The sequence below is a fragment of the Aspergillus luchuensis genome, chromosome 2 (genome assembly GCF_016861625.1).
Source record: "Aspergillus luchuensis IFO 4308 DNA, chromosome 2, nearly complete sequence".
Taxonomy (NCBI): domain Eukaryota; kingdom Fungi; phylum Ascomycota; class Eurotiomycetes; order Eurotiales; family Aspergillaceae; genus Aspergillus; species Aspergillus luchuensis.
The window spans coordinates 3,593,753-4,132,552 of NC_054850.1; the positions used below are offsets into that span (position 1 = coordinate 3,593,753).

Sequence of the window (538,800 nt, forward strand, 5' to 3'; positions counted from 1 at the left end):
AAGAAAGAGGCAAGATAATTACTACTACCACTTAGGTATACTGTAGGTTGTTAATTGGAGACTCGTGTGAGAACTTGCGACCGGGAGATTTGTAATTAACCCCCTCACAGCTTGCTTGCAATTTAATCCCCAACACCATACATACTACTAATTGGCAGTAAGCAATGAATGTTTGCGTATACACCTTCGAATTGCAGGCCGAGTTCTTCCTCTACCCACAGCCATATACAGTAGCTACTGCTCACTACTAAGCTAACATTTGATTGCCTCTTAATGCGGTTGGTCATTTAAAGTAGACGCCTCATAACCTTAGTGGCTAATCCACACCCTGCGCACTGGGACACTTGGTAGGTCCCGGTACCATGTTTCCATCCCATAGTTTCGCCTGTCGACTTGCCATATTGCGTAAAAGTCCAATTTGTGTCTCAAGTCTGAAGAATTGGGGAGGCGAAAGTGGGAAGCTTGGCCTGGCGCTGTCACCCAGACTTACCCCGATTGAGACGACACGGACTACTATTGAATCCCCCAACCGCGATGAATCCACTCTAAATCACTGCTAGTGCTAGTAGTTCAAGGGGGGCGCGCGCGCGGATGGGTGAAAGGTGTGGCCCAACTTTGTTTCTTTTGCGGTTCCTCCATTCGAATCGATCCACGGGCCAGAACTTTGAGCGTTTTGGAGATTTTCGAACCTTTTTGAGGATTTTCAAGAAAAGGCTCCTCTTGTCGCCCGCATGGCCAGCCTCGTGCCAAAAAACCGTGTGGGTTCTCCGACCCACGTTCCCGTCGCCGCTTTTTCATTCTCCTTCTTCTTTTCCTTTTTCACTTTCTCTTTTTGGTTTCTTTTCGGCCAGCCGCCCCTCCCTATTGGGGCATTTTAGCAATGGGGACCTGTTCTTGCACCTGCTCAATCCGGTATGACGAGAGCATGGGTGTTGGTCTTGTAGCCAATGGGAATTGGTCCCTTTTTTTCTCCCACTACTCCATCCATTGAGCTCATTCGAGAATTCCAGTCCCTTAGTAATGATTTTCTCCAGTTACAAATGTCACCAAGAGTTGTGCACCACGCGACAGCCCCCTTCCCCTAGTAGAGCCATTGTGTCTCCAGTCCCCCATTCAGCTCAAGTCCCAGGGATCCGACCTAAACCGGTTCGCGCAGCCATCTCCGATGGTCGGCATGCACGACGAGTGACTCAATCTTGGCCCGATGCATGTGGTCATCCACCAGCATCAATCTAGTAAATTTCCCCTGTCGCTCAGTCCTGCAACCCTCGCCTATTAGGCTGTTATCGTCGAATCGAAGTGTTCCACCCTGTCTCCTGGAGGGGACCAGGAAGAAACTTTAAGTTAAGCTAAGCCCGAGAGGTGATGAGCTGTACCTATCATATTGATCCTTGGTGGTCCTCATCAGCTTCTCTCCCGGGCTTCAGTGGCCACACTCACAGACCATCGCCCTGGGGGCAAGGACTGTGGACAGCAATGAAAGAGGAAAAAACGCCCCAGCCGAACGGTTGCAGAAAGTGGGCGTCCGTCAGTCGGAGTCATGGCCATCGCGGCCGCCACCTCCCCGGCATCCACCTTGACGTCGTTACTATAGACTGTGCGGCTTGGAGACGGGCGTAGGAGTAAGTAGTATTTTGGTAAACATTTTGTATATGGTGTTGGAAGTCTAAGATGAGCCTCTTGAAAGGAACGGCCTGGGTGGTTGGATTAAGCGTGATTGTCGGTAGTGCTTTTCCTGACCAATTGCTATTCTTGGGGGTTTTTTTTCTTTTCTTTTATTATCTTTACCGTCGTAGTAGTAGTGCGTGTATGTTCAGCCGCTCATGGCCCCAACCAACAACAACAACAAAGCAAAGAGTTGGGGGTTACCAGCTTGAATCATAGTATCTCGAGCCTCTCCGTCTCCTAGGATAAACTCAAATCATCTCTTCTCAGCTGCTCTCGCATCCACCAAGTCCTTTCTCCTCTAGTGCATCTCCGTACCAATGATGGGTACTCGGCTGAGTGTTGTCAACTGGAGAGAGTGTGCCCCATCCTGCTGCTCCTGCTAGATGGAGGTGGATGTTGCGTGTGATGTGTTCTATCCTCCTCCTTTTTCCGACCTATAGCGGATTTCAAGATTCTTGAGCTGTGCCGCTAGCGTAGGGCGCGGCCTACCCAGTTCCCGCGCTCTGACGTCGGTGAGAGACGGTTCCTTCCCTCTCACACCCACCCACCCACTTCCATCCCTAATAGTGTCAAGTCAGGTCACATCTTTCAGCAGGAGAAAAAAAAAGGACGATGGGGGGCAAGCTAAGACCAAAGCATGGACTCTCTTGCCCCGTTTCTCGTCTTGCTGGATTGGCTTTAATCCCAGAGAAGCAAAAGCAGAGCAGACGACAACTGGGGGACCCAGAAGTAGGAAGCCATGGGAATGGATGGAAATTGGTTTCCAGTACCATGTCACTAGCCCAGCCAGAACCGAGGAAGGTGCGGGTCAGCCCATACAATCCCGGTAACGTGGTCGCGATCTGAATCGGAGATGGTTCCAATTAATTTATCTCTACTATCTACAGTAGTGTTAGTGTGTAGTGTGCGCTTCCTGGAGGGAAGATAGTACAAGAGTAAGTTAATCACAAGTCTAGTGGATGAGGAAATATCCGGTGTAGCGACCTCTAATGTATATTTTTATGTTTTGGGAGGTCACGTTTGGAAAATTACCATGACAGGGTCTCGTAGCATTTTGCGACCGCAAGAGATTGATTGATTCATCATCATCATCATATCACCATCACCATCATTAGCTTGGCTATTTTATTTACGGAAACAAATCATAAACCAGGTTGGCGTGACCCTGAATTGACTGGTCATTTTGGCACCGCGGGTTAGAGATGAGTTTAGTGGTTTTCTAATTCAGTATTGGAATGCCCGCGATGGATGGAAGTGCTCTCTTCCGCATCGTCAGGCGGGGGCGTGTTGGATATTACTTGTTACCAACAAGAGGAGAGGGGAAGAAAGATCCCTCATGCAAGCACGGGTGCTTGTCTACTACTTTACCTCGATAATAGTGTACTTGTCCCTCGGAATCAATTCTCGCACACCCTCGGGCTACGAGAAGGAGGATTGTGGTCGACTCCGCACCAAGAGAGGCAAATACCTCATGACGGCAGACTCCGACCCCCATATTAATTAACACGCGAGAGCTCCAACTCTGCAGACCACGCAAATTGCAAATGAAGTTCCGGTCCAGCGCGTTGCAATAAAAAAGCCATTTCGTCATCCTGCATGACCCTCTGCCCTTTTCCGCAGCAACCCTTCCCCGATATCATCACCTACAGCATCATGGCTGAAATTGTGCAGCAAATGTTGATGATTAGTCCGATCTAATTTGCTCTACTTGCATGAGAGTGCGGGTTGAGCTTGCTAGTTATGTAGTAAGTATATGTACTGTAGATATCTGACCACCCAAAAAGTATGTGACGACAGTCGCCCTATAGTCCGAACCAACCTTTCATCCCGGTCTATACTAGTCAATCGGCTAAAGAACCATGAACTGGTCGGACAAGGTTGCAATACGAGTTGACCTTTCATGCCACGAAAATAATACCAAAGAGAATCAAACTTTCATTGTTAGATCTCTGATGGATGGATTTTCCCTGTAACGCACGGTGCACCCCATCGCATGATACATTTGGGCCTTGCGCCGAAATGCTGCACCGCCGACCATGCATGCACACAACGAACCCGAACAATACCTTCGACAGGAAGAATATTCGATGGAAACTCCGCGCAGAGGCATGGGAGTAGTGCTCCATAGTGTGCAGCTGCAAAAGGGTACTTACTTCCTGTGTGTACCAAGAATCTCCCAGCATTCAGCATGAGCCGCCCCGTTGCGTTGCTATACCGCCTCAACCAGGATCCCTCCTGCTTAGCGGTATTACGGGGATTCCTAGGCCCTGCAGCCAGCCCGCGCGCCCTATGGCCCTCCGGCTACGGCGTTCCCAGTCGGCCAAGTCATCAACTCTACCAACTTAACTCCTAACCACATTTTTACTAGACTCAGATGAATTATTCACCAATCATCGTGCTTGGAGTCTCTGGACTTGGGTCTTGGCTGCTTTCTTGCGCAACATGTCTTCTGCATTATGGCGTCGCAAGACTGCCGCCATTGGCTGCCGACTGTGATATAGAAATCTTAAAAAGGGGGGTGGATGAAATTCGACGTAAAACCAACATTTTTTATTTTCTCCTTTGACAGAATGAGTTCGAGGCAGCCGTTTGGCTATTACCCCCCTCCATGTGCCGTCTGCTGTTCTTCCTTCTCGCCTCTCTTCGGCAGAGCAGTTCAGTTCTGGTGGTGTACCTGTGGTAACATTACCGGTATCGCAGTTGAATGCGCATTTGGATTACCACATCAGCGTACTAACCAGGTACCTGCTAAAAGGCCTGCCAGATCCAAAAAGGCAAAAGAAAAGGAAAAGGGACAGCCAGTCAATCATGGCTAGCAGGTGGGGTATTTGGCCCACTCCATTCCTGGGAGCTTTTTTATCTCTAGTCGTCCAGTGACTTACCACCCCCACGGAACGGGTATACCCTTTGACGTATCTTTGTGATCTGCCGCCACTTCCCCGCTACCTTGAAACACCCTCAAGGGCTCAAGGCGAACCTTGGTCGCTGCATCTAAGCTTAACTCTTGGCGTTGCCTACCCTCCTTGCCTACCCTCCTGCAATCTTTCCCGTTTCCCTATTTTCTTTTTTTTTTCCCTTTTCTTTCCCATTATTTTCATTTCCCATCGATCCACACCATCTTCGTGTCTACCCTCCTCCTCCCACGCCTTTCTCTTTTGGTCACTGGTCACTCCCCTCCCGACACGCTACTTTGTATAGACACGGCACAAACTACACCATTCTCTCTTCCTCTCCCCCCCGCCCCCCTTTACACTCACAATCCCTTTTGGGCGTAGCCTACTTTCCTCACCCAGGTTCAACCTACTTGCCTTCCTCTGGAAGCTTGCGAGCCCACCGTACTCCGTAACCTCTTCCACATCCACGCCGCCCCCCTATGGATATGATGAATTCCCGCACGCCAAAACTGCCACAAATGGAGAGTGCACGGAACGAAACGTAGAGTCAAATAAAATAGAAAAGAAAATTATGGAGTAGGTTCTCCATATTCCACAGTGGCTAACCATGAAGGATAAGAGTACAGTAGAGAAGAGAAAAAAAAATAGGACCTGTGCCTGACTGAAGTTGTCGTACTCCATACGCCATTCCATGTTTCCCTATTGCTTGTATTTTGCCTTTTCTTCTTTTGCGCAAAAATCCACACTTTGTTCACCCCCATTCATTCCGCGCGCACTATCTCTCTCTTCCCCTTCCCCTACGTACTTGCGTTCTCTCTACTAACTACGGAGTACTATCTATCTTCTCTCCTTTTCGCTTTTGCCCTTTTGGTCTTTTGACTTTGGGCTCAACGCTCGTTTCTTTTTTGTGGCCGTCCCGTGTCCGCCCTCCTAGTAGTTTAGTTAGTTAGTAGTAATTAGATATTTGTTGCTGCTTGGATAGAAAAACTACTTACTACTTAACATAACATAATACTTTATTATTACAAAATACATAGTCATTTGCCGTCTGCACCAGCAAAGTAAAAAGCAGTAGTAGTAATAGTAGTAGTCCTTGTGTCCCTCGTAATTATTATACATACATACATACATACATACATACATACATGCCTACTTTGCCTGCCTGCCTGCTTGCCTGCTTGCCTCAGCTCAACTCAACAGCGGAGTTTCAGGTGTCCCCTTTTCCGCACACCCTGCGCGTTTTAACCTTTTTTTCATTTTATTTTCTTACAATTACTTAAAATGCTGTAGTATGAAATTTATTAACAATTTTTCGAATTAAATCAAAACATAAGTAAGCAAGCAAGTAAGTAAGTAGTGTCCGATTGCTAGCTAGTTAGTCTAGTTTCTTGTCTCACAGTTGAATCTGAAGATGACGCAAGATTTTGTATCGCCCAGTCCGATTGTTATTTCATCTATCTAAACTAGATAGATACCCTATGCATTTCGTTTCCCTTAGATTATGGTGATCATATTAGGAAAGTGAACACAAAAATAGAAAAGAAGCAAATGGGGAGGAGGGGAGGGGGGGCGCTATGGGGAGGGACCTAGAAATTCATTTTCTGGAAAATGAAATGGGGCTATGGGGGTGTGGGAGTTGAGAGAATGAGGAAAAAGAAATAAATAAAATAACATGAAAAATAAAAATAAAAAAAATTGGGAGAAAATAAAATGGAAAATGAATAGGGGAAGGGAAGGGAAAATAGGTGAGAGAGAGGGAAAAGCCAAAAAAGAAAAATGCAGGAAAGGGAAAAGGAAAAAGGAAAAAAAAAAAAAAGGGCAATGCTCAATTCAGAAAAAGACCCCCCCCTCTTCCTCTCTCACACTCTCACACTCTTTCTGCTCTCCCCTCTCTCTGCTGTGCTCTCTCTCCCAGAAAAGAAAGGTATTAAAATAAATAAATTATAATTATAATAGTAATAAAAAATAATAAAATTAAAAAGAAATAAAAAATCGATCTAAACCAGGGAAAGTAGAAGACCCATCCAAAACCTTGAGAGTCACCCGAGGAACTGGTTCCCATTTGGAGATTTCCACTGCCACTAAGCAATTCCTCTCGTTTTTTTAACACTGGCGCCGTTTCGAAGCCTAAGCGGCCCAAAGTAACGATCTGCAACCGTCCCCGACGGGACGTCGTCAGTGGCACTAGGCCATCACCAACACGGCAACGCCAGGGCTTCCCTTCGTCCCTGCGGTCCATCCTCATGCTGAGATCCTGTATTTGTTCATAAGCTTCGCCGATCCCCTTCGGGGCCCTTCCCCAGACTGTCTTGTCTTTCCTTCTTCCTGTCTGTCGGGTTCTCACTTTCAAAGGGATTTCAGAATTGTTTTTCTACCTCGAGCTGACCTGGCTCTCTTCTACTCTTTCTCCTCTCTCTCATACTTATTTCCTGGTCTACTACCCTCAGGGAAAACTACTTTTACTTTGCGCCTCTCCCATCATCCTCGAAGCTTGTCCTACACTTGCATTCTCTATACATTTTGCGCGGATCAATTCATCCTCTCCTCCCACTTTCTCCTTGTTGATCATCCTCGCGATCTATTTTCTCTCCCACCCCCTTCCATTCTTCTGCTCCTCCCCACCTTCTACCATTCCAGTTTCACCCGCGCAATCCCCTTCTTGTGTCGTCAACCTTTTCGCGGGGAAATCCTGTGTTTTGGTTCCTGCATTTTCCCAGGGATATCTTGCGCCGTGAATCTCGTGCCCCCCAACGTCTTGTCTCACTTTTTTTTTCTTCTCTAAATTCAAATCCACGCGATAAACCAACTATCCTCCATGACGATGGTCATTGAGAACCAGAACCGCCAATACGGCGGGATGGGCTTCGATAACGTGTATCAACACAACATGCACCACAGCGCTCCGCAGTTCACCGACCCATGGACCGCTCAAACTTCGTCCCATTCCACTCCTCCGGTCTACGCGACTTCCATGGGACCCAGCCAGATTGGCCTCAGCCATGTTAAGCAGGAGGAAGTGAGCCGCCCACCGATGTCTATGCCATACTCGAGTATTCCCGTTTCCGCTCCCTCGATGGTCGCCGGGAGCAACTACCCTACTGCTACTGCTTCGAGTTACCCCGGACCGGAGATGATGGGTTTGTCGCACGACATGCCGCGCACTTCTTTCGATCAAGCCCCGGCCTACACTACCGCCTCGCCCATGACCAGCTTCGCACCCGCGAGCTACGCCCCGCTCAGCTACGCTCCGTCTATGCACCAACACCAGGACCGTCGGATATCTCATGCGTAAGTTTTACTCTTCATCTGGAGCTTCCAGCGGTGTGGAAATATGCTTACATTCCATTTTCATATTGATTAGTGATGCTCGCGTCGGTCAATCGCAACCCCCTTCCGCTCCAACATTCGGAGACGCTCTTGATGCCAGCCGTGGAATGGTCGCGCTCAGCCAGGATATGACACCCCGCAATATCTACGGCCCTCGCAGCTCGCGAGGCTCGGGTGACTCTTACGGTTTCCCCTCGACACACTCTTCGGGATCGTCGATCTCTTCCGGCGGAAACTACCCCTACTATTCCGCCTCTGTCGCATCCGTGGAGTCCTCTGTGACTGATTACAGCTCTACTACTTCGGAATCTTACGAGAATGGCCATCTGTCGCGGACGCTGCCTCGCCCGTCAACCCTGTTGACGGGAAGTGCGCCTCCGGGACCCCAGTCGATGATGAGCCAATTCAGCTCCAAGATGCCGTCCAACACCCAGAAGAAGCACAAGTGCAAGGTGTGCGACAAGCGGTTTACCCGCCCATCGTCTCTTCAGACTCATATGTACAGTCACACTGGTGAAAAACGTAAGTTCCAGAACGAGCCTTTTACTATTGGTCTGTGGTACTGATATTCGGGAATCTAGCATTCGCATGTGACGTGGAAGGCTGTGGCCGTCATTTCTCCGTCGTCTCCAATCTGCGGCGGCACAAGAAGGTCCACAAGGGAGAAAAGGAAGGTGCTTCGGGCGAAGACGAAGAGTAAATCAAGTCACTCTTCCTCCCAGTCTCGAACGCCTCCCCCTTAACGCCACCTTAACGGGGCGGAGGAACAGCGGACTACGATCCTGAGACGCATCGCAACACATTGTGCGACGTCTCACTCCTGAATCGGGTTCCGTATTCTTGTACAACAGCTTCGATTCCTCTTCTACTTTTCTTCTCTTTCCGTCTCGGCCAGTGTGGCAGAGAAACGATACCCCATTTCTTTTGTTTCCTTTGTTTTTCTCAGATTCCCCTGGACAGGCAAGACACGGTACAACGGCTCGGAGGGTTGCTAGTGATGTCTTTATTACCCAAGTTATGACCATAGAGGTACCGGTTGTTTTGCTGGTTGGTGATTTGTTTTTTTCCCTTTTTCTTTGGTTTTGATTACCCATTTCCTTCTTATCTCTCGCTAGACTAGGGAGTTGGTCCGATGTTGTTTGATTTCCTTTTCTGTTCGGCATGGCTTTTTCTGCTCAGATACCAGCTGGGGTTTGGTTCTTGATGATTCACTTCTTTTCCTGCGTTTCCGTGATATGATTGCAAATCGGAATATATTCGCAGCAGGCCCTTTACCTTCTCATGTCTTTTTTTTTCTCTACGATCTAGAATATTTCTCTTCTTCCCCCCCCAATTTTTTCTTATGTTTGTTTCCATTCGGTTACTTTACCTTTTCCTTGCTGTGCCGCAGAGTCTCGCGCGATGATTTGTTATCGGGAATTAGCATGGGCTGTTGATCTGAGTTGGGTTTGTTTTTCTGCTGGGATAAATTGCTATAAGGAGGCGCACTCGCCAACGCGAGTGCAGGGCTGATACCCGTTGCAATTGGGCGGAGCATGGGCTGGGAAATGCAGGCTGCTTTGTTTGCCACGGTTTAAACTTGTTTGGAGCATACTAGACACCCATGGTGTCACCACGGTCGCTACTATATACCTTATTGTCTAATCAAAGATGCTTGAAATACACCCCCGGGGTTCCTTGTAGACTGACTGACGCTATCCTTATCTCTGTACTTTTCTTCGAACCAGTCTTGCCATGCTCAGTGAACAGTGACAGTGACCCCTGGTCCGCACGCGCCCCCGTTTGACCTGTACAGCCTTCACTGGGGATGGATCCATCTACTTTTGCTCAAGAAGTATGAATCCAACTCCGTGCAGCAGGGTAAGTAAGCTAAGACCCTTGCTTGCCTGCTTGTGCTTGCAGCCATCGGCGTACCTTCTTCACTGGGAGCTGAGCATGCTGGGTTGGAAACTCAAGCATCTGTGCCCTGGGGGGGCCAAAGCAAGGGTCACCCCCCGACTTTCTCCGCATTGTCCGAGTGTCTGTCAATGTTCGGGAATCCCGAATGGACAAACATCAATGTCTGTTGTCTCTATGTTTATAATGTCTTCATCTTTGTTCGATAAGGTGTGGTTTCTCAAGACTTGTGTGCTATTAATGTGTCTATTATTCCAGATGTGCGCGAAGACTGACTCCGAAGCAGCGGGGTTTGTTTTGAGGTGATGTGGATTGTCATTAGACCAATGAGTTTGTGACGGAGGTTGGGCTAGCAGCCCTGTATATATATATCTATATCTATATATATAGGGCTGCTATATATGGGGAAGTGGCGGGGTTCACGGCGGAATCGTTAATGGTGTCGGTAGTAGTGTAACAGGTTGTGGGCTTGCAGCGCCGGGCGCGTTCTTGGGAAGAGGTTATTTCTTTCAAAGATGATTGCGAGACATGCTCATAGCCTGCAGGAGCTGCTGTTTATTCTATTTTATGTTTATCCCGAACCGGTCTTGCATATTGAAAAGGCTTCAATGTCGGGGCCATCTCCCTCCCATGTGGTCATCCATCCGCAAAGACAACTAACCCATCCGCAAGAAAAACACAACAGAAGCACCAAGAACTTGCGGTATACAGCAACACGACTCACGGCAACTAGCATGTTGAATCTTCTACGCGAAGCGATAGTAATTTCACATCGCACCAATGGCTATGGAGGACATCGTGTGTCCTAACCTGCGCATGACATTGTGTATGCAGGTTGTCCCACAACCATCTCCAATATATGTCGAGTAATAATAGCAGGCGCTAACTCGGCTACTCTACCGCAGGTGTACCTAAATCAAGAGATTTCTGGTTCGGAAATGTTCTCAACGGCCGATGCATGGCCACGAGGGCAACGGCGCTTATATCAAACCTTGTTGGTTTTATGCGCGTCTCACACCCACTGCCGTCCGCGAATGCCTGTCAGACAGATTCCAAGGTAGATTACACAGGCGTGTGGATATATCGGCAAGGCTGCTTTTGGGTGTAGCGCCTGTGCTGCCTATAGGGTATAACTTGTTGGCCTGGGGGGTCCATGCTATGCCCGACTGACTGCCTTGGTTGAATGTTGGAGAATTGTTGCCTGTGTATTGTCTTGCCTAGATGATATCGGGCATACTGAGTTATTCTTTCTGTTGCTTTGAAGGAAGGCTTCTTTCTCGTTCACTTCAGTTCTCACCGGTTATACTCGTGTGGAGGCAGTGTATCTGGCTATCCAACATATCAATGCTTGTGTGTATCAACTGGACTGTTTTGATGCAGCATGGCTGAGAGGGAATCCTGAGGGATGTCAAGGCAGACTGGTTATATTTCTTTTGAGAATTGGAACTGAGTGAATAGGTGGTGATTCAGTGAGCAGCAGTATCTGCAATAACTGAGTGGATCATTCTCCTACTACTTATATCTGTCGATGCTTCCTTCCATCAGAACAACTTTCTCCTCACCACCAACCCACTTTATATTCTGCTTCAGTTGAGCACAGAAACTATAACCCAAAGCCGCTGGCAAGCTACCCATCTCTCATCCAAGAAACAAGCATCTACATCATGATGTTTCTCAACTACCTCCTCGTCTTTCTCCTCCCCCTCCTCGTCACCGCAATCCCACACTCAACCCCCAATGATTCCAATAACACCGACACCGACATTGAGACCAACACCAACGCTAACGACATCCTAACCACCACCTCCATCTTCAGCTCCACCATCTCCAACCTGAAGAATCTCCACCTCACTTCATGCTCGCTCAACACTACCACTCTCAACATGAACCACAACCTCACATCCCTCCCCACCCCAGCAAGCAACCTCACCCTCCAGCACGTCGCCCTCGGCCGAGGAATCCAAAACTACACGTGCCCTTCACCTCAAAATTCCACCAGCAAGCCCACCTCCGTTGGCGCCTTGGCCACCCTCTTCGATGTCTCCTGCATCGCCTCGGCCGATGAGGAGCTTCTGCACTATCTTCCAGCCCTCGTGCAAGGCATTCCCCTCGAGACGCTGGACTTTCTTGCCACGATGATCAGCCTGGCTGGAACGGGAGCGGGCATTCTCGGTGAACATTACTTTTCTGGGTCTGGACAGCCGTCCTTTGATCTCAGGTTCAGTGGGGACGACGATTGGGCTACCATGAAGAAGGTTGCTAGTGCTAATGCTCCCAAGAGTGTGGATGTGCCGTGGCTCAAGTTAGATGGGATTGATGGGGTGGGAATCAAGGTATGCATTGCATCTGTATTTGTGCTTGTGTGTCCCCTAAGTTACATGGTACTAACTATGGTGTGTAGGAAGTTTATCGTGTTTATACGGCTGGCGGTGTTAGTCCGGCTACGTGCGCGGGACACGAGGGTGAGTTTGAGGTGGAGTATGCGGCGGAGTATTGGTTCTATGGATGATGATGATACTTCTTCTGAGTGGAATGATGCTGGGTTGTTGAAGCTGTGTCCTTGTGCTTCGATGGGACAGAGGATATGCAGTTATTATCTGGTGCATATGGTACTTTGCGATGGTCTTTATTTGCCTAGCTTATTGAGCAACCTAAATTCATGATTATCCTGCTCACCGACGCAGAAGCAATCCAAACTCATTATTGTAGGAGAAATAAACAAAGGGAAGAAAGATACATTGAAACTTCCCGTCTCCTAACAGAACCATAAATCACTCCCCATCTCAACAAAGCTATCCAAACGTAACATCTATACCCCCACACCCTATACTCAACAGATCCTATAACCCACCCCCAACTAAAGCGCTTAAACCCAGCCACGTCCGGATCCCTCCGCCACCGAAAGGCTATCCAAGCACCACGTCAACACAAAGTCTATACTATGCTTTGCTTCAGCTGGCAGCTGCGCCCAATCATTCCACATAAATATTAAACACATCATATAAACTTATTAGTAACTTCTCAGCCACAATAACTATGACCGATAAACCCCCGCCACCACTCGAACAAATAACTAACAACTAACGGGCAATTAAGCGGGATCTATCATCTAACTATTCCATCTTTCATTCTTTCTTTCTTTCAGCTGTCATCCATCCACCATGACAAACTTTTAAATTAGAAGTAAGTACACATGCATAATTAGTATTCCCTAAAAAGTCTCCTTTCAAAACTGGGTAAATCCCATATTTTCATCTCACCGTAATAGCTGAATAAAGTATACACATTTACATCGAAACTAAAATAGAATCAACAAGCGATTATGTCATACCCATACATCACGTGACCACAATGTCTCTTCCCCCAAAACCGGTAAGCTCCGGCAGTAAGGCTCACTCACTCACAGGCCAGACAAGCCAGAGCTGAGAAGGAAGGACAAGAACTGGGAAGCCTGGAACACCCGCGTTTTCCCCCCAAAAACGCGTAGCTCCATTGAAAGCAACCACCACCACCAGCAGTTCCGGACGGACCTCCATCCATCCCATCCACACCCATCTCTCTCCCCTCTCTTTCTTTCATCTTTTCTCTTTCAGTACAACAACAATCATCATTCACGGGTTTCTCCTTCCGTCAATCCTATTAAATTGAATTTCTTGTTTGAATTGCGCATGGTGGTTGTGAGAGTGTAATCGTCTCATTCGCTTCCTTCTCTTTGATCTATTTCAATCTTCAATCCCCTTCCTCCCTCCCATCTCAGTTCATCCATCTGTCGCAACTTGCTTGCTTGCTTACATACCATAACTTACCAATAACGCTCGTCTACTACGATACACACTTTACCTACCTACCTACCTACCTACCTCACATCGCATATCGCAATCCATATTCAAAATGGCAACCGACTACAGCAAAAAGACCAACGCCGAATTAATCGAGATCCTCAAGTCGCGCAATCTCCCCCACACGGGTAAGAAAGCTGAGATGGTCGCTCGGCTCCAGGAGAACGATAATAGCGCTGCTGACAAGTCGGAGGAGAAGCCTGCCGCCGCCGCTGCTGCTACGAAGGGTGACAACAACACCGATGATGTGATTGACTGGGAAGACGATGAGGTCCCTGCTGGTGAGGCGGCTGCTAAGGCGTCGACTGCGACCGGCGCTGCGACGATCGCGGCCGGTGGACAAGGCGAGGTAGAGAACCCCGTCAAGGTGCCGAATCAGAAGTTGGATGAGGAGGCGGATCCCGCGACGGCGAAGGATTTGAAGGTCGAACAACCTGGTGATGTTGCGCAGCAGCAGGAGGAGAAGAAGGAAGAGGAGGGTGCTGGTGCTGGTGCTACGGAGAAGGAGGCGGCGGAGGAGAAGAAGCCGGCAGTTACTTACTCCGCTGGGTTGCCTATTACGGAGATGGAGGAGGAACTGAAGAAGAGGAAGGCTCGCGCGGAGAAGTTCGGCGTTACGGAGGAGTCCAAGGCTGCGATTGAGGCGGCGGAGAAGCAGCTGGAACGGGCGAAGCGGTTCGGTACTGCGGCTCCGGCTCCTGGGGAAGTCGGCGTGAAGAAGCTGGATGAGGCGTTGCCGGAGAAGGAGGAGAAGTCGCGCAAGAGAGGTCGCGGTGATGAGCAGAGCGGCGGCGGTGGTGGTCGCGGTGGAAAGAAGAGGGATCTCGGAGGGAGGAACAGGTTCCGCGGCAGAGGAGGACACGGTGGGAACCGTAACCAGGGTCAAGGTCGCCCTCAGAAGCAACAGAATGGCGGTGGTGCTACTGCTGCTGCTGGGGCCAAGACCAACTGGAGTCAAAAGGACGTCGCGGCCCTGGAAGCTCGGAAGAAGAGGTTCGGAGCTGCTGCGTAGACCCAGAGGAGGGTCGCAATGTGATATTCCGGTTCATATTCTGCTATCTCTTCTTTTTTCTTTCTTTCTTTACAGGTTACTGGCGTTTTAGGGGAAATTCAAGCTTTGGTCTGAAAATATGCTGTTGTGTACATGTTGCGAACTGGAGTCGCGGTTGACGGTGTGAGGGATATTGTGATGACTTGGCCTGGGTGCCACTAAGAAGTGCCGGACCTGGTCCATCGGGTCGGCCATTGTGTAACTGGCAAATATGATTCGGTTATTGGATCTGACGGTGTGACAAGAAGTCAAAGCCATTAAGGAGATCCCGGTAGGCATTGTTGGATATTGCCCGGAGATTTCCCCTGGATGTGGTCAAAGATCCGTGCAGGGTGACATGCATCCATCCAATCGCCATTGTGTTGCTTTCTTTTTCTCACCCTTCTTCAGTCATTGTTTTCCCCATCAAACAACATTCACCACTGACGAAGGAACGAGGCGAATAATATAAAAAGAGGCTGGTGTACAGCATATAAGCTATCGAATCCCAAGTAAATAGTCAAGCTGCAAGCCTAATTCTGTAGTGGAACTCGTAGCATTCACACGTTCAGCTGAAAATCCCTGGCGCATGAGCATGATGGCGCCCCAGTTCCTGCAGCGCCAACCGACCGACCGACTGACCGTGGCTTCTTTCCTGGCTGGCCTTGGGATCGGATCGGATCTGCAGAACTTAGTCTATCATCACGCACCTTCCTTCTGTTTTCGCCCCGAGTCGCATGTTTTATCCGTCCTAGACAGACGCGTAAACCACCAACTGTGAACAGATTCTAGATGCTCCGTGATTGGTATATGTCACATCGCTTAGGGGAGACGAGAGAGGGGGTTAAATTCAGATATAGTAAGTAGGCCAGAAGTCAGTTAACCGCCGTCCCACTGAATCACATTCACAAAAAGGCAGCAGGGGCGGGGGGGCCTTTGCTTCACTCTGTCGGGCAAAAGCCCTTTGTAGTTGGTTCAGTGCGCCCGTGGTGCTAATTGCTGAGCCAGGCTCCGTTCACCTTGGATCCGTCAATCAGGCGTGATTGTCGCCCCGTGTTGAATGTCTAGCGGCGGATCAAGACCCACGGCTCAGCGACTCCGCATTTCCCTCGGATCGGGGAGAGGCAATGAGGCACTTTTCTTAGTTGATTTTGAAAGGATTGCAGATAGGCAATTAGGGACCGACTGTGGTTTGCTAAGACGGCGGGGATCCACCGGGTTTAGTCCTCGGTCTCAGCTGCTGTGTGCGGCCTGTAGCTTCGGGGCTGTCACTGGCTGTGTGAAAGGTACGCGAAGGAACAAAGTATATCATGTCTGGCCGTTGTGAGAGTGGATCGAGGCAAATGTCCATTTCGTTCTGTGTGATGGGGGCAATAAACGATGTGACTGGATGGGGGGAAGTTGAATGGATCGGGGCGAACCTTCCGGTGTACCAGGGTTGAGTGTGGTGTAGTACCTTGTCGCTCACTCAGTGCACACGGGGCAGAGAAAGTGTGAAATAGTTGCTCTCTAGAGATAACAAAGTAGACATTGTAGTGTAGTTGATTTCTCCAGGAACTTCGAAATCTCATTGTGGGAGAAAGAGAATGAAGGGCCTGCCTGCATGCGTGGTGTTGCTATAATTAAAATCGAGATGGCTAAACTCGGCCTCTCCGAATAGTCAGTGACCATCAGTGACGGTCAGTGACCACCACCTGACCGGCTTGGGTCGCCGCCGTGAAAATCTCCGGTCAGCATCAAATCAGCGCCCATCTTCTCCAAAAAAAAACACACAGACCACTTCGAGCTTGAAGCTCGCTTTTTAGTCCTTACAAAGCACTAGTTGACTGCGGCAATCCTGACTGACAATTGACAGAAGACTTACAGTGACCACCAGCATGCTTGGCTGATGCCTGCATCTGCCATTCGCGCGTTGGCCCACGGTAAATGGCCGGTTCAGCGCACGACGGTCTTCCCGCTATCTCACGCCACTCAACTCCATCTCGACCTGTCAAGCGATGCCGTTGAACAATCCCCAACCCTGGAAGACCATGGTACTTACCAGTTAGAATAGCCGTAACAACCAGGAGTGGGCCGCGGGCATGGGTTCCTTCCACTGACCACTGGCCTTGCCTCTGCTGTCATTACGGCTTGTCCCCAGTCTGGTCGAGTTTGACGGCTTTCGAGAGATTATTCGCCAGCCTGCTCGTGACTTCGGCTGATTTAGATAGACTCCAGGCTTTGGAGACCGTCGATAACAGAGGACGGGATCACAGGAGATAATTCACCAGATCAAGAAGGGAAAGCAGAGAATAGGAGAAGTGCCTGCACCAATTACCATCCCGGTCACATCACTGCTCGAATCCCGACCCAGCGTCGATCGCACAAATCGCGCCAGGATTATCTGTGATGGTTGACGCTCTCTAGACGGATCGTTTACCTACGAATCGGGCTACTGGTTCCCCCACTACGCTCGATGTCGCCAAACGGGGTTCGAGGGTAGTCCTGGCTTGTCCAGGGTTTCGCAGATGGTCCAGATCTATTCCTGGTACGGGACTAATTAAGACTTCCAGCTCCCAGTTCGCATGCCCTTCTCTTTCTCTCCCTCTTCTTCTCTTCTATTCATCTCTATCGTTCTTTTCGTTGTTTTTTCCTGTGTAGCTGGTCTTGGTTGTTCTATTCTACGCCATTTAATGTGGCTTCTGCATAGTCTACCTTTTTTAATAGACCGACGCTCTCTGACGTGGTCGTGCAGACGGAGCTCGACCTTTTTTTTATTTTTTCTCCTGCATTTAGCCACTCTGAACGTCTCCATACTGTGGCGCAGCGCCTGCACGGTGTACTTGTCGGTCCTTTGTATACTTTTTAAATCTTCTGCTTTCCATAGTTGCAGTCTCGTATCTTCTTGTCGGTCTTGGTTACTATTCTTCTATGACACCTGCCACCCGCTAAATACGACCGCTTATTTCCCCAACGCTCCATCAAACCGTGGCCCTATTCTGAATAGCTTTCTTCTGCCCCGCCTCTACATACCCCGCTGCGCGGTTACTTTCTAGGTTTTATAATTGACCGGCACCTGTCACTGTCGCAACTCGCACAATTCCCTGACATGTTATGAAGGGTAAGTCATCCCCCAGCTGCTGGCATTGGTTCAAGGAAAGCTCACAAGCCTTATCGCTGGTAGCGTTCTCGTCGGCTATAAATATCACCAGACGGAATGATTTCCTGTCTACCTCGTCCTACTCCTATCGTTAGATCGTTGGTCTTCGGACTACAACTGGAGGCTGGATTCAGGTCACACCATGTCGTCGTACAAGTCTGACGGCGGTCGAATACCCCGACTGAAGAATGTCGCCAGCCAGTCCCGGAGCGTATCGTCGCCCGCGATGGCCTCAGCTCGGCATCACGACGCCCCTGCCCAGCTATTGCCCAGGCCGCAGATACCAAGACCAACGCTTGCCTCGACTAGGGCCATCCGAGCGTCATCGGTGTCCAGCGCTGAGGAATCTCGTCGCAGTGTCGCACGATCAGACCCTTCGACGATCCCGGCCGGTCAGCATGCTCGTCCATCGATACCTCCGCGAACAGCCACGCATCCATTGCCGCCGACACCCTTGCATCCAATGCCGGATGGAGGCGTTCGCCAACCCTTCCACATGGCTGCCGGACCCCTGAATGACCTTGACACCGACAAGAGGTCCCCTGCTCCCGGTCGACCGCGCAATGTCTTGCGGAGGAAGGCGCCGACAATCGGTCAACATACCGCGCAGAATAGACCAAGTTTGGAGAGACTACGACCTGAGAAGCTGAATGTAATTATACCAGATATCCCTACCATTGGGCCCACTCCGAGCGCCTCCTTACGACCCTCTACGAACCGTTCAATTTTAGCGTCACCAATGGCTTCGGAGGATAATCTTTCGACCATCGTACCGGAAGCTCACGTCCAAGCCGGTCCGAAGGAACTTGCAAGCCTCAGGACCACTATCAACACACAAAATTTACCACCCCCAACTCCGATAATCCCGTCTGCCACTAGTCCTTCCACAAGGTATTCAGAATCTCCAGGAGTGTGGAGTAGGACTTCGACACCAACTACCTTATCCTCATATTCACCGGGAATCGTTCACTCCGCGAAGGGTTCTCGCCTAAGGCAACCTAGTCCATCCCAAAGTCGACTTCCGGTGTTCTCCCAAGAGACACAACAGACGAGCTTTGCGAGTGACCGAGGGCAGCCGGGTGCAACACAGTCACCCTTGTTGGGCCAAAGCACCAGAGCAAAGGCATCTGTTACTGAGGCTGAGACGAAACAGTCTTCGGCACAGACCGGCACAACGAACACTACCAGCACATCTTACAGCCACCTTCCCCGTAAGACATCCACAAGCAGCACTCGACGACTCTCGACCAAAGTGAGACCAAACGCTGAGGCTGAACAAAAGGTAGAGGAGAAAAGGGTATCGCGGGTCATGTCTCACGCAGATAAAGTACGAGCAAATTCGTTTGAGAAGCCTCTCCAGATACCCAAAAGGCCGACCAGGGATGGTACTCACCAGTTAATACTGGAACCGTCACCTGTAGTGCAGAGCAATATATCGCCCAAAACGGTGACGGGCCACAAACGTCGAGACTCAACTGAAAGGTCTCCCATTCTAGAGAGACGTCCAGGGTTGAATAGGTCTGCAGCCACCTCAATCGACTCACTGCACGCGAGGGCACCCTCCCAGACCCGTGTACCGGCATCTCCGGAGCTATCGCGAAAGTCGCCTCGCCAACCAGCTAAGGAAGAAAAGCTACAGCATGATTCCGGGGCCCCAGGAAAGTCACGAGGACTTGGCCTCTTCACGAAGAGGTCCAAACCTGACTTGGATGCACGAGGTGAAGGTCGTTCAGCTCGCAAGGGTCCAAGTGCTGGGACCGGACATGAAGGCTACGGCCGATATGCCCAGCGTGGCCGCCGATCAAGCGTAAGCAGCAGCACTAGCCGAGCAAGATCAACAAGCACGACCAGAAGCGGCCCTAAATCGGTTGCCAGTAGCAAGGGTAGCACTAGAAGCCGGCCGGAGCTAGACCTTGACGACTTTCTACTCGATCGCCTCGAGCCAGTGATTATTAGAGGTGGGAATCTAGATGGGATTGCTTCCCAGAGGAGGCCAAGCGAGCAAAGCACAAGTGGTTTCAGTACAGCATCTACCTCAAACTTGACGCAGCCGTCTATAATTTCCGAGTCTCCCGGTTGCTCTACAGAGACACTGGCTAGTTCTCGAGCATCTGCAGACTCAGTGGAGCCGACAACTAAGGGCATGAAGCACCAGATCTCATTTGAACAGCAAAGGGTGGCTTATTCTCGCCCGGAGACAGGCCTCAAGGTCACAAAAGCGCCTGCAGCTTCTTCAATCCAGGACTTACATCAATCGAACCTTGAAGTTCGTCCTATGCGGCCCAGAGTACCAGTAGAGACGCAAAGTCCACAAAAACAGACAAAGCGAGGCCTGGGCTTGAAGTGGAATTTCTTCCAGAGAAAACAAGAACCCGAAAAGCCAGAAGGAAAGATTAAGTCCCGTACTGCACCTCATCTTCATGCGACTGTGGCTCCAGCGCCTGTGCACCGACCTATTGCACACTACGCTCTAATTGACATGGACTCCGATCCCTTGGAGGAAATCGTACACAACGTCGAGAACTCACCACCCACTGAGGATGACGAACTCAGCTCCCCAGTGGAAGTACCGGCTGCTTTGAACATCAAGAAAACGCCGGAATCCATTCTCCTACCATCACCACCAAAATTACACGATGCTATATTTCGAGATCAGCCTCAGTCACCGAAAGTGTATTTCAACAAGAGCCTGGTACCACAGAGCCCGGAGGTAAAGCCAGAAGGAGAGCGTCAAAGTCGCCTGACGTCCGTTGGGCGCATCCCGCGTGTAGTCTCAAGGCGCGAGAGGCCGCACAAGCCGGCTGTGCAGTCCTTCTCAAGGCCATTCAGTGTGGCTCAATCACCGCCGTCCTTGACAGCCCCGGTTGTTGAGACCTCGGGTGGTATCTCGTTTTCACCCATCTTCACACAGAGCCCTTTTTATCCTACACTTCCCGGCAAATCCGACTACAGGTTTGATCTCACTAATCCTTTCAAGGATCCCTTGAAAGGTAGTGTCCTAGACTTCATTGCCGGGCCCTATTCCAAGGAAGAGTTCATGCGATTTTCCCCCAGAAAGGATTCCGTTCTGTCTAGTTCTAGTGGCTCTGACAGTCTCGCTGCTGTAACGGCCGTTATGCCAGGTCCTGACTCTGAGTTGACTGAGGATGAAATATGGGGTGAATATGATGACTTAATCGACCACGTTCTTTCTCCGCAAACGGCAAGCACGCTCTTCGAATCTGAATCCGAGATAGATCACAAGCTTGAGCTAGCGACAATGGCGAGCAAAACTCTTCAGGCAGAGATAAACGGGGGACCAGGATTGTCCGCACCATCTGAGAAACCTGCAGTCGAGCTTACTGCCTCATCACCTAGATCTAGCACTGGCTCTGTCAGGCTTCGAAGGTCTAGAATCATTGCAGAGCTACACTCGTCTTTGGTCCCATCATCTCAGCCTTCGTACAGTGAAATCATTGCTAGTTACTGTGACGATCGAAGCGAGAGTAGCATAGTGGAGAAGGAGGTAGAGGACAAGCTATTGACACCAAATCAAATAGTCGAGCAACAGTCAGGCTTGCTAAGTTCGCCAGCCCTAGCTACATCACCGAGCTTCGAGATCTGTCGACAGCGCAACACCGTTCTCTTCGATATCGCAGAACGCGATCGTGAAGGGCCCACTGCTCATACCAACATCCGATCTGGATCTCTGATGACAAGCCGATGGCTCTCCTTTGGGCGAGTCCTCTTTAGTCCAGCACACAACCATGCCAAAGGGTCTGACCAAGAACGTATCCTGGTGGTCGATGGACTGGGAAACGATGATTGGTCATTCTACTGTGCTTTGACATATCCAAACGCGGAGGTGTACAGTCTTACTGACGGGCCAAAACCAATTGCATCCAAGCACCCACAAGCATGGCAGCCTCCATCAAACCACCACACCATTCAACACACGAGTCTCGATGATCAGCTGCCTTTCCCAAGGGGCTTCTTCGCGGTGGCTGTTTTACGATTCCCAGCTGCCTGTTCCGAAAAGGCGCAGGATAATATCATCTCTGAATGCAAGCGCGTCCTTCGCGCAGGTGGTTATTTGGAAATGAGTATCCTCGACCTGGACATGGTGAACATGGGAATCCGCACGCGAAAAGCCGTAAGGACCCTGAAGGAACGGACGTACATATCCGACGCAAATATTAGCCTCAAACCTGCAAGCGACAGCATTCAACGGCTGTTAGGGCGTCATAAATTTGACAACCTCCGACGATGTATGGTACGGATCCCTGTTGCTGGAATGATCGTCCGATCATCAGCGTCCTCCACCTCCACCTCATCATCAAATCCATCCACCATACTTGCAACAACCTCCCCAAATACCACCGTATCCCCCCTTACAGGCCTGTCAACAGCGGCCAAAGCGAAAGCAAGGGCGCATGGAAAGTCCTCCTCCAACGACACGGACCTATCCCTAGGCGATCTCCTCTCGGACCCTTCCCCCTCGCCTTCTAACGACGAATCCATTCGGAAGATCGTTGCTAAAGTCGGTCGATGGTGGTACACCAGATGCTATGAAATTCCTGTGCTCCCCAACGGCGACGTTGCCCTTAGCATCTGGTCTGACAGGAAGATCCTCCGCGAATGCCAACAGCGCGGCACTGGTTTCCGGCTGTGGATCGCATATGCACAGAAACCGAGTGAAAAGCGACGAACGGCAAGTGTGTAGCAGTACCGCTCATGACTTATTATTCTTTGTGACGACCGATATGATATGACTTTATGATAATGCTGTCGCTATTGTTGCACAACCGACCAACCAACCAACCTATGTAATGATGTCTGTCACTCTTGCAATACGGGAGTCAAAGGGTCCAGGAAAGACAAAAACAGATTGCTTGATTGATTATGAAACATGATACCTTGTGCATGTACTGCTTTCTCTTTATTTTTGTTGTGCTGTTTTTGGATCATCTTTCAGTCTTAAAGCTGGACTTGGGGCGGCTGTCTGAACATTACATTTTTATTTATATCTACTAAGTTCAATCTGGCGTTGACTTCATCTTCTTTTTCACTTCGAATTTTCCGTCTGTACTTATTTATTTGCCCTCCATAAAGCAGGCTTAATGGGTAACGGTACTTTCTTCCCAGCTTTTTCTTTCAATTCAGTTCCATGTTTCAATGAAGTTCCAAATCTGACTACAACACTGACTATATTCGTGACACCTACATCATAAATACAACACCAACTGAATCAGTAAACGTAACATATCTACTATCTCTTTCCATTTTCTTGTTTCATGCTGTTGCCTATTTATTCCAGGCATCTGTATTACATGACAACACCCAACTTGGAACTTCCGTAAGATAGAACTAGTATAACTTATTCTGTAACAGGTAGAACATAGGTATGACCCATCCATACTCCTAGTAATCAAAGATACCATGCATGCATGCATCCATCCATCAATCAGGCAATGATATTTCCAATACCAGGTCAACTCTTATGAGCTACTAATAGCGGTACTTTTCTTCCTTGATCCTAGGATATGACTTTCGTCAAGACAGAATGATAGACTGAATCTGATAGTCAGTGCATAAGCCACCACCTAGCTACGCCCCTACCCCCCTACAGATATCACCATCGCAACGTCGTCCGCCCGCCCGACCGACCGACCGATCAATCAGTTTGCCGCTTGAAGTCAATATGAGATCAGTAGCGGTTGAATGGATCCGGATTATATCTCCTGGGTGTTTAATGTGTCTACATACTAATGTAGTAGTAGTAGTTGTTGTTGTTGTTGGTAGGTGTGAGGTGACATTGCCACTAGTGGCAGGCAGACTACATGCTACCTACATACAGACTGACGTACAGTAAGTAAGGGGGTATAGTTTGTTTGTGATATTATTCAGGTAGATATTGACTGGTTGTATATGTGGCGAGGGGGGGGAAGGGTGAGCGACCGATCGGATTGCTCTTGCATGATGATGATGATTTACAGAATAGAGAAAGAAGGAGAGAGAGAGAGAGAGAGAGAGAGAGAGTGGAGGAGGTGTTGTCTGTGGCGATGGCTATGCTAGGAGGGTAGAATGGGTAGCTACTATGTAAATAATGATAGAAGAGGTGGTGGTGGCTGATGGGAGCAAGCTCCCTAGTTAACTTTCTTGGACTACGTCGGGGTGCATTTTGTGGCTTTGAAGGACATTAGCTGGGCTATACTGTTGATGTGCTATTATGTCGAGCATGCATGAGTAAAATATTCGCTTTTTGGTTTTGCTTTTGTGGCTTTGGATGCATGTCGCGTACATTACCTTGCGTGTTGGCCATAGGAGTTGTGCAATCAGCCAAATGCTTCTACAGGCTTTCTTGACGATAGGTAAGGAGGGCATTCGACTTGCTTGGTGTAATGCTTGGTTCATGGCGTTTGTTGTATCAGGATTGTTGCTGGTTCGCTGGAACTTGTTGAAGACGGTGGTGTGTGCCATGGCTCGTGATCGGGGTGTGAGAGGGGGTAGGGAAAGTGGTGAGAACCTAACATGTGTGGCCGCATGGGGACTGGGACGGCCGCGGAGAAGGTTCGATACCGCGATGGTCGCACATGGTTATGAGTTGGCGGACCAGGGTTGTCCGGTCTGTGTGCTTTGTACCCCGCAATTTCCATCAAATGAAGCTGAATTCGCGGCAAGGGTTGAGCGACGTGCTGTAGGTAGACTCTGGTCATGGTGAAAGAGGAAATAAGTTGAACTTACCATAGTGAATTGGGGCCGTGTTGGGATCTAGAACCAAATGCTCCTGTTACCTCACCGGTAACATTGTTTTCATCGGTATACTAGTCCACCCTGGGCCCCCAAAACAGATACCCAATAGCACTGCCTCTGGAAGAGGGGAACGTCGTGGGCTGTTGTCCACTGAGGGGTTGCGCGCTCGGACAGTGCCTAGTCCGAGTCAATGGCATGTTTGACATCCCCGTCGCTTGCCCCCACTGGCCAGGGTAGTGTCTGTGCTCGACGGACCCCGGCCCAGTGGCATTACTACTCGGCTTGTGCGGCGGAGGACCTACACCCGGGCTAATGGGGCGCCCCCGAAATTGGCATCGGACCATCCGATATCACTCAATGAAGGTCAATCTGAAGAGCGGGGAGGGAGGTGACTCTTAGCTTAGGCCGGTCATGGGTATGGTTGTCATGTGTACACAAGAAAGATATTGGTAGGACGCAGTCGGGGCGATCGGAAACCGTCTGGTGGATCGTATGCTGTGCTATTACTCGCTCACGCTTGTGTAGAACGTTGCTAATGCGAGTGAGCTTGCCCTATGTGGCATCGACACCTAACATGACGGCCAGATTTCCAACGCAGGTATAGTTCTCCGACCGATCCGTGTTTGACAGCTTTCATGTGCGCCATATAGATGCTGAAATAATGGTACTCGGCCGTCTGTTCACATTGCTAAAGACTGTGTTTGATACCCCAACATGAACAGACAGCCGCGCGGGCCGATATGAATTGCGTCAACCTGTTGGATCTGTATGAGCCACGAGAGATGCCCGCTCAGAGAACCCCACAAGTCCCTTGAGCCAAGGGCCTAGGGGAGGTTAGAATCCACAGCAGAACTGCACCAACTCCTCTGCCGTACCCTGGCGATCAACAATCAGGTGGTCAGGAGATCATGGTGAAACGGAACGTGATCGCTCTCAGAGGCTATGCTATTGTCTTCTCAGGATCACGGCTACGGATGATGTTGCGACCATCGGGTATTGACAGGGTGACGCCCGTGCCAAGCATGTTATTGTGGACCGGAAATGTCAGTAGGTAGATTATAGTAAGATACCGATAAATCAATAGCCGCAGCGGCCTATCCATAGTATACAGGAGAGTTCCTGCATCGGGATGCACAGCATAGCCGTCATCATGCGAGTCCCAAGAAGGGTCGCGATGAATGATCGGTAGAGGAAGTATCGTACTGATCACAAGAGGCATCAACGAAGATACGCAGCAAGCACGCAAGCACTCAAGCAGGCTCGCGCGGCGATCGATTTCCCCGTGGGGTCTCCAGCTGAGGTTCTGCTGCACCAGCCATCGTAGGCGGCACAACTTCCCCACTGCTCTTGGGAGAGAGAGAGTGCGGAGTTGAGAAGCTTGCGACGCAGCCCATGGGTCGAGACCGCAGCGGTTATCGGACAGGAAGAAGCAACCCGTTTGCGTGCAGAGACTCCGCGGTGGGCCGGAGCGATAAGAGTCTCTGAGCTGGCCCACGAGCCAATCTGACATCCGTTATGTTGCACCCTGCCGCTAGCAGCGAGCTTCCCCGCCCGGCTTTCGCAGTAGATACGAGCAGAGAGTATGGTAAACTTCCCAGACCGCTTTTAGGTGATATGCACGGTCCAAATTCATACAAAGTTTAACGTCTCCGGAACGTGTATCTTTGTCAGAAGTAGCGAAAAGAGGAGATACCAAAGAAACAGAGGACCTCAAGCGCTGGGGCTTGAACTCGGGGGAGCGTGGGTTGTCGATCAAGGAGGACGGCTGTGCTAATCGGCGCCGATTACCCGCTCGGGCGCTCGACCGGCCGTTGTAGCGTCAGTCGTAGGCAGAAGCTAGTCGTCCGAGGGCAGCTAGTCATGTCAGTGCTCAAACTCAGCTAGTTTCAAGGGGCGTTGATGGCGTTATGTTGGAGATGAGGAGCACGCACGTCAATTGCCTCGAGAGGTTCTAGCTGATTTTGAATAAGAAAGAAAGGCATTGTTGTTGGCCTTTCCTCTGCAGGGTGATCTGACCAGCCGTAAAACCAGCATTTCCCCTTTGTTTGTCTAGCTTTTTTCCTCGATTGCGCGGTAGGCTGTATGGAAAAAGATAGACACTAGTATAAAATCCATTAAGAAGCAAACAAGTGTTAGTAGTGATAGGCTTTGATGGGCAGAGCTAAGATGGGGAGAGTTGAGGGAGAAGGAGGAACGCGAAAGGCTGAGACGACGGGGGGGGCGAGGAGCCACACTAGCGCGGTTCTGCAGCTGCACAAGAGATGCCGGCGCTCGTCGAATGAGAACAGCGCCATCCGGACCTCACGCGTTCGGAACGACATTACATGACTTTCATCGAACGAGGCCCGATCATCGCTCCCGTCTAGCCAAGATCGGTGGCTTCAAGATATCTTTCTTTCTATCACTGTCAACCCCACCACCACCACTACCCCAACCAATGTCCTCTCACTGACCGTCCAGATCCTGCCGATATGATTTCCATCATGGCACCCAGCATATGGACCACCAATTAATGACTATCCGCTGTGGCTTGCATGCCCGGTGGCAAATCAGACACGCAGCCAATCGATACCATCACAGGAATTGAGTTGAGAACTACTAAAGTCGGCCAGGGGGGGCCGTCCCTGCCGTGCGGTGAGTCGAGCCATGATAAGACCCAGATGGAAAGTGAGACAAGCGCTCGCTCGATGCTGGTCGTGCGAGCAGGGAGGAGGAGAAGGAGGAGCCCATAGGCCCGTGGCATCGAAGCGTCGCGGATTTCTACTAGATGAGACCTAGTAGTATCTAGACCAGAGGCTACCGCAGGCATAAGTCTCCGCGATGGGGGCGAGAACAGCAGCTTCAGAGCCAGTCATCGTCCGAATAGCCCTCTGTCAACGAATGCACCCTGAATTTAGCCACCGAATTATTCTCCCCCCTCGATGAAGAGATGAAAGGGGGGAGGGGGGGAGAGAAAGAGTGTCCAAGCATCGGACCGGGGTGGCTCTCTCCGACATAGGCCGTTACACAAGCGATGCAACACTCATCTGAAGATTCGATTAGAAACCGAAATTGCTCAATATCAAAGGGGGAGTGCATTATCAACTCCCGATGTCTATGCAAGCCCGTTGCACCAGGGCTGGGGATGATAAGGATACCTGCTGCTGTTTCTCCTCCCCTACATACAAACCCAAATCCATACAGAATTTTCCTAAGTCAGTTGAGAAATGGGTGGTGGATAATAATGTTAAGCGTCCATGCGCAGCGGCAGCCAAGAAATGCGACGTCGACCAGGTCACTAAAACTCCCGATGCTAGAAGCCAAGAGTTGCTGCGCACAGCCAACTTCCTTTCGAATTTTACTTCTTTGGAGAGGTCCATCAATTCCGTGTGCAGGATAGCGCGGACACTCGGTTGGCCAGATCAAGGCAGCGCTGCAGCATAAGTCTTTTAAATTCTCCCGTGGTCCGTGCAGACCTCCAGCATGACGACTGACCTGACAACACGATTCGATGGGAATGGGTAAGGAAGCGAAAAGGAAGGGGAGGGAGAGAAAAAAAGTATCAAGTGAGGTTCTCTCTCTCACACACTCTCACTCTCACTCAGGGAAAAGTATCTTTCTGATGTCATACTGGCAAGGTGCCTTGGAAATGGGTCGTTGGAGTAGCGCTAAGCGACCGAGCAGCTATCCATTCATATCCACTTCCCAACCCCGTCTCCGTATATTAGTATAGTCTAGTCTGGTACTAGTAGTAATCTGCCTCCGGTGTGGGTACCGCAAATACTAGCCGCTTCGGCCCTAGCCCCCGCGTCCCTCCAGAAAAGTAACAAAGACGGCGCCAATCTTCCATCAGCATATTATAAAAAATGACTTGTAGCAATTGTTAGCTTGGAAGTCGACCAATGTGGCTGGAAATTGGTCACTTTTCATCATATATCTGAGCATGGCAATGCAGACATCTTACAAATATGCATTTTTTGGGAGGACCCGCTCCGGTGAAAGGAAGAAGAAAAAAAAAAAGCAAAGAAACAGGAGACAGTCTAGAATGTCTAGTATGTCTAACCTCCAAAGTCTGAAAGGCGGAGAAGATGGTGATCGACCAACCCTCGTGCGAAGACCACAAGTGTGTCTCAAGAAAAGCAAGCAAAACATGGGATGTTGCAGGACAAGACAAGACAAGACAAGAGAGAAGAGATGTGAGTGTGTGTGTGTCTGAACGTGCGCGCACTGACAAAGCAAAGGGACAGGTCTGCATCCGCAACCCACCCTCTTCCCCCCTGGCGTTACGCTCTACTAATGTGCGTCCTATGTAGGTTGCGCATCAGTCAATAAGCCCGCTGGAATCTCAGGCGAGGTTATTATTATAATCGTACTAAATCAAACCCACTAGTCAACTAACGTAGGTTATAGGTTAATATATCCTCAGATTACTTTATGTCAGACATATTCAGTGGAGTTGGGTTGGTTTAGTAAATAGACCGACCGATCGCAACCACCCACAGATATGACTAACTGACAGAACTTGACTTCAGTACTAGCTGGATACTCACTAGCCTCCCCAACATTTCCGCCTCTAGACCGTCCAGGCCTCCTTAGTGAAAAACCACTTCCGGTCCCGTTGGTTGGGCGGTGGCAAATTTAGACTGGCGCTACGGAAGGGCCTGAAAGACTGGAAACATCCCGTAAGGTAGAAGAAATGGAGGGAAGAAAAAAAAAAACCAGAGAGATTGGATGAAGAAAAGAGGAAGAAGAGAGAGTGGGTGAGAGGGAGAAAGAAAGCTGGGGGTGGGGACCATGGTTGCCATACGTAAAACCGCACGGTCGGCCGTACCTAGACTCACTACTACTGACTAGTCGTCGACTTTTACTGCTGAACATGTTCGGTCGGGGACGGCTTCAGGACCAAACTTGGCTTATCGGTGAGATAACTACTTCCATGGAACAGATCAAGTCAACTAATCATCTCCTGATAAGAAAACAGATCCTCCGGAAAGGATCACCAGCGGCTACTTACGTAGTAGAGATGGGGTCTGTCTCAAGTTTTAAGATAGTATGAGGGAATGGCGGAGTGGAAAGGAAATAAAAAAGTCATGAAAAATAAAATTAAAATCAATGGTATCATAAAGGAGGTGATGGATTTGTATGGCGACATCAAGGGAAAAGACCAGAAGGATGCACGTATGCCTTGATCCTGGGCATTCCTAGTGAGCACGTACATCATACTAAAGTAGCACATACATCGTTACACACATACCGACAGAGACAAAGTGGACTGGAATACTCCGGACATGCAGCCTTGAAGATCACCTGGCCTCCACCTTGAGCCACATGTACTGTGGACTGATTAGGTGCTTTTCCATCATTCTATTCCATCTATAGCATGGGTCTGTGTCTTATCTATGTGGACACTATACAAAACAATCCATGGTTGTTCACCTGCGATGGTAGCATTCATTGATATTGATTGTCCTCTTTTTTTCTCTCCTCCATGAGGCCCAAGGAGAGAATATGATAGGAAGATAAGCAGCCAATGATGCCATCCGGGTCCAAGGTACCGGACGGACAAGAATGCGATCGGGGAGGCGAAAAAGCCGGGCAGGGTTTCAATTTTTCAACTCAGTCAATCAGACAACCACCACCCTCCATGATGGAACCAATTTACTACCAGATAGTTCGACATACGACACTTTCTACAGGCAGGACCGAGATATCGCTTTACCAAGGACCCACCGGGCCGGAACGCACTGACTGGCCGGCGAGGGATCGTCTCCAGTCCCAGACCGTTCGATCGCCTATTTTAAGTTGGTTAGTAGCGTCCCAGCACCCGTATTTACCGCTAATACCACCTCCGCCCGCCGCCATCATCATCCTCTCATTGCCCTCCGTCCTGTTCCGGGTACGGCGGCAACGCGGCAGGGAATCTTCTTCTTCTGCTTGTCTTTTTATTTTTGCTTTCCAACGGTCGTCATCACGAAACATTCCCCCCCTTTCCCATCCCTCCCTAACTGAACCATGAAAGACAAGAGAAATACAAGAGGGGGGTCAATCTCTGATAACAAAGTAAATAATTTAAAATACAGAATTAAATGAATAAATAGAGAAAAAGAAAGGAAATAAATGAAGGCGAACAGACCTCTTGCTCTTCACTAAACAGGTATTATTCATTTCACCTTCAGGGGAAAAGCAAGTAGAAAGTGACGGAGAGGGGAAATCCGAGCATGTTTCTTTGCCCCTCCCTGGCTGAAGGTTACCAACTTTACCAGGACGTACCGAATTTTCCTTGCCTTCGATCCCTCTTGACGTCCGAGCTCCCTTATCAATATCATTCCAGAGAGGTTCTTTTCCTTTGGGATTATTTTCATTTTTTCTTTTCCAACTTCCATGCTTATTTCTGTTTTGGATTTTTCTTTTTCTTCTTTTTTCCCTTTTTCAAATTAATTAATTTTTTTCTTTCTTTCTTTCCCCGTCAAGTGCGGCTTACCCTAATATTTTGCTCTCTTCTCCACTCCGTCACCTTCTCATATACTCCATTACCCATCCATCCATCGCCCATTTCTCTTTCGATTCACCACGAACTTCTTTGTATCTAATTCCTCTTCACTGTGCTGGAAACTACTCCCTGCTCGGCTGTTCGACACACTGCCCAGCTTCTTATTTGTCTTCTCTGTTCCTCCTATTCTTTTCTTTCATGTTTGTAGTTTTTTCCACGTTCAGTTCATACTAGATGTCGAGTCCGCAAGGTGAGTGTATTCGTCGAGTCGACCTCGTGCTTTTCTTTCGTGAATCCCTCTTATCGCATGGCTACTATTCTTCCCTCAACTGCCTCCAATGCAAATCACAGCGATGATTTGTGTGTTTGGGATCTTGATCGTTGCTCTCATCTGTGCCACTGCCCGGGATCTCTTGTCTCGTAACACCCTGTTGGCTGCATCCGCCCTCCGCCGCCGGCTTTGCCTCCAACGCTCCTTCTGATACCCTGGAACACCCTGACCCCCCAGTCACACCACTTTCCTCTTCTTCTTTTACCGACCGTCTGGCATGATTTGTAACATCGGCCCTCCATCTTCCCTTTTCTTGATATGATCGCCCATGTGGAGGCAATGCTGCTGCTGCTGCTCATCATCCTCGCCACTGTTTGATATCGCTTCCAGGCGCCGCCTCCACACTCTGGCTAACGTGGGGAAACTAGAATATATCAACAGACGCCGTTTCTCAGGACCAGAAGCCTTCTGTTCATAAAGACCTTTCCTGAAACGAGCTTCACCACCCTGTCGATCTTACTTTCCACCTCATTGCCCACTTGTGTGTCTGCTTACACAAGCACTCCCGGCCGGATGCCATACACTGCGCCGTTGAAGACGTCGCCTTCTGCGCAGCACATTGAACACTCTGAACTCACTCCACAATCCTGTCCTAGCTCTCCCACCGCTGTCGTCTCTCACCATCAACGCCAGCACCTGCCTCGCTCGTATTCTTCCACCTCATATGTGCGAAGGCACCGACGAAGCCCTTCAAGTAGCAAGGTCTTTGTCTTTCCAGAGCCCGAAGCTCATATCAAAGTGGATCATGTCAACGACCCTCATGCTAGTATTCGAACATCGCCGCCTCCCATAAGTGATGCTGTCATCCCTCCTGGGGCTCTGATCTCACCTCCTGAATCTGCCAACAATTCAAGTGATGAAGAGGTGTCATACCCATCCCAGGACGGGCTCCAGCTGAAGAAATTGGAGGCTGCTGTGAGGTCCATTGAGCAGAGACGAGTGTCCTCGCCGGAGAGACAGCTGTCGGAGGTGCAGTCCTCATCGAGCATGGCAGCCATTGCTGGTGGCCCTGTTCAACCTCCACGGCCGCCCCTCTCCAGAGAGGCCCGCAAGATATCCCACTCTCGATCGGTTACAGAAACCTCAATTGACCGTAGACAGGAGGAGGCTTTGACTAGCTCTCCGGAAGAAAGTGACAGAGATGACGAGCCCCCGGTCAGGCACCCTATGGTCCGCAAGAAGTCTGGGGAACTGGTGAGACCAGCTCTTCGCCCACCTTCGGCTCGGCGGCGCCCATCTAGCATGCCGGGGACTCCAACTTACGCAAAGGCGGTTCACTTCGACGCTCAGCTGGAACATATCCGTCATTTCCTGCAATTGGATAAGCCTCAAGCCGTAAGTGCAGACACATCGCCAGTGGAAGACTATGACGCAGCAGAGGAGTTTCCGTTCAAGAAGGGTCATCGGGACATGCCCGCTTTCGAATGGGAGCTTGGTCTGTCGAACTTTCCTAAAGACACCCCTTCTCGGGCCAAGCAACGCGTTCGACTGGAACGCTTGCACTTGTCTTCGGATAAAAATACCATGATCGGCGTCGTTGGGGTTGCCAACCTGGCTTTCCACAAGCACGTTGCTGCTCGGTTTACTCTCGATCATTGGAAGACTGTTTCTGAAGTCTCAGCCGAGTACAATGATGACCCCCGACGGAAGCCTACTCAGGATGGCTATGACAGGTTTGCTTTCAGCATCCGGCTGGATGACCAAGCAAATTTGGAGAGGAAAACCATGTTTGTGTGCATTCGCTACAATGTCGCTGGAGAGGAGTACTGGGACAACAACAACTCACAGAATTACCAAGTCAACTTTCGCAGAGTACAAAAAGAAATGCCCCAGGCCCGTGCTCCTCCCTCCGCACGTCCTCGTACGAATTTGCCTAGGAGCAGGAGCTTTGCTGGATCCAACAGTCGCCCTCACTCAATGCCGCCTTCATTTGATGCCTTGTCTGAGATGGACAAGTACATTTCGTTCGGCAACCCACCAACGAATGGCAAGAAGGAACATTTGGGTGATGACGATCCGCATGATGTTGAAATGGTGGCTCCGATACGTCGCGATAAGCAGAACCATCAGGTCTTTGGAAATCGTTACGATTTCGAAGCCTCCTTGTCGGCAGCCATGCGGACCAAACCTACTCATGATCGCACGACATTGACAGCTCGAGCAAAATCAAAATTCCCGTCGCATGGTAGTCACGGCCATTCGTCGGAACGGAAAGCAAGCCACAAGGAGGAGAACGCGCCTTTGCCTAGCAGAGGTAGCCAGCAACCAGGGCCCTCAGACCACCATAAACCCTCTACCATCGTTTCTGGCAAGCCGCATCGCGAGTCGTCGGTGTATAAAGAGTTGGTTGATAAATACTGCTTCTTCGGATCCGGATCGATGAATTACCCAAGTGGTGCAGTTGGTCCCGTCACGGGAAGTCCGGATTATGAAACCCGGACAGGGTCTAATAGCAGTTCCAGCTCGGTGTCTCCCTGCTCATCTCCTCCCATGGATGGGGTTTATGGTGGTGATTCTCGACACTCCCCTGCCGCTCCGTCGTCACCGAACCATATCGGATATCAATATCTTCAGCCTATGCAAAACAGTTTTATGAAGGATACGCAGACACCTGCTATCATCCAAGGATGAACGAAGATGCATAAGCGCTTTAGACCCCGCCGCCTACGAGATCACAACGCGAACGTCCTTTGCTTTCTACATGTCTCTGTGTCCCTCCGTCGATGGAAGACACGAAAATTTTTTTCTTTTCCCTCTTTCTCTTTTTACCCCAGTGGGGATAAGCTTTCTGAAGGCTATCAAGCATGACTTGAAACTCTTAAACGACAGTGCAGTTGTCAACCCGACCTGCTCACCTGGTGTCCATGAAGCCGCCTCGTTCCCATCTTCGACTCGACTTTTGTTGATGCGCCCGCCTAAGTATCTACGAGGATCCTTTGCGATGTATTATAAACCGCGGGATCTGACGTTATGCTGGGAGGTGCATTGTTTCCTACCTATACAACACAGGGGGGCTTTTTCCAATACATTGGGGCGCGGCTACGATTTTGCTACAGTAACGATTACGATTTGATGTCTTGTATCTTTCCTTTGCAGTTAATTTTGTCAGTTATTTGCCGGGGCTACCTTTACTGAGTGGATGGGATGCATGGTAGGTTCCTGCGCAGCATTTCCAGGGAAGCGAGGAGGCGAAGCAAGGAAAAGTGTTCGCATTGAAGTGGTCTAACGCATTTGCATCATTGTTTTTCATCTACTTCCGTCAATGATGAGCTTCTGTATGGTGTTCGGGGTATGAGTTATTCTGTTTTCTGTACCTTATGTTTTAATTCTTCTCTACGCTCATAATTTCTCCAAGTTTTGCTAAGGGTGGGTGGTGCATGGGTTCACATTTTTATCCGAATTGCTGTGCTCCAGGGAGGGTCCGTGAAGCGCATGTAGCTTGCTATCCAGATTATGCAATGGTACACAATACAACTGATTAGATTGCGAGAGATGCAAGTTTGCCACCGATGTAGAGAGTAGAATTGATGTATGTTGTACAGCGTATATGGTGAGGAAGTGACAACCGGCCGCCAAGTCTCACGTGACGGACCCGCCGCCTTACGGCCTGAGCCGCGCGGGCAGCAGCAGAAGTTGGTCCCCAGCGGGAACAGCGCCAACCCGCAACCCGCAAAATCACCACCTCGAAAGCGGTCGTTCATAACGCCCTTTTTCACCCTCGCGGCCCGCCAATCAGGCTTCTCCATTGCTTTTGACCCTTCCAGATCACCCTCTGGGGCTTAGTCATTCACTCCCAAGGGGCAAAGCAGCGAGATCACGCTCTCGCTTGCCGCCCGCACCGCGAAACCTATATAAACCGGTGGCTCCTCCTTCTCCGCCACCTTCTTTCGCTCTCTCTCGACTCTTTTCTTCCTCTCAGCGACCGGCCCGCAACGCGTCACGCCAAACCATCCACCACCCACCACCTTCCATCAATTTTCCATCTCATACTTCTTCCAATCAATTAATCTCATCTCAGCAATATGACTGGACGTAAGTATTTTATCTTCTTTTCTTGCTTCAGCTATTAGTTCCTCGTCGGTCCCTACTCTCGGGTTGGGATGGTGGTGATGATCTTGGATGATCTTGATGATGCACCCCTGGTAACACGTGACCGCGTACCTGTCACGCCCACGCGTCGTGTCCAAGATTTCATCTGATCTTCACTCCACCTCACATACCTAATTTCCTTAATCAAACAAAGCATCACTCAACATGTACTAACGCTCTCTCACAGGCGGAAAAGGAGGCAAGGGTCTCGGCAAGGGTGGCGCCAAGCGTCACCGTAAGATCTTGCGTGACAACATCCAGGGTATCACTAAGCCCGCTATCCGCCGTCTCGCTCGCCGTGGTGGTGTCAAGCGTATCTCCGCCATGATCTACGAAGAGACCCGTGGTGTCCTCAAGTCCTTCCTCGAGTCCGTCATCCGTGATGCCGTCACCTACACTGAGCACGCTAAGCGCAAGACCGTCACCTCCCTCGACGTTGTCTACGCCCTCAAGCGCCAGGGCCGCACCCTGTACGGTTTCGGTGGTTAAATTATCTTCAACCGACCGGAAGGGATTACTGCTCTGGTGTTTGTCGTCTCTCTGGTTCTGAACCTTCGACTGGATTGTGGACTAGACCGGCAGGATCCGCCGTACAATTCTGTTTCTGATTTCTGGGGGCTATTTCTTTTGACTCGTTACGGTATTGGGGTTTGGGATAACTGGGGTTCTTTTTACTACATTTGGAATGGATTATGTCCACGGGTTTGATACTCTTACAACTTGCTTATTTTCTTGTTAATGGGATCGGATGGATGGATTCGAAATCATTGTATCTAGACGGCCCTTCGAGGCTTGATGGACGAAATATCACGTGAATGATCGTTGATACTTATTTTTGCTGCTATTTGCTTTTCCAGCCGTAATATGTATATATAGCAGAGCCATCGTAACAGGAAAATCTTCCCCCTAGTCGAATTGTTCTGGAATCTGTAGGAAGAAAATCATTCCGATCACATGCACCCCCGCACAGGCCAGCTCCCACATGACGTAAGGCCCTAAAAGCATTCGGTAGCACAGTAAGAGAGAACTTACCTCGGTCGGCACAAGCAACCCATCACATCATATCATATATCACTGTACCTGCCTGCCTACTACCTACTAGTTAGTTATTTGGGTGATGTGCAAGACTGGGTGGTCTGATGCACACACGACATGCATCTTCTCACCAGCCATCCTGCGTTGATTGTCCTATCCGGTCAGCCACTTGACTAAATAACCGTCAATCTGCACATTCCTCGTAGATCATCTTCTCTCTCTCTCTCCCCCTCATTTCTCGTCTATCTTCTCTGAAACACAATCACTATCTACTTGGAGATTCCTTGGGGCCGAGTGGAATCAATATGTCGGAGTACAAGGTGGAGTATGATTCGGAGCTGGTAAGGTCATTGAATGATGTCATGAAAGATTCTTCTATTCTTCAGGGGGATGGACGGGATATGAAGAATGCTAACGAAAATATTGATATGAAAGGATTCCTTCCAGCTCTACCACCGCTACGAAGAACCCCAACCGAACCTCGACTGGAAGCGCGCCGCTCTCAGCGGGCCCGCACTTCCAGCGCTGGGCAATGCCGTCGCGGGAGCAGTCGGCTCCGCGCTCTCGAACGTCGCGACGTATCCGTTGAGTTTGATCGTTGCGCGATTGCAGACGCAGAAGGTGAGAAGGGGTACGGAGTCGGAGAAATCAGAGTTGGACGACGAATACACCAGCGTCCTCGATGCAGCACGCAAAATCTACGCCGAGGAAGGAATCGCCAGTTTCTACACGGGTCTAGCGCAGGATACGATAAAGTCCGTTGCGGATTCGTTTCTCTTCTTCCTTGCATACGAGTTCTTTCGTCAGCGGAGGATACGCGCTCGGTTTGGGAATACGCGCCGCAGCAAACATACTGTTTTACCGGTGCTGGATGAGTTAGCGGTGGGTGTTTTGGCGGGGGCGTTTGCCAAGCTGTTTACGACGCCGTTGGCGAATATTGTAGCGAGGAAGCAGACGGCTAAGGATGTTGGTGGTGGGAGTACGAGGGAGATTGCGGCGCGGATTAGGGCTGAGAAGGGGATACGGGGGTTCTGGTCGGGGTATTCGGCTTCGTTGATACTCACGCTGAATCCGTCGATTACGTTCTTTCTGAATGCTGTGTTGAAGTATGCGTTGTTGCCGAGGAGTCAGCGACAGAAGAGACCGTCTGCTGTGGCGACGTTCTTCTTGGCGGCCGTTAGCAAGTCGATTGCTTCGTCGGTGACTTATCCATTCTCGATGGCGAAGACGCGGGCGCAGGTTGCGGGGAGTCGAATTACGGTGGGAGCTGATGGGGAACAGAAGAAGGAGGATGAAGGGGTGTCGTTGATGCCGGCGATTGTTAGTAATGTGGCTGCAATTGCGCGCACTGAGGGTGTTGCTGCGCTTTACGCTGGACTACCTGGGGAGGTGCTCAAGGGGTTCTTTTCACATGGGTTTACGATGCTCGCGAAGGATGCGGTGTATTCGGCTATTGTGAAGAGTTATTATCTGCTGCTCATTGCGCTTCGGAGGTATCCCACCCCGGAGGAACTACTTCAAAGGGCTCGCGAACAGGCGGAGGAGTTTGCTGATGCTGCTCGTGAGGGTGCTCGTGATTTGGCCGAGAGGACACGGAGTGGCACGGAAGAAGCCCTGAGTCACCAGGCCGGGGGTGTGACGGTGGATATGACTTCCAGTGATTTGGCGGATTCAAACGAAACGGCGGAGATGGTGGGAGATTATGTCGAGGATGATGGTAGTGCGAAGAGTCTGTATCATTGGTTTTGGGAGAAGGAGGGATATGGCAAGGACTGAGTGAAGTAGCAGAGTAGTCGTGTATCTTGTTACATTATTTAGCGATAACTTACTTAGTGGTGTAGAATGTTTAACTAGTATGGGTAATGAGTGAACTTGGTTTCTTCAGTGGATCCGAGCCGCGATCGACCCGCGGGACGCCCGATCGATTGATTCGCTCTCCAACCACCGCCTGTTTACTCGCCCTGTCAATTACCTTTTACTCCTACTTACTCTTCTCTTCATCTCTTTCTCTTCCTTCCCTCCCTTTATGACATCCAACAAATCTATCCAACATCTCTTCTCCAACCAGCATACCCCATGTCGACCGACCCCCATCCCGGTCCCGGTCTAGGGGACCTGGAGAAAGAACTCACCTGCTCGGTAAGTAAATCCATCCATCATCCATCCAGAAAAGTAGTGTGGGGGAGGGAGAAGATGTGCGGAATGCGGTCTGCGACTCCCCCGCCCACGAAATATCTCACCGTCCCTTGCTTCGCCTTGATCGACTAGCGAAATAACTGGCCGGAAATTATTCCCAGTAGATGCTAGACAGACCAGAAGCAGCAAGACACATCCTCGGATTGTTTCTGTGCAGTTTATTAAAGTTCACCGGCTAACTCTCCCCCCTCCGACCCCAGATCTGCACGGATCTGCTCTACCAGCCTCTCACCCTCCTCGACTGCCTGCACACCTTCTGCGGCTCCTGTCTCAAAGAATGGTTCTCTGCACAAGCCTCCCGCGCCCGGTCGTCATCTTCCGTCCGCTTCACTTGTCCGTCCTGTCGCGCGGTGGTCCGTGAAACCCGCCCGAATGCTACCGTTACTACGTTACTGGATATGGTGCTGGCGGCGAGTCCCGACCGGGATAAGTCGGCGGAGGAGAAGGAGGAGATTGCGCAGAGATACAAACATGGTGATTCGGTGTTCCCTGTTTTGTCGTCGGCGGATCGGAGGAGTGATGTGTCGGATGAGGAGGATCGGAGGCTGTTGGAGGAGGTAAGGGAATTGAGTTTGCAGGAAAGTCGGGTTCGGTCGAGAAATGCTAGTGCTACTACTGGTCACCGGTCGAGGCCGTCGTCGCGGACTCGTCGCACGGAATCGAGTGCTGAGGTGGATGAGGCGCGACAACGACGACGTGAAGAGGAGCGTGCTGCGCGGCGACGGCAGGGGGAGACTGCTGCGGAGCGCAATAGACGCATAGAGCATCAGTCTAGTTTGCGGTCGTTGTTGAGTTTGTCGGATACGGAGACGATACAAGATCAGATTCTACGGCAGATTCTGGAGGAGGGGCTGTTGGATGATATCGACTTCGATAATCTGGGTCCGGCGCAGGAAGAGGAGCTTAGTGAGCGCATCGCTGATGCGTATCGTCGGAGGCATAGATTGCGCTCTCGCTCGCAGCAACGGTTGGAGGCGCGGGAGAGGAATCAGACGTCGTCACGGGCTCGGGCTCGCTCGCATTCTACGCAGAGACCACAGGAAAGTTCTACTACGCCAAACGAGACTAGCCGGAATCCTCCTGTGTCGAGACCGCATCTACTAGATCCGCTCGTGGCACGAAATGGGAACCCGGGTCATCAGAGGCGGTTGTCGGATCAGGGAAGCAGCCGTCGGCGAACGTCACCGGTGCCTGCGAATCCTGCTTCTTCGTCGGAGGTCACGCTGAGGCCTGCAGCGCGATCGTCTAGTGACGTGGTTACCGACCGTCCCCGGAATTCGCAGGCTGTCCGAGTCAGAACGGATTCGTCGCCGCGCTCTCGACGTGCCACGGCATCTGAGCAGAGCACACCGAATATCTGGGTGGAAGGAGCTAGAGAACGCGCCATCCGACGAGCTCCTGGTAGATTATCCATCGATTCACCACGGGTGGTTGCAGCTCCTGAGCAGAATACACACACCGGCTCCTGGCCAGCGAGTCCGGGGATGGTTGTGCCCGCGAGCAGTTCCTTGGTAGCAGAGGTGGGAGGGACAGGCAGATCAGAGGCGCGATCTCGACCATCTTCGTCTCGATCCAATGCGCCTCGCTCTGCGATCATGTTCAGCGAACCGTCTATTTCATGCGACCGATGTGGCAAGGAGAAGCTACAATATGATTTACACAAGAAATGTCCCAAATGCAATGGTGGCGAATACCACCTGTGCTTGAGATGCTATCGCACCGGCGAAGGGTGTCTCGAATGGGCAGGCTTCGCCAAATCCGCAGAAGCGGACTTTGAACGTATCATCGCTTCTTCAAGTGGCCATCCCTCGCCACTTCGCAGCAGCTCCCAGCAGCACATCCTACAGTCGTGCAAGTACCGTCGGGCACCAGACATAGCCTACCGACCCGACCGAGACGGACGAGTTATGACCACCGACGACCCAGCCCAAAGACTTACAACCGGCTTCTTCTGCGATAACTGCCAATCCCCAGCGAACGACTGTTACTGGAAGTGCGACCAATGCAACGAAGGCGACTGGGGCTTCTGCAACCGCTGCGTGAACCAAGGACGATGCTGCACCCATGCCCTCCTCCCCATCTGCCGCATACCACCCGACAGCAACTCAACTCCAACCGCAACCGCAACCGCAACTGACAACACGCCCTCCCCATCACTCGAAACCTACAAGATCCTCTCCATCGCAACAAATTGCGACATCTGCACGCACCCCATCCCCGACTCCACCCCGCGCTTCCACTGCCTCCAATGCAACAACGGCGACTACGACATCTGCACCAACTGCTACCTCCGTCTCGTGGCCATCGGCAAAATCCGTAAAGAGAACGGCCACAACGGCTGGCGCCGCTGCCTGAAAGGCCACCGCATGGCGGTGATCGGCTTCGAAGACCACGAAGAAGGCCAACGCCGCGTCATCCTCCGCGATCTCGTAGGCGGCCGTGCCCTCAACGACGACCACCTCATCCAGCCCTCCTCTCCAACCGCCTCTCCAATTACCACCAACTCCACTTCCAACTCCACCATCGCCTCCCCCGAAGTCGGCTCCGGCGACTGGAGCTGGAAAGAGGGCTCTGAGCGCCGCAAAAAGGCCTCTCGGATCAGACCTTGGACCATCGGTGATCGTGATCGTGATCGTGACCGCTCCTCAGAACCAAGCACACCCACCATCCCCACCTCTTCCCCATTCACTATATCCAGCCCAGCTATATCCTCACAAATCTCATCCCCCACCACCACTACCAACAATACGATGAACACGACCGGCACCCGCCGCTACCCACCCGACGGCGGCGTCGGCTTAGTCGTCCATGCCCTGTGGTCATGGTACCCCGAAGACGGAGTCAAAGACGAACTGATGTTCCCGCGCGGAGCGGAAATCACCGAAGCAGAGAATATCAATGATGATTGGTATTGGGGGTGTTATGCGGGATTGACGGGGTTGTTTCCGGGGGCGCATGTGTTTGTTGCGGGGGAGGTGGTTTGATTGATTGATGATTATGATTATGATGGTGGCAGTTCCGGTTTAGTTTATGCTGTTGATTGATTTTTGTCTTTTTTTTTTTTTTTTTTTTTTTTTTTTTTTTTTCCTTTTGCTGCGTGATTTGTTACGGTTTCACTGACTGATGATGATGATATGTTTTCATGACTTATGTTTTGTATGTAGTATATGTTGTTGTTGTTACCCTACTTATGATCAATGAATGAATGAATGAACGAATAGCTCAATGCTTGAGGTTTGTCTATGAGCTGGTAAATGTGCTTCTATGTATGCTCTGAGTAGATGCATTGGCTTGGACGTATGTATCTATCTGTTTTATCTGGGAGGTTTGTGTTTGGCATATTACTCATTTTCTTCCATCTTTCCTGTTTGAATTCTTGAATACAGATCTAATATGAGGATTGATGATAGGGTAGATTCACAGATTGGAAACAATCTTGATGGTCTCATTGATCGAAAGAACTAGCTAGATAGAATTAACCCGCGTTGATGATAATCATCGCAATTCAGTCAACTAAATAAAGGCAATGAAAAATAGCCATCCAGCCCAGTCTATCATCGCCCATAAGGATAATGCAGAAACAGACCCAGCCGCACCATACCATACCCTGCCCAGTCGTAAGTCATGGCTGTTTTCGTCGAGTAAACATTAAGAAAGCGATAGCACGTACGGCTACTGCAATAAAGCAACCATCAATCGCTGGTAATCACCGCTGGTCTCCCTCCTGACCCGCTCGATAAGGTCTTTCTGGAACCGATGGCGATATGCCCGTTTCACCTGGTCCAGATGCCCAGGTGCCCAGTGCAGGCGGACCACTCTTGTCACCAATTTCTCGTCCTTGGTTCCCATTCCCTTCATGCAGTCTTCGAGCTGCTCAGCGTCGTGCATGGCCGGATCCAATGCAGCCCCGAGCATATGCAGCAGTGCATCCTTCATGTGCCCGGAAAACTCTTTCTCGATGTGCTTGGTCAACTGAATGTTGTAACGGGTATAGAATGCATGATTGAGCGCACGGAGCTCGTTATCCGAGGCCCTGGCTATGATACCACATACTTCATCAACGTTGTTGACCATTCGCGCCGCCGTTGCTTGGTGAAGGGACTTGGCTTCGGCTTCGATGAGTTGCGGGTCTAATGGGGCTGATTCCTCGTGTCGAGTGGCGCGAAGTACCAGGGTAAACAAGTTCCGGGTCTTGAATGACAAGTCACCTTCGACGTCCTTTTCGAGAGCGCGGTGGTATGTCTGGTGATAAGCGGCCTTTATGGCGTTCATATCAGCATTAGACCGGGATAGAAGGATGTCGTTGAGAAGCCATTCCTTCGTCCCAATGCCTTCGACAGCTTCCCTGGCGCAGGCCACATCGTACTGCAACGGGCCATCAATGATAGCGAGGAGACCCCGACGAAAGTAGCCGCTTGTCTCGCCTTTGACATCCTTGTAGAGATCTCGACGGACGTGGTGTGTGTAGGTGGATCGTACGGCGGCCATTTGGAGAGGGTCTAGCTTGGCGAGGACCTGAATCAGAGTCTTCTCGTCTGTCCCGAAGCCTTTCATTGCGCGACGGAGCTGATCGGCTTGGGGTCGGAAGTCTCCGTTTGCTTGCTGACCTCGAACGTAGCCCAATGATGGCACGGACGCAAGCGGGGGATAAGATTGAGGGTGTGGCGGCAAGGGAGGTGCCACACCGAACGATCCATGAGGCATGCCTTGTGGAGGCCCATGAGGAGCGCCCTGTGGAGGAGGCAAGCCTTGCGAATATCCTTGGGGACCCCCGTGGTACATCTCTGGTCGACCTGGAGGAGCACCCTGTGGAGTATGAGGATATGGAGGCTGATTAGGATGTGGAGCGCCGTAGGGAGGGTAGCCAGGCTGGTTCGGATAAGGTGGAGAAGCCATGTGGTGCTGGTTCTGAGGAGGAAATGGTGATGGGTTCTGTTGTTGACCGTAGCCCTGCGGCGGGCCAGTGAATTGAGGATATGGAGGGCCTGTGATGAAGCGCTTGATCAGCATGATGCAGGAACGCGGGGACAATTGTGGGGCATCACATACGGCTTTGATGGGGATACATGATGGTATAGGAATAGAGGAGAATCTATCTGTTATTAAGAAGAAAGAGGAAGCTTCAGGGAGAGAAGAGGGCCAGGGTATTTATTCCGCGAACAGAGGCGGAGCGAAGTCATGATGAGCACCGCCTCTTTGGAAGATCCCCAGTTTGGGAAGGAACCGTGGGATCGGAAGAGTTTAGCAGGATCCACCAAGTCATCTCAAGCAGGCAGGGACTACCCTGGTTTGATATGGGCTACTCATACTGGACTGAGTGCTATGGTCGGGCAGGTGGCAGTAACATCGATTTACCTTGGTTGTGCTCGATTGGTCCAGTGGTTAAGGCTACAACCCACGGGATCCTCGGTTCGATCCCGCGATCGAGCAAAACCTTTTAATATGGCTGCCGTTTTGGTCCTTATACTTTTTCTCATTCTGCTTGACTGTCATTGAGAACAGGGTCATGATGATCGCAGTCAATTAGGCAACTGTCATAAGCATTCCCTCGGAGAAACTTGCTGTCATCTGCAGTTCCAATCAACCGGCGTTCGTCAAGTTTATGCTGGAAACACCACCAGTTCGGTGGCACCTGCCGTGGCGCAGCACAAGGCTGACGCATCTGCGCCATGACGCCGCACACAAACTCTGCTGAAGGCGCTCACCAGGCAAACCCTGTATTAGCGGGATTTGGTCATCGGTGTACATCCATATTGTAGAAGTTAACTTACTTAGGAAGTTTCGCGCGTCTTCGATGATGACATCAGCAGATCTATAATCACGTGAGGAACAACTCTATCTTATCATCACATGATCAGGGCGCATCAACGTTTATCGCGTCCTTGATGTCCTTGGTCATTTCTCGTCTCGCATCAACTCACAGATCCCCGTCGCAGACCCGTCGCTCATATCGCAATGGCTGAGACAGCAAACGAGACAGCCGCAGCTGCGGCTGCAGACCCTCAACCCCCGGTTGTCACTTTCAAAAAGCGTGGCGCAAAGGCCAGTCAGAACATCCGCAAAAGACCTGCACCGCCTCCCGTATCGCAAGACGACGATTCTTCCGACTTTTCCTCCTCTGAAGATGAATCGGGTCACAGGATAAAGCGCAGAAAGAACAAGGGTGCTGGGATAGTTTCTGCTTCATCCGCCACAACCAAGCCTGTCGATCGGGAACCTGCGACCACCGCCACCGGTGATGGCAAAGTCCAGCTCGCGGATACAAACGACGCCACAAAGCATGTCGACTGGTTCGACGAGGATTCTAAGGATGCGCGTTCGTCTAAAACTCAAGCTACTTCGAGTGAGCCGCAGATGCCGGATGGCACATATAAGGGACTGGCGAACCAGACATCATTCATCAAGAAGAATCCGAATGCGCCAAACAGATCATTTGGACCGATCAAGGCGGCGACGAATATCCGTACCATAACGGTGACAGATTATTCTCCAGATGTGTGCAAGGATTACAAGCAGACTGGATTCTGTGGTTTCGGTGATAATTGGTAAGTGTCTTCCTTTACCCTCGACAGACATATTTGCCACTGGATAGGGGGGTACCCTCCCTGTTTGAAACATACGCTAACCATTCTTGTATAGTAAATTCCTCCACGATCGAAGCGACTACAAACAAGGATGGGAACTTGATCGAGAGTGGGAGACCGTCACCAAGGGCAAACAATTGAAGGGAACCGTGGTCGCGAGTGCCGACCGGACAACGACGGAGAACAAGGACGATGATGAAGAGGCTATGCTGGAAGACATTCCATTTGCTTGTTTCATCTGCAAAGGACCATACAGGGAGCCTATTGTCACGAAATGTGGCCACTACTTCTGCGAGCAGTGTGCTTTGCAACGGTACAGGAAGGATCCAAGCTGTGCAGCCTGTGGATCCGCCACGAATGGATTATTCAGTACGGCTAAGAGATTGAAGAAGCTGCTAGAGAGGAAGAGGGAACTTGCGGCGAAGAGGAGACAGGAGGCTATTGAAGCCGGTGAAGAAGTGAGCGACGAGGAAGACGAAGAATAAGATGCATGTACATAGATATCAATTGTTCCGGATCTAAGGAATGTTAGCAGGACGCTCTGAGAGCTCCTTATCACTGACAGACGCCTTCTGCATATTATCGAATTAATTTTTTTGGAGACATTATGCTCGGCGTTAAGACTCGTTAGATTGTAGCTTAACACTCAGAGTTTAATGCACGGGTAGTCTTGGTAGACCCGTTCACAGGGGTTGCTCCTCCCCCTTAACCAGTACCGTAAACTCCTGCCAAACTTCACTAGAAAAATCCGACAAACACATTGCCTCGTGTTTGAGACGAAGCCAAACGGATAAAACTATACCCGGAAGCTTTCAAACTCCTGCTACTCGGTACCATTGATATGTTCAGCCCAGCAATGTGGCTATCTTTGTGGGTTGACACCTGCATGTATGGGGAACAGATAAGCAACACGTCAGCGAGCTGTCTCCCCAAACGATGATGTGGCTTAGCCTCTAGCATGTCTTCTCGAACAACAGTAGAATAAACTGATTATGTACATCAACCTTCCCAAGGCTGAGGCGATAGTGGGGGGGCCATACGTATGCTTTGATCCACTCCGAGGCGCTAATTGTGCCCTAAACGCTCTTATGGGGAACGTCGACTGAACCCGACGTGTGGCCACTTCTTGCTTCGGAAACCGGAATGATATCAGGCATGAGTAATTGAGAGTTAATCTCGGATAGGGTGGACTGAAAGATGTATTCTAAATCATGACCATTTGTCCAGTTTAGTGATCAACTTCATCCAGAGTCAAATGAGCAGGCCCTTCCACAGCGCGGCTTGTCAGGAACCAATGTACCAAAAATATGGAGACTACGAACCCTAAACTTGGTATTAGACGCCCCCCCTTCGTCTCAATAATATTCCCCAGTCTAACCCATGGATTCGACTTGTTTGACAGCCCCTGATAGGCAACATTGTTTACATTTCTCTCCCCCTAATAATTTGAATCATAGGGACACAATGACAAACGCGGAGGAGAACGGAAGAGTTGGTTGAACGTAGAACCGCCGTCTCATACCCATAGTAGTATTTAGTTAGCAACCCAGCCACATAAGAGCCCCATACACACTCAACGATATCATCCATGCTATGATTACCACGGAGAATTCACCGTCCCACATCTGCTTAAAGAAAGGCGTTGCCTACTGTGGCCCCTCTCTCTCCACTCCGCCGCCCAAGCCTCAAGCAACGTGGTTATTTAAGACCTTAACAACCTTCTTCATCCTGAGACAGCATTCACATCCATCCTCACAACCTGTTCACAATGGGACTTTTCTCACACCATCACCACCATAACCCCCCTCCTCCTCCCGGTCCTCAGGGCCCCCCTCCGGGCCCCGGGCCCTGGGACCGTCCTGGTGGCCCACCACCACCACCACCTGGCCCTCCCGGCCCTCCTCCCCATGATCCCAGAGACCCCTGGGCTCGTCCTCCTCCTCCCGGCCCTCCTGGCCCCCATGGTCCTCCTCCTGATCAAAGAGACCCCTGGGGTGGTCCCGGTGGTCCTCCCGGCCCTCCTCCTCCTCCGGGACCGAGAGATCCCTGGGACCGTCCTGGCGGCCCTCCTGGCCCCAGAGACCCTTGGGACCGCCCCGGTGGTCACCCAGGACCTCCTCCTCCGGGTCCTAGGGATCCCTGGGATCGCCCTGGTGGCCCTCATGGTGGCCCCCCTCCTCCTGGGCCCCCCGGGCCTTGGGACCGTCCTGGTCCTCCTGGTCCTCCTCCCCCTCCGGGACCTCCTGAGGTATGTTAGATATGGCACATGCCGATTTCTTTCTTGCTCTTATGCTAACGATGTGGGTAGTACCGCCGGTGGTAAACTATCATTTGTGTCGGTTTGTTAGGAAGTGGTAGCTTTTTAACTGTATATAGTATGTTGTGTTTTGGCTGAGAGCCGTATATGATTCCCAATTGTATTTGTTCTATATTCGTCGTTAGGGTGGTTCTTGTACAGATTATAAATCCAGTTAAGGCATCTTTAATATAGGTAGCACATACTACATGTAAACTCAAGAATATAGAAAGCAAGTCAAACACATTGGTAACATTGGTAATGATTTACTCCCACTCCCCATCCAACTCAATCTCCTCTCCCCTCTCCTGTATCTCCAACATCTCATCAATTGTCCAGTCCCGATACACATGACCACGGGGTATATTTGTATCCTGGAACGGTGTGCCCCGCTGCAAATGATCCAGTACCTTGTAGTAGTTCTCCTCGGCATATGTCTCCGGCTCATGACCCCAGATCCACTCCGCTGTTAGATACTGGAGCCCCTTTGGTGTGAAGTTGTCTTTCTTGGGTTTTTCGGAGTAGCTTTTGAGATTGATGAGGCCTAGCTTTTGGAGACAGGAGACTCGGATGAAGCTGGTGGATTAGATTAATTGTTAGTAAGAAGTGGTTCACTGAGTGGGGTAGCAATGGATATACCGTAGCCGATTATGAATCCTCAACGCCCACGGAACCTGCTCTGTTCCTCCTGCCATTCGTAAGCATGTAGCTAGCGAGACAGCATCTTCTATCCCCTGTGTTGCGCCGTTGCCTGACGCTGGGATGTAGGTGTGTGCGGCGTCCCCGATCTGTACGATACGGCCTGCTGGCGATACCCAGGTGGGTTGGGGATCTCTCCACATAACACGGAAGTGAAGAAGTCTGTCTTTGGGCGTGAGACGGATCAGCCTATCTGCTACTTCTGGCCAGTCTGGGATAGTTGAGGTTATTTTGAGGACGTCTTCGGGGTCGGATTGGTGGGACCAGGATTCGGTGGCGCTTTCGTAGTCCTAAAATTATTTGCGGTGTTAGATCTAAAGGGCAGAAATACTATATTGGTGTGTTGTTAGGGCAAAATGTCTGCTTAACTCACTTTGTGCGATAAAGTCCAGGACATAGTATCGGATGTCCTGATGACGAGGAAATGGTAGTGCTCGCTTTTTTACAATCAGTTTGAATTATTCATAACGGCGATGAATATCTTGTGGAGGCATAGTCATACCCAGCCCAGAATTCAATCGGTCCTTCTTTTTCACCTACGAGCGGAAATCGCTCTCGAACCATCGGATCATTCATGGCTATCTCGACCGGAAAGGCTGTCCGATAAAGAGCCTGTCCGGTTGGTCGTGCCCGAATCTCCTGCCCCAGTGTCACTTTGGTCGAATGACTTCTCAAACCATCGGCAGCAATGACGACGTCTGCTTCTAGCCGTTCGCTATTCGCCAGTATTATACCTGCACGCCCAGTATGACTTATCTCGAAATATTCCACCGCTCTGCAGCCATATTCGACGCTGATACCGATGGCGTAGAGCTGCCTGAGAAGCATGCCGTGAAGTTGGGGTCTCCAATGGCGGGTGATTTGCCCTGGTACCTTTTTGGAACCCTTGTCCTTCCTGTATTCAACATGATTCGGCTCTGTTACACGATGACCACTCAAAGTGTAGAAGGCAAGATGAGGTACGAATGCAATCTTTTCGTTCTCTTCGGCTAGTTTGGGCCAATGTTTGAATGCGCGTGTTGCACTGGGGCCGATTGTGAACGAGTCACCTGGTAGGTTTGTTAGCTGCGATGTGTTCATTTGTGTCGGTCAGTACGATGGCTGGCTTGCCTGTAGTGACTTCTTCGGGAGATCGTTCGACGATACGAACATCGTGTCCATTGCGCCAACATTCGAGAGCAGCCATTAGTCCTGCGACCCCGGCCCCGACTATCAGGACTGATATGCCGGTTTCTGGGTAGCGTTGGGTGCAGTCGTCTGTCACGGTCATTATGTTGTTGGAATGGAGTCTTCGAGAATGTTGAATATGTTCTTCTTGGTTAACGAAAAAGAAAAGGGCGTCCAATCTCCATTTATACCTTGAAATATTGCGGGCAAAGTTTATTGTATCTGGCATCTATACAATCGGTGCTAAAGAATGCCGACACGGACGCGGGATGCCGCTTATGCCGATCGGCACCACCACCATCTCACTCCCTGCACATCTCCAACTCACAACCATGCCTCCATTCTGTCCCGTTCCCGACCGACATGTCCACTCCTGACGCTCGACATCTTAAGGCCTGCAGACCCTGTTCCAAAGCCAAGGTCCGCTGCGACCCCGGTCCGACCGATGCTTGCCAAAGGTAGAGACGGACGAGGCCACCCGACCAAAGGATAAGCACTAACGACGGAGCCAGATGTCATCGTTTGGGGAAAGAGTGTACCAGGCAGGCTTCGAAGCCGCACACGGGAAAGCGGCATAATGTGTCGTATGTGTTTGCACGTGCGCTTGAAATAATACTAATGGCTACTGACTAGTCCGTACAGTAGTGACGTCGGTCGACTAGAGAAGAAGCTCGATAATGTGACTTCACTGCTCACAGCCTCGCAACGGTACATAGAAAGCATCGGTGGCAGCAATGCCAGTCCATTTTCTGCCACGGACCATTCTCTGGTCATTCCTCCTGTACTGGATGAGGATGTGGAAAAAATGCTTGCAGACTTCAATGAGCGTATCACAAAGTTCCTTCCGTTTGTGGTACGCTCGCCTCGTATAGGTCTGGACGACTTACGCACCATCAAGCCATTTCTAAACTTGGTTATTCCGGCGGTTGTTTGCCAAGATGGATCTGCACAGGTGGCTCATTCAATCAAAGCCAGAGATTACTGGATGGAGCATATGCTAGCTAACGGGGAGCATAGCTTGGATCTACTTCAAGGATTCCTTGCGTACCTTGGCTGGTGAGAGCACCTACATGCAGCGTCTGATATCCAACCCTCTCACACATTATCAGGACACAGACCATGGTGCCTGCGCCGCGTGCGACGATGATCAACAATTATCTCCATATTCTGGAGGCGCAGGTGATTAACCTCGACTTTCATCGGGAAAATAAGTTGTGTACTCCGGGCACGGTATTCTCCTACCTCCGGGTCTTTAAATATGATGAACGCATGCGCAATTCCCGCACCTTAGAGGAGCTGAGAGCTTACCTTGGATGCTACTACGTGGTCAATATGTGAGCCACAGCATCAATACAGCCTCATTCAACGCTAACAGTAATAGGTTATCACTATGCCTGGGAGAAAAGGAACCCATGGAATACACAACATACACAGACGACTGCTGCCGCAGAATCCAAGAAGCAGCTGAATGTGAAACCGACCAGTACCTCCTGCAGCTAGTTCGCATAGCCCACATGGGCGAGAAAATATATCGCGCCGTCCAGTACCACGAAAAGGACACCCCTACCGGCCTAGCACCCAAAGCCATGGCAATACGCTGGTTACAGAAGGAAATCCAGCAACTCAAAGATTCATATTCAGGCGAATTCACTCAATCTCGTACGTCCCCCAACTAACCTAACCCAACCCTCCCCGGACCTAACAAACACCACAGTAATCCTCAACATGCACTACCACACCCTTGAGATGCTCCTGTACCGCATAGCTCTAGAGCGCGACTTCGAAGACACAACCTTCAACAACTACCCTATCACCCAAATCGACATTCTCTGCGCTTGCCTCAACGCCGCACGATCCCTATTCGACGCCCTCCTCTCCATCCCACCCATCCTCTACCTCCAACTCCCATACACCTGCTGGACGCAAGTCGGCCACGGCCTCGCCATCCTGTCTCGACTACTCGTCCACAACGACCCCACAGGCTGCTGGGACCGAGAGTGGGCCCGGCAGACAATAAGCTTCGAAGACACAGTCGACACGTTCTCTCTGAAAGTCGACGAAATTGTTGCGCAGGCGACGGCTGAGAATCTCTATGTTCCGCCTATATTCACGCATATTAAAGCTAGGACGGTCATGTGGAAGGAGGCGCATCAGGCGCGCTGCGCTACTATGGATAAGTGGAGGTGGAATCAAGAGCAGGTCCAGATGGCGGCGTCGTCTACAAGTGGGCCTGGCGCTGTTGTGGATGGAGTGGTGCCTGATGTTAGTATGGAGGATTTGTTGGCTATGGGGCCGATTTGGAACTTGTTTAGTTTGTAGTTTGAGTAAATGGGTGTTCCCTTGTGTTGATGCCTATTACATTATCACTTGTTCTCTCTGTGTGAGTCATATGCGTGCTTGTGAGACTGCATAGGCTGGGCTATGTAACACGGTAAGTACCTATTCTAGCCCAGTTGGATGCTGTCATTCACTTGTAATGATCCAAGTGAGTCATAGATTAGATTAACTCGGCAGTTCACGTCGACGCGTCTCCGGCGCATACAGCTATTGGCTGGCCCCTCAAGAGTGGATTTTCGCGATTGTTTGACATCTCGGTCAACTCTGGGCTTTCATTGGTTATGGATGGTTGTGTGGTCTAGATTGCGCTGTTTATGCGTCACTGTTTGTGGGGTTACCAGGTCGTTGTGTCACCAAGATAAGATGGGATAAGAAGAGATCAGATCAGATATGGTACGGTTGATGTGATGATGTATGCAATGAACATTAATCAGGAGCTAATAAGGGTCAAACAATCATAACCAAAATATATAGTCAAAAATTATACCAGAAAACAAACAAGCGCTTATGCATCCCCGTTAGGTCATGTCACGCAAAGAACAGGGTATCATAATCCTCCACGCAGCCCCGAGAGTATGTTCTCACATGTAATGGGGCTGCCTCCGTGTGGACATATCGTCCGTTCGAACATTCTGTTCATCTAGTCACCTTCCAAGCTTGTGTCTGGGGGAGCTGTTGTCCCGCTGCCTCTTAATGACGGTGGAGGAGCCGGTAAACTCCTTCCATGCCTCCCACAGTATCCAACCGGGGACAACGACCCAAAGGCCGTTGAAGATAACAATATACAGCACGAAATACAGGAAGCTATCGGTAGCCAACGCTGTGTTGCCAGTCAACATCTCCGGCAGGAAGGTCATGAAGCCTCCGTAGATCTCGGCCGTTGCCAACACAATCATCATGAACCACATCTTTGCCTTGATCGCTTCTTTCTCCCTCGACTGCCGGCCAGCAGCCTGATAGACCCAATAGCTGATCAAGGAGGCGGTGATACCGCCGAAGATCACAGTGATCAGCTCAATCGAGATGATGGTAGGGTCGGCACCACCCCAGCGGTGGTCTGCTAGAGCATATTCATGCCACAGTTTGGCAGTCGGTGAGTTGGAGTATGTGGCGCCGTAGACGTGGTCTTTATCACCGAGGAAGACGGGGTCGCGGCTCTCGCTAGGGGAGATAGGGGCGTAGCTGAAGAAGCAATGGAAGAGGAAGAGACCTTCCATGCCGAAGTGGACGAGGGCATCGAAGAGGTGCCATCCGAACAGCCAGCGATCGCGTCGGGAGTGACTCGTGGCAGGGAGGAGATAGTTGGTGAGGAAGAAAGGAATGAGGAAGATGACGAGGAAGTAGAAGAGCGAGAAGACCATTTGAAAGTCGATGTTGAATGGCATGTTGGATGGTTCGGGAGGATTGGACCAGCCAATCTGACTTTCTAGTATTTTCTCGGTTGTCTTAGGAATGTCGGTTTGGTTACCGGCGAAGGATTTGATGAATTGAAAGGCGTTCTCAAATTGGAGGCTCGAAGCTGCCCAAAGGGGCTCGAGCGATGTTATAAATGCCATAGTGATCGACACTCGCTCACAGCGTGACCTGACAATGAGCAACAAAAGCAAAAGTAGTATATCAAAGACAGATGATGCTATTTATTGTTGACGGAGAAGCTATTTTTGAACCCCTGAAACGCGTGGATTTCCGTCATCGCCTGAGGCACCCTGAAACTATACCTATTTGGGTCGGCATGACCCACCGCTTTCTTTGTTGGGTTTGTTTGCTTTCTTTCAGCTTGACTCACACTTCTCCTTCTTGTTCATTCTTTCATTTGGCCTGGTCGTGTTCATCTTCATTGATGGTACTTGTCGAAATACCCTTTGCGGAGGGAGGGAAGTACAGTTCCGTAATTGGCAGATACGAGCGGCTGTTGTCTTGACTGGATCCAGACGATGAAAGGAAGGAACTATGCGCTAACGCCAGATAGACTCCGCACGCACCAGCGGTTGATGATCTCCCCATGGATATTGTTCCCTTCCTGATGGCATGGACAGTCCGTCACGGAGCCGATGCTCTCGGATCCGACAAGAAGGTTCATCAAGTTCATCTAGATATGAAGTTCAATGCTATACAGCCTTCCTGATTGCTCACAGCATCCCGCGATTATGACCCTATGCATGATCGTTCGATTTGACCAACTTGACCCCAGTGCAATGGTCCGGGGTATAGCGACTCCGCTCTTTGTTGCTCCTGGGGCAAACTGAAAGGAACCACGCCGTACGTTAGCCAACCAGCTGTCGCTGAAAACGAATCTAGAGCGTTGAATCGCCTCGGAGCTATCACTTCCTGACATTGTGATTCGCACTTGGCCCAAACTCTATTACCTCGTACCCTAGCTCTGCAATGACAATTCCTGCTGTCCTACTTCATGCTGCGCCTCGTAGTGATCTTGCCCGTCGGTTGCATTTCCGATGCTCTCTCTACACGAGAACACTATCGTGCCCTACCCAAGAACCGGGGGTTCTGTTGGTACACTAGAATTTCGCGCCATCCGCAGTATCGGAAAGAGTCACATGAAGCCCCCCATTTGCGCCATCCTTGCTTCAAAAAAATTTCGTCTCGTGGCTTTCACGCCTAGTTGTATGTTTATAAGATACGTATGCCGAGCTATCGATCTGAGACACTGGCTACGTGCTGCGCCCTTCGTCTCCACCAGCCTCTGGCTTTGACACCAGCGTTTTGCAGTTGCTGCCTACTCGTGAAACACTCGTCAACTGACATTTCCGGCAACTTCCTATTCCCTCTATTTGTATCATTGACACAGGTAATACATCATAGCTTACTTAATTGATGAAAAGAGAGATGGCTTCCATCTTCGAAGCGGCGGATATTCCGGAACTTACCAAACTGGCACGCGACCTATATCTTACATGCAATTCTATCTCCGGAGATGCCCCTGACGGCTTCAATCAGCTTGTGGCGAGCCTGGAATCCCTGCATAGCGTGTTTCAGACCCTGAAAGATGATGTCAGCTCCAGCAAGATCGAGCTTTCAGAGTCAGATGAGGAATGCAAGCATACCCTCCATCGGTGCCTAAACTCGTGCTCAGGGACCTTGCAGCAGCTGAAGGAGGTGGTCGACATGTACCGAAATCTAGGGTTTGAGAATGGGAGACAGCTATGGCAGTCCATAGATTGGATGACACAGCAAGCATTTATTGACGATCTTAAGTCTAAGATCGTGGCTCATACATGCCATTTGGGTGTATGTGTCGGCTCTCTCACCAAGTGAGCTTTCATAACTAGCCAAACTATTGACTCTATCTCACTATTTAGGCCTTCTATAGAAAGAAGTGAAAGTTCAGCGACGAAGGATTCGGCAAATAATATACCTCTCCCAACTCCGGCATCTTGGCAGGCACATGACGACGTCTCGCCGATTTCGATATCAGTATCTACGCCTCGCCAGCAGAATGTCTTCATCCTGGCGGAGCTAGAAGGGACACAACCAAGCAGGTCAAATCCCGCCGCTCCACAATCTGCATGTCCGCCAGAAGACCCCTCTCATGTCTCGGCTTCCTCCGAATCCGTTGTGTCGGGGCACTCAGACACGTCTAGTTTCACGGCTACTACGTACACCTCACCTACTAGTCCAGCTACTTCGACGTACAGCCCTTCGCAATCAGTTGTACCAGAGGTCTTCTCGACGGAGAAAGAAGTGGTTTGGTCTCGTGGACCAGGATCTGGATTCTCAGCTATCCAACATCAAGGGCGAATTCAACGGTCAACCTCAATAAAACCAGGCGAGTCAACGCCGTGGGGTAGCCCTGGCCATTCAGGAGCTGATGCGATACAAGAACTCCACCGACGGCAACTACGAGAGCAGCTGTTCCGGTCGCTGCGGTGTGAACCACGTGATAAGATGCATCAGCCTGATGCAGAACTTCTCGCAAGTTTTGATCATATAGCCCACAAGGAAGAGCGGGCCCAGCAACTCACTGCGAGATGCTGGCTGTTAGTTGCTGTGTGGTGGCTTCTGAAGGTATATATACATACGTATTCAGCCTTTCCCTCATGACAGCTGCTTATGTATGGTAAAGGCCAGGACAGCCCTTACGAATAGCGAGAGATCAACAATTTCAAGCACCAGAGGCAGCGTGAGCCCGTCTGCACTGTCATGTAACTCGAGTCACCAGGCATATGTGGACCTTCTGAAAGCGTCATATATCCTATATGACATAGTCTTGAATTGTGACAACCCACAGCTGCTTTTGGAGGATGAAATCAGAAAAATGATCTCGGATCTATCAGACGTAAGCCAACCAACAGCCATCTTACTTTGTTCAGGCTAAGCAAACAAAGAGTCTCAAAGAGGACTTTGGACAATTTAGCGCCGTGGATGTTCCTGATTACGCTGCGATCCATTCGCAAAACCTCGACTTCTGGGAACCTATACAGCCCGAAGAGATGATTGGGAAGGATGGCCAACCGGCTAAACCAGGAAACTTCTGCTATATTACAGTAGAACTGGAGGATGCTGGTAAAGAGGATGAGCAAGTTCTTTTCCGCACTTTCGTGAATGCAGGGATCGGGGCTAAGAAGCTCCGTATGCGATCCAGAGGCGCTCCGTACATGCTACTTTTGTCTACAAAGTATGGTGAAAGCGAGCCAAAAATTAGCCTCTGCAACCAATACGGAACATTTTGTCTACAGCGAGACTGTAAGTGTCTATACATATGGCTTGGATGGCTATACATGACAAGTCTAAATCTTCTACAGTGACACCAGGAGATCTAGCTCAGCTGATCCAGGTATCAAATGCATCACTCACCGATCTATCCGTGCCAAAGCCAACAGAACCTCTGACCCTGAAGTTTGACGCAATGACTTTGTCTATTTCATTCCAATACATGTCAGATATCATGCAAGTGATCAGCATGCCCAAAGCGTACTTCGATGCCGTCCAGATACGGGAGCCACTTGATTCCGACCAATTCACAGAAAAGGTTATTTTCAAAATTCCGGCCGAGTCAGTTGAGCAGTTGAGGATGCCTAGCATGGTGTCAACTAGTCCTCCCACAGTACACAGATCCTGCGAAGTGCGCATCTTGGAAAGGTCTTTTGGCGAGGCGTGGCGCTCTATCCGACGCATGGTCATCAGTTCTTCAATAGCTGATAAGCCAGGACAGGCTACCGAGCTTTTCATGCCTCTGAGCCATGTACAAGTCAGCCGTACGACGGCTTCTGGATTCATCTTGCTGAAATGGTCAGACACTGGTCAGGAGAGGTCCAGCAAAACAGACGGGAACTACCATCCACTTTTCACTTACGTCTATGACGGCAGCAATCCAAACATAGGCCTTGGTATCCAGTTTCGCTCACAGGAGGCTGCGGATAACCTGGAAAGGGCTGTTCTGGGTCTAAGCCAGAAGCCCGCCTTCACCTGGTCTCAGGCCAAAAGCTCAGGGCAGGTCTACGAAGTTGCTGACATTGCGCCCGATGAGAAACGTTATAAGGCGGTGATGATATGTCGCACTCGTGCGGAATGGAAGCAGTGCAGTCTACATTATCTCTTCAGGGATATGGACTACCTGTACGATCATTCTAGTCTTCGTGTGAGATTTCCCCGTGCATTATTCGCCACTTACATATCATCACATGTTGATCAGCTATATCGGGCTGATGGTCGAGTGTTTTTCTCTCACTGCGAAAAAGAGTTCAGGGATATGACAGTGGAGTTTCACGAAGAGCGCGTGCTGATGGCATTCATGTCCTCGCTTGCATCCACATACAAGCTGGTCTTCTCCAGGAGAGCCACATCCCTCACGACCAAGGAAAAGCTACTGGTCCTCGGTCCTAGAAAGTCGGTGAAAGGAGACTCACAAGTCCAGCTATGGCGCGATGGAAATACCATTCGTCTTGCTTCGCGTTGGAGCGACCGTATAACGGACAGGTGGCTCACGATGACCATACCACCATCTGAACCATCCAGAGCCGGAAATCTGGTCAGCTTCCCCCCAAGCAGCTATTCAAGGGGGATGGTCCTCAACATGACAAAGATAGCATCAGGGGCAGCCAAAAATCAGAATAGAGAGCATAAAACGGGGCCAATAACGATCACCTTTCCCCATCTAAAAGGTACGCCTTCCTTTGCTTAGACGGACGACGAGGCTGATGTGCTTCAGACCGAGAAGAATTCGTTGCTGTAATAACGAACAATCAATTGAAGTAGCCGGCAAAGCTTATAGTGTCAGGTTAAGGCTTTCAGTCTGTTACGATGTTTGCATGGAACCAGTATCCAAGACCAAGAGCAAAGCACAGGAAGATGTGCGGGCCATGTCCCCACCGTGAGAATGAGGAAACCATGGAACATGAAACCCAATTTGGAGGCAATATACCAGGCAGCCCAGACAATAAAAACAAACAGTATAGATTACGAGAAGACAAGGATTATCAAACTAGGATTATAGACTGTATTGTGAAAGATGCAAAAAGAGTAGTCACGCCCGGGATCGAACCGGGAACCTTCTCGGCGCGTCAGATTGATGTGAACGAGAAATCATAACCATTAGACCACGTGACTGGACAATGGGAAAGATGGCTGGATTTTGACTTACGGAGTAGACAGCTTCGCTCCCCATTTATCACGAAGGACTGTTTGAGAACTACATTAATATGTATATTCGTTGTAGCAGAGCAGTATCCAGAGCACTTGTTAGCCAGTCAAGATGTATAGACCAACCTATCACTTGACAACAAGCAAGAACCGGGGAGAGGAAAGGCAGGTCTGTGCTGCAATGCAACAACAACATGCAACATCTCTTCATCTTTGCCTCCAGACACTATGTGCTGATCGCTTCTCGTGCTGGAGAAAAAAAGGCAACAAAGCTATCAGCATTCGCAAGCTTGTGATAAGAGCAAAAGACTGCAGATCACCCGTCCGTGTTCGGTGAAGAGGAGACATCGTCAATTTAGTCAGTCACTTTCATTGTACTCTGTACCCCGCTTGATCATGCCGCTCATCTGGAGATCCCGCACGAACACCATAATCTACAGAGAGAACCTGCAGAATCCGCCCAACAGGTAGGTGTATATTTTTCCCGACAGAATCGGGGAGAATATTTAGGCATTTGATTTCAAAGCTAGTTTTACGATTATTGCTATTAGTAGCAATCCTCCCGCCGCGCAAGCCAGTCGCTGACTCTAATTCCATTTGTCATAGCTAACCTATTGCTCATCGTCCGTGACTCAATTCAAGGCGCGTCTATCCGGTTCTCTACTAGCGGATGACCAGTAAAGGGTGCCTCAAATCATGTATTCTTCAGCGCCCACCCCCAGATCGTCTCAGTCAGTTAAGTCGCCCGGGTGATCTCTCCCCAGTGTTCTTGTCCCCGACGCGTGCGCCTTGCACGTGCGAGCCTCATGACCCATGGGCATAGGCTGAGCTTCTTATAACGCGAGGCTTGTTACCAACTGCCTTGCCCCCGGGGCATTTTGTTGAGATGTGTCCTGTTTTACCTCACCATGATTAGTGCTTGCCCTGTTGGCAAGCCTTGGGATTCTTTTTGTCGAGGAGGAACTGACTAACTGACTGAGATATCTGGGTATTTCGTTGTTGCCTGGGCTGTTCGTGTTTTCTTTGCTTAGGTATCTATCTATCGATCTATCCATCCCATTGGTATTTATAGTCAGTTGGTCTTTGTCCGTTGCCGTCCTGTTCCTGACTGATTTGTCTATTTCATAGTTATTGCTGCTCTTACACTTTGTTGATATGCCACACTTGGTCCACCATCGACGACGCCACTCCTGGCCATATTGCGGCCCTGGGACACAGCTACGTGAACGACGAAATCTGCCGCTCGTCATCGCTGAGCAGCAACGTCAGTTCGAACAGCAGTTCTTGACCCCGGTGGGGTCTGAGGATTTGCTCGAGGATGATGCCGCATCGGCGGGTATTGTTCGTTCCAGGACTGCCCGGCCCCATCGACGTTGGTACGCTCCATGGGATACAACTTCGCCTAGCGCCTCTGGGCAAGTCACAGACCATCATGCTGGATCGGGATCGGGCTCCCTCCGGAAAATGATCCGTCCACCTCTGGATAAGGCCCGATCACTCTTTGTGCTGCCGACCACGACCACTACTGGGGAAAGTGTGCTGGTTTCATACTGGATGCCCCAGGGAGCTCCTATTTTGCCGCCTTCAGGTTCGATTGCTGAAAGAGGGAGAGTTGCTGATGTTAAAACCGGAGCTGGATACCTGTCAGTTGAGCGATACCATCGGCGATGCCATTCGGAGCAGCCTCGGTCGTGGAAAAGGCCCAGCGCCACGTTGTGGCCACTGGAAGAGGAGCAATAGCTGTATAAACTGTCTGTTATTGTGTGCTGTTTTATTGATTATATTTCAGTATTCGGTTTTGACAGGTTTGCACGCATTGCATCGCGAGGGTTGCTTTCCTGGCGTTGAGTGGGCATTTTGCATGCGATGAGCTTTGTTGATGGCGGCTGCTTGTTTATTTAATGTTATAGCAAGACCAGTAGGTCATACCGAGACTAGAAAATGAAGAAAAGGAAGGTCTTCGGAGCAAGACTCATAGCATGTTCGTTTCCCGTATTCCAGTAGGATTCATTTCCCAACTCCTTGTGCTCGGAAGCGCGTGCCGGCCAGCCTCTTGGCACGGGGCACGTGAAGGGCCGTGATGTCATTGGCGAGCTCAAGAGCCTCAAGTGGGTCACTGGCCGGCGTCCCAATTGGGAAGGCCGTGTGAGACTCAGCTGGCTGCCTCTGTCTTGTCTGTCGCTGTTGTGTTGGCTTCGCTTTCAACACCATCCGCAGCGCATCGCCTACCCTATAATTCCCTCACTCATTTCATCGAGGCATTTTTGTATATCCCGCACTGGGAGCGTGACAATCTGAGCAGGGATCGTGTTTCAGATAAGAGCCATTTTCACGCAGTTGCTATTAAAAGTAATCCGTGAGTGTGTTCTCTCCGGTTCATGGTAGCCTGGAGAGGGGAAGGAGAGGGAGAGACCAGGGTGGAGATCAGCACTAGCTGAGACTAACACTTGGGAAACCACTCCTGTGAGCCGTAAGCCCTATGTCCCGTCCCTAGTCCGAATTCGAACATCATTTCCTTTCCTGCTCGCTAAGTCCGAGCGATCATTCCTGTCTGCAAGGTGGGGGCTGAATTCTCACCCGTTCTGTTGCTTCGTGGGAAGAATTCTAGAAGTTGTCTGGAATGCCCTAGAGCTGACAGCTCACTCATATCCATACAAAAACAACGAGGACGAACATTCCAACTGCCTATCACTACAGGACACACAATCAATCTCCGACGGGCGCGCCCGAACAGCGGACAAAATCAAGGCAGCCTTGTGGACGCTGCTGCGGTGGATCTAGCGGTGAAAATGGAGCCCCCTGATGGGTCATTTCCCGGTGACAGGCACGATGATTGGCGGGCTCGTAAGGCATAGGGCAGACGCGTGGAGACGACTGGAGATCTTCACCGACTGGCTCATCATTCAGCTGCCGTCCGTGACTCAAGAAGGGGCCATTTGAGCCCTATCGATGGAGCCCGTCGGTGCTGGCATTCTTTCATTCGTCCGCTCGGGCTTCCCGGCAGGGGCCCCATGCCCCGGATAGGGCCAGTGCTGTTTTGATAGGCTGATGGGTGGGCTTCCAGACATGCTCGGAATGAGCACGGAAGGAGGGGACGATGGAACATAAATACGCTCATTTCCCCTGTTCTTTTTGGATGCAATATCCTCAGTTTACACGAGTTGATCCCACTTTTTTCTGATCCATCCCCCTTGGTATATCCTCAATCAAAGCAATGAACGACGACCACCAGACTTCCGCTCAACCAAACACACTCAAGCGGGCTCTTTCTCAATCCACTACTTCCTCCACATCATCAACCACCACCAACTCCCACGCTACGAAGGCTAGACATCACAAAGCAAGCCGTCTGTCCAGCGTGAAACAATTCCTCCGGTCGCGCTCCCACTCTCCAACCGCGGCTTCTATCCCTTCGAATCGCTCCTCTCCCTCATCTAGCTTCGACATTCCTCGAAGCATTCCTGCAAACTCTACCCCTCGTCGCTCTGCAAGCCCCGTCTCCACCATGTCTCCTAGCAGAGTCTCCACCGACGACAGCGCAACCAACAAGCGTGTACATTCCACACACATCCGCAGAAGCGGCCATGACTACCGTCGTTACAGCGGCACAGTGAACCACTACGGCCGTCACTCGAACGACTGGCTGTTTGGAGGCTTCAGTCTTCGGGATACCGTACGAGATGGAGTGGATCGTTTGAGACACCATCATGCCAAGGATTGAGCCTACGATGATTTGCACGCTTATATCTTGTGAATCTATTTTATTCCTGGGTATTTTTGCGGTTCTTCTATTCCGACAGATGATTTTCTCCGGTCGCATTAGTGGCCCTCCACCATCAGGCTTTCAGCGCTCCCGACATCGCTCCCCCGTTTATTTGAGGATCAACTGGGGCTATTCTGGCAACAGATTGCCAGCCAATTTCTTGAGAGTTTCAAGCATGAAAAGGGAATCCCTACGCGTCGAGTCAACAATACTCATGCGTCATGCTTGGGTGATTTCGCTTCGGCACAAAAGGCCGTTGCATCAATCCCGTCTTATCAGCACGAGAACGCCATGCGCGTCTGTTCTGTTCTGATCGATCCGGACCGGATCTACTTTATGACCTGTTACGAACATATACCCGCTATGCTATTTGTTTAATTCAATCATATCACTCCTTAGTGTTCATGCAATCTCACGGATTACGCTTCTAATACCTCAACTTTCGTAAAAAGCAGTAGTACCTCGTAATCATATCTTCAATGTATTAATCCAACAAGAATAGTTGGTTCAAGAGCCGTATCATTGACATTAAACAGACTGAATACTACAAATAATCTTTTTCTATGTACATCATCTCAGAATATATTTTCCCGCCACACTGGCCTTAATCACAGCAACAACTAATACTATATAGTACCATCATCACCACTCTTCCTCCTTCTAATCCAGACCGTGTCCTCACCCTCATCCCCATTCTTACTCCCCTCTCCCAACGTCCCCCCAGGGGCAACATCATACTTCGTCAACAACAGCCCCAAAAACAACTTAACCTGAAAAGCCGTAAACCATCGCCCCGGGCAAGCATTCCGTCCATAGCCAAAATGCAACGACGTCTCATTCACAGACACATAGTAGTACTTACCAGTACTAGTAGCAGACAACCCACCCTGACTCCTCAACCGATGAAACCTCAATCCATCAAACACCTCCGGGTTCTCAATATACTCCGGATCCCAGCCGACATGGAACGCCGGCGCCGCGATATGCTCACCTGCCTTGAGTTGCGTACCGTCTGGGAGAGTGAAAGGTTCCAGGACTTTGCGTTCGAAGGTGACTATCATTCATACCAACATTGTCAGATGGTAAACTCAGAAATGTAATATATTGGAAGCAATACTCACCCGCCCCCGGCGGCCTAACCCTCTGCGACTCCTTCACAAAGCTATCCATCATACTCAACGAGCTCAACGCCTGTTTACTTATCCCATCACCACCACCCACCACTCGCTCAAACTCCCCCCTCAGCAACGGCACCATCTCCTCCCCATGCTCCGCCAAATCCACCAGACACTGCGCCGCGGCCGCCGCATTCGCCAACACCGTCCCAATGGACATCATCGCCTGCACGTGGCTCTGGTAGGTTATTGTCCGCTCGTGCTCCTCGGAGTTATCCCATATCCAGCGAATCATGGTATTTCTGTCTGATTTCTCTGAGAGAATAGCTTCGTATTCTGGCGTAAGGAGGGTGGTGATTTCGCTCCGGATGGAGTCGAGTTCGCGGAGCGAGGGGATGAAGTGCTGTGCTAGGGAGCGGAGCACAGCTGGGTATTTCATCAGAGAGGAGATTGAGGACATCATTGTTAAGGGGTATTTGGTGTATAGGGTTAGCCAGGTGGGGGAGCGGCTGAGGGGGAGGCCGATGTTGATGCGGCCGGAGACGAGGGCGATGATGCGGAGGAGGGTGGGGAGGGGGGGTAGGGGGCGCCATTCTGAGGAGTTATTGTTTCGTTGTTAGGGTTGACTGTGAAGGGGGATTGGAGTAGTGGGTGGGTGGATGCTTACCGTGTGAGTTGCCCAGTTCTTGGTCCAATGCGTATTCCATTTCTTCGTACATTATTGGGAGGAGGTTGCCTGGGTAGGTAGAGGGAGGGTTAGGTTTTAGTTTTATGATGTTGCTGGTAGAGAGCATGGTGTTTACTTAGGTTATTATTTAGATTGATCTGAACGCTTTTGGCGAATGCGGCACATTCGAATGTCTTTGTGAAGCGGCTTTGCTGTTGCTGTAGAGGAGATATCTGTTAGTTGAAACTTGAATTGATCTTCGAAGACAAGAAGAGTAACATCATACATCATGTACCCCCGCTGTGAAACTTATTCGGTGGTCTGTTCGAAGCGATGGGAGCATGCTTATTGGCAAGATGCGGAGATGGTAGTCTTTTCTGGGGATTGTCCATGTTTGAGATGATAACTTCGCCTACACAGATATTGGAGATGATACTGATTAGATGGCTGTTCTAGATAGCAAGACTCTTAAGCTATCCATACTTTGTGATATCCAGCCCAAATTTCCTTCTTTTCATCTGGAGCTTTGCCCACGTTGTACTTCCCTGGACGTCTGAGAAAATGGTAGATGGCGAAAATAAGGAGTGTGAGGGGGATTATTGCTTGGTAGTCCATGACTTGAATCTGGTATGTGTGTATATCCTGATTTTGCTATTACTTTGAAAGGGGGCAGTCCAAGGACAAGCAGGGGATTACTTGACTAGTTCCTTTAGAAGCTCGCTCTTCAAGGTCATAGCATGTTGAGAAAGATGCATTCCCAAGACTTTCGATTTCAATTTCGTAATATAAAATTCATTAGTCAGGGTAGTTACACAGAGACATCATCTACCTAGACGGACTCCCGCATGATGTTATACAAAGTTTTCGAAGAATTGTAGATCGACAGTGTCCAAATGCAAGGTGTGAAGGAGACAGTGTTATCAGGAATTTTACTAGATTGTTACTGAGGATTAGAAGCTAAAATGATGATACAATCGAGAATATTCTCAAATTGAATTTTTTTTTGAACTACTGCATAATCTGCATCTAGTGGAAAGGGTTAAAGGACCTAGGATATGCACTGGTATTCATGCTGCCTAGATATTAGGGACGTGAACATTCCAGATTAAGACTTAGATAGAATTGGCATTGCATCAGACTGACTTGGCATATATACTCAAGGATCAATCCAATCGGAAACTGACACACCCATCTGCAGGTTTTCCGGTAGATAACCCCAACATATAAATGTGCCGAGGCCGACTTGAATCCCCCTTTACTGACTCAGACGCTTCCTGTGTTACACAGCACAATACTATGGGCAGTATCTCGACTAAAGAAGAAACCCCACGCCTGTTGTTCGCCTGAAGAAGTCATCATGCCCCCTCATGGCTGACCATTCACAGTCCGGCTATTATACTCTAGTCGATACACCCCCATCTGCTGGGACATTGGTGGGCTGATAGGGTTGGCCAGTGAGAATGGAGTTGGCAGCCTTTGCAAACTCGCGATAAGTATACTCTTGACAGTCATGGTCAAAAATCCAACTTGGATGCGGAGGAGTAACGCCACTTAGATCCTTCCGCAAATCTTTGCAGGTAGTCTTCATCATGGATTTCAAGATTAGTGGCGCCCCACGTTGGATCACAGATGCCCGTGCGTGTCTATAGAAAAGGTAAGCCATCACTGCAAGGGATGGATTTGTGGCTTTTGAGGGGCGATTGGCATACCTGATCGCCAGTCCGACAGACAGAGCCAAAGGAACATCTTGTTTTCCACTTAGCTCCAGTGCAATTGCCAAAACCGCGCCATCTTCAATTGCCTGACTGGCCCCTTGGCCACTAGATGGAAGAGCGGCATGGGAGGCATCGCCGATAACCATCATCCTTCGACGAGGAGACAGCCAAGTCTGCATTGGCTCCCTTGTCACCAACTTCTGATCGACATACCAACCTCCCTTCCCTTTCCGAATGAGTGGCTCCAACTGCGGGCGCACAGGCCAATCCTTGATGGTGTCAAGGACGTTCTCAACCACGTCTGTACTACCATCCCATCCCTCTTCCGCAGCGTACTCGTTCTAAGCGTGTTGAGTATAGATTCGTACCTAAATGGCATGGGATAAAAGAAATCACCTACCTCATGGGTACAGTACCAGAAAAGCTCCTTTCCCTTTCTCCCTCTCCACAGCGCGAAGTGAATATCGTCTGATACCCAGCCAACTGTCTGATCATATTTCTCAGCGTTATCAAGGGCCCATCGGGTTGCAGGATCAGCCGCTACCGCATCCGTATTCAAGCAGCCTCGGAATGCGGACCAGCCAGTCTCCCATGAAACAAGCTGTTCTCCAGTAATTTTCTCCCTGCCCTTACTGTGCACACCTTCTGCACAGAGGACACAGTCTGCTGCAAAGCGCTCCCCGCGGACCACAACACCTCCTTCGTCGTCCGTCTCCCAGTAGTCAGTCACAGGAGAGTTTAGACGGATGTCAATCCCAAGTTCGCGCGCATGCTCATACATGACCGTAACCAACGTGCCTCGATTGAGGGTATATCCGTCACCTCGGTTATACCCACGGAGCTCAAACTCACCCAAGTCATAGCCTGTATACTCGATGACCTTGATCTTCTCGATAAGGAACCGGAAAGGTAACATTCGCTCATGTACAGCCCCGTCACCCCATTTAGCAGTGACGCGTGAGCCGTTCGCCCCAATGGTGATGCCGTCACCCTCTGTTTCAAGATTGATGAGTTGCAGGCTTTAGCTAGTACTTGTATAGCTTCAGACTTACCAACCCCTTTCACTACCGGGGATCTTTCGAAAAGGGTAACCCTGTGGCCCTTTCGATAACACTCAATAGCCGCTGTTAAACCGGCCACACCGAGGCCAACAACAATAACATGAATTCCGGAGGAGTTAGGCGGTGCAGTCCCATCCGGGCCAACTCCAGGCGTGAAAGTCATGTTTTTGGACAGGTTTAAAGTAGGTTGAAAACTAGCCAGCAGTCGAAAGAAAAAACCGTCTCGATCGATTGTAGAAGACTCTGTCCTGGGGTAGAACAGTAGTGTGTGATGCTCTCCGTAATATATGTCATAATTCCACCACTAGTACCAGGGGAGGTCACGGTGTTTCGTTACGCCTATCCATATTTTCTTCGTGAGGAGGGCAATATAGCGGGATCCTAGAAGCCTACTGATAGCGTTGAGCCAATCAATAATTCCGATGATTCTATGTAGGATGCACGCACGCATTCGTATCTGCATTTGGCGAAGTATCCTGAGGATGTGTCTCATATTGATTCGGCTCCATCCATGAAAGGGATGGCCATAACAACATCGGAGACATGACCAGAATGCCCTAGCCAGGCCTATGTACCTTGTTGGCTTATCTGTGTCAGGTGAACAAGATATTACGTTGACTTGTCGGTGTGTCCATATAACAAAGTTTAAAGTCACCTAAGGTTGGAACTGCCTGCGAGATTTCTGGCAGTGGCTTCTTACTCATTCCTCAAGACCTGCTATATGCGGCTGTGTGGGTGCATTCGGGATTGATGTAGATCAATATGTTGTGACACCATGGACATCATTTTAGGCTTGTGCGTGACACACTCAGAGTAGCCCCAATCGTTCTTGAACAAATCATCACTTACCTTGACCTGCAGAAGATCTTCTGGCATTTGGTATTTTGCCAATGCATTCAAGAGTCATGATGCTTTGCAGAAGCAGGAAGTATAGTCTAGATGTTGATTCAAATAGCCTCTTTTGTAAGCATCGTGCAGCATTTAGAATTTTAGTCGCTATATAAATGGACCATGAGGGAAAAGAAAGAGCATTGGGAATTTTGAGTACTCGACATGATATCAGAGCGGGTTGCTTCGTATGTACCGTCAAAGTCCCAACATGACTGACAAGAACGACGAGACCGGATCACGTGGATCCCAGCATGACTCGTGCTTGCTACACAATCTTAGCACTAACTTGAAATCGACTGGAACAACGCTTTCCGTCTCTGAATACCAAGATTGCCAAAGAAACCAATCGCCATTCCAAGACTTGAAAATTGCCTGGTCTATTCTCCTTTCCAAGTATGTCAACACCTCTAGGGTACTATTCGGAGCCATCTCGGATAGCGGCACCTTGGAGGAATGGAGGGCATCGGTAAACGAAGAGGCGCATATTCCGCAGGCTATCTCCTTATATAAAGTACGTGATCGGGAAAATGGAGAGCTGTGCTCTGATTGTTGCTGCAACACGTTCCTCCTTGAGAATATTGGACTCAAGGCCATCGAAAGATTGGCTCAAGTAAAGGTTCGCACCGTGCAGCCGATGGTCTAGTGTGTATAGGCATTAACAACTGTGCCAGAAACATGTCGATCTTACTATCGGGATAGACTATTCGAAGTCCCGCTTCCGAATATGCATATACAGTCAAGAATCGTTTCTGGATCAAGATCACGCAGAACTGTTGAACTCAGCCTTGATTCACACGTTAAAAAGCCTGCAGTCTACACTTCATCTAAAGTCCATAGACCAGATCAGTGACTTGCAGCGACGCCAGCTCGATAGATGGAACAGAGCGGCGCCGACAGGACCACTGGGTGACACGATTCATAATTGTATTGAGCGACAGTGTCTCAGGCGGCCCGAAGCTGAAGCCGTTTGTGCCTGGGATGGGTCATTCTCCTACGGGGAATTGGATTTGTTATCGTCGGAGGTTCGTGATAACTTATATGCGAGAAATGTGCTGCCTGGAGTGATAATTCCATTACTTTTTGAGAAGTCAAAGTGGACAGTGGTGGCAATGCTGGGTGTGCTCAAAGCTGGAGCTGCTTTTGTCGCCATTGACCCATCATTTCCCCAAGCTCGGGTGCAAGCCATTTGTCATGATGTAAAGGCCCCGGTTATCCTGTGTTCCTCCAAGCAGGAATTCTCGATATCAAATCTGAACCATAAGACCATCACCGTTCCCGTCACTAGCCCCGGCATCCTTTCGACCCAAACCCAGGAGGAATATCCATCGGCATCTGACCCCAACCAGCCGGCGTACATTGCATACACCTCAGGTTCTACTGGGACCCCCAAGGGCATTATCATCAGCCATGGAAACTTCTGTACCAACATGGCTCTTAGCAGTCCCCTGCAGAAGCTGAGCGATTCCTCCCGTGTTTTACAATTCGCGTCATATGCATTCGATGTCAGCATCCATGAAACATTGACACCCCTAATGGTAGGGGGATCTGTGTGTATCCCTTCAGAATCTCAACGGGTGGATAACCTTCAGCAAGTGATTCTAGATCTTCGAGTGAACTGGATAGAGTTGGTGCCTTCTGTAGCACGACTCCTTGATTTCAGCGCTATACCTGAAGTTAAGACCCTCGTCGTCGGTGGGGAAACTATGCGTGCTTCGGATATTTCCCGATGGGCAGGTCAACTACACCTAACCCAGGCGTATGGCCCAGCAGAATGTACTGTAGTCTCCACAATTAAATCAGGGCTCAGCCAGGTTAGTGATCCTCGTAATATTGGGTACAGTGTTGCAGGATCAGCCTGGATAGTTGAGCCCGAAAACCATTCGAAGCTTGTACCCATTGGAGCAGTAGGAGAGCTCGTCATCGGTGGCCCGATAGTTGGTGGTGGATACTTGGACCAACCAGAGCAAACAGCACAAGCATTCATCTCCAGCGTTCCATGGTCAAAGAGGCCCGAAACCTACTATAAAACCGGCGACTTGGCGCGGCAGAACTCCGATGGCAGCATTGTTTACATGGGAAGAAAGGATACACAGGTCAAGATTCGAGGGCAACGAGTCGAGCTTGGGGAGATCGAACATCAAGTTCATGAGATATGGTCTGACATCACTCCAATTGCTGAGGTTGTCAGAATAGGGAACCGTGATCCAATTTTGGTACTGTTCGTTGGACCGATCGCCCCGGATTCGAACAAAGCATCGAATGATGAGGATCTACTCATGAAACCCGATACACAATTTTGGGAGAGGGCACAGATTATGCAGTCTGCCCTTCGTGAAGTACTTCCCAGGTATATGGTTCCAGATGTCTTCGTTCGAATCCAAAGGTTACCATTGATGCCCTCTGGGAAGGTCGATCGAAAGTTGCTGCGCAACACTATGTCCCGGTTATCTGACAAAGATCTACAGGAGCTGCGGAATATGACGCATCCCAGTGAACATCCTATCGAATCATCTGAGATTCTTCATGCCTATATCGCCCAAATGTTCTCAGATGTACTTGGACTACCTCGGGACCACATCGGAGTCAGCGCGAACTTCTTTCATCTTGGTGGGGATTCAGCTCTCGCCATTGCTTTGGTGAATGAAGCACGTCTTAGGCACAGTATCATCATCACCGTTGCCTCTATTTTTGAAAACCCCACCGTCGCCGCGTTAGCTCAAAGCATCAAGACAAGCCCGGTGGAGCCCGTATCCTGTCAGCAAATAATTCCATTCTCATTGATGGATGGCGAAGGGGAATATTTTCGCGGTCTTGCTGCAAGCAAATGTGGCGTCATTCCGGAAGACATTGAAGACATCTATCCTTGTACGCCCCTCCAGGAGCGTCTTATGGCCTGGACAGCAAGCAAGCCTGGAGCTTTTCGAGCGAATTTCGATCTCAGTCTTCCGTCAAGTATCGACTGGCGAAAGTTAAACAATGCGTTACGCACGGTCATTCGAGCTTATCCAATTTTGAGGACAAGAATAGTCCTTATTTCTGAATCTCTTCGACTCTCCCGCGGGCTTCAAGTTGTCGTCCGGGAAGACATAGCATGGAATGATGCGACGACAACCTGCCAAAATGAAGAAAATACCATGTTCCCAGGAACACCTCTCTTTTATTGTTATACTGTGCATGAGCCTGGTTCTAGACTGAAGCTGACTCTGCATCATGCGCTCTTTGATTTGTGGTCTTACAGTCATATCATAGATGCCGTGGAAACTGCATACAACGGGACGCAGATTGTGACGTCTCCATTTGTCCCTTTCATTAAACATCTTTTAGACTTGGATGATTTTGCCGCAAAATCATTTTGGACAGGTGAGTTCGACGATTTGGCAGCAGTTCCTTTTCCAGCCAAGGTGCCCCCGGGCCATATTCCCCGAAACGTCGCGAGGTGTGTCCATAGCTTTTGTCTTCGAAGGTGCAACGAAAATGAAATTACTCTGTCGACTGCATGTCGCCTTGCATGGGCCCTCGTAGTGGCCTGTCATACAGGATCATTGGATGTCGTGTATGGGGTGACCGTCACGGGCCGCAACAGCTCCGAGACTGCTAGCATTGTCGGGCCTACCATCACCACGTTCCCCCTTCGCGTCCTTCTACATAGCGACGAAAAGATATATAAAGCATTGAAGGATTTACAGAAGCATGCCTTAAGAATAATGCCTTACGAGCATTTTGGGGTTCATCGGATGCGACAACGCAGTTCTGAAGCCGTCAGTGCTAGCCAGTTCCAGAGCTTGCTTGTTGTCCAGCCAGCAAGGCCAACTTTGCCCAACGAACGTTCTCATAGCCTATTGAAACTGATGGAAGTAGACGCATTAGAACAACAGACTGATACTAACTTTGCGACCCAAGTTCTTACGATCATATGCGAATACGCAGAGGACACTATGAAACTGAGGGGCGTGTTTGATCCTGAAGTGATCCCTCCTGAAAAAGTTAAAGGATACCTGCATCAGATGGGCGACTTTTTGAACTTGATTCTTAGTTCGTCATCAGATACTGTGGGTGATTTACTGCGAAAGACCACCGAATACATCGGCCCTGATGTGAACGAAGAACGCCAGGTACTGAATGAAGTAGAACGAGCGGCTCAAACGCTTCTGGGAGAAGAAACCCCGCTAAAAACAGAATGGGTTATTCCCATCGATACGAATACACCGAAGCTAGTCTTGTTTGTCGGGTGTAATGACGGCTCGTGCGTTAACCATTCATGTGTCTTCAAGTTCCCGGACATTGATACTAGGGCCCGCTTGCATAAGGCTATGACACAGCTTCAGACTACTCTTTCAGATACAATGACGTCCATTATTTGCCTTCCAGTACCTGTGTCCCATGAGTCCGTTGGACTTCCCAGCAAAGCTGATTTGAAAAAAGAGGCATCGAAACTGCCGTTGAAAATTTTGCAATCATACATGTGTCCACAGGAAGCCCATGTTATCACGGCGAAGTCCACGACCGACATACAGTCAAGGTTACGCCGCATAATGGGTGTTATCTTGCATATTGACATAGATGACGTTGGTCTCCACGATAGCTTCTTCACCCTAGGCGGTGATTCAATTTTGGCAATGCAAGTCGTTGCGCAGTGCCGTGACGAGAATATATATATCACTGCTCACGATATTTTTGATGCCACGACGATACACCGTCTTGCCTTAAGAGCGTCTCCGTCGTCAGAAAACAATTCTGCAGCCATTAAGGATACATCGTTGCTTCCTGATAGATATCAGGACATTGCAGCATTTGAAGCCAATATGAAACAGTTGGATAAGCTACCGAGATCTGCCAAGGTAGAGGATGTGTACCCTTGCACTGATCCTCACATGGGACTGCTCCGGAAGATGAGCTCCTCATTTCATCTATCTTACACGATCTGGGAAGTTACTGCTAACGATGTATCGATTGACATTGAACGCTTGCTTCTCGCTTGGAATTCAGTTTCTAAGCGCCATGCTGCGCTGCGAACAATCTTGATGGAAGATTTTGGTTCAGAACACCATGTTGTGCTGGGGAATTGCCCCACAGAAGCTAAGGTTTTGCGGCAACTGAGTTCCAATGATCTCAGTACCGCTCTACGCGAATCACACCTAGACAATCAGCAGAGCCAAGTCACACCCTACAGGCTCACGATCTACCAGTCTGATGCCGATCAGGTTCTGTGCAGACTTGAAGGCAGCCACGCGTTTCTTGATGCAAGCTCGGTGCTGATCCTTCTCCGTGAGCTATCTATGGCATATCGTGGATTACCTTTTCCCGCCCCAGCACCGTCATACCACTCATGGGTGACATATCTGGATAATTGGAGAAGAAATAGTCAACATCTCGATTATTGGCGACAGAGGCTCAGCGGGATATCGCAATGCCTTTTCCCGACGAAATCCATAGATTGCCTTTGCCGAGATAACTGCACTACTTCTCGGCTCCAGTACGTAGTTAACACACTCGTTGACACCAATATTCTGCAACGCTTCTGCAGCAAGTACGAAGTGACGATAACAAACGTTCTCCAACTATCATGGGCACTGGTATTGCAAGAATACTGTCAATTGAGCGATGTCTGTTTTGGAACGACGATCTCTGGACGCGATGCACCGATTGATGGAGTTCAAGACATGGTCGGCTCGATCTTCAATGTTCTTCCATGTCGATTTCTTCTGGACGCAGAGTCCTCTTTCTTAGAGACACTAAAGTGGAGCCAGAAAAGCACTCTCGAGGACAGATCGCATCAATTTTGCTCACTTGTGGACCTTGAGGGTTTTTTGCTACCAGGAAACCAGGATCAGCCACTGTTCAATACATGTCTGTCAGTGGAGAGCGCACTGTCCAATGATACGGGAGGGCTTTCCTTTCGACCGATAGAGACGCATGAAGAGACACATGTATGTGCATGCCGCAACGAACCTTTAGCAGACGATGCTGACGTGGCTGTCTTAGAATGATATTCTTGTTGTTGTGACCGCCCAACCTGACAAGACTGAAGCTCAACTTATGTACTGGTCACATCTAATGAACGAAAAGCAAGCCCTGGAAGTAACTGAGGCGCTTCGGAAATGTTTAATGGGGATCTTGGAAAACCCTCATTTGAAGTTATCCAACCGTTCGACGCCGCGCAATACCATTCGCTCATCCAGTAGCTGAGCATAGTTATTCAGAAAAGGGCGAACTCTTCTACATAATTAAATTTCATTCTCCCACAAAAACTACGTTTGCGCAAGCCACCCTTCTATGTAGTAAGATAGAATACAATTCATTTCTAATCATTGGTAAACTACGCCTGTGGTACTGCTGATGGCAAGTATCACCCTCTCCAGGCAACCCGATTCCCAGATCGCCACCCCCTATCGCCAACATCGCCAACATCGCCATCCTCACCCCAATTGTACCACCACGAAGTATTAGAAGATCCCAATTAATTAACAGGCCAGCCAATTAATCCCACAGATACCCCCGCCACCATCTACCAAGCATTCCAAGCCAAGAATTTTCCAATCTTCCAACCGAAGCTGAATCGATATCCCAAACAACCAATAATCACTCCCTCGTCCCTGAGCCCTACGTAAGTGGGAGAATCCTTCAGCCAGACGATAATAGTATATTTTACTACAGTACTAACATAGTATTCGTATCTTAATATTACTCACGATCGATCACTGCAGCAGCAGCAGCAGCAAGCTCCAAGCTCCACAACATCCAAACACCGAAGATTCAAATCCCGATTTGATCATCAGGCACTTACTAACTTATGGATGGATCCAGTCAGTTGACTAAAAATCCTGCTTACTATACTAATAACACCCAAGCGAAGCATCATCATTTCCTCTATGGGAGTAGTAACCTTGAATTAGTTACATTAAGACCTTATTTGTTCTCCATCGGGCTAATTTCTTCCTTACCTCGGGGAGATTTCCTGCTGTGAGTGCGAGTGATTATTGCAGTATTGCAGTGTTGATGCCCAGTGAGGACCCGCTTTGATATAATATTAGGGTTGTAGTATAGGAGTTAGTTGAGGGTTTTATAGGGATCGGTGCTGGGATGGTGGTGGGATCGATGTTTTCTTTTTTTTCTTCGAATTTTTTTTTTTTCTATTTTCTTCTTTCTTTTACGAAGGAACTGGGAAAGCGTTTGTTAACTGATTGTGGATTTGAGTAATTGATGAAGGATTTGATTTGATTAACTCCTGGTATCTAACATAGGAATTGGTTGTTATTTGGATGGGGTGGTAGTGGTGTGAAGAAGATGATGGATGTGATGAGAGATGAAACAGGTTTCATGGCTTGTTCTGGGAAGTGTGCTATTGGTGGAACTGTTCTATCAATTTATAAGGGTCTTGATGCCTGATCGTCATAGAGGTTTATCCATGGTGGGTTCTGCGATTTGGCTATTTGTTGCAGGGATTTGGATCGGTGTCGCGTGGCCCACGATTGGCAGATGTGACGGTTTAGTGCCGGGATGGGAAAATCCAATTAAAGTTGCATTCGCTAAATCTGAGCTTGTGTATCACATACTAAGCGGTAAATAAGAAAAATAAAACTAGATCGTAAATCATGTGGTGGCCAACACACTGCACTTCGTGTTTGGCCCGCCTCGAACAAAGGAAATTCACATGAGTGAGCGAGAAAGCTGAGACACAGGCCGAAACTCCTGGCTGATCCTGACGCGATCTTCACAAACACCGAGTAAAACCGACAATTAATACAAGTAAAGGAGGGTACGAAATATGGCTGTGCTCCAAGGCTTCTATGCTGATTGCCATGTCGCAATGTCAGCCGCAGTGATGTCGATGTTTTCCGGGATTAGGGTCTGTAGCTTTGAGACCTGAGTGGGTGCTGGAAATGGGTTAGCTGTGAGATACTACAGTAACGATGGGACTTACTCGGACGTGGTGTAGCAGCGCCTGCCTGTACTTGAATAATACCCGATTCAACATATTCTTTCGTGGTGACGCCGTTGAAAGAGGCCGCTCCTAGCATAACCCGCATCCGATAGCGACCAGGCTGTGTGAATTTGAGAGGCCCAAATCGAGCGTATCCGCTGGTGCCGTTGCCATTGCGACTGCGCACGCTAGATGTAAGTACGCCTGTGAGTCCTGAAGCTGGAGCGGTGCCTGCTTCATTCCTCAGCGAGGCATGCGCAACCAATTGTTGCACTCCTCGTGGGTTACCCACAGGTCGGACCCCCACAATTACTGGTAGCGTCACTGGTACGCCAAGGGGAACTGTTGTAGGAGGCGCAACCTCAAAGTTCATGCCATATTCACGGCTGGAGCTTCCGCCATCGTTCCTTCCGTTTCCTTGAACCATGATGATTGTTGCGCGGGTGTGTATCGACTCAATGGCAATTTCAACGAGTAGTACTCAGCTAGGGCTCTGAGACTGATTTCCAGAGGTCAAGAAGAGATTGATCGCGAGGGAAGAAAGAGAAAGCGATGCGACAAGGGCCTATTGAAAGCAGAAAACCTGAGATTTCGAATTGAGGCTGTAGGCTTGAGCTTGTTGAGTGAGCGAAGACATCGAAGAAAGGCTTCTTCCAGGGCCTTCATATATGCGTCCTCTCGTATATGGTAGCAACGGATCGCTAGGGTGCGATATAGGAGTCTCGAATTGAACCAGGAAAGTACTCAAGACGGCAATGGTCTTTTGCCACCGCGAAGGAACTAAGATCAATAGATACTGGGGGTTCCAGTAACCGGGATCTGCACCAGAGGTCCCGTATGCCCCTAGGCTGCGGGATATTGAATGTTACCGGACGTTGGGTACTGCTAAACCTGCACGATCCTGCAACAGGGCGCTTGCATAGACGATATCCGCTTCAGACGATTTATTTGTCTGCGACTTGACGTTTTCTTTTTCCCCCCTTCCCCACTAGTACCCAGATCACCTACAGTTCGTGGTCTTTGGTACGCGTCAATTTGGGTCCCGTTAGCGCGGGTAGAAAGGAGAGAACCATGGACAGTCCCAGAGTTGAACTTTGGTCCCAAAGGTTGGAAAGCAGAGCGCACTGCGATGTCAAAGTGCGAATCCATGCCAGGGGATCTGATTCTGAAGCTTAACATCAGTCGACCCAGTTGGATCAACTAGTGACTATCGGATGTATGACGATCAAGAACTATGGTTCGTGGCAGGTTTGTTTTTCCATGTATTTCATTACTTTTTCTGGCTGATATTGTACTTCCATGGCTTGCTCCGCCCGCGAACCATTTCGCTCCATAGGACGACTGCATATGGTTTGGGGAGGCGGAAATGGTCCCGTGGAGAGAAAGCTAGAGCCTGGGTGAGGAAGGATCATTCCTCATTAGTCTCCTTGCATTGACCTCCCGGGGAAATTGCGAGATCGAGCTAGGGATCTAGAGATACGGGTGCTAGGATCCCTTCCCAGTTACCCAAGCGCCGGATACCAAGCCCGGAAACTCAAATCTGTTGCGCAAAATCCGAGCTTTGGAGACTCCTGCTTACTACCTGGACCGTGCCGGAACCACGTTTTCGACAGCTCCCGGACGGGTGCTCACTCGTGCAATACCTATCCATCCTGCTCCCATCTGTACTTTTGTCAGACCGTGACTTGGGAGACTGTCTCATATGGCGGATCTCCGGGACTTTCACAGCTATATTGGCCCTGGGAGTCTGAGGCGTCCCTGTCGCTCGTCTACCCGGTCCAGCGTCAGTACCCAGGTTCAGACCCAGGAGAGCGGATCCGTCTAACTAGGGTCTGGACTGGTCATGGAGTATCCACTAATTTGACATTCCAGACTCCAAAAGTCCGAGCAAGGTAAACAGAGATGATCCGACAAGGACGGGAACGGGACAAGGTCCTGTCGCACTGCAGAAAAGGAGGGGCGACTGGGCGTCAAGCCCCAGGGGCTACTTCGCCACACAACATACCCCTTTGGGTCTAGATCAACACACCAGCCACATACCCCTCCAGCCTCATTATGGCTGGTGTGTTCCCTGTGTAATCCCGAGATGCATGATAGGCTGTTCAGTAATAGAGGAGATAACCTTAGACTCCGTCCTAGTAAACTCTGTCTGAATGCTGTTGCCTTGCATGGATCTCTGATGGCACTCCTGACACCGGTCTGCTCGGCTAACAAATGACATTCTCCCCAAGATTTCCGTGAGATAGACCCGAATTATGCCGGGATGATACTGCAGATGTCTCTTGGTCCCACTGCCTCTGAGACCACACAGCATGTAGATCTTCTTTCTGTAGTTGGGGTTTCGGCCGGATGAACGGTGGGTCCACTGCATGATACCCAGTACAACGGTGTGCGTGCAAGATCTAGACCCTGAGGTCTTCACCATCAGGGCTCCATGTCTGAATAGTGACATGTAGTTTCTGCATTGCACCTATCGTGCTGATCCCTCGCACTTCGCGGAATTGGGGTTTGTCATGCAGTGAGATAAGTGTGCAGTATGCCATGTTTACGTTCCTGAAATCTAACCTTGAAAAGGCCGTGATCGATCAATAGACGGAGTTCCGGTCACACGCGAAGCCGTGACTCCCGCTGGTATTGAGATCATCGAATCTCATTTCATCATCGACCTGATCAAGATGGTGGTCATCGGGGATGATTGCTTTTTCAGACACCAATCGTTGAGTGTTTCTGCAATGCAATGCAAGATCGATCGGCGCTACTTCCTGCTGTAGGTTCCATGCCTCGGGATGCGTGGGATGAGACATGCTGCATGATGATTGGGCGACTGCGCTATGGTTCACTAGTAGCCACTTGTGGCTGACACGATGATCAACGGCCCATCTGTGGCGGTGTAGTGAAACCACGGCCTTCCTTACGTTGCGGCGGGTGTGGCTAGTGGTCATCCGGAACTGTCATAGTTCAGCAAATAGTCCCGAATTGTGGCGTCGGGCACAACTTGGAACATCCTGCAAAGGGAGCTCTTTCACCGCATTTACTGCAGGTGATGTGTTTGTTTCTGGTTCCGTAATCCGGATCGCATTTGCAAAGTGGTCCAGTTCCAGGATCACCCATGCTTGAAGCTGACTTGTCTTTCGTCAATGCTGAAAGACATCATTCATCACCACTCTACCCCCTAAATCCTTGTCTATTCCACTAGCGTCTACCGCTTACCCTTCGCCGTGGGGTGCCACACGGTACGTTCTCTGCTTACTGACATGACTCGAGTCCCTGGGATTCGCTCACCGTGTGACATCCATGATCAGTGAACTGCGAAGAGGCAAGTCATGGATGCAGCGAGGCATTACCAGTTTACCTGCCCCTTTTTTGCCTCTGTCCAAGGGAGACAACCTTGCTCATCTGTGAATATGCGATGCCAGTATGGTGTGATGCTGTCGTAAGAGTATATGTTCCAAATGCCGACGATATGATACGCACGGCTTAGCGAATCATGTTACTATTCCTTCGCTTTTCCTATCCGTCTAGACATCAGGAAAAAAATGGTGGGCCATCACCGTGCATGTAACCCTCCATGAACGTGGTATGCGGTCGATCAATCGTTTGGTAGATCTTAATTAATCTATACGAGGCTCAGGCTCCGCAACAAATCCCGCAACAATTAGGGCATAGGATGTCGGAATGGGGCAACTCAAGGTTATAAGTGTATGTGATTGCAGCAAGCTCATCAATCAGAGGTGGCAATCCCTGCGGTAGTATATCCATCCCGCCCCGGTTGGAGCTTGGTGCCGATTACAAAGAGATCAGTGGCTTTAGGAATGTAGTATCCCGGTAAGATAGTATCGGTGGACACACATCTTGGTCCTTATTCTTTATTTTCTTTTCTTTCTTTGCCATCCTTTTACCCTTGCTCAGGTTCAGCTTGGGACTACTTCGTTGAACAATCACACGGATGATGGCTGATGGTGTCACAGATATCGCGAGTTATATGTCCCATATGTATCAGATATCACATGTACCAGGAAAAATTATAGGGCAGGCGACGTTATCCGTTGCTACCGCCACATGAGGCATGTCCTGTGTATTCCTGTTTTGGACCGAAGAAGGGCTAGACGGCGATCCGAAGCGGCCAAAAGTACAGGGCTGGGATTCACAAGGACCCAATTGTGTCCGGAAGCCTTCCGGCAAGCCGGTCGAAGATGGCCTTAGCAGACGACCTAGTAATGATTCTAATCAGCCACTGAGCGCCATTGACCAAAAGAGGTACTGGATGTCAGCCCTAGATGTGCTAACCCCACAAGTAGCCGGGGGTATTTTTCGCCGCGGGCGTGTAGAAGTGTAGTAGCTATCCCGGTACTTGGTAACCGTGCCTTTGACCCAAAACCGGGGTTTAGGTATAGGCTATGGGTCGTGTAACCTAAAGACAAAACAAACTTCAGTAGAACTTCCCTGTTTTCGCCGAGCTTGTTAGCAGGCTAATGAATAAAGTAATATCTAGGGGGCAATGCAAAAAAGGGGGAAAGCCTTGTTGCGTTCAATTATTGAAGCAGCTGGGTGGTAGTCCCCTTAATGGATTGAAATACGGGCTGGAGTGCTCGGTTGTGCTGGCGATGTGAGGACCATCAGGGGATCTCGACCATTGCAGCTTTCATTTATTTTTCTTCACTAATGGATTGATCTAAACTGTGATGATCCTAGCATCAGACGATGCATTACTAGAAGAAAGAAAGGCATGAAAAAAAAAAACTATGAATACCTATAGCCACATGTGCCATTCAATTAAATTAAGTGTGAAATGAATTGGGGATCGATTCTCAGGCTCTGAGCCTTGGTGTTGAGGAGATTGAAGGGAAAAATGAGGCGAGAGAGTGAGGCGGGAAACCGACCATCTACGGTCACCTGATCTGAACATCCCTCATTCAGCAGGAGCAGAACAGAAACTCCAGAATAAAATTAAGGGAAGTAATCGAATGTGTCTGTGAGTGCTAGGTCCAAACAATAAGGAGACAAAGTCCTCAAAGCTATGGCGTGCCCACTATATCCAATTTCTCTGGCTCTGTAACCTTGGACAAGCCCGCAACATATCTTGTCTAGATTAACACCATGTGTCGATCATCAATGCAGTGCAAACACAGCTGAGCTGACACCTATTTTTAAACCCAGACCCTCTGAAAAAGAATGAAATTCTCGCGCGAACTATAGAAAAACCCGACAGCCTGGTTCCAGATATGAGACTATTACTTCTACGATGCCTCTGCCAAGAATAGTGAAGACGGCCACCAGGACAAGGCATATCATTGTCTTTGTGGTTTGGGCAATGTTAAGATGGCCCAGCCATAGTCTATGGTTTCCAGTCTCACTGACTGCATACTTGTGATATGCTATAGCCATCATTGTGAACATATGCGAGAAATATATCAAATCTCTGAGATAATCGCTGTGATTTGTAGCCTTGAGACAGACAGCGTTTTCTTAGCGCGATAAGCCAGATGAAAGACCTTACCTCCCAGGATCAGCCTTGCAACTTGATGTTTCTGGGGGAAGAAGGAGCTATTTTTTGGCATCCCTAGAATCATGTTACAACGCACCACTCCCTAGGAAGACCAGTGCACAAGTTCGAACCACCCAGACTGGTTTGATCAATGTAACATAGGATAACCCAAAAAGTATTTGTTTGAAACCCAGTGTCTCTGATCAGGTAAAGTACTGCCTATCAGCGGCTTTATTTGATTGTTGGAATACTATGGCGCGGGATGAGCTTTGTGGTAGAACATGCAGTATTCCGAAGGAAAAGCGAACAAAGTCTTGCTATATCTTTCGTTTTGTTCACATGGATATTTTCCTCGTGACAATCTACCTTAGATATGGAGCAGATTATGATACTGATTCTCAAAGCATGTTGTGCAATTCTATTGAAAGGAAGGTAAGGTTAAAAGCAAGGCGCGCAAACAGATCCGAGGCCGAGGGATGCAACAATTTTGCGTCAGTGCCCAGGGTTATGCAGCACCAGCCATACCTTCCCTTTTCTTGCGCCTCCCACAAACCGCAAGACCATTCTCCACTGAAGTGAGTGTGACTCCCAGTACATGACCTGGACGGCGCATATCTTATATTGTTACCAGGATGACTCTCCCTTGCTTGTTATTCAATGAGGCTTCAATCAGATGGCACCCGTCTTGATGCATCTATATCAATCCCAACCCTTCACTCGATCATCTGAAAACGCTCATGCATCTGCCATACAAGCCACAGAATACGTTGGACTCAAAGCTTTGCTTCAGCTTTTCGCAGGCACGGTGTTATTCTTTATTGTTTCGGTTTTCTTCTGGAAAATTGCGAAGTTCTGTCGGTTCATCACCCAGGGTAAAGTGCTCAAGCAAGGAAACAAAACTACTACACGCTATAGCAGGACTTGGTATGGCTGGGTCTCAGCAGAACGACATGAGAAGAACAAAGTGCTAGCACGGAGATGTCTGCAAAAGCTCCATGATTGCGCAGTCTGGAGATCACCGAGCGATGGCTATCGCTGGATTTGGTGGGATCCTGGACAGAAAATGCAAAATAGGTTTCGCGAAGAAAGGAGAAATCTGCGATGGCTACCGACCTGGTTTAAAAGCTATAGCTACGTTGCGGCTGATACTATATGGAACCCAGGGCCCCCTCCTCGCCACAGTAACACTACTACGTCGGATGTTTGCAGTGGATATGCTTCTCTCCGAGCTATGACCGGGGCGCTTTCGAGAAGTCACACACCTAGATCCATAACAAGTCGAACAATCTACTATGCGCTTGGAGGAAGCAATGTTACGAGCTCGTATAGCCAATTGTTCTTTCAGCGTGGCTATCAGCGAGCGTCAACGCGAGGAAAGGCAAGACAAAGTCGCCAGTATCGAAGCGAATGCACAAGAGAGTACAGGTATCAGCGAGAACATTTCAATTATGCAAGCAACATAGACATACTTCAACGCCAGTCGCGCCATACATCTTGCAGCACTCTGATGCGCTTAGGATTTGCAGGTCGTGGCACAGGAGATATACGCAGTCTTTCGCTTCCATGCCTCTTCAGCCAGAATTATGAGGGTTCGATCGCCTCCCATGCACCACACCGCGCCAAGGCGAGTTTTCCAGAAGGCAAAACGAAGACAATGAAAAGGCTCCGAGGTTTCCGTAAGCATCAAATCTGGTCTGCTCGGATGTCACTGCAACCGTCCAAATATACAGAGCTTCTAGGACCACCGGCCGGGACTCCGCGATTTGGGCTCTCTGTCACCAGTTCATCCGATCAGACACCTCTACTAATCCTGACCCAATCAAGGCGCAAAGAAGCTTTCTCAACAAATTCCAGCACACTGATTCCTAACAATTCTAGCAAGCATAATCATGTCAAAAATGTGGATGCAGCGGGGTGTGTTAATCATATTGCTGGTTTAGCTGTGCAATACTCTGCAGCCCCTGCAGGTGGTGGATCAAGCTTACCATGTCGTCTGGAGGCCCGCCATCGTACAGGATTAGGCTTGGAAGAAGAAAGGACGCGACAGGAGGAGCCACTGTGCATATATCGCTCTAGAACAAAGGTGTCCCGGGAGAGGGAGAGGCAGAAATTGACAGGACTTTTGGTAGGAAATGTCCCTATTAGCGAGCTGAGTAGTTGGGAGCTACAGTTCATAGATGGGCTGGACCGGAAACTGGAATGGCTCTACAACCAGCTCTGCCCAGGCCGGAGACCTTACCATTTCGCGCTGCTTGCGAACCACTGGCTCAATAAAGAAACCTGGTTGGTAATCGACCCACCTACGCGAATATCTATCGACGCTAGAAGGCGACTAGGAGATCCAAGATTCAACTTGCCATATCCAAAGCCTGACTGGAGCGCGAAACCAAAGTACCCAAGGGTGCCACGCAAAGCAGTTTACACTCCCAGACTAAATTCATGGAGGCTAGCTGTTAACAAACACCGAAAAGCGTCTGGACTACGTGACTTGGTCAAGACAATCAGATTCTACCCCGATTCGACGGATGATCCACCAGATGGGAAGGTTGACCCATCATGCTGGATGCTTCGCAGACCCCCGCAAGGACCGTTCATGTCAGCCCGACAAGGAAATGTGTATTATGAAGGAGGGGCAGGCTGGCAAGAGACATTCGATGATTGGCAAAAGGTCGGCCATGGTCATCTGATTCGGAAAGCCATCCATGAAGGCAGGGTCAACAGAACAAGAGCAAAAGAAATTGCAGGAGCAATCAGCCGGTATTTTCATATGGCAACAGCAAAAGGCTCTTGATCTGCAAACGACACATGTCTGGTCCGCTGACAGCACAGCGCGTTTTGGGCAGAAATTGTGTGGTTGCTCTGCAAACAGTTCGAATGTGTCTAGGGCGGTTATATATCTGTGTAAAAGGATGATGTACGGGACAGATAACACGATGCAGCCTCTTTATGGTCTATCTGTATTGTTATGCTGCCTTCAGGCGCTTCCATCGGTTCCCAACGACCGCCTATCCTTACGAATCTGAAAGATGCCATCAAATGCCAAGTCTCTGAAATCGAATTGAATCCTGTGCCTTAGGCCTGAATAAAGAACATGGTAAATAGCGAGGCGAACAATGCAGTCATGGTGTCATTCCCCAGTTGCCAAAAACTCCGGTAATCCTTTCTGTGCCTTCAACAACGCTTGTTGTAGAGCATCGTTGGCAGACACAGCGTGTGGTGTATAGTACAGTTGAATAATGCAGGTACAAATATGTAAAAGGCGATTGCCAGCTTCCCAACACACTCTGCGTGTATAAGCTGTTTAGAAACCCGGGGGGTTCACTCTCTGGCTGACACGGGTCCACTTCGGTAGCTCTGTAAGAGACATAGCATTAGCACACAAACTTCGGACGGTCTCCCCTTCGGTTGAGACTCTCAAATGGGGACGCGGCAGCCCATCGACGCAGAAAGGCCCAAGGTCATAACGTACTGTGAATGCCCTTGCGGTACTTCTTCTCCTTCTTGTCAAACAGCGTGTACTTGTCCTTGGGCAGCATCTCCTCCTCGCGAGGCATTTCCCTGTACCAGCGCTCGACGGCCTTGGTGGTGTATCCATTGCGCTCCAGCGCGGCGGAGACAGTGTCGACAACCCGGTCAACGCCACGGAGGCGCTTCCTCTGACGAGCCTTCTGGGGTTGGGAGAGGCGCCACGGAATCTTCCTATTCGATTGACGAGTGATATTAGCTTCACTGCGCATGATGATGACGACGGGGGAGTGGCTGTAGCAATGCGGGATGTCCGGGCGAGTGACAGGGGCAGCCAGATGAAATTGCGACCTACCAAAGAAGACCCGAGAAGAGCGGCGAAGAGGGCTTGAACATCATCTCTGCGATTGACACCGAATACAGCCACAGAAAGAGGGACGAAGGGAACGAAGGAGTGGGAGGCAAGCTATCAATCACAAGGAGCGGGAAGCCGAGTTGGCGGACGAAAATCCCGTCGAGGAGGTTTGGGGAGGTCCGTGCACGGCTAACCTCCGCGGGCCAACATTTGATTTCCTTCCCCGAATTTCTGCGAGGCCAATGAAGATGCCACCTGCTTTCACGCCGTCGATCCGGGGTTGTTCCCCCCTCCTTTTCTCCTCACTTTCTGCCTGCCGCTACGCTGCATTTATATTGCTTGCCCTTCTCCCTGCTACTGCTTGGATGGATCTCGGTTAGAGCGGGCTGAGTGAACAATGTCGCGCTCTACGGACTCTGGCGGCGCAACGGCCGATGCGCCCTCGCTTCCCTGGAGGGCATTGTCCTCCACCACCATCTTTGGGGTTGCAGCATTATGCCGCTCATTTCTGTACCTCTGCAGTCGGCCACAGGCGAATGGATTGGATCAATTTCTCGACCTCCTCGACTCGAGGAGTGATCCCTCGCAAAGAACGAGAGGCTTGCTCACCGGTATGCTGTCTAGTCTTTTCCCTCTTAAGATCACTGTACCTGAAAGAGTATATATCGGCTAATTGTTCTGGCTTATCAGTTTCGAACCATACCAGCGTGTACGTGCCTACATTGCGTCTCGAAAGCTGAGGCGACCCGTTCAACTCCGACGTCAGAGAACGCTGACCATGGCCGCTTTAACTGAGCAGGATGGATGATCCGATCATGTGGGGATTTCTACCGATGCGCTATAACTTCGGACTTGCGAATTGGAATAAGCGATGGGGGTTTGGAAGCCACGACATCTGTTATCAGACTAGGTATGGCCGTCCTCTTTGCCTGGTTCCAATTCGAAATGATTTGTTGCTGACTGACCGGACTGGTGTATAGGCCGTTAGCCCTTTTCTTCACAATGGGCCAAGTCCTGCCGACACATCGATCGGCCCATTCGCAATATGGCGGCCTCGCCCAGCCCGTCGTCACCCAGGCTATCCGACTCCTGTCGAAGGGGCCATTCCCCGCTGACCCTCATCTCGCTGTCCCCGAACGTCAATCGTGGAGTCTACAGAATGTATGCGTCGATCCGTTTTCCGATCTCCCCACAGCCTACACCACCGATGGGCATGACTCTCACCTATCGCCGTCCTCTTACGCCTGCAATTCGTATTCTTGGTTCCATATATTCCCAGAGGGAAAGATCCACCAAGCACCGAACAAGACTATGCGCTACTTCAAATGGGGTGTGGCACGACTGATCCTCGAGGCTAGCGAATGCCCGGATGTTGTGCCGATCTGGCTTGAGGGCTTCGATCAGGTCATGCACGAAAGCCGCGAATTCCCACGGTTTCTGCCTCGTGTCGGAAAGGAGGTCAGCGTTACGTTCGGACAGAAAGTGGATAGGGAGGCAGTTTTCGGGGAATACAGAAGACGTTGGCAGAAGATCAAGGCCAAGGCGGAACGCATAGCCCCCGAGACTCGCGATCTTCCCTTTGGAGTGCTAAACGACCAGCTCTTATATGACCCTGAAGCAGTTGAGCTGCGAAAGGAGGTCACTAAGCAGGTCCGGGATCTCGTCCTTGATGTCCGACGGACGAGAGGATTGTCAGACGAAGACCCGAAGGAAGGCCTAGTGGAGACATGGATACAAGAGGGCCCTAAGCGTGAGGGTAAGATGGACGATGATTCATGGGTCCGCGATATTTGACGATGTGCATTAACTGCGAAGCAAAAAACAACTGTACAATAGAACCTTGCATAGAAATAAAATATGGACACAAGCGACATCGCACGCTATCCCTTGTCTTCTCTACCGCAGCCTACCGACTGAAAGAAGACTCAGCCTGGCTTTACGGCAGGTTAGCATGAATTGACCAATGACTCATTCTCACTCATAGCAAGCTATCTAGTGAACTAACAAGCTAGTTGGTTAAATCGTGGCTCAGCCTTACTAAACCGAAGGGGGCGAAAACAGCTGCGGCGAACGATAAGATGGGGAGGAGCTCCGCCGATCGGCCTCATCCCACTTCTGCCACATTGAAACCTCCCCCTTGAGTCTACTACTCTTCCTCCCATCCCTATGCCCAAAAAGCACAAGAAGACCGCCTTTGCGAAACCAGCCAGCACTGCTCACCATACCCTCGCTTCCTCCGGCCCGCGACACGACCACCATGATCGTCTTCGTTCATCCCACGCTTCGTCCTCTTCCGCGGAGCAACCCTCCGTCAACGACCTGATTCACCACCTCCGCCGCACGCAGGTCTCCAATGGACCTGAAAGCCCCTTTAGATTTGTCGCGCCTCGATCTGTACATCCCTCTTTACGGAACCTTCTTGAGCTACCGGAAACACCGCCTCCCCGCCCCCGCCCGGGGGCGCGGCGTGTCGGGGTTGTTGGCTCGCTGCGCTTGCGACGGACTGCTGGACCACCACCACCAGAGAGCTGGCTCCTGGGCAGCCGAGATGATGCAGAGGAAGAAGATGTGGATATTGCAGCCGCGGAGAAAGAAAGGGTCATCTACCGGTTAGAGCGTCTACCAGGCACGACTTTCCCTCCCAAGGGTAGTCTTGTCGAAACGGTGCTCAGATCGATGGCCACATATTGGGAATGGCATGTCGAGTATGACGGACCGTTCCTGGGAGCTCTACCAAATCACCTCAAAGTGCGCCTCCTCAGCTACGTCGCTGTATATGCCAAGGATCGACCGCTGGGCGGGCTTATGCGCGGTCTGCGACCTCTATTCGAGAAAGCCCGCGCTACCGACGACCCCGAGATACATCAAGAAAGCGAGTCCGAAGTCACCCGTCTAGACCTAAGCAGCGCCATCGGTCGATGGCTAAGCTTGAAGCAGCTCTCCAGCGAGCTCCTCATCACCGAGAAGCCAAATACCGTGCAGCGCAAGCCCAAAGAATCCGTCCCCTCCTCCTGGGAAGAGGAATACGACGAAGTCGAAGAAGAGGGCAACACCATCACCCCAACAGCAAGCAATCCCACTATCCCCCACACACCATCCCCAACTCTCCGCTTCTCCAACCTCCGCTACCTCTCCCTCGCACACCCCAAACCCGGCACCGTCAACTGGAACTCCCTCATAAGCCTCCTCTCCCGCCTCTCAACCATCACCCACCTCTCCCTCGCCCACTGGCCCATACCCACCGTCACACCCAACGCGATCAACGCCCGAATCCGCCACCCCAACCACCGCTCCCTAACCTTCTCCTACGGCGGCACCGACACCTACTCCGCCAGCGAAAACAACTGGGCCGAAGCAGCAGGTCTCCTCCGGCGCCTGTCCCGTGTAACCTACTGCCTGAAATGGCTCGACCTCGAAGGCTGCGGCGACTGGATCCCAGCCCTAAAATGGCAAGACTGCGAATCAATTTCATCCGCGTACGCCTCCTCCGGTCCCGAATGGAACACCTCCTGGCGAGACATCGAATACATTCGTCTCGGACCAGGCTGGCTGCCCCATATCGATGACGCCGAACTCCTCCCCGAGAATAGCATCAGCCAGAGCGGCTCCTCTTCCTCGTCTTTGTCGTCGCCTACCCGCTCCCTGGCTTTTTCAGCGCATGCGCCACCGCCGCATCCCGCTCTTGCGAGCCGTGTAGGAGGTGGAGGTGGAGGAGATGCCGAGTCATCATCGTCGGATCTTCCCTGGGATGTGGAGGTCGAGCGGATCAAGTATCGGAGGGGTAAGGAGCTAGAGCGGTTCCGGGAGACGGTGCAGGCTGCGAAGGAGGTGCAGCAGTGGGTTTTGAGGTTGAGGAGAGAGGGGAAGGGCAAGTGGGTGCAGTTTTCTTTTGGGTTGGAGGGAATTGAGGAGGATGGGTTGAAGAAGTTGTTTGGGAAGGAGTGGATGGGGGTTTTGCCTTGATGGGGTGGTTTTGTTCATGAGGGTATGCATATATATATTGATAGTTGATTAGGAGGTGGTAGGTATGTGTGTGGGTTGCATAGTTAGGATATAGTACCTATAAGCTTAGTAGGTGATGTTAATACTGTGGGATGTAGATGTTAGGTCCTGGTATATAACCTACTGAAAGGGAATAAAGCTTATATCAGATGATGGAAAGAATCCAGCTTCGAAAGCGAAATACAAATGGCATATTCCACGATCTCACGATTTTACATGCAATTATTGGAATTGGAGTTCTATATGCACGCACTATCCCAAACCGAATATGATGAACTTTTTCCCATGGAACCAAGAACAATATGTACATAATCCCTCATTTCATCCCCCCACTGATCCCAGACACGTACAACGCCCTATTTCCGGCCCCTATTAAACGTCTTCAACGGATCAACCTTTCTAACACCCGAGGGCTTGCGGCCCTTGCCCTTGGCGCGGTTCTTATCTCTGGCCTTGCGGATGCGGTTGTCGCTGTTTTTCCGGAACCCAACGAAGCCGACATCCTCGCTGGAGATGCCCTTGCGACCCTTGGACGGCATCAGGTACTCGGGGATGTGTTTCAGGTGGGGTTGGATACGTGCGGAGCGCAACTCGCCGTCGTGACGGAGCTGGCGCAGCTCGTCGGGGTTGTCTTCGAAGTGGCGCTTGAGTTTCTCGCTCTTGACCAGCTCCTGACGGATCTCGCGAGCACGGGCTTCCTGAACGGCAAGGCGTGTGATGGCGCGAAGACCGTCGGTCATACGGTAGCGGAAGGCGTCGACTTGGCTCATCTCAAAGTGGTAGGGCTTGACTTCGTGGCCATGTTTGGATTGACGTTTGACGATCTTGGCCAGGACGGCTTCGTCGTGTTTGGCGGTGGGGAAGGAGGTGGGCTTGTGCTTTCCGTACTGGTCTGCTGGGACGACGAACGAGAGCGCCATGCCGGTCTTGCCGCCACGGCCGGTTCGTCCAATGCGGTGTGTGTAGGATTTGGCGGTTGTGGGGAGGTCGAAGTTCAAAACGCAGGCCACATTCTGGAAGTCGATACCACGAGAGATACCATAGTCCTTTTCTTTCGCGGTGAGCTTGCGACGCTTGTCCGGGCGATTCGACTTGCTCTTGTCCTCTTCGGCCTCTTCGTCGTCACTGGATCCCATGACACCAGCAGCTTCCTCCTCTTCATCAGCGTCGGCGTTCTTGGCCTTCTTCGACTTGGATCCTAAAACTTCCTGATCGTCTGCAGCGATAATGATGTCGTAAACACCCTTGTTGAATTCCTGGACGACGTGAATTCGAGAGTTCACTGGCAACTCGGAGTTGAGAACACAGCTCTTGACGCCGAACTGTTCCAGGAAAAGCTTAAGACGGTAGCAACGGTCGATGTCTCCGACAAATATGATGACCTTGCCCTTGATGAGCTGGAGCTTGAAGATCACGTATGTCAGGAGGAATTTCTCATCCTCTGCGCATCTGGTGGGCGAAGTAGTTAGTACAGTGCTTTAATCAATTGTCGTGTACAAAGTATGCTTACTTGACAACAAATTGGCTAACACCAGCGCCCTTCTCCTCCTTATCCTCCAACTTCAGCACAACAGGGCTGCGACAGAACAGTCCCTTCAGAGTATCCACTTCCGAGGTGAGCGTAGCACTCATGAGGAAGGTCTGTACGCCACGGGGAATCGCCTTGGAAAGCGCATTAATATCTTCGTCGTATCCGTACGAAAGGACCAAGTCGGCTTCGTCGATGACCAAGTGTGTGAGGTTATCCAGCGAAAGAGAGGAGTTTCCGAGGTTGGCAATCACACGAGCCGGGGTGGAGATGACGATATCAGGGTAATCGGAGAGCATAGTGCGCTGTACGGCCTCGGAGACCTTCTGAGTGAGGTTCACAGAGCGAACATCCTTTCCGCAGAAAGCAGCGAATGTGGTGACGACGTTTTGAACCTGTTCTGCAAGCTCTCGAGTGGGGACGAGGATGAGGCCAGTAGTGGCTTTCAATGATGGGTCGGCCTAGCAGCAGAATGCGATTAGCTTGCCTCTTGAATGTCTATTGATAATTTCCGGGGAGTACTGACAGCTTTCTTCTGGAGAATGGTCTGAAGGATAGGGAGGACATATGCGGCGGTCTTTCCGGAGCCGGTCTTTGCACGAGCTAGTATTGTTAGTATGCCTCAAATCCACCATAGACACCGGAATATACTCACCAAGAATATCTTTGCCTGCGAGCGCCAGTGGAATGGCCTTCGCCTGGACGAGCGTAGGCTTGGTGAACTTCTCTTTGATCAAGGCTTGGCGCAGTCGCGGATCCAGATTGAGGCTTTCAAAGTCGGCCTCGTTCGCATCGGGGGCCTCCTTGGTCTCCGCAACTTCAGGGGAGGGAACATCATTAGCATCCAACTTGCGCTTCATTGTGGCGATATAAATTCCCAAATTTCACTGCTAGTTTGAGGGAAGGGAGTCTGGGGAAGCTGGTGAACGACTGGAAAGTTTTCCTCATTCAAGCGGGCTGGAAAATCCGTCGGGCGGTGAGATTTTCCGAGGCTCTGATTTTGGATGAACTCCACTTGCGCTCCACCGATAAGCCTGTTGGCTGCTATCGCATCTCCATTCCCTCGTGCGAAGTACACTCCAGTATCTCTTGCCATTTAAGGGTCAGCAAACTGAGGTACCTTCTAGTTCTTAGCCATGTCGCTGCTCAGGTATTAGATAGCAGTCCATCAGGCTGACCCGTCGCTCTTTCCCTCTTCCTATGGCTTCGCTCCTTCTGCGAAATGTTCCTTAGGAGATATCCACGATGTCGCTGCTAGGGCTTCCCTGCAGCTCATCGACTAACCTAGCCTGCCACTCGCGCCAGATTCTATCAATTCTATATCACTTTTATTTCCAATATGCTCCCTAGGAATATCCATCCTACAGGCTTCCCCTCTGGAGATAAACCTGATGGTCCCAATAGTTTAGAACGCAATTTTCCCAGCCATCCACCTCCCTTTCCACTGAACACAACAATTGAATCCAAATTCAAAACTGCCTCGGGACCCCCTCCGAGTTTGGCAGAGGACACCTTGACAGGGAATGCCAATGACTGTTTACGGAAAGTGGACTCCAATTCAGGTTTCGTATCACACCGCAAGGAAGACGGGATAAAGCAAACTACAGCCAATGATGCAAAATACCTGTCTAGAAAACGTCATTGGGGACACCACATATCACCAGTTGGCGATATTGATATGGTGGAGGCTTATATAGCGCAGAAGGAATGCCATGAGCAGCAGAAGTTGATCGCTATAGACAGGCACAATGTGCACAAGTTGCGTGCCATGATGTGGGAGCAGAGAGAAGAGGAAACAGCTGTGAGGGATTCTATCAGAGCACATCTCAGTGCTATTACATGCTGCACTTGCCAATCTACTGCACAGCTCATTGAAAAGGATTACGCAGCACTCCGGTCGATCGCGCTCTATCATTTGGATTTGGAATACCAGCTTAGTCAGTCTGAGGATGAATTGGAGGAGCTTGAGCAGGAACTCGCTCGCTCAGCCGCCCGACTGAGCCGCCTGTTCCACCCGGTAGATAATAGAGGACTTCAAGGTGTTAGGACCGAACTCGGGGTTGCGCGTTCGAGTTCTGATCCTCGAGGCTTTGATACCCAATCGGTCCCGCTGACCACATCTGAGAGGAAGAACGATTCGCAGCAGCAGCAGCCCCATCTGTTCACATCGCAGGTGCAGGAATCCATATCTGGCGCAGAGAGAGTCCCAGTCTCTCAAACAAGCACGCGTCCAGTAAGTCCAAATGATAGGTTCCCGCAAGCTTGGGATCGGATAGAGGCACAGCCATGCTATGACATCGCCGACTTCGAGTCAGACCTTGATGAGTTAGCCCAAAGTGATCCAGGATTGGCAAGGGGCACAGCTCACTCCTTGGGCATTCGCAGTCGTTCTGCCGATGACATCCGTTCTGCAAATGACCAAGTCAAAGACCCGTTCAAGTTGACGATTCATGAAAGGTCCTCCCCGTATGATCGGAATGATTTCGATAGCACTGGGCCACCCTTTCAGCGGCGTAAGTTCATAGACAACTGGATCCTTCACCAGGTTCGCACCTCATCGCTGGAAAGTGCACGTCTGAGATCCCATCCCGTATGGGAAACTTTACGTACCCAGGGCTTGACCGATGAAGACATCAGTCAATTGGCTCTTGGAAGCTGGCACTCAAATGACGCAGGTGCGGTGGTGTCTAGTGGTTCGACAATCAAACCCTCTAAAAAGCCGGAACAAGCCAGCACTGTTATATGGCACGGGACCCGCAGGTCTTTTAACAATCGAAAGAGAACTAATTCCATAGCTTTTGGCACTCGGCCACCTCTCCGTCGCATGTCTCGCTATGATTCCGCCTGGCGGGGATTTAGCCCTGAAGATGAAGGCAGTCAGCCAGAAGACTTGGCTATGAAGAATGAGTAATTGGTATATTGCGATATCCGTTCGTTTAGATAGTGTAGCATAGCACAGAGATTGGTGGCTAGTCATGGCTTATCGTTAATGACAATATGCCAGCACTTGGATAGCTCTCAAAATGCATACTATTATCACATTCCGCTAGGCTAGAGGATAACAATTCCCTTAACAAGCACAAGTACATGGCACAACTTAACTTGATAGGACCAGAGAACTTGTGTAACATCACATAGTCAAGTTTACTGCAATCAACTATTATGATCAAAGATTCCATTCCATAGTATGATCATATAACGTTTCCATACCATATCCACCCATAAAGTAAAAACAACAACTTAAACAAGAATAACAAGCACAATTCATTATGTACATCCATTGCATATCATATCATATCATAGCATACCATATCCATATCCATAATAATTTCATATCAGATCATTTACTTTCCGAATAACCCAATGCATCCCTTCGGTCAAACAAGCAAGCAAGCAGTAATCAACCCAACTAATCAATCACTCTCACTCAAACTATCCCTTCTCCTCCCTCGTCCCCCCTCCCTTCTATACCCCTTACTCAACCCCGGGATCGGATGATGATAACTCCTAGTCCCCGTATCCTCCGTATCCACATTCGAATACTGATACTCAGACCTCGACGGCGCCGACGACGAGAAATCCAACGGTTCCGTGTAGTGGCCCCGCACTGACTGTCTCTCCCGCTTGCGGGGACTACTAGTCCGTGATCCGGACGACTCACTCGGCGGGGGATTCCTGCGTCGTTCACGCCGACGATTATGTCTCCTCGCTGAGGGTTCGCGGCTGTGACGGCGGTCGTGGTGGTCGTCGCGGGTCGGTGCCTGGCTAAGGGTGTCCTCGCTGCCGGGTACGAAGGAGAAGTCACGTCGTCTGCTCTGTTTCCGGGATGGCGCTTTAGCAGGAGCAGGAGCCGGATCATAAGCGTAATCGCGGACCTGACTTCCGCTGATTTCGCTCTGGTTGTAATGACTCGCTGGGTTGGAGAGGTCGTAGTCACTGCCGTAGTAGGTTCCCTCTCCTTCGCGATTAATGCCCCCGACCCGGGCAGCTTTTTCCTTTCTGTAGGCGGCAACGTCCTCGTCGACTTCGTTTTCCCAGTTCGCGGTCATTTCGTCGTCCTTGCGCCGACGACGGAATTTCTCGCGGAGCTTGCGGCGGCGTTTGCGTTCTTTCTCGGCGGAAGTGGCCCCCGTTACGCCGGTCTTTTCGGTCAGGTTGGTGGCGGTTTCGTCGGTGTAGGTGTAGCCGTCGTCGCTGTAGCCTTTGTGGTAGACGCTGCCGCCGCCGAGTTTGGTGCTTTTGGTGGCGTTGGATAAGGTGCGCCCGTCGGGACCTTTGCGGCGGAGAACGGTCGATTTGTACTCTTCCCAGTCGCCTTTGCGCCAGATGAATCCGCCATTCTTGGCCCAGAAGAAGAACCAGATTGCGGCGAGGACGAAGGCGGCGCCCAAGATGGCGAAGAGCGCCATTAGGCCTTTCATGTTGATGTGGCTTGGTTCGATGGTGCCGGAGCCTGGGGCCCAGGTTGTGCTGGAGCGGCCGAACAGGTGGGTGTGAGGGGCGGCATTTTGGTCGTGTTGCTCTGAGGAGGTGGTGATGGTGGTTTGGGTGCTGGCGGGGAGGAGAGTGGCAGAGGGGTGGATGGGAGGCATGGTTGTTGGAGGTTGTGAAGAGCCGTCAAGAGCTTGGAGCTCTAGACGGGACTCTGGATGGAGGTGATGGTGGTTAGTTTGGTTGTGGGATGGGATGGGGTGGGTATGGGGTGTGATTGGAATGTGGATGTGTACCTTTATCGAGGTTGTCAGTGTGAGATCGAGTTTATGGTTCTTATCTGGATTCCGATCGGTCGGGATACTATGTAGATGGTAGATGGTTGGAATGTGGATCGCACGATGTGGTGTATTGCTAGACAAACTGGTTAGTCTATGCAACGGGGATAATGACCAGCTCCGTCAGGGACGGAAAAGGGCAGAATTGAAGACACTCAGCGAGCAGAATGGACGAGCAGCCGCCGAAATTGAGGAGGTTGGAGTAAATGGCGAGGCTGGGGATGACGCCGGTTTGTTTGGGTGTCCGGCGTGGCCCCGGCAACTCGCTTACTCAGCAGCCCTATCTTATCAGGATCACCATCTGAAAGTATAACTCTACAGGTGGACAGTCCTTGAGCTTAGAGGGACCGGATCGACAGTGCGTACGAGTCCAATTACGATGTTTGCGGTTATTCCCGATGACAGTCTTAGGCTTCAGCCAATCTTCTTCACTGGAAGTTTACGGAGCTCAACAAGCAGGGGGCGGGAGGCAACAATGAATCCTGCGAGTTGACAGCGGGGGACCCTTGAGATTAGCCTGGAGTAAAGATAGTACAAACAGAGCCGGAACACTGGGATCGACGGGTGGTTGGCTGTGGATAACACTAACAACTCCAGGGAATGGAGTTAGTCTCATCCAGGAAATGAGTCACGAGTATTGGGCATCAACGTCCGGATGATGGAAATGAAAGACGGGAAGATTGAGGGATATACCGAGGTGACCATGGGCTGGGTCGACAGTGATAACCGGAGATGTTATGTCTTATTTGCATTTTAGGTACTCGGGAATGAGGATGAAAGTAATATTTACCCGATAGTTTGACATGAAGCGGTAGGTTTGAGTCCGTGGCTCATTAATTTGGGCCAATGGCAATGAATGTAATCCTGGTAAGCTAGAATGACGCAGAAACCACGTTTAGAGTTATGCCTCACTCAGCCTCAGCTGAGCAGGGATAGGGAGGTCGTCTGATTTCAAATTCCAGAAGTCGCCTTTATCATCCTTCTCAGTCCGATCGATGCCAACAGCATCCGTATAGATGCATACTAATTGCGCTGTGGATAGGCAACCCTCTCTTTGTAGCCAGACGTGTGAAAACACGACAGTGTTCTCTCAATATGACTCACGGGATCTTTGATTTCTAAACCCCTTGTCATGAGGTTAGTGTAATTTCAGTGCCCGAAGAAGCTTGTTGAGAAGCAGCAAGAACTAGGTTGAATGATCCATTGACCAACATTGCCACAGACATGGCATCCAACTCATCCGAGACCGGAAGACCTTGGAGGAGTGACAGGAATGATGGATTATCACAGGTTCGTTCATGCCTGTCATACGCAGTTAACTGTCAGGACTATAGCAAGCCGGAGCAGAGAACTGCGATGCAAATTGTTTGCTAGCGGGCAGTGTTGTCGGGAGCCCATTTTCTAGCGTGCTTCGACTCCATCTTCCATGCCGTTTGCTCACCGGAAACTCCACCAGGATGGAGGATCAAGATATCAGCCAGCTAGACGATGCCGGTAAGTGGGGTAGAAGAGCATTCTAGAGTAGATGACCACTTCTTTATGTCATGGGGAGTTCAATCTGCAGTAAGTTGGAGCAAAAGCTTTTCTATAGATTTTTGTTCCGCGCAGGACAGCTTAGAATAATCGCATTTGAATGGATATACCTGAGTGACACCGATCAAGTTTGCGTGAACCTGTTTTCCAATTTGACATCGCAAAATCTGGATGGTAAAACTTTTTTTTTACTTTTGCCCCTCCGGTTGAGAGATTTTCACCTGCAGCGGCGGACGGCAAGAAGCGCCGCAGTGGAGGCCGCAGTCGTTATTGGGCCGCAACGGGGTTCCTGCCAGCGTCCAGGACTTTTGGGCAGCCAACAAGACGGGATTGTCTCGGACAGAGCATGGATCCTATCTTATACGATTATTGCAGGCCCATGACGATGTTTCCGGCTCAGCGCTGATCACACGGAATGGGAAATGACAGATTTGGGTAATGGTTGAGAAAGCTCCCCATCCATCCTCACCATCACCGTCACCATCATCATACATCAACCTGCTAGTTCTTGTAAGTTGTAGTGGCAGTCAAGCCTGGTCCGTGGTTCGGTTCCGCTCAGACCCAGGGTTCCTCCGATGGAGCCCGGGTTTATTTGGTGGGGGAGCCTAGCGGTTTTTATTTCCACTTCCCCTGGCGTTATGGCCGATACGCAGTTTATGGCCAGTGCCTTTCTGGCATTTATGACGCACTAGTGGTTAGGTTGGGACTTGAGAGAGAATGAACGTTCGATGATATCCCGAGAGTAAGGTTCTGAAAGCCACCGTGAATAAGGCTTCGTGCTACACTGTATAGGATCCTGTTGGAAGGCGCGGATCGTTGTCCATCACGAGGCAGGATGTTTCCGGCCAGTTGCTAAGCAGTCCTGGTGCGACGCCGCCATGACAATGTTGACAGACTCACAACGGACGTTGCACCAAGCTGCCAGCTAATCTAGCTTCCTCGACTGGAAGAGAAAGACAATCTCTTTCGCACTATGCCTTGGTTCAATACTGTGTCACTGTGCCACTCTGTCATGGCTGAGTACCGACGGGGATACCTGGTACAATAAACCGCCATGCATACCCGCTTCTCATCTCTTCAGATACATTGCAAGCCTTACTATGCATGCACTTGGAGGCAGGGAGCGAAGCATGTGACGTATCTGATCGATTCGACATTTGAGGCTGGGGTTTTCGGGGTTGTCTTTCCTCATCTGACCAGGGACTTGGGACGCAACTGACGAACCGACTCGATAGTAACAAGCATTGCGCCGACGCTTTTGAAGGAGTCCGAATTTTAGTGCTAACAGGTTATCATATTGATAGCTTCGCAGGCAATATCCAGATGTTGGAATGTGATGGCGATCAGGATGATGGGAGGTAATGGATCCGGGGACTAAATGCCACGCGCTCGGAATAAAACGCTACAGTGTAGGTACCAGGGTTGAATACCCGTGGGAGTGGGAACGAAGTATACGCCGGACATCAATTCCTCGACATTTGGATAGATCAAATCATCTCTGTCATGGAGCGGTTGATTGACCGTGCTTATGGTGCTGATACGCCAATGGATGAAATTAATCCCGACCTTGCATCTGCAGGTGAGTTCCCTGTCGACAGGCCAAATATAAGATCCCGCTGAAGCAGACCCCAGCATGTGTGACGTATGTAAGGTTCGTGGGGTGGTAGCAACTGTGTGTTTACATCTCGAGTCATCCTCAATAATCAACCCGGGTGTTTCCTTGCTATACGACTTGCACTGGAGATAATCCGCCATGGTGCCTTCTATTCATTGTAGACGCGGGAGAGAGTCCTGACGGACGGTAACGAACGGTAATACCGGGTGAGTTAGCGGCAGATCAGGCATCGACCGGCAGCCAGTCAGGGTGGCATCCCCACCTCCTTGCGACTTCAACCGTTCCGACGCTTCTTTCTTCTCTTCTTTTTCAACCAGGAATGCCTCGGACAGAGATGAGACGCGATGCGATTGCTGACAGACCCGAAACGGGAAAATGAAGACTAGCAGGGATGTTTGGATATGGAAGAAAGGGAAAGCATGTCGAGTGTGCAGTTACGATGTCAATACTTGTATGGTCCGAAGCAATACTGGGAATCTTCCTTCTCGGTTGTCCTTGATGGACTCAAAGAAAGAAAACTTTGTACTTAGTAGTAGGTAGTAGAGTGTGGTTAGGAAGTATTTGCGTTGAGTCACAATGATAAGTTTGATTGGCGCGTGGTGGTATTTCATTCCATTCTTTTCTTACTTTTTTTTTTTTTTTTCAAGTTCAATGAATCCGATCTGGAACTCTGTATTTCCGCCTTGCATCCGTCCTCGGGTCTGATTCGATCCGGGGTCTGTTGGTTTTCCACACAGTCAAGTATTATGGATCCCTTTCAACTTTTTTTTTTTCTTTTCTTAATTTATCTTCCCAGTCTACGACGGAGTAGGGACACATCGTGAGATTCATTCCGATCCGGTCCAGGGATGATGGGATGAAAGCTGACCGACGACGATGACTGACTGACTGACTGACAGATTTACTCATTAAAAAGGCTATATCCATCCATCCAATCTACTACTTACTCTGTACTCTCTGTCGGGCATTCCTCTCCAATCCATCCCCACCATTATTACTCTTAGCACAAGTCAAAAAGCAGTCCGTTCATCTTTCCAACCCCACTTCTGTCTGGTCTCTTCTCTTTTCCCCTCCATCCACTCACTCGGTTATCCACTCTACTCTTTCCCATCTACATCCACTTTTTTTTTCTTTTCCCCTCCCCCTCTTCGTCAGGCCCCGACGGGACCACCAGAAACTCTACTACTGTTTGAAACCATACAACCAACCTTATCATTTTACCACTACCACTACCACCACCACCGCCACCACAACAAAATACCACTCAATTTACGATACAAAAAAAAAGGAGATAAATATAATCAAACCAGAAACTGAATAAAATTTCCCGCCAACCGTCTATTCGGTTACACGCTGCCCGACTGCATTGAGACTTGCAGCCCGTGGACATTTTCTGCCGGTCATCCTCCACTCACCGTCTGCCAGACTACAACTGCAGGCGCGCGCGCTCCTCCTTCTGTCTCGTTTCTTTCCCTTTCTTCTGCTTCGTTCCTCCGTTGGTTAACTTGGTTTGACCCACGCCTGCATCTTCCTTTCTCGCCGTCCACTCTTTCCGCCCGACTACATTCTACTAGTAGATACGGTCTCGTTTCCACCGCTGACCCTCCTCGCGCCAAACCAACCATAACCGACGCCTTCTCTTTTTCGCCCTTTCTTTTTTATTTTGTTTTTTCATTTTTCTTCGATGGAGCCTGTGCAGCCTGTGGACGACGACTATTTTCACCACGAATCCACTCTTCGTCGCTGACCCCCGATCTAGACACACACCGTCTCCTGACTATTTTCTGGCCCATCTGCTGCCGGTCTCGTTTGCTTTGTTGAGGCTACCGCAGAAGTGGGTTCCCCGACACTGGCACTGGGCTGAATGGGGAGAGGGTGAAGCAGTCCAGCACCACCACTGAATTATCACTGGACGAAAGTGAAAAAAATTAACAAAAAGAAAAAGACAAGAGGAAAGACTAGTAAAGAAAAGTCTGTCTTCGTTGAGTCATTCGCATGAGCAGCAGCTGGTGGCTGCTGTAGGCCACCCGGAGTCCTGAAAGCCTGTTGGATCACCACGTTTCACGTCATCCACACTGCACACTGTCGAGCCCTTTCCCAATCAATCCAACCTCTCCCCTCCCTCGCCTGTCTGTCTGTCTTGTCTGTGTCTCCCCTTTCCACTCAAACCCACACCCACAGTTTCCCCCCCTTCCCCTCTTAGGGTCGGGCCTTTCCTTGGCCGCTTTTCCAGAAGTCATGTCTGGAAAAGTCCCTCACGCCGCCTTCTGTGAGGAATATGATGAAGATGCCCATGTCATCCTTCCCGACACTCGTCAAGTCGCCAACCTCACTTCTAAGCGCTCCAAGCCTGTCTTGAGATCGCCTGCAGCCCCCCTGGTCGACGTTGCAAGTGACTCCGGCTATTCTAGTCGTACCGCCGCCACCGTCAACAGCACCCAATCTGGGCCGTCGGGCCGGAAGAGTCCTGTCCCTCTTAAATTAGACACCACCCTCGTCAAACGTGCTGACCTTGGCCGCGTTCGATCCAAAAGCAGCAGAGAACAATCCAAACCTCGGATCGTTCGTCCCCCTCGTGAGGACAAAATGCAGGTCGGCGCCTATCCCAACGGCGTGAGCCATGCTCCTGCCCACGCTCAGCGGTCTCCCTCCAGGCCCCGTCGCCGTGAGACTTCGCAGATGCGCCACTACCCCGGCACCTGCTGGGAGTGTGATCAGGGCTTGTACCATGCTTCGTCAACTCCAGTCGACAGCCGACCATCCATGGATTATCCTTACTACATGTCGCAGCCTCCCTCATCGGCTCACGACTATCCTCCTCCCCCGTCACCGCGCGGGGACCCCCGGTACGCTCCCAACCCGGTCCAGGACATTCATGTGTCCCGCTCCAGCCGCCCCTCCGCCCGTGGCGGGGGTCCCATCTACCATCCCAACAACCGACCGGTGAGCTTTCATGGCATGCTGCCTGGCATGGGACAGATGGTGTACCAACCCTCCAGCATGAGCCGCTACGAACATGGGCCCCCGCCGTCCTCGTCAGCGTACGCCTACAACCCCTCCTCGTATGCGCCGTCTCATTACTCGCAACAGTCGCCTTATTACAGCGGCATGTCCGACTACGGCGCCCCTTCCGAGCATCGGCAGGAGCGATCGGTTTCCAGCACACGGGATGGGCGGGGGCGGCGCCCGTCTGTATATGGTGCGCCTGTGGTTGATTACGACTCTGCCTCAGCTGCTTTCGATGACGACGAGCCCTTGGATGCTGCCCCTCCTGTGCCACCACCGCCGCCTCGGGAGCCTCGACCTCGCCTACCCTCTCATTCTTCTCATGATCGCGACGAGGACTACTATCGCCGGCCACCGCTTAAGCACAAGAACACCCCGCAAATCATCCAGAAACGCCCAGAGCCGCGTAAAGGAGTATCGGCACCCTCCGTTACGTCCGATCGGCATTCTGCTCGGTCCTTTGATATGGCTGATATGAAGGATGCTTTGCCTGACGGCTACGGCTACCGCCGCTCCTCCCGGGAGACGGTCGTGCCGGCACGAAGCCGCAGCTACCGGCGCCCTACAGCCTATCACGAATCCGCTAGACCCTCGCGGATTGCCGTGGAGAACTCTCGTCGCCGTCAGCCAACTATCTACGACTTTCCCGACGATGACGATGAAGACGAGGACGAGGACGAGGACGAGGATGACGAGATGGATGAGAAGCATCGCGAGGCGGAGGAGTACCAAGCTACCCGCACAGCGAAGCCACCAGTGCCTCCGGCGCCACCCGTGCCGTTGACGGCAGATGCTCTCTTCAAGGCCAAGTCCTCGCAGCGCGCCGAGAGCGACAGTGGCAGCCAGAAGAGTCGCAGCAGCCGTGGCAGCGATGCCCGCACGCAGAGCGGTAGTAACGCTGGGTCCAAGCCAGAAGAGGATAACAACATCGTCATGACGCTAAACGGGGTCACGATGAGTTTCCCTCAGGATGGTGGAAAGAAGATCAGTGTCCGGACAGGCGAAACTGGGGCGGTCGAGCTGAACATCGAAGGCAAGCAGCGACCGAAAAAGTATTTGACCAATGGATCGGAGTACACTGGCAGCGTGGCTCATAGTCGCAGGGAACTCGAAGATGCCCGACGAGTAAGGGAGATCGAAGAGTCCCGGCGGGTGAGGGAGATTGAAGATGCCCGGCGGGTGAGGGAAATTGAAGATGCCCGGCGGGTACGGAGTGATCGCAAGTCAGATCGTGCCAGTCGACGCTCTAGCCGATCGACCTACGGCGGTCGATACTAGTTGTGCTTGACGACCATGATGACCTGGGGATACCGCTCCCTACCTGTCATAGTATTTCTTCTGATCCACGTTTTGTCTCTTTCCACCTCACGCACTTCATCGGTTAGACTTTCGGAGCAAGGAGCACTGTTTGCTAAAAGTTCTTCTTCTGTCTTTTATTGGGCGATCATTATGCAGCGGACCTCTGAACCATCACAATACCAAATGGGCATCTGGTCCGTTCTGCCCGGGTTCTTGAAAAAGTTGGAAGGTTCGTTTTGGGAAAAAAGAGCTCTGCTTTGCCATGGGAGGCTATTTATTGCATTGGTATGGTTCACGACTTGGTTTTTGGTCTCGGGTGTTATAAAGAGGAGAGGCGGGTTTCACCGATCACGTCCATCATGGCGACATGATTGTATGATTCTGATGACCTGCATGACCTTTGTTTATGTCTGATGTTATGTCTTATGTTTGATGTCATGTTGATGCCCCATCATGTCCTGTGTCTGGTATTCATATTGCGATTTTGATGTCTGGGAGCGTTTGTATTATTCCTTTCGAATGGCCCACCTGTTCTTTCTGCCATGTGCTCGTCATGACATGAGCAATGGCAGAGGAAGAAGGTATACCCGGTTATGTGATTCGATGTATTTCCTTGTCCTGGTTCCCTTTATTTTACCCCAATTCCCCTTGAGTTACTTCTTTTCTCCCTTCGCGTAGTTGGGTGCCGTTACCCCCTTTCATCCACCTTGTACCTTGTGTTATCTTCATGGATACCTACCTCTGTTTGACCACCTTTGATGATTCCCCTTGCTGCTGATTTCCGTATTGTTCAACCATCCATCGGTGACGGAGCCATGGAATGAAATGTGTTCCTAGCGACGGTCTCCATACTACCTTGTTTTGTTTTTTCCATGTTTCCAGTTTCTAGCGATTGTTTCAATACCCTTGATGTTTTACCTTTACCCATCATCCAGCACCCCCTTAGCGAAAAATACAATGAAAACAAACATACCATCCTTATAATTAAGCAAATGTAGACCTCATCTTTTTCCATACATAGTATATAGAGTATATGTCTGACCGCCATCCACAGATCCTATCTCATTCTTAAGGATAACTCTTTGCCCTAACCCTTCCATTCAACTATCACCCTCACCCAGACACAATTGGATAAAATGTAGACAGACGCTAACCCCACTCTTCCAAATATCTTATCTTAATCTAATAATTATAATCTAGCAATTAATACAATACCCAATATCTCAGCCCCAACCCTTACACAGTAGTATCATATGATATGATAGATATCTCATCTAAGTCCTCCTCAGCACCAACGCAAAATACGCAAAAAGCCGATACACAGCAATAATGCCCACCAGAATGCCCACCCACTTCCCCGTCCTACCCGTAGCATACCCGTATTCCTGAAGTACGCCTATCCCCCGGATCTTGCACTCATTGGCCAAATCCGTTTGGTACATGCATTGGCAGGAGTCACCGCAGGAGTAGATTCTATGTTGAAATTCGTTCACCATCATGCCTTGGAAGACGTATGCCTGTTATTATTTCTATTGTTAGTATTGGGAGTGATTGGATGGAGGGAGGGGTATTTGGGGCAGTACCTGGTAATCGATGTAGTGGAAAACATATTTCCAGAACGGGTTGAGGATCTTGGGGGTGACGAGGAATCCGCCGACGCTCATCCAGAGGCCGTTGGCGAAGGCGACGAGGGCAAGGGAGATGACGAAGTTGGGGAAGATGGAGGTCATGAAGACGACGAGTGATTCGGCGGCGACGAGGTCCAGGAAGAGCCACATTACCCAGGTGAAGAAGGAGGTGGCGGTGGGGCTGAAGTTGGAGAGCCAGTAGGAGATGATGGAGAAGAGGAGGGAGATTAGGACTGTATTTGTCAGTGGGTGGAGTGGAATATCGGGTGGAAGAGGGGATGTACAGAGGAAGGGGAGGCCGATGATAAAGTTGGAGACGATGAAGGGGAGGGCGCCGTAGAGACCGTTGGCGCGTTCTTTGATGAAGGTCATGCGGTCCTCGATGAAGGCGGGGACGTAGGCTACGGCCATGAAGCTCATGAAGGCGGAGCCGAAGAACTGGTGATGGTTAGGATGTTAGCTGTGTTGTTTTAGTTTGGGGGGTTGGGAAGGGGGCTTACGATCGCGTTGATAAAAGGCTGGATGTAGCTCTGTTCTGTGTGTAGGCGCAGCCAGACGGTTCCCATCATGATCGCCAGCCCTAATGAACAAGTCAGTTTATCTCGTCTTGTTGGGAGATGGTCGATCTACGCACCCAGGTACATGACGATACGGATGCCGTATGCCACGACATCACGGTAACTCTTGATGAAGGAGCGGTGCAAGAGAGTAAGAGTGATGCTGAGAATGCCTGGGCGACTTAGCTCGTCCATGTCGAATTTCGCCGACTGCTTCTCGGATAAGACGGTCCGCTGCGAGACCTGCTCTGTTAGCGCTGCGGCGTTGGGGGACTCAGTCCAGCTTGCATGAATCCGCTGGACCTGATCCTTGGACATGGCGTGTGTGCTGCCTGCAAAGTCGGAGCTGACCAGATCGAGGATGAACTCGGCCGGGTTGGTGTTTGCTGGCAGCGAATAGCCAATACTGTCGAAATAGGTCGGCACTTCCTTGACAGGACCGAAGTAGCACGTCTTCCCGCTCGAGAGGAGGAGCAGCTTATCGAAAAGCTGGAATGTAGTTGTGGACGGCTGATGGATACTGGCGATAATGATGAGCTGCCAGACGTTAGTAATTGCAGGTCACTGAATCATAATAGACGTACGTTGTTAGCAACCGCCATCTCCTTAACGTAGGAGATGACCTCGAAACTGGCCGATGAGTCCAGTCCACTGGTCGGTTCATCCAAAAACAGAATCTTAGGGCACGTCATGAGTTGACTCGCCACGCTAACACGCCGTTTCTGACCACCACTGATTCCCTTGCGAATGGGCGTGCCAACCAAAGTGGATGCCTGGTTCTGAATTCCAAATGCCTGTAAAAGAGAGTGAATGCGCTCTTTCCGTTGAAGTTTCGTAACCGAGCTAATTCATCAGGATCCACGCCAATTAACGCACTCTAGGATAATACACACCTGGGCAACGAGAGATCTGCGGCAAACTTCAATGTCTCGCGCACCGTCAACGACCCGATCAGTGCATCCTCCTGCTCCACGTAAGAAGTGAGTCGACCAAATGTCGCATTATCGACCGTCTTGCCATCTATATAGCCATCTCCAGTAGTCTTTGCTCCCGATGATGCTGCGCGACGAGCCAAAACGTTGAGTAGAGTAGTCTTGCCGCATCCCGAGGGACCCATCAAAGCGACTAGTTCGCCTGTTTCATTGGTAGAGTTAATCGGGTGTTCATCCGGGATGGGTACATAGAGTTCCGGGAAGTAACCACCAACCTTGCTGGACTGACCCGCTGATCCCATCGATCAGGTTCCGGGGCTGTTTGGTATGGCGGTCCTTGACGGTGACGGTGAGATCGCGCCAGGAAAAGTTGTTGACGGTATTGTTTTTGAAGAAGCTGGTGGCTTCATTGCGCTCGAGGTCCGAGCCATCAAGCTTAGATGAGAGGACATCCATATTCTTTGGTCTGAAGGGAATGAATGAGGGCTATAGGATTGTAACCGGCGGTGGGGGGAACCTTGAAGTATGGGAAAGTCTCAAATAAGGAAAAGAATAGTAGAAGGCTTCACAATGTCACACTTCTAATCATGCCTCGCTATTCTGAGATAGTAGTCAGAGTAGCGTCAAGTAGTAGCGAATTGTAGAGCAGAATTAAAAAATCAGAAAAGATAAGAAAGAGGAGGGACAGGCGAAGTAAATAAACGACTCACAGACCACTGCAACCGAACCCCGGTCCGGTCACAAGGGGAGGAACAGCGAGACGCCGCTAGTCTCCAGCACATTGCAGCATCCATCATAGTGAGAAAGAACAGCAAATGCCATGTGGGAAGGCAAAGAGGGTGACATCTCCGAGCTTCTCGTGTTGCTTTTCGCTGCCACACTTTGGGACCCGAGATGAGAGGCTTTTTGGTTAAGGTCCCCGAAGCCCGCACAACAGGTCGCCACTTCTCCCCCTCCAAGCCCGAGGACGGCGTCTTCGCCCGAGTTCGCAACGATCATAAGCTGGCTGAGCCACGATGTGAGAAACCATCTCGATGAGTAAGTTAGATAGTTACTAGTCTAAGTTAAACCATTAGTTTGTTGTTGGGCGGGTGGATCGCCGTCGGGGCTCCACCCTGGAGAATGGAGAAAAAGAAGGGAAAGCTGAGAACGCCGTTCATCTGCTGAACCGAACGAACGCCTTGTGGGTGAGAAGGGGAAAAAAAGAAAAGAAAAATGACCCAAATAAGCAAGCATAGGGGAACTATTAGCGATGAACTGAGATGGAGGCAATCATGGAACGTGATTGGTGGCATTCTTCTCCAGACCCTGGACAGGATTTCTTATCAGCTCCTGCTATTAAGTGAACTACTAAGGTAACTACTAACTAGTCGCACTTACTTAGTCTGGCCAGCTGAACCATCCTCATCCTCATCCTCATCATCATCCATCAGGCTGAAAGATGCCCCCCTCCTCTTTTCCCTCCAATTGGATTATCTTTACTATCAGCAGTAACTACCACTAGTACATACTACTACGTACATGATAATACTACCGCTGTCAGCCCCGCCATGTCATCGGGGACCTACTGCCATATTTCCCCCACCTTCCCATGCCTGTGAGGAGAATATACTATTACTATTACTATTACCATTATCGCCCATTAATCATCTAATCGAGTACTTGGTAACCTCCCTCCCAGTAGTCCAATTAGATCCAATCTAAATCCATACATAACATCATAACAAACAATGTGATATGTCCCTCTCTGTACCTGGCTGGCATCACACACATCTTGGTGTAACGGTCGCTTGTCGATCCCCTACCCCCTCCGTCCTAGTCTAGCCTGCACAATGCAATTCATTCTCACTTCATCACCGCTCCTTGTTTCTTCCCCCATCACGCAGGTGTGGAGGCTTTGTTTTGACTTTTGAGTTTGGCGGCGGAAGATTAGTCTGCGATCGGAGGCGGAGGTGGCTTTTTATTGTAATCTGATTGTTGCCTATTGAACGGAATAAAAATGTGCATCCAGCGATAACAACGTACAGTTGTGCCAGATACGCGTCGGTAAAATAGTTTGTGCTACAGTGGGTATAAGACAAGGTGTGTGTGATCACAGCGAGCAGATCTGCTTGCGTGGCACCTCATGAGAACCACGCCTGGTCAGTCCAGATGGAAACATGCCCTGACTTGGAAAGGCGCTATACTGAATTTACGATGGATTGGATTTCTTTGTCTTCTAGATTCGCTTTCAGAGACTGCTTTTGATGATCGTGGTAGATTAGACTCGAGTCATCTATTCTTCCAATGATACTTTAAAAATTAAAAGCTAATACAAACACTTCCGGCATTCGGCCAGAGTCCAGAACGGAATAAAACTCTCTCGCAGCCTTACTACTAGTTAAGGCCCAACACCTCGACATAGCTATCAAGAGACCGCTTAGTCGCTGCAGGAAGCGCCCGAGGGGACGTTCTTGCACTTGCTGCTCTTCTTGCCGCCAGTCACATCAACACCGCTCCAGGTCCAGTTCGAGCAGCTGCCGGAACCGCACAGGATGTAGATGTCAGTACCAGAGCTCTTGACGCTGCCGGTGACCTTCTTGAAAGTGATGTCCTCAACCTTGACACCGTTGGTGGGCGTGCCGGTGGGGCTGCCGTTCTCGTAGTCCTGCTCAACGACGATACCGTACTTGCTGATGTCGGACAGGGTGATGTCCTCGAACTTGACGTTCTCGACAGTGCCGGTCTTGCCGTAGATGGTCTTGATACGGACACCGTTCTGGGAGTTGAGCACCTTGGAGTTGGAGATGGTCACGTCGTTGACGGTGTTGTCGCTGCGGCCACCGATGGAACCAATGGAGAGACCGTGGCCACCGTCACAGTAACCGTTGGTGAAAGTGATGTGCTGTGTTCTAGTTAGTCTCTGATGTTTTGCAGCTCCGGGACAGAGACGGCTTTTTTGGCAACAGCACATATACATACCTCACCCGAGTTGATGGCCAGGCAATCATCCTGGTTGTAGACGGTGGCACCGTCGATGGTGATGTAGGTACTCTGACCAATATCAAAGGCATCGGTGTTGTGGCCCTTGCTCGTACCGGCGGAGTTGTCGATGGTCACGTCGGTGATGGTCAGGTGGTCGGCCAGGATGCTGAAGCCCTGGACAGGGGTGTTGTAGATCTTCAGGCCGGTGATGCTGGACTCGTCGAGCTTGTGGGCCTGGAAGAACTTGGGCTTGGTCTTGCCACCGTTGCTACCCTTGCCGTCCCACCAGCGAGCACCGTCGCAGTTAATCTTGGCACCGGAGGCCTGCTTGACGGTGATGTCGGTACCGGACATGGAGATCAGGGGACCCTTCCATTCCTTGTAACCGAAGGTGGTTTCACCCTCGAAGATGACCTGTGAGGGGAGAGAATTAGTTGGTCCAAGAAGGGTTGAGAAGAGACTCAAGAGAGCGAGGGAAGACGTACGGTAGTACCCTTCTTGAGGCCAGTCAAGTCAAGAGTCTCACCGGCGGGGACCGCGATGTTGTCGAGGGTGATGGTGGAGCAAGAGGACTTGCCGGACTTGGCAGCAGAGGCGGAGGTGAAAGTGCAGGAGCGCTTCTCAAGAGGAGCGGCGGCGGCCAGCGCAGCGCCCATAGTGGCGGCCACGAAAGCGTTCTGGAGGAAATGCATAGTGAAAACGAAGGAATGGAACCTGGATCAACCGGGTACAATTAAGGAAGGACTAGAGAGAAGCTGGGAAAGGAAAGAGAAGAAAGAGAGACTGAGAGCGTGATGAGGAAAGAAAAGACCAGCCATGGAGAGGGATGCGAAGAGATCTATAAGTAGTTTTTTTCGCTCGACTTGTTGTGTCCTCCACTCATCCCCTTTTCTTGGATATAACGGCGAGACATCGGAAGTATGAGAATTGGTTCAGGACCCTGGAAGCCACATCGAACGATCGAAGGAACCCGCTGGAGACGGCGGTTTGAGGATGAAATGAAGTGGGCATCTAGACTTGCACGGAACAGGAAGGAAGACTAGCCAAGCTCGCTAAGCTCGAAGAAAGACAGGGTCCGATGGGTCCCAGAAAGGCAGTAGCGCCCAGTAGTTGGACCAGCGCGCCTTCCCCACTAGAAAACCATTAGGCATCCGGGTTTTTGCTGCTTTCGGCGCCATCCCGAGACACTCCTTTATTATACTTTCTATTGTTTTCTTATCGATCGCATTAACGATCACCTAAGGTAGGAATCCTCGGCAGTTGGATTCTTTGCCGACATTTTCTTTCTCTACTGATGAGAAAAAGAGAGCAATAAAGTTATACACACTTGACATAGTATGGTTCTCGGGAACACCCTCAGGATCGGCAGCATTGGCATCTCGCCGATCCCTAGCCCTACTGCCCTAAGAACTCTCGGCCTTCGCGGCAACCGAGGCGGATACATAAAATCTTTGACCAAGCCCACCGAAACATGAATGAACCCAACTCCGTAGTTCTCACCCTGAAACAAGCGGATCATGTTGCTAATCCATATCAACCAGGGGTTCGTTCGCTGACAGGTTCTGCACAGGATGCAAACGCCAAGCTTCCATATTATCCTCCTTCCACCACGCGCTAGGCAATTAATTTGGCACTGGATCCCCTCCAATATCAACCACTGGATTCGAGATTATTAAGTTCAGGCCATAATCACTGGTTTCTCGGATATTCCGGTGAATAATCTCGGAGATTTCCCCACAACAATAAATGAATATTCCCCTGGTACTAATGTAGTGCGTCTAAGATGCTTCAATTGAGGGCATCGGGATACAACCAGTGGAAACTCTCGCGATGACTATTGTTTGCCGTTACCCGACAACATATGACTACCACGTTTTTACCGGCATTGCCGGAGGAGCAACAATATGTCATTCGAGAGTTTGGGCCCACAGGTTTCCTCTAGTATCCAGACTGCTTTTCCAGAATTAGGAAGTCATCTTTCCTGAAGCTGTCATTTTCAGCCACCGACTAGTTAACTCTTGACAACAAGATGCTCTACATGGCTAGTGTATTTGACGGACTATGTCGGGGCTCAACAAACTTCAAAAGTGGACCTCGAGACGAGGGATGGAATGCAAGATAGCCGGTCTGCAACGGTCAATTCAATTTCCGGATAAACAGGGACCAAAAGGCAATTTCCTTCTAGCATTCTTAACTTGATTGCAGAGACCTTAACTGGCTAGTCTCTAAAGCCTTCCGCTTACAAATGCCAGCCACAATGGATCCCTTGTCGCACCATAAAATAACCGGTCAATCGTCCGTGCTTGATGGTTATGGCTTTACTATCACGCATCCCGTATACTATACGAATAGACTCGACTATGGCAAATGACAAAGCTGAGCCCGGGCAACCTCGTCATCTACAAAATAATCATGGATGTCAGATAACTTGCCCTTGGAACCACGCAAGGCTATTCACTGCTGCCGACTAAGCCTCTAAGAATATATGGGAATTCGACACTAAGAGTGCCGCCACGAAAGCTGTTGTACAGCAATCAAATCAGACCACTCTCCTTTGTGTATCTTCAATATATACTTCTGGGACCCCATTCCCCACTACCTGACACTAGGTCCCTGCCGGCCAAGTTAGTCCATTCCTTCACCTGGATAAATCAAGGTAATTTGCCCCTGAAGCACACCACTATATACCCGGGTATATATGGAAGCACGCTAGACGGTAGCTTACATAGAGTATTCAGAATATTTTCTCTCCAAAGGTATTAAGCGCTAGGAAGTGAAAAGCCTCTAAGGATATTTGAAGGTTCCGTTTACCCGAGAAGCCAACCAATAACCCTCAACACGAGTCAGACAGTGCCTGATAGTCATATATAAACGAATCAGGAACCTGGAAGACTACATGGGGCTATTTTTATTCGGAGCGGCTCGGTCTCCTGGTGGAGTAGGTATGCTGTCAATTCCTGTTCCGGACTGCGTGCTGGAACCTGTTCTTGAGTGGGAAAAACATGCGTATTCGTATTATCATAATTGAGTTATAGAAGGGCTAAGGGCGTTATCGTAATGAGATGAGCGATAGGTACCGTACAATAGCAATATTTCTATCTGGATATCCTACAGATTCACCGTTACCAGGAATGATAGATAAATCCTTATGTTAGGAGTCATGTCTCACCTACCTACTTAACTACTAACTACCCTAGCTATGCTCGCATAGGACAATAAGAGCTTAAATGCATGCATATACTACCAAGCACCTGTATATGAAATTACCAATCCAGTATATATGTCCACTCCTCCACTGAATCTCAGTAATCAGATTCATAATATTCCTCAAGAACATATACCCATCCGAAAAGTAGTGATGTCTTTTTCCTTAGTATCCGGATTGACCCTTCTTTTCTTCAGAGCGAAATGGCGACAGTGAAGCTAAAGTTCCGCTGTGCACTCAAATGTTGTTTTTCACTTAGTATGCTTAAGAGTAGAAAGTAAATTGGCTTCCGTAGCATCATACTTAACTTCCCATTGAAGACCTGTGCATACTAATGCCAGTCTTCCCACTTGTTACACGAGGTTTATTTTCCATTAGTATCATTGTAGGGAGTACTTGATAGTAGTACTTGATAGATATTTATCATCCATTTAGATATTATGTTCTAGTTACTTACAAGTGATTTTTGGTGTTTACTCTAGGCACTCTTACCTCAATCAACATATCACATACTATATATACAGCCCGCTATCATGCTCTCAAGTGACCCTTCAAACATGCCGTCGATGATGAATCAGAACTTCGAATCAAATAAACGCATGAGATAATAGTATTTAATTTCGTTAAAAGAAATACTCTACCATCCTAGATCCATCCGATCATATAACAAAAGTCTATACTCAGACTTATCCAAAGATCAGCCTCCCCCAATGCATACCAACCAAACACGTGTTCCACATTCAAGTCCTGAAAGAATAATTTCACACAGATAGTTAATTACTAACCAAAAACTCTACTGTAAAAAACCCAAAATAGACTTTTCGCAGGAATCCCGAAGATCTGGTTAGACTACGACCTGCAAAATGCAAAAAGCAAAGCCGATCACGGTGACTACTAGTCAAGTCCCCGAGGCCGAGAGTCCCCACTGCTGGTTGCGGTTGTTGTTTCCCGAGGACGGCGTCTACTTAACGAGTTACATACCCGCTCGGGTGGCTGCCTTGCGGGGATTATGGTTTTGAGTTTCGGTGATTACTCAGAGGGCTTCTAGATACTAGGACGCCGATGTGATCTGATATTCGGACGAGACTGTCGATCAAATCGGGGTTCATGGGGCGGAGTAACATTCCGGCTTAAAGATACTAATTTTCTTCCTAATGCTACGGTGTGATTGATAATGTTTTGAATGTGATGTGAACGCTGAAAAAGATGCTTGGTATTTGGTCACACTAAATGTATATCTTTTATGGTCGCTTCCATTACATACTAGTGACTCGTTAGTACTGTGTATGATAAAGCGTATATGAGGCTTAACGTACCGGTTGACAGGGCTGAGACCCAGGATGCGCATACCGTTGTGCAGCACCTGGCGGGCGGACTCGTACAGAGCCATACGGGCCTTCTTGAGCTCAGGCTCGCTACCAACAACCTTGAGCACATCGTAGCTGGAGCTGAGCACGTGAGTCATGCGGAACAGGTAGGTGAGGATGGTAGTGGGCTCCAGGGTGCGGTTCGTGTTGAGCAGCACATCGGGCCACTGGGCGAGGAGACGAGCAAGGTCGGTGGCGTGGGTCTCGGTAAGGAGGCTCAGGTTGGCCGTGTCGAGCTCGTCGACGTTCAGGCCGGACTTGCGCACAATGGAGCAGAGACGGGCGTGGGCGTATTGCAGGTAGGGACCAGTGTCACCCTCGAACGAGGTCATGGCATCCAGGTTGAAGTCGTATCCGTTGATACTGTGTGACCATTAGCATTTTGAGACTATCATGGGGAGAAGGAATATACGTACCGCTTTCCAGTCATGTCCTGAACCATGACGGAGGACATACCCAGGATGTCGGCAGTGCCCTCAGGGTCAGCGACCTGCTCGTACTTCTCGGTGTTCTTCTTCATGACTTCGTGCATCTTGTCACGGACATCCTGGAGGATGTCGTCCAAGAACTTGACGGTACCCTTACGGGTGCTCATACCGCGCACCATACCGAAGTTGATGTGCTGGCAGCGGTTGGCCAAATCCTTGTAGCCCATGAGTTCAGTGATCTTGAACAGCTGAGCCAAGTGGAGATCCTGCTGAGCGGCAACGACGTAGATCATCTTGTCGAACTTGTAGGCCTCCTCACGCTCGAGGATGGCTCCAATATCACGGGTCAGGTAGAGAGGAGTGCCGTCCTTGCGGACGATGATGGCCTTTCCAAGCTTCTTGGCGCCGTGCTTGGTGAAGTCGACGATAACAGCACCCTCGGACTTCTCGGACACGCCGGCCTTCTCCATGGTTTGGTAAGCGGCGGTCATGCTCTCCTGCTTGATCTGAGACTCTCCAGAGTAGACGTCAAAGTCAATGTTCAGACGAGCATAGGTCTGTCTGTACTTCTCGATACTGAGCTCACGGAACCGGCGCCAGAGAGCAAGGGCTTCCTGGTTACCATCCTCCATGCTCTTGAAGTAACGGCGGGCGTTCTCATCCTCACTGGCATCGACAAGCTTAGCAAGCTCCTTCTCCTGCTCAGCGGTGTCCTCACCCTTCTCCTTCTTGGCCTTGATCTGCTCCTTGAGCTCCTTGATGGGGCCCTCCTGCTCGGAGACGATGCCGTTGATCTTGACGTAGACGTTGAACAGGTGGTTGATAGGGTCCTTGGTCAGCTCCTCCTCGCTACCGAACATCTTGAAACCATTGGCAAGCAGACCGTACTGCTTACCCCAGTCACCAAGGTAGTTCATCTTGATGACGTCCCATCCCATGACCGTGTAAAGGTTGGCGAGGAAACCACCAATGATGGTACTGCGCAAGTGACCAGCGTGGAAGGGCTTAGCGATATTGGGAGACGAGAACTCGACGATGATGCGCTTGCGACCCTTGGAGGGGTCGGCGGGGTCGCGCAGACCAACGTTGCCATTGGTACCAAAGGCAGACTTCTCCTTCAAGATACGGCTAACGACGTTCTTGGTGAGGCGCTCCGGGCGGAAGAAGAACTGCATGTGAGGGCCGAAGGCAACGGGGGGAAGGATGAGGTCGGACTCGGGGAACTTCTCGACGAGTTCCTTGCACAGCTCCTGGGGGTTCTTCTTGATCTGAAGGGAGGGGACCTAGAGATAACATATCACGTTAGTTGGCGTCAAGTGGCCCAATGGAACTCATCCAATTGTGATTTTTATGGTCGCGTACCGGCAACACCAGGTCACCCTTGTCCAACGAGTTCGTCCATGCGATGCGGGAGAAAATCTTCTCCGCGTCCAAGCCGGTGATCTTGGCCAGCTCCTCGGCAATGTGCTCTCTGTAGACGTCGACGGGGTTCAGGGAGGGGAAGCAGTTGGGGAACTTGGAGGTCTCGGAGGTCGACTGAATCGAGAGTCCCTCAACGGAGACAGCGAGGTCGGAAGCGGACGTCATGGCGGCAGCTTTGTTCTTCAAAAGCGACGCAGAGGAAAAAGACGAGCGCCAGGGATTTAAAAGAGGCGAAGAAAAAGCACCGCGGGCGCAGGAACAGCGACTATTTTGTGTGTAGTATGAGCGGACAGACTGGAAAATGCCGCTGGAAAATCGGCGTGCCCCGCTTACCAGATGGCGACCCATAAATGGAGGGGAATTGAGAGCCTCGCTTTGGAGGGGGACTTTTTTCTTTGCTCTTTAGCCTCCATTCGGCAATCGCCCATACTGCCCGGGCGGTGAGTACTCCCTCATGACTCATCGAAGTTAGTCACGTGAGATATAGATCATCTGACTGCTGCTAACCCTGATCTCTCCCCTTCTCTCTCAAACCCTCATGTATGGTCATGTGAGCGGATATGAGACCACCCCCTTCTCTGACGTCACGGTTCTGTGCAGCGCCAGCAACGCAACCTCGTGTCCCAAACCTGGCCATTCTTCTCTTAATTCCATATTAAGCCTCCAAACAGCCATGTCCCATCATCAACGATCTATTTCGTTCTCTATCATCGATATCCTCCGCGGCCATGGGTAGTAGTCGTCGTCAAAAGGCCCTATCCAAGTCTATCCAACTCGCCCTATTCCGCGACCCAGCCACCTTTCGGAAGACCCTCATAGGGCGCATCCTAGCCTTCTTCAGCATCTTCTACATCAAGCTTTTCCGATATGGGAGCCATCTGTTTCGAAAGCTGCGCAGCGAGACATGGGAGATTGACGAGAACGAGTACAAGGCGAGCTTCCGAGATGAGAAGAAGACTGTTCCATTGAAGCCAATGGGCGATCTCGGAATGTCAGGATCGGTATGAACACAATCCGGAGATCATGGAAGTGCGGGTGTACTAATGGAATGCTTTGATAGACCTTCTTTCAGACCTCCAATGGCAAGTTTCTCGTCAAGAGCCTCCCCCGACACTTTGAACATTCCTTCTTCCGTGAGGATTTGCTCGAGCCATACTACGAATATATGAGTGCCCATCGCAATTCTTTATTGGTATGGATTACAGACTATGTATATGCACCATATCAGACGGTCGGGAGCCTGATAGGGTCCACGCCAGCCCATCACATCATCATGGATAATATTCTGTACGGGAAGACCGAGGACCCAAACGCCGATCAATGGGAGAAATACGATCTTAAGCCCATTGACTATTTCTATCCAGAGCGGGACTTGGTGCCCGAACCACTGGTCAGCGAAGACACATTGCGGAAGCTTGCTGATCAATTTGACGACAAGATCCGGCTGTCGCAAGAACAATACGAGTCCCTGAAGCAAGTCTTGAAAGCTGACACGGACTTTCTCCGCTCGTCCAATGCAGTTGATTACTCTCTTTTCCTCATACGGTTTCCGGCCTCCTCGCAGCCCGAGGTTGTTGGTAGGCATGCTCCGTGGCGCATCGGCGTAGAGTCTGCAGATGGCAAATGGAAGTATCGTGCCGTGTTGTTGGATTTCTTCTGGGCAAGACACAAATTGCACGCCCAGGCCATGACGGGGGTAATTCAGACATTCAATGTCATTGGTCGCCAGGGGCCAATGACAATTACGACGACGGCCGACGAATACCAACAGAAGTTTCTGGCTATGGTGGATTCGATGGTGGAAGTACAGCAGTCTTGATAGACGTAATCATACAATACCTAAAAAGATGTTGTTTGACGCACGCGCGCTCTGCAATTAATATCATGTATGTTGTATCCGAAATGGAAATTCTTGGTCTTCTCGCATTGACTCATGACACCGTTTATCAAGCACCCAGATGACCAACGGTCGGCCCGGAACGGGCTTTTCTATCGACAATCTATCAATTACCGGAATCTGTGAGGCAGAGACAATCTATGTTATCTGCCAATTCGCTCAAAGAAGTCATCTCTCCTTGCTGCCTTAGAAGCAGAAGATCTGGTCCTCAAGCTTGCTGACGGGACGAGCCTTGGTGTATCCGAGAGACTCGGTAGCCTTCTTCATGGCGCTGACCATGGGGGGAGGACCGCAGAGCAGGATCTTGATGTCACTAGCGGGGGCAGGAAGGCGCTCCTAAAGGGTTTAGTTAGTGGGCCGTGCTGGAAGACACTGACTGAAGATTCAACAAACCTTGATCATGTCAGGGGTGACGAAACCAACACCACCGGTCCAACCCTCAGGGGGGTTGTTGAGGACGTAGTAGATGCGGAAGCCGTCGTCCTCCTTGGCCAGCTGCTCGAGCTCTTCCTTCATGAGGATATCGTCGGGGTTCACGTTGGCGAAGATCAAGTCAACCTGGGTGGTGTCGTTTCCACCGTTACGGGGACGGTTGCGGATGATAGCCTTGATGATCTGGTACATGGGGGTGATACCAGTACCACCAGCGATCATACCAATGTGACGGCACATGTTGGGAGTGTACACCATGGCGCCCTTGGGGCCACGGACCTTCATGGTCTGACCAACCTCCAGGGTGGTCAAGTACTTGGAGATGTTACCCTGGGGGTAGGCCTTGACAAGGAGATCGAAGTAACCAGCCTCGTTGTCAGAAGAGATGGGGGTGTAGGAGCGGACGACCTCCTTACCGCCAATGGTGGCGGCAAGCGAGATGTGCTGACCGATGGGCAGACCCAGGATATCGGTAGGACGGGGCAAGGCGAAACGGTAGACAGTGACATTGTGGGAGATGTCGTTCTTCTCCTTCAGGGTGAAGTGCTGGAAATCACCGGGGTTGAGGACCTTTCTGGGCTCTAAAGAAATTGTTGGGACATGTCAGAAGACCGCAAGTAAAGTCATACGATCGGCGACTCCTGTACATACTGTTGCTGAAGACCTTCCAGCCGACCAGGACCGCGGCCAGAGCGACGGCAAAGGGGGTCAATTCCTGCTTGAAGAAGAAAGTTCCGGCGACAAAGAGGGCCGAGGGGATGAAGGCCCCGGTAATGTTGTCGGGGGAGAAAGCACTGTTTTGCGACAACTTTTGTTAGCCACCCGTCAATCGCGGAGCGAGTAGCACGCGCACATACCTCATGTTGGCAATTACTCCAGCAACCCCTAGGGAACTTGAAAAGGAATAGAAAACAGAAAAAGGAGCAAAGGGGAGGAATGAGGGGGGGAAGAGGGAAGAGGAGGAGGGAGAGGTAAGTAATGAGAGGGAGAGGATGTGAGGAGATGAGGAGAGAGTCGGGTTTTGTGACGGTAATTTTCGGTGTCGGTCACGGGAAGACAGTCCCGATCGGGCCACTGGATCGGCTTATCGATAAGTTTGTTGAGGCAAAATCAATTGATTATCGATGGAGATAATGATTAGAGTACAATAAAAGGAATATGAACTCCTGTCATGAATCGATTATAACCACGATTACCACAGAATAATCAACAAATATCATGGCAATATCAATCACATTTCCGACGTGCGGAGAAGTCTCATACAGTCAGCATGTGAACAAGCCAACTCATATAGTGCGCGGAATCAGTCCCGTTGAGGATTTGCTTTCCTGGGGTAACCATTCCCGTCTTTGTTCACAATTCCCTCGCTGTTCTTCTTTTTCCTATCTCGACAAATAATTCCGTCCTCCTTAGCTAGCTCAACTGATCCTTCAGTGGAGCCCATCGACTGTCCGCTAGTCTAGTCAATCCTTCTTCCACACAGTCTCATAGACACATCTAAACCGGCCGACAAAAAGCCATGGCTTCCGAGGAACCTCCGGCCTTCAACCTGACCGAGGTTGATCGTCAAGTTCTCGCGCAGACCGACGAGGAGTTTGTGCTTCATGACTGGGAGGATCTCAAGTCCATCATCGGTAGGTGTTTTCCACCATCCAGAATCTCCCTTGGGTGGTTATACATACAGTAGAGTGAGAGGCAAAGAGAGAGAGGAAGAGAGAACTACTTTACTCCTACTATCCTACCCCTCACATGCTCACCTTCCCTCCCCCGCGCCCTCCTACCATCCATCCATTCCTCGAATCCATCTCGATCATTCCATCCATCCATCAACCAATACCCAATGGTTCCGCATTCCAGTCCCTGACCCTAAACTCTCTCTCTCTCTCTCTCTCTCTCTCTCTCTCTTCCCCTTTACCCCGCAACCCAACCCAACCCTCCCTACCTACACCTACTCCTAACTAACCCGATCCCCCAACAGCACGCAACGATCTCGGCATCCTAAAACGGAAACCCTCCGATCTAACCCGCTACCTATCCTGGTCACATAAAACCAAGCAACAATACGGCTCTATCACAAACTACATCTGCCAGAAGCGTCTAGGCTGGACTGCTACTATCCCCTCTTCCCCATCTTCCTCATCCACTACCACCACCCCATCCACATCCACCCCAACTTCCTCCATCACCACAAGCACAGAAACCAGCACCACCACCAGCACCTTCCCCTACAAAAACCCCATCCCGTTCGCAGACCCATCCGATTACAAGATCCTGCGCAACGACTGGCCCTACGGTCTCGCGCCGGGGATCTCGCATATTGTAGTGTGGTTGCGGACCCCCGTGGCCGTTAAGGAAGAGAACGGGGACGTGACGGATGAGTCGCGGGCGTTGATCGAGGCGTTTGTGCAGAGGACGTTTGTGGATGCGGTGGTGAGGGATGAAGGGGTGAGTGAGGCGGAGGCGCGGGATCGGGTGCTGTGGTTTAAGAACTGGGCGGCGTTGCAGAGTGTCAGGAGTTTGGAACATGTTCATGTTTTGGTGAGGGATGTGTCGGAGAGGTTGTTGGTTGAGTGGACCGGGGAGGAGGGGGTTACGCGGTAATTCTTTTGCAGTTGATGTGAGGTTTTGATATACAGGATGGGGGTAGTTAAGACAGATAGATGAGTGGAGGAGCGAAGACATCATATACGACATATATCAAGACAGACGCAATTGGATAAAACGCCAATAGAACTTGGAAAGAAGAACATAAGATTGGGAATCTCGAATCAATCGAAAAAGAAATCGACCGGACCTGTAGCGTACATAACAGAGGCAGCAGTATAAACTAAGAAAGCCACACAAGTGTCACCATTCATCGTGCGCTTGTCTCAGACAACATCAGAAGGAAAACTAGATAAGAACAAATAAGAAGCCCATCAAATCATATACGCCTGCAACCCAACATCCCAGGTCATCATTAAAGCAGCAGCACATCAGTTGGAACTACCACGGCGCTATTTTCACGACTTCTGCTCCTCCACGAACTTCAAGGCTTCTTCTCTCGACACAACGTCAATCGTACTAGCCTTCTGCCGGAAGCTGACGCCGTAGCACTTCTCGGCCACGTGCAACATCTCGGGTCGGAAAGTGGTGCAGATGAATTGGCCGTTGGTCGAGTCGGAGATAGACTTGAGCATCTGGGCCACGGCAGTTCGGTACTGGGCATCGAGGTTGGCGTCAATCTCGTCGAACAGGTAGAAGGGGGCGGGATCGCAGGCTTGGATGGCGAAGACTAGGGCGAGGGCGCAAAGACCTAGCGATGGGTTAGTAGGGGGGATTATTCAATATAAGAACGGTCACTCACTCTTTTGTCCACCACTGAGCTGCTGGATACGCTGCTGTTCATCATGCTTGCTGTTGAAACTGACGCTGATGCCTACTCCAACGTAGTTCTCGACGCTCTCGCGAGCCTCCTCATCCTCGGAGTCGACTTCGTCGGGTTGCCGAAGGGCGCGGTCAGTCTTACGCTGGATGATCAGACGTCCACGGCCAGCGGGGACGAGCTTCTCGAAGACATTGGCAAACTCGCGGGAGACCTGCTTGAAGGTTCGTTCGATGGCCTCGTCCTTTCGCTGGTCGAGCACGTTGATGAGGTCGTCGATGGATTTCTCGGAAGCTTCGAGTTCTTCCCTTCGGCTTGTCAGCGCCTCTCGCTGCTTGGTGAAGTTGTTGTATTGCTCAAACGCCTTCTTGTTGACATGGGAGTACTTCTTGAGACTCTCGTTGACCTTGTGAAGCTTCTTGACCACGGCATTAGAATCGGTGTTCTTGTACTTGGTAAAAGCCTCGTCTGGAAGGACTCCCAGGTCACGGATATTGGAAGCGCACTCAGCGGCTTGCTTCGTCAAGGCAGCCTTCTTCTGCATGCTCTTCTCCATGCGCCGCTGGTGCTTCTCGATGGACTTGGCCAGTTCTTCCAGCTCTCGCCGTGTCTCCGCATTCCTCTGTTGCAGGTCGCCCACGCGAGCGTTGGCCTGATCGATGGACTCGTCAACCTGCTGGAGACGCTGTCCGAGTTTCTCCAGTGCCTTGTGAAGGCGCTTCATTTCGCGCTGTGTCTCCTTCAGGTTGCCTTGGCTGTCGTCGTCTGCCAAGTCCATGTCCTGGCCGACAAGCTGGTCAAGGCGCGGGTTCAGGTTCTCGCGCAATTCGACCTCGAGGATGGATTTTCTTCCCTCGAGCTCACTGCGCTGGCTGGAAAGCTCCTGGTACTGTCGCCGAAGATCTTGAGCTGTGTTGTTGAGCTCCTCTAAGCGCGCCTCTTCTTCATTGCTGAGCGCTTTCTGGAAAGGCGATGACAGTTCCGCCTCGAACGCGCCAACCTGGTCAGTCACCGCTGCCAGGTTGCCTTCGATGTTGCGAAGCGCCCGTCGCTTCGCATCAAGGTTGTCATTCTTCTTCTGCAGAAGGTCGCGCTTGGCCCGTAGCTCTTGCCGCATAGGTCCACTGCTGTTTTGCACCTGGTGTCTCTGTTGTTCCAGCTTCTGCAGCTCGCCGACCGATCTCGTGATGAGCTGGTCCAGCTGCTCGAGCTCCTTTCGAATCTCAGAACCACGGTTCTTCTTGGTCTCATACTCATCCCTCCACTTAGCGAGGTTCTTCACTGCATCAAGGCGGGACTGTCGTGAATCGTGGAAACCACCGGTAAGGGCACCTCTCTTATCCGAACGGTCTCCCTCAGGAGTGATTGCATTGACACCGTGACTGCGGGCATATTGAGAGGCGACTTGAAGGTTCGGACAGATGATGGTCTTTCCAAACACGTGAACAAATGCCTTCTCATATTTGGAGTCGTACTGAAGCTTCTCGATCATAGGAATCGTGTCACTTGCCCTGGGCATGTTGATGGGTCGAGATCGTAGTCTGTTCAGGGGCATGAAAGTAACTCTGCCAGCCTTCTCCTGCTGGAGGATCTCGAGCACCTTTGTGGCGGTTTCATCCGTGTCGACGACATAGTGGAACAGACTCTGGCCCGCTGTGACCTCGACAGAGGTCCGGTACCTATCACTAACTTCGAACAGCTCCGCTAGCGTGCCATACACTCCCTCGAGGTTGTACTGGCGCTTGATTCTCCGGACAGCAGCAATGCCACGGCTCGTATTGTGGTCCATCATCTGGGACAAATTGCGCTCGGCACGCTCCACTTCGTGGGAGGCATTCGACAAGATCGAATCCAGCTTAGCTTCTTCTCTCCACAATTCCCTAGCACATCGTCAGCTAATCACATTCATGGCATAGTAAACGGTTAGAGCATCACGGAATACATACTTTCTCTGATCCATCAGCCGGTCTCTCTCATCCTTCGCAGATTGCACTTGCTGCTCGACAGAATGGATTGTGTCGCCTCTGCCATCGATCTGCTTGCGCAAGCGCTCGCTCTCCGGTTCCAGCAGTGCTATGTCGTTTTCGAGTTCCTTGATATCCTCCTGTGTCTGTGCCAATACACCTTGGACAGAAGTGATAGAAGCGTAGTTATCCTTGATCGCTGCTTGCAGCCACTTGTCGCGCTCACTCTTGTTACGGAAGCGAGAGTTACGACCTTGCTTGGCATATAGTCGCTGACGGGCAGTCTCTGCCTCGGTAAGTTGCGTCTTGACAGTATCCTCCTGATCCTTGGCGGCGTTGAACTGGGGCATCAATTGCTGCAGCTCTTGCTCACGTTCCTGGATGGCACTCTGAACGGCCTTCAGGTCTTCGTCGCGACGTAGCTTCGAGGCTTGAGCGGCGACTTGATTGTCCGATTGTGATTTTGCCTGCAGTTCCACCTGTGCAAGGGCCTTGGAGGCCTCACGACGCTCATCCTCCAGCTGTGCCTTGTCCACCTTCAGGAACTCAATCTGCTGCTTGCATTCGGCAATCTCAGCATCGATCTGGGCCATTTCCTTCTCTCCTTGGATGAAGCGGTCACGGTTGAGATCGGTGTCCTCGACGCCGGTTTGACGCTGTTCTTCAAGGCTGTCCAAGAAACTGGAGATTTCTTGCTGTTCGCGAGAGTAGATTGTGTATTCCAAGCATCTGCGCTCCTTGTCCTTATCCTGGTAGTTTCGCAACTCGTCCTTTTCTTCTTCCAGCTCCGCAAGACGCTCGTTAATGAAGTCCAGTAACTCGTCGATCTTGGATCGCTTGTTGTTCGTTTCGTGCATAATCTTCAATGACTCCGCGCGGCGCGCTTCATATACCTGAGTTCCCGCGACTTCCTTCAAAAGGTTGAGACGTTCAGAGTCCTTCATGTTAGTCAGAGCCGTGACACGACCCTGAGGCACGATGTAGTAGGGGTTCGAACGGGAAAACCCGGCAGATTCGAGCAGGTTCATCACATCGGACTTCGTCGCATTCTTGCGGTCAAGCGTGTATTCATCCTTCTTCAGTCCGATGGTGCGGCGAAGGACCACTTCCGGTTTGCCAGTGGGAAACCGATCGTCAGAGTTGTCAAAGATGATTTCAACGTAAGCCGACATTACAGCGGACCCCGAACCTTCCTATCCTTTTGTAAGCCTCTCAGTATTGGTTCTTGCGACGGGATACGCACGTGAAGAAGGGCCTGGCGTTCCTCTCGGCCCAGGTGGGTGTAAGCATCGCTGAGGACGAAACGAATGGCCGCGAAGAAGTTACTCTTCCCGGAGCCATTGCGACCAACGATGACATTATGCTTCGGGGAGAATGGCTCGATGACCGTCTGGTCCTTGTAGCTGTAAGGCAATTGCAGTCAGCCGGAAGGCGCACCGAAGCATTATGGGTACACTCTTGCAACATACCTTTTAAAGCCTTGAATAATGATCTGTTTAACGTACATCTTGACGAAGCACGCGCGACACGAGGAATCGGGGCAATTACAACAACCCAGTCATCACGCGCCCGAGGCGAAAGATATCAGGAGCCTAGGCCCTGACTAGACGGAGCAGGGCGGCGAGGTAAATGGATGCGCACGGAGGTTGCTGGGGTCGATGCTTGACATGCGACGAAGCTGACTTTGGGGGAGAGCCACGCGTTATCGAGGCGATCAGCTCCGGATCTTTTGCACGCGTTTACTTCCATTTGGGAAGCCCGCGGGGTTCTGCCGGGCGGTGAGCCATCTGCCTGTCCCACACCCAAAAGGTACCCGTTTTTTTCAGATCAATTGCAAGACTTCGCTTCTACACACATTCGATTCTCACCCCTTTACATTCAGTCATGGCTGCTCCGAATGCTGACGCGCAAGCGTCTGGCTTGGCTGATGGCTTGAACCCGGCGCACACCTATATCCCCAACCAGGGATATGTCAACCCAGACGGCTCCCTCCCCGCTATGGCGGGGCAAGACTCTGCGGCGCAACAAAACGAAGACGAAGAGGATGACTACTACGATGATATCTTTGAGGAAGAGCTCGATGAAGAAGACTTCACCTCGTCGAACCCCGCCGATCTAACGAAATCCTACAATCGCCAGCGCAAAACGAACGAGCTCTCTGCGGACCCCAACACTCCCAAGTGGACCTTACCGAAGACGAACACCCAGAAACCGTCTGTCAACACTCGCGCCTCCGTGGACGATCAAGTGAAGTCATTGACGAAGCATGCCGGCAAGATCAAGTTGGACGATATGCAGTCAGGCATGGCGACCCGTGGTGATCGGGGTGGCGACAGGGCGGACCGCGCTACCTCCGAGCAGGTGCTGGATCCCCGCACACGTATGATCCTGCTACAGATGATCAACCGAGAGATTGTCTCCGAGATTCACGGATGTCTGTCGACCGGTAAAGAAGCCAACGTCTACTACTCCATCTCATACCCCGATAACGAGGAGACGCCCCTCCACCGCGCCATTAAGGTCTACAAGACGAGCATCCTGGTCTTCAAGGACAGAGACAAGTATGTCACTGGTGAATTCCGTTTCAGACAAGGATACAGCAAGAGCAACAACCGGGCAATGGTCAAGCTGTGGGCGGAGAAGGAAATGCGTAACCTGCGCCGTATCTACGCTGCCGGCATCCCCTGCCCCGAACCCATCCACCTGCGCCTCCACGTCCTGGTCATGGGCTTTGTCGGAAACTCCAAGGGTATTGCCGCTCCTAGACTCAAGGACGTTGAGTTCAACATCCCCGACCCCGATGCCAAGTGGCGCGAGATCTACATGGAGTTGCTCGGCTACATGCGCGTGATGTACCAGACCTGCCATCTGGTCCACGCCGATCTGAGCGAATACAACATGCTTTACCACAAGAACAAGCTCCACATTATCGATGTCAGTCAGAGTGTCGAACACGACCACCCCCGCAGTTTGGAGTTCCTGCGTATGGATATCAAGAACATCAGCGACTTCTTCCGTCGCAAGAACGTCGACGTCCTCACCGAACGGGCTGTCTTCGAATTCGTCATCTCCAGCGATGGCCCTACCACCGTCGCACCCGCAGAGCCAATGCTTGAAGCCATCGAGCACCTCTTCGCCACCCGCAATGACAACGCCGAAGGCGACACCGAAGTCGACGCCGCCGTCTTCCGTCAACAATACATCCCTCAAACCCTGGAACAGGTGTACGACTTTGAGCGTGACGCTGAGCAAGTCCGTGCCGGTAAGGGCGACGACCTCGTTTACCGGGATCTTCTCGCAGGCGAGAAGAAGAAGAAGGCAGAGGGCCATGATGAGGATGAAGAGGAAGAGGGCTCTGAAGCTGGCTCTGACGGTGGCGTATCTGTCGATGAGGGATCCGACTCGGAAGACGGAGAAAAAGATCCTTTCGCGAAGAAGGCGCCCCGCGGTAAGCGATTCGAAGATAAGGACGAGAAGCGCGACCACAAGCAAAAGGTCAAGGAGGAGAAGCGCGAGAAGCGCGCGAATAAGATGCCGAAGCATATGAAGAAACGTCTCGTTTCTTCGTCGTCGAGGAAGAAGAAATGAGTGATGAAGCTGATTTGGAACGCTATTTTTTCTTTCTGATATGCATGCTGGCATTTTTGGAGATAATTGGGCTACTATGGGAAAAACACAAAAGTCGATCTTATTTCTGTTTTCGTTTTGGAATGCACATGATCTCATGATGTTTTATGATCTTTCATTGGGTGGGTTTTGGTTCGTTGGATGCATATATATCTTCCAGTTTATACTATGAGCATATAGATCTGCATATGGGGGTGTAGGAAATGCAAAGCTGATACGTCGGATTTATTGCAGCACTGGTGTAGTCGCCTCATTCAGTACTTATCTGAATACAGTTGAGTAGTATGTTCCATCAAGGACTGGAGAGGTCTGCTACTAGTGCTACTTTAGTTAGTTTCACTCATTACCGTATGGGCCTTAGCAGTCACACTAAAGCCGCTAGCTTTCGTGGTGAGGGAGTATATAATGGGAATCGAATAGTGTGTAAAGTTAAAGTCGTTACTCACAATTGTACTTATTTGATCATCATTGGTTATTGACCATAGATATAAACGTGTAGTAGTAATCGGGTTGGGGGGGGGGCAATAATACTCACAATTGTGATGCTCATCATTGATAAAATATATATCACGGAACTTTGATGAAATAGGTCTTATAACAGCAAGGAGAAACACAATTTACTATAATGTTAACATATCTACAAGATTTTCTAGGAGGATTGATGGCCTATTTTTTTTTTTGAGTATATCTGAGCACGCTCTGAGCAGGAGACCGAATAGTTAACTATTCTGAATAAATAATCTTAATAAAGTATATCTTAACTAATAAATATAGATCTATTCATAAATATTTAATATCCAGAGAATATAATTAAATATAATTCAAGTACAGTAATAAGACTCGTAGTATTTTAAGTACAGATAAAGATCCCAGGGACATGCGTAGTAATTCTCCCAAATTTCGAGAAAAATACAAGGATTTTTGAGGTTCTTGTACAAGCACCGGATTCAAAGTATGAGTGTCTGATGAAGGATACAGATCCTTCAAAGTATTTCGAGCAGGTTGCATGAAAAGATCTGGGTACATTAGGACGGGAACGTTTGTATCTTTATTCTGCAGTATAACTTAATTGAGACTAGTTATTGTCAGCCAGGATCCTTCTGGATAGTAAGCATCGAGATTAAGTTTGGCCTTGCATGAGAGACCCCGCACGAGACACAACCTTTCTTTCTATCGCATATTTTCAGCTGCAAGAACGCAATACGGTTGATACGAGCAGATTATTGCTGAGCGTCCGAGAATGTGTCCTTTCCACATAGGTGGACTAGAAATTTGCCTGGATAGTCAATCTTATTTAACCGGAAGAGTAAGATTCAGGTACCAAGATGATGTTACCGAGGAATAAGAATTGCTTCTTCCTCAGGCTGCTTCACTGGACGAGGCTGGGAGTACGTAAGCTGGAGGGAAGTGAGGCGGAGTGATCAGGCAACACGAGTGTATCTACTCTTTACTCGCAATCTACCGTGACTTCAACCTTTCTACTGCTCCAGTACTGTTGGAGACAACTCGACCACGATGAGGTATACTACTACTCCAGCCTTATCTCTGTGATTGGCTGCTGAAGACTGACAAACAAAGCTTCGCAACTCCGTTAGACAAAGCAGAGATCCTCCTCGAAGCCGACGAGTTCGTGACTAAATACAATCTGCACGATTCCCGAGACTTGATCAGAAAGGGCGCTCTTTTATCCTACGATCCCCACGACTACGCTCGTGTCGATGGACTGACCGACGACGAGATAACCGCATTGCAAGATGACAAAGTGGAGTTGTCGTGGTCGAAGATTTCGTTGTTTTGCGCTCTGGCAGGTCTCCTCTAGTCAGTAATCTTATTTGCACGATCATCGAGGGGTCTTTTGACACTTTGGCTAACTTGGTAGTGTTGTTCTGATTGCCTCCCTCCCGCTGTATAAGTATTCTGCGTTCTGGCAACCTTCTTCCGCTCATTATCCTGGGTAAGGGCAGCTCAATCTCACTTACGTGTGCTTGCTAAAATCTGCTTAGCAGTGTCCTGTTAGTTGTAATCCAACTGCTCGAGCACCCGCTTGCTGCGCTTCTGAGTAACGGCGTGGGTCGACGTCAAGCGCTTCGTACCGCATCAAGTCTCGCCATAATGAGAGCATGCCTTGCTATCCTCCGGATCAGTAACCAATATTCGCGACGGCTAGAATTGACATTCCTCAATATCGACCGCTTATTTGTCGGAGTGGCATTAGCGACACTATCCTTTAACATGCCTCTACATCTCGCGGAATTTGCCCCGGCTTCGGTCCGGGGCCGCGCGATGCTATTGTGGCCTCTGTATGTCTTCAATTTCCATGTTAAAGCGCTGCCTGTTAACATCACCACATTCAAACAGGGTAGTAGGCCCCTTTGACCTCCTTATGAGGTCCCTTTTACTGCCAGTATTTATGCCAATCCCTCGAGATGTGACCCAGATCAATATCGTCATCATACCTATCGCCATATCATTCACCTCGTCATTACGGCATATGACCCTAGAATCTCCATACCAATGTATCGCACAGGGCCACATGGCATCATCCCTTCAGGCGCTGTACAAGGCTCGGCCCTCGAAGATCGTTGCCGCTCGTGACCTCTATCGCATTTACGCCACCAGCCCATTGGAGTCATCTCGTGCAAGTCAGTCTGCCAGGCGAGCCATCATCTACTCAGTCACAATAATGCTCGTAAGGATCCTGATGATCCCCTCTGAGCAGGTAACAGAACATTTATTAGGCAAGACAGACATTTATCAAGTCGTGGCTATGTTTTTCTCCACCGGCTTTGCTGTCGCTATAATTGCCAGTTTATTCCAGTTGATGGACTACAACCGATGGGGGCAGCGCCATTATTTGTTGAGCCGGATATTAATGTTGCAGGCATTCGTTCTGATAGTTCCACTGAATCTAAACCTTGACAGCATGCGATTCGTTCGTTTTTGCATGCAAATCTTGCTGTCAACCGGTCTATCCGCCGTGGCCACAGTGTATGCTGTCGAGATTCTTCCTTACCGTTGTCGGGGTATGGATTCCCAATTCAGATGCTGCAGCCTTTTAAAAGGATTTAATCCGGGCAACAAAAGTACTACACATCACTAACAGACAATGATCTACAACCAGACAAGGGATACGCAATCACAGTATCAGTTTACAATACTGTGCGCGTTCTCGTGCAGCTCATAGACTTGAAGCCGTATTACCCTTTCCACTACCCAGATGGCGGCCCAAGACCTTCGGACTTGATTACTGCATTTTGCCGAATAATGCACATGTGCGCCATTGCGGTAGCTACTGGGTTGACGCACTCCTTCATGCGGGAGACGGCAAAAATCCCACTTGAGGATATGGAGAAGCTATTCGAGGCGCGAGATCGAGATACCATATTGTATCAAATGACGATCGTCTGGCCATATTTGTTCAGAAGGTATGTTCTTTGGCAGAATGTGGCCCTTGAGCCGTTCGAGGAGTCGCAGTATGGTGCCGGTGCAATCGCTTTGACGTGATGAAGGGGATATATACCACAGAAATTTTTGAATCATCATGTCATCTGTATCCGACGAATGGTAGGGAGTCACGGGCTAAACGAGGATCTATATATTGTACATTGGCTTTTGAATAGATAGACGCATGTTTGAGAATTAGTTGGTGATGGGGTAGATCTTCATATCATATGCCAGTGTCCTTTATGCATATATATCACCGAACATCGAATTGCCTCACGTACCGCTGCTTATGGTACACATCGTCTCTATTCATACCTTCAGACAGCAAAATATAGTCTCTTTTCTACTCGAATGCAAGTATTGTGCTCGATTTCAGCCTTGAACAGATCATGCGTCCGAGCAAATGCTGAAAAATTTTATATGTGCAATTCCTCCAATTTAACCAGTACCTGTAGCGGTTAGTACATGGCCTTAATACGCAAGGGAAAAGAAAACATACATTCTCAATAAACCGGACACCTATGACAATATCATCATCGTCTTTGACATCGCGAAAGATATTATCGTCTACCCCGTCTAGACAGCATAGACACGCGAGAACAATATTCGTGTACTGATCCCCAACCATAGCAGGAAGTCGATCCTTGGCCATTGCGACGAGTTTTCGTTTCATAGCAAACCCTCCACGTCGAGCGTCCTTGTCTACGATTGCATCTTGAATGGCTAGCTCCGACCAAGGAGTTGTGGTTCCGATGCTGTCATTACGAACAAATGAATTCCATAGGGCCATCTCTAGAAGACAAACCCCCAGGCTGTAAATGTCATGTTGCATGGTGAATGCTTCTTCCGACCAGAGTCCCTGCCGCACGGGATGTCGGTAGAGGTTCCTTTCCCATTCCAGGTCACCGAGTTTATCGGTCTGGGCTTCTGCGCGTCGAACACGCTCGAAACCGACAAGGAAAGAAGGGCCGATGTCTTCGTTATCTTTGCGGAAAATCATTATGGTTTCCGGTCGGATGCCCTTGTGCACAAAGCCAGTGGTGTGCACGAACATGACTGATCGGGCAAGTTGTTTCGCAAGTTGAACGCGCTTGCTCAGAGAAATGCGTGGGTGTTCCGCAAGAAGACTGCGAAGGGTTCTCGGGGATTGCAGTTCGTGGGGAACCTCGAATATGAATTGATATTGGGTATCTTGGTCAGTCCGGATCTCGATCACACCGTCGCATTTCAAAAGGCTAAATGTTGAGGGGTCGACAAGGCAGAGAAGTCGCGCTAAGTCTCTAACATGGACTCGGCTTGTCAAAGCCGATTTGCGAGTGTAGCTCGTGCTATCGAGAAGGACCTCCCGTCTACTATTGACATATTGAGAAAGGTAGTTGCTGGTGCCCGAGATACGCTGTCCTGGTTCAAGGAGAGCTGGGTCTTTGAAGACTGGGCCGTTGGTTGGGGGTTTCGCCGACGAAATCTGCTGCACAGCTTTTCTAAATTCCAACAGCTTGGCTGCAGACGGGTCCTGGTTCTTCTTTGACTCTAATTGCTCGTCCACAAGCGGATTGACAATGAACGTGATAAGGTACCACGACGGATCGAACCGGCGCTGCCATTCCTCGAGATCGCTAACCACTTCCTCAAGATGTCGTTTCAGGTATACTGTCCAAGCCGCTTGAGGGAATTTCGAACTGGAAATTGAGCGTTTCTGAACAGCCTCTAAGCCCGCCACGGCGCCTGAGATCTTCATGTCCAGTCGCTGGAGAGCATCCCCATAGTGACTAGCCAGTGTATGGTCTAACGATCCAGCTCTCAATAAACGCCTCAATATGTCCAGCTGAACCTCCGTCTTCAGCCATACGCCTTCAATTACCAAAGCAATCTGAGCGAGGTCGTTTTTGAGGTTGCGTATTGCGCGACATAATTCAACGAGGCGCTTACCGTAACTATTCGAGACACATCATTAGTATATGCGCAGTAGATATCGGGGAAGGGGGTTTGTGTGTCACCCGAGACATATATCCAAGGTTCCAAAGATGGAGAGAGCGAGAGACACAGGATCCATGGGAGGCGATGGTGTTGCCAATCTTCGGTGGGGGTAACTAGGCGCTGTACAAGAACAAAACAGAAGAATCAGGTGACTGGCCACCTTCAGCCTCAGCCTTGCCTCGTTCAGCCTCGTTCATCCTCCACCTCCTCAGACCATGGATGAAATAGCAAAAAGCTTCAGACTAAATGTGACGGCCGTTTCTGAGAGCTGCAACAGAGAGATCCTGCAACATAGCTCCGATGACGCAGGGAAGGACAACGGGAGAACAGTGGTAATATGGAATAGAAAGGACGATCTGACTAAAGATGTATACCTTGAGAAGTCGCAGTCCGGTCAGTTGCGGGTGGTCAAGCAGGTCACCACAACCGACAAGAGCATCAATTATAGGTCGGAGATAGACCTCATGGGAAGAATTTCCCGAGCTACGGAGTATTTATTCTTTCTCGTTTTCTACGTCCTTTCAATAGCTGACACAAGTCTCATCAAGCAAGCCGCTTTTCGTCCAATTCATCGGGTGGTTCCCGTACAAGAACCATGTCTGTCTCGCGATGGAATATTGCCCCTACGGCGACCTCAAAAGTTACTACACACGTCCCATTCCCGAAGCTGAGGCTCGGAATATATGCACACAACTATTGGACGGCCTAGAGGTGCTGCACAGTCTCGGCATTGTGCATCGTGACATCAAACCAGAGGTGCGTCCACTATAGAAGACTTCTTAGAGTTCAAGTCGATAGTTTCATCTGACCCCATGGCAGAACGTGTTAGTCTTCCAGAAGACTCCCATGAAGGTCAAGATCACAGATTTTGGAGTGAGCAAGCGTGCACTAGAAGGGCAAACGGAGCACCGAACAGCTTGTGGAACGATGGGTTTTATGGCGCCTGAGGTCTTGCATCTCGTGGACGATACGAAAGAAGACTCGACGTTTACCAGCGCGGTCGACATCTGGTCACTTGGGTGCCTGCTCTACTACATTCTCACCAAGCAGACCCCGTTCAGCAAGTATGAGCTACTTCGCGACTATGCCAAGGGCCGCACAGCATTCCCTGACGGTCATCTGAAAGAATACCACGTCAGCCGTCAGGGGCGTAAGTTTATTGAGAGACTATTGGATCCGCTCCCTGAAGCTCGTCCATCAGCGTCAGCGGACTTGACAAGTTACTGGACTATCCCAGATACAGGCGAAGAGTCAATATACCCAGAGCCTCCTAGCCCAGGAGATGCCGATCCATCTGGCTTCTCCCGCGCCTTTGGCGACTCAACACAACCGCCAATCAATGATGCGCAATGGATTGGCTTTCCCGATGTTCCGTTTGAGCTGGGTCCATTATCAGACAATGATATGGTACTTCAACCCACTTCATGCCCCTCACGCAACAATCAACACCTGAGTAACCCATGTTTAGGACTACTTCTCCACAGAGCTCTGGAATTTCGTCAAATCAGCTCGAACCTTCGACCGAGCCAGTACAGTCAAGCTCCAGGCACTTCTGACAACTCATGCAAGCCCCAGCAGGCTACACAATGGCTACACGGCTTTGCACATCGCCTCAGAATCTGCCCCAGCGGAGTGGGTCAAACTACTTCTAGAATACGGCGCCGATGCCCATATCCGCACAGAACCCGGTCGTGAGACTTCCCTACACCTGTCGACCTCCAAAGGCGACCTGGAAGATTTCACAAAGAAGTCAGAGCTACTACTAGCCATCCGCGCTGTCCGGGAAGGCATCAACGCGCAAAATTCCAATGGTGACACAGTCCTGCATCTCGCAATTGCCCGTTTTGGGACCGTTTCTGCAATCCAGCCTTTACTCGACGCCGAGGCATCAACAAATATCAAGGGGCGACAGGGGCGCACGCCACTTCTGTACGCTCTTTACCTGGAGCAAGAGGCGGTAGCGACAGAATTGTTGGACAGAGATTCTGACCCTCACGCACTTGACAATGGGGGGTTTTCTGCTCTTCACTATGCCATTGCATCGAGGACCATCAGTATACAGTTTATCAAACGATTGCTTGACGCCGGTGTCGACGTGAATTGGAAGAACGAAGACGACCGTACGCCCTTATACCTGGCCGCCCAGAAAAGCAAACAGGAAGTCATGCGTCTACTCCTAGACCATGGCGCGATTCCCGAGCTTGGGAATCCACGACTCGATATCCGCGTGAACCAGGTTCAGTTTGCAACGAAGATTGGATTGAAATCTCTGTGGCCATTTTCGTGAGATTCAATATGTAGCGAAGCAGCATATCTTGGTTCATATAATCAGTTCAAACTGCTATTATAAGATACATCGAGTTAGCTCACAGCGCAGCGGATAGAACACCAGTCATACAACCTCTAGCATACCTGGAATTGGGAAAAAGGCAATTTACCGTGACTCTCTTGCTTAGAACAATTATTTAGGACCGATGTTGATATGGAGCGCGATTCATCGGCACTTTTGCATGGAGTCATAGATTACGTGTTCTGTAAGGTGCTGTTCATCGACGAATTTGGGTTGAAAGGAAGATAGATTGCCGTCGTATCGTTTATCTAGATAGAAGGACTGCCAGCATGGTTGTTCGGTAGTCCAAAATCTCTATGTTCTTATGGGGATGTTTAGAAGAGACCTTTGTATGCATTGTCCTCTATGCTTTAGGGGTGACTATAGAAAGGTCTTTGGGTGTCCCTCTTCCGCGAGATAGCAGCTCTGTCCCATGGAATAAAACATGAAATATGACCGAAAGATGAAGAAATCCGACAAAGCAGAGATGTTCACATCTTATGACACATTTAAATCTGCATCTGGACAAGAAAACGAAACAGCACTTTCTGTGAACATGGGCAGTCATATGGTTTTCAAGCACCACACTCTTCCATCGACATCTTCTTCCATATAGTTCATAGCTTTTGATAATCTCCTTCCTAATTATCGCATTAAAGGCGATTCCGTCGGCATATTTCACAGACTCTGATATGGCAATGTCGGCACTCAAGGATATATTTCAATGCTGTTGTCCGCAGATCTCGCATATAAAACCCTGTCTCCTTGAACCCTCAACACGGCGAAACCTTCCTGTATACTCGCACTCATGGCTCTCTCGCAGGTAAACTTGCATCTGCGCAACTAGTTACTGATACTCCTGGAATACTAATATTTCTTCAGCCTATCAGTCCACCACTTCCCGTACTCTTATGACTAGTCTATCTTCGGCCCACAGTTCACATCCGCATGTTTTCCAGCGTAAGCCATAAAGATAGCAGAACTCTGCTCGACATTTGTATCTGTGTTTCCAAAGATAGATAAATAGAAAGAGATAATAAAGGAGCAAGTATTTTTGTATATATAATATGGTAGCACCCAACATCCAGGTCTACTAGTATTGATTAACTGTACGAAGTTAATTTAATTCATGTTAAAGCAGTATAGTATTCTGTATTACTATTTCTGTATCTTCATACATATTTACAAGTGCTTAATCAGTAATAAGTGATAATAATCCAGCTTCCTGCAGTGTTTTAATCTCTGCTTTCTGATATATTTGAATAACTTCAATTTTGACTGAATTAAGCAAGGTTGAATGTCGCGTGTTGTGGAGGTTCGAAGCGGTGAGACCATGAGGGGTCCCGCACCGGCTTGTTGCCGCGCCGCTTCGTTGTCTGATTACATTAATATGAAATATTTACTAAGCAGAACCTAAGTAACTAGTTAGTTCTTTTCATTAAAACAGTGGTGTCCCGAAGAGGAAATCTATGGTTGTCCTAGAAATCAAGTATGTATAGGTACATATATATTTCTAAACAGTATATAATACTACTAATCACGACAAGACAGCGATCACATACAGTTGTCTAAACCTACCTATTACCATACTGCAACTGTACCGCAACGGGTGGGCAGGTGGGGGGTCACCATGTTGAGTTATCATCAAACGGCCACTGCAGATTACAAGTTGCTCAACAATATTTGAGTTCTTAAGTAGAATGCCCGTTCAGATCGCTGCTTATTTTCTATATATTGGAAGAAAGAGTAACTTGATTCAATGTAAGATCTATATGTTTGATCAGTTACATGATTGATTGGACGACCTATCAGAGCTCTCTTTGATCTTCATTCCAGTCCATTGCCAACTGCCAAATGGAATTACACGGTAGCACTTACGTCCTGAGCGAGTCATTATGATACGCTGGAGTATGTGTCAAACGTATAGTTATTCCACCTTACTGGCAAGAGGCATGGCCGGTATCGGATAGGACAAAGCCTGAATGTGTGTTCATCATCTAGGTCGTCTACTATGTTTCATAACTGCCAAGAAATAACCCTTTGACAATCCCAAGTGGCAATCATGGGATTGACGAGCTCCCTGAGATACCAAAAGACTACATGGCTTGTCTATTTCTCGCCTTGAGGCGATGAAGAGCCTCTTCAACCAGGGATTTGGGGAGATGCGGTATAACTTCTCCCTCCTCTGTGCTTTCAGAGGGCGCTGGTTGGGGCTCATTGGGTTCAGCAGCTGGCTGGTCTTGTGCATCCGGCTGTTCGGGAGAGACTCCCTTGAGGTTGCCCCCGGATATGCGTCGAAATTCTATTCGCATCGGCTCGCGGCCGATACCAGGCCAAATGTCGGATGGCAAATAGTCCCCTTGCTCAACTCGGAACGTTTCGCGAGCATTGACATCCTCTTCGTACAGCTGATCCAACTTGTGTTTCGTTTCTCGAAGCACCTTTTCCACACGCTGTCGTACGTGCCGTCGGCGTGCCACTTCCAGAATCAAGCCATCATAGGCTTCTAAAAACCCGTCGTAGAGGGTGTTGAGATCGGACAGGTCTGCTAGCCCACCATTGATACGATCGTGCTCTTCGCCCCATACGCGGGTAAAGCTGTGTGCCTGAGCGATATAACCCGGTAGACGCGCAGTTGCAAGAGACGACAGGTGTCGGAAGACGCCAGTAGTAGCATTGTAGATGGAGAGAAGAACATCACGTTGAGACAAGACGTTCTCGAGTATGGACTCCATGTCGCCAATACGATCTTGAATTTCCATGACCACGTCTTCGGCCTCTGCTGCATCCTTGATTAAGACATTCACCATCTCCTGGTAGTCAGACTCACTCAAAGGATCAAGTGGGGCGTTTAGATTGTCATGAATGCCTTGCTCGATATTCGGTACTCCACGGCCACTGACGGTGACGGCAGCGGGCATATCCCCGGTAATGGATCGCGCGGCAGCTCCACCACCTTCCGTGTGTTTTACAGCAGTTACACAAAGGTCGAAATGCTGAACTAAGGACTCTAGCAGATTGGCCATTTCCTGCGCATGCATCTCCAATGACTGTAACATGGGTGGCATTGATGACAACGACGGCAGGCTCGAATTAGACGCGGATGACGAAGATGAGGACGAGGAAGCTAACTTGGTAGCTTCTCGGTAATTACCAAGAGCTTGCTTGATGGACTGGAGTTCATCATCGAACGCGGAGTTGGAAGTATCCAGTTCCGCCTGCGCCTCATTGGTGCGATCAATTGAGCTCTTCAAAGCCGCACGAAGCTCCTCAACCCCACGTTCATCCACAAAGTCATGTAAGCTTCTGGGTTCTTCGCCGTCGGGACGAAATGAAGAGTGAACGATTGTATCCCGTAAGGAGTGAAGCGTCTTTCTCAATCGGGCATCAGCAGTATCCAGGCTTTTCAAGACACTAGCGAACTCCGACCGGCCCCGGAGGGAGACTTCTTCGACTTCAGAGCGGACACTGTATAAAAGCCGCAGTTGATTGTTAAGCCCGCGTCGGAGAAAGCCAGTCCGTGCGGAAATCACGACACTCTCTTCCAAAGCAGAGCGAGCGGAAGTTACAATTTCATTGGCACGCCACACGTGATTGATGGATGACAGGGACCGTTTTGCTGCCACCAGGTGGGAAATGAGAGAATCCAACTGAGGCAATGCGTTGCCCTGGTCTCCAGCTGGCGTATCGGGGCCAGACGCATCGCTGCCGGCCGATAATGACCCTGATGCTGACATTTTGGAAAAGGGGTCGGCGTAATTGACGCTGATTGGAAATTATAGCGAAAGGAGGAATGCTGGCGTGATAGCCTGACAGAATGGCTCAATAATGCCCGATAAAACAGCAGAGTGTAGTGGTTCAGGGCAGAGCCGTTCAACGGCCGGAAGGAGTAAGTTTCGGAGCAACGTTACAGTAGCTATGTCGTAAGAAGTCATAAATCTAGTGCACAATCACCTCATGGGGCTGTAACAATAATGGAATCAGAAAATTTTCGAGTCCTTGATTTCGTCAGTTCTCAGTTTCAAGTGCGATCGACGAGGCCCTGTTGGAAAAAGAAGGATCTGGCGGTGAGTTTGCAGATGACTGGTCAAGACCTAGTAAGGTAACACCTGTGTAAGTCTCCGTCGACCGTGCTTCCTGTCGTACCGCCTGCAGTAGCAAACAAGGAAGCCTGCAGAAGAAGCAGGATGGAAGGCAAGAGGGGGGTTATCGTGCCCAGGACTGGTCTCAGGAGCTGGTGGTTGATACCCAACGCTTCGTCAGTGAGAAGTGTGATATTGTACGAGCAATGGGAGTAACGCCAATCCAAAAAGTGGACGCTAGAATAGGACCCAAAAATACCTGAGCGGAGCAATTGCGCCTCGCAGCAGGGGTCAAAAAGACCAGAGGCCTGGAAATGCGGGTTTGGAGAGGGAGGTGACGATAGAGGACGGGATGGATGGAGTTCAGGCAGGCGACCTTAGCGTCTCGGAGGGCCCATAGGATTTCGGCTCGAGGACCAGCTCGACTGCAGCTCCCTCACTAGCAGACTAGCTAGTTAGCCGATCGTCTGGAGGATCTGAGTCAAAGTCGGGGATCCGCAATTGACCCCGGCGATGGCGACAGCGGCCAGATAGCAATAGTTTGGGGGGGATGATCGCTGGAGAGAAGCACCAGCAGCGGTACTGCTTACTGGTGCTTAGTGAAGGGCGAGAGAGATGTTGCGACGGGAGGCGGCGATGGCGCCATCGCTCGCACGTGATCGGACCCAATCGAGACTGGCAGCACGAGTCCATCATCGGCCTTTGCGTGATCACGTCTTTTTTCCTTCGTTATTCTTCTGGAATTCTTCTGTTCAGCATTTATATTTATACTCCTTCCCCAGGATTGTCTGGTCACTTTTCTTGAGATTGGCTGGTCCAGATCAAGCTCCTATCGTTCCTTGTCATCGGTCTATCTACCTACTCTGTACTAACAGCCTTTAATCGCCCTGCACCACTTGCGACCGTCTCCCGCCTCCCGTCCACCCTTCTCCGTCCTCCGCCCCGGTCATTGGCAACTTACTCGACTTTACTCAAACACCCCTCTCTCCTCAGGGTCCTCACCAGTCATCTATCTTATCACCACCTTCTTTCTCTTTATTTCTGCGCAAAACCCGTCGCAGAAATTACTAGTATATTTTGAAGCCATACAGCCTGGTGCTATCCACGACTGCGCTTCTAGCTCGCTGGTTACAGTAGCCGAGGCCACGCTAGCGGGCGAGTAGCGGCGCTGCGGTTCCAGTGGCACAACTTCGGACTGCCGTCGCGTGGGAGAATTTACCACAGTTCTTCAAATCAGCAAGATGGAAAGCACACGGTCTCAGGAGGAGAAAGCCATATCCTCGCCCCCGGCCTTCACGTCGATCTTCGGTGGTCACGCCGAGTCCGCGGAGGAGATCGATGCTGATGCCGACAATAGCCAGCTGAAGCCCCACAATCGCAACAACGTAACAGCAACTTCGGCCAAGCTCGTGGGCAAAAGTGTCGCCCCTTTCCTCGCAAAGCACGTCCCCGACCAATACGCCCCCCTGGGATCGCAAAACAGAGAACCTGCCGCCTTGAGCAGCGCAAACTCCCGCTATTGCTATCGACATCGCCCAGACCGTAAGTGTCGCCGGCAGGCCGACGAACCGACAATGGATAAATTGCAACGGGTATGTCCTCTACCATTCTCGTCCGAAGGACATCGCAAAAATTGTTTGCATTCATGATCATGGACTAACGGGGGCCTAGGAATTGGAGTCGCTCCCTCAGAGTGATCAGCAGGGCATTGCGCATGTCTGGTCGCTCTTCTCAGCCGCCCCAGCCAAGCACCGAAAACTCATACTCCAGGGAATCATGGCTCAATGCTGCTTCCCTCAACTCTCGTTCATTTCCACCACCGTCCGTGACCTCATCCGAATCGACTTCATTGCCGCTCTTCCTCCGGAGATCTCTTTCAAAATTCTGTGCTACCTGGACACCACTTCTCTTTGTAAAGCCGCACAGGTGTCGCGACGTTGGAGGGCGCTGGCCGACGACGATGTGGTCTGGCATCGCATGTGCGAGCAACATATTCATCGCAAGTGCAAGAAATGTGGCTGGGGACTTCCTCTTCTGGATCGGAAGAGGCTCCGTGAATCGAAGCGCGAGATTGAGCTTCGCGCCACGACCTGGGACGTCAACAGCCCGTCTCCGAAAGAGACTCCTGCGCTCCTTGAGGGCTCTTCGCCTGTCGCCGACAGCAGCGTTGGTACTAGTACAGGGAAACGAAAGCCTGAGCCAAACGAGGAAGAGACTGCTGTCGTCAAACGCCATTGCCAGTCGCTAGCGATGCGCCCAGAAGGAAGCGAAGATTATTTCAAAACCCGGTACAGACCTTGGAAGGAAGTCTACAAGGATCGTTTTAAGGTGGGCACGAATTGGAAGTACGGACGCTGTTCGATCAGGATCTTCAAGGGCCACACAAATGGCGTGATGTGCTTGCAATTCGAGGACAACATCCTGGCAACCGGATCTTACGATGCGACGATCAAGATCTGGGATACCGAAACGGGCCAGGAAATTCGCACGCTTCGGGGACACGAATCGGGTATTCGATGCCTGCAATTTGATGACACGAAGTTGATCAGCGGTAGTATGGATGGCAGCGTCAAAGTCTGGAACTGGCGCACTGGCGACTGCATTTCCACGTATACTGGTCATCGTGGCGGAGTAATCGGGCTGCACTTTGACGCTACTATCCTCGCATCCGCATCTGTTGATAAGACTGTGAAGATCTGGAATTTTGAGGACAAGTCAACTTGCCTCTTACGCGGACACACGGACTGGGTCAACGCGGTCCGGGTTGACACAGCCTCTCGCACGGTGTTCTCGGCGTCGGACGACTGCACGGTTCGGCTTTGGGATTTGGATACCAAGTCCTGCATCCGGACGTTCCATGGCCATGTGGGACAAGTTCAACAGGTGGTCCCTCTTCCCCGGGAATTTGAATTCGAAGAGCATGACGTGGAATGTGAGAACGACAACCTTAGCACTGTCTCTGGTGACACCGAGCCGGCATCTCTTCAGGCCACCCTTGGCCTCGAGTCCAATGCAGTTATCTCGCAGAATTCACCATTTGGTCCTTCTTTCGAGTCTGGTCGGACAGCACCGCCGCGCTACATTGTTACTAGCGCTTTGGACTCGACAATCCGTTTGTGGGAGACCAGCACCGGCCGGTGCCTGCGTACGTTCTTCGGCCATTTGGAGGGTGTCTGGGCTTTGGCAGCGGACACACTGCGTATTGTTTCTGGGGCTGAAGACCGGATGATCAAGATCTGGGATCCGCGAACCGGGAAGTGCGAGCGCACGTTCACCGGCCACTCTGGCCCTGTCACCTGCATTGGTCTTGGTGACAGTCGGTTTGCTACTGGAAGCGAGGATTGCGAAGTGCGCATGTACAGCTTCCAGAGCTGATCTGGGCTTTTTTTTCTATATTTTATGTTTTTCTGCTGGCCTTCGGCGCTGGCTTAACGTTCTTCTGACGATCAATACCCTTTAGTAGCGCAAATTTTTTGATTGGATGGGTTCGGCTGGCAGAGGGATGGTGCATTTTATTTAAGGATTTACCATGGGGTGTCGGGCGTTGTGACTTCATACTGTGTACTCTACCTACAGAAAGACTAATTTACGGCATCAGTCTACATTTTGCTTGTTCTTAGAAAGACCCTTTCGACTTTCATGCCGCATCGGCTCCCTATGCTATCGTGGTGAGGCAGCAGTTCCAGACGCCACTACGTAATCACAACATAGCATGTGAGATTGAAGAGGAAGCCAAGAAACAGCGTTGGAGCATATATGCCTTTCCATCTTTCATGTCAATATCAGTGAAGCATGCAGTCCCGAACATTCAACCTGCTTCATCATCATATAGGTTGCTACCATTCATCATAATCATCGTCATAACTTTCTGGCCTTGCAGTTCTATCAACCCCCTTCTTAAGTGAGAGTGGTGATGGAGACGGGGATCTGGAAAGTTGACGCTCGATCGCTCTGTTAGATATTACCATGGGTATCAGGTTCCTCGAAGACAGAGTGACAAGTCTAGACGGGTTCTCTTTGAACACCGGCAGCTCCTTCATTCTCCTGTTACTTTTCATCGGGTTTGTCAGCATTATCTTGAATATAGGAATCAGTGACCGGTCCTCGACTATGGATTGTAGCCATTCCATTACAGTGGCTAGTTCTGCAAAAGTCCTGTCTTTGTCGAACCAAGAAACGGAGTCGATGATGCAGTACACTCTCGTGTCGGCTGGGAATTGAGATACGAGCGAGTAAAGAGTGTCGCAGAGCGTGTTTAAGTCGTGCTGCTCGAGGTCTCTCAGGTAGTCTCGATTGTTGATGAACCCCAAGTTTAGAATGTTCATCTTGACTAGTTTCATCAAGAGCTGCATGGCAATAGAACAGACTAGACCGTTCGGCCCGTGCCAGGGATCTAGGGGAGCGGTGTGTAATCCACAGAAGAATTGGACAACCACCTCGTCAGGATGGACTTCCATCATGCTAGAGATCAAGGTGGCGCAAAAGACTGATATGGCGGACACCTTTGACAGGCCGGACGAGCTGATGTTCGCGTCGACGAGAATCAGGTCGGGGTGATGGCTGCTTACCCATCGGTGTAACCGTTCATGTCGCAGCAACGATTGGACTTGGCCTTGAGTGGCTGCATTGAACCTACTCTTGTGCACGAGGGCTCGTCTGAAGTCTTCGTTTGGGTGCTGGAACATGCGCTCTATATCGACTGGCTTATCTTCAGTAGAGCTGGGCTGGGCTAAAATCTCGCAGAAACGATCCAAGCTGACCACTGCGCCCCGTTTCCGGTTCTGATTGAGTCGTTCTTTCAGCATGGCAATCTCGGCATCTTTCTCTGAGAGATTTCATGTCAGCTAAACAAGTGGCTCGGGTGATTGTTTCATCCAGGCTCATATTCTTCACTTACTTTTACCCTCGAGAAGGAGTGTCATGAGTTGGTTTTTTAGACTACGTGAGCCGTCTTCCAGGGCGCTCTCTCGCTTGGCGATTTTGCTCTTCGCCTCAACTTGCCCGATGATGAGGTTGCATAACTCTTGGTGTCTTCTCTCATTATTCTCACTTTCTTTCTTCAGGGAGATTGTGTTTTCATCGATTCCTTTCTTTAGGCCCGTGGTTTCCATGGTCATGTGCTCCATGCCAGAGCTGATTTGAGACACCAAGCCATGCACCTCGCCCACCTCGCCACCCACACTCTCAAGCCTCGCACCACTCTTCTCAATATCTGACCTCAGGATCTCTGTGTTGTTCTTCGTGGAGCTCACGTCCCACTGAATCATAGTAGTCCTGATGTTGGTATCCTGAGACACCACTGCCGTGCTCTCGATGACCTGGTCTCGAGCCATGCCAACAGCACGCTCAAATTCCTTGGTTCGATCTGCCACATTTTGCAGAATTGTATCAGGATCGGGAGCAGGTGTCTTATGCTTGAACTTAGGAATGCATCTTCGCCCTTAATCATGATCAACAACTATTAGATTCCAGGGAATGATGTACGGTTGCTACTTACATGTGGATTTCTCCTGCGATAGACATCGAACATAGCCAAGTCTGCCAATGTCAAGATGTACCAAAGTGCCTGGAGGCTTTATACCATGGCGCTAACACGGTTCGATGATTACTACCTGAATTACACGCGAGTAAATCCCGAAAGGGGATTGTCACTCTATGTCTATCACATCGACTACAACGGGTCCTCATATGGACTGGTTCAACACCAGTTCAAAATCCCTGATTATGCTGGGGAGAGAGACATTACGACCCCGAAGTCTATCCGATGCGTTTCGCGAAGGGTTTTGAGGGTATGAAGAAGAGCCTTCAAGACCAGGGATCACAATTTCAAAATGTCGTGAGAGAGAGGCATCTCTACTACGACGGATGGACGCTCGTCCATGGACCAACCGCGAATCCTGACTCGGAACCTCAAATAGCCTCCGAGCACATCGATGGCGATGTGATAATTGACTTCCTCGAGGGATACAAGGCAGAGTCTTCTCTGAGTTCACCATCGTTTGGCGGTCTAACCGTATTTGATGACACTGACTGGTCGGTAGGAGATGATGATATATTTTAATCCAGTATTGGCTGAACAGTTCACGATCGAAACTTCTCGGGGAGATTGCGGAGATTACACAGCCAGGCGAATGGTTCGCCGAGTGGCTGAAGAAGCGCCTTCTAAAAGAGAACACATTTCTGAGGGCATGGGAAGCGGGAAGTATGCCACAGCTTGAGGGAGACGACCTCGCACTCCTTCCACGCCGCGTCGTCGCGTATGTGTTTCGGGAGCGCAAGTTCGTTATGCTCGATATTCGCGGCCTAAAGAAGAAGGATCCTGCACCTCAGAACGTCTTCAAAGATCTTAAGATCGACCCGGATCACAAGCGCATGGTCAGGTCACTGGTAGGAACGCATTTAGCGGAGCAAGAAATCCAGAAACAGCGGCTTAATTTCAGCTTGAATCAGGACCTGATTCGAGGAAAGGGTTCGGGGTTGGTCATTCTCCTACATGGCGTTCCTAGTGTGGGCAAAACAGCCACAGCTGAGGCTGTTGCTCAATCCAACAACAAGCCTCTCTTTGTCATCACATGCGGTGATCTTGGCTTTACCCCAAAAGAAGTCGACGCCTCTCTCAAGGAAAAATTTCGCCTGGCTCATCTTTGGGGATGTGTTCTGTTACTTGATGAGGCTGACGTCTTCTTATCTCGCCGAGAGGTGAGTGATTTGAAGCGGAATGCCCTCGTCTCGGGTAAGAATCCAGTTGCTTTCATCCTAACACCCTCCCAGAGCATGCTAAAATCTCTCCAGTATTTCTTCGAGTTCTTGAGTACTACAGTGGCATTCTCTTCCTCACCACTAATCGGATTGGGACGTTAGATGAGGCTTTCAAATCCCGCATCCACGTCAGCCTATACTACCCACCGCTAGACAAGGCTCAGACCCTGGCAATCTTCGAAGTCAACGTCCGAAAACTGAATGAAATCCAAGAGGCGAAGCAAAAGCTGCAAGATGATGGTCATTCCAGCACCTTCAGAGAACCGGCGCTGGCAATCGATGGTGAGTCCATCATGGACTATGCAAAATGGCACTACGACACCCATGAGCAGAACGAGAGATGGAATGGTAGGCAGATCCGAAACGCATTCCAGATAGCGTACTCTCTTGCACATTACGAAACGGGGAGAAACTCACAGGGCCAATGGGACGAGGATGCCGAACCGAATATCAAGAAGGCTAGCAACGGTCCCCGGGCAACACATACACTAAACTATCGGCACTTCGTCCTCGTCGCCAAGGCCATTGAAAAATTTGATGACTACCTCTACGATGCCATCGCCTGTACTGATATGGACCATGCTAGGGACAATGGCCTTCGAGCAGATGACCATGATCCCAACATGTACAACAGACCTGGACCGTCCTCAGCTGCCGAGAACTCGGCGTCCAATTTATGCCCCTGCGCCTCGTGCCTGACAGCAGGGATACGATCCGCCACGGCCCAGTCCACCTAGGCGTGGGTACAGCGGCCAAGGTCTGGCGCAGCGGCCTCGACACCCAGGTGCCCCACGACTAGATCATCAACCCCCAGAGGAGGATCCAGGTCTACAGCCAAAACAGCGACCAAGGAATCCAGCGATGCAGCAGAGGGTGAATGGCCGGCTTCCACCGCGGCCCCATTTGTCGCAGGTGAAATCCCGGTCTAGGCTGACGGGCATGCGACAATATGATGATGATTACTCGGGATGGAGCACACATGAGACCCATACTGCCGCTGCCCCAGATAATGACTATTTCTCGGACGATATGGACGACAGGTAGAATGAGTATGTTGATGGTCACGATGAAGATTATGATGATGATTATGAGGAGAGTTACTAGGCTTGTGGTGATCAGTTTCACTTGTCTTGTCTTGACGAAGCACATTTTACGTGAAGAGTGACCAGATGAGGAGCTTTCATAGACCATTACGAGATTTACGATGATCCAGAGTGTACTACACTACCTTCTAATAGAAACCTCGGCCGTTACTGAAGATGATATCTACAGAAACTCATAGGCTCTACATTGTAGGCTTATCTATAAATAGGCTCGCTTCTATCCAAGTCTTTATCAGATAACCTTATAGTACTATGCTGCAATCCATGGAACTTGTGTCGGATGATACCTCGCACCGGATGACTATGACTATGACAAGCCGCTACGGTTCAAGCTTCCAGGCTCGTCTTCAGAGCTCTCCATTCCATTTATTTCTTCGAGCTGGATCCTGCCCGCTCAGACAATGGTCCCCGGTTTCTTGGCAGTATTATATATAATGGCCTCGTCAATTCCCACTCATTCAGTCTGTCATTTCATTCAACCGAGCTACTATGCCCTAAATATGCTAGATTGGGATTCTTCTCATACTTCATAGCATACGCGTGGATCTACATGGGCTGTTCCTGTATCCTCCCACAATGTATACCAGTCACCGTGAAATCATGTATAGCGTCACCCAGCCGTGATTCCCCTCCAAAATCGCAAAAGACGTCAAAATCACGACTATCATGTCTCCAAATCTTCTATGCCTGTCAACTGAGTCACAATGAGCTATACAGAAAATTCTGTCGACTATAAAGCTTGTCCAGATTTCAGTGGGTTTGCTCCAAAACTTCTCCTTCGACAACCACCTCGTTTACTACTATTCCACACTCAACTCGACTATACTACAATAACTTTACCAACACATCCTTCATCATTGTTGATCGAACCTTAACCTCGACTTCTACTTTAACCTTTCAACCAACCAACTACTCAACCTTACATTTCTACTAATCATCCCCTATCTACCACCATGCCTTCCTTCTCATCTACCTTCTCCTCTATCTTCAAGTCCTCCAAGAAGAGGAATCCTACCAACAAGAACTCCTCCGATATTGTGGAGATGTCTTCTACACCTAAGTCTTCTACTAAGAAGATTACTACTACTGCAGCCAGTAATGGCAAGAATATCAACAACGTGAATAATAATACCAACAAGAGCGACAATAAGATCGCCAAAGACCGCTACAACAACATGGTCAACAAGAGTTTCGACAAGGCTATTAAGAGCCCTAACAACAACTATTACAATAATATTACCACCGCCACCACTACTATAAACGCTACCAACAACAGAAACAACATCAGCAACGACTACAATAAAACAGATAACAGCCTGGCCACCAACAATACCGAGCCAGTCGACCTCGGCATACCTCGCAGAGGCCAATACATCACCCGGGATGGCATCGACGTCGTGGCAGTCCTTGAGACTTGGTAAGTTCAGTTGACTCATCTTGTAAAACAGCTAGCTAATATGCAACAGGCATCAAATCTACACCGGATGGCAGATCGTCTCCGCTGAGCTAGAGAGAAAGGAGAAGATGCGCCAACGTCGCCGGTTATGTGAGTATATAAAATCTTATATAGTAGCAGCGTAGTAACCTAACTGCTGTGCAGAAACGGTCTACCCGACAACACAAACAGCAGTCAAGAGTTGATTAGTGCTTGGCGATGGATGGAACTAAATAGGGCTTTGGATGTATTGTCTTTTGTATGGGGATACTCTGTATCTAGTGTAGTAGGGATTCCTGTAGGTTTTCGTCCCCATGAGGGTTTTCCTACAGGCTTTTGTACCATACGCGAAGGCCAGATGGTATGTGGTATAAAAGATAGAATTATGGTCCTGAATTTGAAATATAAATGATTTACCGCCCGTATCTTTGGGTTTGACTTGTGTTCTTCTTTATCTACCAGTAGTTCGAGGATACCTTTGTACAATTTCGGTTGAGTTCGTAGTCCTCGATTGCAACTTCGTCATTTGAGTTGCTCAAAGTAATGATCGGTGGTCGTAGGTCCTGCGTAGAAAATTATCGTCGAGGATATGTATTTCAGCCTAGTATGTCTCTGTTAAAGTGCAATGAATATCGTAGCTTCTATATCCTCAATGTGAGATAACTCGGTTTTTCTAAGTGATGTCTTAAGCCCTACAGCTTTGCTATCAGACTTTTGCAGCTAACAGATCAATATGAAGGAGACAGAGTATCTCAGGGTTGTAATAAATTCAAACCATTATAATATCACCACCTATATCTTAGAAACCTAAAATAAGGCGCTTTTATGTTTATAGTGACAAATTTGCAGCACCAAAATGTCAAAGTCAGCTACATCACAATAGCGACACATCTGACTCACCAGGGACAGCATCACCCCGTCATGATATACTATGGCATCATCACAACGGGATCTCCTATTCCTCATCACGAAACTACATTCCTTTCCTTTCTTTTCCTTTCCTTTACCATCATACTCTCTACCCCATCAAACCCACTACTTTAACCGCATCAACCGCGAACACCTCTGACCCTCAATATACTAAACAACCACCTCAAACTCACCTTATACTCCCAACAAAATGAAGTACACAGACGGCCAAGTCACCCACTACTCGTCCCAAATCATCGATCTAGAAGCCAACAACCATAGCCCATACACGGAAAACATCCCCTTGTCAACATATACCACTGCACCGACTCAGCCTTGTGACACCCCCTGGCCGGGAAGTACACAGGGCCAGACAACGGCTCAGGAGCAAACAAACGCTTTGGAACAGAGACCTACCCAATCATTTGGTAAGAAGCCCTCTTGATCTTGAGTTATGTAAGAAAGATCACGCTAACAAGCATCTCAGGAGCCGCAGAATGCTGTTGGGACTGTGGCAAGCTCTTCATGTTCATCACCGGTTTTGCGTTTCTAGGCTTTGTGATTATTGGGTTTTTCTATTGGGGCTTGTAGTGAGTATATACTCATTTGGTGTGACTGACCTTTGAGGTAGAATTCGTTGCTGATGATGTGATAGTGTGCCTATCTCCGTTACGACGTAGCCAAGACGATGCTTAGGGGTGACTTTGTGGATGAATGATGATTGGGATGGAACAGACCGAGTGTTTGAGTCGCTTGAGGGGAGGTGGATGACTTGCTGATATGTGTTTGTGATGTTGTTGATTTAGCGAATTTGTCACTTTGGGTTAGTGTTGGATTTGAGTGATATGCTTTTGAGAGAGTCTTTGCTCTACGTTGGTCAGATGTTACTGTTATACTGGCTGTGAGATGTTAGGAGTGTCTGCGAGGGAGATGTGAGTCTGCTTGAATGATACCCAGGTTACTTGTCAACAACTTCTAAGTTGAATTTTGAGAAAGTATACTATTGAAGTATAATAACCAGTAACCAGCATATTCCTAACAGTAGGGTTCAATACAACCTCACTCCATAGTCACATCTCAGCACCCACTCCACAACCTATACCACCTACCACCAAGCCCGGTATCCTCACCTCACTCCCTCCCCAGCCTTACCACCATACCCTATACCCTTCCTCCCCTCCCACTTCCAACATCTACAGCCCACCACCACCACAAAACACAACACCACCAACAATGTCCCCCCAAACTCCGCCAACACCTCCAACCCTCCAACAGCTCCTCGCCCGCCTCGCCCTCGCAAAGCGCCTCTTCCTCAAACCAAAACCCAGACGGCGCCGCACACAGCAAACCACCACCACCAAAAAGAAGCCTACAACTACTCCTCCCGCACGCGAATACTCCCTCCGCAAACGCCCTCCCCCAGTCACCACCCCAACTACCATCCTCACCTCCTGGCGCGACGAAGACGACAGCACCGACGACGACGACTACGACCCGCGAATCGAGCGAGCATACTTGAAACGCAAAAAGCCAGTGAAGCGAGCAAAAACATCCCCATCATCGGAGAATGGGAACTTGAGCCTCATCGTGAAGATCAAGATCAACATGGAGAGTGAAGCCGGGAAGGCTTTTCTGGATACGTTGGGGATGTATCAGGATGATGATAACGACCCGCTAATCGCCGACGAGGGACCTAGGGTTATAGGAGACGGAGAAGTAGCTGGGGAAATGTCATTCTCATCATCAGCATGCAAGCCATGCATCGAGACAGGGAGGCCATGTTCCATAATAACCAGCACACCATCCCTGAATGGTCAAGGACCAGACACAGTGATATCAAAGTACCCATGCGAACAATGCATCCAGGATACTATTATCTGTGAACCCATACCTACTACACTCCCCAATACCTACTACACAACAACAACAACAACAACAACTCTTCCAGAAATCAATAACACCCCCATAATCCAAACCATCACAACAATAACCACCTCCCTCACCCACCCCATAACCCTAACCCCAACATCCCAAACCTGCTCCTTCTGCCCTTCCCTCCCCTACAGCCTCTTCGGCCAGTACCAGCCTCCACGAACAATCTCCGTCTTACCAATTCTGCCCCGGGGAAATAAAGCAGGAGATTACATGGAACTTCACCCCCAGTTATCTACTACTACTTCTATAACACGCATATGCGTAACCTGTGCATTGGAACGATTGCGGATAATGCTGTGCGGTACACACACCCACACATTATCAACATTATCACCATCTTCAGAATCTTCAACTACATCCAAATCAACATCTGAATCCAGCTCAGCACCAACGACCCACAAAATCCTCCCACTAAAAGGCTACGACCCCAATACATTCGACTTTCAGGCCGCGTATACAAACCTCGCTTCATCATCATCATCATCTCTATCTTCAGCAAGTTCACTACAAACTACCACTAACCCCTGGTGTTCTCTGTGTCCGCATCCTGCGTTTTATGGATGTGCGAGATTGCAGAGTAGGGATGTATATCTGGAGGAGATTACTGAGCCTCAGGCGATGGGTGTCGGGTGTGGGTTGTTGCTTTGTGAGCGGTGTGAGGTGTTGATGCGGATGTATAAGGGGAAGGTGGAGGAGGTGGTGAGGAGGAATGAGGAGGAATGAGGAGGATGCGGTGAAGAATTATAGTACTACTGGTGGGGGTGGGGGTGGTATTGGAGGGAGTAGAGCGGATGTGGGGTTTTTGTTAAAGGGGGAGTGGCTTTGGAGGGTGTTTATGGGGGAAGGGGATTGTCTTCAGCGATCTTTTGGTGGTTCTTAGGGGATAGACAGTATTAATGGATGCATCGATCAGTTGACATTTGAATTAACTGGATTAAGCCAATATCCGTAGATTAAAGAGTTTCAGTTCGCCACGCCTCGCTAATACATAGAAAATTCCAACGCCGTCAGCTGCAGATACAGTCTTCCTGCAGTCGTACCAATGAACCTCGAGAAATTGCACCGAGTCAAGACACCTGCATCGACTCCTGTCCCTCCAGCGGCTTCCGTCGGGGAATTTGCACCCCGTTTCGCAGCTGCTCCAATTTGATCACTCCCGGTCCTGTGCAGATCCGTCCGGTCTGCATCAGATTGCGCAGGCGTTTGCGCCGCGCCTCGCCACTGCGCTCCTCACCACGCCCGACCCCTTCATCTACCCACTCGACTCGCTGCACCTTGAAGCTCATGCCGTCATGCGAGCCCTCCCAGGCTCGCGACTTCAATCCGAACAACACGCTGGAGTCATATCGCTCCAGCCGGGGGAGAATCAGCAGCGTAATATGCAGATCCTTGTCGTTTGGTGGCACTGGCGGCACCCGGGGTCGCTCGCCATCTTCCGCGCCAACATCTTGCGCCGTTTTAGGTGCATGCTGATACGTGTCCCTGATTTCCAGGTCCAGTAGATCTACATCCACGTCCTCACCCCAAGCACCACGGATGAATCCAGAATGGATTGCAGCCGCAACAGGGTCCGAGTCGTCTGTATACACGCCCGTGCCCCAGAGGGCGCGACGCGCGCAGATCTCCTCGCGATGGCTGGTGTCGATGCGGAAACGCGGCACACGGATTGTAAACGTGCAGTTCTCCTTGCCTTCAAAGCGAGGCAACGGAAGCGGTGTAGTCGTGTAACCGAACTTGGCACTTTCCAAGGTTGCCTTCTCGGTGGGTGCGCCGATCCGGGGCGCATACAAGGTCGAGCCTAGGTGGTGTCGAGGCAGATGGGCGACGCTCGACAGGAGTGGTTCGATAGTCACCACCGTGCGGGGCTCGCGCATAGGTGTGACAGCCGTATTCCCGGCCGGTCGGGGAGCATGATGGTGGTGATGATGGTGATGGTGGTGGTGATGTCCAAGGGCCTGCGCTGCGGCGGATGCGCTGCCTTCCCCGGGCGTGGCCGTTCGATGGAAGAAGTTTACCGAAGACAAGGGACGGCTAGAGCCAAGAGCGGCGGCGGCAGCAGCGGCAGCTTCTTCTTCTGGCTTATGGCGATGATGATGATGGCTGTGCACATTAGCATGGGTACTACAAACCTGAAGAATAGTGAAAAACGTACTGATGATGGTGGTGATGGAGATGCCGGCTCCGTCGACCGCGGGCACCCAGGGCGGCCGCCTCGCTCTCGGCGCGACCATCCTCGTCGCGCGACTTTCTCGATCGCTTCCCATTCGCTGAGCTAGGCCGAGCAATCTTAGGATCGTCTGTCTCCCCATTGCTGGACCGACCAGCCGCACTGTCGCGTTTGAACGGGCTCGGGGCCATGGGAGTCGAAGGACCACTGCCACCAGTGGTAGCAGTGACCCCTCCCACACCACTTCCAATCCCGGAGAAAACTCGGCCAAGCTCATTCTTAATTCCGGCCTCGCCCGCGGGACCCAGGATCTGAGCCTGGGCACCCTGCACCGCCTGGGGCAGCGGCGATGCGCGCCCCCCTCGTTTCGCATCTAATCCAACCCCGAGAAGGTTGCGATGCGCCATGAGTTCATCACTCCCTTTGCGTCGCTGGTCATCCGACGACGCGGAGTGAACGGCCGAGGGTGGGCCAGCGGACGAGGTGGGCGGAAAGGCGCGAGTCTCGGTCTGTAGCTTGCTGAGGTACGGCTGTTCGTGTGACGGAGGAGGCGGCTGATTGGGAGGGGGATGGACGGAAAGCGAGGGCTGTCGCGACCCTCCCAGCTGAGAGCCCAAAGACTTGGTGTAGCTCTGAATAGCGCCAAAGCCAAAACCGGGGCCCGCCTCCGGGACGGAAAACCGTTTCGTCTCAGGCGACGGGGGCTGGGACCGGCCCAAGTCCCAGGCAGACGCGCCTTGTTGGCGATGCGCTGCAGCCTCCCGGTCCCCGTAAGGCGGCCCGTACCGTGATGGAGGGTGAGACGCGGCCTTGGGTTCAGCCTCGTGCGCCATCGCACGTTCCCGTTCGCGGTGGGCCTGTTCCTCCGCGTGTCGATCCGCATATAGGCCTCCGTACCGGTGATGCTGGGCCTCATGGCCCATATATGATGCTGCTCGCTGATGCGCACCGGCAAATGGACCCTCTCCGGGCCCGGCCACGGCGACAGGCCGTGACAGCGGACTATATCCAGTGGTGCGAGGCGGCGGTTCGAGGTGCTGCGGCTGGCTGTTGGGACGAGGGGCGGGTCCGCTGAAACTCAAGCGGCGTGGTTCGTTATACGGGGCTTCGGCGGACGATATCTGGGGCGAGGGATGGGTGGAGCTGGGCTTGTCGGGATATTGCGACGATGGCGGGCCGCGGGACAAGCCACCGAATTTGGCCTGTTCTGTCATGGGCTGGGGAACACCGCCGGAGCCGGATCGGTATTGACGTGACGGCTGGTTCTTCGCAAAGGTCTTTTCGGGGGTCTGGGAGCGTCGGAAACCTGGGTATTCGAGCGGAGACGGACGCGCTGGCGCGGTCGGCGGGGACATGGCACCGGGGGCCGACGGTGGGTGGGCGTTCCCATACGGGGCGGACGAGACTGGAAGACGCGAAAAGATGGACGAAGAGCCTACATCCCGGCCTGGTCGGTCAGCGTCCGAGCCTAGCATGGACGATATCGACATGCTGCTCCCTGGACGGTGATGAGCCGGGTTGCTGGGAGGCTCACGCGACAAGAAGGGAGTGGACAGGGACGGAGCATTTCCCGTTTGGCCTCTGGAGGGATAGTGTTGGGGTGGTGAGGGAGGAGGCATACGTCGCGTCCCTAATGGCGGCGCAGCGGACTGCTCTTGGACACCTATGATAAGAGAAAAGTCGGAGTTAGCCAATATGTCCGATCAGCATAAACAACAGATACACTGCAAGAGAGAACAAGTGTGGTTGCAACAAGCAAGATAGCAAGGACATCAGGGGATTATTGCGCGAGTCCTACGACCTGCGACTCACCAGGGAACGCGGGACTGCCACTGCTGCCCAAGGACCTCCGGCGACCCTGGTCATGCGACGGGGGAGGATTCATGTCGCATGCAAAGGGGGAGAAGGGAGCTATAAGGGAACGCGACAATCAGGAAGGGACAAATAAGAGGTGAACCGGGAGGATAGTAGAATTAGGAAAGGTAAGCAAGCGGCAGGGGGGGAAGAAAGGGCCCGAGGGGGCGAAAAGAGAGGGAAGGGAGATGGGAGTGAAGGAGGGAGGAAGATGACGATGGCAGCAGCTGATGGGCGGCGAAGGAAGAAAGAATGGCGCGCGACAAGCAAAGCGAGTTCCGAACTGGGGCAGAACCCGTGACTCTGGGCCTGGACGAGCTCATGTCCGACACTAGTCCCACTTGGGAAGCGATGCCCTGGCATCCCGGACTAGCCCGGATCGGGTATAGCGCTCCCGAGGCTTCCTGGGCTGGAAGTCGATCAGGCGCCACAGACGCGCCGACTGCACCGCCCCTGATTGGCTCGCACTGCCGGGCACAAAGTTTGGGTTCCTTGTCGGAATCTGGCAGTGACGCTGGGATTGTAGTACGGATAAACAAATGCTGCAGCCGCGCCACACTGCACCCTCGCAGATGGCTAGACTCCGATCGAAGGAGGTTTTTTCTTCTTCTTTGCATCCTCCCAGTTCGGACAGCTTCTTCTCCTTCTCGCATCTTACTTGCTTCTAGTCATGCCTCCCAGAGGTCCAGTCATCGCGACGCGATCATGGTCTGACACTCCCGCATACCGGTCTCGTAGTCACATCCCAACATGGATAGAAATCAAGAAAACAAAAGACCCAAAACAAAAAAGAAGAGAGTACCGCATAAAAGCAGAGGATTATTTGGGGGTTATCGGGCAATTTAATATAACTTGAAGCGATATCATATCCGAAGAAAATGCAAGTTGCCTACCTTCACGATATACCACCCGACGTTCGGGCTTGTTGATGTGACTGACCGGGTAATGAGGGTCTGGACGATGTTCAGGCTCTCGATTACCCCCGGGAAGACTCTGCTCCTTCAGCGAGACATGGCTCGCCGCTGATGTGTGATACCCATTGCTCTCTGTCCGATATGCCGCATAGGCGTTCTCATGGGCGTATGAGACGGGAGGCACGGAGGTAGGGACCGAGGAGGGCGGGTAACTGTAGGTTGGGTTGATACCGGATCGAGGCATCTCGGGCTCGCGGCGATGGAAATGGTCGTAAAACATGCGTGGTGAGGAAGGGTGTGATGGTGGTGGAGGCCCGTAGGCGCGAGCTGGCGGCGCGGGGGGCGCAGCACGAGGGTCGTGGGCGACGACGCCCAACATGGACGGGTGCGTATGGTATGGATGATGAGGATGGTGTTTCTGAAAATCCATCATCATCTTCAGGGGAGGGGTGGATTGGGACGAATGGGGATTGCTGGCAGCATGAAGGTTTTGATTGATTGACTGGGGGTGAAGGAAAGAATTGGGTTGGGGTTCGGGCGCGGATGGTTGTCAGTCAGTCAGTCAGTTAAGGTAAGGTCGCGAAATGGCGGTAAAAGTTGAGTTTAATCGACCCCGAACGGGAGGGTGGGGAAGGAAGAAGAAAAACAGAACACGGAGATCTTCAGTCGGATCTGGTAGCCGTTTCAATTCAACCGGTGATAAGGGGAGGGGAGGATATGGAGGGCAAGTGGAGGAAGGGGAGGGAGAGGAATGGATATGAGAAATGGAACTAGAAGCAGCTCCGAAAGCTCTGTGGATGAATGGAGGGAGGGAGGAGAGAAAGGATGGAAGCACGCAGCGAAAAGCAGGAGAAGGGGAGGGAGAGAAAGAGGAAAAGACGAGTGGAGAGAGAGGAAGAGAGAGCGAGAGAGCGAGGGAACGGGACAGGAAGAGAATTAGGGAAAAACGGTGAGCGACGGAGCCAGGGAAACGGCGCAAGAGTTCCCTGTGAGGACACATCGGAGGGCTTTCAGGCCAATCAAGCGCATGCAAAAGAGCTGCTAGTCGGATCGATTTCAATCAGACGAAGCAGAAAGCAGAAAAGGACGAGCTCTCAACTTGAGTGTGTCGGAGAGGCTGCAAATCCAAGTTGGCCCGATGGGGCCGTCGTGGGAAAGCGGGGAAACCTGTGTGGATCCCTCCTTACAATTAATTCCTTTTGGACTTCCAACATACTTCCCTATTTTTTTTTTTATTAGTGTTCGATACATCACGGTTACAACTCTGACTTGCTACTACTTACTAACGATGCCCAATCCTTCAACCTGGCCACTCTTCCAGCAACCCTCCCCCCTCCCTCTCCACCCGATCGCTGCCCGTTGGCATCCATGCCATGCAGCCCGGCGACGTGTCATGCGTCCTTCCAGTGGATAATCTACTAGGCGGGTGGGTAACAAAAAAACACTTACATTTAATTATTATTATTATTCTCCCCCCAGATGTGCAGATTCCTCACGGACATTCAAGTATGAAGGCGACCTCCAGCATAACACAGACAATTAGAAAACAATTTTGAGATAAGGGAAAAGGGGAACTAATTAAAAGTCTTACTATCCCTACAACAATGACTGGCTAGTGGTTTTCGTTCCCTCCGCCTCAACCCGGCTAGCGACACACAATATACCAAGTATAGTAGCACTATACTTGTACACCCGTGCAGCCCGAAAGGCATGCTGCTGCTGTTGCTGCGACCTGCAGGATGGATTGGCACCCTGAAAGTATCAAGCATGGAGTACAGGCGCAGCAAGCAGCAGCCATGACTAATGACAGCAAGAAATGCCTCTTTATTTTTCCCCACCCTGCAATGTCTGAACCTGCCGATCCTGACCGATGTGACCCTCCTTTCTTGTTCCTCAGTCAGCACTATCAAGTAACTTATCTAGTTATAATAGTTAAATTTTCTTTCGATCGGATCTTATGCACTGTTGTGGCATTTGGAGGGGTGTAGGTCGAGGAAAAGAGAAATGTAGTATTAATGAGAACAAAGGAGGTCGGGGGATTTCAACTCACCATACACTTGTAATAATTACAGAGTACTACTGGATGCTGAAGATAAGGAAATCTATATGCAGAATGGGTAGCATAGTATACCATAACTGCTACATACTAGTCCACACCCCTCGGACGTGTCAGCGTACATTCTTCGGTTTAATCAATCATCCAGTTAATCTTGGCTCTGGATGATTGCAATGCTTAAATACCTGCCAAGGCATATACGTACTATGAGATCGATGGCATCCCCACATTGCTGATGATTTAAAGTCAAGCTCCCCTTGCATACCCCTTCTTTCATTTCGTTCATGTGGTCGGTGTCATCGCCACTCCTGACCATACCATGTAACAGACTAGTTGAGCTAGCACACTCCTGGGTCTTGAGCATTTACTGACGGAACAAATGTAATGTGCAGTACTGGGTATCATTTGCATTAATTCAAAGCACTAATCATTATCATAGAATAGTTTCTGCCTCACGGGACACAACTACTTGCCCCATGTCCTGGGAGGATGCAGCGGGTGGCTGGCGGCCGGAACGGTCCCCCGCGACCCGATGCTGAAGAATCGCCGCCAGCCCCGGCTAGCACACCCTGTCCAGTCCACCTCGATGAGATCGGCCCCCTCCTTCACCAAGATACGCCAGATAATGCGGCGCATCCCTTCCGAGTGGCACGGTATGCCTTCGTACCGAGCCAGCAACCCCTTTTGATGCGCGGTTTGCACTTGACTCTGGATCCTTTCGATCTGCTGTCGAGAAAATCGCCCGCGATGAGGCGATCCAATGGTCTCGGCAAAGTTGATGGAGGCACTGTACATTTGAAGCGCCTTGGTCAGAGACGGATCTTCGTCGGAGCGGGGAAAGGTCCCTGGTAAGCTCTGCTCAGATATTTCCAGTTCGTCTTCCGTCGAGGTCTGGACAGCAGCAGACTCTTCGACTTCTGTTACGACCGATTCATCCAAGAAGATGCTCTTGCCAACGCTCTCATGGTCGATGGAAAGACCATCAAGGTCCACTTGCTCTCGACCTGTCAAAACAACAGTAATAGGCCCTGGGACAACCTGCGTCCCATTTCGGTGGGTAAGATACCCACGTTCGCTGAGAAGCACTAGTTCAGATAAGAGACGAGGCCACATGTTGTCTGCAGAGGACCGGATCTCCAAATACAATTTGAATTGTAGTGAATCCTGTCCAAACAATCCTGTCGCGACCATGGAATCATGGTCAGGCTGAGCCTCAGATAAGCTCATAGCATCAAAGTGGTCCAAAAGTGGCTCCAGATACACCTTGCGCAGCGTGGACTCGTTCCTGAGGCTCGACAATGAAGAGCCTACAAGAATGTCATCGTCCTGTAGCCAGATATCGGCCTTGACTCCAGTACAGCCCGCCGCAAGGGAGTACTGAATGGAATTTGCATGAGCTCGTGGGTTATAGGATATACAAGCAGCTGACTGGCCTTCAAACTCTGCGGGCCAATGAATAAATCCCGATTGTGCATTGTACTGCTCGTGTAGGAAAAGATAGGAGACGCCGTATGGCAAGAGCGAGAGAAATTGAATCGCCACTCTAGAAGTGAGTTAGTAAGCCCTAATCGCGTGCCTACCGACAGCTGGTAGAAGACGTACAAGAACATCAAGAACAAACAGATCAGAGTAAGCGCGCGATCACTCCATCTCTTGGTCACTGCGGCACAGCATTTTCGAAGTACCCAAAGTACACCGGGACAACATTCCGTAGGATGAGAGCGCAACGGATGGTCCTCTAGCAACACCCACGAATAGGCATCGTACTCATCAGCACCGAGCAGGGGCTGGGTGCTACTCGCATCGCGGACGTTGACGTGGGTTGTGGCGGCCATTTGGCGGTCCCAAGTCGCCCACCCGACCTGCTGCATCTAGAAGGGGGTGGTGGAAGGCGATCGACGGGTAGATACCAGAGAACCCCGGACGGGGAGGTCGATGCGGTGAGTGAGAAGCAGGAGGGACGAGGATGGTCGGATTTAAAAGGGGGCAAAGCGTGACACGAAGGCAGGCCCAGACAGCAAGAGATCCATGGTCCTGTGCGACGTTGGGAGGGCAGAGTTAAGTAACATGCCGACGAGCACACGAGATGGAGAAAGTGGATGGGGGATGGGGATGATGATGATGTATAGCTCCAGAGCACGCCATTGTCGGCGGCGATGGTTCGGATGTTAGGGAGAAGCACCTCATGGAGATCCCGTCTGCGGTGAAGGGTACATGTCGGTCATGCCCATCATCTTGACTTTCTGACTATTGCTCCGACTGCAGCTGATTTGCAACCTCACTGGCTGAAAAAACAGTCCTTGCATTCAATGCATTGATTGCTATTGTTTCCCACGCTTCTTCCAGGGGCATGCTCACATGTTTGTGGTTGAAGAAGAGTAGACATGGAAGGATAGAAAGCATCAAGTCTGGGCACCTCGCGGAGCCCCGTTCCGAATATTCGCACCTCTCGTCTTGCGTGAGTTTAATTCATAAGGCCCCATTTATCTTGCGACTAGTGGCACTCCTACGGTAGCACCAGCTCCAATGGGCGGACGGACCATCCAATCATGATGATCCTATCCCCTCTCCCTCATGACGATCATCATCACTTATTGGTGCATCGGTGTGATGCAATCGGATGACTTATTGGGTGCTGCATGCCAATCCCGGCAATTGCAGGCCGGCTTCACTTTGATCATTTGTATCTTCATCAACGCCCCTCTTTTATCGGATGCTTGCACTGTCAATGGAAACTTGATAACGAGACTAACAGCTGGTTCCTTGGCTGAAGCCGAACCCCGATCACGTCCAGCAGCACCGGAAGCGGGCCAGGCACAGTAATGGACATACTTTCCCATCAGATCATTAAACTAAAGCCGCCGTCGCGTGTTAGCGTCGGGTCAATCACCCAGCATTGTTCAAGGGCATGATGCCACTAGCTGCCAAAGAGAGGGAACGCGTCCCAGCTCCCGACCGTGAAAGGGTGTGTGCCACAACGGTCGGTCCGTTGCTAACAAGGATTGGATAGTGATCACTTAGGAAAATTCGGTCGCAAATGATAAGATGGTAAGTTGAAGAATAGTTTTCGCAGGGCCTCACTCCTCCGGTCAACGGAGATAAGAGAACAGTCGGCGATCGAAGTTCGATCAGCGTGTCTGGTGCAAACAAAATCCAACAATGGGTTGTTCATGTCTAGCCCAACAGAGCCGAGAGTTTGGATTATGAAGCGATCCTTGAACCAATAGTTTAAGGTGTTCTCTCGATACGGACAAACCGGCCCCAGTTATCCGACTTGGACGATCTGCCTTTTGAGCCAGACTTTGGAGGTCTAAGCTTAGCAAAAGTCTCGATCGCAGCACAACGACCCTCTCCTGGCTCGCGAATCTATGAAGCCGCAACCATCACAGGGACAACTTGATGACCGTAAAGCGCTTCACGGAGCGCCATCGAGGCTGGAAGAACGCAATCGGATGAGAAAAGATGGAAGGCATATTCTTCTTACCCCGTCAAACGTGTCGGGCTTCGGACTCAGATGATCACTCAGTTCCGGTTATGCGGCGATACGGCGTGCATCTATTGCCCCATTTGGTCCATCAAAGTCGCCATGCTGCCCGCTAGTAACAGATATAGTAGACAATAATGAGTTGGGACTTCTATCAGGGCAGTGGTCTCAAGTGTCACCCGATCTCACACAACTGATTAAGGCCATAGTACTTTTTTTACAATAAAACGGCAAGGATGCATACTGCGGTTTCCCCTGTGATAGAAAAAGATCAGCCGAGTCAGCTAACACCACTGGGCAGCTTATATTTTCTTAGTAGTCTCCCTGCAGTTATACACACAACTTAGCTTTGTATATGCTAGTGCGAGTAGCACTTTCGTGCGAAGATTTCATGCGGTCGGTTGGCAAGTATGTCAAGACCTTTTGAATCCGTGGATGTAGGAGAGTCTCCATCTAACGGCAACTCTAGATGAATCAGGACTCACATCACGAACCGCTCATTACTCGGGGCTAATTGACCGACAACATAGGCCCTTGAGCACAGTCTCATTTCTTCCACCATGACTCCATAGGCTTCATCGCGTATCGTTCTATAATCAGCGTAAGATTGCGGGGAGTCTCGTTCCCCAATTTTTTGGGCCTTGTCCTGCAGCATGTCTTTCTCCATAAGGACGTTTATGAAGCCGATGCTGCGGTTCAGATAATCTCTGCCCTGGAACTGTCCTGGTTCCAGGTTCTTCGTTGTAAGCATCAAGACATTTCGTATGTACCTAGTCCATGTCAACGAAGCGGCATGCCACCAGCCAGGCACTTCGCGAACTGCCGATCTAGGGCCCTATTCCCCTGCATGATAGGCGATGGAGCCCGTACTGCTGTGAGCCAGTCAATAACTGCGATTGCTTTTTCCAAGACACGGGATCGTTTAGAAGTGCGCTTGCTTTTTCACCGAAGACGTCAAATTTGACGAAATGCCCATCATCTTCTGCGAGCCTCCGATTACTTACTCCCTACCAGTTGAACACTGTGATTGGGGGAGCTTGACTGAGCGGCCCGATAGTACATCCTTTTCCCCAAACCTTAGAGCATTAAAGTATATTCTGCAACCAAGCTGACTCACTGAAGCAATTGTCAATAACATTGTCGGTCGGCGAGGAATGCAGGTTGACACGATACAATAACGAAGCCGGGGGGGGGTCAACTCGAGACTGACAGCTTCATGCCTTCAGGTGTCTTCTAAAGAGAAAAATAAGTGAAAATATGAAAAGGCCGTGGTTTGTCCCATTTGCAGCGTCATGTGAGCGTAGCAGACTTGCTTTTGCCATTGCTGCCCACTCCTACTCCTGCGGATTTCAGACGCTCCCTAAATTCTCGAACTAATCCCCTGCTGTCTTTGACTATTACGATGCAATGCCTTGCAGATTGAGTTCAAGCTTTTCGAAAAAAAGAAAACAGATGGGTATTGTCTTGGAACGACTCTGATGGGCCTGCAGGTCGGAACAGCAGCTAACGGGGCACAATTGGATTTTGCAAGCATCACGAGCATCGCTTGAAACTGTTGATTATCAGCCAGCCACGCTGTAATTTGCTGCATGCAGATTTCTAGAAGGACTGTTTTTTGTGACAGAGCTAGTGGATGCCCGGGGTCGCTTCGAGACCCGTGCCCCAGATGGTTCAGCCAGCTACAGTCTACGGCGACTTGAATTGCCTACATGAAAGTTTGCAACTAGCGATGACCAACTTTTTAACTTTCACATGAGCATATTGGCTTGCTAGTTAAGCTCAAAGGTATGCTTTCGCAGTGTGTGACCGATGTTGACCGAGTGCAGCCGGTCCTAAATATGCTTCGGAGAATTGTTCATATGGTGCGTTGGAGACCACTTTCGTTCCCATTCTTCGCCAGCATAGCTTGTGCACTACTGAAGCTTACTGTTGAGGGAGGTACGATAGGGTTCCACATACACTAGGTTCTCGGTCGGTGATTGGTACGCTCGTGGGCCACGGGTTGTATCGGTGGTCCGGGGGAACAACCCAACCCTAAGGGACTATCAACAAAGAAGGAATGAATATTCTTGAGCCTTTCAGTGTCGGCAGGATGCCATTGCGAAGCCGACGCGAAGCGTGGCTGTGGCGTCATGACAATACGGAAGTGGAGGAAGCCTGCGTCGGTTACTTGGTATCCCTGCATATCCCCCGACCCGGTATCAGCACATCATCATTTGCCCTGATAAAGGCCAGTCATTCGACGTCGTCCTGAGCGAGCAGCTACCGGTAACCTCAAACCTACATCCTGGCGAGTGGATCAAGCTCAATTTCCTCATCATATAACTCCGCTTCGTGATTCGCAGGCGCGTTCCGCGACTAGATCGCCTAGTCGATGTCAGTATCCAGTTTCCTGCAGATCCGATGCTTCCTTCGACCACTTCAACTGCGGGCCAACGTTACCTCTCTCCAAACCCCGTCCGGCTCTCCGACGGCCTCCTCTTAATTCCCTCTCAAATCAAGCGGAGACCTGCCTGAATAGGGAGAGTGTCTCAATGAGCCCACACGCAATTCCCTCGCTTCCGCATGAGATGGGTCCATTGTTGGCAATGCTGCCTAATGTGCAAAAGGGCCGTCCTTGCCTCGGGGGAACTACATAAATAGGGACCATGCATGCCCCAACGATGGATGAAGTTCTCAGAATCCTCCGCTCAAGTGAGTTCTTTTCTCACACCAGTTTCGAGAGAGAATTCTCAATATGCGGATTACATCGGCATTTGCTTCGTTGCTACTGGTCGGCACGGCCGCCAGTCTTCAGAATCCCCATCGTCGGGCTGTTCCGCCCCCTCTCACACATCGCAGCATAGCGTCTCGCGCCGTACCCGTTGAGCGCCGATCCAACGACTTTGAGTATTTGACAAACAAGACTGCAAGTGCGTCATACCGTCACTAACCGCATATCTCCGTCTTACTAATTTCAATTGCAGGATTCCTCGTCAATGGCACGAGCATCCCCGAAGTCGATTTCGACGTCGGCGAGTCCTACGCCGGTCTTCTCCCCAATACGCCGACTGGAAATTCCAGCCTGTTCTTCTGGTTTTTCCCCTCGCAGAACCCAGAGGCCAGCGATGAGGTTAGTGGTTGTTCAATCTCTCGGTCTTGCCTCAGCGGGCTAATATTTGACAAAGATCACCATCTGGCTCAACGGTGGCCCCGGCTGTAGTTCCCTAGATGGCCTGCTTCAAGAAAATGGCCCTTTCCTCTGGCAGCCCGGCACTTACAAGCCCGTCCCCAATCCATACTCATGGACCAACCTCACCAACGTGGTCTACATTGACCAACCCGCCGGCACAGGCTTCTCCCCTGGCCCGTCGACGGTCAACGACGAGGAAGACGTGGCTGCCCAATTTAACAGCTGGTTCAAGCACTTCGTCGACACTTTCGACCTGCACGGCCGCAAGGTCTACATCACCGGCGAAAGCTACGCGGGCATGTACGTTCCTTACATTGCCGACGCCATGCTGAACGAGGAGGATACAACCTACTTCAACTTGAAGGGTATCCAAATCAACGACCCGTCCATCAACAGCGACTCGGTGATGATGTACTGTATGTTTCCCCTCGTATACCTCATAATCCACCACCAACACCATCACTAACCACATCACCCACCAGCCCCGGCTGTCCGCCATCTCAACCACTACAACAACATCTTCCGACTAAACTCCACCTTCCTCTCCTACATCAACGCCAAAGCCGACAAGTGCGGCTACAACGCCTTCCTCGACAAGGCCATCACCTACCCCCCTCCCAGCCCCTTCCCCACGGCTCCCGAAATCACCGAAGACTGCCAAGTCTGGGATGAAGTCGTCATGGCCGCCTACGACATCAACCCCTGCTTCAACTACTACCACCTGATCGACTTCTGCCCCTACCTGTGGGACGTGCTCGGCTTCCCCTCCCTCGGCACCGGCCCGGACAACTACTTCAACCGCTCCGACGTCCAGAAGATCCTGCACGTCCCTCCGACCGACTACTCCGTGTGTTCGGAGACCGTCATCTTCGCCAACGGCGACGGCAGTGACCCCAGTTCCTGGGGTCCCCTACCCAGCGTCATCGAACGCACTAACAACACTATCATCGGCCACGGCTGGCTCGATTACCTCCTCTTCTTGAACGGCTCCCTCGCCACCATCCAGAACATGACCTGGAACGGTAAGCAAGGGTTCCAAAGTCCCCCGGTGGAACCGCTCTTCGTTCCTTACCACTACGGTCTGGCTGAGCTGTACTGGGGTGATGAGCCCGACCCGTATAACCTTGATGCCGGTGCCGGGTACCTGGGTACGGCGCATACCGAGCGTGGGCTTACTTTCAGCTCGGTATATTTGTCCGGTCATGGTAAGTTCATCCTATCCCCTTCGAACAAAGTATAATGATCGTTGAAAGAGTGCTGATTGTTCTTTCCCTCGTGATAGAAATCCCGCAGTATGTTCCTGGTGCGGCTTATCGCCAGTTGGAGTTCTTGCTTGGTAGAATTGATAGTCTTTCTGCGAAGGGGGACTATACCTCTTAACTTTCAGTTGATGGAGACCCAAAAGATGATCAGGACGTGATTGGATGGTTTTAGATGGGAATGCGTGCACATATGAGATGAGATGATGTATCAATGAGGGTCTGATGACTTGTACATATGTAGATGGGTAGTTAAAAAGGAAATTATAGGATAGGGTATGCGACATATCATGGAATGTATGTACACCAACCACGTGGGTTCAGTCAAGGGGCTTACTGCAGTTTCATCCGAATCCGCGTATAACCGGTATTGAGCACACAGCCTCCTGTTCGTCATATGATGACTAGTACTGCCTGTATTTAATTCTTACAGTTGCCAAGTTTGGAAACGTTTCACATCAGGTATGTTTGGTCGCTAAATGCTCAAGTGTAGTAAGGTATCTATATAGGCTCACAAAAACAAATTCAATGCATACATCCTCCAAAAGCGGTAGCTAAGGCGTCCTGGCACCCTCGCCAATTCCCATCAACCCTCCAGCTATACCATTCATGCGCCGGTCAATCAGGTCTTCCTCGCTGGCAAGGCTGTTGATACTTCGGTTTCTCTCCCGCAAAGGAACAGGACTCGGCGATCCAGAGATATACCCGTCTCGAGGAGGGATCGTTAACCTCATGGGTGTGGGACGCTGTTTCTTGGTGATTCCTGGCCGCAGAGTTCGCCCTCGGGAGACGCTACGAATGCGTTCCTTTTTAGCATCCTCGCTGTCGCCATCCTTGGCAGCGATAGCTTGACTTTCAATATCGGTACTGTCGATGGGGGCGCTGGAGCTGCGATGCAGTGGCGTCAGTGGTGTCAATTTCTTGATGCCTATCTCGAGAGGCCTATCCTCGTCGCCGGATGACTCTCCGGTGAGATGGCGTCTGTGATTGCGCGAGTTGTTTCCACGAGGAACGGACTTAGGTCCCTTTGGTAATTGTGTACCGTTGGTGAGGGCCTTAGTATAAGAGGATGATCTTTTAGCCTGGGCGAGATCGAATAGATCTTGAATCCAACTTGCGCAGCGATAGATGTGCTTCCAGCTATCTGGAAAGAAGCCTGCCATTTGCATGAACCCGTGAGATATTCCGGGCAATAGGGATACCTCGACGTGGTCTTTAGCGTTGAACCTACGATAAGACTTTTCGAGGCCCAGTTCTTGTCGTTCCTGAAATTGGCGGAGCTTAGCGTGTCTCAGTCGCCCGGCGAAGATGACCGTGTCGTCTACTAGAGGGTCACGTTCTCCGGTGATAATGTACGTCTTGGGAAAGCGTGCTAGAAGGTCTTCGGGAGCCAAGGCTGGGGAGAGTAGGTAGTCCGTATTGAAGTCGGGGCGGTTGTGCGGTCCGATATATAGGATGATCATTGCCCTCATCATCTCAGGGGTTAATATACGATCATTGACGTACGATATCATCGATGAGACGGCCAGCCGTGTTTGGATCTGCTTAGGCTGGTGCTCAGTGATAGCAGCCGCTTCATTTTCAGGAATGTCCATCTTCTGTTGCTGTGCCAACTTCTCCGAGGTCGCGTCAACCAAATTTCCAACTTCCAAGTCTGCATCAGAGAAAGAGTCACGCTGGAAATCTCCGAACGACGTTCCCGGAGAAGTAAAAGGCGTCAATCGGTGATAGTCCATATCTTTCCTGCGGAGCACGCTCTCATTGGTTCGACGTGTGCTTTTCTCTTGGATCAACGCCATTTGCTCTTCTGTCATCCAGCTTTCTATCTTCATGTTCAGCGCGGGATAGGGTAGAACCAGCCCGTCCGGGGGTGGAAGCATGTTTTGTCCTTGCCATCTAGAGGCATGTGTACTGCCGGATTGAAGGATCATAAGGGTGACGCCTGTGGCGAGATTACCACCAGCACTATCACCAGTGATGACGACACGAGGACGAGTCCGTCCGTTGAGGCCCAAGCACCGCCCACGGGTAGAGACAATGGAATGATATACATCATAACACTCGTTTAAAGCATACGGATACGGGTACTCCGGTGCCTTCTTGTAGTCGAGACTCAGTACGGGAACTTTGGTTCTCGCCGCCCAGGCCAGAAGTCGGTCTTCGGAATGCCGAGGGCTCATCGAAACAAAACCACCCCCAGGAATATCAAGGACAATGCATGTTTGATCACGTAGCGCAGTCAATGACCCATCGAAGTAAAGCCATGCATTTGTCGGCTCCTTGTATATCGAGGACGCTGGTCGGGGGATACGGATGGCACGCGGAGGGTACCTCGTGAGCCGCGGGCGGCCCAATTTGGCGAGTGCCCAGAGATACGGTGTGGTGCTCTTATTCCATGACACACGCATATGCTCTACTGTGAGTGTAGCACGTACCCGGCGAACCTTCTCATCTGCCTGTTCTGCTGCGATAAGGTAATAACCAGAGAAAACCAGAGACGCAATATCTCGTAGCCATTTTGGCTTTATCCCCATTGCCGTCCAGAACCCAGCGTCTAATCCAGTCGCGATCCATGTTGCCCGGAAAAAGGAGCGCGAGTAGAGGTTGGCTAAAGGCTCAGGGCACTCAAGGCCGACAATTTTCGCAAAATTGCGGCAAATATAGAGCCAGAGGAAAACAAGGACAGTGGTTTGCCAGACGCTCAGCTTTTTTGAGAGGCGCGACGAGATTTTGCGGATAAAAGGAGGGCCATTCTTGTTTCCTCTACGATTGATCTGTCAGCAAAACAGCGGTAAGAGACGAACAATCGAGACGCACCTTAATAGATAGGTAGACCAGAATACAAGTACAGCAAGAACCTGGATCTTCCGGAACTTTGTAGATGGCCGCCCAAGGACGTGGTCTGGATGTATAGATTAGCAGCAGACTCATGACATCCCATGGGGTTCGCTGGGCCGTCAGTTACCTATCATTTTCCCAAGACAACCCCGGGTAGGAATCAGGCAGCAGCGGTCTATAAGGGCTCTGAAAGACGTTCTATAAAATATACAAGATGCTTAAAAGTATACGGAAGAGAAATAGTGGAAGATAATCAAATGGAAAAATTCATATTTCAACTGCGCACTGTAATAATGGGAGGGGCAGTAAGAAAAGGACAAAGAATGGACAAAAGCGGCGAACCACTGTAAAAGAGGAACAGGTGAGCAACGGACAAGCAGAGCACTAGCCTGTTTATCATGTAGGTATGTCAATAATGGCACAGTTCGGTGACCCAAGTATGGGGGTATGTTGGGGGGGAGGGGGGAAGAAGACAGAGAGTAGTTAGTTGGTGTAGAGTGAGGGAAACCCTGGTTCAGCTGAAGAAACGTAGTTGATGCATGTGAAATCCCCACCAGAGGATGCATGGTGATCCAGTCATCTGGGTAGCGTCAGTAAGCAGACCTTGAATAACCGGGATTAGTGTGGCAGAAGCCCAAAAGCCGGGTTTGGCGTCGATCACTGGTGGCCCTCCGCGGTGGCTAGCTGAATGATGGATAGCAGGATAGTACGGAGGAATAGTTTGTTGTGGGCGAAGGGAAAAGGCGGAGGATTGCCCGTGCCGAGTCACGGGAGAGCACGGTCACATGCAACTCCCGCCACGAACCAACTCATGTGCCATTCCTCTTCTGGCATTTCCGAAATGCCTCTACGGAAGCCAATGATGCATGAGGGATTCACATCTATTGCATATATAATATATATTATACATATTATATATAAGTTAAGATAGTATAGCATTTACTTTCCCTTATCTTTCTAGACGCCTCTACTTCTCATAGTTTCCGGCAATAGTCGCGACCGTGGGCGACCTGCCAATCACACAACCAGACCTCTAACACCATTCCCAGAAATCCCGCTATACAAATTCCGGCGGAATCACTGACAGTTGTCGCTCCGAGTGAGAATTCGCGGTCCTCCTTCGGTACCCGGTCCCCAATTTCGGCAAAAGTATTAACATAAACCAGTCCGCCTAACAGCCCTTCCCAGAAGATGATAATAAAGATTATGTACACGCTCGGGATGAAGTCAAATAAGGCGTTCAATGTCAATACGACCAGATTGATGATCTGCAGCAGTGACGGAAGGTAGAGATCGTGAATGCGGAAGAACGGGGTCGACGATCGTGAGATGAAAACACCAACCTGATAGATCGCATTGTACGCGGGATAGAAAGCACGGTAATGCTCGAAAGGCGAATTTTTAAGTGGAAACAGAAGGGTTGGAGAGACACCTTGGTTGATCGTGTATTCGGCCACATAGACTAGCAGCAGGGGAAGCATACTGTGCGGCAAAAAGTAAGCATGCCAATCATTGCTTGATGACACTAGCGTGCACTTACAAGGGAAAGAAAAGACCCCTAGCTCGCTGCAGGTTGGCTTTAAAGACCCGCAAGCTAAGCATCTGACTCGTGTCGCTCCCTTTGTTTCGGTTGGGGGAAACTGACGAGCCGAGTAGACCGTGCCGCTCATCCAGAGGGTCATCCCGATTCCGATCCTCCTGGTCAATCGCACGATACTCAACATGTGCAGCAGGCAATGGCCGTATGGGAGCTCTTGGCAGAATGGCGAAGAAGCTCACTACCATGATCGCTGGCAGGCAGGCAGCTGCTAGGAGGGTGGACTTGACACTGAGCCCCATAGAGGTAGTTGCAACGGCATACGCACCAGCACCGACCAGCCCGGCAGCTCCAGTACCACTACCCCAGGCTGCCAGACTGAACGGGCCGTAGAAGTGAGTCAGTGCGAGGAAGCTCAGTTCGCCTCCTCCGCTCGACAAGCTCGCCAGAATGATACCCGCGATTTTGGTGGAAATTGAGCCGCCATCTGTGTAGGCTGGGCTCAGGGCCACTAAAAGCATACCCAGAGCTGAACACAGCACACAGAACAATACCCGAGCAGGATATGGAACCAAATGGATAAAGTAGGGTGCAATCAGCTTCGTTCCGAATGAGGGAATGACATCTGCGAGAAGAACAACGCCCTTGGGGACACTGGGCCCCACCAAATCGAGGGCAGCGGACAAGATTATAACATAGAGGACATTGTTGATCAAGCCTGTTGCATTTCACACCTGCCGGTTAGTGAGCCACGAAGAGTTCTTATTAGTTCGCGGAGTCTACAAGACGGCCAACGGCTTACCAAGTAGCCAGAATGCAACACAGACCCTGGGGTCAGCGCCATGAAACAGTGCACCGAATCTCTCACGAAATCGGGACCATGAAGAAGACGGGGCTCCAGGAAGCGGCAGCATTGGTTGCCCGTCAGGAGCAGAAGACATAACCTGATAGGGGAAGGAAGGGATCCGGATGGTTCTAGTATGCTACAAATAACGTCCCAGAACGAATACAGCAGGACTGATCACAATATTCAGTACGATCAGGGAGTAGGGAGGTTGCAATGGGGCATTCTCATGGCGAAACGGATTGACGGTGAACGTGGTAGTTACTTGGTAGGTACCTGAAGGATGATAAGCGTGTCACGCTCATCCGCCCAGAAAGGGCGGTCCCACGTGACGCCTTACTCAATGCAGTAGTAGTTGTCGGAACTCGACTCCTTCATCACACGGTATTGCATGTTCAGAAACATGCATACAATGGGAGACTAGAGTAAGCAATGTCTCCCCAGGCCTAAATCGACTTTACTTTCGAGCAATCAAGGCATCCATCTGTCATGGCTTACTGTCCATCCAACTCACCGCCGGGGGTGCACTACACCCGGCAGAAAGGCCGAGTGCTATCGGGACGATCAGGGCTTATCGGGTAATGCTTTCTGCCATCGCGATTCTTCCTTCTTCCGTCCCGACCTCCGCCACTCCGCATCTTCTTTCTCCAACTCTCCACCAGCTTCAAGCAAGACCACATTATACCAGAGGTTAACGTCCTTCAATATTTCCCTTGATAAAACAGGAAAATATCCAACAATCACAATGTTCCTCCGCACCGCAATCCGTCTCCCCGCCAAATCCTCTCTCCCTCTCCGCGCTTTCTCAACCCGCGCGGCCCTCCTCTCCGACAAGCCTCCCTTCGCATTTGCCAGCGGTCCGGCTCCTCCGCGTCTCCCTAAAGAGGAGCAAGAAATCTTCGAAGAGCTTCAGCGCAAGTCTACCGGCGCCTTCAGCACCCCGCAGATCAACCAATCGCCCGACTCAGAGCCCGCAGTGGCAGCCGAGATCAACGCCACCGGCAAGGGCGAGGAGCTTCATCCCGATGTGAAGTACGGAGTGAAGCCTGAGTTTGAAGGAGAGAAGAACCCCAAGACTGGTGAGATTGGTGGACCGAAGAATGAGCCTCTGAGGTGGGGTGCTGAGGGTGACTGGAGCTACGGTGGACGGGTTACGGATTTCTAGAGAATGAGATGTCATTTCTCTATTTGATGTCCGTGGATATCGATACTTAAAATAAGGTGCATGTGGAGGTTGACTTTGGTGCCTGTTTGCATGAGTGGCGTTGGTTATTGATTGTATAATGATTATAGAGCTCTTTCTTCCTCCTCTCCTCTCTCGTCCTGTGAAATATGTGTATATGATGCCGGCATTGAATCATATTCCGAATGCCCCTGATCTTGCATGGTCAGTTGTGAATACATCGCTGATTTACTGTCGATAAAGTCTTCTTACATATGTTCCTTTACCTGCTGGTCTACACACAAGATCAGTGCTTTGCAGCGAATTGGGCCGGACTGTTATTGGCCAAGCAAAGCACGGGAAATTAAATACCAATACTAGATACATTTGATGACCAGAGTGCAAATACTATACCCTTAATCAAAAAGTCACCTTCAAGGAGTAATCAGACGTGGTCGGCGGGCGTCAAATAATCCTTCCTGATTGGTGCATGGCAGACTGGCAAGACATTTACCACATTGGGCTCGGCTTTAGATACATAACTTAAGGAGTTGGACTGTCAACAACTCGGTAACAACCATTGCCGTATATGCTACTTATCTGGATATAGCAAACCGCGAGCAATCATGGTGCGGTCTTTGCGACGATCAAAAGTCCCCTTATCACTTTCACAGTCTCTGCAATCCTCTCGCTCCTGGCAACAGCGGCAATCGGTATCCGAATATGCAAATAAACACAACATTCCGTCGTCGCATCCCCTCCTCGATCACCAACTCTCACAAGCACATCCTAGTGGGTATACTTCACTCTATAGCAGAATTATGTCGTTCTTGACCATCGATTCTAGAAGACGATCCATGCACATACACCGGAGGAAGATGGCTGCATCGCGACAAACTCCAGCGAGACTGTCGCCGCATACAGTTCAGCTTCCCTGCACTCTGTGACAGAGTTATTCATCTAAGTCCAGGTGCAACGAATGTTGCCAAGTACGAAAAGAAAGAAGGTGGATTTAATAGAGTCTTCATCTTTACCATGGACACAGGCTCTCGTATCGTAGCAAGGCTACCGACTAGTATTGCCGGCCCTCCAAGGTTGACAACCAACTCCGAAGTCGCGACAATGACATATTGTAAGACTGGACCTGACCCTCTATTGCATAATACAGCTTGTATGGGGCACTGATAACGTCAATGACGTAGTACGATCCAAGCTGTCACTTCCAACACCCAAACTATTAGATTGGAGTGACGATCCAGCGAACCCTATCGGCACAGAATATATCATTCAGGAACATGTCGAAGGCGTACAACTCCATCAGGTTTGGCCTGACATGAACTCAGAACAACACATGCTATGTTCCAAGGCTCTTTCATTGGCAATCAAACAGATGGCGTCCTTGGATTTCCCAGCATATGGCAGCTTATACTTTTCGGACGCGCCCCTCGAAGAGCAGACGAAAATACCACTTGAGCAGGGCTTTTGTGTTGGGCCAAACTGCAGTCCCGTATTCTGGAATAGGAATCCAGGCGAGTTGGAACTCTACGGAGGCCCGAGTCCTAATTGCGGCCCTTGTCAGTCTCATACCCTCCGACACTATGCCCAATTGTCTAATACAGCGTGTGAACTCTAGGGCGTGACCTCACAAGCTATTGCACAGGTCTGATTGAAACCGGCTTCTATCGACTACCCAAAGAAGAACATGCCAAGTGCAGTCTCCCTCACCAAGGGGCGATTCAGGATCATGTTCAATTACTGAATATAAGCCAAGAAGTGATGCAGAGGCTTATCGAGGATAAGCGGATCCAGGATGCTGCGGCGCCAGCCCTAGTGCACCCTGACTTTCACAAGAGAAACATCTATGTCTCAGCAGAAGATCCCACTGTCATCACTGGTATAATTGACTGGCAATCAACAAGCATCGAGCCTTCTTTCATTTATGCCAACGAGACTCCCGACTTCGCCACTCCTCCTCAAGACATCGAAGGAGACATTTTCGAAAACAGGGAAGGCGAATCCACCCCCGTTCAGACAGAGAAAGAGCGGAAAGATGCCTCGATCTGTTATCAGACATACGACGTATGCATGAAAGGTCTAACCCCTAAACTTCGACCCACAAGGCTGCTTGATCCGACCTTATTCCGACTCTTCCATTACACCCACACAACCTGGAGAGATAGCGCGACTGCTATCCGTCAAGAACTGATTGAGCTATCAGATCGGTGGTCTGAGCTGGGATTGCATGGGACGTGCCCGTTTTCTCTAACCGACGAAGAACGTAATAAGCATGCTAAGGACTATGAGGACTTTGAAGCGGTGCAGAGTCTCAAGCTGTGGCTCAAGCGCTCTTTGAATACAAATTCTGATGGCTGGGTTCCGAATGAGGCGTGGGATGCGGCGAGGGATGCGCATCGGGCGGCTTATGATTATTGGATACAGACGGCGAGGGAGTACGAGGATAGGGGGGAGGACGGGATGACGGTAGAGAAGGCGGAGAGGTTGTGGCCGTTTGATGCGAGATAGTCTTATTCTGTCTTATTGAACTTGTGTAATATAATCCTGTTCTACTGCGCAGGATGTTTGCGCCGAATGATTGAAGTGTGTACCTTTGTTGAAGATAAGCGAGTACTATGAACGATGGCTAATGTTGCTATATAACAAGATGATAAAGTTATCTGCAAGCACTGATTCACTCTTCCATCCGCGCCAGTATGGCCTTGCCTGCACGACTCTCATTAGCCCGGCCCAGTTCCCCACTAATCCAGGAGCCAATCCTGGCCATTTCCTCCAGATTGATACCGGTGTGCATGCCCAGACCATGAATAGTGTGTACAAGGTCCTCCGTCGAGACATTTCCCGTTGCACCCTTCGAGTAAGGACAACCACCAAGACCACCCACACTACTATCAAAGATGCGAATACCATGCTCCAATCCTACGATTGTGTTGACAAGAGCCTGTCCGTACGTATCATGGAAGTGCAGCGCCAGATCGTTATTCGCAATTCCGGCCGCCTTCAGAGCCTGGAGTAGCTTCATGGTGCGGGGCGCCGTGCCCATGCCCGTAGTATCAGCCACCGACACTTCGTCGGTTCCCATTTCAAGTAGCGTTGCCGTGATATCAGCTACCTTGGCTGGGGATACATCGGGACCCTCGTACGGACAGCCCAGTGTAACAGAAACATAGCCTCTTACTCGGATGTTCTTTGTCTTTGCCAACGAGACGATCGGACGGGTGCGTTCTAGTGATTCCTCGATCGTGCAGTTTATGTTGGCCTTGGAGAATGCCTCTGTTGCTGCTACAAACACGGATACCTCGGTTGTTGTCGGAGGTTTCGTAGCAGAGCCTGTCGTGTCTGCCGGGACACCTGTGGCATCCATAACTTTGATCAAGTTCTCTAGACCCCGCACATTTGGGACGAGGTAGTTGTAGGCAATGGCGTTCTGTGACTGTGGGGGAGTCTGGAGGAGGTGCTCGCAGATCTCTGCAGTGCTGGCCATCTATCATACATATGTGTGTTAGTCTTGTAGTCTAAGTAGGAATGGCGTCGTTGCTACTCAATCCGGATGCGGGCCGTCCGTACGTACCTGGGGCACCCATTTCGCTGGGACAAAAGAACCGGCCTCAATTGTGGTTACACCCGTTTTAGCCAGCTTCTCAATAAGCTGGAGCTTTGTCGCGAGTGGTATCGACTTCTTCTCGTTCTGTAGACCATCTCGTGGCCCTACTTCGACGATGCGGACATGGTCCGTGGTTAACCGCGCCTCAGTCGCAAAGCGGCGTCGAGCTGGGGCCGTGCGAAGGGCAGAGAAGAGGCTCATTCGAGGTCGGAAGGTCATCATTTTGGCAATTGATATCAGCTGTGAGACATGTACAAGAAGCTCCTAAGCACTATGGAAGAATATTAAAATCACGCGACGGTTCCCTGGAAAAGAGGAGGAGAAGTGGTGATGGCAGGATGAACTGATCAGCTCGTCCTGCGGAATGCGGAGAACCGACCGAGGCCGAACGGCGTGACCCCACCTGACCCGCCCTGCTGACTCAGCCTAAAATATCCATCATCCCACTTTGGAGTCACTTTATCGCTGCTCCATAGCGCCCTCTATCACACCCATATTACACCATGAACGGCATACCGGAAGACTCCGCGCCATCGAGCGCCCCCTTGCGACAGCCCAAGAAGAGATTCGTCGGTCGCCGAACAGCAGACGCACAGGCACAGAAGGATGCACCCACCGCACAAAATGTCGAGACTACCAGTATACAAAAGGGTCAGTACCCCTCTATCAGCCAACACTACATGTGTTCACAGCTTCACCACCAACTTCCCAACCAACTCACACTTTTATAAATATACAGCCGCCCCCCGCCGCACCCCACGTACCCTAAACCAAGTCCCCCCGGAGATCCTCGAAGACCCGGAAATCCTCGCCGCCATCGAACTCCTCCCACGCAACTACTCCTTCGAGATACCCAAGACCATCCACCGCATCCGCACCTCCGGCGCCAAACGTGTGGCTCTCCAATTCCCCGAAGGCCTTCTCATCTTCGCCACCACCATCTCCGACATCCTCACCCAATTCTGCCCGGGCATCGAAACCCTCATCATGGGCGACGTGACCTACGGCGCCTGCTGCATCGACGACTACACAGCGCGCGCACTCGGATGCGATCTACTCGTCCACTACGCCCACAGCTGCCTGATCCCAGTAGACGTAACCAAAATCAAAACCCTCTACATCTTCGTCGACATCAGCATCGACACCACGCACCTAATCGCCACCCTCGAACGCAACTTCCAGCCAGGAAAAACCATCGCCACTGTCGGCACCATCCAATTCAACGCTACTCTCCACGGTCTGAAACCCGTTCTCGAGCGCGCAGGCTTCAAGGTCCTCATCCCGCAGATCATGCCTCTCTCCAAGGGAGAAATCCTAGGATGTACCTCCCCGACCCTCTCCGCTGACGAGGTCGATATCCTTCTCTACCTCGGCGACGGCCGCTTTCATCTCGAGTCCGCGATGATCCATAACCCGGCTATTCCGGCGTATCGGTATGATCCGTATTCGAGAACGCTGTCCAGGGAGACGTATGTTCATGATGAGATGCACACGCTGCGCCGGGATGCGATCAATACGGCGAAGTCGGCGAAGAAGTGGGGGATTATTCTGGGGTCGTTGGGACGGCAGGGCAATCCGAATACGATGGCGATGATTGAGAGGCATTTGAATGAGAAGGGCATTCCGTTTGTGAATCTCCTCTTGAGTGAGATTTTCCCCGGGAAGTTGGCGTCCATGGCGGATGTGGAGTGCTGGGTGCAGATTGCTTGTCCGCGGTTGAGTATTGATTGGGGATATGCGTTTGCGAGACCTCTGTTGACGCCGTATGAGGCGTTGATTGCGCTGGGGGTGAGGGAGGGGTGGGAGACGGAGAATAACGGAGTGTATCCGATGGACTTTTATGCGAAGGAGGGATTGGGGAGGACGAAGCCGAGTCAGGCGATTGCGGCGTGAGGTTTATGATGGATGTCAAGTGATGTTTTTGCATGATGCATATGAATGACTATAGATGTGTTTTACTAGTTATGTGGTTTAGGCTTGTCTGGGATACAAAAGCTCATGGTTATGAAATAGAATTACCATGTTCTCTTTGCGGAACATGTGGAAAGCATTCGTCTATTTTCCGAACATGTGGGTAATAATAATAATAATAATACATCAATCAAGTACGCTACAGTGCGGCATACATCGTTCATGATCCTTTGACCTCATCTGCACTATCCGTGTTGAGGTCACTGGCACTTCCTCGCCGCAGCGAGAGGATGCTCTTGCTGGCGAACTCGTCCGCCGTCCGCTCCGCCGCGCGCCATCGCGTAACGGCTTGCTCGACATCTTCGAACATTTCAAGCGTATCCTTGATGATACCGCCCTCCTCCTGTTCGGGAACCTGCGTGCTCTCTCTTGACCCGCTATCGCTGATCATAGGGAAGGCAGGCCCAAAGCCTCGTTGAGGGATAGGGTTAAACATCACGGCGTTGGCGAACATACGGATCAACTCCTTTTCCAGCTGCGCCGAATTCACGATACCCTTCGGGGGAATAATGTCCTCTGTCTTTTGCAACATAAGGACTGCATTCTTCGAAGGGGTCCCTGTACCCGGCGCCGGTGATTCCCCGTCGCCTGCCGGTGTGCTCGCTGCCTCTGTAGCCGCCGCCAGCGCCCTGCTACCCTGGTGAATCAGCGACTTGATGGTCTTGATATCTTGCGGCCGGTAGATAAGATCGCGGTATCCCGGTGCGTCACGTTCTGTCAGCGGCTTTGAAAAGGTGCCTGCAACCTTGTGCATGCTAAGCTCACTCATGATGGGAGCTCCGGTCCGGGGAAAGTTGCGCGCGCAGACTACATACGACGTCGATTGATTAGGATCAACGCGAGTGAGCTGGCTAAGCTCCGACTGAGTAGGTTCGGCCTCTAGGCTCTCACTCGGAGCACGCTTGCGCTTCGGCCGCCCCCTGCTCGGCCGACTGACCGAAGGACGTTCGGGCTCTGCCGTTTCTGAGATACCAGCTGGAGTACTGGGCACTTCATGCTTGATCTTCGCCTGGGAGCCAGTCCCCGTATCCGCTGTGGACTCTTCGTCCCGCGACAACACAGACCTTCCTCGGCTTCGGGACGACGCTGTGCTCCTGTCACGGTCCTTACCGCTAGACAGCGTTCCCCTCTCACTCTTCCGTTTAGTCCCTCCCTTGCTCTCTGCATCAATCGACAGTGTCTGATCAGCGCCAGTTCCATTGCTTTTCGTCTCGGTCCTCCGCTTTCGACGGCGAGGCTCAGGCTCCTCTGGTGTCGGCTCACGAGAACCAGGCAAAGACGGCGCTTTTTCACTGATAGGACTGATCTCCTCAGGCCGTGGCCGTTCGGGCGAACGAGGAGAGTGGGGAATGCTCAGCCGTGGAGTCCGCTTCCATGGTGTGAGAGAGCCAGGTGTAAGAACGCCCGTGTCAATCGAAGGCCGGAGAGGCCGCGTGCTAGGTGGCCGCGAAAGGATGGAACCCTGCGCAGGTCCAACCGGGGTCTGGAACGCGGGTGGTGGAATGTTCTGGGCAGGTGTGAGGGCGGCCGCAGGCACAGGTCCTGGAGTTGACGGAGCAGGTGTTGGGCGTGGTCCTTGCGGTCCCTTCTTGTTTTCGAAGGCTGGAGTGGGTGGAGGGAAGGGAGACTGAACCGGTCGCCCAGAAACAGCGGCGTTCGTCGGCTCTGGTTTCGGCTTTGCGAATGCTGGGGGAGGTTGTGGCGTTTGTGGAGGTTTGTTTAGAGACCACTGCTGGAAACTAGCCTGGGGCGGAGGTCGCTGAGGCGCCGGGCTAGCAGCTGGAACAGACTGTCCATCCTTGGCAGAGGGCTTGCTGGCCAGAACTGGCTGTTGCGGAGTGGAAGGGACTGGCACACTTGCCTTCTGTGGAGCTTGCGAAGGTGTAACAGCGGGGGGGCGTGCGACACCCGGGCTGGGTACTGAGGCATTGGGCGGTCTTGGCGACGGAGCCGGTGGCGCGGCCACTGGTGCGTGGTTTACAGGGGCATTCTTGGGCACAATAGCTGGTTGTGATGGTGTCGGGAATGCCTTTCCATTCGGGGCTGGTGGCTGCTGAGGCGGCCGACCGGTTGCTACCTGAGGGCTGGGCTGAGGACGAGGTGCCGGTTGTAATGGCTGTTGAGGTTGTTGTTGTTGCGGCAGTGGCTGAGGCTGAGGCTGTTGCTGGAGCTTTGCCTTGTTTGTCGGTGGCAGTTCGACGGGCTGTACCGACGGCGCGGCCAGAGGCCGGGGTTCCTGCGGTGGGTGCGCGACAGGTTGCGCGGGCTGCTTGCTTGAATCCAGCTCCTTCCGTTGCGGTTCCAGTGAAGGCTGCTTAACATCAGCAGCTACCGACGGGGTCGTAACTGGCATAGCTTCATCGCGGGGTCGTTGAATTGGCTTCTGTTCCTTCACATCCACATCCATCGGTTCTGGCGCGGGCTCCTGCTTCGCGGGCGCAATCGGTTGCGCTGGTGGAGGTCTTGCGGAGGTCTCCGAGAGCGCATCGCGTTCCTCCTCCTGTAGCTGATCGATCTCTTTCCTAATATCCCTATACCTCTGCTCTTCATTCTGGATCTCCCGCGTTACCAGCTCCTTGTATCTGGCATATAGGTGCGACACTAGCCTGGGCACTTTGCTGGCGTGGTTGTAACCTTTGTCCGCCAATCCGTCCGCTCGAGGGCTGGATATCTTGCGCTTCTTGGGGTTATTGGGGGCCGGGCTCTCAGCATGGTGACCGTTGGGTCCCGCGTTTGCTGAATCCCAGCCATCTCGCATCAGCGTCGCATAGAGATCCTCCAAGGCTTCGGGGCTAAGCCTTGCCGCATCGTAGGCGGCATTCTCTCGAATGAAGGGGTTGTTGCGGAGCACATCGGAGATGGAGACGAAGTTCGCGGGAGGGGATTCTAGGCCGGCGAGAGACTGGAAGAAGAGGAGGGATTCAAAAGGCGTGTAGACCGATAGAGGAGGCATCCCCCATTGCCCGTCGAATCGGCCACTGGGGGGGAAGTATTTAGGGATTGGGGCCACGGTGATAGGAGTAATCGCAGGATTGTCGGCCCGACGAGCTCAGTCCGAAAGGCGACAAAGTCCCTCGTCGTACTACTGGATAGAGTCGTGGGTAGCACCGAAGCAGGATGGGAGACGGATACCTGAGATTCCAGGCCGACAAGACGCGAACGTGAGCGAAGGTCGGGGTGGCGGTTCAGACCATCCGCGCAGAAAAATGAAGGGCGACCGCAAGGGAAAAATCGGAGGGAAGGTCAAAAAGGATGGAGAACGCGATAGAGTCGCGAAAGGGAGGCCGTGGGATGGGAAAAAAAGAAGCTAAATTTGAATTACGTACAGCGGTAATGGGATCGTGAATAAAGAGTGATGGAAAGGATAGGCGAGATGACGGGGACTGGGGATGGATGGCTGAAGGGGACGGACGGGGGGAGGGATAGGATGGGATGGGGATGGGATGGCATCACCTTTGCGGGCAATTCACCGGGAGGAAAGGACTCTGTTTCCTCCAGAATGGGAGTCCCTCCCCTTTCGTTTCTTCCCCCAAAACGGGAACTGGCTGCTCTTGGGTCACGTGGGGGACTGGAATGCCTTTCCGGGCACGCCGGACTTGTTTTCCTGCTTCGGAGTCACTGGCGGCAGCTTTTCCGAGAGCACCCAGTAGTCCCAGCCTTCATGTCTCCTCACCTGCTCTTCCTCCCACCCAAGTCCAATCAGCGCAGTTTCCATATTCTGGACTTGTCCCCTATTTTCATGGATAGTGTACCTTTTGCGCTTCATGACATATGTTCGATTTGCTCCATGTCTCAAGAGCAGCCGAACCATAGACACAGACCGTTGCCGGACGGCTAACATCAGCGGGGCTTGTCTACCCACTGTCGCGCTACGCGGATGATATTCATTTGCATCCGCTCCATATTGCAACAGTATCTCGGCAATCTCTTCTTGTCCAGCTATCACGGCCTTTTGCAATGGCGTCCTATGCCGAGACTCCCCGTTTGGACTAACTCCAAGTTCCAGAAGCAGCTGCACCATCTGCGATATTCGCTGCCAGGCGCAGGGGCCTTCCATAGCGCGGAGCAGCAACAGTCTACCCTGGTCAGGTGTAAGAGGAGCGCTGAGACGAGCAAACAGCCATCGCACTGCTGCCAACTGTGTGAAGCAAACAGCCAGCCGCAACGGCCCCAGGAGATCATTCAATACCCGGGGATACCGCTCCACAAAGAACTCCATCAGCTCTACATCGCCCCTGCGCGCCAATTTCTCTAATGCTTGCCTGCATACATAAAGTGGCTTAGTAGGGTCAGCGTGTTCCTCTTGGTGATGATGCTCAAGCCATATTCCCAGCGCCTCTTTGTTCCGAGATATCCCAGCCATGGCCGAAGCACTCATGGGGATATTATAGATCCAGGTGTACCACATGGAACACCCATGCTCCACCATAGTTTTAGCAATCTCTCTGTTTCCTCTTTGAGCTGCGACATTTATCGGGATGACCCCAAATCGTAGACATGGCTGCTCTGGATCCAAACCGTTCCGTAGTGCTGTGCTCAGTTCCGCACAGTCCCCCCGTAAGATGGCCATACAGGCCAGGATAATCGGCATCGACTTTTCAATCGGCTCATTGAACCTGTTGTCCACTTTATCGATCCACCACTGACATACCAGGCGATGGAACATGTTTGATGGATCATTGTTCCCCGCTATCACCACATCAATCAACCCCTCAGTCAATTTATCCTTGTCCTCCAACGCAGGAGCATCCCCCAACTGGTACTCTATCACCTCCTGCACGAAATACGTAAAAGCACACGGTCTGTGCGAATGCTCTCGTAACTTTCGCTGCAGGTAAAGCCGTTTCAGACGATCAGGGAAAGTACCCCATGGTGATGAGTCCAGTTTCTCTTTAGTCAAGAAAGTAAATAACTCTTCCAGATCCTCGCCATTTATAAGATAATCGATGATCTCTTCGTTAAACAGGCCTGGCTATTTTGTCAGGTTTGATGCTCCTGGGAGAATTACTGGGCGGCCGTCACGCACTATTCACTTTTCTCGCACGCAACAACTCCGGCAGATACAGTTGAGGTAGGAGATGGTGGATGATCTGGCGGAGTATTTCTGTGGGAATGTGCGTCGTTGGAGAACTCATTCTTATCTCGAAGTAATGATGACTTCTGTGGCTTCTGTTCGTTGTTCCCTGGTGTTGAGTCGATGTACGGGCTGGGATTCTCTGCCCAAGATAAAGAAGCTAGTGCAGAGTAGATGTTAACGTTAACTATATCAGGAATCGGGCTGACATTGGGGCGGAAGGGTCCGTAGTAATTGCTACTAGTAGTAGTCAGCCACAACAGTAAAGTGACCAGATGGCTACTAGTCAGGGATAGAAGCTATTAATTAATTGTCAACTCCTATTTGATGGTGTTGTGACATGTGAAAATGGCACTGTCCCAAATAAGGCTGACCATGTAGGAGACGCATAGCGACAGACCAGCTGAAGCTATACAATGACAACCAACAAAACATCCATCGACACATCTACAACAAAAATGAAAAGCTCTGAATACCTTTACCCCTAACAATCCTCTCTATATACCAATCACAACCACCCGACCCTCCTAACAACCCAACTCCCACCCCCCACCAACCCCGTCACGCCCGTAAAAACAATCAAACTGCCATACCCAGACCCAAAGCCCAACCCCAACTCCCCAGCCCACGGCATCCCCTCCAACAACGCCTCACTCAACGGTCCGGAGACAATATTCCCAACGCCCCTACCAGCCGCCAAGCAAGCAAACACCATACTCGACTCAGCGGCACCATCCTTCCTGACCACCTCCCTCATAATGCCCGGCCAAGTACTCGTATACGAGCCGGCAAAAAGCCCATACACGATAGCAAAGACAAACAATGGGCCTATTGAAACACTAAACCCCCAGATCAGAAACACACCCACGGTCGATCCCACAGTCGACACCAGAATGCAGGTCGTTACGTCCCACCGGTCGATAATCGCCCCCATGACTACGCACCCTACCACGGACGCAACGTTAAATAGTATCACTGTGAGAGCTTCCAAACTGCCGGAGGAGACGCCGATGGCTCTTGCATAGGAGGGTAGGTAGATAGACGGGAGGAAGTACCCCACTGCCTCGATCATGTTGAATAGTTCGAAGAGGAGGAATGTTCCTGATGTCCAGAGGAATCGGATCTCCTTGAGCCGTGGTCGTGGTGAATGGTGTTGTTGTTGTTGTTGTGCTGGGTCGGTACTATTCCGCACTGCAGGCGACACTCTAGGCTTAACGAACCATACCAACGGGGCTGTGAGCACGAACAGCACGACTGCGAACCCGCGCAACGCTATCCGGAACCCGTATCGATCGAGAAGTGTTTCCATGACGATTGGGAGGATCGCGCCGCCTAGACCGGTGCCGGCCCACATGACGCCGAAGGCGAAGCCCCGGCGTTGGTCGAACCAGTCTTCCATTAGGAGGATGCACGGTGAGTAGGCGATGCTTCCGCCGATGGCATAGAAGATGCCTTGGGAGATGATCAGGTGGGTGGTGGTTGTGGAGAGGGAGGAGAGGCCCAGTGAGAGACACATTGTTAGGACGCCGAGGGCGCAGCCCAGACGTTGGTAGTGAGGGTAAGTGCGGTAGAGGGTGAAGATTATGGGGAGGTCGAGGTACATTATTCCCTGTTTTGGGGTGTTTTAGTTAGTTGGAGGGAGGGAAGGGGTGGGGTGGAAAGGCTGACTTGCCATTGCGCATGTTCCGATGATGGCGATGTTGTTGGAGTTTTGGAACATGGGGAGTGTGCTGTAGTAGTCTTGGAAGACACCGTAGGTGAAGGCGAACCCCCAGACTAGGGCTTCCATGACGAAGCACGCGGCAAGGAAGAACCAGGCATCCTTTCCGTGGTCGATGGGTGGGAGAGAGGCAGAAGACCGGTTTGTTGGATCATGGGGTTTCTCGTTAGGAATATCTTCCTGGTCTGATAGTCTAATCATGATGGATTCTATTAGAAAAAAAAAAGATAGAAGGCAATTAAAAGTGAATAAGAAGAGCGAATGTCTATATCATAGTATGCTTGGACGGAATGCATAAATGCAGAGAGTATAAGTCTGGGTAACCGGATTGAACGAGCAATCTCTGTATAATACGTCCTATCCCCTATTGTCAAAGATTGAGATCAACAGAAAGTCCTATCTTATATTGATCTGTTATAAGAGACTGCGCTTGGGCCATGCCTGCGGCGCCCTGTCATTGACATGCTCCCGTTCACAGCCCCCATTGGTGGAATAGATGCTAGCGTCTTCTGCATTTTATGCTTTTTGCGTAATATTGGCCTTACTATAACTCATAACTAGCGGAAGTATACTTGTGAATATAGAGAACCGAGAGTAATACTCTGAAGAGGTTATTTCAACGTCAAGCTATGCGGCAAGTGGAAAATGTCCTGGTTCTGTTTTACCTGAGATTGGGGATTTAACGCGGCGAAAACGATCTTCGGGTATCAGCGTTCCATGATAGTGACGAGTCACATATCTTTTCAGATAAAAGTGATTGACATAAATTGAGAAGGTCTAACAATTTTTGATATAATTGGCCATATAGCCTACATTCCATTGACGTCATCATATCTCCCATTTTAGGTAGGTTATCTTAGACAAAAGTCACATCATTACAAGTGCTCCTTGAACCACTGAACAGCCTGCAAGAAAGCATTCTCCTTAGCATACTGCACCGTGCGGTTGGCAGGGTCTCCACGGACAGCAAAGCCGTGCGCAACGCCGCTGTAGAGGTTGATCTGGTAAGGGAAACCCGAGTCCTTCAGGATCTCTTCGGATTCATGACGCTTCTCAGCAGAGAAGATTGCATCAGTCTCTGCAGCAGCAATAGCCAGAGGGCCCTTGATGGCCTTCAGCTCCTCCGACTCGACGAAGGACGGGTGGGCGGTGTATCCAGCATCGATCTGGCCGGGGCGGAGATGGCGCACAACGTACTTGCCACCGAAGCAGTAACCCACGGCACCGATTTTCTGATAGATGTTAAACCCTTTCATAGTCACTTCAGCCCGCTAGTGGGAGTCATACCTTGCATCCGTACTTGGTCCTCATCTCCTTGATGCATGCCTCGATGATAGGATCGACGATCTCGGGAGTATGGGGCTTCTTGTCCTTGTGGTATGCGCCACCCTTCCATGCCATGATATCGAAGCCGTCAGGGCGGTTGAGCGGGATGGCGTCGTTATCGAAGAGGTCAGGCATCATAACGAAGTAGCCATTAGCGGCAAACTGGTCGGCAATGAGCTGGGCGTTGATGAAGCGGTGGCCGATCACATCCGTGATGCTTCCTTTTGTTAGCTTGATCTTTCGGGGGGCCATTGCTAAAGGCATGACATACACCAAGATACCATTCTCGGTGGACTTGTCAGCAGGAGAGCTGGTGTAGATCTCGAAATCATTGAGCTGCGAGAAGCTACCCTTGGCTTCACCTTCGTGCTTGACACCTTGGTAACAGCAGCTTCCAGCGGGGAGGGATGCCATGATTGCTTATCGACGATTTATGCTGTAGGCTTATTGGATCTTGAGCTGTGGAAAATAACAGTAACGCTGACCGAAGGGATGAGGGGAAGGGGACTAAATAGCGGGGCATGAGCTGCCACCTCCGACACACTCGGAGGTACTTATCCGTTATGTCCGAGACGATGTTAATTCCATGGTTAAGCTAGCTTCTCTCAGCCTAGATTACTGAGTAGGATTTATCCCAACATAGACCAGCCACATCTACTGCGATTATATCGGCAAGTTGGAAGCGGAGCTGCTCACCGGCATGCCGTCCGTATCATACATTCCCGAGGCTTTGATGCGCAGCAACGCATACAACGCAGATGAGTGAGAAACACAGCTTCTACATCCATACATTATCACCAAAAGTATCTAATTCGATTATGGCTACATTAAGAATCAAGCCTACCGTAAAAGAGCCATGTTCAAAGATAAAGCCTGATCAAGGTAAGCTCGGGGCTCAGGTGTGATCAATTCAGTCAAAAATACCAGGTACTCATATTGATAGAGTATGAACGGAGAGTACAATAGCATGGCAGGCCGTCGGTATCATTAGATTTGCTTCACGATTAGCTATACATAATTGATGTTACCTTCCACCCGGACTTAGTCAATTGTTGTAGAAGACCCTCTTTGGTTGCATCCTTCAGGATTTGCCGTCGGATCCGCGCAGCGTGCGGCATTTTAATAAGACTTACTCGTCACCTGATTCAGTAACCATGATGTCGGCCGCATATTCAGCAGGTGTTCTCTGAATCAGGTCACCAAAGTTTGGCCGACTTCCAGATATGTGGCCGCTGCCCTACTGGATTGGAGAAACGGCTTCGGGCATGTCTTCGGGCCGAGTTTCTCCTCGTTTTCCTGTACCAAACAAGGGGAAAGGAGTCTATATTCCGAGTAAAGTCATTATGCGATAGTTTCTGGGTGCTCCGTAGTAAGTTTTGTAATAGCAGGCTGCCCATAGTCAGCCCGATGGACTTGGTGAGGAAGAATGTTGTGCAATCCGAAAATAGTTATATGCAGGTACACACGGACGTCTTGCAGCACATCTGTGATATGTAAATCGATCGTCCCAGCTATAAATACTCTGGACTAGGCCTATAGACAGATCAAAGACAGATCAATGTAATATCCCAGATTGAGCATCGGTGCCTGAAACGCCAGATGCTACCAAACCCTTCCTGGAATGCAAAATAGGAGCTAGCTCATTCATAACTTGCAGTTGAGCTGACTCCGACTCCGCGTACAAGCCGAGTCCTATTCTATTTCTGGCAAGCAGAACCAAGCTGAGAGGGAAGAATAGGGATCACCGCATTAGTGGCCGCTCTCGTAAGTGACATGCATAATCGCGATGGGCTAAACGGTAAGGTTGCGATCTTCTGGAGCTTGCTTTGCTAGGAATTTGACATGTAAATATCAATAGCTGGGGTGGTGTACCAAAATTGGTCTCTTTGGCAGTCTTTATTAGTCACTACCTATGCGAGTATCTCTAATGGGCACATCCAAGGAAAAAGCAACTCTTCACAGGCCGATCACGATCAGGATGTGATTTAAAGGGCATGCATAGAGAGACGCGGACGTTGATACTGACAGTCCATAAGCCCGTGTGGAAAGGCCCCGTGAGGAGATAGTATAGTATGGCCACCGTAGTTGCAATGTTTCAGAAGATGAAATTAAAAACGGCGTCGTGCAACAAGGTGTATAGATTGATGGCAACTGGGATCTTCAATAAGAAAGAAACGAGTGGCCGGGTGGCAATAAAGAGGGGCGGGGGGGTGGCAGCAAGGCAGTCATGGTGAGTGGCCTCACCAAGACTCAAAACAGGGGCAGATCCGCTCTCACGTGATAGTATAATTTCCCATTGGTTGCGGCTCCGTCATGGAAGGATGGGACGGGATTCAGGGGCACCTTCCAGGCAGAGTGGACGATGCAATTCCACTACCGCCCAACTAGTGAGGAGGATGGAGCTGCACTATTTACCCTCAAAAGGCAATCATGGAGCACCCGAACCACCCATGGATGAGTTTCAACTTACCTAAATTGACTATTCTTTGACACAGACCTGACACCCAGCACCCTTCGTCTATCCTTCCATCCTCTCCTTCTTTCTTCGCCATCGCTTCCATCGCCTTTCTACGGCTGCTTCTTTACCTGCGACGAAATTAAAGCTGCGGACGGCCCTGCATCCCACCTCCATCTTTCCCCCCAGCGCTTGCCATCGTCATCCCCGCCGATCGTGCAGCCCCTGTCATTATCCATCCATCCCCATCGGACTCAATAACCCAAAAGTGGTCCCTCCCTACCTGCCCGGTCTCCAGTAGTGCGACGGCGTCCGCAATTTTGCCGATTTCCCCTCCAGCCATCGCTCAAGTCCTCGCTGCCCCCTTTTATAGTTATTACTTAGATCCCGGCCGGTCCTGGTCTCCGTCATCAAAGCTTCTATATAATCAATTTCTTCGAATCTTCGGTGATTTTTCTTCCTCGCCTTGTCCACTCTTGAATACTCTGAGCGCAAGGTCCACCCCGTCCGTGCTATCATATCCACTTAATAACCCCCTGTTCCGTTCTTGACGCGCGCGCTTCTAAACTCCTTCCCACGTCTTGGACTTCATTTCACATACTCCTTTTCCCCCCTTCCTAACCTTCTCGCATTCATCTTACCCCCCTTTCGCTTCGATCCTCCATACCAGTGCTCCATAACCCAACGCCCTTGACAACCACTAAACAAAATGTCGGACATCGATCAAGAATGGAAGCCCAAGAACCGTCCACAGTCGTTCGTTCTCCTCTCTTGCGACCTTCTCTCCCCAACGTTGGTGTTGACCAAGACGTGGCAGGACCATGGCACAAGCCTTCTCATCCGCGCTGGATAGCGCCTTTTCGCTTGATTCCGATGTCAATCACCTTTCACAGACCATCGATCAAAAGTAGGTTCCACTTGGGTTGTTGATGATTTGCGATCTTGTCTCGCTTCTAAGCTTGTGTTGATGCGGCGAAACTGACGAGCCTGTCAACAATAGGAGACACCAAATGATGATTCAGGAGCGAGAATTAGAACAGCTTCAGGCTAGGATCCGGGAAGCTGAGGAACGCCTCAAAGCCCGACAGTCTTTGGTCCTCGACGGAAACAACACAAGGTCTCCTTCGGCGCAACGAGGGGACCGGTTCTACCAGTCAGGTGAGGATTCCCAGCTGGACAATATCTGCCACGGTCGTCATTGTTGCTGACAGCGCTTGGTTGCAGCATCCACCTCAGCATCAACATCCCCTACGGATTCCGCCGGCCAATACTCCAGCGGCGACGAACAACAGCGTAATCAGGGCCGCAACTCATGACTGCCTTTGACGGGCCGGGGTCGGTTATTATCAGCATATAATCTGGGTCAAGGTTTGGGATGGGAGATTACGGATTCGACTTCACTGCTTTCATCTTTTATATATCCTCATTTGGCGGGCAGGTTTGGAGAAATCGGTTCTGTTGGCTTGGACGCTCCGTCATTGCTTCCCTCCACCACGTCAACGCCGATCAAGGCTTGGAGGGGAAACAACGCCGGCGCGGCTCACTTGTCGCTCCCTCCCCTGACGTATTGGGTGGTGACCACATTCGCCTCTGTGCGGGCCATCCCAATCTTCGAAAGTTTCGGAGAGACAGTCGAGCTTGTCGTCCAGTCATATTTGGCGTTAAATATTGTTTACACAGTCAATATGTTGGCATTTATATGGTCTTCAAATTTCTGGCATTTGTGTCTCAATATAACGAAAGCGAAAGACCGGCATCCATGTCGGCCACGTAATGCAGTTATATTAGGGTGTCATGATGGAACCTCATTCTTTGCACATCTATATCAGACGGGTGAGGGGTGGTCAATAGATCAAAACCGATAGCGTGCCGAAATACGCGCAGGTTTCCATGCACAGTGCAGCATATCTGGTGCCAATATAGGACAGCTGTATGCAATCTAGAATCTGATATCAGTCAATGAAAGCCGATGCGGTCGCATCGCTGCAAGTTAAAAGCTTCCCACTGGCCTGATGCAGACCGCATCACGAATTGGGCCGACAACGTGTGGCTGCAAAGCGCACATCATCTTGTCAATATTGTACTTGAGGCGAGCATGAAGGTGGGGTAGTTAACCCAGGCCACGTTAATGCCACTAGCGGAGGATTTTCTTGCCCTATCGCGGGCCATCCGCCAGCAGCGTTTGCCCCTTCCCTTGGACTATTGAAGGAATTATTCCCATTCGGACTGCAAACATCCTCTGCTACCAGCAATGCCGCCACTTGTACTTGTACCGATTTCTTCTCCTCGAGCGATACAAGAAAAGAGGTAAAACATACAATGCACCTCCATCTGTTGTCGAGGAGCGTCCGGCTATACCTTCACGCCTACAGGCCATCGTCTACATCACGTTTCTCTGTACCCAAGAATGAAGTCTGCAGGTTGTCCTCGCTGCTCGGACCTCCAATATGACGCGTCTACCTAAAGAAGAGGAGCGCGGTCGATTCAGCGAAGACTGTACGTCTCTGTCTCCCAACGGAAGAATTTCCGAGGGGAGGGCCCAGTCAGTCTGCTTCCCCATTGTATAGACGTGACTAGGTACTAGCGATGGGTATCAGATGTATGAGAGGACTACTTGGATGATCTGCTGCGAACATGGCTGCCAGCAAACATTTCCGTCGTCTTGGCGTGAATGTCACCACATTGACATCTGCCTGTCCTGATATTAATATTGTCAACAAACTTGACTTTTAGTGAGGCGGGTGGGCTGCAAGACATGTTATGGTTTCACCATCAGCATCTGCAAGCCAAAGTCCGGCGAAGCACGACATTTTTAATGGATACTGGCCTGTCATCTGATCTGCTAGCCGAATATGGCGATGCCGGGCCTGCATGATGATACCAAACTCGTACTGTACAGTATAGTATGTATGGTATCCATTGGGTTTGTAGGGCGGCCAGTATAGTGGCCTGAGTCTTGAGGTGGCAACGGAACAGGGTATCTGAGCGCAGCAGCAGAAGAACTTGAGGCAGAAGAATGAAACATCAACAAGACAGGACGCTATTTTGAATTGTTCACGCAATTTCTTATATCCCATTTAAAATCGAATGTATCCTCTCGGATTCTATCAATATCGGCCCCGAGTGGAAGTGAAAACCTAAATTGCATTATCAACCAGCTTTACTCATGATTTCTCCTCGGGTAGGACCAATGATGTCAGAATCATCCCCCGGACCTTGGAACTCCCCCCAGACAGAAAGCGCCCGAGCAACGGTCCAGACCCCCAAAACGATAGATAACTGAGCTCTGAACTGTGAAGTGTCCTGCAGGAGCTGCGTCGGTGCGACCTACCATGTCAGCCACTGGTCCCTGAGCTCCCGGTCATTCCCTGTTCCTCTCTGCGCCTTTCCCCAACCCCTCATCCCGGCCCTCCTCTTCCCCTTCGTCTCTTATCAGGCTTTTTCTTCCGTCTTCTCGTCCCCTCGATATCTCGGACTCCTTAATTCCTTCGTTGTTCTTTCTTCCGCGCGATTGTTTTTTGGAGCTGGTCTTCTTCTTCATCCACTTGAACTACTCAGCCTCAGCATACCTTAATTCCAATCATGGTGCTCATTGATAAGCACGAGTACGTATCCCAAGAAGAGCGTCGCCTGAGAGAGGACCGTGAACACTCGCGGTACTGGAAACGATGGGGGCCGTATGTGGCAGAGAGGCAATGGGCTACTGGTATGCTTCTCTACGACCTGTCTCATCCAAATCGCGCTGGAAAGTACCTAGACTAATGACCAACCTTGATGCCCCGCAGTTCGCGAGGATTACTCGTAAGTCTTCAATTCATCCACATCCATTTGGTATCTGGACTAGAAAACAAGCGACATTTACTGATCCTTCTGTTTCATCAATTATCAGGGAGAATGGAGATGCTTGGAGCTGTAAGTCCCTCAGTTCACATGTGTGCCGCGCGGCCAGGGCTAATCAAGTGATGTCTAGACTTCTCTCATGATCATGCGCGGTCTAGGACCTTCCGCTGGGGTGAGGACGGGATTGCCGGTGTCTCAGATACCCACAACCTGCAGAACATTGCCTTTGCATTCTGGAACGAGAAAGAGTACGTTGGGTCTACCCCGTTACGGCTAATTGAATCTCAAGCTCACCCTGGTCTAGCGACTTTCTGAAGGAGCGCCTATTCGGGTTGTCGAATCCTCAAGGTAACCATGGCGAAAGCATCAAGGAAGCTCATTTTCACGTTGATAATACTCCGACGGTTTGTGCTTCAATTCTCCAAGGTGGACGGATCCCGCGGCCCTTCTGACTCAATTGCGCTCTCAGCATTCCTACATGAAATACCTCTACAAGTATCCCCAGAAGAAGTTCCCCTACAAGGAACTCGTGGAAGAGAATGGCAAACGCTCAAGGCAAGACCGCGAGTATCAAATTCTTGATACGGGAATCTTCGACGACAACCGATACTGGGACATCTTCATCGAAACAGCGAAAGAAGAAGACGATGAGGAAGAACTGCTCTTCCGCATCATCGCCTACAACCGAGGACCAGAGCCTGCCCCGTTACACATCATCCCTCATGTTTGGTTCCGTAACACCTGGTCCTGGGGCTATGAAGATCAAAAAGAGAAACCATCCGTCGAAAAGGTGCATCCCATGATAGCCAAAACATCTCATCATAAACTTGGGGAGCGATATGTGCAGTTCGCCCCCTCGCCGCCTGTTGGTGACGGTCAGGACGATGTATTCCCTCAAATGATGTTCACAGAGAACGAAACGAATAACGAACTGTTGTGGAACACCAAGAACAGTCAACCATACGTGAAGGACGCCTTCCATCGCCTCATTGTCAATGGAGAAAAGGACACAGTCAACCCTGCGAACAAGGGCACCAAGTTCGGTGCCTGGTACGCCTTTAATGAAGGTGAAGGAATTCCTCCTGGAGAATGCGCTGTCGTTCGATTTAAATTTTCGCGTAAAAGGGGTACATTTCTGGATGAAGAGGTCCTGGATAATGTCATCGATGAACGCAGGGCCGAGGCAGACGACTTCTATTACCACATCAGCCCGCTTCCCATGAGCGATGATCTACGCAACATTCAGCGACAGGCATTTTCTGGCATGTTGTGGAATAAGCAATTTTATCATTTCGTGTGGGATCAATGGTCAAATGGTGACCCCGGTCTCATTCCACCTCCGCCGGGTAGGAAGCATGTCCGTAACCAACAGTGGAAGCACTTGTACATGGACGACATTCTCTCAATGCCTGATTCTTGGGAGTATCCATTTTTCTGTGCATGGGATACGGCTTTTCATTGCATCCCGCTGGCCATGATAGACCCTGATTTTGCGAAGAAACAGCTGGACCTTCTCACCCGGGAATGGTACATGCATCCGAACGGGCAGCTCTCAGCGTACGAATGGAACTTTGGTGATGTGAACCCACCGGTCCACGCGTGGGCCACGTTCCGGACATTCAAGATCGAGCGGAAGATGTATGGCCGGCAGGATCTTGATTTCCTGGAACGAGTCTTCCAGAAGTTGTTACTCAATTTTACATGGTGGGTCAACCGCAAGGACTCTGAGGGTAAAAATGTCTTTGAGGGTGGCTTCCTGGGCCTGGATAATATTGGGCTATTCAACAGATCGGAGCCTCTTCCTACCGGGGGTGTCCTAGAGCAGGCTGATAGTACAGGTTGGATGGCATTTTACTGCCTGTGCATGCTGAATATCGCCCTCGAACTCGCTAAGCACCGGCGGATCTACGAAGACAGTAAGCATACTATATTTTCCAAGACCTTCATCGGCTAACAAATGACGCACAGTTGCATCTAAATTTTTCGAGCATTTCATTTTGATCAGTGATGCCATGACATTCAAGTCCGGAGGGCAGGAGACGTCCCTTTGGAATGAGGACGATGGGTAAGCCGTGTCTATCTCTACTTATATATCTATCAATTGCTTACTTTGGGTAGATTTTACTACGACGCAATCTCCTATGGTGATCCTTGGACACAGCAGCTTCCCGTCCGGTCCCTCGTTGGCCTGATCCCTCTGTACGCTGTTCTCACCCTCGAGCCCGAGTTGATCAACAAGTTCCCCTCCTTCAAGAAGCGATTGGAATGGTTTGTTGAGAACCGGCAAGACGTGGCAGAGCGCAATATCGCCAGCATGAAGCACCGTGGCAAGGATGAGCGGCTCCTCCTGTCCCTCGTAAGCAAGAGCCGTCTGGAGCAGATCCTCAAAAGGATGCTGGATGAGACGGAGTTTCTTTCAGAGCACGGCATTCGATCCATGTCCAAGCACCATGAGGAACATCCTTACTCGATGGAGGTGAACGGCCAGATGTTCCGGGTCAGCTATGTTCCTGGTGAGTCTGACAGCGCTCTCTTTGGCGGTAACAGCAACTGGCGGGGACCGGTCTGGTTGTGTGTCAATTTCCTACTCGTCGAGTCTCTGCTACGATTCTACATGTTCTATGGCGATTCATTCAAGGTGGAGTGTCCCACAGGCTCCGGAGAGTATATGCATCTGGGACATGTGGCGGAGGAGATCCAGCACCGGTTACAGCACTTGTTCGCGCGCAACGACGAAGGACGTCGTGCCGTCTACAATGGCTCCGACCTTCTCGACTTCGATGAGCACTGGAAAGACTACATGTGGTTCCATGAGTACTTCGACGGAGACACTGGTCGGGGTCTGGGAGCATCTCACCAGTGTGGATGGACCGGGTTGATTGCTAAGATCATCCACGATACGGGGTAAGCCATGCGACGCTAATCAATGTCCCTTTATTATAAATAACTCTAACCAACTCAACAGAATCAACTGCCGAGTCCCACAAACCCCCCGCTCGCCATTCGCAGCAGCATCGCACTACTTTGACGACATCTTTTCGCGGACAGTGCGACCACGCGGGAGCCGTCGCCCCAGCGTGCGCCGCTCATCCACCAGTCGGTCAATCGGAAACCGCAGTGACTTTGAGTCTGCTTTCACAGGTCGTAGCACGCCTGGGCCAGAATCAGCGTTGGATGATGATGAGAAACTCGGCGAGTCAGGACTGGGATTTGGAGATGACGAACATGTGTCGCAGTACGTGGAGAGTCAGCTCGAGCGTGTTCGCAGTCGGGCGTCGATGGGAGCGTATGAGGACGAGTTTGAAGCACAGGCTGATCGAGTCCCGAATGGACACTGAGCGATACACTAGAGGAGGGAGACTTGCATAGGGGATGATGATAAGGTTCCATGTTAGTAATGGTTGTGGACACATAGGTTGTACTAGACGATGTAGATGATTATATATTAGTTGAAACTTCACAACATTGTATGCTAGTCACCCAGTGTCTACTGCCATTATGACTGGGAGTCCCAGTTTTGAAAACATATTATCCAAGATACTAAAAAGTGATAAATACAAATATTATTAGTAGCAGACCGTTAGTAACTGTCATGCAGTGGTATCGTTCCAACTCACTGGTCGTTCCAACTTGAACTCGCGATGAGTGAAACTCCCGAACTAGTACCTGATTCGCAGAGAAAACCCCAGATTGAATTGAACTAGTATCAGTGAGGAAAAGGATTCATCATCTATACTACTACTAGTAAACAGTACGTATCGACGAAGATATTTATTCCCACCGTGCCACTAGTACTAGCATGAATCTACTACTAAGTTACTCTACCAGATCCTTAAGACAGCAGCACCCTTAACCAGATCACTATCTCTACCAGAATTCATTCCATTTCATTTAAATATCTATCTAATCATAACAACAAATCTTTCTTCCCATATTCCTGATACAATAACCTCCCCCATCGCAGACGCCAACCAACCACATCCAGTAAGTAAACTGATTAGCGCTGCGATAAATCCTGAAATGATAGGTTCATAGTGCATAAATCATATCTTTCTATCACATCATATCCAAAGCACTCATCTGTCCCACCATCCACCTCATATTTCATGAACATATTTCATACATAACATAGTAACATTACGTATCCGTCCAATGCCAATTGCATATCAATTGATGATGATCATCATCTCACAGAGACGATTTAAGATCAAGTCTAAGGCAGACGGGACTTGCCCGCCTCCCGGCTCTTAGCGAGAGCACCCATAAGACCGAACTGGCTGGCCAATCCGTTGATACGGTGCGTCGAGTTCAGGTTCTTGACCACCACCATTTGGTAGCAGGTTGCGGAGCCTTGGCGGGAGGCGATGACGGACCAGGCGAGGAAGAGTTCCCAGATCTAATTGTAGTTGAGAATTGGGGGTTAGATGTGTGTTGAGATTAAGAAGTGGAGGGGGAAGGGTATACGCACCCTGTACCATCTGGGACCGTACTTGGCCTTGATTGCCTCGATGTTGCCGACCCAGTTGCGGTACCATCTCCAAAGGGTGCCGGAGTAGTGGACGCCGACGGTGTCGATACTAATCACAGAGTTAATGTTAGTGTTTGTTTGGAGGACGGGGGTAGTAGGAATGGTGGCTTACCCCTTGACTTCGAAGCCAGCTCCTTCAAGGCACTTCACGTAGTACCAGAGGGGAGTGGAAGCGTCGGCACCACGGAAGATGTACTTGTTCAGATACAGACCCCAGATGAAATCCTCATACTGCCAAGCCTGTCTCAGACCCGAAAGCTGCACATACATGCATCCATCATCGTTAAGCATGTCATAGCATTGGCGGAAGAATCCAGTAAGCTTGCGAATACCGACGTGCTCGCCCATTTCCAGCTGAGTGATCTTGTCGTACTTCGTGCGGGGGATGTCACGGTAATCCATGCAGACAATGCGGCTCTGTTCCTCGGAGATGCCGGCCTTGCGGAGAGCATCGTTACCCCAGGCAGTCTGGTTCTCAGCAATGGTGAGACCGGTCACCTTTGCGCCGTAGTTAAGACTGGCGAACTTGGCAAGGGTACCCCAGCCGCAGCCAATGTCCAGCATGGTCTCGCCTTCCTTGAGGCCGATCTTCTCGCAAACAACGGCCATCTTGTTATCCTGCAGTTCCTCAAGGGTTTCTTCACGATCGGGGTCGGAGATGATTCCGGAGGTGTAGATCATGCGAGGGCCAAGGAACCAGGCGTAGTGGTCGTTACCCCGGTCGTAGTTGGGACGGATTTGTTCCTCATCCTGGGCCTTGGTGTGGAAGAGCACATCGACGAAGAAGGTGCCGACGATGAACTTGAACAGATCCCAGGTGAAGGCGAAGCTGGCCCAGTCGTGGCGGTATTCCAGGATCTCGAGCACATCGCCATTGAAGTCAACCAGGCCGTCCAGGTACATTTCCGAAAAGGTCTGCATGGGGATCTTGTTGCGTCCGCTCCATTTCGCACGGTCTTCGTCGCGCTTGAAGGTAATGTAGTGCTCAACGGGGCGGCCGGGGAGCTTGACTTTCTCGTTGGTGCGGGGGCTGAAGGTCGAGGTGTAGGTCCAGAAGGCCACGAGGACAGGGAGAACGGTTACGAGAGTGAAGAAGATGAAGGTTTTCTTTCCACCACCGAGCAGGTAGGTCAGAAGCCCGGGGACTCCGATGATGGCGCCGCCCAACAGGAGGTTGGAGAAGCTCTCATTTCCAGGACCATCTGCTGGCAGGGGAGGATTGTTGATGCTTTTGGCCTTTGAGAAGAAGTCGTCAGCACGGTTTTGGACAGCTTGGCAATACGCCAGCAATGGGGATGGAGGAATTGACTGACATTGGTCAGGGCGATTCCACAGCTCTCGCCGGTTTCGAACTTGGGAGGAGCTTGGGCGGGAGTTTCGATCCATTGAATGTCGTCGGACAGCTCGACATCTTTAGATTTGGTCGTCATGGTCAATTGATACCCTGGTCACGGGTTATCTTGGTTGGGGGACTGGGGACGAGGAGAGGAAGAAAGGACATCTGAAGGGAGGACACTTGTTTCATAAGTTAGGATGCCGCGTCGATCGTCCCGTGCCGTGTCCCCAGTTGCCCGCGGGCCCCGAACACAACCAAACTGAATCCCCCTTCAAAGCGCATTTTATTATTATTATTATTATTATTATTATTTTTCGTAGCTGCTGCATAGATTTACTCATTGGTCGGATATTTTGAATGTTAGTTAGATAGTACAGTAGCTTAAAATATTATTCAGCTGTCAAACTACTAGTGAGAACCCGCACATTATTCTCCCAAAATGGGTGATATAAAACTCAATTCTGTCTATTCGACTCCAGAACTAGAGCTCATGCTAGCAAGATATATAGAGGATGAATGAGGTAGATCGATTCGGTAGGGGTACAGGGAGTTGATATAAACTAAATATGGAAGCTCAAGAGACGCCTAATGTGAACATGTGCATCCCTCTTGTGTTTTGGGTGGATTCTTTAGGTAATTTACAAAGCGTCGGTGAGGGCCTTGTTGAGCTTGGCAATCTTGGAGGAAACGCTGAGGTCGATGGTGCGGTCACCGATCTCAACAACCAGACCGCCGACGAGCTCGGGGTCGACCTGTTTTCAACATATGAGTATACATAGCGTAAATCGGGATATTATGGATAATGTACCTTGGTGACAACCTTGAGCTTCTTGCCCTGGCTGAACTCGGACTTGGAAACGGCCTTCTCGAGACGGTTGACAGTCTTGGTGTCGAGCTCCTGTTTCCCAACAATCAGTATAAAGCCCCACAATATAAAAGCCCGAAAGAAGAGAATACCTGAGCACTGGTGATGTTCAGCTCAATCTCACCACGGTGAGCACCCATGAGGGTGGAGAACTTGTCGCAGATACCCTCGAGGAGACCGAGACGGTTGTTCTCAGCCAGAGTAGCGAGGAAGTTCTTGAGGATGTCGCCCTTGTCGGCACCGGCAACCTTCTGCAGCTCCTGGACGATCTGCTGCTTGTCGGCGACAGTGAGGGTAGGGGCGGAGAGGATGGTGGTCAGCTTGCGGTCGGCCTTGAGGGTCTGACCGAGGCTGGCGAGAGCCTTGGAGGTCTGGTCGAGGCTGGCGGACTTGGCAGAGGCAGTGAACTATACAGAGAAACGAAAACGATCGGTTAGCCAGGGAGCTTTCCTGAAGTTGTCCAGTTCTGTGATCAAGAGGTTGCTAGAACGTGGGAATCTCTGTTTTTGTTTTCTTAGGTCTCCCGTCCGCCTTTTCCCCCTCTTTCGTGTTTCTTCCTTTCTTCCGTGCCATTGATTCAAGGGAACCTCAGAGCCACGACTAGCAACCAACGGGTAGGAACATGGTATCGCATACCAGAGCGGTGGCATAGGTGCCGTCAACACCGAACAGGGAGACAGGAGGCTTGACATCCTGGGCCGGGGTGGCATAGGTCCTCAGACCGTTGACGGCGGCAGTGCGAGGCACGGAGAACTGCTGGGCGGTGGCACGGAGGCCGGCACGGGCGACGCGAACGGAGAACATGGTGATCTGGAGACGGAGACCTCGAGGAGGAGAGGAGGAGAGATTAGATGCGAGACGGACGGGGCGTCGGGGAGGGGATTGAGCGAGCAGCAACGGGCTGGTGGTTCGTCGTGCTTTGGGATGGACGGGCGACGTCCAACTTCTGCCGGCTAGCGGTCACGTGAGATCCCGCACACGCCGGGTTTTCGGCTATCCACTACTGCGAGTGACTTGATCCTTGAAGATCTTATCGTGATTGCGGTGCTATATATGGGAACAATTCTCCAGTCTTCATTCCTTTATTCGTTCTCAAAATGCAAAATACAGTCGCACACGCTATGTAACGCCAGACTGCCCTCTACGAGTGAAATGCGCCCTCCCGAATGCCAACACCCGAAACGCCATCCTCTCAACCTCTTATCTTCATGGTCGTCTAGCCATTCGACCGATCTGATCTCTAGTCACTGCGCAGCATGCTATCCACAAGATCTCCCAACGGACCCCAGAAATCCTTGCCGCTGGCCAGACGGTGCTCGTCAATGAAGAGCACGTAATGCTTGAAGCTGGTATTTAGATGAGGCTCCAGTCCAAGATGGACCACAACCGGGTAGTGGTGGCAGTAAATGTGCGCATACACGCGATACATCCGCTTAAAGATCTGGCGCACGAGGCTCGGGAACACCTTGGGGAAGGGGACACCTGTGAGGTAGAAAGCTGTATTAGCGCCTGCTCACTGCACTCGTAGTTTGCGTAGTCTGCTCTCAAGGCACTCTCTCAAGGTGTGACTTACCAAGCCTGCTGGGGAAAATCTGTTCGTTGTCGATACTGCTTTGTACCCAACTCATCAGATGTTCGATATATTCTGGGGCCGACATCTTCGTCGGTCGCTTGTAATTTTCCGAATCTTGCCAGAGATATTCGAATCTGGACATCCATCGTCAGCTCTGCATTGCCATGACCAGGTATCGGGGATAGCTCCATACTCATCAGTTGCCTTCATTTCCGGACATGATTGCGGAGAACAGAATTCTGTGATCGCGCCATAGAGCAAGTTGATTTGGTTGTAGAAGTCGACCACTGTTGCACGTTGGACCAAACCGTTAGCTTTGATGATACAGTTGCTGCAAGCCTCCAGAGTATATTTACCATTAACTGCAAGCCACTCGTTTAAATCCTCGCCTTCTGGAAGCTTCACGGCCTTCCGCAAGCTTCCACTTCCCAGGGTTGCTTCTGCGAACTGTCTCAGTTGATAGCTAGTGGTGCCCTTGGCTGCCGACCGCGGCTTGAAGGGAGCTCGGGTCCGAGCGTTGCTGGGAGGTGTCAGTCCAGCGGGATCATATTTCAGGGCGCGTACTGCCGGGGATAGATATGAGGGGGGCTCAGAGAAGGGACCAGGGAAAGTTTGGACGGTGCCATAGCAAACTGAAGGGGAGATGATGGACGGAGAGGAGGGGAGCGAAGGTTGGGGAGAAGATGAGGATGGCGGGGCAGGCTGTCCAACATCGGACGAAGCAGTAACAGAAAGGATGGGGACAGACATGGTTGTGATGAAGGATGCCATCTCCTTGCGAATTTCTTTTCTTTCCTTTTGGTTCCTCCCTTCAGTCAAATACAAAGCCACGGGCGCTTTTCCGGTGTTCGTGGTCGAAACGAGGTGTTGTGTAGAGTTCCGTTGGAAGAATGCGCCTGCATGCCGATGCCAACCAAGTCAGCGCCTGTCAGTCACGTTTACGGGCTCAACAGTGAGAAAATCTGGGAAAAAGCGATTCTCCATGCCTTAATGTCTTACCTCTTTAGGGATATTTGAATAGTAGCACGCGCCGATGAGGGGGGAGCAATAGACCGGCCGGCGGAATGAGTGGAGGGACAAGAGGGTAGTAGGAGGCGAAAGTTGGAGAGTATCAGCGATGGAGCCGCTCTGACCAAGTACAGAGAGGCGCGACAACAACCTCAGGAAATGAAAACAAGGCACACGGAACACACACACGAATGCAAAGGAGGGGCGATGAAGGGCGATCTATATCGATCGCATTTCCGGCCTGCCTTCTCCACGATCCCACAAGCGGAACCTCCCCCAAGGACCGGATCCATGGGTGCTGCAGCGTCCAGGGTGGCAATCGCCCCGTCCGTTGCCCCGGCGACATCAGCCAGCCGCAAGGAAACCGGCCCTTTATTACATCGTCAAGGTTGTAGTGGATATTGAGGTTCTTCAATTTTATTACGTAGGTAGGCTGCCACTTGATGGCACAAATTGTTGGAATTGTGAAAAAAAAAAAAAAAAAATATATTAGATGGTACCTAGGAGTCTTCAAGTCTGCTGTGGCCGTCGTATTCGCCGTCATAGCAAAACAAAACCCTCCGCCGGGTCGGTGAACTATTCAGAAGACGACTGACTGATGGAACAAATAGATTTGGCTTGTTAATGAATGCGCCAAGCTATCCCAGACATGAGTCATATAGAGTATCCTTCATTCTCCTCGGGCAATCGCTCCCGGACTGTCTCTCCGTAAATCGTGATAGGGATGGCAATTTCGAACGATTCGCAGCCCAAGTTCTCTAACGCGGACATGATGCGCCCGCGATCGTCTTCCGATACGGTTTCGAGCAGCCGCGCTCCCGAAGGAGCTGAACCATCGTGGATACTGCTAGTGACAAACTCGAACCGTAATTCCCACTCATGATTAACCCCCGTGGTTATGACGGTCGGCGTCGCCGATACCGGAACCGCCGGACTGAAAACAACGCGCGTTGCATACAGGGTATTTTCGAAATAGGAGGCATGGATCTTTCGAGTCGCACGGCGGATGCTGGCGTTTGATCGCACGGCTAGATGTCCTGCAACTCTCTCTGAACTTTCTAACGTCGCCCGCAGGGCGTAGCAGGGAAGTGCCGCGTCTGCAAAGTTGACGGTGGCGATGATGGTTTCGCCTAGCCTGTGCGCCGGACGGTTGAGTACCACGACAGCAATTCGGCGCCCGTCTCGGGCAATCTCAAACCGGTTAGGACTGCGCGAGGAACCAAGCGCCTGGTTGCTTCGCAGAATGGCAAGATCAATAGCGTCCTTGCAAGTGAGGTGCCCCGTAGATGTGTCTCGACTTGCGCGCTTCTCGGGCGTTGCTTCGGGCGGTTGCAGCGAATTCTGGCGTGCACTCTGCTCCAGGATGTCATCCACATACGACAAGAAGTCTGGGGCTGACGTCCACGTCGGCCCACTGATGCTTTTGGGCTTGGCTGCCGGCGGCGGGGTAGGGCCAACCTTCTGCACTCGCGCCTCGTCGCGAAGGAGTACATACGGGCTCATCAGGTCGTGACCCATTATCTCGCCATGGCCTATTGAAGAGATTAGTGACAGTTCGCTACCAAAGGAACCACGACAAGCTCACCATTGACGCCGCTGAACACACGGAAGGGTATGCTGATACGGTTGACCCGTTGGGGTTCATGATGGCCACTCGGCCGCTGTGTACCAATGACGAGGTTGTAAGAGATCTTGATAGCTTTCCCCTTATGGCTGGCTGGAAGACCCGATGGCAGGGTAAACGCAAAGGAGTAAGACTGCTCTTCTCCCGGTGCCAGTCGTAGGTCCACGAAGAGAAGGGACTGGGTAGTAGACAGCAATGGTATGGACTTCGAAGACGAAACTCCTCGCATATCTCGTAGGCCATCCAAATCATTATTGGAGAGTAAACCGCTCAGAGACTCTTCGATTGCATTCCATTTGAAGGCGCCCCAGAAACCGCCGCCTTTGCGATTCTTATCGCTGTTCATAGCCGGTTTCCCGCTGTTCATACCCGGCGCAGACCCTGCACCACCGACAACACCTTTTCGCTTTACTTCCTCGAAATGTGACTGATGAATCAGTGAACCGTCAACAGTGAAAGATGCACTGATCTGGGCATAGCCCATGAGTAGAGTCTGGCTCTTGGGCATTACTCCCGGAGACTCAATACTCGACATGTGTCGCGCGTGACGAGGGATATTCTGGCGCGGCATCGCCATTGAGTAGTTGGTGTACTCGGATTGCAGAGTTTCTGAAGAATTGTCGCTGACAGAGTTATACTCGTTGCTGCTTCTATGACTACCGGTGAGGCTGGAGGTCGACATGATCCTGGTGAGTTGAGGCAAATGGCCCGGGGCAGCTAATGTGGCCGATTCCCTTCCATTGGGCTTTGTTTGTCCAGGACCCTCTTCGAAGGGTGTTGCGAGAGGTGATAGAGTAGGGCGAGATTGTGTATCAGTCCCTGGCGAAGGTGGAAACTTGAACTCGATAGGTGGCAATTGAGGCCGACGCGCAGGTGTACGAGGTGTCTCGAATGAGGGCTGGGAAGTAGGTCCTCCTACATCATCGATGTCTATTCGTGGGTTTCCAGGAGACGAAGTGACCGGGGACTCCGGGGGTGGAAAGCCACGGTACGTGTTGCGTCCTGCTAGCAATTGACTGTAGTCAGCCTGATGATCGATCAATCCCCGATCGCGCTATTCATTGAAGGTACCTTTTGCAAACGATTCCTCATAGAACTCATTCCTCCTCGGAAGAACCTGTAGACTCGCAGCGCGCCCATGGCCCCTAACCGGCCTCGATCGACTGAACTGTGAAGATGTTCTGGGAGTCGGCTCTCCAGTTGTTTCGCTATCGATAGAAAGAATAGATACTGAGCGTTTGTGCTTTCCACCAGCAGGTGGACCGCTGCGAGGGGTGGACGGGGGCGGAAAGCTGTGAGAACCGATCAACGGTGAGCTCACTGATGAGGACGGGCGATGCGACGGGCTCTTCTTGGATACGCTAGAGTATGAGCGGCGGTGTGGACTGAAGAAGAATTTCTGAGGTGATCTGAGCGAAAACAGTGACTCCGAATGTGAGCTGGTAGCTCGCGATGGATGTCTCTGATGCGAGGACTGCCCCCCGTTCCGGGGTTCTCCGTTCGTCTCCGCAACGTTCTTGAAGGTAATGATACATTCCACATCTTCCCCGGCGAATATCGTTTGATCCTTCCATTTCACGAAAACCTGGATGTCTGAGGGCATGGCGACGATCGCAAGGCCACCATGTGGGCGGGTGACCGCAGACAAGAATCACGAAGGTCCGGGGTAGATGGCGGGTACCAGCCGCCACCAGAACGAGGGCTTGAAGAAAGATTGGCAAATATGATACACTGAGAGAAAGGGTAATCAACGCCAGCTAGGGCATACCATTAAATCGTGTAAGCCATAATCGTTGGAGGATGTGGAGGGAGGAAGGACACAGAGCGGGTGCCATAACGTTCTTGTCGGGGTGAGGACGCGCTGGTGGTGGTTGGTGGTGCACTACGGCCGACGGGAGGGAATTGCAATCCCATGACGAACCACGTAGAGAAGCTGTGCCCCTCGACATATGATAGATATGCTGTCGGACTCCCGGTTAGGATCTTCTTCCAGTCCGGAGAAAAGCAAAGTTGATCTATACCCATTGTCTAGTTCCGGCTGGGGGATCTCTTTATCCCCGCAAATCACTTTCACTTTTGTGAAACTGTATGTTACAAATGACGGCACTCCTGGCCATACAACCTCGGATCGGAGGACTTGAGAAAGCTTTCGGAGAACAAAGAAAAGAAGCAATTTCTCCACAAATTCAATCCACAACGCCTCTTCTATGCTATTTGATATAAACAAGATAGGTAGCTCGTATAGTACACGTGATAATATACATGGTGACTGCCAGTACAGGCCCGTCCATCATTACTTAAGCCTTTCCCCCTTTCTTCTGGTTATTGCCATAGAGCAGTTGCTTTGCGTCTGTCAGATCTCGGGTGCGCTTCGTACTTGGTCGTAGGCCGAGTTCCGATAAATGGCCCCAAATTCGATCATGTCGCTTCTCCCATCTCTTCCGCCGGTCTTCGATTTCGGTCTCAGAAGGCCTCCATTTGCTCTTCAATATCCGCCGAATAGCCTCTGGTGAGACCTTGAATTCTTCTGCAAGAACCGGTGTAGTAAACTTTTCCGGTGCGACCGCGTGAAGGTGCCGAATACCCTCCAGCGCATCGGGAGAAAGCTTCTTTGGAGGGTTCCATCCCTCTTTAAATTTCTCTTTCAGGGCTTGTTTATGAATCTGCCATTTCTCCGGTTTCTTCTGGGCCATGGTATTGGAAGGAGGTTCTTCAAGGCGTGAACGTTTCTTCGATCGAGACGATTTGGTAGGCTTCTTATCGGTGAATCTATCGGAGGTAGGTGTCTCAGTTATGGAGTCCACATGGCTGGTTTTGGATCCATCCACTTCTGGCGATGCATTTGCTTCGGTCGAGGCAGATGGTTTATTTTCTGAATTTTCCAGCGGCGCGGTATTAGGAGCTGAGGCGGCAGAGGAGGAGTCATGTGCTGATAGATATGGCGCGGATTGGCGAAGCTGAGGTTTGATAGAGGCGCTGAAGTTCCGTCGTTGTGTTTTGCATCTGCTATGAGAAAGAGGCGCTATGCAGAGGATTCTCCGAGATGCGGGACCCTGATGGAGGTCCGAGGCGATTTCTGAACGGAGAGCATTTCGCAAGACGTTTGGGAGGGAGAGTCTGAGGGATGAAGCGCAGACACCTGCCATAGTAAAGGCTTAACAGAACAAAGTTCCTTGAAAGAAAGAGAGAGATGGAAGCTGGGGAAATTCTCCCGGACACTAAGAGACTTGACTTGCAACTGCAGAGAGACTTCTGGAAGAGGCCTAGAACAATTAGAGCCTGAGGCATATAGATCATGTGACCCAGTATTGAAGCCCCAGAGAGGAAGCAGACCTGTCAAAGTAGAAGGAGCGGTGGAGAGAAGCAAGCCTGGAAAGACCAGTCAGTTGCCCTAATAAGTAATAACTATCACACTGAAGAGCATGAACAGTTGCAGAGCGGAGATTAGTCGCTCTACCCATTTGGAAGCCATATCGAAGTTGGCCCGATACGATATAACGCTCCACCCATCTATTAATATTAATTGTACGCACGAGGATGGCTGTTGAGAGACTGGACAAATATCCAAGATCTAAATGTCTAGATGTCTCTAATAATTCGATTCCATTCTTTACCCGGGTAAGGGGCTAATTGGTGCAAATTGAAGGCATACACCGTAATATCCCGCTTAATCACGATTGGCCTAAAAGCCAAGGCTACCCAAGCCGGTTGTCTGCCTTAATCTCCAGCTCTTTGTCCCCTTGTGCCGCACTAGTCGGCGTGCCATACAGCATGTAACAAGTACAACTTTCGTTAGTGCCAAAAGGTTACGGACCGGATTGTAACCTGAATTTCATCCTCGCCTTGACAGTTGTTAGTACAAATTGGCTATTTGTTGACTATATTTCAGATAATATTTTCTTCTTCTTTCCACTACCAACTGATAACAGTCCACGCATGGCAGTGGGAAGAAGGATGAATTGGCTGTGTCATGGACGATGATTACTCGCGACAAGTCAAAAGAACCCAGAAGGATTAGCAGATCCCCACCGAGCCGGGGCCACTTGATGCCCTGTGAGGAGGTCGATCAAGCCTCTCAACTTTCATTCCCAATCTCGCTGGGAGGTTGGCCCGATCACTGGGCAAGACATGATGGGAGGAGACACATACACAAAGTGGGAAGACGTTGGTGTGGTGGTGGGAGTAACCACCATCTCACCTTCTTATCCCACAGCCGTGACTGGCAGCATCTCTCGCTTCTTCTCCCCACCGGATCAGGGATGATCGTCTAGGATCTTGGATCAGCTCGACGGGATCTTTCAAGTGCCCCCGAATTTAGCTTTCCCGAAGCTAAACACGACTAGAAGCAGCCCAGCGCCAAGGGTTCGTCCATCATTTTTCGGCTCTCCGCCCGTGGAATGTTATGGTTGTGGTGGTGCTGATGGTGGTCAAGCTGGGAGCTCTGTGTTTATCTAGCTCACCTCGCCCACATTCTGCCTTTTGCTTCGTCAAGGCCTCAATCATCCCTTCCCTACATTCTCTTCTCTCCCTCGCTCCTTTCTCTTGACCATCTGACCTAGTCATTCATTTAGAGCCATTGTTTTTATTTTGATTCCTGCCCCCCCTCCTTCGCCGGTCCTTTCGTCCTTCTCCCCGATCTCCGCCGCCTTTTCATTCTGTCTTCACACCAGCCTCTTCGCCGCCATCCACGCACAAGAAGAAAAAGAAAAATCATATACGGAGAACGAAAAAGGACTTTGCTGTCGACACCGAATTCCTCGTCCCTCCCGACCGAAAAGTTCCGTCGCTCATAAGCAAGGCTCCTCGATATTCCACACTTTCTCCTTCCTCGCTTGACCTGCGGCTCTTTCCCCGAAACCAGGGCCGTTGAGAGCCATACAGTATTTTCTGTCGGAAGCAGGCATAAAAAAGACATACAAGCCCCCAGCCCACCAATGCGTTCGAAATCCTGTCGACTGAAAGATCGTAATCCCTCGTGAATGAAGCCGACGCAATGACGACCAACTCGTTGGGCGCAAAGAGCAGGCCCGCTTCATCGCTTCGCATCACTCCTTCGAATTCTCCAATCCTGAGACCACCAACGCGCTCTTCCATACACAAAGCACCGTCTCATCAGACAGCCTTGTCCCTGCGGACAGTACTCGGAACAACCACAACCACCCCCCATGGATTCTCGAGTCATGAGCAAAGCAGGTCTTTCGCCCTCTGTGCAGGCTCAGTGGCGGTACTGGTCGAATTGGATGACAAGGACTGTGTAAATCAACGCTTTTTCAGGGCACGGCCCTCGGCAGCCAGTGTGAATCCAGTTACATCGTTCTACCACCAATCCACGCCGCCTACAACGCCTGACAGTCGAGCAAAATTCTCTTCAAGCCTGAGATCGACCGCCCACAGCAATGCTTACAATGGCTTTCCATGCCATGATACGGCTGATCCCGGTAGTCCCCGTGGCTGGTCTTCCCGCGAGAGAGTTAAGGCGGTTACGTGTACTGCAATCAGCCCTAATGGGGAGTTCCTCGCAGTAGGAGAAGTAAGCCAAGTAAACCTTGTGCCGCCGTCAACAATGCACTGACTTCCGCTAGACTGGTTATAGCCCCCGAATCATGATCTTCTCAACTGCGAAAGACACATCTTCGGAAATTCCACTTTCGATCCTTACGGAGCATACATTTGGTGTGCGGGGCCTGGCCTTCAGTCCAGATTCACAGTATCTAGCGACGCTCGGTGATGTGAATGATGGATTTCTTTTCGTATGGACCATCAACCCGAAGACTGGTTCGGCAAAACTTCACTCAACCAACAAGTGCACTTCCCATGTCCGTGACATGTGTTGGATGGGTCAGACATTAATCACGTACGTCCTAGCGGTGTATGCTATATGTTGAGTGGGATATCAACTAACTCGTGTTTTAGTGTGGGAGTCCGACATGTGAAAGTTTGGAGACTTCCAGATGCAAGGCCTGGCTCCCCTCGGTCTCGCCTTACTGTGGAGGTCCCTAGCAGCTCCCCGAGTCAGATTCCCAAAGCATTTTCGGGACGAAATTGTTTACTGGGTTCGCTGGCCGAAAGCACCTTCTCTAGCGTAGCAAGCTTTTCCGATCGGGAGTCAGTCGTAGGCACCGATACGGGGGCTTTATGCTTGGTGGATGATAGTGAGGGGTCCCAGAAATTATCCGTCGTTCAATACCTGGATTTTGGCATAACTTCCTTGGCGGTCGACTGGCACCGCTCTTGTGTTTGGGTTGGCGGAAGGGGCGGACAAATTCAATCTTTCAGTTTCGAAAAGATACGCTCATCGGCCGCTCCCCTGTCTCCCACACTTTCTGGCAGGTCATCAGCAGAGCAGGCGCTCAAGGGCCCTGCAATAATCTGCATCGGTTCTCTGGGGTCTCGTGTGGTAGCGGTGGACTCGACTAATGCTATCGAGATACATTCTGGCGACGAATTGGGCGACGAAGTCGACCAGAGAACCCCTCAGACCATGGTCTCCGCTCACAGAGATGCGGTGCTTGGGATACGTGGACTCAAAACTCCGAACCAGTATGAAGCTACTTTCTTCACATGGTCTCGCAAGGGCAGCGTGAAGTTCTGGGACTCCCGAGGGAAGTGCAAGGATTCGCGTGCAATCGTTCTGGAACATCCCCCTGGCTGTGATGAGGACATTTCCAATGAGTTGAAAGTAGTACGAGCTACGGATGAGATTGACCTGTTTGTCTCGGGTGATAAATTCGGTGTCCTAAGGTACGTTGCCGTTGTCTGTTAGGGATCAAGATCATCGTTTTTGCTGACTAGAGCAACACAGGATGCTGCTAGGCTCCTCATGGGAGCCATTACACGAGGTCCGAGCCCATGGAGGAGAAATCACTGACATTGCTCTGCATACAACACCGGATACGTGCTTGATCGCCAGCTGTGGACGTGACCGCATGGTCCAGCTATTCGAGAGAAGCAATAACAAATTTGAGTTAATCCAAACTATGGATGACCACGTTGGGGCCGTAAACCAGCTCCTCTTCCTTGACAACGGAGAGAAGCTCCTTTCGTCATCTGCCGATCGTACCATTCTCATTAGAGACCGTGTTAGCCGTGAGGTCAATGGCACGCCGATTGTTGCTTACTTGATCACCAGGGTGATCACGATGAAGGCATCCCCAGTGTCCATGACTCTTTCTACAGACACGGATGTCCTTGTCGTATCTACTGCTGATCGATGCATTCAACAATATGACCTCACTACCGGTCGTCAGATCATGTCCTTCCGAGCTATAGATTCAGATGGAAACGATACAGTTGTCATGAACTCTTTGACCGTGACTTCTGATATCTCAAAGCAGAGTTTCTCAAAGCTACTCTTCGGTGTCTCAACCACAGACAAGTCGATACGTGTATACGACTTGGAACGTGGCGTGCTTCTCTCAGCTGAATTTGGGCACACAGAAGGCATGAGCGATGCTTGCCTACTTGCAAATCACTCCAATGACTCCACCCAGTCAGACGACCGGATACTCATCAGCTCCGGTCTTGATGGGCTTGTTATGATCTGGGGAGTATCTGTGCTTCCCCAATCATCATCGGAGCCCTTGCCAGTCCTACATAAAGACGATGATGCTCCTGTGAAGGAATTGACACTTGCTAAACCCCCTCTACGCAAGGTTTTGTCTAAAACTGAGCTTGCCGGGCTCCAACGACAGGAAAACATTGCTGTCACCCCAACTCCTGCTCGCGGCCATTCTCCGACTTTCTTACGGAAACTTTCCAAGTTCTCGCTGTCTCCCGCAAAGCACGGGAATACACCACCGCCCACTACACCCTCGGCGACATCGAATCGTCGCTCCCCCACCTCTAGCGCTTGCCGAGACAAGTCACACCCTACATCTCCCTCTTTGCATACTTCAAAGACTGCAAGCGCAAGGAAGGCTGGCAGTAGTCGAGGCGAATCCCGCCGTTCCTCTCTTGATATTCGTGCTCGAGCCAGACTTTCCGGGAAAAGCGATTTTGGAAGCCTCAACACGTCCACAGAACAAGTGTGTCGTACATTGAAAGCTTACAGGAAGAAGCTCAATGGATCAGTGGGAAATATTCATGCCCAGAAGGAGCTCGAGAGAGAGCTGAACCTAACTCTACGGGCTCTAAATCTTCGAAGTAACAGCAGTGAGAGCGCGGAGACTGAGACTGAAAGCAGCGGAAAGGAGAATGAAAAAGCCCTTGCATGATGCGCTCCAAGAGATTCATATATACACCCTGCCAGATACTGTCATCGGTTGTACGCTCGAAAGAGGTGTTGAAGGCCTCATCAGGCCTGACGCTTCATCCGGATAGGGTGAGCTAAAAATGGCGGGTCCACTGACGCCTGCCTTCGTTCACGCATTTATATCTTCTCGACCTTCGTTCTTTTCTTTCTTCGACTTCCTTTCTTTTTTATATGCCCTGCCTTCTTCGTAACATCTAGGGAATCCAGTGCTATCCTTATAGACATCATTTGTTATCATGCGAGGGGTCTGCTTGGGTATGATTTCATCTCATTTGCGCATTGCGGGTGTTGGATATTCTGCTTCCATCCTCTTGCATGATATTCGGGGCGCGGGAAGTTCAAGGAGTTTGGGGCGCATGATTTCCAATTCTTTCTCCGAGCCTTCGCTTGCAAGCTGACCCAGTCTGTCCTCACTGAACGTTCAGTGTCTCACCACGCGAGGTGTTCTCTTGAACCGCCATTGCACCATTGCCCTCTCAAAGGTTCCTGCTCTTTACTGTATCTGTTCATTTTCAAGTCTTTTTATCTGCCTTTCTTTCTTATCTACCCCGAATCCTTATTCATCGTTCGGATCTTTACCTACCTTCTAAATGATACCCAAACATTGTCGCTCTCTGCGACAGAAGACTGTACTCTTCTGACTCTTATTTATATGCCGTGTTGAACTTTTATCCAATGTCAATATTGATATGGCTCTGCAGTGCCCTTGAGATAATTTGCTGACATTCACCGCCAGCCCTGGCAAAACTCCCAGTCGCCTCATTCCAAACAATAGCACTATTATAGATAGAAGATCCGAATAGAGAAATAGTTCCCAATCTATCATCTTCTACTACTGATGTCTACCGTACAGTGAGCAGGATTACCGATAATGACAATAGTACTGTCTAGTTGCATCTTCCGAGCAGTAAGGAGATGGTAGCTACTACTAGTATTGAAGGAAATTCCACTACAGTAGCACCGTAGCTTGATACCTTTAAGAGCTGTAGTCGCTTCTCAGATAAGTACACAAGAGAACTATGACATGCAACAGTCTCTGCAGTATTATATACAACATTATCTTTCTGTACGATAAACCCCGAATTTATTCTCAATGAAAGAGTAGGGCGGGGGGTTATGCAGTCCACGGTTATGCAGTCGCCTCCTTTCTTGGATTACCCTACTATAATGTAGAGCCCGTGAGAATCACAGGTCCTGTTATAGTTATGATTTGAACTTATGTAAGGCTAGCCCTTAGTTCGGACATCTTGTTACTGTAGTACTGTAGAGTTGTACTTACTTTTCCCTTCGTTCAACCAGGTTCTGCATTTATATACTTATAATACTATTTCTTCCTCTTTAGGACCCTAACGAAATACTAAAATATTCCATAATAATGAAATCGTTTATAGGATCTCGAGATAACCTGAATAGTATTTACTAGTCTCATAGTAAATTGGAATCTTTACGATTCTTATTTCCGAACCCCTACAGTCCAGGCTGTGCCACCGACGGCCCCATCTTCTGCGCCAAGGCATCTGGCTGACGCTTTTTCAACCAATCAGATTAACGTGATATACATCCTCTTCTACCTCACTTTTTTGCAAGGCCCACTCCATTTTGGGGTTATTTCCCGTCTACGGAGTATAATGGATAGGTATATACCCCCACCCCCCAAGAAACCGCTTGTCCTAATGGCTTTTTACTTCAAACTTGAACTGAAAAGACAAGAAAATAAAACCAAATGATGGTGTCTATTACAGCAGTACGGGATAATAACGGCGCTATCCCTCGTCTGTATGGGTCCGATCTGGTTGCGGTATTTGGTGAGTCTCGAGTTTCGTTCTTGGACATATACAAAGTCAAAACTGACTTTTCATGTAGTCGGCGGAACAAGCGGGATAGGCGAATCGACAGCACGCGCATTCATCCGCAATACAACCGCCTCCCGTGCCTATTTGATTGGGCGCGACCAGGCAAGAGCAAGCCGGATTATCGAGGAATTGCGGCAAATCAAACCAGACTCGCAGGCTGAGTTTATCAAATCCGATGTGTCTCTTCTTCGGGAGGTCGATGAGGTTTGCATGGATATCAAGAAGAAAGAGGATCGATTGAATCTGTTCTTTTTGAGCCCGGGGACTGGGTCGATGAAGGGACCAGATGGTATGAAAGCCCGTAAATGATAATATGATGCTTGGTGCTAATTGTTGTCCTTACTTGATCACGGCTTCCTTCCCAGAAGCCGTGCAGGGCAAGACCATCCTCATCACCGGCGTCTCCCCAGGCAGCTTGGGACTCGCAACCGCCGAAGCCTTCACCTCCCAATTGCCAACAAACCTGATCATCTCAGGACGATCCACCGAGAAAGTCCAAGCGGCCATCACCCACCTCGAATCAACCTACCCAGCCACCACCTACCACGCCCTAATCATGGACTTATCCTCCCAGAAATCCGTCCGCGCCGCAGCATCCCAACTCCTGGCCAACACCTCCATCCCGACGATCGACATCCTGATCAACAATGCAGGCGTCATGTCCATTCCCACCCGAACCCTCACCGAGGACGGACTCGAGACGACCTTTGCAACGAACCGCATCGGCCACTTCCTCTTTACCAACCTTATCCTACCTAAGCTGATCAAGGCCGCTTCTACCACCACCACCACCACCACCACCACCACCACCACCAAAGCCTCCGACTCTAGTCTTGCCCCTCCAACAAGAATCATTAACCTCAGCTCCTTCGGCCACAAATTCTCCCCCGTCCGCTTCACCGACCTCTCCCTCATTAAACTCCCCAAAGAACTACCCGAGTCCGAGCGTCCCGACCTCCAGATAACAGAATACCTCACCGGCAACTCTCACGCAGACGAGGCATACTACGGCTTCTTCTCCTACGGGCAGTCCAAGACCGCCAATATCCTGCACGCGATATCCCTCAACCAGGAACTACTTGCTAAGTACAACATCGCAGCGTTCGCCGTACACCCCGGCGCCGTCGACACGGGGATTGGTCGATATGCGACACCTAGCGATGTTGAGGCTGCCCTGCAGAGGGTGAAGGATCTGGGGATGGATCCTACGCAGAAGTCAAGGGAGTTGGGGGCTAATACGACGGTTCTGGCGGCGGTGGATCCGCGTTTGAAGGTGGTGGATGTAGATAGTGGGGATGGACAGGTTAAGGGGGTTTATTTGGCTGATTGTAAGGTTGATGATGAGGGTTTTGTTGCGTTTGCGACTGATAGGCGGATTGCGGAGAGGCTTTGGAGTGTGAGTGAGGGGCTTGTGGGGGAGAGGTTTGATTTTTAGGTGTGTGTTGGTTTTTTCTGTTGTCGGTGATTATAGTAGGATAGTAAGTGAGAATCTGAATTCTGATGTTATGCCTGGTTACAGTAAACAGCATAGACCGGTTGAGATAGGATTTCTTTTACCCTTGTAGTATGTAAATAGCAATCTATACAGTAGCTCAATTTGGAACATTGGAGTTAAAGATTAGGTTGAGGTAACTAGAGGTTTTACACTATCCATACTAAGTAAACTGAAGTGGATCTGGCTATACTCAGGGAGAAATACTATAGCCGCTGATTGGTCAAAAAAGCGTCATCCAGGTGCATTAGCGCCAACTTTGAATACTACTGAAAAATAGAAAACGAAAAATACAGCCCTAAGAAGGTACTGGACAGTTTTACAGTTGCGGAAGATATCGTGTAGAGGATAATCGAGGTCTTGGGATGAGTTGGCACTGAGATGAAACGCGTGTGTTTATATACATCAAAGTCTCGAAAGCACATGCATGTTAAACTGATTGACACATGACATTGCTGTTTCACCTTAGTAAAATTATATATCTTCATCTCTCAGAGCCGTACTAAACTCCATTATATTCTCCCTTTCCCTTTCCTCCCACGACATCCCCACGATGTCATTGAATATGGAAAGCTTCACATCAAGCCAGCATCTCCAATTTCCCCCGTAATAACCTTCCCAGTGCACCATCATCTTTTGCCATATCAGCAAGGTTGATTGCCTTTCCCGCCCATCGTCGGCAATCTGCATCCGCTGCAGCGAGGTAGTAATCCACCGCTCGATTGAATGCCACGGTTGATAGCCATCGTATCTCGTCCTCGGGATACCCCGGTAGTGACAGACTGGCATTGTTCCCGGCTTCTGCATGTCTTTCTTGAACTAATATGAGAGACTGATCAAGAATTGACTCTGCGAGCTGGTACTCTGCTGCGTCGAGGGAGAGTTGGAACAGACAGCGAATGTAGCGGGGAAGGGTTTGATTCATGAAGGTTGACTTGTTTGTATAGGGGGAATGGGAGGCGTGCAGGGTGCGGAGCAGGGTCTGCCATGTATTGCGTTGGATGGTCAGCTCTCGCGCATGTATTATTGGGTAGAAGGTAGTAAAGGGGGTGTGAAGACATGGCTGGAATTAAGGGCTAATAAGTGTATGCATACCTTGACGGCTTGTACTTTGGCTTTTAGGTGACCTTCAGAGCGCAGAATACCGTCTAGAAATACTGAGCTGAGTCTCTCGTCCAAGATTGGGCTAGCTTCCTCGATGATTGTGCAGACACCGGTCCAATTTTCTAAGAAGATAGATGCCTCAAGATCGAGGGCAAGGATAGTACGGTGCTGGGAAAGCCATTTTTCGTACTGAGCATTAGTGCTGTGTTCGACCGTTTGGCCCTTGAACAGCTCTCGAAAGTGTGTACCAATTCTGTGAATAGCGCTGTAGTGCTTATGCTGGATGCTACATTAGACCCTATATAGAAGAGCGCTGGCTGAAAGCGAACCTTCTCATCGACGCTAATTTCTTTGCGGGCTTCTATCGCTATTCTGGCTATTTTGAGAGAGTCGCAGAGAAGATAATGTTCTGATGGAACAATGTGCTCTGTTCTATCCGTTTGTTGACACGTATCGGCGAACTATGCTATGTTAGAGGAACCGTTTCGCTTCAGAATGCTTATACTTGCTTTGATAGAGATGTCTAGTAAATGCATGACGGGCTCCATTTTGGTCGATCTGAATGCGCTGGAAGCAATGCTGTAACTCGCCTTGGCAAACCATGCAAGCTCTTCAACGGAAAATACGCGGTTGTCCGGTGCTCTGCGACTTGCCAGGACCAATCCTGGCTAGTCAGTCAATAGCTGCCAAGCTTTTGCATGAGATTTACCTTGATTCATCAATGTCTGAATCTTGTTCAGTAATGCTTCATTTTCCCATTTGGAGTTCTCGAGTTCGGTAGAAAGAAGTTGAAGAGCAGGCATATTTTGAGGTCAGCACGAGCATCTCATAATAGATTGTTAGCCATACTGTAACAGTTTTCCGACATGGTATCCTTCTGCGCCAGGACACTTCGCGGACTTAAGAAGTTGCTCAAGACCCTCCAGACCCTGCTGAGTCTTCCCAAGCTTGAAGGCTTCTACTACACATGACAAGAGGTAAGGAATGGCTTTTGCGTCCCCAAGGAGCGACTCGAGGTATATGTTTGCTTTTCTGTGTTAGATGTCTATTTAGGCGGCCGAGGTTACTTACATGCGATAGGCTCGCTGCTCTGCAGGCTTCGTGTATACATAAGGTACAAGGTTGACGGACATGATCTGCATTCTTCGGGCATTCGATTAAATATATCAATCGCTTGTGAGGCATTCGGGTCATGTGAAGTACACATGAGAAACTGTCTGCTTGGTGTTAGATATTGTTCTGGGATAAATCTATCAGGTGTGGACTAGCTACCTAAAAAGCTTAGCCTTGTTTGCAGAAGACATCCGAAACATTGGCTCTTCTAACAAACAAAGACACCATTTGCCTGCTACTATTTTGTCGTTATTCGAGCTCGCATCATTGACATGTTTCCAGATGAGCTATGTCTCAATGAGCTTTACTATAGTAGCTGGATCTGTGATAAGGGCTAACGTACGATGAGTGTTGCTTCTGTTGCCGCTTCACTCAACGGCTGTTTATAATGCCTCCTTAAGCTGGCAATTGTCTCCTGGAAAATTCCGAGGCTAGTATTTGCACATTTCTTCGAGTGCATCAATCCATGTACGAATGTTATAAACACTTTCTCGAGTGAAGTTCCGTTATCTGGGAGAAGAATAACCTGTTCGAGCAATTGCTTGAGCATCATAATGGGGACCTCTGGGCTAATTTATTGTAAGATGAGTAAACGAATTTGATCGATACACTCACGATGTAACAGGCAGCTTCTGTATATAATACATGATGCTGCTCACAATATTCAGTAGCGGACAGCGTACACGGGTCATACTGGCCCACTTACATTGTGAGGTATGAATCTTTGAGTTCAGGCGATTCAATGGTTCTTCGTAGCACTATCAACCCTTATGTTAGTCAAGAAAGGAGGGCAACCACAGGATATAAACCAGTGACCTTGCAAAAAGACGTTTTCATCTAGTTCTTCCTTGCCCAGTAACTCGAGTTGAATGACCTGAACTGGGAACATCCCACCGTAATGCTGTTCGACATTAGCCAATATATAGTTATTGGACTTCATGGCTCACAGTTTTTAGTGCATCCATGGCTTTAGCAAGAAAGCCATTGGACTCTTTGGTATCAAGACGAAGACCGGCACGAACTGTCCTGCATGAGGTATTTGCCATGATCATCAATCAGGAGCAACCTACCAGAATCATGGAGTATCAGTAGCTCTTTATCCTTTATTGACACGACCGGCGACTGGTCCATATGTCTTACGAGCTCACATGCTCTCAAAGCCCTTTCTAACCACTTCACAGAGTCATCATACTGCTTGTGTGAAAGCGCACAGCTACCGATCTTATAGCATATGTCCATGACACAATCTTGACCCCTGCCATTGTCTGATACGGGTATCTTTGAGAACAAGTGCTCTGCTATGTCGAGTCTCCCCTGCAGCCATGCCTGCATAGATCTAACAGTCAGCCTGATGTAATTTGTGGACGGGTAGACCATACCAAGTAGACACGAAGCATGTAGTACTCTATGGTATACTGTTGAAGCTTTGAGCCCTCAATGTCACTTTCGTACTTCTCAAGTTTATCTAACCGCACAGCTGCAATTTCAATGATCCTCTGGCTTAGGTCGAGACAACCATTCTCTATATCAGATATATTAGAATTGGTGTTCAGGGAGACATTGAAGAAAGCAATGGGAAGTAGATTCTACCTATGCATGTCGATGCTATGCTAAATGCTGTCTCTAAAGTCCTGTTGCTTCCTGGGCGATGTTAACTGTCCTTTACGCATACAATAGTTAGTGGGTTATACTTACCCCTGCCTCGATATGGTGCGGCATAATCCAACATCGCGTAAGCGAATGCCTTCACTATGCCATAATCAGTAAAAGACTATACGTCACTGAGAGGCATGATAGTACCTTTGCACACAAGGGCAACTTCTTCTTTTCTGTCTCTATAGACAGTCATGAGCTGTATGCAAGTATTCCATAGCCTTGTTCCTTCTTGGTCAAACTGGCGCCTAGTCGAGGACGAAGGACTCGCTATCGGTAAAGTGAAATCATTCAGTTGCTGATCCAGTTGAGCCACAGATTTGACGTCTAAACCTAGATGTCGCTTCTTTTGATCGATAGCGAGTCGACCGGTTAGGTCAGCTGCGAAGTCTGTTGCTTCATTCTTAGTGGATGAGGCAATAAGAGGCATGAAACGACAGGCAGAAGAGGTGCTTCACCTAAAATGACGTCCATTTCTGCTTTTAGACTGCGATGTGTCGTTACTTTGATCCTTGTTCTAATGGCTTAAAGAACAGGACTGTAGTCCTGCAGATACTTGGCCGACATCCCAAGCGAATTACGGAATGGCACCTGACCAATCTAGTCCATTTCGGGTTCACGTTACAAGGCCACAATCTACCTTCCTCTGGAAACAAGTCACGCCTTGAAGATTATGGTACATTTTTGATGGCCGTTTAAATCAATGACAGAAGGGTATGAAGGGAACAATATCGCGAAGCTCCTCCAATAGGAAGACTAGTAAGCACCAAGAAAGAAGACAGTAACTAGGCGTCAACCCACGCGAGCATTTGCTAGGCAACAATAAAGAAATACGAGGGAAATAACTCCAAGGCTTATTTGGCCTTTCGCTGTGACGGCAGAAAATTCCCAATAATGAGTGATGGGCTAGAACAACAGCAGTTAGCACCGAGCCATCGCACCGTCTGACGATGTCACTCACATGTTATGGGTATCTCTTCGGATTGTAAATGAGAAGCAACAGGGAATTCCATCTCCAGGGGAGTTGGAATTGGGGTTTTTCAGGGTGCAGCTTGTGAGCATGGCTTTTTGCGTGTTGTCAAAGGCAATAGCTCCAAACTTCTCCCAGTAGCTCACTAGCTGGTCTTCCACAATGATCTCGTGGATTGCAAGCTTTCCCTGAATGTGACAGTCATTAGATATCGACGACAGAGATTTAGGTCTGCAGAAATCACTTACGTCTCGGAGAGTCTCAATCGGTACGCCGATCAACTCTGCCATTTCTTTATTGCCACGGAATATTTCACCCGTTCGTCTCCAGCAGCAAGCAGGAATGGCCATACTGGCAAAAACTCGATCATATTCCATCAGGCTTCGTTCAAACCACATCTCCACGAGGATGAGTTCAATGTCGGTCAGGCTCTGCATTCGTTCACGAAACTTCGGCCGAAATTTATCTAATTGTCGGAGGATCTTCTGCCGCGAGGCTTGTTGCAAGTGTCGCTCCATATATTGATTCAGCCTGGCATAACCCTTCACATAGTTGAATGGGCGAAGGAGTCCCGCGTCGTATTTCGCTTTAAGAAGCTTGTTCATCCGCTCCTCTGGCGGGTCGGACCCTGATGGATCTGCTGCGGTCATGTAATAGGTCTCTCTCGCCTTGTCATTGCTCACTGCAGGTGTAGGCCCTTGTAAAGGTTCGCCCTGAGCCTGTTGATTAGGTTGGGGTTGCGCAGGTTGGGACTGCTGAAGAAGGCTTTGACTTGAGTTTCCCAGAGTCGCCATAGAATTGAGTAATGACGGGTCCGAGTAAATACCCTGCAGCTCATCATTTTGAAACACTCCTCCATCATCCAAAAGGCTATTGCTCAGAAAGTCACCAAGGAGGTTGTACTCATTAGTGACCTCTGGTGCATTGAACATGTAGGAAGGGTGAAACGTGTGCATGTCCTGGAATTGGCTTTGTCCACCAAGCCATTCGTTGTACCCAATCACTTACTAAAGTCAATATGATACACTAGACAACTTTATAGGTAGGACTCACTTTGCTGTTGAGCATTAAGACCCTGGCCAGAAGAAGCCATGTTGCCAGGCTGCTGCACAGAAGTTACAGAAGCGGTGGGTAGGCCGATGGACCCGTCGGGTAGCATTTGCTGACCTGCAGCTTCTGGGCCGTCGACGTTTCTGGGCATCTGGACACCAGAGTACTCATTATTCGAAGAGCCCTCGTCATCGGCAGCCGAATGATCGTTTTCACTCCGCGACCGTTTTGAAGGTTCCCGAGGTTCATCGTGGCAAAGGTGGCCAATATTCCGTTTTATGCATCGCGTGCAGGGTCGCTCCTACATTTCCCGCAAAGCAACAACCGTCAGCAACTAGATCTTCGAAGGGTAATTGCACTCCACGTTTCACGGAAATGCGCTGGGGGGTAGAGCTCAGACGGGTCGTACCGAGTCGCAAGTCATATGCTGTGCCACGCGAGCGAGTGCCTTTCAGTTAGCAAATAACTCCTCTAGGCGTAGAGCCCAACAAGTATCAAAGGCGATGTTTGTTCGGGTTGATTGAAGTGAGGGGCGAGGAAGGTGATCTTGTTTGAGGGGAAAGACTTTACCGATCGCCGACAGTAAACGCATGCTGCAAACGTGGCACTCTAATTAGCAACGTGGTCGAAACAACAGGGGGAAAAGCTGAGTCGCTGCCTTGATCCTTGTAGGATGCATAGCAAATAGCGCCATACCATGATTGACTTTGCGACGTTTTTTGGGACTTGGGTGAGCCCCGGCAGCAGCACCCTCAGTCTTGAGAGACGGTGTATTCTGCGAGTTGTCTTTCGCACCAGCATCTGCCCCAGTCTGTTCCTCCTCTGTCACATCCGGTTTCCTCTCCGCTGTCCCATTGCTGGTTTGTTGATCGGGGCCTGGACCCGTTGACGCCGCACTTTTCTCCGTCATTGATCGCTAGGCGCAAGGTGTTGCGCAGGGTTCGTTTCGCCGTTAACACTGTTGCTGTCGATTGGAACACAAACGGGAAGCAAAATGACCGTCTGCAGACATTCGACTGGGTATGAATGGACCGAACAACCAGAGGGCGAAGGTATCGGGCTGATCTGTAACGTGAAAATGTGAGGGCACGCGCGATGCGATCGGCTCATCGAAGTTCCCCGCTGGTGCGGGACTTGGATCTTTCATTTCCCGGGCCCCTCCGCATTGGGGCCGGCAGCGGCGAACCCGGTTCGTAGCCTCGGAAAAGCATATGAGCGGCTAACCCATGTGTGACACTATCTCTCACGGCGGAAGCAAAGCAGCCAATATCAGTTATTCATGCGAAAAAGTAAATAGAGGTTAAACAGAATCCTCGTATTTCTGATGTTAACATATAGGAAGACTATCTGTCATTGAATATAGTTACAAGGTTTCTACCTCGGTAAACTTGCATCTAGCATATGCAGCCACATGCTCCTACACTGAGCGGTTGTGCAGAGTAGGCAGTAGAGTTATTTAATTTCTTTCCAAAATCAGACGTTGTATTAAGTAGTTTCTGGATGGCTAAAGACCCGTGAATGATGCCTCATTGGCATTACCAGCCACAAGCTTTTTATAAAGCCCACTAGACTTCTTTGCCTGTAGTCAAATAGTGGGGGTCCGCTGTCAATATCTGGCTAAACTTCTTTGGACCTAGAGGATTCCCAGAGCCTGAGTCTTGTCAGAGAACGAGGTAGAACGCAATGAGGCTCAGCTTGTCCTGAATAAGAGGACCAATTCTCCGAGGCGCGGGAATTCGTTTAGCCCCATATATTACTGGTGTCCCGTGGGGGATATATCCACAGTCGATGCGGGAGACCTTCCAGGTAGCGTCAAACTGGCTCGCGATGCCTTGGTCGACCGGAGGACGTCAAACACCGTCCTGCGCATGACTTGTCTTCCAAGATGTCTTGGAGCCTGACATGAGGCTTGCATCTTCGAGTATACGCTCCAGACGGCGTACAAATTGTAACGGCACAATCGTTCTGGACATGTCATTGATGCAGATATCTGTGGGTTCAGTCTTCGGGCATAAAAGTTAGACTCAATGCTGCATGCGACCTGCCAATTGCGTCTTTCAAACCGGCAACGGGTGCGGTATTGTTTTGCATTGACTTCAGATGCCCAGTCAGTTGTTTCAAGATATTCGAGACTTCCGGGTCATTTTCGAGCTACAACGGTATGTCAACACCAGATATCAAGCACGGGTAAAGAGGAGCTGAAAACGCACCTCATCGAACATCGTTTGGGTTTGTTTTCCTCCCGCAAGGGTAAATTCGGTCTGCTTCTGGTTATACTCGTCAGGCAAGCTGTCAACCTGCCGCAGAACAGGGTGCTCCTAGAAAAAGGTCAGCGTCATCGTAATTTTCTCAACTTACTCGCGTCGAGGCCACACTTACGTTCTTCGATTGCCTCTTCCTCTCCGCTTCTGCTCGCTTTGCGTTTCTCTCCATCTCCTGCAGTTGCTTTTTCTCTCTTTCAAGCATAGCTTCTTCCTTTTCGACTTCAGCCTTCAAGAGATCAATACTATCAGTCACTGTGGCTAAAGTAGCCTCCAAGGAACACTGCAAACATGTGTCAGTCATATCTTCAATGAGGTTTATCGAGCGTTACTTACATGCTCCTTGAGCGCTGCCTCGTACTCAAAGACAGAGTCTTTCGTGACTGGAGGAAATGGCATGCGCGGAAGCCGCTTTCCCAGACTATAGCATTGGAAGATTACAAGTCAGTATAATCATTTCCCTCGAGACAGTAGACCGGGAACTATACTTTTTCACAACAGCTTGAACAGCAGCCTGTGCTTCGATGCGTTTGCCCTCGTTCTGCTGTCTTACAATAACTGGACGCTCCAGGGCCCGAAACATATCGCGCACCCTGTCTTGAACCGGCTCCGGAAGTGTGGACCACTTGGATTTGATGGTTGTTTCGGAGACCTGCCGGACCTGGGGCTTCAAGTAGGCATAAGGCTTGTTGCGCGCCTCACTCCTTTGCTCGGGTCCATTGCTAGAACGCTTCCGCTTGGGAGGCATGTTTGACCTGTTAAATATCCTATAGGTGAGGAATTAATTTGGATTATATAGCTTTGTTCACTTTTGATGTAGTTACACCCACATGCCCAGACGGAACCCGGACGTAGCGTCATCATAATAAACGCGCCGTTGGCCCGTTGCTGAGAAGATCACATGATCATACTGGGCATTCCGGGCTGCGCTAAGCCCCTTGGAGCCGGTGGGGCCACCCCCGCGAGTTAGTAGTTCTGCCCCTGACGGTGGGTTACCGCTGCTATCTACGGTGTGTCTATCTCTCTATCTACGTACTACGGAGAACTACGGTGTATGCTGCGGCATTTGTTGAAGATCCTCTATATTCCCCATGTACATGGGAAAGAAGCAACTGTCATCGCATCTTGTACATGTATCACTGTTTTACGCGATTCATACTACATCCTAGTGGCTGGATATACGATCGTGAAGACTAATGATCCTTGCTTAAACCAATAATTGGGAAGCAACGAAGGCAGAGCACCAATGGAGAACGAGAAGATATCGCGGGAGAGCTTATACTCCCGGCAGAATGCATGCATCAAACTAGATACTATGTGGTATTTAGGAAATTAAACCATTATCGCCAATCCAAGTGGGTATTATGGGGTGACATGTAATAGGCCGGGATTTTTAATGTGACTGCAACCAGGTGCGTCGGCACATCAAACCCTGGCTGATGTAGAAATCAAGACGGGCGGCCGTAAAAACAAACGCCTGCATAACCGTTTGAACAATGCGCATCCTTCCAGAAGATCGCTGAACTGCTCCAATGTACAAATGGGTGAAGATCAGCCCATGCTTTCGATAGAATAAGAGAGATGATCATGGTCGCATAATTGAGGTGACTACCGAGGCATCACCAAACCATTCATGGCCTTTAACTCCGCTAGCTGTGCTTTGAGGATGTCATTGCCGCGCAATACTTCTTCCAACCAGTCAGCCGCCTGCGTGAGCATTGCGCTTTTGCTAAAACCACCGCCTTTTAGGCCAGGAACAAGGGTGCACAGATCATCGAACCCTTGTCTGATCAAGTTTCTTCGCTTTTGCTCCGAAAGAATATGGTTGCTTCTCTTTTGTTCTTCGGTCAGGTTCTCTCGTGCGGGCTTTGGACCTTGGGAAAGCCTTGGTTTCCGAACGGCGTCATGTGACATTCGCCTTGATGACGAAGCCTTGGACTTTTTCGATCGTGGCCGCGAGCTTTCCTCGTCTGAATTTTCATCTTCTTCCTCCTTGACCAAAACTCTTTGCTTCTTCTTAGGTTGGGAAAGATCTTCCATGCTGTCCTTGAACTCTCTGCGCAAATTGCTGAGTTGTCCAGCCGCATCTGTATCAGTCCATGTTGCATCATAGTTTCCGGTGATGCGTACTGGGCTCGGCGCTCGGGTGTTTGCAGCACTGCTTTGGGCTTCAAAGCATGCCAAGTGACCGAGCAGCTCTTTCGTGCGCTGCTCTTCATCTGGCTGATCCGGCGGTGCAATGTATCCTTGATCCACAAAACTTTCATCCGAGCCCCAATGCAGTGGACGAACCTTGGCGGTCTGCTGTTGCTCGGGGGATATCGGTTCACGGACATCGAAGAGCATCTCTGAGGTGTGGTACCCATGGGGTAACCGAGGACGGGATGAGCTGTTGGGTTGTTTCAAGGGCACATGGCTGGGTTGCGGTTGGAATTTGCCATGAGTGGACATTCTGAGGCTGTTGAAATCTATGTCAGGGGATGGGTATGAATGAGATCCTAAGTTGGTATTGAAATCGGCCCCGTGTATTCCATTATGGTATAGCATGGAAGCAGCCGCGAATATATCTGAGTTGGCACTCAGGTTCCCCGGCATTACGTCCATGAGCGGTTTGTCTATGCTGCGATGAGAGAGGGAGGGTTGTGATGAAAGAGAGGTCGTGGACCCTTCGAAAGTCGGGGGGAGGAGTTCGTCTGAGAAGTCGAAATTGGCGGTGCCAAATGGCTTATTTGATTGACTCTGCAGCCAAAAGTCACTGGAGAGCTGATTGGAGTTCATCGTAGTAAAGAAGTTATCCAGCATCAATGATTCATCTTGATCCAAGAGCGCCGGCCCGGGAGGTGGCGCAGGAGCAGGTTCGAATGGGGTATCTGTAGGGGAGAGAAAAGAATCTAGAGCCCCTCCACATTAGACAGGACGTGGCAGCAGCGAAGGAATACACTTACAGCCAAAGGGGCCAGGCTGCGGACTATTCTGGCCATTATGTGTCCCCGACCTGTTTGGATCCATGGCGATGATGGTGGAGTGGGGCGAGAGAAGGCAAGTATGTGATATCGCAAAGAAACTCGACTAGCATGTGCTAGTCTTGAATGAAGGCGGCGCCGAAAGACAGTGCCAACATGCCTTGACCGGCAAAGCGGATGCAGGGAAAGAGAATAAACCCTTTCAAGAATGCGATGACAATATGGTTTCAAAGAGCTCCAGTGATACAATCACCAGAAGATTGGAAGCTAGCTAGCTATAGGGGACGGTGGTCGCGGAGGGGAGTATCAACGGTCGATGGTGCCGGGGAAGTACGGGCGAATGTCTGGAGGTCTAGGATACGAAATACCGTCAACAAGACCAAATTCACTTGACGGAAAAGGCATCCCCCACATTGAAACTGACAGTTAGACGGGAGGGTTGACGGCAGAATCCGGGGATCATGGACAGTGGAGAGAGTAACCGTAGATAGACAGATCGATCGTAACATTCAGACAGTCAGTCACCACACGAGTTGCTTCTCGTCGCTGGGAATCCGTCGGCCTTTTCAAGGCAATCACATGCAAAAATCTGGCGCTCCGGCGGAGGTCGCGTGACGTAAAATAATTACCATTGATACCACCAATTGCCAGCAACGCAACAGACCCAGATTGTGTAATTTTGGTTTCCAGACGGTATGAATCGGACCAATTTCCCAGTCCGGGGAGACTCGACCTTATCCGGCCCGATCGATTCCCATTTCTGGTGCCCATCCAATCTATCCATCCACCTATCCACATCTCCATTCATCCACCATGTACACTCACTCTCTGTCTGTCTGCTTTTTTTGTTCTTCCCCGCTGACAGGAATTCTTTTCCTTGATCATCCCTCAGCAAGGTGAGCCGTAAAACTGCTCCGGCTCCTCCGATCTGGACGATTCGCTACCATTGTGTCTACTGGAGTTCATACTTTCTTGGCTCCATTACACCAGCTGGTTTCCCCAGGTGACGGCTAGCGGTTGGTTGATAAAACCCCAAGTTTCGAGCGTGGCATAACGGGGGATCGTCGCCTTCCGCCTGGTCTGTAACCCCTGAACCACACCTGGGTTAACGGCCATTCCCCTCGTGTCTTGAACGACCGAGGTCGAATTTCTAATAGTCCGTCGCACGGATCCACGGCCGATCCTACATACAAAAAGGGCTGCCCATCACGGAGCACGTACCACTCTGGGTAACCGCCGCGGAGCCAAGTGTTTGTGTTAGTTTCCTATTCTGTCAAGATCTTTGGGCCGGCTAGAAATGCTTGGATTTTAGTGCAGTATGTCCTGCCACAATCCTTTGATTTTCTGCAGAATTCATTCGTCCCTTTTTGTGGCCATGGTCTCGATTCTGTTAATCGGTGGTATACTCCCAAGATACAGTCTGACACCAGCAAATAGGTTGTTTCATTGTTTCACAACTCAGATCCAGACTTCAATGGCACGGTCATGGACTAAATGAGTTGGATGCACCATGGACTCGGCCACCATCATTCGCCAGCATCAGAGCAGTATCCGTGTTCTACGGCCGTAAGTATTCATTATTCCCAATTTCGGCCACTTCTGGGTGGCGTCGAGCACATCAACTACGGATCAATAGGCTGCGTCGATACTGACCGTAACAGAATTCTACGCGCATACGCACTTGGTTATTTATCTTCAACTACTCCTAGAGTAATAACCTGTCTACGGCGAATTCGGGGGCATGGCTTAAGCTTCGGAGAGCAGCTCAAGGAGGTATGTTAATGTTACCCTGATAGCATGAAGCCCGCTGCACCTATGCATCGTTCGTGATGCGTATACACACATGGAAATTTTCGCTGCCCTACCCGTCTACCATCAGGATAAGGCCGGTGTACTCACTCTGGCTATGCAGTTGTCCACCACATTGACAAGTACTCTACGGCTGGATGCTTTCCCGGCATTCTGTGCTGTACTCGTAGGGGGCTCAACCGTCTTTCCTCTGATTCTCTTACGATGTCTTGCGCATCTCGTTCGTAAGCTGGGTTTAAAACCCGGTCGTTCCAATGCATTGATTCACATGCGACTGGCTAGATTTGTTTCTGCGTTACTGTCCGCTTGGTTCAGTTTTAATATTCTGAATCGGAGGCCTATCAGGTTGCAGAGAGCTTGCGACGAATGTCAAGGTGGTACTGATTCAGAAAATGCTGCAGACCAGAGAAAGCTCGGACCGGAGCCGCATAGCCATCCCCAGTTCGCAGGTAGAACCATGGACCTCACTCTTTTCAGCCTTACAAGAGCGGTCGATTTGATGGTCTACATGGGTTGGGCAAATTGGCGGCGATGGCGAAAGTCAAAAAATCAGTGGAGTCTAGTGGAGCGTGTTGCTCCTCAACTCGCAGATGCGGGTGTGTTCGCCACGAGCGCAGCGATAGTTATGTGGGCATGGTTTTATATGCCTGAGAGGCTACCAAGATCTTACGGTAAATGGATAGGAGAAGTAGCAAAGGTGGATGGCCGCCTGATCGAAGCACTTCGCCGTGCTAGGCACGGTGTCTTTGTGTACGGAAAAGACACTGGGCAAGCATCACTACTTCAGTCCATGTGCAAAGATTATAATTGGCCCGTGGAATGGGGAGACCCTTCCAAGACCATCCCGATACCGTGTGAGATGGTCCACATGGGTAGTGGTCATAGCTGTGAAAAGCATGCTCTGTCTCGATTCACTCGAACATTCAATTTCGCCTGTGCTACCTACATACCTTTACAGATCATCTTTCGTTTGCGATCAATAAAGTCCATGGCATCCCTCAAACAGCCCATAGCTGCTGCCTTGCGCTCATCTGCCTTCCTTGCTTCATTTGTGAGCTTGTTCTACTACTCTGTCTGTCTTGCAAGAACAAGGATCGGCCCCAAAGTATTTCACCGCGGTACAGTAACTCCAATGATGTGGGATTCTGGGCTCTGTGTCGGCGCCGGATGCCTGATGTGCGGTTGGAGCATACTCGTGGAGAACGCACGGAAGCGACAGGAGATTTCACTATTTGTGGCTCCCAGGGCTGCTGCAACTGTTCTGCCAAGATATTACGAGAAACAGGTGAGTTCAAATACTTCCATATTACCCAGTGGTTGCAGAGCTTGGGAGTTGTCACACTCGTCTTGCCGCTCTCTGCGCCATCCTATTCTAGCTTCGTCGAACATTGTACCACTTTCTAACCGTTGTGGCTTATCTAGTATCAACACCGGGAACGTATAGCATTTTCTATCAGCGCCGCCATTCTTCTGACTTGTCTCCAAGAGAGGCCTGATATGGTCCGGGGTGTATTTGGTCGGATCGGTAGAAGCGTGCTGGTGTAATTGCGCTGAGCGAATGGCGTTTGCGACCTGACCTTTACATGTATAGACTTATTGTTTTTTCTTTCGTTACTCTCACTGTACTATACAGGGTATCATTAGGGGTTCTGATATGTATTATTATGCCATTATTGTTCGTCGAGAATTGAATGAACAAAAGCAAGCAATCTAGCCAGGTCTGTAGGTGTTTCTCTCTCGAACAAAGCCATAGGGCAAAGAATCGCCATCTTGGTCAAGCGCAAATCTCCCGCCCCGATAAGGTTATCTGATCTCATTTTTCTCTCCTGGCCCATCATAGATGCCCGTTATTGGGAAGCCGGCACCCTAAATTTGGGAGAGCCCAAGAATAGAAATTTGACGATGTCTTTGGATTTTCAGAGTGTCTAGAAGCTCATCTGAAACAGAAGACAAATGTTTTAGAGTTAATCTTATCCTAGGGAGTGATCAACCTTCCTTGATTTTACATTGGCAAGATAAAGGGGTTTCTGATAGGGCCAAAACTTGGCGTATCTCTTGATCGGATATTCCTACATACAGGATGTTCAACAAGCTTTCTCTGGGTTTGAGACATCTGGTGGTGGTACTTAGGGTACTGCATACTTTAGTACACCTGGGAGTGCTTTGATTTGAGCATAAGGCATGTAGTCACATCGTCATGATAGAACTTCATCTTAAATCTGTGGTATGCTACTAAGTACTAACCTACTACTATTTTCCGTAGAGGTATATATTACCAAGGCTACAGTATCGCAGATGTTCACATTTGCTTGTTAATCGTTTTCATACAGCCAAGCATCAATGTTATTTATAAATAATCACAATGTGTACCCAGGTGTTTAACTTGTCCAAATTTCCTAAAACACTATTTTCATAGCCCTAGCAAGGTGAACGAGATGCCGAATCTGGTAGTTTGGGATAGAATTTCCTAAAACAAACAAGTCCCGGCTACCATCGGACGCGCGGAACAAGGAAGGCGGCATTATAGGCGGTATAATACAACCGACAGAAAAGCATTGCCTGATCATATCACGTGCTTCAGGTACCTTATCCCAATTGGAGTTCTAGATGGCATCTCTCCATATCTCCCCGCAGCGCATATAATCATTGACGATGTTCTCGCGCCCGATCTCCTCATGGGGTCGGCTTCCTTGGTCGGGCCCCGGCCTCCGCCCGGCCACCATCACAAATACACGATGTGTTGACTCTGGGAGGAGATTCTTCACTCGCAATTCATGTCTCCGGCAGAATATCAACGCACCTTTCAATACGCCACAGTCGAAAAAGCGCAATGCGTCGACCATGTATGTTGAAGGATCGCAATTGCATCAGTAGTTCCTGTCTAATAGGTTATAGGTACTATACAGCCAGTCTTATTCTTGGAACCGTTGCGCTTGCCTATGGCTCCGTCCCTCTGTACAAAATGGTTCGACAACCCTGCTCTTGAATTCTAGTCTGCGGCAGAGGCTAACGGCTTCACTCATACAGATCTGCCAACAAACCGGCTGGAACGGTCAACCCGTAGCTACTCACCGTGTAGGTGACGGCGATACCTCTTCCCGCGTCACTCCGGTCACCGACTCCCGTCGTTTGAGAATCACGTTTAATGGATCAGTTTCGGATGTTTTACCATGGAAGTTTACACCGCAACAACGTGAAGTTCGAGTTCTTCCGGGCGAGACAGCACTTGCATTCTTCACAGCGACAAACAAGGGCCCAACGGATATTATTGGTGTAGCGACGTATAGTGTCACTCCCGGACAGGTTGCTCCCTACTTCAGCAAGATCCAATGCTTTTGCTTCGACGAGCAGAAGCTGAATGCTGGAGAGTCGGTTGACATGCCGGTGTTCTTCTTCATCGACCCTGACTTTGCCAATGATCCAGCAATGAAGGGCATTGACACAATTACGCTCTCATATACCTTCTTCAGTAAGTCTCCAGATCAAACCAATGATGAGGTATCATGTGGCTAATCAATGTGAAACAGAGGCGCGATATGATGACAATGGTGTCTTGAAGCCATTGCCGTCGAGCTAATGGCATGACTGATTGTAATACATACCAGGAGCCAAGCGATAAGACTCTCTACGACAACAGACTCGCAGTAAAATGCTTTTGGAACGTATATACCCGAAATCACCCTGGCCTTGTGACATCCAGCGGAATGACCCAGAGACCTGGCTCGCTCCGGTGTGAACCCTCCGAGCAAATTCGGAAGACCCATCTCTCCTCTTGCATGGGCCAATTATGAAAACCTGAACCTGATGGTCCCAAGCACCCCACTGACCATCTTTGTATCATAGATAGAGCATGTACATACAGAGAACTACTGAAGCTTTTCGTATGGAATGGGCGGGGTGACATATCATGTATAGTATTTAGGCGTTAAAACGTGAAATATAGAGGAGTCATTGTTATACATCCATCACCTCAATGTAGACAAGGTTTATAATGTTTCTCTGGCTACTACGTACTTGACCGTCTCGATTGTAGATCTGCAATGATTTTGTAGGGCTGGACGTGATTGGTGAATGTGCTGCATAGTCAGCATAGCGCACGGACCTCCAATTAAGCTCGCGTGTCACGCCCGACGCGTCTGCGCTCGGCCTAAGCTATCTATCGGCTCTGAAGGGAAAGCTTACTGCTGAGTGAAGACCTTGAAGCCTTTAACTATTGAACTGCACACTCAATTGCAAAAATGGCCTTGCTAGTTGACAAACTGCGGCCGCGGTCGCTAGATGCCCTCACTTACCACCCAGAGCTGTCCGCGCGACTGAAATCATTGGTAAGGCAATTCAAGCTCATACTATCCACCTCGAGTACAATCCTCACAATGATGTCTGTTTCTAGGCGCAAAGCGGCGACTTCCCCCATCTGCTCATGTACGGACCCTCAGGCGCCGGCAAAAAGACACGAACCATCGCGACGCTCAAAGAATTGTACGGTTCCGGAGTCGAAAAGATTAAGATCGACGCTAGAGTCTTTCAAACGACAAGCAACCGCAAGCTCGAGTTCAATATAGTGTCTTCGGTCTATCACTTGGAGATCACCCCGTCGGATGTTGGAAACTATGATCGTGTTGTTGTGCAAGAGCTGTTGAAGGAGATTGCGCAGACCCAGCAGGTCGATCTCTCGGCGAAGCAGCGCTTCAAGGTCGTTGTGATCAACGAGGCCGATCATCTTACTCGTGATGCGCAGGCGGCGCTGAGACGAACGATGGAGAAGTACAGTCCCAACTTGAGGTTGATTCTGTTGGCCAATAGCACCTCGAATATTATCGCTCCTATCCGGTCCCGTACCCTGCTGGTCAGGGTTGCTGCTCCGAATGAAGAGGAAATCTGCACTGTACTGAGGAACGCGGCTAAGAAGGAAGGATGGCCTGAGGCAAGTGGGTTAAATAAGAGGATTGCTAAGGAGAGCGGGCGGAATCTTCGTCGCGCGCTTCTTATGTTTGAGGCCATCTATGCTCAGAAGTACGTCCTCGATTGGTTATCTATTGGGGTGCCAGAGCTAACATGATACGCTTCTGTTTCTAGTGAGAAAGTGACGGATAACACGCTCATCCCACCACCCGACTGGGAAGCTTTGATTGCGTTGACAGCCGAGGAGATCCTGGCTGAGCGATCGCCAGCTCGTCTGTTGCAAGTCCGCGCACGCTTATACGACCTTTTGACACATTGCATACCACCGACTACTATTATCAAGGTTCGATCAGTACATTTTTAATGACTGGAACAGATATGCTAACTGGGATCTAGTCTTTGACATTTAACCTGATCACAAAGGTCGACGATGCTCTAAAGCCTGATGTCATCAGGTGGTCGGCGTTCTATGAGCACAGGATCACTCAAGGCAGCGTAAGGGCTCTCACTTGCTGCATGAATGTCGAAGATACACGGCTAATTTCCTCCGCAGAAAGTAATCTTCCACCTCGAAGCATTCGTTGCCAAGTTCATGCGCATATACGAAAGGTTCGACTACCCCCAAAAACCCCGAAACAGCTCAATTGATTCGCTAACCCGTGCACAGTTATCTTATGGGCATGGAATTTTAAAATCACGAAGATAATAATACCTAACGATTCTTAATGACTTCATTGTACACTACCGGGGGTCGTATCTCATCTGGACCACTATGGGACTCGTAGCTGAAACCCACCTCAGTATTTCTAGCATGCATTACTCCTGTATCTCTTAAAAACCATAAAACTTGATTATATCTTGCATTAAACGAATGCACACCGAAACCCTGGTACCAGCTCACAGCAAGCGAATCAACACCCAACTAAGCACAAGCAAAATACTGACTATACCAAGCCAACCACCAACTAACAAGTAGTACATCTTCGTATCCCCAAACCCAAGCCAACGACATGTGATCAAGCATCAAGATCAACCGAAAACAGCCAGGAACAAAACACGAAGTGGGCGTTAACTTCTCCACAGAACCTTGGTAGAGATGACATCTTGATCGTCTAGATGGCTAGTAGATAGACTACGTCATCATCCCATAGATGATGATCCACCACAACCACAACCATATCCCCCGACTTCTCCCCGAGACTCTGAACTACTTACCTACCTTCAAAAATCAATTATCTATTCATAAAATATCACACATACTGAACATCCACTTTGAATAATGTCTGGCACTAATCTCATGGACATCGAGCCTGGTGGTGAGAACACGCAGTATGTCCAGCCTACTACATTTGTTTCCAAGGCTGAAATTAATGCTAATGGTGGGTGTAAGGTATGAATCTATCCGGTTGTTTACGGAGACACCGGCGAAGCAGACGGGGCAGTTGGGTGGTATGTTATACTATCTTCATCTTATCCTATGGTTATGTAGCAGCCGACTAAGTTGCTCGCAGGACACTCCCAGCATACCGTCAGCGAGATGAGAACAACACTTGACGACGACCGGAATGGAAACGAGGAGCAGTACAGGGATACTCCGCTAGCACGACAGCTGGAGAAGGGCGAGGGTACGACAGGTCTTACGGGAATCACAGATATAGGTAGGTACAGTATAGTTTGATATTTCTCTTTTTCCTAACTCCGCATATTCATATGAAAATACATCGACACCTGCGACAAAGCGGGAAAGAAAAATAAATAAAACATGACAGATATAGAGAGTCTAGAAGCTGATGATGATGATAATGTACACAAGACCTGAAGCCCGAAACCCCAGAAGAGGGTGCTGCGCTGGCGGCGAAAATCAGGAGAGAACAAGGGTATGGACCTGGTTCGGGCGTCGGGGCTTAGATGTCATGACGTTGTGAATGAACCGAGGTGGATTGACGTGAGTGAGAGGTTTGGTTGAGAGAAAGCGCTCTGAATTATTGGGGAGCAGAAGGACTGGAGGAGGACGAGGTCGAGGTCGGGGGGTTCGGTAGGTCCTGAGTACCGAGGGCTGGGCTTCTGCGTGCGCGTTTGAGGCTCTCCAGAGTCACTCCATTGCCAAGTTTCGTCAGTCCAACGACCGGTGGGTCGCCCTTCTTCACAAATTCCCAGAGGCCTGCCGCAGTTGTATTATTAGTTCACCGTATGTCGATAATTGAAGATATGTAATCAAGTGAGAGTTAACATACCGGGCAGCTTGTGGCCGGCCAGACGGAAGGCCTCCCTGGCGACCTTTTCGTGCAGATCACCCTTGAGCTCAAAGACGATTCTGCTCACGCCAACCTTCGCAGTCCAGTAGTCGAACTTTCCCTTACCCTTACCCATACGCTGTTCATTGCCCTTGGTGTAGACACCGATGTTTGCGCTCACGCGCTTGTACAATGTGTAGTTCATACCCCTCAGACGTCTCTTGATCGTATCCTCTGCAATTTTCAGCGACGCAGCGGGCAACCGGCGGTCGTGGTCCTTCATCCGCAAGCCATAATCACCCCAGACGACAGTGGTACCGCGGGAAGAACCACCAGTTGCGACATGCGGACGACCCTTCGGGGACTTGGATCTCTCGGCGAACTTAGGGGTAAGCCAATCGAGGGCAGGCGAGGTCGTCGAGAAGCATCGCGATAGCGGGAAAGCCGTGAATGGCGTCGACAGACCTACTGTACGGCATCGGAGTCAGGATATAAAAAACTTTTCTTGGGGAGGCTTGCGGGAATCTCACACGACGGCCGGAGGAATGCCATCTGAGGCCCCGAGAACATCTTCAGCTGCGGACCCATTGTGAATCGTGGCAATCGGCCCTGCTTGGACTGAATGGGGGGACCGGAAGGATGATGGATGGACCGCAGACTGACTTTCAGGCCATCGGCTTCACTCCAGCGCCGATTCCACTTCCCGAAAGGGAAGAAAGTGCTGCGCACGTGCCACACGCGTGCCACCCTTAGGTAAGCCAATTAAGTCACGTCTCCCGCCGGCGAGCTCCAGGCAGCGCGTCGTGTTTCTTGGGAAGCTGCCTGTGCTGTGCTAGTTGGGTGTCCGTCAGCATCGTTTCTGGGTCGCTTAAATATCCTGCTCAACCATTGCGCTCCGGGGCATGCTCCATTAATCATCTGTCGCCATGCCTGCTGATATTCGGAGCTTTTTTGGCGGCAAGTCTAGTCAAGGCTCCAACCCATCTCCCGCAAAGCCCGCGCCGAAGAAAGAGGTATGTGAATCCCCCAATGCGCATAAGCATTTCATGCTGCATGCGAATCGCCGATGAAATTACTGACATTGGTACCAAATTAGGAGCCTTCTACGAGAAAAAAGAGTAAGAGAACTGGTTATCAGTTTTGTCCCGCAATATCTTATTGATGCGCGTACAGGGACTAGAAAGGTTGTAGACGACAGTGATGAGGAAGAGGTTGTCGCTACCAAGACCGCAAGCCCGAAGGTGAAGGCTCCGAGCAAGCCGTATGTCTGCCCTAATGCGACTCTACCCGCTGTATTTGCTAACAATTACTCAGAAAGCCAGAAGTATCGAAGGGTGAACCCACAACTTCGTCAGACTATTTCGCATCTAGCAAGAAGAGAGGCAGGCCTGCCAAGGAGACCAAGCCATCCCAGCCTGCTGTCACCGAAGAACCTGAAGCGAAGTCGTCCCCGAAATCGAAAAAGTCTACGAGCACCGAAAAACCTGCACCAAGACCTCAACGCGGCACACGAAAGGCTACCACAATTGTTGAGGACGATGAACTCGGTGACGATGACATCCATGCGACAGAGTACAAGAAACCAGGCAAGGGGGATGATGATTATGTCGAGGAAGAGGACAAAGACAGCGACAGTGATTTCGAGGAACTTGCGGTAAAGCCAGCTAGTGCCGCCTCCGGAAGACAGGGACGAAAGAAGCAGGCAGCCGCGGAATCGGATGAGGACGTGGTTATGGAGGACCTGCCCAAGCGGCCTTCCAGAGCTGCCAAGTCAGCCGCCTCCCAACCAGCGCGCAAACGCAAATCCGAAGTTCTTGAGAAGGACGAGGATTATGACACTAAGTCTAGTCCTAAAAAGGCTGCGGAGACGAAAGCCGCTCCCCGTACACCTAAGAAGCCAAGGGCATCTGCCAAAACAGATCGACCTGAAAGCAAGGAGATTCAGGATATATTTGACAGCATACCTACGATCAGACCACCCTCTCCTCCGCGCGAGACTGGTGAAAAGGCCAAGTTCAACTACGCTGCTCACGCACAGCGCTCGCGGTCACCAGTAGCTGGGGGGGCGGACATACCACAGGGAGCGGGAAATTGTCTTGCAGGGCTGTCTTTCGTTTTCACTGGTGTCTTGGATACGCTCGGCCGCGATGAAGGGCAAAACTTGGTGAAGAAGTATGGTGGTAAAGTCACTGGGGCACCTAGTTCCAAAACCAGCTATGTCGTCCTGGGAGCAGATGCCGGGCCTAAAAAGCTGGCAACGATTAAGCAGCACAACCTAAAGACAATCAACGAGGAGGGGCTTTTCGAGCTTATCCGTCGACTTCCAGCCAATGGTGGAGATGGGAAAGCGGCAGAGCAACATGAGGCGAAAAAGAAAGCAGAGGAAGAAAAAATTCGCGCGATGGCCGCAGAGATCGACCGCGAGGAGAAGCGCAAGGCGGCGGCTGCGCGCAGCACGGCTCCCTCAGGACCTCAACCGCCTTCAAGTTCGCAAAGTACGACGCAAAGCACGAAGACAGACGACCGCCTGTGGACCACCAAATATGCACCGACATCGATGAATATGATTTGTGGTAACAAAGGTGTTGTCGAGAAACTACAGAACTGGCTTCGCGACTGGCACAAGAATGCCAAGGCTGGATTCAACAAGCCAGGGAAGGATGGGTCAGGAATGTATCGCTCTGTCATGATTCACGGACCGCCTGGAATTGGCAAGACTACAGCAGCACATCTGGTGGCAAAGCTAGAAGGGTACGATGTCGTGGAGACGAATGCAAGTGACACAAGAAGCAAGAAGCTCGTGGAAAACGGCCTTCTCGGTGTTTTGGATACAACTTCGCTACAAGGCTACTTTTCGGGTGTTGGCAAGAAGGTGGAAAGTGCGAAGAAGAACTTGGTCCTCATCATGGATGAAGTTGACGGCATGTCCGCCGGTGATAGAGGTGGTGTAGGAGCACTCGCCTCCATCGCCAAGAAGACTCACATCCCGCTGATTTTGATCTGTAATGAGCGAAGGCTCCCGAAAATGAAGCCTTTCGATCATGTCACATATGAACTTCCGTTCAGACGGCCGACGGCCGAGCAGATTAGAGCCCGACTGTCGACCATCTGCTTCCGCGAGGGCTTGAGGATCCCGCCTCAGGTCTTGGACAGTCTGATTGAAGGCACCAACGCGGACATCCGGCAAGTTATCAACATGCTTTCAACCGTGAAACTAGACCAGACAAACCTAGACTTCGAAAAGGGGAAGCAAATGTCTAAAGCATGGGAAAAGCACATCGTTCTGAAGCCCTGGGATATTGTCGGCAAGATTCTCAGTGCGCAAATGTTCTCGCCAAGCTCAAAGGCTACGTTGAATGATAAAATCGAACTCTACTTCAACGATCACGAGTTTAGTCCTCTGATGCTTCAAGAGAACTATCTGAAAACCCGACCGGCGTTGACTGGCGCCTATCATGGCAGAGAACAGAAGCTGAAACAACTTGAACTAATGGACAACGCTGCTTCAAGCATCAGTGATGGTGATCTCGTTGACAAGATGATTCATGGTACTCAGCAGCAATGGAGTCTGATGCCTACTCATGCCGTGTTCAGTTTTGTCCGGCCAGCCAGCTATACGTACGGAAACATGATGGAGCGGCCCGGGTTTACTAGTTGGCTGGGACAGAACAGTAAACAAGGTTTGTGCGATCTGTTGGCTATCATAGTTTGCAGTGCTAACACCAATTATAGGCAAGCTTTGGCGTTACATCAAAGAAATTCAGGGTCATATGCGTCTTCGCGCATCTGGTGATCGAGATGAGATTCGACAACAGTATATGCCGCTCCTCTGGGACAGGCTAGTCCGCCGATTAATGGTGGAAGGCAAGGATAGTGTCGACGATGTCATTGATTTCATGGACAGCTATTTCCTTACGCGCGAGGACTGGGATGCCTTAGTAGAACTTGGGCTGGGACCTATGGATGAATCCAATGTGAAGCTGCAGACACAGACGAAAGCAGCATTCACACGGATCTATAACCAGCGCTCCCATCCCCTCCCCTTCATTAAGGCCAGCAGTATTGCTGCTCCGAAGAAGATGCCGAAGGAGAAGCCTGACATCGAAGATGCCCTTGAGGAGTCGGATGAGGAAGAGGTGCTCGAAGACGACTCAAAGGACAACGACGAGAACGAAGAGCTTGATTTGAAGAAGGACAAGTATGTTCGCGTGCCCAAGAAGGCGGCGAAGGGCGGAGCAGCCAAAGGAAAGAAATCGAAGAAGGCAGCAGCGGGCGATGATGATGTTATCGACGACGAGGAAGAGAAACCCAAGAAAGCTCGAGGCCGGAAACCCAAGGCCAAATGATCTAGAAATTGGGAGAGCGACGGAGTCATCACCTCCGGTTTATGTCCATGTATTATCAGTTCTGTTAGTATAATGAGCGGGCTACTAGCGATGTCACCATCAGCAGTGGATGATTATTGATTTTGTGTGATTAACATCGCATTATCAGCTTGGAATGAATCACTCCAATTGTATAATAGACCATATCATAGAATTCCAAGGTTGTACTGTGATCTTTTAATTGCTTCGTATACTGGGTAGTACCCCGCATCTATCCATCGCCGGGACCAAAGAGTTGCACACTGTAAAGGATATACGAAAATCCAATACTAAGGCATGTCCCTCGGTAGCTAATTTGCCTTGCATAGACTAGTAACCGTGCAAGGATAAAGGGAACCACCCTCTTGGGTCCGACAAAGGAGACGTCGGTGTGTCAGAGGAATGGTTGCGGCGGTGCGGAGATCGGCCACGGGATCTCCAGGCCATCCATCTTCTGCCCGCGACGGCTGAGCCTGCAAGTGCTTTTGATCCCCACACAACCTCATCGCCGCAGGACGCTCTTCCTCGTCCCTTTGCGTTGCTTATCCCTCATTTCTTACCATCAGGCTGGTCCTGCATTCACATCCCACGGTCGCTCTCTTTTCCTACTTCCTCTTTTTTTGGCCTGCTCCAGTTCAGCGCATCCATCCATTTCCCCTTGTTGCACCAGCCCGGAGATCATGCCCACTCGAATTCCGACAGCGGTTTCGCTCTTCCTGGCGTAAATGGTCGTTCTTCCGTGATTGTGACGAGGCCTACTCTATCTCTTACTACTCATCTCTTTTCTTGCAGCGATTGGTAACCATGTCTCTTCTCCACAATGAAGAGTAGGTGTCTGACCCCGCGACCCATCTCGCGTCCCCCCTCCCCTCATCATCCCCCCCCCCCCCCCAGTGATCGCACACATGCAGTGTTGAGCCAACGGACTAACCCATTCTCAGTTTCACAATCTGGCAGTTGCGCACTTCCTATCTGTCGACCATAAAGGACGGCATAGGCGATAGGCTTATCAACGTGAACAACACCGTGCTCAACACGCCAGGATTCCGCGCAGCTGGCTGGTCTTCGGCTTCTACAAACCCCAATACGCAGAGCGCGGCTGCCCACATTAAGCGGACAAATTCACCACCGATCCCCACAACTACGGCGGTTACCTCGGAATATTACCAGTTGGGTGTTGCCCGAGACGATGCGCAGCGATTCGGCCTGGTGGATGAAGGTGACGATGACGAAGGGGGAATGGTGACTGGGAAGACCAATACAGAGCTGATTGGGCGTCGAAACCGCGGGAAACGAGTCCACCGGAGGGAACGACAGCAGCATGAGCAACAGAAACACAGAGAAGCGGAGGATGATGACAGCAGTGACCTGAGTGATGAGAGCGACGATGATGGGGACAGTGCTCGAAGGTGAGTCAATTGGCTCAAAGAATGCAGAGACCTGCATATGCAGTCTCATGCTCACAAATCATAGTGCTGCGAACCAGATCAAGTTTACGAAGATGCCCATACGAACTAGAGCCGGATCTTCACCCATACGCTCATCAGATCGCCAGGAAAGCCCTCAGGTCATGGTCACGTCTCCATCACATCCAACAATGGGCACCCATTACCGTACTGGCTCATTGGGAACGGCTGTTAGCAGCATAAACGAGCGGCCGCGGCGCGATACTACAACTACTGCCAGCAGCGACATATCTTCGGACAATGACCTGGATGCATCTGCCTTCAGAAGGCGTCAGATTTCGTTCTCTAGCCATGATCAGGTCATAGAACCCGCGAGAAGGAGAAATGGCCCACCGGGCCCTCGGGACCTGGAAGAACTCCATGAGCAAGCCGAGGACTCAGGAGCTGAATCTGTGGGTTCAGCCCTGTCATCTGATTTTGACGCCACGGCGGGTTCTGCGTCATTACTTGCAGGGGTTGGGATCACTGGTAGCTTGGATTCATCATCGCCAGTTGCTCTGATGCACAAGTTGCAGAATGGCACGGGGTCACAGACGGCATCTCCAAGGAAACCCAGAGCCCCAGCACCAGAGCTCCAAGATCTGCCACCTCCGCGGCCCATCAGCACTGTCCAACCCGTTAGTTTGCTTTCCAAGGCACTTAATGCGCGCAAGAAAGCGCCGACGAACCCCGTGGAGAAATTCGCGGTGCTTTCAGGCAAGGGCTTGACCGATGTCCTGAACATCAAACTCTACCTGCCATTCTCCGCCGATCCCGATGAACCACTCGATTTGCCAATTGCGCGCGAGTCCAAACTTGCAGAGCAGCCTGCACCGGTAACAGTTGTGGAAGCAATCGGCTTAGCGCTTTGGAGATACAGCGAAGAAGGTCGCGAACCGGCTGTTGAACGCAGCAAGCTTACCGTGAATATGTGGACGCTGCGAATGGTGGAAGATGGCGAAGTCGAATATGATTTCCCCGCTTTAGGTCGAACATCGCCAATTGCCGACTTTACATCGAATAACAATCGGGCAGCTGGTCGACGGACACGAGGGAAACAGTATGATGAATTCGCGCTAGTCGAAGCATCGAAGGCGGAATTTGAAGCAAACGAGCGCCAGTTCCCCCAGTTCAGCCAGACAGCCTCTTCTGAGGATAGTGGAGAGGCACCTGCTCCGACGAGCGCCCCGACAAGCCAGCCGGTCCCGCAAAGCAAGGCACCTCGCCCGAACCCGATTTTGGGACAACCCTTCTCGTCGGCTTTGAACGACAATACACTAACACCCGCGGATCGGCCTGCCGTGCCCACGTCCCATGCCACACCTCGCCTGGGCGTGTCAAAGACACTGAAAATCCGGTTCATCAATGTGGAAGCGTCCACCCAGGTGACGACGCTCAACACGTCTACCGACAGCTACATCGCCGAGATCCTCGACTCGGTGTGCAAGCGATGGGGCCTGGACAAGGGGAACTATCTCCTGAAGGTGATGGGATCCAATACGATCGCACCGCTAGACCGCACCGTGGAAGCCCTAGGCAATATCACGGAGCTGGACCTGGTGCGCCGCCGATTCGGGCCGCAGTCGCTAACGGGCTCCCCGGGCAGCTCCTCCCCGAACGCGCCGCTCCTCATCGACAGCACCAGCGCACCCAGCAAGAAGGGGAAGAAGAGCGGACAGCGCATGCTACACCCGCTCACGCAGAAGCAAGATCTCATTGGGGGATATTACCGGCGGTACTACGTCTGGCGCAAACAATCCATGGGCTTTACGCAATCCAACCACCGGATCTTGACGTTTGACAACGATTACATGCATATCATGCCGGCGGACACGGGCAAGACCGCGTCGGACACCAAGACGCGGTCGATCAGCTTCAACGATGTCGTGGGATGCAAGGTGAGCCGGCGACACCCGAAGAATTTCCGGGTAGTGGTATTGCGCGGCAACGATGCCAACGAGCAGAAGCGGTATGATTTTGAGGCACGCAATGCGCTGGAAGCGGTGGAAATCGTGGACGAGATCAAGAAGAACATGGCGCATTATCGCATCTAAGGAACGCATTGCTATTGTTATTTGCTTGCTGTTTTATGTAGGGAACCGAGAAGTGGAAGCGAGCCCTCCGACTATTGTTTGGAGGGAGCGGCGTTGCAATCTTTGCTACTAGGTAGGAGTACATAGGCCGGGCAGCTTTTCGGGATGGATTTGAAGTTTGCAGCAGCATGGAGCCAGGGCTACGGGGGGGAATCAACAACAATTGGAACAGAAATTTTCTTTCTTTCTTTCTTTCTTTCTTTCTTTCACAACTTCGCGGAAATAGCAACTGTTGATAGTGGCGGTGCGCATTTCATCCGTAGCGTGTACACTAACTGTTGGTATCTCAGGTGCTAAAGTAGGTTAAGTGGATGCAAGCGTCAAGATCAGTTCATAGTGAGCCTCCCGACCAACCAGGAGGCCGCCGGACGGGGGAATTCCTGACCGGTCAGGGGGCAGCTTGATTGGCTTCAACAAAGGGCAAGCCAAATGCCCCGAAGGCGGGGCGGTTTCCACTCGCCTTTCTTGGAGGATCCACCGGGGCGGTGATGAAGTCATCTTTCAGCGGTAAGCAATCAACTAACTAACTAGTTAACTAGTAAGTACGTAGTTAGTTAACAAGGCAACCTATGCTGCCAGCCAGCTGCCAGCTGCCCAACATGCTATGTTGTTCGGGTCTTTAAAAGTTGACAGTTTGCATATACCCTACAATAGACAGATAGATACTAAGCCTCAAGGAAATACGGAGACCAGCAGTTTCATCTTCCCAGCTTCTCTTACCTACTAGTACTAAGTAGTAGGAGGCTCCTCGTTTCGGAATTCCAAGCCACACACACACTCGAGATCTGAAAACAGTGTTTGATGATGACCTCATCGGGGCGAGTCTGAACCCGGAAATGGGAATTGGGAGACATGGATCTCGATAAGCGAGAAGGAGTGGGAAAGAATGCATCATTGATGATAATGTAGCAATTGAAGGGTCCATGGATCGAGAGGAGTGAGATCGGCTGGACCCGGTGGGTTCTTCTTATACTATTTGCCTGAAGCAGAGTTGTAATACAACTTTGGTATCTGGGGAAGTGTGAAAGAGAGTTGGTTCGGTTATCATCCCAAATGTCATGATGAGTATTTATGGTACCACTGCGGTTATTTGACTGTTCTTTTTTACTGTGGGAAAATTACTGGCCCAGACAAAGTATGTTTTAGCGTTGGGGTGGAGTCGACAAAAGTGGTGATGGAGATAGTAGACAAGTACTGTAGCATAGCTTCCTTCGACTTGTGGCCGACCGACCGCTTTTAGACATAAGTAGGGAAGGGCGACTTGCCTTTAAATGGGTAGTTGTTTCGGTTAAGTTCATGTTGTAACGTGGAATAAGCGCATTTGGAAAAAGAGAGAGAATTAAACAAACAACTAACAAATAACTACTCTTGAGTCTCTGACTGACTCTCTGTCATTGTCCACTAAGCCCAATTCATGCCGATTCACGCCAATCCAACCCCGCCTCTCTCCTCTCTCTTTCTCTTTCTCTCTCCCTTTGCTTTCCCTTTTTCTCTAGTTTTTCCCACTCTCTTCTGTCCATCAAACTAATCAGAAAATAATTATAATGAAATAGGATAAATTATTGCGGTGCTTGTGCTCGTAGTATTTTTTTTTAACTAGCTAGTAGTAGTAGTGCTGGTGGTCACTGCAGCATCTCTTTCCCTCCCCTCTGTCTCTCATCTCCTCTCCTTCTCCTCTTCTCTCTCTTTCTCCCCCTCACATCCAGCAATCATCATCATCAGCATCATCATCGATCCTCCCGCACACCAGCCATACTACTCTCTCTCTCCTACCCCAGTCCAAACCATCCTCCCAAGAGGTTCCCACACTCCCCCGCGTTACACATTTTCCTTTCCTATTCGGTCATCCTTACGGTTGCCCGTCTGTCCAATTGAGTTTCCGTTGACCGCCGTTCGGGACCAGTGTTTTGTTCAGTTCAGTTCAGTACAGTTCAGTTCTGTTTGGGGGGCTCCGCTGTATCCGCGCCCGAACCCGTCCCAAAGAGAAAAAGCTCGCCGCTTTCCCTCTCCATATTATTATTCTTACTGTGTTGCTTCCTTTCCCTTACCCCCCCTCTCTGAGAGCATCTCTTAAAGAGGGGTCGCGTTGATCGGCTATCGCACGCATCGTTAATTCTTACATTTTTTTTTTATTTTTTTTTCCCCACGTGGAAAAAGACCATCGTGGGCTTTAACATTTAATCTTAACTGCCTACAGCAGCGTTTTCTCCATGCCTAGTTTAGGAGGTTTGCTGAAAAAACGGCGAACGAAAGATTCGCAGACCCTCTCCAAAGAGCTTGAAGCCGGTTCGGCCCAGACGCAGACGTCACCAAACGCTGCCGAAGACCACCACAACCACAACCACCACCACCACCTCTTCCACCACCACCACCATCAACCCCAACCCGCCACCAATTCTGGCTCTTCTACGAACCCCCCCTCTCAGCCTCAAAATTCCGTCCCTCAAGAACAGCCCAATCGGTCTTCGGGTGCAGAAAAATCCTCCGACGGTCAGGTAGCCTCCATGCAATCCGCTGTGACGCAAGCCTCGCCGTCTGCCCATCATACCTCTGGCCTCCCGCAGCCCAATGCCAATGCGGCTAGTATACAGAATATAATCCATCCCTCCCAGCAAGGCGCCATGCATTCGGCTTCCAGCGGTCATGCGCAGTCTCACCACGCCGCTCGCAGTGATGCCCGCACCACCAAAGGGAAATACTCTCTGGATGACTTCACCCTTCAGCGCACCCTCGGTACCGGTAGCTTCGGTCGCGTGCATTTGGTGCAGTCGAAACATAACCACCGCTTCTATGCCGTCAAGGTGTTGAAGAAGGCGCAAGTGGTCAAGATGAAACAGATTGAGCACACCAACGATGAGCGCCGCATGCTGAACCGCGTCAGGCATCCATTCCTAATCACATTATGGGGTACATGGCAGGATTCCCGGAACTTGTACATGGTCATGGACTTCGTAGAGGGTGGTGAACTCTTCAGTCTGCTCCGCAAGTCACAGGTGGGTTAATTCTGACTTGGCCCGCCCGACCAACGTAAAGCTGATGTCTGGTACCTCTTTTCATGTAGCGGTTCCCCAACCCCGTCGCCAAGTTCTACGCGGCGGAAGTCACTCTTGCCCTGGAGTACCTCCACACGCAGAACATCATCTATCGGGATTTGAAGCCTGAGAACTTGCTGCTAGACCGACACGGCCATTTGAAGATCACCGATTTCGGTTTTGCCAAAGAGGTGCCTGACATCACATGGACCCTTTGTGGTACACCCGATTATCTCGCCCCGGAGGTGGTTTCCTCCAAGGGCTACAACAAGTCGGTTGACTGGTAAGGGTTGCCATTATTGATGTTCATGCCCCTTTGGCGCAAATTACTGACAGTGTCCAAGGTGGTCCCTGGGTATCTTGATATTTGAGATGCTGTGTGGTTTCACGCCTTTCTGGGACAGTGGCTCCCCGGTCAAGATCTACGAGAATATCCTGCGTGGCAGAGTAAAATATCCGCCCTACTTGCACCCAGACGCTGTTGACCTGCTGTCGCAACTTATCACGGCTGATCTGACCAAGCGCCTGGGAAACCTCCATGGCGGCTCCGATGATGTTAAGAACCATCCTTGGTTTGCCGAGGTCACCTGGGACCGGTTGGCCCGCAAGGATATCGATGCTCCTTACGTGCCTCCCATCCGCGGTGGCCAAGGAGATGCGAGTCAGTACGACCGCTATCCGGAAGAAACTGAACAGTATGGCATGGCTGGTGAAGACCCGTATGTGCTCCTTTCTCAAACCCGTTCCATTTCATGATGAACACATTACTCACTTTTTTCTTCTTCAGACACGGCCATTTGTTCCCAGACTTTTAGTGTGTGTGCTATGAGTTATGATGGAATGAATTGTCTCGTTACCGAGATGGCATCGAGCCATCCGATGATCCTGCGAGCCCTGTAAGACAGGGACTATCTCGCTAATCCTTTCCCTGCGCTATCAATGGTAGCATCCACTTCACCATTCGTTGATTTCCCCTTGACGTCGGTTTGTCTTCGTTTTCGATCGCTGGCCGACTTGCTTTTTGGCTGCCTTTGACGTAGAGCATACATCTAAGAGCTCTGTCATCCTCAGCGTATGCCTTTACCATCTTTCAAAGTATACGTGATGGTCTTGTCTGTTTGCTTTTCCGGTTTCCGGACCGTTGGTGGTCTGCATATAAGCTTACCCTTATACTAGTTCTGGGGAGATCTGATGAGTGGATGATCCCCCGGTGGTTTTATCTAGGTGGGCATTGTCTATATTTCCTCGCGTTATGCCAGGCAGGAGGGTGTTTGCGGTGGTGTTTGTGCTGGAAGCTTCGGGGGGTCCTCGTGATTATGTCGACCGTTGACTGGTGAATTGGTCACCTACGGCACCCGTTTCTTTCTTCCATTTCTCCTGCTTATTCTATAGTCATATTGTGCAAATACTGGGGAGCTACTCTGGGTCATTCTTGATGTCATCTTTCCTTTTATCCCTTTCCCTGTCCCTGTGGAGGCAGTTGTATAATGTACATATTTGATTTGGCCATTGCAATAAAAAGTAGTCTTGGATAATTGGACGCTGGTCCCCCAACAGTGTCATCATAAGCATAGCCTGCCATCCAAGGCTCTATTCTTTTCAAAACGCCACCGGCAGCCCGAACCAAAACCGTCCGTCCGTATAATATACACACAAATATCATCACACCAGTGGGCCACTGCCTCATATCACACACCAGTCAATGAAAAAAGACCTCTAGATCGGATCACAACATGGCCAAACACATGGTAGAGAAAATGGACCACTCCCAACCAAGCACGGATATCAAAGAAGCGTATATGATAGCAAATCACAGCGCAAGCATCCGCTTCTGCTCGGTGCCCACGCGACGGGTATATGTGCGGCTAACGGTGTTCCAGAAGGCGATGTACTTCTCCATGCAGTCGGTCAGGCAGGCCTGTTCGCCGGCGGACATGGAGGTTCCGGGATTGGGAACGCAGGCTTCGAAGCAGTGTTCGTTGACATTCTATTAGAGGAGACAAGTATATTAGCACAATATCTTGAGAATTATATTCTCCTGGATAAGGATGTAACGTACGGAGATCAGAGTGCGGGCGTTGCTCATAGCGGACTCGGCCTGGACCTGCTTGAAAAGGGCCTCCTTGACTTCCTTGCTGGAGGTGTCGGTGGAGGGGGAAGAAGAGCCGCCGAAGATACCCATTGTGAAATCTAGTGGTGTATGAATGTGTGTAATATGAGATGTTAGAGTCGTGTGGTTGTGGGATAAATGCAATGGTAAAATGGATGGATGCAATACGTAGTATGCAGTATATAGCAATTGATGAGACAAGATCTTTTGAGCTCCGACGGAGGTGTGGCTAGTGAGCCACAGGAAAAAGGAAAGTAAGGTTGCTGCGCCACCGCCCCGGCGATGTGGACACTTGGAGTTCTACACTTCCTTCCCATCGCCCAGCTAAGTTATATTATACTCGGCTTTCTTTTCTTGCGTCGATCTCTGATCTGTCCCCTCCTCTCCGCTTCTTCTTCTGCTTCCTCTTTCTCGTTGACTAAAGTTTCCTCCGGTGTTCGTTCTTTCATTTATCCTCCTTCACACCTCCATTTTCCCGGATCTACTCCTTCTATTTACTCAATTGAACCTCCCACCCCCCCACGCCGCTCACCCTTGGTTTTGTTGATGTCCCGGTGACAACTGACGATCTCGCCTACTCTATTAGCTGCAGTCTATCTTTCACCACACCTACACTTATCTTTCTTGCACGGTCGCTTGGCTTGATCCTTACTACTGTGCGCTTGTTACTCGGCAATCATGCTACTTCCGCGGCTTTCGTCTCTTTTGTGCTGGGCTGGCTTGGCCAGCGTGCCTCTGGCCAGCGCCTACGATGGTGATGACAATGTCAAGAGCATTCCGGTGTGTATGCTGCTGTTTTCGGTCATAGAGTGAGCTGCTAACTGTCGGGGATAGCTTCGCACGCACAGTCTTTCACCGGTACGTAGCTTATAGCTGCAGCTAAGCTCGCGCATCATGTTAATATCTTCGCAGCCATACTTGGATTCCGACTTCCAAAGCCGCTGGTTCGATTTTGGTGGTGACACGATAGTTCGCGCCGACAAGTATGTTCGCTTTGCTTGTGGGTAGCAGGGATTGGGAGAGAGCTTATGCTGAACGACTTCCTAGATACATCCGTCTTACGTCCGATCGCCCGTCGCAGCAGGGATGGATCTTCTCCCGTGTGCCTTTGACCGCGACGAACTGGGAGGTTAGTTGATGCGCTTTCCCTGGGATTAGGATGGTTCTGATATATGTTTAGATCGAGGTTGAATTCAAGATCGAAGGGTCCGGCAACTTGCACGGCGATGGTTTCGCCATGTGGCTCACCAAGCAGCGCGCCACTCAGGGTCCTGTCTTCGGTTCGACGGACAACTTCGAGGGTCTGGGTATCTTCTTCGATACGTACAAGAACAACCGTCCCGGCACTTCGTTTCCCTACGTCATGGCCATGATGGGCGACGGCCAGACTACCTACGACCAGGCTCATGACGGCAAGGCTAATGAACTGGCTGGCTGTTCTGTAAGTGTAGTGTGCAGTGATGGCATGAATGTTAATCTAACGATTATATAGGCTCGTGGTCTCCGTGGCGCATCCATCCCTACCAAGGCCCGCTTGACTTACTTCCAGGACAAGTCCTTGACCCTGGACCTGCAGTACAAGTCCGAGGACAGCTGGATCCCCTGCTTCGAGCTGACCGCCCCCGAGTACAACATTGCCATCCCCTCTGTCGCCTACCTGGGCTTCTCTGCCGAGACTGGTGAGCTCAGCGACAACCACGACATCATCTCCGTTAAGGCCCAGAACTTGTACAGCGTTGGTGGCGGCAGCGGCAGCAGTAGCAGCGGTTCCCGCTCGGGCAAGGGCCGTGACACTGGTCGTGTCAAGCGCCGTAAGCAGAAGGGCAGCTGGGGATGGTTCCTGTTCAAGACTATTCTGTTCTTCGCTGTGGTTGTTGGAGGCTATGTTGGGTACACTGCGTACCGCACCAAGCACCGCTACTCGCGGTTCTAGATGTTGGCAGAATGAGGAGATTAAGAGAGAAACAGAACCAGAAACAGAACAGAAAATGTTGTCATTTATCCTTGCATAGCCGTGTCGCGTTATATCAGTTGTATCTATCTATGATCTTGCTTGTTTCCTTGCAACGCGAAAAGTTGACGACCAACCTACAATAAGTGTTCAAAAGTCTCGGGACAACCCCCCAAATCACACCAAAACTCATCTATTTCAAATCTATTTATCTCGACAAATTTATATGATATAGTGGATTTTAAAACTGATATTATTATATTTAAATATTAAAAGATTAATATTCTACCAAAATATTTTTTTTATAATTTTTTTATGTGAAATTGTACAGATTTAAATATAATTAAAATTAAAGAATTATATATTTTATATGGGTTCCCATACAAAATTTCTAAAAAAAATTGAAGATTTTTATATCCATATTTTTAAAAAATCATGAAATGATCAATTTTGAGTTTTATAAGAAATAATATATATAAAAAATATTTAGAATCGATTGAAAAGTAATATAAAAATATAAAAAAAATAGTATATCATATAAAAATTTTAATATATTCGCGTCGAAAAAAATAGTAAAGATTTTAATTTATTATAGATTATTTCTTGAAAAATAAATATTACTTACTATTTATTATATTTATATATAAAGATAATAGTTATTCATATATACTCAGAATTAGAGACTTATATCTCAATATTTGAGAGAGTTATTGGTGTTAGAAATTGAAGAAATTTTGAGTGTCCCGAGACTTTTGACTACTTAGTGTAGTAAACGAAGTACATAGTAGGGTATCATAACAAACGCCAACCAAAACAGTATACACAAGACTCAAGGGGTATAATAACATCAATCACCCATCTACTAATTTGCTTTCTTCCTCTCCTCACTCCACATCTGATCCACAATCTGAAACACCTCCGTCACACTCTTCAACACCCGCTCATCAATCCCCAACTTCCCATACCGATGCTGAATCTTATCTGGATGCCACCGCACCCTCTCCGTCTTCAACAACCCCAGCAACCCACCACCCCCATCCCTATCCCCATCTTTATCTATATCCTCCTCATCAACCACCCTCGCACACTCCCTCATAAACTCCTCCACCTCCTTCCTCCCCACATCCCTCCTCTCCCCACTCTCAACCGGCCAAAACACCACCTCCTCAAACCTCTTTCCACCGCCACCATCCTCCCCACCCCTAACTACCCCATCCAACTCCCCCCAACAAGCACAATACCTCCCCCAAACCCCCCTCCACCCTCTCCTCCTCTTCCTCTCCCTCCCCCTCCTCAAACTCTCCTCCACAGCCCTCTCCCACTCTCCCCTCTCCCTCTCCCTCCTCCTCTCCTTCTCTTTCACCCTCCTCCCCTCCTCCCTCATCCTCTCCTCCTCAGCAAGCATCCCCTCCCTCGTCCGCTCCCACATCTTCCGTCGCACATACGCCGCGTACTCCTCCTCGTCCATCATCTCCAGCTCGCCATTCGGCCCCTTGGGCACCTCCGGCACCGAGTATGTGTGGATCGGTTGGCCGTAGACGGACTCCCAGTATGCGGCGCCTTCGTCGTCGCCCAGCGCGTCGAAGAGGGATTCTCGGAAGGCGGTGCTGGGGGAGAAGCGAGATGTGGTCTGCGATGGGGAGGGAGGTGGTGAGGTGGTGTGTTTGCGGCGGTGCGGAGCGCGGTGTTTTTTGCGTTTTGGGGAGGGGGTGCGTTGGGGGTCTTTGTGGGAGGAGGAGTGGTGATGGCGATGGCGCTTTCGGGAGGGGTCTTTGAAGCGGAATTTTGTGGGGCGGGGGTGTGCGTTGGTAGTTTCGTTTGCGGTGGTGGTGGTGTAGTCTGGTGTAGGTGAGGTTGTGGGGGGTTGTGCTGGTGGTGAGGTGGTCATTTTTAGGGTATGGATGATGTAGGTTGGAGTTTGGTTTATCGTAAGGTTGTGGTAATGATATGGTGTTTGTTAGAGCATTGCGATGGCTGTAGAAAATGTATGGTATTGCTAGCGAGAGGAAGAGTGTATGGTGAATGAACGAGGATGTAGATGGTGGAGAGAAAGTGATTGATTGGAAGGCGCGACATTTCGACGGACCTGAGTAAGCCGATCTTATCTTATCTGATCTTGAATATTTCCATATCGTTGATGATGTCATTGCTCTTGACACTTTCTTCCATATTCAGTGCTGTTGTGACATACTAAATAGTCACTAGAGAGACTAGCACCCCGGTAGCTTCCTCTATCTCTTATACTAACCCCCAAACCCCATCGATCGTGGCATCAAACCCTCTGCACCGAACCCTGCACAGCTTAGTAATCTCAAACATAACTTATCCGCATTCTCGCCCAACCCGAGAATATCACTTCGCCGCGCAGCTCCAAGCCTCCAACCCATCCACCTTCTTCCCTCCCAATTCCAACCACACATCACCACCACAAACCAAACCTACCTAACCCATAATGGCCCTCGTCGCCTACTCCGACTCCGAAGCCTCGGACTCAGAGCCTGAAACCACCGTTCCTCAACCCCAACCAGCCCCGAAGAAACCCACCACCACCACTACCGCAACCACAACTACCAGCAACAGTAACAACAATAAACTCGTCGACCGCACCAACCCCCGCAAAATCCGCGTCGCATTACCAGACATCAAACCCGAGCACAACGACGACGAAGACAATGGCCCGCGCAAGAAACCCAAGTTAGGCGGTAGTGGCGGTGGTGTATTCTCCGGGTTTAATTCATTCCTACCTGCGCCGAAGAAAACCACAACAACTACTACTACCGCTAGCAACAGCACAACGGAGAAAAAGGCGCCCGCGCGCAAGATATTCAGTCTAAAGACGGGCGCAGCGCCGGGGTTCGATCGCGAGGCGGATGCGGAGATGCGGAATGAGCGGGCGTTTGGAAACCTAGGTAATAAAAATAATAATGATGATGATGAAGATGAGACGATACCCAAGGCGGGGAGTATGAGGGATCAGGAATTGGATTTCGGGAATGATGAGGACAAGAATAGGGGAGGAGAGGAGACTCTACCGCAGATGAAGAAGCCAGAGGAGGTCAAGTTGAAGGGTAATCCGATGATGTTCAAGCCGTTGTCTGTGGGGAGGGCGTCGCAGCAGAAGAAGAGGAAGGCTGTTTCGGATCTCATGCCCACTGCTGCTACTGTACGGAGGAAGGAGGATGGGTCGGTGGGAGCTTCGTCTACAACTGCATCTGCATCTGCATCTACAGCTACGCCTGCGGCGGCGGCGGAGGCGCCTGCTGCACCACCACCAAAACCCAAAATCAGCCTCTTCTCCCTCTCCGCCGCCGACGACGACAACTCTACCTCTACACCCACCACCACAGCAACAACCTACGAACCCCTAGTCTACACCCCCCTCAACTCCGCTCCCGCCGGGCCCTCCCCCGCCCCCGAAGATACCACCACAGCACAGCAACCCACATACCAAACCACTACATCCGACAACAACACACTCAGCACCATCGCCGACGACCTTAACCTCTCGAAAGCCCAACGACGCCAACTCTTCGGCCGCAACGCACCTGAATCCGTGGCGGCCAGTTCCCGCGTCTTGCACTTCAATACGGACCAGGAGTACGTTACGAACCAGGAGCTGGCGCATACGGAGCTGGCGGCGCAGCAACATAACCCTGTTAGGGCGATTGCGCCGGGTAAGCATACGCTGCAGCAGTTGGTGAATGCGGCGAGTACGCAGCGTGAGGCGCTGGAGGAGAGCTTTGCTGCTGGGAGGAGGAATAAGAGGGAGGCCGGGGCGAAGTATGGGTGGTGATTATTTTCATTGGGTATTGGGTGTGTGTATAGTGTAGTGTATGTAGTGTAGTCTGTGGTGGGATGGGATTGCATGGGTGGAGTTTATGAGTACTATCCGAGTGATAAATGTGGACTTTGTTGATGGTAGTCCTGCTTTGGGTACTTGAATAGTAGTAGTTGATATAGTCAGATAATCCTATGAGATGGTGGAACTACCAATCACAACCGGGAAGTTAAAAGAAATAGATGCTATAAATGAAATATCTCAAATACACTAAAGGCCGTATATACATCTAAACCATAATGAAACAAAACATGCTAACTTTTTATCTAATCAAACAAATAGTGAATCAATAAATCAAGACAACACATCTACCACCTCAGCAAACCATTGCTTCAACGCCGTGGCCAAAACAGCCGGTAACTCCCTGACATCCCTAACAACAAGGTAATAAGGGAAGGGGAAACCCTCTAGATATCTCTTCATCCTCAACTTCATCTCCCCACTACCATCATCTTCAAAGCTGGCCTGACTCAGATCCAAGATCGAGCTACCCTTAACAGCATCCACAATGATAAACACGATCATGATGCGCTCCTCCTGTGCCTGGCGCACCAGCCGCTGAATCGTCTCGTGGTCCTCACAGATACCATCGGAGATGATCAGCTCCAGCTGCCACAGGTCCGCGTTTCCACTACCGGGGGACTGCTTCCAGCGGGCCTCGCGGAAGAGGGCGATGGAGTCGGCGATGAGCTTGCGCACGTTCGTGCCGGTTTGCTGGTAGCTGAAGTGCTGGAAGACTTGGGTGCCGGCCTCGGAGGAGAAGGGCTTGCCGAACTCGTGGGCGACGCGGACGTGGTCTTCGTTGCCGAAGCCGAGGACGCAGAGATCGCCGGCTTCGAGCATGCTGAGACTCTTGGCTACTAGGGCGAGGGTTTCGAAGGCGAGTTGGCCGCTGCCGCTTTCGAGCATGGACTTGCTGTCGTCGACGGCGAGCATGATCTGGTAGTTACGCTTCGAGGGGATGGAGCGGCGCATCCAGATCTTGTCGCGCTTGTATTGGGAGGCGATGTAGGGGATGATGCGCTTGATGTTGAGACGCTTTCCGGTGCGGAAGTCGCCGCGTAGTTTGGTGGCTAGGGTAGGGGCGAGGATGAGGCGGAGTTGTTCGGTCAGCGAGAGGGAGAGGTCGGTGGTGGCTGACTCGTAGTAGGACCAGAGACGTTGGGCCTCGTCGCGGGGGGTCAGGGGCGGGAGATTGGAAGAGAGGTGGATGGCGGCGAGATGGGCGTCGACTTCATCGAGCTCCTCGTTTAGTTCTTGTTGACCGGTGGTGTCGGTGGTCCGTTCCTGGGTGTGGGTGTTGCCAGGAATCATGGCACCGGCCATTTGTGACTCTGAGGGAAGTCCCTGATCCAGTTGCATCTCGTCCTCGAGCTTGTTGTCTGGGAGCTGCTGTTGGTCGTCGTCTGTGACATCCGGCAGCACGTCGTTGCCTTCGGGTTTAACGTCCGACTCGACTCCCTTGTTCTGGTCCAGAGCTTTCGCCTGTTCTTCACTGGCTTGACCCAGAGCTTGGGTGTCTGCCACGTCGTCTTGATCGCGGAGATGTTCAAAGTCAGCGTCGGCCATGTCTGCGTCCTGGGGCATGGGATCCTCAGTCTCGCCCTCTTCTTGTTTGGAGGACTCCATGATCTCCTTCTGGCGGCGGTGCCATTGTTCGAGAACGTCACCCAGCTTCTTGAAAGCCTGCAGTTGAGGGTCGTCTGGGTTTGCATCATTCGCACCACCCTCTTCTTGGTGCCGTTGGTTCTCATCACCCTCTTGGGCTGCACCGGTCTGCTGCTCCTTCTGGTCGGAAGGATCAGTTGAGCCGTTCTCCTGCTGTGCGTTACCAGACGCGCCCTTCTCTTGGTTCTGATCTTGATCAGCCCCAAGGCCACCATTGACTGCTTCACTGGGAGCCACTTCCTCTCCGGCCATCTCGTTCTCGTCGCGCTGAGCCAGGAAATCATCTTTCTCCTCTTCAGCCTCCTCGCCGGCTTCGTCCGCCTCGTCATTGCCCTCGCCTTCATTGGTCTCGGCGGCCTCCTCGTCCGGCATGCCCTCCTCCGTCTGCTCGGGCTCCTGTTCCTCGGCGCCTTCTCCTTCCTCCATGGCCTCATCCTCGCCAACATCTTTTCCGTCCATTTGCTGCTCATTGTTCTCCTCAAGAGGGGGGAGATCGTCATCCATGCCGTCAAGGCCATCATCACTCTCATTCTCTTCTTCGCCCTTCTCTTCGCCGTCAAGTTGCATCTCGTCCGGAAGGTCCAGGGCCTCTTCTTCCTTTGCCTGAGGATCGGTCACATCCATATCCTCACGTCCCACGGCCTCGCCTTCATCATCAGGCTTATCTTCACCCTCCTCATCTTCCTCTTCCTCCTCATTCTCGTCCACCTCACCCTGCTCGCCTTCCTGGGCCTTCTCCTTCTCCTTCTCCTGTTTCTTTTCCTCCGCCGCCGTCTGTTCGTCAGACTCGGCCTGACCCTTGCCTTCATTGGTCTCAGTCTCCTTCTGCTTGTCGTCGTGCTCACCGTCCCACATCTTTTCATCAACTGCCGTAGCATCAAGATCATCAACACTGCCGACTTCCTCGTCAATGTCGCCATCTTCCTCTTCGTCGCCGCTTTCATTGTCTTCCTCGTCGCCTTCTTTCCGCTCGCCTTCTTCGCCCTGCATTTCATCATTGTCCATGTTCACTGCGTCTTCTGAGTTTTCAAGGTCCTCGGTAGACTCGCCCTTTTGCTCCTGAGCAAGCTCCGACAGGTCCTCGTCATCTCCAACATCTTTGCTGATGTCTTCAGCACCCTCTCCCTCTCCCAGGCCAGTGCCGCTCTCAAGCTTGCCAGATTTGCTCTCTTCCGTAGATGCTTCTGCGGGACTGCAGAAGCCTTCGGAAGCGATTTGAGCGAAGCACTTGGTGAGAATGTAGGACATTTTACAAGTCTCCCGGTGTACAACCAAGTAGCGATCCACAACATCTTTGCTGATATGGAAGTACTTGTGCATGATAGGCAGCAAGCTCGTCACAAGTGCGACCGCAAATGGAATGCCAGAACCTGAGCCAGCCTGGATGTGCTGCAATTGATCAAGAACAGATTCAAGCGAGGATTTGATGCCAGATATATGAAGGGCCTTCAAGGATTTGACGAAGAACTCGTCACTCCGCGCCAGAGAACCAGGATTGGCAAGCGAGGAAGGAATCTCCTTCAATTTCTGGAGGCTAACAAGAATTCTGTCAACAGCTGCAACGAGACCCGCATCGAATTTCTCAAGGGATACGGTGGTCTCATCAAGTTCACAGTCTGGAGACATCACGTTGACCTTCACCCAAGGGACTATTTGGCCAAGCACAAAGGTCAGGTCAGGACGTTCTTCAGCCCATTTTGTGAGGTTGCTGCTCAATTGCTCAAGGGATACAGAAGCCTCCTGGACAGTGTCCCTGTACAACTGCGAGGAGACACCGTGTGGCAGCTGAGGAAGATTACCCAGAGAAGTCTTCAACCGATCGAATGTGCCCTTCCAAGTCTGCAGGCCATCTAAGATACTTCTCGAACCGATGCCAGAGAACTTGGCGTGCAGACCAATAACAGTGGCGGCAAGTCCAAGTACAGGCGTCAGCCATGCCACTGCCCTCGTTACCTCGACTCTCTCAATCGGGAACTGTGGGTGATCCTTGGAAATAGAAGAGCAGCCAGAATTCCAGAGATTCGAAACCTTCAGAAGTGTCGACTGTAACGCTGTCAGATCGGTAAGCGCTGGTGAGATCGACGCTCTCTGCTTCCGGGCGAGGAACAACAAGTGTTCGATAGACCCCGAACTCCTGGAAACTTCAACATTGCTGAGATCTTCCGCATAGTTGTGTGCCGCCACACGAACGCGAGGAAGCAAGTCCAAGAACCTATGGTAGTACAAGTCGGAACTCTTAGCCAGCTGCGATAGCACAGAGTCAGCTTCCAAGGCTGGACTGGAGGCAAGGATCTGTGCAATAGATGCTTGGGTTTCGATCAAACTGGTACTCGCGCTACGCTTCACTCCCATATCCATGAGTCGCCGCAAAGTATCCGCATAGAAACGGCGCTTCTGGACCTTGAGATGCTGGACATCCTCTGTATTCTCCTCAGTGAGAGTCTTCGGCGTCCGCGACTTGAACTCCTGGATACTCTCGATGACATACTTGACAAAGCCGTCGAGATCTTCTGCGACGTCAAACTCGGCGGGAATCGAGGTATAAAGTTGCATCATGCTGCTAGCAGTCGCATCCGGGTTCTTGAATCGCGGGGGTCTATCGGTCCAAACTCCTTCCTTTTGGCACATTGCGAGTGCTTCAGGGAACACGCGTGAGGCTATGACAACATCATTTTGAGTGACTCCGCTGTCATCGTTATTATCCGGCATGTCCTGTTCCACGATGGGTTGCGCCGATTGCCCCAAGGCTTCACGGTATTTGCGGACCAGCTTGAACAACTTGGTGTGTGAGCGGCGTGCGCTTTCTTTGAGTGCGACAATATTGGTATCTTTCCAGCTAGCCAACTGAATCTGCTCCTTGATATCCTTCTCGAGGGCTGCCCGCTTCTCCACCAGCTGCTTGTGCACAATAGGTTCGAATTGCTTGTAGCGCACAATGAAGTTGTCCAAAGCAGAGATAAGCTGTTTCAAAGCCGGCATATCCTGGACATAGAGCAAGAGCAGAGACTGGAAATTCTTGACAAGTTGAAGGCGCTCACTGTACTGTCCCAGGGTCGTCGAGTTAAAGAACTGCTCCAACGTAGCAGTAATCTCTTGCACATGTTCGCTCATCTCCATCTGGCCGGACTCTGCAATTTGCATGGGGGCCCGAATGATAGCCTCATAGGCGATGAACCACCATGAGCCTACATCCTGGGTGCATTTTTCATTCTCGATGTCCAGAAGCTTCGCCCACGTGGATAGCTCAAGTCGTCGCCAGCCGATGATCAATGCGGTAATCTCCTCATACACAGACGCAGCCGAATATTCTCTGCTCGCTACGAGCTGCCATTCATGAACAAGGGCATGAAGCTTTTCAACCTTGGTAATGAACTTGGCGACAGGCTCAATGTGCTTGAATTGGAGAATCTCTCTACAACACTGGATGACGTCCTCCAACACAGCATGGTCCGGCCAGGCCTTCTGAATCTGAGTGAACCGAGCCTTCGTTGACAAAGTCAAGGTCACCAGCTTCTTTGCTTCGGCTATGTTCGCATCCACATAGAAGTTATATTTGGCTGCCGGCTGATTCTGACCTGTGTTGATAGAGTCTTCCAGAAGCAAGAGGACACCTGAGAGCTGATCCTTAGGATCCACATTCGGTACGCTGAGAGCGTCCTCTGACCACTTAGATCCCAGTAACAGGGAAGCTTGCTTGACGTAGGTTGACAAAGCTTCCTCACGATCTTCGGACTGGAACAGTTTGGCATGCAATGATGCAAGCCTGATCGAGATAGCCTTCGGATCGTAGCGAGCCGGCCCTTGGCCTTCTTCCTCCTCTGCATCTTGATCATAGGTGGGGAACAGCTGACGTAGTTCGTTCTCATCGACCTCCTCGCTATCTTCCCAAGAGCCCTTGTAGTGGTAGAACTCAGACTTCCTTGCCTCATCTTCTTGATCTTCGCGCAGCTTGGTTTTCCATAGAGCGTGGAACTGCTCGAAAAGGCGGCGTAGAGTATCACGCCCAGCCTGGGTCCGAATAACTCCCGGGTCCGCATTCTCAGCCAGTCTCAACGAGGACAGTTCATGGAACCACAGATCCGTGTTGACGGTCGAGCTGGCTGCCGACCTAAGCTCTGAATTAGGATGGATAATTCCTCCGAGGAATGGCGTAGTCTCCTTAACAGCATTCAGTATCTGAAGGTCACTTGATTCGCCAGATGGAGTCGAAGAAAGGTAGAGACCCATGTCCAGAATCTGAAGGAACCGGACAACAGGTGTCGTAATGTCATCGTAGGAGCGGTAGTTTGTACTGAGGCGGTGGCTGAGCTGGCGAACATTATCACGCAGCAAACCAAGCATCCTCTGCTTTTCGCCCTGGTTTTCACTGGCCGAAACAATTTGCTCGGGGTGCCTTTCAAGCACCGATTTTACCAGGCTTGAAAACTCCCCATGGAGCAGATTTATCTCGGAGATCGGAGGTCTGCTGACAGAAGATGGAGGCGGTGCCGAACCAAGATCGTGCAGTTCCTTTTGCAAAAGTTCAACCCGTAAGTTCGACGTCTGGCCAGAGAAGCCAACCTCGAAGGAAGTGATAGCTTCAGCCTTTGCCGTAAGCTCCGACGAGCGTTGCGCGTGTCGCTTCCTCTGCACAACCAAGCCCAAAGAAGGATCAAAAGGCTTATCTGGGACAAAGAGGCGCAGGAAGATGACAGCCAGTTGAACGATTGCGGCTCCAGCGCTTTCTACCGGAGCTTCGCCAGCTTGTGCATCGGCTGCTAGCGAGGCAACCAGCCTGGGAAGGTCCTCTTTTACGAATCGCCTGAAATAGTGTTCTTTAGGCAGGTTCGCTGCCGCCCGAATTTCTTGCACTGCCGGGCCAGCATATCGACCAGTCTCTTCGACTGCGCGAAGAATGCTAGTCAACGCCTCCAAAGACTGAGGCTCAAGAAAGTCTCTGTGCACGAAGACAAGCTCCATTGTGAGCCTTGCCAGGACCTGCCGTAGAACCTTGAACTGGTCCAAACCGATCTCTCGGGTTGTCAGAGTCAACGCCTGAGAAAGAGTCTTCTTCTCTACCTCCAATGCATTCATCTGGCCCAAGCTCGTAGAACCAACGAAAGCCAATCTCTCCAGCAGCGATAGTGAGATTGTGCCGCTAATGGCCGATCCGAACACAGAGGGATTTTCGGATCCTGAGAACAAGGAGATCTTGTGAAGGAGGTTAGGTATGGGACTCTGGAAACTCGACCCATCCAAGGGCCGTGCAGCACGGCTGGCAAGTAAAGGCAAGATAGCTCGCACAACCTGGTCATCACCAACTTGACCCTTGCATAGCGAAGCGATATCGTTGTATTGGCACAAAGTCTCAAAGCTAGTCGAGAAATAGGGGCGCAGTGTTGGATCGGCGTCTTGAACGCAAGCTGCCAATTCGGCGACCGTTTGCCGGAGGACCTGGAATTGATTAGTTTCAAGTGCAAATGAAACAGCAAAATGTGGAAGAACATACTTGTGTGGGATATCCTTCATCAGAACCGTTCCGCAGAATAGCTTCCTGGCCGGCAATGAGAGAGTTGCGCACCTGGCTCAATTGAGCTAAGTCCAGGTGAGTTTTCGTAGCAACCTGGGTAAATTCAGAGGCAACGCTCTCCAATTCGAGCAGCGACGTCAGTTGGCTTTGCGTCGAAGGGGTTACTGGTCTCCATGATTCCCAAAGCCGTTGCATGCTTAGGCCTGTGGTCAACGCCCAATTCTCTTGGAACCGATCAAGGGCTTGGGAGAACGCGAATGCAAGCTGCTTCAATGGTGCCCACGTGTCTACCAGCGAAGCGCACAATTCCTTGCCAATCTGTAGATAGATTTGAAATTCACCCTGGTCCAGGTCATGGGAAGCTGTCATTGCAAGTACATCTTTGATGAAGTCGAGGATAGCTCGGAGAGCTCGCACCATTTCGGGGGCCTGAAGAACGTCATGGTCAAGGTTCTGTATGAAATCGTACATGGCTTGGCCGCAGTCAGATAGGAACGGGCCAACCGGCTGCGTTGTATCTTTCATCAAAGAGGGTATCCTTCCAGAAGCTAATGACCGCTGGAGGCGACTCATTTGACTTGGCTTGAGCTGTTTTCCTGATTCGTCGGCTTGCAGCAAGTCTTGTCTAAGGCGATGTAGGTCAAGCTTGTATTCTTGCAGGTAGGCTAGAATCATGAGCCACACCAAAGGCACATCTTGGTGCAGGATGGAAGCCAACGGTTCATTAACCAGAGGGTGAAGAGGCTGCAGCCTTCCTTGAATAGCAAAAGAAGCACGGCCAAGCATGACTTCCTTCTTGGTGCTCTCGAAAGGTTTGCTTGACGAGTTATCATGTATGGCAGAAACATATCGATCTAAGGCCAAAGAGAAGGGCTCTCTCGCGATGTCTGAGCCGTATTGCGGCGTGAGCTTGAGTGCCCGCTGAAGATATGACAGGTCTGAGAATGAAAGATGGTCGAGGCACACTTCATGGAGGTTGTCGGTGGTATTGTCCTCGCTAGGCAAGGACAAATCCATTTCCCAGACCGACCGAAGGCGATACAGAGAAGATTGGTGGGTGTATGCAGGCATCGACGTGGCGATAATATCGTTGTTATCCTGAGACAAGAAGCATATCTCAACACATCGGTTCCGCATGGCTCGAGACAGCTCACCATGGCGAGGGTCCATCGTCAGGAACAGTCTGAAATTAGGGTGAGGCCTGATTATGCGGGCATTTCCATCCTCAGTGCGTTGCTCATTCAGGATGAGGGCTCCGTTTGGCTCCGTAAGTGAGTTCAGCCTATCCAGAACCGATGGGTTGCAGAGATTGGCATTGTCGAGAACAACCCATTGCCCATGTTGAACGGCTTGTGTTAATACTCCCTCAGTCCACTCAAATCCCACCTTCATGCTATCAGACTGCTTAGTGACTGTCAGCAAATGCTGAGCATGGTTGAAAAGCTTCTCCAGTGCATCATGGGGCCATGATTGGCAGAGAGTCTGCAGTGACGAGCATACAGCATCTAACTGGACATCTGGACTTTGTAGTTGCTCGTAAAGTGCCAGGAAAGCGGGAGCTGCTGCCGCCAGATCATTGCCTGCATAGGCAGAGATAACATGGCGTCGGAGGAAGACCGCGATTTGTTGCACAAGGGATGAGATTTCTCTCCTGTAGTCGATCTGCTCAAATCCACCAACCAAGTCCATCGTATCAGTATCCGCGCTCAATGCTAGCTCGACTAGACTAGCACCATTCAGGGCAGCAAGCTTCCTAATGAGGGTCGTCTTGCCACAGCCAGATGAGCCCACCAAAATACTAGGCCAAGACTGTTCTATGCACAACATGAGTGACTCTAGGACGGGGAGGTCTCCTGGAAGTATCCTCATTTGGGGGCTGGCTGTCTCCTGCAACAGCAAGTCTCGCTGCATGATCCCGAGTCCGACTTGCATGTACTCCGTTGTCAGGTTGTGGTAGTAGCTCTTGGCATGCGTCGAAGCGTCACTGAAAATCGTCTTGTACAACTTGGAGACCAACTGCCGATCTTCCTCGCTCCTAAACCGCTGAGAGATGATAACTTCCAGGAAACTCTGGGTAGGTATCTGCAAGCTGCCACGGTCTGCCAACTGGAGCCATCTTTGAATGTCTCGCAGGTTGACCTCCCAAGGGCCGCCGATAGCGCCTAACCATCGCTCCTGAATAGCTTTGTTGAGGAGAGACACGAACTCAACTAGTCCTTCGGTTTGATGAGCAGGACTGCCCGGGAAAAGCTTGGCGCAAATCCTCTTCAAATCAGTATCTGTGAAGCTGTCGGCATAGACCACGGTAAATCGGTTGACAAAAGAAGCAGGAAGACCCTTTCTACCGCCACCTTGATGATGAGGGTTTTGCGCGGCGAAGAGAACAAAGTTGGGGTGTCTCTTAAAAGTTTGGTCAAGCTCGGCAACATATACCATTTGACGGTGATCCAAGCAAGCATTAAGACCCTCAAGGACCGACTGCGAAGCCAAGTTCATCTCATCCAACAGGACCCAGTCACCGCGCTGCATTGCCTGTAGAAATGGCGCGTCTCGCCAGGCAAATTGTCCGACGTCACCACCTTCGACAGGGACGTCTGAGCCGAAAAGATCAGTAAGATCCGTCTGCTCTGAAAGGTTGATACGTGTAAGCGGTTTTCCAAGGGCTCTCGCAAGCGCTGTGACGAGCGTTGTTTTTCCAACACCTGGACTACCCTCAAGCAGGATAGGCTTAGGCAGCTGTAAGCCTCTAGCGATGCGCACAGAATTAGCGATCGTAGTGGGTGCGTCCATGATAAATTCGGGATCAGGCATTGAGTCGCTGTTCATTGGCAGGCAGAATGGCCCAACACGCAGAGATGAGCCTTCAATATCGACGCTTGATCTCTGTCGATAGATCGCCGATGCATCGACATCAAAGATCTCACGTAGTTTGTCAAGACATAATTGACGGTTGCCATCGAGATTGTGCAACGCTGTTGCAAGCATAGCTGCAGGATTCGCACCCAAAGTGTCTATGAAAACCATAGCTGCACCTTGGACGATGGAAAAGAGTGTGTCCGAGCTTTGGCACTTATTGACAAAGTCAACCCAAGCAAGAAGGTCACGCAGTGAGAGGGATGAAGTGGAGGAGTTTTGGAACACTCCCTTGAACCATTTTGCGAACTGTAGCATCCCCTTGGGTAATTGCTCTGTTCCCAAGTCCAGCTTCTTCTGTAGAATCGGTAGAATGTCCTCGTCTTCAGACAGTTGGGGCGCCCAGATCTCGGTCATTCGATTCCGAAGAGCTGCCGAGAGTTCGCGCTTTCCATAGTCACCACCAGGATTCATCGTAGATAGAAACTGGAATCCTTCGTCGGCAACAACCATAGAATCTATCGGGCCCTTTTCTGCAAGCAATATCGAACGATGAGGCTCGAGAACACTGTTCAATCTTTCCAAGACAGAATCGTCTGCTAGAGAGATTTCATCTAGCAGGAAGAATTGGCCAGTCTTCATTGCAGTTATTAAACTTCCATCGGACCACTCGAACAGAGCATTCGAACGAGCGATGTTTCTCTCAATGCGCGAGACCAATTCGGCATCAGAAGATTGCAGTTGGTCAGCGTTCAAAGCACCGAAGGCTTGCTTCAGTTCCTCGAGAGATCCTGAATGTGCGTTCTCCGGGAACAGGCTTTGCAAATCACTGAGCAATTGGCTCTCAATTGCTGCCCTGTTTCTTACGGGTCGTTGAGCTCCTATTAAGTCTCCCGTCTCAAGATTAACGTGGGCATTGACAATCAATAGTTCTTTCTTGTAAATCTCTGCAACTGCCTGGCAAAGCTGGGTCTTTCCGCATCCAGTTTCACCAACAAGCAGAGTGGGCTCATTGTTCTCAATCGCAGTGGCAACGAGTACGAAAAGCCTCCTCATTGCCTTCGTCCACACAACGCCAGGGGCCAACTGAGCAAGATGGGGGGCACGCTTTTCCATCTCAGAGGAACTGTAAATAACGTCCTCGTCGATCTTGACCCTCATCACTTCTTCAATTACGCCCTTCACAGCAGCTCTTTCTTGCGGATTTCGGACCCGCTCCGCGAGGAGCATAAAACCATTAATCGCCAATTGCTCCCGATCATCTGCTCGGCGCAGCGCCCATCGGAAAAGATCACGCAGGGTAGCAAAACTATTCTTTTGTTCAAATAGCCTGTTTGCCTGGCGTAACAAGGACAGTTTCCGGTACACAGAGACGATTCTAGTGCAAAAAGAGGGGGCAATTTGAGACCGCTCTTTCAGGATGTATTCCAACTCGCTCTCCGGTATGTCATCGAAGTGCAACTCCAGGAATCGGTTTCGGAAGGCACGCGACAAAACCTTGCGACCACCGTAGAGGCCAGCAGGGTTTTGGGTCGCAAAGAGCATGAAGTTGGGATGAGGGTGCACTACTTCCTGCGTCTCGGGGATGAAAAGTTCGCGGTTATCATCGAGAAGCCGGTTCATTGCTTCCAGTACGTCAGAAGGGGCCAGGTTCAGTTCATCCAAAACAATCCAGTATCCGTTTCTGAGCGCCTCGACAAGGACACCTTCTTGATAACGAAGTGTCCCGTCATCACTGGAGACATATGTTCCCAGATATTCTTGAAGATCGGTATGCTCATGGTTATTGATACGAACAAACTTGTTTCCTGATACCTTGGCAAGATATTCGATCATACTCGTCTTTCCTGCAGAGGTCGGGCCTTGGAGCAAAACAGGGAATCGCCGGGTGGAGCTAGCTCTCACCAAGTTCTTCAAATTCTTTTCGATGAAAGGCGTAATGATATAGTGAGGCTGCTCTTCGGGGGTTAGGTGACCACGGCGCATCCAATAATGCTTGAATTGAACATAGTCATTGCCGTCAGTTGGTGGTCGTGGCGTCTGATTCAGAAGACCTCTGGCGTTCTTGACATTACTGAATAAATGTCTCTCGAGAAGTGGTGCTAGCAACCTCTCCGAATCTTGGCTGAGCACAGTCAGGAAGCTCATAGAAAAGCCTTCATATATTGCTCGACGCAGCCCATAGACGTGAGCATGATCAGCAACATAAATTAGAGCCCGGACGAGTGTTCTAATACTGAAATGGGGGCGCTGTCCAGCACCATCAGTGAGTTTGTTTTCGGTGCTGAGCTTCTTAGTCTCCATGTAAAGTTGAGCTAGATCGGGGACGGCTCTGGAATCCGTCATAGCCAAGTCACCAAGGTATTTGTGAATCAAAGCCAGGAGATCATCCAAATCACTGTCCGGCGACTGGACATAGAATTCAGTGAACCGAGACCGGAGACCAGGAGGCAGGTCCTTCTTCCCTGCGTCTGTTGCAGGGTTCATCGCGCCAAAGATGCGGAATTCAGGATGTCCAAAGACTCGTTCCACATCACCAGCCTCAGAAAGTAGTACGGATGGAGATCCTTCACTCCCATGGTGCAGAAGACTAGCAATATTCTCGAGCGTGTCAGGCGACGCCAGGTTAACTTCATCAAGAAGAACCCACTCCCCGTTCCGCAGGGCCCGAACAATTTTACCTTGCACAAAAGCAAACGCGAACTTGGCATCTCCCTGTGACACTTGAGACTCGAAATCATTCAACTGTGCCGAAAATCTTTCCCATCTCTGCCGCAAGAACTGATACTTTGGTGAATCCAATTTTCTCTTCTTCGTCGGTTGCTCCTCGGCACCCGGGGTACCGCCGCTCGATTTGAAGACGCCGTCAGCCAAGCGAACGGCTTCATGCCACAAGTTGACTAGGCGTACCCAGTTTCCTGAAGCAACACTTTTCCCGACCGACTGGAGGAACTTTTGGTTCTTTTTGGCAGAAAACGTCAGTTCAAACAAGGACACGAACTCGTCATGCATGGGCACAGCCATAGTCCGGATATTCACAGGCTTGAAACCTCCCAGGAGATCAGAGCTTTCACTCTGTTGTGACAAGTTCACAACTGTCAGCTTCTGACGCATCAAGGTAGCCAGCTGCTGAATTACAGTCGTTTTACCAATACCAGTTTCTCCAACAAGTAGGACAGGTTCTGCCATCTGGATAGCAGCCGCGACCTGTTCCATTAGACCTAAAGCAGCCCTTGTGGAGGCAAAACGAGACGAAGCAGCAGCAGCCTTTGATGCCGAACCTCCCGGAACCTTGATCTTGCGACAAACTTCCCTTCCAAGGGTTATGCTGTTTCCCTGGTCTGAATACGTCGGCGTGCGTTCGTGCAGACAAAAACGTGCCCGTTGAGGTGAGATCTGTAGAGCCTCGGAAACAACCAAAGCAAGGGTGTCTGCTGTATTCTTCTCGGGGATATATTTCAAGAAGACATCGACAAAATCCAGGAAGATCTCGTCCTCGGCACCCTCCGGCGTCGCTTCGTAGCCAGTCTTAGCACCAAGGCGTTGCAGCCGCCTGTGCATCCGGCTGCAAAGCTTAACAAGATCACGAAGACCTGGTGTACGTCCTTGGGAGCTTTTGATTGCGAGACTGCCATGGAAGGAAGCATAGAGCCTTTGGTAGACATCCATGATTGTCCGAACCCGGGACTCCAGCAGAGGGAACTTCTGCGTGATTACCTCACGAACTTCGTCGATACTTAGAGAATCGATTTGTACTCTCTGCCACAGCCTGCTGCCCAGGATGTTGGTGCTTGGGGCAATTTCTTCGCCGGCAATGTTGTAAGACGATTTCATGGTCGCAATGATCTTAAAACCTTCAGCGCACTTGATCCTTTCCCTTCTACTAGCGATGGTCAACTCTCCTCTTTCTATAATTGGCAGGATAAGTCCGATGACTTCAGAAGGGGCACGGTCCAAATCCTCGATCAAGATCCAGCGGCCCTCTCTTGCAGCCTTTGTGAGGACACCAGGCTGCCACGCGAACGATCCCGTGGCAGGAGATGTAGAGTACATTCCGAGAAGACTCTTCGCATCAGTCTGCTCGTTCAAGTGTAGTGTAACCATCGATTCAGACTGACCCATTGTCGCTGCAACATCGTTAATCAATGTGGTCTTTCCGGAGTTGGGCAAGCCGGTCAGGAGTAAAGGCTCAGGAGCGATTAAGGCTGCCGCGATCTTCCGCAAGTTACCCACAGCTGTAGGCGTTCTCACAATTGAGGACGGCGGGGGTGATGTGCCCTGCTGGCGGGGTATGAGCACACCACAGACCTCAGCGGTTCGAGTGGTGAAGTAGTCTCTCAAGGCCTCGATTTGTGACAGGCTCTCCGAAGCAGACCTGGAAGATCTTGCAAGTTGGACTTGCTTCTCCAGGACATTCCACCGGCGTTCCTCCCACAATCCGAGGCAGCGGTAGTCAATGGTAATACCTTCCCATTCCCCCTCAATAATGTTGTCTGCAAACTTTGCCCTAATTATATCCTCCGTCGCAGCATCGGCTGCCCTCATGTACATAGCAAAGCATCGAATCGCCAGATAACTCACGGACGGATCTCCGTGTCGGAACAGGGTCTGGAGTTGTGATGGCGATACGGCTTTCGAGAAGGTCTCTGTGTCGTAGGAAAGAAGTCGAAAAATCGCTATCAATAGGGCTCGGAGGGTGGCATCATTCATTTGAGAAAGCGTTAGCTCATCGGACGTAGCCAAAGCCGACAGAGGTCCAGCCCGAGACATGGCATATTGGCTTGCAAAGGAACGCAGATATGGCGCGAGCGGAAGTATGCGCGAAAATGCGGATAGAACATCGGTTTGATCGACCTGGGACTCCGACAGAAGCCAACGGGCTGCCAGGTCCACGAAGATCGGTTCGTACAGGCAAAAGAAGCTTTCCGTGCATCTTTGCCTCAACGCGCCCACCGCAAGCGCATTCAGGTACTGAGTCCCGGATGCGGTGCGAATGAGTTCCGCAATCTCATTCGGGAGCTGTTTAAATAGCTGGGACTCATTAAGAGTCCCCTCGTAGGAGGGTCTAGCATTCATGCTGAGCCCTGCCGCCAAAGGAACTCTGGATGATGAGAGGGGAAAGAAGAGGCACGCCAATTGCTTGCACTTTTTTTTTCTTTTGGAGAACCGTTTTCTGCCGCCGCAATGAGCGGCACCGCCCCACAGCGCGGGCCTTCACCGCCCTGGCCCGGCCGCGGAGGTTCAACTGAACTAATTGTGGCACCAGTTGCCGGTCGGAAACGCAATCAATCGCGGAGATCAATCGCTATTCATAGGCACCCGCCGACCATCGTTGTTTGAGATGCCGCTTGACACGTCCCTATGATACGTATTATTCGCGATGTCAATGAGTCGACCGGGGTCACAGTCAGAAGCCCAGTCATCGCTGATCCAGCCTTATAGCGACGATGAACCAGCACAGGACAGCAGCAGCCTTGATCCACAGCATCCCGATGTACCTTTAAGCGGCGGGCTACGTGAACCGTGAGTTCTGGCCAGCCTAGCACCCGTTTCGAGGAGTCGTGCGCTAACAACTGTACATAGCCTCTCGTTCAAGCGCAAACAGAGACAACACTCGCGCTCGAAATTTCGATTTCCTAACTTCTTCTCGAATAGTTCTGCTGAGCCTGCGACAAGTACTGGACTTGGCTCGTGGTTTCGGAATGAACAACGCTCGGATGACGCCCAGCCCTTACGGGAGCCGATCAATGGCAACGGCAATGGGAACTTGGCGCACAAAGACTCGGGCTTCTTGGACTGGTATGTAGAGGGCCCAGGACGACGAGTTGGTTATGACAACCTTACGGCAATCGATTGGATTTTCGAATACACCAAAGAAAGACAAAGGAAGAGGCTCCTCTATGCGAGCGGACAAGGCGTTGTTGGATATCTACGCAAGCTATTGGACGCCAGTAACGTCTGGATTGTGTTGATTGCTACAGGCGTATTGGTTGGGATTATTGCGGCTGGTATCGATGTTGCTAGTGATTGGTTAGCAGATCTCAAAACTGGCTATTGTAAAGCCGGCCCCGGGGGTGGCAGGTTCTACTTGAATCGGAGCTTCTGCTGCTGGGGGCATGACGGTGAGCCGCTATTTTCAGATGTTTCTATCCCCTTGCTAACGGGTTCACTCCAGATATCTCTGATTGTTTAGACTGGACACCATGGAGGAAAACCCTGGGTGTTTCCTCGCGGGGCGGGGGATATGCTTTGGAGTATACTTTTTACATCCTTTACTCTGTACTTCAGCCTCTCCGAACACCATTTAGCAGTGTGTTAATCAAGAAGCAGGTGTTCTTCGCCATTTGCGCATGCGTTTTGGTTCGGACCTACGCCATCTACGCAAGACATAGCGGTATTCCTGAAATCAAGACCGTCCTTGGTGGCTTTGTAATAAGGCATTTCATGGGGCCTTGGACCCTTGCAATCAAATCGTTGGGCCTTGTATGTACGACCCTGTGCCCATCACTGCATCCTTGCTGACATATCCAAGTGCCTGTCCGTCGCATCCGGCATGTGGCTCGGTAAAGAGGGCCCTTTAATCCATGTCGCATGTTGTTGCGCTAGTGTTATGATGAAGCCATTCCATAGCCTCAATCATAACGAAGGTATTTTTCATGATCCTTTACTAGATTTCTTGGGCTAATTGTAACAGCGCGGAAACGCGAAGTGCTATCGGCAGCGGCTGCAGCGGGCGTCTCCGTCGCTTTTGGAGCGCCCATTGGTGGTGTCCTGTTCAGTCTAGAGGTAAATTTCCAAGATCATCACGGAAAACTGGATTCTAAGTATCTGTGAACAGCAACTGTCGTACTATTTCCCGGACAAAACAATGTGGCAGAGCTTTGTCTGTGCCATGGTTGCATCCGTCACCCTGCACGCGCTCAACCCATTCCGCACGGGCAACATCGTCCTTTACCAGGTCAAGTATACACGCGAGTGGCATCGCTTTGAGATGATACCTTTTGTCATTCTTGGTATCGTCGGTGGCCTTTACGGGGCATTCCTCATTCGCTTGAACATGAAGATTGCGACCTGGCGACGATCTCGGAATTGGACTCGCCCGATCATTGAGGTTGCGGTTGTCGCTCTTTTGAGCGCCCTGATCAATTTCCCGAACCTGTTTATGAGGGCTCAGAATTCAGAACTTGTTCATTCTTTGTTTGCAGAATGTGGGACTGGAACTGTAACTGATGATCCTTTCGGCCTTTGCAAGACGGGCGCCTCGTCAGCGGGTACTATCGCCCTCTTGCTTATGGCTGCTCTCCTGGGATTCTTCCTTGCCTCATTAACCTTTGGTCTGGACATACCCGCGGGTATCATCCTTCCGTCTGTTGCTATCGGAGCACTGTATGGACGTGGCTTAGGAATGACCTTTCGGATGTGGCAAGAGGCTTATCCGGGATTCTTTTTGTTCGGCAAATGCGAACCAGATGTCCCGTGTGTGACCCCTGGAATATATGCAATCATCGGTGCAGCTTCGGCACTCGGAGGCGCCACGAGGATGACTGTATCAATCGTGGTCATCATGTTCGAGCTTACTGGTGCTTTGACTTATGTTATTCCCATCATGATTGCAGTCATGTTGTCTAAATGGTGCGGTGATATATTTGGAAAGCGCGGTATCTATGAGTCCTGGATTCAGCTGAACGAGTACCCTTTCCTCGATCACCGTGATGATACGACTCCACCGGACGTTCCCGCTCATAAAGTGATGACCACTGTTGATGATATGACAGTCATCACCGCTGTTGGCCATACGATCGATTCACTTCGTGGCCTTCTCCAAACGACCTCTTACCGTGGGTATCCGGTCGTTACCGATACGTCGAATCCCATCTTGCTGGGATACATTTCGCGCAATGAGCTTACATACGCTCTCAAGTACTCTACCAAGCCGTCGGACAATGAGTTGTCAGGTGCGACGCAGGTCTTCTTCAGCCACCAACCCTTTGCAGATCCCGCTGAAACCTTGGATCTTCGACCTTGGATGGATCAAACGCCCATTACACTCAACAGCAACACCACATTTTTGATAGTGCTCCGCATGTTCCAGAGGCTAGGTCTCCGCTATGTTCTGCTCGCCGATAAAGGTGTACTTCAGGGACTGCTGACGAAAAAAGACGTTTGGTCTGTGGTCAGCGGCCCGGACGCCTACAAGGACGAAAGTCTCCGCGAGAGGACGTTCAATCCGGGAACTATGGCCGAGGAAGTTGGCTTGCTTGACAGCGATGATAGGACCAGCCTTGCCAGCACTATAGAAAGACGGCAGTCGCTGTGAAGTGTCTCTTGAGCGATGCATCGAAACATATACTTTTCATCTCACGCTCAATCTCGATTTGGATTACCTATTTTGCATGTCGTGATATGTCGTGATATCTTGCTATAAGTTTCGAAATATGTATTGAATTTGGGTAACTCGGAGTTCATTAACGGGATCTTGTTTTTCTTGGGTCGTATGCCTCAGATAGTGGCTTACGACGGTATTGTTGTGGGCATGTATCTAGACTTTTGCTTCAGTTGTGTAAATAGTTTTTAAAGAACCCATCCGTCCTTTACCCCAAACTATAAAGTCGTCACGGAGGCACATAAGAGAAGATTAATAGGCATGAAGCAACAACGGTGATGTCAATGGTATGCTCAAAGCAGAGCACATGACTGGACAAGTAAATGAACCCCACAATTTCTGCCCGCCTTATCGCATTCCACCGCCTTTCCAATCTCCAATCGGAATGTCCCATTCAGGCCCTCTATCCATCGGCCAGTCTCGATCAATCGTCGCGGCATGCAATCAGTACTTCTAGTCACCTTACAAACTGTCGAATCTTCTTCCTTCCTCCACTTCCTTAATATAAACATCCAGACCACGCCCCATCCACCAAGATGATGGTCGATCCCTTCGAGGTGCGCATGCGCTTCACGGCGCAGCTGCAGCACCTTAACGCCTCGGTGACCTCATCCCAAAAAGCGGCGCATTATGCGCTCAAATACCGCGACATGGACGAGGACCTACACTCGTGCATCCTGGAGCAATTAGAAAGAGTGCGTCCTTCCACATCTTCTTTCCAATTCTTCTATCATGTACGCAATTAAGCTTACATATATACTCTTTCTCCCCCAGAACAACATGAACAACCGCGCCAACATCATGTACTTCATCGAACAGTTCTGCGACATGGCCACGAAAGAAGACCACGCGCCCTACGTTCGCATGATTCAACGCGACATCCTCCGTATCGTTGATTGCGTCGCACCCGCCGACGGCTCCGGCGCCGCGAACGTCAAACACGTCCGTCGAGTCCTGAACGGTCTACAGAGCAAGGAGATCCTCTCCGCCGAGACGATCGCGGAGATTGATGCGGGCTTGAAGGATCGGGAAACTCACCCTGCGCATCTGGATTTGGAAGCCGAAGAAGGGGGTGCTGGTGGTGATGGTGGTGGTGACGCGAGGTCCAAGCATGGAACGCCGAGAGGGTCCAAGGGCAGTGGGATGCGTGTGGATAAACGGCAGATTGAGCAGCGGATTGAAGAGGATCGAGAACGGAATAAGCGACTACGGGAGAGTATGTGGACGGTTAGTGGGGATGATGGGGATGAGCATGGGAAGTTTTGGGATGAGGCGAGTGATATTGGAGAGGATGATTTCTTGGCTGCGAATGAGGAGGTGATGGAGCGGAGGCAGATGATTGGTGCGAGGTGATACTGGTGTTGATTAATGATGTGGTCGGGGATTTTAAAAGCATGTACTTGCGATGGGATGGCGTTTTGGCGCTGTGGGTATGTCTTTTGCCACGGGTTATCTGGCATGCATGGGCGTTTCAATGAGAACTACAATTACAGGCCAACTATTCTAACAGCATACTAGACTAAAGCACTTTTAACCTGATAAATAGAAAATGAAGCTAATCATCCTGCTAAACTATATCCGACCCACTTAACAGCCGCCCGCCTTCGGAAAATCCCAGACGCCGACCAAATTTGCTGGATCTCGATCTTGAATTTTTGAACGACTTTTGAGCGCAATAACATTTCTCCATGTTTTTACATGTCACACGGGGGACTTTCTAGATCCTCTATGTTCTCTCAGTTTGTGACAGCAGCAAAGGGGTTATTTTCTCGACAGGACTCCGACGAATCCTCTCCCAAAAATCTGCGCCCTACAACTACTACTACTACTACTACTACTACTACTACCTCCTCCGGCGCCCCATCTGAAAATACATCGAAAATGGTCACGGCAACAAGACAGCGGAAATTCCCCGCTGAGAAACAACAATCCTCGACAGAGCCTGAAGTCAATGGATCGAATGGAAAGCGCAAGTCCGAGCCCGTGGGCGCTGAGCCCACTGAGACCCAGAGCAAGAACAAGCGGCGGAAGAGAAGCAGTCTAGAGGCGACGACACAGGAATCACAGAGCAAGCCTTCGAGTAACAAGAAGTCGAAGAAGATGACGGAGTCGACTGAGGAGCCTGAGCAGCAGCAAGAGGAGGAAAAGAAACCTTCAGCAGCGCCGGCGCCGAAGAAGCACTTCCGCTTTGATAGCGAGGAGCCGGAAATTCCGGAGGTTGCGGCTATTGAGGAGACTACGGAGGCACAACAGGATGAAGATGATGACAGCAGTGATGATGACGAGGCCCCAGAGACGGTCGATAACTCTGCACAGCTGTCGAAGATGAGGATGGAAGCTAAGAAGCAGGAGCGGGCTAGGCAAATGTGAGTGATGGGCGCATTTCTTATTTTTGGTACCATGTTTTGGTATATTCTGATATTCTTTACAGAGAGGAGCAATTGAAGAGGGACAAACGGAAACAATTGGATGAGCTGCGCAAATCTCAGGCGAAGTTGGCGAAGAAGAAGGAAGCTAAGGCCGAGGACCTGTTGTCAGAAAGCACAGAGACTCTTCAAGGAACTACCACGCAAGATGCGCGACGGTCGGCCCTCCCCGCTCTTCTTCCAGATGATATTCTCAATGCGGCCCCTGATGTTCGGCCCCCGACACCTCCCGCGGAGGAGAGGTCTATCATGCAGAAGAAGCCCAACAAGCTACGATTCCTGGACAAGAAGGAGAAGCCGCCGAAGGACGCGCGGGTTGGAGATGTTACTATCCGGGTGTTGGATGATGGTGTATCCAAGAACCCATCAAAGACGGTTCTGCCGCCCAAGGCCTCCAAAACTGGGCGCAATGCCAAGCAGAATTGGCTGAACAAATCCCGCAACACAGGCGCTTTGAATGGGTTGAGAAGGACGACTGGCGGTTCCTCGGGATTCGTGCGCAAATAGCAGGTCTTGGGCGCTCTTTTACACTTTCCCGTCTCGAGAATCAATCAAAAAATATTAATAGAGCAATTTTGCGGATCCAACAATGGGCGTGGTGTTACGATGTGCATAACATAGCAACTCTTTACTCCTTAGGGTTAGATAAGTTCGAGGGGTTGTTACTGAGCTTTGTAGCAGAGCACTTGCGATACTGCCAATAGGTACCTCTGAACCTTTTACCGCAATAGGATATCAGACGACAATTGTGGTACAGAGGGATCCCTGATATAAAAAAAAGGTACTACAGTAGTTGTATGCCATATTTGACCGGGAGTCGTACAACCGGGTAGAAAGTTGGGGAAGTGTACGATCTACACGCTGCAGATCATTGCTTTCTTTTTCTCGAAGCAGCACCAAACCAGGCCGTCGGGAATATTCTAACGAGGGTTTCATAAATACAGACAAAACTCGATTTTACCAGTAGGGAAAGGAGAGAATTAAAAAAAAGAGAGAGAGAGAACATAAAGAGGAGGGGCACCGGATTGGGCAGATTGGCAGCCTCTGGCGGGCGCACGTGCAGAGCTTGGAGCTCCATTAGATCGGTTCGACTTTCTTTCTCTCCATCAACTTCTCTCTCTCTCCCTCTCCCTCTTCCTCCCTCCTGTTCAATTTTATCTGTCCCCCATTACCAAAGACTTTCTTCCCTGCAATTCGCCATTCATTTGCAGATTATGCTCTGAGCAGTGTCTCATCCTCCCCACCCCCCCTATCCCACCATGGTTACTACAGAATCCTCTCCGCTCCTCCCCCAGCATCACCTCCCGACTTCCTCCAATACGTCACCGCGAGGAAACCGTCCGCCGCGGACAGTCACCTTCAACCCATTGGCAACTGTCAGCACCTACCATGACTCTACCTCCGCAGATCCCACCTTCCGACCTCTCCAATCCGGCTCTTCATCTGCACCGCATTCTCAGGAGAGCCATTACCGACCGACCGGCCTCTCCGCCCTGAATAGCAAGCTCCGCCGGCGGAACAGCCATGGCGCTCCATTCAGCACCACAAACACCCCAATCGCTGCAGCCCCCAAAGTCGGACCGCAAAGAACGACGAAAAATGCGCAAAAACTTAAATTGCTTCCCGATCCTGTGACTGAGGCTGAGGAGGAACTCGGTGGTGATGACTTTCCGTCCGATGTCTATTCGCAGATTGCCCGCATTAAAGAACCCACGGCGAGGAGTCACGCTGCAAAGTTAGGAAAGGCCGACAGAGAGCGTTTGCCGCGAGTTACTGCCTACTGCACGGCCAATTCGTATCGACTAGAAGGGATAATCAAATTTCTCAAGTCTCGCTCCAAGACCCGCGGGGCCAACCCAAAGCTCTACGACGAATGTGTCTACTCGCCATATGACTACGGCTATGAGGAGAAGCAGAATGGCACATGGGGTCTTTCGAATAATGGAATAAACATGGGAGACGGTCACCCCAGTCAACGGCCGTCTAATGAGCGCCGCTACTCGGACAGTGTGGTTGAGGTCCAGGATAATACCAACTCTCGGCGGGAAGATCTCATAGACCTACAGGACTCTCAATCCCACGCCACCGATATGGACCATGCTTCGACTACTGCCGTGTCGGACCACCAAGGAGATGTACATCCCGATTTCGACACGACGATCCATACCCCTGAAGTGTTCCTGTTCGATTACGGCACCGTCGTAATATGGGGCATGTCACCTGCACACGAGTCACGATTCCTATCCGATGTTTCCAAGTTTGCCGCTTCCATCCTCAGTCCCGAAGATACCCAGGTCGAGAACTTCAATTTCTACTATGCTCGCGAATATCAAGCCCGGATATACAACGACTTCATCTCTCTACGCGACCCGCGTAACCACATGATCAAACTGGCCATCTCCCACGCATTGGCCCAATCCGTCAAGACCTCCCTATTCGAAGACCTCGTATCTGAGACCATCTCCAACACCGCACCCCTACCTGCTCAGATCGCCCAGACAGGCAGTGTTAATCTCACCCGACGCCAGATCAACATGCAAATCGGCGAATTGTTCATCCTACGGATCAACATCCACCTGCAAGGCTCGGTTCTAGACTCTCCAGAACTCATGTGGGCCGAGCCCCAACTAGAACCGGTTTACCAGGCCGTCCGCAGTTACCTTGAAATGGATCAGCGTGTAAGCCTGCTCACTGAGCGGTTGGACGTGATAGCGGATCTTCTCGCCGTCCTCAAAGATCAACTAACTCACCGCCACGGTGAGTATCTTGAATGGATCGGTAAGCACCTTCTCACCCCCTGCATCAACCTGTTCTGATCAACTAACACACGTCACAGTAATTGTTCTCATTGCGGCAGAAATTCTAGTCGCAGCCATCAACATCGTGGTTGACTTGTACGCTGGCGTGGAGTGAACACTACCTACCCTTTCTACTAACCATTGCTACTACTATTTGCCTTGTTTACATCACCCAATAACACCCTTTGCTATACATCTACAGCCCCATCACCATGACATCACACCATACCACACTGAGTGTTCTCTTTCAGTATTCGTTCGCTTCAGCGGAGTTTAGGGGTTCGGGCATACATGTGTCATTTAAGTGGGAACGGGAGTGAAAGTGGGAATTATCAAAGCAAAGCCCTCCTTGCATCGCTACGGACAATACCTATCTATCTATCTATATTTAGTATCTAGTATCAACTTTCCCGGCAAAGCACGATAGCTTCTCTTATGCTGTATATTACACCCATTGATTGCTCCAGAGTCGGTATCTCGTCCTGAAAGGGCTTTCCCGTACAAGAACCATCATCTGTCTGGCCTTGTGTCATGTGATATTCAAGTATTTATGGCGAGACATGATGATCGATGCAGATATACTAGTATCTACTGGTTACACAGAGCAAAAGGCTGACTATTCTATAATGAAGCAGGCAGGTATCCATACTTCCCCCTCTTACACATACACGCACAAGAAAGAAATAATAACGCTTTTTTGCCCATCGTATACTATAGAACACATAAGAAGAGTTAAAGAGGGAGGATAGAAGAGGGGCCCAGAAAAACAAGGCCCCAAACCCCGCAAGACGACGAAATATAACCCGACGATGAAGTAACACCCATTACCAGAACAGCACATAGGGGGGAAAAAAAATAGACCACCAGGAAAGGAAACGAAAACAGTCCATATAAAGGTAAAAAAATAAAGTAAAGAAAAGAAAAGAAAAGTCTAGGGTACGGTTATGGTATAAGTTCGATAATCACCCCTCCCTCTCCTCCTTAGCTTCCTCCTCCTCCTCTTCCTTGGCATCCATATCCATCGGCGTCGTCTCATCCTCCACACCACCATCACCCCTCTGCTCCGCAGATTCAGGGTTATGGCTCCCGCGATCACTAGTAGCACCCTCCTTATCATTCGCGGACCCGTTACTACCCGGTTGAACGCGGAATGACGAGGTCATATCATCCTGCGACGGGGCGGGGGCTAGTCGCGGCAACGAGGACGACGAATCTCCATTACCGTTATCACCATCAGCTGCTGCGGCGCCAGATTCCGTCGCATCTTTATCCTTGGCGTCTTTCTCCTTCTCTTTATCTTTGCTGTTACTGTCATTGTTGTTCTCATTGTTCGCTGCCTCATCTTCTAAATTGGCATCATTGGGCAAGTTGGATTTCCTGGATCGCTTCACGCGCAGAGGCCTTTCCTGGGGCTGTACATAAATCACATCCATTACCATTAGCGAACCTTCAAACCCTAAATATTACCAAAGACGGTAGAGGAAAAGGTAGAACTTACAGTAGGCGGTTGCTCATCGGAACTCCCCTCCGTCTCGTCCTCCAGGAACTGCGGCGCGCCGGCAGCACCATTCTTCCCCGTCTCTCCACCCGTCACTGCTGCGACATTCGTCATCATGGCTGATGCTCGGGCGCGCAGTTCCGGGTTCACGCCGGCCTGCGCTTCCTCCGTCATGCCGGTGACCTTGGCCAGTCGCTCGAGGAGAATGCATGACTCGAGGCGCATTTTCTGGATGTATTGCCAGCCGCGACGGTTGCGGAGACGCATCAATTCATTTTCCTCTTCGATTTCGTTGAGGCGCTTCTTTAGGGCCAGGCATTTGCGTTTGTAGGCGTTTTCGACGCTGGGAGGGTTGGAGGTTGTCGAGGGTTGGCGGGCTTCTTCCATTGTGGTCGGGGTGGTGTGGTTAGCGAGAGGTAGATGATGGTGGGATTGAGTGGCGCGATTGATGAGTGTTGTTGTGGTGTTGGTTTGATGGTCAAGGGATGTCGGAGGAGCGAAGAGGTTGGGGATGGATTTAGGATGTTCGGAGATGCGCGATTAGGGGGGCAGTTATAGTGTGTGGGGGCGCGAGTGACTCCGAACAGGTAAAAGGATTACCCAGGGTGATTGATGAATGAGAAGGGATTCCCCGAGGTGAATTGGATGGCAGCGAGGCGGATCTGAGAGGAATGGATGGGACGAGAATCGAGTCGGAGCTGAAGCCGAAGCAGAAGCAGAGCCAGTCACGTTCTGCCGGTCGGGGTGTTGGGCGGTCAGCGGAGTCTGGGGTATAACACTACACTACTAGTATTCAATGAACAAAACACTAAGCTTCGTTATCGTCATTACATTCCACTAACTCCTAAAAGCTACTGTTCACGAGAAGAAGACGGATCTATCCGTGCAAAGAAGTGAACATCACGCTAATGCCCACCAGTAGTCGGCAACCCAAGGAACACCTTGAACGAGTCGTAACTATATATCTGCGTCAGCATCCAGCCCTCAGTCTCATCACAGCATCATCATCACTTACATCAACCATTGGAATCCAGTCAATGTACCCAGCATGACAATTCTCACAGGCAGTCCATTCCACAAGCCCGAGAACCCAATGTTGCTATAGATCCTCGACACAGCAGTCATAGCTCCCTCACCAGCTAAACATCATCAGCCATAACCCTAAACACCCTAAACGATAATTTTGAAAAAGAAAACAGGATAACTCACCTTTTCGATCCGCATTCAACTTACTCACCATAACATCCGCCGGGTGACTGACAATGGCACAGAAGATTCCCGCAATATAAACTCCCAAAAAGCTGACCCCCGTCTGCTGCAACCCATTGAACTGTTCCTTGGGTTTGCCCAGCGTCTTATAGATAAACTTGACCGTCTCCTCAAACGTCGCAAACTTCGTCATGGTATAAGGGATCTGTCTCGCCCACAACGGATACAACCCCTTGTACAAGCCCGACATGCCCTCCTGCGCCACGATTTTGCTCCATCCCTCGCGCAATGTATGCGCAAACGGCGGCAGCGTCGTCTGCATGCGTACCTTGATGGCCTCCATCGGACAGAGGGCCATATCAGCGAAGAATTCGGCCGAGGCACTGGCGCCTAGGAAGACGACGGTGCGGTTCGCATTCGGGAAGAGCTGGTCTCCATAGAGGTATTTGAAGTATTCGTAGAAGCCGTATTTACCGGCGCCTTGGAAGGAGTAGCCGACAAAGGTGGGGGTCCAGCCGAAGAAGATGCCGCGCAGACCTTCTTTAGATATGATGGTGCGCCAGGCGGAGAGGTTGGAGGTGTAGATCTTGGGGTCGACTTGACGGCGGCATTTTACGAGATCGAGGGGAGTGACGGCTGTGTGGGTAGGGCCTGTGGGGAGAAATTGGGATTAGGATTGGTGGTGTGGGGGTGGACGTGGTTGAAGATAGGATGATTATACGTACCGCAGGCTGTTCGAGGTGGTTAGTATAGAAGCTCGGTGATGCGAAGAGGGCTAGATGGCAGAGTACTCACCAATGATTCCTCCGAGGGTGCAACTGGCAAAATACTTGGCCGAGTTGGGCTCAATCTTGCCCAAGGGGTACTTGGGCTTTTGTGCCGCCATTCTGAGAGCTTATCTAGCCAGGGAGTAGAGGATGGGGAGCAATGGAAGCTTATCAACTAAGAGGACAGGACAGGAGAGGAGAGGGGAGAAATTCTACCGAGCAAGGTACGTGAACAATCTAGTATAAGAAAATTCAATGGATGGACAAGTGTACTATCAGTACTATCCACACTACTTATATTTACTTTGTACCGTGTCAGCCCGCAGGCCATGTCGTCAGAGTCTCCAGCTGGGAAGGACAAACAAGTCGCGGTCCAGATCCATTAGCCAGTCCAACGGCTAATCGGCACCCGCGCAATGGGCTTTTCTCTGTGCCGGATACGTTCCGATTTGCCGCTTCTGGAATGGATGGTTCTTTGTGCGAAACTGAGATCTACATAAGCAGTGAATTATTCACTTTACTGTGTTCCATTCTCCCTGAGTATTGTGTGTCGTTGTCTCTGCAGCGCCGGAGATAGTGCAGATCGATGACGTCAGTGCATCCGGGGTGGCCGGAAGGAGTAGGGCAAGAATGTTATGGATCTGTCTATCTTCTATAGACATAACAATAGATCAGGTAGCAAAATTACCATTTGGTCGAATAAGACAAGGCAATATAGGATGCGATGAATTCATGGGTGATTGAGATTAATAGAGTACGTCCTAACCACTACTCCGCTGAGTAGAACTTATAATCCTGCTGCAACACCTATGCATAGCAAAAACAACCTAGCTACACCAACACCGGCACCGAGTTGAATGTAGCCTTTAAAGACGACTCTGAACTATCAGGTGTCGGCGTTTCAATTCTCGTGGTCGTCTGGGAGGACGCTCCCTCAGCGTCCTAGACAATCTGGGGCCCAGGTTTCCATCCCTCTGCCTTGGTCCAAATATATGTTCCCATGATGTCTCGTTCGTCCGGAATATAAACCAACCTGATGGTTCCGGGGCTGTCATGGCGGTCTTGTTCAATTGTCGCAGACAGCGAATCAGTTGAACTGCGGGTTTTCGTGATAGGAGTCCCGACGATGTTTGTTCAGATTCGTTCCACTGATATTCCCCATATTGGGCCGAAACTAAGGCTGACCCGCTCCGTTTTAAGAAGCTGAGGTGGGACTGGGGTAGCTTGTTAACTTGTAAGAGATCAATGCGAATATCTTAGTATACTCAAACCTGTGGGTGAGGGGATGTGAGTTATATAGCATTCAATGACTGAAGGCAGAGGCGACGCCATGGAGTACTGCATTCCTTACTGCGGACCAGTCATGGGCAACCTTGCATGGAGTAGCTTCACTTCTCTCCGCGCACCCAGCCCTATCAGCTTGTCCTCACCTCATGCAATGCTACCAGGAAAATGCAAGACCACCTCTGTGATCAACATGCCTGGCTAGCTGAAGAGGTCGAGCTGATTCGTCCTTGAAGCTGCCTACACACGGAGCCAAAGTACCGCGCAGACTACTCTGTAAAAGGCGGAATATCCCCCACAGAAGACAGTAATGAGCAGAAGGCCACAGCTACTAGTGTACACGTCGCACAGCATGTTGCAGGATCATCTGATCTCCGCATACAAAAGCGTGTACAGATAGAATGACGGCAGCCAGCCCAAATCACGGCCTCGGTAGATCATTCTATTCGCAATTTAGCAAGTCAATTGAATCAACTAGAGTTCCGTAGTGGTGTCTGTATCTCCTGGGGTAATATACTCCATGACATACAAGGACACTTAATTGGTATGGGTATCTAGGCCGTAATGAAGAGAACTACTCTGTATAAATCCTCTCATATAAGAAGACCGAATGTATCCCGCCGACATGCAGTAAGTAGTAATCAGTGAGTCGGAGGTGCAGTAGCTATGCCCGGTCAACCCCACATGCATACTGCGGTACTTACTACATACTGGGCCCTAGCTACAATGATCGGCCGATGGCTTGCGACAGGCCTCAGCCAAGTTCAATCCATTGCGGTCATTTCTTTTCCAAGACGCAGTAGTTGAATGATTACTAGTAGCAATTATATACATATTAATTTACAGGTAAAGTTTGTCCAACCTCATGTTAGCCCCGCGGGATACACCATGTGCATGAGTCCGACCTTCCCTACTTACATGACGGACACCTCCCTCACCGGCCGTTCCAAAGAGTACAATTGTGGCATGCTCGACATGACATCCCGCCCATCATAACTCGCCAACATAGTAGCCAGCTTGATGCCAGCTTCCGAGCCCGTCCGGGCCATTACGCCTCGGATCATCTGCGTCTGTTCGGGCGTAGCCAGTCCACACGACAGAATATACCACAAAGGCCACAGCATAGTATAGAGGTAGAAAGCTCGAACCCGAGACATCCCCTGCTCAGACGGTGGCATCGGGTTTCCAAACATATCAATCTCCCCAAAGCAGAATGGTACACTCCGACAAGAATCGGAGACCATCTCGAGGCTTAGCCGTAGGCCATCTGCCTCATGCTGAGACGCTTCTTGCTGAATACCGGGGGAATCAACCAGAGAGACTAGCGCTCGGAAGAGATCAGCCAGGACGCTGTGGATGAAGATCCGAAGGACACGGTAGTGGGCCCAGATAACCGCAGCAATCATCTCTCGGTACGTGAGTACATCCTCACCCGTGTGTGATCGGGTCTCGAGGGGTAGCCAGATGTCCGATAAGGTTTGGGTCCATTGGAACAGTTCTGAATCCAAGCGTCTGCAGGAGTCGATCCATGACGCTAGCTTCGTGATCCCCGCAGATTGCAAGGAATCCGAAACAGATGTTGGCTCTGAAATCAGCTTTCTGACCTTGGACGCAATTATCATAAGGGATTGTAGCGGATCTGCGCTGTCGAGACGCTCAACTAGTCGATCAGAGTCCAGACTGGGTTTCCCCTTTAGCAAAAGGAACTCGATTTGCTGGACTATCCGTTAGCATTCACCCATCCATTACTAAACAGAGGCATCCGACTCACCATACGAACATACGCATACTTGAACATATCCAAACCCGCCGCATGTCCCAGCTGACTCTCCCCCCTCAGTCTCGTAAGCGCCTCGAATCCCACCGTATGCGCACTAGTAAGCCCATGGCGATCTCCCGAGATATCCTCAAACAAAGACAGAATAACCAACGTCGCAAACGTCTCATCCTTCGCCGCCTCAAGCGGTACATCCAACGCCTCCTGCAGACGTCGCAGCGCCAATCCAAAGCGATGTCTCGCCTGGGTCACAACCCCGGGCACATTAACCCTATTGCTGAGGGCCATCAGGGCCGTTGCATCGACAGCTAATCGTAAAGACAATGATGCGGGGTTACCCAGATTCTGATCTCGACAGTCAGCATACAAAGACGGAAGGAACCCCAGATGTCCCATGCCGCCGAGTGCATTGCATTCCACGATGGTGAATTGATCGAAGAAATAGCAGATTGCTCTTTCTTCCCATGTGGAATCGCTGATATGATAAGCGGGCAATGTCGCCACTTGCAGATCCTTGCCGCCGCTTAATACATCATGGTTGCTGGGCTGCTGTTTACTTGACGAGGAAGAGCAGGTATTGGCCTTGCCATGGATGAGTTGCTGCACTTTGTACGTTTCATTCCGGAAGATCCCATCCGGTCGGTAGCCCGGGCATGGCTTGCCGTGTATGCCGCAGTTTCGGCACCCCGGACGGCCTTCATCGCACTGAGAGGCAGCTTAGCGTGGGGTCATACAGATGAACAGCATACCCATTGGGGTGGAATGATATGCAAGGGGCATGATGTGCCATGACATGTCAAGTCTGCAGATCTGTCCTACCTTGATTTTCCGTTTGCGACACAAATGGCACCCCGTACTTGGCTTCCCGCCGTACACCATCTTCGTCTACTTAATAGGTGCCCAGCTGCGGGATAGATCATGCAGTGGAAGCGACATAGATAAGGACAGTTTTTTTAAGTGCTTCGTGAAGCGAATATATCAAAAGCTTGATGGCGTCGTCGCAGCTGGTGCCTTGAAGGATCGACACAAAGAACCGTAGAATACGGGGTCTTGCCATTTTGAGGGGCCAGTCAGGTGATCTCCAGTACCAACGACATGTACCACCCCACAGCATTACGGCACTTTATCGACTCCTTTCGTTTAAATTGATGCATACGCTTTTATCTATTCTGGTCTCTATTCCTCTCATCTCGGAGCCCTTTCGGGATACTTCTAAGAACTGACTATCTGAACACATATGAAAGAAAAACCTCACCAAGGGAGACAAGGCACGCTGGGGTGTAGTCGTAGTGAAAGGTAAGCTCAATGTCTTCGCTTTGTAGGACCAACAGTAGAAACACCAAATCGTCTGTAAATGGTAAATACATCATCTCCCGAGGCGGGTATCATCTAACCCTCGAAAAACAAAAAGTAGAGGTAAACATATCATGAGCCAATCACGGTACCCCTAAGACTCCTGCAGGTACAACGCATCAAGTAGCCCACCCTTTGCCATTTTGTAACTCCACTCCACGTTTCCCATGAACATTTCGAGAACAAGACCGGAAAATTGAAAGAAAAGAGATCCGTTTAGACCAAACACCCAGAATGCGAATGCTGATGTTCGATGACCTGGCAACGCTGATCGCGCCTCGTTTGCCTAGCGACACTCAGGTTGGACCAGCCGGGTCGTTGAAATCAGGCGCTAAAACAATAGGTATATAGACGGTAACGCTTGGATTCATAAAGCAGGAAAGAAGGACGTGCTAGTCATTGCGAAGGTGAAATCCCCAGTTAGGAGGCCGAGGCATCCACCATGGCCTGGTCATCGTCACTATTGAGCGGCACACTAGGCGGGGGGTCCGAATAGCGCTCCCTATGTCGGCTGTCGTTACTCGTGGGGCGCAGACCCGGCGTACTGGAAGCACTCTCCACTATCACAGCATCGTCGCCATCTTCTTCGGGTGGTGGTGAGAAAGTCCAGACCTAGAACACATTCATTCCCGGTTAGTCTGTGGTAAAGTGTAGGAGACAAGGGGAAAATGAGCGAATGTTCCTTACCTCCATCACTGTGCGGCCTGCTCTGCTAGCCATGATCACAGCTTTCTCTTCCTCAAAGGCAACTCTCCAAACAGCCTCTGCCGGTGTCGACAGTTCTCTGAGTAGTTGGCCGGTCTGCAAACTCCACACCTTGACACGACCGTCACTACCACCACTGACGATTCTGGAACTGTCGAACTGCAAGCTGGTAACGCTGTTGTCATGAGCCGCAAGTCGGTGAATGGGAGCCATCTTGGTCAACGACCAGACCCGGACAGACCCATCAGAACCACCGGTGACCAAGGTATCTCCCCGCATTTGTAGCTGTCCTACCAGGGAGGTATGGCCCTGGAGGATAGCATGGCACTGGCCCGAGTGCGGATCCCAGATCCGCACGCTGGTATCCAAACTGCCAGTGGCGATGCGTCTGCCATCAAACGCGATAGCATAGATCTGGCTGAAGTGGCCCGAGAGCGTCCGTAAGCATCGGCCCTCAGAAATGCTCCAGATGCGTGCCGTAGTATCATAGCTTCCCGAGACTACAAGATCTCCATGAATGGCCAGGCAGCGGACACTAGCTTGATGCCCAACGAGAACGTTCTTGCAGGTACCCGAGGCCAGATCCCATATCCGCAGCGTTGTATCCCGTGATCCCGAGATCGCCGTGTTCTTGTCGGACATTTTGAGGCAACGCACGGTTGACGTATGGCCACGTAAGAGGTAGAGACAGGCACTTTAATTTGATTTGTTCGTCAGTAGTGACCTCCGAATGCAGGCCGTCATAGTTTGCTTACCCGGTCGCCATGTTCCAGACCCTCACTTCTCGGTCGCACCCACCACTCACAAGAATGTCATCCCAGGGAACCATCGCCCATACGCCCATCACATGGCCTTGAAGAGTTCTTTGGTTATCCCCGTTGGTATCGTATACATGAATCTTGGCATTGTCTAGCGCGACCACGATATACTTAGGGGTTAAATGCAGGCTTGTGACCACTCCCTGGTCGGGTGTGATGTGTCGCTGCGTACAGCGCCCACCCTTGTTCCAGGCAGATTCCACCATGTACTTTTGCTTGAAATGCGATCTGTAGGACAATGGTCGGACCCGTCTCTTGCGTGACGGGTATCCCGACAGGGAGAGCCAGTCTCCCGACAAAGAGCGCGACGAAACGTCGGGCAGACCCTCTCGAGGCTGGAGAGTAGCCACAGGAGGTCTCCTTTGCAACCCGCTCAAGGACTGAGTACTGGACACAGCATGCAAAGGCTGACCATGGAAAGGGTCGACGAAGTCCCGATCATCCTCTGACAGCCTCCGGGATGCATACGAGTGCTTTTCGCATAGGTTTTTCCACGTAATGTCATCATTCAGCAGTTCCCGCCAGCGCTTCGATACTTGGGATGATCTTGCCAATGTTTTCGGGTCATCGATGAATGATAAGACCTAGTGAAGCCAAGCGAGACCGATGTCAGCCTTGTTCGAGCGGTGAGGACATCCGCACCGGAAGAGGTAACCAACTCACCCTCAGACATAGTTCATTTGGGAACACCTGAAACGGATCTTTTCTCAACCGGGGGCTAACATAACTGGAGACAAAGCTGAGATGCTGGCTATCGCACAGCCCCAATATGCCCTCCAAGAACTTTTGCTTCCGAGCGTTGGAGAGAGAAGAGAAATGTATCCGAGCGTTCAGCAGAAAGGCATCGTCTTCCTCGTCGGGTGTCTGCCAGGTGGGAGGTCTCTGATGAGGAGTCGGACTGGGAGCAGGCGTGGGAGGTGACGCAGGCGCTGAGGGAAGCAAGTTGGGGGGAATGGGAGTACCGGTCTTGGTGGACGAAGAGAGCGATCTAGAATGAGCACTGGAAAGCGAGGCGACCGAATCTCTGGCTGCAGATGACTTTGATGGCGCAGTCGCCAGCTGCTCAGGCACGCTGCGCGGACTCATCCCGGTATCTACTGGATGGTTGAGTGCTCGTGGACTGCCGCGGTGAGGAGCGGTTGTGTCATCCAGGGGATTGCGTATTCCACCCAACTAGCCTTTCACACGGTGAACGAGATATCCCTACGCAAACCCCTTGCGACCCTTTCTCGTTCATAAACGGAGAAGGCGTAGCACAGAAAACGAGAGAATGGGGTTGCTTTAATCCAAAAGAGAAAACGAAGGCGGAGGGGAAGAGCGAGAGATAAGACGGATGTGGACGATCTCCGCCGGGGCAGGGAAGACGAAAGGTAGACAAGGGAATAGGGGGGAAGAAAGGGAAGAAGAGAGTGGGAGTGTGGGTGGTCGGGTCAGAAGTTTTATAGATACCAAAAATGGCTGAAGAAGGAAACGAGGGAAGAAGAAGAAACGGCAAAAAAAGTTAGAGAGTAAGTTGGAGGTAAGGTCACACTGGATGGGGGGGAAGTTTGGAAGGAGACCGATGGGGGGGGGGAAGAGAAAGATGAGAGGAGAGTCGACGGATTGGTAGGTCCTGTACAGAGTAATGGTAAGTAACTACGTACTAATGGTACTTCGGTACAGCGGACGGAGGGCGGTAAGATCAGAACTAATCAGGACTGAGTGCGGCCTTCCCGACGCCATCCAGAAGCAGGCGGAGAAGAAGCGACGAAGGAAAGACAAAGTCTGGATCATGCGATGTCGTGACGGGTCAGGTGCAGCCTTCCTCTTCTTCTTCCCCCGGAAACCCTCCAAACCAGCCCAGATTACCCGCCAAGCAAAGCCGATGGCGCTTCTTCTTTGCCCCTGATTCGTGCAGCCGTATCGCTGGAAATCCACCCATAACTCCCCGTTGGTACTAATCCAGATTAGTCAGCTCCCAGAATAAAGTACCTTAGTAAAAGTTAACGATGAACTAGTTAGTTAAGACTAACTAGTAGTGCTACTTGTCCTGGCGCTGCTCGTGGTCGGTACCGACTATCCTGACGGCGGCAATGGTATGGAGGTTTGGAATACATACAACGAGCACCAACTGTTGGTCTTATAGATGATAGTTGGTTATGAAATAACCACTGCTACGTCCCCAGTGGAGACAGGGCGTCATTGCTCCAAGTCCGTCTCCACGACCAAATATTGCCCCATCCGCACTCTCGAGCCGCTGTGGTCCTGTCTACGTCTATCGACTGTAGCTCTTACAACATCTCCCACGCCATACTCTCCCCTAGAATGGATAGTAGATGATGGCCGGAGAGACGAGCTCAGCTGAGCAGCCAGCAAATAGGACCAAAGTGCCTGTTCCACACTATATTTTCTCTGATACCTACAAGGATCAATACCACTGTCGTCACCAACTGCTAACTAGACGACGTGAAGTTGACGTGGAGTCTCGCCCATCTCGAGGCCAGGAAAATCTAGTACGTAGTCTACCACAGAGAGACAGTTTCAAAAGCAAGGCACCAGAGCACCATGTCTGGTGCTTCGGTCTAACTTTTCGGTTCCACTGCAAGTCGTAGAAGATATACTGGTCTCAACGCGGGAGTGGAAGAACGGCATGCGTCGTACAACCATGGGTCCATGCAGGAGCCTCCAGTAAAAGATACTAATGATTCAGTCTTGCCGAATAGTTTCATCACTGCCCCAACGTGGGGAAGAGGTAATTCTCCGACTTCTCGGCGCACCGTTATACTAACCACATCTAAGCCAAGTCTACGTCAAAAGTGATCACGAGGGAGGAAAGAAGCGAAACAAATAAAAACAAGACGAAAAGGACACATGCAATTATGATCAAAGTAGAGGGTTCAACCGCACCGTGCAAATGCTTCAAAATCGTGGCCATGACGTGTGGCGGCGCTGACTCAAAGGACAATACAACAAGAAAGGCATAACCCCGCAGGGAATATAACACAAAATCGCCGCGGTTCCCCAAGACTGGGAATCCGCCCAGTAACAACTGTCAAGATCTATTACACAAGACAACCTCCACGGTGTCTACAAACATGAATTGTCCGTATTTTATAAAACGGCGTGTAGCTCACTGACCAAGGAGAGCTAAAGGCAAGAGAAGAAAGAGACATGGTGTGAATCCAGAAAAGGATTTTGATAGTATCTAGTGGGCATGGCCAATCTGCAGGAACAGTGGAAGAACCATGCCAACAACAGAAGCGATCAGGTCCCTCATAGACTTGTCCGATGCTGACGGTGCTTCTCTATGGTCGCCGTATCCGTTGACCTGAGACTCACGTGACGATGAGTTCGGGCTGTTTTCCTGCATCGTGTGCATAGCAACGTATCTAGAAACATCAGTATCACCATGCACCGTAGGCGTGAAATATTAATGAACTTACAGGAATGTGCCAGCCGAGAACAAGAGAAGTACACCGGTTCGCCAGCGGTTCCCAACGCCATCACCTCCTGAGCCCGAGCCCATGATCTGCACAAACAAAAATGTCATGAGAGCACCCACAGGAGCAGCCAAACTGAAAATCAATAAATGCGCTCTAGCGGTACGACTAGAAAGGCCCTGCTTCAGTAGCACTGAGGTGAGGCCAAATGATGCGGGGGCTTTGTGAACCATGATGGCCAGGAAGATGATGAAGCTCAGCCCAGTGTCAGAGCTAGATGCACCCAAGGCGATTCCATCGGCGGCGGCATGAATGACAAGTCCAGTTGTCGTTGCAAAGCTGTGGCTTCTCCTGGGAATATTTCCGGCGTCAAGCAAGCCCCCCTCGCGTGACGGCGACGAATTACGCCGCAGGCCGGAACCCAAATTATCCAGCGAAATGTGATAGGGAATTCGCTCCTGTTTGGAGGATGACGCGAAGACGGGCAGTTTGTCGATGAGGTACATCAGTATAAAGCCACTAATGAGTGCAATTCCTATCCAAGCGTGGGGCGAGTTATCTTCGTCGTGATCCTCGCCTGTGTGATCGTCCGATGTATCGTCCTTGCGTCCCATAATTCTGGGCCTTTCATCTAGTGTAGAATGGGTTGTAGGTACCGTGACAGGTGCGGATGGCAGGTCGGATAGCACCGATCGAGGCGTAAGTTCGACATCAGAGGAATCTAGTCCTTCCAATGTCCTCGGGAAGTTGGTCACAGGTACAGCCTGGTGTTGCCAATTGACGGCTGTTGTCGATCGGCTGCTAAGTTCTTTCCGACTGCTAAGGGAGTTTGCGCTGTATAGGGTTTCGACTCCCTCCGGAATAATAACGATCAAAGATGTCCCAACCAGAACTCCCATACCAAGGGAGGATATCAATCTCAGCTGAGAAGGAGAAAGTGTGAAGGCGAGCGGTAGTGATCCCACGACAAATGATCTATGTGACGCAGCGGGGCAAAGCAAATTAGCATTGACAGTTCGCACCGAGCAGGCGACAAGTTCCAAGGGGTAGTCGACTCACGTAATGGCCATCACAATGCTCAATGCGAGCAAAGTGAAGAGTCCCTCCATGATCGGCCTCTTGTTCCAGAGCTTCGTCCGTGCTCTAGAAGGTTTCACTCATGTTGCCAATTCCAAGACCAAAATTCTCGATATGCCCCTGATCCCGCGGCAGCGGTGATGGCGTCTAAATAGAAAAGCGGACAGGCGAGCTGGAAATAGGCCCGGAGAAGCAAGTGAGACAGGGGAGACGATGGAGAGCGGGCGGAAAGCAGGTGTTCCAAGGCGGTAGGAGACAGAAGAACTGAAAACGTGGCGGAGGTGGACGGCCCTGATTATGGATTGATTGCGATTTGCCGCAGTGGGAAAGGCACGCCCCAGTCCGAGGCACGGGAGACCCACTGCCGCCCCAGGGATGGTTTATAATTATCTCTTCGGCTTCATGTTCTTCTTTTACTTACAATGTATGGGGTAAACACATGAAAGGTTATTGTGAATTTGCTCAATCTACCTATGAGTACATGTTGATGGCTTCCAAGCATCGGTGAATTATCGATTTAGCCAGCCGACAGGCCGCAATATCCAGACTTCCGTGGGCATCAGTTCCGGGAGGGTTAACATCATGTCTGTTCCTCATACTTCAGGTCCATGGCGGTTGTAATCCTTCATTTGGATCCCAATGATATCCTTCAGCCGTGCTTCCTTTATCTGGATTTGTTCTGCAGACACCGTTCCATAGGCTTCATTCACTTGTGCAATGACCTTTTCCTTCCACTCCGTTCTTTCGTCCCCCTCCACGTTGATTCTCCCCTGCCCATCCCATATGGTTTGCATAGTGCCACCAAGCTTGTTCAAGAAGGAACTTATGCCACCTTCTCCCCCGCCATACTGATAGCTCTCAAACACACCGTTTCCAGCCCATCGTGGTCCCAAACTAGCCATCAGTATCGTGTCCAGGTCCTTTGCATCTACAACATCTTCCTGAACCAGATAGCAAGCTTCCCGTAGTAGGGCGAAGGCTAACCGATTTCCCACAAACCCTGGAATCTCTTTTCGAATGACCACAGGCCTATGTCTCGATCCAGGTAGAGAGAAGTATTCACGAGCAAATTCCACCCGCTCAGCGGAAGTTTCTGGCGCCGGTACGATTTCGAGAAGAGGCATTATATTCGGTGGATTGAAAGGATGCACAACAAGCAAGCGAGATTTGTCCTGCATCTTGGCTTGCTGAATAGAAGCAGCAATTCCAGAAGTGCTTGTCCAGAAATGCGCAGAAGACGGGGCTACTGCTTCGATCCGGGTCCAGGTAGTTTGTTTCCAGTCAACATTTTCCGGTCCTTGCTCCTGGACAATGGTCGCCGACGCGCATGCGCTTTCTAGGGTCGAGTGAATTCGCAGACGGCCAGAAGAGACAAGAGACGCTACCAATGACGTTGATGGTTGAGATTCAGGACTTGACCTAGGGTCGGTATTTGGTGATGGCAGCTCGCTCATGTAAATCGGTAGCGTCTTATGGATATATTGCTCGAAATCCGGTCTGGTATCGAAGACATCAACTATGTTGCTCTCACGAGAGAGATGAAGCGCTGCCATGGATATGCCGATGGTTCCCAGACCGATCAAGGCTATCCGCTGTGAGCTGTACACTGACATGTTGATGGTGCCAAAGATTTGAACGACCTTATTGGAGCTGTGAATTTGCGTTAAGATGACTGTGTAGAGAGCCAATGGCATCAACTGGGCAAGTTGTATGACAGTCTGGGGTTTATGTTTATCGCAGCAGCAGTGGAATCAATTGCGGGGTGCCAGAGATAACTTGCCCCGCCATTGTAGTTCTTAAGAACTACTACTACTAACAAATCAATGAGTCGTCTAGTATTGGGCCGGGGACCTGGAGCCGAGGCACAGCACCTGATTTTCGGACCACCGATACTCTACCTCCTAGAGTACAGAGTCTTGACTTCGTGCTCAAATGAATCCATTTTCAAATAGTTCTTGAAGATTCATGTATGCGAGGTTAGTATGTTAATCCCTACGTCGACGTCATATGAGGCTGCCAGTTTGGATATATTTTGTCGCAGCCATTCATAGAAGGCCAGCACAACTACTGCGAAACTTATGCTAAGACTAAGATTGTAAAGGGATTGAAGTGTCTCCATGCATACCTAATGAGATTTCTTTTCTTTTTCTTTTTTGGTGGCAGAGCTCTTTGTCTCATTATCATCTCATCTGACAGACTGCGGAGGAATCCTACCGGCGCTAAACCGAAAACGGTTATAGCTAGCTAGCTCCGCGCAACGCGAGATTCGAAAGAGCAACACGCGCCATCTTCCAGGCAATCAATTAAAGCTCCTGCGCTCTCCCACTCAAGCCATCTCTAACCCAAGTCTCTGCTACAGTAGTTGGCTCTCCACTCGGCAACTGGCACAATGAGTGAAGGCGACTGTAATTATACCCCTTTCTCACTCCATTGTCATCATATTCCATGTTGCGAGTCGGCTGACTGAATTGGCCTCAACTTAGGGACTTGCGACGCCAACGATGCCGTCCATCTGACGATCGTCCAACCCGGCGAGACGAAAGTCAAGACGATTTCCAGCTTTCACCCTCAGTTCACATATCCCATCTTCGGCGATGAGGAGCAAATATTCGGTTATAAAGGGTTGATTATCCGCTTGCGGTTTGCAGCCCATGACCTCCGCCCGAATATCAATATCTCTTACGATGAGAAGTTCAAGCCCGTTGGCGATATTGCCGCTGTCGACCTGCTGGAAACATTGAAACCCTGGGTTCCGGAAGGTTGGTCGCTGTCTGTTCCAGATAAGAATAACCTCTGTTCCCTTTTGGCTAACTCAGGCGCATTATTACAGAGGCCTTCGGTTTACTTCCCGACTATGAAAAGGCTGTCCAGGAGGACGAAGACGCAAAGGACTTTGTACCACCTGGCAAGCTCGTTCACAGCTATGTCACTCGAGACAGAAATCACGAAATTTGGGCCGGCTCTCTCGCTGATCCTCAAGTTCGACGACTACTGGACCGCGCGCAAATCTTTGTATCGCTGTTCATCGAAGCCGGTACACCTTTGGTCACGGATGATCCTGAATGGACACTTGAGAGATGGACAGTCTACTTTGTGTATGCTTTATCCCGTCCTATGTTTTTCTACAGCTAACGAAGTTGAAGCTATGAGAAAGTGAAACCGCCTACGCCAACAGCTTCCCAGTACTCCATTGTCGGATATGCGACCACTTATCGCTGGTGGTTCTACCAGCGAGACAATACACAGGGTCGGACAGTTGTGAACGATCCATTCCCAGCACCCGAGATCAGACCTGCTCAGCTGCCGGCTCGGCTGCGAATCGCTCAATTCTTGGTTTTGCCTCCTCACCAAGGCTCGGGACATGGGACTCATCTCTACACCACCATCCACGCCGCATGCTTCAAGGACCCAACAATCACCGAGTTGACTGTCGAAGACCCAAACGAGGCTTTCGATGCCCTCCGCGACACTGCAGACTACCACATCTTGTTGCCGGAGTTCCTCGGGCACAAGGTAGACATCAATCCCAACCCTTACGGAGAGCTCTCAAAGAGGCAGCGCCCTCGACGCGTCCCAACATCGGCACTGATCCCTACGAAGTTGTTGCATGACATCCGTTCAAAATTCAAGATTGCTTCCACTCAATTTGCTCACATTATGGAGATGTATCTTCTGGGGCAAATACCTGCCAAGAATCGCCTAGCCGGGGGAGCCAATATGTCCCGACTACTAATCAAGAAGCACAATGCCGAGGATCCCAACGACCGCCGATACTACTGGTGGCGCATGCTCACTAAGCAGCGTCTCTACAAGCGTCATCGGGATCTACTCATCCAACTGGACTCGAGCGAGCGCGTCGAGAAGCTGGAGGAGACCGTGACGAATGTCGAGGAGGGCTATGATGCTCTTCTCAAGGCCTTCAACGCCCGCGAGGAAGCACTGAAGGCCAAGGAAGAGGAGGCCGGTGTGCTTGCAACCCCAGAGTCGACCGCTGTCCTGGGCGATGCAAGCAGCAGAGATCAGCGGGTAAAGCGAAAGCTCACAGTGGAAGATGAAGAAGATGAAGCCGAGAACGAAGAAGCAGCCAAGCGGACAAAGGTGTGAGCGATGCGTCTAATGTTCCTATATGCATGCCGTTCACCCACCATTTCATTGTAATATTAAACATTATGAAATACTAAGACCACCCTTTTGCCATGAGCCATAACCATATCCTGAACTCCCATACTCCACGATTAGTATTATTACACATGAAGCCATAGTCCCTCATGAATGATAGCTGGGCGGTGGCGACCCCATACTATCCAGGGTATCTATTGTCCCCGACAACGACTTACAATCCACACTCTTCAAGCTACTCGTTCCCGTCGACAAAGTAACCGTCGCCAACCCGACCGTCGACGACGCCTCCGTATCCGACTCCTCTCCACTTCCACCCTTCCCATTCAGACCAACATCCACATCATAACCACCCACTTCCTGAGCCACTGCCACCTTGGCCCGCGGCGGTGCACTTTCCCTCACCAACTCTCCCACATACTCCAACGCCTGTCTGAAACCATGTATCTCCGCCTGCATAGTAACAGGAACAGGAGCATCCGCCCCAGCAAACACACCCTCGCCCTCATCATCAGACAACCTTCCCATCTCCACGTCCCTTTCCCGCACACCAACAGACCCCATCACAACTGCCCCATCATCATAGCTAAACCCCTGATCTTGGCACTGATACTGATAGTAAGAAGTCTTCCCTTCCCACCATTGCTTCCATCGATGTCTCCTCGCAGCGGCTTTGTACGCCCTCCGAGCTTTCCGCTCCTCGCGCTGGGCAGCCCGGTCTACTCGGCATCGCTGGCAACGCATTGTGTTGCTGCCGATTCGGTATGCCAGAGCGCAAAGCGCAATGATGCAGATGAGGACGCTCAGGTTGATGAAGTAGTCGCGGAGAGTGAGGGCCGAGAGCTTTTTCAGGAGGGAGGCGAGCCACTGGAATTTGAGGAGGGTGTGGATGTGGTCATTGTGATTGGGGTTGTCGTTGTTGGCGTTCTTCATGATGTGGGTGTCTATAAGGGTTGTTTAGAATGTGGGATATGGTAGATAGTAGTGAGCGGGGGACTAACCGGCTGCTGTTGAAATTGTAGTGGATGATGGTGATGGTAGAGGAATGGGTGCACCGGCTGCCAGGCGGGTGAAGTTGGTGGTGGTGAGACATATTAGAGTTAACTTTGTTAGTAGCCATTGCATGGTGGTGGTTGTGTGGGAGGTGCTACATGGACGTGGGAAGAAAGACATGGGATGGAGGGTATTATAGGTTCATGTAGTTGGCGCAGTTGGGGTGGATTGTAGAGAGTGAGACAGTGGTGATGTAGTAATAGATTGGTAAATAGGTACAGACGATGTTGTATTCATGAGCAAACTACCTAGGACAGAGAGTGAGAGTCATACGGGCTTTAGGACAGAGTTAAATGAATGGACATCCTTGGCCCTCGGGCCTCCTCTCCCAAGACCGGAGACAGACGGAGTTTACTAAAGAACCCTGTCTCATTAATTAGTGAGTATTATAGCCAGACACTAATCACAGTCACAACTCTAAAGTAGGGCACGTTACTTTGCTCTTACTGGTGCCAATCCAGATAAGCAGCAGCGCCGGGCGGATCTCGGCCCCATGTTTATCCGGCACTCTCCGTCGTTGCGAGCACCGCTGCTGGGGAGCTCGCGGGGAGCTTTCTTGGATTCATATTTACTCTGACGTCGTCAAGAAGGCTTCTATTTCGCTTTGAACTTCCTCTTTTCCTTTGACAGAATACGGCGACTTTATTAGAGTCTTTTCATTCTTTGCTTTTCACCTCTCACGGAGTTGGCTCCATCTGTGTTTCGATCCGCCCACAACGTCGATCCGTCCATATTGATCACAAGATCGCAAGATGGTAATCACCTCTGAATCCTACCAAAATCTATTATATCTGCTGTAGTTACTAACCCTCACATGAACAGTTACCTCTCGGTCTCCTGACGGCCGCGCAAGGCCACCCCATGCTCGTGGAACTCAAGAACGGCGAAACCCTCAACGGACACCTTGCCAGTTGCGACAACTGGATGAACTTGATACTGAAGGAAGTTGTTCAGACGAGCCCTGAAGGTGATCGCTTCTTCCGGCTACCGGAGGTCTACGTCAGAGGAAACAATGTGAGTTGCAATCCTGCGTCCACCCTGAATCGTATTCAATGCCGCCCCTCAGTTCCTCCCCCTAATCGCTTATAGATCAAATACCTGCGAATCCCCGAAGAAATCATAGAGATGGTGAAGGAGCAACAGGCGAACCAATCGCAAAATCGCAACCGCGGACCGCGTGAGGGTGGTCGGGGTGACCGAGGTCGTGGTGGAGGCCGGGGTCGTGGACGTGGCCGCGGCCGTGGTGGCAGAGACGCTTGAAGTGTTATTGGTTTTCTATCTACGAAAGAATGAGAGAGATTATGAGCGATACCCCGGGGGGCAAGGTTTAGTAGGGATTGAGTTCGCTAGGAAATGTCCGTTTTGACGGGTTAGTCGAGCATGGCCTTGGCGTATCTGGTTGTATTTGTCAATGGGAAAACATGCCACCTAGGCGTCCTTCTTTTTTCCAATATGATTGTAGTGTACGGATTACACAAAAAAAAGTCAAAATTCGTTGAGCCTTGTCCGTAGGCTTTCGTCTCTGTAACTTTGCATGCATAGCGTCACGGTCACGTGCAGATATAGAGCTTCTTTCGGAGACCGACCAAGTTGTAGAGAATCTTCCGTCATTGCAAGGGCTCGAGATGCCGCGAACGACCCTGGTACTCGATGGACTGTGGTATTGCCTTTGTCCGTCATTTAACGCTGCGACCTTCAATCGAGCTACACCTTCCTTTACAGCAGGGAGACGCATCCCTAAACATGATCGCATAACCGCTCTACGAAGCTCAATCTCGGATCCTCCGCGAAGATGCCTCACCAATTTTACCCCACGACCGACCGACGCAACCATTGAAATTGTCGAAGACAATAGACACACTTTTACTAATTCCTCATCATCCTCCGATCAACAACCCTTCGATCCTGACGATGCAGGCGCGCAGGACAATGTACGCCCAGGGGACCTTTTATCGCCAATGGAGCGATTGACCAAGCCGCCACCAGGCGTACCCAAGTATTTCAAACACCTACCTTCGCAACGTCTAGAAAATAGGCTACAGGAGCGAGTAGCTCGATATCCGAGAGTTCTAAGTGCAACGCAAATCCTGCGTGTTCTAATCCGAGACCGCCATGTCCGCCCGGAGATGCGACATTACCGGGGGTTGATTCTTGCTAATTCGGATCCCGAACGCGGATCGCCACAGGCTGTTCGCGCATTACTAAAGGAGATGGAGGAAAATGGGATACCGGCTGATTCGGGGACACTTCATGCAGCGCTACAGGTATGATCTTCGAGTCTGGAAACGAGGCACTTGCTGACGTGCTCGCTTTTACTTTCAGGTCCTTGCGGTTCATCCGGACTACCTCCTACGTCAGGAGATTGTGCGCACGCTTCGAGACCGATGGCTTCCGTTGAGCCCCGCCGGATGGCACTTTGTGGTCGCTGGGTTGATTCGGGAGCACCAGTTCGAGCTGGCGTTGGATCATGTCGAGCAGATGGAGAGGAAGGGTATGGTCGTTGAGAATTGGCTGCATAGCCTACTTATATATTACCTTTGCGACTTTGGAGAGTTCGACGAGGTGGTCCGGCTGATGCGCTCACGGACAAGCCAGGGTCTAGACATGAGCTCGGAATTGTGGTTGTACGTGCTGGAGGTGGCGAGCGCTGCTCTGCACTACGATACTACACGGTACATTTGGAGACAGATGGTGGAGCTGAGATATCTTCATCCTGGTTATCCGCTGTGCAGCAATGTCCTTAGTGTGGCGGCGCGCGCTGGAGATACCGAGCTGGCGGCATCGGTGATCCGCTTCCTCGTCGAGGTCAATGTGCAGCCTCAATTGGATGACTACGAGAAAATGGTGGAGGCCCATGCTGTGTCGGGGTCTTTGTATTCTGCATTTGAGGTGCTGTGTAAGATGCATATGGCGGACATTGCGGTAGAGCACCGCTCCACTCGTGCCATTCTTACGCATCTGCTGCAGAGTAGAACGACCCCACGTGGCGCATGGACAATGCTGAAGCAATTGAAGGCCACCAAACTGACGGTGCCGCTTGGCTGCGCCAAAGTGGTGTTGGAGATGTGCGAGCACGAAGCCCTCGATAACCCGTCGGTGGTGTACGAGGGAATCGCGTTTTACAAAGAACTCTATGCGCTCTGTCCAGGCAAGGCCGACGTTACTGTCTACAACATTCTCCTCGGGATGTGTCGACGGGCGCGCAATACCGAGGCGGGCATGTTCATCGCGAAGGAGATGGCATCTCTCGGCGTGATCCCGGACCAAGGAACATTCGAGCATCTCATCGTCATGTGTCTGGAAGCAGGCAACTTTGAGTCCGGGTACATGTACCTGCAAGATCTGCTGGGCCGGGGGATCCGCCCCGGCGAGGAGACACGAGCTGCCATCCGGGAGCTCTGTTCTCCATCAGAAGACCAATTCGCGTCGCGCCTCAGGCATCATCCGCAGATCCAGGATGGGTCAGTGGGATGTCTTGTGGACGAGATCAGTAATACTCACGAGCCGCCGGATTCGACGGAGCAGGAAGAGGGGAACGGGAAGGAGGAGTCGTTTCATCGCTCGGGACAGACACCGACCCAGGCAGAGATGGAACGGCAGGCGTTGCATAAACTCCGACGGGCCGCAGCCAAGGAGAGACGCAAGCGAAAGAGACGACTAGCAGCCATCGCACAGGGGCAAGAAGAGGAAGGCTGGTTAGACTATGAGCCAGGGGGGCTTATTCCTGAGGACCAGCTCAATGCGAAGAGTAACGATTGAGCTGGGGGATAGAAATGGGCAGCTGGAAAGGGGGTGGTGTGTATCCTCCCTTCGTGTATACTATTACTGTATCTAGTGTAGAATCTTGGCCCCTATGCCAACAACCTAAGCGATGTACCTAATTTCACAGGGACACAAGCTGACAGACATCAATTGAGCTGTCAGGAGAAACACTTGTCCGTGATTACTTGACAGACTGATGCCCGTGCTACCATGTAGTAAAATTAAATCACCACAAACGTGCACTGTCTCTGCCCGGGACATTCGGAGAAAAAGGAATGGGGCGAGTGGGGAGACAAGCAGCAGCCGAGGCCAGGAAGGATTCAAGCCACAGGAACCATCATGCAGCCAGCAGAGTCGGGGGATAAGAATCAACCCACAAAAGTTAGATACTGCGTACTAACCCCTGCTCTATGTATAGTTAGTTTAGTTTTTTAGTTCTTGGTTAGTGTGGACTAGGAACCCTCATCTGCGACACGCGGGCGCAACATAATGGAACCATACCAGGAACCTCAAACCGCCGTTAGAATTCAATGCCCGGATTTTCAGCCCTGACCAGCGGTTTGAACTGGAGAGGGGAAAAAAAAAATGCTGGAATGGCTTTTCGTCCCACATGTCGGAGAAATTTGAGGTTTAATTTGTTTTGCGTGGGATATCGCCGAGGGGAGATTCAGGTTACTCCTGAACTAGATTAACTGTTGGTTCCTGGTTTGTTTGCTGTTGTACTGTGGGAGCCTGGGAAGGTTTCTATTCTTATCCGGGCTGCATGAGATTGGGATCGACTTGCATGGACCCTAGGAACTAACAGTACAGTAGTTTGGGATGTAAGGGAATGGATGTATGCATGAGTTGTCAATTGATTCTATTGTAGAAATTCGTTTTTCTCATCGGCCAGCACAGACAGCTTTCTTTTCTTAATCTTCCTCGTGTAACCATGCAAATCCACGACAAACCTAGTTAAACTCTTCATAGCTTTTTTTGGTCAAAGGGATAATCATATGGAGAACAAGAGACACACCAACACACACCGATCCTTTTTTAGTTCAAGGGATCGTCGCAGCTGGGCCAATGCTGGTTCGTTTCACCCGCAGCTCCACTTCTTCTTCCTCTCTCACTCCTCTTCTCTCTTACTCTCTGTTGGGGTCGAAATCAGAAGCAGTTTGGAGTTGCGCTTGTTTCTGGTTCTCCTCGCCACCTGCACATCATCCCCGGCTTATTATAACTATTCGCCTCTGTCCTTCCCTCTTTCTCACTACGATCTACGATCTACTATCTTACTTTCCTCCAATTTTATACAAAAGTATTGTATCCTTCAAATCAACTATTGATAATACTTAATTTCCTCCCTCTTATCTACTATCTCAATTACCAACTACCGCTTCACCCTTCAACGGTAGACATACATACATACACATCCTCCATTCGCCACTCGGATACTATACATCAAAACTTATTGTTACCCTCACCACCCAAACAAAGGAAATATACTCTATCAACATGCAGCTCCTCAACTACCTCCCCGTTGCTCTCACCACCCTCGGCCTCACAGCCTCAGCTTCTCCTCTCCGCCGTGCTGACAGCCCAGCCCTAACCTGGCACGTCTCCAACTTCACCACTGGCTGCTCCCCGGCCGCCTGCACCTACACCTTCAACATTTACGGCGTCGCTACGGCCAACACTCCCGGTTTCAATGCCACTTGCACTGGTAACTCCAACAACACCGCCCTGACTGCCTGTGGTGGCAACCCTCAGGTCCAGTCCCGCATCCAGCCCGCTACCTACCCGGAATGGAACATCCGAGTCGAGCATGCCTGGACTCTGCCCGGCGACATGGAATTCTATGCTTATGGCGAGACCAATGTCACCTCGCCGACACCGAAGTTCACCATTCCTGTCACGGAGGAATATGGTGTTGCTTAAATTGCGCCTATAGTGGAATCATTGGTGGAAAAGGAGGTTGGAAGTTAATGACTTGAGGTCATGAAATGGGGTTATTACAGTATAGATGATGATGACGGGCGGAATGAGGACAGAATACTGGAAATATTTGCGGTTTAGTTTATGTATCATATTGATTATGGATTTGATGGGCTGGTTCTTGATGACTGTTTACAGTTTGGTTTTCGTTGGGTTTATGATGAATAGGGTTGAGGATCTATAATGTCTGGTTACAGGATGGTCTGGTCACGATGATTGATTGATCTGGGAAAATACATCAATTAGTATAGTCGGAATCTACAATTTTTCAAATATACAAATATAACAACACCAATACACATCACAAGTTTTATGTTCCTTGATACAAAGATAATCGTTGTAGTCTGGGAGATGAATTGATGGGGTTGGAATGTGTCCCGGTGACATCATCCCGACCCTTGCAAGTAATCAAATGGCTTTTCCAATGTTTTCCCCGACAAGCTTGATCATTGTAGCAGCTGTGCACTGCCTCTCTCCCCTGTCAATCACTCTGTGCTTGGCCTATCTCATCCCATGGCAAATACATGGAATATATAACCTTGCACAGGTTTCTCCAGTCTATCTGGACCATCCATCTTCCAAGAGGATCGCCAGGTTGACCCGTGCGTCATTCGCCTGGCCACCTTGTCTCCGCCACAATTCCCTCACGATTCAGGTCTGTCTTTCTCCCCCTTGCATGTTCCTGAGTATCCCCTGATCAGTTCGAGTAGAAATTCCACGTCGCTTGATCTTATGGTAAGCACTAATACTCTCTAGCCACTCCCTATCCTTCTTAGTAGCTGACCATGAAATGACTGGAGCTACGTAGGCGTCCATCCTCCGGCAAATCGTTGCCGGCCCCCGGTTACAACATCCTGAAGCTGGTCTAGACTTATGCTATGTGACCGATAACAGTAAGCGACCAACCCTATCATTCTTTGCCTTTCGAATCACTCCCTCGTATTAACTGATCACCTGCTCTTGCGCGCCTTCAGTCATCGCAACCTCCGGGCCCTCCTCCAACTACCCGCAACGCGCCTACAGAAACCCCCTGGACGAGCTCGTCAAGTTCCTCGACTCGAAACACGACTCCGACTGGTGTATCTGGGAGTTTCGCGCTGAAGGCACCGGATATCCCGACTCAGAGGTCTACAACCGCATCCATCATTACCCATGGCCCGATCACCATCCGCCCCCGTTTGCGCTTATCCCCGCCATGACGGGCAGCATGCGCAATTGGATTCATCGGCTCGATGAGCCTGGCACCAAGGAGCTGAAGGATAAAAAGAAAGACAGAGTCGCTGTCGTCCATTGCAAGGCCGGAAAAGGCCGTAGTGGCACTGTGGCCTGCAGCTACCTGATAAGCCAGGAAGGGTGGAAGGCAGACGATGCACTGCAGCGATTTACCGAGCGGCGAATGCGAGTCGGATTCGGGGCTGGCGTGAGTATCCCAAGTCAGCTACGGTGGGTGGGATACGTGGATCAATGGACGAACCAGATGGGGAAGAAGTATATCGAACGGCCGGTGGAGATCCTCGAAGTGCATGTGTGGGGACTGAGAGATGGAGTCAAGGTCGCGGTAGAGGGGTTTGAGGACCAGGGGAAGAAGATCAAGAAGTATCATCTGTTCCATCGGAGTGAACGTACGGTAGTCGATGATGGGAAGTCGAAGACGATGCCCTTAGACCCAGTTCTAAACGGACCTACCGATAACAACAACAAGAAACAACCCCAATCCGCCGCGACCTTTCCAGCCAGAACAGAAGACAGCCCTCATCCATCCACCGATTCCCCCGCCAGAACAGACACTCCCCCGAAACATCTCTCCGCCATCGTCTTCCGTCCCAAGTCCCCCATCAGCATCCCCACCTCCGACGTGAACATCGACTTCGAACGACGCAGCAAGGCCGCCTACACCGGCTGGGCCATGGTAACATCCATTGCGCACGTCTGGTTCAACGCCTACTTCGAAGGAGGCGACCAACACGACTCCGGCGTCTTCGAAGCCGAATGGGAAGCCCTCGACGGCATCAAAGGCACAACGCGCAAGGGCGTCAAAGCCTTAGACCGACTGAAAGTCGTCTGGCGATATGCCAACCAACCAGGCACTTCCCACCCCGACACAGGAAGACCCATCTCCGAGCCCAAGCCCGGTGAACCAATTCCCGAAACTCAGCCACCGGACTGGCACATCCATAACGGCACTGGCTCCAACTCTGGTACTGACACCCCACGAGATCAAGACGATGAGAACACACCGCCGCCTCCCCCATCTAAAGAGCTAGAGGCCGACAAGGACCTCGAATCAGAACAAGACAGCAGCTCAACCAAACATAAACATAAAGACAAACATACTACTAACGAGCACGACCACGACCACGACCACCCCATCCTCTCAGACCTCAGCACCGCAGCCGCCTCCGCCATGTCTTCAATACCAGGACTAGGCAAACAGCTGGGTCTGCGCAAGCAAACCGACGAAAGCAAAGACGTGAGTCTTGCGGGCAGTAGCGGGGACGAGTCGGGGAGAAGTTCAGCTGCGCCTTCGCAGGCGAAGAAAGATACAAAGAATGAGTGGTCGTCTGTTGATGAGGGTAAATAGCACGGTAAACTCCTTGGGGGGAGATTGATCCAATGTATATGAACCAATCCTCTGATATGTATTTCCTGTTATATGTATAGGAGGGAGGTTCGACTGGATTGGACTGGTCTGATTTACGAGATTTTGTATATACTACATAGTTACACGATACAGGTATACGAATACGAATGTACTGACACTGCAGCGAATGACCAGGTAATTGTTTCCCAATAGGTGCGTGTATCTGCGTGCTTGATAATGTGTAGGCTTTCATAATAAGAACCCCTACGAGTATATAAGTAGTTTTATGGAGAACCTGGAAATGATAAATACCTAATAATCACCAATAACGAAACGATGCAATTTAGACTAAGGAAAAGAAACTAGGGCTCAAAGCATATAACCATACATATCGAGGTTACCATATCAGATCACAACCATACTAGCATATCTAACAGTAGATTATCTACACACAATGCCTTTGCTTGAACTTGCTAGTAGTAAAAAAGAACGAAACCAAGGAAATCAGACCCCGCAACTTAATCTCATTTCAACTCCGAATCTCGTCAATTTCCAACAAACTCCACAGGATAATGCCAAACATGCAAATTGTGTGCCAACAAAGTTGATTCAATACCTACAGCGGCACGAATCCCTCCATTCGCTGCCTCGATTCCCGCTCCTCCCGCTGTAACCGATCATTCTTCTTCCGCTCGTACACGGCCCGCACTACACGCTTCACTTGATCCTCACCCTGGGCGAAGTTCGCCTTCGCAAGACCGACCACTGAGTCGATTTGTTCCGGCGTGTAGACGAAGTTCCATGTAGAGAGGAAGTCGTCGACGTCTGGGTTGATGGTGCCCGGGTATGGAGTCAGAGGCTTAGCCGGGTCGGAGACGCGGGCTTTGGAAGTGTTTTCGGATTTGCGGGCAGGAGTGCGGGACTTGTGAAGGGAGGAGCTGGTGGGGAGCTCGGGGGCCGAGGGGTTGGGGAGTAAGGGGAAGTAGACGACGGCGATGCCTGCGTCTGGGCGCATGAGGTGGAAGTCGGATTCGGAGTGATCGGTGTCTTGTGGGTGGAAGAGGCGCTTGGAGGGTGGGGGTTCTTGGCCCGACACCATTTCTTGGGTGGTGCCTACCCAGATGTTGCAGTAGTCGAGGTCGGTGGAGGTGGAGGGATGGTTTTTCTTTTTATTTTGTGCACTTGTGGGTGGGGTGGTGGTTGTGTTGTTTGAGGTAGTATTTTGGTTGGTAGTAGGGCTGTTGAGTTTGCTCTTGTCCTGGGCTTCGGCCATCTTGTTGGCTAGCTCTTTCTGGGAGATGTTCTGGGCCTGACGGAGCGTTTCTTCGGTTTGTTTAAGTTGCTCGTCTTCCCTGGGCCATCCGGCGCCTATTGGCCAGCCCTTGACACCTCGTTGTCGAGCGTATCCGTCTACGACGGAGAGCCAGTTCTCTTGTTTGATATCGGCTGATGCGTCGAAGGCGATGATGACGTCGACGTCTCTGCCAGGTCTGAGAAGCGGGTAGATGGGGAGGTTGTTGCTCATGCCTGCATCCATGAGCCGGAGATGACGGCTTCGGAAGATGGACTCTGGACAGGACGGTGGCAGCTGATCTTTCATGCCGAGTACATAGTTTGGTATGGTGGCTGGGTCAATCGGGTGAACTCGTACTAGATCCTTCGTCTTGCCTTGGATGAGGGAGTCTATGCCGCTGAGGCCTGTGATGCCTTTGATAACGGGCCGTATCTCCTTGTAGTAATGAGACAGTGTAGCACAGAAAGCACTTCCCCAGACACCCATCAATGCGGGAACGCGCAGTTCAGGAATGGGGGAGATCTCTTCAGGTTTAACATTGACTCCACCGTGGAAGTGTCTTCCCAGCGCCCATGTCGGTATTCCTGCACTGAGCTCCTCGCAGAAGAATTCGTAGGGTGTAAACTCGAACCACTGAAACCATGCCTCGCTTTTCGACTCTTTAATCAAATCCTCTGGCTTCTCTCGTTTCTCGGGGTTCTCTTGGTTCTCGAGCACAGGAATCTCATGGCGGACAGCCGTATAGATGGGAAGTGGATGAGCTCCGGAGGCGAGGTTGTATCTCTGGTTCGAGAGCTTCAGATCCCTATCACAGACGCCTAATTCTCCCTTGGGCACCAGCAACCGCGCAGCCAAGAGCATGCCGTATATATCCACCAAGCCAAAATCGGCACCGGGATCACCTTTCAGTTTTTCGACCAAGCCGCTGAGAAGATACTTGTTTGTGGGAGCATTGGTGAGTAGCTTGAGGGCTGCCGGTGGAAAGGCCAAATGGACTCCCAGTCTGTTTTTTAGATGGTCGACCATTTTGTTGAAATTGCGCCCCGTGATGGACGAGTGGTAGAGCGTCTGCAGCCAACAACTGCCACTTACGCCAGCAGTATAGGTAACACAATCCCATAGGCCAGCTTCTTGAGTCGCGAGGTACGAGCCGGTGCCAGCGACAAGCGCACGCAGACCGCCACCCGAGCCGCACATGGCAATGATGGGAACATCGTCCGGATGTATTTCATCTTCAGGGATGTTCAGATAAGAGGCCAGCGCCGCCGTTGCGTATTTTTGCCGCTTCTGTCTGTACGCCAATTCTTCGTTGCAGAGTGTATCTCCAACTCGAACTTTGGCCTTGCGGAGAATTTCTGGGTTGATGTCTGGGTCGTGAGCTTCGTGCCAGATATCGTCTGCAAGGGAGCCAGGCGCCATGGAGAGCTCGCGCTGGAGCTTCTGCACCGACAGTGGAAGCAATCGGGTCCAGTCCGGAATGATATAGTTTTTGATGTTGTCGAGCTCAATCCAGTCGGGAGTGCCCACAGCCTGCTTCACCCCCTCGAACTTTTGCAGCACATTCGTCCATATCGAGCCTGCATCATGGTGCGGGTCTTCCTTGGAGCCATGACCCATCGGGTTCCAGTCGGAGCTTGCGGATGATTTATCCGACCGTTTATCAGAGTCCGGATTTGAGCTTGTTGAGAAGAAGCCTTTTGGGCCGGTCTGCAGCAGCAATTGCTTATTTGACTGAGTTCGGCCACTCGTAGTATAGAGGAGACCGCCGCCTAAGGCAATCAAGAGGGTAGGAGGAACAGTCCAGCGTAAACGCAGTGCCTTGGCAGCCCCCATGTTGCAATGGGTACTGCGTAGGATTGGGGAAGTGGCGGGAAGCAACATGCAAGTGATGAAGCCATGGCGGCCAGGCCACGACGATCGTGGCCGGACTCCATTCTTAAAGCGAAGCTGGAGCTGGAAGACGCGCCGGGAATCTGCCGGAAACATGACGACATGTCACGTGGGGCGCATCCAGGAAATCCTCGGCGCCGCAGACGGGCCGAACTTGCTGGATGGGGATTAGCGCCCCTCTTCTGTCCGGGGGAGATTGAAGGGCCACAAGCTTGCTTCTTGAGCTCCTCTCTCTCGCCTACTAGTATGCTTGCTTCATGAGGCCAGGTGCCTCATCGGCCAGCTGTTCTTTTTGCTGTCCTTCCCCTCTTTCTTCTCTTCTCTTGCCTGACCGCCAGGGTCAAAGACATGACATCATCTCCTTCCGTCGCGAGTGTCTAATTCCGGTTACGAATCCCTGATTGCCTGACACACTAGTGGGACCTGCGCCGATCGAGGTCGAATCCTCACAGCCATGGTTGCTCCCAGGAACGCCGCCTACGCGGAGGAGAGCGCGGAGGTCGAGGTGCTATACGCCAACCTCGAGAAGCTCAAACTCCTGACGAAGAAGATTCAAGGCTCTTTGAATCGCTTGGAAACCGGGGGCAATGTGGTGAAGCATGCGATCGGGCCAATCTACAGCAATACCCAATCGCTACAGATCACCAACAGCAACATAGATAAGGTCAATGAAGCCATTGAACGCCTCCGCCAGCCTCTGGATGCCAAGGGAAAGGAAGAAGGAATTATACGATCAAGGTATGCAGCATCTTCGCGGGTTCGGGCTTATTCAGGGAATGTTTGGCTGACATCTGTTCAGCCCCCAGACCGTCGGTTTGTCGCAATACCTCTCTGCTGTGAAGCGCGTGGAAAAGGCCTTGGTCGACCTCAACTCAACCAATCTACGATCGAACCAAAAAGCTATTTCCGAATTTACTTCTTTGCTGGTGCTTGGAAACTCCCAGCTCCAGGACATGCTCCGCGGCACACTGAGCGACTACGTTAATCCGATCGAACCATTACACTACTTAACTAAAGGTCGGTGTCTAGTACACAACCCTCACTCAGACATGAGATACTAATGATTTGCGCTTCACTGTAGAACTCTCATTCCCCTCGCTACCTGATGAAACTATCGCGGAGTTGGGCCCGGTATGTTCGGCTATCGGCTCTGCAGCGAGCTATGGGCCGCAACGGGGTGATGGCGGAAACCCCGCTCTCAAAATTTACGCCGATATTCGCGGACCATATATCACATCGAGCTTGCAGAACCTGGCCATAGCATCTCTCAATACTGTCAAACGACGGGCTGCCGACGGTCCCTACAGGCAAGGCACCAACGGTATCGGGATCTATTCCAACGCTTTAGAAAGCTTTATATATGCAGAACATGATATTCTCGTGCGGGTCTTTACAGGTGATCAACGGGGACTGGCTTTGCAGGCAACTTGCCGCTCCGCTTTGGGCGAATATGCGCAGACCTTGCGAGAGCTCAACCAGTATATCAGGGCAAACCTCATGACGGATTGCTTTTTGGCGTTCGAGATCATCGAGATTGTTACTGCCATGTCGTACCGGGTGGAGTCGAAAACAGGGGAGCTGAAAAGCCTATTCATCGAGGCTCTCAGGCCGGTTCGGGAGACGGCAAAATCGTCGCTTTCGGAGTTATTGGAGGAGACAAAACGCAAGGCCGCAGGGATTACCATGCTCCCGCCAGATGGCGGGTCAGTTCCCCTTGTCAATGAAGTCATGAGCTCCCTTACTACCCTGACGGGCTATTCGGGGCCGCTCGCATCGATCTTGACATCTCTGGGAGATGGAAACTGGCGGTCCACGACCAATGCAGCGCCCACGGCGCCCTTGGATGTCAGCCCGGACAGCATGACCCTTTTATCGCACTTCATACTCGATATGATCGAAGCTCTTATGATCGCCCTGGAAGCTCGAGGCCGAGCACTTCACCGCTCGAAGGCAGTCCAGGGCGTTTTCTTGTCCAACGTATTCTGTACAGTGGATCGCTCCATCCGTCAGAGTTCCGAGTTAGCCCGATACCTTGGCTCTGCCGACAGCATTGCACGAATCGACACATTCCGCAAACGGGCCACTTCGACGTATCTCGATGCATGGAAAGAAACTTCCCACTATCTTCTGGATGTGCAGTATACCTCTCGGGGCTCTGGCGGGTCAGCACGACCGGCATCTGGAGGTGTCGTCGACTCCGCCGCCATTGTTAAATCACTTTCATCTAAGGACAAGGACGCTATCAAAGACAAGTTCAAAGCTTTCAATGCTAGTTTCGATGAACTGGTGGGCCGCCACAAGGCACTGTATATGGAGCGGGAGGTGCGCGGGGTGCTGGCTCGGGAGGTCCAGGCTGTTCTCGAGCCACTCTATGCCCGATTCTGGGACCGCTATCATGAGATCGACAAGGGACGAGGCAAATATGTCAAATACGACAAGGGCAGTTTGTCGGCTCAATTGGCGGCGCTTGGATGAGGATGGAAATCTTAGATATATACCTACCTTACCTTCTTATATTCCTAATGTGATAATATGTGTAAAAATAAAGTCCTCCCCCACGATTTGGGCGTCATGTGGTGATAAGCAACTCCGGCGATAACGTGACCGATAAGCGGAGACCCCGCCGCGTTCATCCACTCCACTAGAAATTTGCTGGTCATCCCGCACAACTTTCGCCTCGCCCCTCCTCCGCCTTTTCCCCTTTTCCTCTTCCCTCAATTCCTTCTACAATCTTCTCAATTCCTCGCGGCCAAGATGTCTGCCAGTAACGATGTCTACCAGACCCCTCTCAACTCGCGCTACTCCAGTAAGTCACCCGATAACACCTCGGGCGACCTCCTGCCCTCATAGTGCGATATCGGACTAACGGGACACCAATCTTCAGGCGACGAGATGAAATATCTCTTCTCTCCCAGGAACCGTTTCTCTACCTGGAGACAGCTGTGGCTCTGGCTCGCCGAGGCCGAGAAAGGTAAACCATACTGCCCATTGTCGTGCTTTTGTCACCCCGTTTCCGTTGCCCGACTAACCCGCACAGAGCTCGGTTTGCCGATCTCCGACGAAGCCATTGAGCAGATGAAGGCCCATCTCACTATTCAGGACGAAGAATTCAAGGTTGCCGCTGAGGAGGAGAAGCGTCGTAGACACGATGTCATGGCTCACGTTCACGCCTATGGCCAGGTCGCTCCTGCCGCTGCCGGAATCATCCACTGGGGCGCCACCTCCTGCTACTGCACCGACAACGCAGACTTGATTTTCCTTCGTGACGGACTCGACATCCTCATCCCCAAGCTTGCTGTCGTCATTGACAAGCTGTCTGCCTTCGCTAAGCAGTACAAGGACCTGCCCTGCCTGGGTTTCACCCACGGACAGCCCGCTCAGCTTGTTACCGTCGGAAAGCGTGCCTCCCTGTGGATCCAGGACTTGCTCATGGACCTGAAGAATCTCGAGCGGGCTCGCGATGACCTGCGCTTCCGTGGTGTCAAGGGCACCACCGGTACTCAGGCCTCTTTCCTCCAGATCTTCGAGGGCAACCATGACAAGGTTGAGCAGTTGGATGAGCTGGTCACCGAGAAGGCCGGTTTCAAGTCTGCGTACATCATCTCCGCCCAGACCTACTCTCGTAAGATTGATGTCGATGTTGGCAATGCCCTCGGCTCTTTCGGCTCTACCTGCGAGCGCATTGGCATTGACATCCGTCACTTGGCCATGCTGAAGGAGGTTGAGGAGCCTTTCGAGAAGGACCAGATTGGTAGCAGTGCTATGGTGAGGAAAAAATTTCAAGGACCAATGAGAGCTACAGGAAATACTAACGTGGTTGGTCTGTGCAGGCTTACAAGCGTAACCCCATGCGGTCCGAGCGTCTGTGCTCTCTCGGAAGACACCTTCAGAACCTCCCCAAGGATGCTCTGGACACGTACTCCGCTCAGTGGTTCGAGCGCTCTCTCGTAAGTTTGCGAGATGTTTCTCGTTATCCGATTTCATTCATTAACGGCATGAACAGGATGACAGTGCTATCCGCCGTATCAGCATCCCCGAACTCTTCCTTTCGGCCGATGCCTGTCTCATCCTTTTGAGTGAGTTTTCAGCGCCTTTTCCACTCATCTCTCCCGATGCTGACAACTGTTAGACAACGTCACCTCAGGCTTTGTTGTTTACCCTGAAGTCATCAGACGCCATGTCAACGATGAGCTGCCCTTCATGGCCACGTAAGTTCCAGATGCCTCTAGCCCCATCTTGAAGCTCCAGCTAACCAAGAGACCAATTATAGTGAGAACGTAAGCCTTCCGCGTCCAGAACCGTGTCTTCCAATAATACTAACCATAGCATAACAGATCATCATGGCCTGTGTGAAGAAGGGTCTGTCCCGTCAGGACGCCCACGAGGAAATCCGTACGTCGCGCGGCCCCCAATCCAGTCCCACACTAGCTAGCCCTAACCTAACAACTTCTTGCGCTACAACAGGTGTCCTCTCCCACCAAGCCGCCGACAACGTCAAGAAGCTCGGCTTGAACAACGACCTGCTCGACCGCGTCCGTCGCACTGCTTTCTTCGCCCCCATCCTGGATGAGCTTGATGCTCTCCTTGACCCCAGCACCTTCGTCGGCCGTGCTCCCCAGCAGGTTGAGAAGTTCCTCTCCACCGAAGTGAAGGAGGCTCTCAAGCCCTACGAGGCCCAGGTCGCCAAGGCCGAGACCTCTGCCCTCTACGTATAGTTTCTTCCCGCACGCGCGCACATATAGACACGTCATGGAGTTATACCGAGCGGGTAGGCCGGACAGGAGCGAATTGGCGTTTTCTTCCTCCACAATCTCCCTACACAAAAGCGAAATCTAGTCATGCGATATGCCAGCGAAATCTGTTCCAAGTACCTTGGTTTGACTAAAAACGGAAGAAAACTAGAAAGGCCGTTTTAGCAGATTCCAGCAGTCTAAAAGACCATGTGTATAGATAATATAATTGATGAAATGATACGAGAAGTTAATAATGCATGTTGAGCACGTTCAATAAATATTCTCCTTGTTGGTCTCTATGTTTACAGTTTAAGTGACGTTACACGATGTACCTGTCCAGCGGAGAGGTACATACTACATACCCATTGTACTTTCCGTCCCCTTATTGGAAGCCTAGAACGCAGTGGCAGGGAAGTTGCTGCTGCAGCCCCGACGGCCCAACCAGTCGGCTGTGGTAAAACAGAGTTTTGGCAGAACTCAAAACTGTGGGGAGAAATTTTACTGCAACATTGTATCTACAGGTCCCCAGGCTGTATTCAAAGACATGGTATGCAAAATAAACTACTACTACTAACCAAGTGTGTGAATCTTTCCGGTTGCGGGTATCTGTGTTCTATAAATTCAGTGTAATGTATTGTGACTGGTTCAAGCGAGAAAACATAGACACAGTAGTAGATGATGATGATGATAAATGTCAATAACGCCTTGGCCATTTAAATACCAGACAAACAGATGTGATGTGTGGATGAAGCTGCGAGGTTACATGATGAAACAAGATAGAAAGAAGAAAAATGCAGTGAAATAGATATGAGGGTGCGCGATGTAATAAGGTAGAGCGAAAGAGAAAGAAAAAGAAAGCGAAGAGAAAGAAGAAGAAGAAGGAGAAGAAAGAGAAGAAAAACGTAGGAATAAGGAAACACCTGTCCCATCCATCAAAAGCAATCTGGCTCGGAAATAATACTTCTCATGAGACGTCAAGGTTTGACAGATAAGACAATACAGCACAAGAAAAGCAGCGAAATATAGACACGCTGTCGGTCACTGTTGAGATGATGCATCGTGTATTTCAGAATACCTGAGGGGGATTTGGGTTAAATAGAGCGCACGTTTTAGGGACATCCAATACCGTAGTTAGCTTCGAAGGAACCTTTGAGCGGATGGCACAGCACCACTCCGTCATCAATTCAGAGCATAGCCAGCCAGTTGATAACCTAAGGGGCTGTTACTGAAAAGTACTTGGTGGCAAAATATGCAGAGCCTCACTCACCATCATCGCTTGTATCAAAGCTACCTTCTCTCCGTAGTGCTTACCATCCCAACTATCAGCTTGAAGGGTCGCATTGTACATTCCCAGAGCATCCAAGCCTCTGTTGCGGGCTTCTTGGGCGGTGTCTTGTGAATACTGCCAGCTGGATGCGTGGATGTTGTCCCTCGAGTCCTTTTGAAGCCCAGGAGCTGTCGGACCTACCCAGAGAAAAGGGGTGTTCCGTCCACTGGCCTGGGCCAGTGTGAGCCATTCATCCATGCTGCTTTTAGCTGTAGACAGGGAATAGGATGTGGAAAGGGAAAGACTCAGGATCACGGGAACGGGTCTATTTCGGCCAACTCCTCGGGCGACCATTCGACGAAATTTGTCATACACACCCCTAGGGGCAGGAGAACTGGCTGTAGCGAGGAAGGCATGAGGAATACCTGAGAGCAAAAAGCATTGTCAGCAATCCAGCCCAGATGTGAGCATTGATGGTGACTAGGATGCTGGGGGTGCTTACGGGATGAACAAGCGTAAGGCCTGCGAGGGGCACTGCTTCCTTCTTGAGCGTATACCTCATCACTCGAAGTAATCCGCAGAGGTAGGCACGATCTACTGGTGAACTGGGATTCACATCGGCAATCATGGCCATGTCCTTTGTTTATCTCCCACTCTTTCAGGGATCCAGTGGCCAGGTCCTCCCGCAAAAGAATGTTGAAGCCTGCATAGGCATCGGCCAAGGTATCATCACCCACAAAGACGATTCCATCGAATTTCCGAAGAATGTCGCATACTTCGGCGCTAGTGAACCAACGATAAGAGCATCCTGGAAGGGAAGGTCAGTTTGAGTGTCAAGAAGGCCACTGTTGCCCCTCTGGAGCCCCTCCGAGAAGCCGAAGTGTCCGGATACGAGAAAAGAAAGACCATCGATTTGGCACTTGCCTTGAGAGGTATACGCAGCGTCAAAACCGTGACGCCCGCCATTGCTCATGGCGTTGAGCAGGGCATCACGAGATTGGCAGTATGGATTGCTTGAAGCACGTTCGCCATCACCGGGTTGAGGGGGGCTGAAGAGGGACAGGGAAGAAATGTCACACTCTTGACGACCCACATAGGGAGCCAGTAAACTATGTACAAGACGGGGCCAGATGAGTAATTGGGTCATGGACCAGGAAACGATGAGGTCAACCAAGAAGGGGAGAGAAAAACAAGGAAACTGACAGGGAGAGGCATCCAGGGACTTACTCATTCGTGTCTTTGGGGGTGAGAGGCTGTTTGGAAGAGGCGTAGAAGGGGTAGTAGAAGACATCCCGTATCAGCCAGACGATATAAAAGACACCCAACACCCACAGACAAGCCATCAACTTGTACGTGGAGGATCGCCAGGTGACCCTACGAATCAAGCGTCGACCGTTGGGCCCTTCGATCGGGCCGCGTCGCTGTGGAGCATTGCTTTGCTGCATCCCGGAGAAAGGATAGGCAAGAGCTTCGTTCATAGTAGATGAAATTCCCAATGATTCGCTGTGAGAGGCACGACGGCGAGACATATTGGGTTTGTTTACATGAACATGCAGCTGGAGGGGTAGTAGTACAAGGGGGAAGGGAGAGAGAGTCAGGAAAGATGCATCTGCTGAAGTACCAGAAGCCCTTGTTTGCTTAGGTGACTGACTGCCCAGGGCTAATCCAGTCACAATGCAAGCTGAAGTCTCGGAATCAGGCAGGATTTCCCAGCCAACGTAATGGGGCCAGCCAGGGGAAGCACCCCGAGAGGGCAAATAGGATAGTAGATAGTATCGGAGTAGGAAGGGAGGGAGGGGGGTTTGTGATTTGTGTGGTTTGAGGCCGGAGACAGGCCGTCTTCTCTGGCACGACTCGCCCGAACGGGTAATCAGAGAGGCACGTAGAAGTGATGGCGATGGATAATGATGATGATGATGATGATGGGGTTAGGCGTGATAGTAAGACGTGGCGTTGGAAACACTGACTGCTAATTTCCTAAAGCAGGAAATAAACAATCACCACACGAGAGAAGGAGGGGGGGTGTGGTGGAAGATGGGAGGGGGAGTAGCTGAAGAGTGGAGGGAGGCCTTTAGATGTCTCCTTCCGATTGGGATGATATTATTCCCAAGAATTGGTGCCTCTCTCTGTTTCTCCTTCTCTCTCTCTCTCTCTCTCTCTCTCTGTCTCTCTCTCCTCGTCGTCTTCTTCCTTGCTTTCTTTCTCTCTTTGCTTCGATTCTCTTCTTCTGTTCTCCTAGTCCTAACTGGACGTGACTTTGCTTTCCCTGCCACCTGAGATTTCCTTCAGTCAAAGTCGACGGTTGCCCCAAATCCGTTCCACCAAGTGGCCTCTCGTTCTTTCCTTTTTGAGCCGGTTTCTACTTCCCACCCAGTCTTTGGCTCTGTTGGTTTGACTGGTTTGCTTTCAGGCTTTATTATTTTCTTTTTTCCCCTTCCTTTCTTTTTTTTTTCTTCCTCTTCCAATTTTTCCCCTCTTTTTTTTCACTTCTGTCTGTCTGTCTGTCTTGTTTGGTCTCCTCTGTCTTGGCTCACAAGTGGTCCTCTTTTTTTCCCCTGAATATTAACCAATACGAAGGCTCCAATGACAGGACCACACACGCGCACACACAATGGGATCAACAGAGTGACAGAAATATAACCTAGAAGGCAATGGAGGGGCAAGTAGTAATTATGAAGGAGGGGCTAATTGACTGGTTCCGGGCCAGTGAAGGGCAGAGATTCGGCTTCAACAGCATGAGCGCAAAAAAGGCAATGCTGGGAAGGTTTGCGGATCCTCTCTATCGGGTTCCTGCCAATGAGTGAGTGCACAGCAACAACCCAGCCAGATAGTCTGGTAAACGCCTTCTCCAGTGCAATCGGGAAGATTAACAATAAGAATTGCCAAAGGGAAAAAGAAATATGAGATCCAAAACAAGAAAAAGCCAACTAATCATCAAAAATCTATGAAAAGGGAAGAAAAAAAAAAGAAAATAGATAATAGAAAGGACAATTAGAAGAATGAATCCCAACGGAAGAGGGATTGAAGAAGAAACCCAGAATACACACACACACACAAAAATTTCAGAGACCATAAATCAATACTAGTAATGAAATATAATAAATGAGAAAAAAAAGGTATGACGAGGGTTTTTGATGTTCGTGCAATGCCGGTTTGCATCATTTTTCTTTTCGCACCCCAATTTTTTTTGTTCCTTTTGGGTTAGAACAATAAACCCACAGGGTAACGGAAATAAAAAACGAACAACTAAAAACCGACACATGCCCTCAATCAAAGCCGCTGGAACAAAATCCTGGGACAAGCCATCCTTCCACTGCATGTAAACAAACTGGTCGATGGATCCATTTTACCCCCCTCCCTTCTTGTCCCGATCCATCAGTCCACAGCCGGGATGAGCTATAGCCATCATCATAACACATAAGAATGGCAACGAAACCCACTCCCGCACACAAATAATAACAAGCCTCGGGGGAAGAAATTGGTCCGTGACATCAAATCGGACACTTTCCACTCACCTATTATGGAAAAGTTTGCCCCTCTAAATCGTAATCACTGCGTTTCCCGACCACTTCGGGATCTGTCACAGATCACACAATCGATAGAAAAGAAGTAGATAAATAATCAAAAAAGAATGGAAGAAAAATATATAGTATGATAGTGATAAAAATATATATATAAAAAAAAATAAAAAGTTGAGGCCCAAGATAAGGTGGTGAGATCAACACCAAATCTGAAACCAAATAAAAAAAAAACACAAATAAAAGTATCGGTATCCCCCAGAGAAGTCCCGTGGAAAAGAGAAAGTGAACTCAGGGTCAACCCAAGAGGTTGCCGGTGCTTCCTCGGCGATTTTAAAACGGTCAACTCACACCGTACGGTGAGATGAGGGCCAGTCAGATAACCTGACGGGCAGATACTCGAGGTGACGACTAGTTCTTCGGTTGGTGGGCCAGACAGGTGTCAAAAAAGTTAACGAGACTCCACTGTTCAAGAAGGTTTCGGGCGGAAAGGACATGCGAAGAATTGAATGTGAGACCAGAGGGACGCCAGCTGGAGTTAACTGAACTATGGCCCCGGTAATTGCAAGCTAACTAGGGGAGGAGAGAGCCCCTTTAGGGGACGAACAAGGGCCTTAGTTAGAGCCAGTCCATGGTCACCTTTTTTTTTATTTAATGACAGGGGGTGTGGGTGGGTTGTCATCGACGGGGGTATGTGTGTGTGCGTGTGGGCGTGTGTGTGTGGAAAATCGGGCTCCATCTCTCGCAGACTCACATTACTTCTTTTCTTCGAAAGTGATAGAGCAGAAATGACAGAAGATCATGACGACGCAATGATGGGTAAGGAGTCACCACCTGCCTGAAAGGCTTGGGTTGGGCATCCGTTTTCCATGACCGTTCATCTCAATTTTCTCTTTTTTAATTTTCTTTTCTTCTTCCAATTTTTACTTTTTCTCCCTTCTTGTTGCTCCGCCTCTTTTTCCAGCCCTATGCAGCGGTTTGGGGAGTGATAGGAGTTCTCACCGCGTCGCATCGTCTCTCATCCTCGCTCATCTTTATCAGGACGCGGCCTCGCCTGATTGGCTCTCCCCGTCAGTGGACTAACCATCGGAGATGCACCACGAGGATCTTCGCTGCTGCGGCCGTCGTTTAAATATTCCACCTGGGTCTCTTTGCTTTTTCCTGCTGTTGTGTCCGTCCAGTGACTAAGTTCTAGAGGTAATGAACCCAAGTACAAAGCCACGATGTGGCGGTCCAGCAGATGGTTGCCCAGAACTTTCTTCATTTTTCGTATGCAGGGACAATACGGGATAGAACCACGAGCATACGTCCAGAACAATACAATTTTTAGCATTTTTCTTTATGTCATAAGAGGGATGTTGTCCTCTACCACATCTGCACTTTTTGTTTTCCCTTCATGAGACGATTTGTTTCTAGTTCAGCTTCCCCGTCAAGTGTTGCTAGCCATCAACGTGGCAGGTGACTAGAATTCTATTCATCCAGACCCTATGGGAAGTGGTCACGAGGCCGATCCCAACAGCGATAAACTCCAGCGATAAACTCCCCAGAGAGTTACTGACTACTAATTGGGAGCCGGTGTACACGGTATACATAAGCTTGTTGAGAACCTCGTGAAGAACCACGGATCACTGGGGACACCCGCGGGAAGGGGTGAAACCTAATCAGGGTGTACCTTGACAAAAGCAGCCAGCTGCGTTTTTAAGATGGAGGGAAGAGACAAAGAAGCAAATCCGAGGCTGACAAGGAACAAGGGACTCTAGACTACCTTACTAGTATAACTGTTACTCTTGCTGGATGGGGTTCTGGCCAGTCGGAGTGTGCGCGTGCCCCGGATTCGAACCAGCCTCGGACGAAGGGGAGATCCGGAGAAAGGTTCAGCTTGACACCGGCAATCCCGTGTGCGTCGACCTAGTTATTGCTCGTGACTCCAGCTATCTACTAACTATTTCTTGACTAGTCAATAGTTGACACACACTACAGTGACTACCCAGGCCCGGAGAATATCAGCTTAAGTAAGATGAAGGTGCATATAATGCCACCAGCAGCAGCAAGGGTCACATCGACACATCTCCACAGACACAGTCGGCTGAAAGGGTCTGCGCGATGAGGCAAGAGGGGAGGGTGATGGAACATGGCCAGCCATGACCAATTTCCTCCGTAGAGGGCAGATCTGCGATGTTCAATGTCTGTCCGCCAGCAGAGCAGAGCAGAGCAGGCGATTCACGGAGTATTTGAGCCCGGAGTGTTCCTGCTTTTCCCTAAGACCGGGTGGTGCAATGGGCCTTTTCTTTAATAATCCTTATAAAAGAGTGGCTCCGAATCGGCAGAAGAAATAACAATATCCTCGGCCAAGCACGGGATCGCAGACGGCAACTGCCCCCCACCAGCACACGTGACTCTTCACTCCCCGGGAATTGAGCGTCTCAGTCTCCGCAGCTGCCCATCCAAAAAGAGTCATTCCTCCTCCACCGGTCGGTCTGCCCACTTCCCTCCGCCCGTGCTCTCTTTCCTTTTTCTCTCGACTTTCCCACCAGCACCCCCCAAAGTGTCTCGATCGGTCTGAAAAAGTAGGATCTCTTCTTGGCTATTGTTTGTTCTTTTTTTCCCTATCTATATTGTACCCCGTGGTGGTATATATCTCTCTGTCTCCTGCCCACCCGAGTTCCTGGTTCTCTGCGCAGGCACCATTCCGGGGATCTTCATACCGCCCGCCGTTCCGAGCTCGCCTGCGAGCGGAGGTGTCCCTCAACCTCGGTAGTCCTTCTCCCACCTCTCTCACTCCTTACCAACTATCACAATTGACTGACCAGCTATTCGACCAGCTGCTCTCAATAACTTGGAGCGCCTGTATATTTCGCATTGGTTGTATCGAGTGCTATTCCAGGCCGTCTGGCCTGATCCTCGCGTTGACATCATGTGGAAGCCGTCGGAGAGTCTGATGAACACCATCAGACATTATGCCAGCTTCCCTGCTACTGGTGTCTCTCTCCGGCAGATGGTGCAGTTTGGAGATAGGCCCTCCACAGGTAAAGACTTCTTGTTTTCTTTTACAAGCACTCCTCTCTTTCTTTCAACTTCTTGAGTGTTCACCCCGCTAACCTCATGATCTTTCCCCCTCACCAGGCACCCTCTTTCGCGCCTCACAGTTCCTTTCCGAAGAACTCCCAATACGTCTCGCTCATCGGGTCCAGGATCTTGGAGAACTTCCAGATGGTCTCAGTGAAATGCCATCTATCAAGAAGGTCCAGGACTGGTACGCACAGTCGTTCGAGGTATGACTCATACCCGCCGCTGGAAGTTGGTTCTCGGGTGACCGACTGACATGTGATAACGTAGGAAATCATCAACCTCCCTCGACCTACTCTGACCCAGGAAGTCAAAACTCGTCTGCTCCGTCCGGGGAGGCTCAACGGAGGTACTTCGAGGATCCTCTCCGAGACCACACAGAACCCTAGCATCCGTGAAGGACAATACCGCTCGTCTCCCTCGTCCCTGTTGAACGGCAACGGCAACGGCAAAGGCGCCGCCGTGGGCCGAAGATACTATGCTCCTTCTGATGACCATGGAGATTGGCCCCCGGAACTGAATGACTACAATGAACGCTTCGCCAAGACTTTGCAGCACATCAAGCGGAGACACGACAGTGTTGTGACTACCGTGGCTCAAGGTATCCTCGAATGGAAACGAAAGCGCCAACGTCTGCAGATTGATTCCACCGTACAGTCCTTCCTTGATCGGTTTTACATGTCCCGGATTGGTATACGAATGTTGATCGGTCAACATATCGCATTAACGGAACAAACGCATGTGCGACAACCAAACTATGTCGGTATCATCTGTACGAAAACCAATGTGCGCGAGGTCGCCCTTGAGGCTATCGACAACGCTCGCTTCGTCTGTGAGGATTACTATGGTCTCTTTGATGCCCCCAAAGTGCAACTTGTCTGCAAGGAAGATCTGAACTTCATGTATGTTCCGGGTCACTTGTCCCATATGCTCTTTGAAACCTTGAAGAACTCCTTGCGTGCGGTCGTGGAAGCCCACGGCGCAGACAAGGATGCCTTCCCGGTCACCAAGGTCATCATCGCGGAGGGCAAAGAAGACATTACGATCAAGATTTCCGACGAAGGTGGTGGCATCCCTCGCTCCGCCATCCCCTTGGTCTGGACGTACATGTACACTACCGTAGAGCAAACTCCTAGCCTGGATCCCGACTTTGACAAGAGTGACTTCAAGGCTCCCATGGCTGGTTTTGGATACGGTCTGCCGATCAGTCGACTGTATGCTCGCTACTTTGGTGGCGATCTGAAGCTGATCAGTATGGAAGGGTGAGTGCCAAGGTCCCGACCAATGTGAACGACCCAAGGTGACTAACCACACGCTAGGTACGGCACTGATGTCTATCTCCATCTCAACCGGCTCTCTTCGAGCTCGGAGCCCCTGCAATGACAATTACCAGTCATGAGGGATGGTCGTGTCCGGTTCTCCACTTCCCACCGACTGCATCCTTTCTACACAGAACCGGATCCACCACCATCCCAAGGATTGACGCCGATGAATATTCAAAGCGCACGGATGCGCAATCGGGAAGTTTCCGAACGCAAGCAAGTTGGAGATGCAGCAATTCTACTCAACGCTGAGACGCGTGGATAAAGTAGATGCAATTTTGCTTGGCGCTTACCCTCGCCCAGTCAACACGCCCATGCCGACGCACTAGACTGGAGTACTAGTGGGGACAGAACTTCTAGAGAACTATAAGCCACGAAACCTTGTCATACCATGGCTCAACATGTGACATGGTCGGCCCCCTTGCAGGCCTTGTGGGTGGAAAGGTGCTACTACCATTTTTATACTTGTTGAAAAGTGTTGCGCTGGCATTCCCCTGTGTTTTTGGGAGGATGTATTGAGATTCAGGCCGCATTTCTGGTCTATTAGATACCCTTTTTGGTACGATGGATCCGCGTTGGAAGACACAGACGCTCATGCATTCATTGACCTGAGTCGTATTTTGGAGATCTATCTATACACCACTATAGATGATTGGGCGCCTGTGCCTGCATGCTTCCCTGGACACCATCTTTTGTTGCTTGTTTGCTTGCCATTATTTTATTGCTATTGGTTACCTTGCATGTTATGCATGAGTCGCAACCCTCCTTGTATAGTATGTTTCTTACGGATTGACGGAATATGGTACGGTATGGTTTTGGATAGGATTTGTATGTACACAAACGCAGCGTTGAATCATTGTTTGGATATGTGAATAATACACCCTAGAATTAAACCCGTAAGAGAAGCTTAGCATCTACTTAGTACTACTCCTCAACCAACCCCCTCCTCCTCTCCCTCTCCCGATACGACGCCGACTGCTGCAACCCCCTCCCCCCTCTCACTCCCCTCCCCACCCGATCCGGCGTCCCCATCCTCCCCTTCATCTTCGACGCCGCCGACCCAGACCCGGAGATCGACCCCGACCCCACCGACGCAGGCGACGACTGCATCCCCCCAGCACCGCTAGCACTGACCGATCCCCCCCGTCCCGCACGCTCCATCATCGGCCTCCTCCACCCCGCATCATCCGTCTCATACACATCCACCACCTGTCGCGGCACAATCATCGCAACCGTCGACAACGACGACGAAGCAATACTGCTCGTGCTAGGATGCTGTACCGTGAACCGGTCTGCGCGGATCGAGGCCGCGGCTTCGGGGTCCTCCGGGGCGAGAAGGCGGGATAGAAATCGGCGGCGGCATTGGGGGAGGGTCTGTATATTATTCATTCGTACTGATTTAGTGATGCATTTATAGGGAAGAAGTGGGGTAGGGGGAGAAGTTCTTACCTCCTGATGCGCCAACGCTTGTATAGTCAGTAGTTCCCTGTCTAGGAGGACACATAACGCGGCGTGGCGGTCTTCGCGGAGGCGAGTGCGTATTTGACGTTCTTGGTCGAGGGTTGTTTGGTAGAGAGTCGGGCCTAGGTTGGGGGTTGGTGTTGTTGGGTAGGCTTGTTGATTTGTTAGTGGTTTTCTTTTGGTTTTGGTTTGATTGTTGTAATAGTGGTGAAATAAAGGTGGTTATGGTTGATTGTGAGGTGCTTGCTTGCTAAGTGCTGTGGTTGGGGAGAATACTTACTATACCCCATTATACCCGACTGAGGCCGCGAAGACTGTAACGAGTACTCTACCTGCATATCGTCATCGTCCTCCGCCGACTCGCTCTCTTCGAGGTCGAGTTCGCGGATTAAAGAGTCTTCATCGCCTTCGAATGCTTGGATGTAGATCTCTTCTGGGTAGTCGGTTTCGAGTTCTTCGTCCTCGTCATCATCGGCAATCACGATGGGGTCACCTTGGCGACGGCCGGGGTTGGGTGTGGGGATGTTGGGGTTGAACATTATTTCTTCTTTTTTCTCTTCTTTGTTTCTTTCGTTGAGGAATTGATATTGAGGTGTGATTGGGGGGTAGTGCGTGGAGGATGTACGTTTTTGTTTGTGTGTGTGGTATATGCGCAGAGCGGGTATTGTTCAAGTCGCTCCGTTTAGCATGTGATTATGCGTAATGCGCGCTGATAGGAAGCACGGAGATCATTGATAAATGGTTGGAAGTTGTAAGTAGGATTGTGTATATGTAAGAAGTGCAGAAAGTATGCTGGTATGTCGATAGACAGAGTGGAGGTGCTGTGGGCTGTGGGTGTGTGTGATTCGTGCTCAAAAGTATTCGGTAGAGCGACACGAGCTCCGCAGTGCATACACTGCTGCACAGGTCGAGCTGTAGAGCAGATATGAGTGAGGAAATGGGCGAACTGAAGCTGACAGAAGCTGCACGGTTGACTGTTCGGTGTAAAAGTACTGTTCAACCCCGTCCGGCAGGATTAGACATGTCAATACTCCCGTCGTGCTGCGGTTCGCAAGAAGAACTGGCGCGAAGCTGAATGAAGAGAGGAAAGAGTGGAGAGGATGACGATGGCGGAGAAGGAATGGGTAGCGCGGCTTAGTCACGGGGCTGCCCTACATGGCGGGTTGACAGGTCACTTTTACGAACCGCTTCACTGCGAAGGATGCCATACTCGCGATCAGATGGTTCATTGGTATTCATTCCTATTGAATATCTCTATATGTTCGATCATTACTCGCTCAATGCTCGAACAACCCACGTCCATCCCCTCGATGCCTCCATCCCAGTCACTCAAACAACCCTCCCATCCGAAGAAGCCACTATACTATGAAGCTAAAGCACGAAACATCCCAGCACGACATGCCAACAGGGTAAATGCGAAAGGATTTGCATAAATTACAAGTGAAGATCAAGATGCGATATGTCAGACCCCAAACCACCAGCTCGAAGGACGAAAAGACGCCGTCAACGCCAAAGGATAATGCCGCTAAAATGACTCGCAAGCGCCTATGACCGGCACCATGAGCATGCCAGTAAGCCGTGCGGTGTTTGTATCAAGAGAGACCGGCTGAGACTGATCTTGTATTCCCAGAAACGCTAGGTAACACTCGAAGATCGAATCCCACGTCCCGTCGAAAGAATCAGCACCCGTTCATTAATGAATTCGTGGGCCAGTCGTATCCGGCATCACCCCTGCTATGCATCAGAAACTCCACGCTACAATGTCCAGGGAATGGATACACATACCATGTTGTTATGTTGTTGTTAGTGTAAGCCTCTGCATGACTGGCAATATACTCGGTTGTCTCATAGCCTGGCGGGTCGCAGGTGATGCTGATGTTGTCGGGATCCTGGTAGATGCGGATATAATCGAATCTCATAAATCCAGGCATTATGTCGCGGATGGTCTCATTTATCGGAGCGAAACTCCATGCCATACCCAGGTTCATAACTATCGACATCGGCTCCATGGGAATCATCCGCTGTCCAACGTTGCCGTTGGGACCAATAGCTCGCCCGTCTAGGGTCCAGGTCTTATCCTGGCCCACGAACCAGGTCACGTTCCCTACCGCACCCGGGGTATACTCGAACGCATATACTTGGTACTCGGTCCCATTATACCAGCGGTTGTTGAGGTTGGTCAGGCCAGACATAGCCTGCTGGTACGGCCCGCCCCGGTAGGAATTTATCTCGGTGATACGAGGGTCGTACACCGCAGTATAATCTGCAGGTTGTTAGATCAGATATGACCAGGCGCATGTTGGCAGCAGCGTTAGGCACCTACCGTAGTCAGGCATGTACCAGATGTCAAATGGAGCCATTTGCAAACTCTGGGACGCGGTTCCAATGAAAGCGTTTGGGTTGTTGTTCAGAGGGCCTACACTGGCCTCGATCACATCGATTTCCGGGGCGCCACGGGATTTGCCCGGGGTGGGATGATCGGCACCGTCACAAGTGCACGCCGGTAGACGCATGCCTGGAAGAAAATTAATACCATCTGGAGAACTTTGATTCGGCGTAATGCCTGCATCGCATCCGTCGTAGTAGCTGTATGGCCACGTGCCATCCGTGGTCGCAGCATAGCCCGGGCGGCCTAGGTTGCCCATCGCCCAGAACCCGGGCCAAAATCCAGATACATCTCCAGCTCCGGGCAGAGAGATACTGGCTTCCAAGCGTCCACCAGAGAAGCACAGCTTATTCCAGCTTTGCACCATTCCCGAACGGTAGCCCAGCTCATGGTTGGTAAACGCATCGAATCGGATCTCCAACGATCCATCCTTCGTCGTGACAGCATCCGGGTCATACCACTATCAAGGGTTAGTCGCGATGCATTGGTGGAAGACGATATCAGTACTAGCCTCCAGGTCCTGCGTCACACCGTACCAGAAATCCATGGCCTGGTAATAGGCGTCATCCCCATCATAAAATGTTCGGCCAGGGGTTTCGAATTCGTCAGAGAACTGCTCCGGGTTAATGACTATCCACTGTTGTAGCTCACAATATCTTCTCCCTGACTCACCACTAACTGCCATTCCTTCCCATCCACTGTCTTCTTTGTCATTGCCGATTCAGGCGTATCTGGGTCTATCAATCCAGTCCTCAAGTTGGTGAGACCTGATCGATCCCCGACGTCAAGACACAGAGTATCGGCAGGATCACATGTCGGCACGTATTTTTTTGATATCCCGCCCAGGGCAGTTCTAAAGCCCAGTCAGTATGCGTCCAAGGTGAGCGCGGTGCTGAGACCAGCAGGTCATGGATGACTCACATCACTGGGTAGGCAACAAATAACACTACAAATCCCACCGTCATGAGGAGCAGCCCACCCAGATTGACCAAACCCCGCTTGTTCCATACATCGCACACAATATCCCTGTCGTTTGGATCGGGATTATGCATATCGTCATCCTTCTCAACATCTTCCGGGAACAATAATAATCCTTCTGTTGGCATTATGTTGTACTTTTCCGTCACTGTTTGGGTGTTCACGTCGTCCCCTTCACTTTCTGCACGCGAGGGCGCCCGGGAATCTTCGAAACGACTGTACAGGTAAGCTCTGGCATCGTAGCTGACCGCCTCTGAGCTCCAGCTCGTCCGTCGCGAGGACCGAATCGACAGTTCGGGAGAGCGCAGTTCCTCCCTGACGCGGTAGGGCCGCGGGGGTATCAAAAGCTCGGTTGATTCCTGGGGAGTGGGCGAGCCCCATGTCGTCGGGAACGTGGCTTCAGAGGCCGACTGCACCATGCCGGGGGTCAACGACCGCCCCATCTGCTGGGGCGGTACTGACACGTAGGGATCATCGGAGTCGGCGAATGGGTCATGTTGGCCCGAATTGACACGGATGTAAGGTGTCTCGCGCAAGATCCCCTCTTCGGACATCCTGCGATATGAAGGTCCGCCTCGAGGAGACCGGACTGGACGCTTTTGGACGCTAATTTTGAAGCTCAATGGTGCTTAAGCAGATTGGGTGTCAAGGAGCGGTTACCCAGTATACCAAGATCCCTTCTAGCTTGGTATATCACACGTCCTCCACTGCGCGTCCTTTGTGTTCCACCTGGTCAGGCCGATGCCCACCCTCTGGAGACCAGGTATTTCACTGCAAGCCCAAATATGATTGACGAGGGATGTCAACTGCTTAGTCGTAATGAGTGACAATGCAGGCGCGATAAATATCGGGTGTGCCAATGCGATAATGAATGTGAAAGTGGTTGTCCGATGGCCGCCTATATCCTAGAGCGAGTGCATATAATCAACCCGGAGTTGAGCACGAGGATCGATTGATCTGACGAATGGGTTGAACTGATGCGATATGACTTGTAGCTAACGGATTGTGGGATGAGCGACAGGAAGATAATCGTGCAGTTAAAGAAAGAAGGAGTAGTAAACCGCTGAATCGCTCACAAGCCGAAGAATATCGCGGAGGCAGAAGTTGAGAGAGTGAAAGAAAAGAGAAAGCACGCGAATTGGAACCCAGATGAAGACGGTGACAGAGACAGCCGTGACGCAGGGCTTCAAGGAAGGGATGGGCAGCGCACGAAGTGAAGGAGGAAGAAGAAGAAAATGAAGGTGTGATGAGAGAGAGAATGGGAGAATGGGAGAATGGAAGAGAGATGAAGGTGTGTGGCAGCCAGAGTGTGAACAAACAATGTCAATCCCTCGAGTGGGCAAGTTGGTCCTACATGCATGGATGAACCCAAGCTTTTTCTTCCCTAATTTTCCTTTGAATTTCCCCTTTTTGCACCAGAATGGAATCACCTTAATTTTCCCTGCTGGGGTGACGGCGGCATTACAGCTGCAGGAAGGAGGGAGTAATTACAGGAGGGTTTGAAGTGCAACGACATGGACGGAATGCATTAAATCAATTTTAGAGTCTAAAATCCCCTGGTGGGATTGCCAGGTCCAGACAGGGCGGCAGCTGCATGGATGCTGCTTCGAATTGAAGTTATACTGCATCCCCTCGATCCCCATCCGTGGCTGCGGTCTTCCTTCCAATAATGTGATGAGCTGCTGCTGCAACACGACGCAGGTCCGTCCCAGTTACCGTATACACTTGCTTACGCAGTCAGGAATCAACTCCTGAGGAAAGGGCCAACTTTCCCCGGCAACCCTTTTCATGACAGATGAGATTCCTGAATGTTGGGAAAGAATCCGGTTGCCCTTGACTGGCGGGAATGACGGGCCTTGAACCATGGAATTTCCATTCTGGGCCGAAATACAAAAGTTAGTCAATCCCCATCTCGGGCGCATTAGTCCTGTTTGGGACTAGTCAGTACCAGGATGGAACGGCCACTAGTTCTCAAACTGATAACTTACAGTAACTTGCAGTTGCGCGAACTGGATTTAGCGTCGATCATCTGGTATTGTAACTTGGTAATAAACACGTCTTGATCTTTCTTTCTCTCCTTCCCGCATTCTTGCCGCCGTTGGCCATTGACGACTACATTCCATCTCTCCTGGCTGCCTGGATTATAGTCTTCGAGGGGATATAAGATAGGCAGCAAAGAATCGCCAAGTGGTTCCCCTGTTCAACTGACTCCTGCCCTGGATAATCCAACTTTATGATTTCCCGTTGCCAGAGAGCAACTTACGAATCTCTGCTATCGGCCCGGACGGGAGTGCTCAGCCATTGCCGATGCCGCACTATTTCCGTCAAAGGGATATATTATCCAACCTAAATTCGCTGTTCTCGCTGGCTATAAGGTTGATTCTAGAATTAGCAGCCTGGCTGTACAATACGTGTCGACCAGACAGAAAGTTAATCCGGCTGCTGACCATCAAACATAGGCTTCATCGTGATCCAATGGATTCTGTGTAACATAACTATACTGGTTGGTCTGAGGCTGATTCATCTACAAAGCAGCCGTCTCCTTGGCGATGTACCTGCTTTGCTCGGCTAAGCGCTGAGGGTGGAATAATAAATCTTAGTTTTATCACCCATCACATCCTCATAAGTAGAGGTGGAAAGATCCCCCGTATAGCGCTAGGAACCCCTGGCCTGTGCTTTGGCGGTTTGTTCATCCCGCATGGACCACATTCCATTATTAGTCAACCAACTCACGTAGTTTAACTTGAGTCAGAGCTTTCAAGCTGTTTGATCAGTAGCTGGGTTTGCAACTGAAATTGGCTTTATATCCATGTGCAACCTAGACCAGCCACCAACACGTCAGCTCTGGTCAGATCTGGCACAGCCAAGTCAAGACCAAAGTCAATTAAGTCAAGTGCCATGGCCCTCAACTTGTCGTTGAGAAAATATATCAGTTACAGTATAAGCAGAGTATTTACTGCTTTAGTACTGAGGGCGCGAATAGCCACGACTTACAGTGCCGGGCGCTTAACTATCCATCGCTTTTGCCCGGGTACGACTTTCAGACCACTAGAATATTAATCGTACTCTTAGTAGCCAATACCTCTTACTGATGACCATAGACTTTTGATAATTGATTCATGATCTACCTAGAGTTATTTGCATGGAAACCTCCTGGTTCCTTGGTTTGATATAGTACTTGCTACTTGTAGTATATATATATAGTATACCACTATGTATGCTGTGGCTAGTAGTAGTAAGCATAGCATACTATATCCTCAACTACCCAATACCCTTCTTCGACTCCACAAATCCTAGACCACGATTACACCAATAATATCGCATATCGAGCTGGCCAGTCTGGCCGAAGACTATCAGGATATACCTCTACCGAATATATTACCTTCTCCTAACCCGGACTAAGCCCAATCTACTACTCTAATCCTACTGAAAGCAACCGGACTTGAATAACTGCTCTCATTAACCACCTCCATAGCTAATATATACACAGTAATACATACAGCAATAGTCAACGTCTATCAGTATCTGACCCCTAGTCCACCGACAATACCGACAGCAGTCTGCAAACAACATCAACCACAACCACCAATTTTAGTCAATCAACCTGAGCAGATAAGCCATACTTTCCTTCTCTCCCCCCAATCTCAATAGACACCTCCGTCACATAGAACAAACCCTATGCTTCCCACTGCATATCAACCACCCCCAGAAACATATCAATCAATCAATCATCAATCACCATGCACTCACCAGCATGAACAATCACTCCTCCACCACCACCACCATCACCTTTGACACCCTCCACACCTTCCCTCTCCTCAACCTTAACCTCCACCATCTCCTCATCCCCCACAACCGCCCACCCCAAAGTCGCCACATTCGCCGCCAAAAACCCATCAAACCTCTCCACCACCCCCCTAGCACACCCATCCACCACGCACCGAAACCTCCCCTTAACCCTCTCCTTCACACAAACCGCCGTACTAAGCAACTGCAACGATCTGCCCACGCCCAGGGGCACCCACCCACCCCTCGACGCCAGATTAAAGACCATATACCAGACATCATGGCCGCGGGGAATAGCCCTGCACGCGAAGCGCCAACCACCCATGAGCTTATCAAAGCCCGGCCACGAGATCGCGCAGATATTATTGCAATCGTTGTTGAGCATCACGGGGTGTGTGGAGCTGGGCATGCAGGGGAGGCGGGGCGGGGTGCTGTAGTGCATGTTGGGGTCGGTGGCGCAGTCGAAGAAGAACAGGCTGTCCCGGTTCTGGGATGAGAAGGGCAGTGGGTGCGGGGAGCATGGGAGGTAGCCGATTTGCAGGTCGTGGAGGAGGTAGAGTCGGATGTAGTGCGCGTGTCGGGTCAGGAGGGTGTAGATGGTTGGGTTGGCGAAGGCGTGGTAGAGGGAGTGGGGGTTGCGGAAGGCGAAGATGTAGGAGGTTGGGTTGGTGATTATGATGGCGGGGTCGATTGTGGTTGTTGTCGGTTGGGAGTTGTTGGATAGGATGCAGATTGGCTGGTTGTTGGCGGCGTCGATGTGCAAGAGGATTTCGGTTTGGTGGTGCTGGTCTTGTGATTGGGCTTGGGGTGGGTAGGGGATGAAGAGGAAGTCGGGTCCGGGTTGGATTTGAGATTGGATTTGAGGTTGGATTTGAGGTTGGATTTGAGGTTGGATTTGAGGTTGGATTTGAGGTCGGATTTGAGGCTGGACTTGAGGCTGGACTTGAGGATGGGTTTGAGGATGAGTTTGAGGATGGGTTTGAGGTTGGATCTGAGGCTGGATTTGAGGATGGGTTGGGGTTTGAACTTGGTGATTGTTGTTCATAGTTTGATTCATGGGCTGTGCCAATGTTTGGTTCATGGTTGGATTGTGTGGTTCCATTTTGTGTATGGTTGTTCTTATAGTAGTAAAGGGTTGGATGGTAGAGGACTGAGATTGTTGAGATCGATGTAGTGCTTGTATGTATGAGAGGAGTAAAGGACGACGACGACGAAGACGAAGAGAAGAACGGAGAGAGAAGATGTAATGGATGAGACAAAAGGACTCATCTTGTATAACTTTCTATATACTTAATCTAACACATCTTGCTGCCATATAGGGCATTCTGTTTATAGCCGTGAATGAGCTTTTATGCTCCAATCGCCCGGGTGTCAACAGTTCCGATGCATCATGATGCAATTACTGAGGCACAGTGAAGAGATCCGCTCCGGCGCAGTTGTTCGTAACACCAGACTGCATATTGGTGGCGGGTTGGGGCAGGTTCAAAGCTGTTATATAGATATACTAGATGGCTGGCCCAGTTATACTAGCTACCGCTAGTGTGCGAATGGCGCTAACGGTCAGATTGGTGAATTGATGAGCGTTAGGGCTAGGACACTACTGCACGTAGGCGTTTCTAGAATGTAAGAAAAAATTAGCAAAAAGTCATATTATTATTGCTCATATCGATATAAGTAACGTCATTCTCACAGCATGTTATTGCCTCAACACACTACTAGTCTTCTCACATAAGTCATCCACCCATTACTCCAAGTTGAACCACCCATAATCAATGCAACAAATTAGATACAATCTTAAGTCTCAATAGCCTTAGCCCGCAACCCAACAACCAACCCTTCTGTCCCATCCAGCGCCAAAACAAAGTACTCCACTCTCGACCTGGCCACCTCAACCCGGTAGACCTTGACAGCCGCGCCCTCCTCATCCCCCACGGCAGCCCGGACTGCCTTCACCACTCCGGAATACTGATTCTTCGGGTCGAACGTCGAGAATGTCAATGTCTCAATGGAGTTGGAGAGGTCTGCGTCAGGAGAAACAAGGTTGGAGAGAGCAGCTGTTATTACATTTATTCCCATTAGCTTATGATCGATCCAGTACACTCAGAACAGGCAGCTCACCTGCATCAGGCCAGACCCCCCGCCCCGCATCAGGCCATTTCAAAGCAACGGGTTCAAACGGCTCATCTGTTTCCGAGACGTAAAAGGCATCGACGGAGGTGAGGGGCGTGGGGACGCGGACGTTGGTGTGGATGGTTTGGGTGCGTGGGGTGGAAGAAGTGTTGTCTCGTTGGGGCTGGAATTGACTGGCATTGAGGTCTGCGTTGGCCTTGTTCAGGAAGGACATGTAGTCGTTGTCGGAAGACATGGTGCGGGTGGGAGGAGGGGTGATGATGGTGATGGTGTTGAAGTTGGATGCTGGTTTTGTGGTTGTGGAAAGAATGTAGGGACTGCGTTGGATATGGGTTCGAGATGAATATTTATGGCAGCGGTGCTGGTGATATGATCGAGTAATCTGGGCAGATTGTTGGAGCTGAATCAATGAGGGGCGAGCAGAAGATGAGGAAATTGAAGCCCAAGGCACGAGGGGATCAATGACGCAATGGCCAGTGCGGCTGAGCGGCCAGCGGCGCAGACTTGCGGCGGTCATCTGATTGGTGCTGAGATGGGCAACAGAGGGAATGAATGAATGGATGGCTGGCTTCTAGAAGGATAGAGTGGAACAAGCTCAGATAAGCAGCCAGTGAAGAGGTCGAAGGATGGATAAGTGTTTTGGCAGAGCCCCTGATCTTGGTTGTCTTGAACGGGATATGGCGACCCGATCGAGGAAAATTTGCATCGGAGTGTACGCACACACCATGCCTTGGGTAGTAGGCAAATACCTCTCATGAATATTTTTCTTTTTCTTTGAGGTCTCTATACTGCAGTGGTCGAGGCAGATAACAGTTAAATCCAACACATTATTATTGCTACGTAAACTACCGTGACACCATAGGAAAAAGTGAAAGGTATTCTTCGCTTTTATTGAAACGTAATATAATTTGCACTACACCGAACCATTGCCATAAACACCTTAAGCGGAAGTCTCCAGGTCCTTCTTGAGGGTACCCATGAAGGCGCGCTTCTCCTCGGGGGTCTGGAAAGCACCGTGACCGAACTTGGAGGAGGTATCGATCCACTTGAGCTCGATCTTCTCGGTGGCCCTGCGGCTGGTCTGGGGGTACAGGGTCTTGCGGAGGGTCATGACACGCTTCTTAACACCGGGGACGGAACCCTTAAGGAGAACGAAGTCGTTCTTGACCTCACCGTAGTGAACGAAGCCACCCATGCTGGATTGTTTCGTTAGCGTCACTGCTTCTCAACCTTCAGGTATAGGCTACTTACGGGGTGATCTGCTTCTTGGAGATGTCGAAGTCGGTGGAGGCGTTACCCTCGTCGGAACCCTTGCCAACACGGAAGACCTTGTGGTTGCAAGAGGTACGGTGGTGGTAACCCATCTGACCAGCACGGGCAACAGTCCACTGGACGTGGTTAGGGTGCCAGGCACCGATACAAGCGACCTTACGCAGACCCTTGTGAGTCTTACGGGGAAGCTTCTTGGTGCCCCAACGGCTGGTGACACCCTGGAAACCGTGACCCTTGGTGACGGCGATGACATCGATCATCTCGTCCTTCTCGAAGATGGAGTCGATCTCGATGGGCTTCTCGAACAGGTTGCGGGCGAAGTCAACCTTGTCGGCAACGGAGCCACCGTTGACCTGGATCTCCATCAAGTGGGCCTTCTTCTGCTTGAGGGGAGTCTTGCGGACTTGAGTGTGGGCGAGGACACGGACGACAGTGCAGTACTTCTTGATGCGCTCGAGCTCGCGGGTGATGGAAGCACCGTTCTCCTCGGCGTGCTTCTTGGCGTACTTGGTGAAAGCCTTCTTCTTGCTCTTGTACCAGTTCTTGTAGAAGCGGCGCTTGACCTCGTCGCTCAGGTGCTCAGCCCAGACGGTGGTGAGAGAGCGGAGACCACGGGGAGTCTCAATGTAACCGACAACACCGACAGCGACAAGCTAAAAATCGAAGTATGTCAGTCATTGAACGGATCCACATCACCAGGCCAGAAAGAGAAAAGATTTTTCTTCTGCCTTCTTCCTACCAAGGGGTCCAACGTACGGGAGGAGTCTCGATGACGGTAGCAGCCTCGACAACTTCCTTCTTGTGCATCTTGGCACCAGGACGGTCAAGGTCACGGACGACGGTGGTCATACCGGCCTTGTAGCCCATGGTGGCAGTCAGGTGGACGGGCTTCTTGGGGTCATCCTTGGGGAAGCTATCGAACAGTTCAGTATATGTCCATCAAATCCCAACTTTTTCGTCTCGTCTTCGCAGTCGAAAAAACTAACCTCTTGACCTTTCCGCGGTGGCGAGCGGCGCGCTTGCGGGGCAGGTAGGCAAGAGAGCCTGTCGAAATCCAAGTCAGTATACCATCCACACACAAGACCTCGAGATTCCAATATCGCTTGAGAGGTCGCAAAGTAGGTTGACGAACCGTGCCGAGGCGCTTCGTACTTCCGGTGACTCCTGTAAAATAAATTGAATCAGCGACGTTATCCCTCGAGGTCAACAATTGCCATAATGCGGCAGGTCCTAACTTACATCTTGACCCTGTTGTCGTTAGTCGTCGAAGTGGTGAGTGAGAGTGTCTATCTCTGAGTTTGCCGAAAGTCGTATTTTGCACGCTTAACGAATGTGGGCTGATCTAAGCGAAGTCTTGGCGGCTATTTCCCATTCGGGTTAAGCGACCACGGGACCGAGACCTGAGTTCCTTCATGCCTCAGGCAGACACAACCCACGGTCACGAGGTTCCTGCTGTCGGGCGAATCTCCCGGTCGGCAATATTACCAGATCCAGTGCCCTCTTTCAAGTGTATGCGCCATTGCCCTACTTAGGGTATGTTGCTGCGTGCCCATCCACAATGTTGGAAAGGCCATCCATGCACACTATATACACGATATTTTTGCAGGAACCTACTGCTGACTTCGTTGGCCAACTAAACACGGCAGGCTGCAAGGCTGTACAATCACTGACGGAAAACCGTTTGACCTGGATTTGACCCGACATCCACCGGAGTCCCAGACCCAGAATTAAACGCCCCCGTAAGGACCGTCCCCACGATTGAAACGCACGGTGAGACTTGGCGCTTAGTAGCCTCCGTTGATGCTCGCCGCGCCCATTACCAACTTTCTGGTCTGGCTGATCTCCCAGTCTCATTGCAATCTACCTGTTTCAGCTACCTTTATCGTTGCTATAGATGGGAGATAAATTATCATCATTGGAAATGGAGTAGAATGTAGATCAATGTATTGGGGTTTCCGAGCTGCCCAGGTGAGTATATCACCTAGCAGGATGTACTCATTCACAGACACGCACACAAAATTGAATAGAACTGGGGAAACAAATGACCATCAAGACCGCCCCTCAAATGCCAATCCTACAATACAAACAAGCCTGGGTGGTAAAACAGTACATGAACGGAACTGCCACCGAAAGTCGGAAAAGAAATATATAGACGAATTCAAGGAAACAGAAGGGGAGCAAACGAGGGCAGTGTAACTTCTCATGACGAAAACTTTCATTCGGACTCTTCCTTCCTTAGAGCCGCGTTAAACCCATCGATCCGCCTCACATAATACATCAAGTGGTGCCGCACCACAAGCTTCAAACCGCAGATTCCGGCTTCGCCGGCGTAGGTGGGTTGCCAGCACTCAGAACACCATTGCTGCCGTTGTTGCTCGACCCAGCAGCATGCGGGCTTCCCTTCACCACAGCACTAGCTCGTTTCTCATCATCGTCATCATCGTAGTTTTCGTCCACGTCCATCTTCCGCGCCGCAGGCTCATGTGCAGGCGCCTGTTCGCCGCGCGCGGGCTCCTCCTTCACCTGAACCTGAGCGGAAGAGGGTCCGGATGGCGGTCCGTTAGAAGGTGCAGCAGAGCTTTCGGCCATAGGAGGGAGACTGGGGCCAGACGGGTGAGGGGGCATGTGCTGGATAGAAGGCAACGTAGGAGGGTGGTGGGCCGCCTCAGACGGATGGTAGTTCTCGTTGACGCGGCGCTGGTCCTCACGGCGGATTTCCGAAGAACTGCGTCGCTGCATCTCCCCGGGGGAGGGCATACGGTTGGGGGGAGTGACACGACGAGACAGCTGGTCGTCGAGGCGAGCACGGCTCTCTTCATTGGCGATCTTCTTGGCTGGTCCGGCTTCCGCCTCCCACTCTCGGCCGCGCTTCATGGCTGAACCAGGACGTTCTTCACGCTCGCGAGCGGCAGCCTCAGCAGCACTGATAGCAGAGGCCGGAGGAGGAGCACCGCCAGCAATGCCGGCAGGGAGACTAGGGCCGTGGTGATACTGCTGGTGCGGGTAAGTAGAGCCGGGCGATGAAGGCCGTTCATCACGCAGAGGCCGAACCTCCGTGGGCGGGGTGAACGGGCGGTGGTAGGGAGGCAGAGCGTTAGCTGACGCAGGGCCATTTGGACCACCCGGACCAGCGGGGGGACCGGGAGGAGCAGGCGGCAAGGGACCACGAGTAGCTGGCGAGAAGGCCGTCGCGGCAGCAGCACGATCGAGGGCGTTAGGTGGGGGGTTGGCAAGCTGAAGGCCATGGGGCTGTCCGTAAACACCCGGGCCGGTAAGGGTAGTCTTCGGGGAGCGGGTTGGCTGCGCACGCATAGCATCGGGGAAGCCTCTTCCGGGTTCTTGTCGCGGGCTTGGTTGCTGTAGAGAGGCGGGAGCACGGACGGCGTCACGGTGATCAAAACCATTGGCGGCTTGTGCCTGTGCCTGTGACTGGAGTTCATTGATGCCACGGTTCCAGTCAGCTATCTGTCTTGGTGGAGCGGGAGCCTGCGGGGGTGGACCACCGGTTGGCGCTGGTGCACCCCATTGAGGCGCCGGAGGCGCTCCTACGCCAGGAGCTTGATAAGCCTGGGGATGGACATCCTGCGGTTGAGGAGCGGGAGCGTTGCCCTGACTGGAACCGGACAATTGGCTTTGAAGGAGTTGCAGGCGCGCTTTGATATGGACATTGGTCGGATCGAGATCCGCAGCCCGACCGTACGCATCAAGTGCGTCCGCAATCTGGTTGTTGCAAGACTCGTACTGCCCACACGTTAGCGTTTCCACCGAACGGCTCACATCGGGCGTGAACACTCACCAGAGTTCCCAGATCGTACCACACTTCGGAAATGTAGGGATTCAAACGAATAGCACGAGAATAGGCATCCAACGCATCGCGGTACTGATTGATCTGGTAATAGAGCACACCAATCGAGCACCAGAAAGTCGGATTCCGACCGTCGCGGTAAACGGCTTGCTGATACGCTTCATAGGCCTTGGGGTACTTGGCTTGCGACATGTAGCAGCGACCGAGAAGATACCAGCTTTGGGCATCGCTGTTGTCTGATGGGATATGAGCGGAAGGAATGCGTACACCGATGCAAAGGACCTACCTGCGCTGACAGACTTCTCGAGGAACTCAATGGCCTTCTCCTGGCTAGTGTAGTTGTTGCTCTGTTGATGGAACAGCCATCCAAGCTGTTGCAGAACCTTCGCGTGGTTGGGATCACGATCCAGGACCCGCCGGTACGCTTGCTGCGCAGCTTCGAACTGCAAACTCGTTAGTCATCATCATCGTCACTCTTCTCGGTGTTGAGAAAGACCATACATCCTTCTGCTGCTCATGGACATGGCCGATCTGGAACCAGATGTCCTCTTCCGTCAACGGGCGAGGGGGGTCGGCAACGATGTATTTGAAACACTGATTGAATCAGCACAAGAACGAGACGGTATAGTAACCTTCTGAACATACCTCCAAACTCTGAGTGAATTTCTGCTGCTGCTTGTATATTATTCCCAGTCTGAAGTAGATCTCATTGGCCTTTTCAAAATCAGGGGCCATGCGCATGACCTGGGAAAAGGCCTCTTCGGCGTGATCGAGAGAGCCATAGCGATCGTAAAGGATACCGATGCCATACCACAGCTTGGGCTCCTAGAAGATAAGAAACGTTAGCCATTGCTCCCGAACATCATCTGTGCAATTTCACTAACCTTGGGATCGCGCAAGTGGTACAGAGCCTGTTGGTAAGAGGTATACGCCTCTTGCAGATTATCCATCATCAGATGACAATGACCTAAGAAGCGACTGTTGTTAGCACACCAAAAAAATGTAAATGATACCAAGATTAAATACCTAAACTGCCCCAAGTTTCTCCACTTGTCGGATCCAACTTGAGAATATTCTGCAGATACTCAATCGCCTTGGGAAATTGTTCCTTTGTCCGCAGAATACACGAGATCGCGTTCATCGCAGGGATTGACCACTGGTTGTGCCTTAAAGCTTGCTCGTATGCGTTCATTGCACCATCCAAGTCGCCGATCATTTCGGTAAGGTTTCCTGTGCGAAAACGGTCAGCAGCCGTCGCTTTGCTGAACGGTCGGCGCGTTCTGCTATCGAGACGCAGATGAGCCATTAACTTACCGATTTGAAGCCAAACCTGCTCGTTGAGTGCGGCGATCTTCTGAGCAGTGCTCAGAGGAGGACCTTTCTGGCTTTGAGTCTGCAGCGGCATGTGGCCATTAACCTGGGGGTGAGCTGCGAGATGGCCATGGTGAGGAGTGACGCCCCCCGTGGGAGACGGTTGGGTATGAGCCATCGTGGCCGGTCGACGTTAACACGGAACGCAATATATCCAGGCGCTGACAAGGTGAAGCGTTTAGTTCGCCTTTGCGACACAGGTGATGCAATGAGCGCCCGTGTCACTGAGAGGTCGCACAGTCCCGATGGACGTAGTCGCGCAAACCAGTCACCCAATGATGTTCAAACGAAGCGCGACCGCGTCCGGGAAAACGGTTCCCAAGATAACTGCCGCGCTAGCGAGTCTAGAACTAAACGTCGTCACGACGACAGGGTGTAATTGAAGGAATGCGAAACGGGACGATTCCTAGTCGCTCGTGGTGAGGTAGATGCTGCGAAATTCGAGCGGCAAAGAACGTGCAGGATCAATCAAGTCCAAAATGCAGGTATATGGCTGGGAACGGAACGGAACAAGCGTGTGGAGCGACAATCAACAACTACGGGGAAGGGGGCAAAGGATTGAAAAAGGCACGAGTAAGAAAGAAGCAAGATGAGGCAAAAGCGGGCGGGAAGGCTGAGAGAGTGGGAAGATAAAAGTGAGGGATGGGGGGGATGTGGAATTGGTAGACCAAGGGCCAGGCAGAGGTCAAGTTACGGGGTAGGGGAAGCCAAAGCAGAAAGGGAAGGGAAGAAGAGAGAGAGAGGGAAAGGAAAGAAGAGAGGGAGAGGAAATGGGAAGAGAGGAGGGAAAGGTCGAGGGGCTGGTGGTAGAGGGCGAAATTTGCCAAGCGGCGCTAGTGGTTGTGCAGCTCTCCAGCAGTCAGCGAAACCAAAGGAAAGCACGGAAAAGCTGAGATGGCGGTCGTCCGGCGCCAAGCCGAAGACAGGCAGCTCTACGTCCAGGAACGGCCTAGCGGGTGGGGACAACCTGGAGTCGTGTCCGCGGGTATTTACAGTTAATATTTTCCGGGCGCCCGGAAACTCAGGTGAGCGCCGGAGGATGCATTCACCCAAGCTAGATACTCTTATAAGCATCATGCAGACCACGGCACCAGTGAAATAATAGTAAATGTGATTATTTTAAAGTAAACTACTGTAAGAAGAACAAATGAGCAGCACACTATGCTCTTTTGCGATATCGCATATTATCCCAAGTTTAGCCCTCTACTCAAGTGGATTCATGTACGATACTATGATATGAAGCGATCGCCTTGTCAAGGGCGGAAGACAGCGAGAAAGAAGTCGAGAAAGAAGAATAACGATGAGACTATTTTATACGGATACAAGCGACATAAATATGTACCCCATAACACCCGCCTGTATTCTCTGCGTGCAAGGTCACGGGAACTTCCTCAGATTGAAATTCACTGATTCCTTGCCTCTTTTTTGTCGCTTCTTGCTAAACCCAGCTTCTCTTTCTCCCTCTGTCTCTCTAATGAGGGGGAATTTGGCAGTGTGATTGTGCTGTGGACAAGGGTTTAGCGTCATGCTGGCAGGTGGGGCGGATGTGATGGTTACGAGTTAAGTTAAGAGCAAATTTATGAGAAAAGGGAAAAAGAAATAATTTAGGAAATGACATGAATAAGAATAAAAGAAGAAGGGGAGAAAAATAAAAATGAGCGACTATGAGCAGTAGCCTCAAATTGACTAGAGTGGATAAAATGGAGGGAGAGGAGGGGGGCCACACTTCTGGTGGGACGGGTTCAGCGAAAGGTTTAGTGGGTATGGAGTCGAACCGCCCCGAAACAGGGCAGTGTTTGACGAGGATGCAAGCGCCGGAGCCAGGAAGGCACCTCCAGGGATGAGATGGAGAGGGAGGAGGGGGGGCGTTGTGTGGTTAGTCTAGCACGAACCCCCGGTTGTGACTCGCCGATGGGGGCCTGCAGGTGGGCCATGGAAACTAGACCCACCCGGACTGACCTCTCTTCCCCGTGCCCATTTTTATTTTATTTATTTTATTATTTAATAAATTAGTGCCATATGTACGGAGGGCCGCCAATAATTCCTGACTGCGGCTGTGGGGCCCTCAACCGACATGCTGCGCTACCTGACTGGTGTATGGCCATAAGCTCAACCACCTAAGCTCCCGGCAGCCTAGTCAGGCATGAGGCGTACTCCACACTCGGACCACCTGCAAAGTCCAAATGTTGCAGTCGCCCCCCCTCTCTGTCTGTCTCGCTCTCTCTCCCGATGGCTCACCCAGAAACGGCTTGCTTACTGTGCCCTTCCTCGGTGCCGGACAATACATGCACTTGCGTACAGATGGAGTAGGAGACCCCCTCTACTGTAATGATGAGTCCACGCTCCCAATGCTCGGCCCCATGGTCTTGCCGGCGGCACCCAGCAACGACAGCCGGGTGTGTCAACCAATAAATAACCCAGACCCGAATTCTCCCCCCTCCCCTTCCTTCCATCACAGTGATCCCTTTATGCGCTAAGTCAGAGTGACCAGGTGTCAGTGCACCCAGCCAATCCTGCATCTTCCCGACTATGCTCAGCGGTCTGCAGGCGCCTCGACTGCCCACATTTTGGGGAGGAAAAGGTACCAAATAGTTCAAACAAAGGGAAAAAAATTAAGTTTCTCTGGAACTTCATTGTTAATCGGGGTTTTGTGGGAAGAGTAGTGACGCTTAAACTTAGTATTTGCTAGAGCAGGGTAGCGAATCGGGAGGGCAAGTTGCTTTTTCCTCAACTTTTGCCCCTTCCGTCATGGCTCGTTCAGAGGCTTCAGCCGCGGGACTGCCGCAGCGGCAGGCTTATCTAAGCACGCTAGGCCAGATCCCACGCATGGGAAATGCCACCTACCGGCACCAGCCACCAGCCACAGATTCTTAACGGATTCCTTTGAGTGGGCCGTTCCCGATGCTGATCCGTCGGCTCTTCTGTTGGTGTCGATGATCTTGATACATCACCTGGGTGGGCCGATCCTTTGTGTCCTTTTTTCCCACATTTTTCTTTTCTTTCCTTTTTTTACAGTACTTCCCTTTTCGCTCTTTTCCCTCTCTCCTACCCTTTTTCGCCCTCCCAATTCATCTCTTTTCCCTTCCCCCCCTTCTTCCGCACTAACTAGCAACCACACGGGACTACGAAAATAACAAGAAGCCACCTAACAGGCTAACACACTCTCCCTCCCAACACTGTCATTTGCATTAATTCTTCGGAAGGCTACACTCCCCCCTTTGGGACCTTTTTGCAACTTTGCCATATCAGGGTCCCAATGCCGAGCGACTAACTAAAAATGGGCACAGTGGGAGCTTCTAGCGACGGGTGGATAATAAGGTGTGACTTACTATTCAGGAAAGGAGTGATTCATGATGAGCAGCTTCGGGCCCCTATTCTCGTGTCGGATCCGAGTGCTTTTTCTTCCAAATCAAGGCGCTCCTAAAGGTCGGACTTGGCCACCATCGACAACAATCAAGTTTAGTATATATTCATACATCCCCACAAAGCCAGAAGATGGATGGAGTCCGTATGTAAGACGAGAATAAAAAAAGAAAAAGAACTAACAAGCAAGTAATATAGGGGCATTCTTACCCCATACTATAAACCCCCTAGTAGTAGTGGTAGTAGTACCACCACGACCACCCCCTGTCTAGCAAAGAGATAAGTGACATTCACTTCAGCCCAGTGGAGGCAAAGGCAAGGCACGGATTCTCTCCATCTTACATACCAGATCGCAAACCCGGCCGACCGGAGCTGCCACCCACCCAGTTATCCACCCATTCTTCGCAACCGGCATACGGTGACGAATGCCGCCCAGCAATGTACCTGAAACACGATAGCAGGAGCACAAACAATGCATTGACAATGTGGTCGGTATGTGGGTTACTCGGGCAGATTTGTATCGCAAGGGGGTGAGCAACTCAACCCTTTCGACGGAGTACATCGGTTTGTTCTATTCTTGTCCAACGCAGTGCTTGCTTGCTTACTTGCTTGCTTGCTTGTCTGCCTGCTTTAAGTACAGCAAAGGAGTCCAACTATGCATGCACATAATTCAGGCTAATCGCTCACGCTAGTAGATAGATAGATAGGTAGATAGATAGGGAGCTTCGTTTCTCCCTTCCGTTCACCTTCTTCATATTATGAACGACACAAGTCAATAGACAATTGTACTATAACCCAGCACATACTAGCACCAACACTACTTCCTGGGCAACAGGGATTGGGTTAATCTATTTAACCATTGTTCCCAGTTAATAAATTAATCCCTGTTTTTATTAGCTATTTAGTTGCTTGCAGCTCATCATCTGGCATCACCCATGCACGCACGGCGCTTACTTACGAAGCAACTCTTTACCGGGGAATGGGAGGGCTCCCATATGCAACATACGACCCGAACAAGCGGACAGGCAAATAGATTAATAAGTAGGCAGGCAGACAAGACAAGTCAATGTCGACTATAGTAGACACACTGACGCCCGCATGGATATTCCTGTATGTAGGTCAAGGAATCTAGAAACTGCAAGCTAGGTAGATACATAAAGCAAAAAAAAAAAAAAAAGAATAAAAACCAAACTAACTTTCCAGATTCCACGACACATACAGCAGACACGCTCACCCCCGACATACTCCGTACATATTTCGTTCCACCTGTACGACGCCTTTTGACAGGCTGATCTGATGACTGCCGATGGTTTATGCAGGTATGCCTGCTGCTGCGCCAGTTTGCGCGCACAGGGCCCCAGCCAGCGCTAGGGACGAAAAAAGAAAAGCAGGAAAATTGGGGGAAAAAAAGAAAATATATAACTATGGGATAAGTGTACAAAGTTATAAGAATTTCTGAATTTGGTGCAGGGAAAATAAAAAAATCGAAAATGGAAAATCAAAATAAAATATATAATTTCTTCGATATTAAAAACGGACGTGACAGGGCAGGCAACCTACTTACCTACTACTACTAGTTACTACTGACTGCTAACCGCCAGAAAGAACTAACTGGGTTGTCATGGATTCCCATGAGTCTCGTCTCCTCTTTCTTACCCCCCGAGGCCGCGCGCGCGCCTCGCCCCTCTCTTCTCCCCCTTCCCTTCCCTTCCCTTCTCTTTTCCCCGTTCTGCCAACGTTACACAACACCATGCGATCCACTCTTTAATAGCTGCTGCTGCTGCTTCTGCCGCCGCTTTCACACAATCCTTCTATGTATGTACTTATGTACCTAAGTATGTAGGCGGATAGCTAGCTAGCTAGGGATTGCACAACTCTTGGTTTTCTTTTTTCCCCTCCCGCCGGGTCAGTCCGTCTACCTACCTAGTATCTGTCAGTGTGTCTCACAAGTTCCCAGCCCACTGGCCGGGCCATGTACCAAGCAAGCAGTAGACCACATGCGTTGTATACATCCGCATTAAGAAAAGAAATTCGCATGAAATAAAAAAAAAAGAAAAATCGACAGGTCATCATCATCATCATCATCGGTCAATATATTCCTCCAACTCTATCCATCTGTCATCACATCCACATCACATCTCATCGAGATGCTTCCAGGAAGATAAACCTAATCACTGTACGACTTGAGCGGAAACCTTGGGTTTTATTTCCCTCTCTCCCCCTTCCCTGAACAAACCATAAAAACAGCGACAATGAGAATGGTAATATTTAGTAAGGAAATTCAGCCCCCAAAGTAAGTAGCCAGGGTAGTCTAACCATTAAACAACATAAAACCCTTCCAATCTACTAGTTAGTAGAATAGTCTACTTACTAAGGGGATGGTACCCCTCAGGCACAGACCACACGTTTTGGGTCTAGCCGACCAACCGAAAATGTCACCTTCGGCATGGCCCGGCTTCCGGTGACGGCGAGTCAGCATGCCTTGGGTTGGTGTTGGTATTTTATGCCTTGGTGCCTTAGCTTGCTGAGCGAACTTACCCTATTGTACTAGTACCAATTAGGTAGCTAGGGTAAGGGTAAAGTTCATGTCCTGTTCTGCAAGCGGAGCGCACCATAAATGCAACTTGGCCCCCTACTTTGTCTCATCATCATCATCATTATCACCATCATCACATTTTACAATTCTGGAACCAGCTCGGGACCCAGAAATCTTCAATCCAGATAAATTTGTATGGTACTAACCTACTTACTTTGAAGTTAGTTAATAGTTAGATAGAACCAGACATGCTGACATAATAATGACCCTATCCATCATCATCATCATCTTCTTCTTCTTCATCTTCGGGTAGATAATACACACACAACAACAAGCATAGAGTTTGAACTTTGAAGAAATAATAAGGTTTTTCATCTCTTTTTTTTTTTTTCCACCCTACTCCATACTTAGTAGCCATAGCGGGCCTTTTTCTCGGACTGACAATTGTGGGCTATGGATCCCGTCTAACTATCTACTATTTATTGATTTTCTTTCCTTGGAACATTACTACCGTATGTAGTCTAGAACAAATGGAGTGGCATCAAGTTTTAAGGGGTCAAATTTCCCGAACCACTAGTAAGTCTAGGTAACGTAACCGGCAAGCGAGTCGGCCAGGCAAGCCAGTCGGCCACCTGTATATCCCATACTAATCCAGCGATTTTTGAGCTGTAATACTACAGCCAAACTTTATAGATTCAAATTTATCTAATGAAATTGGCATACTAGAATATATCTAAGATTAGTATACAAATATCATAAGATAAATATCAATATTTGATCAAGTAAAATGTATTACGCTGTATTTTTTTGGTAATTTATTTTAAACTTGTATTATATATAACATGAATCCTATTATATTATATATTCTTGATATTTGGTTTCTTAAAGTATATATATAGCTTCAGTTAATATTCTATTATAATTGAACTTACGGTGGGTGAGATATTAGAGTTAGATAAATGTTAGATTAGTATGGGATACACAGGTGGCCGACTGGCTTGCCTGGCCGACTCGCTTGCCGGTTACGTTATGGTGGATTAATAATTCCTTATTTCAGTTTGTGAATATGAATGGAACAATAGCTAGAACAAAACTGAACAAGAAGATTACATACAAACTAGTTATCAACTTGTTTATTATCTCACCGGTCTCATTGATCATTAGATATTTATGCAGTTATATGTGCTGTGCAGTTCGTGTGTAGAAATTAGAAAGGGGGGAGGGGGGCGGAAAGAGAAACCCGAACCCCCATCGACGGATCACAGCTGAGAAGCTATGCTAGTATGCGATGTGGGTGTGATGCGATCAGATCAGATCAGATCTCTGATCAGCTGCGCTTACTTAGTACTTACATGCTTACTTAGTCACCTAGTTAAGTAAGGTAGTTATCGTAGGTAAGTAGGCAGGTTAGTTAGGCAACCTTTATAACAGGAATCATGGTATGTACAGCAAGTAGTAGTAACTTTATCCGTGACGAACTACTAGGTACCACGTAGATGGTCCTAGTGGTGGTACTACTTACATCTCGTGTGTGTGTGTGTGTGTGTGTGTGTGTGTGTGTGTGTGTGTGTGTGTGTGTGTGTGTGTGTGGACTGGGTCTGGACTTGAAACGGGGGGAGCATGATGTAGCTGTAAGGGACGGGGAGGGATGAGGTCATGGTCATTTCTTATGTGGGCTTTTGTATATGTATGTAGTTTGCATGTGTGGGTGGGTTGTGTATGTGAGAAGTAGGGATGGATCGATGAGTTGGTGAAGAGTTGTAGCTAAGAAGATATAGATGGATGTTACGATGGATGGTATGATAACTGTTGAATGTCGATGTGATGAGTACCCATGGTGATATATTTATGTAGTAGTAGATGGACTCCCGATTCAAGAAAATACATTGGGTTGCTTGGTTATTACTAGGTTAATGTTAGGTTGTTCTAGTATCTAGTTCACGATTGCAACTAAGAGATATATTGTACCAGGGACTCATGAGTCTGGATGATCATGTATCGTTGCAGGTTCCAAGTTCAAAGCTACTGTAGCCAACCCGTTCTTAATGTCACTGCGCCGTGTTTCTCCAACGTAAACAGTAGCATCATATTAAGTAGAGCTCTTCATGTGAAATGTCACTATGCTACAGGTGTAAGTCCCAAAGTAGCACAGCCAGTTAGCCAATCGACGGTTGAAACTTAGATATCTGGTCGGGTAAGTAAGTGACAAAGGCATTCTTCAGACACATGTCAATGTGACATTGTTCGCTTCTAGAAGAACCCAAAGATCCTTGGCCTCACTAGTAACACATCATCTACGGTGTATGAGGCGGGCTTCTTTTACGGGCCTAAACCGGGGATCTCACCTGATTATTCCCGGTGAAACAACAAGCGTCCGGAGGAATATTGGTGAGTTAGCAAGTTACAAGAGATTCTGACGATGACCTGATATGCAGCTGATGGGGCGAGAGAAAAAAGCAAAAGACACCCAGAAATGGCCAGCCACAGCAACATATTCTGCCGACCATGGGGCTATGTTACTTGTTGATCTGACTAGTGTCTGCTGTGACACCCTCCAATGGGACGCAGGGGGGAGATGAAAGTTGATGTGTTATCTAGGCACTTTAATCAACTCCTTGCAGGTGGGGCTCATTTGGTTTTGTCGATTGCGTGGAGTTATGACTGACAAAGAGGCGACGGGCAGTACAGACATTCTGGGTAATTAGTGTCGTTGTTCGAAGGCTTGGGACAGGTTCCTTTGGAAAAGGACTCTGACGATTTGGTGGATTTCTCTAGAACTCTGCACAGGACTTGGCAGCCTCAGAGACAGTACTCAATGCGGTCGCTCCGATGTGAGACGCCTTCATTGATGATTCAAGGAGTAGGTGTTCGTCTCTTAAGGAGCACATGCGATAGAAACTGACGCAAATGATCGTGTCAGACAGATCAAAGTAATCAGATCGACGAGTTTGACTCATCGTGCCAGCTATCTGTGACAGCCGAGAAGACTTGCATGTATATATGTTCCAACTTAGTCTTAAGTCAGCGTTCAGAAACGAAACATGAGGTTCGCGATACTTATGATCTGTACTCTTCTGTCGGTGCCATATACAATATCTCAAGCCGCCACCATCAGCGGCTTGCACGCCACTGAGATCCTGCGGCCAACGTTGGCAAGCCACAACGGCAAGGCATCCACGTATTGAGAATGCCGTACAGCCTAGCGTGGGACAAGCAGAGTGTGATTGGGCATTTGTGCACCCGAGGAGAAGAAGGTCAAGGACCAGCAGTTCACATGGCATTCAGGCGCCGGAGTGTTGGAGATGAGGGGATGTTCCCGAGGAGAATGGGGGAGGTATATGCACAGTGCTACCCTGTACCTTGTAGCATCCCGGACATCGTTCCACAGGGGAACAGCCAATATGGTTCTGTGAAACTTGCATGGAAGCCATGTCTACAGTGCGGGATCGGCCCTATGTCCCTGGGCCAAGAGTTACAGGCGCAGGAGAGTTTCCACATCCGAAGTTCTGGGCGTGGCAGCCAAGAACAGTCTGGATCTGGCGGGAGAGGGGATGGGGGACCAACGGGAGAAAAACGGTCTGGAAAGTCGGCCAGACGGAGGCTGATCACGAGCAAAATTATTGAACATGGGCCTTCAAGCCATGCCACGCAATGATACGCACAGAAGTCCGATCTGATGCGGAGGGAAAGCTGGGAAAGTCAGTTTCAGTCGTCATGTCGGCTAAGTCAGAAGGGCACATGGCCCGGCATATGGGCAGTCGTAATCTATCTCTCGGCAACAGATGGGGGGATGATTGGGCATACAGAAGGGTCGCTAAGCCCGGTCGATTGATTCGAAACAAGTGGTTTGGCAGTGAGACTGGCCGAGTCGGTATGTTTAGGATCAACAATGGGTTACCCATTCGTTGGTTGATAAAGTAGCACGGCATGTTGAAGGAGAAGGACAAGACTTTGGAGACCGCCACCGGACATCGGGTTACCTAATTTATTGATAGGATCGACCAGCTGGACACGAAGCAGAAACACCACCCAAGCCGGGTATACGGCTCTTCCAAGCAGGAGCATGCTAGATAAATAGATACCCGGCGGGGCTGGGCTGGGCTGGGCGCCACTTGTTGGGGGAGAAGATTGTGTGTATTTGGAGGAAAGAAAGAAGGGCCAAGCTGCGTTTCCGAGGTTCAGAGCCAGCCGTGGTCATCGAGATAAATAGCATAATGTTTGGTCATGATCGTCATACTACTCGACTCGAGGAAGAATACAATGGCTTCTTGCGTTTCGTTCACGCCAACATAATAATATTTGAATGCTTTCTTAGTGGATGGACTCGGGTGAAGTTGCTAAAAGAGGGCATGGCGTTGCAATGGGAGAATAGTAGATCGGGAACCTGTAACCGGGACGGACAAGAAATACCTCGATTAATGCAGATGTATTATTAGTGATTTGGGGTATTGGCTGCGGTCAGCGCTATGCTAGATGTGATCTGGCCGTAATACCGCCAAGCCAACCAGCCAACCTCCGAATGCGGATCACGGACACGCTCGCGATGCCACCAGCCAATCAAGGATCGTTGCTCGTCCACCAAAATCCCCGCAGGGACTTGGCATCTTGGCACGCGGTACAGATACGGTAACATTGCTCCTGCGACACGCCCAAACACTGCAGATGGGGAGGTGACGGGGCTTGAAATTCCAGACGAAGACGAGGCAGGGAAATACTCTCTTCCTCCTTCCGGTGGGAAGGAAGAGATTGAGATGGAAGATGGAGATAGTAAGTAAGTAATTAGAAAGAGAGGTGGAGCTGAAGGAGAGGAAATCAATCTCTCTTAACTCGTCAGCCAGTGGTGGTGTGTCTGTCCTCTTTTCCCTCCCTTCATTTCTTTTCCCTCTCACTTTAATAAAGTGGTTATCTTCAACTTTATCCCCGACCCCCGATCCCTCTCTCTCTCCCCGCTACTCGTCCCTTCCGGTAGCTCCTTTTCACTTCTCAAGCTCCTCAGCCTAGCACCCCATTCCTTCCCTCCGCTCTCCGAACCCGAGGGGGGAGAAAATCTCCCCCTTTCAACCTTCGAGAAATCCTTGGGACCTCGCACGCCATGGTGTTGGCCGTGACACTCTCTTGACGTTGCCCATGCCAAGGGCTCGGCAGCTGGGCGTCTTGGCGGCGAAAAAGCAGACCAGAACCAGAACTACTCTATCCCCCCCTTCCCTTCCGCTGCATTTGTCCTGGGACAAGACAAGACCAACCGGTCTCTTGGTCCTGTTCTTGGACGTTCCGCTCTGTCTCTTTCTGTCTTGGGAAGGGTAGTGAAAGGAAAAAAAAAGTCGTCCATGGCATTCTTCTTATAAGTCACCCTACCTGCCCTTCCGCTCCTGTCCTCCATTCCTCCCCTCCCCCCTCTCCTCCTCCTCTCCTCCCTCCCCTCTTCCTGCGCTTCAATCTTCTCCCCCCTCTCAAATCTCCGCCTTGCTCTGGATCTCTCCATCCCTTCCCCTAGTCCCGTCAGGACCGATAAGCTATAAGCTCCGGTACATGCCTTGAGATCGTTATGCCCCTTGCACCTAGAGCCATGCGGTGAACTTCATCCCTGCAGCTGCTCTCTTCACAATTCACACAGTATCTCTGTGCGTGTGTACTCTCTGGTACCACCTTGTGTTGCTCCTGCGGCATTTCTCAAGGGGGTAGCATTTCCTGTCGCGCCCTTGATTGCTCCACCGACTCCCCTCTCTACTCTCCCTCTCGGTGCCTACCTATTACCCCCCTCCTTCCTCTACTCCGCCCGTAATGGAGCAGCCGGAAATGTCCCAGCCTGCTACCCACCGTCAAGATGATAGTCACCTCGTGACAGCTTATTTTCCGAACCCAACACCCACTGTGCCTGCTGCTGCAGCACATCCTCCCCCACACATTCTGCCGTCGCACTCGTCGCCATCACCTCACCACTATCATTCAGAGGTTGACTCCTCTCCGTCGGAATTCCACTATCTTGACGACTCCCATCACATCTCACACCCTGAATATCAGCAGCCACAACGGCATTCTCGACGACAGCATAGCCTATCACATCAAACCCCACAGACTGGGGAACATCTATATCCGGATTTGGGGCAGGCTTCGGTGCCTCCAGAGGCGTCGGTTGCCTCGCCTTATCCCGAGAACGGCTCCGTCTTATCTCGGGCTTCAGGTGCAAGCGAAGTCGGGCGCAAAGAAGGGCGCGTTCGTGGGAGTTGGACCGATCATTCGTCATATATGTCGGGAGACAATCACCCCAATGGCGCATCTCGCGTACATAAACGAGCGATTCATGACGATGACATAGCCCCGGAGGAAGAGCCGGATGCGCTGTTAATGCTGGTGAGCTTTGTCTATTTCCGAATAACTAGTTATTTCAGCCCGTAGCTAACCGCACTGGATATTAGTTTCGACTCTCCATCCCCGTTCCCGTATTCTCCTTCTGCGCATCGTTGTATACCATCTTCGGCGTGCTCTTCGTCCTCCTTGTCTCACCGCTTCGCATCTGTTCCTGCATACCCTACTTTCGGGCGACGTCCTTCCGGGCGCAACTGTGCGGTCTGCTGGTACCCCAGTTGCATATTCATGAACGACTGGTCTGCTTGCGACAATCTTCTTCAAGATCATCATCCACCCAGCCGATATATGACCCGGAGGGATCCTATGTGGCAGAATCCATCGATTCGTATTCAATCGGAGGCCTGCTCGCCGTCCTCCTTCTATCGCCGTTCCTGTCCATCGCCATAACTCTCCTAGCCTGGATTGCAGCGTTTTTCTGGATCTTCGCCATGGTTCTAGGCAATCCAGATGGCACAGAGCGCAAAGACGATGGCCGAGCAGCCGTTCTCGGGGTCTGCCGATGGTGGCAGCTTTGGCTTGGCAAAGCTCGTAAGCTACTCGCTTAGCGTATCGGTGTGAACTACCCTTGTGGATATGAAATTTGCTTTGATCAAGTCAATCCCGTTGTTTGATGCCGGCATGATACCAACGTTTCGGATATGTGGAATGATCTTCTTCTTGAGGCTCCATCTTTTGTTTTCTTTTCGATTTTATCCCCATTTTATTCCTTATTCATTTTTCTTGTCTTCAGTCAGATGACTGATTTGAGGATTCCCTCCGGAGTTGGGATATTGGTCGCCGGCGCGGGGAGTTTATCATCCTTATCACCCATGACTCACGGGCCATCGTAGAGAGGGAACACTGCTATTATGAGATTCTGAAAGCGAAGGAAGGGATTCTAGGAGTTGAGTTGGATCAAAGCGGTCTTCCGGTGAACTGTGCTCACTTTGATTGATATTTTCATTTTTTACCCTCTTATTTCCCTTTTCATGTACTCATACAATACCGAGTGAGAATTGATACCCACATTTTGTTGTTTTCTTCGTTTTCCTCTCGTCCTTCTTCCCCACATAACTTAGACTAGTCAATAAAGTCAGTTAGTACCCGTTCAATTATGGAGTAGAAGCAGATCATCCTACCTCACCGCACATCCATACCAAACAGAGTAGATGGAAATCGGATGAGTGAAATGCAACAAGGGAAAAGAAAGAAAAATATCAGAAAAGACGAAAGTTACCCCGCCCCGCTTGAGAAAAAAATTAAACCAAATCTGATAGATCAGATCAACATTCGTCAACTTGTATCACCTTACTACGTAATGTCTATATTAGTTGGTTGCGCTCGGGAGAAGGATCCCGGAAGGAAGAACAGCAGGCAGGCAGGCAGGCAGGCAATCTGCATACGGGACGGGGTATAGTAAATAACTAGTAAGTGTAAATGTAAAGTACCGAGAGATAAGGTTCTTCAAGCGCGGATATGTTACTTGAGAATTCAAGGTAGATAGGTAGTAGTAATGAATGAGCAGATCAATGAGGGAAGGCTTCCGACAGGTTACGTAGGATAGATAGATGCTTAGATGATATATAGTACCTGTGTATGAAGTACTAACGTACTACCGGGGGGTTTCTGTGACGAAATGGTTTCTGCCTTTTTATCCGGGTGGTATGTATGTATGTATGTATGGTGTTTCTTTACTCGAGAGGACTTTCGATAACTATATTATTATGTAAATGTAAAGGAAGAGAGAGAGAGACTAATATATGATACTAACTGTGTTTATTTTTTTTTGAACTAAGGAAGGTGTAACAATTGGAGTGAACTGAACTGAACAGAGAACAATAGCAGATAGCAAAGCAGCAAGAGGATAACGAATAAGAAAGGGTATATGAAGATACACCTAAGGACAGAAGCAAGCAAGCAAGCACAAACTACCTCACACTGAATAGACACTAACACTAACTCAATCCAATTCAACTCAACTCACTGACTTGAATTTAGCAAACTAAACTACCTTTTTTTTTTTGATCCGCAATGAAAGAAGGAATGAAAGAATGAATGAGGAATAGGGACATGTTCAGGTCTCAATCGTATCGTTAAGTATGTACGTATTCACAGCATAATCGGGAAAAGAAAAGAAGAAAACATAACAATATAAAGGTGAAAAGGAAAAAAATAAACGGTCTCGTCATACTCCATACATGACATGATGAACTTTGAAAAATGATGACTTTCATTGACTATTCGGTATCCAGTGCCGTTAAAATAATGCTTTTTGAGTTGTGGTATGTGTAAAAATGGATGACTGAACCTGAACTGACTATTGGTGATGTATCAAACCAGTTCAGCTGTGGGGGTATGTGGTTGGAGGGTAGGTGCTGTTGATTGATTGATTTATCTCCGGTTGCCGCCAACACGGAAACCGCCGCCACGGCCGCCACCACGGCTACCACCACGGCTGCCACCACGACCGGGGCGACCACGCATGGGCATGCGCTTTTGAATGCGTCCGGCGCCGCTGGGACCGTGAGTCTTGGGCATGCCTAGGCCACGACGGCCAGGGCCGGGCCGGGAGGCAGGGCCAGAGGCGTTGTTGTCGTTGTCATCGTCCACGTCCATATCGTCACCGCCCTTCTTCTTCTGGGACTGGGCCATCTTGAGCTTACCACGTTGGCCGCGACGGACGGCGTCGGGACCGCTGACGGCTTGCACGTAGGCGTTGATGCCGCTCTCTCCAGCGTTGTTGTCCAGGCCAGCGGACATGTCAACATCCTCGTCGTCATCGCCAAGGATGAGACGGCCGTCGGAATCGACCTTCGCGTTGCGCTTCTTCCGGGAACCGGGGCCAGTGTTGAGGAAGCGGACACTAGGCTTGGTGGTGGAAATATTTGCCAGGGCATCGGGGGCGAGAAGGTCGAGAGGGTTGTCTTCGGGGGACATTTCACGAATGTACTGCTCGCTCTGCTTGTTGGACCGCTTGCCCTTGCGGCCCTTGAGCGCATGAGTGACGCCCTCCTCATCGACGTCAATCTCACTGGCGTCGTCGTCAGAGTCGAGGTCGGAGTCGTAGACGGCCTTGTCGAAGGCGTTGCTGTAGGACCGGCCGCTCTTCTCTTCTTGTCCAGCGGGCTCATCATTCTCCTCATCGTCCTCGCCATCCTGCTCGGCGTTCTTCTTCTTCTTGCGTCTCTCGCGCAGCTTCCGGATGTTGACCACCAGCTTCCGGTCGGCCTCACCAACCAGCTCCTCGATAGGAGCGGCACCGAAGCGTCGGATAAGGCGATCAAGGATACCCTTCACCTTGCTGCGGAGACGACCCTTGTGCTCCTTGCTCCAGACCATCAGGTTGGGAACAAGGGAGCTGAGGCGCGCACGGAGATCTTCATCGGGAAGAACAACCACGGCGACCTTGACAAAGCCGAGCACAGACCGAACAATCTCGCGATTGTTGCTGGTGAGGAACAACTCCACGGTCTGGACCAAGTCGGACCGGACGGTAGGTTGGATCTGAGTGTGGAAATCGAAGAACAACCGAGACAGAGCTGTGACGGAGGCAGCAACCATGTGCGGCGAGCTACCCGCCAGACCGGCAGACACCATGGTGAAGAACTCCTCAATAGTGGCGGGAGCATCAGGGGCATCATTAGGCATGTGCGGCACCAGGGAGTTGCGGATCTTAGTGCCGGCAGGGTTCTTCTCTTCGTCGGTAGTCCTCTTTGCCAGGTGGATGAGCAGGTCGAACGAGGCTGTCCGAGCCTTCTCATTGCTCTCCTTGCAGCCCAAAACAACTTCCGAGAGAACGGATGGAATGAAGTGCAGGTCGGAGGTCGGCAAGTAGGTGATGAGTTCGTAAATCGCCAGCATACGATCCCGACGAGCAGATGCAGGAGTCTTATCCGCCGTGCCCAGGATGAGCGCCTGCAGCTCCGAACTGCGCTCTTGAAGCGCGGCGCTTCCAGTCTCTGTCTGGGCCAAACGGGGGATCAGCTTGTATGCCTTCTTGATCAGCTGTTGATCACCAGTCTGTCCGTTGAGGATAGCCGCAGCTATGCCAAACAGATTTGCGAAGCTGGTGCGGGGCAGGTAAATCGACATAGCAATAACCAGGTCGATCAAAGTGTGCGACGTAGGCGGCATCTTGTCACCGGAACCAGTCTGCTGATTGCCCTGCTTGGCTGTTTCAGTCTCTGAAACCACCGAGGACTCCAGCATCGAGGTGACACGTTCAAACGTCTCATTCAGCTCCTGTAGAAGAAATATTAGCAAGACTGAAATAGAAGTATTGGGGATAAGAACCAACCTTCTCAGGGGCAATGCTCAGATACGCATTGATACACTGGAGAATGTAGCCTCTGTAGTGTGGGAGAGTTTGGCTGTACACGTTGAACAGAACCGCCAACAAGTTGCTGGCAAAACCGGCAAGATGAGCAACGTTCTTTTCCGCTGCCTTCTTGGTGATCCTACGCTGGAGGATCAGATCATCCTCGTCCGCCTCAACGGACAAGATGGCCTGGTTCGACTCCACCAGATTCTGCAAAGCTCTGCAAATGTCAACACGGAGGTCGGTCTGCTTGTAGAGGACGTTGGAAAGGAGCTCCGCAAAGCTCTGGTCGAACGACTCAGTCAAATCCAGAGGAAGCTCACAGTAGCCTGGAAGGATAGCCCACGTCTGCTGAACGAGAGTTTCGAAGATCTTGACTTCAACGGCCTTCTCCCTGGCGCTGAACTCCATGACCTTCTGGTACAAAGCTTCACTGAGAGGGACGAACTCAGAACGGAAATGGGCAAGGTCGGTGTTGGTGACGTTGTCGCGGAGAACCGGGAGGAGCCACACGCGACCAGGCTGGCCATTCTTCTGCTCAATAATATTCAAGGGCAGAATCTCCAGGACTGCAGCAGGGCCCATGGCCTCAATCGCGCTACCAAGGACGTTGTCCGCCTCCTTCTTTCCCTGGAAAGACTCGTTGCTGCGGAGCTCTCCGACCGTCTTGACAATATCATCCAAGAAAGGGCTAGAGCGCCACTTGAAGCTGTCGAACAGAGCCGCACACACGTTGAACACTTCCCGCCATGCTGCCTGGTACTTTACGGAAAGCAGATCCATAGCAGCCTTGGCGATCTTCTCGAGCGTCTTCTCATCGTAGACAGAGGGCTCAATGATAACGCTGTTGGGGATGCAGTTGGCCAAGAACGAGACCAAGCATTCAGATGCCGACACACGGATGTTGCTGGAGGGCGAGGCCAAATAGCCGGAAACCATGTTGAACAAAGCGGGCAGCTTCTCAAACGTATCCTCGGGGCTGGTCTGAGCAGAGACATCGTAACCACGGGACAGCACGGCAATCCATGGCGGCAGGAGCTGCGAATCGTTCTGGGCAGGCTTCAAGTCCGTGATCGCCTCCAGGAGACGGGGCAGCTTCGAGGACGAAAACTCATCGGCCATGCTGGAGAAGATCACCTCGAACACCTCAAAAGCACCCATCGTAATGAATTCGTTCGTGGACCGGGAAGCGTTCATCAAGAGCTCGCACAGCGGCTCAATCTTCTTGCTGGGCCAACCACCGGATGCGACCGCGAGCGTCTTCACCAGCTGCAGGGAGTGGATGACCAGGGGGTCGTGGGTGTCCCGGCCGCTGGAATCATGGCGACCGCGCTTAGACTTGGCTGCAGCCGTGATGCTGTCACTCAAGGTGCGCATAGCAGTCTCCGCACACATATCGGCCGCCGGGTGGTCGAGGGACGGACTCGGAGGAGGCGACTTGAGCACCTTGACCAACGCGTCCTGGGCACGCTTCCGCACCTTGGGACGGTGATCGACGGCCAGACTCAGCAGGCCAGCGATCGCACGGCGCGGGCCGATCTGTGTGTGAGGAAGGTTCCAGGCTGCAACATCCTGGGCGACCAAGAGGGACTCGAGACATCCGATAGAGGGACGAAGAAGCGGGGCATCAACTTCTGGCAGGGAAAGGGCAGGGGCGAGACCGGTGAGAATCTGAGAGAACTTGGCGCGGAGAATCGAGGCAGGGACATAAGCGGTAGTGAGATCGAGTAGATAAACGACGGAGGTTGCCAAATCCTTGTTGACGATGCCTTGAGTAGCGGAGATCGACTGGGACAAAAGCGCAAGCAGCGCAGCAAAATAGGCGGTGGGAGAAAAGTCGGCCTTTTGATCGCGAAGAGTGTCTTCCACTGCAGACAGCACCACAGCCGTCTAAAAAGGAGGAGGAGAAGGATCGTCAGTAAAACCACGGTGAGATAAGAGGGAATCTAGTGAGGCCTCGAATTGGGGTGGGCTGGAAGACTCCGCGGGATGAGGATTCAACGGAACTTACATGGTGCTGGTTCTGCAGCTTGGGAGACTTGATCTTCTCAAGCTTCTCCGCCAGGGTCGCCATGATGGGACGATCAACCGACGGGCAGTTGAGAAGTAGATCCAGAAACCTGGGAAGTAGTTAGGGAGGAGGGAGAGGGAAGAAGTGGTGGATGCGGAGATTTTTTTTGTGGTCCGGCTGGATCTTTTTGGGCGGATGAAAAAAAGGTACGGCGCTTTCTTGGCGGCGCTCTATCGATAACCCCCGATAACACCAGTCAACACTATATCCATGTCTCTTTTACACCCATCAGCTCGATAGTCTACCATTAAATGGATTTCTGTAGGTGTAGTCAATGTCTCAACTCAATTGGTCCAATTCGGAGAAGATATAGCCTAAGGAAAATAAGGAAATAATACTATAGAACAGCGTAATCAGACATGACAATCGTCAAGCGTAGCCTCCACCCATACAATCACACACGCCTTGATCAGACTCTCTTTCTGCTGGAGACAAGCTGGGATCTACTCCGAAGCCGTCCAAGCACCCGTTATGTCGACTATCTTCCAGTCTTGTTGTGCGCTCCCACAGGCTTTCCGGTGGAGCTCCCCCTCTTCCTTTCCCTCACTCTTACACAGTCTCTTTCCTATCGCACACCTCCTCACAGCAGATCCCTCGCCTCCGCCGCCACTCTATTGAGCCACGATACCACCTGACTCTGGCGAACGGTCCCGGAGGGCAATTCAAACGGACCAAGTGTCAACTGATGCCTTGAGGCCGCATAGCCCATCACACATCAACCAAGTGTCTTGTGTCGCGTCGCTTTACGATTCCCTAGTTGGGACGCGACAAATCTAGCACGGATGTAGGAAAGGGAGAAAGACTGAAGCAGACATCGTGTCTAAAACAGTATCTCTCCGCTATGCTCCGGCTCAAAGCCCAGCGTCTGGAGCTTCCCATGGCGTTTCTTGTCGCCAACTTTCCGGGCTCCGTCTTCCTTCTTCTTCAGCTCAAACACTTCCTGGAACGACGCTCGCTGGATATGAGGGGGGATGTCATCTTCTTTGTCGAGATCCTGTAACCCGGAAAAGCAAGAGAACATTAATTAGCCAACCTCCGGCCCGAAGCATGAATAGCGAAGAAGACACATGGAAGTTTCACGTACGATTTCACCAAGAAGCAAGACATTCTCACCCCGAACGAGAAATATACCGCGCGGGATATCGGCGTAGAGGTTGCCAGCATATAGACGTTCAATGGTATCCTGAAGGACGAGGTTTGCTGCAGCAGTCACATAGCAAGGGTCGCATGGTCAGATATATATCCTTCATCAAGAGATGTTGATCATGTAGCGCATACCGAACTGATCCCAGCTTCTCAGAACTCCGATCAACTTCCGCCCGTCTCGAAGGACTAGAACTAGCTTCTCTGAAGACCATTGTTAGGTTGCGGTTCGATTTCAATTATGACATAAGCCCACGGGGGTCAAGTAAAGTAGTATAACGTACTATCCGTCAAATCCAACAGCTGGGCAGCGGTGGTGAACATCTGCGGCGGTAATTGCGGGGGACCTTGCGACATGGGTCCGAGCGTGTTGTTCTGCGGGGGGAAGCCCTGCGGCGCATTGCCATGGTGGGCACCGGCCGGGTTTTCATTCATTGGGAGGCGTTCCATGTTTGATTCAGGGGCGGGCATAAAGCCAGAAGTGGGTGTATATGGAAAGACAGGTAGCCATTGCATTGCTGCTGCGGCCGATCGAAGGAAGTCAGTGACGGGTTGGTGGGTGTTTGTCCTGTTTGTTTTGCTGCTCAATCAATGGATCGCAGGACAGACTCCACAAGTTTCCTCCACTGTTAATTACCTTTTGTTGCGGTAACTGCTAAAAGGAATAAGATACTATGTGATAAGTTTCCTGGTTATATACCTATGATTCAGGGCAGCGTGCATCACGGCTCCTTCTGGTGTGGCCAATACTTATGGTGGAATACCGGCGATGATGGCAGTATATAGAATGTCTCGGCTCACGATTACACTGGATCCCAACAGATGATAAGATGATTCTGTTATATTTTTGAACCGAGTGCAGAATTCTCACAGGTCAGAAGGGTATCTGGTATACTAAATCTACGTTCTAGCTGGGTCCCGACCAGGCAGGAACGATGCGACAATCACGATGCTACTACCTTCCTGCCGCTTCTAAGCAACCTAGTATATATTGTTAGTACTCATGGATTCTGCCTTCTACTTAGCTACTAAGGGGTGAAAATCAGGTAAGAAACATCTCTCAAAAGTATAACTATCGATTGCTATTGAAGACATTCGCAGCATTCCACCATAGTCCATGGTAACCCCTCACGATACCAACTTTGTTGCTTTGAGGCTATCGCTGATAATATACGACTCGGTAAAACTTATAAACGACATGACAGAAGAGAATCTAGCAGTGGGCTTAGATGAGACAAGATGAAGAACTGCAGCTAATCGCAGCCAATCAAGCGACGCTAACCCCTCGACGCTGATTACGCATTCTCTCCTCGCGGCGCCGACTATACGGAGCACAGTAGGGCTCATCGGAAGAGCCGATGCTTGCACGAACTGGTTCCTGCGATTGATGGTATGCAGGGCTCGAAGGGGGCGGCGGGAGTTGCATCACTTTGAATTGATCTACGCTGATGATCCTTAGGCCATACAGGTACTGCATCAACTCAAAGTCAGGCCGGCTGCCGGCCAGAGTCTGGCCCTGTTGATAGTGGGCCACATCGACGTGGTCGAGCATTGCATCCCATGCTCTCGTTTCAGCGGTATCGGTAAACCGTTCCCCAGGACACAGGGGACAGCGCGCTGTCTTGGGAGGCTCGTGTGTGCGAAAGTGGCTGAAGACATGGAGTCTCCAGTCCTCGGCATTGTCAAACGTGATGTGACAGTCAAGAAGATGGAACAAACAGATATAAGTATAGGGGGTGGTGCGATGATCAGTGTGAGCTGGGACGATGAGCGCCCCAGTTCCATCATCCTCGAGGATCTCATGACCTGCGAGCCCGGACGCCCATCTTGTGTCCAAGGATGCACTTGACGAGGATGCAGGCGTCGAGGCAGTGTCGTTCGATAAGGAGGGGACAGCTGTTGACGGGGGCATTTTCGTTTTCTCAAGACGACGCCTTCACTCTGGCTCTATGAACCTAGAGCTTATGCTTTTTTTCTCTCTTTCCCGTAGAGGGTTGAGAATTCAAATTCGCGCGCAACTGGAGTTATACCGGAGTTCCTGATAAACCGCCGAGGCACGCCAGAAGCGCCCCAAGATGGGCAACAACGAAAGAGCGATCCCGTTCGAGAAAGTGGTCGAGAAGAGCCTGTTTCCCACATGCTTAGTCTGTGTGCAGCTGAGGGAAGACACAGAGCCAGTCATGGCTGTGAAGCTCGTCACCATTCCCCTGCTTGAGAAGCGGGGAAGAAGATGGGGAACGGGAGTGAAGCAAGTATTTCTCCATGAGAAGAGAGGCCATTTTGTTACCTTCTTTTTTATTATTATATTATTATATCTCCGATTTATCAAGGTAATCCAGACATAGTCATTCAGCGACGAAGCACCGAAGAATGGACTAGAGCATCACAGCGCGATCAACCTTGCCAGGAAAGAGAAGGTGGAGAGCGGTTCAGCGACGGCCATGGTGGGTTTGAGGCTCCAGAGGGCACATGGCGGGGAAGGGAAAATTAAGGGAAAAGTAGCGATGATGGAACGAAGGATGGAGGAGAATTGCAGAGAGAAACACAAGGAGGGGGGAATGCCGGAAAAGCCCGTCAACGATGATTAGTCGCTTCGGTGAGCAGTCAAATTTCAACAAACCAGAATCAATCACTACCTACTACCTATCTAGTGGACTGGCAGCCAGCAAAGCCCATCCAGCCCTGTCCGGGTTGTGGAGAGAGTAAGAGATGTGCGAATACCATTCCGTGGATAAGACCAGCAACATGCCTCCACGACATCCACCACCCGCTTTGCTTGGCTTGTTTGCTTTTTTCCCCTTCCTTTCCTTCTCTTCTCTTTAACTTACATTCAAACTGACATTTTTAGTAACATCTGCAACTGAGCAAACTCACTGCTTGACTGACTGACCACTCGGAACAGTTCACCAACTTCCCCCCAATCAGCACTGACTTTCTACTTTGTGACTATCAGTTTATGGTCGGGGATCACGGATGAAAATGAACCGATGGCATCATTTTAATCTGTGCTGTATCTGATATTTAATTTCTATCCGACGCAATTCCAGTAAAGTACGCAGTAGATAGTTCAGGCAGCCCATTCATCAACACCCCCACAAACATCCCTGCATCGGACCACGCCGATAGCCAAAAGAAGGAACATTCATCTATCACATTTGTTACTGATGTATACAATAAATACATACATACCGACATGCGAAAACCAGACCCCGAGGCTTGAAAAGCACTCCCCACTACTTCTATCTATCTATCTATCTACCTAGGATTCCTGATTAGCCAAAAGTCTATAAGTAGTAGCTGAGAAGCTAAGATAACGTGAAAGAAGGGGCCTTGGCTGCTGACCCTCCAAGGGAGAGAGAGAGAGGACTGATCATGCGCGACGACTCTACTCGGAAAAAATGATGACCTGACGATCGGCGTCTATTCTATCTTGAGACCACCCACACACAGTGGGAGAGGATCAGTGGGATCCAGTTTTTTTTATTTCATTTTTTATTCATATTACTCAATACATTAACTACTGTACGTGCCGACTCCGAAACCCGGGGGGGTATGGTCATGGTTTGGTCTTGCCGTCATTTTTAATTTATTTTATCTATCCACAGTAGTATAGTGTAATCGTGGGGGTGGACTCGACTCGTTCCAAAGTATTGTTCCTAACCTATGTCGTGTAGATCTGATTGGCTACTAGGTGGGATATTATTACATAGTAGTAAGTAGTACTATCGTAAATGATCCATGATGGTATAGTATGTTCCAATTAAGGATTATTTAAAAATTTTAAGGGTGACTTCCCTCTCATCCTGCTCGAGGTCTATAATCACATGTTTTTGAATGGGGAATGTTTCTTCTTCGAACTCAAGTGCGGTGTGTTTCGAACACATGAATTTAATATGGAAAAGGGTTTGATGCCTCAGAAGAGAAGAGAGAAGAGAATAGGGAACACAAGAGCTGATGAGCAATTTCGCTTGGTATAGATTTAGTGGAGAGAGAAAAGGAGATGTTTCAGAGGAAGTTTGTGGGGGAAGGTAAGAAGAAAAAGTATTTGATCAAAAAAGAAAGGCAAGGAGGATCAGAAGAGGGGACACAAAAAGAACAAATTCACAGGATATCCCGTCCATCTATCAGTAGAGACGCCTTGCAACAAAAAAGGTAATAGGAGGAAAAAAGAAACAATGAGAAAGATAATCCAACAGAAAAGCTGAGGAAGAAAAACCACCCAATCACCCGACACCAATGATGCCCATGAACCTTTGTAAATGCACAAGTCTATTCGGTCGTAGCGCGCATAAAAGAACTGCTGATTTTTTGAACCCAATTTTTACACAAACCAACGTGTGGCTGAAGAATGTTCGAACTTAGAAACGTTCGGCCAGGTCACCACCGGCAACGGAATTCGCGGTCGACGAAGTGACCGACGAGAATCCACTACCAGGATTCAACATATCCTGAACGGCGACTTTCGGCACCTGAGGGACTGGCAGCTTGCGCTGTGTTCCGTCCGGTTTAGACATGATGTCCGAGATACTAGGACCATGGTGACCCTGGGAAGGACTGTAGTAGTTGGGCCCTTCCGGTTGTGGCTCCATCGGAGCAAGAGCTGGTGTGTGGTGGAGCGACAGATGACGGATAGACGGCAAATGCAGATCGCTGGAGCCCAGGGGTCTCAAGCGCGGCGAGTGAGCGGGAGTCGCCAAGGGAGTGTGATCGGGAGTGGGTGAGAGGGAGTCGTGGGAGAAGGTGGGAGAGGAAGGAGCAGTCGAGTTGGGAGAGTTGGGTCTTGAACGTTTCACACGGTGCGAATAACCGTCGTCGTCTTCATGTGAATGCGACCGGCTCATGTTGTGTGTGATCGCGTAAGCAGACAATGAGGGCAGACGGCCACTTCCGTGGTGGCGCGAGCTGAACAGATGGTGATTGCGTGGCCCTGCATGGAAGCTGAAGTGTTCGTCGCGTTCCACCTGCGACGCAGCCGTCGCCAGGAGGTTAATGTCCATGCCCGACGATGCCCGTTCGCTATTGCGAGCATACGGGCCCAAATTCGACCGCATGTGACTGGCGTAGTTGGAGAAGGAGTGAGGGGGAGAAATGTCGGGGGAGCCGACCTGCGACACGGGGGCCGACCGGGTCATTGGCTTGCTGGGAGGAGGCATCATAGCGCTGGCGGTGTTGGCCATGGCGTTGTCCTGCCCTGCAGCAGCTGCAGCAGCCGCGGCCAGATGCTGAGCCTTGTTGCTGCGCCTCGAATTAGGGTTGTTGTGGATTCGCGAGTGGCGCGTAAGCTCATCAGAACGACTGAAGCGCTTGGTGCAGCCGGGGAATTGGCAGGCGTGTGGCTTTTCACCCGTATGCGTGCGAATATGTCTTGTCTGGTGCTCCAGACGGTGGAACGCGCGATCGCAGAGGGGGCACTTGTAAGGGCGGGGAAGATCCTGACGCACTTCTTCGGTCGCAGGCCGGGCACCCTTCATGAGCGGCGGAAGTAGGCTGACTGACGACGCCATGTTGGAGTTCGACTGTGTGCTGGACGGAGTAGAAGGAGTCTTGGAGCTGTCCACAGGGGTGGAAGGGGTAGAATCAGTGGAATTGCTTTGAGGGTTCAGCAGATTTGAGAAATCTACTGAAGAGGCCGGTGGCGGCATGTGAAGCTTGTCCCAAGACCGACGAGGGTAAAAAGGTAGGACAGAGCCGGGTTTAAAAAGGACACGTTCGGAAGGGATGAGAAGCCGAGGCGATAGTGATGCACGTCGCGACCAGGGGTAGCTATATCGGCCAGTCGATCACCACCCGCTAGCACCCCAGACCTAACCTTGGCAAGGAGAGATGATAGGAGGAAGTCCGCAAGGGTAGTGAGGATCACAGGGCCCTGATGACGAACCAGGGCGAAGCGGTAATCAATTGTCAATTCAACCAAGGGCTGATAACGACGAATTCCCTTTCAATTATTGAAGGGATACGGAATGTGTGGTAGTTATGATAAGTGTTGGGTGAAGCCGAAATCGGATAATGGACCCCGGGGGTGGATGAGTAGCGAGCCGGACAAGGGTGATGTTGAGCAAATGGTCTCGAAAAGAGGAGGGAGAAAGAAAACCTGGAGAAGATGATCTGGGGAGATGAATATATAAGAGAAGAAATCGGGAAGGGCGAAAAGATGAGGAATGGAGGGGAAGAAGAAGGAAACGGAATTCGGGGGAGGGGAGGGAAAAGAGGGCGACTCGTAGAGGGGGTGGGTTATCGGAATCGGAGAGCAGAATGGGAACGCGAAGAAAAAAAAAGAAAAGAAAAAAAGAAAATTGAAAAATCGAAAAAAAAAAAGATGGATAAAAAAAATCGATGAAAAGGGAAATATGATTAAAAAAAAAAAAAAAAAAAAAGGGAAAATAAAAAATCGAAAAAAGAAAAAGACTATGTACTTTGTGTGGGGATAAATATCGGGGGGGCAAAAAAAGCAGGAAAGGGAAAAAGAACGTGCTTGAACCAGATCGGCTGCTTTGCTTCTTGGGGCTTCAAACCGGTCAGTCAGCTTTCCTAGTCAGATGGAACGCAGTGCTTTGTCGTTATCATTTCATGCTCTTCTTATCCTTCTTATAATTTTTTGCCTGGATATATGATGTTATGATCACTTGGTATCTACCGCTCTTATACTCAGTACATGAGTTCTTCGATGAATATATGGATATACTCTCTTTAAAGTCCTTGAATTGCCAAACGGGTGTCTCCAACAGTTGCCTATCTCGGGGCTTCTTCCGTCTGGTTTTCGGGCCACGCACGGTGTGTTAGAAAAATTTCACTATTACTGACCGGGAAGAGAGGGTGTCAAAACCGGTAAGGCGTGTAAAGAAAAAAAAAAGAATGTGGGGCGGACTAGAGTCAAGAGGGATTACGGAGTAGAAACTGGAACTGCAGAAGTGGCTGTGTGGTCTGGAGAAGTGCGTGCCCCGTATTGTTGGGTGTCGGTAAGGTAAAGCTGTAAGGCCCCGGCAGGGTCTCTGGGGTTGTTGGTTATGTGTACGCACAGTATTGGGGTTTTGGTTGGAGGTAGAGGTGGTGGTGGTAGTAAGTAGTGGTAAGAAACCCTATCACGAACACGAACATCAGCAGCAGCAACCCGGTCTCAGACTTCGCACCGGCTATCGCGGATGATCTGGACAATCCTTCTCGATAGGCGACCGCGTAGATACCTTAGTTTCCCCATCGGTGTCGGTATGATGTTCACTCCGGTGGTGACCAAGCGCGGTTGATTACGCGATTTGTCTCGCCGGTCGGATAATGCGAGGCAGGAGGTAGGCAGTTTCCAAGCATCATCATCATCCATGTGATAGCTACCCTACTTTAACTTGATTGTTCATGCTCACTAGCCATCGATCATTTGCACGGGGAGAATCCGAATCATCATGATCACCAGTGGGGGTGGTGAAGTTATCTAGGCGGTAGGTAATTATGGTGTATTGATCTCGACCGAAAGCGTGATACGGTCAAGCGGAGATGGAAGATCGATTCAATTCCTCCATCTATCCACTACGACTACTGCTACTCTAGAAGGGGGGTGCGGCAGGCGCACACGAAACGAATCCCTAGAATGATGCCATTTTGATGATTGTCGATGATGGAGGTATGAGGTGATGATGTGCCTGCGGATGCAAGACTCATTTCTGGTTATGGTTTATTATTTGCTCATTTATTTTTTCTTTTCTTCTTTTGATTATTTATTTTTCGTGGTTTGTTTTTATTTCCTGGCTCTCCTACGTGTGTATGTATTTCCCCAACCTGTCTGGGGCATTACCGGGGAAAGAATTTGTTCGACGAGATCTTCGAGACCGCCCAGTCCAGACCAGCTGATCGACCATCATTCAGCAATGGTTGGGTACTGAGAGAAGTAGATAACCAGCAGGGGAGATGAACTCACATCGAATGAGAGTTCCCAAGTGACTCGAGGGTGACGGGAGCGGTGATCATAGACAGGGCAAAGCGAAGGACCTGGTAGGGCAGACCGTTGCGCTGAACCAAGAGTCATACGATGGGCGAGATCCAATACATCATCATCCCCATGGGACGAGTTATCTATTCCTATTCCTTCTAACCTAGATTTTGTGTAGGTACGTCCGACTGTGTACCTAAATGAGGCTGCTGACGGAAACCACTGGATGGACTGGAGCACACGAAAAAGAGCCGGGATGACGTCCAGCCTGTTGCGGGTGAGGGCAGACTGACCGCAGTCGGGGGTTCAACTTTGTGGGGGAAGGACAGCATTGCATCAGCCTCATGACTCAGACGAATCATTGGCTCCGCCAACAACAACACTTCCCTTCAAGGGGGGCGAGGCGCAAGACGAGGCGAAACTCTCAGCTGGGCTTGCATTCGGATAACAAACTGTACCCCAAGAACACGACGATGACTCGACCGTGTCATCTCTGGATGGCATCCCTCCGCGGCAAGGCAAGGCTACGTGGGACTGGCCAGCTAAGAAGGTACCTGCCTAAGTATGTAGGTACCAGGTATGTATCAAGGACAACTCGGGAGGGATTACTGTTGGCACCACGATTCGCATAATAACACCGGCTTTTAGACCCGTAATCCCGAATAGATTTCCATTCCTATTTAACCGGTCCTGCTAGGAACCCCCCTTTCAAGCGCCCCTGGAGTTATTCAGCATTAGTGTATAACTACCGAGAAGAATCATTTTCCCCCTCAAATGCAACCCCCCTGGACTAGCGCTTAACTAGAATCTTCACCACTTCAGAGGACGCGCCGCCCTGCATCGTGTTTCATCAGTGTCAGGCACCCACGTCTCCGTCAAGAGAAACAACACGGGGCCGCCAAACAAAAAAAAGGGGGGGTAATGTGAGACCGTAACTATGTGGGAGGGAACGAGGGCTCCGGTAAGCTCGGAAATTGAACTCCGCAATATCCCCAGGTCCACAACAATAGCTCTCTCTATCTGCGCCCGGAATGTACTATTCCCTCCCCAGACAGATAGTCCACCACCTCCGGTACTATCCACGCAGCAACTAGATATCTACGTATAGTATGGCTCTTTTCAGGTTCAGATGGGGAAATCTCCATGCGGAGAATTTGCCACCGGCTGTGGAGCCTGTACATATTAAATTAATCGACCGATGACATTGTTCGCTGAATTGCACGGTGCTATCTAACCGGGGCAAAGAAAGGCCCAGGCGTCATCGGGATAAAGAAAGATACGGTCTCGGCAAGTCCAGCCAGCCAAGGGCTTCACGGACAGCCCTTCACGCGCTCGCCATCGCTTCTAGGCTTAATCTAGGATTCCATATCCGTAAATGGGCGGTATAATATGCTCTCATATTTTTGTTTTATTTTCTAATGAAATTCCTCCTTTTGGGGTCTTGCGGCATCCTTATCTACGGGCACGCAAGGGTCATAGGGATAGATTGTATGCCACAGGTGATGAATGACAACATACATGTCAGTAGTAGTGGACTAGTGGACTTGCATTCGAGGAAGCTCACTAAAAGTGCTACTAGATACTTACTACTCTGTACACTATATGAAATATCCGAGCTGGGAATATTGTTCCAAAGGAGAGTCGAAGGAAGCGGGAAATATGCATCAAGCCGTCAGAACAGGCCGCTTAGTGGCAGATCAGATCACAGGCACTCAACCCTCCCACCCCGAGGGGTCCGCGCCGACCGGGGACTAGTACTAGTAGTAGTAGATTCAGCAAGATGGATGGATGGATAGATAGATAGATAGATAGTAGATACCAGCTCGCTCCATTCTTGGAATTGAAATGTGCTTTAGTCTGCGGAGTCAAGTATGGGAAATCAAGGTTCCAGCTAGGCATTGTCATCGGATAAGATGCAGCAGGGTCATGTATCCGGGCTTGGGTGTGTAACACATGCCACCTCCATGGAGACCTCCTCCAGCCCACATTGTTGTCACCCGCGAGAATCGAGGGTGATGCCATGCTGTTATCTCGAACCCTGACCAAGGGGGAGGAACCCGACGGATGAAACCCCCACCAGGGCGATATCGTGGTTTTGTTACCAGCTCTGATAGGCTAGACTCGGCTGACGGCCCTTCTTTGCGATCAGCGGATATCGGATCGTGACCTTGAATGGTTCGTTTGTTTGGAGCCTGGAGAGTTTCCCCGGCACGGCGGGATCAGAGAGGAAGGCGTCGCGACCTGGCCGATCACTAGAAATGAAAGGAGGGGGAAAAGTGACTAATAAGATTCTTCAGATAAGAAGAAAAAAAAACACAAAAGTACTACTACCACTACGAGACTACGACACAGTACTAGTATACGTACACGCAGGAAGAATACACAAGTGATCATTGATGGAGCAGGTGCCGCTCGCTGCAGATACCAGAAGGTGGCATGGGACATGTTCTCTTTCTCCGCCTAGATTTCGTGAGGGGAATCGGCCGTCATCCCCACAGACACCTGAGTATCTACAATACACACGCACCATATTCCAACTCTCTTGGTAGGCCTATTTGGAAAGAACGCTGACTCGTTTCCTTATCTATACGGAATGATAATTGTGTATTGCACAAATTTTCATGTGTGGGGTGGAGACCTCCTGTCTGGTCAAACATCTCTCACTACATACACACCTGGTGCCGGACCGATTGCCGGCACTTTGCCGGTCAGTGAATTAATTAATCCCAAAGAAGGGGGCGCCCAGCAATCACCCCACCATCTCTCCAGACTTGGGATGGTGGGACAAATGGGGAAAGAGAGGAATGAGGTTGGCACGCAGGTACCGCTGCCCTGTACGTAACCACCCCAACTAGCCGGAGCCACGTACGTTTCTCATCGCATTGTTATTGTTATTATCATTACTACTACTAATATTATCATGATCCCGGATAAGGAGGGGAAGAGGGTCACAACCTTTCATTTGTTCGGATACCACCTACCACACACTCACTGCCTGATCGTGATGGAAATAGCATCCCTCCTTGCCGTTTGATTGGGGGTTCGGATTATTCCCTCAAATCCTGATCAGCCTGGCATGGCACCACTCCATCCACTACAAAGGGGACATTTCAGTTTTACCCCGATGTGGCACTGTGGTGGCTGTACTAACCTTTCTATCCCGGCCCCTCCCAAGGCAGATAGATTCTGCCTGTGGTTATACCATTTTATTTTTATCGTTTAGGAGCTGTCATGGGCCAACTACTTTGAGGGTTGGTAATATTTGGCAACCAACAACATCAGCCCTGATTTAGCGCCCATGTATGGCTGAGCATTGAGCCGTTGCGCTTAGTAGTAGTAGTTGGTTGTTTGTAACAGGGAAAAGGGCTTCTTCTATTTCTCGGTCTTTCCAGTCTCCTCGCATCCGCTCTGCATGAAGCCCCAACGCACTATTGAATCAGACTGACGCTGATCATGGTGCGACAACCCTGACCCCATAGATACTCTAGAAGGGGGGGATCCATTCTAGAGGACCCCGTAGAATCCCCGGAGCTTGGGTTATCAGCAGAACGAGCATGTAAACCTGTATCTCAGTGGCAATCCATTTTTGAGTTCCCTTTACCCCGTTTGTCCATCCTTTACAAAGTAGTATTGTTCATTGTCTCCTCCGCTTTTTTCGACTCCGAAAGACGGAAGATCTTCCCCGCGATCAACGCAGCCGGGGATCGACACTCAGATTTGGCCAGGCCTCTAACCGCAAAGGGCCATCCCTGTGTCTAAGTCCGGTCACTGGCTCGGCTTCACGGCGCCATGATATGCTCTGAATTACTCTTTTAGGAGGGAGTACGACGCGGATCTACCCTAGCCAAGCCTAACTGACCACTCGGTTGCAGATAACCCTCTCTGACCTCGTCCCGTCTGCATTTAGTTAGTTAGTTGTTCTTGATGAGATGTCTGCGAGTCACGAGTCACTACCACGGTAACTACCAGCGGCAACCGTCTCCGCAAACCCAAGAAATGAGAGTTAGAAATAAAAAAGTCAATGAGAATGAAGAAGCAGGGATTGAAACGAAAAATTGACCCCCCATTGTCCGTCACGTTCAGAGAGGATCATCGTAAGCGCCAATATCCTGGAAGCCGTTTATCCGCCAAAGGATTTGCGTTTCGCAGGAACTGTTCTCTGTTACAGTTACTGCTTAATTGCTTAGAGGGGAATTGTGTGCTCCGTAATGACCCGCCAGTAGTTTGACGAAACCCCACTGTGAGATAATAATTTGCTTCATCTTTTACCAACCACAAACTCATCCACCAACAGTATAGCGCCTGGCGATCCGATACGCGATGGTCTATCCCACACCCCCCCCCCCAGCAGAGAATGGTCGATGCATTCATTCATTTAGTTGGACTTGGGATCATCCTCTAGTCTGGTGCGGAGTACGGAGTATATCTCTACCAGAGCAGATTGTCACCGGACAATGAAAATCCGTTACTAAATACTAGCATCATGATCAACTTTCATCACACATTCTTTACTGGATTTTCCACCTTTGGCTACATGGTGATTGACAACATCACTTCCCCTCATATGAGACGGATGTTCGGGGCCCTGCATTGAGCCAAGTCCAGAACATCGCCCAGACGGGATCATCTTGTTGTACCTTTCTGAGAGGGTGAGTGTGAGGCCTCTCATTGATCACGATGCTTTCCTTGACCTGACGTTGCCTGATCTGTTGATGTGGGGTTATCGTATGGTGTCAGACAGTCGACCCACGTATGCACACCGGCTTTCCTTTTGTTGCACGAAAGGAATAAAAAAAATAGAAAAATCCTTTTTTCTTGTTATCTGAACCCCCTCATCACCTAATCCAGTCTGACAGCTTGACAACACATAGAAACCCCCTCTACTTGTGAGTGAAACACAGGAAAAAATTACCATGGGATAACCTGGAATCCTGCACACCCGCCGAAATGCTACGCTTTGATTCCCATTCCTTGCCCACTAGTCTAGTCGCCGAGGGGCCGCCTGAAGAAAGGAAGCGCAGCAGTTACATGTGAGCGCATGGGCCGCAGAAAATAAAAGACAAATTCGAGACTTAGGCTGCGCAGCCTGTCAGTCTTAGTCTGCCTTGCCGTGCGGATCGTAAATGTTTCACGAGGAGTACTCGTACTACCACCAAACACTGGGGGAACCAACCAGAATGAAGCTCCAAGCTTAAGAGGCAGATCTTATTATCAATATCGATGATACATTGCATGCGTTGCCTTCTACTGATTACTATTTTCTTCTTCTTCTTTCTTCCTTTATGATCACACCAATCACTCATCAGTCACCTCGTTCACTTCCTGGTTTCTGAACTCTGGTTTCCCCGTCAATGGCCGGTCGGGCATCCGGTTGCATGCAATGTGGGAATTACACCGCTTGTATGAAAATTCGATTACGTCTCATGAAAACATCTCTAGAGGCAGAGAAAAAAAAGGTAATATCCACTGATCTCCGCAGGAAGGGGCAAAACTTTTCAGCCATTCATGCTCTGATGCGATGAAAATTATATCCACGGCAACCAACCCCAAGTCATGACGTGTAGAGACAGGAATGTTAGCAATGATACTACGTACTTACCATCCTGGACAGTTCTGATTTCGTCAATCCCCAGTTGGGTAAGCCGCCGGGTAGATCTTTGTCACCATACTGATGTACCCGAGAGAGCCCTAAAGGACCAACCACACAGTGGAGTTGTGCCCTGGGCGTTTTCAGGGCTCAAGAGAGATAAGGCAACGAGTCACCCGAGCACGAAGGTAAGGTATGCAGATGGTTGCAATTTCATAAATTTTTTTTTTCAGATGACCATAGATAGCCAAGAAAAGATAGCATGCTAGGATATCGCTTCCTACCACTTACTGCTTGCTCACCACCACAACACTTCTGAAGGCGACATCAGAATGCTTGGCGGCTATGTGCGGGGTTGGAGGGAGAACTCTGGGGAATCTCCAGATTGACTATCGCTCATGATCATTCGCTCTACCAAGAACCCAGCAATTTACGACCTTCTTGGCCAATGAAAATCCCCGTCAGCAGAAAAAGAAACTGATAATTAATTACTAGTACTAGTAGCATGAAGGGTGGATGCTAATCAATCTACCAAGTGTGGTGTGCAGGAAATGCTTATCAGGCAAACTGAGATGATCTAGTGTAACACGGAGCTGGGAAGGAGGGTGAGTGGGAGGAGCTGCCTAGCTGGTAAGTAAGTCGCTAGTTATCTTTGCTAGGTCCGGCGTGCTGGTGGGTGGTGTGTATCACCGTGACCATACGACGGGCACTGATTGCGGTCGAGGTGCAAATCCCACGGCCCAACCGATCTTAACCACACGCACCCAAGGAAGGCGCGCGCCCCCCTCCCCACAAGGCGCCAAGTTCAGCGATCCGGGGATCCACAAGCTTCTGGAACGGGGCGTCTTGACCAATAATATCATAGGGGCCGTATCACGGTGATATCGCCGATTCACAGGCTTCACAGCCGCTGCCCCCAGGTTATGCGGGGCCGCGCTTCCGGAATCCGGACGCTTCTACTTTAGTAAAGACGGTACCGGCCATGTTACTGTATGGAGGGTATGTGTCGTATTGAGTTGGTGAGTAAGTAGTGGTGTGGTTTGAAAAATCTTGCTTCGTTGCTGTCATTGGTCATGAAGGGAAGAATGTGAGTTGCTTTTCTTATCTGACAGCATTTGCTGCGATGGATTGAATTCCTACTTCATCTACAACATCACCGATCCCATAAACAGGGGAGAAAAATAAAAAAAACAGGGACAAGGACAAGGACAGATAGCGCGCGGGTAATGCAATCCAAACCCCCAGGGTCCTTCAACTTCCTTACGTGACGACCATATTTTGCAGCCGCGTAGTAGGGGTTGCGGTCTTTACTTTACCGGAGTATAGCCAGTGGCCAAATATTGGAAGGAGTAAGTACTCCGTATAGAGGACTGGAATTTACCCCGAAGTTATCCCTCCCCAGGGAACCAACGATCCGCTATCCGCTAAACCCAACACTAACCTTATGTTGTTTTCCTCCCCCCTTGTTCTCCCGAATCACACCATCCAGCCCGTTTCTGCACGAATGCCTGTCTACATCCCTCCCCCTCCTCCGTCCCTCCGTCCCGTCTTCGACATGGATTCTAGGTACTACTCCTCTTACTCCGCAGTAACTTTCTTCAATCTATTCAATTAACCAATAATTGGCCATGTTGAAGTTAGAATTGTTGCAACCCGGGGAGGCCGCCAGACAGACGGGCAGGCAGAAACAGGGGGGAGGGGGAGAAAAACCGGGGATTGTACGGAGTAATTTTTCTTCTAAATTTTATTTTCCTAACGGTCGCTTTACGCGCGCGCACGCCGTTAGCTACTTATCTACCTACTTACTTACTTTACGGGGTATGGGACACTACAACGCTATGCTACTTTACTTATCTCTCGTGTTGTGATGACACGTCGCCTGTAAGGTAAGCAAGCAAGCAAAGCGGGATTTGGGAGGGGGAAGGTACGGCGAGCGCCGGCCGCTGACACCCTGGTTTGTTGTGGCGTTTTTCACCTGCCTTTTCTTTCTTCCTTTTCAGCCCTTCGATTATACTAGTTTACATATAGTTACTACTTATACAGAAGGAGTAGATAAGCTGGTAAGTTGCTGATTTTCTTGCTTTGCTTTGCTTGATTACACAGGATAAGGAGTGTTCAGTCTCGGTCGGGTAAATTGCCAGTACCTGAATCTAAATCCTTCAACTTAACCAAAATACTTACTATCAGCATTATCGAACCCCGTGTCTATAATTATAAACCACCAGCAGTGCCAATGCCAGTGCCAGTCCAAGCTCCAAGATAGTGTCGTCTATAGCTTCAGTGATGGGACTTCTCCCCCCAAAACCGGTAAAATATTAATGAGGATTGACCCCATTGCCAAGTGGTGCGCTCCTTCCTCCCTTCTTAGTTCCCTCAGGTCCTAGTTTGCTTTAGTGAGGTACTAGTGTAGGTGGTGAAAAAGCTTGGGGCCGGAGGGGGATGGAATTATGATGATGGGTTTGAGATAAGGAATTTTCTTTTTCTTGCGGTTAGTTCTTACTAAGTACATCCTAGGTGATGCAGGGTGATGATAATGATGATGGTGGTGGTGGTGGTGCAATTGTCATGCCATTAGTATATTCTATACTACTTACTACGATACCCATTATTGTCTGTTTCGTCTCCTAGGAAAACAGTGAAGAGTACCGCCGTAGGCAGACATACACACGGACCTAGCACTACTAACTAACATATTAATTAATATATCGACTAGTTTAGTAGTTAGCTGCCCCTCTCTTCTTCTTCCCCCCCTCTCGAGCTATGACGACGATCTCGGGGGGAAGTTGTGAGGAGAGGAGAGAGTAGACCAGAGGCTAGAACTATGACCCCTTTCACATGATAACCAACTATAGTATGTATCGACATAGTCTAAGCTTGCAGATTGCAGTTTTTAGCTAGGTTACTTGACTTCAACTTCTGCACGGCATATGTAGCCTAGTACTAAGTAAATACCTACTCTGATGCCTTTTATTTCCCCTCTGTTGTAGTATGCATCGATGTATGATGTAACAAAAAGTGTAATTTTGTATTGTTGCCCGTTATTTTTTCTTTCCCCAGACCGCCACCAACTAAATAACCTAATGAGATTAGTTAATACAGATGGGATGGGATAGCGGGGATAGATGCCTAGGTGGGATAGAATAGCCAAGACAAAGCCCAAGACAACAATGAAAGGGGGGTGATGAATGAATGATTGGAATGATAACAACTACGTACACTCTTCATTTGACTAGATAGTAGTAGTATGGAACCATAATTTCTTTTGCTTCATAATACTAATCTCTAAGGGTGAGAAAGATACCATTGAGGGAATTACCCAATTGGGAATGATGGGGTAAGAAAGAAAAAAAATCACACCAGACGGAGGAGAACAGAGAGTCACGGAAGATGGCCGGGATTGCGTCATGAGAATGATTTGCAGCTAATCCAGGAGTCGAGACATGGGCCTGCCTTAGTGGCGGCGCACTGCCGCGTTTCTAGATGACAATCTCCCGCGTCTGGAGGACTGGATCAGGCTGTTGACTAACTAGTACTTAGTCTAATAGCGCACCATAACTGGACAAGGGTTGTTGTGTGGATTGTGTGGGCTACGGAGGGGGAGAAAGGACCGGAGATCCGGTGTATTAGATAATATTGGGTTCTAACCTGACTAGTTATGTTAATTGATTCTTGTTGCTTTGCTTTGCTTTGCTATCATCATTATCGTACAGTTAGTTATGTAGGTGCAGCAGCAGCAGCAGCAGCAGCAGCTCAGCTCAGCTCATCTCAGCTCAGCCAGTCTACTCCGTAGTAGTAGCTTTTGCCACGTCAGGGCACTACTACTTTTGTTCTTTCCGCTTCGCTTTGTTGGGGCGGGAGCGTACTGTCGTTATCCTAATCTCTCCTTCTAGTGGTACTGGGTCCTTTTTTTTTTTGTCTGCCTCTTTACTCCGTATGCATGTGATGATTTGACTGGACTAGAGAGAAAGGGAACCACTCGTGAAGAAATTTCGCGTAAAAAGAAAAGAAGAAAAAAAGAACCAACCAAGGCACCACTCACCATCCTCAAATCCAGACAATTTACGAACAAATTCCGGGACAGAACCTGCAAGAATGATACGGTGATCGGATGATTTCGGGAGAATTCCGGGCATTCTTCCCCTCTGGGGCCCGTCTTGCGACTAACGGGGCTGGCTGGATAGTTTATCAGGGCGGATTGCGGAGAAATTTCTTACCTAACTTGCCCCCTCCTCTCCCTCTCCAGATGGGCCGGAGCCACGGGCTGCCCCGAAAAGGGTACCTCGGTGAAGGTACCTTTGCGGTTAGGCGCTTTTTCCTGCCCTGCCATTCTTTCCCTTCTTTCCCCTTGTGACAAGACTGACGACCGACCTCCTCCTTCAAGGAGCTTGGTACTCCGTAGCGGCGTAGCGGCCGTAGAGATGTCTCCTACCTATCTAACTAACTAACTACTACACTAGATGAATTTTTTCTTTCCCTCTAACGGAGTACTTCCACCCCCCTCCCTCGCCTTTCCCAGGTTTGATTGCAGCCCACCAACCACCCCTTCACTTTCCTCTCCCCCCCTCCTCTCTCTCTTTCTCCCCCGGCTGAGGCAATTTTCCCATCCATCGGCATGTCCGTCCCGAGTCCTGGAATCTTGCCGAGTCTGTCCCGAATCCCGTGGTGGTCTGAGCCGTCCTGACTGGCGGCTTCCCTAACCAGCCCTGATTTCTGGGGGTTGATTTCCGGTGGACGGAGTACAATCCTCCCCCCCTCCCTAAGGGTCACATTAATCCGGTTACTGTTCCAGGCAATCATGTAACTATTCTGGAGCCGTGATGTGGCCAATACACCGGTAGCCCCATTGTTTTCCCTTTTCCATATTTTTTCCCCCCCTCCGTATGTCGGCACTTACTCCCTTCCGGTAGAATGTTTGCCCTGTCTATCAGTCTAATGCTTATCACACGTTAAAGTTTTCGAGTATGGGCTTCTAGTAGTATTTTTCTCATTTTCGCCCCTGGCTAGTTTTTACTCTGTATAGTCTGAGTTTCTCGCTTCTGCAAAACTGGGGCTTCAGGGAATATAGCGGTGAGAAAACAAAATTTTTTTTCCTAGCCAGATGTCCCATCTTGACTCACACGAAAACGTTGCCAAAAAAGACAAGATGTGTGCCCAACCCGGTTCCAGCCATTGGGGCCATCTCTTTTTTTTTTTTTTTTTTTTTACCTGTCCAGCATTATGCCGTCGTTATGTGCCATAATTGTGCGAAGGTGGATCCCTCTCTCCTCACCCCAGTCAGGACTGTCAGACCACCCCCATATAGTTACTACTTACGGATACGGAATAGTAGTTATCAACTAATCGGCTACTTTAGTCCTTAACCGCCGGATTCAGCTGTCACGTGTGTTGGGGTCGTTATGAGTTACTCCGGACGGAGGTGAAACCCTGACAGATACCCCAGGCACAGCCGTGTCAAATCCCGATGCTCATCCCTGCTTGGGGTGATAAATGATATTCCGTCCAATCCGTTCAATTGATAGGCGGAATATTTCTATCCCCCTCCCTCGAGGGGATTTCCCCATCCTATCATTGACTCTCGCCAGTCCTCAATTTCACCCTCATTCATTCATTGATTAATAGTAGTAATGTAGTATCCTAGGCCAGGGTGCTTAATATCGGCATATCCGGACACGTGCCGGGGTATTTTACCCTCGTTCGAGCATAGCTCACCCAACCAACTGCTGCCCATTACTACTAGTAACTATTTACTACTACCTTGTTGGTGTGCTCGTAAGCGCTACGGGACGAAGTATGGTGTGAGACAACAACAACGACGACAATAACAACACGGGGCAGCCAGGCACCCGTATTGCCAATTGCCATAAGCAAAGCACCCATGATGCCATCCGATTGGGTGCTGGGATAATTGTCTCGAACGACCGAATCTGCCCATGGCGCAGCTCGATAGGCATGGAATTGTTCTAGTCCTATAGTCTTTATTCAGGGGTACAGTCCTGTCACGCCCCTGGTCACGGGCGCTCAGACTACGCCCATGACGTCGGGTCTTGCAGTGCAGAGCAGTGCTCTCTGCTCTTCCAGCTCAGCTGGAGCTGTGTCTCTGCTGCCTGGCTGGGCTAGGACCCTGTGATGGTGGGAGGTGGAGGGGTCTAGATAACACTCCATCGACCAATCTATCTTCTTCTTTCCATGCTCTTGGTGATAGGGATGAGGGTCGGCGGTTTCAAATCAGGTAACAGCCATGCGCCGGTTAATATTGAGGGTGTGAGAGTAACCGGGTATGAGTCCAGCCCTTTTGGATGCCGAGTCCATCTACTTACTTCTTACCCATCCGGGGAGATGGTGCTTCGCCATTGTTCTAAGGCAGAAGCTGCTTTTGTACCCCACTGCTGGTGGGATAGACAATGGGTACTTGCAGTATCGTCTCTGATAGTCAGTGTTACTAGTGGCATTATCGTGAGTGCACGTGATAAGATAATTGATGCTGTATCCAACTTTTGCTGTTTATGATGCAAGAACGTGTAAGGTTGTTTCCTCAAGGTATCCTTCTATGAAGGTAAATAATGTGTGAACATGTGATCTTGGTGTAACACTCTGGTCTAAATCGTGTTTTAACCCAAGGACTGAACTTCCCCCGTAATAGGTTCTTGAATAGCTTAAAGACTTTAATCCGTCGACAATCATCATCACCAGTACCTAGTGATTGAGAATGATGAGTTGATACCAACCTTTCATGCTGCATGATATCCGTGTTGTCTCTCACCTCCCACCTCCGAGACTCGTGACTCTCCACACCCCGGAGACATGTCCGATATGGTGATATCAAGACATATACTGAGCAACATGACAGTCCCCTAGAATTAAACATCAACAATGACCTGTCAGTTCTTCCTTCTGACATATCTCATACCAACCACCCCCATTCCTCTTGTCTCCTTCCTTATCTTCTCAAAGTATATTCGGTAATATTACCCGATGCGGTCGCGATGATGTCGCGCCTCAATATTCTGCCGCGTCTGCCCGCCTCCCGTCGGCCGAAGCAAAAGTCATTCAGGCATGCTTTTTCACCATTGCGATTAGTCTTGTGCTGTTGAGAGCCGTTCGTTCAGTTGTTGCCGGTGGCTATTCATTTCCTGTAACACAATCGTTCGGGGCTGCGATTGCCCCGGCTGCCCTTTTCCCACCATCCCTCTCCTTTCCCTCTTTCTTTCTCTCCAATCTCTCACGGCCATGGCTCCCCCGCGCCAGCGGACGACAGCCGCTCAGGATGACTCTCGCTCTGAAGGCTCCAGCACTGCAAGAGAGCATAAAACGACAACGGGAAAGTCTCGTAAGGGTGCTGGCGGTGCTGCAGCAGTGGCCGCATTGAACAGTCGCGAGGCAAAAGCCTCTGCGAGTTCTGCAAACGTCACCAGCGCTCCAGCTGGAGGCGAACAGGACAATCTACCAAAGGTACGCTGCAATCGGTGTTAACTCGCTCTTTTCTTGACTATACATTCACTATATTCTCCATACCACTACCCTGCATACTGTGGTATCATATCTGACATGGATTGGATGTAGATCCCCTGGTCCGAAATGCCCCTCGAACTCCTCCACTCCTACCGACATGCCTACAAATTGTCTACCCCAAGCGCGTTCTCCAGCGAATACTCCCACTTGCTACTCTCCCGTGGAATCGGACTCCGATCACCAACTTCTATCGCCGCTCAGAGAGCACACCTAGCCCGCCAGGACCAGACGACGAATGGTTCCCAGTCGAGCGCATCCACATCCCGAAAAGCTCTGCAGAGCAATTCCTCCGCCCCGAATGGCGTCAGCACAAGACACAAAGACCGTCCGTCAAACAAAGGCCCAGATACAATTGATGTCAAGGGTGCGCTGCATCACATAATTGGTCAGGAAAGGGTGTGCAAGAACCAGCTTGCCGTCACAGTGCGCAAACACTTCAACAGCGCTGGTCTTGCGGAACAGGAGGCTATTGCGCGGTTCCTGTACAAGGTCCGTGAAGAGGGACGAGGACGACACTTCCGTCTCAGATTCCAGCCATAGTTCCTGCACCATTCTTCCATGACCTCGTCTTTCCCTCTTATTACCTACCTCTGATCTTGGAAAGAATCATCCCGAACCTGCGGATATGTCGTGGGCATAACCTCGGCTCATTGTGCTTCTGATCTTGAGCACAATTTTTTACGGGCTCCGGATTGAATCTATTCCAGGGACTCCACGCCCTCAATCCCCCCCTACTCTTCACCTTGAATGCCTCTCTCTTTTCACCGGTCACCGGGCATCCTAGTTCCTTTACCCTTTTCATGATACCCATTGGTGCTAGTTCAGATAAGTACTTCTTTCTTACTCCATTTCACTGTTTCCTTTGTTATCCTGGTCTACCTCCGCCGAGATAGATCACTACTCTCCCGTCTGTTGCCCTTGAGCCAAGATCCTATCATGCTGGCTATCCTGTGCGCCGCATTAGACCCTCGCCATCAGTGCACTACTCTTTCCTTCTCTGGCTCATATACTTGTACATTATCACTCGGAAATGGGATATATCGGCGTTTTATCTTCATGTCTAGACTAATTGCAATAATATACCTGCTCTGGTTCATATTCGTACTAGTCCGTCTTCACCCGTCCTGGGTTATATATATATAGGTCGGTAACCGTACGCATACTACCCCATCAATGACAACTACTAAGTAATACCAACTACTAGCAAGACATGCATGACCTAGTAGTAACTTATTCATCCAATTGCATTTTCTTCTCCCCCTGTCTGTCTCTTTGCACTTCACTTATACTCACTATGTACATTTCACTTCATTCCATTCGACATTTGGTACCTCCACTGTTCCACCGGCCAAAACTGAACCATAGAACAAGAGACGAAGGATAGGTAGCAGCAGCAGCAACAGCAGTAAAAATAAGGATAAAATAAAACCACTAAAACTAGCTCAATGAATAAAAAACGAGGAAAGAAGAAAAGAAGGAGAGGAATACCTATTGACGACTAACAAGCGCAAAGCAAATGTTTCAGAGAAGCGAGAGTTGACGGGGGTGAAAACGCCAAAATGCATCATAAACATAAACATAAAAAAACGTGTCCATTCCATAAATAAGTCTATCATACTTTCATATCATGATTCCCTACCCCTGTTTTCCATTGTTATTCCATTCCATAGCATCTCATGAATCTCACCCCGTGCCATGCATGTGTAATTAGTTAGTTTCATTTCCATGCATTCAGGCCAGCCCAGGGGTCGTTGCCAGACGCAGATGTAGATTGGGGTTGGGACTGCGAGGGAGCTTTGTGGTGCTGGGATGTGCCGTAGGGTCTGCTCTGGGCGTAGCCACCAGGACCCGTTGGGTACGGCCCCGTCGTGGAGGGGTATTTGGTCTGCTGAGGACGGGGCGGCGGAGGAGGCGGAACGTAACCCTGGGGCATAAAGGAGGATGGCGCTGCTGGCGGAGTGGGCCCGGCGTAGCTGAATGGAGTAGGGGTGGACGTGTAGAAGTTTGGCGGGGGAGAGACGGCCGGAGGGACGGGGTAGGCCATTGGGTTGTAGCCCTCTGAGAGAGGCGCTGCTGCGCCTTGTTGGAACGTCTGTCCTGGGACGTAGGAAACACCTGGTGCGTGGCCCATGTACTGTCCGTAGGGGGCAGGTGAATGCGAGATAGGGATGCCCTGAGGCTGTCCCCCAACATTGGGAGGGTACCGTGGGGACATCTTCGGTGAAGATATGGCGGGGTTGGGATATGCGGGCGTCTGAATGGCGGGAGGAGGGGACTTGACCTTGGACGGCGCGGTCGTCGCGGAGGAAGGAGTTGATGATGTCTTGGGTTCCGTAGACAGGCGCTCCATTAGCTGTCGCAGCTTCTCCCGTTCGCGGTCTTCCTGCTCAGTGGCATTGCTTGCCTTCTCCCGCTCGATTTGGCCTAGCAGTTGGGCGCCTTCGGATCGCCGATTGTTGATAAAGGTCTCAACGTTCTTCTTCAGGCTGTCTACGGTATCGGTCATCTCCTTGTAAAAGGTCTGGGCTTGCGCCGTACCCGACAGGAGACCATTGAATGCATCGTATATCTTCTTGTATCGGGACATCACCGTATTGCGTTGACGGGTGATGGCTTCGTACTTTGATTGCTCGGCGCGTACTCGTTTGTCCTGCAGGAGATCACCGTATATCTTCGTAAGCTCCTTCATCAGGGAAGCCTGCTTATGATTGGCCTGGAGGAGTCGGTTCTGGTGCGGACGGAATTTCTCCAGCTCCGCTTCGAAAAGCTGACTCTCCTGTCCAGAAATGGTTTTCTTGTTGAGTATCAGAACGTTGGAGATGTCGTCGTTGTGGACCTGTTTGAGCCGTTAGTCTTGCGGAGCAATGTGTTGAAGCCTTCACATAGACGCACCTTATCCTTCAAGTCTTTCAAGACCTGAGCCCGTTCTCTCTTGACCAGGTTCAGTTTCTTCAATATAGCTTCGACTCTTGCGATTTGCTCTGACACCGAAGAGCTGCCTTCGTCGTACACATCATCAATCAAGCTTCCTTCCGCCGTTGGTGCGTACGGGCTACCAAGCCCATTTTTACCCTTGCCCTGCTTGGAGCCAGCTTTGATCATGGCACGCTGGAAGAGTACTTCAGCTTCGTCTGTTTCACCTGCAGATCGCATCTCATCGAAGTCTGCCTCGTATTGCCGCAGAGTAGACAGTAGCTGTGAGTCGCTGGCACTCGCTTCATTGATGGTGTCTCGATAAGTTCGAATATCGCCCCGTAGAGTAGTGTTCAGCCTGGCGCTGGGCTGCTGACTCCAATCCGCTCCGTATTTGGAGCGCATCTTTTCGCATACACTCTCCTCCAGGTCCAATTGTTTAGAACACTGGTCTAGTTGCGCGAGAATCTCCACTTTGCGATCCTGTAGCCCATCGAAGGCCTTGATAAATGGTTGATGACCCGCAAGCTCCTGGCACCATCGTCGGAATTCATCATCCACAGTCACCTCCTGGTCCATCCCCCCTTTAAGGATATTCAAGCTACCCGGAAGTTTCAGATAATCAAGACTGGCCGCCATTTCTCCATTCGCCGTCTCAACTTTCTCGGTTTCCGCACGGATCAGCTTGGCTTTCTCTTCATCGTAGAGACTGGCCGTTTCCGTAACGGACATCGGGACCAGTTTTTGGAAGATATCCGGGCCGATGATACGTTGGATATCCTGGCCTTGATAGAGCTCGCTGACAGGAATTGCCTTTGCGGCAGGCAGCTTCGCAACAGCTGACAAACCTGCCTCGCTGGGAATGGGTTGGTGATAGATGAAGTCGTTGTCCTTCATAAATACGGTAAGCTTGGCTTGAACATTGGCAAGATGATACTTGATGATGTCGAGGAGGTTGGTGCCCGACTCGGAGCTCAAATTGGCATTCGGGGAAACCGATGATGGGAAAGACTTGGCCCATCCTAGTGCTGCGGTTGAGTTCTTCTCTGCCAGCTGCAGCCGAGCAATGGCCACACCGTGTGATCCGCTTTCGCTGTCCGTCAAGGCTTGGTAGTAGGATGCTACGGAGGCCATGTGCGCCGCCTTGGCTTGCACAACGATTGTCCACACTTTGTCGAAGATTCCCTTTACAAACTCCTGCATTCCCTCAGCGGCCTGAGAGTACAGGTAGGCGGACTGACTTGCAAGTTTTGCGAGTAGACCGGCCTTCTTATTGTCCGCGATCTGCTTCTCCAGGAATACTTCTTGGCCTTGTGCGAGGGTGATGTTGATCAGAGCCTTAACAGTTTCCCGGTTCAAATCGGTCGACGGCGCGTGGAGGAAATTCTCGTTGATATACGTGAACATGCCTGCAGATGCTTGGAAAGAGTGATACGCGGTTTTGAGACCGGTATCTTCGGCGCGATTCTGGTTTGCCGCATGGCATGACAGAACGGCGGAGATGTTGAAGATAATCGATGCTTTCTCGAACGCCAACGAGTATTGCGAAGTAGGCTTCTGGGTAAAGGCATCATACCTATGCGAGGAATTGGAGCATTAGCAGACTGGCTGGAACGGCGTGGCTGGTACAGGAGAAGACCAAGGGGTTAGGATACCAAGTGAAGGAGATCTTGATATGGTTCTCATCGACCGGAAACCTCAGGTCCAAAAGTTCCAGCTGTCCGTAATACCGATACAACAGGTCGCGGCCTGTCGCACTATCCTTCCCCGCGCCCCTCATGTCCTGGCGCAAGCGGTTGAGGGTCGCGCATTCTGAACTGTAGCGATCGGGGTCTTCACCGTAGCTCTGACGGATGTAGTCCTTGAGGGGTCGAATCCAATCGATCTCGTTGGTCTGCTTGAGCGGACACGAGATCATAGGCGATTGAACCATCTTGTTGCTCGGGAGGAGCGGGGAGCTCCCATCCAAAGGCGGAGAGACAAGCGGGCCCGAGGTCGAGCAGGGAAGTCAAAGTAGGGCGGACAAGGGCGAAGTCGCAGTGATCGAGGGGGAGGGTTTTCGGGGATGACACTGTGGGGTAACGAAGGTAGGCGATGCTTAGTCGTTCAACCCTGCGAGAATTGTGGTGGCCGGTGGTGGTAAGGATCGATAGATAGATTAGTCGCAGGGTCGCTAGCAAGTCTAGTCGTCCCCGAGGCAGCCTAACAGTAGTTCCGTCGTTAGCTCGACGATGATGACGGAAGTGGGGAGCCCAGCAACAAGACCAGCGAGGGAGGCGGGGGGGAAATGGGTGGTGTTAGTTGCTCGGGGAGGAGATTAGGCTTTACCTGGCAGGCTACAATCCAAGACGAATGACAGGTCTCACCTGCTGGGTGATAGAATCAAGGAGAAAGGAGTGGAGTGGAGTAGAGAGAGAGGTGGTCGGTGGTTGGTGGTGGTTGACTGAAGGTGATTGTGACGAGTTGCGGATGGGGGCGAGGAGTGTGCTGTGATGGGACGCTTTCTAACCGCCGGCCGTGACGGCCAGAAAAGGCAGCAATGTGGCATGCCTGAATCTATACTTTCTCTCTTACTCTCTCTGACACATCTTGCAATTTTAAATCTCCACCAGTCAATGTCCTGTACTCCTCCGGACAGTTGGACGATCGAAACTCTGAATTGATTACTTGTTTTAGAAAGAGAAGAGGAGAATGTCTTGGAGCGCTAACTCTAATCGTACACGACATACATACACACATCATCCTGAGTAAGTCTCTCTATAAACAACCCAACGTCACAAATGAATCAATTGAACGGATACAGGCGAATCGAATTATCCCAACATGCAGAATGGCACCAGAAACCCCCAATCTCGCCGGCGCTATGATATTTTCCCGTAAACATAATTACACAGTAAGGAAACGAAGGTGTTTCGAAGGAGTATCCAGAATTTGTCGATTATACACATGTTTGTCGGGGAACTCCTTTTAGCTGGAGCCGGACTTCTTCTCGTCGTCGGATTTGTTGCTGTCGCCGCGGTCCTTCTTGCCTGACTCGCTACCCGAGCCTTCCGATCCCGATTGCTTGGAGTGGTTCATGAGCTTGTGCCAGGCCGATTTGAGGAATCCCTCGTTTTTGGAGGAGTCGGAGGTGGAACTGGAGTCAGGAGTAGATCTGCTTGCCTGTCAGCAACACCGTAGAAGTAATTAAACTCAGGGTAGCTACAAAACTCACCCATCCCTGGGGATGTCCATGATGCGCCTGGCTGTCTTGTCACCCATTTCATCTGCAAGAACCTCGAGAATTGTGCGCTGGTTGCTAGTCAAATACTTCGGCATGGCAACCTTGAACTCCACCTTCAAGTCACCCGTAGGAGTGAAGGCTCTAGAACGGCCCCCGAGTTTCTTCATACCCATGCCAGACAGTGTAATGCGGTCACCCGTGCCAGTGCCCGTGCCAACCTTGACCTTGACCTCGCCGTCCAAAGTCGGGACGGTCACTTCACCGCCAAGCAGAGCAGTAGTGAGGGGAATAGAGGCCGTGTAGAGAATATCGGAGCCGGAGCGGCTAAAGCGGTGGTCGGGGGAAACCCGGATGGAGACGTAGAGGTCACCGCGCTGTGTACGGGAGCCAGGGGCTGCCGCGGTGCCTGTAGGAGGGGCGTCACCTTCTCCGGACACTCTCAGACGCATACCATCCTCGACACCGCCGGGGATATCGACCTGGACGGTCTTGCGATCTCTGACCACACCACTTCCTTTACACGAGCCACACTCGGATCCGCGGGGAACAATCATTCCCGCACCTCCACAGGCATCGCAGGTTGCTGCAACTTGGAATCCTCCCTGCATGAAATGTACCCGAGTGCCAGAACCGTTGCACTGACGGCACTGCGAACGTTTGGCGCCCTTCTTCAGTCCATCTCCGTCACAGGTGCCACACTCTTTCAGAGGAGTGATGACGATATCCTTGGAGGTACCCTTCGCAGCTTCCATGAAAGAAATGTTGGTTTGAACCTCGATATCTTCGCCAACCAAGATCTCCTGGAACGGGCTTCGGCGTCCTCGACCCGCACGGCGAGCGCCGCCGGTAAATGCGCCGAACAAGTCTTCGAAGTTGATGTCACCCGAGAATCCTCCTCCAGGGAATCCACCACCAAATCCACCACCGAAGCCGTGGAATCCACCGGCGCCGGCAAACGGGTTACCGCCACTGGGATCGAAGCCGCCATTCTGGTCGAAAGCAGCTGAGCCAAACCGGTCGAAATTCTCGCGCTTCTTCGGATCGGACAGAAGTTCGTAGGCCGACTGAGCTTCCGCAAACTTTTCCTTGGCGCCAGGGTCTTTGTTGGTATCCGGGTGGTATTTCTTGGCCATTCCATAGTAAGCTTTCTTGATGTCTCCTGCAGAAGCACCTTTGTCGACTCCTAGAACTTTATACGGGTCAGACATGGCCCCAAGAGGAGCGGTCGTATGGAAAACCTGCGGACGGGAATGGGAACTTAGTCACAGCCCGGACAATCTCTCCATGGGACATTGTAGATGATACCTACCCTTGACGACAGGAATGCCGGACTGTTCTTGCTACGAACACCATCCCGCAGGCGCTGGCTTGTTGAAGAAGCAGTCGACACATGATAAGTCCGAACGGTGGTGGTTGATCGGACACTGGCGGCCGGGCTCTGCTTGGAGCATTGTCGCGAAGTCCGCAGTAAACGAGCGGGAATAGCCGCGGCTTTGGGCATTGCGGCGGAAGCAGCACTCATCGTGAGCAGCAGAGGAGCATCCAACGGGAGGATAAAGAGAGACGATGAGAGAGGGAACGAAGGAGAAAGGCAGAGAAGCGAGATTGGAAACCGACGAAGCTGATTCGAGCAGAAGCCGGTGACCTTTTAGTTTTGAGACTCGCTCGACCGCCTCCTGATGGGGAAGACGCTTGGAAGCTTCGAGTCGCTCGCCTCGAAAAAGTTTCCCGACCGGAGCATCATTAATCCGTGGGCTGCGATGATGAAAGCCTGCTTCGGTAATCAAGCACTCGACCGACTTGACCGAAGTGAACTGATCTCCCCCTCGACCTCATTGTGCCCATTGAGCCATCACCTTCCTCTCCTTTTGTCTTCGTTGGGATCTCTCTCTCAGTCAGCTTCCGAGCTACTGTCTTGTATTATATCAATCCTCCACCCCCTCTTCTTCCCACTCACCTGCTTCTTTGCCGCCTCGTTTCATCCGCATCTACATTAGTAAAGCTACTAGCATGCTCCGCGGCCAGACTCTCCCCTGGAGAGCCGCGCTCCAACAAGCCTCGCGTCCCTTCATCCCTCGACCTCTACTTGCTCCCTCAAGATACAATGTCACCGCCCGATCGATACTAAATGCGTCGCGACTTCACCGCTCCCTCCCGACCTCCCGCGCCTTCTCCTCGAGCTCCATCCGGCGGAGAGAGAAGCCCCCACCCGGCGACGAAAAGGACGACCCTGCTCAGAAGGAGCAGAAAGACGCAAACGAGGAGAAGGATGTTGAACGTGCTCCAGACGCCCGACGCAAGGCTGCTGATCCCTCTGGCAAGCAGGGATCGTCACACGAATCCGGAGCTCCGACATCGGGCTTTGCACGGCGGAAGGAGAAAGCGGGCGCGGACAAAGAGCAACGTGGCCTGGAGGAAGACTCGAAGAAGGATGGTAATGCAGTAGAAGGCAAGGGGAACTCATCTGATACCCCATCCCCTATACCTGTCAATGGTGGCTCCGACTCGAGGCCTAGTGGCGCGAATAATGGTGGCAACGAGGATGGCGGTAAGAAGGGCAAGAAGGGCTCCGGCGAGAAGGCCTTGCAGAAGCCATCAGTTCCCGAAGTATATCCTCAGGTGATGGCAATCCCGATCGCAAAGCGACCGTTATTCCCGGGCTTTTACAAAGCAATCACCATCCGAGACCCGAATGTAGCCGCCGCCATACAAGACATGATGAAGCGGGGACAACCATACGTTGGTGCCTTCTTGTTCAAGGATGAGAATGCAGATGGCGATGTGATCGAGAACTTGGATGATGTCTATGATGTTGGTGTCTTTGCTCAGATCACGGCCGCGTACCCTCTCCGGGGCGAAGCGAGTGGGGTGACCGCCGTTCTTTATCCCCACCGTCGTATCAAGGTCTCTTCGCTGCTGCCGCCTAGCGATGCTGCCAAGGCTGGTACAACCGAGGAGAAGACATCAGAGCGCCGTGGGGATGTTGTCGCCAGTTTCGAGGAGGGCACTGCCGAACTCGCCCCCAAGGACCACTATGAACCCACCTCCTTCCTGCGAAAGTATCCCGTCAGCTTGGTTAATGTGGAGAACCTTGCGGAGGAACCTTACGATAAGAAGAGTGCTATCATCCGCGCCGTCACCAGTGAAATTGTCAACGTCTGCAAAGAAATCGCGAGCCTGAATCCGTTGTTCCGCGACCAGATCTCTGCGTTCTATACCGACCAGTTCCCCGGCAATCTGAGCGACGAGCCCGCCAAGCTGGCGGACTTTGCCGCCGCCGTCTCTGCAGGAGAGCTCAACGAAATGCAAGAGGTCTTGGAGTTGATGAATATTGAGGAGCGACTTCCTAAGGCCTTGGTGGTGTTGAAGAAGGAACTTATGAACGCGCAACTCCAATCCAAGATTTCTAAGGACGTGGAAGCTAAAATTCAGAAGCGACAGCGTGAATACTGGTTGATGGAACAGATGAAGGGCATCAAACGGGAGCTGGGCATCGAGTCCGATGGCAAAGATAAGTTGGTCGAGAAGTTCAAGGAAAAGGCAGAGAAGCTTGCTATGCCGGACGCCGTCAAGAAGGTGTTCGACGAGGAACTCAACAAGCTGGCCCACCTGGAGCCTGCTGCCTCTGAGTTCAATGTCACCCGCAACTATCTGGACTGGCTTACTCAGATCCCTTGGGGACAAAAGAGCGTGGAGAACTTCGGTATTCAGCATGCGGTGAAGGTTCTCGATGAAGACCACTATGGTCTCAAGGATGTCAAAGACCGTATTCTCGAGTTCATTGCTGTGGGCAAACTCCGTGGTACCGTGGAGGGCAAGATCCTTTGTCTGGTCGGACCGCCTGGTGTGGGAAAGACCAGTATTGGAAAGTCCATCGCACGGGCACTGAACAGACAGTATTACCGCTTCTCAGTTGGAGGCTTGACCGACGTTGCCGAAATCAAGGGACACCGTAGGACCTATGTAGGCGCTCTTCCTGGACGCATCATCCAGGCCCTCAAGAAGTGCCAGACCGAGAACCCCCTTATCTTGATCGACGAAATCGACAAGATCGGCCGCGGGCACCAGGGAGACCCGTCTTCTGCGCTTCTTGAGTTGCTTGATCCTGAACAGAATTCTTCGTTCCTGGACCACTACATGGATGTCCCGGTGGATTTGTCCAAGGTTCTCTTTGTTTGCACAGCAAACGTGACTGACACGATCCCTCGGCCACTCCTCGACCGCATGGAGCTCATCGAGTTGTCGGGGTATGTTGCCGATGAGAAGATGGCCATTGCTCAGCGGTATCTCGCCCCTGCTGCTCGAGAGCTTACCGGTCTGAAGGAGGTTGATGTTAGCTTGACGGAGGAGGCCGTTGAGGAACTCATCAAGTCCTACTGCCGTGAAAGTGGTGTTCGGAATCTGAAGAAGCAGATCGAGAAGGTTTATCGTAAGGCGGCATACAAGATCGTTCGGGATCTCGGCGAAGATGTGCTCGCAGAAGAGAAGGCTCTGACAGATGAGGGCAAGGCCGTTCAAGAGGAGTCACAGAAGGAGACTGAATCTCCCGACTCAAAGTCGCCTGTCGACCCGGAAAAGTCCACGACGGAAACGCCTCGCGTTGCGCTGAAGGTTCCAGAAAGTGTGCAGCTCAGTATCGGCAAAGACAGCCTTACTGACTATGTTGGACCCCCCATCTTCACGGCTGACCGTCTCTACGACACCTTCCCTCCTGGTGTGACCATGGGACTTGCCTGGACTAGCATGGGAGGTGCTGCCTTGTACGTCGAATCAATCCTGGAGAACGCCCTGACGCCTCAGTCCCGACCGGGCATCGATATCACCGGTAACCTGCAAAACGTGATGAAAGAATCTAGCCAAATCGCCTACTCATTTGCCAAGTCGGTTATGGCGAAGCAGTTCCCCGAGAACCGATTTTTTGAGAAGGCTAAGCTGCACATGCATTGCCCCGAGGGTGCCGTGCCGAAGGATGGCCCATCTGCTGGTATTACCATGGCAACATCTCTGCTGTCCTTGGCTTTGAACCACCCACTCGACCCAACCATCGCTATGACGGGAGAACTGACCGTGACCGGAAAGGTCCTGCGCATTGGAGGTTTGCGGGAGAAGACCGTTGCTGCTCGCCGTGCTGGTGCTAAGAAGATTATTTTCCCCGCGGACAACATGTCCGACTGGCTGGAGCTGCCTGAGGTGAGTGTTGGATGACTATTTGGGAGTGCCGGATAAGAAGCTAACTTACAATCACAGAACATCAAGGAGGGCATCGAAGGCCATGCAGTAGGCTGGTACTCGGAGGTGTTCGATATCCTCTTTACCGACTTGGACAAAGGTGCTGCCAATAACATCTGGCAGAAGCAGCTGGCTGAGAAGCCTGAGAAGAAATCCAACGAAGTAGAGGAAGACGAGTGAATTACGCCACCAGTCCTCACGCCTTGATGACATACTGTTCTCCAGCTCACGCCGGGCATTGTTTTATTTTCTTTCTGGTCACGTGCAAGGCGTTATCCTGTGGAAAGCATGGTTCGGAGTTGTCTTCATTTTCTCGTCACTTTTTTCTTGTTTAGTTTCTAGATTCACCCGTTGCTTCAAGTTGTGGGCCATACCACGACACCACGTTGACGTTGACGTTCGCCTCGACCTGCTTTCTAGCAGTCCTGATACGACGAACGGCAATACTGCAGCCTAGCACTCACTCCGCTCTGAGAAAAGAAGATGGTTGGAATGGTCCATAAGACCGGCTGTGTATCATTGTTGGATCATGTAATAAGCCGGTCTGGAGGAAGAGGATAGAGCTCTGACTACAGTGCTTCCTGACGCTGTTTTCAGGCTTGCTAATGGACAATATCACATCTTGTATATGTACATATCAAAGCTTTGTCTTTGTTTCTTGTAATAGAGGCTATTTTGCCCAAGCTCTGCTCCTTCTAGGCAGCCAAACTATGGCTTGAAACCTACACTCCTGCCCATATTAGGTAGAGGGATTGCCTCTTCACCTCAAAGACATCTGCAATCAAAGGTGAATATTAGAGAGGCTGAGACGCACGATCTTAGTTGGTCTCTCCCGTTTCCTACGATTCTACCTCACCTTCCAAATATTGAAAGAAGTGCGAGAGAAGTATTTGTGTTTCAACACTCATTCACGCGTCCGGCTTGCTAAAGGAGAGGCAGGATATCTCATTCACAGCGGCGTAAGTCACGGGACGTCTTTTCTCTCAATCTATAAAGCGTCTCGCAGGCCCCATCTTGCGCTTCTCTAACTCTCCTCACCTCTCATATCCGTTCCTCACATACCCTCACATCTTCTCTCGTAACTCACATATTCCGCACATATCGTCGATCAGCATCTCTCGTTACCACCCCAAACAAAACAACCGCTGCCCTCATTGTCAATCACGATGCAGTTCAATATACTCTGCGTTCTGACCCTCCTTGTTGCCTTCGTGGCATCCGCGGCCGTCCCTGAGGTCGCTCCTGATGTCACCAGCACTCATGGAAGTATGTAGTTGTCCTTTCTTCTTATGTCATTCACACAGAAAGACAAGATGGCTAACCAACACTTTCTCTGCATAAAGCCTGGTTCGATGTTGAAGACTTTGACGTGAACGATTTCAAACTTGCTACTCGTGATGAAGGTTTGTGCCTCTCTGTCTCTGTTAACATGACCTCCCCCGTAGACAATGCAAGAAACTAACCTCTTCTCTTTTCCTCTGAACACAGACGAGACCAATTCTGAATTGGTCAACGAAGACGACGGTGAAACGGTCGAAATTAAGGACAAGAGATGTCATCGCCGTGTTTGCCGTTATAGCTCTCAGTGCTGCCACACTGATACATGCGTTCTGGGCGCCTGCATGGGACCTGGAAAGTGGCCTTAAGTGTGGATTGCATGTACCATGTCGACAAGTACGCCTGATGATGGCCTAACTTTTGGTTGGCTGTCTGGTGCGCATCATGAGTTTGTGCTTGATGGATGGTGATGAAGAAGCAAGCTCTAGTTAGTCGACATGGTTGCTATTACCTGGGTGGTGTTGTGCTTTCTTTTCATATCTGCCAATCTTTCTCAGCTTAGTCTTTGACACTGAGTGGCTCCTCTGTTTCTTTTGTGTTACTTCAATTCTCCACTCTTGTTTTCTTTCCTGTGAGTCGTTGTTTGCCGAACAGGGCAATCGTCACCGTGGACTGATCTGTTGTCACCTGCTGCGCGGGACGACATAAGGAACGGACTATGGAGACTTGAGAGCCTAGTTCTAGCATTCTCGACGCTTGCTTTTCACCTGATTGATAGTATTCTGGCAATTCTAATCACTTAACCCTCACTGGAGAAGAACCTTGGCCGACATGGCCTAGAATCTATTAGTGTAACCTACTATATCCAACCCCATCACCTACAACTACATTACAACCAAAACTAGATATTGATCCGTGATGATAATACTAACCGCATACTATCACATATGCATAGACCGTCCACTAACGACTAGGATTGTAGATATCGCACCAATGATCATGAAACCTTATCCGTCCTATAGGAGTAAGCTTCCTACCCGACCTACATGTCACTACTAGTAGTACTCACCACTACTGCTACTTCCGTCCGGACTCGTCAAGGCCCCCCTCTCTACTACTGGGTCCCCCAGGCTTTGCCCCGGATTGGATGCAAGCAGGGGGAGCTAGTTGGTAGAAAGACCACGACAACGGATCTGACAGGCTGGATGAAGACGGGAATGTGTCATTCGGACTGCCTGGCTATATACCATCCGGGAATCTCCGCATGGGTTGGTTGCCTGGTTATTAACCTGACTTTTTGACCAGATTAATCTGAGTGGTAGGAGTGATGATGGCGATGATGTATGTCCCATTTAATGTGGTAATGAAGGGCGAAGAGTTTCTCAAGAATTAGTTCTTGAATGTCATCATGTTAAGGTTCACTGAGGTCATCGATGATATTATCAGATGGTATGTTTGGCCTACTCTAACAGACAGACTATCCCTTTAGTTGTATACACTGAACGTTGACACAGTTGTACAAGAACATGCATACCATGTCAGTAGGCAGTGCAGCGGGCCTGCATATACAGTCCCCATGCCATCATCATCTTCTCTCAAAGCAGGCTCAACCACGACAACAACGGTTTGTCTATTTAGCAACTAGTACTCAATAGCTACTACCTGTACTAGGAATAGCAGCTATGCTGTTACTGGCACAGAAGAGAAATAAAATGAATAACGGGGATGTTTTACTACGCTACAAGGTGGAGGATAATGATTGGCCGCATCATCCTGAGGTGTTGTTGTTCCTTCGATCTGAATGGGAGCATCACTTTGAAAAAGTAAAGTTTAACCGCGGGGGGATAGCTAGCTAGTACCTACTAACTAACTATAGGTAGTAGTATCTATGAGGACCCGACGGAGGGTCTTGGTGCCGTGATGAAGTATGAACAATTAACGAAGGATGGGGTCTTCCAGGGACCAGTTTACTTATCTTTGTTGGATTATTGGATCCAGGTGTACTACTTCATCTCACGCCCCTCTCCTCCCTCTTCCCTTGTCTTTCGCACCCCCTCCTCCATGGCAGCAACCTGGTTATGCACTTGATCGGGAGAGGGGGGTGGACCTGGCAGACAGATGTTTGTACAGCGTGGCCTTGCCTGGTGGTGTTGTTGTGTTTGCGGATCCAGCGATACGCTCGGGTAAACCAGAAAATTTACATTCTGGGAGAGCCTAGTGATGATGAGGTGATGGGTGGATTCTGGGGGGAGAGAGAGGGGGGGCGTCCTCGGTGATAGTGAAGGAGAGTTAGTTAGGGGACGATCGGAGACGAAAACCCGACCAGCTCAGTAAGTCGGATACCAGAGTAGCAGTAGGAGTAACAGTTGGATCGGGAGAGGAAGAAGACAGGAACGAACGGGGAGGCTTCGAGAAGAAAGTTGGGCTGTGCGTCTGCAGTAGTGGATGCCGTGAGATGAATCGAGTAGTGCTCCAGCCTGCTTGCGGTGGACTTTGAAGAAATCAAGGCGTTATCCGAGGAATCAGATAGATAGCGATTATTGTAGAGTTTTAATTTACAAGTCGGTTTCCGGTTATTTCCTAAGAATTTCCTTACTTTTTGAGTTTCTTAGTAGGGTTGATTCCCGATCGGAGTCATACTCCCCCAATATCTACTAACTACTACTACTTTGTATCTCCCAACGGGAATATACTACTGACTGACTAACCAACAGGTAACTAGTTAGTTAGGAACAATGCTCGTCTCATCTTTAATTACTACTGCTACTACTATCCCCATCCATCCATCAGGCACTCACTGTCAGGCCGCCGTGCATCTCCACTGGCTCAAAGACGGCGGCTGTGATTGCGGTTCCAGATTCGCTGTCTCGCCCATGGCCCAGAGACTGACTAGACTCCTCCATACTTAGTAGTATCTAGTAGTTTTTCGCATCATCCTTCGTGCTTTAGTCCGTTTGAGATTTCCATTGGTTTGAGGGTTATTTTCCTACGCAAGGATCCGATTGTGCGTTCGCCGTTTCTTCCATCGGTCTTCCATTGGGCCTGTTCCATTCTGGCCCAGTCCTGCCAATCTCTTTCCCTCTTTCTTTCTCACGCACACACACACTCTCTCTTGTGACAACTAACTATTACTTGCTTGCTATTATTCATTCCATCTTCATCCTCTCACATCTTCTCTCCCTCTCACTCTCTCTTGCTCCATCACTGCATCTCGTGGGTGGTGAATTCAACCAACACTTTCCTCGCCTCCTCTTTCACCATCTCCTCTTACAACTACTAGTCTCCTCTCCTCTCCTCTCCTCTTCCTCTCTACCACCCCCATTTATGGATCAACTAATCGACTGGCTGCGATACTAATCCAATCCTCGGCCTTTCCTTTCCTATTCCTTCAGCCCAACCAGCCTTGCAGCCGGGTGACACCTACAACCAAATTAGTCGGTCTACTATCGACTCATCTTCGCCCCCATTCGTCGTATTCTGCTCCTCGTCATCCTTATTTGTCCTGCGCGTCTCTCTATGCCCTCTCTATCCCACTGCATTGTCACTCCCTCTGCCTTTGATCCCCATTAGTAGCAACCTGACAACGACAGCAACAACACCAACACCACCACCATTACCTCCACTACCCCAGGTCATAAGAACAAGATCAAATTACATCCCCGACCATCATCTCGTCACTGTGCGCCCAGTGGGACTCGGTTTGACTGGGCAAAGCAGTGCCTGGACAACACAAACTCGGGTTCTCACCGACTTCTTCAGGGAGATTCATTTCTATTTATTTATATCATTGAATCCGATTTTAAAGTTTTTTTTCCCTTTTATTTTTCTCTTTCGTTAACTTGATTTTTTATTGCTTATTGGTCTACTTCAGCACAATTTCTCATTTTTTGTTTTCTTTGCTTTCGATTCCCTGCTTTCTTTTTCTTCTTCCCTTTCGCTCGTCTCATTCAACAGGGCTTTAAATCTAATACCCATAATTATTTCTGTTATTTCCTTTCCCTCTTCGTCAGACCTGTGAGAGACCTCGCACAGGGTTACAGTCACTGCTGACCGCAAGGATTTCGTCGCAATTCTTATGGACATCGCCATTCCATCCCCCTCGGGTGTTCCAGTCGTTCTCCGTACGACAATTTAGCGACCGTGTCGATCCGTATGGCCATCTCCATTGCCGACAGTTCCTGTAGCCCGACGAGGTCGCTCGGTCTGTTGTTGGACCCGGAGAAGGTTGACCTTCCCCGTCCCAAGCAGAGCATGTGGCATCGCCTGGGCCTTCGCAGGTGGCTGGGCCGCGATGATCGAGATTTCTCCTCACATTCCCCCGCTGGCGACGCTGCCCCCACCGCAAATAAACCCAATTCTCCAGCCGCCCACAATGAGCATAATGGTAATCAGAACAGTAACAACAACCACCACCACCACCACAACAACTCACCCCCCAACGGCAAGAACACCAACAACAAGCCGCACCACAGCAACAACAAAGCCCACGATAATCTCAAGCGTCGCCTGTCCAGAAAGGTAGGAGTTGGTCTGCCGCGAGCCACTACCTTTAAACGACAGAATTCCGAGCGGCGAGACAATCTATCACCCCTAGAACCCGAGCCCCGTCGTGCAGTGTCTGCCGACCGTCGTCGCGCCGTGAGCTCCCACCGGTCCAGATCCCCACCGCCCACCGTGGACCCCAGACTGTCCGCTCCCGAGGTTCAGTGGCGCGAAGACCCGAGCGAGACCACGGTCGAGCGACTGCCTGAGGCGAATGAGGACAGCGACTTTCTCTCGGAATGGAACCCCTGTCCTGACGTGGCGGAAGCTCCCGAGGAGCTACCGGACGACACGCTCGAGATGGAACTGGAAAAGCGATGGATTTTGAACCTGAGCATGCATTTTCGGGATCGCTCGGAGCGGGAAAAGTTTTTCGTCACATATGCTGAGACCCCGACTCGGTGGCGGAGAGTCACCATATCCTGCGACTACCGCGGTGCGCCCCCGGATTCCCTGGAACAAGACCTGAGGGAGTTGCGGTATCAGCGAGACAAGTGTGCCCGAATTTACGAGTCGATTCGCGAGTCGCTGTCGGAGATTCAGTTTTACGACACAGTCACCAACCTGAAGCTGGAAACTCGCGACGGCCGCCTGCATGTGCACGTTACGGAGGATGTCAACGAAATCATTCCCTATCCGCCTGTTTCTTGTATCGGGCATTTGCCACAAGCACGACTGGTCCCCGAGAACCAGCTCCATTTCGACGCGCATCTATCCGGCTTCGTCTACAACGTCCAGTTAGATGGCAAGGCATATATCAAGAAGGAGATTCCTGGACCCGACACAGTAGATGAGTTTCTGTACGAGATCAACGCGCTTCACGCCTTACAGGGCACCCCTTATGTTGTCCGGGTAGAAGGAATCGTGGTCGACGACCTGCAGCAGGTGGTCAAGGGTCTTCTCATTAGCTATGCAGAAAAGGGAGCTTTAGTCGACATTCTCTACGAGAACCGTGGCTTGATTTCCTGGGAGCGGCGGGAACGCTGGGCCAGGCAGATCGTCCACGGTCTTTGTGAGATTCACGAGGCTGGCTACGTACAAGGAGACTTTACTCTTTCCAACATTGTTGTTGATGCCGACGACAATGCCAAGATCATTGATATCAATCGCCGGGGCTGTCCGGTAGGATGGGAACCTCCTGAGATTGCGGCGAAAATCGAGAGTAACCAGCGAATATCGATGTATATTGGAGTGAAGACGGATCTGTTTCAGCTGGGCATGACGTTGTGGGCTCTGGCAATGGAGGAAGATGAGCCAGAACGACAGCCTCGTCCTCTAATGATTTCACCGGACGCACGGGTACCGGACTACTACCGTAGGTTGGTCTCTATCTGTTTAAGTGCCACCCCCCGACACCGGCTGTCGGCCAAGGAACTTCTAGGCTTCTTCCCCCGCAATATGTGGATGACCGAGCAGTCGTTTCCTCCGATACGTCCTGCACAGACAGGCCTCGGCGTCGCCTTACAGAACGGCGCTTTGCCGCTGTACGATCCTCGAGCGGCTTTTCTGTATCACCACACGCAGCCTGTAGCCAATGGGGCGTCTTTCGACACTCAATTATCGCTGGATGATACCTACTCATTACAGCATGACGGCAGTGACTTTGCTTCTTCTCCAGATAGGGAACATTACATCATGTCCAGGGAGCAGCAAGTCGGGGTGGCTAGGACAGCGGAGCACGAACTGCTCGAAAGGGAGCCCCTATCTGCAGCCCAGCGCAGAGGAAATGCAGTCACCTATTCACCAATGGCCAATGGAGTCTTGCCTCAGACAACTCTGAGAGGCTCTCATGCAGTACACAACACCGTTCCAAGCTATATGGAGGACGAGCCTGATTTGGTCGCCAACGCTCATCCTCCTTATCCGCGACGAACAATGGACGGTACAGTTGATCAAAACCTCTGTGAAGCGGATCATTTGCCGAAAGAATTTGCCGGTGTAAAGGGGCATCTATCGCCATCATTGAATCGCTATTCATCCAACAATTTATCGGAAATGGGACGGTCTCAAGAATCTCCAATGTCATCAGCAGATACCCAATCAACGGATTTATGCCCAGCTCACCTGACGGACCTGGGACAGGCGCTGATTGACGACCAACATTGGCCGATGGAAGCACCGTCGCGGTCCGTTTCTTCACTTCTTCACTCGATACTACCGATTAACCCTGCAGCCAATGTCCCCGACCAGAAAATGATAGACTCAGACGCAGACCGATTCTCGCATCTCAGTATGAGTTCCACCTTGGGATACCCTCACCAAGGCCTCCAAGAACCCACGACCTATTTGAGCGAATCTCATTTACCCATCAATCCAGCTTTTACGGAAGACGCCTTAGGCGTCCATATGACAGGAAGGGAGTGTTGAGCCATTGCAGGTAGTGCCACTTGTTCATAGTAGTCATCCATGACTTGCAAGCCATGGGGACCGAACAGTGCCACTCCTGCTATTTTCACTGTACAGTTAGTTCTTTTGAAGCGTTGCTCTAAGGAGTATTCAGCGGGCATCATGGCGAATACGGAGTTGGATGATTTCGGGGTTTGCTTTTTTCTTTCATCTTTGTTTTATCTTGGCTTGATCTACTAAACGCTGATCATCCCCTCAAAAGCCCTCACGCAGGTTTTCACTACTGCAGTTGCGAATTAAAGTCTCGGGAACCCAGCTGCCATCAGAGCAGTGGGGATAATTCTGGACATGGCGTTTTGTTTTTCGTTTTCCCGTCTTTTTGCTTTCTGCCTACCTACCTACCTACCTGCCCACTAACGACTTACGACCGGATGGATATTGTGACTTTTTGAACTTTGCGTCGTTTCAATCTTGTACACTGGTTTGTTAATACTATTCGAAGCAGCAACTGTATTAATCTGAAAGGATGACTATTTGATTGGCCTCTCTTCCCATATGAATAATACATCGTATCTAATAGTAAGTAGTATGCTACTTTAATACTCTACTCTTCTCTTCATACATACATTCATCATCATCATCGTCATCGTTACAAATACCCCTATCAACAAATCAATCAACTACTTCGTAGAAGAACTCTACCGGCCCAACCACTCCTCCAAACTCCTCTGCCACGCTCTCCCCCCATCAGCACCACCCAACCCCCGTCCAATCAAAACAATCTTACACTGGTTCTTCCCATCCGCCGGCTCCGAATCCCTAATCTCAAAAACATCCCGCACTGCCTGAATAATCTTCGTCGACCCATCACTCAGCACCAGAATCCCCTTTAACCGATGGATATCGAATCCCGTCGGCCCAGATACTTCCTCCGCAAGCGGCATGACAGAGTCCCAGAGGACGGATTGAAGCCAGGTGTCCACGCGGGATACTTGGGCCGGGGTGATGGGGGGTGTAGTGAGGGCGATGGTTGAGATGGACTGCGAGTAACCCCATCCATCCATCAGTAAACGATCCTAGCTTTTTGGTAGACGAAACCAAAGAAGGGAATGAAGGAAAATGGGGGTACTATACCGGATCCATATGACTATGTCCCTTCTGAGCAAAATCCAACGAATCCAAATGATCATACGCATGCAAATCCAACACCACGCCCTCTATCTTCGGCGTTTTGCTATGATCCGTGATGTGGATTTTAGCTGCGCTGTTGATGGCCGTCACGCGGTCTTGGACTGTGGCGAGTTCGTCTGCTGTGACGAGGTCGGCTTTGTTGATGATGATTACGTCGGCGTGCGAGATTTGCATGTGTGCCATGGAGAGGACGGGGCCGGTGTGCGTGTGCGTATGGTTGGATTCGGATTCGGCGGTTCCGTGACTGGAGACGGTTTCTTCCGGAGTGGGCTCGTCGAGCAGGTGCAGGATGTTTTTGGCGTCGACCAGTGTGACGATTCCGTCGAGGTAGATGCTGCTTCCCAGGTTGTCGTCGACCCAGAAGACTGGGGCGATGTTGCCTGGGTCGGCGAGTCCTGTTGTTTCAAGTAGGATGTAGTCGAAGGCGCCGCGGCGTTCCATTAGGGATTCGATGGCCATGACGCCGTTGTCTCTGTAGTTGGTTAGATGGGTGGGTGGTGGTTGGGCAGGGAGGAAAGGGGGGGGGGTGTACTTGACGGAGCAGCAGATGCAGCCATTGCCGACTTCCATCCATTCGGTCACTTCTTGACCGTCTTGGTTGACGGTTAGGGGTTTCTCGATGTCGGTTGCTGGGTGGGTGTTAATTGGGTTGTTTTGTTTGTTGTTTATATAGTGAGAGGAAAAGTGTATGGGTTGTGTCTTACAGTCACCGAACTCTACATTATCTTAGCAATTTGATAATCTTGTGGCCTAGAGTGGTGGTCACTCACCGTTCATGATCACGGCAATCTTCTTGCCATGCTTCTCGGTGAGGATATAGTTGAGGAGAGTGGTCTTGCCGGCTCCCAGATAGCCTGACACGAGGGGACATGTTAGTTAATGTGGATCTACGGAATATTTTTCTTTTTTTCTTTTCTGCTGCTGGTCTACAAAGCAGATGGATCTGCATGTGTGGCATCACATCATACCAGTCACAAGCGTGATGGGCACGCGGTTCTGAGGCGGCGTGTCTAGTGACGTCGATGGCGGGGCCACATCGGGGGCGGTCGAGATGTCAACCAGCTGGGGTGGGGCATCGTCGTCGTCCATATTGAACGCTGTGTTTGTGCAAGCTGGGGAGAAAAAGTTGACCGGAGTATAAACTAGAATAGTTAGAATGCCAGATGAATGCTAAGATATGGAGAATGTCGGGGAATGACGTTACCCCAACAGGAACCGCTAGGGCTTAGGGCACCGGCAGTCATTTGGCAGCAATGCAAACCAGACAATCGCGGCCAGTCCCCGTCTGGCCAGCTCCATCTTATCTCCTCATTTCAGCTTGTTGTTGTTCTTCTCCAATTCCCTTTCGTCTCTCCTTTACATTCCTCCTCTTCATTTCCTTCTTTCTTTCTGTTTTCACTCATTTGAGACTCTGCGAATCCTCTCGCTATGGCTACTGCGGGAGTCTCGCAGGCCACCTCTCCACGTCTGCCTAGTCCGCCCCCGTTCACGGAGGTCCAGATCGGGCCCAAGTCACCCTCGGTCGGCGAGTCCTTTGACCACGAGACGGAGCAATTGCTGGGCGCTTCACAAACATCGGAGGATGGCTCAACCAGGAGGATTCGTCCGGGTACTAGAGCTGGGGATATGGCTGTTGGACCGCCTCTGATTCCTCTCTCCCAGGTACGGTTTCTCGTAAACAAAGTACAGCTGTCTCCGAGTAGCTCCGCTGACCCAGCCACCCCTTTCTGCGATAGCTCGATTCCCCCTTCCAACTCCAAGAACACCTCAAGGCTCTCTACAATCATTACACACGGCCCGAAGGCTCTGATACAGTAGTTCCCATCAATCGGGATGTCGCCATGCAGCTCGCAGAACCCCCGGACGGCGTCGACCGGTCGCTATGGCTCTACGAGCTGTGTCGCTTCCTGACTATGAAAGTCAACAATCTTATCATCGCCTTCTTCGCCGACTCTCCTCCCTGCTCCTCCCAAACTTGCCCCGAGATGCGGGCATCCGAGTGGCAGTACCTCTGTGCCGTGCACGATCCGCCCAAATCCTGCTGCGCCATCGACTATTGCTGCCATACCCTCGATTGGGCCACGAATATCCTTACGTCGCCTAAATACTTTCCCAGCCGACTGACTCTCGGCTCGGAGACGGGCGGCGGCGCACAGGCCAGCATGAGACATTTGACCAACATCTTCCGACGGCTGTATCGCATCTTTGCGCACGCCTGGTTCCAACACCGGGAGGTGTTCTGGCAGGTGGAGGGACACGACGGGCTATATATTTTCTTCAAGACGGTCTGCGACATGTACAGTCTCATTCCGGAGGATAATTACACGGTTCCTGTGGAGGCGGAGGGCGTGGATGTTCAGCAGCCGGCCGCGCCGGAGCACACGGACAATCGTCGGATGACAATCTTGCGCAAGGAGAACGAGCCGTTGTCGCTGGAGAGTATGGAGCCAGCGTCCATCAGCACGGGAGCAACTACGAGGCGTCACAAGAATAGCCCGTCGATCAGCTCGAGCGTGACGACCATCAACGAGGGCGCAGAGGACGACGAGCAGCCGAGGCAGCAGGCTGTAGCGGCGGCAACGGCGGCGGTTGCAGCTGCGAATGCCGCAGCGGCTGCTTCCGCTCCAACCCCTGCTCCTGCTCCTGTTCCCACCCCTGTCCCTGCACCGAAGGAGGCCGAGCCAACGCCAGCGGCCGAGGAGCAGCAAAAGTCTGAGCCGGAGCCGGAGCCGGAGCCTTCCGTTGACGACAACGGATCTAAGGTCACTGTTTCGGAGGTACACGCCGACGATGACGAGGCTACCCAGGAGTCAGTAGAGAAGCCGGAAGAGAAACCAGAGGAGAAGCCAGAGACAGCGGAGCCCGAGGCCGAGCCCAAGGCTGAGGCTGAGGCTGAAGCTGAAGCTGAGGCGGAAGAGCCGGCCAAGCCTGAAAGCGAAGCCCCCGCAGAGACGGAGGCGAAGCCCGAGGTAGAGGCAGAAACAAAGCAACCGAGCGAGCAAATTAGCGAACAGGAAGCGCCAGCGCAGGAAGCAGCGCAGGAGGCGTAGCGACGAGCAGATCTCTTTCTACTGATTTCTTTTTTGACATGATACATGATGGCATGTGTCGATATCACGGTTGTAATATGTGAGCATGTTTGTGGGGAAGGCTCTGATGTAATATACGAGCGAGTAATGATACCCTTATGAGTGGATTGGACTGCTATGTCTGTAGTTTAGATGTAGATGTAGATGGTGGTTGTAAACGATAGATGGTATGGTATCTCCGCCTAACTCCGATGATGTCGATAGCGATATTCTCCACCGGAAGTAGTCCACCTCATCTTCATCTTCAACACAACCAACTATCCCTCTTTTACAATCAATTGCACGTACCACCAATTTATACACCATACACATACATATATACCCTCAAATAACCTCTCACATACATACATACATACATACATGTCCACCCCCACCCCCACCACCACAACACCAACAACAACAACAATGTCCATCCCAACCACCATAACCCAAATCCTCAAAGCCGGACCCATCCACTTCGGCCCCTTCACCGTCACAACCCAGGTACACCCTTCCCCATCATATACACCCATCCCTCAAATACTAAACGAAAGATAAAAAAAAATAGGTCTTCCACCTAACTCCCTACAGCTACGCCCTCGTAAACCTAAAACCCATCCTCCCAGGCCACGTCCTCATCTCCCCGCGACGGGTCGTTCCCCGCGTGACAGACCTCACCCCGACCGAGACCTCAGATCTATTCCTGACCGTGCGGCGCGTAGCGCGCATGATCGAGCGTGTATATGGAGCGTCGAGCCTGAATATCGCTATCCAGGATGGCGCAGATGCGGGCCAGAGCGTGCCGCATGTTCATGCGCATGTGGTACCCAGGAAGAGGGGGGATTTGGATAGTAGGGGTGGGATGGATGCGGTTTATGAGATGTTGGATGGGGAGGAGGGCGATTTGAGGGATGTTTTTGCTAAGGATGGTGAGGAGGGTGGTAAGGGGAGGAGGAGGTTTCCGAGGGTGGATAATGAGGAGAGGGTGGCTAGGTCGGCGGAGGAGATGGAGGGGGAGGCGTGGAGGTTGGCGGGGGAGATGGAGAAGGAGGATTTAGATTAGAGCGTGTGTGTATATTATATGTGTATGCTGTGTTGTACTTGTATAGAGGGTATGTGTGTATGTGTAGGTCTATTGGAGCTATTATCTAAAGTAAACACTCCCCCAACGCCTCGCACGGAGTGTAATGTAATATGCACAGCATCCGTATCATGGAAAAAGAAATAAACGAACAAGACCCGAAAACCCCCCATTCTCGTACCATCCACGGTCGTAATCATCACTTTAACGCCGTACTCTTTATCGTACTATGTGCCACGTCTGATCATGCTCATGCTTATGCCGTCGCCTTGCTCTTCCAGAATTTCTCGCGCTCCTGCAGCACCGTGGCCGCCCATTCCTTCGTCTCCGGCAACTGCACCTTGTTCGCGACATGGCAGAACTCCGTGAGGTCGATGTTGTTGGCGCGCTCGTACTCCACCATCTGCAACAGCAGCTCCATCTTGTCGACGTCGTGGACGAACTGTGCCTCCAGAGTCTCGTTGGCCTCGTACTCGTTGAACACCTTCAGGATCTCCTGTCCGGTCAACATGCCACCGGGAACACCGCCCAAGAGGTTGTTGGCAATGTAGTCCATGACGGCGGCCTCGCGACGCGCCTTCTCGGTCTTGTCGACCCGGTCGACGGGGGTGATGTCGCCGACGAGGGATTCGGCCATGTCGTGGATCAGGGCCATCTTCATGCAGTGGGGCAGGTTGAGGCGGGAGGCCAGGGTAGGCGGCGCGAGCATGGTCATCACCGACATGCGGTACATGTGGTCGGAGATGGATTCGCCGGAGTTAATGCCGAAGCGGCGCCATCCTTCACGCTTGGTGGTCTTGAGACGTTCGAGGAGGTGGAAAAAGGGAATCGGAGAGGCGGAGTTCTCCTCGGGGGGGTGAGGGAGGCTTGCCAGGACTGGTGAAGGAGCTAAATGTTAGCTAGTGCATGGGAATGGTGGAGGAGGGGTTAGATTCTGCTCACCGGACTGGGTGGTCCAGAGGGGTTTGGAGGGGTTTTCGGAGCCCATGTTGTTAAGAGAGGTTTTGGAGGGGAGAGTGGAAGAGAGGAGTCAAGGTAGAGAAAGGGAAATTAAAGACGATGAGCACGAACAGCAAAGGAGAAGAAAAAGAAAAGAATGGCGAAGAGGAGAAGGAACCGGAGGAGAAAGAGAAACTGCGGGGAGAGAAAAAGCGGTCGAGCGGATTGGTTGGTTTCAGCCAGCCAGCGGATCCATCCATTACTTGCTGCTCTTCATTGTTGATCTCCAGCTCTCCGTTGTTGTTACTCCCTCTCGTCCCTGCAGTTCCTCGACTGGTCCCTCTGTTCAGGTATGTTTCAGTAATTAGTATGTTATACTACTTTTCTCTCTAACCAAGCATCAGATGTACCATGCAGTCACGAACCCCTCGCCCCAAACCCCCGAACTGGTCCCCTCAGCCTCCCCTCTCCGTTTTCGTCCGCAACCTCCAACTCCTCCAGCTCGATCGCCATGATGACTGGCCTCACATCTCTCTCCGCTCCCTCGCAGATACGTCGCAGAACCAGCGTCAGCGTATAAGGTCTATAGAATGGGCGCTCTATCACCTGGTTACCCTCTGGGACCCCGACACCGCCCGCGATGTATGTTCTATCCCCTCAGTGGCTTTGATGCCCGACTGACGGCATGCAGAAACTCCGGCCCTTCTTCCCTCCGCTCGAGCCCCTGCAGTCCGTCAATCTTCGTGCTGCTTTATTCCGTGTGCTCTCCGAATTGAAGAAACAGGGCGAGCTCGGCAGAGAAACCATTCTTCGCAAGTCAATGCTGGATGATTGCAAAGGAGAGAAATTCGAGGAACTATTGGCCGTCTTCTCTACTGCGGTGCTGCGGAAGACCCTCGCCGCTTCCTCAGATCCGGCACTACAAAATGTGGCCATGAAGCTTTCATTGGCCTCCGGGGTGACGCGCGAGGAATACCAGCTCATGCTCCCCCTCATCCTTGCCCATCGGGTCTCTCTAAACCAAATCGGCGAGCGTCGCAACAAAGCCCGGGACACCCATGAGAAGTTTACCCAATTGCTAGAACTGAAAAAGCTGCAGCTTGATGAACGAGCTAAGGAGAACCCTCCCCAACTCCGCGACACTGGCGCCGACATAGATGCGCTGGCTCGCGACCTCAGGGCTAACTGGCTGGGGGGTGAGGACTGGGCGGATACCCTTGTCGACGGTGGTGCACGAGGCAGCAACGACGCTTTTCTGGAACTGCCGTTCGACATCGCATGGGCAAAAGCAAAGGAATCCAGCGTGGATGGCCTCCGTGCGAATTCATCCCCGGATCTGCTAATTGATCTGGAGTCTCGCGTCTTCCGTCAGCGTGCCCGGCTTCAGCGCTGGCGCCAGTACAGTGCATCTATGCGCAAACATGAGCGGGTACAATCCACAAGCTCAACCAAATCTCAACCGCTTGTCTTCCGAGAGCACCAAGCACTCACCGTCGCCAGCATCTCCAAAGCTGTCCGGCAGCCGGTGGAACGCGCCTCGCCCAAAGCAGACGACCGGGCGTTGCTTTTCTCCATGAATGAGGCCATTGCCCGGATCAACGGCCGACCCGCAGCGCATCGTCACCGCCATACTCATAGCGACTCAAAATTACGCAACCCTGCAACAGTCTCCTCCAGCTCAGCGGCTGGGAGCAACAGATCATCGCCCCAGGCCGAAGACACTACCCGCTCAACCACCACAAGAACTTCAACACCCTCCATCCCAGAGCCCCAGCCCAGCGTGCCCTCATTCTCAACCACTGAAGTCCCCGAAAAGGACCCTTCTCCCCCTCCTGAACGAACTAGCAGGTTCACACTCGTCGAACGAACCCGCAAATCCATGTCGCTCATCGTACCACCCACCCAACCCAGACCAAGAGAAAGTTTTCGGTCCCACCGACCTCGGCCTTCTTACCCCATCAACCAGTTCGAGACGCCCCAGAGATCACACACCATCCCCAGTCGGGCCTCTACGCCACGCGACGAGCTCTTCGATGAGGAAGCGGACTACGCCAGCGTATTCAAGTCGCGGCCGCGTGTGGCGCACAGTCCGGTCGCCTCTCCCGCAGTACACATCAGCCCCATTGGGGATTTCGACCTGAGTCCGGACGAGGAAATCGACCTGGATGGGGGAGACGAGGAGTATGTGCAGGATACTCCGTTGGTGTCGAGACGGAGGATATTATGATTGTTACGTCGGTTCATGTTTCGTTTTGTCTTTATCTAATTCTTATGTGTGATGTTGGGAGACGATTTTACTTACCTCCCTTATATGCCTATACCTACTACATACGATTAATGTCTATAGATCCTGGAAAGCAGTACACGATACAGCAATTGATTATTATTTTAGTGAAGTATGAGTACACTATTATCATGCTTTTTTGCCATCCCTATCATTGTCATTATTATCATCCAGTACCTCCGTCCCTGTGCCAATTACATACCACCAACGCCAGACATGATAACATACAGACCGTCATACACACATACAAAATTTAACAAAAGAAAATCACTATCTATCGACGACCACTCCTTCTCGTACTCCTCCGCGTCGTTGGCGGCGGCGGCGGTGGCGCCACCGGCTCATATTCCGACTCGGACTCTGCATCTGATCCTTCGGAATCCGGTATCTCTACCGGGGACGAGAGGTCTTCCGAGTCAGAGCTCAACGAGATCGGATTCTCCACCTTGCCATCGTCATCGTCACCTTCTTCATCATCATCACTATCGGCAATCTCCGCATCAACAGCCTCCGGTGTGACAGGCTCAGTCGGTACATGTTGGTGCTGTTGTTCGTGATGATCAACAATCAATCCCCCATCATCATGATCATCTCCCTCCTGACCAGGAAGAAGGAAGCCACCACCTCGATCTACGTCCTCATCCTCACCAGGCAGTAAGAACCCGCCACCATGGACTTCGTCGTCGTGCTCATCCGGAGCCGGATGAGCAGGAGCAGAAGCAGACGCAGACGCAGAAGCATCCTGATCAGGAAACCGACCACGACGATTCGTAAACGGATTATGAGCATCCCGCTCATGATCCACCCCCTCGTCTGCATTCCCACCATACTCCTCCTGCACGCGCTGCTTGATCCGTAATCCGAAGAGAAACTTCCGCCAGGTTTGCAAAATTCGCGCCTCGGCTTTGCGCTGCTCCCGTTTACGTTTCTCCGCGTCATCCGCTAACCAAGCGTCTTTAACGAGGTCCTCGTTTTCCTCTGCGACAACCACGCCCTGGATAACAGGGACAGCCATCTTCGACCCGAACTCGAACCCCGTGACTGCTTCTGCGTAATCGACGCCGAGTTTCTTGCATACGCGCACGGTTCCGGGCCAGGGGATATGGACCGCGCCACGGGGCACCATGCTAGGGACGAAGCAGTCGATGTTTCCGTATTCATTCTTGGGAATGACGCCATCGCAGATTGGATCGGGGATGATATATTCCGTTTGGTGGATAGCGTAGAGGCCCTGTTTGGGCTTTTCGCCATTCTGGCGCTCGAATTCGTCGACTTCGCGTTTGCGGAGGAGAGTTACGGCGCGGATGGGCACGCGTTTCAGGGGCATCTCGCCCGCCTTGGGTCGCCGGCCTTCTTTGTGCCAGCTCTCAGCGGAGAGGCATTTCAGGACGTCTTTGCGCCGGAAGACTTTCTCTTCTTTGGCTTTGGCGCCTTTACCTGTTTTGAAGGTGCGGACGTGGCGTGCGCCGGGTTTGAGGGCTTCTTCGCGCCGGAGGAAGCGTTCGAGGACGAATTCGGTGGATGTGCGCAAGCTTTGAAGCGTGTCGCCTTCTTTGCCGGGTTTGCGTTCGGGTTGGTTCGGGAGGAGGTCCTTGGTGTCTTCGAGGTCGTCGACGGCGGTGCGAAGGGGTGTAGGGCGTTGGTAGACGCGGAGGATTACGCGGAACCAGTCGATTTCGTAGAATTTGCCTTTGCGGCCTGGTATGGGGATCTTCTCGACGGGGATTCGGTAGCCTTTGGTTTTGCCGGGCCAGGTGCGGCGGCGGAGATAGCGTGTTGTCACGTCTTTGGCGGTTTTGTCGGACGAGTAGGCCACAACGTAGCAGATGACTTGCTTCGCCTTTTCGGCTTTGCCGCCGCGAGGTTCGAAGGCTGCCTGGAGCTCCGGGGTCGTGGCGACAGGGTTGCGGAGAATTAGCGGGTCGACGGGGATGATTTGGTGGGTGATGGGCGAGGCGACTTCGGTCCAGTAGATGGGAAAGGGTAGGTCCTCATCGTATTTGTTGAAGTATTTGCTGCGGGCGGGCTTTGTGTCGTCGTCACTGCTATCGGACTCCATGTCAATGGCGTCTTCTGTCTCTGCGTTCTCCGTCGATGGCTCGGTGTCTGCGCTTGGCTTGGTAGTATAGGTCTCGCTCTTGGTCCAGCCGAAGCCAAGGGGCTGCAGACTGGCGACCAGTCGGGCTTCGATATCGAGCGCACGCAGCAGAGCCGTGAACAGCTGGGCGCCTACGTCTCGAGAGCCCTGCATGTTCTGTGCAGCGTGGCGGAACTCTTCAATGTTGGCTATCCTCTCGCCGTGCTTTTCGGGGTCGTGGTCGTCCTTGTGGAATGATTTGATCTGAGCCTCCAATTGAGCCATGGGGCGGTAGCCGTGTTTTCGTAGGCCAGGGGCGGTGATCTTGAACTTGCTCTTCCAGTAGGCGGCGAGGACTTTGAGAAGGATGATTATAGGGTCACCGCTGCTCATGTCAGGTTGGCCGGGTTCAAGTCGCGACGAGCCTTCAGCCCAATCCCGTTCTGACTGGCGACGCTGCTTCCCTTTTCCTTTCTTCGACTTCTTCTCCGGGGGCGGCTCTGGAGCCTCGAGACCGGATGCAATGCGCCATTTCTTGACCTCCTTGTGTATTGGTTGGGGCAGCTTGCGGCGCAGGATCTCGTGGAGCTGGGAGTCGTTGGCCCAGACATTGCGGATGGCGTTGTGGTGGAGCAGAAACTGTACATGTAGACAATGGGTCTGGATGCGGATTTGGCGTTCGATCTTTGACGGACCCTTTTTGCCTTCGAGTAGGTCAGTCAGGTGGATCTCGTTCTTGTCTAATGTCAACTCCAGGTCCTGGTGCTGGTCGGGGTTGAGGATGGAGGGCGTAACTGGGGTGGCGTTGGCATTGGACTCGATGGCGTCTTCCCAGTCGACCTCGTCGGAGTCGCTGCTTTCCTCATCCGATCCATCTGGTACCTGGGGCGTTTCTGTCTCTTCGGGGACGTCACTCAGGGACGATTCGGTGTCGGTGTCTTCGATGACAGCGGCGATGGGAGGCGTCGCATGACGACGTTTTGCGGCGGGCGGATCCTCGGAAGAGAGACGCTTTCGGGGGACGTAGGGGGGCATGCAAGCAGCGGAAAGCAGACGACTAGAGAATTGTATTTAATCTAGAAAATAATATACGAAAGAAGAGAGAATGCGAAAGGAATTGGTGGAGGGTTAATGAGGGAGAAGTTGGGAGGAAGGAGGAAGGCGAAGGAGAAGTTGGCGCCATCGAGGCTCGGCTTCTCCGCGTCTCTTCCCCATCTTTATCTCTATCTTTCACTTCCCCCCACATCATCGTCATTCTCCTCTACTATCCGTCCGCCTGACGAACCATCCTATCCTACTACTCTTTCCAGACTATCTGTAAATATCTTCTATCACCAATACGATCTCAAGATGTCCGCTACAATGGATGCCGCGCGCCGCTTCTTCCTGTCGCCGCAGTTTGCCGTGGCAGGGGCCAGCAACGATCGCAGCAAGTTTGGCTACAAGAGTAGGTCCTTTTGCCATCACTTTGCAGGCCGTTGCGCCGGCTGACCAGCAGTCTTTGCCTGGTATCATCAACACTCTTTGCCCGTTACTCCCCTCAACCCTCGCGCCCCGGAGATCGAGCTGCCGTCGCAGACCTACAAGACGGTCCCATCACCCCGCGACTTGCCCAACCCCGACCAGACTTCCCTGTCTATTGTGACCCCTCCCCCAGTCACTCTTGCCCTCCTCAAAGAGGCTCACAGTGTGGGGATCCCCGCTGTCTGGCTCCAGCCAGGCACGTATGATAAGAGTGTGTTGGACTTTCTAGATGGTCATTTCGCAGCTGCGGTAGTGGGAGATGGTGGTGTGGGCGGCGAGGGTTGGTGTGTGCTGGTGGATGGCGAGGATGCATTGCGAGAGGCCCATCGCGAGTGGAAGGCTCAACTGTAGTTAGGTTTCATATGAACTAAATAATTAGGAACAATAGTAATGAATATTGTTGCGGTGAAAAGAAAAAAGAAGTAACGGGGAATGAGAAAAGGGAAAAAGAAAGAAAGAGGGAGGCTGGCGGTGGCTCTTCTTGTTGGGGACAATCCCGTGTTTTTTCTCCTCTTCTTTTCTTCTTCTTCTCTTTTTCCTCCTCCTCTACTTTCTCACCTCTACAACTATCTCCATCGCCCACGTTCTTTTGCTTCCATCATATGCAACCCCCCTGCATCTCCTGTCCTTCCCAGCCACTGCTCGTCTCCACACCTTGAAGAAGGATGCCAGCCAGTCCATTCTTCCTCGAGTCCCCCATTCCTCCGCAACTCGATCTGGCCGGCGCTCCATCACAGCTTTTCCAAGTCCCGCCCACCCCCTCAGCCTCATCGGCTTTGTATCGATCGATCTCTATCCCCAACCGCAAGAGATCCCGTCTGGAAGTTGATCGTCGTCCTTGGCTGGATGTCGACACTCCCTCTAGTCATGTTGCCTCTGTGATCTCCCCCGACGATCTCCTCCTTGGTGTGGAGGATACCTCCGTCGATCAAGTCTATCGCCCCAACCGTTATCGCAAGCCTGCTCGATCTCTCGCTCTCGATGACAGTGTTGAATCTCTCAGCGAAACCGTGGACATTCGCCGTAAACGCAGCCGCTGGGATCCATCTTTGATCGCAGCCTCTCCCACCGGTCACGATGAGAAAATGATGATCTCGACCACGACTATGACCACGACCGCGACCGCGGCTCCTGCCGTCAATGCTCCTATTGCTTACCCACAGCCTGCTCCCGTCCGCTGGAGTCGAGCTGTGCTAGGCGTGGTAGGCAAGGTTTGGGACTTTTGTTGGAGCGGAGCTTTCCGAGGGTTTTATGCAGGCGGTGGGCAAGGCTATACTATGACGGCGGAGGATGCACAGCCCCAGCTGGCATCCCCATCGATCGAGAAGGAGAGCATGCCCACTTCTCAGCGGCAACAGGGTTCCTCTAGCCCTTTTCCGGGACAGTATCCAGAAGATGATCTCAAGCACAGTTGGGTGATCGTGTCCGCGCGAGAGGAATTTATGGACGAAGCCAGTCCTTCTCAGCGCAGACGAGTCCATCGTCGGACCCCAGCACATACTCACTCTCGTCGGCGGTCGCAGGGCAAGCGCACGCTGATTTCGCATGCGCCGTCGATGCCGACGAAATCCCAATTCTCAACACCAGCTAAGCCGCGGGAGAGCCCTGTGTCTGTGGAGACGCAACGCTACATGGCGCAAAAGCGTCGCATGGAGCGTGAGGAGGATGCCAGCCTTGCCCGGTTGAATCGGCAGCTACAAGCAATGATCAAGGAAGGGAAACAGGCACTGGGGACGCGCGTGGAAGTGGACGACTTGGACATGGAGGATTAATGCGCTTTTCTCACTTCTACTTTTTTTTTACGACATGTGTGACACAAACCTGATACCCTTCGTTGAACACCTATATGACGATACTTGACGATTGGCGACGCTCGTTACGACTACGACTCATGAAACCAACCGATAATGACTGGCCTGGATCTTTATTTTCGAACCGATTACGCGTGTGATACGATATTGTTATAGTTAGCTACCATTAGCACAAAACAGAACCTGAACCAACCAGAAAACATGAACTTTGTAAATGCATCAATCATTCATCATCTCATACTCCCCCAATCCAACTACTTCTCAGCCCCATCCTGCATTCCAGCCCCTACACCCGCCGAATCCTCAGACCCGTACATCGGATCAGCAGGACCATCCCCGTTATTACCATCATCAGCACCAGGTCCCTTATCATCACCAGCCGGAACATCATCAGGATCCTCATCACTGGGATCCTCACTATCCTTCTTCGGACTAGGATTCAAGAAGGGGAGGTGCACGCCAGACAAGAACCCAGAGAGTCCACCATCCTTGGCTAGTCCGTCGAGGAGGTTCTCGCCTGAAAGACGCGCCGCTTTGCTTGTGGACTGGTGGGTTGGTGAATTTGTTAGCTTTTTTGCCTTTTTCTTTTGTCTTGACCGCTAGCAGGTCATGGTGTGTGAAGTGATTTTGAGATAGAACGTACAGGAGTCGGCATCGCCACCACACCCATGACAAGGGTAGCGGGCACAGCGAGGGCGAGGAACTTCATTGTCTTTGTGGTTTTTGATTCCTGTAATGGGGACAATATTCAAAGGGGATGGATGAATGAACGAAAGAAAGAAGGAAAGAATTACTCGATAGGAAACGGGAATAATACCCGCTATTATATCCTCTGTAGTAGGTAGATAATCTGGCATGCTACGCGTCAGTATCCCATCCTTCCTTCCCTCGCACGCACCCCTTGATTTGGTGGGCGAGCGAGCAAGCGAGCGAGCGACGCGGTGTCCTGCATTCCTGGTCTGACAGTCTATCTACTATCTAGTAACTGTATGGGCTGCCGGCATGGGGGGGGGATTGAACGTAATACTGTCTTTCTACTTTACCCCTTCCTTTGAAGAAAGGCTTGTTTGTGTTTGGCTCATTCATAGAGTTGGGTACGGAACAACTTTACTTGGTAGTATATAAGTGGCAGACAGGGTATTGTTTCTCTCATGTCTTGGGGGATCGATCCAGGTCTCAGGGATGAGTACCTAGGGTAAGAAAGGTAGGTAGTAGGTAGGGTTACACGGTAGGGATGAAAACGAAACCAACAATTTTCAAAGTCCGACTCAGTCAACTAATTCTACTTGAGTCATGGGGTCTGTTCGGATAATTCCGATTGTTGTTTAATGTCGTGCTTGTCGATGTGCTTGTTAAAAAAGGTAGTCGAGAATTGGGGCGCATTTTTGTGTGAGGAAGAGGAAAGCAAAGGAAGGGGGGCAAAAAAGGGCAAAAAATTGACCTACGCAGGATTCGAACCTGCAATCTCTTGATCCGTAGTCAAGCGCCTTACCATTGGGCCAGCAGGCCGATTGATATATGTTCGGGCTTTATTTGTATTTATGAAGCTCGTTGTCATGGTCGACGCATGGTCGACGATTTTTGACTTTGATGGTGGATGCTTGAGATGGTGCTTCTCCATTTTCACCATCGCCGTTATTGGAACACGAATGTGGGGTTTCTCTGAAAGTATTGATTCTTCTCCGAGGTGTGATTCATGTAGGTGTTTGCAGTATATACGTTGTACCTTGTATTGGCGAAACAAAGACAGCGATATGTAACATGATAGTATTGAATAACCCATGTCCTCCGTGCTGCACATTATCACTTCGGTGTTGAGTATGTCTGTGCAGGTTGAAACATAAACATCAATATTCGTAAGACTCCAACGCTAACCAAACGCCATCGCTATGCTCGCAGTAGTGGCAAATAAACAAAAATCATGTCATCCGCGGCTGAAACTTCGGATTCGTCCGGATTCTCTCACCATACTTGAGTAAGAAAAGTGAAGCCGGGACAAACAAAAGTGCAATAAACGCGAGCAGACTGTTCCCCCATCCTAGTCCGAGGGCATCGTACAAAGGAGTGCCTGCCAACGGGATCGTAGCCCCAAAGAGGCATCGCAGAGCCAGCTCCGCTGATACTGCGCTGGCAGCATATAGAGTATATGAGTCAATCAGATACACCTGTGTGACCAGATGAACAAAGAAGATGCCTGCGCCCACGAAAAAGGTACCAGCAATGGGAACGATCCAGTGCAACCGGTATTCTGCGGCCCAGCCGTACCAAAAGAGACCGATCGGCACGAGAATGCATCCCACCACCAACGGTGGTAGACGATCTTCGGGCTTCATCTTGCCATGGATCTTTTCCTGCTTCTTGAGGTATCGATCGGAATAGTATCCCACAACGACCTGTCCAGAACAGAACCCAAGACCCAGTCCCAGATAGCCGAGACCTGCTTCTCCGGGAGTAAAGCCGTACACATTCTCGAAGACGCTCGTAAACGTCGTGAACAGTGTGTACATATAGCTGTATGTGATGGAGCTGTACAATGAAACGATCATAACGATGGGTGATAAAAACAGAAATTTGATCGGGCGGCTGATTGAGATCCAGATGATCTGGCCAATCGTCTTATCCAGGTCGTACTGAGTTCGAAACGGCCGTCCAGTCTCTTTTTGGAGTCGCTTCGCCTTTCGCTGGAGCAGCGTGGGTGCGTATGTCTCCCGCAAGAATATCAGGGAAGCAATCACGATGATACCGCCCTAATCAAATTAGATATTCGTCCAACACCACGGAATCGAGCTAACTTACAAGAATCGCCTCTACCCAGATTGTCCAACGCCATCCAATGTTTTGGACAATGTAACCACCATAAATAGGTCCTGTGACCATGCCCTAACGTACTGTTAGATCCGCATTATATATCCGCTGAATGGGTTGATTTAACTCACCATGAGTGGACCAACTGTCCAGATCGTCATTGCCGTCCCTCTCTTCTCCATGGGAATCATATCCGCAACGAAGCCTCCGCCGACCGTCACAGGCACGGAACTGGCTATTCCCATAACGAAGCGTGCCATTATAAGCATTGATATGTTCACACTGGCAGCGCAAACAACTGCAGCCAGTGCAAATAGTACATTGGCCAGGTGTGTAATGGGAAGCCTTCCACTTATCTCAGTGAGAGGTGTCAGCACCAGAGGGCCAAGTGCAGAACCCATCACATAGATCGATATCATAAGAGATGAAATGGATGGGTTGTGAACATTGAACTCTTTCAGAACTTGCGGAACGCCGGGAGCGAAGACCGTGGATACCATGGATCTATAACAGTCAATCCAGATGCTCGTACGGATGCATAGTCTTAGCGAAGACGTGTTGGACTTACACATTGAAGCTGCTCAAAGATATCAGCCCTATAATGACCCATTTCCGCAAGGTTGTCCAGTTCATGGGGTTCTGGGGGTCGTTTGGCCCGTCCCAGTCCACAACGAGGTCGTCCTTGTCTTGGGGGTCGTCCGATTCCAATGCACCATCTTGTGATCTGATTTCTCCTTCTTCAACGTGCACAATGTCCTTCTCCACAAAGATCGTGTCAGCACTCTCCAGGCTAGTTTCCTGGCTCAGAGCGGCGGAGTAGTCAACATCCCCGGGTGGCGCCGTAGGCATGTTAATGATGGGGGTGGTTACACGGAGATAGTAAGAGGAGCTGGAAGATCAGGGACAATGGCACCAGATGATTTTCGACATGGTTTCCAACAGACAACCAAGGCAATAAGTAGCTTGACAGCCACGCTGGGAAGACAGACAAACCAGGTAATTTGAGTAGATCATTGCAGACAACGCGCGTCCACACAGTAGATGAGTCTGGCATTCCGGCCCTTGCTGTCCGTTCCGTGGGTCCCTCGTGGCTCCCTTTCTCTGATTTTGGGATTACCTGTCGCAAAATTCGCCCAAGGCGGATTGTAGTGGATACAATAGGCGTAAGACGGATCATCTAACATAGGCAGGGGTAGTAGCACCGACGACTGTAATGGATTCCTTGCGTGATCAACTCGCCTCTGCTCCTTATCAACGTTTGCCCCATTGGGATGGAGAATTAGCCTTATCCCATCGAAACTATTCTCTGGGTAGCGCTTCAATATTCCCCACATGATCCACCATGGCGCAGAGGTCCCTGACCCAATTCTCCATTTGTCATTCGCAGATCGACATATCACTTCAGGGGATCAGGATCAGTAATCAGATCCCATAGGGTAACTGCTCCCGGGGAAACCTTTAGAGTATGATCGCGTGGCTTTGGTCCCAAAATAGCTGAAATAAAACTGAAATTAATCCCATCTATTGTCGAATATATGCAGCCACAGTTCGAGACCAAATCCAGTATCCATTCTCGGATGCCTCCAAGCATTGGTCGTTAATTAGGTGGTCAACTAAAATATGGCCGGAATAGTCTCAAAGGCTGGGTCTACACAATTGGGACGGGTTACATCGAAGAGACCAAGTAGCTACTCTTCTGCAGCTCCGTGCGTGTGGTGATAGCAATAACGATGTCAAGCCTGCAACTAGTTCCGCGCGGCCCTGAAACAGGCTTGTCAGAGGACTGAGCTCATACCTGAAGGCATCAGCCATGGCATGTTTTGGCCAAATATGTAGATCAATCATCCGGATTGGTAGTCCTAGCTCAGATCCAGAAATGCTTGGTGAAGACACCTCAGCAGACGATACTCATAATAGTACAGTACTATTGGACGGAAGGCGGGAGATCTCCCGGTTGGCCCATCGGCTGGGGCATTGGACCCGGTCGTCCCAGTCAACGCTTCGGCATTCCTCCCAAGTCCAGGATGTCCACTAACCGTCGCATATATGATCGCTCGTTGTGGCAAGTCAAAGGCGTGATACGGATCTTCAGGTCCACATCCTAGTTAACATATAGACCGAATATGCAAATGGAGCTGCACCAAAATAGAGGTTGCTAGAAAGCTTATTGTCCGACCGAGGTCAAGCGGTTAGAGTTTATCAGATTTCCGCAGCCCCAGGCTCAGTTCTAGCCCGACAGCATCGAAGTCTGGACAGTTGTCCTTGGGGATTCTACCCACTCTTAACGGCGATCTCCCTGTGGGAGGCTAATCGATTGGTGACAGCTAGTAAGAATATTGCCTCGGGTGGGTTCGGGACCACGGGCTAGAAGCTTATTCAGATTCCGATATACCAAAATTTGGGGTTATGTTCCGCTATGATGCGTTGATTTTGCTGCGGATATGCGGCGCTGCACGAATCCTTCCGTTGGTGTTCTCTTCGAAATCTCGCCTTATCAGCAGATGGAGATTGAGAACTGCAGGCAGCAGGTAGTCTCTCTATGCAATGTACATCCCGCCACTTGCTGCAGCCACAGTGGACCTTGCTACCCAGTAGCAAAGTGTAATTAGGGGTGGCGAGGCCGATTCTTGTGTGCGTATCTTGTAGGTCTGTGGCAGATTGTTAACTCCCGAGTCAGGATACCGAGTATTCGCCATAACTCACGGGGTCAAGGCCACGCAATGTTCTTTATCAGGAGAAGCAAAAGTCTCATGTGGATGGCACGAGGATTCAGCGAGACGGAAGTCTGCAGGACTGATGAAACTCGCATCCACGGGGACCGTCCCGTGATCCGTTCCTTCCCTGGTATGCAGACAACCTCCAAACATCCACCGTCTGGGATTTCAGCAGTTCGAGGTATATCTCGGCTCGGATTACGACTACCTCCCGCTCTTTCTTTTCACTGCTAGTTACTGTTACCCGATTAGGGACACAGCATCAACGTGAAAAGAGTCGCGGGTGATTGCCAGGTCGCACCCACAGAATGCTCTGAGAGACTAAGAAATGACCCTTTCCATGTCAGAAACACGTTTCGACTAAATTGATCGACCTTACCCGGGCTGCTTCAATTCCACTTAGTCTTCATTGGAGGAGCCAATTGCCAGTTCAATGACCTACACGTTGCTGGTAAGTTCTTCTCCGATCTATATACTATATATAGATGGTTCCGAGTCAGCCCGAAGATCAGCATGCGAGAGGGCTTCAAGTGTGAGTACTGCTGTTTTCGTGTCGGTTTACTTTCGTTGCTCAGTGATGATACTGAGCTATCTAGAAGTCAAATAATCACAGCATCAATGCTCGAGCTATGCACAATTTGCAACAGAGTCCTCGGCCTCGACCAGCTCACAACCACATCGCTAAAAGTTGAATATACCCCAGGAGGAACTCAAAACCAACTGATAGACATAAATGGCTTGAAATGTTATAGACAATGGCTCCCATGCTGATACTGTTTATATTAAATCCTTCAACATCGGATTTTGTGACGTAAGAAGAAGCGTCAGGACTAGTAGATGACATGTCTACAACGCATTGTATTGGCAAAAGTGAGTCAAATTTCCTTCTTTTGCGGATAGAATTCTGACGTGTAATTTAATGAGTCGGTTAGGCCTAACAACCCGGTCCCAAACCTGGGGCAGAAGTCCTCCTGATATTCAGACTCAAAGATGTCACCGAACCTTTATGCCATGACAATCTCTATGTACAAACCATGCGGTCATAGCCTCAAAACCTGCAAGCCGTCTCGTATGAGCTTAGAGCTTGACCCGATAACGTCAAAATCTGATGTTCATTCTAATGTCATCTTGCTCCCGTCTACGCGAAGGCACGGGTATCCGTGGTTATTTGGGCGCTTTGGCACGGAGATGACGACTAGTATACATGGATCTATATTCTCAGCAGACCATACATTCATACATCATCATGAGCTGACCACTCACAGCGAGGAACACACTAACTGTCTTTTCCAGCTCTTGTCGTGTCTATTCATTTTCATCTACCCACCGATACTACTACTTCCCTCCACAGTCCAGCACGATACCGAGAACAAAGCTCGCGATGGATCCACGCCCAACTCCTCTTCCCACACCACCTCCCTCACCCCAGCCTGGGCCGCAGCCTGGTCCTCAACCTGGTCCACAGCCAGGACCTCAGCCGGGACCGCAGCCAGGGCCACAACCAGGTCCTCAGCCAGGTCCGCAACCAGCACCGCAGCCGCCCCAATCAGTTCAAACTGCAAACGAGATCAGTTTCGATGAAGATCTCTTGAGCCAGTCTGGTTCCATCGGTCAGGATGCAGAGGCACAAGCACCCCTGGGCCCCAACCCACCTCCGCCCACCTCAACCTCTACTCCAACCACGAACCCCAGTCAAATACTCACTGCAAAGTCTGCCGTGGCATCCGCAGCCAAAGAGCTACGCTTGATCCGCAAGATGTTCGAGCCCGAAAAAGAAGGCGAAGCGTCTTCGAGTCGGACGGTTCCTCCAGAGGAGCAAGGCGGCGGCAGTAGCAGTGGCAGCAACGGGGACCCGTCCACTCTCTGGCGCGAGTTCGAGAATCTCGAAATTCACGCCGCCAGAGGGGTGGAAATGGAGGTCGGGGTGTTGAAGAACCTCCTGAAGCAGTTGGAGATATTACTGGATAATGCGCGAAGCCAGTTGCTTGAACTAGAGGCGCAGAAAGCACTGTTGGAGACGTTGCTCGCGATCTCAAAGTATCGGGGCGAGGTAGAGGATTCAAGTTCGAAGAAGGGTTAAGGAGTACTGCTACTTTACTACCTTTAGTCACTCGCTCATTTGCTTAACGGCTATGTTGTTCCTGGTTCACCTTGCTTATCATTCGTTTAGACCAGAACAGAGCCCAAAGAACTATACCCAACTATACCCAACTCGTTACAAATTAGTTGCTTAGTTGAATCTATTGTTATTTTCTACATACCACAATCCCCACAAATACACCCATGCCTATCATCTAATTATCAAAAGGCAACCCCGCCTCCTTCCTCACAGACCCATAAACCGCCGCCACATCCCCCTTGACCCCCTTCTCCTCCTTAACATTCACCAAATGATGATCCGTAACCTCCACACTCCTCAACCTAACCCCGGCCTCCCCCGCCAAATTACTAGCATGTCTCAAATCCTTCCTTGCCAAATCCACCGCAAACAACGGCTCCTCCCTCCGACAATAATCCCCAGTAACCATACGATCCGCATACAACGCAAACGGTCCCGGGAAGAACGTATGCAAGAACTGCTGATACGCATCCGCCCCCAACCCGGTCTTCTCCGCCGTAACCAGCCCCTCCGCCACGGTCTCCACGGTGTTCAAGATAAACGTGTTTCCGAGAATCTTCAGCGTCGTGGCGCGGCCCACATCCTCACCCGCCATGGAAATCGTCGCTTTGGAAGTAACTCCATCCAGGAAGGGCTTGATGCGCTCGATGGTGGCGGCGTCACCGGCGGGCACGACGACGAGTTGGCCCGCGATGGCGGCCGCGGGAGCGCCGAACACGGGACAGGCGATGAAGGAGGCGCCGTGCGAGGCGAGTTGGCTGTGGATCTTGCGCGAGGTGTCTGGGTGCACGGTGGAGCAGTCGACGATGATCTTGGAGGAGAGGGAGTCCGTGGGGAGGCCCGAGATGATGGCTTCTAGGGCGGCATCGTCGCCGACGCAGATGAAGATTATGGTTGAGGTGGAGATGGCGGAGGAGAGGGTCGTGCTGACGGTGGCTTTGTTGGCGGGGAGGGTGGATGCGAAGGTCGTCGCTTTGCTGGTTGTGCGGTTGTAGAGGGTTATGGGGGCTGTTTGGGGACCTTTTTGGGCGATGTTGGCGGCCATGGCCTGGATTGGGTGATTAGTATTCTGTTAATTGAGTGTGGGAGGATGGGGTGGGTGATGCAATGAGGGGCAGTTGGAGGGGGCAACTTACGCGGCCGATGTTGCCCAGGCCGATCCAGGTGATGCGTTCGTTGGCCATTGTGGGTGGTGGTGTTTGTGGTGAGAAGAGAGAAATTGGAAGGGATGGATGGATTGTGGGAATTGTTGTTAAGTGGGATAGTGAAGCTGGGGGGGAAAGCTGGATTAAATACAGATGAATGAAAGCAGGGCGAAACCGGATGCGATGCGGGGAGAGGGGTTCAATGTTTAGCCGTCATTCCACGGGTCGTTCTATTGGATACGGCAGTTTGAGTCAAGCTTACGGATGGAGACGGTTCAATGGAACTTCTTCATGATTGAGTGGAACTGGATAACATGCTAAGCTTCAGTGGACCAGCTTCGGTCAATTCGACAGCCCGAACAGTCGCGGTTCGCTATCTGTTCAAAGCCGAAGACCGGATGGCCCCGCCCGCGGAGTCATCGCCATTTTAATTAACTATTAACTCAACTAGTAAGTAACGAGTCAACTAAGTACACCGTAGTTAGTTAGCTTAATCTTCACCCAGATCAAATTCATCGCTTGCTTCAAATGCACTTTTGTTTTTCTCTTCTGTCCGACTCAAGGAAAGGAACGCCAATGACCAATTTCATGTCATTCATCTTCAACCGCGGATCCGAGTATGAGGAGGCGCCCAGGGTTGGCTCAACACCTCGAGCAATTTCTCGTATGCGACGACGCGTCCATCTTTGAACGGCAGCTGTCCGGACACCTGCATGGCCCGCATGCGCATTGCATAGGATTCGTCAGTGTCGGCCATCACACGCAGCAGTGCATTGCCCAGCTCCTCCCCACTCACGCCCGGCGCCGACCTGCGGCTACCCCAAATGCCAATCCCCAGGTACTCAACCCGTGCAGCAAAGTCGTACGCGTCAAACCAGACTGGGAGCACGATCTGCGGAACCTCAGCCCTAGTGGATCTCGGTGTTAGCGCATATTGCATTCATCCCACCGCAGGTACAATGCTAAAGAATGCATAGCCGTAGAGCGAACAAACATACCTGACAGCCTCATGGAACGCATTGGCTCCGCCATAGTTCACCACACAACTGATATGTCCACTCATAAGAAGTGACATGGTTTCGAACACAAAATGCTTCATAATGCGCATACGCTTCCCGTGTATGTACACCCCCAAGAGCTTGACGATCTCTCTGGTCACGGCAGGATCATCGACGTGCTTGAGCTTCCAGAGGACTTGGATGTTGAGCTCTTGCTCGAGAAGCATGCTCAGGGACTTGGCGATTTCAATTTGCTGCTTGCCCTCGTAGGTGAAGCGGGCGTCCATAAGGACCAGCACAGTAGGACGCTTCGAAAGCCAATGCTCCAGTTCAGGATCTTCCTTCACCATAGGGCGATAGCGGCGAAGAATAGGGCCACAGAGGGTCATGTGCTCAGGCACAATGAGTGGGAAGTCGGTCTCGGGCCAGGAAGGAATGATGACACGGCTACTCTTCTTTGCCTCATGGGACATGAAAGGAAGAGGGCCCTCAATTCCGCGAGCCTCACGGGCCTCATTGAGTTCCTTGAGACTTTCGCATTTGTCAAGTTCGCGCTTGAACCGGAAACCCAGGAAGAGGTTGCGAAGCTTGTCCCAGATCGACATTGGCATCTTGAACCCAGAACAAATCCTATCGCAGTCAGCATATAATCTCCACAAGCCCCAGAGGCGAATCACTCAAAACTCACATGGGATACTTCATCAAATCACTCAACTTCCACTTCACCACATAATCCTTGACTCCGCCCTTTCCCAACAGAACATGTCTCCAACGCAAGTACCGACAGACGTCGACAGCGGGAGCAAAAAGCGGATCGACGACGATCAAAACAGGGCCAAGAGATTTCACGAGATCCACAACGCCATTGAAGATCTCAATATAATCCCTACCGGTCCAAGGCATCAAACCCAGAGCCAAATCCGAGCGATAGTTTCTCAACGCAGCAAAGAAACCAATCTGCGGGATGTCGTCAAACTGTCCATCTCTCATGCGAACATGTTTCATAGACATTCCAGGGATCTCCTCGAAAGCTGCCTCAGTAGCAAAGGGAGACTCCGAGGCCGCAGCATAGTAATTCAACTCTGAAACATGTCTCTTAAGCGGTCCAAATGATCCAATATGGATCTTGTAAGGCGTATTGCCAATGAGAAATTCGTGAGCTACGGCGAGGATGACGCTTGAATGCTCGCGCTCGCTGTTTGTCAGGAACAGAATGCAGGGCGTGCTGCTTCTGATGTTGATGGCGGTGGTGGTGTCTATCGAGCCGTATCTATATCCGTAGGACATGATGGCGGCTCGGTAGTATGATTTTCTGATGAGTGGTAAGATGGGGGTAAGCTAAGTAGATATGAGAGGGTGAGAAGAAGGAGGAGCAGGGGAAGGAGAAGAAAGTAGCACTTATCTTCCATGATTGGAGCCATGCATCGAAGGAAATTGGCTGCGTGCGTGTGTGTGCAAAGTGACTGTCTGGCGGGGTGAGGAAGTGAATCCAAAAACACGTGTTGACGGACTGAAGATGAGAGTATGTGAACTGTTGTCCTTCTGTCGTTACTATCCGCCTTTCTGATATGGCGGATGCGAACTCCCTCCGAACACCCTTGGAAGGCATTTCATACTGTTCTGGAATGTCTCCGCTTGTGCTTCTGCATGTCTCCGCTTCACAGTGAACGAAAGGGTCTGGCAGTGAACGAAGGGTCTGCGGCTGGGGGATCCGATTTCTCTCACGGTCAGGAAGAGTGTTTGTGATGAGGAAATTGCTGCATGATACTGGGTGATGGTTTTCGTCTATGGTCTATGTCATTAACATTATTCTATGTCTCTATATAGAAGGTATATCAACGTGTAAATCAGAACGCTGAGATAGTAGGATAGTCATGCGCCAATACAAATTCGCGACTTGGAAGATGAACCCCATCGACCTCATCGTAGAGGTCATTATCAACCTCGCTCAAAATAATGCCCTAGCTACCATGTTGTAGCCAGTTATTAGGCGACTCTCACGGCTCAGATGTCGTTTCCACGTGTACGCCGCGAAGGGTACAGCCCTTTGCTGCAGGGCTCCACGTATAAGCTGCGGGATTTGCTAGCATATCGTTCTCTCGCGAACGTACCCAACCGCACTCCTAGTAAGTGCATATAATGCACAAAATGGATATATGGCTGGATGGATTGGCATCACATCTTTGGTGGTGCCCTGAGATATTTTGTATGATATTGCCCCACAGGCCCAAGTGTGGAGCATGACCTCATACCTTGGTCGAATTCTTCCTAGGACGGCCGCTGATAGTAGAGTTGCACGTATTGACTCGATCAATATCGTACGGATTCTCCTCGTATGTGACTGTACGAGCAAGCGAGTGAGTGGATTTCTTGGAAGCACGCGACGCCCGCCGTTCCATTGCACCCCTAGAAGGCATACTGGAGAGGCTGTTACTATCACTATCGTCGCTGACACCATTATCAGCTCCAGCGGCAGATCCCCCCTTCTCCACGTCAGACTTGGGTGAAGGAACCGAGCTTTGCTGCGCCGCAGCAGCAAGTCTCTGCATGAACGCCTCTGCCTGGGCAGCATAGAGGCAGCGCTTGCGGATGCGGGCACCATACAGGTAGAAGACAATAGGGAAAGGAAGGCACGCTAGCGACAAAAACGCGGGGATTGAGGAAGCCCAATGGATACCGAGGTTCTCGTACATGTAGGTCGTGAACAACGGGAACGCAAAGCCGAGCAAAGACCGGAGAGCCGAGTTCGCCGCCAGAACCGATGCGGCATAGATCGTGTATGCGTCAATGAGGTAGTTGAAAACACTCAGGAATACCAATACCAAGCCGAACCCGAATGGGGCACCTGCAGCCACAGATGCCATCCAGTGGATGGACGGGTAGTTGGTCCAGGCGAACCAGAAAAGGCCAATAGGTAGGGCAATCCCTCCAAGGATACTTGGGGGCAGACGAACCTCCGGAGGCAGACGGCCGTTGGCTTGTTGGCATTTCTTCGCATAATTTAGGTTGTCAGGAATAGTGAGAGCAACTGCAATTACCATTCCGACTAGGATACCCAAAAAGGCCAAGCCTCCAATACCCTCGCTCCAACCGCGTGCCTCCTGAAAGACGATAGGATAAGCTGCAAACAGCATGTAAAGCGTTCCATAGATGATGGCCATGTAGATACAGAGAAGCAGCACAATGGGTTCTCTGAAGAGCATGAGCCAGGGTCGTGACAGGGCAGTCTTCAATGCTTGGCCTAGAGACACCTTGCCTCTCTCCATATCCAGTTTACTGCGGTAGACCTTGCCACTCAACTCAGACAGCTTTTCAGCCCGTCGGCGCAAGAGAACTGGTGCATATGTCTCCGGCAGGAAGAAGATAAGGCATAACCACATTACGCCGGAAAAGGCTGCCAGGAATCCTTCCACCCAGCGCCAGCCTGCTCCAGCGCCAAGAAAGCCACCGATGACGGGGCCAATAGTAGGTCCGCAAAGAGGTGCTGCAGCGAAGAGACTAATAGCGATACCACGTTTGGCAGCGGGGAACAAATCTGCAATCGTGCCGCCCGCGTTACCAAACGGTGAGGATCCGAAGAATCCGGCCAGGAAGCGAAGGATGACGAGCGTTTGAATGTTCTTTGAACCCGCAGCCCCTGCATTGAAAGCTGTGAGAAGCGCAAAGGTCACTGAGAAAACATTACGGCGTCCGAACACCTCGCTCATCGGAGCCCATAGTAGCGGGCCAAAGGCGAAGCCCAAAACGAATAGCGAGATACCGAGGATGGCAACCTCTTCCTCACATTGAAACTCTATAACAACCTGACTTATACTTCCCGAGTATGCTGATGACACCAGGGCGACAGTAAGGGTCACGAAGGAAACTAGAATAGTATATAGCCATTTTGAGAGATTACCAAAAGCCATAGGGTTTCGAGGATCATTAGGAAGCCAGGTGACGACATAGGGCGATTCTTCTGTCCCTAACCCTTCGTAGTTAAAATCGATGATCTCCGGGGTGACGACTTTTTGGTCGAAGACAAGGCGCCAATAGGGGATCTTCGAGGGCCGAGGAGCGCCGCCATTGGCGACAGTGCCTGCCATGCCCATAGTAGTGCCCGTTAATTAAGGTTCAGCACAACGGCTATTTGCAAAATGGTGGCTGGGTGGTATGGAGATTGACACAACGTAGAAATGTCTCTCAACCTTCTCATGCAACTGCTAAACTGAGAACAAGAAATGACGAATAGACAAATAAATGTAAGACAACAAACATGGCGTGGGATTAAACCGGCACGACTTTCCCGATTACAATTTCTTCATTCCTCCGGTTACTCGGCAGGGGCGATAGGCCTCAGCGAATCAGGAGTCGGAATGTGTTCTGGGAGCCGAGGTTGCTTCAGAATTTGCTGTGCCTGTCTTATCTCCGCCCAATATCCGCTGTTCCAGATTCTGGTGCTTCTCGTTGCTGCGGCTGCCTGACGATTTGTTTGTTTTGTTCGAGAAAGCTATAAGACCACATATTGGAGAGCTTTGGTGGTGAAAGATCAGGATCAGGTTGGCTGCGTTGAACTATTGCTTCGGCTGCGTCCCTTATGCGTTTAGCAGTTAGAGGAACGCCAGTCCGATTTAGAGAGTCGGGATCATCAAATAGAGAGTCATACTGAGCCTCGGTAAGCTTCAAATTCGCGGGATGACGAGTCGATCTGGATGGTAATTCGTGAACTCTTCGTCGCAAGCGATAATAGCTAAGCCCAAACTCTCTTGCAGCCTTCCGTATGGATACAGGGTTTTCGGTGTCCTTTTTCTCATGGTAGTATTCCGTAGCCTCTTTTTATTGGTCTTCCTGGCTCTTGTAGACAGTCGGCATGGTTCTTTGGTATAGTTCGCGAATATTATTTGAACTGTGCCCTGGGAAGTGCTTCATGCGACGCGAGAAGATGCGGTGGTGCGCTGAGCTGTGGTTCACCAAATATGTCAGTGTGGGGCGCACACGGCAACAAGGAAGAGATTAGACGTTATAGACAATAATACAATATCTTGCACATTACCTGGACTTAAGTCGTTGTGTGTGATTGACTACTGAGTCGGAACTATAGTCCTATCCGACATGTGGTACCAATGGTGCACTCCCCCACCTGATTTATCTTCATCCCTGCAATCCTGTTTTCCCAAACTAGTAAGAACAACATTTACTTCCAGCGTTTCCATCCTCTAGAGGAGACTTATATGCTTCCTTACCTGGCACAAAATAGAGGCATTAATAATTAGTACTCCAGTAGCTAGCTATATTGACCACAGCAGTCATACCATGACCACAGGGTGAATTCATTGACAGTTTACAATCGAAGCTGATATATGTTTCCATAGCTGGAGTACTATATTGATAGTTTTATTCAGAGAAAGTAGCATACTAAGATGTAGATTTATTAGAACGGGTTACATGTGTTCTCTAACATCATCTTGATTACTTATCTCGAGAGTCCAACTGATTGATCCCTGCAATCTTGTTTTCCGGAAAACAAGATTGCAGGGATTCAAAAGCACTCTCGTGGGGGCGCTACGCGCTCCCAGGCTAGGAGATACTGAAATTGACCAATCGCCAAAATTTTAGATATGCCCGGCCGCTTAAGTCTCTGCGATAAACATTGGTAGTAGAGGTTGGAGACACAGACTTAAAGTAATCGTTGTATATGAATGTTTCGCGCATGCAACTAAATCATGATATCATAAGTGGTCCGGATCGAGAGAATGTCTACAATCTAGAGATAAGCTAACATCAAAGGGGAGTCTCGTTTTCGCTTGCGCCCTATGAAGGAAGTCAAAAAGCAAGAGTTTGAATGTCGCCTGACAAGTACATGCACATGACCATGGTTACCTACGGAGTAGTCGGCTCGGACACAGGACCTTGGGATTGCTCTTGAATGCATACCCTGCAAAAGAAACGCTATAGAAAAAAGACATACAAACATGCGCCTAGACCGAGATATCGGCCTCCATATCACTGACATGTCTATCCGTGAAAACCGCTATCTGAGAGTCGGGGTTATAACTACAGCTTTATAATAATTCTGCTGTTCCTCCTGTGACTTTTCCAGAGTCCGGAGTAAGCGAACAGCGCGTATATGTAATTCTAGCCGGCTGTTAGAGTGCGAATGTTAACAAGAGAACCCGAGACCACCATACCTTCAATCAACAATTCATAGCTCGTGAATTGGTCGTCGTCGCGATGGATGAGAATTGGCACATTTTGATTCATTAGCGGTTTTGCCTTGACCCGTACTTTAATCCCGACACTCTTGCTCTGATCAACCCATAGCATTTGCGAAGGCTCTGTACCATCTGGTACGAATTCACGGATTCGCTTCTCTTCATCTTTCAGCCAGTCGCGGAATACCCTGATTACCCCGTCCTCGACATTGTGTGCACTCAGGAGCAGATTTGTACCCGGCATGACCTTCACGATATTTACGACCACACATAACTGAGAAAAGTTTTCAGAGTTATCGAGGTTGATAGGGCGCGTGACAACCAAGTTGTCTCGGTCGGGGTCTTGCTCATCGTCTACCAAAATCAGAGACCTCGAGTCGTGATCGCTGTATCTGGGAACAGGGGCGCATACCTCTAAGGGGTACTAGCCTTGTTCCGCTCGATCTTTCTTCTACCGCGACTTCAGGGCGGAACCGAGCATACACCGAACTCAGTCTTCCCAGTTGCTGGGCCGTGTCGGGATTCTCATAAAGCGAACCACTCCTCCCGTTAAGTTGATCTAAACCATCGGTGTCAAGGTATGTGCAGAATACATGAGGCTCGGTTAGCTTTGAGCTCGGGTGAAAGCATTCTAGGATGAGTTTATATTCATGCAAAGGAGCGCCGATGAGCAGACGATAATGTAGGATCCGCAGGACGAGGGCGTGGAAGCGGCGGGAGACTGTCGCCCAAGAGATGAGGGATCGCGTCGAGAAGGAGGATAGAATTTGAGCGAGGACCTAAATTAACCATAGAAGCATCAGCGAGACACCTTCCCAATGATTGGAGATCGCATTATCGCACTTCGTTGGGGAGGGAGTAAAGGTGAAGCTTTGAATGGCCGTCGTCCATGTTCTGATCAACTGCGGGGAATATGTCTGAATCTCATATCTTCGCTCAAGCAACAAATGAACAGAACACGGTTCATACACAGCAGTAACAGCAGTTCAGTGGAGTCCAACTTAGGAGGGAAGTGACGTGACAAGGGTCAGATGATGCCAGCGCGAGCTTCTCCGGGGATGTGGAGGTTCGGTGATAACAGGCGATAAGGCTAGTTAGTGCCCCTCGTTTCCCCTGACGTCAAACGAATCGGCCCGAACGAAGGCGGGCAGCTGACTGTCTGGATTCGGGTAGCCGCGGGGAGAAAGAAAAGAAACCAGAGTCATTCTCGGCCCACCACCGCGTTGGTTTTAGTCAATAGTGGAGTATGCTTCATGTTCAATTCAACCGGTAGACATGCTGTACAGGTCGGTTGATTTAAACTTCTTGTAAAATGATCTATCAAAATGCAAGAATCCAAAGACGTGACTTAACAACTCAAACACATGGACGGATAAAAGATTGTAGCAGACAGGCACAATCATGCTTACAGTTGCAATTGCAGCAGCAAGAAAAGGGTCCAGGGCCTCCCCATGAATTTACCCGAGCAGCCGACCGGATGGCAGCTTTTTACCCCGTGCTGGTTCGGTGCCGAATCGCCATAATTTCCGGAGACCCCGCGACTAAGCCCCGCCGCCAGGGCCATCAGCCAACTTTTCTTTTCACGCAGTTTCTTCGCTCTTCTTCTTCTCTTTCTTTTTCCTTTCCTCTTGTAACAACGCTGCATCTTGCTTGCATAGACTATATACATTATCTCAACAATGGTTGAAAACGTTCTGGACGATATCTCTCATCGGAGATTTAATCCTCTTCGAGGATCCTACATTCTGGTCTCCCCGCATCGGACCAAGCGCCCCTGGCAGTAAGTTGGCCTGCTTCTGTCCAGCAGAAATAGACATGGACCCATTCAGAGAGGAGCAGTTGAGCTAAATGCTGCGACCAGAGGACAGCAGGAGAGCCCCTCTAAAACTACCTTGCCAACCTACGACCCCGCTTGCTATCTCTGCCCCGGAAACAAGCGCGCGCAGGGCGATACTAACCCCAAGTATGAGAAAACATTCGTCTTCGTAAACGACTACAGTGCGGTCAAGGAAGAACAAGCGCCGTATACCCCTGAAGGTGGCGAGGGTATGTTTCACCTGTAATATCAGGCCCAGCCAATGCGATACTAACAAATTTGGGGACCAGACCTTGAATCATTCTTTCTCAAGGCAGAGCCTGTCACCGGTAAATGCTATGTGCTTACCTTCTCTGCGGCCCACAACCTCACCTTGGCCGATCTTTCGCCTGCCGAGATCGCGCCTGTCATTGACGCTTGGACCGAGATTTACACTGCCCATTTGTCTCCAAAGTCGCCATTGGCTGCTGTAGCTCCAGCGACCACTCTGCCCCCTAACTCCCCGACCGCTAGCTTGACCAAGCCTAAGGAGCAGTATCGCTACATGCAGATCTTCGAGAACAAGGGTGCCGCCATGGGGTGCTCAAACCCTCATCCTCACGGTCAGGTCTGGACTACCAGCTCTTTGCCCGAAGAACCGGCTATGGAACTCGAGCAGCTGAAGAAGTACCGCCGGGAGAATGGTGGCAAGCACATGTTGGAAGCTTATGCTGCTCTCGAAAGCCGGAAACAGGAACGCGTGGTGTTTGAGAACGATGCCTTCCTAGTTGTCTGCCCCTGGTGGGCTGTCTGGCCTTTCGAGACCATGATTGTCAGCAAGACCCACAAGCGCGCCCTGGTCGACCTAAATAGCAGCGAGAAGGTACAGCTGGCGGAAGCCATTGCCGAAGTTACCAGACGGTACGACAACCTGTTCGAAACGCACTTCCCGTACAGCATGGGTATCCACCAGGCACCACTTGACGGAACCGAGGAGGAAATCGAGTCGTCATATCTTCACCTTCACTTCTATCCCCCGCTATTGCGCAGTGCCACTGTGCGCAAATTCTTGGTCGGGTGAGTTGTTTCCAACTATCACGTTACGGTAAAGGTTTGCTGATGAGTCATAGGTATGAAATGATGGGCGAGCCTCAGCGCGACATTACACCCGAGCAAGCGGCCGCGAGGTTGCGAGGCTGCGGAGGAGAGCTCTACAGGAAGAAGATGGACTAAGAACAGAGAATATTGGATTAAACTGGATTGGATGTTGTATACCTATGTGTTCTGACAGCAATGAATACCTGCGTTCGTGGGTCCATCGGACCAGTCCCGGCCGGCTTCTATGTTTCGGATATGTGTCGACTCCTGTCATACCCCTGCGAGAAAGGGAGCTAATCGTATATGCGTGTCTCATCACCCACGCGCCATTAATGACTTGCACCCTTACTTCAGCTCAGCCTCTATCCCTTGCCAGCTCCTGCATCATCATGATCGTCCTTTTCGATTTCCCCACAGCTCAGCTACATACTCCGTAGCATAACTCCGACCAGTGAACTGCTATGGAGCAGCTGAGCTGTGGGCTCGGCGTAACTTTACCTATCTAGAATTAACCTTAGGAGGTGAAACATGGTTCTCCTCTCACTGAATGAATCGCCCAATGTCGATTCTTTGTCTTCTACGTGCGCTGGTATTGGCTCGTGGGTATACTGGTCGGCCAGAACCGACACTTTAGTTCATCTTACGTAGAATACGCGGACTAGACCCCGTGCCTTGACCGAGCATAGATCTTCACAACTATTCCTTTGCCTTTTCATTACATTATTGATATGATCATAACCTAGCCGATCCATAGCTTGTCCCTGCGCTAAGAAATAGAGCATGCATCGAAAAGCAACCAGCCGCAAACCCGGCAAATTACAGTTAATATCCAGCCCAACCTAAGCAGCCAGATACGCCTCCCTCTGCGTCAACATCCAAACCAGCGTGGACGAAGCAACAATCAAAGGGCTAACGAAGCGACCCTTAAGCTGCGCACTACCGAAGCCCAACCACTCGCCGACAAAGTGTGCCAGGGCAATGCCAAAAGTCCAGAGCGCGAGATCATAGACAGCCGGGTTGTTGAGGTTGTAGGCGGCGTAAATGCGGACTACGGAGGAAAGGAAAGTCCATGTGCCGAAAGTCCGAGAAGAGAGGGCGTTGGTGTGCGGGCGACCTTCAGCAGTTTTTCCGTTGTAGAGATCTGCGGCATAGGACTCCGATCGGTAGGCTTGGATGCTGTTTGCGGCGGAGACGACGGAGACCTGAATGGAGAAAAAGTGGTCGGGTTAGCATGGGGTCGGTCCGGGGAACGGAAGTGTAGTTGTAAACAAATGGGGGGTTTGTACCAAGAAGAGCCATTTGGGCAGCAGACCCTCGAAGGGGGGGAGGTAGGAGAGAAGAGCGGCCATGATAACTATGCGAAGTTGTACTCCGGAGAGTTTGACAGAATTGGCTGCAGAGAGATAGAGTTGTGGAGGATCAATTGGTTGGGAAAGACTGATAATTGCGATGAGGATATTGCTTCTTTGGAGTGGCCGAGGTCTGTCCGCTTGGGGGGTCTTGGCACCGCCCATCCCCAACCATTATTCTGCCTTTATGATTGCTGCCGCATCTCCGTCCGTCTCCGGATTCTTCTTTCTGCAGCCAGCTTCCATCCCCACAATCTTCAATCGGCACGGGTTGAACAACAAGCAATCATGGAGTTTCTGACAAAGCATCTGGACTGTCTGTCCAACTTCCAGTTGAACCTGCAGCCTGGCTGGCAGACCGTGGGCGCCTCGGCTCTTCTCGCCGCTGGCAGCTTGTTCGTCGTCTCTCGCGCACTCGTTTTCGTCAGGGTCCTCTTGAGCTTGTTTGTGCTCCCTGGCAAGCCTGTATGTTGTCCCTCATAAATATCAATGGGAGAATATGTCGCTGATTTTCGTTCTTCCAGCTCCGCTCCTTCGGCCCTAAGGGCAGCTGGGCCGTGGTCACAGGTGCCTCCGATGGACTCGGCAAGGAATTTGCTCTTCAGCTCGCCCGCGCTGACTTCAACATCCTCCTCGTTTCCCGTACCGCCTCCAAGCTCGATACCCTTTCCAATGAGATCACATCCAAGTTCCCGTCCGTGCAGACCAAGACCCTGGCGATGGACTTCGCCCGCAACGACGACAGCGACTACGAGAAGCTGAAGGAACTGGTGGACGAATTGGACGTGTCCGTTCTGGTCAACAACGTTGGAAAGAGTCACAGCATCCCTACTCCCTTCGCTCTGACTCCCGAGGATGAGATGACTGATATCGTGACCATCAACTGCCTGGGTACCTTGCGGGCAACCCAGCTGGTCGTTCCGGGTATGATGCAGCGCAAGCGCGGATTGGTCTTGACTATGGGCTCGTTCGGTGGACTTCTCCCCACCCCTCTTCTGGCTACCTACTCCGGCAGCAAGGCTTTCCTGCAGCAATGGTCCACTTCCCTTGGTTCGGAACTCGAGCCCTACGGAATTACTGTCGAGTTGGTCCAGGCCTACCTTATTACCTCTGCTATGTCCAAGATCCGCCGGACTAGTGCTACGATCCCCGACCCCCGCTCATTCGTGAAGTCGGTCTTGACTAAGATCGGCCGCAATGGCGGATCTCCCACGTACGCGTACAGCTCTTCCCCCTACTGGAGCCACGGATTGATGGCCTGGTTCTTGACCTGCGTTACCGGGACCATGGGCAAGATTGTCGTTGGCCAGAACAAGGGCATGCACGAGTCTATCCGGAAGCGTGCTCTGCGCAAGGCCGAGCGCGAGAAGGGCAAGAAGAGCACCTAAGGTGCTTGGCAGTCGCTTCTAGATGATGACTCACGTGCGTTTGCCGATCAACCTGGGGTAAGGGGGGAGAGATAAAGTAAGGAACGAAAATGGAAGTATGGAGAAGAACGAGCCGGTGGGGGAGAGTGTCTGTGTGTGAACTGAACCCTGAGCTGAATCTGAATCCACTGGGGGACGTGTGGCGAACGAAGAGTCTCGGAGTTCGGTGAAAGGTGCATGCAGCTATGGAGCCAGATCGAAGACCGTCCAGATAGGAGCGGGCCGCATCTTATCTTCAACGGAGGGCACAGGTCCGGATGGACCTTACCTTTTACAAAGTACTCTACTAACCTACACGTGGTGTGTGGTGTCTGTCGACAGGGCCAATCAAACCTCCGACCAGGGGGTTGGTGACTACGCAATCCATGATCGACAGCACCAAAGATGAGATGATATACTATGTTTAGCAGAAACAGATAGCATAAAGTACGGATTAATCTAATAATGTGGAAGGGGAAGACCCTCGCTTCGCAGTTACCTCGGTGCTCTTTATCTTACGATCTAAGGTATAGTCTCCGCTAAATCTGTCCAATGCGCACTACAGAGCGTGATCCAGTGCAAAGCAATGCAATGCAGTGCAGATATGCAAATATCCACCGAGATCTCGGAGTTCGGAACCTGCACATCCCAAAGCATAACTGACCTGAACTCAATCGGGCTGGACCAGATGGATGGGGGGGCCATCTGGTCGGTGAATAAATCTTGTGTCTTGTGTCTCGGTTTTCTCTTTCTCTGATGACTTGCAGATAAGGGTGAAGAGGGACCCTGTGGGACTGCGACAGTGCTACACTACCGAGCTGAGGAGAATTTCCTGCATGGATAGTTGCAGCACTAGGAGTAAATAGGTTTCTTCACTCGGAGAATAGAATGGCGTGCGATAAATCCTCCGTAGGGGAGGAGGAGACTCGGAAAGAAGAGGAGTCTTATATATAGAACAGCTTAGGTGGTCCTGGAACGTGGTACAGACGATCAGATAGATAAGTAGATCACCTCCCACATTTGCTTTTGATGAATAGTAGTATCTATTGAAGCTTAGCCAGGCACGTTGACTGTCAAGATTAGTGGTCTAGTTAGTTCCAAGGTTTTCAGAGGTAAACTACTACGTAGATAGAAGCAGTCAAAAAGTGACCAAAAGACGAAGAGAGAGAGGAAGCCGAATGATATCATGATCCTCAGCTTGCGGCTCTCTTTGCCAAGTACTTGAGCTTGGTAGGGTAGTCTAACTGACATCTACCCATACAATAATACTTACCAACCCAACATAACATCCATTCCACAAACACCACACCACATGACACAATCCCTCCATCCATCCATCCTCATGACCCTATTCAAGCTTCCCACTATCACCACCACCACCACCAGAAAGAACAACAACCAGCCCTGGCAACGTCCCATCGCACCGTCACCTCAAAAACTCTTCACAAAATCCCCGACAGCACTTCCTACCTAATCAATCCTCTTACTAATAACCAAAAACCCACACCCCTCTCCCCTCTCATAGGCCAATTCCACCCAAAGATTCCATGCATGGGTCGACCCGACCCCTGTTCCTGAAAAGTCTAGACCCTAGCAAGGAAAAAGAAGAGAGCTGGTACGACTTACGGTGGCCACTACTTCTTGTTCCGAGTCCAGCTAGCAGCTCCCGAAGCAGCATCATGCAGCGGAGAAAACCAACCTACCCGCCCTCTCACACAACATATTGCAACATCCCATCCCGCTGTGGCTAAAAGTATGTAGTAGTACTACTACTATTATGGTTTTGATTCACGGGAGTAACTCTTTTCCATTATTTTGTTTGCTGTTGGAGAACAAGTAAGTAGGTAGGTAGGTAGTAGAATCTGGGATGAGGCAATTACGTCAGGTGTGGTGTGTTGTCTGAGGTGGTGAAACGCTGGCTGGTGGAACCTGCTACCTACCTACGCTGTTTACTTACCTTTCTTGGGAGGGAAGATTTTTTCTTTTTTTCTTCGGTGGCTTTGTTGAGTAGATAGTGGGACGGACGGGATGGGTCGAAGAGGCTTTTTCTTTTCATTCTTTGTTTTTTCTTTCTGGTTAGGTCAATTTAGGTTAGGTTTGGGTATTGACAGGGTTGGTTGGTTGGCTGGCTTTTCCTCGGGCTCGGTGAGTGGGTTGCGTGATGCTCTCTGTCAGTGTCTCTCGCTTTCGGGATACTACGTAGGCTGAGATGCCGGGATTGTGTGGTCGGGTTGCATTATTACTCTTGTGGTTGTTGTTATATTTTACTGTGGGAGTGCATATAATGCTCTTGTTACGTCCTGACGATGTTCCTGATGTTCTATTATCTGGGTTTACAATGTGAGCTTGAGGGTAGACAGCAAGCAACATCTCTCTCTTGCGGCATTACGGCATGCCGAACCCGACCTAACGGAGGAGAGTGAAACCTCACCGGAAGCCGAAAAGGTCATCGATTGCAGGCCGGTCAAGTTCCGACCGAATCCGTGGTAAGGCAGGGAGATCTCTGATAGGCTGGGTGGTTCGAGTCAGGCTATATGAGCTCCAGCTGAAGCTGGACCTGAGCACCGACGTGCACGAGGGGTTGTGGTTGGATGAAAATTTTCGCTGGTGGAGAGGATCAGCCAACGCTAAACAGAAGATCCACAGGCCCGGTGAGCTCCAAACGGGAAGGGACGAGAAGTGGTGCGTAGTTAGCGTGAGATATCGGCACACCGAAGGCAGTTGGATGGACAGGCATCCCGAAACCGAGAGGGTCGGCGGATGGCCGAAGTGCTCGGGATGGACGACGGTGAGACTGGAAGTGGTCTCGGTGAGCAAGGTTGGCCGCTTAGGTGTCATGTACTTATCAGCGACGGTCGCTGCTTATGATGATATTTAGATTGATGGTTAAAATTTCTCCCTCTTGCATCTGCATTGTCGGAGGAGATTATACTTCCCACCCTCCTTCAATTTCTCCTCCTTCCCTTTGCCCGCTGACGGTCGGGCAAAAAGTGAGAAAGCATGTGTTCGTGAGAGTTCGGGATCGGCCAAGAGCCAAGAAGGGATTATCCCAACGCATGCAGAGTCAAAATTAGAATTTTCTAAAAGAAAAAAATTTCTTTCGTGGTTGGACCCACTTGGCGCCCGGTGATCTCCCTCGTTTGGGCTTGAGATTGCGTCGGAACCGGCAACTTTACTACGACTGAGCTCTTTTTTCTCGGTGGCTCAGGGGCTGATCTGAAGGAAGGGAGAGGAAAATTTTTTCCTGCTAAATTTGACAGACAGGTAATGGAAACGAAGAAGATTCCAGGAACGTAGTGGATCATAAATGAATGCTCGTCAACAATGCTTTGTTCAGCAGGCTGAGGTTCCAGGAGGGTTCTGACTAAGGATGTTGCATGGCTGCGGGAGGCAGGGCGATAGTAATATTAGACTGCGTTAATATTATGCAGGCGTGGCTTTTCTTACTGCACCCGGCCATCACTTGAATCAAGGGAGGGTGGAGATCAGCCCATGTCGCCCCCCTCCTTCCAAACAAACAATCCATTGATTCATTTCGTCAAGATACTTCCCTTCCCTTCCATTCTGTGACACGGAATGGCCGGAGACAGCGATGTTTTAGCCACTGGGATTGCAGTATGTGGTGGTCTTCGGGTAACGTCAACATGTCAATGAGATCCATGATGCAAACCGTTATGGTTGTACGTAAATTGTTTTTGTCTCGTGACGGGAATTTGGTCTGCCAACCCGACAACAGCCGCATCATCATAATTAATGTTTTAGATTATGATTCGGTCGAAGGAGGACTCGGTACCATTCAACCATCCATCATCGTCATCATCAGCAGCAGCCGCCATCATGATCAAGATGAAAACCTTTTCTTCAGGATCAGTGTCACGGTCACAGTGTGGCAATACAGTCTGTGTAGCCGATCTGGAGACATTTTACTCCGTACAAGGATTGAAGATATCATGATGGATGACAAACTCATCATCATCACCATCATTATCATCATCACAATAAAGCTGTATACAAAGAGTATAGTACGTAGTTAGTATGTATGTATGGATGTATGTATGTATTTACGGGGTATACAGAATGTGTAGAAGAATCAGTCAGGATTCGGAAGGCACGACTCAAGAATCTACCGAAAGAGGCAAGAATGTTGGTAACAGAATAACAGCAGAAAGCAAAAGCAGGTGATGCCCTCGTGACCTGCCCGCATCCATCTTCAATTCCTCCCGTCAGGAACTCCAGCTTCTATCCACTCCATTCCTTCCTTAGCGTTACTCCATCCAATCTCCAGTCTTCTCTCCATCTCGGTTCGTCTCCATCCGCTTTTTCTCCGCTGGCGAAAACGGATTCCCCCCGATTCAGGTACTCACCGTCCACATCTCCCCGTTTGTCGTAGCCTGCTCCGGCTCTCTCCAGACACTCTCTCCACTCTCTCCCCACTCCAAGACACGCTCTCGAAGCATCCAATGAACTCTCCGCCCCCTAGCTTCCGAATCTCCCACCTCGTTCGCCTGTCTTCGGGCCCTTGAGATCTGGGCCCCCGTTTTTTCTTGCCATGGTCCTACCCCGAGGATGGGGTCCCTCCAATCCCTGGGATGGAGGCGAATTGCCGACGGATGGAGCGTCAAATTCTTTCACTTCCATTTTAGTGGCATTCACTCGTTGACGCCGTCATACTTACCGATTTCATCCTTGTGTGCGGCCCTCTTCCCCCCCCTCTCCCCTCCTCTCCCCCTCTGCCCGGACCCCATATATATCCCTCCATCTCCCCCGGGTCTGTCAGCCCTTTGGATGTCTTTCACTTCCATCAATCTTTTCTTTTTCCCATCTTCCCATCCCTGGCAGAGGATTCCGCTTTGAATGAATCCATCGGCAACATGGGTGTCTCTAATATGATGTCCCGCTTCAAGCCTCAGGCGGACCACTCTGAGTCCTCCACAGAGGCTCCTACTCCTGCTCGCTCCAACTCCGCCGTCGAGAAGGACCATGTCATGCTCGATGACAGTCCCGTCAAGTACCTGACTTGGCGCTCCTTCATCCTGGGTGTCGTCGTGTCCATGGGTGGTTTCATCTTCGGTTACTCTACTGGTATGGGGACATCTATTTTCTACAGAAGGGCACACTTCGGTTGCTAACCTTCATCCACTATCCAGGTCAAATCTCTGGTTTCGAGACTATGGATGACTTCCTCCGCCGTTTCGGTGAGGAGCAAGCTGATGGCTCTTATGCCTTCAGCAACGTCCGTAGTGGTCTCATCGTCGGTCTGGTAAGTGGCATACAACATCCTGGACTGTCCATGGAGACCAACCCGACTAACAATCTCTTCAGCTGTGTATCGGTACTATGATTGGTGCCCTGGTTGCTGCTCCTATTGCGGACCGCATGGGCCGCAAGCTCTCCATCTGTCTCTGGTCTATCATTCACATTGTCGGTATCATCATTCAGATTGCCACCGACTCCAACTGGGTTCAGGTCGCTATGGGTCGTTGGGTTGCCGGTCTGGGTGTTGGTGCCCTCTCCAGCATTGTCCCCATGTACCAGAGTGAATCTGCTCCCCGTCAGGTCCGTGGTGCCATGGTCAGTGCCTTCCAGCTGTTCGTCGCCTTCGGTATCTTCATCTCCTACATCATCAACTTTGGTACCGAGAGAATCCAGTCGACTGCTTCCTGGCGTATCACCATGGGCATTGGCTTTGCCTGGCCCTTGATTCTGGCCGTCGGCTCTCTCTTCCTGCCCGAGTCTCCTCGTTTCGCCTACCGCCATGGCCGTATCGATGAGGCCCGTGAGGTTATGTGCAAGCTCTACGGTGTCGGCCCCAACCACCGCTGCATTGCCCAGGAGATGAAGGACATGAAGGACAAGCTCGACGAGGAGAAGGCCGCTGGCCAGGCTGCCTGGCACGAGCTGTTCACCGGCCCTCGCATGTTCTATCGTACCCTGCTCGGTATTGCTCTGCAGTCCCTCCAGCAGCTGACCGGTGCCAATTTCATCTTCTACTACGGTAACAGTATCTTCACCTCCACTGGTCTGAGCAACAGCTACGTCACTCAGATCATTTTGGGTGCTGTCAACTTCGGTATGACCCTGCCCGGTCTGTACGTCGTCGAGCACTTTGGTCGTCGTAACAGTCTGATGGTCGGTGCCGCCTGGATGTTCATCTGTTTCATGATCTGGGCTTCCGTTGGTCACTTCGCTCTGGATCTCGCCGACCCTCAGGCCACTCCTGCCGCTGGTAAGGCCATGATCATCTTCACCTGCTTCTTCATCGTTGGTTTCGCCACCACCTGGGGTCCTATTGTCTGGGCCATCTGTGGTGAGATGTACCCCGCCCGCTACCGTGCTCTCTGCATTGGAATTGCCACCGCTGCCAACTGGACCTGGAACTTCCTCATCTCCTTCTTCACCCCCTTCATCTCTAGCTCCATTGACTTCGCCTACGGCTACGTCTTTGCTGGATGCTGTTTCGCCGCCATCTTCGTTGTCTTCTTCTTTGTCAACGAGACCCAGGGTCGCACTCTCGAGGAGGTCGACACCATGTACGTGCTCCACGTCAAGCCCTGGCAGAGTGCCAGCTGGGTTCCCCCGGAGGGTATTGTCCAGGACATGCACCGTCCCCCTTCCTCTTCCAAGCAGGAGGGTCAGGCTGAGATGGCTGAGCACACTGAGCCCACTGAGCTCCGCGAGTAAGCCACTCGCGCTCGCGAACTCATTTTGCTCGTTGTTCTTTACATTGAACCTGCATCTAAAGCTTTGATTTATTTAATTGCATGATTGCTCTTTGCATTGCATTTGCTATCTAGCTATCATCGGCATGAAAGCGTCCACGCACGCAATGTTTGAATGGCTTGACTCATCGGAAAGGACATGGTTGGGAACTACATCGGCGTTTGGTGATACCTGCAACTGCATACATCTGTTGACGTTGATTTTTTTGAGGTTATTGAGAAACGATTAATACAAGTACATATGAACCTTAAACTGTGATCCAGTAGATTTTTCACTCGTCTTAGTAATGTAGTAAAATAGACAGTAACGTGCCCAAACTGATCAGTGCACTCATTATCCGACCATCTCCATACACGGAATAGCGTCCTCCACACCCACTTCCTCGGTGTCAATACGAAGTCAGGAACGGCTTTACACAGCGGGTCCGGGGTACCCTCATTTTCTACTGACCTTCTAGAAGAATTCCAGAAAACACATAGAACAACACCTACTACAAGCACGTGCACATTCCCCAGCTATAAGTAGATACTTTCTTTCTATGTTCATTACACGACTCAAAGTATATACATCGCTTTAGTCCTCTCACTCACCTAGGTACTCACTAGTCAGCAAATAATAGCTAGCAGCTAGCACATACTACCAGCAAAGCAACCAACCCACGAACCACTCACTCACTGAATAATAATAACATGAATAGTACCTATCCAGCATCTTACTCGGTTGAAGTGAGTAAGTAGCATTCATTATCATCCATCCATAGTAATGACACGGAAGTCATCTTCTTCGTGAATCTGTTCGCCTTTGCCATGAGGATAGTATCTTTGTGTGCAAGTGCTTGTGGAATACTGGAGTTAGTAGGGAGATGGATATGATTATGATGAGTTGGTACTTGAAGAAAAATGATCAGTAAGTGTTTTTTCATCTTACTTGACTTGTTTGTTTGTGTTTGGGGTACTAGGACTGGGTCTTTGTTGGTGTATGTGTATGTTTTGAATTTGAACTGTTGGTTGTTTGGGTTTGGTGGGTTGGGATGGGAAGGAAGGGAGTATGGAAGTTGTTAAATAGGGATGGACGAAGAGGTGGTGGTAGTTGATCAACCAGTCAGTAGTAAGTAGTAAGAGAAGCCATGTACTTAGCAGAGGGGAGGAGGGGGTGAAGGTTTAGATCACCTCCTTATACTTTAAGACAATGAAGTGGTCTTCTTTTCTTGCCCAAATAAGTCGCTTTGCTAGATTAAGTCATCGAGGCATTAGTGAACTACTACCATGAGCCCATCATATCTTCTTACTACTCCTCGTGTTAACTTGCTACGTTGGAAACACATATGATAACTGTATGAATAGTATGCCAGTGAATCGCATTCATCATACTTCTATAGACAGTCTACTTCCTTCACCACAACACAAAGCACAACTAAACTCTTCAGCAACATAACAATCGATTCGCGGGAATAAACCCCAGGTATTCAGGAGAAGACTATATTCATCCAAACGAAAAGGAAGAAGACGACAAAAGGAAACACCCCCAACGCCCTTTTTTGGAACACCCATGTTTCATGACCACTATGTGTATCGAGTACTGTATTAAGAAGAAGGGACTTCGTCTCGTCATCGACCGTCCAAATCCGGACGATGCCTTTACCGACGCTGGGTCTTGCCGATGGTACGCTTTCCGGTGAACTGAAAGACACGTTAGTATATCAGATTGGAAGTGATGATATAGACGGAGGATAGAACTTACCAAGTGCTTGGGCAAAGAGGCAGTCGTGTGACGATCGGCCTCTCCCGCTCTTGCCATCCGGTTCATCTTCTTCTGTCCCAACTTGGCCAGGCGCTCGGCCTTGGTGCGTGCCAACTCGTCGACAACACCATCGTTGCGACGGTCTGTCGCCGCCTGGCTGCGGAGACGGCCCTTGGCCTTGGCGATGGCCTGGCGCGGGTCCGACATGTCGACATCCATAGCATCGTCCATGTCCACGTCGCGGGTGGTCGTGCGACCACGGACCTGGCTGTGGGAACGGGCGCGGGAGGAGGCAGCGTCCACATCGTAACCAGCCGCATCCAGAGCATCCGACATCTGGGACAACTTCTTGGCCTTGGCGCTGCGAGGAATTTGCGCCCGGTTCTTGAGGGACTTGCGCATCTTGGCGTCGTTGCGCATCAGGGTGCGCTTCTCGCGGATCAGATCCGCCTTCATACGGGTATCGGCATCCTCCACGTCTTCGACACTGTGGTCGGACTCGTAGTAGCCATCGGCTTCCAGCTTCTCCTCCTCTTCCTCCAGGGCAGCCAGCTTGGCCTCGATCTCGGGGTCGACAAAGTCGTAGATGTTCTTGCCGTTCCAGACCTCGGGAATCTTGTCGTGCTTCCACTCGTCGTCGGCCAGATCGTAGGTCTTCTTGAGGTCGATGTTGTAGACACCAGCACCACCGTTCTCCTCCTCGAGATCCCTCTCCAGTCTGCGGCGGTTGGGGTCGTCCTTGTCGTACTTCTTGAGCGTCTTGACAGCCTCAGGAATGAAGGTCTCGCGCTGCACACCGCCCATGGGCTGAGCAACGTGGATACGGGCAAGGACGTCACCCAGACGACCACCAGGGGTACCGGCGTTGTTGGTTCCGGACTTGAGTTTCTGAGCCACACGCTCGGCGAGGAGCTTGTCACAGGCGGCGTTCTTGACAGCAGTCACACCCTCGGTGGTGGTGCAAGACAACTGCAGAAGTTCAACATCACCCGACTTGAGGACGTTCTGGAGCTCTTGCTGGTATTCGGGCTCCAAGTCCTCAGGGCGTCTCACATCGATCTTGTTCACAACAAGGAAAACGATCTTGTTGGCGAAAAGAGGCTTGATGCTGTGGAAGAGCTTAATCTGATCGCCAACGGAGTACCCGCACTGCTCGGACAGATCCATGAAGTACATGACCGCGGACCGAAGATGGGCAATGGCGGTGATGGACTGCATTTCGATCGTGTTCATCTCCTCAAGAGGGTGGTCCAAAATACCGGGGGTATCGATGGCCTGGAAACGCAGGTACTTGTAGTCAAAGTGACCGACGAACAGACTCTTGGTGGTGAAAGCATAGGGCTGAACGTCGACGTCGGCACGGGTGATGCTGCGCAGGAAGCTGGACTTTCCGACGTTGGGGTAACCGCAGATCAGGAGGGTGCGGGTGTTGGGGTCGATCGAGGGCAGACGACCCAAGTGCTGACGGACCTGCTCAAGGTAGACAAGGGGGTCCTTGAGACGCTTGCAGATGGTGGCCATACGACCAAGGGCAGCGCGCTTGAGCTGCTTGCACTGGAACAGAGACTGAGCATACTTGATCAGGCGGACGTAGTCGCGGGAGACCGTTTCGATAAGATGCTTAGCAGTCGAAACCTGACCCAGGGCGATTCTGAAGTGGTCGGCATCGTAGAGGGTGTTCATCAAATCCTTGTCTGGGAAATTGTCAGAATATGTCGTTGACCGAGAAACAGCGAAAGAGATAGTGGGGTTTGGAGCTCTGAGAGCAGGCAGGCGACTTACGGAAAGGATGAATATCTTGCAGTCTGGGGAATCCATCAAGGATAGCCTGGAACTTTTCGCAGAAAGTCTCCTGGGTGTATTTGACCTTTCTGGTGTAGAAGCCTGTGGGCAGAGAAGAATTTTAATTAGTTCAGCCCGAATATTTCTGATTTGCCGCTTTTGGAGCAAAGCTTGTGCATCCCGCACCAACGGCGAAGGAACCAAGACATACCGCGAATACGACTGATGTTGAACCCAGCACGGATCTGGGTAGGGAGCTGTCGCTGAGTGCGACTGAGGACGATGTCCAGGAATTCCTGGCTCGTGGGCACAGGAGCGATCTAATCAAGCGGTGAAAAAGAGACGTCAGATCGAATGTTTTTGCGACCGGTTTGGCTTGTTCGGGAATCAACGAGGAGCACTCACATCTTTCCACGTCGTCTTCATGATGGGCACCGGGGATGGAGTCGGAACAGCAGGCGACTCTTGAACAAAAACCCCGTGGTTAGTAAAGAAGAGGTGGACAAGCGCAAATCTGCGTTGGAGCGATAAAAGAAAAAAAAATATTCCGGGCGGTCGGAGGCAGATTTTGGCGGGCGGTGAGCGCTGGACTAATGTGGGGAAACTTTCCCCCCTTTGGAAGTCTCTCGGACTTGCTTCTAGGCGAGGCGGCCAGCCAGCCAGCAGCTGTTGGGTACTTACGCATATTAGTACAAGATTATAACTTATATTGTATGACTTATGTCTTAATTCTTCGAACCATGTCTATACCATATATTCATTTACACTGACTACCGGGGACTATGATACAAATATGCCTGCCCTGACCAAACCATCCCGTGGTGCTTCAATCCGGCCATCATAATACCAGCATCATCATCGGTCCCTAAACCCTCGTAGCCCGACAAACGCCGTTGCTTTTTATCATGAACCCACCAGTAAGACCGAATCCTGTGTAATCCATAGCATGCGTCATATAAAATGGGGTAGTGTGAAAAAAGATCAAGAGAAACGAACAAAACGTGAGAAATCGAAGACGACATAAGGGGGAGGGACCAAAAAAGAAAACCACAACACCATGCCCCAGAGATGCAGTAGCATTAAAGAACAGGCCCACGAGCGCTTACTCCTTGGCGAACTCGAAGATCTGTGGACTGTCAGCTTCGGTCTTTATGCAACCAAATATGTGCCGAAAAAGAACTTACCATGTTCACCCAGCCACCACCGCCAAACTGGCAGTTGCTAGGACCGCGGTTCTCAAAACCAAAAGACTGATAATAAGGCACCAAGGGGCCATGCGCAATGATGGAAATGCGATCGGCGATTTGCGCATCCTTGATCCGCTGAATGTATGCCTTCATCAATGTGCTGCCAACTTGCTTGCCCTGATGTTCCGGCAGCACAGCAAGAGAGTGGATGGCAATCGTGCTGCCGTACTCGTCATGACCGACGGTCTCTCCGTCCACCACAGTCATGCGCTCTTCCTGCCACTTCGCTGGTAGCTCCATAGACTTATCTGTCACCACAGTGTTCGAGGTTCTCGTGGCGACGACGTGCCCCACCAATGTCGGGCGAGGCTTAGGCTCGCCCTCACCGAGGATTGGAAGAGTAAACAAGCCGAGACATAATTCCGGGCATCTGCTCAGGCGATAACGAAACTGTGAACCCAATTAGCCCAAGCTCCACCAAAATTGGTTGACTGGCGCATAGCATCCAGCACCTCATTCATACCTTTTCGCGCGAGCAGCGCTCGTGTTCAGGGAACGCCTCCTCGACCTTGACGCAATCTTCCACGTTCGACTCGGTAAGAACCTGCACAAACGGGTGCAATTCGTCCAACTTTGTGCGTTGGTGGACGGGCGGGCGGCGGAACCAGTAAGGGTACTCGTTGATATCGTCATGGTCCACGGCGACATATTCCCCTTCGACTTCTTCCTCTTCGTCATCGTCATCCTCTTCAATCTCAGCCTCCCCTAGAGGCTGGCCATCGGCGTATGAGAACTCTGCGCGCTCCGCGCGGCGGGACAGGTCGCTGGCGGTAGCAGGCAAGTCGAAGCCTTCCGCATTTGATAACGGCTTGAGCCCGTTAATGGGTTCCTGGTAGTGAGAATTGGCCTGGTCGGACATGATGTAGGTATTCACGCGAGTTGAGGAGTAGTGGGGCAGTGTGAAAAGTGATGGCGCAACACTCGGGCCAGGGAGAAAGAAAAAACGAAGGGTGAAAAGAAAGGCAACGTGACAAGGACAGAATCGAGGCCGAGGGTTGACCGGAAGGTAAAAAGACGGGACGAAAAAGGGAATCGAGGGGTACGACGTGCTCGGGAAAGCCTAGAAAACCGGGTGGGGATCGATTTAGTTTAATGCGGCCGATAAGCCTGAAGCTCAAGTACTAGAGGAGAGGTGGAGATGGGAAGAAGTTTCAAGCAGGCAGGAACTGAGTTAATGACTCGAGCTGGGCAGGCGTTAAGGAGAAACCGGGGGGAGCCTTTCTGGAACGCGCACAAGGGAGATCAATCAGTCGCGCAGGCAGAGTTTGTGTGCGATTGAGATTGCATTGAGCGAGGGGGTGGGTTTGATTTGATTTGGTTTGGTTTGCCACACGCGGAGGGAATGCGACAGATCTCCGTCAGGAGTGATTGGCTGGGGGTGGAGAGTGTCTCGATTGATTGAATGAAGGACTGTCTTCTTCCCCAGACCTAAAATCCGATGCCAATTCTCTCTTCGTCGCTTGGAGTAACTCTGATGGCTGATTCTTCTTTTCTCGCCCATCTACATGCCTTGATACCCTAAGTTCATTTCCCGTGAGGACCTTCAGTTCCAACATTACAACAGGGAAGCGGGGCAGCAGCACATTGACCTTCAGCTGGCAGTGCGAGATGAGCGGGCAATACCGGACAGGTACTGATAAAGGCTCCTGCAGGTCATGGCGGTACGGTATCATTACGCGTCCATGCGCTCGTGCAATGCAACTTTGATGACTTGTAATTGGCTGGCCCCATTGATGGGGGCCACGTTACCGTGGAGGTTACCGATACGTACCTATTTGGACTGAGTCTTTGAATGTTCCTCTCTTGTACCTCAACCTATCACTTGTAGCCTTGTGAGATATCCATGTTTTCCTATAATAGTAATTCTGCACAGATCTATTTTGCCATGCTGGACAACATCTAGAGTTGGTCAATGGAGTAACTGGCTGTGCACTTACTGTCTTTGACCCTTCTGCTTTCTCCAACCATGGCATCATCATGCATTGAATGCAACGTTGGATGTCCTCCGACACGAGGGGTTGGAGACACCTCGTGCACAACAGACCCTGGCCATCATGGCCTGCCATGATTCTTCAGCTCAGATGCAATCTGATAAGCTTGCCAGACTATCGGATCCAAGCCCCCTGTCGACGCTAGCAGATATCGGAAACGAGGCACAGACACTCCGCTGCAGGCCGTCGGCGCTTCTGTCCAATGCCGACCAACGCATCGATGAGCTGGCAGACATTCTTATCTCAACAGCCATACTAGATACTCTTACCCCGTATATAAAACCAACATCGTAGTAACTTAATATACTTTTCCTGCTTTGTCTGCTGCAGCGAATTGGACTGGTTACCGTTCTTTTGCATCCAAGATGGCTAAACCATTCCCTGTTGATCATAGCTTGACATCTTTCTGGCGGTCGGAACCCGATCCCTTGGATAACTTTCGCTCTACAGAGTCACTTCCAGAAACAAGTGAAATCGTTATCGTTGGCGCCGGCTATGCTGGAGCTTCGACTGCTTATCACTGCCTCGAGCGCAGCCGACTCGTGTCAGCAAAACAGCCTTCCATTGTGATCTTAGAAGCACGACAGGCATGCTCGGGGGCTACAGGGCGCAATGGCAAGTACTCATCTGTATCAATATTTAGACTGCTTGTCAAATCTAATGCAGGGCGGGCCCTGCCGTGTAGGTGGTCACTTGAAGCCTGATGTATTCAACCGGATCGGTAATCTGGCCAAGGAGTACGGATTAGAAGCGGCGGCTGAAGTCGCTGCGTTTGAGATGGAGCATGTCTCCGTTATTGAAGATCTGGTTAAGAAGGAGAAGATCGATTGCGACTTAGAGGTTAACCGAGTCTGCGATATACAGTTTGACAAAGACCAGCTTGCAAAGGTCAAGGCCGGGTATGATTATCTTGTCTCTCAGGGCGTGGAAACGATCAAGGATGTCGGATACACTCCACCTGAAATGGCAGAGGCCGTATGTCACATTCTATATACGTACATACCTAGGACAGCACGGCTTACATCGCCTAGGTATCCGGTGTAAAGGGGGCCTTGGCTTGCTTCAACCAGCGTACCGCCCGACTTTGGCCGTATAAGTTCATTATGCATCTCTTGAGGCAAGCTGTGTCGGCGGGAGTGAACCTTCAGACACACACGCCTGTCACGGAAGTGTCTGAAGTCCCGGATGACGAAGGCCGATGGACGGTGACCACTAAGCGTGGCTCAATTCGCGCCAAATGGGTTGTCTTTTCTACCAACGCATACACTTCGTCCATTGCACCGGAGTACAAGGACAAGATCATCCCAGTGCGAGGATTCTGCAGCCGCATTGTGGTACCCAATCCACCTCCATCGCCGCTCGAACACTCGTATATGTTGCGATTCAATGGCTGGCATTACGACTACCTCATTCCTCGGCCGGATGGAAGTATCATTGTAGGCGGAGCAAAGTCGACCTTCTATTATCAGGACCGAGATAGCTGGTATAACAATACCGATGACAGCCGAACGGTTGAGGCGGCAGTGCGGTATTTCGACAACTATATGCAGAGACACTTTCATGGGTGGGAAAACACCGGGGCATTTACAGACCGGGTCTGGTCAGGAAGTATGTATCCCATCTCGCATGCTGTTCCTACCTTTGATATAGTATCGAAAGGTGCTAATTTGAGATAGTCATGGGCTATAGCACCGATTCGTTACCGCACGTCGGACATGTTCCCAACAAGCCTGGGCAGCTCATAGTTGCCGGCTTCACCGGACATGGAATGCCGCAGGTCTTTCTTTCAGCCCGGGGTATCGCACAGTTGATTGTCGAGGGAGTCTCATATGAGCAGACGGGGCTGCCGCGTCTGTTCAAGACGACAACGGAGCGGTTGCAGAGCCAACGGAACAACATCCTACCCATTCCTGTGGTAGGAAGCAAGCTGTAGAATAACAGTACTGTCGAGCCAAATTAGCACTGATGAATCGACGTATCCAGTATGAGTCCTAAACAATAATAAAGCCTATCGTATGGTTAAAGCCCGGTGCAAGAGAAGCCTTTTAAGGGGAATATCCTATACAGTATTCACTCACCGCCTTCGGCATCTCCTGCGGACATCGGAGTCTCGCCCACGGGGTTCTGTAATTCTTCCCCATGACTATGGGCTCCTCCACTATGAAGAGGAGTCAATGACACGATGCCCATCTGCATCGAGTGCTCCTATCCGGTCTCTCACTTGTATAGCACATACAGTCGCGCTGATGACCGTTCCCTGGGTAAAGGAGTGCGTCTGACGCAATGTCCGCGCTGCCAGCGGTTCGCGGACAAATACGTCGAGCACGATTTCGTCGTGATCTTCATTGATCTCGTCCTTATCAAGCCGCAGGTATGTGAATTGCTTACATGGGTGATAAACTCGCTGACGACCATCAAGGTGTATCGCCATCTACTGTTCAATCGGCTTGGGGGAGACGACAACCAGTTCGATGTGAGTGCTCGCTATCTACATCCACTTACGACATTGCAGACTGCGACTAACACATACCGTTTGCTTAGCGCTCCATAATCCGTCTTGGGATTCTACTACTGCTATTCGACGTCTACCTGACATGGGCACGGATTGAGAAATCCCCATCACTCGCAACCACCTTTCTTTCGCGCGCGCCCATCATCGTCCAATACCTCTTCTTCCTGAGCCTGAATGCGCTAGCGACTCTTGCCCACCACCTCACCATCCGGCTTCTGGCATCGATCCTTGCTCCAACACCCCGCGGATACACTGGCTCTTCTCAGCATGGCAATGCGACAGAAGCGCCTCTCTTCTCCAACCCCTCCACACCCATACTCCCATCATTCCCATCACAGACCAACAACAGCCAAACACAGGTCTCGCCTACTCCGGCATCGACACTAAGCCCACCGAAGCTCACCCCACAAGGCTCCTCCAACGATGTATCGACAATAGCCAGCGCTTCGGCCAGTGACATCCACCATCTCCCTCCCACAACACCCCAAGGATCTTTCACCACCCTCCCACCACCTCTCCGACGTGCCTCCACCGCCCCAGCACAGAGCATCAGACCCCTTCCGCCCCCCTCACCAGCCAGTCCAACCGCCATCAGCACCGCCTTGCTTGTCAGCAGTTGTGCGAAGCTCTTCCCCATCCTCCTGGTTATATGGGGCCCCGACGGCAGCGGAAATGCGTCCAATGTCTCCGGATCCAACAACACCCTGCTCAGCGCCGGCAGCCAGACAACTATCATCCAGCAGACATTAGATGGCAACGGCCTCGGCCCTGCAGCGACTCTCACCGCAGCTCACCCGACTGCATCAGGGGCTTCTTCCTTGCCTGGCTCGTCCTCGTTACTGGAAAGTCTTATCAGGATCATGCCCGAGTCTGTACCTACCAGCTATTTGGCTAGCTTTATTGACCTGCTTGGACCGCTACTCTCGCTGGGCGCGGCGGACACGCATCTCGTGCTGCTGAGCAATATCGAAGCATTGTATATCCTGCTTGGATGCGGATATCTGCGCGCGGTGGCACTAGCGGTGGCGGGGTTGGCTGCTCGGTGGACTGTACAGAGGGTGATATTGGGGGCAGTTGGGGTTGGTTAACCTTTATCATAGAAGAGCATACATACATAGACAGACCTAGCATCGTAATATACCATACCACATGTTACTCGTAATGAACATCTACAATCCACAAACCCATACTATACATAGACAGTAAATAGATAAAATGGTATTCAAACCAAACGCAACAACAAGACAAAAGATATAGTAGCGTAGCTATACAGTAATCCCACATTTTATATCATGGTATCACCTCCCTCCATTTCACCTTCAATCACATCCTAGGCCCCTTATCCACACATCCCCTGGTATGCAGCCAGTACTCAACCGCATCCCACACATCCTTTTCCCATCATATCACCCTTAAACATCTCCCCCTCAGCCAATCCAGCCACCGTCCTCAATAAAAGCAGAAAAAGATCTACTGCGGTACCCTCCCCGGCCGAATATCCGATCTCTTCGGCACAATCAACGGATGCCACTGCGCCAAGAATGTAATAGCTACAAGACCAAAGCCGTTAGCCACGATTAACCAACCCATTAAATCCAAACAAAAGGAAAGGAAAAAGGAAAAAGGGAGTGTTGAGTTCGAACATACCCCACATCAAATAACAACAAACGAAAGAAAGCACAAGCGTGCTACGGAAGACACTATATCCCCAACAAATTAGTAAACCCCCCTAATCCACCTACCTCCTTCAATGTATTGAGGGAGGACAGAGAAATAAATGTATAAGATTGCACGCACGTCTGATTCTCCCCCTTAGGACTAAAGATCCACGCCAGGACAGAAGCAACCACCACGAAGATGAGGCCGATGATTAAACTCCAACTATCATTTCCAGAATATCACATAGTTAGTATTTATTTCCATTTAGCAATATCGTATCCATGATTGGGGAAAGGCGCATCGATAGATAATCATCCAGTTCTATAGACAGGTAGGGTGTACACCCAAGCAGAAACATACCCGTTCGCCATTTTGTCTTTTCTTGCTCTGATCTATTGAATCGATCGAGTATATGTCTCGGGTAGTGAAATTTGTACAGCAGGTCCAGCCTTGCTGTTTCTTGTTCTTCTCTTTCGCTCTTGTTTGTATGTCCCTTCGGTGTGTCTGGGGGAGGGTGTAGGTTGAGGACCGGTGGGTAGCTGACAAGCTGGATAGCTGACTCGCTGGCTGGGTGGTGGAATGGCGCAAATGTGGAAGCCGAGATTCGCTCGTCTGGATAGTTCGTTGGAGGGAGGTAGGGTCGCAGTGGCAGGTGGAGGACTGGATTGTCGCGCAGCTAGCTGGTCGGAACGGGGGACGGAGTTACGTGGTTATCGAGAGGGAGGTTATCGGCGGAGCTGCGCCGCTGCTCGGGATTGATGCCTGAGGCAGGATTTATCTTGTGGGGAGGTTCTGGTTATGCTCCGCAGAAGGGATGTCGAGATTGTTATTTTGCCTGGGTACATTTTTGGGCAAGTGAGTTTTATCCTGTGGTTAGGTAAGATACGAGATTAAGTCTATCTGATGTATGCCGTTGCGCAGGGTTATTTCGAGGATATCTCTATGATGAGATATCTGGGCTAATGGTATAGTAGGCGAATGTCAGTATGATATGCATCGACTGTAGCAGTCTACGATATACACAGCATAGTTTACGCTTCAGGCAGTCAATAACCCACGTATTCACACATCGAGGGATATAGAACAATTTCGCAAGACAAACAGGGTGAATCAACGAGGCTAGTTTCCAATAACAAGCGGCAACAAAACAACACGAGACAATGGCGACAAATTGCAGCAACAACCGATTTACGCGCCCTCACGGCTCTTACGGTAGCTGGCCTGCAGGAAGATGCCAATTAGTCACGATGAAAAGACCACCAGTGAATTTTGATCGATCATACCTCTTGCTCAACCTGCAAGCCATCGACAACAGGAGCCAGCTCGCTGAGTATCTCGTAAGACCGCTTGTGGTACTCTAGCTGTGCCGCGATCAGGTCGGCCAGGTTCCGCAGAGGTTCGGGGGTATCGAGAACCTGAAACAGTCTGTCAGTCTTCCAAACTTCTTTCACAGAGATGAAACAACATACATTCTTCATCACGCTCACAGCCTCCTCGGTCTGTCCAACGAACTCATCCTCCGCCTGCTCAATCTCCGCACGAGCCTCCTCGCTCAGGCTGTCCCAGTCACCCCTGACAGCGGCCTTCTTGCTCGCCTTGATCGAGTCGAGCATAAGACGAGCGTTCTCAACGTTCTTACGTGCCTTCGCGGCGAACATCAAGTTCGTGTTAAGAGTGGTGTTCCAGCCAGCCAAGAAGCGGGACTGGATCTGAGCGTCCTGGGCCAGACGGGCCTCGCCCACCTTCTCCGACGCCAAAGCGTACTTCTCCAGCGCAGTAGCCAGAGGGTCCTCACCGTGCGAGCTCTGCGCCAGAGTCTGGGAACCTGCCAGAGAGGCGCGGGCAATAGCGTGGTTAAAGGTCTTGGGCTGCGGCTTGGCCGAGGGAGGCGCAGTCAGGGCAGCCTGAGCCTCAGCGGGAGAGGAGGCCTGGGAAAGGAGCTGGACCTTCTCGCTGATGGTGCGGCCCATGTCGTTGAAGGATTCGCGGATGTTGGGCGGGTAGTCATAGGCCTCGTTGGAGTACTGGGAACTGCATGTGATGAGGTCAACATGTTAGCTGACCGGGAGATGAAGCGTTAGGGGAGAAGATATAACGTACGTCACTTGAAGAAGCTTCTGGTGGACAATCTTCAGGGCATCCACCCGCTTCTCCAGCTCGATGTATTCATCGGGGAGTTGAGTGCGGTCATCGGCCTGACCAAGCTGCTCCTTGATCATCTGCTGAGTGCGCGCAGCAAAGGGCGAGAAGCTCGCGCTGTTCGATAAGACATAGCATGTTAGTATAAATGCTTGGTTTGCAGTCTTGGCTGTATGACAGCATCGGAGTGCCGCTGGAAATGCGGACAGTCTCCTAATCGGAGAAATTATTGCGGAGGGGAACAGTTATCTCACCTGAGGTTCTTTCCGAACGCCTGGAACTTATCCATGATGTCGTTGGACACTAAAATCCTTAGGTTTCTGGGATAAGCACGATATATCTAAACTGAATACAAATGCAGGAAGTCTGCAATAGGAGGGTCAGAGAGAAGATGGTGTTGATGTGCAGATCGCGGAGTCGAGGCCACTTTCCGTTCATTGGTGCGACACCGCCTTCGTATCGCTGGTACCGCCACGGTTTCATGCCGAGCATGTGCCAGGCACCCAGGCAGCATCGCTATCTCAGGCTGTTATCATGTGGACAGTTCTACTTTACTGCTACATATCTTACTCTTGGACAAACTCTAATGTGCGGACACCACTGGTCATATTTCTTGCACTGACTAGGCCCAGAAAAGGCCTGATAAGTATGAAACCTGGTCTAAACCCACAATCCACAAACAAACCCAGGAACAAGACCTTAATAACGCGCACAAGCCCATGAACAAACAAGAATCCCATTGTCGTTATCGTCGTCGTAATAGCATGGCGTCAACCGCGCCAATCGAATCATAATACAAGTCGTCATCGCAATCAAAATGATATAGTACAGATGAACATAAGGAGACACCGAAATCGTTAAGGAATAGCTGAAAGTCGTAAAAAAATGCTCGCCGAGTCCGCGTTCAGTTACCCGGATTAAGTCAAAGTCGCCATCATCGCTCTCATGAGCCGTGAGCTCGGGCCTATGATCATCTCTTAGAATCCACACTTCACCGCTTGCGTCGGACAAGGCTCATCCTACCTCTGCGATCCTTCTTCACCTCGAGGATCTCCTCTTCTTCGCCGTCGCCAATAATCTCCGTGTCTCGGATCACCTCCCCACCGCCACGTCGCTCGATTTGCGTGTATTCCCGCAGATCGTCATCACTGTCTCGCGGACGTACAACGATTGCAAGTGGGCCGGACTGAAGCTTTGTGGATTGCGCTCCATCGTCATACCGCTCAATTCTACGCACGGGCGATGACCGACGGCGAGGGCGACCCTGGACGGACACGTTTCGTGTCCGAGAGACTGTCCTGGTTATTTTCGTTTCCTCCAGCTCGCCATGGTGGTGGTGATGATGGTGATGGCGCGACCGCGACCGGTGCCGGGACGGAGATGGCTCGATGAGCAAAGTCTCATGGCTCGTCCGGGGAGTGTAACTCTCCATAGCGATTTTTTCCACTATGCGGTCGCGATGTCTGTCGCGAATAGGAGAGGGTGAAGAGGTATGCTTATAATGTGCTTAGAGACCGTCAGCACCTTCGCTCTCTTGATGACCAGCACGTGGGAAACCTACTCTCGGTCATGCGCTTGATCTCACGACTTCGACTGATGACCTCGTCAATCTGCTCCTTGGAAAGAGCAACCTGGATGATGATCATTTTCCCCTGCAGCCACGGTTAGCGTTGGACAAGGCCCAGGCCATGTTTTGTTCCAGCTCGACTTTGTATCCATGAAATATACACACCTCTTCCTCATACGGATAGCCAAACTCGCGGATCGCGCTGGTGTGAACCAACTTGCGAGGCATGCGAGTTCTGCCTTTCCGAGGATACGGTTTCTCCACGTCAACTTCCTCTACCATTCTCCCACGATACCGACTCACTGAGCGACGTGGGCGCTCCACAATCCGATCACGCTCACGGAACTCCCGGTACTCTTCATCGCCATAGTAGTCTGGTTCCGCGATACGGATTTCCTCGTAGTAGTCGGGCGAACGAACACGGTGGAAGGAGCCCCGTCTTCGCATCGGCGGGGGACTAGGAGGAGCTCTAGGCGGGTAGTCGCTATAGTAATATTCATCGACCTTGCGTGTTGGGCGGTCGAAAGTGTCCAAAGAAGACTGTCGGCGCAGAAGGCGCGGGCGCGGGGGAGGACTCTCGGCATGGCGGTAGGTGACCAGCGGGCCTGGGGAGTAGGCTATATGGTCATCCTCGTAGAATATTTCAGAGCGACGGGCAGGGGGGCCATATCGCTCCTGTTCCTGAAGGCGATATTCGAAGCGATCATCCTCTTCGACACGGCGGGGGCGCTCGAGTACCGGGGGTCCACGTGAACGGTGACGGTGACGGTGACGCTCACGGTCCCGCGAATAATGGTCCTCGTCGAGAGCCCCAGTAGAGCGACGGTAGTCGCCGTATCGAGACATGTGTGATATGTTTTGGATTGAAGGAGTGGATGACCTGATAGGGAATACTAGAGGGAGAGGAACTGACTGCAAGCGAACCGTGGGTGACGGCAGCGGCTGACTGGGGCGGGCCGTTGATTAAAAATATGGCGGGGCAGCGCAAAGAAAGCAGAACCGTTGATGAGAGATGGATTTGCGATAAAAGCGATGACGTCGGGGCTGTTGCTGAACCGTGTGTGAGAGTGAAATAGTCAACTCCAAGCGATGTAGATCTTCTTGTGTGGTGTAGTGTAGTGTAGTGTGTGTGTTCCAGTATCTCTCCGGGGTGGGGGAGGGACTGGCTTTTGTATAAAAATGTCTGGCTCGCGATGCAGACGAATCTTTCTCTCTACTGATAAATACCGTATCTAGTATCTACAATAAATTTTAAAAAACATCATCTATAAAAAATGCGAAACAAAACCCCGGCAAATGTGACGTTAGCGGAGATACCGCAAAAAAACCGCCAAACCACCCAAACACAGCCAAAGTCCCTTGTAACTTACGCAGATCAGGCGGGCCCACGTGTATGCGTCTGGTCCCGATTATTCTTAGCCATTCGCCACGGTCTCTCGCCTTCTTTCGTTGCTTCCTCCGGCTGGCTCTCTCGCTTTCTCGCCCTCTTCCTCAGCCCCGATTCTGGTCTGCACCACTCCTCTCCGGGGCGTAGGCAGTGCAGGTCTGCCGGTCCAGCTGTCCTCTAGCAGTGGGTGCGTCATGCATCACGCCGCTGCGGGAGGGAGCAAATCCTACCCGGATGGAGCGTCTGCCTCTTTAGCTGCTGGGCCACTAGCCACCCTGCACGACCCCCCGGCTCGATCTCGTGCCCAGATAGTTTCAACAGGGGGAGTTTCACCCTAAGCGCATGCTGCTGGTAGGCTAGAACCGCTTCAGGGGAGCGGTTATTCGACCCAATGACATTTGCCTCCACGTATAGTTGGTAGCCTTGCGATGTCATACTAGTGTGATGGACCGAACACTTCGGAGAATTCCAGCTTGCCCCGACACCACTTACGTCCCTCTGGCTTTCAGATACCACTCCCACCAGTTGAGACCCATATTGGGTCTCACTGGCGATGGGGCGCGATAGTCGATTGGTTCACTGGAGCTTCCGTCCAGTGTGGACTACTGCATTTAGCGATAATAGCCTTCATCACGATAGAGAAGTCAAATAACAAGTCTCTAAGTGGCCTGATGCTCACTCAGATATCCGGAGCGGATTGCAACTGACCAACTGTACATTGTCCTGATCGCCCGCCAACAACACTATTGGAAACTCAATTAAGTTAACTCTCCACTTGTACATGGCTTTCTTACTGCTGGCGAAGCCATTTTGTCCGTTTTTACTGATCCACTGCGGGTTTCGAACGATCTCGACCCAAGGTAAGTGACTCGTGAGAAGCTGATGAGTACCTGAGATGATCTGGTATGAATGGACACCCAAACGGAACACAGCGGGGCAACGTGAGGGGAAGAAGACCATGTTCGAGACTAATGTTCTCGGAGATCTCCAAGGATAATAGGGATCATTGGTTCCTTCAACACAAGGAGGATAAATGGATGCATTCGATTCCCGAAACGGAGAGCAGCCATTAGTGATTGATGTTCTTGCTGGCTGCAGACTCGACGTCAAAAATAAAGCCATGGGGGGCGCGCGATAATGGCAAGCCTAGCAAGGGCTTAGGCCCGCCTAATCTGCACTAATGCGGAGCCAACGAGAACGAGGCCGAAGCCATCTCCAGAAAAAAACAAATCTAGTCTGGTGCTGCCAACTGTCGCCTGCGCCAAGCCTCCATCCAGGCAAGTCACCTGCACGCCTCCTCAATGGCTGTTATCGTCGGGTACTCACCACTCACTGCTCTCTCATTTCTCTCTGTGCTTCTCTATCCTGGAAAGATCGCTTCAGGTCTAGACTGAGCTCAGGGATATGCCCTGACCCCACAGTCTGCAGTGCCTTTGATTTTTGATTTGATCGGCCCAATGATGGACACGCTCGACATACTACTATTTCCGTTGATACTATCAACAAAACCTTGGACAATGCATAGTCTCCAGGTCATAATTGCCTTTCACCTAGGAGCTTATGGTCTGCATTGTAAGGACTCGACCGGCTGTCCTTTGTGTCTTCCCCTGTAGTCCAACATTCATAATTGTCATTGGTCGGAAGAAATGTCCCTCCCATGGTTGATATCCGTTCGTATAGCTATTTTCCGCTCGAAACCAAACTTCCTAAGATTTACCGGGTGAGTGCATGCCGTTCTTGCATGGTATTATCCTAGTGATGCCTTGTGCATCATATCCACCGTCCGTGGGGCTGACAAATGGAGGGATGTCTCAATTGAATGAAAGCTGATTTCAACAGTATGTGCCCATACGAGTTCACATCCAAGTGTTGCATTTTCGCAAACAATCTACACAAGAGCGGTGAGCGTGGGCAGCTGTTCCAGCTGTCCCCTATCATCACAGCCAGAGTAATTCGAGACCACCCCCGGAAGACTTCGGAGTACAACCCCATCATTCCCTGATACCGCGTTGTCAGAGTGAAAGCGTGAAGTGGAGTAGCCACTATTACCCTTCCTGGTGGCTTAATCTGTGCCATGACTCAGAAAGGTACGTATGCTCTTGCCCACAAATTCGGCCGAGTTACCTATGTGATGCTCTCGGGATTCCTAATACGGGATAACTTGGGTCAATCAGGCTCCTCCAGGGTCTCTGAGCCCAACGTGTGATACTGATAATGAACCTAAACTTGGTCGTAAACTGGGAAAAGAAACTCATGTCTCAAGCCGAGCCTGGCTGCTCTCGGACACACCCGGCTGCTGCGTGTTGCTTGAAGCGGTCAATTGCATTAGCTGTCAAGCATCGTTGTCAAGCTATTCAAGCATTCTTGTCTCAGTCTGTCATGGCCATCAACAGTCTATAGCGATCAGACAATACCTTTTACGACATTTCTCGCGCCGATGACGAGTTGAAGACCGGCTTGCCCTCTTTCCTCGTCAGTGCCAGATCAAGCCAAACTTGGCTATCACTACCACTCACACTATAATTTGGCAATTGGACTGACGTGTTATCTTGCACTCACTCAAATTCCTGCTAGAACAAAAACAGTTCTGCCTTCCCCTCTAGGCTCGCATGCTACGGTTTACATTATCCAGTACTAATCCCCACGCGTCCTCGAACAGTCAAGAACTTTCAATACTTCCTTTCCGATTTCTTTCCTATATCCAGGCCTGGTCGCTACTACATTCAGCAGGAGCTTACTGAGCGAGTAAGAATAGTACTAGTACGACATATATATACTTGATAGCCCGGATATGCTGTCTCCATCATAAGAATAAATTGGACCTTCATAGTAGCACCAGCCAATAACGACTGTCCAGCCTAATACTATCACTACCTCGAGACAGAGACAACAAGACCGGGGCTCATCTCTCTCCATCCCTCTTTTCATGCTCAGTAGTATGCTCGTTACGACAAGAGAGATGCATCATCTCTAACTACTAGTACCAATATTTGCTCTTGATTTAGTAGTATTGGAAGACATTACATACTATTTTAGCAGTAGTAGTCAGGAGTAAGTGTTACTATGTATAATAACGCATCATACTATTGAGCATCGTCCGTCTTAACTCACGAACCTGGATCACATGGCAACTCATTGATTTAAGTCAGATATATATATTCAGATTGACCCACTGTCAATTCTGATACTAAGTAGAGTAGTAGTACAGTTCGAAATATGGAAACCATTCAAGCCGTAACATAATACGATCAGTGATAAGGATTATGACTATGATATAACTGTATTCTGTAGCCACCACGCCTGCTTCTCATAAGTATCTCTGGTTTCGTCAACAAGGGACCTTCGAGCACCACCAGCACCGCCAGTACTGCTACTGCTACCACTACTTAGTAATAATATGATTTTTTAGGCCAGTTTCAAGATCTGCATCACATTTTCTACATGTGAAGTATGCCTGAAAGAAAAGAACATTATATTTAGCGCCTGATCCTCGCATGAAGTTCATTAATAAGTATGCAATAGTTCTAAGACAAGGACAGATCATATCTGGCAACAAGACTAAACAGGGATTATATCATGATGGTTGTGCACAGTAGTACGTAGTTTTATTATTATCATGCATAAGACCGTCACACTAAATACCCTGCATATCAACCTATGACACCCACCACCACCACAGTAACCAAAACAAAAAGCAACATCAACCAGAGATCTGAAACAAAACAACATACAATCAATATCCAATTTCAGCCTTACTAACAAGTATATTTCTGGTGCAACAACTTCTTTTTGCTTTTCTAGACTCGGTCTCGAACAAGAGGAGAGACGGAAGGTAAAAAAATAGAGAGATCACATCTGACCCGACAGTTGACTAGTTGCATGCATATGCACGTGCAGGGCCATGCGAGGAATCAGATCTCGCCAGGTGGTTCCAAAACGGACTTTACCGAACCAGAGCACCATGGAAAAGGGCCTGTCAGCCTGCAGATACAATGGGGGGAAGGGGACGAGATCATCCTTCTCTGCAGGGGCGGTGCGGATCAGTGGCGCAATGCGTTCGACCGGTCCTGTATGAAATTCAGAGCCCGGTCGAGCCCATGCAGGATGGTGGCGACATTCCTTTTTCTTCTTCTTTTAATTTTTTTTTTCAAGGTGGATACATCACATAAACTTTGTACTCAGGCTGCGTTGGAGGGCTTCGTGCGACGAACCATCAGTGACTGTGACTTTGACAGCGGCAGCTCCGTTGCAGGTCTCGAACGGGGTGGAGACAGCACAATCCAGATGTCATGCTGTCGTCTGTGACACCTTGATGACAAGGGAATAAATATGGTGTTGCCATGGTTGCTTCAGGGGCCCTTGTCAATAGAAAATTGATAGATCGTGTGGCTTGACGTTGACTGACAACGTTTCTACTGACTTGTAATTCAGGCCTGCAATCTATTGGCCTATTCTTGAATGAAACCTTGCCAGCCAGCAACTACTACGAAGTAATCATACCCGATCCTCGATTGAGAGATTCAGTACGTCATCTTCCAGGCTTAGAAGTCCCATCGCCCAGCCGGCTTCTGATGGGCGTCTGGCGATGGTAACAAAACGTCTTTCGCCGGGGTTACCCAAGGGTGTCTCTTGAACGGGTGGTGTCCACGTTGATGCCCGTTCGTACTCGGTCGTGTCTTTCCGCTCATACGGAGGTCCACGGCCTTGTTTCGCAGCGACTCTCCACGCATTCTCACAACTGTTGGCTATAGATTCGGACGTCTTCCAACCACTCTTTTTGGAGAGGCTGCGCAGCCTTGTTATGACCCAATCTCGTTGTGCGGGGTCGGTGTATTGGATTGCTGCGAAGAAGATCGGCACGGTCATCTTGATAAGACAAGATCCGAGTGTCGGGCTCAGACTCCCGGCGTCTAAATGAGATACTTGCGAATTGTAAATCCCAGCCGCGATCCTTCCAATAGCCTGTGAGTATCCTGCCGTAGTCGGCGCCGCTACCTTTGCAGATACCATCATGGCAGGAGGCATTGATGGATGTAACCGATGTAAGAGAATTCGTCCGGTGAGGTAATAGCCCCACAGAACAGCTATAGTATGTGTCCGGTACTGTAGAGCAGGCCCGAAAGGAGACGATATCGGGGTCACACTGTCGGGAGGCAGAGGCATGAAATACGGACCGAGAGCGCTTTCAAATGTGTCGAGTGCCATCAACATACTCTCCCACTCAACCTCAGCCTCTTCGTATGAACTGTTCCCGGCGCTTTCATCATCGTAATGGCCATGGTGAGGAAATTCGACAAAAGCTGGTGGAGGATGTCTTGGTCCGCGGGGAGGAGCCATACCATGGAACGGCGGACCAGCCGCTGGCGCACCGGAAGGAGGCTGCACAGGGCCACCTGCCGACGGTCTTGCTTGCTGTTCCGGCGCCCTTCCTGTGAAACGAGCCATGAACCTAGCGAGTCTGGAATCAGGTCGCCACTGTGATCCCGTAGCCTCTGTTGCTCTCAGCTTCCGCTTTCTGTCCCGAACACCAAAATCTGCCAGTCGTCCTAATAAAAGCCACAGATGATCCGCTGAGCCGTATATAGCATCCAGTCGACCCATTCCGGCGCGCGGGGGACACTGTCCCCATTGAGAGTACGGAATGCTGCTACTGTCAGTCTGATGGTACATCAATGAAAGATTGGGGATGTTACTGACAATAACGGACCGCCACTAATAATGCTCTGCATGACATCCTGCTGTAAATACCACCAGTAGAGGTCGCACTGAATACGAAAGTTTTCAATGTCTTTCCTAGTAAAATGTCTCTCGGGGCGAGAGCTGGCTTGACCATCATCGACCTGTCCGAACTCGTCGTAACTGACAGCCCGGCCAATAAGGCTGCCTATCAAATCTTCGTCGATGTCATATTCCTTTTCTGCAAAAGGGTCATCTTCTGAACCATAGCTGACTGAATATGAGGGTTCCACTATGGATATGACGGAGGATCCCCTGTGATGTCGCTCAAGCCAAACCCTGCGCCGCTGAGCACGCAGGCTACGGGTCATGCCAGCAAAGTCAATCTCGCGCACCAGCTGAGCCGACCCTGCGACATGACTATTCCACTTGGAGTGATCGGCCCCCATTACTTCGTAGTATCCTAGCAAAAGTGTAGCAGCAAGAGTACTGATCTGCTTGCGCCGCATGGGTAGGCCAACTGCGACACCGACTCTTCTAAGAGCATAATGGTAGTGCTTCAGGGAAACTGTTGGCGGGGCCTGTTGCAGGTAAGAAATATGTAGGCTGCTCAAAGCTAGGATGGCCTGCAGTAATGGCTGATTTTCCAAGGCTTTAAGGGGAAGCGTATAGGTCCAGAGTCCCTGTTGTGCCATTGGGACCGGGGACCCCAACATGGTGGAAGGATCAATTGGATGCCGCTCGAAAACAGATAGAGTGGGCCCGGTCGAATGGATGAAATGCAAGAAAATGCGTGCCGTTTTCGGATTGTTCAGTGGTGAGGAGCCATAAGTTGGGGAATAAGAGGTAAGTATGTTAGGCTCGTTCAAGTATGTGGTGAAAGTTCGAAGCTGCTGCTGGTCGCGATTAGCGGATGCCATGATAAGGCTGAGCTGATTGTAATCTTGTGCTAAGGTCTGCTCATGGCTCTCTTCGTCTGTATCAAGATCGTAATAATCGTCCTCACGTTCTTCTTCAACATTCGATAGTACCTGATATGAGTTTGTGGGTGCAAATCTTTCGCCGGGTGCCCGAGAAGATGCTTGCGGATATATTATGCCCGTATCAGTCGGGTACCGCGGCTCTAAGCCAGCTGACCGTTGTTGGTCCAGGAAAGCCAAGGTGTCTGCCGGCTCACGGAGTACTGGATATTCCCGCTGCGACAGAGTATGTGACTGCAGCTGGAACGGAGCTGCGCTCGGCAGCTGAAACTCATGAGGCGCCGCGGCTGTGACTGGCTGGGGAGACTGTTCCAAAGTTGCGGTTGCAACGGGCCTTGGAGCGAGGACCGGTTGGCCAGACCTGGCTTGCCTTTGCTGGGACACAGCATTATTGATATCCTCGCTGGGAGATGGCACATTGAAGGTCTGTGAACTGATGGCTGCCGGTTGCGAGGAGGTACCAGTAATGCCCAATGGATCCTTGAAGACTAGACGAGGGCCATAGCCTTTGCAATCGCGCTTTGACTTGATACAATTGTTACAGATGGGCTTCTCTTCGCCACATTTTATGCGACGTTGCCGGCAAGCTAGTAGGGCTGGTAAGCTTGATTCGATAAGACACGCTCACCGAAGAGACTCACTTAGACATCCAGACTTGGTGCGTTTCTTAGGCACTTTCTGAGTAGATCCACTGCCCGAAACCGCCGTCGTGGAGTCTCCCTGAACTTCCGCCGAAGTGTCAGGACCCGGCGCGGCCTTTGGCCCACTGGCAGATGGGTCTTGTAGTGATTTCCGGGTATGGTCGGTTGCTTGCATGGCGGCAGGGAATTGAGCGCAAGTTCGTTTCCATAGTCACAAGACAGCAACCGATAGTCTGTAAGGCGCCTAGACTAGGTGCCGTGTCAAGGATTACGATGTGGAGACTCATAGCTTGTGGGTGTAAAGAAGAGCAACAGCGAATAATGCGTGGGGAGATCCGACCAGGAAGTTCTGCCGCCCAGCCGATGCGTCGTGTGATTGGCTGGAATCCATGAATTGAGCACCTCAGGCAGTAAGGCTGCCCCGCTGGATGGAAGTCAGCACATCTTCACAATGCGTTTTGAACAGTTGATATCGAGGGGCAGGTCATTAAGCTGATAATATCTGTTGTATATGACCTTAAGGAGCTCCTTGGTGGTGTCTCCGCCTTCAAACGGATCCATGCTTGCTCCTTATGATCGAATGATCTATGAGTCGCCATGACATTTCCATCATATCTGGAGCATCGATCACGATGTAAGGTAGCCACCACGAAGATCATGTACAGCAACAAAGCCCTTACCTCGAGTAGATTTATAGCCAGAACTGGGAGGCTGAAATCCACCTGACTATCACGACCCCCAGATCGCATTACATTCCAAAAAGGGCATGGTGTACTGTAACTACTGCTCTGACCGCCCTGATCGATACGGCAGAAAGCCGCCCGCTGCCATTCTCCGCCTTTTATTGCCAGAAATTTTTGGGATTTCTCCTCACCGTCCACGCCGATATTTCCGGTCTAGAGCCACCAGATTTTCCTCAGGGAGAGCCGATTCATTGGGAAGAGTTTTGCAGCGAAGGACTTCGTTGAGAACACAGTCATGTTCGCCGTCCCAGGCTGGTCCCTCGAGACCTCTGCTCTCAAGCAGCAGCAGGCCGAAGCGTCCCAGAAGCAATCTTCGTCCAAGAGCTCAACTGGGGCTAATAGTACCCCCATCAACAACAGGGACAAGAAGCGCAAGCGCGAAGATCATGTCACCAAGGGCAATGTGGATGAGATGTACCGTCGGCATATCGAGGGCCAGAAACCGACTCCCAAAGGCCAGAAGCAGAATGCGAACAACAATGCCGTGAAGGCTGATAAGAAGCCTAAGAAGGGTGGAGATGGTCAGGGAAAGCAGAGCGAGGCGACGAAAGAGCAACCCAAAGAAAAGCCCGAAACTACCGGGGAGGAAGGAAAGCCCGCCAACAAGAAGCAGAGGAAGAACAAGAACAAGAACAAGGATCAGCAGCAAGAAGCTTCAACTGAGACTCCAGCTGCCGAGTCCTTACCTGTCGCTCCACCGAAAACAGAGGCCATTCTTACTCCCCTCCAACAAGCTATGCGACAGAAGCTGATCTCATCCCGTTTCCGCCATCTGAACGAGACGCTATACACGACACCCTCTGCCAAAGCCTTTGAGCTTTTTAGCGCGAACCCAGAACTGTTCGACGAGTACCACGCCGGCTTCTCTCGCCAGGTCAAGGAGTCCTGGCCTTCCAATCCTGTCGATGGCTACATCAAGGCCTTCCGCGGTAGAGGGGCAGTTCGTGGCCCTCCCAAGAAAGGAAAGTTCGACAACAAGCGGAATTCCGCTCTCGCGCTCCCTCGTCGGCCCAATGGACTGTGCACCATTGCTGACCTTGGCTGCGGTGATGCCCAGCTCGCCCGCGCTCTGTTGCCCTCCGCCCAGAAGCTGAACCTCAAGCTTCTCAGCTACGATCTCCACGCCCCCGAGGGCTCTCCGATCACCAAGGCAGACATCTCCAACCTCCCATTGGCCGACGGCTCTGTCGATGTGACTGTCTTCTGTCTCAGTCTGATGGGCACCAATTGGGTCTCTTTCGTGGAGGAAGCATGGCGGGTCCTGCGCAGTGACGGCAAGGGCGAGTGCTGGGTCAGTGAAGTCAAGAGTCGCTTTGGTAAGGTGCACCGCAAGAAGGCACAAATAGGAGCGAAGAAGCCGCTCAGCAAGTCAGAGAAGAAGAAGCTTAAGAAGAAGGCTGGTGATGATGAAGGATCAGACGTGGATGACGCAGATATCTATGCTGAAGACGCTCGTCCGGCTGACAATGACGACGAGACGGATATCTCTGCTTTCGTGGAGGTGTTCCGCACGCGAGGCTTCGTTCTGAAGCCCGAGTCAGTTGACAAGTCCAACAAGATGTTTGTGAAGATGGAGTTTGTCAAGGCGGGTGGTGCTCCTACCAAGGGTAAATATGCCTCGACGACAGGCGCAGCTGCTGGTCCTGGAAAGAAGAGGTTCATTGACAGGTCGGCTCTCGCTGACAAAGGGATGACTGCCGAGGAAGAGGCCGCTGTTCTCAAGCCTTGTGTCTACAAGATCCGGTAGTAGATAGCTGTGATCGGAACTTGGGTGTTACAATTACTAGCCATCTGTATATACTATGATATCATCGGCTGCTTGTTTGGTCAATAGAAAAAAGTTAGGTTGCAATTAAAAGAAGGCCGGGGCATTTAAGCATTCAAAGTCATTAGACGAGGTCGTTGTTCTTTTCTATGGATACCAAGACAATTACCAGTCCGGACAGGACGAACTATTGCTGATATACTCGTTGGCCCATTATATCTTCATGCTCAGAGGCCCTCTTCCCTTATTGGTTGCTGCCCAGCTGCGCAACAGCCCGACCCATCTCCTCATCATCGTAAATACGGAAGCCCTTCTCCTTAGTCACACTAGCGAGCTGAACGTTCTTCGCGTCCAGCTTCTCCTCCATGACCTGCTTCAGCGTCTTGAGAACCAGAGTCTCTGCCTCACCCAGCGTCAAGGAACGATGGTATTCATTCTGCAGCTCCGCCTGCGCACCCTCGCTTCCGGACCCGATAGCCTTCGCATCGTATCGGTAGAACGTTCCGGACGGCTCCGCGTGGTATCTAAAATAAGCAGAATCAATCAGTACACACTTTCCAAGTAACCGTCTCACTGCCCCGCCGGTGAGTAAGCAGGAAAACACCCAACATACAGTTGCGGACCATCCTCATCAATACCAGCAAGCAGCAAAGCAACACCAAAAGGCCGACTCATGACGCTCTCCTCGTCGTCTCCCGTCTCTCCGAATCGCAGGGCCAGGTCACAGATGGCCTGGGTGCAGCTCTCGACTCTCAACGGCTCGGCGTAGTGGAAGGCATGGTTCTGGCATTCGACACGGGCGTGCTCGACCAGGGACCGGGCATCTGCCTGCAGACCGGACATGGCACAGCCAATGTGTTGGTCGATCTCAACGATCTTCTCGACGGAGGAGGCCTCGAGGAGGCTGGAGGTGACACGCTTCTCGACACCTAGGATGACACCTTCAGAGGTGGCGACCTAGAGCTATGTTAGAATTATTGAAGGTTATGAGTGTAGTTGATGGCTTCAAGCGGCTTCAGATGTCGTCGGGCAGGAACGGATGCACGTACACCGATCGCTGTTGAACCCAGCTTGATAGCTTCGAGAGAGTATTCGACCTGGAACAAACGCCCCTCCGGAGAGAAGGTGCTGTTATCGCATAGTTAGACACTGTATGTATTCGCATTGCTATACAGGAAAGGGGCATCAGAGTCGTACTTGATTCCACGGTCTGTCAAGGAAAGCTGTTAGTTAGATGACCGCATCAGAGGGGGAGGTCTGACGGAGCTTACCGTATTCTGAGCGGGCAATGAACATGTTGGATTATGTGGGAGATGTAATGACAATTAGTGTGATGGAGGTAAGGTAAGGAAGAATGGGGGAGAAAGACGAGATTGGGATGTAGGAGATAGAGGGAGGAGGGTAGAGTTGGCAGCAGCTCTTGGGGAAGCTCGGGCGAAGCTGTTGCGGTTGTCTACGCAAGTCCGGCGAGTGCCTGGCGGAGAGGGCGGTCGCTGCCCCAGGCCGCAGTCAGGCATCCACGGCCGACTGTTTGCTTTGCCCGGATGGAACCCAAAACTACGGCTTCGGGACGTGTAGTCCGGGTCCAATGGTTGCTAATTTCTCCCCAGGATTTGGAATTACACTCTGTTTACTTCATTCAATGGTGTTAGTGGCACAGACTGCATGATTGTTCCTCGTATCTTCCTCGACCTTGCGGGACCATGTCCGTCAATGAGCGTCGCGCCAGCTACATGAGCGCCCCGAGACCCCGCGTTGCGTCCAACCGCGTCGCCGACGCTGAGAAGCCCGGTCTGCGCAGCGCTGCTTCCCCCTTGCAATCGGAGAATATAGACCATCGCGGGAGCACCTCCAGCCAGAAAACCAGATCGTCCCGCGACCAACAACCTATCGTCGGCGACAAGCGTACCGAGCGAATGGCGATGCATACGCGAGACAAGTCCCAGGTCCGAACGAGAAACCCGGTCAAGGAGTCGTCCAGTGCAGGCAATAGAGGTGAATTCATGGAGAGATCCCGATCGAAACGAGGACCGAGTCAAGCTGAGGGGGCCAGTCCCAATTCCCGAAAGAAGGATAAGCAACCGGTGGAGAGTCAGTCTCACTTCCTTGAACTACTGGCAGGTAGAGAGATGTTTGCGCGCTAACTATATATTGCTCCAGCCCCATGGAATCCCCAGGCTTCGTTAATGCCCCATTCCACAGCACCGTTAGCTAGTCGAGTATCGTTTCCTCCTTTGGCTTCCGCTCTGCCTCAGTCGCTTCAACCAACACCGCTTCGCGAGCTCTCAGCCGATGCGCAGGAAAGGGCGATACTGGAGGATCTGCTATACGTTTTTATGGGATTTGAGGGTCAATACATTCATTACAGGTCATATGACCCGTCCCAGGAGAAGGACAGGTTGACCGGACCTGCTTTCCAGCTACCCTCGGGAATGGACCCGACCCTAAAGGAACTTACACAATCGACCCTGAAGATAGCGACTCATTACAGTGCGCTAGAATCATTTGTGGAGGTACAGAGCCGCGCAGAATACGGGGCAGTCAGCCATGCGCTATGTGCGACGATCCGGAAATTGCTCAAGGAGTACCTGGTCCTCGTTGCCCAGCTAGAGCACGAATTACTGAAGAACCCGAGCTTCACGTTACATGTTCTTCATTTACACCTAATGCCGACGAGCCAATGTTTGGCTCAGCTGTATACTCTGGGTCAGGAGCTCCTCCGACGAAACGGGCTTCTAGACCAGGACCTCGACGAATCAATCGACGACTTCGACGATGTGGACAATATCCTGGAGCAGCTCAAGGAAGGTGGAGAGCTTGTGCCTGGAGCCATGTCTAGCAAGAGGATCTGCAAAGGCGGCAATGTTTTGCGGCTCCTTACTGAGCAGCTGACGACATTCTCGGGTGACCCGACCACGAAAGCTCTTTTAGAAAGGCTGCTTCGGGATGCTAGTCGGCCGTACATGACAATGCTTAATGAATGGTTACACCATGGAGGTATAAAGGACCCACATGGCGAGTTTCTTGTCAAGGAGCAAAAGTGGATCAAGCGGGAGAAGCTCGAGGAAGATTACACAGACGAATACTGGGAGAAGCGATATACAATTCGCGAAAACGAGGTTCCACCACAACTGGAAAGCGTCAAGGACAAAGTACTTCTGGCCGGAAAGTACCTGAATGTCGTACGAGAATGCGGTGGCGTCGATGTTAGCAAAGCAGTGAAAGATGTTCCAAAAACACTCGACGACCCTCGCTTCCTAGAGAACGTCAACGCAGCCTACACATATGCCAACGCATCGCTGTTGAACCTTCTCCTCACGAAGAACTCCCTTACGACCCGCTTCCGTTCCCTCAAGCACTATTTCTTCCTAGATCGGTCCGACTTCTTCTCCTACTTTCTCGAGCTCGGCGCATCTGAACTACGCAAGCCCGCCAAGAATGTCAACGAAAGCAAGCTCCAGTCGCTTCTCGATCTGGTGTTACGACAACCCGGGAGTATTGCGGCTCAGGATCCATTCAAGGAAGATGTCAAGGTCCGAATGAACAAGGTCGGGCTCACGAAATGGCTGATGCAGGTTGTAAGCGTTTCGGGTATCGATCAGGATAACCCGGAGGCGGCAATCGAGAAATACCAGGCACCTACAAGCCAGAGTGGAGAGGATGACAAGGATATATTGGGCTTCGATGCGTTGGAGCTGGATTACTCTGTTCCTTTCCCGCTATCCCTTGTAATCAGTCGCAAAACGGTTCTCCGGTACCAGCTGATTTTCCGACACATCCTGTCACTCCGTCACATTGAAACCATGCTTGTCACATCGTGGCTAGACCAGAGCAAGGTCATTGCCTGGAGGCACAAGTCCTCTGACCGACGACTTGAGATGTGGAAAAGGCGAGCGTGGAACCTGCGGTCTAAGATGTTGGTATTTGTCCAGCAGCTCCTCTACTTTTGCACGGCGGAGGTCGTAGAGCCCAACTGGCAGAACCTCATGGACCGGGTAAATGGCACTGATGCCGACGGCTCCGAGGTGACCGTCAACGGCACTAAACAAGTCAATCGCACTGTGGACGAGCTGATGCAGGACCATGTGGACTTTCTGGATACATGCCTCAAGGAATGCATGCTGACGCAGGCTAAGCTGCTCAAGGTTTGTCAACAAGCCTACTATGATCCCATTCCTACTAATAACCGACCAGATCCACCATCGACTCATGACCTGCTGCACCATGTTCTCTTCCTGGGCCACATCCTCTCTTGCGCGCGCGCTTGCTTCAGCGGACCCTGACTTGGCGGGAAACAAAGCCGCTGGCTCAGATGGGCGAGGATATGACCCGTCGCGTATCGACAAGCTAGAGGAGACGCTGCGTCGATGCGAGGAGCATTTCAACCGCCATCTGCGGATTCTGATGGACAGGTGGGGATCCCTTCACGCTGTTGATGACGACGCTAACGATATTGCAGCTTGAACTACTACGCCGCGACTGAAAGTGTCGTTCTTCTTAAGCTGGCGCATGCCTTGAGCGCGATCAGTAAAGACGACTGAAGCGAGAACCTTACTATCTCCACTGAAAGGTTCCGAGGGTAACCTCACCACTTTCGCAGTTTGGAATAACATTCAAGCCGACAATCCTCCACAGGACGCGGCGACATCCAGCACCTAAACACAGCCGTGCCAGGCCGTCCCTTGATGAGGGACTTTTACAGGCCAACCCATAAGCCATATAGGCCGCGCTTGGAAACTGCAATCCAGAGACAGAATGGGAGTTTCTGCACACAACCTCACCTCACACCTTCACCCCCTCTATAGTTCTATGTTTTATTACCTATGTGTTAGCCACGGCAAGGCTGGAGTATCAGGAAGAAAGACGGACGGACGGACGGGACATGCTTGACGCCCGATGATGATTTGCGAATACCCACTACTGAATAATGCAATGCAATGAATGACCAGATCTTGAACGAACAGAAATACATCTAGATTTCAGCCCCGAATGGTCCATAGTCCAGTTCTATGGCTATGAGTCAGTAAGGCAACCCGGAATCGGAATCCCTCGGATGGAATCCCCGACCGTAATTGCAGTCAACTAAGCTGAAGTATCGCAACGCTTACCAAAAGAGTATTAGCTTGGCATCAATTCAAAACCATAGGAAGATAGATAGTAAGCTCGCAGCTCTCACCATGTAAGACATGTAGAATATGAGCCTGCGAACCCAATAGCGACTACTACATCGGAGAATAATAATGATAATAATAATAAGCACGGCAAATATTGATGCATCAGATCACCTGCCGGTGACATGATCTCACTAAACGGAGGAATGAATGAATATATGAACCCCTTGTATCCCTCCCCCTCCTTCTCCCTCCCCCTCACTGTACCATCATAATCATCATCGTGACATCTAATCACCATTCCATCCCACCTATACAAAACCCCCAACAAGCCTGCACCCCAACACCAACACCACCACCACCAACATCAAGAATACACAACAACCATCAAAATGCCCTCCCTCCTCACAACCCTCAAATCCACCATCCCCCTCCCCTCCCCCAATCCTGGCTCCAATCCACCAGAATCACCACCCCATCCCGCACAACAATAACACTAACCACCCTCACAACCCTCCTCCTCCCCCTCCTCTACAAAAACTACAAAACCTACCTATCCTACGGCCCCGGCGGCGCCCCATACAACCTCCTAGGCTGGTTCGGGGTGACATTCCTCCTCTACCCATTCGGACGCAACATGACCAGCACAACCATCTACGAGAAGAAGATCGCGAATGGCGAGACGCAGTCATACCTCTCCGAAGACACGGTAGATCTGCTAAATGCTTTGAAGAGGGAGAAGAGACCCGCTGTCGGACCGCATTATGTGCCGCAGCGCCAGGTGGAGGAGTTTGCGGGGGAGGAGGTGAAGATGGTATGCACACTCACTTTTTTTATTAGTTATCCTAAGTCTCTTAGATGAGGTGGTGGTGGTGGTGGTTGATATGTGAGAACTTGGGAAAGCTGATAGTATGGATTTTATGTGTGTGAGTAATAGTACCTCGACTCGCAATTCTACGCCCTCGCAGAGCAAAACCCGCAGTTAGTGAAGATCGCCGATTCGCGATTGGAGCTGCATGCAGGTGCGATATTCCTCGCGACGGAGGAGTTGATTAATAGGAATGAGACGACGAGGAAATTGAATGGCGAGTGTGTGCATGTCCATCGCTTGAAGGATTATTCGTTGCATATGGTTTTGGCCCCTGCTGATTGTGAGTTCTTCCTTTCCCCCCCCCCTTTTTTTTTTCTGGGTTTGGCAGTGTTCGGCGTGTTTGTGTTTGGATGTTTGGATGGTGGGATCATGAGATGAATGAGTCTCTCTGGTTTCTGGTTACTGGTGCTGACTATCTGAAGGTAAGAAAGTTTTCGATGCTGGTTGGGGTCAGAGACATGGGTTCAGTGGTGTGGAGATTCCCAGGGCTTTGATGGGCGGGAAATTGATTCAATTGCCATCTGAGTATGTGTTGATCTATGCGCCGAGAACGAAGGAGGAGGTTACTTTGGTGCTGGGTCTTATGAAGGCCAGTCTGAGGTATTTGACTGGCGAGGAGGTGCAGTGAAGAAAGAATATTCCGTAAGAAGAGGAAGTACTCGGCAAAGGTCGGGTGTGGTTACGTATAGCATGACCCATTGTATAATACGCTAGTCGAATTTTGTACGCTAAAAAGAAAGAAAGCGCCCCTCTCTTACTCTTGTGAACTCATATATTTTTCCTGCATAATAGGGTGGTGATTATCAGGGCACCATGGATTACTAGTTCCGAGACGGACACACTGAGACGCTTATTCTAATCCTGAGAACCTTGGAGTGAATTCGCCAAAATCAACAGAACGAGAACACCTACCTTCAGCACTACATAACGCCCCTCATCTACTAGATATTCTTCACGATCCTTCAGACTTCACGTCCGTTGACAGTAGCACTACGTACTGACAACTGCCGCAAGTATAGTGGGCACTGCCCCAGGGCACTAGCGGGCCTAACCGCCCCGTAGATAGGCCCCGACGGCAGGCCTTCCCCTACCCGAAGCTGAACCATGGTTCTGGGTTTGCCGCCAACTATCTGCGTGCCCTGTGCCCATGTCCTCTTCCCATGTCAGACCCGACGGCATGGATGCTCTAATCTCAAGCCGCCTGACGGCTTGACATGCATGACCTCCCTGTCTGCATGCATGGGTTGCGCTCGGGGAATATCATGGCCACATCAGTGCACGCTCTTGGTACAAAGCTAATGGAACAGACGGGTCGGCCATTTGTCCCCATCGAAGCCACCAGCAATTCGGCTGAATGGCAAACCGCGTTTCATGTGTCACCTCTGCGGAGCCCGGCCGTTCGTCACAGGAATGCTTTCTCCTCGGGTTCGAGTGTCCTATTGTACTCGATACTGGGTCACGGTATAGGGGAGAGAAAGGAGTCAGTTCCGGACCTGATATGGGGACAGTGCTGTATCGGCCGTTTCCCAGAACAGTTGTGTCTAGAAGTCTCAGCATCCTTTTAGGTCCCGATCATCTGTCGCTCAGCGGACTCAGAGTCACTGTCCATGCGCCACGGGAAACGCCATTGGTCTGTCCTTCAGGGGCGGTCGCACGCCAAAAACTCTGCCAGCCTCGACGTGAACCGGCCATCTCAGGTTGCTGTTAGTCGCATTTACTAAGCCCTTAGATCATTGCGCGATACCAAAAGAAGCGGTGAGTGTGTGGATGCAGGGCGAGTGTCATAATAAGAAGGGGCAAGAAAATCCTGCATCGAAATTGGCCGGGCTAGTGGCAGACTTAGCACCTCCCCGACCTTTTAGATTCGCCTACCTGTGCTTTACAATCGTTCAGCAGACAACCCCACCTGTTTCGAGCATTGATGCCGTCATATATTATGTCCCTGAATGTCTTGTATGTTAGTAGAAATCCCAGGTAGTCGCCGTGATGGAGAGTCGCTTCTGCCTTAAGGTGACAGCGGGACGAAGCCAGGAATCCCGACGGCTCTGCGCCCACAAACCCCGAGAAGTCTTTGGCCTCCAATAAATGCGACAGGACTAGGTGACCCTAACTTTGAGTCTTTGACTGGCTCCTTGAGTGGAGCTCAGAATTCTTGACAGTTTCAACCCCCTCCGGCCTCGCTTTGCTTTTCCCCTCCCCTGTGCATGAATATGGTCATACAGTACGTGACCTATGAGCGGCTGAACAATGCAGTTCATTCGTAACGTCCCACCACCTCATTTGCCTGGGTGCAGCCTCGCACACTAGCAGTCAGGCTCATATCTGAACCAGGTGAATCACAAGGCTGTCATCCAAAGTTGCTTGACAAAAAAGATTCTCTGTGTGGCTATCAAGTTCTTAGTTTGTGGCTTAGGAAGTAAACTCACTAGTACTTGGCTTGGCTCATGCGACAGAGCTTCCTTTGCATCTGAGCAGGCACGATACGAGCCTAGTAACAACAACAAACTTTCTGCGCCCCGGTCATCGCGAGGAAGACAGCGCGAATCCTTCGCCTTATGGACTAGGGAAACGAGCCGATGAATGGTCAAAGCCATTGTGCCGCCGGCCTTCCAGGTTTGCAGCCGGTCGTGGCCTACAGGCTGGGCCCAAGGAGTCATCCTGGGCTACCCATATGCTTATTCTGTCGAAATTGTTGACCCCTCCGGAAGGGACTATCAGCCCCTCCTTCCCCTGGGCCATAGTAGCAACCTATCCAATGCCCGAATAAGCCTGTATTTGACCCAGCAAGGCGTACACCCAACAATCCACGAAATAGTGTAGTTAGATCATGGATTATCCTGAGTCCGGTCTTGCCTGCTCGGAAATACGTTTCAGGACCAACCTGCCAATGATATATGGTTTTTGGTCTTTCTGCCCCCAGTCAGATGCTTGGTCCTGCATAGAGCGGAAATTTCCATCATCCGTACTAAAACGTACGGACGCTGAGTCCCGCATAGTAAGTACTCCCCCAGCTCGTTCAGCGAGGCCAAGATAGTACTTCCTTGTCTGTGCCCAGTGGGACTTTTATCGCCCTCCGAATTCTGGTGCGTGCCGCATCAACCGCTTTTGGAACATCCACTGAGCACACAGCCTCCATTGCACCTTCTCCCACATCATAGAAACCCCTTTTGCACTGAATTTCTTTTGCCACACATCAACATAACCACCTCAACACATATACAGTTACCCTGGGGAACGAAATAACGATGACGTACACAGCCCGTTGCCATAACCCGTGCGTGCTGTCAGGAGAGACTAACCTTCTTCCATCAACAAGGAGCCCTGACTCGCAGACGGAGAATTTGGACGAGACGTATCGGCACACAATAAACGTTCACGGACGCGAATATCAGCAATACTCGATTGACAATGAGATATCATTTCAGCCAGTTGATCGTGTAGAAGCCAAGAACCTTGCGCGACATTAGGCCATGGCTGACTTCCCTCTTACTAGGATGAAGCGAATCGGCTCGAGCTCCAGAATAAAGTCTTCAACAAGATATTTGATAATCGGCTGATCTTCCCGCGAAACTGTGAGCCTCAAAGAGTTCTTGATTGTGGTCACGGCGCGGGGTCCTGGGCTATCCAGGTAGCAGAAGAATTTCCAGAATGCGAGGTTAGATCTGGGCAAGTAGCACTGTCATTTTTTGAATGACTAACGGCATAACTGAATGAAAGGTCATCGGTGTTGATATATCCCCTCATATGATACCAGATAACGACGATGATGATTATGATGTGGCGGAAAACTTGGAGTTTCAAGTAAGGCACTTCTTCTCTTCCGACACCTATGAGTGTGCCTCTGCAGTGCCAGAGCACACAATTCCTTTCAAATATGAAACCTAAGTCTGCCGAACTGTCCCCAACGAGATGAATCTAATCTTTGAATCGGTAGGTCGACGATCTGAACCGCCCCTTTACCTTCCCCCCTAGATATTTCGATCTCGTCAATTCGAGGATGATGGCAACAGGTATCGATGGATCCCGATGGTCGTCATACATACAAGACATCAAAAGGTCCGGTTGTAAAGAGCAGGCCCTAGGGTCACGGATGCTGTGAAGATAATGCGAGGCTGACTTCAAGGTGGAATAGAGTTCTGAAACCAGGCGGTTGGGTGCAGTTGGTCGAGATCTACTTCAACGTCCAGTCGGACAACGGTTCGCTCACGGAGAAGCACGCATTGAGACAGTGGAGTACAAAGCTTATGAGCTCAGTGGAAGACGTCAAGGATCTTCGTGTAGGCACCCGCCTGAGAGATCTCCTGCAAGCAGCAGGGCTGAAGGAAATCGAATGCACGATGATACCTGTCCCCCTTTGCGAATGGTCTAGCGGTGAGTTCTTCCAAGCCAATTTTAGTGCATATAATTCTGACAATCCAGTAGAACCGAGGATGCGAGACATAGGCAAAGCCAACCGCAAGATCACCAGACACCTGCTCACTGCAGTAGCACTCTACCCCTTGACCCAACGCCTGCACATGTCGCATGACGAGTTTCAGCAGTTGATCGACCAAGCACAAAAAGAAGCGGAAAACCCGAGCCTGAAAACATATTTCCCTTTGTAAGTGGGTCGTTCGAATGGTCCAAACTGATGCTGACGATTCAGGTACGTTGCTATCGGACGAAAACCATCATAGAGGGTCTTATGGTTGGAGTGGCGGTCATGCGAATGCAGAATTAGGGACGCAGCAGATCGGGGATGTCGTTGGGGTGCATTGATGGGAACCGGTATTGTTTGGGTATTGACTTCGAGGCTGGAGTTCGAGATAAGCTAGACAATGCCCAGCCAAAGAAGCCCCTTTCACACATTTTTCCTCCGCAATAAGCTTTCATCTGATCAGCAGATAGAGCCCCAGTATACTGTCACGCATATCCCCGAGGACTCTTCATCCCAGTGATCTTCATTCGAAGCCTGTTGAGACGCCAGGGAGTTTCCTGACGATTTTGAATCACCGTGGTCGAGTCCTGCCGGTCACCAAAGCCGCCCCAGATCTTGAACAAGCACAAGATTGCCGGAGTAATGATTCCAGTGGTACTGGTGAAAGTGATAGCGTTCACGGAGATATCTCGAGCGATGCACTAACGGATTGGGTTGGGACCCGGCTGGACTTGGCTTCTACTAAATCAAGAACAGGAGGGAGCTATAGGGAGGGGCAGGAAACCATGCTCGTTGCAACTGACTGGACAGGTGAACGGAGAGGCAAACGAAACCCGGCCATTAAGTACCATTGCTGACGACCACCGATGAGGGGAGTGATGGGCCAGCCATCCCTCAAGAAGAATCACCCCACCAAGAGGGAAGTGCCGGTGGTAAATCGGGTGGCTCAATTAGCTCATCTCGGAAGGTAAATTGCGGATATTGAACGAATCATGAATGGGGAGGGAAAGAACAGAGCTAACACCCCAGGAATGACCATGAAATGATGGAACCACAAGGTTCAGGGACACAAAGGGGTAAACTAGGGAGGAAGAAGAAAACAAGATTTACGGCGACGAGAAGAGAGGAGGAACAGCGTTTCGGGACGGAACCAGAGCCACGGGACCAGGTGTGCCTGAGTCCTGCCCACGGACTGACTCGATCAGAAACGACCGCCCCAAGATAAGCTCAGGCCCAGATGCTCTCCTCGCAGCGACCCGCGTCTGAATAACAGTCCGCGAGGACTTCTTCCAAGAGCACATGGGGCAAGACAATGGTCTACGCTGTCATTGCCAGCCCGTCCTTAATGGATCGAGCCCCGTCGCCCCATTTGGGGTGCTCCTTTGGGCCAGGACGCGATGGTAGCCTTGACCTATCCTACCAGCAGAAAGGACTCTTACTGCTGCATATTCACCGGAGCATGTACCTCGCTCTGTTACTACGAGAGACTGGCCATGGGTGCTTATTTGGCATTTCCACATCCCCCTTCGCCCATTCATCTCTCATCATTTGAGTCCGATTTAGAGCAGACTAACGCACAAGCCCCAATGATACCCAGGGGCGCTCTCAGGAGCCATTGTCAACCAGCCAGGTTCGAGGAATGTTCAATGGCCACTTCAATTGAGGGAGCGATGATAGCAAATCAATCTTATTCCGAGACCTCCAGGCAGGCCGAAGCCATTCAGCTATCCATTTTCATGGATTGAACACAGATCTTTGTTGACCCGCTTTGGCGATGGGCCCAAATGGGTCGGGATCAGAGAATAGCAGCACGTCGCTTAATTAAACGGGGACTTCTCCGTAATTCTACGAGGAAGTCGCACCAACCACCAGGATCTGATACATCAAATCACCGTATCATATCGATTGAACAACCAAAAGCGTCCCTTACCGCAGCTGGTTTACCCGTCAGACATGCTGGACCTCTCCTTGCGCGATGGATGTCTACAAGAATTAGTGAATGATCAGAAACATGCCCCATAGCCCAGACCGTATTGACGCCGTAGCCACCCGTAAGAGCCTCCATCACACAGACGCTCGATCATCATCTCAGTCGCGCTTGGGCGCTTACGGCGGGAATCTCACACAGGCCTTGATGCCTTATTCAAACCTTAATTCACAGGCACCAATGGGTTACCCAATCGGGTAAGCACCCGCGGGGACTCAGAAAAAGTTGGCCGCCATTCGATCATCAACTCCAAGTCTCTCTCCATCACCGTCGCAGATCACAAGAGCCACCCCTGGACTCATCATGCCTTCCACCTACAAGAGGGACAAGCCGTGGGACACGGATGACATTGACAAGTGGAAGGTATGCTCTACCACACAAAACCCCAAAATCGAAAGTCTCCAACCGGTCCGAAACTAACTGCAAATTTGTTGCGACCAGGTCGAACCCTTCCAACCCGATGACAATGTCGCCGGTAGTTTCGCTGAAGAATCTTCCTTCGCCACTCTGTTCCCCAAGTACCGTGAAGTCTACCTGAAGGAAGCATGGCCCGTTGTGACAAGAGCGCTCGAGAAATTCGGTATTGCCTGTACGCTGGATTTGGTCGAGGGTAGCATGACAGTCAAGACGACCCGAAAGACGTTCGATCCTGCTGCGATCCTCAAGGCCCGTGATCTGATCAAGCTGTTGTCGAGAAGTGTGCCGGTGCAACAGGTAAATAACCCTGGATAATAGTTCTAAGATTACCCAATAAATCAACCTACTAACACATCAAACTAAATAGGCTCTCAAAATCCTCGAAGACGACGTCGCCTGCGACATCATCAAGATCCGCAACCAAGTCCGCAACAAAGAGCGCTTCGTCAAGCGTCGTCAACGTATCCTCGGCCCTGGTGGTTCCACCCTGAAAGCCCTGGAGCTGCTTACAAGCACCTACATCCTGGTCCAAGGTAACACGGTCGCCGCCATGGGCCCTTACAAGGGTCTCAAGGAAGTCCGTCGCATCATCAACGACTGCATGGCCAACATTCACCCGATCTACCACATCAAGGAACTCATGATCAAGCGCGAACTGGCCAAGGACCCGACCCTGGCGAACGAATCCTGGGACCGCTTCCTGCCCAACTTCAAGAAGCGCACGCTGTCCAAGCGTCGCGTGCCGTTCAAGGTCACCGACAAGACGAAGAAGGTGTACACTCCTTTCCCTCCGGCACCGGAGAAGAGCAAGGTGGATCTCCAGATCGAGTCGGGCGAGTACTTCCTGTCCAAGGAGGCGAAGGATCGGCAGCAGAAGGAGGAGGTCATGGAGAGACAGCGGTTGAAGCGCGAGGAGAAGATGAAGGAGCGCGAGAAGGCGTTCGTGCCGCCCGAGGAGCTGGACGCTGCGGAGGAGAAGAAGAAGGAGAAGAAGGAAAAGAAGGAGAAGAAAGAGAAGAAGAAGCGGAAGCGCGACTCCGAGGCCGCGGATGTAGATGGCGACGACGGTGCCGAGAAGAAGGAAAAGAAGAAGAAGAAGAAGTCCAAGTCGAAAGAGGATGCGTCGGATGGCGAGGCGTGATGCTGCTGCTGCTGCTGCTGCTGCTGCAGTTGCTGCCTCCCCCTTTTGACCTGATATCCTCTGTCGGTCTCTGTTTTCTTTCCTTTGCTTCGGTTATCACCCTTCGTATACTACGTTCGATATATAAGGCGCTTAGGCATAGCATGGGCTGGAGTTTTCTTTCACTTTCTTCTTCTCACTTATGCCCCTTGCTGTTATTGTTGGGAGGGGGGAACAAAAAAAGCCTGTATTGAGTGGGATTGGTCATGTATAACTTTACTGAGTTGGGAGCTACTATTAGTCTTCTCAACTGGCTTTATCTGATATGGTACGAGAATTAAATAGTTTATGATTTTGTTTTATACTACCCAACCCACACCACTCGTACAATTCCCATTCATAAACTACCCCCATCAGCCTAACCAAACAACTTCTACTAAGTGCCAAATACAAAGCCCCAACAGAAAAACCTACTCCTCCACCTCCTCCCTCCCCTTCAAAAACACCCTCTGTTCCTCCCTACTCACGCCCAAATCCAAAAACACAGCCAAGAACCCAAAACTAAGCACACTCAACGCAAAAAGGAAGTAAAACGGCATGGAGCTATTCCCCGACGGTGAAGCATCAATGATAGCGCTTGAAACGAGCGGGCCAATAAACGACGACGTCTTGCCTACGATACTGAATAGACTGAAGAAGAGGAATTCGTGGCCGCGAGGCGTCACTTCTGAGATCATTATCTGGGAGTAGCTGTACCAGGGGCAGACGAAGAGGCCGTAGTAAGCTTGGTAGAGCTGCATAGTTGCCAAAGGGGTTAGTTCAGTTGTTGGAGAGGTATGTATGTTGTCGTAGTATATAAGGGATGGACTCACCCAAACTTCCCAGAGATGGTGGAAGCCGAACTTCTGGGTCCAGATGCCTATCATGCCCCAGCCGTCGAGGAGGATGATGGCGATAGCGATCAGGTTGAACATGGTTTTGGTGCTGAGGTTGAGGCGTTTTTGGGCGTACCAGAAGGCGTAAATGCCGATGGCTTGGGCTGCGATGCCGACTAGGAGGAGATAGGTTAATTGGAGTGTGTTGTAGGAGACGATGCTGTTTTGCAGGGTGGATATGACGGTCACTGTTGTGTTGAGGGAATCGCCGAGGAGGAAGTAGCCTGTAGTATGTATGCCGTCAATGGTCTGAGTGTGATCTACAGGATTGAAGGTATCAACTATACCAATAAGATATATAACGCTCTGTTTCAACTTCCAGACCTGTCTCGCCGCATGTACGAGCTGCTTCAACCCGGCAATAACAATATTGCTTCCCTGGGGATCCTGTCCTGGGCGTCTCTTCTCCAGAACGAACCACGGTAACGAGACGAGCAGCCAAACGCCACTAGCAAAGGCAATGAGGACGCTTAATCCCCAGTTATTGTTGCTCTCGCTAGCATCGACGTTCAATGCGAACATAATCCCCACAATGACAGCTAGCACGAACAGCTCTCCTACCGATTGCACATAGAAAGCAATATTGGCAAGCTGACTGCGCTTCATCGTGTCAACATGGTCGTATTCATCTCTGGAGATACTTCCCGCGACGTATTGCTCTGCGACATCTTTCATCTCCTTCGTGTTCCGGGCGAGACCCGGAAACGCTGCCGTCCAGAACGTCAGCGTGGTCTGGTAGGCGATCAGCCCGACGATGTAGAGTCCGACTCCGACGTGCCATTTGTCGGCTTCGTGTACACCCAGCCAAGCGAAGCCGATGGCGTATGCGACCACCGATAACACGATCAGGATGTTGGGTCTCCAGTTGCCAAAGTCTGCGAAACTGCCGATTATGAAAAAGAGAACAACTTGGATGGCGAAGGAGATGCCGTTGCTTAGCAGGACGATGCTGTCTATGGATCGCTCTCTTCCGGCGAAGTATAGGGTGCCTTGATCGCCTGCAGCCTGGGAGAGGAGGTTCTGGCAGGCAGTGGGTGCAAAGTCGATTTTTGCTGTTAGCTTTCTCTCTGGGAAATCTGGCCACGCATTGGAGGATCATGGCTTACTGAATAGAGAGAGGCCATTGTTGCCTATGTAGTAACTGATAGCTGTTGTTTAGTACCAAGTACATGGAATATTGTCTATAACGCACGCATAATAAGCCCAGATCTCCCATCTGGTGGTGCGATATTTGTCCTCAACCTGGTCGGGCGCAACTCGTCTCTCGACATCTTTGTCCTGGTCCAGTTCATGCACCACGTTCAATTCTTTGGGGTTGTGTTCATCTTGAAGAGGCGGATGGTTGGAGGAAGGGTTGAGAGAACTCATTGTCAGGATTGTTTGACAAACTCACACTCTCACTCTGGCTTGTGATCGAATGCACGCTTGCAATGATCCTGGAATGTAGCGGGGGGTCGACCCCGCGCGCAATTTCCCCGGATGAGCCAGTAAAGCGAGGCAGATAAGCCGATAAGACGATCACACCAAATGCGGCCTATGAAGGCATTCCGAGCCAGCTGCGTCATTCTGCAGTCTTTCAGTGTGCGTTCATTACAACTGTCCCTTTGGACGTGATGAGCTGGAACGAGAAGCTCAGGCGGCTGTTATTCTCCTGAGACACATGACTTTCCGTGTCTATCTACAATAAGTGTTATAGAAGAAGTAGTATTATATACACGCGGGATGCTTTCTACAGACAGAAATAATGCTCGCCAAGCTCACAGCTTGGCTTGCCCGCTTTCTATCGATGCCCAGCCCTGCTCATCGAGTTTCTGGTAGACTGTACCATTTAGCCAGTACAGCTTATCACCACCCCAATCCGTTCGAGGATCCCAGCCCTTCTTGGTCAACGCTCCCTTGGCTTGCTTGAACGTAACTCCCGTTTCCACCCTGAAAAGAGGTTAGCAAAGCCTAGGTCTCAAGAAGACAAAGGGTACTTACTTTTCGGTGAGTCGGACAAGACGTGGGAATGCATAAGATGGCACACCCTTCTTCTTCAAGTCGGAGTAGAGTCTAGCCATGAGACTTTCCTCAGTTGCGGGAGAGGCATCCTCCAGAGTGATACCAGCCGCGCCGGCTTGACCATCATACCTAGCACTCTCGGTCAGTATCTAATCATAGTATGCTTTTCGGGCATTAGGGGAATTTCGGTATCATACCCGTTCAGCTTCACGCCATAAACAACCGCATCATGAACAGACGGTATCCGACAGATGTGATCTCTAATCTCTCCAGCGCTGACATTCTCTCCCTTCCAACGGAAAGTATCACCCACACGGTCCTGGAACCGGACCCAACCATCGTGATCCCTCACAACCAAGTCACCAGTGCGTTGGAAGAGGTCACCCTTCTTAAATACATCCCGCAGAAGCTTCTTCTCAGTCGCATCCTCATTGTGCAGGTACTCAGTCAGCAAGCCACGGCTCTTGACTCGGCCAATCGCCTCTCCCTCTTCACCAAGCTTGGCCGGTACACAGAATCCCGTCTTGGGATCGCGGTAGGGCATCTCGGTCTCGGTATCGTACTTGACGATGAATGTATCGTCCTCGAACCGTCGCTTAATGGGACCAGAAAATCCCACCTTCCCAGCACCCCATGCTCCTTCACCCCAGTTATCAAACTTGGCCACGCCTTCCGTTGACCGATAGAACTCGCGAATCTCCGGGACTCCAAAACGTTGGCGGAAGCGCTCCCAAATTTCCCCGCGCAAACCGTTGCCACTCGCAACAATACAGTTATGATCACGATCATAAGGGGAAGGGGGCGTTGACAGCAAATATCTGCAGAGCTCGCCGATGTATAGGATACGTGTGGCTTTCGAATCATGGACGTCCTTCCAGAATTGAGAAGCGGAGAACTTGCGCCGAAGGCAAAGAGTGCTTGCGTTTCCAACCGAATAGCAAAGACCAGTGAAGAACGCCGTACCATGAAAAAGTGGGAGAGGGGAGTATGTGCGCAGGGGGTAGTACTTGGAGCGGTCATCGAGATCGGTCGTGTTAGGGTTAGACGTGACAAGAGTCATCATGTTGCGGATGGCACAGGCCTTGGGCTTGCCTGTCGTTCCCGAGGTGTAAATCAGTGCACTCAAATCGCTGATAGATCTTTTAGCGGCGGTTGTCGCTGAAGGGGAGTATTGTTGTAGATCGGACGGCGTGATCACTTGGATTTCTCCCGCAGAGCTGCTGTCAAAGGCACCTAGGTTCAACGCCAAATGAGGCAGTTCGGAACACACGAATTCCGACAGGTCGGGTGTGGACACAATAAATTTGCTTCCAGAGACGTTCAGGCAATGGGTGAATGTATCATCTATCCAGAGCATTGTCAGTAAGTAATTGCCCCAATACATGTACAAGAAATGTCAAGTCTTCATACCACGCAGATTGGTGTTAATGAGAGCAGCAACAGCACCCAACTTAGAGAGTGCATAGATTGTCACCACCATCTCCGGGGCATTCGTGGTGAAGACGCCCACGAAATCCCCGGCATGGATATCCTTGGTGTGAAGCAAGGACGCAAATCTATCAACAACTATAAACACGAGTCAGTCAAAAGAGCACACAAAACAGTAGTATACGGATCTCACATACGATCTTTCAGCTGGCTATAAGTCCACGTCTTGTGTTCAAACCACAAGGCCTCGGCTGCACCCTGTCCGTCAACTTCCACCACCCGTTCCAGCATCTTATATAGCGTGGCGGTATCGCCCAGCTGGGCAATCCGCTGACCCAGGCGATTTGCCCATGATCGTTCTTTGTATAGCAATGAGAGATCAGTCGAGATAGAGAATTTGGCGTTGATGTATGCCCCTGCAGCGGCTGAAAGAGCCGATGCAATTGCTATGGAGGGGCCACCCAATTCGGAGAAGTACTCCATGAGGAAGATGACGCTGTGGTGATAGTTTCTGTATGATGGGGAAGAATACTTGTTACAGAAGACAAGGAATGAACAACTTCTTGTGTCTCACACTCAATTGTTGAGATGAATTTGAGTCAATTGCGGGACAGATAGTAGTGAATTCGGACTGTCAACCCCGCATCTGGAAGAGTTTCAATTATCAAAATAGAGACATAGCTCCGCTCCCATACGGGGAAGTGGGCAGATATACGAACAGAATTGTGTCATGAAAATCCAAGCGCTCGGAATCTGGGGTCGGGACGTGAGCCACCGAAAGCTGCCGTCCAGTGGTGGGGTTTACTAGTGTTGACTACATACACTTAGTCTAGTTAGTTATTGGTATGTACTTTGTAAGCATGCCTGGAGAAAAGCAAGCAGCGGCAAAAGAATGTTGAACTGGCTTCCGAGATAACGCGCGGGCGCAGGTCCGAGCCAGATTCCCTTGCGTTCTGCAATGCAGTTTTAGATCCATACTTCGTGCACATATAGACTACCTCCAAAGTTTCTGTAGAGATACTAAAGCCGCCGGCATGAATTGGACTCCAATGTCCATCTTATACTAGAAATTTGATTGCGAACATCACCTGGCAGTGTCTTCTGATCTTGATAACCAACTCTGAACATAGATTAGGTCTCTCATCACTGCGACTCTTCAGCAGATCCGGGGAGGCAATTCTGGACGCTAAACCGGCCCGTCATTGACCCACACAATTAACCGACGGTAATGGCGCTGTATTGGTGACCATCTTACCGGAGGCAGAGAGTGGCCAACTTCCCGCAATACCTGCACTTTCTAGGAAAAGGACCGACAACCGAGGCGATTAGAATGACGGTATCATACCGCCGTGTAACCAAAAGGCGGCATTTCTCTCGGCTGCCACTCACTCGGTCTGGCCTTTGAAACCCGCTGGGCCTGCAGGCGTTTGATACCGAGACGAGTTTCGGCTCGGTGGCTTTTGCCCAGTAATTTACTGTATTGTCCAACTTTGGGTTTCTGGGAGCCGCGGTTGTTCTTTTGATCCCCCGTGTTTGCCCCAGGTTCATTATAATTAAAGATTGTCTCCAAGATAAGAAAATATAGCTAATCTCTCTTCTTTTCTCATTCCTTATATTCTTCTCTGTCTGTCAGATCTCGAAAAGAGCTGCTCCGTTTCCAGAAGCAGATTCGTATCGGTAGTAGTCATACGAGGAAAGAAAAAAGAAGCAGCTTAAACCATGTCTTCTGCACAGCAACGATTGACCTCGATCGCAAACCAGCTTTCGGGCCCCTGTGCGGCGTCTGGAAAGCAGAGAGTCTTGTCCAAGAACCCCGACGATATTGTATGGATTTGCGCACTTTTATCATCCGTCTCTGGTAACAAAATCTAACAAGTGGCAGGTGATAACACTGGCCGTTCGGACCCCGCTCACAAAGGCCAGAAAGGGCGGCTTGAAAGACACGAAACTCGATGATCTTCTCATCTCATTGCTGACGGTATTGTCTTCCCACCCTCTTCAGTGCCGACATGTTCTCCGTCTCATATAACTTGTAGTCCGTCCGCGAAAAATCGAATCTTGACCCCAATCTTGTCGAAGATGTTTGCGTTGGAAATGTGCTGTGCCCCGGCGCAGCTTACGTTGCCCGTTCAGCTGTGCTAGCCGCAGGATTTCCGGTCACAGCTGCTGCTTCGGTCGCCAATCGATTCTGTTCCTCCGGATTGCTCGCCGTCCAGAACATTGCCAACCAGATCATGGCTGGCTCTATTGACGTCGGTATAGCTGTGGGGGCCGAGAGTATGAGCACCAACGCCGACGGTGGCTCTCCCGAAATGTCCTCCAAGATCATGAACCACCCGATCGCCTCGCAGAATATCCAACCTATGGGACAGACATCCGAGAATGTTGCCTCACAGTTCAACATTACCCGTGAACAGCATGACAGGTTTGCCGCCAACAGCTACCAGAAAGCCGAGCATGCCCAGAAGGCTGGATGGTTCAACGACGAGATTGTCCCGGTGAAGACGGTGATTAAAGACCCCAAGACGGGCGAGACCAAGGAAATTGTCGTCGACCGGGATGATGGTATTCGTTACGGTACCACGGCTGAGTCTCTAGGCAAGATCCGCTCTGCGTTCCCTCAATGGACGCCTAGCGCTACTACAGGCGGCAATGCCAGCCAGATTACCGATGGTGCTGCCGGTCTCATTCTCATGAAGCGATCTCGCGCCCAAGAGCTCGGTCAACCCATCGTAGCCAAGTTCTGCGGTGCTACAGTTGCAGGCCTGGAACCTAGAATCATGGGCATTGGTCCATCGATCGCCATTCCCAAGATTCTTTCCAAGTTCGGTCTGAGCAAGGAAGATATCGACATTTTTGAAATTAACGAGGCATTCGCCTCAATGGTAAGTGGGCATCTCTCGTCGGGCCATAACAACTTGCTGATTTTGGTATAGGGAACGTATTGCGTTCAGAAGCTCGGCCTGGATGAGGCCAAAGTTAACCCCCGTGGCGGTGCCATGTAAGTCTTGAATCGTCGAACCCAAGCCTCATGATGCTGACGATTAGCAGTGCTTTTGGCCACCCTCTAGGCTGCACAGGAGCGCGCCAGGTGGTGACCGCCCTTTCGGAGTTGCGCCGACAAAACAAGAGGATTGCAGTTACCTCGATGTGTGTTGGAACGGTAAGATAATCTATAAATTTGTGCACCTTGCAGATGTCGGACTTCAGGCTAATAACGTTTTAATAGGGTATGGGCATGGCTGGTATCTTCGTTTCTGAGCATTGAGCGTGATGTGATATTAATATTGATATTATGCCTTGTAAATAGTAGCCTTCACAATGACGATTCTACTTTCAGGTTGACTTGGAAAATCATCTGGAGTTCACTTTGACCCGCTTCAGGCCTATAAGAAACATGGGCAATTGCGGTGCAGTAGTAGTTGTGTGGATTGAAAGAAACGTACCATATAGTTATCTAGATGTATGGACGTTGTAAATCAATAACGGCTGCGCTTCATCGGGGCGGTGGGTCATCCCCATGCCATAAGGGCTTCGGACTCCATAACTTTAGTGAGACGGGTAAGACATCCGTCGGGCTTATCGAAAGATAGCGAGGTCACGAAAAGAAAGACAAAACCATGATACAGCCCTTCGGCATGCATTTCCTTGTGTCCACTCCACGGTATGTTTGAGAAAGGGATCCATGGGATTTGATGATCTAGGACAAATGGTTCCTAGTGCCAAAAGTAAGGTCAGGCGCTAGTCCATCACGTGCATTCCCAATGCGTTCGTCGTCATCGGCGGCTGCCAAGACAGGAACCGCCGTCCCATGACACCGCTCTTCATCCTCTCTTGCCTCGTCTTGTCTCTCTTATCTGTACCTCTGGTGATTTCCCTTCCGTCAATACTCTCGCAAATATACTTCATATTAGCTTAGCTAGTCCTTCGCTATTACTTGATTTTTATACGGAACGGAAACTGCTGCTTTGTGCCCCTTTGCGACCATGAAGCTCTTATCAACCGCCGCTACATTCCTCCTCTGCGTCGCCCCCTTCTCTACCGCCCGGTCTTTGGACTTCTTCAACTCTCAAACTCCCATCCAAGCAGAGAATGAGGCTGTGAAAGGCGATAACCCACTCGAGTACTGCAATGATCCTTCAAGCTATCTTTTGCAAATAGATCATGTCGACTTAACGCCCAATCCTCCTTTGCCGTACGCTTCAATAAGCCTGCCTTGCCTGAACTGGATCGCATACTGATCGCTCTATAGTGGAAAGACTCTCATCATCCAAGCCACGGGTACCCTGAATGAGAAGATTGAAGAGGGCGCTTATGTGAATCTGGAGGTCAAATATGGCTTGATTACTTTGGTCAAGCAGACGGCCGACCTGTGCGAGCAGATCGTCAATGTTGACCTCGAATGCCCTCTGGAGAAGGGCGAGATGACCTTGACTAAACAAGTTGAGCTGCCCAGACAGATCCCTCCGGTACGTGATTCCCTATGGTACATCACTATCGATGTCGAAATTAACCAGGTCATGATCAATCAACAGGGCAAGTACACTGTGCATGCCGACGTTTACACCAAAGACGATAAGCATGTTACCTGCCTTCAGGCCCGTAACATCGAGTTCAAGGCTGGCTTTATGTGAAAGTTGACTCGGTACTTCTGAGTACATGGCCGCGATGCATATTTAGCGCTGTTGACGCTGGATGTCCTTGCGTTTTATCGCCCATAACGAGCTGACGTTACTACTTGCATATGTTGTCGTTTTGTTTCTCCACTTGCCACTACTTAAGCCCGCCTTTATCCTCGAGCCTCACAGTGACATGCCAATGTTTACGAAAGCCATGCCACGCTCTACGATTGTTGCTAACTTTCCGTTCCGCTACGTCTTCAACGGTGTTTTGGGTCTTGGTTTAGTGCCACATATTGTAGTCCATCCTTATCATTGTTATTATAATTCGTGACCTTCTTTCACTGGCATTACCTAGCATCTGTACTAAAATGCATATGAAACATTGATCCCATTGACAGCATAGCCTATGAAGCGTGCTAGTAAGTAGTCAGGCTTAGTGACCAGCGCAGCGAAAAACCGGTAAAGGTGGGCTCTGTGGACTTGGTGTTGTCATGCAAAACGATGTAATTGGGTATCTTTCCCTCCGCCTTTCAGCTAACTCTCATTCCATCTGTATACTTGGCGAAACGGCAAACAAGAGATAGGGCAATGAGATAACACCACCAGATGGTAATACATATGAAACCTCAAATCAAAATTGAAAGCGTGTTATATCTACTCTCCAAACAGTCGTCGCACCCGCTTGAGTACACTGTCCTTCTCAGGGTCATACGGGTGGTCCTTGCTCGGGATCTCGAGAACGGCAGGGAAAGCCTCGGCGTAGGAATCGACGCTGTGTCGGATACGCTCTGCGATCTGTATCCAATCGTCAGCGGCGAGCTATAGACATTCAAAGTACGGTATAATTCGCAGGCGTTGCAGGTTAAGGACACTGCGAAGTGTAACAAGGCACATACATGCTGGTTGATAAGGACAATGGCGATATCTTTCCTCTCCTGAGTAAAGTTCTGGAATGCTTTCTCGATCGCGGCGGTCTCAGTCTTCGAGTCTACCACAAGGAAGTTTCGCTGGGCATCCGCGCCATCGGTAACATGCTGCAATGTATCAAGTTAGTTGTGGTCGCATGTTTGCCGTTATCTGGCTGCCGTAGTTTGAGGATACGTACACCGACACCGGCAAGGAGGAGACCTGTTACAGAGCTGGAAATAAACAGTTAGCGGAAGTGTTTCTCTCATAAGGTCGTGATGGCGTGACTTACTCTTCATCTCCGATGACCGCAAGGAACTGCCGGTCCTAGATAAGGTGTATATGGTGAGTGACTATTGGCAATGAGGAGGAGGGGAAACCTCGGGATATTACCTTGTATGATACGGCCGGAGCCGCCATGATTCTGGGAATAGGGAAGAAGCGGGCGTAAATACAGTGAGCTGCTTATATATTGGCGAATTTCTGCGGCTACAGTTAGCTCGCGTCGCCTTGAGCCGATAAAGAAGGTAAATCTGTCCCTGGCGAGTCTGGCAATCCCGACTCTCTTGCGGGAGACGTCGTCATAACGGCGCCGGTGTCGCTTATCTAAGCCGGGGTCGCGCTCCACCCTTTGTTGTTGACAAGCGGAAAAGGAAAACTTCGGCTTCAAACTATCGCATTCATCAAAGGTTGGTCTCTATATACTCTGTATCTTGGTGCTCTATCTGCGGGCTATGGCTCTAATTCTTGTTCTCTGATTATCAAGCATCTCGCGTCGCCATTCTCACCATGCCCCGGCTTGTCCGCCGCCGACCGTTGACGGAGCGCATCAAGTCCTACTTGAATCCTCTGGACTTTCTCTTGTGGCTGTCGGAGGAGATCGATACTCATGACTGGGACCAGTTTGAGAAGAATTGGGCGCTCCCCCTGGGAATAGCTTTGAATGCGGTCTTTCTGATCGCCAGGGCCAACAGTCAATCGTACGGCAGTCAAGCCATAGATGATGTTTTTGGCGATGATGGAAGCACTCCATGGCTCAGTTGGTTTGTATGTGACGCCTGATCGACTTCGAGTTTGCTCTGAATGAATATACGCCTCTATGTGCTGCATCGCTAACATAAAGGATGATAGTCTTCCTTCATCGTCCACCTTCTTACCACCTTCACCGCGTTCAACGCCTTCTATACATTTTACCGGAAGCGACATTATCGCATGTTTGAAGCATCAATCGATCAGGCTCCTGCAACTCCCTCAGCTCACCGAGTCCGTGTTAATTCGACTCCTGTGACCGCTTCGCCACTGAAATACCTGGCGGATACGATAGCCAGATCGGCCCAGTCGAGAGCTCACCCAGACGCACAGCGAGATGTATGGGAACTTGCCGTCTGGGATCCTCTACCCATTTGCATTCGATTGTTCTGCCTCTTCAGTCCTGGACATGTCTTGGTATACTGGGTTTTTCTACCCACTCAGCTATCCGATCCTCGACCAAGCGTGACGATTGTGACCACTATCTTCATAGCGGCACTCCTCTCGGTACAGATGACGTTCCTTTCCTCGTCCTATACCCAGCAAGCAAAGGATTCTATGGTGGTTCATAAGGAGGTGCTCCGTGAATACGACACTAAATACGTTCACCCTCGTACTCAGCCGCTGATGAGAGATGTGGCCACTCAATTCTCCGAGTCCGATCCCGATGTTAAGCAGAATAAGGTTGACACCTTCACGCCCACTGTCGTGCTTCATAGAGGCTTTAAGACAAGCCCAAATCCCAACTACGTCAGCCATGTGGACCCCGAGGGCCGATCATCTGCGCGCCAATCCTTTGCAGCGACACCTACCGGAGTATCTCATCGTGCTGCCGCGTTGCAGACCCCAAGCCACCTGCGGGATGCTTCTCCTATTGTGCGAAACTCTATCTCTGCAATCCGCCAGCCCCAATTTCGCCAGACACCGACGACCACGGGTGATGGTGGAAGCCTTGGCATTTACTCGCATGCCAACTCGCCTTTGAAGAAGTCTACGTCAGCCAACCTTGAACGTCGTCTCCAGAGCAATGGCGATTTCTTCTACAAGGAACGGGGAACAAGTGCAATGAGAAGGCCCTCTAGTCCCCTCAAGAGAAGTAATGTTCCCGCAGGCAGTCCCTTAACACCGGGACCGAGACGGGGTCAACTGGACGCACGCCGTGACAGTGGACGGTTTTAACATGGGTTGTTCGAATAAGGCGTCATGCGCCAACCATAACAATAGCATGGAAGGAGTAACTCTCATGTACAGTATGCTATAACATCATATCGGCGTTGTGATCAGGTCATCATTAAGACCGGGTACCTCTTGTGACCGTGGACTACTTTTGGAGCATCAGGTGCGGCGTTAATCATCCAAGCTTTCGGATCCTTGTTTCTCATTAAAAGCTTTTTCATTGTCTTTTGACTTCCCGTTCGCTCTTGTGCCACTTGCTTGGATTATCTTTCTGAAAACAATGGATGCCCGGGCTCTTTTGAGAATGTAGGCTGGGTTTTACTGATGGCCGATAGTGATCCAGCCGCTGAGCAACATGCTTAATACGAGGCTGGACGACTTCAAATTCACGGATATCAGTTCCGCATTCAAAGCAATTTTACATCGGCGCATCCTTGACCCTCGTTAATGGCATACTTTATATCGCCGGCAGCATCTAAATAGTCACTTCTTATGATTGCACCTTCACGTTCGTGAACCTGTGGCGTTCGCTGTTTCCACCCCAGGAATTCGCAAGTGACAAATGGAAGCAGCAAGTTCAGCTGCGCGATGCTTGCAGTTTCCATACCGAACTATGTCACAGGTCCAGGCCTACATTCCTTAATGACCTCTACCCGCCCGTTGCTACATTCCTAATAGTGGCCAGCCCTGGCGTACTATACATTCCACCCCTTATCATTACATACATTATCCCTACCCTACCACGCGGAACGCGCCCAGTGATGGGGTTGCCCTGCCAGCTTTCTTTCCAGACCCCTGTCGCGTTCCGATGAAACCACACCACCGACCAAACGCCCAACGCCTGCACGGGCGTAATTCTGCACACACTCGTCCGGAGAAGAAGTGCATTGAGAGATATTCCAGCGCTGGTGGAGGAATGGGTCATTGTTTTGACGCTGTCTGGCTTTAAGGTCGAAGCTGCTTGGGCTGCAGCAGTCCTCAACGGGTGAAGATGGAGGAATTCTTGCATCTACCAAATGGACATCTGCTAAATCTTCAGCCTCGACCCCGCCACGGTAAGCGGACAAGAGTCGGTAACGAGGTACAAACACCCACGCGAGTGCAAGAATCTACGCCCAAACCTGACGAACGGCACAAGTCTGGAAGCAAAGAGAGCACCGGCGCTTCGCCTGACACGGCTCCGCGAAAGAGAACCCCTACAAAACTACCCCTTCCAAAGTCTTTTACCGACAAGGAGAAACAGCAACCAAAGGAAGCCCCCAAAACTTCTGAACAGAAAGGTCACCGTGCAGATAGAGTTCTCCACCCGAAGAGGTCATTCGGGGCACTGCAGCGTTCATCACCCAAGAGATCAGACAACGATCGTGACCAATACTGGCGGAAAGTAAAGGATAGATTTGAAAAAGAGATTCCCGGAGGGTCGTTCACTAAAGAGAAGCCGAAGGAATACTACCAGGAGGCCTACCGAAAAATAGTTTCACTGGCCAACTCCCCAAGACAGGAGATTGCCAAACAAAAACAGAAATTGGCAGGAGGGGCGCCTCGGGGCGACAAATTAGTCCTCCAAGGCCCGAGCCCTCCAACAAAGATTCCAAATTCCAGCGACGGTCGAACAAACTTCGGGCGCAGCGCGAGAGAAGGAGGAGCAAGTCTCTCTACTGGTCAAAGAAAGCGGCCGAGCAATGGAACTCAACGAACGCATCTGAACTTCAGCAACTCCACACCGGCAATATCATCTGAAAGGACAGACACCAACACCGACTCCTCCGAACACTCACATCCCTCAGTTTCTCCTATATCCGCCCCGTCCAGCTCCCTAACCGAGTGGGAAGACAAGTTCGTTGTCAATATGCCTTCGGCTAAGGAGCCAAACCCTCCAATCATGAGTACTCAACAAATCTCCGATTTCCAGCAAAGCATCGAGAAAGTCCATAAGGAAGGCGGGGAGATGCTAGATCCAGACACCCTCCCCAGCCCGCGTACTAGAACTCCCGAGGACTGCACTAACAATCCTACTGGGCAAGAAAAGACGTCAACAGGCCTTGATGGTCAGGATACACGTATCGGCCGCCCCTCTGAAGTCAGTGATTCCAACTGTTCAGCTGGACATCGCCGGTATTATAGCCCAGAAGAGGTCGGAAAGCAACGGTTCAGCACTATATGGGAAGAGGCTCCTGCAAAAACTGCAAACAAAACCCCCGCTGCAAACCCAGATGGGTCTTTTTTAGGGTGCAAGGAAATCAATGGGCCATACGACAAGAACCCGGACGAGATCCTGCTCTTCTCGATGACGGACGAGCGCCCCAGAATGATAGACATCCCGTCCGGACGGTCCAAGATGTCAAAGGAAGGGAAGCGAATCACCAGCAATCGTGCGACGTCGACATCTCCAGAGAAAGCTGTCGTCCAAGAAGAATGGAAACCAATTTCTCAGAATTTGAAACAAGCCCAATGCTCGAAGTCCTTGCCGAAGACAATGTGTCAAGAAGCCAAATGCCGCCCGCCGGAGAAGATGGAGGTCTCTGCCAAAGCGTCTATGACAGAGAATCTGGATCCGTCAGAGAACGCAGCCAAGCAGCACGACAAGCAGAAGTTGGGCCGCAAGTCGGACGATGTTTTCATTATCACACCCACTATCACACGTACTATGGTGACCATGGCAGATTTGAGAAGCAGCCCCAAAAAATCAGACGCGCAGGAGCCCACCTCTCGCGCCGCAGGAGAGATAATATCGGACTCTCGAGTAAAACAGACAATGAGCAGCTCGACATCAGGCTTGCGAAGGGCGACCCAAAATTCTTGGGGAAAGTCAAATGCGCCATGCGCAATATCTTCAACTGCAGTCCCTCCTACCAATCCACATCCATCCCCCCAAAGTCGAACAGAATCCGACCGTACCTCTCCACAAAGACCTCGCGCTATTCGTGGGTTCATCCGTACGCAAGGGCTGCCCAGGCCCAAGACAGGAAACTCTGGTGAGCCCGTGCGCTATAATCAGGCACCCTATGTTGCCAGTGTATCGCCTAAAAGAGACAATTCGAATTCGTTGAAGAGCGCGTCGGATACGACACTTGTTGAGAAGCCGTCGACCCCCGAGACAATTTCTCCTGCGGCTTCGATAAGCAAAGACAGGGTTAGGCAGGACAGCGTTTCGCAAGAGGCTGAACCTATTGAAGTTGCTGAACTGGATGGGCAACAAGTGTCCGATACAGCAAAAGAGTTATTCTACTCTAAGATTACTGATTTCAATACCGATCTTCATACCAACGGCTTACCTACCAACAACAAGGAAGCCCCAAGTCAGGAGATTATGGGCTATGTCAGGGATGCCCTTATAGAACTCTCTGGCCAGCTGCAAGGTCTCTATGACGAAATCATGGCCAATCGGCACTCTCGGGCTATGCTAGTGAAGATCGCCTTCAACAACGTCCTGAAGATGATCGAACACTGTCTGCATGTCCTCAAAAATCTCCTGGCGATCCTGGCCCTTTACAATACAACAGGATCCTGGCCAAAGCCGAACCGCGAGGACTTCGCCCGGTCGTTGATCGATCTCTGCAAAGCTATGGTCTACCTCATTGCCCTTGGGTTCGTCATGATGATCATCGGCCGAGCAGCCGGATACGTGGTCCTTATCGGAAGTTGGATCGTGTGGTTTGCAAGACCCTTTGCTTGGTTGCTAGGGGCATTAGGAAGGGCTCTATTGGTATAAGCTGGTCTTTCGATGGGTTTGGTTGGTATGGTTGTTGATATAAAGCGGTCCTTAGCTCGGGTTATGCTAAGGCAACTCCAGTTTCTGCTTGCTCGCTTTCCATTCTTTTCAAGCGTGACGGGGAAGCACATGAATGTTCCTTGCTCAACCGTGTGTCAATGTTGGTTGGTTATCATGTATCATGTTTCTCCCAGTATTTTTAACGTAATGCGGTGTGTATCCATTATTACCTCCTGTACCTAGTCTAGTCTAGCGACTTGTTCAATGTTAAATGAAATGCATCTTGCTTAATGTTGTTTTCCTCGCATAGATTTAAAATGCATTCTGCCCTCGAAGTACTTGGGCAACGCATCGGGCTCTATCGGCTCCAAAAATAAGAGGAACGAGATATGGAGAGAGAAAATCATGCTTCTATTGACTTATAATAGAATTGCTAGGCATCACAATACTCGCCCAGCCAGCACCTGTATTTCAGCACCACAACAATAACAAGGATGCATGCAATAATGTTGAATGCAGAGAGGAAAGGTGAGAGAAGAAAACCCGGATATATAAGGTAAGATGCGAATAAGAGGGAGGAAAAGAGAGAGTTGATTAAGTAAAGAGCCCAAGAAAGGGAAGGGAAAAAAAACAAATATCAAATGCTCCATTTAGAAGAAGACTCCGTTCCAAATCCCATGTTGAAGAGGATCACTTTTTGTTGAAATGCATAAAGCCCAACTCCGTCATCCATAGTGTGTTGAAGATCGTAAATACCCCCGGAAATGTATTTTCTGTAAGCCGTCTCTTTTGGTAGAGTTGAAGAACAAAGAGAGAGAGTAATAGAAATGAGATAAGAAAGCTCTTCACTTTTTCGGAAAAAGAGCTTTATCATGAATAGATAAAAATAGTGTTGAAGATGTTATTTTTCCATGCTCGATGGGGTTGCAAAAGCAAAAATCCGAAAATTGAGGGTTGGGGGTATAATTTTTGGAAGGTGAAGATGTCATGTTGAAATAAAAGAAACGCTCAGGGAAGAAATCGTTGAGAGGTCTTCATGGTCGTGCCGCCGTAAAACGTTGCAAAAGCCCGGGAGTGTTCATTCGGGCAGGTAATCGTTGAGGTTGATATGTTGAATTAATAGTATATGTTGAATTAGGAAGTCGTAAGTGAGGTTGAAGAAAAGCATATAGTGTATGGCGGACTGTCCCCACGGGGGCTGCAGGAGCCACATCTAGTTTTTCACTGCAAGTTCCGGAGCTGCTCCGTCAGTCGCGCCATTGGTCGTTCCGTTTGTTGCTCCGTTCGTGTGAGCTTTCGGCTCACCGTTTTCGACGGGGATTTCGGTATCAAGTTCGCGGACATCCAGGTCCTTGAAGAGATCGAAGAGGTTGCTGGTGTTGTGGAAGTCGTTGTTGACTGAAAGGTTCGTGTTAGCTATCATTATTTCAACAAGGGCACTATATCGTGAACTCACCAATGTTGACAAGGTGCCAGTTGTCCATCACGCCCTGAATCAACTTCCTGCTGGGGCTGGAGGCATCATGGCATTTGGCCCAGTCGTCACCTAGACGGTATGCCTCGTCCTTCCAAGCCAGGAAACTGACAGTCTCCACGATTGTGGGCTGGACGATCTCTCTTCCGGCGAAGATACCCCAGGTCAGGGCATTGGGGCTATCACGGGTGTTGGTGCGCAGTTCACCAGTCTTCGAGACAGCATGGTACGTAAGATCACCATTCTTCTCGATGCGAGCGATCAGCTCATCGATCAGGTAGGGCGGGACCAAGAGTTCAAGATATGCCTTTTGGTAAACATATCCATTCTTCGGTCCCCATCCATACACGGGGTGGGAAGACTTGACACCGTTCACTGCCGGCTGAGAGTTGATCGTGAAGAGACCCTTCTGGTTCAGGTCAATGAGACTGGTCTTGATCGCGTTGGCTTCAGTAGTGATGGGAGTGTCGCTCCAGGGCAACCGGGCCAGCTTTCCTTCGAGGAAATCGACAAAGACATGGGTAAGATCCCGAAGAGACTTGGGCTCTCCCCACAGCTTGATGTTCTGCTCGTTTGTACCCTTGAGGCCGATGCCATAGCTGTCAAGTTCGCCGAAAGCAGGAGAGCGAGAATCGGTCCAGCGACCGTTGGGGAATTCATCCCAGGTCTGCGTACGGGCGATGTAGGAGGAGTTCCGGTTCCTCCAGAAGATCGGGCGAACATCCTCGGCTCTGCGGTTCAAGCCAAGAGATGGCCTCCAAGGCAGGGCTCTCTGGAGCGGTGTCTCTTCGGAAGGCATGAGGTTGAGTTCGTCAAGGACCAATTGTGTGGACTGCGCAAGGTTCATTGTGTAACTAGCCGACCCCTGTTAGTCATTGCCTGAACGGATTAGTCAAGGCAGACGGAAGAAAACACTTACAAGTGCAGGTGGTTGATACCAGCCGCAATGAGCCTCCTACACATGTCTGCAATCAGCCGCTTCCCGATGTCCCTTACAGCAGCGTCGTCGTTCTTCACAGGTTCCAGTGCCTCGAGCCAGTCCGGGGGGATGCGGGTTTTGGTCCAGTTCGATCGGCGGATGAACGCAGCGTAGGTTTGAATCGGCATGATACCAGGGATAATGGGCACATGAATGCCCCTGTCCCTACACTTCTTGACCCAGCCGATGAAGTTGTCCGTGTCGTAAAACATCTGCGTAATGACAAACGATGCTCCAGCATCGACCTTCTCTTTCAGATGGTCGATCAACTGGTCCACATCCGGGTTGTCATCCGCACCTTCCGGATAGCCTCCCACACCAATATCGAAGTGATTGCCATACTTGCTCCTGATGTACTTGACCAAGTCTTTCGCGTAACGGAAGCCTCCGTCAGCAGCTTCCCAAGCCTCCTTGTCACGCGGAGGATCTCCACGAAGAGCCAGAATGTTGGTGCAGCCTGCTTTGTAGGCCGCCTGGAGCGCGGCGTCCACCTTCTCCTGGGGCATGTCCGTACAAGTCAAATGCATGCATGTCTCCAAGCCATACACCGACTGGGCAACGTTGACCATCTCACAGGTCAGGTCCGATAGTCGGCCACCAGCCCCCCACGTGATATCAATGAAAGAAGGGCCTAATGCGTGCATGCGGTCCATTCTGTCGTAAAGATTCTGAACACCTTGGGCCGTCTTCGGGGGGAAGAACTCGAAGGAGATGCCCGTCCTTCCGGCCGCTTCATTTTGAGCGAGCTTTTCTTTGATGTGCATGGCGGAAAGTTACACTAATGGTTGGCAGAGTAGGTCAGATTCTGGTCCGTGACAAAAGTGATGAAACGGCAATTCAGGAGCCAGAACAATGGTTGTCTGCTTAGTAGGAGAACTGGACTTACACGTCCCAGACCACTTCAGGAGAACAAGATTACTCTGGAGCAGGAATCATACACGTCCTGCTTTCGAACGCAGTTCAGGTACTGATGTCGTTGACTTAGTGGCTCACCGGTTCCACCAGGGACAGCAAGACCACGTTATAAGGGAGGGAATACGGGGATGAAAATCAATTTTTATATGAAGCTGCACCTTGTCAAACCTGGAAATCCCCGAAGGCAACAAAAACGACGGACAAGAGAGAGAAAGAGGAAAAGGAAGAAGTAAGCAGCAGGGACAGCAACGAAGTAATCGAAGCCGGTGGAAAAGGTGGGGTCTGCTTTTAAGCCGCCGGTGTGATTCAGTTGGGCGAGTTGGAATCCATCCACCCAGCATTCAAAGAGGGGGGCCGGCCTTCGGAGATGGTGGGCCGGCACGTGCCCCAGTCTGACTGTCCCTTCTTATTAATGGTTGTTCCCGCAATACTTTACTCCGTAGATAGTATCGTATCATCAATTCTCCCTTCGACATATTCATCGCAGGCAAGGGATGGCTTTGCTAGGACTGAGTCCAATAAATACACAGCCCTTTGCAATGGACTTACTTATTTATACTACTGAAATTTCCAATTGAATGCGGAAAAATCTTACATGTTTTTATCTAATTTCACTGTGTCTTTGCAAAAGATAGTTACTATCTCTCCGCCGGTTCGGAGTCTAACTTCCCGCGTCCCGAGAAACACCGAACAAGAGGAATAAAAAAAGAAAAGAGAATGATAAAAGCCGAGAACAACAACATAAAAAAGATAGGCTAAATACCCACATTAGAGTGTTGAATCTAAGCTACTCAGTGAATAGGATTTCGATGTAAATTCCGGCGGTGATGTTGAACACCATAGTACTAGCAGATACTTCTAGTTACTTTTTATATAACAACAAATGGCTGATAGTAGTAGTATAAGTACTTCATACTACTAAGTAGTTCTTAGTAAATGAATCCTTCGCCAGCGATCTAGAAACTCTTCATCTCACGCTATAGCAGGAGTATCTTCAGAGATGTTCAAATCATACAAACCGTACTTCTCTATTATCACAGCAAGTTCATTGGACAGAAATTAGCACGCTTTTTCTCTCTTGAGCCTTTTAGCGGCAGAAGGAGCACAGTTAGGATACCCTGCGCAACTAATCATCTTCCATCACCATTGACTGCTGAAGTCAAGGTCTCGATCAGTCTAGTAATCATCATGAACACACTTTCAACTAGGCTATTGCATGGCTAGCCATAAGTACATCCAATCAGATTACAATAGAATGTGACAAACAGCTATTTCTGCATCATGACACGAATATGTCTGATGGCTGCTAAATGCACCTGTGCCCTCGTGTGAAAGCATACCAGAAATTTTGCAGCTCCAACTTGAGCTTGGGCAGCACATCATACATGCCTAAGCTTCATGACAACTGCTCATGTCTTGCTGATTTAGGCAAACTTTATGAGGATTCCCCGGCTAGATCAACCGAACTGTAGTACTAGTTGCGGCTGTTGTATCTATACCACTATATCAGGCCGAGGTTCAGCTCAAAGGGGCGAAAAACCACCATCAGGTGATATAGACGGCTTATTGTGAGCACGAAGCAGTTTGGACAAACCTTACTAGATTATAATGATAAGTTCTGACAGGCGTTGGAACTGAAAATTGCGGTTTTCCATTTTTTTATCTTCTCAAAAAGTCTTCTGCAACTCTGTTCTTTCTTACGAAACAGCAAGCCCATCTGTAACACTTCTGCCATTGGGTCCTGACATGCTATGCAAAGCCACATCAGATTAGTAGATTAACTTTTGCTATTCTTGATATATACTAAGAGATCGTGCGCTTCACTATCACTCGGCTGAGATTGACAGGCTGTTTGGCAAGCTCCTCAGCTTGCTTCCATGCGTCAAATAAAAACTTGTGCTTCTACAAAAGTCCAGTACAGATCTAGCGCAAAGGATGATGTCCTAGATTGTTCGACACATTCCATAGTTTGCATAACAGCACCTATCACGCTGAAGTACCTGCCTGCAATTTCATCTGCATCCTTGATACAACAACTAATGCGAAACTGCGGAAATAACTGCCTGCCATGTCTCTTTCCTTGATGTCTTGCTTCCGAGTACTCTGTCAATATAGAGTACCTATTTTTGGCATTCTGTTCCCTCTTCACCTATGGTAATACATACTAACGCTCAGACCTGTCATGGATGCGACAGATAAATAGTAAATTGACAGTAAACATGCTGTACAATGCTGTGAGATCTTAATCTTCAAGCGGTTACCGTATAAATAGATGGGGTTGTTACTAATGTATGTTACGGCGGTGGTGCAGGGAAAGAGCGGTTGAAGGCAGCCACAGTTACTCAATTACTATAGTGGAGTCACTTCGCATTCCGAAACAGATTGATTGACAGCCACTTGATTGAAGACTTGAGTCATACGATGATTCTAACTAATTCCGAATTGACTGATGAAATGCAATGGCGCAACGTCAACCCCGTTCTACCGCACGTTCCAGAGGAAGAAACAGAACTTCGATTATGAGCGGCTACAGACATTAAAGTGACAAACTCACTCATAACACAGAATTCTAAGTCAGTGATACCATTGTGTCCTTCGAACTTGGTCATAGATGTGACTCCAGTTTGTGCCGCTTTACAATAAAGTCCTCTGCGCAAATTATCAAGAAAGGTAAGTTGCCTCAACCTTGGGTGTTATATCAGTAACATACTGTGGTATCTAAAATACCCTCAGGCTGAACAGAACACATAGTCCATATCATTCCCACCTGCTGGGGATTGATAGACAGACATTCATATCGATCAATCTAGCTCTTCTTAATAGAGCCATTAGGTGGAGTGTTATTCGGAACCGCCGCACGGAGAGACCGGTGAGGATGAGATCCCTGTGGCGACCCGGCAATGAGGTAACACAGGAATCTGTCTCCAGGGTTTCCTAAGAAAAGAAAGACTAGAAGCTTTACTTGCATCCTGCTAAACAGTCGGTGAATACCCGGGTAAATTCTTACGTATTCTATCTTTCCCTCCACCCATTGTGATTTTACTTCTGACCAGGAAATTTTGTACCCACTCCCGGCCTCCGAAGTTTCCAAATCAGAGTAGAATGTGACTTCCAGTCTACTAGAAAGTGGGCTCTGCAGGATACCTCTTCCCTGTTCTATCATTAGCCATATAATATTCCATCTGCCTGGTCGGCCAGCGCGCTTGGGAACGCTATCAACAAAGGTTCGCAGATGACCTGCATGAGCAGCTAAGCTAAAGTTTTGTCTGTGATCCACAAAAAGTGATATATAAGCTTACTACCATGCGATGTCGAACAAGTCAACTTTGTCCGGGGTCTGCAGTATCGATGCAGATGATATGTGCTTGGGCCCCACTGTCAAACCATGTGCCTATAGGACTTACCGGCACCTGCACACTAGATAGTCCAGCTCACTTGGGGAGGCAAAAGCCTGAAGATCAGAAATGGAACTGTGGCTCAGACGCAATATTGCCTTCAATGGCAGATGGGCAAAGTTCACTACACTGTGCACAGACCATACGGCGGTAAACCCAAACCAGGTTCTGTCTCTCCACTTCTTTTACAATTCCATTGTGCATGCAACCTATTGCTATAGCCATATGAGTGAGCACATCATCTCGGATTACTCAAATACCAGACGAATGGCAGTCACACCGCATAGAAGGAAGTACCGGTCGCTAAGAACCGAGGGGAAGTTGCTATAGTAGTCATGATTCCCATTCATTTCTGACGTCTCCGTCTCCTGTGTCTGCTCCGACTCTCTCAAGACTGGCAAATGAGGTGACCGCTCGTTGTCGCGAAATCTGACAACAAGGAGCTGTGGGGGGCGCGCTGAGAAGATCTACTGCCGCAATGCCCAAAAACTAATGCATGCATTCAAAGTTTTCTAAAGCCACTTGGTATACTATCCAACTGCTGCATGGTATACACGAGTGCGCCTTGAGCCTCTCTCAAGGAAGGCTGGGCTCCGAATGGTACCAGTTAATGTGGACCTTGGCATGGGGCACACCGGCCATCTCGGTCAGACATGTCAGGACACTAAGATCTGATGGTGTCTGGTCTTCTGGCAAGATTCTAATGGTATCTGACAGTTGGAAGTTGCTCGTATTAGAGAATAGCAGTGATGTGTTCAGTTCGCACCAGTTACCCAAGCATGGCTCTATCGGGTGAAAGGTTCGATGCAGTCCGTGCTCGGTGGATGACAGTAACACAATCCAACGCTCATTTTTTGCAATCTTTGCATATGTATCTGATATGAAAGACTACCGGAAGACAGGGTTCGATATCATGTGGATCGAGCTGATGTGTTGTTGATCATCGTTCGTCCGAACGGTAGGTGAGCAGGGGCCCTAGTAGCCATCATCGGAATAACCAGCCGCCAGAATTACCCAGGTAAAAGGATAAGATTAGGGACCAGCTTTGACTTGGTAATTCGACAAGCGGTCTGGAGTGTGGCTTTCTCCACTTTGGCTGCATGAAATCTTCAAAAGAGCCAATAGCAGCTTGACTGAAGCAGATTGAGTCGCGCTAATCTGAACTTAAGAGTTGCTTCAACCACAGCTACGGTATCTAGTCGCATCTTGAAATGTTTGCCTGCATTCATGCCATCGCATCGTGGCAGTAATGCCAGGGGCTTGCATTTTTGAATAACCACAAACCGACTGCGGTCAACGACAATTATATGAGACTAAGCTAGTGAGAGGTTCGGTATGGCATCGTGGACATTCACCTCTTTCCATGGATTCGTTGGGATTACAATACCGCCCGAGGCAGGTAGCAGTTGTGCGTGGCTTGCCGATGCATATTACATGTCACTATCATTTGACAGTTGTCCCGACGCCACGAAACAGGCATGAAATTATAAGATTTCGAAGCAAGGGAGCGCGTCTATCGCCAGGGAAAATTACTGTAAGTGGACGTTCCAAAAAGTCCCGGTTCGGGTTTACGATCGATCCAGAGCGTCTCACACACACCTATTTTTCCCCTTCTCTTTATCTCGAGCGATGAGAGCACCCAACTAGATCAAGGCATGACAAAGATTCATAATCAACGTCGGAGCAACTTCTCTGAGATTTCACATGAGTATATGCTTCATCTGTGTGGCACAATTCTTTTGGCCATTCATGACCTACTCCACATAATGGAGGATATTCTGAGTAGGAGCAAACTTGCTCACTTGTTCCCAAGGACCCCTTGGTCCCATGGCTGGCTGAACAGATCCTACTATATCTGTATGTTTTCTCTTCTTCCTATATACACAGAAGCTATCCGACCTTTTTCTTGGGGTAAAACTATAACTTTAGACGAAACCCCATTATTGGGTGGTTCTTGGTATCTCCCTGTTAGTAGCTTATTCTCCTTGCATGACCATCGCACCTTATAAGGATAGATGGCATACTTAACTTGACATTGCAAGCTCTGGGAGAAGGGGAGTAAGCCATCACTTAATAGCACAAACTTGATAGACGGCCAAACTATTCCTGTACCATGAACGAACCCACTTAAGAAGCTATGAAGCAAGGGAACTGAGCAAAAAATGACTTTGATAGTCAGACTCTATGACAAAGGTAATTATGTGGCAACTTCTCACTTCTAATACTTCCGAAACCTGCCAAGTATATTGCTTCTGTTAGGTATTCTCCCCTCCTACCGGACTGCAACTTTGCTTTTTCCATGGTCTGAGCACCCAACGATTAACTTCCGGCGGTCGATCGCAGCGATAAGAGGCTAAAGCTCTGACAGGGGTCCACCGGGTCATGAATTTTGAGCATGTTCCCTTGTAATATCACTCGAGGTTGAATGGTTACTCGTTCAAGAGGGCATAGGCTCTGTTTCCTTTCACCAGGAGCCACTTGCAATGTACTCGGTATTTGAGAGAATTAAGTAGCACTACGGTCTATCTCGATGCGAGTCATGGAATGACGTATCACAATGCGGACATAAATGCAAAGACAACTACAACTGCTCGGCTAACCCGAACGTTCCGATCAACAGAGGCAGTTACACCGTCGTGGGTCCCAGCATTACGCACGCGACGAACTGATTAGTATCAATAGTCCTCTTCTGACCCGCTTTCTGCCGTGTCCAAGAGAGCCGCTAGAATAAGCCAAGCTCTTCCGGGTCCTCGTAAACTAGGACTTCAACAGTCCGTAATGCGCTCACCACTTGCATCCAGTATCTGAGGCTTAGCGCATGCAGTCCTGGATGGTCAGCCTGGTTTTCTTACGATAAACAGAGTGTGAAAGGCGCAGACCATGACAAAATTGCGACTACGTTAGCAAGCCATTGTTGCTGATAGGCCGGTGCGTCAGCAGATATTGAAGTTTAAATATAGCACGGATTTAACACGAATTGTACGGGTGCGCATAAATTTCTGCTGCCTTCGCTTTCTTTCCAGACTGCCTCGTGGAACACGATCGCCGTCGCGTATTGCTGAGGCCTAATCTCGAACATGCTTGCAGCTGAGGGTTACAAGGGTGCAAGGCGAGCGTTCCCACCGTTATAGTATATTGTCGACGACATAAACAAGGAGTAGAGGAGCCGGGAAGGCCGAGAATTATAGTAGTAGACCCTATGTAGTAGACTGTACGCGTATCCTATCAAGACACTTTTATTACTGACTTGCTAGTACGTAGCCAGCATCCGTCTAAGCAGGCAATCTAACACGGTTTGGCATTTCAGAGTATATGCTCACTTACTATTGAAAAGCATGTGCTATCGAGTGTACTATCAGAAGATGCGCTGTATCTTGCATTGGCGTCGATGAGACAAAAAAAGAAGCAGATTCGATATGAACCATGCATTGACTACTGTCCGAACGACTATCGTGATAAGGAAGAGAAGAACGCCTCATACTGTGAGATACTTGACTCTGATGTGATATATCAGGCTCCCTGACTTGGAACGAGCGTATCTTAGCGGGATCAACAGTACCCGATGGCGCCAGAGTTCAGCTAATGGGAAAGCGTAACTGGTCCCCGCCGGCCCCACTAATCGCCGCAAGTGGTAAGGATTCTGGGTTGTCGGTATCCGTGGAACGGCACTCCGATACATGGATACCTACATTCATACATCCATCGTACATACAGGACACAGGACTGACTACCGCTTGTCCTCGCTTCGTGTCTCCTCCCAGCATCCCCCTCCCACCTTCATCTTCCCTCGAAACCAATGGCCATCTGCAAATTCTCGTTTTGGATGGCAAGGCGATGTGAGCCCAGTCATCACGGAGGTTCCGGTGGCTGGACTCGGAAATCATGGCCCAAGCCCCCGTTCTCAAGTCATGGCAGTATCTCCATCTCTGCCTTGCCATTTGTCTAGTAGTACACCGATGAGAACTAGTTATCGGCATTGAGCAGCATGATGGCAACCTGTTGGGAAGGATCGTCGTTTCTTTTTTCTGTATCAGGCGATATCGTTCCCTCGCTGAGCTTCCTGTCTGCTTGTATATCATCGTCAATGATGCTTTCTCCCACTTATCCACTCTGATCTTCATTCTTGCAGGATATCGGACATATCCTCGGGCATATTGTTTTTCTTTTTTTTTTTCTCGTTTTGATTTTTCTTTTATTTCTCCCCTTATTGTCTTTCTATTCTTGCGTTGCCGCCACAGCAGCTGCATCTGTTGTGGGTACATCTTTTTCCTTGCTCGGTTTATCTGCTGCCCATGATTCGCTAACACTCTTCTACAATAGCCCCCCAAAAGCATAAGAAGGAAGACAGACTACGGCATCCTTGGGCATATTTCTCAGCGGCCATCCCCTACACGAAATACTGCTCCAGTTGGCTACCCTCCTGGTCAACACTCGCTAGCTTCTTGGAATATATGCCGAGCATATAGTACGGGAGAAGCAGAGAGCGGTTTATTTTTCGTGCCCGTCGACGATGAAGTGGGGGATCGCAGGCTCGCTGCTTGCGCTCTTCGCACCAACAACAACAGCCTGGCCTTACGAGGCATCTTTGGTCGACTACAACCTCAATGTCAACAAGACTGCGACTAGTCCTTTCGAATACTCTCCACCAGCATGGCCGGGTCACAAGTATACGGAGTCACCCAAGAACTGGCGGTTTCCGTTCTATACGATTATGTTAGACCGTTGGGTCAATGGGGACCCAGCCAATGACAACATTAACGGCACTGTTTTCGAACATGATCTCAATTCCAATCAAATGCGACATGGAGGTGACGCAGTAGGCTTGGTTGACACACTGGATTATCTACAGGGCATGGGCATCAAGGTTTGTGTTCCTTTCCTCTCACCATCGACTCGCCTCTTCTCCTGATATGAATTTGACTTTGCTCATGTTATTGAACATTTGTAATAGGGTATCTATCTTGCGGGAACTATCCTCATGAACCAGCCTTGGGGTGCAGATGGCTACTCGATCTTGGACACGACACTTCTCGACCAGCATTATGGCACTATTCAAGTATGGAGGGACACTATCGATGAGATCCACAAGCGTGGAATGTATGTCATATTCGACAATACGCTTGCAACGTAAGTCTGCCATGCTTCGTCTGTGCTCCTGTGAACCATCTATTAACCAATGGTATCTCATCAGCATGGGAGATTTGATCGGCTTTGAAGGTTACCTCAATGTGACGGCGCCATTCACACCCAAAGAATACAAGACTCTCTGGAAATCGGACCGTCAATATGTTGATTTCCGTCCCGGAAATACCTACAATGAAACCTGTGACTACCCCGCCTTCTGGAACGAGACTGGTTATCCAGTGGATAGTTCCGTCCACAAAGAGCTTGTGGGGTGCTACGACAGTGATTTCGACCAATATGGAGACCTCGAAGCCTTTGGTGTTTATCCAGATTGGCAGCGTGAATTGACTAAGTTTGCCTCAGTCCAGGACCGTTTACGTGAGTGGCATCCCAGTGTGCGGGATAGGATCAAGCTTCATTCCTGCAACATCATCAAAGCTCTGGACATCGATGGCTTTCGCTATGATAAAGCTATTCAATCGACTGTAGATGCTTTGGCAGACATCTCGCATACCTATCGGGAATGTGCTCGCAGTGTTGGAAAGGAGAATTTCTTTCTCCCCGGTGAAATTACTGGTGGAAATAATTTGGGCTCAGTCTTCCTTGGACGTGGTCGACAGCCCAACCAATACCCAGACTCTGCTCTGGATGCGATCAAATTGACGAACAAGTCTGATTCGAAGTATTTCTTGCGCGGCCCCGAGTTGGAAGCTATTGACGGTGCTGCCTTCCACTATTCTGTCTATCGCACCCTTACGCGCTTCCTCGGCATGAGCGGTAATTTGGCTGCAGGCTATGATCTTCCCCTGGATTGGGTGGATGCTTGGAACGTCATGATGCAAAGCAACGACTTGATTAACGCAAACACGGGGAAGTTCGATCCCAGGCATATGTACGGAGTCACGAACCAGGACGTTTTCCGCTGGCCTGCCATCCAATGGGGTGTTGAACGGAATCTTCTGGGCATCTTCATTACAACACTGCAGATGCCTGGTATTCCCCTTCTACTCTGGGGGGAAGAGCAAGGCTCCTACATAATAGACGCGACCGCAGATAACTATGTTTATGGCCGTCAAGCAATGTCACCGGCCACCGCTTGGAAGACCCATGGATGCTCTGCTATTGATGATACTCAGTACTATGACTGGCCTATTACCAAAGGTCGGGATGGTTGTTATGATATGACTGTGACCTACGACCACCGCGATCCCACCCACCCTATCCGGAACATCATTAAACATATGTACCAAATGAGACAACACTATCCGGTTTTGAACGATGGATACTCACTACAGACCCTGTCCAAGCAGACGAGGGATATCCTCTATCCGGGCTCTTATGGCACGAAGACAGAGACCGGCATGTGGTCTATTCTGAGAGATATCATTTCAGATGTTCAAGATCTGGGATCTGACCGGGCAAATCAGTCAGTATGGCTGGTGTACCAGAATGACAACAAGACCGCTACATACACCTTCAACTGCAAGAGCAATGCCAGTGCGTTGATCTCTCCGTTCGACTCAGGAACCACTGTCAAGAACCTGTTCTACCCATTTGACGAACTCAAGCTGAAAGACAGCCCGAAGAAACTGCATCTGAACGGTTCGAAAGAGTACAACGGATGCCTCGATAGCCTGACACTGAAAGCGTTCGACTACAGAGCATATGTTCCCAAGGCTCGTTGGGTCGGCCCTGGACCAATGATCACCAAGTTCACACCTGGTCATGATGTCCCCCTTCTTTCTACCGTTGCATATGACGAGGCTGAGGACATTGATGTGAGTCTTGAGTTTTCCACCGAAATGGACTGTGATTCGGTTACCAAAGCCATCACCTTCACGTCGCAAACGGAATCTGGTAAAACGCCTTCCATCGACAAAAACAGCGTCAACTGCAAGAGTATTCCTGGTGCTAATGATACGGATACACAATATATCGGCCAACTTCCGAGCGTATGGACCTGGTCTGCGAAGCTCAATAACGTGTATAATGGCGTCCACAAATTGACTGTCAAGAATGCCACCACTTCCGACAAGAAAGATTCTACGGGATCTGTGGACCACCTGTTGTTCCGTGTTGGTCAAAGTGACAACCCGATAGTCTTCACCACTTCCAATTACTCTACCAGCATTCTGAACCAGTATGACAACGGCACACTCTATGTTCACCACAGAGCCGCTGGAGCTAGCAAATACCGGTACTCGACAAACTGGGGAACTACCTTCAGTGGATGGTTCAACTATACTGGGGGCAACGTCAGCATCGAGGAGTTGCCTTGGTCCGGAACAGAAAAGCAAAAGTGGCAGGGCAAGCATGTGCGAGTTGAATACTGGAGTCAGTTGACTGGCAGTAGTGACTATGTTCAAGAGGGCGATTACGACTGGAATGGTCCTAAGCGGCGTTTCCCACACTTCTTCTTCGATGGACCGTACAACCAGTACGGTTATGATGCTGGCTTGGATAATGTCGTGAAGCAAGACAGTGAAGGTTACTGGAACTTCAGGGTTGTGGCTGAATATCCCGCACAAGGCCAATTCAACGTCTGGGGCATGGATCCAGATGGTAAACCCGATGAGTCGTTTGTGTTCGGTGACGTGGATGGCGATGGAGTCTTGGAGCGCATGCCGCCTTCGTCACTCAGTAAACTGTCTGTCAACATCACCAAAAGACCTCCGTATCCATACCTCGTGTGGAACGTTCATCTGGATGATGGAAACATGAGACTCAATCTTCAGCCGACTGGCTCTCGAATCGCACAGCTAATCATCTACATTCTGCTGTGGCTGGTTCCCATCATAACAGGTGCTGCATGCGTTTATGCCTTCATGAAGTCGTTCTATCAAGTCAAGTTCAATCAAGTCGGAGTGGTGGAGAAGAAGTCTTTCCTCGGGACAGTTTTTGGCACGGGGGCCAACAAAGACGGCCAATCCACGAACGCCCTAGTACGTCTGGCAAATAAGTCTGGCTTCCTACAAAGCACGTCAGTCTTTGGTGCGGCAGGGTCACGAAGGAGAACGACGCTTATCGCAACCATGGAGTATGACATCGAAGACTGGGCTATCAAAATCAAAATCGGCGGCTTGGGTGTTATGGCCCAGCTCATGGGAAAGCATCTCGGCCAGCAGAACCTCATTTGGGTCGTCCCATGTGTTGGTGGAGTGGACTATCCAGTCGACCAGCCCGCTGACCCGATGAAAGTCAAGGTTCTTGGTAACGAATATGAGATCAAGGTCCAATACCACATTGTGAAGAACATCACTTATGTTCTACTTGACGCTCCTGTTTTCCGCCAGCAAACGAGGGCTGAACCATACCCTGCTCGCATGGATGACTTGGACAGTGCAATCTACTACTCGGCGTGGAACCAGTGTATCGCAGAAGCAATCCGGCGGTTCCGGATTGATCTGTACCACATCAATGACTACCATGGGTCTATTGCACCGCTATATCTCTTGCCCCAGACAATCCCAGTTTGTCTCTCGCTTCACAATGCTGAGTTCCAAGGGCTTTGGCCTATGCGCACCCAGAAGGAGAGAGACGAAGTCTGTTCGGTCTTCAATTTGGACACTGACACGGCAAGACGCTATGTCCAATTCGGAGAAGTCTTCAATATGCTTCATGCCGGAGCAAGCTACCTCCGTATCCATCAACAAGGATTTGGAGCTGTTGGTGTCTCTAGGAAGTACGGCAAACGCTCATACGCACGCTATCCTATCTTTTGGGGCCTGAAGAAGGTAGGCAATTTGCCTAACCCTGACCCATCTGATACTGCAGAATGGAATAAGGAATTGCCGAAGGAAAGTGAGATCCAAGTTGATCCCGTATACGAGGCTAGCAGAGCCGAGTTGAAGCGACAAGCGCAACAATGGGCTGGCTTGGAGCAAAACCCCAATGCAGATCTTCTGGTGTTCGTGGGCCGTTGGTCCATGCAAAAGGGTGTGGACCTTATTGCTGATGTGATGCCTGCTATTTTGGAGTCCCGTCCCAACGTCCAACTCATTTGCGTTGGTCCAGTCATTGACCTCTATGGCAAATTTGCTGCATTGAAGTTGGACCATATGATGAAACTCTACCCGGGGCGGGTCTTCTCGAAGCCAGAGTTCACAGCCCTACCACCATATATCTTTTCTGGGGCCGAGTTCGCCTTGATCCCTTCGCGTGATGAGCCCTTTGGGCTTGTTGCTGTTGAATTTGGCCGGAAAGGTGCCCTGGGCATTGGCGCACGCGTTGGTGGTCTCGGACAGATGCCTGGCTGGTGGTACAACATCGAGTCTACTACGACGTCTCACCTGCTGCACCAATTCAAGCTTGCTATTGCAAGCGCCTTGAACTCCAAGCCCCAAGTGCGGGCGAAGATGCGGGCTCGGTCTGCCAAACAGCGGTTCCCGGTGGCTCAATGGGTTGAGGATCTGGAAATCCTTCAGTCTACTGCAATGCGGATCCATAGTAAGGGGCAAGCGAAATCAAACGTTCCGCCCCTGTCGTCTGGATTTAACACACCCAGTGGAATGATGACACCAACGATTGCATCCTCGGGACACATCACGCCTAGCGGAATACAGACACCCCCCATCGCGCACTCCCGGGAAGGAAGTTACTCGAACGTCCGCCTGAGCACACTGGGACCACAGCAGCGGAATACGATCGTTTACAGCCGACACCCGAGCCCTGGATCAAATGAAAAACCCAAGTCAGGCCTAAGCAAACATCTATCGCTTGGTGTGCGAGCTGGTCCTGGCCACCTGGTCCGTCGCGGTCGCCGCCGTATGAGAAGCAGCACGGGCACTGATGAAATTGCGAACGCTTCCAACACCGAGGAGAGCAGCGATGACGACATCATGCCCAGTCTGTATGGAGAAGATGAGTATACGCTTACCCCCGAGCAAGCAGAAGAGGGGCGTCGGATAGAAGCAGCACATCAACTAGACCCCCAAAGACAGACTCCTACCAGGGACTTCTTCAGCAGCAGAAGACACTCGAGTCAGAGTTCCCTCACACCTAGGTCTATACTTTCTCCGTCTTCTCCTGGAAGCCCTGAGCCCGAGGAGGCGATTGTGTCGCCTGCAAGATTCTCCAACGAACCCGGAAACCGCCTCAGCAGCGCCTCTGTTCTTTCTGTCGACTCAGTCATCGGAGAGAAGAAAGATTACAAATTGCAAAAGGTCGATCCCTTCTTCACAGACAGCACCGGTGAATACTACAGGGTTTTTGATAAGAGATTGGAGAACCTCAATGGTCACAATTCCGAATCGCAACTCTGTATCGAGGAGTACTTGAAGGACAGCGAGAAGAAATGGTTTGGAAAATTCAGAGATGCAAGACTTGGCCGCAACCAGTCGCCTGCTTCTTCGATCTTCCATGGCAAATTCGACAACAGCTCACCCATGAACTCAGATTCCAATGTCGACATGAATTCGCGCGAAAGTGGAAGTCAAGAGCGCAGAGAAAAGGACGAGTTCCTTCTTGGAAACGATTATGTTCCACCTACTGGGCTGAGGAAATGGATGCAAATCCGAATCGGCGATTGGCCCATTTATTCGCTCTTCCTTGGTCTTGGACAAATTATAGCTGCCAATTCGTACCAAATTACCCTGTTGACAGGCGAGAATGGTGAAACAGCGAAGAAACTCTACGGCATCGCAACGGTATACCTGATCGCTTCTATTGTTTGGTGGTTTTTCTTCCGGTTCTTCAAGTCGGTGTTCGTTCTGTCACTTCCTTGGCTCCTATACGGGTTGTCGTTCGTCGTCATCGGATTCGCACACTTTGAGAGCGACGGCTTTACTCGCGGTTGGATTCAAAACGTTGGCGCCGGCCTGTACGCTGCAGCTTCAGCCAGTGGATCGTTGTTCTTCGCCCTCAACTTTGGTGACGAGAATGGAGTCCCTGTCAAGCAGTGGGTGTTCCGCGCATGCCTCATCCAGGGAAGTCAACAAGCCTACGTTATTGGGTTATGGTATTGGGGCACAAGCATTTCTCTGGCGACTGAGAACGGGGTCACCAATGTTCAGGGCAACATCACTAACACCTGGAGAATGACGTGAGTTCTCCTTTGTCCTCGTCTTATGCATTTCTAACCCATTACAGCGCTATCTGCATGCCCATTGCAGTCCTCCTTTGGGTCATCGGTCTCTTGATCTTCTTCGGTCTCCCGAGCTACTACCACCAGGCACCCGGCAAAGTTCCTTCATTCTACAAATCGGTATTCCGGCGCAAGATCATCCTCTGGAACTTTGTGGTCGTCATCTTGCAAAACTTCTTCTTGAGTGCACCTTACGGACGAAACTGGAGTTGTAAGTATACACCAAAATTCAATCGCTCTTTCTATTCTAACGGTTATTACTATAGTCCTTTGGAGCTCGGCACACGCAAAGGGCTGGCAAGTCGGAATCCTCTGCATCGTGTTCTTTGGCTTCGTATGGGCTGGATGGCTATTCCTTTTTGGATACCTCTCGAAACGCCATAGTTGGATCCTCCCAGTCTTCGCTTGTGGCTTGGGTGCCCCCCGATGGGCCCAAATCTGGTGGGGTGTATCAGGCCTTGGGCTCTTCCTTCCTTGGGCGGGTAGCTACACCTCCGGTGCCCTTGTATCCCGGAGCTTGTGGCTGTGGCTCGGAGTCTTGGACGCCTTGCAGGGCGTCGGGTTCGGTATGATCCTTCTTCAGACCCTGACCCGGATGCATATTTGCTTCACGCTACTTGCATCGCAAGTACTGGGTTCAATTGCCACAATCTGCGCAAGAGCATTCGCACCGAACAAGATCGGACCCGGGCCCATCTCTCCAGATATCACAGCGGGACTAAGCGCCATAGCGAACGCATGGTTCTGGATTGCACTCTTCTTCCAGATACTCATTTGGTAAGATACTCCCCTCATTACCTTCCAGTCAAAGATTAAATTACTAACAACACACCAGTGCCGGGTTCATGATGTTCTTCCGGAAAGAACAACTCACAAAGCCTTAATCCGACTCCCACCCTACAGTGTCCCAGCTCAATCATCGAAAAGTTGGGGCCTAAGACACATATAAATAATTTTCAGATTGACAAACCCCGCGGAGGAAAATACACCCTATCTACACTCATCTTTTGCGCGCCTTGTATATTACCATACATGATCCTCTCTCTCTCTCATCGACACGACCGGTTCGGTTTGCATAACATCGCATCGCATCGCATTGCATCATCACCATCATACCCACTACGTTCACGTATATATACCTGCGTGATTTTACCATTCATTTTTATCATCATTATTGTTGGCTGCTTACGAAAGTCTTTTGCATTCTTTTTGATCATTGAACTATATATTTACGAACCGGATGTGCTTACGCTCGCTTGATACCACACCTGCTACTTACCTGCTTGCACGCGTTTATGGGATATTGATTGATTGATTGACTGAGTGAATTGAATGATTGCTGATATGAGCATGAATTACATGGGAGGATGAATTGTTTTGTTCTGATTGATTGATTGGTGGATGGAATGATTGGGTGATTGGTAATGATGATGCTTTTTTTTCATAATATACTTGAGGGAATTTGTTATTGCTTAGTACTACATGTTTTGTTCTGTTTTGTGTTGTTTTCTTTTGGTTCATTGCACTGTTTTTGACTGAGATTGATTTGAGTTCGTTACTACGACCCACTACTACTACTACGTGTTTTCACCTTGGCAAAGAAAGTCATAATAATATCGAAGGGCCAATATAATAATCCTAAATGGTAATTATGCATTTACAAGGAGAATTGTTTTAAAGACTAGTGATTTATGTATGTATGAAGACAAGTTATCTTGTTTGTTTCTATTTATTAACCCTATTCATATGGTATTTGTCCTTCCTATGCCGAGATGCAAGTGAATTCTCCCCAAACAAAAGGGATATATAGCCGAAATCGAGTCAAGAAAAAATAGTAAAAATGATAAAAAGGAAAACCCCGTAATCCGGCTTCATCATCAAGTCATATCAACCAGAAAAAAAATCAAAATCAAAACTCAAGAGTTTCACTCTAAACCCCGAAATGTATGCAATCTACCACTCCAAAGGCTCAGACTTAACATCGCCCCTGTTGGTCTTGGGCACTGGCGCCGCCTGCACCATAGTAGCACCGCCACGGTTACCCCGCTTCAAGTAACCACTGCCATCCAACCAAGGGGTCTCGATGGTTCTCTTGTTCTCGAAGTTCTTGATCTTGGACTCCATCTGCAGAGTCAGACCAATGTCATCGAGACCGTTGATCAGGCAGTGCTTGCGGAAGCCATCGACATCAAAGTCGGCGAGCTTGTTACCGGCGGCGTCCTTGATCTGCTGGTTGACCAGGTCGACCTCGACTTCGCGACCGGCGTGGGCCTCAGCGGCGATCTTGGCCAGGACGGCCTCGTCGCTGATGACGACGGGCAGCATGCCGTTCTTGAAGGTGTTGTTGAAGAAGATATCGGCGAAGGAGGGGGCGATGATGCACTTGATGCCGAAGTCGAGGAGGGCCCAGGGGGCGTGTTCACGGGAACTACCACAGCCAAAGTTGGGGCCGGTGACGACGAGGATCTTCGAGTTGCGGTAGATGCCTTGGTTCAGGATGAAGGAGGGGTCCTCGACGCCGTCCTTGTAGCGGAGCTCGTAGAACAGGGCGCTGCCGAGACCGGTGCGCTTGATGGTCTTGAGGAATTGCTTGGGGATGATGGCGTCGGTGTCGACGTTGGAGCGGTCCATCGGGGCGGCGATGCCCTTCAGGGTGGTGAACTTGGGGAGGCCGGCGGAGGAGGTGGCGGTGGCGGAAGAGTTGGTGTGGGGTTCGTTGTCGGCGGGGAGGTCCATGATGCGCTCGACTTCATCTTCGGTGGTGGGCTCTTCGTGCAGCTGTTCTTGCACGTCGATCTTGGGCTGCACCTTGCCGAGGACAGGGCTGGAGGTGAGGTGCTCGCGCACGTCAGCCAGCTTGCCGACGATGGCGGCGGAGGCAGCCATGGCGGGGGACATCAGGTGGGTGCGACCGCCGTAACCCTGACGACCTTCGAAGTTACGGTTGGAGGTACTGGCGCAGCGTTCCTGGGGGGAGAGAATGTCGGGGTTCATGCCCAGGCACATGGAGCAACCAGCCTCACGCCATTCGAAGCCGGCGTCAGTGAAAATCTTGTCGAGGCCTTCGGACTCGGCCTGCTGTTTGACAAGACCGGAGCCGGGAACGACCATGGCACGCTTGATGTTGGAGGCAATCTTCTTGCCGCGAACAACCTTGGCGGCGGCGCGGAGATCCTCGATACGGGCGTTGGTGCAAGAACCAATGAAGACCTTGTCGACCGTGATGTCCTTCATGGGGGTGCCGGCGGTCAGGCCCATGTATTCAAGAGCGCGCTTGCAGGCAAGCTTGCGGTTCTCATCCTCGAAGTCATCGGGGCCGGGAACGACGCCGTTGATGGGGATGACGTCCTGGGGGGAGGTACCCCAGGAGACGGTGGGGATGATGTCCTTGCCGTCGATGATGACGGTCTTGTCGTAGACGGCATCTTCGTCAGAGGCGAGGCTGGACCAGAAGTTGACGGCCCTGGTCCATTCGGGACTGTCGGCCTTGGGAGCGAGAGGACGGCCCTTCAGGTAGTCGAAGGTGATCTGATCGGGAGCGATCATACCGGCACGGGCACCAGCTTCGATGGACATGTTGCACATGGACATACGGGCCTCCATGCTCAGGCTGCGAATGACGGAACCACAGAACTCGATAACGGCACCGGTACCTCCGGCGGTACCAATGACACCGATGATGTGGAGGACAACATCCTTACTGGTGACACCGGCGGGCAGCTCGCCATCGACCTGGATGCGCATGTTCTTGCTGCGACGGGTGATGAGGGTCTGAGTGGCGAGAACGTGCTCGACCTCACTGGTACCGATACCGAAGGCAAGGGCACCAAAGGCACCGTGTGTAGAGGTGTGACTGTCACCGCAGACGACGGTGGTACCGGGGAGGGTGAAACCCTGCTCGGGACCGATGATGTGGACGATACCCTGACGCTTGTCGCCCATGCCAAAGTATGTGAGACCGAAGTCCTTGACGTTCTCTTCGAGGGTGCTGCATTGCAGACGGGAGTCGTTCTCTTTGATGAACTCATCAACGTTCTTGAAGTTTTTGCGGGAGGAGGTGGGGATATTCTATCATCAAGGTAGTTAGTGACTGACTCGTTCCTAATATAGGGTTAAGAAAAAGGAATGGAAGACATACGTGGTCAACGGTCACCAGAGTGCAGTCCGGCCGGCGGACTTTGCGACCAGCATTCTTGAGACCCTCAAAGGCCTGGGGAGATGTGACTTCGTGGACAAGGTGTCTGTCAATGTAGATCAGGAGAGTCCCATCTTCCTGCTCGTTGACAATGTGGTGGTCCAGGACCTTGTCATACAAGGTCTTGGGTTTCCTATCAGCGCCGGGCATGAGGGGCAATGTGTGTATGTAGGAGATCAACGGAAATATAGAATGTGGGGGATGAGAGTGTAGTTTTGGGGAGAAATGAGGAGAAGGGATAAAGCCCAAACACGGGGAAAGACAGTGAAAGATAGATAGGAAATATGAACAGCTGGACTGGGAGAAGCGAAGATGGTTTTAACTGGGGAAGACCCGCGATGTCGCAGCGCGGCTTGTCGAGGGGCAGCGCCGGTGTCGGTGGTCAGCACCCAATTGCTGGGTGGCGATTGGCTACGGCCGAAAATTCTGGGGACCGACACCGGCCGGAGTGGCGCTTAGACGCGGCAAATGACGCCGCCCTGACTAACCGGTCTGGATTGATTGGATTTGAAAGAGTATGAGTTGCATGTGCCGATTAACACTAGAAGCGCCTAGTTCACCTTGAACTGCAACAACTGTCTATCTTTTCTGGATGTGTCATGGTCACCAGCACTGTACGAATTGCACGCATGCCGTCTGGCCGCATCCACTACTTGCTTCTTGTTCATGTCGGTCAGGATCACGAATAATCATACATCGGCACATCATTGACCGCCAATCTCCGGATAAAACCCGGAGTCCTTTGGACTTCCGGTCCGATAATCTGTTTTGTCGGGAAAGAGGGATGATTAGCCCGCTTGGAATGCTTAGCTTGCCCGGTTTGTAGTGGAGGGAAGGGCGCTAGTTTGTGATGTTGCCTAATTTGATCGACAAGACCACAGGTCATACCTGTTTTGGCTGATGCCCTGGCGCTATAGTAGCTGAGCAGCGCTATGTCTCGCACGCCTTCCTTTTTCCACATGTCAATACTTCTTAGTCCATGAGAACCGCTTTCCATAAGCCCAACTAGTGGTTCCCACAAGGTATGTTCCTCAAAAGATGCGAATCAGCCGATCACATTTCACAGCTTTCGCCTGAGTCATACTGCTGGTAGAGCTATCCGTTATCGGAGCCTGGTGCAGCCAGCTTTGAGGGCGATGGGATGAGTCAAAGTAGAAGCTTCTGGGCTTGTAGATCAAGACCACGTTATGGTTCACACGCTTCGTGTAGAATTGTTAATCGGTTTTCGATTTTGGTGCTAATTGAATGCTCCCGATAATACATTCTTTGTTAGACGATGATGCGGGCCGTTTGCTCTCATTCGAAAATTGCAGTACTCTGCTGGTGGCACTACAGTAGGAAGACAACATGATATGCATGCTGCCCAACAGTGTTCAATGCATGATTTACCGATTGGCAGAGGCTTTCGTCGACGTGTCGACCCTCCTCTAGAAGGTTTCTGAATTCTTGGTGTTCCGTATCTCATCTTGGGCAACAATATCTCTGGGATCTTTCGTTGTGAGTGACCCCATAAACCAGCCAGTCAGTATCAGCTCGATGCTAATGGGGTACCCTCTATATACACATAACTCTCCCGTCTCCGAAGTAATAGGACATGGAACATTTCACAGCTCAAAGGAAAGCACTCTTCCCTGCAGGCGAGATGTTGGGTTTTGACAAGATCGCCTGTAGCAGCTCTGGAGACACCTAGCATCTTCGGTCAGTCAGAAACATATGCATATCCGTTGTCTTTTTGTAGAGAGCTGTCAAGTTAGACCGAACTCGAAGATGGTGGAAGGGCAGATGGGAATGATTTGATCGGATGGTAGAGTGCAGGCAAAATCACCAACCGAGTATACATGCATAGTAGCCTACCAGGTAGGTAGGAGTGTTGATTGGCGCTTTCGCTAACTCAGATAGAGCACGGAGTAGATATACAGTGGCAGTAGTAGAATAGGTCTCTATACTCCACTCGTCACATTTAGTGAGATGTTCGAGGTTTTTAGCGGACTAGATCCCCTGATTTACAGTTAGAGTCTCCGCCTTTCGTAGAGATTCTCCCGCTCATACTCGATTTGCAATTGATAGTACTAAGACATCGAAGCAGAACAACATACGACTACGAGGCAAGAAAAAGGGGCGTTAGCTGAAAACGTCTAGAGACTAGCCAGGTCTGGATATGAGAGAAGGATATTGGGACATGTTGAGCGCGCTGTATGCTTCCATTGGGTTACAGAAGACCATGAGCACGGAATTACCAGTTTCCTATGGCTAGAAGAACATCCTGGGTACCTAGCTTTCTTTAACGCGTGCATGAAAATCAACCGAGCCGGGCTACTCCATTTGTCGGTTCAGCCGAAATAGACAGCTAATATGGTTTCTTTATTGCTCAATTGAGTTGAATTTATGTATAGTCATCTTGCCATTTGTAGAGTGAATAGTCTAGCAGAACAAGAAGCTGTTTTATTGTTTCACCAATGGATATTTGCCGTTGCTGTTGGTAGCTGGGGTGGATTTCAGCGTGTAGTAAGTGGTGGTTAGCACAGTATATGGCTTGGGTGTTTATAGGATGAAATACTAGTAGTGAGTGTGTTGGTGGAGGATGTGGGGTGTGGAGATGTGGGGCCAACTAAACGATACCTATGGAGCCGTCCTCCGTTCATTCTACGTGGATAGTAACTGGTTGTCTGTCCAGTCTAAGTGGTACTTAGAAAGAGAAAAATATTGTTCTTTTGGGTACTTGCATTCTGTATGAACATCTCGATTACAATTAACACTCTATACTATACCACACTCCCATTACTATACGGAACTCCCGAATGCCAGATTATCTTCTCGGAACACCAGCAGTGCGAGGCGGTGCCTCACAAACAGACCTGCAAGGCCGCAAAATGTCTGTACAGCCACCATACTCCACGCCAGTTGGTTCTCCTTCATCGGCCCAGCCCATACGAGCCACAGGTTGAGGATGGTGAGGTTTGTCGACTCGACAATCTGGCCCTGTTCGTTCTTAGTGACACGCACCAGCCGTAATGTGTGCAGCAGGTTTAACGCAGTAGCCACCAATGGCGATGGCGGGACGGTCCATTCGGTCACCGATGCATCCAACAGTCCGGTGACTGAATTGAACTTGGGCAACCGATGGCGCGGGCAAGGAATCAAGTTAAAGAGTTGTGGCGTTGAATACAGGAAGTTGAAGATCTGCGGGATGAAGAGAAGCAGGAGCGTCTTGCTGAAGTGACCCAAGATGCCAACGACGGCAAACACCATACCCGCAAAGTAGCAATAGGTATCTCCCACAAAAACTTTTGATGGGTACCAGTTATGGCACAAGAGGGCCGCGGACACTCCAACAAAAGGCAACAAGAAGTATAGAGAGAACAGATGGGAGTCCGTTGCCGGATGTGGGTATGGTGTAATGGGTGCAAGATATAGGACATCGTTTGCTATCAACAGAACCGCTATCACCAGAGACTGGGCCACTTCAACTCCGTTAATTCCGGCCAGCATGTTGATAGAGTTGGGGCAGAAGATGGCCACGGCCGCCATGTAGGCATAGTACAACCAGCCGAGGTCGATAGTGGAGCCCAGATAGGGCTGCAGCGGCACTGGCACGACGACTTGCGTAACCCCAAAGTCCACAAAGTATACTATAAGCATCGGAATAGCGCCAAAGGCGGGAATGAGGACTTTGTGTCTCCATCGGATATCAAGTAGGTCGTCGCCAATTCCGAGAATGACGATACATTGCAATGAAAGAAGACCGGAAAGATAGGATGCAAGCTGTGTAATTTCGCTGTCAGTAAGCTAGCGCATATTAGAGCACCCGAAATGACAGACCTTCCCATGCGGAAACCGGTGTAGCATCCGGCCAGTCTCAACGTGTTCTACCTCGATTACGACATCTCGGTTGCCTCCACCTGAGGTGGCAGCCACTATATCCTTGTAAAAGGCAAAGGGGATGAAGAATATCAGAGCAAGGAGATAGACAATAGCACAAACGGCTCCCATTGTTTCGGGTCTAATTACAATCCCATTAGCATTGCCATAACGCCAGGTACGCAATGATAAGCTATCATACAACAAAATGAAGAAACATGGGTTATCCATACATTTCGGGTCTTCTGGGTTTCGCCATATCTCGCCCTTTCAGGCCCGCCTTCAAGAACACTGGTACGAGCCATCGAATCATACTAAATGTGACTGCGAAAGCGATACCGCTAAACGCGAGCGAAGCTACCAAGGGCGCGCCATCGCCTTGGAAAGTATTCAGAAGGATGCCGACGCAGGCTCCCACCAAGGCGAAGAGCCGCCAGGTCTCCTGGCGAGAAAGAGAGCTTGAATTTGCTGCTGCCATCGCGCAAATAGTTTGATATGAGGCTATCTCCAAGGCCTCATGCTAAGTAGAATTTCACTTCCATAAGGACGCGTAATCTCCCTGGCGCTGGAGAAAGGCAAGGTGGCATTAAGAAGTAAGTGGAGAAATTGGGGAAGGAGCTCTATTCTGCCGGTACATTTTTGACCGCCTTCTTTTCCATAGGCGGTGAAGACCAGCTCCGACCGGCATCGGGCGTGGCTGCCTTACCTAAGCTGCCTGAAGCTATCGCATCCCGGCGCTTTCATATGCACGCCTTGCTTGGATTCTATAGGCGATTGCAAGGCCGGATCTACATAGATCAGGGGAAGGCTTCACCCCCCGCCTCTAAGGTTTCTGCAGTTGATATTGACGCGTCTCTGAATGTTTGCTTTCTGAAGGTGGTGGCTAAAGGCTTTGCTGTGCACTCTGATTGATTGATTTGATCGTCTCGTCTCTGATTGGGGATACCGCACACGCCCACCATGGCTGGATTCGCCGACTTCGACGCCGGTCATCGAGACCTGGTTTCGGTCACCAAATTCAATTTCTACGGCAATCGCATTGTCACAGCTTCAACTGATCACCGCATGAAGGTCTGGGACCAGAAAGACGGTGAATGGCAGCTCGTAGATACTTGGCGTGCTCATGACGCGGAGATCCGTGATGTAAGCACTCCCACGGCAGTGGCCCCCTGGTTCCTTGGTATCTGGTCTGGTATTGTTGTGTTTTAACTGTTACTCAGGCGACCTGGAATGGCCCTTTCACGGGCCAGCACATTGGCAGCGTGGGTGAAGACATGAAATGCAAGATATGGCAGGAGGATGTTACGCAACCCCCCAATTCAGGCCGGCGTTTCAGGTCCATCTTTCGCATGACCGCCCCTCAGCGCCACCCATTTGTATCAATCGATTTTCGCAACATTGATCTGGAATCCTGGATGGCCGTTATTACTCGCGATGGCTACCTGATGATCATGGAGCCTGTAAGCCCCGATACTCTTGCGGACTGGCAGCCGTTAGATCAATTTAGAGTCTGCACTGCTCCCCAGCGAGGAGAAGAAACAAGCTTCAAAGTGCAGTTTCACCATGATCCTTCGGACATTACGCACTCTGTATTGCCCTCTTCAGATCGCAAAAGTCTGTCGCTGGTGGTGGCCGCCATGGACAGCGTAAAGATCTATCGCACTGATGCAAGTCGACGCTTTTACCACGCCATCGAATTGACGGGGCATGGCGGTCTTGTGAGGGATATATCTTGGGCCAATGGGTCAGTGAGGGGATATGACCTCATTGCTAGTGGCTGCAAGGATGGCTTCATCCGGGTTTTTGAGGTATATACCACGGCCTCTGGCTCCGGGTCACAGACTTCCAATGGCAACCACGCACATTCTTCATCGCAGTCATCATCAATTCGTGCGACCACCCAGTCAGGTATCGGCTCTGCCCTTGCAAGCCGTGCTCCTGTATCGATGTCCAGTCGTGCTGCACCCGCAGATTCTCAGTTCAAGCATTCTTTCAAGGAAATTGCATGCATTGACAGCAAGCATTTAGACGTGTGGCAGGTTGGCTTTTCTTACGCTGGTTAGTGGCAGACCCCTTTCACAATGGGACGTTGAGACTGCCCTCAGTGCTAATTAGTCTCTACACAGGTGACTGCCTCATTTCATCAGGCGATGATGGTATTGTACGATTCTGGAAGAAGTCCCTCTCTGGAGAATGGCTCGAGTACGCTGAAACCGATATGGCTTGTCAATAGAGACGAGGTGACTTAGCTGCTGCATTTCTGGAACTCTCAGAGTTGCAACCTATCCTTAGCCTCTTCCCACTGTGTCTACGCACTGCAGGAGCCATACACCCTGACTCTTTCCCAATACGTGACGGGGTTTCCTTTGCTGCTCGTTTGGGTGTTCTTATTTGTCTCTTTCTGTTCGGACAGGCGTTTGTTACGGTCTAGCTATGGGAAGATTAGATCTCGGCTTGTTCATCTTGCAGTCATTCTTGCTCTGTTTGGCATACAATGATACCCATGGATTTCTGGCCTATCTGTCGTATAGCGTCGCAGCGCCTATCTGGTGTAAGAGGACTCCTTGCTGCAACGGAGCTTCCCCAGTCAATCCCCAGTCAACCTTCCCGTTTCTTGTGGTTTGTCGGAAGAGGAAGGAGGTACCCCTCTCCTCTAATCCGGCAACCACGCCTGCAGCCTCGTCTTCTCAGAAGAAACACCGGGACATTCGTAGGCCTTTTCGACATCCTCTATTTCTCCTCCGCTATCCCTAACCACGTACTATGGCTCTTATTCCCACCTTTGGAACCGGCCTCTTCATTGGGGCCGGCCAAGCTCTGGCTGCCGGTGGTCCAGCATCATTACTTGGCTCATATGTACTGGTTTTCTTGTTATCTTACTGCTTGACAACAGCCATTGCAGAGATTGCGGCCCACCGACCTGCGCTCAACGGTACCATGGTGGCTCACAGCTATGAATATGGCTCCAACCATCTAGGGTTTTCTCTAGGCTACCTTAGATGGTACTCCTTGGCAATGATGGTCCCCTTCGAGATCACCACTGCCATGGTCAATCTCAGTTTGTGGACACCTGAGCCTAGCATGGCGATCCGAATTGCAATGGTCGCAGTCCTGATCCTTCTATTCAATATGCTCCCCCAGCGGGCTTTCCAACGGACAGAGACTTTTTTCACGGGATTAAAGATCATCACTACTGCGGGGCTGACAATTTGCTCGCTATTCCTAGCAATCCGAGGTATCCCAGGGACACCGATACGAGGATTTCGTTACTGGCACGAACCTGGCCCGATGAACGAGTATCTCATTCCCGGCGGTGGAGGGCGTTTCCTTGGCTTCCTACAATGCTTTCTATACAGCGTGATTTCTTTCACCCTGACACCAGAAATTACTGTTCAGAGGGCTGAGCGTTCCAACACGGAAGGAGGTCCTAGCATCCTGAGCATGGCCCGAACGGACAGTGGCTATCTCTTTGCCCTCTACATTCTCAGCGCGTTCATGATGACCTTCGTTAGTCCATTTGATGAGCCTCAATTGACCAACTATGGCACGGGCGCTGGCTCATCGCCCTTCGTCGTGGGCTTTGTACGCGCGGGCATCCCCGCGTTACGGATTCTGGTGACCGTGTTGATATTCCTTTCATCGGTCGCCTCTGGACGCTCTTTTCTCTACATATCTTCTCGCACACTCTACACCTTGGCCGAATCTGGACATGCTCCAGCAATGCTTACTAGATGCAACCGGTATCAAGTGCCCTATGTGGCCATATTGACATCTGCGCTGTTCTCATTGTTTGCTTTCCTGTCGCTAGCCGAGTCTAGCTCGGCCCTTTTTAATTCACTCATGTACTTCATCACTACGTCGGGATCCATCTCATGGCTTTGCTCTAGTATCATTTACCTACGGTTCCGGAGGAAGACCGAGGAACAGGGCTTTATTCGAGTCCACCAGTCCCGCATCCAGCCCTATGGAGTATACGCTGGGATCCTAGGCTGCACCTTGCTGCCCATTGCCAATGCACTTGTTCTTGCGTTCCCTCCGCCATCGTCCGAGGAACTCCCGGTCCAGTCCTGGTCACAATTGAGAATGAGAAACGCTATTCCTGTGTACCTTGGGATCTTGTCGTTCCTCTCGCTCTATTTCGGTCACCAAGTGAGAACTGCCATTTTACAACGGAAGTTCAAGTTGGAGGATGGGACGACCAGTCGTCGAAGCTGGTGGAGAATGTTTGGGCTGGAGCGCGACGGACCGTCAACCAGTGCCCCGGTCTCGAGTCCCCCGGGACCTTAAAAGAGACTACTCTTGAACCTACCTCGTACTTTCATTTCTCGCCTGCAGCAAATGTCCTGGTTGGCAGTCGTGATTCCTTTTCCTTCGCCGCCACTTTATTTGTATTGATAGTGCACGGAGAGCTAGCCGCCTCTGCCATTATTGTTTGTACAGTCCTGAGATCCTTATTTCTTAATTAATGATGCTTTTTTTATTTTATTCCTCAGTCATTCAGTACCACGATGGACAATGACTCCATCTCAAGCCTTCTCCTTGATGGCCAACTATAGGAGGCTGGAGTAGTTGTTAATAATGGCATATAGTAGTAGGCAGATGATGAAGACGTGAATTAGTAGCAAATTAAAAAAAAAGGTAAGTTGCAACTACAGGCACGAAAGTCTAGCGAGCACCATCCCTGGGTGCTTTTTTAAGACTTTAACAGGCGTAAAGATTGTCTGTTTCGTTTGTAACGAAGACGGATCGATACATAGAAAATAAGAAGGAGAGAGAAAGACTTACTACTATGGCCTTACTTTACATCCATACAGTTAGGCCCTATTCGGGGGGCGGTTCGCCACGCACGGGAACCGGCGTGTCAGCCCCTAACGTAATTTTCACGCACTAGTACTTGCAGTAGTAGCGCCCAAGTAATACTGCGTCTACTAGAGGAGATCATATCAGAGGGAGAGTGTAGAGTAATTGGGCTTGAAATTCAAACATCAAAGGTTCAATAATCATTGTACATTATCATGAGAAGTAGTAAGTCCACATTATACTCTAACGATCAAGAGAATTATATGTCCAAGCGAGTTGGGGGAAGGGAGAGAGTGCCGATGGCGATGGGATGATTTGATGATGCTTCGGGTGTCGTTTTGCCATCATCATCACCGCTTTAGGTCAGTCAGCCTTCCGACTAGTAAGTTAAGTAACAACAGCAAGTCGTCGCAGCAGCCAACACGACCTGCTCGCTATTAATTTAGGCCACGGCTCCCCCCTCAGTCTCTCTCCCACTTTTGCGCGAAATCTCCCCTTTTACTCTTCCTATCAAGAGCAAGGCCGAGATCATGTTATCTGAGCACGCCCGTCATCATATTATTATTTCGTCCTTATGACCCCGATCTGCCCCCTCCGTCAATTATTGTTCTTCCTGCCCTGGCAGTCAGTCAAGGTCCCTCGTCCGCTGCCTCTCGACCCCCTCAGCGCCCTCCCTCCCTCCCTCTCACTCTCGCTCCCCCTCTCCCTCCAGCGTAATGCTCAATACCTGAATACCACCCATCTTTCCTTTCCCCCCACTGGACGGGTAAAATGGGGTAATTTTTCATGAGGCTAGCAAGCCATGGAGGATCCCCAACTAACTAACCAGCTGCCCAGCATCTTTCGGTTTGTCGGTTTTGATTTTGGATTCGGATTTCAATTTTCCTTTCCAAAATCATGCTGCTCACAGACCATTTCCTTCTCTTCCTTTCCCCTTCCAGCCCTCTCTCCCCTTTTCCCATTAACCTGCCGGAACAACCCTTCACGGAGGGCGATACCTCATAAATCTCTGGGGGTCCCCGGTGACTCTGTCACATACCTCTCTCTCATTATCTTCTCCTCATCTCTTCCCCAACCCATCAGATCCTCCGGGTATGATATCCTCGGATATTGCATCCCCCCCAGGGCTTGTGACGGTGACTTGGGCTTGCTCTCGTTTCACTATTTGACTTGACGACTTTTCCATTCATCTGGAACTACAGCTCCTTCACCGGACACTTTAATTCGACGTGGCTTTACTGTGAAGCATGCAGCCGCTCGTCGGTGTCGCCGCCTGGAGTCAGGTACAATAAGCGACCAAAGATAACCAGTTGAATTTGCTCATCACTTGACATTGCTCTGATGCTAACTAAATTACCCGTGACTAACAATATCTCTTTGCTCTGCTTTACTTTTCTTCTTTCTTTTCTTTTCTTTTCTTTTCTATATTTAACTGGATGTCCACCAGTCTGTTTCTTTACTTCGTCTGCATTGTTTCTTGACCGCTAGGACGGCTAGACAACGCATGCATGCGTTGTAAGGCGGCTTCACTGACCTACGACAGGCGAGACTTTGGCCCGAAACTGCTTCTAAAAGATCCACAGCCAAGTGAAGTCTGGCTTTTCCCTCCCCTTGATTTTGTTTTCGTCGGTCCTTTCTTTTTTCTTTTTTTCACTTCTTTTCGTCTCCCACCCCATCCTTCGCAATGCTGGCACTGGGTAAGGGCATTGGGGGACTGAAACTCCATTTGCCTCTCGAGGATGTCTGGGATGTCCCTGGACGGAGAGTGACTCTGCCTCCCCTTCTGATGACAGTCAGATTGGTATTTCCACCCGCTATGCCCGAATTGGGACTGGCATGATGTCTACCCCGATTGGGGGCTGAGAGGCACTGCTCCTGCCGGAACCAGATAAGTGGGATTCTCCACCCGAGGTTCTCCCCAGGCAGCAGTTCCAGTGCTGCCTGAGCCCTCAGGTGTTCACCATGGGTGCCAGACAGGCTAGTCCAGGGTTGTTGCCAGGTAAGAAAAGAGGAAGACTGAAGGTACTTTGCGTTTAGGACTAGCTGAGGTCGGCCAGGCGTGCCTCAGGACTGCTGTGGTTCCCTCTTCCCCCCTTCTTGAAGCTCAGCCTGGGTTTGGCGTGGGTTCGTTTCCGGCCGGCCTCGCAATCTTGCCTTTTTCCCTTTGGTTCCCCATGGTCTTTCCCCCCCCCCTCCCTTTCGTCCCCTCGAGCTTCCAATTCGTTCCTCGACCGGCCTGTCCGTCGTCGGTTCTGTCCCTTTCGCTCTTCCACGATTTCCCCCCTCATTCTTCAATTCTGCCGTGTGGATTATTAACCTTCCCCAACGGGGACTACAAGGGTGAAACCACCCCTCAAAAAGAACAAGATTAAAAAGAAAAGGGACCAAAAATATAGGCAAGGGCAGTTTAGGTGCAAAACCACCTTGAAGCTGTTCCCTAAGCGCACTCACCATCCCAGACATCGGCTCCCCCAGAACCTGGACGGGTGGGAGAAAAAATTCCACGCCATTCCCTTTTCACTCTGGGTCTTGGACGCGCCGCTTGAATGGCCCATCCGTGGCTTTAGCCTCTCGCTCGCTCTCGCTCTCTCTCTCTCTTACGCTCTCCCTCCCTCTGATCCTCGCTTCCTCTCTTCTGCTCTCCTTTCTCCCTCTCTCGCTTGCTTGCCCTCGCCTCTTCCCGATTCACCTTCTCGTGTCTCGACTCTAATCCTCCCTCGCCCACCTTTCCGTCATCTCATTCACCTCTTCCCTCCCGACCTTGTCTTCCTTTTCTCGTCTTTGTCCCCCTACTGCTGACCATCCTTCCGAGCGTCATCCTCCTTGATCTCTCCACCTTCTCTACTCTCTTCCTCTCCTTACAGCCTATCCGTTCCTCCATGCGATTCGTGGTCCGTCCGCCTACTCACAATCATCGGCTACCGATCCTCGACTTCTTACTTGCTCACGGTCGCACGCGCCACCGAGGAAGACGACTCCACTGAGGCTTCGCTCAACCTGTCCCTTTTCGAACCTGGTGTCCCTCGACAATCTTTCGCAGTAATACGATCCTTCCATCGCTGAGCAACCTCTATCGGCCTTCCTACCCTCGCGGGCTCAATCCTTACCGGTTCATTCATCGATAAAAAGGGTGGCACATTGTGGACTTGATCACCTGGCTTCATCATCTTCCAAGGTCGAACCATCCCTTCTGTCACTGTGAACTGTCGTGAGAGTCTAGGTCAGGCGACGACTACCAGTGAGCAACAGGTGATATGCGTGCTGGGTTTTGACAGGTTCCCGTAATACCGTTCGTCCCCTCGAACCCTCAACAGCGCATTTTTTCTCTGTTCAGCTCAAGAGGGGGTATTCTGTCGGATTATGACAGATACCTCCCCAGTCGCCATCACGCATCCAACCACGGAGCCCCCTGCGGTCACCGCCCCTCTGAACTCGCCCATCGTAAACGGCGCTGTTTCTGACTCGGTCGCCCCTGACGAAGAAGAGCCGTATACCATCAAGTGCATCTGCGCTTTCGAGGATGACGATGGTAATACGGTCTTCTGCGAAGGGTGCGAAACCTGGCAGCATATCGAATGCTACTATCATGGCCGAGATGTGCCAGAAGTCCATAACTGCGTTGAATGCGAGCCGCGTGCCCTCGATGGCCGGCGCGCTACGGAACGACAGAGGCGTCTCAGAGAACAGAACGACGGCGGTGACCGGAAAGCGAAACGGTCCGGTGCGAAGAGTCATAAGAAGAAGGTCAAGGAGCACGGTGGTGATCAGGTAAACGGCTTCCATCACCGGTCGGAATCCAGCGCCCGGGATCAGCCCCTTGCGAAGAAGGTCAAAACCAATCATCGTTCCTCGGGGTCGGTAAGCTCCGTGTCTAATGCACCCAACTTACCTTCTGATGCGCGCAAGCGGGCAGCACCCTCCATGAGCCCGACCAAGGCATCAGGGCCTTCCATTCCTTTATATTCGCACGAGTTCCTTCATCTTTATGATCAGGGGAAAGACTATGCCAACATAGACAGCAACCTGTTTGTGAATCTGCATCTTGCAGCGGACTTTGCTGCCTGGGTCACGGAGCCGGAGGCTGTTACCCGCATCACAAATGGGCGCTCCCCAAAAGAAATCTTCACGTGGTCTGGTGCAACACTTGACAGATCACGCTGGCCGACATTGTCTACTGAAACGATCACAGACTCGAGCATTGAGGTGGAAGGCCAACATCCAACCTGGAAAATCCTCAAAACTCGCGATCGTGTCGGCAAAGATGAAATTGTCGGTGAGATTACGGGCAAGCTTGGTTTCTTACGCGACTATTGTCTTGACCCCAGTAATCGATGGCAAGAGCTTCGTCATCCTGAGCCCTTTGTCTTTTTCCACCCTCAGCTCCCAATCTACATTGATAGTCGGCATGAGGGAAGCGTGCTCCGCTACGTGCGGCGCTCCTGCCGGCCGAATGTTACCATGAAAACCTACATCACGAATCAGGTAGAGTACCACTTCTGCTTTGTTGCGAAGGAAGACATCGCTGCGGACTCGGAAATTACGGCCATGTGGTACCTAGATCCTCAACTCTTTGAGTCTACCAATGGTATAGTCAAGCAGGAGGCCAGTGACAGCACGCACGATGCGCCTGCCATTTGCATCAGTAATGTCCTCGCCCACTTTGGTGGATGCGCCTGCGTCCCTCCCGCGAACTGTTTGCTGTCCAGCGTTGATCGACGACGTCACCCAAAGTTGATGGATGCGAACGCGAAACAGCCGAGTGCTAAGCGAAAGAAGACAAAGCCCAAGGCGAATATTTCTCCGCCTGCAACCACAAGTCGGGCGGGTAGTGAGACCACTAAGAACCTTGATGAAGATGACCAGGCTGATAGCCGTTCTGCATCGGGGTCTATCCGAGGTCAAACTCGCAGTCGGGATCTCACCCCTACTTTACAGACTCCTACGGAAGCGTTTTTGCTCGGGGAATCGGAACTTTCGGCTCGAGACAAGCGTAAGATCGCTGCAGCAGAGAAGAAGTTTCAACAACTGGAGCAGGACCAAGCATCACACAGAAAGAAGAAACGGGCTAGTGGTCAATCCAGCCATGCTCCACGCGAGCGCCAGTCATATTCTCCTCCCTCGGGCGGACCTGTGGGCTCGCTTTCCGGAATGCGTCACAGCTCACCGCGCAAAACATCCGGCAGTCACAGCACACCTGGGCGGTCTCCTCTGGGGCGTTCACATTACGTGGACTCCGCTATACAGACCGAGCCGGATGCTAGCGATGGTGTGGTTTCGCCTTCCCTGCCTTCCCCTCGTCGACCTTGTTTCGTGCCCTTGACTCAACGTTTGCTGAAAAGATGCTATTCTGATCGTATCAAGCTTGAGCAAAGCAGCCCATCCCCTGTTACTCCTCGAACTTCTCTTCTCGAGCATTCTGACTCTTCACCGACTTCCACGAGCCCGCATGAGGCAGCGCCATTAACAGCCACAACCCCCAGCATATCCGCCGACATCCAGGACACAGAGATGAGGGATGTTGATTCGCCAGTAGAGACCTCGCCATCCCATTCCGTTACACATCTCGATGCATCTCCCTTGTCAGGACGGGGATCGGTCAAGCCGCCCGTGCCGCCCCCTTGGCCATCAACTGCAGCGCACAACGCTCGGATACCTAGTAATATTGTGCATAAACAGCGCAACACTAGTCTCCGCGTTCCTCTGCCCCCCGCAACGCTACCCCCGCCCCCTTCGGCCACCAGCCCCGGGTCTACAGCCCCATCGGTGTTGTCCTCACCTTCAACTGATGTGACTTCGCAACCCCACATTCCCACCACGCCGGTGTCTGGCGTGGCAGGCCCTAGTCCAGTGAAAAAGAAACTCAGTTTGGGTGACTATCTCATTCGCCGGGGCACCATGACCACGCCTACGTCTGAGAAGACTCAAGCTCAGGCTACCGCAATGCTACCGCCCACACCACCTGTACCGCCTCCGACCAGCCGTGATGGAGCTGCTGCTGGGCACAACTCTTCCGCGGCGGCCAAGGCGACCGGCGACGAAGTGCCGAAGCCAGAACGGGAGCCGCAGGATGTCAGCATGAAGGATATACCCGGAGCTACGCAGACTTCACACATACCCTCAGCGACGTGACGATCTGATGCTATCTCATGTGGATTACTCCCCTGGAAGTCGGGGTTTACACGATATAATACGCGTTGATTACTTTCTTTGTGGAACAATTTCTGCGAATTTGTTCTTTACTTCATTCCCCTTTTCTTTCTTTTGCTTCGACTTGTACACGATGGGAATTGACAGGCGTTCAGCCGGCGGAGCGGTTTTGATTTGACCGGCGTATTCGGCGTGTTGGAAATGGAGCGGGTTCAGGGATATACTCCGGATGAGTTATGGGCATGGGAAATGGTTTTCAGGAGGACCTTTACGGGTCATGATGTGAGCGCCTGCTTCACGATTGTCATTATTACTGTCAGACTTTTTTTTTCTTTCCCTTATCTATTTCCGTTCTCCTCTTCTATTACTAGGATATTTGTGACATGACTCCCCAAGCGCCGAACATTCGGGCTCTGCGGAGTGGATCATGACGAATGAAATTCTTCTTGAATGTTAATCGATGTCACTGATTCCGTAGCTGAATGCATCGAAGGTACACGTTGCTGGGCTCAATCCTAGTTATCTTGGTGACGTCAGGCAAAATCCCATTGTGCCCTGCATAAGCTTTGGATGGCTTTCGAGGAAACCGGGATATAGACATGAAGGAAAGGAGAGCCCATTGTTGGGCTCGGGAGGGTTAAGTGCTCCGGATATGCAGGGACTTTCTCTTCCTAGCTGATCGGGCTCTCCACCTGTAAGAAAGAGCAACGCATGGTCAAGAACTACTTCCATTAATTTTCATTCTCCATCCAAACAAGACTTGAAGCGACAGCTCTTTCATCATAGCTCTGGCTCGAGACGTAGGCCGGGACGCGGATAAAGAATTACCAGGGAGGCGCGCCTTGGGCCTCGAGACTTTTCCCGCCTGCGCCACTCGCCGAAGCGTTGAGTCTATTGTCTAGACCTTGTTTATTCGGTATGCCAGGGCTGGCATAGCTGCAGGGGGCCGTATTCAGCGATGTCTCGGCCGCTCCTGGACCAGTGGTTGATGAGTCTTGTGGTGCCACTGCCACGCCTCTTTATCACACTGAATATGGATCACAATGTGCCGTGTAGGAGACGATTCTCATCATTATTGGCCCCTTTGTTTCAAAGAGATATGGTCAGGAGGAATAGTTATGAGCCGCTCCAATGGACTGATCCGCGGCATCAAGAATATGTTGCCTTTGCTTATCTTGCAAAGGATTTGAGGTACGGCTGAGTATTTGTCCGTTGAAGATGATGACAATAACAGGGTCTTGTTAATTATTAGTATTATTAGCAAGGCTGAGAGATGCCGGTTATCATGCTGACTCGGGATACCGGGCAGTATGGACACCCTTCATACTAATGATCAGTCTGGAATGGGTGTCCCGACAAGCTCATCTAGACGCTATCCGGCTCCACCGGCCCACTGCGAATGACGAGGCCGGCTCGTTGGTTGCCTGATATCATTTCCATCGGATGACATCAAGGACAAGGTTGACTGTCGGCTTTCGGGTTTGCCGAAACAGACAGGCAAGTACTTACTCCATCACAATTATGAAAGAAGTATATATTGTCGTACTGGTGCCCTGGATGGTTCCTGGTTGATACAGACAATTCTACAATCACTACAATTTCTTCCATCAAATAGCATTCCTTTCCCCTTGTCGATCTATACATCACATACATCATGGTCGTTAACATCACCGCCGAAGATCCTCAACCTACCATCCACAGCCACATCAATGGCACTACGGAAGAGATCCTGGATCGCCTTTGTGTCACCGAGCTCCTAAAGGGATGGCCAGTATACCGAGATGCCTCGGAATGGGCCCACTACCGAAACTGTTTCGCTGAACAGGCTTACATCTTTACCAGTAAGTTTTCACATTTGTCCTTTTGTCTCACTCATTTATATCTCTTAAACCTCTTCTCGAAACATCTGACTAACATGGTTTACTCAATCCACAGCATGGAGCGGCGGCATGCCCATCGACGATTTCATCGAAGTCTCCAAGAAGGGCCGTCGAAACGGCGACCATATCATGCACCGCGAAAACGGCACGCTCGTCGAGCTGAACTCTAAGACAGGCCGTGCTGTCGGAAAAATGAAAGCCACTATCACCCAGCGCTTCTCATTTGATGGCATTGAGTTTGATGTTGAATGTGACTGCCGCTTTATTATGTGGTGCCAGAAGGATCCAGCCGGGTGGAAGGTCCACTACAAGCGCTTGTTCTACGAGAAGGATAAGATCATGCCCGTGGATGGCAAGCATGTGCCTGATTTTTCGGAGGAGGAGCTCAAGCCGTATCCGTATGGATATAGGTATCTGGGTGCTTCTCAGGCGAGATTAGGGCATAAGATTAAGTTGGATTTGCCGACGATGGAGGATAATGATAAATTCCGGGGCATGTATGAGGCTATGGAGAAGTGGTTGAGGGGAGAGGATATTAAGGAGACTTTGGGGATTCCTGTGTAGATTTGACGGGATGGTGGGAAGGTGTCTTGTATATAGTTCATTGATATGACTAAAATATTAATGATGATCTCTACGATTATAAAGACTATTTATGATTCGTTCATGCTGAGGCTTGAGGGGTTGCGGGGTAGTCATCCACTTACTCGGGCATTAATTATCCTTTCCTCTTTTCTGTGTTCTTCTTATCAGTTACATAAGAATTATCGAAATCTCAGACATGACATCTCACGAACTGACCGATTTAAGGTCTATACATCACTCATCTTCTCATCCATCCACTGAAGAGTCCAACAGCTCCCACCATCATGAACTCGAGCAAGTCCCACTGCCACCAGTCGACCAGGGCAAAGGTGCCTGGTTGGTCCTCGCGTCATGCTGTTTAATTCAGTTGCCGGTCTGGGGTGCGCATTTATTTTACCCAACTGTAGCTACATGTCTGCTCATTCGGGACACCAGGGTTCTCTCTCGTTGCCGGTATCTTCCAGGAATACTTTGAGACGCATAATGGCCTCGAGGGGGGTAAAGGAGGTTTGGCAATCATGGGGACCACGGCAACAGTAATATGTCTTTTATCAACATTATGTTTATCTCCATCTGGCTGACATCTTTCTCTTCTTACAGGGAATCCTCTATCTTTTGTCGCCTGTGACGTTCACACTCCTGACCCGCTATCCACATCTACCAAAGTCATGCGCTTTTGTCGGACTATTCCTCAGTGTCAGCGGCTCTCTACTGTCTTCTTTCGCCACAACTGTCTGGCAGATGATTGTGACGCAGGGAGTGATCTGTGGCCTTGGAAATGGCCTCGTCTTCAGTCCGACCACGCTCTATCTAGATCAGTGGTTTGTTCGCCGCAAAGGTCTCGCATATGGAATCATGTGGGCTGGTAAGAGCATCTGCGGCGTAGCTCTGCCTTTCGTGACAAGTGCCTGTCTTGACCGGTTTGGAGCGAAGACGACTCTGAGGGCTTGGACGGTAGTCACAGTCAGTCGTTTGCTCATCCCACTATTTCATTTGAAATTGACTAGGCATTGTAGCTACTCACGCTTTCTGTGACCCTTCCTTTCATCAGACCACGAATCCCCCCAGCCCCATCGACCACTCCACAGCCTCTGAATCTCGCTTTCTTGAAGCTGGCCACATTCTGGATGCTCCAGCTCGGAAACATCATCCAGAGCTTCGGCTACTTCTTGCCCAGCACGTATCTACCGTCGTATACAACAACCGCAGCTGGCCTGTCAGACACCACAGGAACTCTCCTGGTAGCACTGTTCAACGCCACCTCTGTTGTAGGTGGAATAGTCTTGGGATCTCTTTGTGATCGCTTCGCCGTCAGCAATATCATGCTGCTCTCCTCCGTAGGCTCTGGAATGTCTGTCCTGCTGTTCTGGGGCCTGTCAGCATCATCCCCATCTGCAAGCTTTCCACAGGCTGCCATCGCACTTCTGGTTCTCTTTTCCATCACGTACGGATTCTTTGCTGGAGGTTTCAGTTCCACTTGGTCGGGTGTGCTCACCCAAGTCAAGCGTGAGGTTCCCTCGATGGAAACCGGATTGGTGTTTGGGTTATTAGCCGGTGGAAGAGGCATTGGCAGTGTCATTAGTGGCCCATTGAGCTCAGCTCTTATGCAGCGGGGTTCCATTACCGGGCAAGAAAACGGGGAGATCGGGTATACCACCGACTACGGGGCATTGATTCTATTCACTGGCGTGACAGCTATTTTTGGAGGATGGAGCTGGATGTGGCATCACCGACAACTCTGCTTGTGTTGATAACATCATTCACTAAACTATAGCAATGATTTAACCAACTAAACAAGTTCTTATTCAGAGTAGGTTGGGTAAGTTCCGCGCGCATATAAACAAGGTACAGGGCGGACGAGATCACGTGCACTCCGCAGTTCCTGCGCATCTCGAAAGCTACGAGTAACACCTCCCCCAACCTCATCCATTGTTCAACTTCCAGCACACAATTTTAAACTCCCGGAGCGGTAGCATCATCTACCAGTCCTCCACATCCATATTCACACCCGCCATCATGGCCACCGATCCCTCCTTGCAAGATCCTCTCCTCTCGCTCCGTCGCGCCATCGCGGCCGGCAACCTCCCCACGCCAACAACCTCCAGCGACCTCTCCGACCAGAATGCGACCGACGACCTCGCAAAAGCCACCCATCTCTACTTCCAACATCCCCTCCCACAAACAATACCCCTCACAACACCTACCCGCTTCGTCTCCAGCTCGTCCGACTCCGCCGTCGACCTCCGCAGTATCTTCTTCGCGTGGCAGAAGAAAGATGTCGCCATTCCCGAGTACATTGCTTCCGCGCAGGAGCTCAATGAATCGCTAAAGCAGAAGGAGCGCAAGGAAGGCGAGGAGGAGGAGAAAGTTCAGAACCTCGTTTTCGTCGAGCGCTTGGATCTCCTGACTTGGTTGGAGGGCGCGTCTGATGAGAGTGAATACATCAAGCCGTTGGAGGGTGCCGCTGCTGCGGCTGCCGCCGCGGCTTCAGCTGCTGCTCAGGCACAGGCATCGGCGAATATTGCTTCGGGGGCTGCGGGTGGTGTTTCTGCTGTACCGAGTGGTGCTCCTGGGGCTGGTGGTGCCGCGCAGACTCAGCAGGGTAAGGCGGCTAAGGTTATCGATCCTAGGTTGCAGGAGATTTATAATGGCGAACGCAAGATGGGGGATCGGAATAGTGTGCTACGGGGGATCAAGCCGACGGTAGGTTCACGCAGAGGGGGGGAAGAGAAGGGCAGACTATATACACAGTGTGCTAATAGGGATTATTGTAGGACTTCTCTCACGTCCGCAAAACCGCCGAATCCATGCTGGGACGCAACCGCTCACGGCCGGGACAATACCCTGCTGGTGTGAAAGCCGGTA

General features: G+C 50.6%; 177 protein-coding genes and 2 non-coding genes across 179 annotated transcripts in view; 90 read left to right on the top strand and 89 right to left on the bottom strand.

Annotated features, from left to right (window-relative positions):
* Positions 1–7,377: 7,377 nt before the first annotated feature.
* On the top strand, positions 7,378–8,589 carry AKAW2_21175S (C2H2-type zinc finger protein; the record flags this gene model as incomplete). The annotated part of the gene is made up of 3 exons (XM_041685970.1): positions 7,378–7,850; positions 7,924–8,411; positions 8,471–8,589. 3 exons carry the CDS (start codon positions 7,378–7,380, stop codon positions 8,587–8,589), a joined length of 1,080 nt encoding a protein of 359 aa, XP_041540001.1.
* Positions 8,590–13,676: 5,087 nt separating this feature from the next.
* AKAW2_21176S (SAP domain-containing protein) lies at positions 13,677–14,636 on the top strand (the record flags this gene model as incomplete). The annotated part of the gene is made up of 1 exon (XM_041685971.1): positions 13,677–14,636. One exon carries the CDS (start codon positions 13,677–13,679, stop codon positions 14,634–14,636), a length of 960 nt encoding a protein of 319 aa, XP_041540002.1.
* Positions 14,637–17,935: 3,299 nt separating this feature from the next.
* AKAW2_21177S (uncharacterized protein) lies at positions 17,936–22,495 on the top strand (the record flags this gene model as incomplete). Its single annotated transcript, XM_041685972.1, has 1 exon — positions 17,936–22,495. One exon carries the CDS (start codon positions 17,936–17,938, stop codon positions 22,493–22,495), a length of 4,560 nt encoding a protein of 1,519 aa, XP_041540003.1.
* Positions 22,496–27,615: 5,120 nt separating this feature from the next.
* Positions 27,616–27,948, top strand: AKAW2_21178S (uncharacterized protein; the record flags this gene model as incomplete). Its single annotated transcript, XM_041685973.1, has 1 exon — positions 27,616–27,948. The coding sequence occupies one exon, from the start codon at positions 27,616–27,618 to the stop codon at positions 27,946–27,948; it is 333 nt and encodes a 110-aa protein (XP_041540004.1).
* A 3,890-nt stretch (positions 27,949–31,838) lies between these two features.
* On the top strand, positions 31,839–33,956 carry AKAW2_21179S (protein phosphatase regulator GAC1; the record flags this gene model as incomplete). Its single annotated transcript, XM_041685974.1, has 1 exon — positions 31,839–33,956. The coding sequence occupies one exon, from the start codon at positions 31,839–31,841 to the stop codon at positions 33,954–33,956; it is 2,118 nt and encodes a 705-aa protein (XP_041540005.1).
* A 1,391-nt stretch (positions 33,957–35,347) lies between these two features.
* HHF1_1 (histone H4) lies at positions 35,348–35,903 on the top strand (the record flags this gene model as incomplete). The annotated part of the gene is made up of 2 exons (XM_041685975.1): positions 35,348–35,357; positions 35,602–35,903. 2 exons carry the CDS (start codon positions 35,348–35,350, stop codon positions 35,901–35,903), a joined length of 312 nt encoding a protein of 103 aa, XP_041540006.1.
* Positions 35,904–36,754: 851 nt separating this feature from the next.
* AKAW2_21181S (putative mitochondrial carrier protein) lies at positions 36,755–38,225 on the top strand (the record flags this gene model as incomplete). Its single annotated transcript, XM_041685976.1, has 2 exons — positions 36,755–36,790; positions 36,885–38,225. The coding sequence occupies 2 exons, from the start codon at positions 36,755–36,757 to the stop codon at positions 38,223–38,225; spliced, it is 1,377 nt and encodes a 458-aa protein (XP_041540007.1).
* Positions 38,226–38,525: 300 nt separating this feature from the next.
* On the top strand, positions 38,526–41,629 carry AKAW2_21182S (SH3 domain protein; the record flags this gene model as incomplete). Its single annotated transcript, XM_041685977.1, has 2 exons — positions 38,526–38,588; positions 38,846–41,629. 2 exons carry the CDS (start codon positions 38,526–38,528, stop codon positions 41,627–41,629), a joined length of 2,847 nt encoding a protein of 948 aa, XP_041540008.1.
* Positions 41,630–42,317: 688 nt separating this feature from the next.
* On the bottom strand, positions 42,318–43,713 carry AKAW2_21183A (uncharacterized protein; the record flags this gene model as incomplete). The annotated part of the gene is made up of 2 exons (XM_041685978.1): positions 42,318–43,630; positions 43,695–43,713. 2 exons carry the CDS (start codon positions 43,711–43,713, stop codon positions 42,318–42,320), a joined length of 1,332 nt encoding a protein of 443 aa, XP_041540009.1.
* Positions 43,714–44,314: 601 nt separating this feature from the next.
* Positions 44,315–45,714, top strand: CWC24 (U2-type spliceosomal complex subunit CWC24; the record flags this gene model as incomplete). The annotated part of the gene is made up of 4 exons (XM_041685980.1): positions 44,315–44,362; positions 44,421–44,467; positions 44,582–45,190; positions 45,285–45,714. The coding sequence occupies 4 exons, from the start codon at positions 44,315–44,317 to the stop codon at positions 45,712–45,714; spliced, it is 1,134 nt and encodes a 377-aa protein (XP_041540010.1).
* A 1,422-nt stretch (positions 45,715–47,136) lies between these two features.
* Positions 47,137–47,577, top strand: AKAW2_21185S (uncharacterized protein; the record flags this gene model as incomplete). Its single annotated transcript, XM_041685981.1, has 2 exons — positions 47,137–47,477; positions 47,538–47,577. The coding sequence occupies 2 exons, from the start codon at positions 47,137–47,139 to the stop codon at positions 47,575–47,577; spliced, it is 381 nt and encodes a 126-aa protein (XP_041540011.1).
* Positions 47,578–47,791: 214 nt separating this feature from the next.
* Positions 47,792–49,494, bottom strand: AKAW2_21186A (FAD-dependent oxidoreductase; the record flags this gene model as incomplete). Its single annotated transcript, XM_041685982.1, has 5 exons — positions 47,792–48,101; positions 48,165–48,514; positions 48,598–48,661; positions 48,727–49,273; positions 49,335–49,494. The coding sequence occupies 5 exons, from the start codon at positions 49,492–49,494 to the stop codon at positions 47,792–47,794; spliced, it is 1,431 nt and encodes a 476-aa protein (XP_041540012.1).
* A 260-nt stretch (positions 49,495–49,754) lies between these two features.
* AKAW2_21187S (uncharacterized protein) lies at positions 49,755–51,710 on the top strand (the record flags this gene model as incomplete). Its single annotated transcript, XM_041685983.1, has 6 exons — positions 49,755–49,849; positions 49,904–49,975; positions 50,034–50,447; positions 50,501–50,725; positions 50,773–51,050; positions 51,106–51,710. The coding sequence occupies 6 exons, from the start codon at positions 49,755–49,757 to the stop codon at positions 51,708–51,710; spliced, it is 1,689 nt and encodes a 562-aa protein (XP_041540013.1).
* A 662-nt stretch (positions 51,711–52,372) lies between these two features.
* AKAW2_21188A (EXPERA domain-containing protein) lies at positions 52,373–53,284 on the bottom strand (the record flags this gene model as incomplete). Its single annotated transcript, XM_041685984.1, has 1 exon — positions 52,373–53,284. One exon carries the CDS (start codon positions 53,282–53,284, stop codon positions 52,373–52,375), a length of 912 nt encoding a protein of 303 aa, XP_041540014.1.
* A 1,288-nt stretch (positions 53,285–54,572) lies between these two features.
* On the top strand, positions 54,573–57,941 carry AKAW2_21189S (uncharacterized protein; the record flags this gene model as incomplete). The annotated part of the gene is made up of 6 exons (XM_041685985.1): positions 54,573–54,997; positions 55,046–55,751; positions 55,810–56,022; positions 56,072–56,429; positions 56,489–57,847; positions 57,895–57,941. 6 exons carry the CDS (start codon positions 54,573–54,575, stop codon positions 57,939–57,941), a joined length of 3,108 nt encoding a protein of 1,035 aa, XP_041540015.1.
* A 265-nt stretch (positions 57,942–58,206) lies between these two features.
* On the bottom strand, positions 58,207–58,292 carry AKAW2_t20026A. The gene has a single exon. It is a non-coding gene; the product is annotated as a tRNA-Val (tRNA).
* Positions 58,293–59,480: 1,188 nt separating this feature from the next.
* Positions 59,481–60,065, top strand: AKAW2_21190S (uncharacterized protein; the record flags this gene model as incomplete). Its single annotated transcript, XM_041685986.1, has 1 exon — positions 59,481–60,065. One exon carries the CDS (start codon positions 59,481–59,483, stop codon positions 60,063–60,065), a length of 585 nt encoding a protein of 194 aa, XP_041540016.1.
* A 1,474-nt stretch (positions 60,066–61,539) lies between these two features.
* On the top strand, positions 61,540–62,046 carry AKAW2_21191S (uncharacterized protein; the record flags this gene model as incomplete). Its single annotated transcript, XM_041685987.1, has 1 exon — positions 61,540–62,046. One exon carries the CDS (start codon positions 61,540–61,542, stop codon positions 62,044–62,046), a length of 507 nt encoding a protein of 168 aa, XP_041540017.1.
* Positions 62,047–63,075: 1,029 nt separating this feature from the next.
* AKAW2_21192A (uncharacterized protein) lies at positions 63,076–63,997 on the bottom strand (the record flags this gene model as incomplete). Its single annotated transcript, XM_041685988.1, has 2 exons — positions 63,076–63,797; positions 63,871–63,997. The coding sequence occupies 2 exons, from the start codon at positions 63,995–63,997 to the stop codon at positions 63,076–63,078; spliced, it is 849 nt and encodes a 282-aa protein (XP_041540018.1).
* A 1,266-nt stretch (positions 63,998–65,263) lies between these two features.
* Positions 65,264–66,809, bottom strand: fqzB (FAD-dependent monooxygenase fmqB; the record flags this gene model as incomplete). Its single annotated transcript, XM_041685989.1, has 4 exons — positions 65,264–65,513; positions 65,580–65,926; positions 65,986–66,578; positions 66,638–66,809. 4 exons carry the CDS (start codon positions 66,807–66,809, stop codon positions 65,264–65,266), a joined length of 1,362 nt encoding a protein of 453 aa, XP_041540019.1.
* A 915-nt stretch (positions 66,810–67,724) lies between these two features.
* On the top strand, positions 67,725–73,723 carry AKAW2_21194S (non-ribosomal peptide synthetase; the record flags this gene model as incomplete). The annotated part of the gene is made up of 3 exons (XM_041685992.1): positions 67,725–68,153; positions 68,209–73,464; positions 73,520–73,723. The coding sequence occupies 3 exons, from the start codon at positions 67,725–67,727 to the stop codon at positions 73,721–73,723; spliced, it is 5,889 nt and encodes a 1,962-aa protein (XP_041540020.1).
* A 1,655-nt stretch (positions 73,724–75,378) lies between these two features.
* AKAW2_21195A (uncharacterized protein) lies at positions 75,379–75,885 on the bottom strand (the record flags this gene model as incomplete). The annotated part of the gene is made up of 1 exon (XM_041685993.1): positions 75,379–75,885. The coding sequence occupies one exon, from the start codon at positions 75,883–75,885 to the stop codon at positions 75,379–75,381; it is 507 nt and encodes a 168-aa protein (XP_041540021.1).
* An 8,359-nt stretch (positions 75,886–84,244) lies between these two features.
* AKAW2_21196A (mitochondrial 54S ribosomal protein mL60) lies at positions 84,245–84,807 on the bottom strand (the record flags this gene model as incomplete). The annotated part of the gene is made up of 3 exons (XM_041685994.1): positions 84,245–84,297; positions 84,413–84,642; positions 84,764–84,807. The coding sequence occupies 3 exons, from the start codon at positions 84,805–84,807 to the stop codon at positions 84,245–84,247; spliced, it is 327 nt and encodes a 108-aa protein (XP_041540022.1).
* A 353-nt stretch (positions 84,808–85,160) lies between these two features.
* AKAW2_21197S (tafazzin) lies at positions 85,161–86,557 on the top strand (the record flags this gene model as incomplete). The annotated part of the gene is made up of 4 exons (XM_041685995.1): positions 85,161–85,374; positions 85,454–85,472; positions 85,563–85,673; positions 85,744–86,557. 4 exons carry the CDS (start codon positions 85,161–85,163, stop codon positions 86,555–86,557), a joined length of 1,158 nt encoding a protein of 385 aa, XP_041540023.1.
* A 372-nt stretch (positions 86,558–86,929) lies between these two features.
* Positions 86,930–88,726, top strand: AKAW2_21199S (uncharacterized protein; the record flags this gene model as incomplete). Its single annotated transcript, XM_041685996.1, has 1 exon — positions 86,930–88,726. The coding sequence occupies one exon, from the start codon at positions 86,930–86,932 to the stop codon at positions 88,724–88,726; it is 1,797 nt and encodes a 598-aa protein (XP_041540024.1).
* Positions 88,727–89,121: 395 nt separating this feature from the next.
* dbp9 (ATP-dependent DNA/RNA helicase) lies at positions 89,122–91,153 on the bottom strand (the record flags this gene model as incomplete). The annotated part of the gene is made up of 4 exons (XM_041685997.1): positions 89,122–90,214; positions 90,276–90,754; positions 90,820–90,896; positions 90,949–91,153. 4 exons carry the CDS (start codon positions 91,151–91,153, stop codon positions 89,122–89,124), a joined length of 1,854 nt encoding a protein of 617 aa, XP_041540025.1.
* Positions 91,154–91,632: 479 nt separating this feature from the next.
* AKAW2_21200S (uncharacterized protein) lies at positions 91,633–93,204 on the top strand (the record flags this gene model as incomplete). Its single annotated transcript, XM_041685998.1, has 1 exon — positions 91,633–93,204. One exon carries the CDS (start codon positions 91,633–91,635, stop codon positions 93,202–93,204), a length of 1,572 nt encoding a protein of 523 aa, XP_041540026.1.
* A 502-nt stretch (positions 93,205–93,706) lies between these two features.
* Positions 93,707–94,885, bottom strand: AKAW2_21201A (uncharacterized protein; the record flags this gene model as incomplete). The annotated part of the gene is made up of 1 exon (XM_041685999.1): positions 93,707–94,885. One exon carries the CDS (start codon positions 94,883–94,885, stop codon positions 93,707–93,709), a length of 1,179 nt encoding a protein of 392 aa, XP_041540027.1.
* A 5,563-nt stretch (positions 94,886–100,448) lies between these two features.
* AKAW2_21202S (uncharacterized protein) lies at positions 100,449–102,494 on the top strand (the record flags this gene model as incomplete). Its single annotated transcript, XM_041686000.1, has 2 exons — positions 100,449–102,268; positions 102,320–102,494. The coding sequence occupies 2 exons, from the start codon at positions 100,449–100,451 to the stop codon at positions 102,492–102,494; spliced, it is 1,995 nt and encodes a 664-aa protein (XP_041540028.1).
* A 1,295-nt stretch (positions 102,495–103,789) lies between these two features.
* On the bottom strand, positions 103,790–106,088 carry AKAW2_21203A (putative ABC transporter; the record flags this gene model as incomplete). The annotated part of the gene is made up of 8 exons (XM_041686001.1): positions 103,790–104,032; positions 104,099–104,376; positions 104,428–104,581; positions 104,644–104,723; positions 104,778–105,237; positions 105,285–105,543; positions 105,594–105,834; positions 105,908–106,088. The coding sequence occupies 8 exons, from the start codon at positions 106,086–106,088 to the stop codon at positions 103,790–103,792; spliced, it is 1,896 nt and encodes a 631-aa protein (XP_041540029.1).
* A 1,963-nt stretch (positions 106,089–108,051) lies between these two features.
* AKAW2_21204A (glycoside hydrolase family 28 protein) lies at positions 108,052–109,288 on the bottom strand (the record flags this gene model as incomplete). The annotated part of the gene is made up of 3 exons (XM_041686003.1): positions 108,052–108,516; positions 108,594–109,010; positions 109,082–109,288. 3 exons carry the CDS (start codon positions 109,286–109,288, stop codon positions 108,052–108,054), a joined length of 1,089 nt encoding a protein of 362 aa, XP_041540030.1.
* Positions 109,289–113,057: 3,769 nt separating this feature from the next.
* Positions 113,058–115,366, bottom strand: AKAW2_21205A (arginine--tRNA ligase; the record flags this gene model as incomplete). The annotated part of the gene is made up of 4 exons (XM_041686004.1): positions 113,058–113,064; positions 113,118–113,531; positions 113,585–114,879; positions 114,959–115,366. The coding sequence occupies 4 exons, from the start codon at positions 115,364–115,366 to the stop codon at positions 113,058–113,060; spliced, it is 2,124 nt and encodes a 707-aa protein (XP_041540031.1).
* Positions 115,367–115,746: 380 nt separating this feature from the next.
* AKAW2_21206S (phosphatidylinositol phosphate kinase family protein) lies at positions 115,747–116,837 on the top strand (the record flags this gene model as incomplete). The annotated part of the gene is made up of 2 exons (XM_041686005.1): positions 115,747–116,019; positions 116,079–116,837. 2 exons carry the CDS (start codon positions 115,747–115,749, stop codon positions 116,835–116,837), a joined length of 1,032 nt encoding a protein of 343 aa, XP_041540032.1.
* Positions 116,838–117,101: 264 nt separating this feature from the next.
* Positions 117,102–118,209, bottom strand: CBR1 (cytochrome b5 reductase family protein; the record flags this gene model as incomplete). The annotated part of the gene is made up of 4 exons (XM_041686006.1): positions 117,102–117,251; positions 117,309–117,928; positions 117,999–118,141; positions 118,205–118,209. The coding sequence occupies 4 exons, from the start codon at positions 118,207–118,209 to the stop codon at positions 117,102–117,104; spliced, it is 918 nt and encodes a 305-aa protein (XP_041540033.1).
* A 657-nt stretch (positions 118,210–118,866) lies between these two features.
* On the top strand, positions 118,867–119,948 carry AKAW2_21208S (GIG1 family protein; the record flags this gene model as incomplete). The annotated part of the gene is made up of 2 exons (XM_041686007.1): positions 118,867–118,981; positions 119,326–119,948. 2 exons carry the CDS (start codon positions 118,867–118,869, stop codon positions 119,946–119,948), a joined length of 738 nt encoding a protein of 245 aa, XP_041540034.1.
* A 401-nt stretch (positions 119,949–120,349) lies between these two features.
* SMC3 (chromosome segregation protein SMC) lies at positions 120,350–123,847 on the bottom strand (the record flags this gene model as incomplete). Its single annotated transcript, XM_041686008.1, has 3 exons — positions 120,350–120,642; positions 120,694–122,591; positions 122,658–123,847. 3 exons carry the CDS (start codon positions 123,845–123,847, stop codon positions 120,350–120,352), a joined length of 3,381 nt encoding a protein of 1,126 aa, XP_041540035.1.
* A 712-nt stretch (positions 123,848–124,559) lies between these two features.
* RIO1 (serine/threonine-protein kinase RIO1) lies at positions 124,560–126,263 on the top strand (the record flags this gene model as incomplete). The annotated part of the gene is made up of 1 exon (XM_041686009.1): positions 124,560–126,263. The coding sequence occupies one exon, from the start codon at positions 124,560–124,562 to the stop codon at positions 126,261–126,263; it is 1,704 nt and encodes a 567-aa protein (XP_041540036.1).
* A 1,554-nt stretch (positions 126,264–127,817) lies between these two features.
* Positions 127,818–128,121, top strand: AKAW2_21211S (uncharacterized protein; the record flags this gene model as incomplete). The annotated part of the gene is made up of 2 exons (XM_041686010.1): positions 127,818–127,822; positions 127,881–128,121. 2 exons carry the CDS (start codon positions 127,818–127,820, stop codon positions 128,119–128,121), a joined length of 246 nt encoding a protein of 81 aa, XP_041540037.1.
* Positions 128,122–130,162: 2,041 nt separating this feature from the next.
* On the bottom strand, positions 130,163–131,799 carry AKAW2_21212A (uncharacterized protein; the record flags this gene model as incomplete). Its single annotated transcript, XM_041686011.1, has 3 exons — positions 130,163–130,195; positions 130,246–131,680; positions 131,744–131,799. 3 exons carry the CDS (start codon positions 131,797–131,799, stop codon positions 130,163–130,165), a joined length of 1,524 nt encoding a protein of 507 aa, XP_041540038.1.
* A 139-nt stretch (positions 131,800–131,938) lies between these two features.
* On the top strand, positions 131,939–134,010 carry AKAW2_21213S (uncharacterized protein; the record flags this gene model as incomplete). Its single annotated transcript, XM_041686012.1, has 4 exons — positions 131,939–132,213; positions 132,272–132,479; positions 132,543–133,130; positions 133,192–134,010. The coding sequence occupies 4 exons, from the start codon at positions 131,939–131,941 to the stop codon at positions 134,008–134,010; spliced, it is 1,890 nt and encodes a 629-aa protein (XP_041540039.1).
* A 2,138-nt stretch (positions 134,011–136,148) lies between these two features.
* Positions 136,149–137,789, bottom strand: ATG17 (autophagy-related protein 17; the record flags this gene model as incomplete). The annotated part of the gene is made up of 1 exon (XM_041686014.1): positions 136,149–137,789. One exon carries the CDS (start codon positions 137,787–137,789, stop codon positions 136,149–136,151), a length of 1,641 nt encoding a protein of 546 aa, XP_041540040.1.
* Positions 137,790–139,375: 1,586 nt separating this feature from the next.
* Positions 139,376–141,509, top strand: AKAW2_21215S (F-box/WD repeat-containing protein; the record flags this gene model as incomplete). The annotated part of the gene is made up of 2 exons (XM_041686015.1): positions 139,376–139,726; positions 139,806–141,509. The coding sequence occupies 2 exons, from the start codon at positions 139,376–139,378 to the stop codon at positions 141,507–141,509; spliced, it is 2,055 nt and encodes a 684-aa protein (XP_041540041.1).
* Positions 141,510–141,970: 461 nt separating this feature from the next.
* On the bottom strand, positions 141,971–143,467 carry AKAW2_21216A (uncharacterized protein; the record flags this gene model as incomplete). The annotated part of the gene is made up of 2 exons (XM_041686016.1): positions 141,971–142,959; positions 143,032–143,467. 2 exons carry the CDS (start codon positions 143,465–143,467, stop codon positions 141,971–141,973), a joined length of 1,425 nt encoding a protein of 474 aa, XP_041540042.1.
* An 871-nt stretch (positions 143,468–144,338) lies between these two features.
* AKAW2_21217S (uncharacterized protein) lies at positions 144,339–145,630 on the top strand (the record flags this gene model as incomplete). The annotated part of the gene is made up of 2 exons (XM_041686017.1): positions 144,339–144,867; positions 144,927–145,630. 2 exons carry the CDS (start codon positions 144,339–144,341, stop codon positions 145,628–145,630), a joined length of 1,233 nt encoding a protein of 410 aa, XP_041540043.1.
* Positions 145,631–146,949: 1,319 nt separating this feature from the next.
* AKAW2_21218S (uncharacterized protein) lies at positions 146,950–147,637 on the top strand (the record flags this gene model as incomplete). The annotated part of the gene is made up of 3 exons (XM_041686018.1): positions 146,950–147,413; positions 147,463–147,542; positions 147,624–147,637. The coding sequence occupies 3 exons, from the start codon at positions 146,950–146,952 to the stop codon at positions 147,635–147,637; spliced, it is 558 nt and encodes a 185-aa protein (XP_041540044.1).
* A 914-nt stretch (positions 147,638–148,551) lies between these two features.
* Positions 148,552–149,020, top strand: AKAW2_21219S (uncharacterized protein; the record flags this gene model as incomplete). The annotated part of the gene is made up of 3 exons (XM_041686019.1): positions 148,552–148,768; positions 148,828–148,930; positions 148,996–149,020. 3 exons carry the CDS (start codon positions 148,552–148,554, stop codon positions 149,018–149,020), a joined length of 345 nt encoding a protein of 114 aa, XP_041540045.1.
* A 553-nt stretch (positions 149,021–149,573) lies between these two features.
* AKAW2_21220S (uncharacterized protein) lies at positions 149,574–150,796 on the top strand (the record flags this gene model as incomplete). The annotated part of the gene is made up of 2 exons (XM_041686020.1): positions 149,574–150,070; positions 150,661–150,796. 2 exons carry the CDS (start codon positions 149,574–149,576, stop codon positions 150,794–150,796), a joined length of 633 nt encoding a protein of 210 aa, XP_041540046.1.
* A 546-nt stretch (positions 150,797–151,342) lies between these two features.
* On the bottom strand, positions 151,343–155,646 carry AKAW2_21221A (uncharacterized protein; the record flags this gene model as incomplete). Its single annotated transcript, XM_041686021.1, has 3 exons — positions 151,343–152,375; positions 152,428–154,105; positions 155,190–155,646. 3 exons carry the CDS (start codon positions 155,644–155,646, stop codon positions 151,343–151,345), a joined length of 3,168 nt encoding a protein of 1,055 aa, XP_041540047.1.
* Positions 155,647–157,731: 2,085 nt separating this feature from the next.
* AIM6_2 (uncharacterized protein) lies at positions 157,732–159,137 on the bottom strand (the record flags this gene model as incomplete). The annotated part of the gene is made up of 2 exons (XM_041686022.1): positions 157,732–158,809; positions 158,869–159,137. 2 exons carry the CDS (start codon positions 159,135–159,137, stop codon positions 157,732–157,734), a joined length of 1,347 nt encoding a protein of 448 aa, XP_041540048.1.
* A 4,350-nt stretch (positions 159,138–163,487) lies between these two features.
* Positions 163,488–165,302, top strand: cpdS (putative serine carboxypeptidase (CpdS); the record flags this gene model as incomplete). Its single annotated transcript, XM_041686023.1, has 5 exons — positions 163,488–163,662; positions 163,717–163,862; positions 163,918–164,338; positions 164,405–165,127; positions 165,205–165,302. The coding sequence occupies 5 exons, from the start codon at positions 163,488–163,490 to the stop codon at positions 165,300–165,302; spliced, it is 1,563 nt and encodes a 520-aa protein (XP_041540049.1).
* A 433-nt stretch (positions 165,303–165,735) lies between these two features.
* AKAW2_21224A (putative lipase) lies at positions 165,736–168,153 on the bottom strand (the record flags this gene model as incomplete). The annotated part of the gene is made up of 3 exons (XM_041686025.1): positions 165,736–167,944; positions 167,999–168,083; positions 168,147–168,153. The coding sequence occupies 3 exons, from the start codon at positions 168,151–168,153 to the stop codon at positions 165,736–165,738; spliced, it is 2,301 nt and encodes a 766-aa protein (XP_041540050.1).
* An 840-nt stretch (positions 168,154–168,993) lies between these two features.
* On the bottom strand, positions 168,994–170,497 carry BTN1 (battenin family protein; the record flags this gene model as incomplete). The annotated part of the gene is made up of 3 exons (XM_041686026.1): positions 168,994–169,501; positions 169,560–170,274; positions 170,359–170,497. The coding sequence occupies 3 exons, from the start codon at positions 170,495–170,497 to the stop codon at positions 168,994–168,996; spliced, it is 1,362 nt and encodes a 453-aa protein (XP_041540051.1).
* Positions 170,498–171,145: 648 nt separating this feature from the next.
* FMP21 (succinate dehydrogenase assembly factor 4) lies at positions 171,146–171,565 on the top strand (the record flags this gene model as incomplete). The annotated part of the gene is made up of 1 exon (XM_041686027.1): positions 171,146–171,565. The coding sequence occupies one exon, from the start codon at positions 171,146–171,148 to the stop codon at positions 171,563–171,565; it is 420 nt and encodes a 139-aa protein (XP_041540052.1).
* Positions 171,566–172,188: 623 nt separating this feature from the next.
* AKAW2_21227S (phosphotransferase family protein) lies at positions 172,189–174,085 on the top strand (the record flags this gene model as incomplete). The annotated part of the gene is made up of 4 exons (XM_041686028.1): positions 172,189–172,354; positions 172,410–172,694; positions 172,765–173,136; positions 173,196–174,085. 4 exons carry the CDS (start codon positions 172,189–172,191, stop codon positions 174,083–174,085), a joined length of 1,713 nt encoding a protein of 570 aa, XP_041540053.1.
* A 166-nt stretch (positions 174,086–174,251) lies between these two features.
* AKAW2_21228A (hydroxymethylglutaryl-CoA lyase) lies at positions 174,252–175,403 on the bottom strand (the record flags this gene model as incomplete). The annotated part of the gene is made up of 2 exons (XM_041686029.1): positions 174,252–175,061; positions 175,149–175,403. The coding sequence occupies 2 exons, from the start codon at positions 175,401–175,403 to the stop codon at positions 174,252–174,254; spliced, it is 1,065 nt and encodes a 354-aa protein (XP_041540054.1).
* A 281-nt stretch (positions 175,404–175,684) lies between these two features.
* On the top strand, positions 175,685–177,074 carry dph1 (2-(3-amino-3-carboxypropyl)histidine synthase; the record flags this gene model as incomplete). The annotated part of the gene is made up of 2 exons (XM_041686030.1): positions 175,685–175,832; positions 175,921–177,074. The coding sequence occupies 2 exons, from the start codon at positions 175,685–175,687 to the stop codon at positions 177,072–177,074; spliced, it is 1,302 nt and encodes a 433-aa protein (XP_041540055.1).
* A 238-nt stretch (positions 177,075–177,312) lies between these two features.
* Positions 177,313–180,105, bottom strand: AKAW2_21230A (uncharacterized protein; the record flags this gene model as incomplete). The annotated part of the gene is made up of 1 exon (XM_041686031.1): positions 177,313–180,105. One exon carries the CDS (start codon positions 180,103–180,105, stop codon positions 177,313–177,315), a length of 2,793 nt encoding a protein of 930 aa, XP_041540056.1.
* Positions 180,106–180,708: 603 nt separating this feature from the next.
* Positions 180,709–182,287, bottom strand: AKAW2_21231A (ankyrin repeat domain-containing protein; the record flags this gene model as incomplete). The annotated part of the gene is made up of 2 exons (XM_041686032.1): positions 180,709–182,120; positions 182,179–182,287. The coding sequence occupies 2 exons, from the start codon at positions 182,285–182,287 to the stop codon at positions 180,709–180,711; spliced, it is 1,521 nt and encodes a 506-aa protein (XP_041540057.1).
* A 447-nt stretch (positions 182,288–182,734) lies between these two features.
* AKAW2_21232A (putative MFS monocarboxylate transporter) lies at positions 182,735–184,147 on the bottom strand (the record flags this gene model as incomplete). Its single annotated transcript, XM_041686033.1, has 2 exons — positions 182,735–183,835; positions 183,899–184,147. 2 exons carry the CDS (start codon positions 184,145–184,147, stop codon positions 182,735–182,737), a joined length of 1,350 nt encoding a protein of 449 aa, XP_041540058.1.
* Positions 184,148–184,821: 674 nt separating this feature from the next.
* AKAW2_21233A (uncharacterized protein) lies at positions 184,822–185,686 on the bottom strand (the record flags this gene model as incomplete). Its single annotated transcript, XM_041686034.1, has 3 exons — positions 184,822–185,178; positions 185,234–185,489; positions 185,544–185,686. The coding sequence occupies 3 exons, from the start codon at positions 185,684–185,686 to the stop codon at positions 184,822–184,824; spliced, it is 756 nt and encodes a 251-aa protein (XP_041540059.1).
* Positions 185,687–188,436: 2,750 nt separating this feature from the next.
* On the top strand, positions 188,437–189,043 carry AKAW2_21234S (uncharacterized protein; the record flags this gene model as incomplete). The annotated part of the gene is made up of 4 exons (XM_041686036.1): positions 188,437–188,483; positions 188,545–188,634; positions 188,728–188,885; positions 188,952–189,043. The coding sequence occupies 4 exons, from the start codon at positions 188,437–188,439 to the stop codon at positions 189,041–189,043; spliced, it is 387 nt and encodes a 128-aa protein (XP_041540060.1).
* A 2,266-nt stretch (positions 189,044–191,309) lies between these two features.
* Positions 191,310–194,905, top strand: AKAW2_21235S (uncharacterized protein; the record flags this gene model as incomplete). Its single annotated transcript, XM_041686037.1, has 9 exons — positions 191,310–191,433; positions 191,513–191,528; positions 191,617–191,639; positions 191,698–191,815; positions 191,872–191,971; positions 192,037–193,483; positions 193,536–193,632; positions 193,686–194,471; positions 194,533–194,905. The coding sequence occupies 9 exons, from the start codon at positions 191,310–191,312 to the stop codon at positions 194,903–194,905; spliced, it is 3,084 nt and encodes a 1,027-aa protein (XP_041540061.1).
* An 875-nt stretch (positions 194,906–195,780) lies between these two features.
* Positions 195,781–197,525, bottom strand: MT1 (sphingolipid C9-methyltransferase 1; the record flags this gene model as incomplete). The annotated part of the gene is made up of 4 exons (XM_041686038.1): positions 195,781–195,963; positions 196,036–196,144; positions 196,208–197,331; positions 197,409–197,525. The coding sequence occupies 4 exons, from the start codon at positions 197,523–197,525 to the stop codon at positions 195,781–195,783; spliced, it is 1,533 nt and encodes a 510-aa protein (XP_041540062.1).
* A 544-nt stretch (positions 197,526–198,069) lies between these two features.
* ATP5 (F1F0 ATP synthase subunit 5) lies at positions 198,070–199,100 on the bottom strand (the record flags this gene model as incomplete). The annotated part of the gene is made up of 4 exons (XM_041686039.1): positions 198,070–198,183; positions 198,240–198,329; positions 198,389–198,703; positions 198,933–199,100. The coding sequence occupies 4 exons, from the start codon at positions 199,098–199,100 to the stop codon at positions 198,070–198,072; spliced, it is 687 nt and encodes a 228-aa protein (XP_041540063.1).
* Positions 199,101–199,536: 436 nt separating this feature from the next.
* On the bottom strand, positions 199,537–200,640 carry MOB1 (Mob1/phocein family protein; the record flags this gene model as incomplete). The annotated part of the gene is made up of 4 exons (XM_041686040.1): positions 199,537–199,778; positions 199,870–200,003; positions 200,063–200,156; positions 200,226–200,640. 4 exons carry the CDS (start codon positions 200,638–200,640, stop codon positions 199,537–199,539), a joined length of 885 nt encoding a protein of 294 aa, XP_041540064.1.
* An 891-nt stretch (positions 200,641–201,531) lies between these two features.
* On the bottom strand, positions 201,532–204,104 carry AKAW2_21239A (putative intracellular protein transport protein (Sat1); the record flags this gene model as incomplete). The annotated part of the gene is made up of 3 exons (XM_041686041.1): positions 201,532–202,409; positions 202,463–203,503; positions 203,573–204,104. The coding sequence occupies 3 exons, from the start codon at positions 204,102–204,104 to the stop codon at positions 201,532–201,534; spliced, it is 2,451 nt and encodes an 816-aa protein (XP_041540065.1).
* Positions 204,105–204,798: 694 nt separating this feature from the next.
* Positions 204,799–205,647, bottom strand: rrg9 (mitochondrial ribosome assembly protein RRG9; the record flags this gene model as incomplete). Its single annotated transcript, XM_041686042.1, has 1 exon — positions 204,799–205,647. The coding sequence occupies one exon, from the start codon at positions 205,645–205,647 to the stop codon at positions 204,799–204,801; it is 849 nt and encodes a 282-aa protein (XP_041540066.1).
* A 1,847-nt stretch (positions 205,648–207,494) lies between these two features.
* AKAW2_21241S (WD40 repeat domain-containing protein) lies at positions 207,495–210,714 on the top strand (the record flags this gene model as incomplete). The annotated part of the gene is made up of 4 exons (XM_041686043.1): positions 207,495–208,031; positions 208,084–208,355; positions 208,415–209,242; positions 209,304–210,714. The coding sequence occupies 4 exons, from the start codon at positions 207,495–207,497 to the stop codon at positions 210,712–210,714; spliced, it is 3,048 nt and encodes a 1,015-aa protein (XP_041540067.1).
* A 1,761-nt stretch (positions 210,715–212,475) lies between these two features.
* AKAW2_21242S (uncharacterized protein) lies at positions 212,476–212,914 on the top strand (the record flags this gene model as incomplete). The annotated part of the gene is made up of 2 exons (XM_041686044.1): positions 212,476–212,557; positions 212,616–212,914. 2 exons carry the CDS (start codon positions 212,476–212,478, stop codon positions 212,912–212,914), a joined length of 381 nt encoding a protein of 126 aa, XP_041540068.1.
* Positions 212,915–213,161: 247 nt separating this feature from the next.
* Positions 213,162–214,040, top strand: AKAW2_21243S (uncharacterized protein; the record flags this gene model as incomplete). The annotated part of the gene is made up of 1 exon (XM_041686045.1): positions 213,162–214,040. The coding sequence occupies one exon, from the start codon at positions 213,162–213,164 to the stop codon at positions 214,038–214,040; it is 879 nt and encodes a 292-aa protein (XP_041540069.1).
* Positions 214,041–214,677: 637 nt separating this feature from the next.
* AKAW2_21244A (uncharacterized protein) lies at positions 214,678–216,004 on the bottom strand (the record flags this gene model as incomplete). Its single annotated transcript, XM_041686047.1, has 5 exons — positions 214,678–215,079; positions 215,193–215,480; positions 215,531–215,662; positions 215,711–215,865; positions 215,911–216,004. The coding sequence occupies 5 exons, from the start codon at positions 216,002–216,004 to the stop codon at positions 214,678–214,680; spliced, it is 1,071 nt and encodes a 356-aa protein (XP_041540070.1).
* Positions 216,005–216,040: 36 nt separating this feature from the next.
* AKAW2_21245A (uncharacterized protein) lies at positions 216,041–218,441 on the bottom strand (the record flags this gene model as incomplete). The annotated part of the gene is made up of 14 exons (XM_041686048.1): positions 216,041–216,228; positions 216,273–216,418; positions 216,474–216,601; positions 216,658–216,883; positions 216,930–216,965; positions 217,021–217,072; positions 217,131–217,215; positions 217,262–217,335; positions 217,385–217,640; positions 217,694–217,836; positions 217,905–217,955; positions 218,010–218,063; positions 218,115–218,357; positions 218,426–218,441. 14 exons carry the CDS (start codon positions 218,439–218,441, stop codon positions 216,041–216,043), a joined length of 1,698 nt encoding a protein of 565 aa, XP_041540071.1.
* Positions 218,442–218,821: 380 nt separating this feature from the next.
* Positions 218,822–220,897, bottom strand: acuM (gluconeogenesis transcription factor RDS2; the record flags this gene model as incomplete). The annotated part of the gene is made up of 7 exons (XM_041686049.1): positions 218,822–218,873; positions 218,929–219,125; positions 219,186–219,940; positions 219,991–220,288; positions 220,397–220,414; positions 220,558–220,580; positions 220,684–220,897. The coding sequence occupies 7 exons, from the start codon at positions 220,895–220,897 to the stop codon at positions 218,822–218,824; spliced, it is 1,557 nt and encodes a 518-aa protein (XP_041540072.1).
* Positions 220,898–221,985: 1,088 nt separating this feature from the next.
* On the bottom strand, positions 221,986–222,996 carry AKAW2_21247A (uncharacterized protein; the record flags this gene model as incomplete). The annotated part of the gene is made up of 5 exons (XM_041686050.1): positions 221,986–222,138; positions 222,198–222,305; positions 222,367–222,531; positions 222,585–222,669; positions 222,737–222,996. The coding sequence occupies 5 exons, from the start codon at positions 222,994–222,996 to the stop codon at positions 221,986–221,988; spliced, it is 771 nt and encodes a 256-aa protein (XP_041540073.1).
* An 860-nt stretch (positions 222,997–223,856) lies between these two features.
* On the bottom strand, positions 223,857–225,257 carry AKAW2_21248A (basic helix-loop-helix domain-containing protein; the record flags this gene model as incomplete). Its single annotated transcript, XM_041686051.1, has 2 exons — positions 223,857–225,139; positions 225,194–225,257. 2 exons carry the CDS (start codon positions 225,255–225,257, stop codon positions 223,857–223,859), a joined length of 1,347 nt encoding a protein of 448 aa, XP_041540074.1.
* A 1,464-nt stretch (positions 225,258–226,721) lies between these two features.
* Positions 226,722–228,565, top strand: AKAW2_21249S (uncharacterized protein; the record flags this gene model as incomplete). Its single annotated transcript, XM_041686052.1, has 4 exons — positions 226,722–226,777; positions 226,873–226,984; positions 227,124–228,305; positions 228,443–228,565. 4 exons carry the CDS (start codon positions 226,722–226,724, stop codon positions 228,563–228,565), a joined length of 1,473 nt encoding a protein of 490 aa, XP_041540075.1.
* A 1,107-nt stretch (positions 228,566–229,672) lies between these two features.
* COX11 (cytochrome c oxidase assembly protein) lies at positions 229,673–230,597 on the top strand (the record flags this gene model as incomplete). The annotated part of the gene is made up of 4 exons (XM_041686053.1): positions 229,673–229,863; positions 229,916–229,985; positions 230,048–230,489; positions 230,548–230,597. 4 exons carry the CDS (start codon positions 229,673–229,675, stop codon positions 230,595–230,597), a joined length of 753 nt encoding a protein of 250 aa, XP_041540076.1.
* Positions 230,598–231,258: 661 nt separating this feature from the next.
* On the top strand, positions 231,259–232,614 carry RFC5 (replication factor C subunit 5; the record flags this gene model as incomplete). The annotated part of the gene is made up of 6 exons (XM_041686054.1): positions 231,259–231,345; positions 231,411–232,033; positions 232,097–232,265; positions 232,319–232,417; positions 232,476–232,531; positions 232,590–232,614. The coding sequence occupies 6 exons, from the start codon at positions 231,259–231,261 to the stop codon at positions 232,612–232,614; spliced, it is 1,059 nt and encodes a 352-aa protein (XP_041540077.1).
* A 587-nt stretch (positions 232,615–233,201) lies between these two features.
* AKAW2_21252S (uncharacterized protein) lies at positions 233,202–233,830 on the top strand (the record flags this gene model as incomplete). Its single annotated transcript, XM_041686055.1, has 4 exons — positions 233,202–233,251; positions 233,313–233,371; positions 233,434–233,580; positions 233,736–233,830. 4 exons carry the CDS (start codon positions 233,202–233,204, stop codon positions 233,828–233,830), a joined length of 351 nt encoding a protein of 116 aa, XP_041540078.1.
* Positions 233,831–233,904: 74 nt separating this feature from the next.
* On the bottom strand, positions 233,905–234,744 carry MRPL16 (mitochondrial 54S ribosomal protein uL16m; the record flags this gene model as incomplete). The annotated part of the gene is made up of 3 exons (XM_041686056.1): positions 233,905–234,083; positions 234,157–234,624; positions 234,687–234,744. 3 exons carry the CDS (start codon positions 234,742–234,744, stop codon positions 233,905–233,907), a joined length of 705 nt encoding a protein of 234 aa, XP_041540079.1.
* A 338-nt stretch (positions 234,745–235,082) lies between these two features.
* On the top strand, positions 235,083–238,502 carry AKAW2_21254S (replication factor C subunit 1; the record flags this gene model as incomplete). Its single annotated transcript, XM_041686058.1, has 5 exons — positions 235,083–235,169; positions 235,253–235,274; positions 235,330–235,417; positions 235,471–237,836; positions 237,889–238,502. The coding sequence occupies 5 exons, from the start codon at positions 235,083–235,085 to the stop codon at positions 238,500–238,502; spliced, it is 3,177 nt and encodes a 1,058-aa protein (XP_041540080.1).
* Positions 238,503–239,324: 822 nt separating this feature from the next.
* AKAW2_21255S (Sin1 family protein) lies at positions 239,325–242,019 on the top strand (the record flags this gene model as incomplete). Its single annotated transcript, XM_041686059.1, has 3 exons — positions 239,325–239,347; positions 239,462–239,929; positions 239,994–242,019. The coding sequence occupies 3 exons, from the start codon at positions 239,325–239,327 to the stop codon at positions 242,017–242,019; spliced, it is 2,517 nt and encodes an 838-aa protein (XP_041540081.1).
* A 2,249-nt stretch (positions 242,020–244,268) lies between these two features.
* pkaC (cAMP-dependent protein kinase catalytic subunit pkaC) lies at positions 244,269–245,905 on the top strand (the record flags this gene model as incomplete). The annotated part of the gene is made up of 4 exons (XM_041686060.1): positions 244,269–245,051; positions 245,120–245,373; positions 245,435–245,809; positions 245,878–245,905. The coding sequence occupies 4 exons, from the start codon at positions 244,269–244,271 to the stop codon at positions 245,903–245,905; spliced, it is 1,440 nt and encodes a 479-aa protein (XP_041540082.1).
* Positions 245,906–246,900: 995 nt separating this feature from the next.
* tim13 (protein translocase subunit TIM13) lies at positions 246,901–247,272 on the bottom strand (the record flags this gene model as incomplete). Its single annotated transcript, XM_041686061.1, has 2 exons — positions 246,901–247,077; positions 247,150–247,272. 2 exons carry the CDS (start codon positions 247,270–247,272, stop codon positions 246,901–246,903), a joined length of 300 nt encoding a protein of 99 aa, XP_041540083.1.
* A 606-nt stretch (positions 247,273–247,878) lies between these two features.
* Positions 247,879–249,133, top strand: AKAW2_21258S (legume-like lectin family protein; the record flags this gene model as incomplete). The annotated part of the gene is made up of 6 exons (XM_041686062.1): positions 247,879–247,980; positions 248,035–248,058; positions 248,113–248,183; positions 248,248–248,329; positions 248,381–248,641; positions 248,693–249,133. 6 exons carry the CDS (start codon positions 247,879–247,881, stop codon positions 249,131–249,133), a joined length of 981 nt encoding a protein of 326 aa, XP_041540084.1.
* An 880-nt stretch (positions 249,134–250,013) lies between these two features.
* On the bottom strand, positions 250,014–251,039 carry AKAW2_21259A (uncharacterized protein; the record flags this gene model as incomplete). The annotated part of the gene is made up of 1 exon (XM_041686063.1): positions 250,014–251,039. The coding sequence occupies one exon, from the start codon at positions 251,037–251,039 to the stop codon at positions 250,014–250,016; it is 1,026 nt and encodes a 341-aa protein (XP_041540085.1).
* Positions 251,040–251,603: 564 nt separating this feature from the next.
* On the top strand, positions 251,604–252,944 carry AKAW2_21260S (PRCC domain-containing protein; the record flags this gene model as incomplete). The annotated part of the gene is made up of 1 exon (XM_041686064.1): positions 251,604–252,944. One exon carries the CDS (start codon positions 251,604–251,606, stop codon positions 252,942–252,944), a length of 1,341 nt encoding a protein of 446 aa, XP_041540086.1.
* A 339-nt stretch (positions 252,945–253,283) lies between these two features.
* On the bottom strand, positions 253,284–268,095 carry AKAW2_21261A (AAA family ATPase midasin; the record flags this gene model as incomplete). Its single annotated transcript, XM_041686065.1, has 2 exons — positions 253,284–260,090; positions 260,146–268,095. The coding sequence occupies 2 exons, from the start codon at positions 268,093–268,095 to the stop codon at positions 253,284–253,286; spliced, it is 14,757 nt and encodes a 4,918-aa protein (XP_041540087.1).
* A 304-nt stretch (positions 268,096–268,399) lies between these two features.
* On the top strand, positions 268,400–271,336 carry AKAW2_21262S (chloride channel protein; the record flags this gene model as incomplete). Its single annotated transcript, XM_041686066.1, has 7 exons — positions 268,400–268,542; positions 268,603–269,141; positions 269,195–269,298; positions 269,350–269,502; positions 269,552–269,666; positions 269,714–269,805; positions 269,858–271,336. 7 exons carry the CDS (start codon positions 268,400–268,402, stop codon positions 271,334–271,336), a joined length of 2,625 nt encoding a protein of 874 aa, XP_041540088.1.
* A 602-nt stretch (positions 271,337–271,938) lies between these two features.
* AKAW2_21263S (CTD kinase subunit gamma) lies at positions 271,939–272,755 on the top strand (the record flags this gene model as incomplete). Its single annotated transcript, XM_041686067.1, has 2 exons — positions 271,939–272,097; positions 272,177–272,755. 2 exons carry the CDS (start codon positions 271,939–271,941, stop codon positions 272,753–272,755), a joined length of 738 nt encoding a protein of 245 aa, XP_041540089.1.
* A 345-nt stretch (positions 272,756–273,100) lies between these two features.
* AKAW2_21264S (uncharacterized protein) lies at positions 273,101–274,335 on the top strand (the record flags this gene model as incomplete). Its single annotated transcript, XM_041686069.1, has 2 exons — positions 273,101–273,768; positions 273,834–274,335. The coding sequence occupies 2 exons, from the start codon at positions 273,101–273,103 to the stop codon at positions 274,333–274,335; spliced, it is 1,170 nt and encodes a 389-aa protein (XP_041540090.1).
* Positions 274,336–275,087: 752 nt separating this feature from the next.
* AKAW2_21265S (YagE family protein) lies at positions 275,088–276,741 on the top strand (the record flags this gene model as incomplete). Its single annotated transcript, XM_041686070.1, has 2 exons — positions 275,088–276,606; positions 276,665–276,741. 2 exons carry the CDS (start codon positions 275,088–275,090, stop codon positions 276,739–276,741), a joined length of 1,596 nt encoding a protein of 531 aa, XP_041540091.1.
* Positions 276,742–277,588: 847 nt separating this feature from the next.
* AKAW2_21266A (uncharacterized protein) lies at positions 277,589–278,511 on the bottom strand (the record flags this gene model as incomplete). The annotated part of the gene is made up of 2 exons (XM_041686071.1): positions 277,589–278,038; positions 278,125–278,511. The coding sequence occupies 2 exons, from the start codon at positions 278,509–278,511 to the stop codon at positions 277,589–277,591; spliced, it is 837 nt and encodes a 278-aa protein (XP_041540092.1).
* Positions 278,512–279,256: 745 nt separating this feature from the next.
* On the bottom strand, positions 279,257–280,219 carry AKAW2_21267A (putative mitochondrial phosphate transporter Pic2; the record flags this gene model as incomplete). Its single annotated transcript, XM_041686072.1, has 3 exons — positions 279,257–279,984; positions 280,059–280,064; positions 280,129–280,219. The coding sequence occupies 3 exons, from the start codon at positions 280,217–280,219 to the stop codon at positions 279,257–279,259; spliced, it is 825 nt and encodes a 274-aa protein (XP_041540093.1).
* A 2,079-nt stretch (positions 280,220–282,298) lies between these two features.
* Positions 282,299–284,040, bottom strand: AKAW2_21268A (putative C6 transcription factor; the record flags this gene model as incomplete). Its single annotated transcript, XM_041686073.1, has 3 exons — positions 282,299–283,099; positions 283,156–283,866; positions 283,981–284,040. 3 exons carry the CDS (start codon positions 284,038–284,040, stop codon positions 282,299–282,301), a joined length of 1,572 nt encoding a protein of 523 aa, XP_041540094.1.
* An 894-nt stretch (positions 284,041–284,934) lies between these two features.
* On the bottom strand, positions 284,935–287,123 carry AKAW2_21269A (F-box/WD repeat-containing protein; the record flags this gene model as incomplete). The annotated part of the gene is made up of 4 exons (XM_041686074.1): positions 284,935–285,126; positions 285,202–285,913; positions 285,975–286,621; positions 286,701–287,123. The coding sequence occupies 4 exons, from the start codon at positions 287,121–287,123 to the stop codon at positions 284,935–284,937; spliced, it is 1,974 nt and encodes a 657-aa protein (XP_041540095.1).
* Positions 287,124–289,221: 2,098 nt separating this feature from the next.
* On the bottom strand, positions 289,222–290,565 carry AKAW2_21270A (Mn(2+) transporter ATX2; the record flags this gene model as incomplete). Its single annotated transcript, XM_041686075.1, has 3 exons — positions 289,222–289,405; positions 289,460–290,431; positions 290,516–290,565. 3 exons carry the CDS (start codon positions 290,563–290,565, stop codon positions 289,222–289,224), a joined length of 1,206 nt encoding a protein of 401 aa, XP_041540096.1.
* Positions 290,566–291,126: 561 nt separating this feature from the next.
* On the bottom strand, positions 291,127–292,227 carry AKAW2_21271A (uncharacterized protein; the record flags this gene model as incomplete). The annotated part of the gene is made up of 1 exon (XM_041686076.1): positions 291,127–292,227. The coding sequence occupies one exon, from the start codon at positions 292,225–292,227 to the stop codon at positions 291,127–291,129; it is 1,101 nt and encodes a 366-aa protein (XP_041540097.1).
* A 695-nt stretch (positions 292,228–292,922) lies between these two features.
* Positions 292,923–294,637, top strand: hat1 (histone acetyltransferase catalytic subunit HAT1; the record flags this gene model as incomplete). Its single annotated transcript, XM_041686077.1, has 4 exons — positions 292,923–292,938; positions 293,017–293,292; positions 293,364–293,628; positions 293,677–294,637. 4 exons carry the CDS (start codon positions 292,923–292,925, stop codon positions 294,635–294,637), a joined length of 1,518 nt encoding a protein of 505 aa, XP_041540098.1.
* A 162-nt stretch (positions 294,638–294,799) lies between these two features.
* AKAW2_21273A (uncharacterized protein) lies at positions 294,800–295,825 on the bottom strand (the record flags this gene model as incomplete). Its single annotated transcript, XM_041686078.1, has 2 exons — positions 294,800–295,596; positions 295,654–295,825. The coding sequence occupies 2 exons, from the start codon at positions 295,823–295,825 to the stop codon at positions 294,800–294,802; spliced, it is 969 nt and encodes a 322-aa protein (XP_041540099.1).
* Positions 295,826–296,457: 632 nt separating this feature from the next.
* On the top strand, positions 296,458–296,965 carry LSM4 (U6 snRNA-associated Sm-like protein LSm4; the record flags this gene model as incomplete). The annotated part of the gene is made up of 3 exons (XM_041686080.1): positions 296,458–296,460; positions 296,528–296,719; positions 296,795–296,965. 3 exons carry the CDS (start codon positions 296,458–296,460, stop codon positions 296,963–296,965), a joined length of 366 nt encoding a protein of 121 aa, XP_041540100.1.
* A 365-nt stretch (positions 296,966–297,330) lies between these two features.
* On the top strand, positions 297,331–299,464 carry AKAW2_21275S (pentatricopeptide repeat protein; the record flags this gene model as incomplete). Its single annotated transcript, XM_041686081.1, has 2 exons — positions 297,331–297,969; positions 298,028–299,464. 2 exons carry the CDS (start codon positions 297,331–297,333, stop codon positions 299,462–299,464), a joined length of 2,076 nt encoding a protein of 691 aa, XP_041540101.1.
* A 1,497-nt stretch (positions 299,465–300,961) lies between these two features.
* AKAW2_21276S (uncharacterized protein) lies at positions 300,962–301,384 on the top strand (the record flags this gene model as incomplete). Its single annotated transcript, XM_041686082.1, has 1 exon — positions 300,962–301,384. One exon carries the CDS (start codon positions 300,962–300,964, stop codon positions 301,382–301,384), a length of 423 nt encoding a protein of 140 aa, XP_041540102.1.
* Positions 301,385–302,173: 789 nt separating this feature from the next.
* On the top strand, positions 302,174–304,022 carry AKAW2_21277S (putative phosphatidylinositol-3,4,5-trisphosphate 3-phosphatase; the record flags this gene model as incomplete). The annotated part of the gene is made up of 3 exons (XM_041686083.1): positions 302,174–302,176; positions 302,250–302,334; positions 302,416–304,022. 3 exons carry the CDS (start codon positions 302,174–302,176, stop codon positions 304,020–304,022), a joined length of 1,695 nt encoding a protein of 564 aa, XP_041540103.1.
* A 616-nt stretch (positions 304,023–304,638) lies between these two features.
* Positions 304,639–307,197, bottom strand: AKAW2_21278A (putative phospholipase A2 (PlaA); the record flags this gene model as incomplete). Its single annotated transcript, XM_041686084.1, has 1 exon — positions 304,639–307,197. The coding sequence occupies one exon, from the start codon at positions 307,195–307,197 to the stop codon at positions 304,639–304,641; it is 2,559 nt and encodes an 852-aa protein (XP_041540104.1).
* A 463-nt stretch (positions 307,198–307,660) lies between these two features.
* On the top strand, positions 307,661–309,681 carry EXO70 (EXO70 family protein; the record flags this gene model as incomplete). The annotated part of the gene is made up of 3 exons (XM_041686085.1): positions 307,661–307,944; positions 308,006–308,223; positions 308,288–309,681. 3 exons carry the CDS (start codon positions 307,661–307,663, stop codon positions 309,679–309,681), a joined length of 1,896 nt encoding a protein of 631 aa, XP_041540105.1.
* Positions 309,682–310,098: 417 nt separating this feature from the next.
* Positions 310,099–311,418, top strand: ade13 (adenylosuccinase ADE13; the record flags this gene model as incomplete). Its single annotated transcript, XM_041686086.1, has 4 exons — positions 310,099–310,971; positions 311,037–311,153; positions 311,210–311,282; positions 311,336–311,418. 4 exons carry the CDS (start codon positions 310,099–310,101, stop codon positions 311,416–311,418), a joined length of 1,146 nt encoding a protein of 381 aa, XP_041540106.1.
* Positions 311,419–313,123: 1,705 nt separating this feature from the next.
* AKAW2_21281A (uncharacterized protein) lies at positions 313,124–314,684 on the bottom strand (the record flags this gene model as incomplete). The annotated part of the gene is made up of 5 exons (XM_041686087.1): positions 313,124–313,150; positions 313,207–313,631; positions 313,709–314,014; positions 314,131–314,315; positions 314,434–314,684. 5 exons carry the CDS (start codon positions 314,682–314,684, stop codon positions 313,124–313,126), a joined length of 1,194 nt encoding a protein of 397 aa, XP_041540107.1.
* Positions 314,685–317,742: 3,058 nt separating this feature from the next.
* AKAW2_21282A (uncharacterized protein) lies at positions 317,743–318,057 on the bottom strand (the record flags this gene model as incomplete). The annotated part of the gene is made up of 1 exon (XM_041686088.1): positions 317,743–318,057. One exon carries the CDS (start codon positions 318,055–318,057, stop codon positions 317,743–317,745), a length of 315 nt encoding a protein of 104 aa, XP_041540108.1.
* Positions 318,058–319,638: 1,581 nt separating this feature from the next.
* AKAW2_21283S (PDK/BCKDK family protein kinase) lies at positions 319,639–321,173 on the top strand (the record flags this gene model as incomplete). The annotated part of the gene is made up of 4 exons (XM_041686089.1): positions 319,639–319,750; positions 319,848–319,996; positions 320,061–321,052; positions 321,110–321,173. 4 exons carry the CDS (start codon positions 319,639–319,641, stop codon positions 321,171–321,173), a joined length of 1,317 nt encoding a protein of 438 aa, XP_041540109.1.
* Positions 321,174–322,036: 863 nt separating this feature from the next.
* Positions 322,037–323,112, bottom strand: AKAW2_21284A (uncharacterized protein; the record flags this gene model as incomplete). The annotated part of the gene is made up of 2 exons (XM_041686091.1): positions 322,037–322,725; positions 322,854–323,112. 2 exons carry the CDS (start codon positions 323,110–323,112, stop codon positions 322,037–322,039), a joined length of 948 nt encoding a protein of 315 aa, XP_041540110.1.
* Positions 323,113–324,252: 1,140 nt separating this feature from the next.
* AKAW2_21285A (SKN1/KRE6 family beta-glucan synthesis-associated protein) lies at positions 324,253–326,491 on the bottom strand (the record flags this gene model as incomplete). Its single annotated transcript, XM_041686092.1, has 6 exons — positions 324,253–324,304; positions 324,359–324,836; positions 324,897–325,419; positions 325,471–325,572; positions 325,632–325,812; positions 325,881–326,491. 6 exons carry the CDS (start codon positions 326,489–326,491, stop codon positions 324,253–324,255), a joined length of 1,947 nt encoding a protein of 648 aa, XP_041540111.1.
* A 3,170-nt stretch (positions 326,492–329,661) lies between these two features.
* On the bottom strand, positions 329,662–330,825 carry AKAW2_21286A (uncharacterized protein; the record flags this gene model as incomplete). Its single annotated transcript, XM_041686093.1, has 1 exon — positions 329,662–330,825. The coding sequence occupies one exon, from the start codon at positions 330,823–330,825 to the stop codon at positions 329,662–329,664; it is 1,164 nt and encodes a 387-aa protein (XP_041540112.1).
* A 692-nt stretch (positions 330,826–331,517) lies between these two features.
* Positions 331,518–332,370, bottom strand: AKAW2_21287A (uncharacterized protein; the record flags this gene model as incomplete). The annotated part of the gene is made up of 2 exons (XM_041686094.1): positions 331,518–331,777; positions 331,842–332,370. The coding sequence occupies 2 exons, from the start codon at positions 332,368–332,370 to the stop codon at positions 331,518–331,520; spliced, it is 789 nt and encodes a 262-aa protein (XP_041540113.1).
* A 423-nt stretch (positions 332,371–332,793) lies between these two features.
* Positions 332,794–334,366, bottom strand: rpL3 (60S ribosomal protein uL3; the record flags this gene model as incomplete). The annotated part of the gene is made up of 6 exons (XM_041686095.1): positions 332,794–333,049; positions 333,105–333,778; positions 333,882–334,038; positions 334,112–334,169; positions 334,258–334,289; positions 334,365–334,366. Coding segments are annotated over 6 exons (1,179 nt in total).
* A 1,060-nt stretch (positions 334,367–335,426) lies between these two features.
* On the bottom strand, positions 335,427–338,419 carry cyc8 (putative transcriptional corepressor Cyc8; the record flags this gene model as incomplete). Its single annotated transcript, XM_041686096.1, has 8 exons — positions 335,427–336,866; positions 336,922–337,166; positions 337,217–337,373; positions 337,432–337,524; positions 337,576–337,755; positions 337,815–337,897; positions 337,957–338,160; positions 338,245–338,419. 8 exons carry the CDS (start codon positions 338,417–338,419, stop codon positions 335,427–335,429), a joined length of 2,577 nt encoding a protein of 858 aa, XP_041540115.1.
* An 8,552-nt stretch (positions 338,420–346,971) lies between these two features.
* Positions 346,972–347,481, bottom strand: AKAW2_21290A (uncharacterized protein; the record flags this gene model as incomplete). Its single annotated transcript, XM_041686097.1, has 2 exons — positions 346,972–347,209; positions 347,258–347,481. 2 exons carry the CDS (start codon positions 347,479–347,481, stop codon positions 346,972–346,974), a joined length of 462 nt encoding a protein of 153 aa, XP_041540116.1.
* A 2,500-nt stretch (positions 347,482–349,981) lies between these two features.
* On the top strand, positions 349,982–351,114 carry AKAW2_21291S (uncharacterized protein; the record flags this gene model as incomplete). The annotated part of the gene is made up of 2 exons (XM_041686098.1): positions 349,982–350,551; positions 350,617–351,114. 2 exons carry the CDS (start codon positions 349,982–349,984, stop codon positions 351,112–351,114), a joined length of 1,068 nt encoding a protein of 355 aa, XP_041540117.1.
* Positions 351,115–352,939: 1,825 nt separating this feature from the next.
* On the bottom strand, positions 352,940–356,940 carry AKAW2_21292A (mRNA-binding protein RRP12; the record flags this gene model as incomplete). The annotated part of the gene is made up of 3 exons (XM_041686099.1): positions 352,940–354,790; positions 354,846–356,756; positions 356,878–356,940. 3 exons carry the CDS (start codon positions 356,938–356,940, stop codon positions 352,940–352,942), a joined length of 3,825 nt encoding a protein of 1,274 aa, XP_041540118.1.
* An 817-nt stretch (positions 356,941–357,757) lies between these two features.
* LSM1 (U6 snRNA-associated Sm-like protein LSm1) lies at positions 357,758–358,551 on the bottom strand (the record flags this gene model as incomplete). The annotated part of the gene is made up of 4 exons (XM_041686100.1): positions 357,758–357,931; positions 358,022–358,137; positions 358,216–358,284; positions 358,365–358,551. 4 exons carry the CDS (start codon positions 358,549–358,551, stop codon positions 357,758–357,760), a joined length of 546 nt encoding a protein of 181 aa, XP_041540119.1.
* A 796-nt stretch (positions 358,552–359,347) lies between these two features.
* Positions 359,348–359,992, bottom strand: AKAW2_21294A (uncharacterized protein; the record flags this gene model as incomplete). Its single annotated transcript, XM_041686103.1, has 1 exon — positions 359,348–359,992. The coding sequence occupies one exon, from the start codon at positions 359,990–359,992 to the stop codon at positions 359,348–359,350; it is 645 nt and encodes a 214-aa protein (XP_041540120.1).
* Positions 359,993–362,438: 2,446 nt separating this feature from the next.
* Positions 362,439–363,722, bottom strand: AKAW2_21295A (C2H2-type zinc finger protein; the record flags this gene model as incomplete). Its single annotated transcript, XM_041686104.1, has 1 exon — positions 362,439–363,722. One exon carries the CDS (start codon positions 363,720–363,722, stop codon positions 362,439–362,441), a length of 1,284 nt encoding a protein of 427 aa, XP_041540121.1.
* Positions 363,723–378,812: 15,090 nt separating this feature from the next.
* On the top strand, positions 378,813–379,634 carry AKAW2_21296S (histone deacetylase complex subunit SAP30 Sin3-binding domain-containing protein; the record flags this gene model as incomplete). Its single annotated transcript, XM_041686105.1, has 2 exons — positions 378,813–379,034; positions 379,146–379,634. The coding sequence occupies 2 exons, from the start codon at positions 378,813–378,815 to the stop codon at positions 379,632–379,634; spliced, it is 711 nt and encodes a 236-aa protein (XP_041540122.1).
* Positions 379,635–380,811: 1,177 nt separating this feature from the next.
* bro1 (putative signal transduction protein BroA) lies at positions 380,812–383,940 on the bottom strand (the record flags this gene model as incomplete). Its single annotated transcript, XM_041686106.1, has 3 exons — positions 380,812–381,930; positions 381,987–383,583; positions 383,663–383,940. 3 exons carry the CDS (start codon positions 383,938–383,940, stop codon positions 380,812–380,814), a joined length of 2,994 nt encoding a protein of 997 aa, XP_041540123.1.
* A 1,034-nt stretch (positions 383,941–384,974) lies between these two features.
* Positions 384,975–386,752, bottom strand: AKAW2_21298A (putative mitochondrial DnaJ chaperone (Mdj1); the record flags this gene model as incomplete). The annotated part of the gene is made up of 3 exons (XM_041686107.1): positions 384,975–385,161; positions 385,222–386,468; positions 386,540–386,752. The coding sequence occupies 3 exons, from the start codon at positions 386,750–386,752 to the stop codon at positions 384,975–384,977; spliced, it is 1,647 nt and encodes a 548-aa protein (XP_041540124.1).
* Positions 386,753–387,240: 488 nt separating this feature from the next.
* PIM1 (endopeptidase La) lies at positions 387,241–390,639 on the top strand (the record flags this gene model as incomplete). Its single annotated transcript, XM_041686108.1, has 2 exons — positions 387,241–390,420; positions 390,478–390,639. 2 exons carry the CDS (start codon positions 387,241–387,243, stop codon positions 390,637–390,639), a joined length of 3,342 nt encoding a protein of 1,113 aa, XP_041540125.1.
* Positions 390,640–391,625: 986 nt separating this feature from the next.
* Positions 391,626–392,105, top strand: AKAW2_21300S (uncharacterized protein; the record flags this gene model as incomplete). Its single annotated transcript, XM_041686109.1, has 3 exons — positions 391,626–391,725; positions 391,803–391,862; positions 391,948–392,105. 3 exons carry the CDS (start codon positions 391,626–391,628, stop codon positions 392,103–392,105), a joined length of 318 nt encoding a protein of 105 aa, XP_041540126.1.
* A 3,784-nt stretch (positions 392,106–395,889) lies between these two features.
* AKAW2_21301S (protein kinase family protein) lies at positions 395,890–398,646 on the top strand (the record flags this gene model as incomplete). Its single annotated transcript, XM_041686110.1, has 1 exon — positions 395,890–398,646. One exon carries the CDS (start codon positions 395,890–395,892, stop codon positions 398,644–398,646), a length of 2,757 nt encoding a protein of 918 aa, XP_041540127.1.
* Positions 398,647–399,323: 677 nt separating this feature from the next.
* On the bottom strand, positions 399,324–401,060 carry AKAW2_21302A (CobW family GTP-binding protein; the record flags this gene model as incomplete). Its single annotated transcript, XM_041686111.1, has 6 exons — positions 399,324–399,665; positions 399,760–400,288; positions 400,349–400,532; positions 400,587–400,670; positions 400,785–400,958; positions 401,021–401,060. The coding sequence occupies 6 exons, from the start codon at positions 401,058–401,060 to the stop codon at positions 399,324–399,326; spliced, it is 1,353 nt and encodes a 450-aa protein (XP_041540128.1).
* A 184-nt stretch (positions 401,061–401,244) lies between these two features.
* AKAW2_21303S (Mob1 family protein) lies at positions 401,245–402,866 on the top strand (the record flags this gene model as incomplete). The annotated part of the gene is made up of 2 exons (XM_041686112.1): positions 401,245–401,478; positions 401,553–402,866. The coding sequence occupies 2 exons, from the start codon at positions 401,245–401,247 to the stop codon at positions 402,864–402,866; spliced, it is 1,548 nt and encodes a 515-aa protein (XP_041540129.1).
* A 399-nt stretch (positions 402,867–403,265) lies between these two features.
* AKAW2_21304S (HIT family protein) lies at positions 403,266–403,947 on the top strand (the record flags this gene model as incomplete). The annotated part of the gene is made up of 2 exons (XM_041686114.1): positions 403,266–403,388; positions 403,453–403,947. 2 exons carry the CDS (start codon positions 403,266–403,268, stop codon positions 403,945–403,947), a joined length of 618 nt encoding a protein of 205 aa, XP_041540130.1.
* Positions 403,948–404,221: 274 nt separating this feature from the next.
* Positions 404,222–404,953, bottom strand: AKAW2_21305A (HD domain-containing protein; the record flags this gene model as incomplete). Its single annotated transcript, XM_041686115.1, has 2 exons — positions 404,222–404,841; positions 404,908–404,953. The coding sequence occupies 2 exons, from the start codon at positions 404,951–404,953 to the stop codon at positions 404,222–404,224; spliced, it is 666 nt and encodes a 221-aa protein (XP_041540131.1).
* Positions 404,954–405,315: 362 nt separating this feature from the next.
* Positions 405,316–407,131, top strand: AKAW2_21306S (uncharacterized protein; the record flags this gene model as incomplete). The annotated part of the gene is made up of 2 exons (XM_041686116.1): positions 405,316–405,546; positions 405,596–407,131. The coding sequence occupies 2 exons, from the start codon at positions 405,316–405,318 to the stop codon at positions 407,129–407,131; spliced, it is 1,767 nt and encodes a 588-aa protein (XP_041540132.1).
* A 331-nt stretch (positions 407,132–407,462) lies between these two features.
* Positions 407,463–410,300, bottom strand: AKAW2_21307A (Rad4 family protein; the record flags this gene model as incomplete). The annotated part of the gene is made up of 1 exon (XM_041686117.1): positions 407,463–410,300. One exon carries the CDS (start codon positions 410,298–410,300, stop codon positions 407,463–407,465), a length of 2,838 nt encoding a protein of 945 aa, XP_041540133.1.
* Positions 410,301–410,396: 96 nt separating this feature from the next.
* AKAW2_21308S (CoA-binding protein) lies at positions 410,397–411,140 on the top strand (the record flags this gene model as incomplete). The annotated part of the gene is made up of 2 exons (XM_041686118.1): positions 410,397–410,712; positions 410,764–411,140. The coding sequence occupies 2 exons, from the start codon at positions 410,397–410,399 to the stop codon at positions 411,138–411,140; spliced, it is 693 nt and encodes a 230-aa protein (XP_041540134.1).
* A 314-nt stretch (positions 411,141–411,454) lies between these two features.
* On the top strand, positions 411,455–412,561 carry AKAW2_21309S (uncharacterized protein; the record flags this gene model as incomplete). Its single annotated transcript, XM_041686119.1, has 1 exon — positions 411,455–412,561. One exon carries the CDS (start codon positions 411,455–411,457, stop codon positions 412,559–412,561), a length of 1,107 nt encoding a protein of 368 aa, XP_041540135.1.
* A 293-nt stretch (positions 412,562–412,854) lies between these two features.
* On the bottom strand, positions 412,855–413,309 carry AKAW2_21310A (uncharacterized protein; the record flags this gene model as incomplete). Its single annotated transcript, XM_041686120.1, has 2 exons — positions 412,855–413,145; positions 413,244–413,309. 2 exons carry the CDS (start codon positions 413,307–413,309, stop codon positions 412,855–412,857), a joined length of 357 nt encoding a protein of 118 aa, XP_041540136.1.
* A 728-nt stretch (positions 413,310–414,037) lies between these two features.
* Positions 414,038–414,109, bottom strand: AKAW2_t20027A. The gene has a single exon. It is a non-coding gene; the product is annotated as a tRNA-Arg (tRNA).
* A 410-nt stretch (positions 414,110–414,519) lies between these two features.
* On the bottom strand, positions 414,520–416,254 carry AKAW2_21311A (MFS transporter; the record flags this gene model as incomplete). Its single annotated transcript, XM_041686121.1, has 4 exons — positions 414,520–415,347; positions 415,397–415,480; positions 415,537–415,909; positions 415,974–416,254. 4 exons carry the CDS (start codon positions 416,252–416,254, stop codon positions 414,520–414,522), a joined length of 1,566 nt encoding a protein of 521 aa, XP_041540137.1.
* Positions 416,255–419,500: 3,246 nt separating this feature from the next.
* Positions 419,501–420,199, top strand: AKAW2_21312S (uncharacterized protein; the record flags this gene model as incomplete). Its single annotated transcript, XM_041686122.1, has 1 exon — positions 419,501–420,199. One exon carries the CDS (start codon positions 419,501–419,503, stop codon positions 420,197–420,199), a length of 699 nt encoding a protein of 232 aa, XP_041540138.1.
* A 214-nt stretch (positions 420,200–420,413) lies between these two features.
* Positions 420,414–421,422, bottom strand: AKAW2_21313A (NAD(P)-dependent oxidoreductase; the record flags this gene model as incomplete). The annotated part of the gene is made up of 2 exons (XM_041686123.1): positions 420,414–421,286; positions 421,375–421,422. 2 exons carry the CDS (start codon positions 421,420–421,422, stop codon positions 420,414–420,416), a joined length of 921 nt encoding a protein of 306 aa, XP_041540139.1.
* A 562-nt stretch (positions 421,423–421,984) lies between these two features.
* Positions 421,985–423,668, bottom strand: AKAW2_21314A (glycosyltransferase family 1 protein; the record flags this gene model as incomplete). The annotated part of the gene is made up of 3 exons (XM_041686125.1): positions 421,985–422,291; positions 422,382–423,011; positions 423,070–423,668. The coding sequence occupies 3 exons, from the start codon at positions 423,666–423,668 to the stop codon at positions 421,985–421,987; spliced, it is 1,536 nt and encodes a 511-aa protein (XP_041540140.1).
* A 959-nt stretch (positions 423,669–424,627) lies between these two features.
* AKAW2_21315A (MFS transporter) lies at positions 424,628–426,472 on the bottom strand (the record flags this gene model as incomplete). The annotated part of the gene is made up of 1 exon (XM_041686126.1): positions 424,628–426,472. One exon carries the CDS (start codon positions 426,470–426,472, stop codon positions 424,628–424,630), a length of 1,845 nt encoding a protein of 614 aa, XP_041540141.1.
* Positions 426,473–428,391: 1,919 nt separating this feature from the next.
* On the bottom strand, positions 428,392–429,463 carry AKAW2_21316A (F-box protein; the record flags this gene model as incomplete). Its single annotated transcript, XM_041686127.1, has 4 exons — positions 428,392–428,495; positions 428,549–428,926; positions 428,985–429,351; positions 429,416–429,463. The coding sequence occupies 4 exons, from the start codon at positions 429,461–429,463 to the stop codon at positions 428,392–428,394; spliced, it is 897 nt and encodes a 298-aa protein (XP_041540142.1).
* A 788-nt stretch (positions 429,464–430,251) lies between these two features.
* GAL7 (UDP-glucose:hexose-1-phosphate uridylyltransferase) lies at positions 430,252–431,600 on the top strand (the record flags this gene model as incomplete). The annotated part of the gene is made up of 4 exons (XM_041686128.1): positions 430,252–430,352; positions 430,434–430,618; positions 430,679–431,444; positions 431,498–431,600. The coding sequence occupies 4 exons, from the start codon at positions 430,252–430,254 to the stop codon at positions 431,598–431,600; spliced, it is 1,155 nt and encodes a 384-aa protein (XP_041540143.1).
* Positions 431,601–432,304: 704 nt separating this feature from the next.
* Positions 432,305–432,979, bottom strand: ERG28 (Erg28 family protein; the record flags this gene model as incomplete). The annotated part of the gene is made up of 2 exons (XM_041686129.1): positions 432,305–432,667; positions 432,752–432,979. The coding sequence occupies 2 exons, from the start codon at positions 432,977–432,979 to the stop codon at positions 432,305–432,307; spliced, it is 591 nt and encodes a 196-aa protein (XP_041540144.1).
* A 123-nt stretch (positions 432,980–433,102) lies between these two features.
* On the top strand, positions 433,103–434,202 carry AKAW2_21319S (ketoreductase; the record flags this gene model as incomplete). The annotated part of the gene is made up of 2 exons (XM_041686130.1): positions 433,103–433,279; positions 433,339–434,202. 2 exons carry the CDS (start codon positions 433,103–433,105, stop codon positions 434,200–434,202), a joined length of 1,041 nt encoding a protein of 346 aa, XP_041540145.1.
* Positions 434,203–439,557: 5,355 nt separating this feature from the next.
* On the top strand, positions 439,558–440,901 carry HXT1 (sugar porter family MFS transporter; the record flags this gene model as incomplete). The annotated part of the gene is made up of 1 exon (XM_041686131.1): positions 439,558–440,901. One exon carries the CDS (start codon positions 439,558–439,560, stop codon positions 440,899–440,901), a length of 1,344 nt encoding a protein of 447 aa, XP_041540146.1.
* A 1,676-nt stretch (positions 440,902–442,577) lies between these two features.
* NOG1 (putative GTPase NOG1) lies at positions 442,578–444,888 on the bottom strand (the record flags this gene model as incomplete). The annotated part of the gene is made up of 5 exons (XM_041686132.1): positions 442,578–442,619; positions 442,681–444,374; positions 444,463–444,564; positions 444,674–444,782; positions 444,868–444,888. The coding sequence occupies 5 exons, from the start codon at positions 444,886–444,888 to the stop codon at positions 442,578–442,580; spliced, it is 1,968 nt and encodes a 655-aa protein (XP_041540147.1).
* Positions 444,889–445,598: 710 nt separating this feature from the next.
* AKAW2_21322A (polyamine acetyltransferase) lies at positions 445,599–446,568 on the bottom strand (the record flags this gene model as incomplete). Its single annotated transcript, XM_041686133.1, has 2 exons — positions 445,599–446,099; positions 446,173–446,568. 2 exons carry the CDS (start codon positions 446,566–446,568, stop codon positions 445,599–445,601), a joined length of 897 nt encoding a protein of 298 aa, XP_041540148.1.
* A 1,497-nt stretch (positions 446,569–448,065) lies between these two features.
* Positions 448,066–449,633, top strand: AKAW2_21323S (NAD(P)/FAD-dependent oxidoreductase; the record flags this gene model as incomplete). The annotated part of the gene is made up of 4 exons (XM_041686134.1): positions 448,066–448,315; positions 448,386–448,675; positions 448,732–449,308; positions 449,377–449,633. The coding sequence occupies 4 exons, from the start codon at positions 448,066–448,068 to the stop codon at positions 449,631–449,633; spliced, it is 1,374 nt and encodes a 457-aa protein (XP_041540149.1).
* Positions 449,634–449,882: 249 nt separating this feature from the next.
* Positions 449,883–451,300, top strand: ARV1 (sterol homeostasis protein ARV1; the record flags this gene model as incomplete). The annotated part of the gene is made up of 3 exons (XM_041686136.1): positions 449,883–450,071; positions 450,120–450,173; positions 450,242–451,300. 3 exons carry the CDS (start codon positions 449,883–449,885, stop codon positions 451,298–451,300), a joined length of 1,302 nt encoding a protein of 433 aa, XP_041540150.1.
* Positions 451,301–453,059: 1,759 nt separating this feature from the next.
* On the bottom strand, positions 453,060–454,299 carry AKAW2_21325A (BAR domain-containing protein; the record flags this gene model as incomplete). The annotated part of the gene is made up of 5 exons (XM_041686137.1): positions 453,060–453,092; positions 453,155–453,286; positions 453,341–453,902; positions 453,972–454,127; positions 454,265–454,299. The coding sequence occupies 5 exons, from the start codon at positions 454,297–454,299 to the stop codon at positions 453,060–453,062; spliced, it is 918 nt and encodes a 305-aa protein (XP_041540151.1).
* A 628-nt stretch (positions 454,300–454,927) lies between these two features.
* AKAW2_21326A (uncharacterized protein) lies at positions 454,928–456,423 on the bottom strand (the record flags this gene model as incomplete). Its single annotated transcript, XM_041686138.1, has 4 exons — positions 454,928–454,974; positions 455,034–455,516; positions 455,572–455,662; positions 455,743–456,423. The coding sequence occupies 4 exons, from the start codon at positions 456,421–456,423 to the stop codon at positions 454,928–454,930; spliced, it is 1,302 nt and encodes a 433-aa protein (XP_041540152.1).
* Positions 456,424–457,452: 1,029 nt separating this feature from the next.
* On the bottom strand, positions 457,453–458,086 carry AKAW2_21327A (uncharacterized protein; the record flags this gene model as incomplete). The annotated part of the gene is made up of 3 exons (XM_041686139.1): positions 457,453–457,566; positions 457,673–457,707; positions 457,759–458,086. 3 exons carry the CDS (start codon positions 458,084–458,086, stop codon positions 457,453–457,455), a joined length of 477 nt encoding a protein of 158 aa, XP_041540153.1.
* Positions 458,087–461,458: 3,372 nt separating this feature from the next.
* On the bottom strand, positions 461,459–464,436 carry AKAW2_21328A (putative C6 finger domain protein; the record flags this gene model as incomplete). Its single annotated transcript, XM_041686140.1, has 3 exons — positions 461,459–462,608; positions 462,662–464,207; positions 464,262–464,436. The coding sequence occupies 3 exons, from the start codon at positions 464,434–464,436 to the stop codon at positions 461,459–461,461; spliced, it is 2,871 nt and encodes a 956-aa protein (XP_041540154.1).
* An 803-nt stretch (positions 464,437–465,239) lies between these two features.
* RRP8 (25S rRNA (adenine645-N1)-methyltransferase) lies at positions 465,240–466,751 on the top strand (the record flags this gene model as incomplete). Its single annotated transcript, XM_041686141.1, has 1 exon — positions 465,240–466,751. One exon carries the CDS (start codon positions 465,240–465,242, stop codon positions 466,749–466,751), a length of 1,512 nt encoding a protein of 503 aa, XP_041540155.1.
* Positions 466,752–467,013: 262 nt separating this feature from the next.
* On the bottom strand, positions 467,014–468,065 carry pup2 (proteasome core particle subunit alpha 5; the record flags this gene model as incomplete). Its single annotated transcript, XM_041686142.1, has 5 exons — positions 467,014–467,293; positions 467,383–467,726; positions 467,819–467,897; positions 467,967–467,979; positions 468,041–468,065. The coding sequence occupies 5 exons, from the start codon at positions 468,063–468,065 to the stop codon at positions 467,014–467,016; spliced, it is 741 nt and encodes a 246-aa protein (XP_041540156.1).
* A 407-nt stretch (positions 468,066–468,472) lies between these two features.
* On the top strand, positions 468,473–471,310 carry AKAW2_21331S (gamma-tubulin-complex subunit SPC97; the record flags this gene model as incomplete). The annotated part of the gene is made up of 4 exons (XM_041686143.1): positions 468,473–468,860; positions 468,930–470,914; positions 470,964–471,181; positions 471,229–471,310. The coding sequence occupies 4 exons, from the start codon at positions 468,473–468,475 to the stop codon at positions 471,308–471,310; spliced, it is 2,673 nt and encodes an 890-aa protein (XP_041540157.1).
* Positions 471,311–472,517: 1,207 nt separating this feature from the next.
* AKAW2_21332S (uncharacterized protein) lies at positions 472,518–473,379 on the top strand (the record flags this gene model as incomplete). The annotated part of the gene is made up of 3 exons (XM_041686144.1): positions 472,518–472,694; positions 472,818–473,031; positions 473,174–473,379. 3 exons carry the CDS (start codon positions 472,518–472,520, stop codon positions 473,377–473,379), a joined length of 597 nt encoding a protein of 198 aa, XP_041540158.1.
* Positions 473,380–475,087: 1,708 nt separating this feature from the next.
* On the bottom strand, positions 475,088–475,408 carry AKAW2_21333A (uncharacterized protein; the record flags this gene model as incomplete). The annotated part of the gene is made up of 1 exon (XM_041686145.1): positions 475,088–475,408. One exon carries the CDS (start codon positions 475,406–475,408, stop codon positions 475,088–475,090), a length of 321 nt encoding a protein of 106 aa, XP_041540159.1.
* Positions 475,409–476,748: 1,340 nt separating this feature from the next.
* On the top strand, positions 476,749–477,355 carry AKAW2_21334S (uncharacterized protein; the record flags this gene model as incomplete). The annotated part of the gene is made up of 3 exons (XM_041686147.1): positions 476,749–476,807; positions 476,884–477,122; positions 477,174–477,355. 3 exons carry the CDS (start codon positions 476,749–476,751, stop codon positions 477,353–477,355), a joined length of 480 nt encoding a protein of 159 aa, XP_041540160.1.
* Positions 477,356–479,458: 2,103 nt separating this feature from the next.
* On the top strand, positions 479,459–480,713 carry KRR1 (ribosomal RNA assembly protein krr1; the record flags this gene model as incomplete). Its single annotated transcript, XM_041686148.1, has 3 exons — positions 479,459–479,518; positions 479,597–479,869; positions 479,940–480,713. 3 exons carry the CDS (start codon positions 479,459–479,461, stop codon positions 480,711–480,713), a joined length of 1,107 nt encoding a protein of 368 aa, XP_041540161.1.
* Positions 480,714–481,162: 449 nt separating this feature from the next.
* AKAW2_21336A (MFS transporter) lies at positions 481,163–482,995 on the bottom strand (the record flags this gene model as incomplete). The annotated part of the gene is made up of 5 exons (XM_041686149.1): positions 481,163–481,486; positions 481,565–481,851; positions 481,915–482,679; positions 482,734–482,768; positions 482,820–482,995. The coding sequence occupies 5 exons, from the start codon at positions 482,993–482,995 to the stop codon at positions 481,163–481,165; spliced, it is 1,587 nt and encodes a 528-aa protein (XP_041540162.1).
* Positions 482,996–483,384: 389 nt separating this feature from the next.
* On the bottom strand, positions 483,385–485,539 carry AKAW2_21337A (putative bifunctional fatty acid transporter/acyl-CoA synthetase (FAT1); the record flags this gene model as incomplete). The annotated part of the gene is made up of 5 exons (XM_041686150.1): positions 483,385–483,556; positions 483,608–483,757; positions 483,826–484,972; positions 485,039–485,194; positions 485,254–485,539. 5 exons carry the CDS (start codon positions 485,537–485,539, stop codon positions 483,385–483,387), a joined length of 1,911 nt encoding a protein of 636 aa, XP_041540163.1.
* A 1,236-nt stretch (positions 485,540–486,775) lies between these two features.
* AKAW2_21338S (putative peroxisomal 3-ketoacyl-coA thiolase (Kat1)) lies at positions 486,776–488,324 on the top strand (the record flags this gene model as incomplete). Its single annotated transcript, XM_041686151.1, has 6 exons — positions 486,776–486,880; positions 486,939–487,034; positions 487,093–487,941; positions 487,993–488,057; positions 488,108–488,219; positions 488,286–488,324. 6 exons carry the CDS (start codon positions 486,776–486,778, stop codon positions 488,322–488,324), a joined length of 1,266 nt encoding a protein of 421 aa, XP_041540164.1.
* Positions 488,325–489,042: 718 nt separating this feature from the next.
* Positions 489,043–489,690, top strand: NPC2 (ML domain-containing protein; the record flags this gene model as incomplete). Its single annotated transcript, XM_041686152.1, has 2 exons — positions 489,043–489,251; positions 489,309–489,690. 2 exons carry the CDS (start codon positions 489,043–489,045, stop codon positions 489,688–489,690), a joined length of 591 nt encoding a protein of 196 aa, XP_041540165.1.
* A 642-nt stretch (positions 489,691–490,332) lies between these two features.
* Positions 490,333–491,004, bottom strand: VMA7 (H(+)-transporting V1 sector ATPase subunit F; the record flags this gene model as incomplete). The annotated part of the gene is made up of 5 exons (XM_041686153.1): positions 490,333–490,473; positions 490,575–490,712; positions 490,784–490,817; positions 490,877–490,911; positions 490,978–491,004. 5 exons carry the CDS (start codon positions 491,002–491,004, stop codon positions 490,333–490,335), a joined length of 375 nt encoding a protein of 124 aa, XP_041540166.1.
* A 369-nt stretch (positions 491,005–491,373) lies between these two features.
* AKAW2_21341S (Nur1/Mug154 family protein) lies at positions 491,374–492,792 on the top strand (the record flags this gene model as incomplete). Its single annotated transcript, XM_041686154.1, has 2 exons — positions 491,374–491,631; positions 491,716–492,792. 2 exons carry the CDS (start codon positions 491,374–491,376, stop codon positions 492,790–492,792), a joined length of 1,335 nt encoding a protein of 444 aa, XP_041540167.1.
* A 988-nt stretch (positions 492,793–493,780) lies between these two features.
* Positions 493,781–496,501, top strand: AKAW2_21342S (putative NTP binding protein; the record flags this gene model as incomplete). The annotated part of the gene is made up of 1 exon (XM_041686155.1): positions 493,781–496,501. The coding sequence occupies one exon, from the start codon at positions 493,781–493,783 to the stop codon at positions 496,499–496,501; it is 2,721 nt and encodes a 906-aa protein (XP_041540168.1).
* A 1,213-nt stretch (positions 496,502–497,714) lies between these two features.
* AKAW2_21343A (methylenetetrahydrofolate reductase (NAD(P)H) MET13) lies at positions 497,715–499,718 on the bottom strand (the record flags this gene model as incomplete). Its single annotated transcript, XM_041686156.1, has 3 exons — positions 497,715–497,899; positions 497,958–498,829; positions 498,895–499,718. The coding sequence occupies 3 exons, from the start codon at positions 499,716–499,718 to the stop codon at positions 497,715–497,717; spliced, it is 1,881 nt and encodes a 626-aa protein (XP_041540169.1).
* An 8,056-nt stretch (positions 499,719–507,774) lies between these two features.
* Positions 507,775–515,354, top strand: ags2 (alpha-1,3-glucan synthase Ags2; the record flags this gene model as incomplete). The annotated part of the gene is made up of 6 exons (XM_041686158.1): positions 507,775–508,128; positions 508,216–508,391; positions 508,456–514,428; positions 514,476–514,681; positions 514,737–515,247; positions 515,306–515,354. 6 exons carry the CDS (start codon positions 507,775–507,777, stop codon positions 515,352–515,354), a joined length of 7,269 nt encoding a protein of 2,422 aa, XP_041540170.1.
* A 1,069-nt stretch (positions 515,355–516,423) lies between these two features.
* On the bottom strand, positions 516,424–518,815 carry luA (3-isopropylmalate dehydratase LEU1; the record flags this gene model as incomplete). The annotated part of the gene is made up of 2 exons (XM_041686159.1): positions 516,424–518,538; positions 518,609–518,815. The coding sequence occupies 2 exons, from the start codon at positions 518,813–518,815 to the stop codon at positions 516,424–516,426; spliced, it is 2,322 nt and encodes a 773-aa protein (XP_041540171.1).
* Positions 518,816–521,446: 2,631 nt separating this feature from the next.
* On the bottom strand, positions 521,447–523,001 carry ALG7 (UDP-N-acetylglucosamine--dolichyl-phosphate N-acetylglucosaminephosphotransferase; the record flags this gene model as incomplete). Its single annotated transcript, XM_041686160.1, has 3 exons — positions 521,447–522,427; positions 522,485–522,665; positions 522,757–523,001. The coding sequence occupies 3 exons, from the start codon at positions 522,999–523,001 to the stop codon at positions 521,447–521,449; spliced, it is 1,407 nt and encodes a 468-aa protein (XP_041540172.1).
* A 2,285-nt stretch (positions 523,002–525,286) lies between these two features.
* Positions 525,287–526,810, top strand: AKAW2_21347S (putative proline permease; the record flags this gene model as incomplete). Its single annotated transcript, XM_041686161.1, has 1 exon — positions 525,287–526,810. One exon carries the CDS (start codon positions 525,287–525,289, stop codon positions 526,808–526,810), a length of 1,524 nt encoding a protein of 507 aa, XP_041540173.1.
* A 3,873-nt stretch (positions 526,811–530,683) lies between these two features.
* Positions 530,684–533,452, top strand: AKAW2_21348S (putative PHD finger and SET domain protein; the record flags this gene model as incomplete). Its single annotated transcript, XM_041686162.1, has 1 exon — positions 530,684–533,452. The coding sequence occupies one exon, from the start codon at positions 530,684–530,686 to the stop codon at positions 533,450–533,452; it is 2,769 nt and encodes a 922-aa protein (XP_041540174.1).
* A 1,672-nt stretch (positions 533,453–535,124) lies between these two features.
* On the top strand, positions 535,125–535,914 carry AKAW2_21349S (nuclear transport factor 2 family protein; the record flags this gene model as incomplete). Its single annotated transcript, XM_041686163.1, has 2 exons — positions 535,125–535,311; positions 535,406–535,914. 2 exons carry the CDS (start codon positions 535,125–535,127, stop codon positions 535,912–535,914), a joined length of 696 nt encoding a protein of 231 aa, XP_041540175.1.
* Positions 535,915–536,131: 217 nt separating this feature from the next.
* On the top strand, positions 536,132–537,686 carry AKAW2_21350S (putative MFS monocarboxylate transporter; the record flags this gene model as incomplete). Its single annotated transcript, XM_041686164.1, has 4 exons — positions 536,132–536,315; positions 536,371–536,471; positions 536,536–536,898; positions 536,952–537,686. The coding sequence occupies 4 exons, from the start codon at positions 536,132–536,134 to the stop codon at positions 537,684–537,686; spliced, it is 1,383 nt and encodes a 460-aa protein (XP_041540176.1).
* Positions 537,687–537,951: 265 nt separating this feature from the next.
* Positions 537,952–538,800, top strand: part of CDC73 (CDC73 C-terminal domain-containing protein) — a gene marked incomplete at both ends in the record, with an annotated part of 1,499 nt that continues 650 nt past the window's right edge. Inside the window, 2 exons of the mRNA XM_041686165.1 lie at positions 537,952–538,638; positions 538,710–538,800. The exon at positions 538,710–538,800 is cut by the window's right edge and continues 650 nt beyond it. Coding sequence (XP_041540177.1) covers positions 537,952–538,638; positions 538,710–538,800 — 778 coding nt within the window. The remainder of the gene's footprint in view (positions 538,639–538,709) is intronic.